The sequence below is a fragment of the Ovis aries genome, chromosome 6 (assembly GCF_016772045.2).
Source record: "Ovis aries strain OAR_USU_Benz2616 breed Rambouillet chromosome 6, ARS-UI_Ramb_v3.0, whole genome shotgun sequence".
Taxonomy (NCBI): Eukaryota; Metazoa; Chordata; class Mammalia; order Artiodactyla; family Bovidae; genus Ovis; species Ovis aries.
Window position 1 is genome coordinate 99,993,762 of NC_056059.1, and position 576,716 is coordinate 100,570,477.

The 576,716-nt window shown below is 40.2% G+C and overlaps 3 protein-coding genes and 2 pseudogenes across 24 annotated transcripts in view; 2 read left to right on the top strand and 3 right to left on the bottom strand.

The window, feature by feature from the left end:
- NKX6-1 (NK6 homeobox 1) overlaps positions 1-270 on the bottom strand; it is a 5,413-nt gene extending 5,143 nt beyond the window's left edge. Inside the window, exon 1 of the mRNA XM_027971409.2 lies at positions 1-270. This exon is cut by the window's left edge and continues 522 nt beyond it. Coding sequence (XP_027827210.1) covers positions 1-142 — 142 coding nt within the window. The 5' untranslated portion in view covers positions 143-270.
- Positions 271-104,383: 104,113 nt separating this feature from the next.
- On the top strand, positions 104,384-181,414 carry CDS1 (CDP-diacylglycerol synthase 1). The gene is made up of 13 exons (XM_027971151.3): positions 104,384-104,998; positions 120,001-120,128; positions 135,299-135,395; positions 141,911-142,008; positions 146,628-146,767; positions 158,756-158,814; positions 160,635-160,717; positions 162,626-162,713; positions 165,323-165,391; positions 168,218-168,370; positions 169,743-169,862; positions 172,552-172,655; positions 178,612-181,414. Exons 1-13 carry the CDS (start codon positions 104,879-104,881, stop codon positions 178,739-178,741), a joined length of 1,389 nt encoding a protein of 462 aa, XP_027826952.1. The 5' UTR covers positions 104,384-104,878; the 3' UTR covers positions 178,742-181,414.
- A 13,543-nt stretch (positions 181,415-194,957) lies between these two features.
- On the bottom strand, positions 194,958-476,191 carry WDFY3 (WD repeat and FYVE domain containing 3). Of its 22 annotated transcripts, none has more exons than XM_060417368.1 (70): positions 475,698-476,191; positions 445,943-446,036; positions 413,261-413,361; positions 392,514-392,568; positions 385,991-386,201; positions 373,781-373,904; positions 366,298-366,351; positions 361,271-361,380; positions 357,369-357,530; positions 352,707-352,899; positions 351,282-351,468; positions 349,401-349,567; positions 341,356-341,823; positions 340,305-340,406; positions 338,021-338,214; positions 330,640-331,097; positions 329,116-329,199; positions 323,621-323,798; positions 319,236-319,450; positions 316,214-316,326; positions 313,543-313,774; positions 312,090-312,190; positions 311,718-311,936; positions 307,766-307,947; positions 302,746-302,977; positions 300,969-301,129; positions 298,942-299,053; positions 295,813-296,003; positions 294,461-294,613; positions 291,226-291,299; positions 290,981-291,142; positions 289,492-289,586; positions 286,099-286,219; positions 285,552-285,769; positions 281,177-281,412; positions 279,894-280,028; positions 277,095-277,274; positions 275,240-275,473; positions 266,775-266,874; positions 264,720-264,880; positions 263,447-263,676; positions 262,282-262,391; positions 260,518-260,700; positions 259,286-259,443; positions 258,136-258,213; positions 256,419-256,646; positions 250,024-250,077; positions 247,673-247,841; positions 244,328-244,491; positions 241,401-241,549; positions 239,901-240,021; positions 239,320-239,405; positions 237,522-237,602; positions 234,118-234,172; positions 233,740-233,859; positions 229,383-229,500; positions 227,934-228,040; positions 225,702-225,855; positions 220,246-220,337; positions 219,812-220,024; positions 217,280-217,427; positions 215,889-216,043; positions 214,843-215,001; positions 212,721-212,900; positions 208,261-208,443; positions 206,744-206,840; positions 202,745-203,068; positions 202,019-202,130; positions 201,466-201,663; positions 194,958-198,305 (listed from the first exon to the last, which is right to left on the bottom strand). In XM_060417368.1, exons 5-70 carry the CDS (start codon positions 386,168-386,170, stop codon positions 198,182-198,184), a joined length of 10,638 nt encoding a protein of 3,545 aa, XP_060273351.1. In that variant the 5' UTR covers positions 386,171-386,201; positions 392,514-392,568; positions 413,261-413,361; positions 445,943-446,036; positions 475,698-476,191; the 3' UTR covers positions 194,958-198,181. The 22 variants fall into 22 exon arrangements, with proteins under 22 accessions (XP_060273351.1, XP_060273350.1, XP_060273354.1 ...); XM_060417367.1 differs by lacking the exon at positions 392,514-392,568 and adding an exon at positions 444,852-444,942; XM_060417371.1 differs by lacking the exon at positions 392,514-392,568 and having other exon boundaries at positions 281,222-281,412.
- LOC101119641 (glyceraldehyde-3-phosphate dehydrogenase-like) lies at positions 336,713-337,880 on the top strand (annotated as a pseudogene).
- Positions 466,885-467,450, bottom strand: LOC101110941 (large ribosomal subunit protein eL21-like; annotated as a pseudogene).
- Positions 476,192-576,716: the final 100,525 nt, after the last annotated feature.

Consider the following 576,716-nt stretch of genomic DNA (forward strand, 5'->3'; position numbering starts at 1 on the left):
GGGGGCCGGCGGGCAGCGGGGGGTAGGCGGCGGGGTACAGTGGGGTCTTCATTTCTGCCATGCTGTGCAGGGCGGCCAGGGGCGGGCTGCTGAGCAGGAACGCGCTCTGCCGGGGGCCCTCCATCGCCCCCACCGCTAACATCCCACGACCAGGCCGGAGCCTGCGGCCACGCAGCTAGGGCGCCGGCCCCTGCCCCTTGGCGGGGCTCCGGAGAGCGAGAAGCGCCGCGGGCGCGAGCAAGGAGGCGCTCGGCGGCGCACCCGGGGGCGACGTGCCAACGGGGCCAGGAATGCCGCCGCCGAGAATTGCTCTCGGAACTGCGCAGCAGAAATGTCCAAACACACCAGTGGAGAGGCGGTGGCTGGCCGAGACCAGCGAGCAGCGTCCGGGTGGTTTGGGCTGTCCTTTCCCTGCTAGAGTCCTGGATTCAATCTCGGGCTCCTCGTTTCTTCCTCACTTTTTCCTCGCCGCTCAAAGAGCGCAACCTCTCATCTTCTCCTTCTTGGAAATAAGCAAAACCAAACCCCGTCCGGCCCCAGAGAGCTCGTAACAAAGTTAAGAATCACCGAATCTTTGATGGGAGAGTTGGGGGTGGGGGGCCGGCTCGCTTTCTTCGGGGAGGTTCAAAGGATGCCGGGTTCCGCTCGACGAGCTCCAGTCTTACTTGGATGCCCTGCTCTTTCGGCCACGAGGTTGATTCGCACTCGGCGCGCGGCGCAGGGAGAGAGCGCATCCAACCCAAGGGAGGGTTGGCCTCTGGGCGGGCTTCCTCCGCCTGCTCTGCCCGAGGCTTCGGCGCCAGAAAGGGCAGTGCCACCGATCTCCGCGGCTCCCAGACTCGGCGCGCCGACCCGTCTTCCCCTGTACGCCACGGGGTACTAGAGTTGCAATATTGAAAAGAAAAAGAAAAAGTGGGGAGGAAACACACAGAAAAGCAAAGACTAAGTGAAAAGTCTGACGCCTTCAGTTATGGCTCCACTCGTCTGTCCACTTCTGCAAAGGGGCCTGGCGACCCCAGCCCCACCCCGCCCCCAGCGCCCTCTCTTCCTCTCACTCTCCGCCTTTGCCTCTTCTGTCTCGCATTTTCTTAGCGACTCCACAGGGTTCGCTTTTCTAAGTCCTGTCCTCCGGCCAAGCTGACCCCCTCTCCGAGGCTGTTCCACTACCTCTCTCTCCTCTCCTTGCTCCCTCCGGGCCTGACAGTTCAGATGAAGCTCTCAAAGGTAATAAAACATTTGCATCACTCCCTACCCCTCTTTAGCTGGGGGACGAGAGGGAGGGGGAGATGGGGGGTCCAAAATGAGAACTTTGAAGGACGTCACTCCGAGGCAGCCGGGAAGGGCGGGCCCGAGGAGCGGGGAGGGTGGGGTGCAAGCCGGGGGCGTAACCACCGTCTCCAATAGCGCTCTGCCTGGGGCCTCGCGTCGCCTCCGGGTCACGCCCACTCGGAAGCGCCAGGCCTTCCGATTGGCTGAAGGGGGCGAGCCGTAAGACCGCGCCCGCCTGGTTCCCGCCCCCTCCCACTTCTATCCCGCCGGTGGGCGGGGCCAGGGGCGGGGCCTGGCGAGTGGTGCGGTTCGGCCGCTGGGCCAGTGGACGCCTCAATTAATTGTGTTAAATAAAATGGGAAAGGGGAGGGGGGGAGCAGAGACGAAGAGGGTATTACTTTTTAAAGAGAAGAATAATGAAAACCCAGCCCTTTTATGGAAGAGCAGTTCATATTCTTCCCTCGCCTCCCCCTCGCCTGCTCTCGTCACCCTAGCCCCCCCTTCCCCCACGAGCTCACGACGCCTCACCTCGAACAGAGCCTGGTCTCTTGTAAAATGGAGCTAATGGAGCAGGCAGCCGGCACAGCCCTGGCCTAGCTCCTTCTTTTGAAGGGATTAATTAAAGGCCATCTGGGCTCTCCCAGGATTGTGTAAATTAATTTGTTGCTCCTTAAGCCTTGGAGATGTCCTTAATCCCCTTGTAGGCCGAAGGATCGCCCTATTCCATCTTTGCCACCTCCTCGTTTTCCTTCTCTGTTTATTCTCTTTCACTTTTCTTTTTATTCCTGGGTCTCCCCCCACCTCCACACACACAAGATGTTATCATTTATAGGTTTACTCCATTCTCAGGGAACGGAATCCGCTTATTGGGAGCAGTTTCTCATGTGATGTTTCAACCTGAGGGCAGTGAACTTTTTAAACTTTTCTCCCCTGTGATCATTATTTGTTTTGAGTTTTACGGGGTCAGAATCATCAAAATTGAGGTGGAGTCTTTAGATACAAAAGAACCTGGTACACATACACACACCCCTTCACAACCATCTTGAAAACTCTTACCCCTCTCTCAACCCCAGAGTGTTTCCGGGAGATGGAGACTTCCCAGCTTCTGCGCTGTGATGATAGGATGTCAGGGTTTAGGTGTTGGACGGCGGTTTCTCTTATTCCCTCTCAATTTCTTCCATAGCTGGAGATCTTTAAATTTCCAGGAGCGTTGAGCTGTGTACACAGGGAAGGAAGACCCTTGCACAATTTTGAGATTTCAGGGTATTAAAGTAGCACACCATTGAGGGATAAGCACTACAGTAGTTTGGACAAGATCATTAAGTCCAAACTTAATCAGCAGAAAATTGAAATAAATAAGGAATACAATTCGAGCGACACCACCCATGGACCGAGTTTGGCTGTGAGAGCCAAAAGCTCGTATTTGCATCCCGGCACGGAAAGCCAGAGGGCTTATTCCACTTAGATAACCTAGGGTTTCCGCTGCACTGATCTTTTAAAGGTAGCAACTTGAGCTTGAGTTTGAGAGGTTTTTGTTTATCTTTTGCCACTTTTGTTATTCACTTCTGATATAAAAATAACGTTCCCTCTTGATTATTTTTCATTAATTTCGAGACTGGGCTAAACCCATCACTACACAGACCGTAGACTCTGACTAAGGGGAGGGTAAGGTCCTTCTTCGATGTGAATTATGCTGAGTAGAGCAAGAAGACAGATGATGAGGCGCCGTCTGTATTTCCCCGTGAGGATGTTTGCTGGGCTGTGGATATAAACTCCAGCGCCCTGTCCTTGGGCCACTAGGGGAACTCCAGTAGGAGGAAGGCGCGTGTAGCCCAACCCTGGCCCGAGAGTTGGGGTCCTCTGCTTCTCGATTCGTTAAAAACGAAACTTTATCTCGCCTCGGGAGTCTCCAGGACGGCGGTGACACACAACCCTTTGCCTGAACCCCGCGCCTGGGCCCGGAGCAACCTCCTCACCTCCCCCGCACACCTCACACCACATTCTCAAGGACTAGGTAGGAATGGAGAGGGAAGGAAGCCAGTGATCCCCAAATACTCCAATTTCAAAAAGCGACTTCGCTTTATTTAATGTAAATAGCCTGACCTGGGAAAGCATTGAACATTTTCCTACTGTAAATCTAGTATATGATTTGGGGTGGGTGAGGAAGAAATAGAACAAAATCAGAAAGACCGACCAACCTGGCGAACCACTGATTCAACTCCACCCAATTCTGGGTTAATTGCCATCGGTAAATAATTGCAAAGCTTGGGTGCCGATTGGAAGTCTCAGTCGTTAGCTTTTATTTATCATTCACATTGCGGAATTAAAACAGCAGTGTTGTTCTTAATTGTGACAATAAAAACATCTGGGGTCTATGTACCTAGATCCCGGGGAGTGAGCCCTGGGTGCCCGAATCCCGCGTGGGACAATGAAATTCAGAGGCTCACGGCGAGGCGCAGCCGAAGGAAGGCCGGTCGGTGTCTCCTGCCTGGTGCTGTTATCATGATCAATCTGCTCCGTCTTTCTCTAGCTGGGAGCCTGGAGAGCGAGGGGCGTCCTCGAAGGGGGTGGGCTGTTGGGAGAGATGACCCTGCCCCTGCAGAGCGAAAACCACCTTCCGGATGGAGTCCTGGAGGAGCAGATCCCGACTCAGATGCGGGAGGCGGGTTTTTGGTTAGGGCCATCTTACACGCCGCATACACACGCCCTAAAGAATCAGGACTTCTCTCCCTCGGGGAACCGCCCCCCCCCCCCAAGACCCGCGCGCTGTTCTGCCCACGACCTAAGAGAGCGCATTTCTAAGCAACCCTTGGGAATGGAACGTGTTACACGTGCTCACGATCCCCTTTGCCCCCCGCGTCTCTGCACTATATATATATGTATATATGTATATATATGTATGTATATTTAGGTGGAGGACTGTGTTGGAAAGCGATTGATTTGCATTTTAATTGAAAAATAAATGAAAGTGGTTTGGCAAATTCGGAGGCTGTAAAAAGAGCTAAAGGGTAGGGGTGGAGAAGGCGACGCACCCCTTCCCAGCCCCTGGACTTCCTTTAAGCCTGCAGACCAGGGCCTCCGTTTTCAAGTTACTGTTTTCAGTCGGTTCCTACTATTATGCAGCCTGCGCCACGCACTTGACCATCCCACCCTCTGTCTTAACCCTGGACTCGGACGCCTAGCGAGTTGTGCTACTTCTGTTTTAAATGGAAGGGGCAGAGCCTAAATTCAAAGTAATTCACAGAGGAATGCAAATGAAATCTCAGCTAAGTGTACTTAAATTCAGCAGTCCGTCGGGGATGAATGATAACTATTCTTCCCCAAATATATTAACGTCAAACAAAGGTCGGGATACTCAAGTGTAGCCACAGGAAGCCAATTTTAAATTCGGAGAAGGAGGGAGGAGGGGGAGGAAGGGAATTTTGTGTGTTTCAGGCCAAAACCCACTCCAAAGGGTGTTTGCCTGCATTGTCCCGATGACTTCTTTAGTAACTCCACTTGTGCCGACGAATGGGGCTCATTTGGGCTGAACCCAGAGGCCGGTTGGGTTTACAGTTCCTGTTAAAAAGAGGGGTCGAGTGGAGCCGGCGGCTAAGTAGAAACTTAAGGGAGAAAGAAGGAAGTCCACGGTCTTGGAATCACCCAGTCTCCGAGAAGGAGAGCTCGGCTGTGTACATCTCTTTGCATGCCCTAAAGGCGGTTTTATGGAAACTGGATCCTTGGCCGCTTCTGCTGACCAGGAATTAAGGAGACTACTTGGGAAGGGTCGGGGTACAGACAGGCCTACAAGTGCGGGGTGGGGAAGAGCCCTGGGGGAATCCTGCTGTCTGCCTTGCTCTCTCTGCTGAGACCAACACAAAATGAGAGAGGGAACCGATCACTGTAGACAGCGTAGTGGGATCTACTACCAAAAAGGTTTGGAATTTCGTGCCAGCCTCCATCGTGCCAGCCTCCACCTCCCCGCTCCCATGGGGGATCTTCAATGAGACAACACGGCACCCCTGCGCACACCTACAGAAGCTCTCCTGGGGGACATGTGCACTCTGAAGGGAGGGTTGTGAAAAGTCCCTGAAGATGGAGAATTCTAAGTCTAAACGTCTGCAATATCAAAACTGGATTCAGGAGTGAGAGGAAATGCAAGAAAATACCAGTGACCTGCTAGAGAGAAAACTAGTATTGAACTCCAGCAAAGCACACATAACTTTAGCAAAGATATCTGCATGTATATCACCCAAGCCCGGCATGCCCCTGAGTATTTTCTACAAAGACCCATTCGCTTCCAGGGAAGGTACCTGCTTTGACGTACATTCTGGAAACCAAGATCCAGTGTGGATTCCTCCATGTGCTTGAAGGAATGTCTGTGAATGTCTACAATTTCCTTAAAAAATAAAATGCTGGTTCAGTTTAAACACCAGGTTAAACAGTATCTATTGTGGACGGCCGGTAAAAAAATTTACACTGTATAATTGACGTCCATGGAGCATAACGTAAATAATTTTAAAGGAGCCCGTGAACTAGTTCCTCTTTCAGTCCCCCTAAAAGGTGTTGCTTCTGACTTGGGTGTGCTTGCGTGCGACAGCATTGGTCCTTTCAGCCGACTCACCGTGTGCGCCTCCTTCTTCTTCCATGAAAAAAAGTTGTCTTATTTGCGTCACTGCCTCGCTGACAGTGCCTGGGTCCTTCAGGCCTTTTTAAAGAAACCCTGAGCAGTTGCCGCCCTCTTGTGGAAGAAACGTAGCAGTTCATTCGGTCTAGAAAAGACAAGCTTGCCTGGTTGTGTTAAAAGTAGAAATTTAATTTCTCAAACAGGTTTGCCTTTGTATAGATCCTTGATTAATATGTGCTTAATTTTTATCTGAAATGCCAAATGCATAAAATGAAGTGTAGGCCTGGCGATTCTTGCTTTAATTCAGATAGCAAAAGCCTTCTAAAATGAACATTTCCATTTTAATCTTTCTTTCTCCCCTCCCCTTCATTGCATTCTGTCATTTGACTCAGTCTAGATAAAACAAATTTCAATTTTTATTGGAATTATCTTTTTTACTTTTCTTCCCTAATTATCAAAATAATACTATGCTTAATTCAGAATATTTGGAAAGTAGAAAGAATTATAAAAACAAAGAGCCACCCATAATCCGATCTTCAGGGGACAAGCACTTCCGATATTTTGACATATTTGCTTGCTGTCTTTTTTCCAATCTTAATCCTATGTTTTGCTTTAATAGTCGAGGTCTCATTGAGTATATACTAGTGTATCCTGAAATTTATTTTATAACCTGCTTCATCCACTTGTTGAATCAGGTACAGATCAGCACCGAAATCTCCCAGACTTAGTCTTCTATGAAGTGAGAAGAGCCCTGCACACTGTCAGGGACCTGGGTCCAGCTTACTCCCACAAACCATGATCCTGCGGGGAGGCCAAGTGCTCAATGCCAAGATCCCTGCCCTGATTTTTCCGTGAATCCCTTCAGGTTCTCAGACACTTTACCACTAGTTCTCAGAATGTTCTGACATATAAAATTAATAATAGCTAACACTGAATGTCTACTGTTCTGAGTACTTCACAGTAGTAATTCAACAACAATTCTGCACCTCTGAATTAATACGATAGCTATCCCTATTGTAAGAATGATGAAATTAAAGCACAGAGAAGTTAGGTGACTTGCTTAAGATTATACAGTTAGTACTTGGGGAAGCTGGAATTTAAACCCCCGGTGGTCGGCTCCATAGTCCATGCTTTATTTTATTTATTTTTTTTTTTTTGATGCTTTTTTTTTTTTTAGTTTTTTGTTTTTTACATTTTAAAATCTTTAATTCTTACATGCATTCCCAAACATGAACCCCCCTCCCACCTCCCTCCCCATAACATCTTTCTGGGTCATCCCCATGCACCAGCCCCAAGCATGCTGCATCCTGCGTCAGACATAGACTGGCGATTCAATTCACATGATAGTATACATGTTAGAATGGCATTCTCCCAAATCATCCCACCCTCTCCCTCTCCCTCTGAGTCCAAAAGTCCGTTATACACATCTGTGTCTCTTTCCCTGTCTTGCATACAGGGTCGTCATTGCCATCTTCCTAAATTCCATATATATGTGTTAATATACTGTATTGGTGTTTTTCTTTCTGGCTTACTTCACTCTGTATAATCGGCTCCAGTTTCATCCATCTCATCAGAACTGATTCAAATGAATTCTTTTTAACGGCTGAGTAATACTCCATTGTGTATATGTACCACAGCTTTCTTATACATTCATCTGCTGATGGACATCTAGGTTGTTTCCATGTCCTGGCTATTATAAACAGTGCATAGTCCATACTTTAATTAAATAAAACTGCTCCTCTGAAAACTGGGGGAAGGTATAAGAAAGCAATCTGAATGTTATAAATTTTTATGATATCTTTATGCATTTGTTTATTTATTTGGCTGCATTGGGTCTTAGTCTCAGTACGAGGGATCTTCAGTGTTTCGTGTGAGATCTTTCATTGCTCCACATGAATTCTCTGCAATTCTTCACTTGTAGCACGTGAGCTCGGTAGCTGGTCACGAGGGCTCTCTAGTTGTGGTACACGGCTTAGTTGCTCCACAGCGTGAGGGATCTTAGTTCCCTGAACAGGGATCAACCCTGAGTTCCCTGCATTGCAAGGTGGATTTTGACCCACTGGACCACCAAGGAAGTCCCTGAATATTATAAATTGGTAAAAAAGAATAGCAAGAAGAGATAAGAAAGCCTTCCTCAGCGATCAATGCAAAGAAATAGAGGAAAACAACAGAATGGGAAAGACTAGAGATCTCTTCAAGAAAACTAGAGATACCAAGGGAACATTTCATGCAATGATGGGCTCAATAAAGGACAGAAATGGTATGGACCTAACAGAAGCACAACATATTAAGAAGAGGTGGCAAGAATACACAGAAGAACTGTACAAAGAAGAGCTTCACGACCCAGATAATCACGATGGTGTGATCACTCATCTAGAGCCAGACATCTTGGAATGTGAAGTCAGTGGGCCTTAGAAAGCATCACTACGAACAAAGCTAGTGGAGGTGATGGAATTCCAGTGGAGCTATTTCAAATCCTGAAAGATGATGCTGTGAAATTGCTGCACTCAATATGCCAGTAAATCTGGAAAACTCAGCAGTGGTCACAGGACTGGAAGAGCTCAGTTTTCATTCCAATCCCAAAGAAAAGCAATGCCAAAGAATGCTCAAACTACTGCACAACTGCACTCATCTCACATGCTAGTAAAGTAATGCTCAAAATTCTCCAAGCCATGCTTCAGCAATACGTGAACCGTGAACTTCCTGATGTTCAAGCTGGTTTTAGAAAAGGCAGGGGAACCAGAGATCAAATTGCCAACATCCGCTGGATCATGGAAAAGCAAGAGAGTTCCAGAAAAACATCTATTTATGCTTTATTGACTATGCCAAAGCCTTTGACTGTGTGGATCACAATCAACTGTGGAAAATTCTGAAAGAGATGGGAATACAGACCACCTGACCTGCCTCTTGAGAAATCTGTATGCAGGTCAGGAAGCAACAGTTAGAACTGGACATGGAACAACAGACTGGTTCCAAATAGGAAAAGGAGTATGTCAAGGCTGTATATTGTTACCCTGCTTATTTAACTTATATGCAGAGTACATCATGAGAAATGCTGGGCTGGAAGAAACACAAGCTGGAATCAAGATTGCCGGGAGAAATATCAGTAACCTCAGATATGCAGATGACACCACCCTTATGGCAGAAAGTGAAGAGGAGCTAAAAAGCCTCTTGATGAAAGTGAAAGAGGAGAGTGAAAAAGCTGGCTTAAAGCTCAATGTTCAGAAAACTAAGATCATGGCATCATGGCATGACACCACCCTTATGGCAGAAAGTGAAGAGGAGCTAAAAAGCCTCTTGATGAAAGTGAAAGAGGAGAGTGAAAAAGCTGGCTTAAAGCTCAATGTTCAGACAACTAAGATCATGGCATCACTTCATGACAAATAGATGGGGAAACAGTGGAAACAGTGAGAGACTTTTATTTTGGGGGGCTCCAAAATCACTGCAGATGGTGACTGCAGCCATGAAATTGAAAGACGCTTACTCCTTGAAAGGAAAGTTATGACCAACCTAGATAGCATATTGAAAAGCAGAAATGTTACCTTGCCAACAAAGGTCCGTCTGGTCGAGGCTATGGTTTTTCCAGTGGTCATGTATGAATGTGAGAGTTGGACTGTGAAGAAAGCTGAGTGCCGAAGAATTGATGCTTTTGAACTGTGGTGTTGGAGAAGACTCTTGAGAGTCCCTTGGACTGCAAGGAGATCCAACCAGTCCATCCTAAAGATCAGTCCTGGTTGTTCATTGGAAGGACTGATGCTGAAGCTGAAACTCCAGTACTTTAGCCACCTGATGTGAAGAGCTGACTCATTGGAAAAGACCCTGATGCTGAGAGGGATTGAGGGCAGGAGGAGAAGGGGACAACAGAGGATGAGATGTCTGGATGGCATCACAGACTCGATGGATGTGAATCTCAGTGAACTCCGGGAGCTGGTGATGGACAGGGAGGCCTGGCGTGCTGCGATTCATGGGGTCGCAAGGAGTCTGACATGACTGAGCAACTGAACTGAACTGAAGTAAATATTAGGTGAATCTTTGCATATCCCATTACAGAAAAAAATCTCACAATTCAAAATCTCTTTGATAGGAAAAATATTGAAAAGGATAATGGAGCTTATTGAATTCTTTGATAAGTTATTCAAATAAAAATTTAATTCCTGAAAATAATATTAGGCCTTGCAAGACACATATTTAGGTTCAAATATACTTTTAATTTTGGTTACTTTTTTAAAATGATTGACCTTATTTTTAGGACAACTTTTAGGCATCTTAATTACTTTTTAAATTAAAATTTAATATTAACAAATACATAACTTAGCTTCACATTTTTACCCTAATCCAGGGTAGTGGTTAATCATAGATTCGCTTCACAGATGGTCTACATTATAGCTCTAAATGGCTACTCACAGGCCAGATAGCCTTCTAAACAAACCTGTCAACCTGGCCATTTTACCTGCAAAATTGCCAAGGATGTGGGTTATCCTGTCGGCCGTCGAGAAAGTCTCCAGTTACTTGGTATAATGATGGAATAACAGCGGTACTCAAGCCCAGGTGGTGCTCGTGGTAAAGAACCTGCCTGATAATACAGAAGACATAAGAGATGCAGGTTCGATCCGTGAGTGGGAAAGATCTGCTGGAGAAGGAAATGGCAACCCACTCTAGTATTCTTGCCTGGACAATCCCATGGACAGAAGAGCCGGGCAGGCTACAGTCCATGGGGTCACAAAGAGTTGGTCAAGACTGAAACGACTTAGCAAGCATGCAAGCTGTTTTACAATCCACAGGGGTAGTTATCAACCCACCAGAAGTGATGCCCTGTCTATTAGAACAAACTCGCTGTTTATCAGCCTGGACTTTGGTAACCCTATGTGATTCATGCTCTATTTCCTCTACCTGTGATCTTGGGTAGGTTAATTACTCTTTATTTAGAACAAACACTTTGTCATGCTAACAAATGACTCTCTAGACGTGTGTGTTTTGCCTTTCATAGGTTGGCTGGTAGAGGCAATCTTGCAGTGTTGATAGGTCTCTATGTATACAGGGGTTAAGTTTACTTAAATGAAGTAGGCCTTCTTGATCTCAATCATCAGTGAAAGAGCAGGTCCTTGGGAAGGAGAGACATACTTGAAGGCAGGCCTTGAGTAATTAGAAAAGAGATGTTTACCTCACTCAGACTGTTGTTTGTTTGGGTTTGGGTTTGAATTTTGAGCTGTCCAAGGTGCTTTTAAGATAGAGGTTAAATATAAGCACTATCACATGGAAGCAAAACTTGATTTAGGAACAGGACTCCCCGGTGGTCCAGTGGCTAAGACTCGAAGTTCCCAGAGCAGGGTTTGATCCCTGTTCGGGGAGCTAGATCCCACGTGCCACGACTAAGAGTTCACATGTCACAACTAAAGATCCCGCTCGCCACAACTAAGACCTTTCACAGCCAAATGAATAAATAAAAATAAATATAAGACAAAAACCTTGATCTAGGAAGAAGAAAATCCTGCAGGGAACCCCAAATTGATGATGGATATTTTGTATAATGGCTTCCCTGATGACTCAGCCATAAAAAATATCCCTGCCAATGCAGGAGACTCGGGTTCAATCCCTGAGTCAGGAAGATCCCCTGGAGGAGGAAATGGCAACCCACTCCAGTATTCTTGCCTGGGAAGTCCCATGGGCAGAAGATCCTGGAGGGCTACAGTCCATGGGGTCACAAAGAGCTAGACATGACTTAACAACAGGTTTGTATAAACTAGTTTGCCTAGTTTCATGATACTTATTTTTTTCACTTTACTTTTCCCTGTGCTTTGTTTAAATGTTCTATCATGGCTTAGGAATTGCTGCTACAAAGTATGAATTCACTGTCCATATTTGGACAAAATATTTTTTAATTAATTTATTTTTTATATGTATGGCCATTCTGGATCTTCATTGCTACACGTGGGCCTTCTCCAGTTGTGTCAAGCAGGGGTTACGCACTAGTTGGGCACACTGGCTCAGCACTTGTGTTGTGCAGGCTCAGTTGCTCTGTGGCATGCGGGATCTTCCAGGACCATGGATTGAACCTGTGACCCCTGCATCGGCAGGTGGATTCTTTATCACTGAGCCACCAGGGAAGCCCTGGACAAAATATTAAAGGAAGATCTATGAGCCTCCTAGGCTGGGTAGGTTGGCTATCTAGCTATTTCTCCCTTCCTCCACAGAAGTATTGCCTTCCTTGGAAAGGAGAGCACTAGTGTACCGTCAGATGTAGTGATTTGTGTTTTTCATACAAATAGAAAGTTCTCTGATAGGGTTAAGGGACTATAGCAAACAGGGATAACAAGTGCCACATTGGTTTAAAACAGTGGTTCTCAACCCTGTTAGAATTAGTGCTCCCTTTTTAGAACAAATACTTGATAATGGCTCTTTTACTACCCTGAAATGATATTCATATCTAGCTACACATATAATTTCCCAAAAAATCAATATACAGCCTGAACTATAACATAAAGGAAAAATAAATGGAAAATAATTTATAATAATGTAATATGCAATTCAATATGTATATGAGTGGAGATCACACTGAAGACAAGAAATAATGAGACATAAATATGTATTTATAAACATCTAATCACAGTAAAGTCAGTCTCTACTGCAAATACAAGCTGAAGAAGGCATTTCAAATATTATTGGAGACATTAGCATTTGTGTGTTGATTTTCAGAAATGGTAAGTAACTCTTAAATGAGATAAAGATTTTTCCTTTAGTTTACATGGACATTACTTTCCTAGATAATTCAGTGTTTATTGAAACCATATAAAAATGCTTTGTGTTTATATAAAAGGAAAGAAAAGTGAAGTCAGTCAGTTGTGTCTGACTCTTTGTGACTCCATGGACTCTAGCCCACCAGGCTCCTCCATCCATGGGATTTTCCAAGCAAGAATACTGGAGTGGGTTGCCATTGCCTTCTCCAGCAGATTTCCCGATGCAGGGAATCAAACCTGAGTCTCCCACATTGCAAGCAGATACTTTACTGTCAAGAGTTGATTCTGTGCTCAATAATAAGAATTTTCATCTACATAAGTGTCCATTGGGAGATCCAAATTTTTATTTTTTACACAAATGCATTATAGGAGATCTACCCTCCTATATAAGTTATTTAACTTATAAGTTATTTAACTTATAAGCAGAGTACATCATGAGAAACGCTGGGCTGGAAGAAGCACAAGCTGGAATCAAGATTGCCAGGAGAAATATCAATAACCTCAGATATGCAGAGGACACCACCCTTATGGCAGAAAGCAAAGACGAACTAAAGAGCCCCTTGATGAAAGTGAAAGTGGAGAGTGAAAAAGTTGGCTTAAAGCTCAACATTCAGAAAACTAAGATCATGGCATCTGGTCCCGTCACTTCATGGCAAATAGATGGGGAAACAGTGGCTGACTTTATTTTGGGGGGCTCCAGAATCACTGCAGATGGTGATTGCAGCCATGAAATTAAAAGACACTCCTTGGGAGGAAAGTTATGACCAACATAGACAGCATATTAAAAAGCAGAGACATTACTTTGCCAACTAAGGTCCGTCTAGTCAAGGCTATGGTTTTCCAGTAGTCATGTATGGATGTGAGATTTGGACTGTAAAGAAAGCTGAGCGCTGAAGAATTCGTGCTTTTGAACTGTGGTGTTGGAGAAGACTCTTGAAAGTCCCTTGCACTGCAGGGAGATCCAACCAGTCCATCCTAAAGAAGATCAGTCCTGGGTGTTCATTGGAAAGACTGATGCTGAAGCTGAAACTCCAATACTTTGGCCACCTGATGTGAAGAGCTGACTCATTTGAAAAGACCCTGATGGTGGGAAAGATTGAGGCAGGAGGAGAAGGGGATGACAGAGGATGAGATGGCTGGATGGCATCACTGACTCAATGGACATGAGTTTTAGTAAACTCTGGGAGTGGGTGATGGACAGGGAGGCCTGGCATGCTGTGGTTCATGGGGTCGCAAAGAGTTGGACATGATTGTGTGACTGAACTGAACTGAATTGAGCCTCTCTGGGCTTTGCCTGTTTGACAGTATTGTCCATAAATCAATCTGACAAGGCAAAAGGTACCCACAGATTTGCCAAATGTCCCCATTGAGAACCACTATTTTATAACTTTAGACAGTTTAGAAAATGTTTTCATGTATATTAAGTTTGCAAAGCATTTGTACATATAGTATCTCATTAATCCTCCTCAAAGCCCTGGAGAAGGACATTATCACTGCCATTTTAACAATGAAGTAACTGAGGTACCTAAAGGAGATGTGAAAGGCCAAGGCCATTCCCCACAGCACATCCTTATCATCTCCATGACTCATCAGTCTGGAGCACATAGAGAGATGGAACAAATGATATACTTCTGTATTTAACCCAGAAAACTCCATCGCATATAGCCTGTTTATCTAGACCTGAGCTATGCAATCTAATGACTATGGGCCACATGTGGCTATTTAAATTAATTTAAAATAAAGCTAAAATTAAAATATAGTTCCTTAGTCATACAGCCACATTTCAAATGTCCAGAGGTCATGCCTGGCTAGTGGTTACCATATTGGACAGCATGGGTATAGAGGTTTCTCACCATTACTGAAAGTAAGATTAGGCAACACTGAGAGGTCATTTCAATTGTGTGTGTGTGTGTGTGTGTGCTCATTCTGGAAGTAACACATTTCTTTGGCAACCTGGTCACAAAGTGTTGTGTGCTTAGTCCAGACATGTTCCTTGAAACTGTAGTTTCCATATAACTGTATTGGCTAATTTGACCTCTAGTACACTGCATGGCCTATTTAGCATCTCCAGTGAACATACTCAGTCTTTCAGTTTCCCAGATTCAAAATCCTAACAAAAATTCCTATATCCTATTTTTTCCTATATGGGTCTTCCAGCATTATCCAAAGTAGTAACAGCTAACTTCTGACTCGGAGACATAAACAGAGAAGCACCTAGGGCAGTGCTTACTGAACAGGTGGTGGTGCTTAGTCGCCCAGTAGTGTCCAACTCTTGTGACCCCATGGACTGTAGCCTGCCAGGCTTCTCTGTCCATGGGATTCCCCAGACAAGAATACTGGAATGAGTTGCTGCTTCCTTCTCCAGGGGATCTTCCCGACCCAGGAATCGAAGCTGGGTCTCCTCCTATATTGCAGGCAGATTCTCTACTGACTGAGCTTATTATTTCAATTTATTCTTAAACCTTCCATTGCCTTCGTGTGGCCCATTCTTTCCTCTAAGCTGCTAAAAGTCTTAAACATGACATATGCACGCATATGTACACATACGCACAATGCTCAGCTTTCTGTACCTTGGTTTATGCCGTTCTGTGCCTAGAATGTTCTACTTCATGATTGAACTTACTTGCTTACATCTTGAGAACAGGACCAATGTATCTGTGCATTCCCAGTATCCAGCATAGTACCTGGCATGTAATCAGTACCTAATACCTCCCAATCCACACTACTTTGTATGCATTTTCTTTTGGGGCGCTATCTTATAGAATGATGAAAATATGTGTTCTCCCACATAAAAATGCAGTAACCACAATTAGATTGACTAGTTTTCTGTGAGTATGGTTTCAGTGTGTCTGCCCTCTGATGCCCTCCTGCAACACTTACCATCTTCCTTGGGTTTCTCTTACCTTGGCGTGGGGTATCTCTTCACGGCTACTCCAGCAAAGCACAGCCACTGTTCCTTACCTTGGACAAGAGGTATCTCCTTACCGTCGCCGTTTCTGACCTTCAGCGTGGGACACCTCCTCTAGGCCCTCCTGCGCCTGCGCAGCCACAGCTCCTAGGGTTGCGCCTCCCGGCTGCCGGCCCTGGCCTCGGGCTCCGGGTGGCTCCTCAGGGTCACCGCCCCTGGCCTCGGGCGCGAGGTGGCTTCTCCTGGCCGCCCCGACCTCGGACGCGGGATGTCTCCTCCCGGCCGCCACTGGCCTCGCACGCGGGGTAGCTCCTCTCGGCCGTTCCTGCGCGGTTGCAGCCTGGCACTCTAGGCCACTGCCCCTGACCTCGGATGTGAGTTAGCACCTCTCGGCCGCGCTTAGTGAGCCGGCTCGCAGTTTTCATTCCAATTCTAAAGAAAGGCAATGCCAAAGAATGCTCAAACTACCACACAATTGCACTCATCTCACATGCTAGTAAAGTAATGCTCAAAATTCTCCAAGCCAGGCTTCAACAATGCGTGAACCGTGAACTCCCTGATGTTCAAGCTGGTTTTAGAAAAGGCAGAGGAACCAGCGATCAAATTGCCAACATCCGCTGGATCATGGAAAAAGCAAGAGAGTTCCAGAAAAACATCTATTTCTGCTTTATTGACTATGCCAAAGCCTTTGACTGTGTGGATCACAATAAACGGTGGAAAATTCTGAAAGAGATGGGAATACCAGACCACCTAACCTGTCTCTTGAGAAATCTGTATGCAGGTCAGGAAGCAACAGTTAGAACTGGACATGGAACAACAGACTGGTTCCAAATAGGAAAAGGAGTACCTCGAGGCTGTATCTTGTCAGTCTGCTTATTTAACTTATATGCAGAGTACATCATGAGAAACGCTGGACTGGAAGAAACACAAGCTGGAATCAAGATTGCCGGGAGAAATATTAATAACCTCAGATATGCAGATGACACCACCCTTATGGCAGAAAGTGAAGAAGAACTAAAAAGCCTCTTGATGAAAGTGAAAGAGGAGAGTGAAAAAGTTGGCTTAAAGCTCAACATTCAGAAAACGAAGATCATAGCATCTGGTCCCATCACTTCATGGGAAATAGATGGGAAATAGTGGAAACAGTGTCAGACTTTATTTTTGGGGGCTCCAAAATCACTGCAGATGGTGACTGCAGCCATGAAATTAAAAGACGCTTACTCCTTGGAAGAAAAGTTATGACCAACCTAGATAGTATATTCAAAAGCAGAGACATTACTTTGCTGACTAAGATCAGCCTAGTCAAGGCTATGGTTTTTCCTGTGGTCATGTATGGATGTGAGAGTTGGACTGTGAAGAAGGCTGAGCGCCGATGAATTGATGCGTTTGAACTGTGGTGTTGGAGAAGACTCTTGAGAGTCCCTTGGACTGCAAGGAGATCCAACCAGTCCATTCTGAAGGAGATCAGCCCTGGGATTTCTTTGGAAGGAATGGTGCTAAAGCTGAAGCTCCAGTACTTTGGCCACCTCATGCGAAGAGTTGGCTCATTGGAAAAGACTCTGATGCTGGGAGGGATTGGGGGCAGGAGGAGAAGGGGACGACAGAGGATGAGATGGATGGATGGCATCATGGACTCGATGGACGTGAGTCTGAGTGACCTCCAGGAGATGGTGATGGACAGGGAGGCCTGGTGTGCTGTGATTCATGGGGTTGCAAAGAGTCGGACACGACTGAGCGACTGAACTGAACTGAACCACAATTAATCTTGAACTTCAGATTATAAATTAGGCAAATGAAAGTATTTGGCATCTACAAACTCCTGTTTTTGTGCCAGTTATATCGTGGAAGTTTTGTGGATACAGAAGGCACAGCTCTTGTCCATCGGAGTTTCTTCGTCCTTGGAGAATGAAGTTCAATATATGATATGTCTAGAGATAATTAGGCAGTGTTCAGTAGAGCTTGTGATTGGAAAGCATAAACTAAATGTTGCAGGAATTCAGAATTGTGCAGTGTTACTGAACAGGGTGCTTGGAAGAAAAAAGCTTTGTGACAGAAAATGGATCACTTATTTTTGTTGTTGTTCAGTCGCTAAGTTGTATCCGACTCTTTATGACCCCATGGACTGCAGCACGAAAGTCTTCCCTGTCTTCACTATCTCCTGGAGTTTGCTTAAATTGATGTCCATTGAGTTGGTGATGCCATCCAACCATCTCATCCTCTACCGCCCCCTTCTCCTCCTGCCCTCTGTCTTTCTGAGCATTAGGAGTCTTTTCCAATGAGTTGGTTCTTCACATCAAGTGGCCAAAGTGTTGGAGCTTCCCCCACACCAGTATTCTTGCCTAGAGAATTCCGTGGACAGAAGAACCTCGTGGTCTTCATCCATGGAGTTGCAAAGAGTCAGACACGACTGAGTGACTAAAATACACAGGTCACTTACAGTGTGTCTTAAATGAAAGCAAGATTTGCATAAAGAAAATGAGAGAGAATTCTGGCTCTAGAGAAGAGCATTATAAGCAGAAGGAGAGCGTGTAGTCAGGGAATCAAGGCAGAAGTGAATGTGATGTTGGCAAAGGAGGAGATGACATGAAAGTACATTTTAGCATTTACCAAGCGCTTTTTCTGTGTCTTGACGTAGCTAGAGAGGGGAGGAAAGGGTGTTGCTTCCCAGAGGTGGGAACTATGGGTTCTCCCCTAAAATATGAACTTTCCTCAAGTTTCCCTGTAATTGTGCCAAATATTTGGATTCTTTCTATCACAGTTTACCTACTATTCCCTGAATCCACTTTTGCCGTACTTGACTGCCCACTCCTCAATCAGATGGGGAAAACCCAAAAACTAGAATGGAGGCCACCTGATGTGAAGAGTTAACTCATTGGAAAAGACCCTGATGCTGGGAAAGATTAAGGGCAGGAGAAGAGGGCGACAGAGGATGAGATGGTTGGATGGCATCACTGACTCAATGGACTTGAGTTCGGGCAAACTCCAGAAGATGGTGGAGGACAGGGAAGGCTGGCGTACTGCAGTTCATGGGGTTACAAAGAGTCCAACACGACTGAGCAACTGAACAAGACAAGAATGGAGGCAAATAACAACAGGATCAGGCCAAGGATGGAACGAAAACACCTCACCCAGCCCCATGGAAGAGTTAACACACATGGAGAAAATGCGCTGAAATTGCCAATGTAGGACAATAAACCCCTCAAAGGTAAGAACAGAGAGAGTCAGAGTTTCCCAAGCCACATTCGAGAATCCCACCTCCAGATTCTAAGCCAAGATAAATGGAATTGTTCACAGCTAAGGAACAAGCATCATGTCTTATCATCATCACTGTTCTCATGTTTGGGGCCCTCTCCTGGAGTAGGGTTAGGCTGGATTCAAATTAGGAGATCCAGAATAGTATGGCTTTAGGTCACCAGGTTATTTAACCCTGTTGTTGCTGTTCAGTTGCTCAGCTGTATCCAACTTTGTGACCCCATGAACGGCAGCACACAGGCTTCCCATGTCCTTCACTATCTCCCTGAGTTTGCTCAGATTCATGTCCATTTAATCCTGGCAGACCTAATTTTTCTCATCTTTAACATATTGGTGGGTGAAGGAGAGCACTGATTTAGGTCATTTCTATGGTGCTTTTTGATGCTCATATCCTGTGAGCCTAAGAGTTGACCAATAGCAAGGTGTATGCAAAAGGTCGGCCTAGAGGCAGACACAAACCAGACTCTGTGGGAAGAACTAAGAAACTAGCAAGGAAGCCCAGCACCCTGAAAGAAGGTACAAATGAAAACATTGTTCACCAGCTGCCATGGTTAAATTTCCAGAGGACTGACTTTCCAGGAGGTTGCTACCTCCTGACTGTACACAGTTTCTGTACTGGGAGACTGTGGCGTGCTTTTGACCACAGCTCATTTAGGCACTCAATTTTAATTTGACATAGTTTACGTTAGGTTGATTTATTACAGCCAGGTCGTTCTGCACAGCACTCATTTCCTTAGCATTCTAAGGCTCATAACAAGGGGTGGTTCATTCCATAAGTACGCTCAACAGAATTCCTTCACAATTACTTATTATTTAAAAAGATCATGTTACAGGCAACATATTCCAAAGACTTACTATTATTAGGAGGAGAGCATCTCTGCCTATCCGCAATTTGGATTATGAAGAGATATACAGGCGGATGCCAAGGTATTTAAAATATTTTGAGAAAAAATTAAAAACATGTTCCTACATTTTGAATGCAAATCAAGTTTAGAAATAGAAGCAATGTGTGATGCCAGAGTTTTAAAAATAACTTGTATTTCTAAAATTTCTGGAATACAATGATTAGGAAAAGGGCTTTATTATAAGGAATCAGAAGCCTAAGTTCTAACACTCTGAGTCTTATCCTTAAAAAAATAAGATAGACTGAAGCATATAGCTATTCAAATATTTTTATGCTAACATTCATAGCAGCATAATTTATAGCAACCAAAAAGTGGAAGAAACCCAAATATTCATCAATTAACGAATGGATACATAAAACAGAATATATTAGTATCTATATGTGTGTGCATGTGCAGTCACTCTCAGTCATGTCTCTCTCTTTGTGACCCCATGGACTGTAGCCCACCAGACTCCTCTGTCCATGGGGTTCTCCAGCTAGAATAATGGAGTGGGTTGCCATACCCATCTCCAGGGGATCTTCCCAACCCAGGGATCGAACTCGTGTCTCCTGCTACTGCTACTGCTAAGTCGCTTCAGTCGTGTCCGACTCTGTGCGACCCCATAGACGGCAGCCCACCTGGCTCCACCGTCGCTGGGATTCTCCAGGCAAGAACACTGGAGTGGGTTGCCATTTCCGTCTCCAATGCATGAAATTGAAACCTGAAAGTCAATTCGCTCAGTTGTGTCCGACTCTTAGCGACCCCATGGCCTGCAGCCTAGCAGGCTCCTCCATCCATGGGATTTTCCAGGCAAGAGTACTGGAGTGGGTGCCATTGCCTGCTCCGATGTCTCATGCATTGGCAGGCAGATTCTTTAACGCTGTCACCTAGGAAAACCAAATATTCATCAATTAATGAATGGACACATAAAACACAATATATCTAAATAATGGACTATTATTCAACAATAAAAAGGAATGAAATACTGCTTCATGCTGCAATATGGATGAACCTTGAAAACATTTTGCTGAGCAAAGAGGTTAATCACAAAAGACTTCACATACTGTTTGATTTATCAAAATAGGTAAATCCATAGAGACAGAAGATAGATTAGAGGCCCCTTGGGGCTGGGATGGCGGTGAGGAAAACAGGAACAGGAATGGCTATTAATGGTTACCAGAGGTTCTTTGGGGGATATTGAAATGTTCTAAAATTATTATTGTGGTTATGGTTGCACAACTCTGTGAATATACTAAAAAAAATAAGACTGAGCTGACAGTGTGTTATAATTTTATTTATTTATTTCTGGCTGTGCTGGGTCTTCGCTGCTCCTTGCACCACTCGCGCTCCAGTGTGCAGGCTTCTCGCTGTGGAGGCTTCTCTTGTTGCAGAGCACGGGCTTCAGGGCACGCTGACTTCAGTAGTTATAGGTTGTGGGCTCTAGAGCACGGCCCCAATATTTGGTGAAAGGGCTTCATTGATCCTAGGTATGTGGGATCTTCCTGGATCAGGGATCAAACCCCTGTCTCCTGCATTGGCAGGCAGATTCTGTACTGCTGAGCCACCAGGGAAGCCCCTGAACCATACACTTTAAATGAGTGAATGTTATGGCATATGAAGCACATCTCAATAGTACTATTTCAAAATAAGAAAGGTCTTCCCTGGTGGTTCAGTGGCTAGGACTCCATGCTCCCAGTGCAAGGGGCCTGGGTTCAATCCCTGGTCAGGGAACTAGATCCCACACGGGGCAACTAAGTGTTCAAGTGCCAAAACTAAAGATCCTGCTTGCCACAATGAAGATCAACGATCCCACGTGCTACAACTAAAACCTGGAGCAGCCAAAGAAACAAATAAAGGTTTTTTTAATAAATAAAATAAGAGAGAGGCTGTGAAGAAGTGCCCAGAGGATAGACAAAAGGACTCCATAGAGAGCAAAACGCTCCTACTGTTGTCTTCACTGAAGATCATCTTCTGGGAGAGGAAGTGACAACATTCCAGTATCTAAAGAAATGGATACTGATGGACTAAGGGCATGAGAATGATTGCCCTATAAATGGGAAATTTAAATAAGGCAAAATGAAAACAGCATAATAGCAATTTACTTATTTTTCCCATCCAGGTTTCTTGTATATTTCATATTATAAACAGACGTAATCGGTTTGTGTATGCGCGCACTTAGTCAAGCAGTTGTGTCCGACTCATTGCAGTCCATGGATTGTAGCCCACCAGGCCCCTCTGTCCATGGGGATTCCCCAGGCAAGAATACTGGAGTTGGTTGCCATGCCCATTGTAAATAGATGTAATTGGCTTGTAGGAAACAACAAATATGATTTCAGATAATTTGGGGGGGCATCACCATGGCATGCGGGATCTTAGTTTCCCCATCAGGTATCAAACCCACGCCCTCTGCAGAAGAAGTGCAGAATCTTATCCACTGGACCGCCAGGGACTTCCCTCAGATACTTTGTATTGTTTCAAAATCATGAAGCCCTTTAAATCATTCTCTATCTGTCCTAGGGACAAAGAAAAGATAAGCAGAGGATTCAAGCCAAGAAACACTGATGCCCTACTGGGTGTTAATTCTACCTCTTAATCAAGATCTGCTTACCAAACAGGAAGAGAGAACATAAATATGGTATGAAGATTTAAATTTCTTCACTCTCAACATAATTCATGCTGTAAATGTGCTCATTATGACTTTCACTAGAGCAAGAAAACTGAGATGTTGTTACAAGATTCTGTACACTGAACCCCTGCCAATTATGATGAATAAGCTGAGTCCATGTGCTTGTTCTATAAATCTCCAAAATGTCAAGGTACTGCAATTCAGCTTCCTCAAAAATATACTCTATCCAAAGAAGAGTAAAAGGTAATTAAAACTACTTAATAGCTTACTCACACTCAGTCCTATATTTGTCCAATACAGACTCTGGTTTGCTGGTGATATAACTGGAAGACATTAACTTGGGTCAAGAAGATGCATCAGATGGATATGTGGAAATGGAAATTTTATTGTAGGATTACAAAAACACAAGCCAATGATACGCTAAACTATAATAAAGTTTATCATTAAAATTTTCATCAGGAATGCTAGGCACTGTATCTTGTCTCCCTGAAGGATTAGGTATTCTGCAAAAAACTGCTTGAATACCATGTTCATTCTTTTATAGATAGATATACATCATATGCTGTTCTAAACAGCAGGTGGATGCGTTTTCCTCGTTTCATTATTTCTATACATGAAGGACATGGAGCAAGGGGCAAAACTCCAGTTTTCTGTTCTGTTCTGTTTAGATCTCTACATCAACACTGAAAATGCCACTCATGCAAAATATCAGGTAAGAAGCTTAAACCCCTCAATGGTCAAAAATGGTAGTTTATGTTTTATATAGCATTATGGTGCATTATAAATTCAGTTCAGTTCAGTTCATTTCAGTCGCTCAGTCATGTGTATTTCTTTGCAACCCCATGGAATGCAGCACGCCAGGCTTCCCTGTCCATCACCAACACCTGGAGCTTGCTCAAATTCATGTCCATCGAGTCGGTGATGCCATCCAACCATCTCCGCCTCTGTTGTCCCCTTCTCCTCCTGCCCTCAATCTTTCCCAGCATCAGGGTCTTTTTGAAGGAGTCAGTTCTTCGCAGTATCAATGATTCCTCTTTACAAATAGTCTTTGGTGGCGCTAGTGATAAAGAATCTACCTGCCAATGCAGGAGACAAAAGAGGTGCAGTTTCCATCTCTGCGTGGGAAAGATCCCCTGAAGGAGGGCAGGCAACCCACTCCAGTATTCTTGCCCAGAGAATCCCATGGACAGAGGAGTCTGGCAGGCTATGGTTCATAGGGTCGCACAGATTCAGGTTCATAGGGTCGCACAACTGAAATGACTTAGCATGCACCTTGGTTGAAACGATAAGTCCTAGACTTCCTTGGTGGTCCAGTGGTCAAGAATCCGCCTGCCAATGCAGGGGACATGGGTTCGATCTCTACTCCTGGAAGAGTCCACATGCTGCAGGGCCATTAAGGCCCTGTGCCACGACTACTCAGCCTGGGCACTGCAACAACTGAAGCCTGCTCCCCCTAGAGCCCATGCTCTGCAGCTAGAGAAAGCCCGCATGCAGCAAGAAAACCAAAAATAAATACATTTTTAAAAACTGTAAGCCCTAGGAAAGACTGAGAAGCATGCCTTAGCAATCATTAAAGTTCAGGTGTAAGAATTCAGCAGATCCTCACCTACGAGCAAGTTTTGATGGCGGGAGGTGGGTGTGGGACTGCATGATTTCCTGTACCTCCTGTAGCAAGGGGGCTTCACGGAAGATGGAGTGAGAGAAAACGGAGTGGCTGTTACAAGTTTTGACTTCAGAAGAATCGCCGTGGAGGACATACTCATAGAAATTTCAGGTGCCACCTCAGCCTAGGGAGTCAGGAAAGTGAAAGAAAGTGAAGTAGCTCGGTCATGTCTGACTCTCTGTGATCCCATGGACCATAGCCTACCAGGCTCCTTCGTCCATGGGATTTTCCAGGCAAGAGTACTGGAGTGGGTTGCCATTTCCTTCTCCAAGGGAGTCAGGAGGCAGACACAAAGAACTAGAAATATGAAACCTTTGTAAAATGTCCCAAAGTTAATAACTTATGGGTACCTGTTTTTTATTTTCTCCCAAAGCTTAGTGGTTCTGTGTGCTTACATTTAGGAAGCAAGAACGGGTTCCACCTGGGAGACTTCCTACCACTCTCGAGCAGGTCTTGTGGACAGTGGGCATATCACTTGGCTTGTGTGGCCATTTGCCCAGGTGTCTGGGTACCTGGAGGAAACAGGTGGGCAGTTCAGGAAGGCCTGCAGCTTCCACACAAAGGGCCTCCCATTTAGATCTCGAAAGTTACCTCCAGGAAAGAATACACATACAATCAAAGACGCATACACTGATGAATGGAAAGAAAAAAACCTTTCAGTTTTAAAAAGAAGGGGGAAAGGGGAAGTATGGATAAATAGGGAGATTGGGATTGATATATGCACACTATTACATATAAAATAGATAATCAATAAGGACATACTGTATAGCATAGGGAGTGCTACTTAGTACTCTGAAATGACTTACATGGGAATAGAATCTTTAAAAGAGTGGATGTAGGTATATGTATAGTCAATTTACTTTGCTACACAGCAGAAACTAACATAACACTGTAAATCAATTATACTCCAATAAAAATTGATTTAGGGCCATAAAAAAGACCTTTCCATTTTAATCCTGTGCCCCATTACCCAATCACATAGTCTTTATAGGATGTATGTTAATTTATTTTTTTTAATTTATTTTTTTATCTGGCTGCACTGGGTCTTAGTTGTGGCATGTGGGATCTAGCTCCCTGACCAGGGATTGAACCCGGGCCCCCTGCATTGGGAGCACAGAGTCTTAACCACTGGCCACCAGGGAAGTCCCCAGGATTTATATAAATATTTTAATAAATCTCATAATTACCCTGTGAATATTAACAATGTATATGTTAAAGTACTTAATGATTAAATAGACCAGAATTTTTGTTATCCTATTTTGCAATTTATGTATCTTTTACTATCCCACGAACTTCAAAAAATGGAAGTAGTTTGGGTTCCTCTCCACCTTTTTTTTTTGGAAGTCACTCAGTCATGTCTGATTCTTTGCAATCCCATGGACTATACAGTCCATAGAATTCTCTAGGCCAAAAGACTGGAGTGGGTAGCCTTTCCCTTCACCAGGCGATCTTCCCAACACAGGTACCCAACCCAGGTCTCCTGCATTGTAGGTGGATTCTTTACCAGCTGAGCCACAAGGAAAGCCCAAGAATACTGGAGAGGCTCTAATTCTGTGAAATTGCTTGGGTGGTGGCAGCTGCTAAGATGAAGAGCAAGTCGAATTAATTTCTGGGGCCAGTAGTAATGGGAAAGAGAGAACAAAGAACATGCATAGTCTGAACAGGAAGCCTTGGACTCTTCAGTAGAAAAGGTTCTTATGAGGGTTTCCGGTGTTATTATTTAAAACTACGTCATGGGGCTTCCCTGGTGGCCCAATGGTTAAGCATCTGCCTTGCAAAGCAAGGGACGTGAGTTCCGTTCCTGGTGGGGGAACTAAGATCCCACATGCCTCAGAGAAACTAAGCCCATGTGCTGCAACCACTGAGCCCAGCAGCTCTGGCGTCCGAGTGCTGCAGCTGGAACGTCCATGTGCAGCAGTGAACGCGCACGATGCAGCGCAGACCGCGAGGGCTGCAGCTAGGACCCGCGGTCAGGACACCCGGACTTGATCCCTGGGTCAGGAGGACCCCCTGGAGAAGGGAAGGGCTGCCCGCAGCAGTATTCTTGCCTGGAAATTTCCATGGACAGAGGAGCTGCAGTCCATGGCAGGCTACAGTCCACTGGCAGGCTACAGTCCATGAGTTCACAAAGGGTCAGACATGACTGACTGACTAACACACACAAAAATAAATACTACATCACAAATCTACTTCTGCTTGAGTCATCCTAGTATTTAAAAAAAAATTTTTTTTTCCCCTTTGGTAAGTCCAGATAATCAGAACATCAATTTCCCCCTTGACTCTAGGACCTAGAGTATAGTCTTAATCTCAGATCAGCTGGATGCTGAGAGGTATAACAAAAACCATTAAGTCGACTCTTAAAGGAGCCAATCTGTAACTTGGTTCTTACACGTAAAAATACTGACAATACAAGGCAGAGACAAACTGATAGGTGTCATACCAGTCACCTGGTCAGCAAGAACTAAGGGCCGGAGTTCATGGAGAAGAGAGCCTCTGGTCAGAGAGAAAGCTGCCAAGTGAGGCAGAATCTAATCTAAGCTGGACCTTTTCACTTTTGCTTGTGTGTTTGTGTATCCTCCCCTGGACTGGATATTACTGTGCATTATTGTAGAAAGCGTGGTTGAATAACAATTGTCCAAATGGATGAAAATAGATAGAAAGATAGGTCTTTCTTTGGGATTGAAGGAGGCAAGACTAGATATAAAGAAACGTAATGTGGATGGACTAAGAGCCTGTCCTACAGACTAAAGTAGTGAGAAAGAAAGAAACAAATATCATGTATTTCATATACAAATGAAATCTAGAAAAATGGTTCCAATGAACCTATTTGCAGGGCAGGAACAGAAACCCGGATGAAGAGAACAAACACGTGGAAAAGATGAGGAGGGAGGGTGGGGACGAATTGGGAGAGTAGCTTGGCGTATATACACCACCACGTGTAAGCTAGGTGGCTAGCGAGAAGCTGCTGTATAGTGCAGGGAGCTCAGCTCAGTGCTCTGGGATGGCCTGGAGGGGTGGGATGGGTGAGGGTGGGAGGCTCAGGAAGGAGGGGACATATGTATACCTATAGCTGATTCACCTCATTGTACAGCAGAAACTAACACGACGTTGTAAAGCAACTATCCTCCAATAAAATAAAAAATAAGAAACAGATTGTTAGGGTAGGAGAGGAGAATGGATAAAGAAATCTCTATCAGGTAAACAGGTAATATCCCTTGGATGGAAAGATTCAGGGAAGACTTGGCAATGTGAGAAGAAAGAAAATCCATAAAAGTTCCCAAGATGAACCTGTAAATGAATCAAGAAGAGATGTATAAAGTAGTATCAATACTTAGTCATAGGGCGAAGCTACCCTATGGGCTGCATGAACTTTTCCAGATGGACAGCTCTGTTCCAGTGGCTCCTCCAGCATCACTCCTCCCCCAGTGGAACCAGGGAAGTGATCTGCTTGTAGATGGTGAGCAATGTCACCGATGCTGTGAAAGCAAAGAGGGTGGTCTTTGAATTCTTTTCCTGATTGATGCATTACTTGGTTGCTATATTTTTAAAGAGGAAACATGGGCTTGCAAGAGGGCTTGCCTTCTCTGTGCCAACCTGGCCATATCTAGGCTTTGCATAACCCACTGAGGGTTCAGTAAGTGTGATCATTTTTAGCTGCACTTCTTCTAAGAGGTATTTAGTAAGTAGCTTATGGGTATGGCCATCTCTTCCACTGGGTAAAATACAGTTCCTGTTCTCACTTTGTTTATATCAGTCTAGTTTAAAAAGTAAAGCTGTGACCCAAATTCAGGACTGCTGACAAAGGAGTTACATTTTAGCCTATTACTCAGGGAAAATACCTGTTGATTCCTCCTAGAGATATTATTACCCTTACAGCAGAAAGCAAAGAGGAACTAAAGAGCCTCTTGATGAACATGAAAGAGGAGAATGAAAAAGCTGGCTTAAAACTCAACATTCAAAAAACTAAGATCATGACATCTGGTCCCATCACTTCATGGCAAATAAGTGGGGAAAGATGGACACAGTGACAGATTTTATTTTCTTTGGTTGTAAGGTCACTGTGGATGATGACTATAGCCATGAAATTAAAAGATGCTTGCTCCTTGGAAGAAAATCTACGACAAACCTATACAGCATACTAAAAAGGAGAGGCGTCACTTTGCTGACAAAGGTCCATATAGTCAAAGCTATACTGGTTTTTCCAGTAGTCATATATAGATGTGACAGTTGGACCATAAAGAAGGCTGAGTGCCAAAGAATTGATGCTTTCCATCTGTGGTGCTGAAGAAACCTCTTGAGCATCCCTTGGACTGCAAGGAGCTCAAACCAGTCAATCCTGAAGGAAATCAACCCTGAGTATTCATTGGAAGGACTGATGCTGAAGCTCCAATACTCGGGCCACCTGATGCCAAGAATTAACTCATTGAAAAAGACCCTGATGCTAGGAAAGATTGAAGGCAGGAGGAGAAGGGGACAACAGAGGATGAGATGGTTGGATGGTGTCACTAACTTGATGGACATGAGTTTGAGCAAACTCTGGGAGACAGTGAAGGACAGGGGCCTGGCATGCTGCAGTTCATGGGGTCATAAAGATTCAGACATGACTTAGCAACTGAACAACAACAAAAGAGATTATTATCGTGGTGAATCAAGATAGAAATTCCTAATATCCTCTCTGACACCTAAACAAGATTCAGTTAATGGGAAAGAAGTTGAAACGTAAAACAACAGTGCTATGTCAGACTTGCATTGTCTTCACCTCCAGAATTAATCAACACATCTCATAACTGACCTGTTTTAGGCCCTGAATCATTCGCCTGCAGGAGAGTGCCCCTGGGTGCTATGTTTGCACACTACATAATGCAGATGGATAGAATTTTTTTAGTGGAAGGGGAACAGATTTACACCCTTCTCTGTGACTCATGGAACCCCCTCCCCCACTCCCGAGCTGTAAGTTTCCATCTCAGACTTTTGCATCCTGACCTTTGCATATGAGGCCTGACTAGCCAAGCGGCAGACTCCAATGGACGTTCCTTTCTGCAAACAGAAGAAGCTGAAATTGGGAATTCCCTGGTGGTCCAGTGGTTAGGTTTCAAAGCTCTCACTGCCAGAGGGATAGAGTTTGATCCCCCATTGGGAAAGTAGGATCCCACAAGTCATGTGGTACAGCCAAAAAAAGAAGAAGAAACTCCAATTATATAAAAGGACATATTTTCCTATCAATTGATTCAAATGCAGAAAATATACAGTCACTCTAATGACTACAGAGGCCAAGTCACAAATTTAATTAAATTCTGAGTGAAATGGATCATTATTCAGGCATAAAATCCAAACAGCCAAGACCAGTCCCACCTCTTCCATCAATAAGTAGAGAACCATCACTGGAAATTTTACCTGGGGCTTTTTGCTAACATTCCCGAGTAGAGAGTGATGTGACTTATATTTTCAGCTTTGACTAATGTTACAATTAGTTGAAATATGGTATGCTTCCACACAGTTATATTTTATAACTAGTATTTTCCCTTAACAAAGACAAGATGTGGTTCATCTCATGTAACTCAGTTTAATGTTAGGCTTAGAATAAATGAGTCCTCCAAATGGAATTTTAAGTAAGAGTAAAAGCAATGGCCGGGATGGGGTGGGGGGCGGTTGGTGCAGAAAGCCCAAGGAGATTCCTGCACCGATGGAATGAAATTTAATAAAGGCGAGTGTACACAACACACAGAAAAAGAAAAGCAAGCGGTACAAAAACAGACCAGCATGGCTCAGGAAGGCCCAGGCAGGCCCCGTGCAGCCCTGCAGACACGAACTGACCAGCTAACTCTGTGGCTCAGCTTGTGCACACAGAGCGGTGGTCCTCGAGTAGTGGAGAGGCAGTCCGTCAGATTCATCTCCCCCCATCTCTGAGTGGGAGGGGAGACCACTCTGAAATCCTCCTTTGAATTTTCCCTCAATCTCAAGTCCAAACTTTCAGCTTTAGAAGCTGTGACATTTTACATTACAACTCAGGTCACATACACATACCCATAGAGATGATGGTCTTCTAATATTTTCTATTCTATCCTATCCCATTTCATTCTATTAATTTATTTACCTGACTGTGCCAGGTCTTGGCTGCAGCATGGAGGCCCTTCTACTTTCATTGCACCATGCATGATCTTTAGTTTGAGCACATGGGATCCAGTTCCTCGACCAGGGATCGAACCCGGGCCCCCTGTGTGGGGAGCACAGAGTCTTAGCCACTGGTCCACCAGGAAGATTGACTATCCCATTCTTTTTAAATTCTAATAAAGACATCTTTTAATGGGTTTAATTGTGTCCCTTCCCCCAACCCAATTTTATGTGTTGAAGTCCCTATAACTCAGAGGATAACCATATTTGGAGGTAGTGTCTTTACAGAGGTAATCAAGTAGAAATAAGGTCATTACGGTAAGCTCTAACTTGTAATATGACTGGTGTCCTTATAAAAGGGGGAAATTTGGACACAGTGACATGCTCAGAGGGAAGGTGGGCCAAGGAGGAAGAACGGTAACAGAGTCTACCTCACAGTCTCAGATGGAAGCAACTCTGCCAATGCTTTGATGTGGGGCTTCTAGCCTCTAGAACTGAGAAACAGTTTCTACAGCTTAAGCCACCCAGTCTATGGTACTTGGATATATGGCAGCCCCAGCAAATTAATCTGTTTCAGTTCAGTTGTTCATTTGTGTCCAACTTTTTGTGACCCCATGGACTGTAGCACACCAGACCTCCCTGTCCATCACCAGCTCCCAGAGCTTCTCAAACGCATGTCAATTGAATCAGTGATGCCATCCAACCATGTTATCCTCAGTCGTCCCCTTCTCCTGCCCTCAATCTTTCCCAGCATCAGGGTCTTTTCCAATGAATCAGTTCTTCACATCAGGTGGCCAAATTTACTAGAGCTTCAGCTTCAGCATCAGTCCTTCTGATGAATATTCAGGACTGATTTCCTTTAGGATTGATTGGTTTGATCTCGTTGCAGTTAAAGGGACTCTCAGGAGTCTTCTCCAACACCACAGTTCAAAAGCAAATTAATACAATACAATAAATTGATTTCTTGACTCATTAATGAATTTTGAAGAGTGGTTTAGGGAAAATAAATTTGGTCCCGCTGCCCTCTCCAGCATCTTCTGTCCATCTTGAATACTTGCAGTGGCAGGGAGCTCACTGTCTCCCAGGGCATTTTATCTCCGGGTGTCTCTGGCAGAGCTAAAATATGATGCCGTACCTTTTGTTCTACACCTCAATGGCTATCCTTTGGAATCGTAGAGAAAAATTGAAGTCTTCCTCATCATGACAGTTTTCCAGCCGGACATTTGTTCTGGGGCTGTCGTATTTGTCCTATCTCCTATAAACTCTCTGCTTTCTCCCATGTTAGTTTCCTTCAGTCAGTCCCTTGAACATCCTTGCCTTTGCCTTCCTGCTGACCTGTCCTGCAAAGTGCGATTGTCTGCCTTTCTCCCCAGCTGGCTAAACCCAGCCTGTTCCAAAGACCCAGGTCATCCTCACCTTTACAAACACTTTTTTGATCTTAACAATGCAAAGCAATCGCTTCGTTCTCAACATGTAACACATTGTGCTAAAGAGTACTGAAGACTGGCCAGTATTTGTTAGTACTTAGGGTAACTTATCCTTGGGTATGGAAAGCTTGATGAAGTGGCTAGTTTAAGTACCAGATCCCAGTGGACATGCCTGAGTTAGCATCTTTGCAGCTGCTTTCTAACCTCTTTCCTTTGTTAAATCAATTTTTCCCAAAGTCTTTTCTAGCCAGCATCCTCTTGAGGTAAGTAGAAGCTCTGAATCAATAGGCCACTAAAGAACCCACAGATATAGGAGAAATCTCTGGTGGCACAATGGTTAGGACTGTGCTTTCACTGACATGGCCTCAGGTTCGATCCTCAGTGGGGGGATTAAGATCGTAAAAGCTACATCGTGAAGCCAAAAAATAAAATAAAACCCAAAATAAATAAAAATAAAATTAATTAAAATGAAATAATAAAAAGAATCCACAAGGTCTTGTAAATCTGAAAGCAGACTGCTGACAATTTTGTAGTTCCTTAAAAGCTTCTCTTCCCATCTATTTTGTCCTTCCCCCATCTATCCCCTCTCTTTTTTTAAGATTTTTTTGATGTGGACCATTCTTAAAGTCGTTATTGAATTTGTCACAATATTGCTTCCGTTTTATATTTTGGTTTCTTGGCCGAAATCTTAGCTCCCTGACCAGGGATGGAACCCACACCCCCTGCAATGGAAGGCGAAATCTTAACCACTGGACCACCAGGGCAGTCCCTTCCCTTCTCTATCTTTGTTCCTCATGCTGCCTCAAGTGATCTTGCCACTTTTGTGGCTGTAAACACCCAGAGACTTTCCTGGTTCTCTCACAGACTTCTCTAGCCCAGATCTCTTTTGCTGGTGTTTGTTCAGTCACCAAGTCACGTCTGATTCTTTGCGACCTCATGGACCCCAGGCTTCCCTGTCCCTCACCATCTCCGGGAGTTTGCTCAAGTTCATGTCCATTGAATCAGTGATGCCATCCAATCATCTCATCCTCCGTTGCCCTCTTCTTCTGCCCACAATCTTTCCCAGCCTCAGGGTCTTTTTCACTGAGGCAGGTGTTCACATCAAGTGGCCAAAGTATTGGAGCTTCAGCTTCAGCATCAGTCCTTCCCAAGTATATTCAGGGTTGATTTCCTTTAAGATTGACTGGTTTGATCTCCTTGCAGTCTAAGAACTCTCTAGAGTCTTCTCCAACACCACAGTTTGAAAACATCAATTCTTCAGCACTCTGCTCTCTTTATTGTCCAGCTCTCACATCTGTACATGACAGCTGGGAAGACCAGATCTCTTACATGAGCTGTAATTCAGCCATCCAATAACAGATCTCACAGACTCCTGAAGCCCTACAGGTCCAAAGCAGGAACCATTCCCTTCTCAAGGAATGACCTCACACATTTGCCCAAACTAGAAACATGGATATCACTGTAACTCCTCCCCCACAGCCCATCAGGCACAATTCCTGTGGATTCTACCTTCTTAATATTTCTCAGATTGACCTTTTTCATTTTAAACCCTGGCCACTGCCTACATTCCACCTCTCACCCTGGCACCTAGTTGACTGTATCAGCTTCAGAAGCTCTCCTGGTTTTCACCTCTCTCCACGTGATTCATATTTCCTCTGCAGTTTGAGTGATCTTTTCTGAATATCAATTAATTATACCATTTTTGTACCAGTCAGTGCCCAGCCAAGGAAACCAGCTATGCTGAGAAGCAGATGTAATTTCATACCCCAAACTGATGACACAGGTGATGAAATAGCTTAGAAATCAAAAAAAGGATGGAGAGGCCACCCAGAGATTAGCAACAGCAGAAGAAAGAGCTGCTTCCACTCAAAGTGGGAAGGATGAAGGGAAATAGGGTTCTTACTAGAGCCCAGACTCTGGAGTCACCCAGCAGAGGCAGGCATTACATCAAGCCCGTACAGAGAGAAAAGAGGCCATGGGCAGATATAGCTGCAGCTGGTGATGCTACCTGATGTGGAAAGAATCACGGAGAGGCACGCTGAGTTTCTCCCTTCCCGTTGCCACACAGTCCCCCAACAGTGCCTCCCTTTGACTAAACCAGCCAGAAGTCAGCAAATACTGGGGTCTGGGAGACACAGCCTGCAGGGATCAGACAGGACAGTGCAAGGGAACGGCCGTGAGAGGATGCAGGGCAGTCAAGCACCTGACCTCCCTTCGAGAAACTATTTTTTTTTTCATTTGTCTACACCAGGTCTTAGCTGCTGCATGTGGGATCTTCCTTGCGGCATGTGGGATCTTTCATTGCTGCATGTGGGATCTAGTTCTCTGACCAGGGATCGAACCCAGGCCCCTGTGTTGGAAACTTGGAATCTTAGCCACTGGACCACCAGGCAAGTCCCTAGAAGCTTGACAGGGTTTCTCCCTTAAATCCTCAGCACAAAGTGCAACTCCCGGCCATGGAGGATGAGGTCGTGTTCTCTTGCTCTTGATCCTGCTTTGTCTCTCTAGGGTCGCCCCGCAGCAGGCCCACCAACCCTGCCCTATCCTCACACTCAACTCAGTGCTCCCAGCTGTCTACCCACAGCCTTCTGCATGGGCTACTCACACCACTAAGCCTTTACACGTGCTCCTCCTTGGAATGGGATCCCACTCCTTCCTTCCCTTCTCAGGCCCAGCTCCTGCTCCAACATCAGAGCACCCCCCTCACACCCTCTCTGTCTGGCTGGGTGCCCTTTTTGCATTTCCATGCCACCCTGGGCTCAGCTCGTATAGTACTGGGTTGGTCAAAAAGTTCATTCAGGGTTTTCTGTAACATGGAAAAACTTGAACAAACTTTTGACGGGCCCAATATTATCCTTTGGTTACTGAAAGTGTCAGCTTTCTGGTCTTCCTCACTGGAATATAACCTCTTTAAAATTAAGACTAAGGACCTTAGTCTCCTCCTCCTTCTCAATGCAAAGAATGTTACTGTTTAATCACTAAGCCCTGTCTAACTCTTTTGTGACCCCATGGACTGTAACCCGCCGGCTCCTCTGTCCATGGGATTTCCCAGGCAAGAATATTGCAGTGGGTTGCCAGTTCCTTCTCCAAATGCAAAGTATAATGCCTAATATAGGTAGTAAATGCTTGGTGAATAAACAAATAAATTTGGTCTTCAGAGAAGTTATACTTCACTTAGGATGGCCTGGCCAGTTCTACTAAAAAGTTATGACTTCATTTTTCAACCACAAGGTTTGTTTTTAAAATGCTGTCCAGGTATTTTTAATACTGCGAAAGATTTCCTTTCTGGAGACCAGGGAATTCCTGCCAAATACTTTGAGAATATGACTTTAAAACTGAAAAATCACCTAAGAAAGCTAAAAAGTCTTCATAGCTATTTAAGGATACCTTTTTTATTTAACATATAATATTTCCTGAAAAATCACCTAAGAAAGCTAAAAAGTCTTCAGAGCTATTTAAGGATACCTTTTTTATTTAACATATAATATTTTACTTAACAAATAATAGCTTTGTTACAAATCATAGTAGAGCAGTAGTTCTCAAAGAGAACCACTTTTGCTTGAAAGAGCAGTTGATAAACAAACAGACATGGGTGTCTGGCAGGCATTTTCTCAAATATCAACACAATTTAAGTGCTCACTGCAAGGAAAACAATGGCCAGTATTTGTCACCGATGATAAAATGTAAGGCTTCAAGCAAAACTTTTGAAAGCTTGTATTTGCCACTGTGAGCTTGACCACTTCTCAGTATTTATAATCTTTTCTGATGACATAGGCGGTTAGAAGAAGTACTCCTTTTCAGAACAAATTACCACAAACTTAGTGGCTTAAAACAGCACAGTTTTTTTTAATTTATTTTTTTTTAAAGAATAATTGCTTTACAATATTGTGTTAGTTTCTGCTGTACCTGAAGTGAATCAGTCACACACATATATATATCCCTGCCCTCCTGAGCCTCCCTCCCACCTCCCCCATCCCACCCTCTAGGTCATCACAGAGCACCAAACTGAGCTCCATATACTAAACAGCAGATTCCCACTACCTGTCTGTTCTTACACATGGTAGTGTATTTATGTCAATCCAATCTCCCCATTCATTCCACCGTCCCCTTCCCCTCCTGCATCCACATGTAAACAACACAGTGTTTTTTAAATCTCAGAGTCTCGTTAGCTAGAGGCTTAATACAGGTCTCAACAGGCTAAAACCAACGGCTGTCAGCAGGGCAGCCTGAAGGCTGTAGGGGAGACTGTTTCCCTGCTTTTCCTAGCTTCTAGAGGCTGCTCAATTTCCTGGGTTCTTGGCTTCTTCCTCCAAGTTCAAAATCAGCAACATAGGGTCTCTGATCTCTGCTCTGTCATCATGTCTTGCCTCTGACCCTCTGTCTCAGGGAAAATGAGAGTCCCTGTCCGACTCTTTGTGACCCCATGGACTATACAGTCCATGGAATTCTCCAGACCAGAATACTAGAGTGAGTAGCCTTCCCCTTCTCCAGGGGATCTTCCCAACCCAGGGATCGAATCCAGGTCTCCCACATTGCAAGCAGATTCTTTACCAGCTGAGCCACACTGCACCCATCTGAATGGTCCCAACTGATTTCTCTATGTTGAGCTAAGCCGATGGGCAAACTTCATCTCAGTTTAGTTCAGTCTCTCAGTCGTGTCCGACTCTTTGCGACCCCGTGGACTGCAGCATGCCAGGCCTCCCTGTCCATTGCCAACTCTTGGAGTCTATTCAAACTCAAGTCCATTGAGTCGATGATGCCATCCAACCATATCATTCTCTGATGTCCCCTTCTCCTTCCACCTTCAATCTTTCCCAGCATCAGGGTCTTTTCAAATGAGTTAGCTCTTTGCATCAGGTAGCCAAAGTACTGGAGTTTCAGCTTCAACATTAGTCCTTCCAATGAATATTGAGGACTGATTTCCTTTAGGATGGACTGGTTGGATCTCCTTGCAGTCCAAGGGACTCTCAAGAGTCTTCTCCAACACCACAGTTCAAAAGCATCAATTCTTTGGCACTCAGCTTTCTTTATAGTCCAACTCTCACATCCATACATGACTACTGGAAAAACCATAGCCTTGACTAGATGGACCTTTGTTGGCAAAGTAATGTCTCTGCCTTTTAATATGCTGTCTAGTTTGGTCATAACTTCCCTTCCAAGGAGTAAGTGTCTTTTAATTTCATGGCTGCAATCACCATCTGCAGTGATTTTGGAGCCCAAAAGAATAAAGTCTGATACTGTTTCCCCATCTATTTCCCATGAAGTGATGGCACCAGATGCCATGATCTTAGTTTTCTGAACATTGAGCTTTAAGCCAACTTTTTCACTCTCCTCTTTCACTTTCATCAAGAGGCTTTTAGTTCTTCTTCACTTTCTGCCATAAGGGTGGTGTCCTCTGCATATCTGAGGTTATTGATATTTCTCCTGGCAATCTTGATTCCAGCTTGTGCTTCTTCCTGCCCAGCGTTTCTCAGGACGTACCCTGCATATAAGTTAAATAAGCAGGTTGACTATATAGAGCCTTGACGTACTCCTTTTCCTATTTGGAACCAGTCTGTTGTTCCATGTCCACTTCTAACTGTTGCTTCCTGACCTGCATACACGTTTCTCAAGAGGCAGGTTAGGTGGTCTGGTATTCCCATCTCTTGAAGAATTTTCCACAATTGATTGTGATCCACATAGTCAAAGGCTTTGGCATAGTCAATAAAGCAGAAATAGATGTATTTCCAGAACTCTCTTGCTTTTTTGATGATCCAGTGGATATTGGCAGTTTGATCTCTGGTTCCTCTGCCTTTTCTAAAACCGACTTGAACATTTGGAAGTTCATGGTTCATGTATTGCTGAAGTCTGGCTTGGAGAATTTTGAGCATTACTTTACTAGTGTATGAGATGAGTGTCATTGTATAGTAGTTTGAGCATCCTTTGGCATTGTCTTTCTTTGGGATTGGAATAAAAACTGACCTTTTCCAGTCCTATGGCCACTGCTAAGTTTTTCCAAATTTGCTGGCATATTGAGTGCAGCACTTTCATAGCATCATCTTTTAAGATCTGAAATAGTTCCACTGGAATTCCATCACCTCCACTAGCTCTGTTCATAGTGATGCTTCCTAAGGTCCATTGACTTCACATTGCAGGATGTCTGGCTCTAGGTGAGTGATCACACCATTGTGATTGTCTGGGTCCTGAAGATCTTTTTTGTACAGTTCTTCTGTGTGTTCTTCCCTTCCAGTCAAGTATCTGTGTAAACCCAGATGTTCTTCCTTTGGTTCAGCCAAACACCAGTGCAGCGCAGCAGGCTGAATGCAGAAGCAGCTATGAGAATCCAGCTGTCTTCTACAAAGTCAGACGTCAAAGCAGTTTATAGAAATGTAAAACAGTGCCTTTCTTCTCACTAATTTTTCTTCAAAGTATGGATTTTTCCATAAAAATATACTATACACATTAACAGGTAATAGGTGTATTACTGTTACTTTAAAAAAGGTTAATAAGTTAAAATGTTTTTCAGTTTAATATCTAATGTGATACATTTTGATGGACATAACTCACATAAACAAAAGCTTTTTGAGGTCCTCAATAACCTTTAAGAATGTAGAGGAGTCCTGAGAGAAAAATGTCTGCGAACTGATGCACTAGAGGAACAGTTCTTCCAGTGACACAGATGAATACGGGATCTTTAAATATGTGCTCTGCTTGTTGGAGAGTTTGCCCATCCCTCAGCCAGTGCATATATCTGGAAGAAGCTATAATTCAAAAAGATACATGCATCCCAAAGTTCATAAAGCAATCTAAGTGTCCATCAGCAGATGAGTGCATAAAGAAGATAGGGTTATATATGTATATAACCATCATATATATATTATATCCATATCCAAATCTTATATATATATATATAAGTGGAATGAAACTCTGGAATGCTACAATGGAATACTTACTCAGCTCAGTTCAGTTCCTCAGTCGTGTCCGACTCTTTGCGACCCCATGAATCACAGCACGCCAGGCCTCCCTGTCCATCACCAACTCCCGGAGTTCACTCAGATTCACGTCCATCAAGTCAGTGATGCCATCCAGCCATCTCATCCTCAGTTGTCCCCTTCTCCTCCTGCCCCCAATCCCTCCCAGCATCAGAGTCTTTTCCAATGAGTCAACTCTTCACATGAGGTGGCCAAAGTACTAGAGTTTCAGCTTTAGCATCAGTCCTTCCAAAGAAATCCCAGGGCTGATCTTCAGAATGGACTTGTTGGATCTCCTTGCAGTCCAAGGGACTCTCAAGAGTCTTCTACAACACCACAGTTCAAAAGCATCAATTCTTCAGTGCTCAGCCTTCTTCACAGTCCAACTCTCACATCCATACATGACCACAGGAAAAACCAAAGCCTTGACTAGACAGACCTTAGTCGGCAAAGTAATGTCTCTGCCTTTGAATATGCTCTCTAGGTTGGTTATAACTTTTCTTCCAAGAAGTGAGCGTCTTTTAATTTCATGGCATACGACTCAGCCGTAAAAAAAATGTAATAATGCTGTTTGTAGTGACGTGGATGGATTTGGAGGGCATTATGTTCAGTGAAATAAGTCATAAAGAGAAAGACAAGTACCATCTGATATCATTTATGTAAGGAATCTGAAATACAACACAAATGACCTTATCTACAGAACAGAAGGAGACTCACGGACATAGACAAAAGACTTGTGGTTGCCAAGAGGGAAAGAGGGATGGATTAAGAGTTTCAAATTAGCAGGTGCAAACTATTATATATAAGACAGATAATCAACAAGGTCCTACTGTATTACACAGGGAAACTATATTCAATATCCTGTGATAAACCATAATGGAAAAGAATATGAAAAATATATATATATAAAACAACACTGAAGCACTTTGCCATACACCAGAAATTAACACAACATTGAATCAATTATACTTTAGTAAAATAAAATTATAAGCCCCAGTTTTAAATGGCAATCATGTATGCAAGGGTCATGCCCATCAGCCACAGATCCAGGTATACTTTTAATTGAGTACCCAATCATGTGCCAGGGAATCTGACATGTACTTTCACATTTCTCATCCGTTAAATAGAAGATCAATCACAACAGGCATTGTTAAACAGGTCACCAAGGAAGAATCTGTGGAATTTCCTCTCATTCTGGAGGCTTCCAAATATAGACTAGTTTCCCATTCTTCTGTACAATGAACGGTGCTTAGTAATCACAATTGTTACTGTTGTTGTTGCAGGCATGTCAGAAAAAATGTTCATGGTAAACTAGATGATGTCTCAACAATATGACTGAAAAGCCTGTGTTTGTCTCCCCATCACAATAACATCATAGATCAGAAGAGTGAAACTATCGAGCTGTACTACAGACAATCTTTCAGTAGGGTTTTGCATTGTTCGATAGGTTTTGTTAATGTCATATTTGTAAACCCAAAGTGACTTTATCAAGACTCTATAGTATTTTAGTCATGTATTCTCACAGATGAGGAGGTAGAATTCGGTTCCATGATCTTTGTAGCAAATACTGGGCTCCTTTCTTCTTGTCTCTGTCACCAGAGACCATACACAGCCTTGGGACACTTCTTAACCTCTCATAGACCCCAGGTCCCTCATCTCCCTCTTGTGTTTAGGAATGCCTATCCATGATCACAGTTTGTGAGGCTCAAATGCAACAATAAAGCATTGCTCTTGATAAACTGTAAGCTGTTTTACACAAGTGATGAAGCCAAGAAGGAATTTGATAAGATGACTTTATTTCTCCTTCCCATTTTCATCAGTCCTAACCAGGTTTCAGGTGAATGAGAAGATTAGCCATTGTTTTGAACGTGCTCATTTTGAGATGTCACTTTACATCCAAAATATCAAGGAGGTAGGCAAACATAAGAGTCTGCAATTCAATGGGAGAGGCCTGGCCTAGATATAAATTTGAGAGCATCTGTATTTATATGACATTTAGAGCTCAGTTGAGACTGAATAAATATTATCAAGATAATAGGCATGAATAGAAGAGAGTTTCAAGGACTGAGACTGGAGTCTTTAAGATCAAGATTCTGAGGAAGAACCAGCAAGAAAGACTGAGAAGGGGTGACCAGTGACACACAAAGAAAATCTGCAGAGTGTTGTGATCTGAAAGAGAAGTCAAAGTGTGTATTAGGGAGCTCAGAGTGGTCAAGCCTGCCAGGTTAGGTGGGGAGTAAGAATTGGCACTTGGATTTAGCAAAAGGAAATTCAGTTAATGATCTTGACAAAAATAGGGTTATGGTGGCAAAAAAAATGCCCCAGTCAAGCTAATTCAAGAAAGAATTCTTGAAGTACTGGAGACAGCAAGTATAGACTTTGGAAGAGTTTTGCTGTAAAGGGAAACAGAAACGCAGAGGAAGAAGGAGAAGATGGGGTTGAGAAGTTTTGTGTTCTGGGAATGTTTTGGTTTTTTATGGAGATGTTTATAAGATGTTTGCAGATATTCACTGTATCTGTATCTCTTTATATGCAAATATACAAAGAGCCAAGGCAGGACATGGGTGAGTTTTGCTCTTGATTTCTCTTTTCAAGAACCTGGTTAGCGACTGTATAAAAAAGAAAGGGAAAAAATCCAAGCCTTACAAAGAAACTTATGCACTGTCCCCAGATTCACAGCCAAGAAGCAGATTTTAATTGGCTTCAGACTTTGCACAGAAATGAACCCAAATGGATTCAACTTTACTGAACTATGTATCGTTTATTTTGTTACTGAAATAAGAGTATCAGGCAACTGGAAATCAATGAATTGATTTAAATATTATGCAAAAGATGGAGCTATTACTATGGACACATTTTTATGATTTAAAAATCACATTTCAGCATTTCCTTATGTCAGGGGCTATGACAGGGCAGCATTGATTAACACATTCAGACCCAATCATCAAGAAAAAGACTTGGAACTGCAAATTTCTCTTGTAAAAGATGTCTTCTTAGGTCCACACTAAGTTCAAAGTTATTAAATAATGACAGTTGGGTTTGGGAGTTTGAGGGCCTGTGATTTGTTTTTAACTTTTTACTATGAAAAATTTTATAATATGAAAAAGTACAGAGAATGGAGAATGACCCTCCCCACCATATACTCAGGACCCAGCTTCGAAATTTTCAACTCACGGCTAAGCTTATTTCATTTATGGCCTCACTCATCTCTCTCTCCCCCCAAACACTTAGACCGTTTTGAAGCAAATTCTAGCTATCATATCATTACATCGATAATTATTTCACTGCATGTCTAAAAGAGAAGGACTCCTAAAAAAAAATCCACATAACTATGTGATCATTTTCATATCTAAAAATTAGTTTCTTAATTCTATTAAATATTCTTCAGGGTTCATATTTCCTCACACTAACTTCAGTCATGTCCAACTCTTTGTGACCCCATAGACTGAACCCAGCCAGGCTCCCCTGTCCATGGGATTCTCCAGACAAGAATCCTGGAGTGGGTTGCCCTGTCTTCCTCCAGGGGATCTTCCCTAACCAAGGATTCGGCCTTGTCTCTTGCATCTCCTGCATTGGCAGGCAAGTTCTTCGCCACTAGCGCCACCTGGGAAGCCCTCAATGTCCCATAAATGTCTTTTTACATGTAGCTTGTTTGAATCAAGATCCCAATGAGGTCTACAAATGGACACATCATTTCTGAAAGGGATCAATAGATATTTTTAAGGCAGTTTTGCAAATTACCAGGAACTCTTTTGTATTATGGAGTACAGTATAAAATCAGTCTTAATTGAAATGGAAACAGTGTGTTTTTAAATATGGTTCTATAAGGTGTAAATGTTAGTGTTAGTCACCCAGTCATGTCTGACTCTTTGCGACCCCATGAACTGTAGCCCACCAGGTTCCTCTGTCCGTGGAATTCTCCAGGCAAGAATATTGGGGTGGGTAGCCATTCCTTTCTCCAGGGGATCTTCCCCACCCAAGAATCAAACACCGTCTCCTGCGTTGCCAGATTTTTTTACTGTCTGAGCCACCAGGAAACCCCATAAGGTGTAATGACTCTTCCAAATTTCAAAAAGCATTTTCTCAAACAAAAAGTAGGAACAGAGTTTGTGCCTGCCAATTGCCAACACATTCACAATTGATATGAAAGTTTTCCATTGAAAATACAAAATCTTAACTGAAATATATTTTTCTTCTAATGGTTGATTTGGCTTTGTGCAGTGAAATATAGCCCATCTATTCTTCCAACCTAACATAGCCAGCTTTAACATTCTTCAACTCAGATCAGTCCTTAGAAACTAGTACTCTCTTACCCTTCAAAAAGAACCAAACAAACCAAAAACAATAGTAATAATTAAGTGTTAGGGAAAAAAAATTTTTTTTTACTGCGCTGCAAATCTTGTGGGATTTTAGTTCCCTGACCAGGGATAGACACTGCACCCCCTATCTTCAAAGTGTAAAGTCTTAACCACCAGGGAGGTACCAGAAATTTTTTCATATATAAATTATGACTGATTTGGGGGTATTTGGCTGGAGTACAATATGGACCATGTGACTATAACACATAAGATAGTGAAAGTTAAGCAAATAAATATCTTAAATTACACTAACTTTTTGCTTTCAGTGTCACCATGATAGAGTGTGAGAACCCGAAGGAACCTTGGAGCTCCAGCCCTGTTCAGGAAGAGATGGGGCAACTGAGGCCGAATTACTGGCTTGGGGTCAAAGAGCACGATAGCTGGGTCCCCTGACTCCCAGCAGATCCTTTGCCCTGCTGCTGCGTCACTGTATGTCCTAAATCACCGGGTTATTTCTGATTCAAAGTCACTTCTTTTGTGTTAAGTGTCTTCTTTCACTACTGATTATTAGAACAAGACTCAAGAGAACAGCATTTCAATTGTCATTTGTCTCTACTTTCTATAGTCATTTCAGAGAATGTTGGCAATCATTTTAAATGGTTTGATTTTGTTTCGCTATTTAATATGAACTTTATCTAACTATTCTGCTAAGTCACTTCAGTCGTGTCCAACTCTGTGTGACCCCATAGACGGCAGCCCACCAGGCTACCCCGTCCTTGGGATTCTCCAGGCAAGAACACTGGAGTGGGTTGCCATTTGCTTCTCCAATGCATCAAAGTGAAAAGTGAAAGTGAAGTCACTCAGTGGTGTCCGACCCTCAGCGACCCCATGGACTGCAGCCTTCCAAGCTCCTCATAGCCCTACTCAATTTCTATGAAATCCGTTTGGCCAAGATGGAATAGGATCCTAGTGAGGTTTTCAAAGCTTGGGAAATATTTATTCTCTACAAATTACACTAATGTTTATCTTTTAAAACAGTCTGCTGTCATATTTATAGTTGCACAAAAGTACAGCATCATACTTATCAACTTTCACTTATAGCAAAGATTCATTATCAACCAACCACAAAAAAATTTTTTTAAAGGACATCACATAATCTGTTACAATAGCTCCCCCTAGTGAACGTTCCTACTATTATTTTCTGAACACCCTTTTGAATTGGATTGATGGCAAGCATGCATGCATGCTCAGTTGCTCAATTGTATCTGAGTATTTTCAACCTCACAGATTGTAGCCAGTCAGGCTCCTCTGGACATAGGATTTTCCCTTTAGGGCTAATTTAATGGTTATTATACAATTTCTTAGACATTTTCTTTCTATCATACATAAAAAAAGTTACGTCACCAAATGATCTTTTCAGCTCCACATACCCCTCAAAATTAAACTTAACAGCAGAATAGTTTCCAACTAGAAAAGAAAAGTATTGTGTTTTTTTTCCTCATTCAACTTGCAACAGGAAAAATGAAAAAGAACAAAGAATCCAACAAATACGATTGATAATAACAACTTGTGATTTATTGAGGATTCATTATGTGCTATGGATTTTGCTCAGCACTTGCATGGGTTATTTAATGTAATTCTTGTATCATTTCATACTATTAATACTATTACTCTTTCATTTTACAGATGAAGAAACTAATTATTGAACCAAAGGACATGTAACCAGCACATGACAGCTGAAATTTTAATTTAGGTAGTCTTATTCCACGGTCCATATTGTTGTTGTTCAGTCACTAAGTCATGTCCAACTCTTTTGTGACGCTATGGACTGTAGCCCACCAGGCTCCTCTGTTCATGGAATTTCCCAGGCAAGAATACTGGAGTGGGTTGCCATTTCCTCTTCCAGGGGATCTTGCCAATTCAGGGACTGAACCCGAGTCTTCTACACTGGCAGGTGGATTCTTTACCACTGACATGTATCAAGCCACTATTTTATTTTATTCTGTTGACACAGCTGTAGAATAACGCATGTGCCAAATCTGGTTTTTCTCCTAACAGCAAACATGTTCACCAGATTACTTCATTCTTATCCATTCTATTTGCTCATATCGCAGAAGGCTGAAGGTCTTCCTACCCCAGGGTTGTACTTCCCCTCTTTCTGCATACTCACCTGAGTCTATAACCGCTGCCTAGAGAGGAAGTTGTATTAATTAACTCCAGGACTGGGGCAGAAGATCTCCAAATTAAAAAAAAAAAAAAAGGAATAGAATAGGAGCATATCACAAGGACAGAGGTGCTAGCTTGAGACTTCTGGCAAAACCTGGGACAATTTGTGCACCAAAATGATTCATTTTACGGACTTTCCTAGTGGTCCAGAGACTATCCTCTTCCAACTCGAGGACTGCAGTTTCAATTCCTAGTGAGGGAACTAAGATCCCATACACTGTGTGGCATGGTCAAATAAATAAGTTAAATTTTTAAAAAATGATTCATTTTAAACCATTGAAGAATTAAGAATTCATGAGTTCATACTACTAGGTTGGTGCAAAAATAATTATGGTTTTGGACCCTGAATTTTAAATCATTATAACTAGGCTCAAACACATCTTTATTAATCAAAACAGGAACAATTTCAATCAACACTTTTTTGCAAATGAGAATTAAGTTTGTTTATTCCTATGGTTTTTCCAGCAGTCATGTATGGATGTGAGAGTTGGATTGTGAAGAAGGCTGAGCGCCGAAGAATTGATGCTTTTGAACTGTGGTGTTGGAGAAGACTCTTGAGAGTCCCTTGGACTGCAAGGAGATCCAACCAGTCCATTCTGAAGGAGATCAGCCCTGGGATTCCTTTGGAAGGAATGATGCTAAAGCTGAAACTCCAGTACTTTGGCCACCTCATGCGAAGAGTTGACTCATTGGAAAAGACTCTGATGCTGGGAGGGATTGGGGGCAGGAGGAGAAGGGGACGACAGAGGATGAGATGGCTGGATGGCATCACAGACTCGATGGACGTGAGTCTGAGTGAACTCTGGGAGCTGGTGATGGACAGGGAGGCCTGGCGTGCTGCGATTCATGGGGTCACAAAGAGTCGGACACGACTGAGTGACTGAACTGAACTGAACTGATAGCATAAAAATCCGTGCTTCAGGATTTGAGGAACTCTTGGAAAGCATTTTCTGCATCCTGCTGGTAGTGGAAGTATTTTCCCTGCAAAAGTTGTCGAGATGCTTGCAGAAGTGGTAGTCAGTTGGTGAGAGGTCAGGTGAATATGGTGGATGAGGCAAAACCTCGTAGCCCAATTCATTCAACTTTTGAAGCACTGGTTGTGTAACATGTGGTTGGGCATTGTTGTGGAGAAGAATTGGGCCCTTTCTGTTGATCAATGCTGGCTGCAAGCATTGAAGTTTTTGGTGCATCTCATCAATTTGCTGAGCATACTTCTCAGATGTAATGGATTCGCTGGGATTCAGAAAGCTGTAGTGGATCAGACTGGCAGCAGACCACCGAACAGTGACCATGACCCTTTTTTTGGTGCAAATTTGGCTTTAGGAAGTGCTTTGGAGTTTCTTCTCAGTCCAACCACTGAGCTGGTTGTTGTATAAAATCCACTTTCCATTGCACATCACTATCTGATTGAGAAAAGGTTTGTTGTTTCGTAGAATAAGACAAGACAACACTTCAAAATGACAATTTTTTTGATTTGCAGTCAGCTCATGAGACACCCACTTATTGAGCTTTTTTACCTTTCCAATTTGCTTCAAATGCCAAACAACCTTAGAATGGTCAATGCTGAGTTCTTGGGCAACCTCACAGAGGTTGTAGGAGGATCAGCTTCGATGATCCTCTCAGCTGGTCATTGTCAGTTTCCAATGGTCAGCCACTGGGCTCCTCATTTTCAAGGCTCTAGTCTCCCCTTGCAGAACTTCCTGAATCACCACAGCACTTTATGTTTGTTAGCAGTTCCTGGGCCAAATGCATTGTGGCTGTTGGGAGACGTCTCCACGGCTTTATGACCCAGTTTGAACTAGAATAAGAAAATTGCTTGAGTTTGCTTTTTGTCTAACATCATTTTTATAGTCTAAAATACACATAAAATAAACAGCAAGTAATAACTCATTCGCAAAAGACATAAAGCAAGAAATGTGCATCCAAATGGTGTATAACGTAACCACATTTAAGAATGCATTCCAATATCAAATGGCAAATTCCAACAACGCAAAGCCAAAATTACTTTTGCACCAACCTAACAAAATGGATAAATATAGATAGGCAGGCAGACAGATAAGAAGAAGGGAGGGCTCCAGCTGACAGGAGAATTTCGAGGACAGACTGATAAATGCGGAGGGAGGGCAGGAGTTAAAAACGAGCATTTTGCCACCATCCTAGTGACTGAACAAGGCAAGAAATAGCAATAGATTTCAAACCTAAGGAGAAATTTTGATGAAGAACAGGATATTTGCATGATTTTAAAATGTCTTCTCACCTATTCTTTATTAGTTGAAAAGAAGGGAAAGAATCGTAATTATTCAATGAAGAAATAAGATAACATCTTGATGTGGTGGCCAAACATACATCACTAACGCAAGAAATGTTTACGTACTGAGGCATGGGAAAGCCATTCTGGCTCATACCTGATTTCACTTGAATTTTATGCAAACTAAAACCACTTGTTTGTGGCCTCGCAAACATGGTACATCTGCTTCTGTCACTAAAGAAAAGGGCACATTGATCAGTAGTAAAGGATGTCCATGTTAAAAATAAAGATTAAAGGCCTCTCTTCTTGGGATGCCAGTCCTCCTTCAATGAAGACAGTCCCTGCCCAGGTGTCAAAACCACACTGATTTGTTGTGGACATGCTGATCTGCTATTTTTTGGGTTTTGTATTTTCGAAATCTTGAAGGAATATATCCCTGACTTGTTGGGTATTCTTTGTGATGACAAAATATAAAACTGTGCTGAAAACCACGCTTCCTAAGAGAGGTTGTCTTCCAGGCTATAGACCTCAGTTTGGCTCAAATAAAACTTCTATTCCAGCTGTGTGTGCGCTCAGTCCCTCAGTTGTGTCTGACTCTTTGAGACCCCATGTACTGTAGCCCACCAGGCTCCTCTGTCCATGGGATTCTCCAGGCAAGAACACTGGAGTGGGTTGCCATGCCCTTCTCCAAGGGATCTTCCCAACCCAGGAATCAAACCCATGTCTCCTGCATCTCCTAAATTACAGGCAGATTCTTTACCCACTGAGCCACCTGGGAAGCCTGAAAGGTCAATAGGTCAATGCCAAAAATGAAATCTCAACGGTTGATGATAAAAGCATAGTATCATTGAGGACTCGCTGAATCTGAGCACCACACTGCAGTTCTGTAAGACAATATCTCATCTGTGAGGACATATACAGGGAAGTACATACCTAGGGGCAAAGGGTGATGGTGCATGTAATTTATTCTTAAATAATCCAGGAGAAAAGGGTGGTTGGGTGTGTAGATTTATATTGTTTAATGGTTACATAGTTTCATTATTGCAAGATGAAAAGCATTCTCTAAATGAATGGTGGTGACTGGTAGCACAACAGTGTGAGTATATTTAACGCCATTGAACCGTACACTTATGAAGGGTTAAGGTGGTAAATTTTGTTTCGTGCAGTTTACCACATTTATTTATTTATTTGTTTGCTGTAGACTATTTTAAAAGTCTTTACTGAATTTGTTACAATATTGCCTGTTTTATGTTTTGTTCTTTTGGCCTCAAGGTTTGTGAGAACTTAACTCCCTGACCAGGGATGGAACCCACACGCCCTTCCTTGGAAGGCAAAATCTTAACCACTGGACCTCCAGAGAAGTTTCTTTACAGCTATTTTTTAAAATCAGATGTGTATGTAGAAAACACAAATAATCAAAGCACGTGGGGTAAAAAATTAACAATAGGTGAATTGGGGTGAAGGATATTTGGGTATTCTTCGTACTATTTTTATTCTTGCATTTTTTGAAAGTTTGAAACTTTTCCAAATAAAGTTTTATATGTAAATAAAGTGATAGCAAGAAGTCTGGGGTACCTCATGGCTCCGCCTGCCTCCTGGGGAGAGCCCCCTCTGTCAGCAGCAGAAGACGGGGCTGGGACTGAAAGGCTGTGGCTGAACCATGAAAAGATGTGGGATTCTTGGCCTCTGGAGGAGAAGAATTCAATCTGGGGCCAGAGACAGGTTTGCTCGCTCAGAGCTTTTGTGTAATAAATTTTTATTAAAGTATAAATGAGATAGAGAAAGCTTCAGATATAGACATCAGAAGGGGGCAGAAACAATACCTGCCTGCTTGTTTTTAGCTGGATGTTATATAGTTACTAGCAGTCTGCTAATTAAAGGAAGGAAATGTCTCAAAACTCAGAGAATGGTACCAGGCCCCTTACCCACAAGATGCATTCTGAGATAATCTTGGCACCAGGTGAGTCATCCCAGGCCATAAAACGATTGACATGAATCTTGAAGAAAGGCAGATTCCCATACAAATATATAGTCTCATTAACATAGATTAAGAGAACAATGTATGAGTATAACATACTGGTTTGTCAAGTCAGTCCTGAGTCTTTAGGTGAACTGACTTGAAGTGAGTCTGGGGTAAACGCATAGTATATTAACATAGCTTAAGACAAACATTTCCATAAGAAAAATGCATTGGTTAACTCAAGGTTTGAGAAAAGTTAAGTTCAGGTGGAACCAGGTGTCATTATGGCAACCCAGTATTTTAAGAGAAACTTCCTTTTAAATTTGTATAGAGAAGGGAAAAAAAATATATATCGCTAGTTTGTTTCCTCCTACTGTTTGAGAGATAAAAAATGTCTGACACTTAAAGCCGATTTCCTCCATTTGGAGACCCCTGGCCTTCCTGCCTGTTACCCTCTCAGGACCCCATCCTGTGCCTCCAGCTGAACCTGTTCATCTAAGACATGGGGCTTCGATGACTTTAATGAACTGACTGGCTCCCCGGGACCTGGATAAGCTCAGGGTGTGTAGTAAAGGGCACCAGGCAAGGAACAGCGAATCCTGTCCATCAAAGTGGGGTTGTGGCTCCAGAGATGGGTGGCGTGGCCAAAGAGAATCCCAGTGTGTCTGGGGCATGAACACCTGAATTTGTCTAAGCCACTTTCTACTTTTATGTGGTATGTCCACCACTTCTCAGAACAGGGCCACCAATCAAGCAAGATGTCTCTAGCGATACAGCCACAGAGGATTTGAAACCTTCCGCATGTTATCTCTTCTCCTTAATGCTTATGATGCTTTGTGATATTCTAGGTACATGCGTTTGGTACGTGCTTTGTGACACTGTAGGAAAAGTAAAGGTAAGGGTGTCGGGGGAGGGAGAGAAGGGGAGTGAAGTGGAGGGAAGAGGAGAGGAGACATGGACAGTATTCTTTCTATCAGGATGGAAACCCATACCAATGATGACATTTAAAAGTCTGCAGTGTAAAGACTTCCCTCATGGTCCAGTGATTAAGACTCCCCCTTCCAATGCAAGGGATGAAGGTTCAATCCCTGGAGGAGGAGCTGAGATCCCATATGCTTCTAGGCCAAGAAATTAAAAAACCACAAAAGAAAAGCAATATTGTAACAAGTTCAATAAAGACTTTAAAAATGGTCCACATCAAAAAAATCTTAGGACTTCCTGGTGGTCCAGTGGTTAAGAATCTGTGTGTCAATGCAGGGGACTCAGGTTCAATCCCTACTCCAGGGAGATTCCACATGCTGTGGGGCAATGAAGCCCCTGACCCACAGCTACTGAGCCCTCCCACTGCAATTACTGAAGCCTGTGTGCCCTAGAGCCCAGGCTCCACACAAGAGAAGGCACCGCAATGAGACCCCTACACGGTGAAACTAGGGAGTAGCCCCTATTTGCTGCACTGGAGAAAGCCCAGGAAAACCCAGGGCAGCCAAAGAAAAAAATCTGTAGCGCTGACTCACAACTAGAATACCTTTCATCTTGTAATATGCTTTGCAGTTTCCAAGTAATTCCAAACCTGTATTTTCTCTTCCAAAGAGCTCTGTAAGACAATGGAGTCAGGCAACATTACCCCCATTTCAAAGATGAGCAAACTGTTTCAAAGAAGGCGAATGACCAACTTATACTTACCATACTTGTGATGTTTTAAACAAAATATAAGGAACATAATTTATTCCTGATGATTCTGAGCTTTTTAAGGGCCAAATGCTCTAAAGGACTTATGCCATCACAACTGTTTACCTTGGAGGGTGCTGAAATGGGTTAAGCTTATTGCATCTTGGCTATAGGACACCCTCTCTTCCCTCCCCTGCAATCCTGACTGCCAAGTCCTGCTGGAGCAGATTGCTGCCACTGTAAATTCAAGGTCACCGGCCAGACCACCTGATCATCCTACAACTATCTATCGCCTTGATCCTATCAACCACTGAAACCTTCCACCTCAGCCAATCCACCAAAACGGCTTCTGCCACGGTTTCCTGTACCCACCTGGCCAATAAATTCAATGAATGCTTTTCAGTCCTTATATCCTTAATTTCTAGTCCCTGGTGGCTCAGCGGTAAAGAATCTGCCTGCAATGCAGGAGACACAGGTTTAATCCCTGATCCAGGAAGATCCCACATGCCTTGGAGCAACTGAGCCCTGTGCCACAACTATTGAGCCTGTGTTCCAGAGCCGGGCGGCTGCAACTGCTCTGCTCAAGTGCTGCAGTTCCCAAAGCCCACACACCCTAGAGCCCTTGTTTAGAAACAAGAGGGGCCACCGCAATGAGAAGCCTGTGAGCTGCAATTAGAGAGTAGACCCCACAAGACACAACCAGAGAAAAGCCAGCCCAGCAAGAAAGATCCAGGGCAATCAATGAACAAGTAAGTAAATAAAATGGAAATGATAGCAATTTCCACCTATGAGGATGCCAGTGTGGCATGTGTAGGTGAAAGAGCTTTGTAAACGGTAGCAATCTGAATGTTTATTGACAGCTATTGTTGCTCTTATTAGAACACTTTGATGGTAAAATGTTTAAAGTCATGTATTCCTTCTATTCGGAACACTTTTCTTAAAACTTACCCAAATTTCTCCTCTTAAAATTGAAGTCCACTCTTCTTAGTGAAAATAGATGCATCCATTCAGCATCACTCACAGAGCATCCTGCCCAAACCACAGATCCGATCATGCTGATGCTGGAAGGGAACCTGCCAGTTTGTCCAGCCTGCTCATTTCACATGTGAGAAAACGAACATTCATGGTGATGACCCATCGGCCAAGATGATACAGCTGGTAGGGGAGAGCCTGAACTGAAACCTAAGTATGTGGACCCCAGGTCAAGGTCTACAACGTTATACTATCTTAGAAAGAAGGAAAAAAATGTTCTGTAATCAAGAATAACCAAGACACCTGGTCTCTCTGTTGTTTTATCAGATTGTGATAATCTTGTATACCCCTAGGAATATAAATTTTTCAAGATGTTGATTCATGTTATGAGAAAAAGGGTTCCAGAGTTAAATTTATAAAATAATAGATAATTTGATATTAAGCTGGATTGTTTACAGAGACTTTCTCAAAGCTTTGTACCAATATCCGATTATCATCTAAGAGAAAGCAGAATTTCCCAAAAACGTTTGACCATACTTTGCTGTGCTAAGTCACTTCAGGTGTGTCCGACTCTATGCAACCGTATGGACTGTAGCCCTCCAGGCTCCTCTACCCATGGGACTCTCCAGGCAAGAACACTGGAGTGGGTTGCCATGCCCTCATCCAGGGGTTCCTCCCTTTATTTTAGCACACAGACTTCAGAATCAGATGACTTTTATTCAAACTATGTAACTGTATCATCTTGGAAAAATTACTTAACCATTCTGCACCTCCATTTCTGAATCTGAAATGTTGAGATAATTTGTTCAAAGAGTTAAGAAACGTAAAGTATTTGGAACAATACTTGGCTCCTAGAAAATACTAGAAAAATGTCTGCTCTTGTCATATCTTTGTTGTTATATTATTGCTCTTGTTATTCCAATGACTATTTTAGAGAACTGCACATTAGCATCTCTGTGATCCAGATCAAGTGTAGCAACTTGAGAAACTTCTTCAGGTCAATGGTCACCCAATATGATGGATCTTCAAAATCAAGTTCCCAGCCCTCCCACCTGAGATCCTGATGCAACTGATCTGTGATGGGGCCAAGGAATTTGCAACAATATTTTAAACACCTCAGATGATTCTAATGCTCACTCAGGTTTGGGGTCCACTAATCATGCAGCCATGAAATTAAAAGATGCTTACTCCTTGGAAGGAAAGTTATGAGCAACCTAGACAACATATTCAAAAGCAGAGACATTACTTTGCTGACTAAGGTCCGTCTAGTCAAGGCTATGGTTTTTCCTGTGGTCATGTATGGATGTGAGAGTTGGACTGTGAAGAAGGCTGAGCACCAAAGAATTGATGCTTTTGAACTGTGGTGTTGGAGAAGACTCTTGAGAGTCCCTTGGACTGCAAGGAGATCCAACCAGTCCATTCTGAAGGAGATTAGCCCTGGGATTTCTTTGGAAAGAATGATGCTAAAGCCGAAACTCCAGTACTTTGGCCACATCATGTGAAGAGTTGACTCATTGGAAAAGACTCTGATGCTGGGAGGGATTGAGGGCAGGAGGAGAAGGGGACAGCAGAGGATGAGATGGCTGGATGGCATCACTGACTCAATGGACGTGAGTCTGAGTGAACTCTGGGAGTTGGTGATGGACAGGGAGGCCCGGCGTGCTGTGATTCATGGGGTCACAAAGAGCTGGACACAACTGAGCGACTGAATTGAACTAAATCATATAATAGGGCTTCTCTGATTAGTTCAGATGAAAGAAAACCTGACTGCAATGCAGGAGACCTGGGTCAGGAAGATCCCCTAGAGAAGGAAATAGCTGAAAGCGTCAGTCACTCAAGTCTTTGAAACCCCATGGACTGTAGCCCACCAGGCTCCTCTGTCCATGAGATTTTTCCAGCCAAGAATACTGGAGTGGGCTGCCATTTCCTTCTCCAGGGGATCTTCCCAACCCAGGAATTGAATCCGTGTCTTCTGTGTCTCTTGCATTACAGGCAGATTCCTTAACACTGAGCCATCAGGGAAGCCAGGGCTACCCACTCCAGTATTCTTGCCTGGAGAATTCCATGGACAGAGGGGCCTGGCAGGCTATAGTCCACGGGGTTGCAAAGAGTCACACACGACAGTGACTAACACGCACACACATCATATAATAACAGTGCTGATTCTTTACACTTCTCACTTAAGGCCTGTATTTCAAAATTCTAGGAAATATTTGCCTCTTCATTTGTGTGAACTTTGAAGATTTAAAGGGAGATGAGAGAGACAGGCTAGAAACCCAGCAAGTCTAGTGGACTTGTCTGTGGTACCACTGAGCCAACCTGTCTGTTACCTAGTCATTAGGCATCGCAGTGGTATAAAGCAGCTAATGAGGAAATTTGGGTTAGGTCTTCCAAAAGGGTTAGCCTTTCATGGTACAAAGAAGGTCAAAAGAATAGATGACTGCCTTTCACTGTTTGAGGACGTGGGCAGTTTCCCTGCCATGCCTGTTACGACATTTTGCAGTGCCAGCAGCAACAAGTGATAGTGACTGTTTCCCCAAAGTCTCGCCCACACAATGAACTGTCAGACCTTTGGGTTTTTGCCTGTCAGTGTAAAGTGTGGTGTGTCAGTAGAGGGGATATTATTTTTTAATTTTAAATATAGTATATTGTATTTCTTTAAAGTCTTTATTCAGAGAAGGAAATGGCAACCCACTCCAGGATTCTTGCCTGGAGAATCCCATGGACAGAGGAGCCTGACAGGCTACAGTCCATGGGGTCGCAAGAGTTGGACATGACTTAGCGACTAAACCACCACCAAAGTCTTTATTGAATTTTGTTACCATATTGTTTCTGTTTTATGTTTTAGTTTTTTGGGCTGCGAGACTTGTGGGATCTTAGCTCCCCAACCAGGGATCAAACCCATACCCCCTGCATTGGAAGGCAAAGCCTTAACCACTGGTGTGCATGCTCAGTTGCTTAAGTAGTGTCCAACTCTTTGCAACCCCATGGACTGTAGCCCGCCAGGCTCCTCTGTACATGGCATTTCCCAGGCAAGAATAGTGGAGTAGGTTGCCGTTTTCTACTCCATGGGATCTTCCCAATCCAGGGATTGAACCCAAGTCTTCTGAGTCTCCTGCATTAGCAGGCAGATTCTTTATCACTGAGCCACCTGGGAAACCCCTTAACCACTGGACTGCCGGGGAAGTCCTTGCCAGTATAGTTTTAATTTGCATGGTCCCTTCAGAGGTTTAGGGACCTTTGTATTTATTTTTCTGTGAACTATACATCTTTTCACTACAGGTATTCTGTACTTTTCAACAGTCTGCTCTACCCTACTTCACTTATAGGAAAGAGCTACATTAGTAGCTGCTTTTGCTAACCAAGAGAAATTCAAAGAGGTTTCCCTTTCACACACACACACACACACACACACACACACACACACAGCCAGAAAAAAAAAGTAATGTTTAGCATTTGCTTTGCAGCCAAATCCCAATACTTTGGCCATCTGATGTGAAGAGCTGACTCATGTGAAAAGACCCTGATGCTGGGAAAGACTGAAGGCAGGAGGAGAAGGAGACGACAGAGGATGAGATGGTTGGAGGACATCATTGACTCAATGGACATGAGTTTGGGTAAACTCTAGGAGTTGGTGATGGACAGGGAGGCCTGGCGTACTGCAGTCCATGGGGTCGCAAAGAGTCGAACACGACTGAGCGACTAAACTGAACTGGAATGAACTGAACTGAACTTGCAGCCAGAGACTGTAGAAGCAGAGCTCACTTCCAGCAGTGAGAGCTACACCGCCAAGCTCCTGCCCTGGGAATTCCAGTCAGTGTCAGCTGCCAGAGCTCTGAACTGCATCCATGAGTATCTGTGCTTTATCTCAACTTATTTTGTGCATTTTTAGCTTAGGATACAAGATATGTCCTAAGATAATTACTTCTTCAATTTATATAATTTTGGTTTACTTATAAAAAGTTTCATTGCAAAAAAAAAAAGTTTCAGAGGATTCCCTGGTGGTCCAGGGGTTAAGAATCCACCTTTCAATGCAGGAGACATGGATTCCATCCCTGGTTGGCAAACTAAGATCCCACAAGCTGTGGGACAACTGAACCCTCAAGCACAACCAGAGAGTTCATGCACCGCAACGAAAGATGCCCCACGGCTCAAGGAAGAACTGACAGACTAAATTTTTTTTTTAAGTTTCATAGGAATACTCTAAGATATCAAGGTCAAGAATCCTTTGCCAGATGGCTAATAAACACATGAAAAGTCGCTCAACATCGCTCATTATTAGAGAAATGCACATCAAAACTACGATGACTGTCACCTCACACCAGTCAGAATGGCCATTATCAAAAAAATCTACAAACAGTAAATGCTGGAGAGGGTATGGACAAAAGGGAACCCTCTTGCACAGTTGGTGGGAATGTAAATTGATACAGCCACTATAGAGATTTCTTAAAATCTAGGAACAAAACTACCATATGACCCAACAATCCCCAAACTGGGCATATACCCTGAGAAAACCATAGTTGAAAAAGACACATGTACCCCAATGTTCATTGCAGCTGTATTTACAATAGTTAGGACATGGAAGGAGAAGGCAATGGCACTCCACTCCAGTACTCTTGCCTGGAAAATCCCATGGGCAGAGGAGCCTGGTAGGCTGCAGTCCATGGGGTCGCAAATAGTCGGACACGACTGAGCGACTTCGCTTTCACTTTTCACTTTCATGCGTTGGAGAAGGAAATGGCAACCCACTCCAGTGTTCTTGCCTGGAGAATCCCAGGGACGGGGGAGCCTGGTAGGCTGTTGTCTATGGGGTCGCACAGAGCCGGACATGACTGAAGCGACTTAGCAGCAGCAGCAGCAAGACATGGAAGGAACCTAGATGTCCGTCACCAAATGAATGGATAAAGAAGCTGCAGTACATATATACAATATTTATGCAGCCATAAAGAGAAACAAATTTGAATCAGTTCCAATGAGGTGGATGAATATAGAGCCTATTATACAGAGTGAACTCAGAAAGAGAAAAACATATCTCGTATACTGACACACATATATGGAATCTATAAAGATGATACTGATGAATCTATCTGTAGGGCAACAGTGGAGACACAGAAATAGAGAATAAACTCAAGGACACAGCTGGGGAAGGAGAGGCTGGGGAGAATTGAGAGAGTAGCGTAGAAATATATACATTACCATATGTAAAATGGATAGCCAATAGGAATTGCTGTATGACACAGGGCGCTCAAATCAGTGCTCTGTAACAACCTAGAGGGGTGGGATGGGATGGAGGCGGGAGGGAGGTTCAGGAGGAAAGGACGTATGTATACCTATGGCTGATTCATATTGCTGTATAGCAGAAACCAGCACTATTGTAAAGCAATTACCCTCCAATTAAAAATAAATAAATTTTTTAAAAACTACAATATTAAATAAAACTCAATAAACAATGGAAAAAAAAATTTTTTTTATCCTTTGTCAAGAATACAAACCGTTCCACATAAGTTCATAAACCACTGAAAGAGTTACAGAAATGAAACAAAATGTAGCAATTTTCAGGATCACGTGCCCTTTCTGTTGCTAAAGAAGCCACAAGGCACCAAGGAGACTGTTTAGCCATTCCCAGCTGCAGCTGGTCTCCACCTTCAAGGGTCTATATTATCTGTCATTCCCTTAATCTGGAGTACAGACAAACAGATTGGCTTGAAAATATTATCTTTCGCCATGTGTCCACAGAGCAAACTGTCTAGCCCAGGAGACTCAGGTTCGATCCCTGGGTTGGTAAGATCCCTTAGAGGAGGAAATGGCAACCCTCTCCAGTATTCTTGCCTGGATAATACCGTGGACAGACGAGCCTTGTGGGCTAGAGTCCATAGGGTCGCTAAGAGTCAGGCAAGACGGAGCGCACAAGCATGATACAATTATGTCAGGTTCAAAAGAATTGTCCTTGTTTTTAACTCTATTCTGTCATTATTTTGCTAATTCTATTGCTCCCCAAAATTAGTACTTTGTTGTTAAACTTTATGGAGGAGCATGTGCCATTTAAAGCAAAACTGGAATTGAACCCAATATGGGAAGACACTAGCTTCAGGCGATAGGAAATTACTCTATCCACTTTGAAGCTTACTAACTAGAAGGTATTTGAGAGTTATTATATTGATTATAATACCATAAATAACTGTAAAATAATGGACTTTTTCCTGGGCACATACGTACTTTTTTTCTCTCTTTTATTCTAATGCACTGGTAAGCAGAAAGGACACTTTCCTCCAGCTACTCCATCCATGTGGGCTCTCATCCAATAAAAGGGACAGAAACCCTAAAGAATGATCATACAAAACACTAAATATATCATTTCCCATTAGCACAGAACACATCCTATTCCTGGTAGTGGAAATTAGGCCATGCTAATGTGAAAGCCCAATAATGAGAGCATAAAAATTAACACACAGCTCTAAGATGAGTCTTAAGTTTCCAAGAATCAACCTAATTCTCTTTTTAACATAATAACTGGTAGAAGCAGCAAAGCTTTTGGTGAAAGATGAAGAAAGAACGGTGCGATGTTAATTTTATCTGTCAACTCGGCTAGTCCATGGTACCCAGTTGTTGCTGTTTAGTTGCTAAGTTATGTCCAAATCTTTGGCAACCCCTTGGACTTAGCTCTGTTGGTAAAGAATATGCCTGCAATACGGGAAACTTGGGTTCGATCCCTGGGTCAGGAAGATCCCCTGAAGAAGGAAATGGCAACCCACTCCAGTATTCTTGCCTGGGAAATCCCGTGGACAGAGGAGCCTGGTGGGCTATAGTCCATGGTGGTGGTTTAATTTAAGTTGTGTCCAAGTCTTGCAACCCCATGGACTGCAGCCCGCCCGGCTCCTCTGCCCATGTGATTCTGCAGGCAAGACTACCGGAGTGGGTTGCCATTTCCTTCTCTAGGGGATATTCCAGACCCGAGGATGGGAACTGGCATCCCCTACTTGCCAGGCAGATTCTTCACCATGGAGCCATCAGGGAAGCCCCCAGGTACCGAGATATTTGGTCAAATGTTATTCTAGATGTTTCTGTGAAGACATTTTTTAGATTATATTAACATTTCAATCAGTAGATTTTGGTAAAAGTAGATTACTCTCTTGTAATGTAGGTGGGCCTTATCTAGTCAGTTGAAGGCCTTAGTGACAAAGACTGACCTTCCCCGAAGAGGCAGTTTTGCCAGCAGACTGCTTTGGCACTTGAACTGCTGTATCACCTCTTGCCCAGGTCTCCAGCCTGCTGGCCAAACTTGCAGATTTTGAGCTTGCTAGCCGCCACAATTACATGAGCCAATTCCTTTAAGTAAATCTCTTCCTCTTTTCCTCTTTCTTTTCTGTTCTTCTTTTTTGAATTACTTATTTATTTATTTATTTTTGGCTGTGCTGGGTCTTTGTTGCTGTGCACTGGCTTTTTCTAGTTGCAGTGAGTGGGGGGCTACCCTTTGTTGCAATATGTGGGCTTCTTAAATGGCAACCCACTTCAGTGTTCTTGCCTGGAGAATCCCAGGGTCAGGGGAGCCTGGTGGGCTGCCGTCTATGGGGTCCCACAGAGTCAAACATGACTGAAGCGACTTAGCAGCAGCAGCAGCAGCATTGCGGTGGTTTCTCTTGTTGCAGAGCAGCACAGGCTCTGGGGTGCATGGGCTTCCATAGTTGCAGCCCTTGGGCTTAGTTGCTCCACAGTACGTGATATCTTCCTGGACCAGGGATTAAACCTCATCTCCCCTGCATTGGAGAAGGAAATCACAACCCACTAGTATCCTCGCCCAGAAAATTCCATGGACGGTGAAGCCTGGCAGTCCACGGGTTTGCAAACAGTCAGACATGACCGAGCAACTTCACTTTCACTTTCTTCCCCCCCCCCCCCACTGCTCCCCCCCCCCCCCCCCCACATTGGCAGGCAGAATTTCACCTCGACCACCAGGAAAGTCCCTCCCTCACTCTTTCTATATCTGCAGATCTATGCTATTGGCTTTCTTTCTCTGGAGAACACTAACACGAATAGCAGGGGGTTTGCCAGTAACATTTGGAAGTAGGAGTGTGGGAGAGAATAAGGAAGGAGCCTCAGAAGGAAGTCATGACTCACTGAGCAGCTACTGTATCTGTAATGAGTCGGAGAACCACGCAGACCGGCTGAGGCACCTTCTGGCTGTGACACAGGCATCATCCTCAGACCAAACCACTCACTTACTGCATAGCCAACACACAGTAAGAGGGAGCTCAGGGTGACTCAGCCCTGTTTCCCACAAAGATTTGAGTTCTTCCCAGTTGTTCCTGCTTTGCTGCTTGAATTTATTCAAGTGTAGGGGAGGAAAAATAATTTTCCCTCTACCCTTCTAGTTTCTTGGCTGAGACCTTTCTTTAAGAAAGATTAACAGAAGAAAAATTAATGAGAATGCATGGCAGCTCCACAAGGTATGAGATTCAAAGTCTTTATGGCTTTTTGACAAAGAAACAGTAAATATGTGAAAAGTTAATAAGACAAAGGAGTTTATGCTAGGGGTAGTACAATGGTGACACTACATTGCTGGAAAAAGTCTGCATAGTCAAAGCTATGGTTTTTCCAGTAGCCAAGTATGGATGTGAGAGTTGGACCATAAAGAAGGCTGAGGGCTGAAGAATTGAACTTTTGAACTGTGGTGTTGGAGAAGACTCTTGAGAGTCCCTTGGATTGCAAGGAGATCAAACCAGTCAATCCTAAAGAAAATCAACCCTGAATATTCATTGGTGGGACTGATGCTGAGGCTGAAGCTCCAATATTTTGGCCACCTGATGCGAAGAGCAGACTCAACGGAAAATACCGTGATGCTGAGAAAGAGTGAAGGCAGGAGGAGAAGGGGACAACAGAGGACGAGACAGTTGCATGGCATCACCGACTCAGTGGACATGAATTTGAGGAAGTTCTGGGAGATGGTGATGGACAGGGAAGCCTGGCATGCTGCAGTTCATGGGGCCACTAACAGTCAGACATGACTGAACTACTGAACAGTTAGTACAATGATGAAACAGGAACAAAGGTTGTCGTTTAAGGCTATATAAGGCTTCATATATATATATATAGTCATATATATATATAGTCATATATATATATGACTCTCTCTCTCTATATATATATATATATAGTCTAGTCAAGGCTATGGTTTGTCCAGTGGTCATGTATGGATGTGAGAGTTGGACTGTGAAGAAAGCTGAGCACCAAAGAATTGATGCTTTTGAACTGTGGTGTTGGAGAAGACTCTTGAGAGTCCCTTGGACTGCAAGGAGATCCAACCAGTCCATTCTAAAGGAGATCAGTCCTGGGTGTTCATTGGAAGGAATGATGCTAAAGCTGAAACAATACTTTGGCCACCTCATGCGAAGAGCTGACTCATTGGAAAAGACCCTGATGCTGGGGGGGATTGGGGGCAGGAGGAGAAGGGAACAACAGAGGATGAGATGGCTGGATGATATCACCAACTCGATGGACATGAGTTTGAGTGAACTCCAGAAGTTGGTGATGGACAGGGAGGCCTGGCGTGCTGCAGTTCATGGGGTCACAAAGAGTCAGACACGACTGAGCGACTGGACTGAACTGAAGGCTTCCTAGGTCACACTAGTGGTGAAGAATCTGCCTGCCAATGCAAGCGATGTGAGAGGCATAGGTTCAGTCCCTCAGTGGGGAAGATCCTCTGGAGGAAGAAATGGCAACTCACTCCAGTGTTCTTGCCTGGAAAAATTCCATGGACAGAGGCGCCTGGCAGGGTACAGTCTGTGGGGTCGCAACAGAGTCGGCCATGGCTGAGCACATACACACACACACAAGCCTTCTTGGCCCTGAATTTCCTCTCTCTGGTGATAAGGATGTCTTCTACCTTCCTGGTACCTCTCATGTGGGAGATTTACTCCTTCTTTTGGGGAGATAAAAGAGGATCCCAGGGCCCTTTTGAACTGGCTGTTTCTCAAGTACTTTTAATTCAAAATAATAAATATTGCCAAATGGCATGGTTTGCGGTGACATGTTCTGAACCCCTGACCAAGTCAGCTATGGTTCCACTCCTGTCTGCCACCTCCTTTCTCATCATGACTATCATTCCTACTGCCTGATGACAGAATGGGTTTCTTCAGCTTCACCCTTGGCGATCATCCATGGGTGCGATGCGACGTGTGTCCTCTAGCTTTATCCTTTCTTGGCATTTCTCCAGACAGGTCTCACTCTCTAGTCCCGTTCCTGGGATGTCAACCATTCATTAACAAGAGTCGCATACCTGCTTACTTAATCTTAGCAGCAGCGTCTTTCTTCATTTTAGGCTGGTGAGACCCTCACAGTCCTGGGCTCTTTCTTTCTTTCTTTCTTTAATAATATGTGTAGAACCTAGGGAACAGACTTGTGGACACAGGGCAGGAGGAAGACGGTGGGATGAATTGAGAGAGTAGCACGGAAACATATACATTAGCAGAGGTAAGATCAACAGCTACTGGGAAGTGTCTCTATAACCCAGGGAGCTCAGCGCGGTTCTCTGTGACAACCTGGAGGGTGGGATGCGGTAGAGGGTGGGAGAGAGGTTCAAGAGGGAGGGGATATATGTATACTTGTGAGTGATTCATGTTGTCCTACAACAGAAGCCAACACAGCATTGTAAAGCAATTATCCTCCAATTAAAAATAAATTAAAAAATAATATGTGTAGAAATTTGATAAAGGAAACAAAGATACTATATGCTAAGAGCCAAATGGACAGGAGGATATGCATAGAATACAACTTATTAGACAGCTAAAGTTTTTATATGTGTATAAAACTAACAGTATAACAGATCTGACTATGGTTTATCCCCATTTTATGGATGGTAACACTGAGGCTCAGAGCTTTCTTGAAGAGATTTGCTCAAAGTCTTCTGTGCACAGGTAATAAGTCACTTCAGTCATGTCTGAAGATTACCCTGGAGAAGGGCATGGCAACCCACTCCAGTATTCTTGCCTGGTGAGTTCCATGGACAGAGGAGCCGGAGGGCTACAGTCCATAGGGTCAGAAAGTCTCATAGCTGGGTTCTAATTCCGTATTGGGTATCAGATTCCAGAACTAATATTCCTAACCACCACAGAAAACTGTTTCCTAAGACTCTGTGAAAGGATAGGATACAAAAAGAGAAAATAAAACAAATAAAAAATTCCAGTTACATTTGAGAGTTGAAGAGAATTTGACATCATTATGAATCTTTATGAATGACTTAAGGAAGACATGGAGAAGGCAATGGCACCCCACTCCAGTACTCTTGCCTGGAAAATCCCATGGGTGGAAGAGCCTGATAGGCTGCAGTCCATGGGGTCGCGAAGAGTTGGACACCACTGAGCGACTTCACTTTCCCTTTTCACTTTCATGCATTGGAGAAGGAAATGGCAATCCACTCCAGTATTCTTGCCTGGAGAATCCCAGGGACGGGGGAACCTGGTGGGCTGCCCTCTCTGGGGTCGCACAGAGTCGGACACGACTAAAGCGACTTAGCAGCAGCAGCAGCAGCAGCAAGGAAGATATGTTTCATTATTCAGAACATGTAAGGTATTTATTAGCAACTGATAAGACCAGAAAAGCAATAGTGAACCCTTCTCTGCCAGGAACTGTCACTGGTAAGTTTTTAAATGCATTCAGAGTCACGTGATGGTTATATGATTTAGTGCAGTTATTTCCCAATGTAGATTCTTAGGAACAGTAATCCCAAGGGAGTCCCCTTTTTAACAGGATTCTAGGGTTAAATACAGTTGGGAAACATGTAATCTTCTTGGATATTCACCATGCACTTCAGCATGTAAGTGATTTTGAGAAGTGTTATGATAAGGAGAGATATGTCACATATCCCAAATTTATGTAACAATGAAATGCTTTTATTTGATAACTTTGAAACACATTTTGAAAATGTCATTTATAATAATGAAGAAAACAAAAGTAACAAACACTGAGCACTGTTACTCATGTTACTTAATCCTCACAACAACCCAACTAGTATCACTGAATTTTGGCCACTCCTTTCTGTTTGAGGTTTCATTGCTGCTGCTGCTGCTGCTGCTAAGTTGCTTCAGTTTCATTAGACAACCCTAAATTCTCAACTCAGCTAATACCTTTACCACTTGAGTACTGTGCATAGCGTTCTCAATAGCTGTTTATGAAAACATTTATTTTTAACTGCAGTGCTAGTCATTGAATTATCAGAAGCCTGGAGACTAAGGCAATTCAAAGAAAGTTTCCAATGTCTTAATACACAGCTAAAGAACAAGTGAAAGACTTACATGTCACGGAGCAACTAAGCTGAAGCTACTAGGCCTGCTCCTGCTAGAGAGCCCACATGCCACAACTAGAAAGTCCATGCAAAAGATCCCCCACGATGCAATGAAGATCCTGTGTGCCACAACCAAGGCCCAAATCAGCCAAATAAATAAAATATTTTTTAAATGTTAATGGGCCCTGTGTAGGGACTGAAATCCTGCATTTCAAAAAGCCTTCAAATTGCTGACTGTACTAGGTATTTATTGCTGCATGCAAATTACAATTATTCCAAAATTTAGCAGCTTAACACAACAATCTTATTTCACACAGTTTCTGAAAGGGTAGAAAACCTGGGAGCTGGATACTTTTGGCTCAGGGTCTCATGTGAGGCAGTAGGCAACATGTGGTTGGTAAGGGCTGAAGTTATTTGAAGTTCAAGTGTGGAGTCATCTGCTTCAAGTATAGCTCACCCACATTGCTCTTGGAAGGAGGCCTGTGTTCCTAATCACTGGGTCATTTCAATGTTCTCAGTACATGGCAGCTGACTTCCCACAGAGCTAGTGAGTCAGGAGAGAAAAAGAAAACCACAGTGTCCTTTATGACCCAGCCTCGAAAGTCACATTCATAGGACGTCCTGCTGTTGTTCAGATGCTCAGTCATGTCCAACTCTTTGCAACCCCATGTACTATACAGTCCACGGAATTCTCCAGGCCAGAATACTGGAGTGGGTAGCCTTTCCCTTCTCCAGGGGATCTTCCCAACCCAGGGATGGAATGCAGGTCTCCCGCATTGCAGGCAGATTCTTTACCAGCTGAGCCACCAGGGAAGCCCAACAATACTGGAGTGGGTAGCCTTTCCCTTCTCCAGGTGATCTTCCCAACCCAGGGATCGAACCCAGGTCTCCCACATTGCAGGCGGATTCTTTACCAGCTGAGCCACAGGGAATCTAATCTGTTCTCGAGTCTTGCAGGTTTTGCCTTCTAATTATCACCATTCCTCACCAACCTTGTTGTTCCTGCCTTAGAATCAGGTCAGTTGGCCTTAAAACAACTTCCTTTAACCTATTTCAATTAAAATGCAAATTTTTGACATAGTCACCTAAAATTTATTTGAAGCATTCCATATATGTTGGCACTAGTGGTAAAGAACCTGCCTGCCAATGCAGGAGACCTAAGAGATGCGGGAGAGAGAGGTGGATAAGAGGCACAGTTTCAATCCTTGGGTTGGGAAGATCCCCTGGAGAAGGAAGGGGCAATCCATTCCAGTATTCTTGCTTGGAAAACTCCTTGGACAGAGGAGCCTGGCAGGCTTCATCTATGGGACCACAAAGAGTCAGACACGACCGAGCTCACACACCCACCTACCCACCCACACCCACACACACACACACAAACATGATAGGCAAATGTCAGCTCCTTTTAAGTACTTCTCCATACTTGCTGTGGGGTTTTTTTTTTTTCCTCTCTCTATTTTACCTACTATTCAGGCTTAAGCATTTTTTAAAAACACATTTGTCTAAGGACATTTCCAATTAATGAAATTATTCTAATACAATTTTATATCATATTACTGCATTCTATATGGAATATGATATCAATGTCATTCTGATTATGAAACCTAGTCCCTGTGATACTGAGTCCCTCTGCCAAGTGTATGATTAAGCTCTCTATCCAAAATGTTATTCCCTCTCTTGTCCAACACCTGTTCTCCTCAAGATTGAAGAGTAGCAAAGAAAAAGGGGGATTGAATTCACATGGAAGCCTCCGTGTTCCTGTTCTTCAAAGTGAAAGATTTTTGCTTTACTCTCCCAGGCATCCCTTGAGTCTCAAATGACTGCCGTAAGAGTTAACAATCAGGAGATGTGAAGATGGAGAGACAGAGAACACTTACTGCTTTAAAGCTCCCAAATATCAACTTCTGATTAAAGTTCTTTCAGTCTCTAGCTAACTTTGGAGTACTTCAGAGGCCCCATAAGGCACTCAGAAAAAATTATTAAACTAATTAGGATTATCCTGCGGATTAAATTACATGGGAAGCATTGTCAAATAATAGTGATAAACATTCTTGCTGCTGTTGCTGAGTCATGTGCGACTCTTTGTGACCCTATAAACTGCTGCCCACCAGGCTCCTCTGTCCATGGGATTTCCCAAGCAAGACTACTGGAGTGGGTTGCCCTTTCTTCCTCCAGGGGATCTTTCCAAAGCAGGGACAAACCTGCATCTCCTGCAAATCCTGCATTGGCAGGAGGATTCTTTCACCACTGAGCCACGTAGGAAGCCTGATAAGCATTCTTAGATTAAACAATACAGATGAATGTCATTAATATGTGTCCTAGAAATTACGTGAAATTCCTAAAATTTGAATCTTCCTGATATACTATTAGTCATAATTCCAGTTATTATCTTAAAATATTTTATATCACAGTGACTTGTTATAATTCCCGTTATTATCTTAAAATGCTGTATATCACAGTGACTTGGTTAACTAAAGAAACTTCAGTTCTTTGTAATCAGATCTTTAATCATGACTTTTAAGTTTTTCGTCATTCAGAGACTGTTTTACTCTGGTGTTTCTGCAAAAGTCCTTCCTCTTTAAGAAGTTTCATGGAAAGGACTTTTTAACAAGTACAGGTTTCTGATAACTTTCAGATCATGTAACTAAACTTGTTAAGAAATTACAGAACTCAAATGAAAACACTCATGGTTTCATACAACAGTTAAAAAGGGTTAGCCACACAGGACTTAGGGACTGATAAATATGCTTATAATTTTTACAATTTTTGTCTAAAACATTACAGGTTTTCAATCTGCACTTTACAGATATAAGGAAACCTTTCCTCTTAAGCTAATTATGACTACAAATTAGTAAATGCTACCTTTGTAAACAGAATTGAAACATTTAATCTGGTCCCTCTAGAAATTAGAAACACAGGTTCCTGGCAGCCTTATCGGGTAAATAAGAAAGGGTACCTCCTGGCAGATGCAGGAATCTCAATATCTGGAACTAGAAGGGAGAAATCTACCCAGGCAGCATCTGATGACAAGTCCTTGGCATGACTTACCCTATCTTGGGAGCGTTTTTAAAAGTGTAATCTGAGAGACTTCCCTCATGGTACAGAGCATAAGAATTAACCTACCAATGAAGGGGACAGGGGTTTGATCCTTAGTCTGGGAAGATTCCATATGCTATGGAGCAACTGAACCCTAAGTGCCTACTGAGCTGTGCTGCAGAGCCCATGTGCCGCCACCACTGAGCTCACATGCCAAGAGCCTGTGCCCAGCAAGCAGAGAAGCCACTGCAATGAGAAGCCTACACTCTACAGTGAGTAGCCCCTGCTCACCGCAGCTACAGAAAGCCCCTGAGCAGCAAAGAAGACCCAGAGCAACCAAGAATCAATTCATTAATATTACTTTAAAAAGTTCAATCAGAGATTCCTTATGAGAAGTTCCAGCACAGTTCAGTTCAGTTCAGTCGTTCAGTTGCGTCTGACTCTCCGCGACCCCATGAACTGCAGCATGCCAGGCCTCCCTGTCCATCACCAACTCCCAGAGTTCATTCAAACTCATGTCCATCAGGTCGGTGATGCCATCCAGCCATCTCATCCTCTGTTGCCCCCTTCTCCTCCTGCTCCAATCCCTCTCATCACCATGGTCTTTTCCAATAAGTCAACTCTTCGCATGAGGTGGCTAAAGTACTGGAGTTTCACCTTCAGCATCAGTTCTTCCAATGAGCAACCAGGACTGATATCCTTTAGGATGGACTGGTTGGATCTCCCTGCTGTCCAAGGGACTCTCAAGAGTCTTCTCCAACACCACAGTTCAAAAGCATCAATTCTTCAGTGCTCAGTCTTCTTCACAGTCCAACTCACATCCATACATGACCACTGGAAAACCATAGCCTTGACCAGATGGACCTTTGTTGGCAAGGTAACATCTCTGCTTTTCAATATGCTATCTAGGTTGGTCATAACTTTTCTTCCAAGGAGTAAGTGTCTTTTAATTTCATGGCTGCAGTCACCATCTGCAGTGATTTTGGAGCCTCCAAAAATAAAGTCTGACACTGTTTCCACTATTTCACCATCTATTTCCCATGAAGTGATGGGACCAGATGCCATGATCTTCATTTTCTGAATGTTGAGCTTTAAGCCAACTTTTTCACTCTCCACTTTCACTTTCATCAAGAAGCTTTTTAGTTCCTCTTCACTTTCTGCCATAAGGCTGGTGTCATCTGCATATCTGAGGTTATTGATATTTCTCCAGGCAATCTTGATTCCAGCTTGTGCTTCATCCAGCCCAGCGTTTCTCATGATGTACTCTGCATAGAAGTTAAATAAGCAGGGTGACAATATACAGCCTTGACGTACTCCTTTTCCTATTTGGAACCAGTCTGTTGTTCCATGTCCAGTTCTAACTGTTGCTTCCTGACCTGCATACGGGTTTCTCAAGAGGCAGGTCAGGTGGTCTGGTATTCCCATCTCTTTCAGAATTTTCCACAGTTTATTGTGATCCACACAGTCAACGGCTTTGGCATAGTCAAGAAAGCAGAAATAGATGTTTTTCTGGAACTCTCTTGCTTTTTCCATGATCCAGTGGATGTTGGCAATTTGATCTCTGGTTCCTCTGCCTTTTCTAAAACCAGCTTGAACGTCTGAAAGTTCACGGTTCATGTACTGCTGAAGCCTGGCTTGGAGAATTTTGAGTATTACTTTACTAGCATGTGAGATGAGTGCAATTGTGTGGTAGTTTGAGCATTCTTTGGCATTGCCTTTCTTTGGGATTGGAATGGAAACTGACCTTTTCCAGTCCTGTGGCCACTGCTGAGTTTTCCAAACTTGCTGGCATATTGAGTGCAGCACTTTCACAGCATCATCTTTCAGGATTCGAAATAGTTCCACTGGAATTCCATCACCTCCACTAGCTTTGTTCATAGTGACGCTTTCTAAGGCCCACTTGACTTCGCATTCCAGGATGTCTGGCTCTAGATGAGTGATCACACCATCATGATTATCTGGGTCGTGAAGATCTTTTTGTACAGTTCTGTGTATTCTTGCCACCTCTTCTTAATATCTTCTGCTTCTGTTAGGTCCATACCGTTTCTGTCCTTTAGTAAGCCCATCTTTGCATGAAATGTTCCCTTGGTATCTCTAATTTTCTTGAAGAGATCTCTAGTCTTTCCCATTCTGTTTTTTTCCTCTATTTTTTGCATTGATCGCTACAGAAGGCTTTCTTATCTCTTCTTGCTATTCTTTGGAACTCTGCATTCAGATGCTTGTATCTTTCCTTTTCTCCTTTGCTTTTCATGTCTCTTCTTTTCACAGCTATTTGTAAAGGCCTCCTCAGACAACCATTTTGGTTTTTTTGCATTTCTTTTCCATGGCTTTAACGAGCCCATGTGGTCAATTAACCAGATTTTCTTTGCAAACTAATTAGTCTTAATTTAGATATATTTGATAAAAATGAGGGTAATGATAGAGAAAAAAGATTACATTTCAATGGATATTAGATTCTAGGCTTGTGATTTTTCTTGCTCTATTTTGAAAATTTCATACACTTTTCGTCATCCAGTGATTCTTGCAGTTGATTTTCAAAATTTTCGTGCATGCACTTATCTTACATGTGACAGAAATTCAGAATGTCAAATCTTTTCAACGTTCCTGCTTTTTAAAAAAATCTTTTTTTCTTTTGCTTATGTCTATTTTTGCTCACAAAATTGATTTATTTCAAAAATTAGTACATGCTTGGTGTTCATTCCTGATTATTTCAGCCTAATATTTTGAAAGAATAAAAAAATGTACTATGGGTATATTCGATGCAAATGTAGTGTACCCTGGTTCATTTTTCATACTATGTAGATCATAAAGTGGTCCTGGATGTAAAATATTTAGCAATGTAAGCAACAACATCTTTTAGCTTTTAAACAAAGCTTCTTTAAAAAATAAAACAGTTTTTTAATTTGAAAAATACATACATGTTTTTAAAAAATTAGTCACAATCAGAGCCAGAATATGAACATTAAAAGCTCTAATGTCACAAAGATTGGTTGTCCACTCTAAGCATTTTTCTTTTTTAACCACAAAATTAAAAATGTATATGTTGATATTGAATAGGTTATTTCTAGATTTTGAAACCAAACTTTTCTCTCTCCTCCTCACCCCTTTCTCTCTGTTTTTATGTATTTATCATTGTTGGCTGCACTGGGCCTTTTTTTTAAAATTTATTTTTTATTTTTATTTTTACTTTATTTTGCTTTACAATATTGTATTGGTTTTGCCATACATTGACATGAATCAGCCACAGGTGTACATGAGTTCTCAATCCTGAACCCCCTCCCACCTCCCACCCCATATCATCTCTCTGGATCTTCCCCGTGCCCAGCTCCAAGCATCCTGTATCCTGTGTATGGGCTTTCTCTAGTTGTGAAGAGCAGGGGCTTCTCTAATTGTGATGCACAGGCTTCTCATTGCAGTGGCTCCTGGTCGCAGAGCCCGGCCTCTAGGCACTGGGGTTTCAGTAGCTGTAGCACACAGGTTTAGTTGCCCCACAGCATGTGAAATCTTCCTGGACCAGGGATTGAACCCATGTCCCCTGCACTGGCAGGCCGATTCTCAGCCACTGGACCACCGCGAAAATCCTCTCTGCTTTTGTTTTTGTGTTTCGTTTTGCTGCTGTCCTAGCTGAAGTTTTCACTTACCTACTGCAAAATCCTTTGTTTTCCATGGTCTCTCTCCTTCCCTTAATAAATACATGTTGAGCATATACTACGAGCCAGGTGTTCTATTAGGTGCTAAGACTACAATGATTAGCAAAAGAAAAACAGTGGCTGTGCCCCTGGAGTTAATGCTCCTGTTTAAAAAAATGATCCATAAACAAATAAGAGAATTTCATACTGTGATAAGTGCCTTAAAGGAACAAGGTAGATCTGAATGAGAGTTGATCCCCTCTAATTTAAGGGGATAGGAGACTGTGCTCTCCTGAGAAGGAGATATTTTCGAGCAGAGATCTTAATCTTAGGAAGGAGTTAAAGGGAGGCACTGAGAGCAGTCCTGCCAAAAGGAACAGCATACGCGAGAGCCTGGAGGCATGAAGGCGCCTGTTGCCCTTGATAATCAGAAAGGAGGCTGCGGTGGTTGGAGGACAACCAGAAAGGAGAGCTGGAAAGGCAGGTGGGGCAAGATCTTGCACAGCTCTGATGTCTCCAGAGAAGTCTTGGTGCTTATCTTCAGTTAACCATTAGGAAACCTCTGTAGGAGTTTAAGTAGGGCAATGGCCATAGTTGTGTTTTTAACATATGCCTTGTGTTCCAGCGTCACAAATGGTTTGGAGGGGAGAGCAAGAGTGAAGCGAAGGGACTGTGGAGGCCGACATCGAGCAGATGGAGGCAGCTTGAACTAGGATGGTGGCCCTGAAAGGGAGGTGTGGGATGCTTGCTGAGATTTCAGGAGATACAGCTGAGTTTTCAGGAAAGTGAGTGACTGCATATGAAGACAAAGAGGAGAAAGGAATGGTCAAAGCACAGAGTCGTGCTCTGGTCAGCTGAGAACAGAATCTAGCAAAGAGTCTGTGTATGTAAAGTGTCAGTCGCTCAGTTGGGTCAGACTCTTTGCAACCCAGGACTGTAGCTCCCATTTTGTCCATGGGATTTGCCAGGCAAGAATACTGGAGTGGGTGGCCACTCCCTTCTCCAGGGGATCTTCCTGACCCCGCAACTGAACCTGGGTTGCCCTCATTGCACACAGATTCTTTACAGTCTGAGCCGCCTGGGAAACCCTGGTGTATGTAAATAAAGCAATTATTTGGGTGTCAAATATTTGTGAAACATTTTCTCAAGTATTTTACCACCTTGAAAAGTACAATTCATTACCTCTATTTCATTTTTTTTCGTCACTATTTATTTATTTGGCTGTGTTGGGCCTTAGTTGTGGCAATTTTCATTGCATTCTCTAGCTGTGGCACACAGGTTCAGTAGTGGCAGCATGAAGCCTTAGTTGTTCTGAGGCATATGGGATTAAACCCATGTCCCCTGCATTGCAAGGCAGATTCTAAGCCACTGGACCACCAGTGAAGTCCCTCATTATCTCTGAGTCTTAAGAGAAGAAACTGAAGCTCAGGAGGTTTTGTGCTATCCAGTATAGTAGCTCTTAGTCACATGTGGGTATTTATTTTTAAATAAAATGAGACTAAAAATCAAGTTCTTTATTCATATAAGTCCCACTGCGAGTGCTCAATAGTCCTACAAGACAAGTAGCTATTCTATTTGACAGCGCCTAATTATAGAATCTTTCCATGATGGCAGAAGTGCTGCTGGACAGCCCGATCTAAGTAACTCTACCTGATCTCATTGCTGTCATTCATGGAGTGGTGGTTTGAAGGCAGATTTGTTTGACTGCAAAGCCTGCTCTTTCTACTAGCAGGAGAAAGACATGGATACCAAGAGTGCTGTTTGATTCTGAGCCAAAGGCGTCCTACCCAAGGACTCACTGAGGATGGCCTGACCTGGCCAGAACCAACCTGAGAATGCAAACGAACCAGCCCTTAAGGGGCCAAGCAGGTTGTTCCGGATGAAATAGGAGCTGATGTTGTAGAAGGCAAACAATGACTAATTCGTTGCCTTAGTCCACCCACAGTGAGTGTAAAATGTATAGTCTACTTTTGACAGTGAAAGGGAACCCTACTAATAATTACACCAGACAACAGGCAAAAAGCAGGACGGTGCTGAGCACACTGGGTCATCCAGCTAATGTAGCCCCATGTGCTGTATGAGTACACAGAAGTCATTTAAAATTTGCCTTCATTTTCTTGCAATTCTTATGTAATCATTTCAGAATAAAGACTGTAGAAAACTGAACACTCATCAGTCCCTCATTGTTCAACAATGTAATTTTACAAGTTAAACATATAGCAAGAGTCTTTTATTTCATTAACCCAAACAAAAATATCTTCATAAAGTGACCAAGAAAATATGCCACTGATGAATGATGTTAAAATGAGAAGATAGCACAATTCGGACCTTTACTCAGCAATACCACTTGCCTGCCGAATGTTCTTGGTTAACATACTCAACTTTTCAGTGCATCAGTTTCCCCATCTGTAAAATTAATTTCTTATTGCTGCAGGACAAATTACCCTAAAACTTAAAATGCCGTTTAACTAAGTAGACCTGAGGCTCAGGGTCTCTCCTGAGGCTGTATTTGGGTGTCAGCCGCTGCAATCATTTCAGTCTTGGCCGGGCTGGGGGATCTCCTTCAAGCGTACATGCGCACTCACTTGTGTTGACCATGATCCCCTGGACTATCGCCACCCCCACCCCCCACCAGGCTCCTCTGTCCATGGGATTTCCCAGGCGAGAATACTGGAGTGGGTTGTCATTTCCTACTCCAGGGGATCTTCTTGATCCAGGGATCGAACCCCTGGCTCCTAAGGCTCCTGCATTAGCAGCAGATATTTACCACTGAGCCACCTGGGAAGCTCTCCTTCAAGCAGGAGTCCTCAGTTCCTCCCTCTCTGAATCTCTCCATACAGTTTCTCCTGACATAGCAGCTGGCTCCTCCCAGAGCAAATGATCTGAGAAAAAACAAAGGCAGCTTGCACTGTGGCTTCCCAGGCAGCACTAGCGGTAAAGAACCCACCTGCCAATGCAGGAGACATAAGAGGCACAAGTTCCATCCCTGGGTTCGGAAGATCCCCTGGAGTAGGAAACAGCAACCCACTCCAGTATTCTTGCCTGGAGAATCCCATGGACAGAGGAGCCTGGCGGGCTACAGCCCATACAGGTGCAAAGAGTCAGACACCACTGAAGTGACTTAGCATGCCTGTGGCTTTTATAACCCAGTCTTGGAAGTGATAAATACCACTTCTGCCATCCACCATTGGTCACAGAGACCAACTGGCACAATGTGGAAGGGAACCATAGAAGGGTATGAGTGCCAAGAGGCAAGGACTGGGGCCCACTTTGCAGCATGGCTACCACAGATGCAAATTATTTTGTTTGGCCTTTTGTGTCACCTCAAAAGTATCATAAAAGCCGAGGAATTACCAAAAGGTTGACAAATGGACTCTAGATAGACATTTGCTGTAAGAACAAAGAGTCCTGATGAATTATACATTGCATTATGCTTCTGAAATCCTAAAGAAAGAAGACATTGTATGAGAACAAACTGCCCATGATGCTCAGTTATGAATCATTCTTTGAGGAACCATTTGGGGATGCAAGAAGGAAACAAAAGAAGTAAGCCAATATGTACTACATGGACGCATTCCATTTAGTTGAAAAGATAACAACACTCCAGAAGCGCTTCATTGAAGGCTGCATATGTCTCCTTTTGAGGTGCCTCTTTTTGCATGAGCATCACAGAAAGAATCACAGAGCTGAACAGGAGCCAGAAGATAATCTAGTGCTGGTCCAACCCTGTGGCCTGCAGACCCCGGGGAGTTTGTGAGGCTTATTCAAGTTACGGAACTGGTTTAGAGCAGAGACAGCAGGAGAGCCTCTCCTCCCAGTTCCCAGCCTAGAGTTTACACACCTCTTACCCTGATAGCTCAGTTGGTAAAGAATCCACCTGCAATGCAGGAGAACCTGGTTCAATTTCTGGGGCAGGAGGATCCCCTGGAGAAGGGATAGGCTACCTACTCCAGTATTCTTGGGCTTCCTTTTGGCTCAGCTGGTAAAGAATCTGCCCGCAATGCAGGAGACCTGGATTTGATCACTGGATTGGGAAGATCCCCTGGAGAAGGGAAAGGCTACCCACTCCAGTATTCTGGCCTGGAGAATTCCATGGACTGTATAGTCCATGGGGTCACAAAGAATTGGGCGCGACCGAGTGAATAGCAGGGCAAACTTGACCCACTTACTTTCTGTTGCTTCAGTGTCCATATCTATAAAATGGAGATAACATTAACACCTACCTTGTTGGGGTTTTCCCAGCAGTCCAGCGGTTAAGACCCCACACTTCCACTGCAGGGGCTGAAGGTTCAATCCCTGGTCCATGAACTAAGATCTCACATGTCCAGCAGAGAGGCCAAAAACACACAAATAAAATCAATCTTTTTAAGGTTGTTCTGAGGATAAAAATAGGCAAGTCATGTAAGTTAACATTTTCTTTTTGAAAAGCTGCTTCTTATTATGTTATCCATCATTGAAAAGGTAAAAAGAACAAATTTTAAACAAGGAAATATATGACCTGGATTATTTCTTTTCTTTTTTATTTTTAATTTTATTGGAATAAAATTAAACATTGATTTACAATGTTGTGTTACTTTCAGGGGGCTTCCCTGGTGGTTCAGCAGTCAAGATTCCACCTCCTGTGTACAGCAAAGTGAATCAGGTATACATACACATATATTCATTTTTTTTCAGATTCTTTTCCCATATATGTTATTACAGAATATTACATAGAATTCCCTGTGCTATACAGTAAGTCCTTGCTGGTTAGGTCTTTTATATATAGTAGCGCATTTATTGGAGAAGGCAATGGCAACCCGCTCTAGTACTCTTTCCTGGAAAGTCCCATGGATGGAGGAGCCTGGTAGGCTGCAATCCACGGGGTCGCTAACAGTTGGACATGACTGAGCGACTTCACTTTCCCTTTTCACTTTCATGCATTGGAGAAGGAAATGGCAACCCACTCCAGTGTTCCTGCCTGGAGAATCCCAGGGATGACGGAGCCTGGTGGGCTGCCGTCTATGGGGTTGCACAGAGTCGGACACGACTGAAGTGACTTAGCAGCAGCAGCAGCAGCAATGCATTTGTATTAACCCCAAGCTCCTAATTTATCCCTGCCTTCAATGTTTCCTTTTGGTAACCATAAATTTGTTTCAAAATCTATGAGTCTGTTTCTGGTTTGTAAATGAGTTCATTTGTATCATTTTTTAAAATTGGAGTCCACATGTGAGTGATCACATATGATATTTGTCTTTCTCTGTCTGATTTACTTCACTCAGCATGACAATCTCTAGGTCTATCCCTGCTGCTATAAATGGCATTATTTCATTCTTTTTTATGGCTGAGGAATGTTTTGTTGTATATATGTACCATGTCTTCTTTATCCACTCCTCTGTTGATGGACATTTAAGTTGCTCCCATGTCTTTACTATTGCAAATACTCTGCTGCAATGAACATTAGGATGCACATACCTTTTAAAATTATTAATATCTTCTTCTCCAAACATATGTCCAGGAGTGGGATTGCTGGTTCATATGCTGGTTCCATTTTTAGTTTTTTAAGAAGGTGCCATACTGTTCTCCATAGGGACTGTTCTCCATAGGGACTGCTGTCCATAGGGGCTGTCCCAATCTGCAGTCCCACCAACAGAATAGAAGTGTTCCCTTTTCTTACCAACCTCTCTAGCATTTATTGTTTGTGGCCTAATTTATTTCTAAGCCTAATATCTTTTCCTCTGCAGGGACAGTTGAGCAAGGGCCTAACCATGTCAATCACCTAGAGTGGAGGCTTGCAAAGAGGATTAAGGTCAAACTAGAAAAGCAAGTTCTATGCAAGTCTCCAGTTGAAAGGAGTCTAAGAGAACATCCTGGGAGGTTGAAAAGAAAAACAGACTCAAGTGGGCAAATATGAGATCCATTTGTATTCATCTCTAAGATAGGGTATAACTCTCTAGGATGTTGTTGTTTAGTTGCTAAGTTGTGTCTGGCTCTGTTGCAACACCATGGACTGTATTCCGCCAGCTTCCTCTGTTTGTGGTATTTCCCAGTCAAGAATAGTAGAGTGGGTTGCCATTTTCTTCTCCAGGGGATCTTCCTGACCCAGAGAATGAAACCATGTCTCAGGTTGACAGGCAGATTTGTACCACAAAGACAACTGGAAAATCCACTCCCTAGGATCAGTTCAGTTCAGTTCAGTCGCTCAGTCGTGTCCAACTCTGTGACCCCATGTATCGCAGCACGCCAGGCCTCCCTGTCCATCACCAACTCCCAGAGTTCACTCAGACTCATGTGCATCGAGTCCGTGATGCCATCCAGCCATCTCATCCCCTGTCGTCCCCTTCTCCTCCTGCCCCCAATCCCTCCCAGCATCAGTCATTTCCACTGAGTCAGCTCTTCGCATGAGGTGGCCAAAGTACTGGAGTTTCAGCTTTAGCACCATTCCTTCCAATGAACAACCAGGACTGATCTCCTTTAGGATTGACTGGTTGGATCTCCTTGCAGTCCAAGGGACTCTCAAGAGTCTTCTCCAACACCACACTTCAAAGCATCAGTTCTTCGGCTGTCAGTTTTCTTCACAGTTCAACTCTCACATTCATACATGACCACTGGAAAAACCATAGCCTTGACTAGATGGACCTTTGTTGGCATAGTAATGTCTCTGCTTTTGAATATGCTATCTAGGTTGGTCATAACTTTCCTTCCAAGGAGTAATCTTTTAATTTCATGGCTAAAGTCACCATCTGCAGAGATTTTGGAGCCTCCCAAATTAAAGTCTGACACTGTTTCCACTGTTTCCCCATCTATTTCCCATGAAGTGATGGGACCAGATGCCATGATCTTCATTTTCTGAATGTTGAGCTTTAAGCCAACTTTCCCACTCTCCACTTTCACTTTCATCAAGAAGCTTTTTAGTTCCTCTTCACTTTCTGCCATAAGGCTGGTGTCATCTGCATATCTGAGGTTATTGATATTTCTCCAGGCAATCTTGATTCCAGCTTGTGCTTCCTCCAGCCCAGCGTTTCTCATGATGTACTCTGCATAGAAGTTAAATAAGCAGGGTGACAATATACAGCCTTGATGTACTCCTTTTCCTATCTGGAACCAGTCTGTTGTTCCATATCCAGTTCCAACTCTTGCTTCCTGACCTGCATACAAATTTCTCAAGAGGCAGGTCAGGTGGTCTGTATTTCCATCTCTCTCAGAATTTTCCAGTTTATTGTGATCCACACAGTCAACGGCTTTGGCATAGTCAAGAAAGCAGAAATAGATGTTTTTCTGGAACTCTCTTGCTTTTCCATGATCCAGCGGATGTTGGCAATTTGATCTCTGGTTCCTCTGCCTTTTCTAAAACCAGCTTGAACGTCTGAAAGTTCACGGTTCACGTACTGCTGAAGCCTGGCTTGGAGATTTTGAGCATTACTTTATTAGCATGTGAGATGAGTGCAATTGTGCAGTAGTTTGAGCATTCTTTGGCATTGTCTTTCTTTGGGATTGGAATGGAAACTGACCTTTTCCAGTCCTGTGGCCACTGCTGAGTTTTCCAAACTTGCTGGCATATTGAGTGCAGCACTTTCACAGCATCATCTTTCAGGATTTGAAATAGCTCCACTGGAATTCCATCACCTCCACTAGCTTTGTTCGTAGTGATCCTTTCTAAGGCCCACTTGACTTCACATTCCAGGATGTCTGGCTCTAGGTGAATGATCACACCATCATGATTAACTGGGTCGTGAAGATCTTTTTTGTACAGTTCTTCTGTGTAGTCTTGCCACTTCTTAATATCTTCTGTTTCTGATGGTCCATACCATTTCTGTCCTATATTGAGCCCATCTTTGCATGAAATGTTCCCTTGGTATCTCTAATATTCTTGAAGAGATCTCTATTCTTTCCCATTCTGTTCTTTTCCTCTGTTTCTTTGCATTGATCGCTAAAGAAGGCTTTCTTATCTCTTCTTGCTATTCTTTGGAACTCTGCATTCAGATGCTTATATCTTTCCTTTCCTCCTTTGCTTTTTGCCTCTCTTCTTTTCACAGCTATTTGTAAGGCCTCCCCAGACAGCCATTTTGCTTTTTTGCATTTCTTTTCCATGGGGATGGTCTTGATCCCTGTCTCCTGTACAATGTCACGAACCTCAGTCCTCATTCATGCTTTTATGGGAAAGCCAGGTTTTTAAATTTTTATTCTATTTACATTCTTTTTATTTTTACATAAATAAATGTTATGTGGCAAGACGTTGATTTTTATTTTGAGTCCTAATCTGAAAAAGTGATTTTTGATCACAGACATCTATATGAAGTTCTGGAAAAGGCAAAACTACAAAGAAGGTAAAGATGATTGCCAGAAGTTAGTAGAGAGACATGAGTTGTCAGAGCACAGAAGATTTTTAGAACAGTGAAATTATTCTGTATTGTATTAAAATGGTAGATATGTGGCATTATACATTTGTTCAGATTCATAAAATGTAGACCAAGCGTGAACCCTAATCTAAGTTATGAACTTTGGATGACAATGATATGTTGAAATGGGCTCACTGATTGTAACCACTCTGTTGTGGGATGTTGACTGTGGGGGTGGCTGGTGGGAAGGAACAAAGCATATATGAAAACTATTTTCTGCTCAGTTTTATTGTGCTTCAAAACTGCTCTAAAAAATAAGGTCTATTTGTTATGTGATTTCTCTCCTCTTAAGGTTTTATTACGAGTTTTTTTCAAAAATAACAAAAGTAGAAAGAATAGAATGAACCCATCAAGCCAGCTTCAGTAATTATCAACATGTAGTCAATCTTATTTGTACACCCATTCATTTCTCTCCACCTGCTCCACTGGGTTGTCTGGGAACAAATCCTAGACATCAAACCATCTCATCAAGCCAGATGAGAAAGACTGAATCAAGTGTAGCAGAGACGCACTGTAACATAAGATTTCAAAAGTCCTCACCATTTTCCTCATTATGCAGTAACAGCTGAAAATGGAAAGTTCAAAATAACTTCATATTCAGTCAGCTAAGCTAATCATGTGTACTAGTTCAATATGAATTGTTTTCATGTGTTTTGCCCTTTTAAAAATTGAACTATATAGTTGATTTACAGTTTTATATTATTTTTAGGTATATAAAATAATGACTCAGTATTTTTATAGATTATACTTTTTATAAAACAGTGGCTATAATTCCTTGTGCCATACAGTATATTCTTGCTGCTTACATATGTTAAGCAGTAGTTTGTATGTGTTGATCGCATACTCTAAATTTGTCTCTCCCTTCTTCCATTTCCCCTTTGGTAACCAAAAGTTTTTTCTGTATCTGTGAGTCTCCTTCTGTTTTGCATATACATTAATTTGCATTATTTTTTAAAGTCTATATATAAGTGATATCACACACTATTTGTCTTTCTCTTTCTGTCTTATTTTAGTAGCATAATATTCTCTAGTCCCATCCACATTGCTGCAAATGGCAGAATTTTATTCTTTTTTATGACTGAGCACTCTTCCTTTGTAAAACTGTACACCACATCTTCTTTATCCATTCATCTGTTGATGAGCACTTGGGTTGCGTCTACGCCTTGGCTTTTGCAGATGGTGCTGCTATGAACATTGGACTGCACGTATCTTTTCAAATTAGTGTTTTTGTTTTCTTCCAATATTTACCAAGGAGTGAAATCGCTGAATCATGTGGTAGTTCCACTTTTAGTTTTTTGAGAAGCTTCCATACTGTTTTCCTCAGTGGCTGCACCAGTTAACATTCCCACCAGCAGTATGCAAGCAATTCCTTTTCCCCACATGCTCACTAACTTTTGCTATTTGTAGGCTTTTTGACAGTAGCCATTCTGACAGGTTTGAGGTGATATCTCCGTGCTTTGGTTTGTGTTTCTCTGCGTGTGCTAAGTTGCTTAGTTGTGTCTGACTCTGCAACCCCATGGACTGCAGCCCGCCAGCCTCCTCTGTCATGGGGATTCTCCACGCAAGAGTACTGGAGTGGGTTGCCATGCCCTCCCCCAGGGGATCTTCCCAACCCAGGGATTGAAACCAGGTCTCCCTCATTGCAGGAGACTTCTTTACCATCTGATCATTTCTCTAATAATTAGCAATGTTGAACATCCTGTGCCTATTAGCCCTCCATATATCTCCTTTAGAAAAATGTCTATACAAGTCTTCTGCCCATTTTTTGATTGAGTTGTTTGGGTTTATATATATATATATACACACACACACACACACATTGAGTTCTATGATCTGTTTATAGATTTTGGATACTGACCCCTTATTAATTACATTATTTGTAAATATTTTCATTCAGTAGGCTTTTTTGTCTTGCCAAGACCTTTGTTGAAACATCAAAAGCAAAAACTTTTAAGTTTAATTAGGTTGCTTTGTTTATTTTTATTTTCTGTATTTCTTTTGCCTTAGGAGACAGATCTGTGTGTGTGTGTGTGTGTGTGTGTGTGTGTGTGTGTGTGTGTGTGTGAAAGAGTGTTCTGCCTATGTTCTCTTCTAGGAGTCTTATGGTTTCAGGTCTCACATTTAGGTGTTTAAACTGTTTTGAGTTTATTCTTGTACACAGCGTGAGGGAATATTTTAATTTCATTCCTTCACATGTAGTTGTTCAGCTTTCCCAGCACTACTTCTTAAAGAAACTCTTCTCCATTGTATATCCTTGCCTTCTTTGTCATAGGTTAATTGACCATTCACACGTGGGTTTATTTCTGGACTCTGTATTCTGTTTCACTTATCTACTTGTCTGTTTTTGTGCCAGTACTTTAGATTTTTTTCTTCTATGTTTAAAATTTTTTGGATCGTTTTTACCTAAATCCACAGTATCTCCACCTTTCCCAACCTCCAAATTTAATTTTTTCTATAACTCTCAAGACAAAAATCTATCTGTAAAAATTGGGAAATGTTATGACCACTGTAATGACAAGAACTCTGAAAGAGAAAAACAAAACACTATAAAATAGTGCCTACATTTTGTTATGATCCTTAAAAATGTTTTAAGAAGTAAGTAAAGCCCAGGCTTTTATTATCATATTTTCTTTGGCACCAGGACATCTCTTTATGGGCAGAGTTCTTATTTACCACTTAAGTAAGCTGTTACGAAGCACTGCTGCTACTGCTAAGTCATTTCAGTCGTGTCTGACTCTGTGCGACCCCATAGACGGCAGCCCACCAGGCTCCCCCATCCCTGGGATTCTCCAGGCAAGAACACTGGAGTGGGTTGCCATTTCTTTCTCCAGTGCATGAAAGTGAAAAGTGAAAGGGAAGTTGCTCAGTCATTCCGACTGTATCCGACTCTTAGTGACCCCATGGACTGCAGCCTACCAGTCTCCTCCGTCCATAGGATTTTCCAGGCAAGAGTACTGGAGTGGGGTGCCATTGCCTTCTCCGGTTACGAAGCACAGTTTGACCAAAAGTTTAAAATGCCAAGGTCAGTGACCTTAGCTTCCTTGGAGACTAGCTAAGTAGCTTCACATGATATGCTTAGGAACCCACTTGATAAATCAGGGCAGGGCTGGAGATCCTCTTTTTGATAAATACTATTTACATTATATTGCTATAATGATCTCCATTTAAACATGGGTGTGTGCTTAGATGTTCAGTCATGTCTGACTCTTTGTAACCCCATGGACTATCGCCTGCCAGGCTCCTCCGTCCATGAAATTTCCCAGGCAAGGTACTGGAGTGGGTTGCCATTTCCTACTCCAGGGGACTCAGGGATCAAACCTGCAGCTCTTGCATTGACAGGAGGATTCTTTACCGCTAGCACCACCTGGAAGCCCTTAAAGTGTATTTAATACCATGTTTATCAGCACTACCTACCAAGACTCACTAAAACTGGGGTAAGGAGATTTCAAAGATATAAAGCCAAAGCAATAAAGAAAAATGGAGACTGAAAAAAAAGAAGACTTCTCTGGTGGTTCAGTGGTTAAGAATCTGCTTGCTAATGTGGAGGACAGAAGTTCAATGCCTGGGCCAGGAAGTTTCCACATGCTGTGGGGCAACTAAGCAGGGGTAGGGCTAACAACTGGAGGATTGACTGAGATTTAATTTGTGAAGAAAATACACTAATTATAATGGTTTGAACACAGATCTTCTGCATTGCAGACAGATTTTTTTTTTTTACCAGGTGAGCCACAAGGAAATCCCAAGAGTATGAGAGTGGGTAGCCTATCCCTTCTCCAGGGGCTCTTCCCGACCCAGGAATCAAACTGGGGTCCCCTGCATTGCAGGCAGATTCTTTCCCAACTGAGCTATGAGGGAAGCTATTATGAGAAGCAAATACACTAATTATAAGGAGTTCAAGATCCCCACGCACACCCTGTGTAGCCAGGGTCGTTCCTCACTCTGGCAGAAGACAGGTTGATTCTCTTTGAATCGTGGAGACCAAGTAGCTAGAAACACTGTAAGAGAGAATAACAAACCTGACTCTATATTGAATCTGCTCCTTAGCTCTGACCTTTGTATCCTATTGCCTGTGCTTAGTCAACTTGCTGTGTAGCTGAGTAACAAAACATTGCCTGTAGCCTGAAAAATACATAAAAGCCTTTTCTCAAGTCTCTGCCTCCCAGGCTTGACCTTTAAAGGTACAACACTTTCTATTCATATAGAGCTAAAAAGTTTCAGGACAGAGATTAGAGATTTTCAGGAACATAGTGACCAGACGTACCTGGGCAAGAACAGAGGATATCACATTCCCCTTTCTTTTTAGTATAAAACAACTCTGAATTCTAACCTGAGTAAGACGGTTCTTTGGGACACCTAGTGAATCATCTTCTCGGTCCACTCACCCTCCAAATAAAGTTGCTATCCCTTGCTCCAACAAGGAATTCCTTGTCCCTTAATTTATTGAGCTGTCATGCAGTGAGCGGTATGAGCTTGGATTCAGTAACAACATTACATGGAGCTGAAACCGGTGGTGAAGGACTGAACTGAGGCAACTGCAGCAATCAATTCTTCAAAAGTGAGACTTCCAAATTCACTCCCCTCCACCGCAACCTCCATATGGCTTCCTGAGCATGAGCAATAAATCCATAGACAGAAAATTGAAGAATTTCTCTCTAGGGAAGCTGACCAAATCAAGAGAAAAAAAATATTGACCTTCAGGGGCCTCTAGTTGATCAGACAATGATGACGACCCCCAGTCTTCAAGGCCTACAATGCACAGGAATTCCTAGCAGCTTTTCAGGGGTCATACTGCTGGTTGCAGAGCCTCAGATAATGGCTTTCTGATTGTCCCAGAGATTTCTTAAACTGTGCTCTTGTGCTGAAATCATCCAGAGGAAATTCTGTTGTGCACAACTAAGAATCATAAAAATTGTTATACAATGAAAACCAGAATGCTATTCAACATTAAAATAATGAAATGCATTGATGTATCCTCATATCCAAAGAGTTCCAAGGTATATTGTTAAACAACAAAAAAATAAAAGATGCAAAACAGTGTGTAGTATTCAAAAATAAATACTATGAGACATGTAAGAAGGGTCCTTGCATTCAGTGAAATATATTAACTTGATAGGATGCTGAAATATTGCCATATGTTGGGACTCAGATCATCACTATGGAAAGAAAGAAACCTTAATACAGAGTAGACCTATGTTCAAACCCTAGTTTTGGTGATGAATGCACATTTAGTCTTTGACAAATTTCTATCCTTATCTTCTCTGAAGCTTAGCTTGGTGGTGGTGGTGGTTTAGTCGCTAAGTCGTGTCCAGCTCTTGTGACCCCATGTACTGTAGCCCGCTAGGCTCCTCTGTCCATGGGATTCTCCAGGCAAGAATACTGGAGTGGGTTGCCACTTACTTCTTCAGAAGCTTAGCTTAGAAACATGTAAAATAATGGAAATATCTAGTGCTGTCATTATAAGAAGTAAAAGAGAATATAGGAGGACTTTCCTGGTGGTCCAGGGGTTAAGACTCCACTTTTCCCCTGCAGGGGGTGCAGGTTCCATCTCTGGCCAGGTAACCAAGATCCTACATGCTGTGTGGCACAGTCAAAAATTTTAAAATAATATATATATATATATATATTTTTTTTTTTTCTCATAGAGAATGCAGGTAGAGCTTTGAATGTAGTGTCTCGCCAATTTCAGACTCTCAATAAGTGGTACCCACTTCATGTGTTTGTCAGTCACTCAGCCATGTCTGACTCTTTGCAACGCCATAGACTATAGCCCATCAGGCTCCTCTGTCCATGGAATTTTCCGGGCAAGAATACTGCAGTGGGTAGCCATTCCCTTCTTCAGGGGAGCTTCCTGACCCAGGGATTGAACCCAGGTCTCCTGCATTGCAGGCAGATTCTTTACTGTCTGAGCCCCCAGGGAAAAGCCCCAGGGAAGGTAGCTAAGGTGCCCACTTAGTGATATTCCCCCCTCGCTCACCACATGGATGGGAAACCCTAAGCCCTGCTTTGACGTTCATCACGTGGTGTCGGAGGGATTCAGAGGACAGCTGGAAGAGGCAATGGACTGGTTATCTATTTTACATCAAAGCAGAGTAGGATCACTGGCAATTCCACATTGAGCTAAAGAACCTTCACATTATGAAAACAGAAACTTGGCTGGCAAACCCTTTCTGTATTTCCCTCATCCCTCAAGAAGTTCTGGCTGTAGAAATGGACATTCTAAACAGTGGAGTGGGTAGGCATGGGGGACTTGGAAGATACGGATTAAATAGCTAAGCCATCCAGGCTTGAGGTTGTATGAGGCTAAATGCCTCTTAGGATGGCAGTGTAGTAGACATGCTGGGAAACCAGCAAGGAGTAGGTACCCCCAGACTCCCAGAGCCTAGTCACAGGTGTGGCACTGCCACCTTAAGCCAGCTGTTGGAGAGTCTGCTCCACAAAGAGGCAGAACTAGAAGAAGAAACTCCTGGGTAATTCAGGCCTTGAAAGTTATGCTTGGGAAATGCTTATACTATTAAGTGAAGGGAAATAAAAAAGACTAACATGCTGTGTACAGAGATACTTGTATATGTGTATTTGTGTGTGAGTATGTGTGTGTGTGTTTGTAGCTGTTCCTCAGTATTTTTGGAGGATGGATTCCAAGACCCTCTGTGGATACCAAAGTCTACAGTATTTGTATATTACCTCTCCATATCTTTCCATATACTTTCTCAACCATCTCTAGATTACTTATAATATGTAATACAAGGTAAATGCTATATAAATAGTTGCCAGGCATGCAGCAAATTCAAGTTTTGTTTTTTGGAACTTTCTGGATTTTTAAAATATTTGATATTTTTAAATATTTTCAATACATGGTTGATGGAATCTGTGCATACAAAACCTGCAGATAAGGAGGGCTGACTGTGCTCATGTGTGTGTGTGTATACACATACATCCAAAGAGAATATGCCAAAAGATCAGTAACAATTTAAAGTTTAAAGCAAGATTTCAGAGAAATTCAAAACCTGGAAAAATAATACAGCCATTTTAAAGGGTAAGAGTTAATAAACAAACCAACCCAAACATCATATAATTCACTTTGGTTTTGGCCAGAAAAAATAAATAAATAAAGGTAATTATTCTAACAACATGAAATCAATAACTCTTAGGCTGTTAGTTGCTCTGGAGGCATGCTGATTTCTGGGCTTTGAGTCTTGGTTTAGATAATTATCTTTAAGATCATTCCTGGGTGTGTCTGAAGAAGCCAGCAGGATAGTGAAAGCTAGAACTTCACAGCCCTGAAATTCTTATTTTTGTTTCCCCTTTGCACAGAAAGCTGATACTCTGGGTTCAGTGTTTTCCTTTGAATTGCAGGGCTCAAGTAGAAGAAAACAAAGAAATCTTTTCCTGATTAACATATTGAAATAAGCTTGGAGAAGTTAGGCTGTCATTACCCGCTTTTAACTTCCTCCTGGAAAGAGACACTATTTGTGCTTAAGGCTATTTCAGAGCAGCAAATAATTTTCAGCGTGGTAAGCAGTCTATGAAAACAGGAAAAACATGTTTAAGAGGCAATGTTCTGCTGCTGCTGCTGCTGCTGCTAAGTCGCTTCAGTTGTGTCCAACCCTGTGTGACCCCATAGATGGCAGCCCACCAGGCTCCCCGCTCCCTGGGATTCTCCAGGCAAGAGCACTGGAGTGGGTTGCCATTTCCTTCTCCAACGCATGAAAGTGAAAAGGGAAAGTGAAGTCGCTCAGTCGCGTACAACTCTTAACGACCCCATGGACCACAGCCTACCAGGCTCCTCCATCCATGGGATTTTCCAGGCAAGAGTATTGGAATGGGTTGCCATTGCCTTCTCCAATGTTCTACTAGCTATAATTAAAAATAACACTTCTTAAGCAAAATATAAAATAAAATTTGGTGTTCCAGCAGTTAGGATTTGGTGCTTTCACTGACATGGCCCTGAGTTCAATTCCTGGTCGGGGAACTAAGATCCCACAAGTTATGCAGCATGACCAAAACAAACAAAACACACACAAAAAAGCCTCTTTTTTCCTTGCCTAGCTGAGCCAATGGTTTTCAGTAGCTGGAATGGCTGAATAAAATTGCTAATTAGAATAACATGTCATCAAAACTAATGAAAATAGAAACTATTTACCCTTTTATAAATTTTGCACCAACCTTGTGAAGTGTATAGTGTTACTTGTTCAGTTTTACAGATGAGGAAACAGGCTTATGGAGAAAGAGCCAGAACTACAAATTAGGACAGTCAACCTGGGAAGCCCAGGCTCCAACCCGATGGATAACATGGCCTTGCCATAGCCAATTCCCCAAAATAGCTTAATTGGCAGGTCCCCTCTCCTTCTCACCCTTGCCATCTCCCAGTTCCCTCCTTCCACTGCCTCCACCACTGCCTACTACACTCTGACACTGACTTTGCCAGGACATGTCTAGAACTATTGACAACTCACTCCATGGATAATTTTTATCATAAATGGATGTTGAGTACTGTCAAAAGCTGCATCTATTGAGATGATCATGTGACTGTTACTCTTTAATTTGTTAATGTGTTGCATTAACATTTGTGTTACAGCCTTTATTTGTGGATATTCAACCATCCTTGCAGCCCTGGGATAAATCCCACTTGATCATGGTGTATGATCCTTTTAACATTCTGTGGGATTCAGTTTGCTGACACTTTATTGAGTCAGCAAACAGAACGTTAAGTCAGGGAACTTTGTTCATAGGTGCAAAAATGATATTGACCTATAATTTTCTTTCTTGTGTGATATCTATGTCTGATTTTGGTATCAGGGTGATGCTGGTCTTGGGGAATGAGTGTGGAAATGTTCCTTCCTCTGCAGTTTTTTCGAATACTTTGAGAAGGTTAAGTGTTAACTCTTCACTAATTGTTTGGTGGAAATCACCTGTGATACCATCTGGTTCTGGCCTTTGGTTTGTTAGAAATTTCTTCAATTACTGATTCAATTTCACTTCTGGTAATTGGGCTGTTTGTATCTTCTTCCTGGTTCAATCCTGGGATATTGTACATGTCTAGGAATTTGTTCATTTCTAGGTTGTCCATTTTATCGGCATATTGTAGTTCATAGTAGTCTCTTATGATCCATTGTAACTTCTTTTTCATTTCTAATTTTATTGAGTCTTTTTTTTTTCCTGATGAGTCTGGCTAAAATTTTATCAATCTTATTTATCTTTTCAAAGAATCAGCTCTTAGTTTCATTGATTTTACTGTTGATTTTTAGTCTCTATTTCATTTGTTTCTGCTCTGATCTTTATGATTTCTTTCCTTTTACTAACTTTGCGCTTTGTTTGTTCTTCTTTTTCTAGTTCTTTTAGGTATAAGATTAGGCTATTTATTTGAGATTTTTTCTTGTTTCCTGAGGTCAGTTTGTATTACTCTAAACTTTCCTCTTAGAACTGCTTTTTCTGTGCCACATAGCTTTTGGATATTTTGTTTTCATTTTCATTTGTCTCCAGGTATTCATTTACTTCCTTTTTTACTTCTTCAGTGATCCATCAGTTGTTTAGTGGCACATGTGCTTGTATTTTCTGCATTTTTTCTTGTAATTGATTTCTAGTCTCCTAGTGATGTGGTTGGAAGAAATACTTGATATGATTTCAATTTTCTCAAATTTACTGAGGTTTGTTTTGTGGCTTAGCATGAGTAGCACGTGATCTGTCCTGGAGAATGATCCATGTACATTTGAAAAAATATGTATATTCTGCTGCTTTTGGATGGAATCTTCTACATAGATCTATTAATCCATTTGGCCTGTGTCATTTCAGGCCGTTGCTTCCTTACTGACTTTCTGTCTGGATGATTTGTTTATCGATGTAGTAGGGTATTAATGTCCCCTACTATTATTGTGTTATTGTCAATTTCTCCTTTATGTCTGTTAGTATTTACTTACGCATTTAGGTGATTCTGTTGGATGCATTTGTATTTATAATTGTTTTATCTTTTTCTCGCATTGATCCCTTGATTATATCATTTGGTAATGTTGGCCTGCTGATTGATGGGCTGGGCCTGCAGGCTGTGGGACTGTTGTCTTGGTGCTGGTGTCTGCCTGCTGGTGGATTAGGCTGTCCCGGAGGTGAGGACAGGCTTTATGGTAGTTGGCGCTTGGTATTTGGGGGCTGATGCCTGCCCACCTGTGGGTGGAGCTGGGTTGCAGGGTCTCTGGCTGCAGGGCCCTAAGGGTCCCGAGTCCAGTGCCTGCATACCAGTGTGTGGGTCAGGTCCTGGACACTCTGGTTGGCACGGCTGTGTCTGTGGGAAGCTGTGGGCTCAGGGAGTTTTAAGGCAGTCTCTCTTCTGGAGAGCTGTGAGTTGCTTATTAGTTGCTTGGCCTGAGGTGTTCCAGTACTGGGTGTGGAGTTGGGCTGGGTCCCAAGATCAGTAAGCTAAAGGGAGTATTCCAGAATGATGTTGACCAACCCCAGTGTCCATGTGGGAGAACAAACTCTCAATAATGGCTTCTTCAGTGTCTGTGTCCCCAGAGTGAGCTCCAGTTGCCTCTTGCTTCTCTTGGAGACTCGTCAAAATTATCTGGTAAGTCTGACCCAGGTTCTTTTCAAATTACTACTTCTGCCCTGGGCCCCAGGGCATGTGAGATTTTGTGCCCTTTAAAGAGAGATGTTTCTCAAATATTATATATCAATGCACATATATGGAATCCAATACTTTGGCCACCTGATGTGAAGAGCTGACTCCATGGGAAAAGACCCTGCTGCTGATAAAGACTGAGGGCAGGAGGAGAAGGGGGCAATTGAGGATGAAACGATTGGAAGGCATCTCCAACTCAGTGGACATGGGTTTGAGCAAACTCTGGGAGATAGTGAAGGACAAGGAAGCCTGGTGTGCTGCAGTCCATGGGGTCACAAAGGGTCAAGACACAACCTAGCAACTGAACAACAACAACAAATGGAATCTAGAAGGATGGTACTGATGAACCAATTTGCAGGGCAACAATGGAGACGAGGATAGAACAGACTGTGGACACAGCGGGGGTAGGAGAGGGTGGGGCGAATGGAGAGACTAGCATGGAAACATATACACTGCTGCTGCTGCTGCTGCTGCTGCTGCTGCTGCTAAGTTGCTTCAGTCGTGTCCGACTCTGTGTGACCCCATAGACGGCAGCCCACCAGGCTCCCCCATCCCTGGGATTCTCCAGGCAAGAACACTGGAGTGGGTTGCCATTTCCTTCTGCAATGCATGAAAGTGAAAAGTGAAAGTGAAGTCGCTCAGTCGTGTCCGACCCTCAGGGACCCCATGGACTACAGCCTTCCAGACTCCTCTGTCCATGGGATTTTCCAGGCAAGAGTATTGACATGGGGTGCCATTGCCTTCTCTGCAACATAAACACTACCATATGTGAAATATATCGCTGTATGACGCAGGGAGGTCAAACCCCATGCTCTGTGCCAACCTAGGAGGGTGAGAGGGGGTGGGAGGTGGGAGGAAGCTACAAGGCGGAGGGGTCATATGTATACCTACGGCTGATTCATGTTGAACACGGCGGAAACCAACTCAACATTGTAAAGCAATTATCTTCCAATTAAAAATAAATTATAAGAAAAAAAACTTCCCCCCAAAATAGAATGGTGTTTCTATGTCCCACAACCCTCTGGGTCTCCCGAAAGCAAGTCCTGCTGGCCTTCAAAGCCAAACATTCTGGGTCTCATCTTGGCACAGGACCCTCAGGCCAGGGAACCCGATGTGGGGTTAGACCCCTCCCTCCTTGGAGAGAATCTCTGCAGTTGGAACTATTCTCCTGTTTGTAGATCACCCACCTAGAGGTGTGGGGCTTCACTATACCTCAACTCATCCCACCTATCTTGTTGTGGTTCCTTCTTTTTATCTTCAGTTGTAAAAAGTCTTTTCTGGCAAGCTCCAGTCTTTTTCACTGATGACTGCTCTGTGAATAGTTGCAATTCTGTTTGCCCATGAGAAGAGGTTCACTCAGGGTCTTTCTATGCTGCCATCTTGGCTGATCCTCTGTAATCACATTTCTTTCTGATTGGATATTGTTTTACAGATAATTAAAATGGCTTGATGTTAATAAGGGCTTCCCAGGTGGCACTAGTGGTAAAGAACCCACCTGTCAATGCAGGAGATATAAGAGATGTGGGTCAATCCCTGGGTCAGGAAGATTCTCTGGAGGAGAGCATGGCAACCCCCACTCCAGTATTCTTGCCTCAAGAGTCCCAGGGACAGGGGAGCCTGCTGGGCTACAGTCCATAGGCTCACAAAGAGTTGGACACAATGGAAGCAACTTAGCACCCACACACAAAGTTAGTACACAGGAAGTGAGAAAGTGGGTAATGCAGTAGAAAATTTAGGATACCTCAAGACTTAAACCAGATGCTTAAGACTAAAAAGGAGACGCTCTGGAGGAACTACAAATAGTTTTCATTTGATTTAAAGAAATTTGAAAATTGCAGAACTGACTCTAATTTTCAATTAGCTAGATTGAGCCAGTGAATGCTCAAATTTGCTGTGAAACCAGAGAGCTGAAAGTCACTCAGATTCAAATTATAGCACAAATAAAATTTCATTCTGTGTTAGCTATGCCTCCTTGCGCCATTGTCTGAGGAACGTGGGCGTCCTTGTCCACAGCCTCTGAGCACTCAGGAAGTGTGGTTTATAAATATCTCCAGGTGAGTTCAAATGGAACAGACTTCAGATGCAGCATTTTGCACCATTTCTCATTTCATACTATGAGCTACTGGGATGAATTAATTTGAATTTCCAAGTCCAAAAAAGATGATCTGAATTCATAGTCTGGTACAATTGCCAGATAAAATACAGGATGCCTAGTTAAATTTCAGTTTCAGATATGCAGGGACTATTTCCTTTCAGTATGTTACACTAAATTTTTTTTATTTGTTGTTTACCTGAAATTCAAATTCAAATGAACATCCTGTATGTTCATTTGTTAAATCTGGCCACCCTACTTTCGTGGCACTAGTAGTAACGAATCTGCCTGCCATTGCAGGAGACATGGGTTTGATCCCTGGGTTGGGAAGATTCCTTGGAGCAGAACCTGGCAACCCACTCCAGTATTCCTGCCTGGAAAATTCCATGGACAGAGGAGCCTGGTGGGCTATAGTCCATGGGCCTGCAAAGGGTCGGACACAACTGAGCACATGTACACAGACACACAGACACACACACACACACACACCTTCTGCTCGTAATAAGTACATAAAATTTCACTTGAACCACTGCTACCCTATCCATTCATGTGAGTGAAGAGGAAACACTAGCTTAAGAGGTGGTGGAAAATTTTTATTTAATATTTGTCCTGGTTTTGATCAGAAAGAAAAGAAATGGAGATTTTTTTAAAGTAAATAATACCTATGCGATGAATATTTTTACAACATTAGAACAGTCACCTGTTTTATAATTGCAACTAAAATCTGACTCAACTGAAACTACTGGGCTCTTCAGGAACTTCAAGTTCCCTGCAATGACTGAGAACAAAAAGGAGAAAAAGTAGCAGCATCCCATGGAATGGGTGAGATGTTAGGATTTCCTGAAAGGCTGAGCCTACAATGTGGGTACCATGCAAAGGAGACAGGTGATATAGGCTAAGACAGTGGTTTCAAAATTTCATCCCATGAAATATATTGCAAAGTGATAAAGGAGTTGATTTTCCTCAACGGCTGAAATGGAACAATGGCTCCCCCACCCTGCTTAACCTTTTTTTATATAAACTTGGGAATAGACTGACAGGTTTCAAATCCTAACTCCATTACTTACCAACCATGGGGTTTTTGATAAGTTACGTGACACTTCTCTATATTTTATTTAGAGACAGTAGAGCTGAAGAGTGTGGAGAATTCAGTAAGTATATAAAAGACTTCCTGAGCACTCAGGAAGTATGGTTTATAAATATCTCCAGGTGAGTTCAAATGGAACAGACTTCAGATGCAGCATTTTGCACCATTTCTCGTTTCATACTGTGAGTTACTGGGATGAATTAATTTGAATTTCTAAGTCCAAAAAAGATCTGAATTCATAGACTGGTACAATTGCCAGAAAAAATACAGGATGCCTGTATTTTATATAGGCATATAAAATAATAACCTGGTACACAATGAGGATTAAACAGTTACATAAAAACTCTGAATTCTCAATGCATTCTGTACAGCAGTGTGTAAGAACTTGGATTTTTAGGGTCCTCCTGGTCTTGATTTGACCACCAGCTCTATGACTTCAGAAAATTATGTGAGCTTCCTAAGTCAGTTTCCTCATTAATGAGAAGAGGTCTAATAACAGTAAGTCAATCATACGATTAGTGAGAATTTCAACTGAAATAATGCATGCCATTATTAAAAGCTCATAATATTCGATCCTGTTTTGTTGAATGTTTTCCTTGTTTGACTTCTGGAACGCTGTAACATTCTGATTCTCTTCTTACCTCTCTGTCCTTTCTTTGCTAGATGTTTCTGGATTCTTTCCCTTTGCCCTGCCTTCCTCAATCACCTTTTGTACATATTCTGTGAGAGAATCTCTGCAGTTTCTCTGCTCTAGCCCCCGCCTCCATGCTGGCAATTCCTGTCTTTTACCTTCAATTTTTGATCTTCCACTTATATCACACTCATATGCAACTTCTACTACCTTAATGTTTTACTTCAGAGTATTACTATTGTCTCAAAATGTACATGCCCAAAATAAAATTCTCATTTCCCACCTACTACTAATATCCATTAGGGTTCTGGAGGAGGTAGTTGCTTTTCCCAGTCTCCCTGCTTTTGCAAAGACAACCATTCTCTTGTCGTTCGCACTGTTAAAACCTTGTAGTCATCCTTGACACATCCATTTCTATCAGCCTTCATATCAAGTCAATCACCACAGCACTGAGCAACCTATCAAAAACCAGGAAAGGAGAAGTAAAAATCTTTGAAAAACAAAACCAGTTTTATTTCTTTTTAAAATTACTTAATTTATTTGCCTCTGTTGGGTCTTAGTTGTGGGAAATAGGCTCTGGAGCACGCAGGCTTAGTTGTCCCAAGGAATGTGGGATCTTAGTTCCCCAACCAGGGATCGAATCCACATCCCAAAATTAATTTCCAAATACATATCTGATAGAAAAACAAAATTAGTTATTATTTAAAATTACCCTCCTGCCTCATACACACACTTCCAACCACCTTTCCTAGGAGGATGAATACCAGTTGATAATTGGAGGATCTTTTGCTTGTCATCTTCAGGATAAAGGCTTTTTATCTTTTAAACAGTGGGAGTAGGAAATACCACTGAGACAACTGAGACACCACCAAATTATACTGCATAAAAAGAAACAGAGGGGAAGGGATAAATACGGTGATGATGGGGCGGTAAAGAGCTGCAAGGGAAGGCTAAGGAGACTACCTGAGTAGCAGGTAGCTGAAGATGGACCACAGGAGAAAACAGAAGTAGTCCTAACAAACTCTTCAATTAAGAGTGAGACCTTGGTTGGGTCCCAGCTGTACCACTGTGATGGTTAATTTTAAGTGGCAACTTAACTGGTCTAAGGAATGCCCAGACAGCTGGTAAAACATTATTTCTCAGTGTGTCTGAGAGGGTGTTTCCAGAAGAGATTGGCATTTCAATCTGTAAAGAAGATTGCCCTCATTGGTGTGGGTAGGCACCATCCAATAGGGAAAAATAGTGGAGGATGAGTGAGTTTGTTCTCTTGCTTGAGCTAGGACCGCCATCTCTTCCTGCCCTTGGTCATCCACACCCCTAGTCGCTGGGCCTTCCTACTCAGATAGGGATTTATACCACTGGCTCCCCAGGTTCTCAGGCCTTTGGGTTTGGACTGAAACTACATCACTCGACTTCCCTAAGCTTCTAGCCACCAGACATCAGTTAGAGAGTTGGACTTCTCTATCAAACAAAATTCACTTAGATACCAAGAATAAAAACCATGGGTATAGTTATTAGTTTTCCATGAATTAACTTTCATCCCTACAGGGTTGTAAAGTAGCTTAACTGGATCAAAGACAGTTGCTATAGACTGAATGTTTGTGTGTCCGCTCAACACACAAATTCATATGCTGAACCTCTACCCTCAGTGTGATGGTATTAGGAAGTGAGGACTTTGGGAGGTAATTAGAATGAGATGGCAGGAGGGTGGAGTCCTTATGAATTGGATCAGTGACCTCGTAAGAGTCATGATAGAGCTGGTTTTTTCTCTTTCCTGTGAGGATACAAGGGGAAGTCAGCAGTCTACAACATGAGAGAGGGTGCTTTCAAGAACTTGACCACGCTGGCACCCTATCTTGGACTTCCAGCCTTCAAAACTGCAAGAAGTAAATTTCTGTTTTCTGTAAGCCACCCAGTCTATGTGGTACTTTTGCCATGGCGGCCTGGCCTAAGACAACAGTCAAAGGTGCATCCCTCTTTAGTATCAGATAATCCTCAGCAGGACTGCTAGGTAACACCTAATGCCTATTACAAAACAGCCAGAGACTTGCTCATTTCTGAAGCTTTGTCAGTTTTTCCTGACATTGGTATATTAATTTTCTTGGTGTTTTGAAACATGTATAAACCTCTTTGCTAATCTATGTTAATGATTGCATAGTTTTCAGTACTTTATTTAATCCATATTTACACAGAGTGATACTTTTCATTCATTGTCCTGACAAGTGTGCCAAATGACCAGCCTGTCTAAAGCTGCTTTGCAAGTAAGGTAATTGAAAGTCTTTCCTTATAAAAATCTCAGTGTCCTTGCATAAAATGTTTTCATGGCACCACTAACTTCTCCTCAAAGAGACTGGAAATATCTTGGCAGAATCAGTTAGTAAGGCATTTTGGCATTTGTTCCCTAAACAAGGCAGTACAATAATCTGAGTGGTGTGTTGCTGAAGCCAGGTTTATCGAGAAAAGCAGAAACACAGGTCCTTCTTAAGCATATTAGGTTAACAACCTCTTCTGGTGCACCCGAAGATACTCTAATCAGTTTCCTACTCTAGGCTGTTCTCAACTGTCTGGAGGGCACAGTGAAGGCCACAGCCCCGTCCCACTCCCATACATCAACCCATCCCAGTTAAATACAGAAAATGGTACTAAATGATCAAGGCATTAATTATTGTTGTTAAGAGGATGGATGAGACTGATTTACTTTCCATAATAATTTAGGCTATTGATTTGGGAAGCAAATCAATTAAATCTCTTAATATATGATAAAAATATTTCTTGTAAATCAAACTGTGAGCAAAGAGGGTCAACAGACAGTTCAGCTGAGTTCAGTTGCTCAGTCTTGTGTCTTGTCCAACTCTTTGTGACCCAATGGACTGCAGCACGCCAAGCTTCCCTGTCTATCACCAACTTCCAGAGCTTACTCAAACTCATGTCCATCGAGTTGGTGATGCCATCCAACTACCTCATGCTCTGTTGTCCACTTCTCTCCTGCTTTCAATCTTCCCCAGCATCCAGGTCTTTTCAAATGAGTCAGTTCTTTGCATAAGGTGGCCAAAGTATTGAAGTTTCAGCTTCAACATCAGTCCTTCCAATGAATATTCAGGACTGATTTCCTTTAGGATTGACTGGTTGGATCTCCTTGCATTCCAAGGGACTCAAGAGTTTTCTCCAAAACCACAGTTCAGAAGCATCAGTTCTTCGGCACTCAGCTTTCTTTATAGTCCAACTCTCACATCCACACATGACTACTAGAAAAACCATAGCCTTGACTAGATGGACCTTTGTTGACAAAGTAATGTCTCTGCTTTTTAATATGTTGTCTAGATTGGCCATAGGTTTTCTTCCAAGGAGCAAGCATCTTTTAATTTCATGGCTGCAATCACCATCTGCAGTGATTTTAGAGCCCCCCAAACTAAAATCTCTTACTGTTTCCATTGTTTCCCATCAATTTGCCATGAAGTCATGGGACCAAATGCCATGATCTTAGTTTTCTGAATGTTGAGCTTTAAGCCAACTTTTTCATTCTCCTCTTTCACTTTCATCAAGAGGCTTTTCAGTTCCTCTTTGCTTTCTGCCACAAGGGTGGTGTCATCTGCATATCTGAGGTTATTGATATTTCTCCTGGCAATCTTGATTCCAGCTTGTGCTTCATCCAGCATGGCATTTTGCATGATGTACTCTGCATGTCAGTTAAATAAGCAGGGTGACAATATACAACCTTGATGTACTCCTTTCCTGATTTGGAACCAGTAGACAGACAGTAGGTGGTACTAAAAATACATATAATTTTAGAAGTCTTTTGTAATATGCAGGAATAAAATAGATGCTGGCATCATGACTCATGACTCATGACTAGGTCGACATGAATTTGAGTAAGCTCCGGGAGTTGGTGATGGACAGGGAAGCCTGGCATGCTGCAGTCCATGGGCTGGCAAAGAGCCAGACACGACCGAGTGACTGAACTGAACTGAATGAAATAATCTCTGAAACATGCTTGCTGATGATATTTTCTAAGCCAAAAATTAGGCTTTATAAAGTCTAGCAAAATGTGTCTTTTTGTTTTTTGCTATGAGAACATAAAGACATGGAAAAGATTTTTTGGATGTTGAAAACCATTATCATGGGACTTCTCTGGTGGTCCAGTGGTTATGAATCCATGCTTCTAATGCAGGTGGCACAGGTTTGATCCCTGCGCTGGGAACTAAGATCCCACATGCCACACCACCCAGCCAAAAATAAATAAATAAAATAAAAATAAAATATTAAAACCATTATTATACATGGTTATATGTTTGATAAATACTCTTTACTGAAAAAGAAACACATGCAATTTGGGAGGATCTGGAAAAATCCAGGATATGTGATCTTCCTAACCAACAAGAGTCAATCTTTGAAGTGTTGTACTTCATTAACTCAATTAAGCCATCATTTTAAAAATTCACCATTATTTTGTGTACTGCTAAGAAAAATACAGTGGCCAATTAAAATATAAAACAGCATTTTCTGATTACTTATTATTCTTATTGACTATAAGACACACTATGATTTCAGAGCAGTTAAAATATAAATTACAAGAGTAATTCTTAAAGGAGACATGGTATTTGATATGGCTTGTAACAAACAGGAATTGTATAGCTTTTATTTCTCTGATCAGTAAGTCTTTTTCACAAAGAGATCTTATGGCTATTATTGCATATTATAAAGAAATGATTCCTATTGTAACGTTTAACTAAACAAGAGTTGGTAAGTAAAACACAGTGGAAAGGGTCAGCTATGGTACAATGGGATCCAGTGGCGAGTGCCCCCACAGTGATGGTGCAGGCTGTGATGGTTTGCCCCAGTGGGTCTAGCAATGTTGGCCATAGGTGGCTGGTTTGGTTTTGACTATGGTCCTAGCTACTGCTTGGCATCCTTTGTTCCTACCAGTTTTCTATTCTGGGTCCTCCAGCTTTCCAAAGAGTTCTGTGAGCTCCTCATTATCCTTCAATAAATTCTTTGTCTTCCTAAGTCAGCCAGACTTGCATCTAAGAACCTGATTGATACTTCTGGATTTCAGCAATTAATTGAGCAGAGAGAATTAATACAATTTGCAGCAAATCAGTGATTTAGCTTTTCTAAGGACAGTTACCAATGTCTTCCACTTCTCTAAATGACCATTTCCAAAAAGGATATAAATCCAACCATGAATGCTAAGTCTCTTCAGTCGTGTCCAGCTCTTTGCAACCCTATGGACTATAGCCCACCAGGCTCCTCTCTCCTTGGGATTCTCCAGGGAAGAATACTTGAGTGGGTTACCATTTCCTTCTCCAGGAAATCTTCTCCACCTAGGGATTGAACCAGCCTCTCTTGTGTCTTCTGCGTTGGCAGGCATATTCTTTACCACTAGTACCACCTGGGAAACCCAAATCCAGCCATGTTCAACAATTAAAAAATAGTTGAATCATGCAGTATCAAAAGCACACATACACCCACTCTTTTAGATTGTAATGTACAAAGACATAGAAGGAATATACTGCCTGTTTTATAAAGGAGTTAAATCACCAAAATATACTTTGCTCAGTTACTGTGATTCAGCGGAGAAACTAGAAATGGAAGGAATTCTTCAGTCATAATACATATGCAAATTACATGGTAGTAAATTGATTCCACTTAATAATAGGAAATGCCAATTTCATTAGTTTTACTGTGACAAAAATTAGTTAATTTGATAGACTGATGATTTCCTTGTACTTATTTGCAAAGTTGCCCTACCCCATTTCATAATTTGTACCCACCTTACCAAAGCAATGTCAGCATATCCCTTTCTCTTCAAAGTCCTCTGGGGTGTTGCAGCTTTAGTGAGTTTAAAAGCTGAATATTGCTTTCCTCAAGAAACAGTTTTTAATCATATAAATGGCAATAATGGGTAACACATGTAGAGTGCTTCATTAGGACCAAGCATCGTTCTATGTCTTTATGTATAGTACCAGTTTAATCTTCGTAAGAATGCTAGGAGGAAAATATTACCACCCTTATTATCTTCATTTTATAGATGAGGACACTGAGGCACAGACGAATTAAGTTACCTGACTGATGACTGTAGCCCACCAGACTCCTCTGTCCATGGGATTCTCCAGGCAAGGATACTGGAAGTGGGCTGCCATGACCTCCTCAAGGGGATCCTCCTGATCCAGGGATTGAACCTGTGTCTCCTTTGGCTCCTGCATTGCAGGCAGATCCTTTAGCGCTAAGCCATCAGGGAAGACCCGAAACCGGGGTTGCCTGTACATAACATTTGGTTCTTTCTATACACCTGTACTTGCTCCTGTGATAATCAGATGTAATTGATGGTACACTGTTATTTTCCTTTGCAGTTTCATTGAAAATAAGGATGTACACATAAGTTGTCCTTCAATAATTTACCACAAAATGTTTCTCTGGTTGCCTGAAATCACACATTTCTATCTCTGATAAGTATTTGGAGTTTCCCTGGTGGCTCAGACGGGGTTTCCTGGTAGCTTGGCTGGTAAAGAATCTGCTTACAATGCAGGAGACCCTAGTTTGATTCCTGGGTGTACCCACTACACTGTTCTTGGGCTTCCCTGATGGCTCAGCTTGGAAAGAATCTGCCTGCAATGTGGGAGACCTGGGTTTGATCCCTGGGTTGGGAAGATCCCCTGAAGAATGGAATGGCTACCCACTACAGTATTCTGGCCTGGAGGATTCCATGGACTAAGGTCTGTCTATTCAAGGCTATGGTTTTTCCAGTAGTCATGTATGGACGTGAGAGTTGGACTGTGAAGATGGCTGAGCGCCGAAGAATTGATGCTTTTGAACTGTGGTGTTGGAGAAGACTCTTGAGAGTCCCTTGGACTGCAAGGAGATCCAAGCAGTCCATTCTGAAGGAGATCAACCCTGGGATTTCTTTGGAAGGAATGATGCTAAAGCTGAAGCTCCAGTACTTTGGCCACCTCATGTGAGGAGTTGACTCATTGGAAAAGACTTTGATGCTGGGAGGGATTGGGGGCAGGAGAAGAAGGGGATGACAGAGGATGAGATGGCTGGATGGCATCACTGACTCGATGGATGTGAGTCTGAGTGACCTCCGGGAGTTGGTGATGGACAGGGAGGCCTGGCGTGCTGCGATTCATGGGGTCGCAAAGAGTCAAACACAACTGAGCAACTGAACTGAACTGACTGATACAGTCCATGGGGCCGCAAGGAGTCAAACATGACTGAGTGACTTACACTTTCACTGGTGGCTCAGATGGTAAAGAATCTGCCTGCAATGCTGGAGACCTGGGTTCAATCCCTGGGTTAGGAAGATTCCCTGGAGAAGGGAATAGCAACCCACTCCAGTATCCTTGCCTGGGAAATCTCATGGACAGAGGAGCCTGGCGGGTCACAGTCCATGGGGTTACAAAGAGCTGGACACAACCAATCAACTAACACTTCACTGACAGACTATTAATACATCCATATGTATGGCTGAGTCGCTTTGCTGTTCATCTGAAACTGGTACAGCATTGTTAACTGGCTATACTCCAATATAAAACTAAAAAGCTACAAATACATTTCTACCTCTGATTTACGGACTGAATTGACAGACAGTGAAAGAGAAAGACAGACAGATCAAGCGACAAAAGCTATAGTGTGGGTGTCCAAGCAACCAGAAACCTTGGCTGAGGAAGATTCCTTCTTACACTGGCAAGCCGGGGACATTCCAGTTGGGCGCCTCTGTGCCTCTGATGTGGAAAGCAGCTCAAATTCCCACACAAGAGGGGAATGTTTACCAGTCTGGGAACATTGTGGGTACTCAGGGAAGAGGGTGATAAGGGATCCCTTCATCTTTGGGCAAAGGAGAAGGTAAAAAATCTCATAAAAATCATATAAATAGTTAGCACTCTTTCTTCCCCCTCTAGCAAATGCCTCACTCAGAGTTATAAATCATTTCAACATACTAGAAAATCTATAAATCAACCAAGAAACATTGGCCGAGTGTCTCTTGTGATTAGGCTATGTGCTCAGAGTTTACATAATGCCCTTTAGCAGATTAAACTCTTGTAAAACTAACAGGTGAGACCTTAGAAACATTTACATGCCAGAATTTGTACCACAGAACATTAAGTGTAAGAAACTTTGAGAAGGTAAGCTCCTTGAATGAAGGAAAACGAAAGATAAAAATGAAAAAGAAAAGACATTGAGGAAGTCTGACACCATAGGGCTCAGTAAGGCCAGTGTGGTTGGTGTATTATGCTATAGTCCAGAGAAGGCAATGGCACCCCACTCTAGTACTCTTGCCTGATTTTCCAGTGGAGTAGGGTGCCATTGCTTTCTCCGGACTATAGCATAATACACCTAAAATAATAAAATGTACTAGTCATTACTATAACCCCCTTTTAATACATGTTAAAATCAATCTTTTTCATATCAAGTGAAAAACAAAGACATGTGAATACCTTTCTAAGGCTAATATAGACTTTTTATTTAAAAAATGCAAATACTATATATCTTTCCCTGGTTATGCTGTACCTCTGCTGTTCATTCATTTCTTCACTCACTTCTTCCACAAAAGCGTTGACTGCATGAGCGTGAGGGCCAGCACTGTTGCAAGGGATTGGGCCGTGAGGATGAACAGAAAGTCGTTTCTGCTGTCTCGGTTCAGTGTAAGCTCTCAATGAGTAGCAATAAGTATACTGAAGACAGAAAGAAATGGCCATCTGTGCTGAAACACAGGAAGTAGAATTTAAGGACGGGCGAGATAAAGTAGTAAACCACTCTGTGCTCAATCGTTGTCACGCCCAGCTCTTCGCGACCCCATGGACTGTAGCCCACCAGGCTCCTCTGTCCATGGGGTTTTGCAGGCAAGAACACTGGAGTGGGTTGCCATTTCCTTTGGCAGGCTGAATACCTGGGCCCACATTTCCTGGTCTGGGACTACTGTTTCTTCTGGCACGCGTTCCTGCCCGCTATTGTTCCCTCCTGCCACTGTTCTCACTACCTTTCTCATCATTTTTTTCCCCCCTCCCGCAGCAAAGGCAGAACAAAGTCAAAGGAGCTCTTGTAGGGACTTCCCTGGTGGTCCAGTGGTTAAGAGTGCACCTGCCAATGCAGAGGACATAGGTTTGATCCCTGGTCTGAAAAGATTCCGCATGCTGCAGGGCAACTACACCTGAGCGCCGCAGCTGCTAAGCTTGTGCTCTAGAAGCCACAAGCTGAAACAAAAGAAGCCACTGCAATGAGAAGCCAGTTCTCCGCAACTACAGAGTAGCTTCTGCTCACTGCAACTAGAGAAAGCCCGTGCATAGCAAGGAAGACCCAGCACAGCCAAAAATAAATATTTTTAATTGCTCTTGGGTTGATTAGGGGAAGGAGGAAACCATTTGGGTGCCATATCAGCTCCCCTATTCTTGAGCCACGGGAGCAAGGACTGGCATCTGACGCAGAGAGGCTTTAGTCATAGAATCATTTGTAAGCTGGAAAGGACCACAAAGGCCATCCTCCCAACTATCCACTTTATAGCTGGGGACACTGAGGCTTAATGACTTATCCAAGGCCACACCTAATTAGCTGCATTGCTGGAGCTAGAACTCACACTTCTTAACAAGACCTCAGATGGGAGACTCCATCACTGCCTTCATCAGTCTCTTCAACCTCATGTTCCTGAGAATCAGGCAGTGCTTCATCTCTGGTTCTCCAAAGAAATGAAGAACAATGGATTAAACTAGTCACCCTATAGTCGTCCATTCCTTAAGGATAACCACACCATGACTGTGACCCAAAGGACTTATTTTCTCATATCTTTTGTTATTTTTGCTCTTCCCGGAAGACTGCTTTTCCTCTCTGTCCCTTTGAAAATATGACGACCTGATCTGAACTCAGAGCTTTAAAGATCTGTTTGATGATGGAAAGTAATGTCTTTGTGCCCTGGTTTTCAGTGCGTCCTACTTTTGACTTTTTATTTCTGCTTGTTATTCAGTTTTCAGAACCACGTTACTTGTCTTCAATGGGTCAGTAATGACCTTGAGAGATTTTATATTGTTGATTTATTTCTATAAGTGTGTTCTACTAAATGCTGTCCTATTTGTGTGATGGACTGTCTCCTCCCTACCCCTCGTCCCATGTGTCAGCTTGTCAGTAATGACCAGGTGGTACATACGTGTCAAGAAAACTAATCACCTTCTAACAGGATTTGGAAGGGAATTAAGGCGGATCCTGTGCCCTTCCTGTTCCAACTTTAGCAGCTCAAGGTCCATGACTGCTTAGAGATTAGCTGGTTGGCAACCGCACCTGGTAGCATCTCAGAGTCCTGGTTCTCTCTCCAGACCCTAGGCAGTGGTTTTTGGAGAGATTTCAATCTTCGAATTCCTTGGAGAAGCAGTTCATCCCAGGACGCCCAGTGAGGCCGACGCAGCTCCCATTTTTGCAGGTGGTGAGATCGGGCAGAATGCCTCCAAGCCGTCGGGTTCATCCTGCCCGACAGGTTTCTGCTTCTGGACGCCTCCTGAACCTCTGAGGTTTGAACGCCGAGGTGTGTCAAGCTGCCGCGGCCGGAGAGCCCTGAGAAGGGGTAGGGGCCGAGCGCGGTCAATACTGACCAGGCGGCCTTCGAGGAGTTCTTCCGGCCCCCCAGTGGCTCCGTGGCGAGTCCACAAGTTCTCAGCCCTCATTTTCGAGCGAGCAGCTCGACCCTCCTCCACCTCCTTGCTCCTCCCGCGCGCTCCAGCCCGCACCTTGCCTCGGAGCCACGCCACCTGCGCGCTCGCAGGAGGCCGGGGCGGAGCCTCGGGTCGGGACCCGTGACGTCACCCCGGCGAGGGAGGCGGGGCTGTGGGAACCGCAGTGCAGCGCAGAGGGGCGGGGCGGGGTGGGGCCTGCGGCGCGTGACCTGGCTGCAGGAGGCAGGAACCGGGAGAAAGGTGGAGGGGGCCGGGAGCGGCAGACTGCTGAGCCCGGGGGGCGGGGCGGGGAGTGGCGGGGCCCGGGCGGCGGGCGCCCCGGCGGAGCGCCGAAGCGGGTCAGGCTTGCTCCTGCCCTCCCGGTCCTTTTTCCTCCGCCCACCTGGGCCTCCGCGTGGGGACGCGCACCTGGCAACCAGCGGCCGCCCTCCGCCGCGCCCCCGCCTTCTCCGCTCGGGCCGGGCTCCCCGAGCCGGCCCCCGGCGCCGCGCTCGCTGGAGGCGGCCACGAGCGCTCGCTCGTTGATGCCGTTTTGGGGGTGACCCGGCGCGGCGGCGGCGGCGGCAGCGGCGCCTTCAGGTGGGGTGCGGGGGGCGGGCGCGGTGAGGCGTGTGAGTGGCCGCGGCTCGGCGGGACTTCGAGACCTCGCGCGCAAGCTCGGATTTCGGGGGCGCTGGAGCCGGAGATGTGGGAACTCAGGCACCGGGGAGGCGGCGGCCCGGGCCCCGGGGGAGAGGCGGCGGCGCCACCCCGCGAGGGAGAGGCTGCCGGCGGCGACCACGAAACCGAGAGCACCAGTGACAAGGTAAGTGGAGAGCCCCCGCGTCCCGGGCTGCGTCCCGATGGGGCCGGGACACCTGGGAGGGAGGGAGCGAGGGTGGGGCCCCGCGGAATGTCCAGTGAAGCTGCTGGCCGCGCCGCGCTCCCGCCCGGCTAAATTCAGTGGGAGCCGGACCCCAGCGACGGTGCGCTTCTCGGGCTGACCGCGGCCGCTCCCGGGACGGCTGCAGGATTCAACTTGACTCCAGTTTACTTTCTGCAATTCCAGTCCCTCCTCCCCGGGGTCTGCGGCCGACGCTAGAACCGGGATGGTCCCTCCCACCCTAAGAGTTCGCAGCGTCTCTAGTAGCCGCGCCTCACCTCTTCCCGGGAGAGTTAGGATTAAACTTAAGACACGCACCTTCCCTTCTAACCTGTCATCGGACCTTGACGCTTGGCTTCTCGCGCTCCCCCATCAGCACTTTCGTTTCCTCTGTCCTTTCTCAGAATGATAGATTTCAGAGGTTTGAGAGTTTCCTACACTTGACCACATTGTGACCCTCCAGCTTCTTTTAAGTCCGCGGCAGACAATGCACTTCTACCAGTGGATTTCATCTGACCTGATAACGTGAATTCATAAGGACTTTTAAAATTTCCATCTCTACAGATTGCCTTTACTTCACCTTGAAGAATAAGTAGATATAATGCTAGTATGCTTTTTAAAAAGTTGGAAAGAGACAGACTTCAGCTTATTTGGTAATACAGTGGTGCAAGTAGAAATTTGGGCGGCGGGGGCGGGGGGAGAGTCCAGTTTTACAAAATTTTTTTTATCCTTGACCGTTTAGGAAATTGGGCCGGGCAATAAGATTGTTTTATAAAATCTTCTATTAAATTCCATTTTATCTTAGAAACTCAAAGCATGGAAGGTAATTCTGGAAGCATTCTTTTTTGAAAGCAGGTACTGTAGTTTGTATTACAGAAGTGAAGTCGATTGCTCAAGGTCGGGTCAGTGGCCTCTTGGAACTAGAAACTGTTCCCGATTCCCTTTTTTCTTGTTTGTACAGTTGCTGAGAAGGGTTTCCCTGGTGGCTCAGATGGTAAAGAATCTGCCTGCAATGCAGGGGACCCAGGTTCAATCCCTGAGTTGGGAAGATCCCCTGGAGAAGGGAATGGCCACTCACTCCAGTATTCTTGCCTGGAGAATTCCATGGATAGAGGCCACATGCGTCCATAGGGTGGCAAAGAGTTGGACACAGCTGAGACTCACAGTTCCAGTTTGGGGAGGGTTCCACAGAAACTTGATGCTGATGAACTTGAGGTAACCAAAGTTATAAACCTTAGGTGGGAACACATCCCACAACAGTGATTTTAGGAAAGAAACTTGAAAATCAATGGGAAGACAGATCCTTTTTTTTCCCTTGACCCTTGAGAGGCAGGTGGAATAAAGTGATCTATGATAGAACTTGTGTCAAGGGATTACACAAAGTGTAACAGTTTCTGGCTACTGAAGGTTGATGTTACAAATCTGAAAACAGTGGGCTGAGAATAGTTTTTGTGAAAATTGCCTTGGAAACCAGACCAAAAATAGAATTAATTAGGTTGGGGTTTGTTTTGTTTTAGCACTGGTATAGTTTAGAACCAAGGAAATACCAGCTTCCCCATGATCACTTCCTTAACTGGGAGAAAATAACAAGCTTTTAAAAAGAAAAAAACATGTTCAGGAAGCCATCCATAAAATAACTTTTGAAGTAATTAGTTTCTTAATGCCCTAATACTACATTTAAAACAAAAACTACTTCTCTGGTTTGATTGGAGCCATCAGAACTGTTGTCTCTAGCTAACTGTGAGTGGGTTAACGCTGCATATTTATTTATAAGTGCTGCACTGTTACGTTTGTCAACCTTAATTTATCCATAAATTTACAAACATGTGAATATGTATGATCACGATGCACACAATATATGTTCTATGTTTCTGTTAGTTTTCATTAATACATAGCTAGCTGGATTCTCTTTTCTATGCGTAGATGGTGCCATGTGTAACCACTTGTGTTAAGATTTCTAAATCTTCAAGGATGAGCATTTTTCAAACCATGTCTAAAATATTGCATCCTTTTAGAGTTTATCGCAAGGAACTTTTGACTTGGCAGACTCTGAGTCATTGAACTCTATCCTCTCTTCCTCCTTTCTTATCAGGGTGTATATTTGAATGCACCTGTATTTCCAGGTCAAGGGCCATTATAAAGTCAGCCTGCACATCAGAGGCTGGTTAATATTTGGTTCATTTAAACTCTTCTAAGTGCCTTCTCTAGTCAAGTTACAGTGAAGGCGAAAACCCTTGACGAAATTAATGAAAGAAGTACAGGAAATGTGTTCTATTCTGCTGTTATTGTACACTCCCGTGCCATTTTGTAGTCTTTTTACAGTGGTGTTATTAACATGACCTTCTATTCCTTCAGGACCTGGAGACTTATTCTGAGAGAAAGCTCTGTGCTCCAGGGCATTAGCAAGTGAAAATGTTCCCTGTTGCTGAATGCTGGAATAATACTTAAGAGATAGCAAGACCACTCCCTCAAGGAACACCCCCAGGAGACACACATAATTAGACTTAATAGATGTCTGAATGAGGCTTCTTTACTTCGCTCTTAGCAAAGAGGGCATAGCTGGACACTATATGGAGACAACAGGAAAGGCTTGAAAGAGGAGATGAGGGTTGAGTTTCGAATTAAAAGATGCCTGGGGTCTTGCTAGGTAGACAGGTGTCAGGGAAAGGCATTCTAGGCAAAGCGCACGTGGAACTGTTTCTTAAATCAGCATTCTAGGCACAGTGAACTGAGCTTAGTTTGATAGTCCTGGAGTATAAACTATAGTTTGCAAGCAGTGGTTGGGAGTTTAAGGGTCTTGCGAGGGAGGTTAGGCTTTCTTCTGTGGACTCCTGGAAGCCACTGAGAAGTTTTTGCAGAGGCATTAGCCTGTCATTCTAGCAGCAGTCTGGAGAAAGTGTTGAAAGGGGAAGGGAATTGCCACAGAGAAACCAAATAGGCGTGTATTGCAAATGCTATACGTATGAAATAATGAGGGCACGTCCTAAGTCTAGGAAGAGTGGACGAGTAGGGGTTGAGAGACAGGAAGCATATTTTAGATGATGGTGATGGGACCCTAGACAAGGGTAAGACTAATAAAAGAGCCCCCTGGAGACACATTTTGGTCCACAACTTAAGAGACTTAAGAAAAAAGCAAAAATGATTGGGCAGTTTTGCAGGCGATGCGGGAGATGGGTGAGTTGAGGGGAGATGGGTGAGTTGAGTGGGGCAGGTACGGCATTCTCTAGGGAAGTGGCTCCAGGTGGTGGTGGGAATGGGACTGAAGTCTGTAGGACTGATGCCAAAGCTCCAATAATTTAGCCACCTGATGTCATGAGCCGATTCATTGGAAAAGACCCTGATGCTGGGAAAGACTGAGGGAGGGGACAACAGGGGATAAGATGGTTCGGTGGTATCACCGACTCAAGGGACATGGGTTTGAGCAGGAGATAGTGAAGGACAGGGAAACCTGGCGTCTGTGGAGGTTGCAAAGAGTTGGACAGGACTTAGTGACTGAACAACAATAGAGACTTTTTATTTTTGCTTTTATTTATTTATTTTTTAATTTTTATTTTTACTTTATTTTATGGGGCATGTTTACAGTAGGCTGGAGATGTAAGGAAGATGCCAAAATAGAGAGCTCTTGAGAGCTAGAGGAGGAGGGATTGCTTAGAAGATATTGTCATTAGTATTTAGAAATGAGGAAGAGGTGGAGAACATGGGATTTAGCCAAAGACCTTCATAGAAGCTGAGGTTTAGGCCGAGGAATGTGAGAGGTAAAAATTGGTAGTAATTGTAGAAAGTACCAGTGAAAGCACAGAATAGCAGCTAGAAAGGACTGGAGGATTGAGTAAAAATTTCCTTTTTCAAACAAGGAAAGACAAGTATTTATATAAAGAAGTCAAGTGGGAGTGAAGATGCTGACGAGGGTGGGCCATTCCTAGGAAAAAGAAAGCAGATGTAGTGTGGAGAATACAGATAATTGGGGTATTCGGGGAAAGGAAAGAAGGAATCGAGGTTAGAAACAGAAACATTTTGAAAAACAGAAGGGGGAAATCAGTGTTTGATGCTTTAAATTTTCCCAATAAAGTACGGTCTGAGAGCTGCGGAGCTTCAAGAGATCTTAGAAAAAATTTAGTTCATACATATATGTATATATGTGCATGTGTGTGTATTTTTAAATAATAAACTTGCCTTAGACTGTGTGTGTTATTACCCAAAATGACCTCAAACAGGTGCAGAGCTGGAACTAGAACTCAGCTCTGACTGGGATACTGTTGGAATGTCATTTTAGAGAGTGTAATGTCAGATGATCAGGAGGCCAGCGGTGGAATCATCAAACTCAGTGAAGATTCAGTTGAATTAAGATGACACAAATTGGTTTTGTACTGCATTATCATAGTTCCTAACTCAGTAGTGGTAGTAGCAATACTTCGGCCACTTGATGTGAAGAGCCAGCTCATTGGAAAAGACCTTGATGCTAGGAAAGAACGAAGGCAAAAGGACAAGAGAGCGGCAGAGGATGAGATGGTTAGATAGCATCACCAACTCAGTGGACATGAATTTGAGCAAATTCCAGGAGATAGTGAAGGACAGGAAAACTTGGTGTGCTGCAACCTGTGGGGTCACAAAGAGTCGGACACCATTCAGCAGCTGATCAACAACAAAGCACCAGTAGTCATGATCACTGATGCTTTTAGAGTGATTTAGAGAAAACAGTAATTTTGCATCTTAACTTTATTTGCTCCCTAACTGTATGGGTTAGCAATATTTCCCATTTAATAGCTGAGAATAAGAAAGGGCTTCTGTGGTGGTTCAGTTGGTAAAGAATCTGCCTGTAATGCAGGAGACCCACGTTCGATCCCTGGGTAGGGAAGATCCCCTGGAGAAGGAAATGGAAATGCACTCCAGTATTCTTGCCTGAAAAATCCTATGGAGAAGGGAGCATGGCAGCTACAGTCCATGGAGTTGCAAAGAACTGGACATTACTGGAGAGACTTAGCACTGGAAATAGTGAAGAGACTGAGAGAAAATGCTGAAATCAGGAATATAAACTACTATTCTTTCAAGTAAGAGCTGTTTGTTATTGTTTAGTCACTAAGTCAGTTCCAACTCTTTGCAACCCTATGAACTGTAGCCCACCAGGCTCCTCTGTGCATGGGATTTCCCAGGCAAGAATACTGGAGTGGGTAGCCATTCTCTTCTCCAGGGGATCTTCCCAGCCCAGGGACTGAACCTGTATCTCCTGTATTGGCAGGCGATTCTTTACTACTGAACCACCAGGGAAGCCCAAGAACTGTTTAGATTCAAGATTTTTAAAAGGCTTCCATCCTTTTAGGCACAGAACTCTGTGTCACTTGAGGCTTTCCATATGCTTGTTTGCAGTTTTAATGCTAGGTACAGGAATCTTCTGTAGAAGGAAATGGCAACCTACTCCAGTATTCTTGCCTGGAGAACCCACAGACAGTCCATAGGCTCGCAAAGAGTTGGACACAACTGAAGTGACTTAGCAGCAGGTACAGGAATCAGTGTGAACCTCAAGGGGCCTGTGGTGGAGTGGAGAAGCTGACACTGGTCATCTGACTCACTTTTTAGGGGACTAGATGTAAAAGGGGTGGGAATTGTGATTGATTTAATGCGTTATCCTTTGTTGCATTCTAAACTGCTGCTTGCTTTCATTAGTTTAGAGACTTCTTTGGAGCCATCATCTTGAATGGTTTTCTTCCTGCCTTTTCAGTCCCCAGTGTCGAGAAGCACTTCAGTTCTCTCTCCCTGACCACGGCTCCTGTGTACTCTTCAGGAGTCCCCATGACCTGTGTGACATACACTAGAGTGACCATGCTTATTACACTGTGCAGTTTGGCATACGCATACGCCCATGAATTGATCACTGCAATAAAGATAGCGAACAAACCCTTCGCCACTAGAAGTTTGCTCCTGCCCTTTTGTATTCCCCTTTTACCTTTTGATAATCACTGATTGGGCTTCCCTGGTGGCTCAGTGGTTAAAGGATCCACCTCCCAATCCAGGAGAGGTAGGAGACATGGGTTTGATCCCTGGGTCAGAAGATCCCCTGGAGGAGGAAATGGCAACCCATTCCAGTAATCTTGCTGGGGCAGTCCCATGGACAGAGGAGCCTGGCAGGCTGCAGTCCATAGGGTCGCAAAGAGGCAGACACAGCTGAGCACAGTAATCACTGATCTGCTTTCTGGCACTATAGATGAATGTGTATTTTCCAGAATTTTATGTAAATAGAATTCAATACATACATATATCCATATACCCACATATATGTATATGTATACATATCATATGTACATTTTGTCTGGCGTCTTTTTACGCAGCATAATTTTTTTGACATTCACCCCTATTGTTGCATACATCAGTAGTTTGTTTTGTTGCTGAGTAGTTTTCCATTGTATGGATGTAGCCCAGTTTGTCCTTTGCAACATTTGAGTTGTTTTCAGTTTGGAGCTATTACAAAGAAAGCTGCCATGAACATTGTGTACAGTCTTTGTGTGGACATATGCTTTCATTTCTTTGGGGCAGATACCTGGTATTGAAATGACTGTCATAGGGTGGACGTGTATTTAACTTTTTAAGAAACTGCCAGACTCTTTTCCAGAATGATTGTGCACATTCCCACCAGCAGTGTATGAGAGGCCCAGTTTCAATACATCTTCTCTGAGACTTGGTATGTTCAGTTTTTATTTTTTTAGCTATTCTAGAAGGTGTGTCATAGTCTCTTATCGCGGTTTTGATTTGCCTTTCCCTAATAACTTCCCTGATAGCTCAGTTGGTAAAGAATCCGCCTGCAATGCAGGAGACCCTGGTTCAATTCCTGCGTTGGGAAGATCCGCTGGAGAGGGGATAGGCTACCCACACCAGTATTCTTGGACTTCCCTTGTGGCTCAGCTGATAAGAATCTGCCTAATACGAGACCTGGTTTCGATCCCTGGGTTGGGTAGATCTCTTGGAGAAGAGAAAGGCTACCCCCCTCCAGATTCTGGCCTGGAGAATTCCATGGACTATATAGTCCATAGGTCACAAAGAGTCGGACATAACTGAGGGACTTTCACTTTAACTCCCTAATAACGAAGATGGTGAGCGTTTCTTCATATGCCAGTTTACCACGAGTGTACTACTGCCTTCAGTGAGATGTCTGTTCAAATAAAGCTTTGCCCATGTATTTTGATTACATCGATTGTTTTCTTATTGAATGTTGGGAATTCTTAATAGATTGTGGATGCAAGACCCTTATTTGACATGTGATTTGCAAATATCAGGTCTTCCCAGTGGTGCTAGTGGTAAAGAATCTGCCTGCCAATGCAGGAGACGCAAGAGTCATGGGTTCAATCCCTGGGTTGGGAATATCCTCTGGAGTAGGAAATGGAAACCCATTCTAGTATTCTTGCCTGGAAAATTCCATGGACAGAGGAACCTCTTGGGCTATAGTCCATGGGGTTGCAAAGAGCTGGACATGACTGAGCACACAATCTCTCTTGCAGATATCTTTTCCCAGTCTATAGCTGTTTTCTCTTTCTCTGAACAGTGTCTTTTGAAAAGCAGAACATTTTAATTTTGAAGTGGTTTTATTTATCAGTTTTTCTTTTATGAATCCTACTTCTTTGTTGTCGTATTTAAGTCTTTGCCTAACCTTAGGTCACAAAGAGTTTATGGAATTGTATCAGTTCAGTTCAGTTCAGTCGCTCAGTCACGTTCGACTCTTTGCGACCCCATGAATTGCAGCACACCAGGCCTCCCTGTCCATTACCCAACATTGGGTGAACATGATTTCACCCAAACTCATGTCCATCGAGTCGGTGATGCCATCCAGCCACCTCATCCTCTGTCATCCCCTTCTCCACCTGCCTCCAATCCCTCCCAGCATCAGAGTCTTTTCCATTGAGTCAACTCTTCGCATGAGGTGGCCAAAATATTGGAGTTTCAGCTTTAGCATCATTCCCTCCAAAGAACACCCAGGACTGATCTCCTTTAGGACTGGTTGGATCTCCTTGCAGTCCAAGGGACTCTGAAGAGTCTTCACCAACACCACAGTTCAAAAGCATCAATTCTTCTGCGCTCAGCTTTCTTCACAGTCCAACTCTCACATCCATACATGGCCACAGGAAAAACCATAGCCTTGACTAGACGGACCTTTGTTGACAAAGTAATGTCTCTGCTTTTTAATATGCTATCTAGGTTGGTCATAACTTTCCTTACAAGGAGTAAGCGTCTTTTAATTTCATGGCTGCAATCACCATCTGCAGTGATTTTGGAGCCCCAGAAAATAAAGTCTGACACTGTTTCCACTATTTCCCCATCTATTTCCTATGAAGTGATGGGACCAGCTGCCATGATCTTCGTTTTCTGAATGTTGAGCTTTAAGCCAACTTGTTCGCTCTCCTCTTTCACTTTCATCAAGAGGCTTTTTAGTTCCTCTTCACTTTCTGCCATAAGGGTGGTGTCATCTGCATATCTGAGGTTATTGATATTTCTCCTGGCAATCTTGATTCCAGCTTGTGCTTCTTCCAGCCCAGCATTTCTCATGATGTACTCTGCATAGAGGTTAAATAAGCAGGGTGACAGTATACAGCCATGACATACTCCTTTTCCTATTTGGAACCAGTCTGTTGTTCCATGTCCAGTTCTAACTGTTGCTTCCTGACCTGCATATAGGTTTCTCAAGAGGCAGGTTGGGTGGTCTGGTATTCCCATCTCATTCAGAATTTTGCGCAGTTGATTGTGATCCACACAGTCAAAGGCTTTGGCATAGTCAAGAAAGCAGAAATAGATGTTTTTCTGGAACTCTCTTGCTTTTTCCATGATCCAGTGGATGTTGGCAATTCCTCTGGTTCCCCTGCCTTTTCTAAAACCAGCTTGAACATCTGGAAGTTCACAGTTCACGTATTGCTGAAGCCTGGCTTGGAGAAGTATATAGCTTTATGTAAATGTCTGATCTATTTTTAATTAATTTTCGTAAGTAGTGTGAAGTATGGATCAAAGTTTTTCCTTCCTTCCTTCCTTTTATATAATTATCTAATTATTCCAGCATTGTATATTGAATTACCTTTCAACTTTGTTGAAGTCAGTTGGCCGTATAAGTGTGGATTAATTTCTAGATCCTTTCTTCTCTTCCATTGGTCAGTTTTTGTGCCAGTGTCACAGTTACAGCTTAATAACTTTTGAAAACAGTGTCAGTCCTTCAGTTTTGTTTTTATCTGCAGGTGGTTCTGGCTCTTAAGGTCCTTTTGCGTTTTCATATAAATTTTAGAGTCAGCCTGCTTATTTCCACACAAAATAAAAGCCAGTTGACATGACTGGGATTACACTGGATCTGCAGATCAGTTTGTAGAAAAATTGTCATTTAAATTTTCTTTCTGCCTCCTGGCTACATTGCTTCAAGCTGAGTCAACTTGTGGGGCTTTACTCAATCTTTGTGAGCCTAAACTTTTTCACTTACAAAAAGGATGTGATTATTTACTTATCTATAAGGTAATGTGAGATATAAATACATCGACATTTGTAAAGTGCTTTTGAAGTTTGTTTCACTGTAGGAATGAGATTTTCAGGGTAATAAAGAAACTTTATTTCAACTTCCATTCATCATTTACCAGATACACTTTCATTGTCTTTTTATATATGCAAAAGAATAGCCCATAACCCTTCATAGTCAGAAGCCCTCATTTCACAAGTGCTAAAAGGAGGTCCCAAGCAAGGTGACATGGTCAAAATCATTCACCTAGCAAGAACGGTTGAGAACTGTTTTAATCTCAAATGTTAGCATAAGTTTACAGAGTCAGTTCGTTCAACACATATTTACATAGTAAGTGCCAGCCGCTGTGCAAGGTTCTCTGCCAACCTCTAGGGAGTCAAAAGTGAAGCCAGTAGTGTTTCCTCCTCTCACAAAGCTTATGAACTACTGCAGAGGGTTGGGGCACATCACCTTTATTACCAAGTGGACTTTGAGGCAGTTTGTTGGAAAGTGCAGTGCTTTTATTTTTTATGGAAACCAGAGGCTGATTTTCTTTAGGGTCAAGTGTTTTGCCTTTTGTCATTGCTAGTTAAAGTAGAGGTGGAATTAGGACAGTCATCCCTCATATCTGTGGGTTGTGAGTCTGGATTCAACCAACTGTGGGTCAAGATATTTGAAAAAAAAAAAAAAAACAAAACCAACAACCCAGAAAGTCCCAACAAGGAAAACTTGAATTTGCGGCATACTCACAACTGTATTTGGGCTTCCCTCGTGTCTCAGTTGGTAAAGAATTTGCCTGCAATGTAGGAGATCCAGGTTTGATCCCTGAGTGGGGAAGATCCCCTGGAGAAGGAAATGGCAACCCACTCCAGTGTTCTTGTCTGGAAAGTCCCATGGACAGAGGAGCCTGGCAGGCTACAGTCCATGGGGTCACAAAGAGTCGGACACGACTTAGCAACCAAACCACAACTGTTTGCAAGATGCTTCCCGATGGCTCAGTGGGTAAAGAATCCGCCTGCCAATATAGGAGACCTGGGTTTGATCCCTGGGTCGGGAAGATCCCCTGGAGAAGGAAATGGCGACCTACTCCAGTGTTCTTGCCTGGAAAATCCCATGGACAGGAGAGCCTGGGAGGCTACAGTCCAGTGGGTCGCAAAGAGTCGGATACAACTGAGTGACTAAGCACACACACAATTGTTTGTGTTGTACTTACAACTGTTTACATCGTATTAGGTTTTATAATTAATCTAGAGATGATGTAAAGTGTATGAAAGGATGTATATAGATTGTATACAAATACTGTATCTTCTCGGATTTTTGTATCTTAGAAGGTCCTGGGACTAATCCCCACCCTCCAGCCCCCATCCCCACCAGGTACTGAGTGATGAGTGTACCTGAAACTCCCGACTCCTAGTGTGGTACTCTCTCTGTAACCTGGTGATACGCCTTATGGAGCCACTTCATTAGTCACTGTCTCCACGACCACTCACACCACGCTTCCAACACTCTGGGTTATTGACAGGGAAAAAAAGAGTAGCAGAGCAAAGAAATAAAAGTGATGTGTTCCATTGTTCCAGATGTCGAAAACCTGCAGGCACGTCAGGCTAACAGCAGGTTCCATGATGTTGGCAGGAGATGTCCTGCCTGGTGGTTTACTAGTCAACAACTATTTGTTTGAGCTACTCTGAGGCCAACTGACTCTCAGGGTTACAGTGGGAACACGACATTTGCTTTATTTGTCATTTTTGGTATAATGTCACATTCAACTTTGTAATTATTTGATAAGAGATTTATAGTTAGTGATCAAAAGCTTATTATTCCTTTATGAATATTGATAATGCTACCCAAGGCATTTTATTTGGTACCCATTTTATTTGCTAAGCTACTTAATGAGGAATTAGATTTGGTAGTAATAATAATAATAGCTTACTGTTTCACTGACTGACTTGAGTCCTTGGCATTAAATATTTCCAGTTTTTTTTTTTTTTTAATGTTTCCAGTTTTTGTGGGTAAAGAAACAGTTGGAAGGGGTGATGAAATTTGCCACAACTTTGGTGCTGATGAGGGCTGAGTTTGGTTGGAGATTTCCTTAACATTTAGAATCGCCCTATATACTTTCATTCTTAGGATCAACTTCTGGCCCAGCTCTCTGCTCAGTGCTCCTTCTGCTTGTGTTCACCTGCTGTGAATATTCTCTTCCTTCTCACCCATTTCAGTTGCTTTCCCCCAGTTTCTCCCTTTGTAAACCACTCTCCCAAAGCCTTTATGTGTGTAGCACTCTTTAATGAGGATTGCTACCAATGGTCATGTATGGATGTGAGAGTTGGACTATAAAGAAAGCTGAGTGCCAAAGAATTGATGCTTTTGAACATGGACATGGGTTTGGGTGAACTCCGGGAGTTGGTGATGGACAGGGAGGCCTGGCGTGCTGCGGTTCACGGGATCGCAAAGAGTCAGACACGACTGAGCGACTGAACTGAACTGAACTGATTTCACTAGGCATAATACCCTCCAGGTCCATCCATGTTGTTGCAGATGGCAAAATTTATTCTTCTTCATGTCTGAGTAGCATTCCTCTGTGTGTGTGTGTGTGTGTGTGTGTGTGTGTGTGTGCGCGCGCGCACCACATCTTTTTTATAATTTTATTTATTTATTTGTTTTCGGCTGTGTAGGTCTTTGTTGCCGCACGGGCTTTTCTCTAGTTGCCGTGTACAGACGTCTCATGATGGTGACTTCTCTTGTTGCAGAGCATGGGCTCTAGGCACACAGACTTCAGTAGTTGCAGTTCCCGGGTTCTAGAGCCCAGGTTCAATGGCTGTGGTGCACAGGCTTAGCTGGTCCACGGCTTGTGGGATCCTCCCATATCAGGGGCCAAACCGGTGTCTTCTGCGTGGGCAGGCGGACTTTTCACCACTGAGCCAACAGGAAAGCCCCGATACCACATCTTCTTTGTCCATTCATCTGTTGATGGACACTTAGCTTGCTGCCACATGCTGCTGGCCATTATAAACAATGCTGCTTTGAACATTGTGGTGTGTGTATGGTTTTGAATTAGTGTTTTTCTTTTTTGTTTTTCAGAAATATACACAGAAGTAGAGTTGCAGAATCATATGGGAGTTCTATTTTTAGCTCTTTCAGGAACCTCCATGCTGGTTTCACAGTGGTTATGCAGATTTGCAGTCCCACCGACAGTGTCCGGTGTTCCCTTTTCTCCGTATCATTGCCAAGATTCGCTATTTGTGGTCTTTTGGATGATAGTCACTCTGACAGATGTGACGTGATATATCATTGTGGTTTTGATTTTCATTTCTATGATAATTAGTAATGTTGAACACCTTTTCATGTGCCTATTGGCCATTTTTATGTCTTCTTTGGAAAAATGTGTATACAGGTCTTCTACCCATTTTTTGATTGAGTTGTTTGGGTTTTTTTGATATTGAGTTGTATGAGCTATTTGTATATTTTGGATATTAACTCCTTATTAGTCATAACGTTTGCAAATATTTTCTCTTATTCAGTAGGTTGTCTTTTTGTTTTGTTGATGGTTTTCATTGCTGTGCAAAAGCTTTTGAGTCTCCTTAGATCTCATTTGTTTGTTTTTGCTTTTATTTCCTTGTTTTAGGAGACTGAGGTAGACTGAGGTAGGAGACTATAACCTTTCCTCTTAAAACTGCTTTTTCTATAGTATGAATCTTGACTGTACCACCCCCACTGCCCCTCCTTTCCTTCTCCTGTGGATTTTTCCTTGTATCTTTAGTTGTAGAAGATCTTTTCTGGTAGATTCTATCACTCTTTCTCATCAGTAGCTGTTCTGATAATAGTTGTAAACTTGGTGTGCCCATGAGAGGAGGTGGGCTCCAGGATTTTGTACTCCACCATCGTGGCCAGGATTATCTCTTGAGGATCTAATAAAATGATGGAAGTTTGAGTGTTTTGAATAATTATATGTATATTGTCGTTCAGTTGCTAAGTCGCATCCCACTCTGCAGCCACATGGCCTGCAGCATGCCAGGCTTCCCTGTCCTTCACCATCTCCTGGAGTTTGCTCCAACTCATGTTCATTGAGTTGGTGATGCCATCCAACCATTTCATCCTCTGTCATCCCCTTTGCCTCCAGCCTTCAATCTTTACCAGCATCAAGGTCTTTTCCAATGAGTTGGCTCTTCACATCAGGTGGCCGAAGTATTGAAGCTTCAGCTTTAGGATCAGTCCTTCCAATGAATGTTCAGGGTTGATTTCCTCTAAAGGAATCCCAAGATTGACTGATTTGATCTCTTTTTATATGAATATATATTTATTTATTTATATATATGTGTGTGCGTGTGTGTGTGTGTATCTGTATATCTACATATTTATATCTGTCTGTCTATTGATACCTAGCAGGGCCCTGTAGGACTCCTGGGCACAGAGCCTTTGTGTGTCCCCCATTCATCTGATTACAGGAGATAGCCTTCATTCAGCCTCCCTGATCTTCACTGAGTTCCAACAGCCAGATTCAAGCAGTTGTTAATTAGGAAAGGGAGGGGATGCAAGACAAGGGAGAAACAGTCAAGAGAAACAATAGTGCAGCCTTGGGGCGAGGTCCTGGTTCCCCAGTAAGGGATACCCATGGCAATATCTTTGAGCTGTTGTGCACATACTGAAACCCCCATCAGGTGGGAGAAGTTAATGATTAATGAGGGTACGCTGCCCACAAGCACACAGACCCCAGACCAGTTGGAACCTGAAGGTTGATGATGCTGACCTTACTTAGCACCAACCAGTCTCAAGAATGTCCACAAGTTGATCACCCCATAAAAACTTCTCACTACTCTAAGTTGGGACACATGATTTTGAGGGCATTAGCCTGCTGTGGCTTCCTTTGCCTGGCAAAGCAATAAAGCTATTATTTTTTAACTTCACCCAGAAGTCTCAGAGATTGAATTCAGTGTTGGGGTACAGAGGTCAGAATCAGCTTCACTATCTATGTATCTATCTAAAATGCCATGCCAATGTAAGATATTACTCCTACTGGAGATGCTTAGATTGCGATCAAATAAAAAAGAGACTATGTACCATTGTACATGAACAGAAGAGCCTGGTAGGCTACAGTCCACGGGGTTGCAGAGAGTCGGATACGACTGAGCGACTTCACTCAGACAGTCACACATGTACCATTGATCAGAATCTACATTAACACAAACACTATATTTTCTGTTAAGCAGAGAAACAATAAATATTTGATTCTGTGGTAAATTTCTGATTTAGATAATATAGACTTTTCTTTTTGTGTTTTTTGTTTAAATTAATCCTTTAGGTTGATAGACTTTAGCAGGAACTTTACTAACTAGGATGTCCAACAGTGCTTGCATATTCAAGATAAGTTAATAGTTTTTTTTTTAAGTTATGGAAATGAGAGTTGGTACTCTGAGCAATAAATAGATGTATTGGCAAGCATGCACTTTTTTCCCTTTTATTTTGCAAAGTGATTTTCTTTTTTCTTTAATTTTAGGAAACAGATATTGATGACAGATATGGAGACTTGGATTCCAGAACAGATTCTGATATTCCAGAAATTCCACCATCCCTAGATAGAACCCCCGAGATCCTCAAGAAAGCTCTGTCTGGTTTGTCTTCAAGGTACGATTGGTTGAAGGTCATCTAAGGGGTGAACAAGATAAGCTGTGAGGTTATCCTGGACCATTTCTTACACTGGTATAAGAAATTTCACTTTTTGTGAGTTTTAGAGCTATGAGAGAAGACTTACATTTTTCACCATACATGAGCGCAGTGTTGGAGGCTTGATATACATCCTTTCATTAATCTTTAAATTCTTAAGTTTCAAAGAAAACCAAGTCTGAGAGGTTAGCTGGTGAATGTTATAAAGCTAATAAGTTGTGGACCTGGCATTTCTGCCCCTGTCTACTGGGTTTCTGAAGCCAGTGACCCATTTATCACATCAGGTTGCCTTTTCTGATACTGGGACATCAAATAAATAAAATTCTGTATCCTCAGTCCTGTGTTTTCAAATGCCAGATGGAAATAGGTAATTTTTTTCCTTCTAACGGAATTTAAAATCATTGTCCAGACCCCACAACACTTTACCATTTTGTATTTCTGTTATACCTTTAAATGTCTAATAACAACCTAATTTTATATTGCCCTCCATTGTAATATGAATTATAAAATTTATAAGGGCAAAATAAGTATAATCTGTTACCCAGATGAACATATAAAATCTTAAATATTGGTACAGAACACTCTTCAATTTCTTAACATTGTGACACACAATAAGAGTTCTTTTTTCCACCATGCCCCAAGAGAGACACAAATTATGTTTTAACTGCTGGAAAAATGGTATGAAGCAGTTCTTGCCTTAACTGTGTGTGATGCACTCTGGTTTCTCTCTCATATTTTTGATAACTGTTCTAGGTTCTTGGACCAAAAAATGCTGGATTACTAAATTGATTTTTACTACCCATGGGTCATAACTTGAAGTTTGAAAAACACTGATTTAGTCATATCTAGTGGAGAAGGAAATGGCAACCCACTCCAGTATTCTTGGCTGGAGAATCCCAGGGACAGGGAGCCTGGTGGGCTGCTGTCTATGGGGTCGCACAGAGCCAGACACGACTGAAGCGACTTAGCGGCAGCAGTAGCAGCAGTAAATAAAATATGAGCTTTTCTGACTTTTAATTTCCTGGAAGATAGCTGTATTAGAATAAACCAGTTCAAGACAAAGTTTTCATGTTCTTTAGCCAACAGAAAAAAATTTTGCTATCCCTTATTTAAAACATGATTATTGTTTTAATATTCCTTGTTCCCAGTTGTTTTCATGACCTAGTTCGCAGATGTACCTTTGCTTTAAAATCTCACCTGGTCTATTTTGGATCTGGATTTTTTTCTATGTTGATGTTATATAAGAGTAATGCTGGATTCCTGTGTGTCGTTCATACCAAGATTTTCCTTACTATTTTTTTTTCCTGGCATAAAGCAACAAGAGCAGGTAATAGTAGCTGGTATTTATTGACCATGTATATTTGCTAGGAGCTTCTCCAAGCACTTTACTTGTGTTGACTAGTTTATTATCACATCAACCCTGTAACACAGGTATGGTTGTATTACACCTGTTGTATAAATGGAGAAACTGAAGCACAGGGATGTGTCATGTCCAGGGTCATGTAGCAAATGACCTGACTAAGTGATTAGAGCCATATTCTGAAGTAAAGCATTGTACTCTATTTATGAAAGATTTCACTTTTAAAAAATAAACAGCAGGTAATAAATGACTACTTTGAATCTTCTCAAGAAACTTATCTGTAAAAATTAAATGTTTTAAAATCTATGTTTTACACCTTTTAGCCTCTTTTTATTTAATACCCCAAATAGTCTGCCTTGCAAAGATTTAGAAGTTGTAGATGCAAAGGAATAAAACTACTAATTTCATAAGAAACGTACCTGGATTGCAGGAAAAAACCCTGTAACCCTCCAGCTGAGACATTACTGCTGAAAATACTGTGATGTTTATCTTTGAAACTTTTTTTTTGCACTGTGTGCATATGTGTGCCTGTGTGTGTAACGTAAAAGCAGCATTGTACTCCTTTCTGCCTTGGTATTTCCATTTTTATTCCATGGTATTAGGAACAACATCCTTAAATATATGTAAATACTTGAATGGCTGCATGATAATATATTCCTTGTACAGCTGTAGTTCAGTTTACTTAACTAAACAGATGTTGCTAGATAGCCAGTTTCTAAATTTTCACAATTAAAACCAACTCTGCTTTAAGTGTATGTTTTTATAGCTAACTTTTATTTAGCATCCATAATTATTTTCTTCAGATAAAATTTTTAAATTTTATTTATTTTTAATTGAAGGATAATTGCTTTACAGAATTTTGTTGTTTTCTGACAAATACCAACACAAATCAGCCATAGGCATATACATGTTGCCTCCCTCCTGAACCTCTGCCCCATCCCACCCCTTTAGGTTGTTACAGAGCCCCTGTTTGAGTTCCCTGAGTCATACAACAAATTCCCATTGGCTGTTTATTTTACGTATGGTAATGTAAGTTTCCATGTTGCTCTCTCCATACATACCCTCTCCTTCTTGCCCCCCACCCCATGTCCATTAGTTTGTTCTCTATGTCTGTTTCTCCATTGCTGCCCTGCAAATAAATTCATAGGTACCATCTTGCTAGATTCCATATATTTCTGTTAATATACAATGTTTATCTTTCTCTTTCTGACTGACTTCACTCTGTATAATAGGCTCTCGATTAATCTGCCTCGTTAGAACTGACTCAGAGGTGTTCCTTTTTATGGCTGAGTAATATTCCATTGTATATATGCACCACAGATTCATCCATTTATCTGTCGATGGACATCTAGGTTGCTTCCATGCTCTGGTTATGGTAAATAGTGCTGCAGTGAATATTGGGGTACATGTGTCTTTTTCAGTTTTGGTTTCTTCAGGATATATAACTAGTAGTGGGATTGCTGGGTCATATGGTGGGTTTTTTTTCCCTAGTTTTTTAAGGAATCTCCATACCATCTTCCATAGTGACTATATCAGTTTATATTCCCACCAACAGAAGGCTCCCTTTTCTCCATACCCTCTCCAGCATTTATTGTTTGTGGACTTTTTTATGATGGCCATTCTGACTGGTGTGAGTTGGTTGGTATCTCACTGAAGTTTTGATTTGCATTTTGCTAGATCTAGATGTTGAGCATCTTTTTCTGTGTCTGTTAGGCATCTGTATGTCCTCCTTAGAGAAATGTCTATTTAGGTCTTTTTCCCACTTTCTGATTGGGTTGTCTGTTTTTTGGTTTTGAGTTATATGAGCTGCTTGTATATTTTGGGGATTAATCCTTTGTCAGTTGTTGCATTTGCTATCATTTTCTCCTTCTGAGGGTTGTCTTTTCAGTGTGTCTATAGTTTCCTTTGCTGTGCAGAAGCTTTTAAGTTTAATTAGGTCCCATTTGTTTACTTTTGTTTTTATTTCCATTACTCTATGAGGTAGGTAACAAGATCTTGCTTTGATTTATGTCATTGAGTGTTCTGCCTATGTTTTCCTCTGAGAGTTTTATAGTTTCTGGTCTTCCATTTAGGTCTTTAATCCATTTTGTTTATCTTTGTGTGTGGTATTAGAAGGTGTTCCAGTTTCATTTTTACATATAACTGTCCAGTTTTCCCAGCACCATTTACTGAAGAGGCTGTCTTTGCCCCATTGTATATTCTTGCTTCCTTTGTAAAAATCAGGTACCCATAGGTGCATGGGTTTATCTCTGGGCTCTCTATCTTGTTCCATTGGTCTATATTTCTGTTTTTGTGCCAGTACCATACTGTCTTGATGACTGTGGCTTTGTAGTATAGTCTGAAGTCAGGAAGGTTAATTCCTCCAGATCTGTTCTTATTTCTCAAGACTGCTTTGGCTGTTTGGGGTCTTTTGTGATTCTATATGAATTGTGAAAATTTTTTTCTATTTCTGTGAAAAATGCCACTGGTAATTTGATAAGGATCACATTGAATCTGTAGTTTGCATTTGGTAGTATAGTCATTTTCACAATATTGCTTCTTCCTACCCAGGAACGAGGAATGTTTCTCCATCTGTTTATGCCATCTTTGATTTCTTTCATCAGTGTCTTATAATTTTATACATACAGTTCTTTTGTCTCCTTAGGTAGGTTTGTTCCTAGATATTTTATTCTTTTTGTTGCAAAACTGAATGGGATTGAGCCCTTAATTTTTCTGTCTGATTATTCATTGTTAAAATATAGGAATGCAAGTGATTTCTGTGTATTGATTTTGTATCCTGAGACTTTGCTAAATTCACTGATTAGCTCTAGTAATTTTCTGATGGTATCGTTAGGGTTTTCTATGTTTAGTATCCTGTCATCTGCAAACTGTGAGAATTTTACTTCTTTCCTGATCTGGTTTCCTTTATTTCTTTTTCTTCTCTGATTGCTGTACCTAGGATTTTCAAGGAGAAGGCGATGGCAACTCACTCCAGTACTCTTGCCTGGAAAATCCCATGGATGGGGGAGCCTGGTGGGCTACAGTCTATGGGGTCGCTAAGAGTCGGACACGACTGAGCAACTTCACTTTCACTTTTCACTTTCATGCATTGGAGAAGGAAATGGCAACCCACTCCAGTGTTCTTGCCTGGAGAATCCCAGGGACAGAGGAACCTGGTGGGCTGCCGTCTGTGGGGTTGCACAGAGTCAGACACTACTGACGCGACTTAGCAGCAGCAGGACTTCCAAAACTATGTTGAATGATAGTGGTGAGAGTGGGAACCCTTTTCTTATTCCTGATCTTAGAGGGAATGCTTTCAATTTTTCACCATTGAAAATGTTTGCTGTGGGCTTATCATATGTGACCTTTACTATGTTGAAGTAGGTTCCTACTATGCCCATTTGTTAAAGAGTCTTGCTGAATTTTGTCAAAGGCTTTTTCTGCATCTATTGAGATTATCATATGGTCTTTATCTTTCAATTTGTTAATATGATGTATCACATTGATTGATTTGTGTATGTTAAAGACTCCTTGAATCCCTGGAATAACCCGACTTGATCATGGTGTATAAGCTTTTAATGTGTTGTTGAATTCTGTTTGCTAGAATTTTGTTGAGGATTTTTGCATCTGTATTCATCAGTGATCAGTCAGTTTAGTTCAGTCACGCAGTTGTGACCAGCTCTTTGTGACCCCACGGACTGCAGCATGCCAGGCTTCCCTGTCTATCACCAACTCCCGGAGCTTGCTCAAACTCACGTCCATCGAGTCAGTGATACCAGTCATCGGTGACATTGGCCTGTAATTTTCTTTTTTTTTGTTTTGTCTTTGTCTGGTTTTGGTATCAGGGCGATGGTGGACTCGTAGAATGAGTTTGAAAGTGTTCCTTTCTCTGAAATTTTTTGAAAGAGTTTTGGAAGGATAGTCATTAGCTCTTCTCTAAATGTTTGACAGAATTCTCCTGTGAAGCACCTGGGCTTTGGTTTTTTGGGAGATTTTTTATCACAGTTTCGATTTCAGTGCTTGTAACTGGATTGTTCATAGTTTCTGTTTCTTCCTGGTTCAGTCTTGGAAGATTGAAGTTTTCTAAGAATCTGTCCACTGCTTTCAGGTTGTCCATTTAATTGCCATATGGGCGCTCATAGTAGTCTCTTATAATCCTTTGTATTTCTGCATTACCTGCTGTAACCTCTTCTTTTTCACTCCTAATTTTGTAGGTTTGATTCTTCTCTCTTGTTTTTTTCTTGATGAGTCTGGCTAAAAATTTGTCTATTTTGTTTATCTTCTCAAAGAACCAGCTTTTAGTTTTATTCGTCTCTACTATTGTTTGTTTCATTTATTTCTGCTCTGATCTTACGATTTCTTTCCTTCTGCTAACTTTGGGATTTGTTGTTGTTGTTCTTTTTCCAGTTGTTTTAGGTGTGAAGTTTGGTTATCTATTTGATGTTTTTCTTGTTTCTTGAGGTAGGATTGTATTGCTGTAGACTTCCCTCTTACAACTGCTTTTGCTGCATTGGAAAAGACTCTGATTCTGGGAGGGATTGGGGGCAGGAGGAGAAGGGGACGACAGAGGATGAGATGGCTGGATGGCATCACTGACTCGATGGACGCGAGTCTGAGTGAACTCCGGGAGTTGGTGATGGACAGGGAGGCCTGGCGTGCTGCGATTCATGGGGTCACAAAGAGTCGGACACAACTGAGCGACTGAACTGAACTGATAGGTTTTGAGTTAATATGTTTTCATTGTCATTTGTTTCTAGGAAGTTTTTTATTTCCCTTTTGATTTCTTCAGTAACCTGTTCATTATTTAGAAACATATTGTTTAATTTCCATGTGTTTGTATTTTTACAGTTTTTTTTTCCTTATAATTGATATCTAGTCTCATAGAAGTGTGGTCAGAAAAGAGGCTTGATACTATTTCAGTTTTCTTAAATTTACTGAGGTTTGATTTGTGACCTAAGATGTGGTCTGTCCTGGAGAATGTTCCATATGCACTTGAGAAGAAAGTGTATTCTTCTGCGTTTGGGTGGAATGCCCTGAAGATATCAGTGAGATTCACCTGATCTAGTGTGTCGTTTTAAGGCTTGTATTTTCTTTCTAATTTTCTGTTTTGATGATCTGTCCATTGGTGTAAGTGGGGTGTTAGAATCTCCTGCTGCTGCTGTGTTACTGTCAGTCGTCTTCCTCTTGGATCTATCCCTTGATCATTATGTAGTGTCCTTCCATGCCTCTTGTAATAGTCTTTTATTTTAAGGTTGATTCTGTGTGATACGAGGATTGCTACTCCAGCTTTCTTTTGATTTCCATTTGCATGGAGTATCTTTTTCCAGCATCTCACTTTCAGTCAATATGTGTCTTTAGGTCTGAAGTAGGTTTCTTGTAGACAGCATGTATATGGGTTTTTGTATCAATTCAGCCAGTCTGTGTCTTTTGGTTGGAACATTTAATCTATTTACATTTAAAGTAATTATTGATATATATGTTCCTATTGCCATTTTCTTGATTGGGGTTTATTTTACTTAGATCTTTTTCTTCTCTTGTATTTCCTGACTAAGTCCCATTAACATCTGTTGTAAAGCTGATTTGTTGGTACTAAATTCTCTTAACTTTTGCTTGTCTGTAAAGCTTTTGATTTCTCCAACAATTTTGAATGAGATCCTTGCTGGGTAGTTCTGGCTGTTTGATACTCTCTAGGATTAGGGTAGTTTGAATGAGATCCTTGCTGGGTAGCTCTGGCTGCTTGGTACTCTCTAGGATTAGGTAGTTTGAATGAGATCCTTGCTGGGTAGCTCTGGCTGCTTGGTACTCTCTAGGATTAGGGTAGTTTGAATGAGGTCCTTGCTAGGTAGCTCTGGCTGCTTGGTCCTCTCTAGGATTAGGGTAGTTTGAATGAGGTCCTTGCTGGGTAGCTCTGGCTGTTTGGTACTCTCTAGGATTAGGGTAGTTTGAATGAGGTCCTTGCTGGGTAGCTCTGGCTGCTTGGTCCTCTCTAGGATTAGGGTAGTTTGAATGAGATCCTTGCTGGGTAGTTCTGGCTGTTTGGTATTCTCTAGGATTAGGGTAGTTTGAATGAGGTCTTTGCTGGGTAGCTCTGGCTGTTTGGTACTCTCTAGGATTAGGGTAGTTTGAATGAGGTCCTTGCTGGGTAGCTCTGGCTGCTTGGTTGTCTCTAGGATTAGGGTAGTTTGAATGAGGTCCTTGCTGGGTAGCTCTGGCTGTTTGGTACTCTTTAGGATTAGGGTAGTTTGAATGAGGTCTTTGCTGGGTAGCTCTGACTGTTTGGTACTCTCTAGGATTAGGGTAGTTTGAATGAGGTCCTTGCTGGGTAGCTCTGGCTGTTTGGTACTCTCTAGGATTAGGGTAGTTTGAATGAGATCCTTGCTGGGTAGCTCTGGCTGTTTGGTACTCTCTAGGATTAGGTAGTTTGAATGAGACCCTTGCTGGGTAGCTCTGGGTTCTTGGTACTCTCTGGGATTAGGGTAGTTTGAACGAGGGCCTTGCTGGGTAGCTCTGGCTGTTTGGTACTCTCTAGGATTAGGGTAGTTTGAATGAGACCCTTGCTGGGTAGCTCTGGGTGCTTGGTACTCTCTAGGATTAGGTAGTGTGAATGGGATCCTTGCCGGGTAGCTCTGGGTGCTTGGTCCTCTCTAGGATTAGGGTAGTTTGAATGAGATCCTGCTGGGTAGCTCTGGGTGCTTAGTACTCTCTAGGATTAGGGTAGTTTGAATGGGATCCTGCTGGGTAGCTCTGGGTGCTTAGTACTCTCTAGGATTAGGGTAGTTTGAATGGGATCCTTGCTGGGTAACTCTGGCTGCCTGGTCCTCTCTAGGATTAGGAAGCTCTGGTAGTTTGGGGTCTTGGGGTCAGAGCTCTGGCTCCATAGGCTCAGGGCCTGATCTCTGGCTGAAAATGGAGGTACCACGGGTGGTTTGTTACCGCATTAAATGGGATTAAAACAAATACACAAAAACAAGAAACAAAAGGCATACCCAAGACAAATGGCGATTACAAAATCAGGCAAATAATAAGTAGAATAATGGAATTTGCACACATACATATACACTCATAAGCAAAACCAAAACAGTCCAAAAAAAAAAAAAAGTGCAATAGATTGACCCAGTGAACATAGGAAATCAAAAGTGATATCCACCAGTTAAGAACATAAGTAACTAAAGCACAAACTGGAAAACAAAACTAAAGCAAGATGTTAACTGGGGAATTTTTAAAGCAGTGTAAACAAAGCTAACAGATATGGTGAGAAAAAGAAAAGAAAGAAGAGAAAGAACTAATAGAAATGCAAAGTTTAATCGAGGTAGCTAAAGATTTATATGTATTGAGATTAACTGAAACAGGAAAAGAATAGTAGGAAAAAAGAGAAAGGAATAAATGTAGAAAAAATAATAATAAATTTTAAAAATTAAAATTAAAAAAGAGAAAGAAAAAAAAGGAAAACTCCACAGAACTATAAAAGGCCAATACAGAGGCTGAAGTATGTAACAAAAATAAAAAATGTGCTTTAAAAAATTCTCAAAAGCTTAAATAGATTGAATAGTACTAATTAAATTGACAGCTACAACAATAGAGGGAAAAAAAGGAAAAGAAAAAAAATCTAGAAGCAACTCCAGAACAAGTCAAAATATAAAGATAATAAATGTTCAGATGTTTTTCTTGAGTCTCTGCCATCAGCGTCTGTTCCCTCGATGGGAGTCCCAGTTCACCTCGCCTCCCTAGGATGCCCTCCAATACTGCTGGTCTCTGGACCTGCTTCTAGCAGCTCATACTCTAATCCAGTTCTACTCCTGTGTGTTCTTGCCTCTGATGTCCACAGTTGTCAGAACTAGTGCGTTTTCTTTTGTCAGAATTCTCATTGTCCTTTCATGTATTCCATTGCCGCAGAGTCAGTGTAGTTGATCATGTGGATCTAATCTGCAGCTTGTACAGCTGGTGGGAATGTTTTGGGTCCTCTTCCTTAGTCACCCTGCCCCTGAGTTTCAGTTGTGATGTTATATCCACCTCTGCATGTGGCTTGTCCACAGGGGTTTGCTCCTAAGGCTGCCCTGGAGGACTTGGGTCTGCCCTAGTGAGGGCCAGGTAGGGGGTGGTGCAGCTGCTTGGGTCATGGGGCCCTGGCAACACCAGATACTCAGGGGAGCCGGAGGTTAGGGCAGCAGGAAATATTGTGCTCTAGAAGGATATGGCAACCCACTCCAGTATTCCAGCCTGAGAACCTCCCCTGGACAGAGAAGTCTGGCAGGCCGCAGTCCACAGGGTCACAAGGAGTTGGCTATAACCAAAGTGACCCCATGTGCACAGACACAGGACTTTTTCTGGTCTCTGGCAGCTCTGTCCCAGTGGGGATCATGCACGGAGGTGGCACGGTTGCTTGGATCGCGGGGACCCTGGCAGTACCGGCTGTGCAGGAGCGCCGGCGGCTATCGTCACAGGAGATATGGTGCTTTTAGGGGAGTTGGACATGACTGAAGTGACTTAGCAGCAGCAGGGCTTTTTCTAGCCTGTGGCAGATATGCCCCAGTGAAGGCATAGCTGAGTGTGAAGGTGGTGCAGCTGTTTTGGTCTTGGGAACCCTGGTGGTGCCAAGTGTGCAGGGACACGGACTGCCTCAGCTGCAGGAGCTATGGCCCTCAGTTCAGTCTCTCAGTTGTGTCCAACTCTTTGCGACCCCTTGGACTGCAGCATGCCAGGCCTCCCTGTCCATTGCCAACTCCCGGAGTTTACTCAAACTCATGTCCATTGAGTCAGTGATGCCATCCAACCGTCTCATCCTCTGTCCTCCCCTTCTCCTTCGGCCTTCAATCTTTTCCATTATCAGAGTCCTTTCTAATGAGTTAGCTTTTCGCATCAGGTGGCCAGAGCATTGGAGTTTCAGCTTTAGCATCAGTCCTTCCAATGAATATTCAGGACTGATTTTCTGTAGGATGGACTAGTTGGATCTCCTTGCAGTCCAGGGGACTCTCAGAGTCTTTTTCTAGCCTCTGGTGGCTGGCGATCGGAAGGCCTCTTTGGCTAATGCTTCTCCATTGCTCTGCCCATTCAGGCACTTAGAGGGCTCCCCTGCCTGGGGTCCTCTGTTGCTCAGTGTGTCAGGCACATAAAGGGGCCCTGCTGACTGGGGTCCTACTCTGGTGTTCTGTGCCTAAGGCACTAAAAGGGCTCCCCTGGTTGGGGGCCTTCTCTGTTGTTTGGGCATCGGGCATTTGATGGGCCAGCCTCTCTGTTGTTCAGCTGCCAGTGCAGGCGTGTGGAGAAAGAGGCTACGGTGACGGCCCCACCCCTACGCATGACTCGGGAGTATCTGCTTGCCTTCATGGCTGCCTGATTTTCCTCCGCAGGCATTTCCCACCACAGTCTCCTCCCTCACGTCCCCTTGGGCCAACTCCCCACAGTCAACAGCAGACCTCTCCCTGGGATTGCTCCACGATCCCTACGCTTCAGCTCCCAGGTGCTGTGCCTTCTGGGAAACACACATCCTTGTTTGGGGTACCTATGGCTGCGACAAGGATTGTCTGTGTGATTCTCATTCCATTTGGGCTGCCACAGATCAGCTGCTTCACTCTCAGCCTCAGTTGTTTCTCCTCTGGTTGTGGGGATTGGACCCCTGCTTCAGTTCCCCCACTTGCTGAGTGCAGGTCCAGTCCTATTAACTCTCCTTTTTGCCCCCCACTTCCTTCGTCGTACCGAGTTTTGCGTGGTCCTATAATTTCTTGCCCGGTGGTCAGTTACTCCTGTCTGCTCTCAGCTGGGGTTCTGCAAGCACTTCTGTGTCTGAAGGTGTATTCCTGATGTATCCATGGAGAGAGATGTACTCCACGTCCACCTGCTCCTCTGCCATCTTGTTCAAAGTCCACGTAAAATCTTTAAAGTGAAATTCCTTGGGCAAGATTTACGTTCATTTTTAAGACTCTAATATATAATGCCAAAGAGAGCATTAGCCATTGATACTGGAAGGAGCTTGAAAAGTCTTCAGTCCCTTGGCAGGTGTCCCAGTCTGATTCTTGACCTTTGCGTGGATCTGTGGAAAGGAATATTCATTAGCCAGCGAAGTGGCTGGCTTTCTCCTTTAGTGAAGAGCTTCTTCAGCAATGAATCTAACTTAGTAGTTCTTTCCAGGGGCGATGCCTTGGGTTTTGTACCATCCCCCACAGCCTGTGAACATTTGGCAGTGTCTGGCTTCCCAGATGGCTCAGTGGTAAAGAATCCACCTACCTCTACAGGAGCTGCAGGAGACGAGGGTTTGAACTCTGGGTCAGGAAGATCCCCAGGAGGAGGAGATGGCAACCCACTCCAGTATTTCTTGCCTGGAGAATCTCATGGACAGAGGAGTCTAGAGGGCTACCGTCCATGGGGTCACAAAGAGTCGGACACAACTGAGCATACATGCACAGAGACGTTTTAGGCGTCACAGTGAGAGAGGGTGCTGGTAGCACCATCCTGCAGGCCAAGGAACAGCTCTTCACGGCAGAGAATGGTGCGGCCCAGACGTTGCTAGTGAACGTTCAGAGACCATGAAGATACCCAGACGTAGTCCTGCTGTGCTCTTGCACTCTGTCATGCCATCCTCCTTCTCCCTGGGAGCCTGCACACTTCCTGTCCACTTCCTCCTAAGGTTGGTAGATAGATGGGGTTTCTCCAAAACCCTACTCTTTACTAGATGGCCCATCAAGTTCTTGTTTGTTCTCCAAGAGTGCCTCTGTGCTCTGATTCTTGGCTCAGATGAACTCCCTTGTCAGCCTCGGTCTTTGACAACTCATGATGCTTGTACCACAAGGAAAAAAAAATTTGTAGTTTTCTTACTTTTGAAATAAAAACGCCTGAAGAGTTGGAGTAACAGTAAGACAGTGTGCATCACGTAGCTGATTTGAGCAGTGAATGTGTCGTCGCTTTAGAGACTTGCTTTTACGGACACTGCTTGTTGTGCAGATGCTTCAGTCATGTACAGTGCTTTGCGACCCCATGGACTGTAGCCCTCTAGGCTCCTCCGTCCATGGGATTTTCCAGGCAAAGAACACTGCTTAATTAAATACTTTTTAGAAATTGCATTTCTAGCTCACAGAGGTCCTGGAGACAGGAGACTTGAATGAAGCTCTCCTATATTGGTTCTCAGTTCCTTGATCTAAAACAATCTGTGAGGTGATGACTTGGACTCAAAATTAAGGCTTCCTCTAAGGTGATCATGGTGGCATGGTAAAGGAAGTCAAGGATTTTGAGTTTGGAACTAGACTTTCCTCTGGATTTTAGTAACAGTGGTACATACATTTTGCATATCTGAGCTCTGTTTGCCAGAGAAGGCAATAGCACCCCACTCCAGTACTCTTGCCTGGAAAATCCCATGAGAGGAGCCTGATAGACTACAGTCCATGGGGTCGCTTAGAGTCAGACACGACTGAGCGACTTCACTTTCACTTTTCAATTTGATGCATTGGAGAAGGAAATGGCAAACCACTCCAGTGTTCTTGCCTGGAGAATCCCAGAGATGGGGGAACCTGGTGGGCTGCCGTCCTTGGGGTCACACAGAGTCTGACACGACTGAAGTGACTTAGCAGCAGCAGAAGCTCTGTTTGGAGTTAAGGGCTTCTCCCTTGAGAGGTAACTTTTCGTTACCTTATCAGTAGCTGTATGTTATGTTTAAATCTGTACTTTTATGTCCTTAACTTTGTATCAGGTTTTCTTGGGAGGTTTGGGGAGTCATTTAAATTACAATAAAGCAAGTAAGTCTTTGATCTTATTGGGGAATTTTTCTGGGAGGAGTAACGTTGGTATAATAAAAGAGAGTAGGTCTCTGTTTAAATCTCTGGTTCTCTGATGTTCAAGGCCAGCCCTTTAGTGTTAGAGGTGCACATGGACCTCGAAGTTCCCACCAAGGACTGATTTCTGACACTTGGATAGTGTCCTTTGTCTGAAAAATATTCTCAGTGATTCTGAGTCTGAGAATCAGTTATGAAGGAAGGCTAAGTACCTTTCACAGATTCATGCAAACAAGACAGGGTTATTACCCACAGACTGGCTTGTGGTCCTTTATTTACCTCTGACTAGCTCTGTGACCTAGCTCAGTTTCCTAATCCATTCATTCATCCTTAAAGAGTTCGTTCTATAAAGCCAAATGGAACCTTTCAGCTGTAGCTTTTCAGCACAGCCCCAAAGCTTTCAGTCTCATGAAAAATGTATGAGTCTACATGTGGAGTTAAGCAGGAGAGGGAAATAAAGTTGGGTAAGTACAATTTGACAAACTTGTGGAAAACCTTGAAAACAATTTAAAAGAGCTTGGATTTAATGTTGGCATTTTAGGTCTTGTGTGCAGAAAAGATGTGATCAAAAGGATTTTTGAGAGAAGAGTAGATCTTGGTATCCAGACTATATAGGAGAGTGACTGAAGACAGGGAATGTAATTAGTGTTTGAGAAATGAATGGAATCAGCTAATATTTCTGTTATGGAGTGGAGAATACTTAGAATAGGGTGTGCCTATGTGTTATCGTATGTTGGGTCAAAATGTCTGTGATATAATTTAAGTGTTATAATTTCAATTAATAGAAACCAGAATTATTGAGTAGAATGCAAAATGAAGTAGAATGAATAAACTCAGAGGGCAGGAATTTTAGATTCAGAAAGCATATCTTTCTATGTTGTTGTGATTGTTGTTCAGTCGCTCAGTCATGCCCCATGGAGCCCCATGGACTGCAGCATACCAGGCTTCCCTGTCCTTCACTGTCTCCCAGAGTTTACCCAAGTCCATTGAGTCAGCGATGCTATCCAACTATCTCATCCCTTATTGCCTTCTTCTCCCCCTGCCCTCAGTCTTTCCCAGCATTGGGGTCTTTTCCAATGAGTTGGCTCTTTGCATCAAGTATTAAAAGTTCAGCTTTTAGCATCAGTCCTTCCAATGAATATTTCTTCTATAGGTGTTATTAGAACAGTTTGGGGTGTTTCATACAGCGTCTGCTGACATTTTTCATGACAGCCACAGAAAGAGTGCAGCCATTTGTAAGGTACACTAGGGGTATGTGTGACGCCCCTGTGTGGGGGGAGATGGGTTTCCCAGGCCCTTACTGACAGCAGAGGGTTAAGCAGGTCAAGTCACACTCAGCTACCAGGGACCAGCCAGGTTTTTTTGCTCAGGGGAACTCTTCTCTAAGAACCAGCAAAGGCCCAAAGGGAAGAGAATACCGCGGAAGGCTCTGTGCTTCAGGAAAACAGGCTGAAAGAAGTTGAGCTGAAAGAAGTGACCTTCTGGTTGACCTTGTCCTCAATGCCTGGCCTCTTCACACCTTCCTTATTTTCCTGAAATTGCTGGTCTCTCCAGTTTCAGTTCTGCATTGCCCTTTCTTGACTTTTTCTCATTAGAAGGCCGTGCTCTCTGTTATACCCTATCTTAACATCATTACCGTTTATATCAGCCACCCCGAAGGATGGACATCCTTTGAGTGGGCTATCACCTGGCCCCTCCTTCACTTCTGAATGACCTGAGGTGGTATGTGTAGACATCCTTGTTGGCCACCTCACTTCCCAGCCTCAAAGGATCCATCCTCATTCATGTGGAACATGAGCTGGTTTTTTCTTTTGGCAAACATAATTTTCACCTTTCCTTTAGCTCTCAGTGACTGAGCAATTGCTCTTGGTTTGCTTGGTTGCTAAATGTTATTGTACCAGGCAAAGTAAGTGCATGGGGATTCCTAAAGTGTAGTTAAGGGGAATCTGTTAAATCTGGCAATTTAGTAGTGAAACAACACGTAAACATTTAAGAATACACCAATGCTAACTTTACAAACATTTCCTTTGTAGATGGAAAAACTGGTGGATTCGTGGAATTCTTACTCTGACGATGATTTCGTTGTTTTTCCTGATCATCTATATGGGATCCTTTATGCTGATGCTTCTGGTAAGTGTTTTGTGTTTGCCCAAGTGTCTCTCGCTTCCTTTTACAGCATTAATATTGAACTAATTTGAGTATGTCATGAAAAAGAAGGTGATTCAAGACTTGGTAACTGCAAATTTAGTTCCTTTAGACATTTTCTGGTTTATGAAATGGCCTTGACTAATCTTTTCCACTTGCAAATTGGCTATTCAGTGTGTTCTTTAAGCAGAGACCAAGTACATATAACAGATACACAACTTTGTGTCAGAAACTGTGCCAGCTTTCAGTAGGAAGAAATACACACGCATCTTCAACATATGTGACTATCAGCTAGATCCCTGACTTCAAGAGACTCAGTCTGATGGCAGAGACATGTAGGTAGCCATATGAATAAAGAGTATAGTAAATGAGTTAAATAAACTCTGTGATCTTATTGGGAATACACAGTAAAAAACAAAAACAAAAAAACAAAATTGTGCCAGGCTCTTCCGGGGAATTGTGCAGTGGGGCTGAGAACAGCATACCTGCATCTGCCCTCGTGGAGCTTCCTGTCTACGTACTAAAGAATTGATCAGATATATCCTCACAGGCTGCAGTAAGCATCTGGACAAAAGAATAGGAAGGTAAGAGAGCAGAAGGGGTGCTGGTAGGCTTCCCGGACTTCATCCAGTTCTCAGCATCAGCACAGTGATTGAAGGCTGAGGAGGAGTCACGGGGTGAAGCAGAGATCTTGGGGGAAGGATCGTCACAGCCAGGGTTTCCCTGTGTATAAAAACCTTGATCACCAAAGAAGCATGAAGCATTTGAAGTCCAAAGTGGCAGAAGTAAGAAGGAGAAACACATTCTGTTCAATAAATTCATCACTTCCCGGGTGCTGAGCATGGTTTAGCAATGAACTGTGAGGGCCTGCTCCAGGGTTATGCATGATGTCCCTTCTTTTTATTATTTGTCTTCATCCATCTCAGTTATCTCCAGCTTCCCCTGCAGGAAGAAACAACCCATGGCAGTATTCTTGCCTGGAAAATTCCACGGACAGAGGAGCCCGGCGGGCTGCAGTCCAAGGGGTTACAAAGAGTCAGACATGACTGAGCGAATAAGCATGCGTGCACACATCTCAGTTAGTTTAGTCCCTTACGATCTGACCTCCCTGTTTGTTTTCTGGCTGCCTGGACACCCTAAGAAATATGTGTACCTGCCTTCCCCTCTCCTGTTTACTCATATTCACAGCAATAAAGTTGTAGGAGCAATATGATGATTTTCCTTTTATTTTTGTTAAGAAAATAAAAGAAGTTTTGAAGTGAAATCAGACACAGTTGAAAAAAAAAAATCCCATCAACTTCTGAAGTGACTTAGAATACCTCTTTAAAGGACCATGAAGCCCTTTCACTTTTCTTTTCATCCTCTTGTTAATTTTGTACTTTTTTTGGCATATCCAGGTTTAAAAAAATGCGAAATTACTTTCTCTATTCTGTTAATTTGCTGACATTGCAGCTTTTTCTTACAAAGGAAAGATGGATAATGGACAGGACTGACTTAATATGAGGCTAGAGGGTGCTGAGTGTGAGAGCCAGGTAGGCAGGCGTGAGCACTCTTCAGGTGTGGTGTGAGGGGTGGGCCCCAGCTGCCAGTCCTCTGAGTCTGAACCCCCCCCCCCCCCCCCCACCTCGAGGACTCCCAGTGGTCTCAGGATGACATTTCAGGACTGAGTGGCTGCTGAGCGCTTCCCAGTGCTGTGCGGTGAGTGGTCAAGCTGGGGGAAGGAGAGGTGGGGTGATGGCAGAGAGCTCAATAAGGCTTTGGGGATGAAAGGATCTTTGAGTAGACCTTGAGGACCTGTCCGGCTGGAGTGAGCACTGTGAGCAAATGTTCCAGTGGCTGGGTGTGTCAGGAGAGGGTAGGTGGAACCTTTACCAGGAGCTTGGGGCCTTTGAACATGAAAATGTAATTAGGGATCGAATCCTGGAGGCCCTTGAGATACTCTGTGAAGACGTTCAGAATTTATTTTGTAAAGCAGTGGGGAGCCATTTAAAATTTTAGGGATCATTTGGATTGTTAGTCCTCTTTTGAAGGTAGTTTTGATCAAAGATTATAAACCACAGTATCCTGGAGGCACTGACTCAAGTTGGTTTGGTGGGTTCCCAGTGACAAATGACATTACTCTCCAAGCTGAACTCTTTGGTGTGGTAACAAGGGCCAGAATTTGTGGCCAATTGAGACCAATTCTTAACCATTCTTTTATGACAACATTGAAAAAAACCTTGAAAAATATCCTTGCATATTTGGATTCTGATTTTTTAAAAAAGAGAATCATAAGCACATTTAAAGTACTTGGGGTTTTTTGTTTTTCTAGTATGAAAGGAAAATGCCATTGTATTACAGGTTATTTCTTTGGTGAGTTTCACCAGAGAAGAATATTAAAGGTCTAGTTAAAATATGTTTGCACTGTTATTGCTGTTAACTTAGATTCACTGCACAGGCGTGCACACACATGTACACATGCACACATGCACATATGCATGCTTTGTATTTATGATATTTATGTTAAGGGGACACGGATAGAGACATGCATACGCACACACTGTGGGCACTCAATCAATACTATCTGTATTTTAAAGTCTTATTTACCTTTATAACCCTAACTAGGTCCTTTATAGTTTGAGAAGTACACATTGTACCTAGCTTGCATTTGTCTTATAATACCAGCATTCAAAAATGACTAATTCAGGAGAGTTTTATTAAAAACTTACATCTAGGAAATGATAGCTACTATTTTAAGATGGAACTCAAACTCACATTCTTTAAAAAAAGGCTTTTCCTCTTCAACCGTCTATGTATAGTGCTTTAATTGTAGCAGTCACAGCTTGGAATCACACTTTCTAAGTGATGGAGTGACTAAAGCATATATTGTTTAAGAAGGAAATAGAAACGTGACAGATATAAGAGGTTCCCCATACCCCTTCCTGGAAACTCCCATAATAATTATTTTAATGCACATTATTTAAATAGTGCATTTCCCATTGTGAGGGTTATAAATGTTTATTAAAGTTACTTTGGAAGGACTTCCCTGGTGGTCAGTGGTTAAGAATCTGCTTTGTAATGCAGGGGATGTGGGTTTGATCCCTAGTCAGGGAACTAAGATCTCACATGCCATGGACCTAATTTAAAAATATTAATAGTAAAGTTTCTTTATAAAATTACTTTGGAAAAATAAATAATTTAAAAAATCACTCCCAATCCCATCATCAGTGACCAAAACTCAATTAATACTGCCATTTGATATATTTCATCTTTTTTTCCTTTTAAAAACCATGATTGTAATTGTATATAATGTGACTAAATGCTGTATCCTTTTTAAACTAAATATTGAATGTTTTGTGTTGCTCTATAGTCCTTGTAACCATTAGCTTTAATACATTCATCTACTCAGGGGAATGCAGTACATCATAAGTTATTTAAAGCAATCAATGTGTTAGTTTTAGACATTCCGGTTATATTCTGGTTTTTCTTTATTGTGAATAGTTTTATCCTGAACATATTAAAATGTAAAGCTTTTTCATATGCAGGGCTATTTTCTTCAAACAGATTGCCAGAGTGAAACTTTAGTTTGGATAACCCCCAGTAGGTACCATAGTTCAGACTCAGCATGTGCAAATCTGAGCTTGTGGCCTACTGCCAGCCCTTCTGCATACCTGTCTCCCTCTCAAGCCTTCCCTGGTGATTACCCTGTGTTCTCCTCTCTCTCTTAGCCCCTCTGTTTCCTCAAGCACCAAATCCGGTCAGTTCTACCTCCTTGACGTAGCTGACTTCCTATACTCCGTCTTCTTCTGCCCCTCATCCACAGCCCTCTGGGTGGTAGTATCTTACCCGCCTTGCTGTCTCTTTTCTTGCTGCGTCTCCCATCGGTTCTTTCCCCTTGTTAACCCCAGACACCCAGGTCTGATCATGTCCTTTCCTGACCAGCACCGACTCTTGTGCTCAGCCCTTCATGCTGTCCCCTGTGATGCTGTGAGCAGACTCATCTCTCTCTACTTCTCATCCCAGAGTTGTGTTCCTGCATCTCTGGACTGCTTCTAGCTCCATCCTCCTCCTCTCCTGTGGACATGGCTCTGTATGTCTCCCTCCTTCCCCCCAGCTGACCCCTCCCCACCCTCACCACAGGTTTCTGTGTCTGCCTGTGCTTGTATCCATGTGGCTGTTTGCACATGATACTGCAGTTGTGTGTGTGCCCCCTGAAAGACGACTCCTCTCTGAGAACAAAAATCCTATGTTATTTCTCTGAATCTTCAGTAACTAACAAGAGTGGTGGTGGTGTTTGGTTGCCGAGTTGTGTCCTGCTCTTTGTGACCCCATGGACTGTAGCCTGCCAGGCTCCTCTGTCCATGGGATTTCCCAGGCAAGAATACTGGAGTGGGTTGCCATTTCCTTCTCTAGGGGATCTTTTCCAACCCCTGGATAGAACCCATATCTCCTGGACTGGCAGGTGGTGTTTTTTGCTGCTGAGTCACCAGGGAAGCCCAAAGTAGTAGAGTAGGCACTTATGTATCAATTGTTTTTTAACGCTCTTGGCACATTAATTGGGCCAACAGAGGCCTATTGGTGCATTGCTACCTGTATTGGTGGCATGGAGTATCAGTTTCTGTGTGGTCACCCAGTTCTTACTCTGTTTTGAATTCTCTGTTTTCCATTTTCCCAGCAGTACCATATTAATTCTGTTGATAAGCTGTAAGTAACAACTAGATACATATATGTGTGTGATATTAAAAATTCTTTTTTTCTCCTTTCAGTGAAATTCCATATATAGACCTAATGGTTGTTCTTGAAAACATGTATTCATAGAAATTGCATGAGTGCACTTGATATTTTAAAAGCCCTTGGTTCTATAAATAGCATAGCTTTGCCATTTTACCAGCATTGAGCATTGTCCCTGTTCTGTGATCATTTTTGTTAAAAAAAGAAAGACTTGATAATATATGCAAAGGTGATTTGAAGGACAGTATTTAGATTTCCTCTTGTGTTTATAACACATTTATAACTTTTTCTTAAAAGAATTATTTATAGTAGTTTGGCATAATATTTTCTTACCGAGGGGACACAATTACTTTTTTAAGTATGTCATTGGACATGTAATAGGTATAGTGGGGAAAAATAGCCTAAGAGTATCCTGGGCAGTAGGTTTGGGAAAGCTGATTTGTGGTGATCTTAAAAAGAAATCCCAAAGTGTATTCTTTAGCAGAGTTTGGTTAGTTCTTTCTGGAAAGGCCCAGATAGTACTTTAGGCTTTAAGGAGCCACATATGTCTCCATCATATCACTTTGGGTTTTGTTTGTAACTGTTTAAAGATATAAACTCCATTCTTAGCTCCAGGGCTATACAAAAACAAGCCCTTGGGTAGATTCTCTAGAGGTGGGAAAAGTTAGTCTGCTATATTGACAAAGGTTTGGATCTCTTAGTTTCTGATGATGAGTATTCAGCTTGCCCTTTGCTCTTTGAGTCTTGGAATTGACTTCAGCCAAACACTGGTTATGATGCTGTAGTCTCAGAAATTACCTTTATCTAGATTGCTGGACGCAGCAGTTTGAGGGACTGCTGCATAGACCATCAAAAAGGGATTCATGAATATAAACACATTTACTCAGCATGTGTGGGGCTTCCCTGGCGTTCAGATGGTAAAGAATCTACCTACAATGCAGGAGACCTGGGTTCAGTCCCTGGGTCGGGAAGATCCCTTGGAGAAGGGAATGGCTACCCACTCTAGTATTCTTGCCTGGAAAATTCCATAGACAGAGGAGCCTGGCAGGCTGCAGTCCATGGGGTCGCAAAGAGTCGGACATGAGCGACTTTCACTTACTTACTTGGCATGTGTATTGGACACTGTGCAGACAGAACTGCATAGACTCACTTGACTGGCCATTGGGGCTGCAGATGTCGAAGGCTGCTTATAATATGTCAAGGAAGCACTGCTTGGGTTGATCAGAGATGTGTGTTGCTGGCTGAGGGAGAGTTGGCATGGTGGGAAGAAAGAAAATCTCTTGCTAAACCCCTGAGTGACTCAGTAAGGATATTTTAGCCATTTGTCCTGATAGTATCTTTATCCTTGGCAAGAATACCAACTTGTTAAAAATAAACATATACAAGGAAATTTTCACAGAGGATCATTTTTCTAGGATAACTCAAGAAACAAAATCGACAGAAAAAGCCACTCAACTTCAAGAAATGAAGCAGTAATGAAGGATTGATTAAGCCTAGTTAGCTGTGACCCCAGCCAGACTATACCTTTCAAATTCTAAAGTACAGTGCCGCCTCCTACCCTGGGAAGCATCTCTCAAATGTTACGAATAAAACATTGTTTTGCTTACCTCTTTGGGACATCACTTGATTATAAAGAAGTTGAATATTGAATTTTTGCCTGATGATCTTGAGAACAACCAAAAGTGGGTAGCTGAAGATTTTTAAAATACATGTGACAAGTTACTTATTAAATAATTAAGCATAAATATAGACATTAAGAACTGTTTGTTAATGTTTTCTCTTGGTTTCAGGTTCTAAGCATCCAAGTGAAATGCTTCCATGAAATCATCACCATAGGTTACAGAGTCTATCATTCTTATGACTTACCTTGGTTTAGAACACTGAGTTGGTAAGTGACTTAAAACTGTTTCAGATATGAAAATCTGATTCTTTTCTACAGTTGGTAAGGAAGCATCCTGACCAGTCAGTATCCACCCAGTTGACCTTATAGATTGAGTATGAAGAAATATAAATAAAAAGAATGCAATTGAATGTTGAAAGAATAAAATCACCTTTAACTTTCCATTTCAACATAACTATTTTCAGATTTCATCTTTCACTCTTTGTACAGAGTGACTGACTTATATTGCATATACACACTATTTTTGTCCTCTTTTTAAAAACTTCAGCACTATATTGGGCACATGTTTATACTCTTTGTAATTACAGTGTTAACAGAAAGTTTCATTTTGTGAAGTGTTAAAAATATGTTAATCTTTTGGTTTATTTCCCCTCAGCTGACATGAGACCATACACAAAACCTGATATTTCTACAAAGACTGGAAGATGAGATATGAAAATAGTTGTGGGTTTTCTTTTTTTTTCTTTTTTGAGTGACAAGTTGATTCAGGAGAGGAAAGCCTAAGCTGCATGTCTGTCTCCTCCTCCCCTCCCCACCTCACCCCTGCAGACTGGCCTGTGCTGTGCTTAGTTGCTCAGTCGTGTCTGACTCTTTGCAACCCCTTGGACTGTAGCCCGCCAGGCTCCTCTGTCCATGGGGATTCTCCAGGCAAGAATACTGGAGTGGGTTGCCATGCCCTCCTCCAAGGGATCTTCCCATCCCAGTGATTGAAGGCAGGTCTCCAGCATTGCAGGCAGGTTCTTTACCATCTGAGCACCAGGGCAGGTAGGCAGACTGGCCTACCCTTCTCCAAAGCTCCCAAAGGCCTGGGGCGGGAGGAGGGAGCAAGGCAGTGAGAGGATGGATGACCTTACCTTTGCTGCTCCTGGCTTGGTCTCCTGAAGGCCCCAAGATCTCTGACATGCAACAAGGAGGGTTGTCAGAGGGAATAGGAAGGCTCTGATGGGGGTCAGTGTATAAGGCACCCTGCTAAACATTTCAGGTCAGTTACCAGCCCCTGAAACATTGCATATAAAATTATTCTATATAGAAAATATTGCATGTAAAATTAGTAAATAAGAATCACCAAACAATTTTAATATTTAATGTTTTATATATTTTTAAGTTTTTTCAGGTTTCTTAGTTATCAGGACCTTGACCATGAAACACGATAATATGATAGTTCGTAGTTAACAGTCCATGTCTTTGAATATATCAGTAGTTGTTTGATTAGTATCAGTGTCTTTCTATTTTTTTATTTATTTTTATTTTTATTTATTTATTTTTTATTTTACTTTACAATACTGTATTGGTTTTGCCATACATTGACATGAATCTGTCTTTTTAAAACAGGCATCACCTTTTGGGTTTACAGTAGTCAAAAACAGTTTCTTGGTTTTATGAACATCTAATTTTTCCTTCTGGAAAGTTTCTTCATGAGTGAGTAGCAATGTGTACAGGGAATGTTAGGTAGGTAGATTAAGTATTAGTTATTCAGTCACTCAGTCGTGTCCACCTCTTTGCAATCCATGGACTGCAGCACGACAGGCTTCTCTGCCCTTCACCATCTCCTGGATTTTGCTCAGACTCATGTCCATTGAGTCAGTGATGCCATCCAACCATCTCATCCTCTGTCATCCCCTTTTCCTGTCCTCAATCTTTCCCAGCATCAGGGTCTTTTCCAATGAGTCAACTCTTTGCATCAGGTGGCCAGAGTGTTAGAACTTCAGCTTAATCATCAGCCCTTCCAACAGATGTTGAAGTAGTTGGAGAGTAGCTAACCCATGCAGGATTGATTTTAAGTGTAAGGAGGGAAAAGGTAGGTCAAGTGATTGTAGAGGCTTCATGGAGAAGGGGACAGAGGAACTGTTACTAGAAGTGAAGACAGGCTTTGGATGGAGAAGGATGTTTTAGGCTGGGGAAGCAGCACCCATCAGGTTCTAGATGGGGGACAGAGGAGGCACCTGCCACAGGTCGTGAGATCTTCTTGGCTCTCCCGAGTGGGAGGGAATAGTGACCCAAAAGTTGGACTGGGGCAGGACTTTCTGGCGGTCCAGTGGTTAGGACTGTAAGCTTCCAGTGCAGAGGACATGAGTTCAATCCCTGTTTGGGGAACTAAGATCCCACATGTAGAGGGGCATGGCCAAAAACAAAAAAGTTGGTTTGATGGCTGGATAGGCCTTGATAGCCTTACAGAGGCGTCACAGACAATTTCCATATAGGAGAGAGAGACAGGGTAATGTGGAAATGTGATGTGCTTCCCTTTGGGAACAGTGGGGTCTGATTCTATTCATGAGGACCAGAGGGAACCGCCACCCCTCTCCTCTTCTACTGCTGCCTAGGACACAGTCTTTCTAAGGCAGAGCGTGGGAGGAACCCCGAGGCAGTGTTTCTCAGCATGTTTTCCTGGCTTACACACACGCCCATCAGCAAAGTCTTGTGGGTTCAACTTCTGCCTGGGGAAGAGGATAAAGCAGCGCTGGGAGAAGGGACAGGCCATTCATAAAGTTTTTTTTTTTTCTTCAAATTTTACATTCTCCATTTTATTTTATTTTTAAAATTTAATATATTTATTTTAATTGGAGGCTAATTACTTTACAATATCATAGTGGTTTTTGCTATACATTGACATGAATCAGCCATGGGTGTACATGTGTTCCCTATTTTAAAGTTTTTCCCCAGAGATTTTTACCTGCAGCTAGCTCCCAACCCTCACTGCTACCTTTTTGAGTCACTTATTCAACTAGAGTCCATTCGGAGCATTGAGAAAAGGGGACAAGACCCAGTGTGGGCAGGACAGAGTGAGAGGTGAGAGGTCAATTACTTCTTCCCTCTTTTCCCATTGGTCTTCCTTAGGGCAGGCGGGAATTTGGCTTAGGAGCTCTATTATTAAAAAGCATTAGAGGGACTTTGCTGGTGGTTCTGTGGTAGAGGCTTTGCCTTCCAGTGCAGGGGGTACAGGTTCAGTCCTTGGTTGGGGTGCACTAAGATCCCAAACTTTAGCCAAAAACTAAAACATAAAAAAATAAAGCAAAATTGCAACAAATGCTATAAAGACTTTTTAAAAAATGGCCAATATAAAAAAAAATCTTAAAAGAAAGCATTAGGAAGAATGCTAATTCTCCTAAAGCTAGGGAATGCATTTTCATTGTAAACTTAATTTCTCTGTGTGTGTGTGTGTCTGAGAGTGTGTTAGAAATCGTGTGTGTGTGTTTGTGTGTGTGTGTCTGAGAGTGTATTAGAAACCGTGTGTATGTGTGTGTCTGAGAGTGTATTAGAAACTGTGTGTGTGTGTGTGAGAGTGTATTAGAAGTGTGTGTGTGTCTGAGTGTATTAGAAACCGTGTGTGTGTGTGTCTGAGAGTGTATTAGAAACCGTGTGTGTGTGTCTGAGAGTGTATTAGAAACTGTGTGTATGTGTGTGTGTGAGAGTGTATTAGAAGTGTGTGTGTGTGTCTGAGTGTATTAGAAACCGTGTGTGTGTGTCTGAGAGTATATTAGAAACCATGTTTGTGTCTGAGAGTGTATTAGAAACTGTGTGTTTGTGTGTGTCTGAGAGTGTATTAGAAGCCGTGTGTGTGTGTGTGTGTAGTAGTTTCTACACTGTTTCCTGATTTTCTGTCTCTGGGATTAGATTTTGAGCTAAATAAAGGCATGAACTACTCAGTACATTTTTGTTCACTGGTAAGTTTGAAATTTTAAGTTTAAAACAAGGGGAAAAAAGCATTTTGGTGGAATATATCATGAACCTACCACCCTTATGGCAGAAAGTGAAGAGGAGCTAAAAGCCTCTTGATGAAAGTGAAAGAGGAAAGCGAAAAAGTTGGCTTAAAGCTCAACATTCAGAAAACTAAGATCATGGCATCTGGTCCCATCACTTCATGGGAAATAGATGGGAAACAGTAGAAACAGTGTCAGACTTAATTTTGGGGGGCTCCAAAATCACTGCAGATGGTGACTGCAGCCACGTAAAAGATGCTTACTCCTTGGAAGAAAAGTTATGACCAACCTAGACAGCATATTCAAAATCAGAGACATTACTTTGCTGACTAAGGTCTGTCTAGTCAAGGCTATGGTTTTTCCAGTGGTCATGTATGGATGTGAGAGTTGGACTGTGAAGAAGGCTGAGTGCCAAAGAACTGAAGCTTTTGAGCTGTGGTGTTGGAGAAGACTCTTGAGAGTCCCTTGGACTGCAAGGAGATCCAACCAGTCCATTCTGAAGGAGATCAGCCCTGGGATTTCTTTGGAAGGAATGGTGCTAACGCTGAAACTCCAGTACTTTGGCCACCTCATGAGAAGAGTTGACTCATTGGAAAAGACTCTGATGCTGGGAGGGATTGGGGGCAGGAGGAGAAGGGGATGACCGAGGATGAGATGGCTGGATGTCATCACTGACTTGATGGACGTGAGTCTGAGTGAACTCCGGGAGCTGGTGATGGACAGGGAGGCCTGGCGTGCTGCGATTCATGGGGTCGCAAAGAGTCGGACACAACTGAGTGATTGAACTTAACTGAATGTTCAAAACTTAGTTTTGATCTGTGTCATCATCAAAAGTAGAAGATAAGTTTTGTGGAGTTTGAGGGGAAAAATGTTTCAAATGTAAAGAAGCTAATTGTTTTAATGTTACAGGTACTTTCTGTTGTGTGTGAACTACTTTTTCTATGGAGAGACTGTAGCTGATTATTTTGCTACATTTGTTCAAAGAGAAGAGCAACTTCAGTTCCTCATTCGCTACCACAGATTTATATCATTTGCTTTGTATCTGGCAGGTAAGTCAAGGAAAAGACTCTGTATTGATTTGTAGCCAGTATATGTTACATGCTTATTTTATGTTAAATTGTAACATCCTTTTTTGGTTACATTTTAATCCACTTTCTCTTTTTAAATGTCTAATATATAAAACTACTTTCATCACAGTCGAAATAAACTGCAATTTCTCCCTAATGGTGGTTAAAAAAAGTACTTGGTGGCTGAAAAAAAGTACTTGCTTAGTAGTCTGACTATATATTTGAAAATTTTCTTTGTAAATTATAGTAAAAGAACTTGAAGCATATGGATTATTTACCAAGTAATGATATAATTTACAAAGAAACTTTCACATATATATTGCTTTATTTGTTCCTAGGAAATAGTTTTATGTAGAATTAATCAGGGTACTTAGTTTTCCTGACATTTTTTTATTATATAGTTATTTATATATATATATATATTTGTTTATAGTAGGCTATCACATTATTATGATTTTAGGTTAAGAGTCAGATTAGGATAACATTAGAATTAACAGATTTTTCTCCAAAGAAGACATACGGATGGCTAACAAACACATGAAAAGATGCTCAACATCACTCATTATTAGAGAAATGCAAATCAAAACCACAATGAGGTACCACTTCACACCAGTCAGAATGGCTGCGATCCAAAAATCTGCAAGCAATAAATGCTGGCGAGGGTGTGGAGAAAAGGGAACCCTCCTACACTGTTGGTGGGAATGCAAACTAGTACAGCCACTATGGAGAACAGTGTGGAGATTCCTTAAAAAATTGCAAATAGAACTACCTTATGACCCAGCAATCCCACTTCTGGGCATACACACCGAGGAAACCAGAATTGAAAGAGACACATGTACCCCAATGTTCATCGCAGCACTGTTTATAATAGCCAGGACATGGAAACAACCTAGATGTCCATTAGCAGATGAATGGATAAGAAAGCTGTGGTACATATACACAATGGAGTATTACTCAGCCGTTAAAAAGAATTCATTTGAATCAGTTCTGATGAGATGGATGAAACTGGAGCCGATTATACAGAGTGAAGTAAGCCAGAAAGAAAAACACCAATACAGTATACTAACACATATATATGGAATTTAGGAAGATGGCAATGACGACCCTGTATGCAAGACAGGGAAAGAGACACAGATGTGTATAACGGACTTTTGGACTCAGAGGGAGAGGGAGAGGGTGGGATGATTTGGGAGAATGACATTCTAACATGTATACTATCATGTGAATTGAATCGCCAGTCTATGTCTGACGCAGGATGCAGCATGCTTGGGGCAGGTGCATGGGGATGACCCAGGAAGATGTTATGGGGAGGGAGGTGGGAGGGGGGTTCATGTTTGGGAATGCATGTAAGAATTAAAGATTTTAAAATTTTAAAAAATAAAAAACTAAAATATTTTATCTTAAAAAAAAAAATAGAATTAACAGATTTGTGGCTGTCCAGTAGTTAGGCTCCATGCTTCCACTGCAGGGGGCCCAGGTTTGATCCTTGGTTAGGGAACTAAGATCTCAAAAGCCATGCAGCATGGTCAAAAAAATCAACAAACCAGATTTGTTTTCCATTGAAGTTGACCAATTATAAAAGAAATTTCTTTAAAAATTGATTTAGATACATACTTCAGTAAAAATTATCTATTATTTTTATTTGGCTTTACTGGATCTTAGTTGGAGCATGTGAGATCTAGTTCCCAAACCAGAGATTGCACCTGGGCCCTTTGCATTGGGAACACGGAATCTTAGCCGCTGGACCACCAGGGAAGTCCCTAGATAGGTACTTGTAAAAAGTCAGATTTCCAGTATGAATCCTGGTTCCACCGCTTACATGCTGAATAAACTTTGGGAAATGTAATTAACTAACCTGTGCCTTAGTTTCTTTGCAAAGCACTTAGAGCAGTACCTGGTGCTATTTAAATATTGAATATTATCATTCTTTTCACTTTTAAAGGCAGAAATGAAATTTATTTGTGAGTTTTCTCTTTAGCTCTTAATGGTTACTGTTTTAGCTCTTAGGGGTTTCCTCATAAATAAATTCTTCTGCAGTGAGTACAATTTTGGAAACTTAATACAGTATGGATGACTCCTTTCCATTTCTCATTAAACAAAAAAATATACAGAGTGTGTGGGAAAGCCAGTCCTTTAAAAGTATGTCATTTTAATTCAATAATTAAAATACATTCTTTTTTATAGCTGAGTAATATTCAGCTGTGTATATGTAACACAATTTCTGTATCCATTCATCTGTAGGTGGACATCTAGGTTGCTTCAATGTCCCAGCTATTGTAAATAGTGCTATAGTGAACACTGGAGTATATGCATCTCTTTCAATTATAGTTTTCGCAGCTTTTGTGCTCAGTAGTGAGATTGTTGGGTCATATGGAGTTCTATTCCTAGTTTTTTAAGGAATCTCCATATTGTTCTCCATAAAGACTATCCATTTACATTCCTACCAGCAATGAAAGAGGGTTCCCTTTTTTCTACATCCTCTCCTGCATTTACTGTTTGCAGATATTTTTTAATGATGGCCATTCTGACCTGTGTGAGATGATACCTCATTGTAGTTTCGATTTGCATTTCTCTAATAATGAATGATGTTGAGCGTCTTTTTATGTGTTTGTTCACCGTCTGTATGGAGAAGGCAATGGCACCCCACTCCAGTACTCTTGCCTGGAAAATCCCATGGATGGAGAAGCCTGGAAGGCTGCAGTCCATGGGGTCGCTGAGGGTCGGACATGACTGAGTGACTTCACTTTCACTTTTCACTTTCACACATTGGAGAAGGAAATGGCAACCCACTCCAGTGTTCTTGCCTGGAGAATCCCAGGGATGGGGGAGCCTGGTGGGCTGCCATCTATGGGGTCGCACAGAGTCGGACACGACTGAAGCGACTTAGCAGCAGCAGCAGCAGCACCATCCATATGCCTTCTTTGGAGAAATGTCTGTGTAGCTCTTCCACCCATTTTTTGATTGGGTTGTTTGTTTTTCTGGTATTGAGCTGCATGAGCTGCTTGTATATTTTGGAGATTAATCCCTTGCAGTTGCTTGTGTGTTTTGGAGATTGTTTCCCTTGCAGTTATTTTTTTCCCATTCTGAGGGTTGTCTTTTAATCTTGTTTGTTGTTTCCTTTGCTGTGCAACTTGTTTCTTTTTATAATATTGTATACATGATACTCTCTCAACTAATTCTTTACAGTCATTGTTGCTTCCTTGCCTTAAATTTCTGACTGTCAAGTCAGTATTTGTTCATCTTTTTCCAACTGATTTCTATCATTGGCATAGCTTGCCATTGCTCTTCTGTAGAATCACAGAAGCTCCTTGAAAGTCGTCATTGTCATTCTTTCAGCAAACACTCGAGTGCTTTCCCAGTGCCAGTGCTGTGCATGGTGGTGAGGATACAAAGGGAAACAGGCCGTCAGCGTGCCTACCAGGGTCTGGCAACTGCTGAGACACGTTTCCCCTTGTTCATTGCTGGAATGTGAACAAGGACCTCTAAGACCACGAAGAAAGGGAAGGAGGGCCTTGCTTTACTGGGGCAGGAAGGCCATTGAAGGCCTTGGAGAAGAGATGCTTGTTGTTGTTCAGTCGCTAAATCATGTCTGACTCTTTGTGAGCTCATGGACTGCAGCGCTCCAGGCTCTCCTGTCCTTCACTGTCTCCCAGAGTTTGCTCAAACTCATGTCCGTTGAGTTGGTGATGCTATCTAACCATCTCATCCTCTGCCATCCCCTTCTCCTTTTGCCTTCAGTCTTTGAGGGGGAAGTGGCAAGCCACCTCAGTATTCTTGCTCTGAGAACCCCATGAACAGTATGAAGAGATGATCGGTGAAAACCAAAGAACAAGCAGGTGTTTGCCAGGTGGAGGGTGGGAAAGGGCATTCCAGGTAGAGAAACCAGCTGTGCCATCTTGAGAATGAGAGCGGCATGTTTGGGACCCATTGTACAAGTAGACAGGAGCCCCATCTTGAGGAGCCTTGTATATCATAGGAAGACTTTGGGCTTTATTCCTAGGAAACTACTGGAGGATTTCAAGCTAAGAGATAATATAACCAGGTTTGTAATTCAATGAATGGTGAGTGGGAGACATTAATAGAGTGACAAGACAGGAAATTGTTGCTTTAATTTATACTAAATATAATGTATGCCTGAGTCATTCACGTTTATACTTAATACTAAGGGTCATAATTTTTTAAAAAATTGTGTTTTTAAAAAATAAAATCTGGACTATAACTGATGTGAAAAAAAAAATTATGGGACTTCGCTGGTGGTCCAGTGGTTAAGACTCTGTGCTTCCTCTGCAGGGAGTGGAGGTTCAATTCCTGGTCAGGGACTAGGATCCCACCTGCTATGTGGTATGGCCAAAAAATTTAAAACAAAAAAAAATTTTTTTTTTAATACTAAGTGCTAATTTTAGAACCAACTGCTGTTTATGACAGTCTATGAAAAATTGCTTTTATATCCTAAATTATTAGCTTAAAATGTACTTTTTGTTGAGATAATTATGCATTTTCATGCAGTTGTAAGAAATAACACAAGATGCCTTATGCCCTTTTCCTAGTTTCCACCGGTGGTAATATTTTTAAAAATTACAGTGTAAGATCACACAGGGATATTGACATTATACTCAGGTACTTTTAAAACACAGTTTTTTAATTGAAATATAGTTGATTTGCAGTGCTGTGTTAGTTTCTAGTGTACAGTAAAGTGACTCACATATACTTTTTCATGTGCTTTCCCAGTTTGGTTTCTTACAGGATATTAGAGTTCCTTGTGCTATAGAGTAGGCCCTTGTTGTTTATCTGTTTTACATATAGTAAACTATATCTGCTAATCCCCAAATCCTAATTTATCCTTTCCCCACCCGTTTTCCCTTTTGGTAATTGTAAATTTGTTTTCTATGCTTCTGAGTGTCAGTTAAGTCGCTCAGTCGTGTCTGACTCTTTGCGACCCTATGGACTGCAGCACGCCAGGCCTCCCTGTCCACCACTAACTCCCGGAGCTTACTCAAATTTATGTCCATCGAGTCAGTGATGCCATCCAACCGTCTCATCCTCGGTCATCCCCTTCTCTTCCTGCCTTCAGTCTTTGCCAACATCAGGGTCTTTTCCAGTGAGTCAGTTCTTCACACCAGGTGGCTAAAGTTGGAGCTTCAGCTTCAGCATCAGTCCCTCCAATGAATATTCAGCACTGATTTCCTTTAGGATTGACTGGTTGGATCTCCTTGCAGTCCAGGGGACTCTCACGAGGCTGCTCCAGGACCACAGTTCAAAAGCATCAATTCTTCAGTGCTCAGCTTCTTTACTGTCCAACTTTCACATCTGTACGTGACCACTGGAAAAACCATAGCTTTGACTATATGGACTTTTGTTGGCAAAGTAATGTCTGCTTTTTGTTATGCTGTCTAGGTTTGTCATTGCTTTTCTTCCAAGGAGCAAGCATCTTTTCGTTTCACGGCTGCAGTCACCATCTGCAGTGATTTTGGAGCCCAGGAAAATAAAATCTGTCACTGTTTCCATTGTTTCCCCATCTATTTGCCATGAAGTAATGGGACTGGATGCCATGATCTTAATTTTCTGAATGTTCAGTTTTAAGCCAACTTTTTCCCTCTCCTCTTTCACTTTCGTCAAGAAGCTCTTCAGTTTCTCTTCACTTTCTGACGTAAGGGTGGTGTTATCTGCATATCTGAGGTTATTGATATTTCTGCCAGCAATCTTGATTCCAGCTTGTGCTTCATCCAGCCTAGCGTTTCTCATAATGTACTCTGCATATAAGTTAAATAAGCAAAGTGACAGTATATAGCCTTGACAGATTCCTTTCCCAATTTGGAACCAGTCTGTTTTTCCATGTCCAGTTCTAACTGTTGCTTCTTGACCTGCATACACATTTCTCAGGAGGCAGGTCTGGTGGTCTGATATTCCCATCTCTTTAAGAATTTTCCACAGTTTATTGTGATCCACACAGTCAAAAGCTTTAGAGTAGTCTATGAAGTAGAAGTAGATGTTTTTCTGGAATTCTCTTGCTTTTTCGATGATCCAGAGGATGTTGGCAATTTGATCTCTGGTTCCTCTACCTTTTCTAAATCCAGCTTGAACATCTGAAAGTTCTTGGTTCATGTACTGTTGAAGCCTGGCTTGGAGAATTTAGAGCATTACTTTGCTAGTGTGTGAGATGAGTGCAATTGTGCAGTAGTTTGAACGTTCTTTGGCATTCCCTTTCTTTGGGATTGGAATAAAAACTGACTTTTCCAGTCTCTGTGTTTCTATAAAATGCAACTTTGTAGTAAGCTAAGAGCTGCTGGGTTAAGTGATGAAACTTCTGATATAAATTATGCATGGTATTCTATCCCAGTATATCTGTTATCACTTCACATGTATCTTAAATATGGTCCTATTAAAGGATCATAAGCACCCACTTTGTGTTTCTCTCGTTTTTTAAATTCCTGGTGCCTAATGCAGGGTCTGGGATTTAGGTTCCTAACACACACATTTCCTGGATGAGGGATCGAGAGGCTGAGAAACATGCACATCTAGACATAGTGCTTTTTAGAGATAATTTTTTTTTTTTTTAGCGTCTGGATTTTGGTGGCTGGGTCTTGAGGCCTCATTGGTTGATTCTTGAAGTGATTAGCAACATTTATGAGCTTAGTCCAGCAAATAAAGTTAGACTTTAAAACAGGAGTGAGGAAATAGAAAGTATGTTCTGTTGAGATAGTTGCGCCTTTCTTTCAAATTATGCTGTGAAAAATGTCTGGAATTCTTCTAGTTAGACAACATTCCAAGAGGCCTGTCCAAATTTTAGTTCTGCAGTGGTCAGATGAGTTTTATAGGTCTTAACGGATATAAAAAGCAGAGACAAAACAAGCTTTTTCATTGATGTTGAATTTTATTAAAATAAAAAGTACCTACATCCAGGTCTGACCTACTCACCAAGGCCGAGCAGGTTAAATGACTCATTTAACATCATCCCAGATGACTCACTGACTAGGACCCAGAAGCCATTCCGACACTTTAGATAGTTTTGTTGTAAAATGAATTTGTCTCATAGTAAAACGAGTATCAGTGACAACATTTTCTCTAGAGTCTGGATATATTTTTAAAAGATCTCGGTGATTTGGATTTGAGGCTCTTTAGAAACAAGAGCAACCATGTGATTACATGTCTGGTAATGACAGGTGAATAAGCTTAAGATGTTGGACCCATAATATCACCTTAAGATCTCTTTAGCCAACTAGTGAGAAGCATATTAAAGGCATATTATGTTTAGTCAGGTTTTTTCCCTTGTATTTGTGCATGGCTAACTATTTTGACTTCTTTTTTAAAACCCTTAAGGAGAGGTTATGAGTTGAATATAATACTTTGAATTCAGGAAAAATCACTGGACAGTATAATATTGAAAATCAAAGTGAAAGTGAAGTCGCTCAGTCCTGTCCGACTCTTTGCGACCCCATGGACTGTAGCCTATCAGGCTCCTCCTCCATCCATGGGATTTTCCAGGCAAGAGTGCTGGAGTGGATTGCCATTTCCTTCTCCAGGGGATCTTCCCGACCCAGGAATCGAACCGGGCTCTCCTGCACTGCAGGCAGACGCTTTACCGTCTGAGCCACCAGGGAAGCTATAAGAACAGTATAAGATTAAATTATGGCTAAAATTAATACATGATTAAGAATTGTTTTCAAACATCCTGTATATCTTTCATCTCAGAAGATGTAGATGAAATCTTTGAAAGATGTCACAAATCACTGTTCATAAAGGATTGTATCTCCAGAACCACGTCTAGTTTATATTTGTGTGTGTGTGTGTATAGAAAAGAAAAGAAAGCTAGAGCTAAGTCGTGTCTGACTCTTGCGACCCTATGGGTTGTAGCCTGCCTGGCTCCTGCCATTTCCTTCTCCAGGGAATCTTCCCAAGCCAGGAGTCGAACCCAGGTCTCCAGCATTGCAGGCAGATTCTTTACCAACTGAGCTATGAGGGAAGCCATAGCTTGTTTATTTTTGGCTGTGCTGGATCTTCAGTGCTGCGTGGGCTGTCTCTAATTTCCATGAGCAGGGGCCACTCTCCAGTTGTGGCGCGTGGGCGTCTCATTGTGGTGGCTTCTCTTGTTGCATAGTATTGGCTCTAGGGCACAGGCTCAGAAGCTGTGTCTCATGGCCTCAGTTGCTCCGTGATGGCGGTGAGATCTCCCTGGACCAGGGATCAAACCTGTGTCTTCTGCATTGGCAGGTGGATTCTTTACCACGAGTTACCAGGGAAGCCTTCCCACGTAACAGTTTTTTAATTAAACATGATTATAAAACTATTTACGTATCAGTCTTGTTTTATACCTTAAACTCACTATGCAGATTAAAGGAAAACTTTTTCCGTATATTGCCAATGTAATGGTTGATTTGTATGAATTTCTACACTACTTATTTAAAATTCTCTGAAACGCCTCAGTTGTATTCTAGTGTCTGAATATGGCAACATATACATAAAGCAGTGTGCTTCTGAATTGTTGAATACGATGTTTGGAACGTTTCAAAGTTTTGGTTAGTTAGCGAAGTGTAATGAAAAATACAGCCATGTACAAAAGTAATTGATGAGTCGGTAACCTCCAGTGTATAATCCTGGGTCTGTCTGTGTTTTTTGAGTTAAGGACTACATGTGTTTACTGAATCAGTTAACCAACAATAAGAAATTTAAAAACTTTATTATTTCTTTCTATTTTCTGTCTCTGCAATTAAAGTATGAGCTCCTTGAGTGGAATGACTATCTTATCCATGTTTTGTATTTTGTGTCTGCATCTTAAGTGCTCAATAAATATTTTTCAATTGTCTACTTTTTCTGAAATTCCTTCTATCACATCTTTTGGACTTTTCAGTGTCTTTTTTCTTCTTCAATTCACTTGACTCCTTAGACATCTCATTCTTTTTTATGCTTTCTGAATATACCTCTCTTAAGTCTGTTGGGGAACTTGGTGTCTCCCTAACCTCCTGGCAACTCCTTGATACTGGGCCACAAGATATGTCCATCTTTGCACTGACACCACCAGGCCCAGTGCTGTGTATATAACTGGTAATCAATAAGTGTAACTGAAAATAGTTACATATCAAGACTGTATGTTTAGGAAACTTTTTCAGTGAACATTTTACTTTAACAGATCCTGTGATTTTAATTGGAAATATAACTGTAAAAATCTTCTTTGTTAATTGGGGAAAAAGTAAAACTATGGATCCAAATATGCAAAGTTATCCTTTCCAAAGATTTGTTAAAATATAGCACGTATGTGTTCCATTTAAACAGAAAATGGCTGTGAATGAAGAAGTAAATGCATGTGTCTTTTTTTTGGATTCTTTTTCTTTGACAATAATAGTTAACCTTAGATATGCTAGGAAAACAGCTTACATCCTCCTCCCCCAGATTCCAAGAATGGTATTATTTTAATATATCCACGAGTCAGATAGTTATATCCTTTATTAGAGCACCCTAAAATTCTGTGTGTTACTGGTGCATTTAACCGTAAAATTGAATCAGGTAAAACTGAGTTGCCAAGACTATCCTGGATAAAATGATCATCAGGAAAGTATTGAAGGAATCTGCTGGTGATTTTGTTTGAGGAAATGCTTAAGGGTGAATATAATTTCAAGAACAAGAAAACCATACATGCTGGAGTAGTATTTGTGAGGAGATAATTCATAATTAATGATGTTGAGAATTTCCCAAGGCTGAGCTGGGAGAGCCAGAAAGGTCTTATTTGCCAGAAGGGGAGGTTCTGGAGACTTTCAGCTCAGCCTTGCTTCTCAGTTGCCTTTACCTCATTAGCTCTGAAAGTGAAAGTCGCTCAGTCATGTCTGACTCTTTGCAACCCCATGGACTATACAGTCCATGGAATTCTCTAGGCCAGAATACTGGAGTGGGTAGCCTTTCCCTTCTCCAGGGGATCTTCCCAACCTAGGGATTGAACCAGGTCTCACACATTGCTGGCGGATTCTTTACCAGCTGAGCCACAAGGGAAAGCCCCCATTAGCCTCTGAACCAAGTCCAATCTACGTTTGCCTGTAACCATGGACCAAAGGCATAAAGCAGCATAGAAATTTCATTATTTCTTAAGCCACAAAAGAAATCTCCCTGCTGTTGAAGAAAAATTTAAAAGCAGTGATTTTAAAAGAAAGTCTTTTGCTTCCGTTGGTTTTAATGCCATGAATTCCGTGTTTAGTGCCTCCCCCTCCCCCGCTTCCGTTCTTTCTCTCAAGAAAGAGACATGTGTCTCAGTTTGCCGCTGCTCAGAAATGTTTCCATATTTCTTTTGCAGTTGAACCAGTCAGATTCTACAGGTGGCAAATAGGAAGTGAGATAGGATCTGGGAGCCAGTATGCATTCTCTTCCCTTAGTATCACCCTTTACACTGACATTTCAAATCGGTCATCAAAAAATAGGTGCAGGCAGCTGCTGTTTGATTCCGTGCGCTGGTCAGAGCAGCATCAACCTTGCTTACTCTAGTGGGTAGAGCTCCCTTGGTAAGTACATCTTAGGTATGCAAAGTATAGTGTTTATTTCACATGGGATAGATTAGTTGACCAGTTGTTTTCTCTCACAGAACTCATTTTCTAAAGATATTGCCAAATAGAATGCATGCATGGCTATTTAGTTGAAATTAAACTTGGTTCATGCATTTCTAACATCTACTTTTGTAAAAAAAAAATTATCTTCAGAACTTTACTGATGTAGTGGGCAAAAAAGTATATCATAGTGCCTCCTCAGTATTTAACATAGAATTATTAGATTTCTGCTTCATTAGTGGGCTTCCCAGGTGGCTCAGTGGTAAAGAATCTGCCTGCCAATGCCAGTGACGCAGGCTCGATCCCTGGGTCTGGAAGATCCCCTGGAGAAGGAAATGGCAACCCACTCCAGTATTCTTGCCTGGAGAATACCATGGACAGAGGCGCCTGGTGGGCTACAGTTGATGGGATCGTGAAAGAGTCAGATACAGTTTAGCAACTAAACAACAACAAAAGTTCATTAGGTAGAATTTTTATTTAGTAAAATTTTACTGTAATTAATTTATAGACAAAAACACACATGCTGTTTGTGCATCTTGAAATTGTTAAGAGTATTTTGTTTTACTGTAATCATTATAATATGCTTCTGAGAATTTTTGAATCATTCTTAACCTGAATCTTGAGGATAATGGTTTATGGAACCACATGACTCTTAAGGGTCAATAGAATCTAAGGGTTTAACTCCTTCTTAGCTCCATGATCCACAGTAAATTAATAAAGTCCTTTGTGTATTTTTCTTCATCTGTAAAGTGGAGATAATAATAGGTAACTGCATCATAGGAATGTTGGAAGGATTAAATGAGTTAATACTTATAAAAGGCTTAGACAAGTACATGGAACATCATAAGTGTTCAAAGATGTTAGCTGCTATAATTATAATTAATTTTTATGTAGAGATTTAAACATTCTACATATGTATACTTGACAGAATGATACAGTGAATACATTTTAGTGAACTGAAATTCAGGGTCCAATTTTCTGTGTCTGCACATTAGCAAGGGACTGACTCAATTAATGTAGGAGATGTTTATTGAATTTATGGCATGGACTATATCAGGCATTTTGGAGAATACAGGATCATTTCCCTCAAGAAACTTCTATTTAAAATGCTTGATGTAAGAGTCCTGTCCAGGAGACCAGGGTTTGATCCTTGGGCCAGAAAGATCCCCTGGAGAAGGAAGTGGTAACCTATGACAGTATTCTTGCCTGGGAAATCCCATGGACAGAGTATTCTTGCCTGGGAAATCCCGGCTACAGTCCATGGGGTTGCAAAGAGTTGGACAAGATTTAGTGACTCAACAATAATGTAAGAGTAGGAGGGATGGTGTATGAGTGAGTAGCTAGTGTATAGCTAGATGTGGTATAGAAATTTGGCTTATGTGAACTCATCGAATCTTAAAATTTGTAACAGATTACACAACAAGCACGTGTTTTTGTTCTTGAACAGGTTTCTGCATGTTTGTGCTGAGCTTGGTGAAGAAACATTACCGTCTGCAGTTTTATATGGTGTGTATTAACCATTATTTTGTAGTTACTATATGTAATAAAACCTTCACCTTTATTATTATTATTTTTTCTGTAGTGAGAAAATAGGATCTAATCTGCCAATTGCCTAAATGTCAGGGGTATTTGAATTTTGGATGACTAATATTTATAAATGTTTGAAGTTGAAAATTTTTTCGAGGACTCAAAATTTTTAACTGTTTCCAAAGTTTCCTAAAAATTTTTCCTTTGAGTATTTTCAAAGGCTGTAAAATTAAAGTCAAGTATCTGGATTCCCTAAATATGCAGAAATTTGAGGTGTTTGATAGTCTCCTGAACAGTTAATAAGTCCCAGAAACATCTATCATATATTTGTATGGAAAGGACCTATGTTTACTTGTGCTTAGTCTAGGCATAAGGGGAACAGAGCTTACATTTTCTGGATAGCTATGGTTAGTTATACAGTTGCATGATTTGTTTTGGCCAGAAGTATTTCCTTCAGTGTATTCTTGAACAGTGTTCAGTGTCTTATGAAATGAATCACTGTATATGATGACCTCTTATTTTCTTAAAAGGTAGCTAATGATGAGAGTGTAAAATGACAAATGTAGTATCTATAAATTCACGTATTTGCTAGGTTTGTTGTGAATTTGGGGTATAATTCCTATTCTTCATGCCTTGCTTTTCCCCATTAAGACATCTTGCTGAGCACCATTGCTGGAAAATTATAGTATTTCTTACATTTCTAATTTCTGGGTATCTTGAGAAAAAAAGAAACAGTAAAGTTCTCAGTGAAAATTTAGAAACCATCATGACAAATTAGAAATAATAGAATCTGCTATGAAAATATAAAGGGTACCTATTGGGAAAAATCATTTATGCATATTGAAGCAACTGAGACAGAATTGGGTCACTTAAGCAGATGAAAACAAAAGATAACAACCAACATAATACACAGTTTGCTGAAATGAAAGATAGGTTTATTATGAATACAAAATCCTAAGAATTCTGAAAAGTCCTTTTATAACTTTGAGTGAAAGTTATGAGAGACCTCCCTGGTGGCCCAGTGGCTAAGCCTTCACAATGCCAATGCAGGGGTTGCAGGTTTGATCCTTGGTTGGGGAACTAAGATCCTGCATGGTGTGCAGCAAAAAAAGAAAAAAGAAAAAAAATTATGAGGCTAATACATAGAAATATTAGCCCTTTTTCTTCACATTCTACTCATATTAATGATGCTAAAAGTAGCTAAAGTGGCTGTCTCTCAGGATAGATGGAATTGATGAAACAGAGGCCTTTGGACAATTTAAAATGGAGTACTGTCATTGAACAGAGCTCAGCTTTCAAGTATGAAAAGATTGGATTTAAGGGCAATTGATCCCTGCTGGATTGAATCATTTGAAGCTATAGACAACTCTTGATGGGAAAAAACCATAGTGAACTCAGGGAAAAATCGCTTTCAGCATTTCTAGTAACTAGAGAATGCATTCAGAGTAAGATTTTAGTTCTCATCTAAATCCATAGCAATACTGCACACTTGTTATGACCACTTTAATCTCATGATTCAAGGTGATGGTTTATTTTTTAACAGATGTGTAGCTCATTGTTACCAACATTCTATTTTTGTATAAATTAAGGTTACTTTGTTGAATATTTTTCATGGTTCTCAGGTTTCAGGAGGCACCAAAATGAAGGTAATTTACTAATGGCATTTATTTTGTATGACCTTATCTTATGAAATTTGACCAGTAGTTGTGCTAGAAATTTGCATTTCAGAATTGCTGTTGCTTCGTGGCCTGCCCTGATCTCTTGTGCTCATTATTGTTGTGTTGTTGGGCTATTAACAGTTCGCATGGACTCATGTCACCTTACTGATAACAGTTACTCAGTCACATCTTGTCATCCAAAATCTGTTTGAAGGCATGATATGGTAAGGGGACAGTATATGCTGCTTTATATTTATATATATTTATAGCACTTTTAAAGCTCTCTTACCCTGGACAGTGTCTTATGGGGATTTCTACTAAAATGTCCTATTTATTGTCACTCTATTCCATTAAAGTAAGTTCCCCTTAACTGTTTGACTGGATTCCCTGGTGGCTCAGGCCGTAAAGAGTCTGCCTGCAATGCAGGAGACCCGGGTTCGATCCCTGAGGGACATGACTGAGTGACTTCACTTCTAACTATTTGACAACTGAAGACAAATGCTTTGTTATCAACTGGAAAACTTCTTTTTTCAGGTTTCCAGTAAAATGCAGAAAACCCTCATAAAAGCTCCAAATAATTAAATACATTTTCAGGTGTTACTACACTTTAACATGACTCTTCTCTAAAAACAGAGTCGAGTTTAAAGAGTGTACTGTTTATGTGGAATGTAGAAAGAAGGGGAAAGTTTGCTTTTAAGCAGACAGTGAGATGGCAGTGCATTTTCTTTGGATGAAAGGTGGGTTAGTTCTCCTCTGCCTTTGTATAGGTGTAGAGTGTCCAGGTTTCAAGTATGTGGAATTAGTTGCTAGTAACCTACTTGGAGTGGGTTGCAGATTGAGAAGGCATTTTTATTAGTTAAAAAGTAGCTTAAGTTAAAACAATTATTATTAATTAAAAATAAGAGTGGAGAAAAGATTTTAAGAAATCTGACCATATTTTTTCCACATTCTTTTAAAACACAGTAACTAAAAACTTTTATAATTGGTAAGTTTAGTCAAGATAAATTTGTTCCCTTGGCAGGTTGGTGTTTTTTAATGTATGTGTGTGTGAAAAATTGGAATCATTTTAAGACTGCCTTCCATATACAAACTTTTCATTGATGGGAGGCAATCACTGAAATTAGTAGGTTCTGTACAGTTAGTAGGGTTTAATGCCCCTGTAGGCTAGGACAGAATTAAAACTGATAATTGGACAAGAGCTTGGTGTAAGTTTATCAGATGATACTTTGACTGACTCATTTCTATTTTGAAAGGCTGCTTTTAAAAAATTCATTATACTTCTGTAACTTGTTTTTTATTGACTGAAAAAAAAAAAAAGATGCATGATGTGAGAATTGTGAGTTAAGTTTTATTTGGAGCCAAATGAGGACTATATAGCCCAGAGACAGTTTCTCAGAAAACTCTGAGAAGGTTTTGCAGATAGCTAGCTGCGAGGAACTGCTCTAAGGAGGTCAGAGGGGAGGTCAGTATACACAAGAGTTTAGTGAAGGGGACGCACGCCATCAGGCACGCGTTTTGGCGGAAGGTTGCTGCTAGTCACGAGGAGCAGCTGTCTCTGCTAGTGATTTTAGTGCTTTTCTAGATACGAGGGTGAGTCTGACATAAGCAATTGGCCTCATAAAATCTCCTAAAAAAATGTCTAACTCTCTGAGGGCCTGTTCTGCCAGTTTTACCTGGAGCACAGAGTGCCTCATTCCTGACCTTTGCCCTGACCTCCTTTCAGGATGTGTTAAAGGTCAGCAGAGGTCAGCAATGGCAGTGACTAGTGACCTAATCCTTGGAGAGCCAGGTGGCGAGTGACAGTTTCTAGTTGGCATTCCTCATAAAATGGAAATTTGAAAGTCCATAGCTATAGAAATTGATTGTTAACTGTCAAATTGATTATTTAATATTTTCCCTAGCAATATTCTTCTAGTTTGTTTATAGATTTTGCTCTGCCTAACTGCTAAATGGGCAGATTTGGTTGATATTTATTGTGTCTATTCATCTTTCAGCATGTGTTATGTTCTGGACTAGGCTGCAGTGTCATCCAAAGGGTTATTGCATTGGTTCATTGAGTCAAAACCTGTGTAAATATTTGCCATTTAATCTTACAGACTTCTTTCTGCTGACTTTTTTTTTTTTTTTTTAAGGTTCCTTGTTCCAATTTCAAGTGTTATTTGCAATGACATAGCTGCTTACATTTTTGGGTTTTTTTTTGGAAGAACTCCTTTAATTAAGGTAATGGAAAAACACCACAAGCAAGCCCTTACCATAACCTAGATGATTAGCTACTGGAAAAAATTCCCAACAGTTAGGTGCTGTTACATGTTGCTGATTTCTCAGGCGCTTTGACTTTCCTTGGCTACCCTCAGCAGCCACAGTGTTGAGGGCAGAAGTCTGTATTTCCCGATGATTCCACCTGGGCTTTTCGTAAGCTGCTCTCTTGACTCCTCTGTCATTGATTCTCTTCCGTGAAGGCTCCTGTCATTTTCCTCTGGCTTCTTTCCCTTGGCTGTCACGTGTTGTTTTATTCTGCTCCCCAATGTCCCTCTAAACAGGCCTGTCCTTGACTCTGCTTTCCTCTCAAGCCATCTCATTTGTCTCCTCCTTTACTGAGTTGGTTAAAGGTGTATAATGTACCAGCATCACATACTCATGTCCGTTTGCAAGACTTTTATACTCAAATTCATTAAAAAAAAATTGAGGTTCTACAATAAAAAACATCGATGAATAATGCAAGTGATAAGGAAAAGTGAAGCTCAGAGTCCAGAAAATACGCGTGAGGAGACCATGTTGTTTTGTGTTAGATTTGGTTCTGTTTGGCTTCCCAGGTGGCACCAGTGGTAAAGAACCCACCAGCCAATGCAGGAGACTTGAGAGACGAGGGTTTGATCCCTGGGTTGGGAAGATCCCCTGGAGGAGGGCTCGGCAACCCGCTCCAGCATTCTTGCCTGGAGAATCCAATGGACAGAGGAGCTTGGCAGCCTACAGTTTGTGGGGTCACAAAGAGTTGGACATGACTGAAGTGACTTAGCACAGTACAATAGTCAATGGAGGCAAAGAAGGAAGTGAAGTAATTTTTAAGTTCCCATCTGGGGTTAAAAAAAAAAAAAGAAATCAATTTCTCATATAAAGACAGACCATTTTATAGAACTGGTTGCTTCAAAAAATAAAAACTTTTCATGTTGGGGCCTTATAAAGGAATTACTTGGTTTATATATTGGGCCAGGTCTTTTATGACATTCCCACAAATGCATTAAGTGGCTATTTTGATGTTATGACATGAAGGCATTTTTGGAGGAACTGAGACAATTATTCGGATAGAAAACTTGTTTGTTCAGAGTGATGTGAGGATAGTTTATCATTCCCAGAATAGTGTATGGACTGCTTGTCCTTCAAAAACACCTTCTTTAAATTCTTCCCCACATAGGAGTCTGGTACATAGCATCAAGCTGAGCTGTAGGGACACTGGCCGGCAAAGTACATATTCTTAAAGTTTCTAAAGTTGCTCCAGCACAAGAGTGAGTGGTGAAGTAGTCAAGCCTTCTATACCAACTAAGAGCTTGTTGACTCAAGAGCTCTCAGAGGCTGTAGAAGACTTACTGTCTGATTTTAAGCATCAATTTTTAGTGAATTACCAGGCTGAATTAGTTGTATAATGCAGCCAGGTGTAATTAAGCAAGTTAACCCTGAAATCAATATGATAGGGTCAATTTAATTTGATAAGCTCTCTTTAATCAGCAGGCACTTTTGAATTTGAGTCAGCTGCTGTTTCATGACAACGATACTGAATTATCCTAAGAGGTAGTGTATACCAGTCGCTTACCTATGATGGAATTGTTGTCAGACTGGGCAAGAAAGGCTTTGTGCTTTGTAAACTTCGGGCTGAGACTTCATGTACTTTAGCATATTACCCATTTCTATGCCAGAATCTTCCCTCTGCTATTTGTTTGGCTTCCGTCCTCACTGATCCACTGAAAGGATTCTTACAGAGTCCGCCGGCGTGCTTTCCTGATGATAGAACCCTGTACCAAGTCCTTATTTTCCAGAGCATCTCAGCAGTTAGCACTGTCTATTCCTAAATCTTTTTCTCCTGCCCCTGCTTCACCAAGTTCAAGACTTTCCTCCACATTCCTCTCCCTGAATGCTCCAAGGACTAATAAACAATAATTGCAACGTGAAACAAATTGCAAAGATACACAAAATACCACAGTATCCTTAGAAGCACAATATATTTCTTCATAGAGAATGACATATTCTGACCAAAGGAAGGAGGATTCGGGCCCACTTGTGGGGCTAATCTGCACCTGGGCTATGGAGTATTTGGCCATTTCAGAAAGAGGTCTGCTGTAAGCCTGGTGTTTGGGACTATGTGACGGTCTGGGGCTCTGCGGTGTCCATGTGTTGTTGTATGCATCCTACTTTTGATCAGTAGTCAATCAACACAGACCATGTATACTTAGAAGGAATAGATCTCAGCCTTATTTCAAGAACTACATTATTCTGGGAGTTTATATAAGCATGAACATTATGGGACAGTTGTTTCAGGATAGAGTTTATAGTCCTTTGAGTGATGAAAACAAATTGAGGCAATTTATAGAAACAGATATTCACAGTATGTCAGATGTATGAGGGCCTAATATGTGTTAGACTCTGCTAGAGAGATTCACACAAATAGAACACAATCATGGACTGAAGGAAAAAGCATTGCAAAGTCTTTTCAGTATGAGAAAAAGGAGAGGTGCACAGGGTATTATGAGAGTTCACTGAACATATGTATCTGTGTTTTGTGAGTGCAGTAACTCTTTTAAATTTTATTTAATATAAAAAATAAATATCTTTTTCAGTTGTCTCCTAAGAAGACCTGGGAAGGATTCATTGGTGGTTTCTTTTCCACAGTTATCTTTGGATTCATTGTGAGTTTTACTCGGATTTTTATTTTATATTTTGAGAATTGGTAGCAAGTTTATTAATCTATTCTAAACCTTAAGACATTAAACCATAAAATGCTAATAATGTAGTAACTGAAGCCCACTCAACAGAATCCGCAGTCATACCTTGGAGATACTGTGGCTTCAGTTCCAGCCCACCACGGTAAAGCAAGTAGTGAGGTTAAAGTGAGTCACACGAATGTTTTGGTTTCCCAGTGTCTATAAAAGTTACGTTTACATTTTACTGTTAGTCCTTTAAGTGTGGAATGGCATTATATCTTAAAGAACAATGTACATACCTTAATTTTAAAATACTTTGTAGCCCCCCCCCGCCCCACCCCCAGCAAAAAGGAAAAAAACCCTGCTAACTAACCATCATCTGAGCCTTCAGAAGTCATCGTCTTTTTGCTGGTGGAGAACCTTGCTCTGATGTTGATGCTGCTGAGTGATCAGGATGGTGGTTGTTAAAGGTTGAGGTGGCTCTGGTAATCTCTTAAAATACGACAACAATGAAGTACACCATGTTGATTGTCTCTTCTTTCATGAATGACTTCTCTGTAGCATGCAATGCTGATAGCATTTTGCCCTCAGCATAACTTCTTTCAGAATTGGAGTCAGTCTTCTCAAATCCTGCTGTTGCTTTATCAAACAAGTTTATGTCATAGTCTATAGCGTTTGTTGTCATTTCAACAGTCTTCACAGCATCTTCACCAGGAATAGAGCTCATCTCAAGAAACCACTTTGTTTACTCATTCATCACAAGTGATTCCTCATCCATGGAAGTTGTATAAGGAGATTGCAGCAATTCAACCCTTATTCAGGCTCCACTTCTAATTGCAATTCTTTTCCTATTTTACCACATTTGTGGTTACTTCCTCCACTAAAGTCTTGGTGCTGGAAAAATGGTGCCATTAGGCTTGCTTGAGGCAGGGTTGCCATAAACCTTCAATTTGTTAAAAACACAAAACTTGGGAAGCACAGTAAAGCGAGTGCAGTAGAGCGAGGCATGCCCGTATTCTCTAGCCCAGCAGCTCCCATCCTGGCCTGTGTCAGGATCACCTGGGGAGCTTCTCTAACATTCATGTCCCAGCCCTCTGCCAGCTCCGTTAACTCCCGCAGCTGATTCTCATACACAGGTAGGCTTGAGACCCTTTGTTGTATTCTGGTAGTTTCTAATAGCTGTGCAGCCTTTGGGGGACCCAGATCCTGGGAAAGGTGGTGGCTCTAAGTAAAAGCAGACACTGCAAATGATGTTGAAGACTTCTGCCTCCTTCACACTTGCCAGCTGCTTGACTTAATGGGCATTTGTGGCTGTGAGCCCAGTTTACAGAAAAAGTATGTTAAAAATAATTGATGTTCACTTTTAGCTGTGAATACGGATCTTGTTAATGTTTTTAAAAATAGTGTATAATTATGGAATTTAGGTTTTTTATTCAAAGGTGTCTTGTGAGAATCAAGAAAAGGTACAGAAAAATGGCTGGATATAAGATAAATATACCAAAAAATTACTGTCAGGAAGTTTAATTTTTAAGTCATGTCCCTTAACAGTTCTAGAATATATTCTGTAGCCAAATACAAGGTACTTACTAACAACATGGGGCTTTGAGAGGGAGCAAATGCACAAATAAATGGAAATGAGCCAGGCTGGATGGGAGAACCATCATAATTCCTTTGTTTATCAGTTTAGTTCATTCTCAGTGAAAATTCCAATAGAATTTTAAAAATTATTCCAGTGTTTATTTGGTAGAATGTTGATAATAATTGATAAATAGGATAATGGAAAGGGACCTGGTCCTATCCCATGTTTATACAGTATGAAGCAAGGATAACTGGACTATTATTAAGTTACATACTACTACAAGAATCTGGTATCATTAAAGACAATTTAGAAATTCTACAAGAATAGCCATATCACTGGATAGGACCAAGGATAGGACCAAAGAAAATAAAGAGCTATCCTATAAGAATGTAATACATGACAAAATAATGAGGGTAATTATATATTTAAATATATATTAATATAAATTAATATAAATTAATATATATATTTAATAAGTAATTTTGAGGAAGCTGGTTATTTGGAAGCAAAACCACTATATATCCATTCCCAGTATTGTATTTGCACTTCTGTTAACCATTCTGGAGCAGTATAATGGTGTGAGTGTCTGTAAGAGAAAGGAAATGAACTAGCACTTTAAATTTATAATAAGATATTTTGCTTTTATATATCTTCTGTGGCTGAGAACAGACAGCTTTAAAAATTGCAGTGATGCGTCCAGAGAAAGAATAATTTAGTAACCATTTTCTGGGGTTTTCACCTGTGCTGTTTTCTTAGCAATTTTGAATTACTGGTTATTTTTTATTGATGAAATTAATATAACCTTTATGTAAGAAACTTCAGCCCTGTACTGTCCCATATCTTTATAATTCTTAGCTTCTGTTGACATTAAGTATGTTCTTAAAAAAAAGTACAGCCTTGCTATAATGCTTGTCTATATGCTTGTCTAAATGCTCGTCTAAATGCTCAAATCAATTTTTTATCTTTTTCCCCTTCCCCCTTATTGTCATACTGAGATTATAATAACACTGATTTTCAAAAATTTTTGGTTTCCTGATGGCTTTTCAAAGTCTTTTATTATGTCGCTTATGATCATTTAACTTTAAATATACACAGCAGAATGAGAATGCAAGGAAAACTTGGCATTCTGTTTCTGGCCTTTCTGACTCATGATATATATATCCATTAAAATTTTAGTATATGCATATTTCTGTTTCATTGAATGTTTTATGAACGCTTGCTTTGTCATTTAGGCTGCTTACCTGTTATCCAAATACCAGTACTTTGTCTGCCCAGTGGAATACCGAAGTGATGTAAACTCCTTCGTTACAGAGTGTGAACCCTCAGAACTTTTTCAGCTTCAGAGTTACTCACTTCCTCCCTTTCTGAAGGCAGTGTTGAGACGGGTAAGATGAACGTGGGAGGGATCCTCCCTCCCGAAGGTTAAGCTTCCTTTAAAAGTAAAATTAAGATTTTCACAAGAAATCAATTTCTACAGATTTGTTAGCTATAGAATACAAAAGCGGTTTCACTGACTGCTTGGCATCAATCGTATATCCTATTCCCTTGGGGTTTCCCCTTCTTGAACATAAAATGAATATTGCTATCACAAACTAATTATCTGTTAGAAACTTACTTGGCTAATGGTTTGAATACTGGTAGTAATTTATTTTGTGTTTGTCTTAGAAACATTTTTCAGCATCTTTTAGATTTCTACAAAGCAGTGATGAGTTATAATGAGTTTTATGTGTAACTGGTATAAATTGACTCAGTTTAAAACATTTTTTTGTGGTGCCTCATGGCTTGCTAGATCTTAACTCCCTGACCAGGAATTGAACCCAGACCCCAGTAGGGAAAACACTAAGTCCTAACCACTGGACCACCTGTTTCAGGGATTCCTTGAAGCATTTAATTGTTAAGTGAAGTTAATTTTTGAGAAAAAAAGGTTAACCAACAAATTATTTCTCTAGCTAGATACACTGATTCTAAGAATTTTTTCAATGTTCAAGCCATCTGTTATCTGCTAGAGAGTGCTTTGATTCTGTCAGTCTTTGATTGGGATGAGCCCATTGCTTAGAGAACAAATCCAAAGATTGGAGTTCTTAGTGATCTTTTGTAAATCACACCCATGATGCACTTTCTCAAATGTGTAATTTCAGTTTATTTAAAGTGGAATAAGAACTAAGAATTTACGAAATTTGACTGTAGAATTCTTCTCGACTTTTATGATTTCCTCTCCACATCTTTTATAATTGTCTTCCTGATGCTCATTTTGGCAGTCTTTTTAAGCATTTTACTTTCAGGTGTTTCCACAGCATTTAACTTAATTTTAAAAGAAGGATCAACTTTCCCCTCATTTTGTCATATAAAACTAAAGTTAAATAAAATGCACAATCAAAATATATATTATATGATTACAGAAACAACTGTAAAAAACAGTTTCAGAGATTAATTGATTTTTGGTAATCCTGCAACCCAAGTGACGTATAAATCTCTAGACAGATTAGAAAGCAGCCTGTTAGATTTTAGTACACCAGGTACTTTCAGTGTGCTCACAGAGGGAATGGGCCGTGTAGGCTGAATAAACAAAGGATAGTATGAGCTTAAAACATTTATTTTTTTCCTGTGATCTTGATAATTTGTGAAATTAATAAAACTACGGCATATGCTCTTGACTTACTGTTTATATCACGGTTCTTAGTTTAGGTGGCATGCTCAAATACATTTCTCACACAGTTAGCTCTAACCCCTCTCCTTTTTTTTTTTTAACCTCTTTAGGAATCAGTGAGCATGTACCCTTTCCAGATACACAGCATTGCTCTTTCCACATTTGCATCTTTGATTGGTCCATTCGGAGGCTTCTTTGCCAGCGGATTCAAAAGAGCTTTCAAAATCAAGGTGTGTGTTTAGATTCTTTGTTAGAGTGTTATAGAATATAATTAGAGAATGTGAGAGGGTTGGAATTTGGTTCTCTTTTGGCCTACACATTAAGCCCCTGGGCAAAAACGTTTCCACCCTCTGTGTGTCAGCCTCACAGAGCTCCTTCTTTCTTGTTAGGTTTTGGTCGTGCCATGCCAATGCATCTTAAAGTTTCACGTCACCCTCTCTTCTTGAAATGGCACGTGTCACTTAATGTTGGGACAGACACAGAATCTTGGTCCTTCAGGTGTTCATCCATGAATCTGGCCATGAATTGTGTTGAGTGTAGTGTCTGGTCACCGTCTCATATGAAGGGACGTGCAAGAGAATCCTGGAATCTGTGTCTGGATTCTCCAGATCAAGGGGCAGCAGACTCTTTCCGTAAAGGCCAAGCCATATGTTAATAGTAGTGCTGTTCCAAACTACTCAGCTCTGAATTCTTCCATGGTAGTGGACAGAATGTCAATGAATGGGTGTGGCTGTGTTTTAATAAAACTTTACTTATAGAAAACAGGCAGCAGACTGGATTTGGTCTGTGGGACATAGCCTGCTGGTCCCTGTTCCAGATACTTAAAATCAGCCCTGTGTTTTAAGTTAGAATCTCATAAAGTGAAATAATGGCCTCTTATCTCAGCTTTCCTCACATGACTTCACTGACTGTTGTGCCGTTGGGAGTTAGAGTGGCTTCTGAAGGTGGGGCAGTCAGGGCAGGCTTCTCTGAGGAGGTGATGTTTGAGCAGGGATCTGGGGAAAGGATGACGAGTCCTGCAGAGAAATTGAAGGAAGGGAGTTCCAGTGAAAGCACTGGAGCAGAGGAGCCCTCACAGAGGGAAAATGAAGAAGAAGAGCATGGCCACGGTAGAGAGTAGATCAGGCTACAGAGTGGATGGGGCCAGATCCCAGGGAAATAAGTACCTGAACTCAGAGCACTTGCAATGGGGGACATCCTACCTTAGGTGCGTATAATATACAGAAATGTGCAAGATGTTTTCTGCACTGATGCTCACCACCTACTTGGGGAGATTATTTATATCCACAGAGGACCACAGCAGTAGCTATGCAAGACAAGAGGCCTGAAAAGTCTGCAAACAGTAGAGCAGGGTTGAGTCACCATGGCTCTCCTGTGCTTGGGTCAGCAGGGGAGAGATGGAAGGAAATGTGTTGGCAAAAATTAACCCAAGAATTTTTCGATCATTTTTTCAAAGAGAGAAATGTTATGTTTAGAATGGTATTTTCATTTATTTATTCATTGGATTGCCACTCCAGTATTCTTGCCTGGAAAATCCCATGAACAGAGGAGCCTAGCAGGCTGTGTCCATGGGGTTGCAGAGAATTGTACATGACTGAAATGACTTAGCACGCATGCATAATTGCTTTACAATGTTATATTAGTGTCTGCTGTGCAACAATGTGAATCTACTCTATGTATACATATTTTCCCTCCCTCTTGAGCTTCCATCCAGCCACCCCCACCCCCACAATCCTACTCCTTAAGGTCATCACAGAGGATAAACTGAGTTCCCTGTGGTATATACAGCAGCTTCCCACTAGCTATTTTATTTGCTTTAATGGTCTCCAATCCAAGGTTTCTTGTTGAATGATGAGATTTCTTTCTATGTCTGAAATGAAGGTATAATTGCTGTTACATTTTAGAGGTTTTTCAGGTTGCCTGAGTAAATGAGAAGAGCACTTGGTCGTTTCCGTTTCCTGGACACTGACACGTTTCCATTTCCTGGATAGATCTGTTCAAGGTCAACTTGGCAGAGGCTGATTAACCAGTCCCTCCATTTGGCCATTTCATGGACTAACATGTCCCAAATGAATTAGCTGTTTTGACTTTCTTTTTTACCCCAACACTTAAAAAAAAAAGAAGGAATATTCATCACAGTAGTAAAATGTTTATTTCCGCATAAGAACTATTAGAATAAACATGAGCTAGAACCAGGTGTCCATCTGTCAACAACACTAAAATAGCACCCTCCCAGTGGTTGCTGATGAAACAGAAGAGCAGGATATACGATTAGTATTAGCTGATAGCGTTTTTTGTTTAGAAAAAATTTTATTAACTGAAAAAAGTTAGTACTAGATTGAATGAATATTTAAATAATGTTATTTGAAAGCTTTGGCTTGGGACTTCCGTGGCCACCCAATGGTTAAGACCCCCCTGCTTCCACTGCAGCAGGTGTGGGTTGGATCCCTAAAAAGGAAGCAACAACACAGAAAGCTGTGGGTCAGTTCAGTAATCATTCTAGCATGATTCTAACATATTCCAAAGATACGGTTTAAATCTGTTGGATATGTTCTAATAAGTTTGTGTTTGTGTGTGCTTAGACGCTGAGTAGAGTCTGACTCTTTGCGACCTCATGCCTGCCAGGTTCCTTTGTCTGTGGGGATTCTCCAAGGACGAGTACTTGCAGTGGGTTGCCATGCTCTCCTCCAGGAGATCTTCCCAACTCAAGGATCAAACCAAAGTCTCCCGCATTATGGGTGGATTCTTTACCGTCTGAGCCACAAGGGAAGCCCTTATATTTAATAGGAAAATCCAGTACTAAAGTATTTTCTTTGAAGTCCATGATGTCGAGGAGACATTTACAGATAGAAATTTTATAGCAGGTGATTTTTGAGAATTTACTAATATGTTTGTTGTTGTTGTTGTTGTTTTCTGAAGGATTTTGCAAACACCATTCCTGGACATGGCGGGATAATGGACAGATTTGATTGTCAGTATTTGATGGCAACTTTCGTGCATGTGTACATCACAAGTTTCATAAGGTACTTTTAGATTTTTAAAAAATGTTTTATTAGATGATTTCTTTGAGTGCTCATTTCCATAGGCATTAATTTGAATTAGCTACTTTTTTGTCATTGGTATTCCATAATAGTGAAAGGAATGGTGGCCCCTGGAACCGTGTCACACTGTTGCCTTGGGCTATATGATTAAAGTGTAATTATTTTTCTTAGATTTGAACAGCTTAAAAAACAGTATATGTCATAGTCTAATAGGACTGAGATAACCTTCAGTCAGCGTAGATGCATGGTACTGGGTTTGGAACAGGAGGAGATTTCATTTCTCAACTGTGGACACTGTGGTGGTAGTCAACACTGAGGGTTAAAAAGGACGGACATCCAGCCCACTAGTTACTGCTGGAGTATCTGTTATGCGTTGGGGCATGTTCTCGGCACGGATATAGCAGAGGACAAAACAAACCAGTCCCGTCTTCAACTTATTTTCTCCTGGGGGAGTTGGAGGGAGGAGGGGCAGGAGTGGACAACAAATAGAGCTTGTGTGGTGGTTGTGAGAGCCATGGAGGAAAATGAAGCAGCCTAAGGGGTTTATGGATGTGCACGTGTGTTGAGGGTGGGAGTGGAGAGGTGAAGCAGAGTGACTGGAGAGTGTTGCTATTTTATATGGGTGCTTTATTCTCATCGTTAAACTTTAATGTTTTGGATCTGCCCTAAAACGCCAGTCTGGGATGTGAAGGCTAACCACATCAACCACATGATAACTTTTTAAAATCATGGTCTCTACTGGTGTCTGAGCCTAGGAAACCTGTAGGTTTGAATATTCCTAAACCTAGGAAACCTGTTATTTGGAGGAAAACTCATATTTATAGCCCCTAAATATGCATTTTAAATCTATACCCATAGTAGTGTGAGCATTTTTGTATTAACCTTTATTTTCCTTGAGCAGTTTTGTTAGGAGTTTATTTCATTAATCTTTTCAAAGAGTCAGATTCTGATTTGAACTTTCGCTGTTGTGTGTTTGTTTTCCATTTCATGATATCGACTCTCACCTTTCCTTCATCTTTAAAAAAAAATTTTATTGGTGTACAGTTGCTTTACAGTGTTGTTAGTTTCAGGTATACAGCAAAGTGAATCAGTTATACATTTATTCATACGCTTTCAGATTCATTCCCTGTATAGTTTATTATAGAATATTGAGTAGAGTGCCCTGTGTTATAGAGTAGGTCCCAGTTAGTTATCTATTTTATATATAGTAGTGTGTGCATGTTAATCCCAAACTCCTAATTTATCCCCTGCCTCCAGCATTTCCCTTTTGGTAAACAAAAGTTTGTTTTCAAAATCTGTGAGTGTTTCTGTTTTGTAAATAAGTTCATTTGTATCATTTTTTAAAATTAGATTTCCCGTATGAGTAATACCATGGTATTTGACTGACTTCATGTAGTGTGATACTCTCTAGCCATCTGTGTTGTTGCAAATGGCATTATTTTCTCCTGTTTTATGACTAATATTCCATTGTATATCTGCACCATTCCTCTTTTGATGGACATTTGTAAATAGTGCTGCAGTGAACATTGGGGGTGCATGTATCTTTCTGAATTACGGTTTTCTCTGGATATATACCCAGGAGTAGGATTGCTGGATCATATGGTAGCTCTATTTTTAGTTTTTTAAAGACTCTCCATCCTATTCTCCATGGTGGTTGTACCAATTTACATTCCCACCAACACTCTCTCCAGTATTTATTGTTTGTAGATTTTTTGGTGATGGGCTTTCTGACAGGTGTGGTGTGATACCTTATTGTAGTTTTGATTTGCATTTCTCAGATAATTAGTGATGTTAAGCATCTTTTCATATGCTTTTTGGCCATCTTTGTGTCTTCTTTGAAGAAAGAACTATTTAGATCTTCTGCCTGTTTTTTGATTGGGTTGTTTCTCTTTTTTTTTGGACATAGAGCTGCATGAGCTGTTTGTTTATTCTGGAGATTAGTCCCTTGTCAGTCGCTTTGTTTGCAAATGTTTTCTCCCGTTCTGTGGTTGTCTTTTTGTTTTGTTTGTGGTTTACTTTGCTGTGCAAAAGCTTTTAAGCATAATTAGGTCCCATTTGCTTATTTTTGTTTCTATTTTCAATAGTCTAGGAGGGGGATCCAAAAAGATCTTGCTGCAGTTTATGTCAGAGACTGTTCTGCCTCTGTTTTCCTGTAAGAGTTGTATGGTGTCTAGCCTTACATTTAGGTCTTTGATCCATTTGAGTTTATTTGTGTGTGTGTGTGTTAGGGAATGTTCTAATTTCATTCTTTACATGTAGTTGTCCAGTTTTCCCAGCACCACTTATTGAAGAGACTGTCTTTGCTCCATTGTATATTCTTGCCTCCTTTGTGATAGATTAGGTGCTCATAGGTGCATGGGTTTATTTCTGGGTTTTCTATCGGTTCCATTTCTGTTTTTCTGTTTTTTATCTTCCTTAAGTTTCAATTTTCTGTTCCTTTTCCAGCTTCTTGAGATAAAGCTTAGGTTACTGATTTTCAGCTTTCTTGTCTAATATGTTCATCTAACACTATATATTTCTTATTAACTACTGCTTTTTGAGTGCTCTTTTTTTAATACTCTTTAAGTACTGTCATCCCACATTTGTATTTTCATTATTCAGCTACAAATATTTTTTGATCTCCAGTATTATCTCTTCTTTGACATGGGATTATTTACAAGTTCATTGATTCACTTTCAAAGAAATGGAGACTTTCTCATTCTCCTTTATTGATTTTTGCTTTAATTCTGTGAAACATACTGTTATTTCAGTATTTAATATTTATTGAGACCTGCTTTGTGCTCAAGCCTATGGTCTACTCAGATGTACATTCCATGTGTACATGAGACAAGTGCTGTAAGTCCACTGGGGGGAGTTTAGCTAAATCTTCTGTACTGATTTTTTGGTTTGGTTTTCCATCTGCTTGCTCTGTCAGTTATGAAGAGAGCTTTGTCAGAATCTTCCAGTTTTTGCTTTATAGATATTGAAGTTGTGTTAGTTGTATACACAGTGTATACACTGTTGAATCACTCCTAATGTCATATAATATTCATCTTTATATACTACCTGTTTAAAGCTTATTTTGTTGAATATAAGTATAGCTACATCAGCCTACTTTTGATTAATGTTTGCATAGTATTTCTTTGTCTATCCTTTTATTTCTTGTGTGCCTTTTCCCTTATATTTAAAGTGTGGTTTTCGTCTCACAAGCCGGATTTTGTTTGTTTTTATAACCCAGTTGACAGTCTTTGTCTTTTTAATTGAAGTATTTAATCTATTTGCATATGACTTATTCACTGATCTATTTGAGTATTAGTGATTAGTGGTTAAATCCTTAGAACTCTTTCTTTTCTGAGGATGGTAGCTTTTAGAGCGTTAACTCATACTTTTTTTGCTTTTTGATCTGCTGTTCTCTCAGTAGGAAAAAGTCATGCTGAGCCTTGTTGTCCTCCATTTGAAAGTAAATATTTAGATGATTAGAAATACAGTGCTAGAGCCAACGTGCAACTAGCTGGGAGCACCTGAGGACAATTTTGCATTTAGCTGAACTTGCTAGAATAGCCTTCCCTTTCTCTGTGGGGCCCTACTCTGGGTTTATGTTATTAAGTTGCTGAGCCTTTTGAAGAAATATAAGACAAGCTGTGTCTTGACGTGAGTAGACTATGGTTGTGGAAGACTTAGGGTTTCAGGGTTTTGGGAAATGATTTGAGCCACTTGCACAAAGGTGTGACCTATGAGACAGCTAATTCATGCTATTGTGCAGTTTTTTGAATCAAAGATTTTCTCTGTGATATCACCCTATGGCAAACATTTCTTTGTTGCTGGGTTTTCTACTTCTTATAATTCCATCTGAACTGAAGTTGTTTAGTCACTAAGTCATGTCCGACTCTTTTGGGACTCCATGGACTGTAGCCCACCAGGCTCCTTGGTCCATGCGATTCTCCAGGCAAGAGTACTAGAGTGGGTTGCCATTTCCTTCTGCAGGGGATCTTCCCGACCCAAGGAGGGAACCTGAGTCTCCTGCACTGGTAGGTGGGTCCTTTACCACTGAGCCACCAGAGAATCCCTTGAACTGAAGAGCCCTTATCATAAGTCATAAATTTATTTACCCACGTAAATGTCTTTCTCAGAATTCTGTGCCATTCTCTATCTATTACTTGTGTCTTGCTTCTTTTTCCCATTGGATTTCCTGAAAAGTAAACCTACTCTGCTTTTCCTGTTGAAGTGAATTTTAGGAATTGCAAAGAATAGTACATATGCATTACGGTCTGAATGAGGTGCATTCTGAATTTGACAAAATAGCACTTTAGCAGAAAGTGATCTGTAGCTTACAAATGGATTGAGTGCTAGTCCAAAAGGTAGGAAATGCTACTTCCCTGCCTGTCACAGTGTCTCATAGCAGAGTGTGAAGTCCTGGTTGGGACCTTTTCTGACTCAGAGTGCACCAGGGGAGGGTGCAGAGAGAAGGGCCGGTGTAGGGATGCTGGAGAAGCCTAGGGAGAGGCCCCTGCCTGGTACCTGGTGGAGAGCAGTCACAGCCCAGTAGATACTTAACGCTGCCTGGGCTTATTTCCTGCCCAGTGGGAGTGGGACTGCTGGGTAAGGTGGATAAGGCAGGCAGGGTTCTCCAGCTCCCTGTCCTCCTTTCAGCTAAAGCAAGGTGGGTGCGAATGTGCGTGTTCAGTTGTGTCCGACTCTTTATGACCCCATGGACAGTAGCCTGCCAAGCTCCTCTGTCCATGAAATTTTCCAGGTAAGAAGACTCCAGTGGGTTGCCATTTCCTACTCCAGGGCACCTTTGCAACCCAGTGATCGAACTGGAGTCTCTAGCATCTCCTGCATTGGCAGGCAGATTCTTTACCACTGGCACCACAGCTGGAGCAGAGCCCCTTTTATTTCATTTCTGTTGTTGGGGTTTACCCAAGACCTTCTTTGAACAAAGGCTGTTGTTCCCACTGCAGATCCCAGGTGGCAGCTTCAGTGCAGGCTCAGCACTTTGTGTATTCTTTCAAAACACCTTCCTTGTCTGACGTTTCTTTGAAGCAAAAATATTTATGTTTTCATGTTCTCTTCTAGTTTATCTTCATCTACCAGGAACTGTGCTCCTTTTCTTACAGAATGGTTCCTGTGTCTTGTCCAACCTCAGGTTTTGTTACCAACCTTCACCTCTCACTCAGGTTGCCCTTTTGAGAAGTTTTGTGGAATGCGTGGATCTGCACTCCATCAGTGCCTCGTGTTGACCCTGTCTTCTGTGTTTGTGTGTTTCTCTCACATCTGCACTCCACGCCTCTCAGTGGAGAGTTCTAGGTTTTTTTGCCCCACCCCCCGTGACACTAACATTAAAATGAGCTCTTTGAGTAAGAGCTGTTTCAGTTAAGAGTGGTCCTTTGCACTTAAATGCATGACTTATTTTATCTTTTAAAAATACTTCTCTGTGGTGTTGGGTCTTTGTCGCTGTGGGCGGGCTTTCTCTAGTTGTGGTGTGTGGCTTCTGATTGCGGTGTCTTGTTGCGGAGCACAGGCTCTAGCGTGCACAGGCTCAGTAGCTGTGGTGCACAGCTTTCACCTGCTCCTTGCCATGTGCAATCTTCCCAGACCAGGGGTCGAACCCATGTCCCCTGTATTGGCAGGTGGATCTCTATCCATTGTACCACCAAAAGGGAAAGTGTTGGTCACTCAGTTGTGTCTGACTCTTTGCGACCCCATGGACTGTAGCGTGCCAGGCTCCTCTTTCCATAGAATCTGGAATAATGGTGTGGGGAGCCATTCCCTTCTCCGGAGGATCTTTCCGACGCGGATCAAACCCAGGTCTCCTGCATTATAGGCAGATTCTTTACTGTCTGAGCCCCTATTGTGCCACCAGGGAAGTCCTGAAGGCATGGTTTATTTTAAATACAAGTCTATGCTGCCTTCAGTTTTCTCAAAATAGTGTGAACTTTGTCTTTTCTGCTGTTTCCAGGGGTCCGAATCCCAGCAAAGTGCTGCAGCAGCTGTTGGTGCTTCAACCAGAACAGCAGTTAAATATCTATAAAACGCTGAAGACTCATCTCATTGAGAAGGGAATACTACAGCCCACCTTGAAGGTATAATTGGAGCCGGAGAGGGATGGACTAACAATAAAGAATTCTACAGGAAAGCACTGACAGATGACATTTTTGTAATTGTACAGAGAAACAGTTGAAAATGCAATGGATTGAAGTTTTGCAGACATGAATATTTCCTCTCTGAAGTTACTGTGAATATTTAACATTTTCTTGATCTAAGTTATGAAATAAGTAGCAAATGGAGGGCAAAATGTCTTGTACTTTTTCTAAAGTGTATTTTCTGATGTTAACTTCCTTCCCATTACTTGCTAAGTTTCGTCACTTAAAAGACTTGTATTTTAAAGAGTCACACACTATGAAATGAGTACATTGAGGATGTCTTGAGGTTGCACCTGGCGGTGTGCCCTTTTCACAAATATTTGCCTTTGTAGTCGGAGCCGTTCTTCATTTTCAGCAAAACGTTTTATGTAAGGCACAATAGGAAGCTAGTTCTCCTCCACTTCCTCCTCTTTCAGTCTGAAGTGTTTTCTGAAGGGCTGACTTGGATCCAAAAAAAGAATAACTGTCCACTTTTCAAAGAAGAATTATTTGCCAGGGGAAAACATTCCACTTTTAGGTAGGTTTGAAATTCAAGAGAGAGGGGCTGAAGTTTCTACCACGATTGGTTTGCTCGAAAGAGCCGACATCAGACTACTTTGATAAAATGGTTTGGAGAAAAACAGGATCTTCTCAAAAGCTTTCAAGAGAAATAGGAGAATTCCACTGGGAAGAACGGATGTGTGCATGCTCCACCCGTCATCTCAACAGACAGGCAGTCAGGAGGCAGCACTGGATGATGGCACGCACAGCCTGTCTCTTGGTTGACTTCTCTGCCTTCGTTTCCCTGTGAGCTGTTCTCCGTAAGTTCTGTGCCCACGAACATCAGTATATAAGGTAGTAAGGAGGGGTGGTGATTGAGGCAGAGCAAGGGGTGCTCTGCTGAGTGAGAGCAACGCCCCACCACCAAGATGCAGCTCCACATGCCTGGGCCCCAGGTGCCTGGCTCCTGGTGCCTGTGGAGCCCACCGGACACGCCCCTGGGAAGAAGCGAGATCTGCCTGGAAACCCCATCCCAGACAGGCTCCATGGTAGCAGCTAATTTTTGTCGCATTCCTCTTTCACATCATGTCACAAAACCCGAGGTCATCAGCTGGTATTTTTTCCTTCCAACAACGAAAATCAAGCGGAAGTGATTCCCACGAAGAACAAAAAGCACACGAATGCCAAACCTTTCTTTTGGTGGACTGGACACTGGAACCAGAGGAGGATAAATTTCTTCTCCTTGGATGTCAGTAATCTACTGTTGCTGTGTGCTCACTACAACCGTATTTATTGTATCGAACGGTCAGCACAAAAACCTTCAAAAATTGCTGAGTGCTCCTTGGCTAAATGTTCGGAGAGGAGAAGTTGATATATTTTAAAGAATGTTTTGTTAATGAAAAGAGTACATATTTTTGTTTAAATCAGAAACAAATTTCAATTATTTTATACTTCTCTTCTACAACTCTACTTAAAATAAGAAAATTGCGGATATGCCTGGGTTCCACAGATGTAAACTAGCAGCCTTATCACGTGTACTACATGACTGTGGTAGATATAAACTCAGTCCCAAGAGTCTAATATCTTGGTTTGGCATGCACTCAGTCAGTTCATCACCAGTGAATGTGTGCAGTCAGCGTTATTCCACACTATTCCATAAACACCTAGAATTGGCCCTGGAGATGTTATTACAGAAGGAAGTGATCCTTTTTAAAATCAGGCTACCTTCAGGTTAATTTTCAACATCGCTCTTTTTTACTTGCTGCATTAAAAGCCCCAAATGTGGATCATAAAAGAATTTTACTTACCAAAGTTTAAAAAATATTGTAATAGGAACTTCTGTTGAAAACTTGGTGATTTGCACAATAAGAACTTCTTGGAGAAAATGCGGTTTCCTCTGCATTTTTCTTTAGTGATGAGTGAAGTATTGCAGTATAGAATTATGAGAGCATTACTGAATATATGTATTATAAAATTGATACTATTATAAACAAAATCTGAAGCTAGAAATATTTGGGGTCACAGTAATAGCTATCCTCAAATATACTTTTAGAGTTGGGTGTATATTATTCTATATGTAAAAAAAAATTCTTAATTTTAACAGAGCTCTAAAGATTGACCTTTTTAGTGTACTTTTATAGCATGTATATTAAAATAGAATATATTTTAGCAAGAATAAAGTTTGGCAAAGATTGCCATAAAACCTTGACTTTGATCACTTTTATATTTGCACTCTGAAGAGGGTTTAAATTCCAGTGTAGCAAATGTGATGACAGAAAAAATGGAAGACTAGGAACTTCCTTTATAGTAATGGCTAACGGTTCCAGTCTGCTGTTTGGAGAGGTACTCTGAGGGTCCTGACTGTTTAGTACAAATGTTTCCTCAGTGCTTTTCCCCTCGTGGTGATAGGTATACATTTACTGTCTGAGAATAAAAAGGCTACACCCACACACCCTTTTATTTTTATAGTATCTCTTCATTTGTAATTTGGTTTGAACAAAGAAAGTGTCACCTATCAGGGGAAAAGAAAAAGAATCAGTGTATACCTACTGTATATGGCTGGAAGGTAGCTTATGATATGTGTTAATCCATTCTCTGAACCTCTTACTCAGTCAGGAAAATAAACAAATCACATTTGAACTCTGTTGTGCGTTTTCTCTTTGGAGAAGAAACATTTCATTCAGCAAATACAGAAACTGTGTATACTCCGTCACCAACACCTACAGTGACATCTTCAGGGCAGGGGAGTAAATAAGCTCTGCTGATCATTAAACATGGTTGTTCAGAGGTGATACTCTCTTGATAGAAAGAGGACCGAATGTCTTGGGTATGTCTTAGTTTGTAATTGCTATTTATTTTTGTGAATCTTTATTTATCATCACTAGAGCTCTAAGCTGCATGGACAGTGAGTGGTGTCTTGATGGCCACTGTGTTACCAGGGTCTGGCTCAATGCTGGCATCTCCCCAGGTCCTCAAGCTTCACATCCCCATTTGTGTCACTTGAACAGCCTCTCCACTCTCATCCCAGTTTTTATTTGGTGTGACTCTAAGATGGGCTTCATTACTCTTAGATCCTATGGTTGAAGGTTAAGTGAAAACTCCTATGAATATGTTGTGATTTGGGTTCAGCATAAAGGAGCTGATCCTTGGTGTCCTTCCTTCTTCCTCTCTGCTCCTCTCCTGTTGCCCATCTCTGCTGGGAAGTGACTGTTTGGTAGGACTGAACAGAACAGTGTCTACATGTCTGGTCTCGTCTGGTTTAGGTAGTTTTAATATAAGTGGGAAGATTCCCCTGGAGGAGGGCATGGCAACCCACTTGAGTAGTCTTGCCAGGAAAATGCCATGGACAGAGGAGCCTGGTGGGCTATAGTCCATAGGGGTGCAGAGTTGGCCATGACTGAGTGACTTAGCAATGTAAGTGCTCCTTGAATGGACACCATCATTCTGACCCCCATGGACGAGCTGCTGCCCTGCACAGAGTCCACAGCCAGTTCTCCTTATGAGCTCTGAAACTTAGAGTTTAAAATTCACTCCCTGAGCAGGGGCTGTATTTGGGAATCTTCATGCAGTGGCTGCAAATAAAGGCAGATCTAGACAGTTTAACCAAAATCAAAAGCCTGTCTCACCTTAATCCCATTGTCTTCCTTTTCCTGCACAGAAGGGGAGAATATTCTTGAAACATCAGATAACAAGGAGAGTCATTTAGTATGGGCTGATGAGTTGAATATTATCTGTTGATGGTGAAGTGAATTTCCAAAATGAACTGAGAGAATACTCTGGTCCTTAAATGTGTACAAAGGACATGGGTGGGTAAACCAGCAGTCTTGTTGCCCAGAGAAAGAGATTCATTGAAGGACAGCCCACCTGAAGGTGTCCTCTTGGAAAAAGAATGAAATTTCAAACTGCTCTGTCAAACTTACAGGACAGTGGGGTATGGATTTGGGGTTTAAGCTCTCATAGCCTCCTTTTCTGCTGTGTATTCAGCCGGAGTGTAGTGGATCCAGGTGGTCTTTTATTCAAGTATGTGCAATGTTCAAACTTCAGACGGGACCTAGAAAAGTGGTAAGTTTGGAGAAGAGTCTTGAATATTCTATTAAGTATATTTTTGATCAGTTTTAATAAATCTCAGAACTTTGTGAGGGAACCAGAGGCTTCAAGTACAGGTAAGGTAGACACATTTGTATCATTAGCAATTTTGTTTTTCCCCCCAATATTGATACAGTTTATGTACCATAATACTGTGCAGCCAATACCACCTGTGGTTTGAGAACATTCCCATCACTCCAGAAAAATCCCTGGTGCCCATTTGCACATAATCCTCACTCCAACCTCCAGCTTTAGGCAACCACTGGTTTGCTTTCTGTCTTTAGGAATTTGCCTTTTCTGGACACTGCATATACACAGACTCATACACTATGCTGTGTTCTATGTCTGGCATAATATTTTTGCATATATCGGTACTTCTTTCCTTTTTATTAATACAGTAAATGCTGACCCATTTACCTGTTGATGATTTCAGTTATTTCCAATTTTTGGTTCTTATGCAAAATGTTGACGTTTTGTGTGGGCATGTCTGCATTCCCTTCGGATTTCCAGGGTGAAATTGCTGGGTCATATAGTAAGTTTATGTTTAACTTTTAAAGAAACTTTTAAAGAAATGGCCAAACTGTCCAAAGTACAATCTTATATTCCTACCAGCAGTGCACAAGTGTTCCAATTTACCTACATCCTCACCAAACCAGCATTGTCTTCTTTCAGAAATTTTATTGGAGTCTAGTTGATTTACAGTGTTGTATTTGTTTCAGTTGTACAGCAAAGTGAATAAGTTATACACACTTTTATTTTTGGTGTTGTCTTTTTAAAGATGGCCATTCTGGCTGGTGTGCCGAGGTATCTCAAGGTGGTTTTAGTTTGCATTTCCCCAGTGGCTAATGGTGTTGAGCATCTTTTCATGGGCCATTTGTATATCTTCTGTGATAAAATGTCTATTCGTATCTTTGCACATTTTTACATGTGATGTTTTTGCTAAGTTGTAGGAGATTATTATGTATCCTAGATACAAATCCCTTATCAGATATATGACTTACGAATATGTCCCAGCCACCTGGGAGGGAGGCCCTGAAGGCTGTTGAAATAACAACACAAGATTTAAAACATTAATAAACTTAGTTTATAAAGCAGCAGCAGGATTTGAGAGGATTGACTCTAATTTTGAAAGAAGTTCTACTGTGGGTAAAATGCTGTCAAGCAGCATTGCATGCTAAAGAGAAATCGTTTGTGAAAGCAAAAGTCAATAGTTGTGGCAAAATTCATTGTTGTTTTAAGAAATTGCCACAGTCACCCCAACTTTAGCAACTACCACCCTGATCAGTTAGCAGCATCAACACTGAGGTAAGATCCTCCACCTGCAAAAACGTTATGACTCATTGAAGGGTCAGGTGATGGTTACATTTTTTAACAATATTTTAAAGTTGAGATATATACATTATTTTTTAGACATATTGCTATTGCACACTTAACAGACCACAGTACAATGTAAACATAACATATGCCTTGAGAAACCAAGAAATTCAGGTGACTTGCTTTTAGATATTTGCTTTATTGAGTGGAAATTAGCCTACAGTATCTCTAAGGTATGTCTATATAAAAGTTATACAGTTTTCATCATACAAATCTTGTACTCATTTTCTTAACTTTATACGTAAGTATTTCATTTTTGGGAATGATAATATAAATGGCATTGTTTTTAATTTCAAATTTCACTTGTTCATTGCTGACATATAGGAAAGTGACTTATTTTTATAATATGAACACTTTCTATTAATGCTTATTAATTAAAGGAGTTTTTGGTCACATTTTGAGGGGGTTTCTACATACAATCCTGTCACCTGGCAACAAAAAGTTTAATGTCTTTCTTCCCAGCTGTATACTTAATTTTCTTGTCTTACTGCATTAGGCAGAACTTCCAGTATGATGTTGAGGAGTGATGATGGACCTTGCTTTGTAGCTGATTTTAGTGGTAAAGCTGTAAGCTTCTCATCTTTGAATATCATATTAGCTGTAGATTTTTTGGTAGAGAGTCTTTATCAAGTTGAGGTGGTTCTTCTCTATTCCTAGTTTACTGAGAGCTTTTAGTAAATGAGTGTTGGACTTTGTCAAATGCTTTTTTTTTTTTTGCATATGATATATTTTTCTTTTTCAGCTAAATGATGTGATAGATTACATTGATTTTTAAATGTTGAGCCAGCCTTGAACACTTGAAATATATCTCACTTGGTTATGGTATATAATTCTCTTTATGCATTGCTGGATTTGATTTGCTACTACTTTGCGGAGGATTTTGCACCTATGTTCATGAGAGGGATTGCAGTTTTCTTGTAATGTTTTATCTGCTTTTGGTATTAAGGTAGTACTGTTTGCATAGAATGAGTTAGGAAGTGTTTCCTCTGCTTCTGTCCTCTGAAAGAGACTGTAGACAATTGATATCGTTTCTTCCTTTTTGATAGAATTTACCAGTGAATCCACCTGGGCCTGGTATTGTCTGTTTCAGAAGGTTATTAAGTATTGACTTAATTTCTTTGATAGAAGCCTATTCAGACTATTTCTTGTATGAGCTTTGGCATATTGTGTCTTTCAAGGAATCGGTCCACTTCATCTAGGTAGCAAATTTGTGGGCATAAGAGTTATTTATGGTGTTCCTTTATTGTCCTTTTAATTTCACAGGATCTGTGGTGATAAGATTCTATTTCTTTTCTAATATCAGTAATCAGTGTCCTCTTTTTGTTTTAAGGTAGATTGGCTAGAGGCCTATTGATTTTTAGTGATATTTTCAAAGAACCAGCTTTTGGTTTCACTGATTTTATGGTACTGATTTCTTGTTTTCAACTTCACTGATTTCTGTTCTGTTTCTCGTCTTATGCTTACTTTGGATTTACTTTGCTCTTCTTTAGGTTATTCATTTTTGGTCTGTCTTCTTTTCTAACATATGCACTCAAGTGGTATAAATCTCCCTTTCTGTTCGTTTCACTTAAAAATTTTGGTAAGTTGCATTTTCATTCAGCTCAAAATATTTTAATATTTCTTTTGAGATTTCTTCTTTGATGCATGTATTTAAGCTCCATGTATTTTGGAATTTCTAGTTTAATTCTTTGTGGTCTGAAAGCAGACATTCTATGATTTCTTTTTTTAAGTTTAGATGTATTTTATGGCCCAGAATATGGTCTGTTTTGGTGAATTCCACGGGACTTTGAGAAGAATGTATATTCTGTTGTTATTGGGTGTCTGTGCATGTGAATTTTACCCAGTTGAGTGATGGTGCCCTTAAGTTCAGCCGTGTCTATACTAAATTTCTGTCTCCTGCATCTGTCCATTTCTGATGGCTGAAGTCTCCACCTATGACAGTGCATCCCTCTGATTCTCTTTCCATTCCCAGGGTACTACTGCAGGCTGTCGCTCTCAGCTTGAAAGTACATTAGAAAGTGGCCTGTCTCTAAATCAAAGGGACATTTTAATGAGGGCTCATAGGTGACAGAGAAGGGACTGAGGGTTGGCTGGTGCTGTTCTCTGAGAATAAAAAAGAGTTGGACACATTGCTGGAGGGAATGTAAAATGGGAGAACTGTTTTGGAAATCAGGTTGGCAGTTCCTCAACAGGGTAAAGCGTTACCATATGATCCAGCAATTCCACTCTTGGGGATATATATATATATATATATATATATATATATACCCAAGAAAAATGAAAATGCCCAATGTAAACACAAATGTTTGCAACAGCATTAATCACAACAGCAAACAGTGGATGCAAACTACATGTCCATCAGGTGGTGAATGGATAAATAAAATGTGATATATCCACACTACGGACTAAACTACTTGGCCATAAAAAGGAAGTTCTGATACATGATACAATATGAATGAAACTCCAAAATATGTTCACTGACATTGGACAGCCCCTAAAGACCACATACTGATTCCATTCAACCAAATGTCCAGAACAGGCAACTCTATAGACAGGGAGTAGGTCAGTGGCTGCCAGCGTTGGGGACAGGGAGGAGAATGGGGACTAATGGTGTGAGATTTCCTTAGGGGTGATGCAGATGTTCTAAAATTAGACGATAGTGACAGCTGCACAACTCTAAACATGCTAAACTCAGAGAGTCTTATTTGATGAATTTTTATAGGATGTTAATTCTCAATAAAGTTGTCAAATGACTAGACAGTCTGTCATGGTAGATGTACAGGGGAAGGTATTCTGGGCCTGGGGAGGAGCAGGGGAGAGCTGCCGATTGTCTCCACAACTAGGGGCCCCACGATGTGTTCAGCCTCCCCTCCTTGTCCACACGTCTGATGGGCATCATTGAGGGGTCAGCTTAGTATTTATTGCCCAGAGGTCTGGAAAGGCCTCCCTTAGAAGGTGACAGTTGAGACATGACTGAGGCAGGGGAGTGAGGAAGTGGAGCACAGATGGGTTAGGAGCCTCAAGGCAGACGTTACAGTTCAGGGGAGAGCCTGGCAAGAGTGCAGAATGAAGGAGGTAGGAGGTGAGGAGCCCTGCAGGTTTTAAGGACTGACAGAATCCAGCGTCTTAGTGCGCTTGCCTGGCTAAGAATGGACCATGAAATCCCACAGCCAGTCCCCAAAGTAAGGGTGAATTTACTCACACTGTATGTCAGCAAGTGCAAACTCTGGGTTGGAATACCCACGTTTAAAAGGAGGAAGATGCAGATCAACGCTATCACATCTACACAAAACAAAGGAAGACAGGAAAGCAGGCACACACTCCAAGAGCCCAGTCTGGGGGGCGGGGGAGGAAAAACCACCCTAAAGAAGAGAATTTTCTGGGAAGGCTTTGTATTATGTAATTCAGTGAAAATATGAGTTCAATAAAGGATCAGCAGTGAAATGAGAGAATAATAGGATGGGAAAATGAAGATTGAAGAGTTGAGAAAACCAACTGTGACGAGATTGTCATTCTTACTGAATTAGAAACAGTAAGAAATGGAATAGACTCACTGAAAATACAACTATAGATCTTACACCGACTTGAAGGCAAGCCTCTCATTTATAGGCTAGAAAGTTCTTGAGGTTAGTTATGTCATTTTTGTATCATCCACAAGGCCCAGTGGAATATGTATCATCGTGGTCATAGAGATTGCTACCTTAGGAGAAGGAAAAATCTATGTGGATGGATCCACACTTGAGCCACAAGCATACTTGGTCACACTGCTGGGGTAGGTCTTTCTTTCTCTCTGCAGAATCGGCTTGCAGGGTCACACTGTGATGATCCTTGAATTTATAGTCAGGCTGCTTAGGTTGACCTTTGCTCCCTGGTTTATTTCTTCCTAATCAGTTGGATCATAAGGCTGAGCACTCAATAATTGGTGCCTTTGAACTGTGGTGCTGGAGAGTCCCTTGGACTGCAAGGAGATCAAACCAGTCAATCCTAAAGGAAATCAACCCCGAATATTCATTGAAAGGACTGATGCTGAAGCTCCAATACTTTAGCTACCTGATGCGAAGAGCTGCCTCACTGGAAAAGACCTTGATGCTGGGAAAGACTGAAGGCAAAAGGGGAAGAGGGTGGCAGAGGATGAGATGGTTAGATAGAATCACGAAGTCTGTGGACATGAATCTGAGCAAACTCTGGGTGATAATGGAGAACAGAGGAGCCTGATGGGCCACAGTCTATGGGGTGGCAAAGAGTTGGACTCGACTAGCAACTGAACAGCAACAAATCAGGTTGCAAACAGGTGGCTTGGGTTTTATGTACAGAAAATATTTTAGGGTACAGGTTTTGTTTGAAATGTATAGCAGTGCTTGAGGGCAAAATCACGAAGGAATTGTTTTCCTATGAATAATAGTTCTGTGCTCTGGAATGCAGCTTGCAACTTGCCTTTGCCTTTGTTGAGCAGGAAGTGTGATAGTTGAAGGCCAAGGTTGAAGTTCCAACCCTTTATCTTTATGATAAAGCTGGGCATGATAGAAATAATATCCTAGTACATTTTCACTGTAGTCAACACCACTGCCCCACAGCACCCACCCCACCCCCACCGCCCAAAAGAAAGAGAAAATGGAAAATGGAACCTGGAAGCCATTTGTAAAGATCACTGGCCTTGGAGTTGGGAAGTTTAGGGGCAGAGCAGGGAATTAGATTTAATAAGCAATAGGGTTTTGGGAATGTCAAAACTTTCTCTGAATCCCTTTCTTCTTGGTGCTCAGTGAAGGTTTGGGCTGCACGATTTCTAAGGGCTCTTCCTCAGCTGGCATTCTGCCTGCTGTGAATCTGCCTGAAGATGAACTTGCCGTCAGTGGCTTTAGATATTTAGGCTTTGGAAAATGCACCACACCTTTTACATTCATATTTCTAATTTTTTGTTGTTATTGTTCAGTCACTAAGTTGTGTTGGACTCTTTGCGACCCCATGGACTGTAGCATGCCAGGCTCCTCTGTCTACCATCTCCCAGAGTTTGCTTAAATTCATGTCCTTTGAGTTGGTGATGCTGTCTAACCATTTTCTCTGTCCATGGGATTTTCCTGGGAGGAATACTGGAGTGAGTTGTCAGTTTCTCCTCCAGGGGATCTTCCCGACCCAGGAATTGAATCCACATCTGCATCTCCTGCACTGTCCGGCAGATTCTTTACCACTGAGTCACTCGGGAATCCATTTCTAAATTAATGCTATACTATATTGAGAACGCCTGGTAAAGCACTACACATCCTATATTGTTATTCAGTTTGTAAGCTGCGATCCCATGAACTACAGCATGCCAGCTTCACAAGGTCCTTCACCATCTCTTGGCGCTTGGTCAAACTCATATCCACTGAGTCAGTGATGTCATCCAAACATCTCATCTTCTGTTACCCCCTTCTCTTCCTGCCCTCAATCCCTCCCAGCATCAGGGTCTTTTTCAATGAGTCAGCTCCTCACATCAGGTGGCCAAAGTATGTGAAGAGCCAACACATTGGAAAAGATATGTATTACCCAATTTAGTCTTTATAACAATTTCAAGTATCATAATACAAAAATGACTTATGAGGAAGCTCAGATGTGGAGAAATGGCCTAATGTCACACAGAAATTGGCAGAACGAGAACTTAACTTCAGACTGACCCTCAGTTGTCAAGTTCCTGACCAGCTCACCATTTTAGGCAGAACTAGACTCAATAGGAAGGATTACAGTGTTTTTCAGTTCAGTTCAGTTGCTCAGTCGTGCCCAACTCTTTGCGACCCCATGAACCACAGCACGCCAGGCCTCCCTGTCCATCACCAATGCCCAGAGTTCACCCAAACCCATGTCCATTGAGTCGGTGATGCCATCCAACCATCTCATCCTTTGTCATCCCCTTCTCCTCCTGCCCTCAATCTTTCCCAGCATCAGGGTCTTTTCAAATGAGTCAGCTCTTTGCATCAGGTGGCCAAAGTATTGGAGTTTCATCTTCAACATCAGTCCTTCCAATGGATATTCAGGACTGATTTTCTTTAGGATGGCCTGGTTGGATCTCCTTGCAGTCCAAGGGAATCTCAAGAGTCTTCTCCAACACCACAGTTTAAAAGCATCAATTCTTCCGCGCTCAGCTTTCTTCACAGACCAACTCTCACATCCATACATGACCACTGGAAAACCATAGCCTTCACTAGACAGACCTTTGCTGACAGAGTAATGTTTCTGCTTTTCAATATGCTATCTAGGTTGGACATAACTTTCCTTCCAGGAGTGTCTTTTAATTTTATGGCTGCAGTCACCATCTGCAGTGATTTTGGAGCCCAGAAACATAAAGTCAGCCACTGTTTCCCCATCTATTTGCCATGAAGTGATGGGACCAGATGCCATGATCTTAGTTTTCTGAATGTTGAGCTTTAAGCCAGCTTTTTCACTCTCCTCTTTCACTTTCATCAAGGGGCTCTCTAGTTCTTCACTTTCTGCCATAAGGGTGGTGTCATCTGCATATCTGAGGTTATTGATATTTCTCCTGGCAATCTTGATTCCAGCTTGTGCTTCTTTCAGCCCAGCATTCCTCATGATGTACTCTGCATATAAGTCAAATAAGCAGGGTGACAATATATAGCCTTGACGTAATCCTTTTCCTAACTGGAACCAGTCTGTTGTTCCATGTCCAGTTCTAACTGTTGCTTCCTGACGTGCATACACATTTCTCAAGAGGCAGGTCAGGTGGTCTGGTATCCCCATCTCTTTCAGAATTTTCCAGTTTACTGTGATCCACACAGTCAAAGGCTTTGGCATAGTCAATAAAGCAGAAATAGATGTTTTTCTGGAACTCTCTTGCTTTTTCCATGATCCAGTGGATGTTGGCAATTTGATCTCTGGTTCCTTTGCCTCTTCTAAAACCAGCTTGAACATCTGGAAGTTTATGATTCACATACTGCTGAAGCCTGGCTTGGAAAATTTTAAGCATTACTTTGCTAGCATGTGAGGTGAGTGCAATTGTGCGGTAGTTTGAGTATTCTTTGGCATTGCCTTTGGGATTGGAATGGAAACTGACCTTTTCCACTCCCGTGGCCACTGCTGAGTTTTCCAAACTTGCTGGCATATTGAGTGCAGCACTTTCACAGCATCATCTTTCAGGATTTGAAACAGCTCCACTGGAATTCCATCACCTCCACTAGCTTTGTTCGTAGTGATGCTTTCTAAGGCTCACTTGACTTCACATTCCAGGATGTCTGGCTCTAGATGAGTGATCACACCATCATGATTATCTGGGTTGTGAAGATCGTTTTTGTACAGTTCTTCTGTGTATTCTTGCCACCTCTTCTTAATATCTTCTGCTTCGGTTAGGTCCTTACCATTTCTGTCCTTTATTGTTTTTACATGATCAAAATTTTGGAGTCTTGACTAGAAGAATGTGACAAAAAAATGGCTGTCTTAGAAACCCCAGCACTCCAGTGATGCACTCTTGGTCTGTGTGTGCTTTGAGCTGGGGAGGCAGTTTCTGGCAGAGGGCTGTGGCCCCAGCGGTAAGCCCAGTGTGGCAGGGCCTGTCTTGCACTTGGCAGGCTTCAGAGCGAGCCCCACTGAAAGCCCCGGGTCTGTGATTAGAAACCTGGCTCCAGGTCAGTTTCAGACTGGTTGCTTTAAAATTGAGGAACACCTCATGTGTCTTCTCCTTGGACCAGTGCTTCTGCAATTCAGAGTTCCAGACCCTTGGGATTCCTAAAGACCCTCTCAAGGGTCAAAGGCAAGATGATTATTTTCATGGTAATACTGAAATGTTTGCCTTTTTCAATGCATTGATATTTGTACCAAACTCAGATGTGAAACAACGGTGAGTATAACTGCTAGAATTCAAGCATGTGATCGGGCAGCAGTACCGAATTGCCACTTGTTATGATAGTCTTCATTGTCAAGCGCTCCCAGTAAAAGTATATTTCTCTTAAGAATGTCCTTGGAGAAGCGGTGAAGTTACTACTCTTATTAAACCTTGAACCTAAAGTTACCTGACACAAAATGAGAGGTACCCAGAAGGTGCCAGGTATATCAGGTACAAGGTTCATCTTGAAGAGAAGCACTTGCAGTTGAGCTGTGGCTGGCTTGTGGCTTTTCTCCCGGCATATCTTTCCTCCCTGAAAGAGCAGTAGACAGACCTCAGTTCTTGGGCAGCAGTGTTGTTGAGATTAACAAGGTGAGCCTATTGCTTCAAAGAAACAACAGTGACTGGTGCCAGTGAGAAAATTCTAGGTTTTAAGCAGAACTTAAAGAATTTTGGAAAACTTGTGATATCCACTACTGTGAGCTTGACTTAGAATTTCCTGAGACTGCTGGAGATGTTTTGATATTATGTATGACATGATTTGGGGGGATATATTACAGAATGAAATGCATCCTGGAAGATCTCCCACATTGTAGCAGTGGTGACAATAGTTCAAATGGCCAGTGTTGTTTAGTTGCTTTGTCATGTCTGACTCTTTTGCGACCCTGTGGGCTGTAGCCCACCAGGCTCCTCCAGCCCATGGGATTTTCCAGGCAAGAATACTGGAGTGAGTTGCCATTTCCTTCTCCAGGGGATCTTCCTGATCCAGGGATGGAATCTGTGTCTCCTGCTTAGCAGGCTGATTCTTGACCACTGAGCCACCTGGGAAGCCCTCTAAATAGCCAGTGAGTGCTATAAAATTATACATGGGTAAAAGATCGATTCAAAGTACAAGACAGACTAATGGATTTTCAAGCAATGGAGTATAAAAAGTTCACTGATAAAATGGGTTGGCCAATAAGTCCATTTGGGTTTTTCTGTACGATGTTGTGGAAAAGCCCAAACCTTCTGGCTAACCCAATAGTTTCAAATACCATATAGCAATCAATCTTTAAGAAACTTAAAGTTATTCAGAAACAATGACTTGAAAAGGCTATTAAAATACCCCTCCCTGCCCCCCTTTTAACCACATACCTGTGTGAGGCTGGATTTCCCTCATATGCTTCAACCAACATGAAGAATCACAAGAGACTGAAAGTAGAAGAAAATGTGAGAATCCACCTGTGTTCAATTAAGCCAGACATAAAAGGTTTGCAAAATTGTAAAGCCATTCCACTGTCTTTACTAATTTTTTTTCTCTCATGGTTTGGAAAAGTTTTTTTTTTTTTTCCCATAGACATATGTAATTGATGTTACTACATAATAGTTTCATCATTGCTATTTCTAAATAATATACATACTTTTAAAATCTCAGTTTTGATCTCTAATACAACGCCTACTAACAGAGACAGCTCACACAAACAAAAGTGATAGTTTTAAGGATCAAAATGGTTTGAGACCAAAGAGTTGGAAAAGCGCTACTTTAGACTCATCCCATGCTCACAGTCAGTGTTGACACAGGAAAGCCTGGTGCACCAAGAGGGATTAAATGCGGGGCTCCGGAAGTCACCATCTCTGAATCCCGAGCCAAGGCTCTCCCAACACCATGCTATCTCTGAGTTCAGTAGCTGAGCTTGGTGCACTTCTAGCAAAAGTCAAAAGAACAATATATAAATAAAAAAGGAACTTTGCAAAGGGTGGGGGAAAATGAGAATATTGTTAAAGCAAAAAAGTCTAAGCCAGTGCTAAAGCAATTCCATCTCTGCTTCTTCAACATTCCAAATGGGCCGAAATGAGGGGTGAAGAGGAAATTTTACTGGAGAATCAAAAGGCAGACATGGGACTTACTGAAGATCATTTGCATATTTTCCTTTAAACCCTGAAAAAAATTTTTGCAAGTCCGTCCTTGACAGCAACTCTTGAGGTCATTAGAATTATGAATGGTACTACATTAAAACAATGAGAACTGCTCTGGGTTTTCTCTTATCACCAATCTATTTTTGAAGAAATATCTATTGTCTTAGAAATTCTTAGCATTCCTATATCTTTTGGCTCTACACTGGAGTTGCACTGGGGGGTAATTTGTAATAAGCACAATATCCTCAAACGTGGGACTCTACTATTTATACTTAAGATGAAATGGAAATTTTGTTAGTATATTTAGAAAGAAGACATTAAAGCAGCCTAAATAAACTTAAGTGTTTTCTACATTCCCCCTTTCTGGGAAGTCAGTTTTCAGACCAAATAAGCTAGTAACTATAAAAACAGATATGAGTTGCTAACAATCTCAGATCAAAGGCTGAAATGGAAAGTCTAGCTGATGACAGAGGGCGCCATGCTTCCGGAAAGAGAGCAGGACAGCAGAATATTCCTGATGTGAATATAGCAGGGGCTGGAGATAGACAGAGATATAATTTATCATTGCTTACATTTCACAATATGATGGATAGGAGAAAAAGCTCAGAGAAAAGGAGCCGAAACCATGAGATGTAGTCCTTTTCCAAAGGTTCATTCAAGTCTGAAGGTCATGTCTCCCAAGAGCCACTTGTCTGTCCCTGCGGCTGTGCACACCGTTAGCCCCGGGAGTCCAGCATCACTGAGAAACTCAGAATGCGGAAAGCCTGGTTTTAAAACGTGGATTGCACTAGAACGGGAGCCAGGTCCTAGCAGCCAACACCTCTGCAAGCAGAGACTTTAAGCAGGCACTTCTGAGAGATATATTCACAACTAGAAAAGAACTACACACATGCTTTACTGGACCTCAATTTTGTTTTTCATTCTCTGAAGAGCTGGCTCAAAAACTTTTTCTTTTTTTCCTGGGGGTGGTACATAGGAGGTATTTATCTGAAATGAAAAAAAAAAAAGTATCTGGACTACTGCATTTAATCATGTATTGTAATTGTGTTACTCTACCTTTTTGCATCAGAGACAGATATACAATGAACATTCAGTTATCACAGGTTGCACACTAAGATAGTAATTCTTCAGGCCTTTTACATAACCACCAAAGAACAGATATTGGATTCTGCAATATAGTACAAAAGTCCACAGTCAATCCAGTCTTAGCCAGTATCTTCAATTTACTTCTGTTGCTGTACAAATAATCGGCCATTACTAGGGCTTACAAGTTAATAACAGGACAAAAAAATATACATTGCACTGACACAAAAAGTCAGCTGTGTTAATAGTCATGCAACAAGTAACCAAACTTGCTGAAATTAAAAATAATTTCTAAAAACAGTTTTAATGGCATAAATATTTTATACACAGTTCATTTACCCAAACAAAATGTATTTAAATGATACAAAGCAAAAATAAGTTTCTACCAACTTTATACATAGGAAAGTGCAAAATAACTTATCTAGAGTGTTTTGCTATTATCCAGACGGATGGCTGCTGTGGGCAGCTAGTCTCCTCTTCAAAAGCATGACATTACCATGCCACACTACACACAGATGTTAGAAAACAGGGATGAATGAATGGATGGATGGAACAACCACTACAAAGATCAGGCAGAAGCCCTGTGAGGTACTCTCAGAGAAAGAACATGGACCACACAAAGGTGGGTGTACATGCTGAGAATATATGTTGATAAACAAATGTGCATGGAACAGAAAGACATCCAGAGAAACGATTAGTTTATGTGAGTGAGTGTACTTGGGTGTGTGAGTGATTTGTGATTTCTGCATTAAAAGCAAAAAGGAAAAGAAACCCCACTGAACAAAACGGTTGCCCACAGCACCAGCTGCCAGAGGAAATACTATCATGAGGGTTTTGGTTTCCACCTTCTAGTTATGGAAGTTGTGTCGGAAAGTTTAAAAGTGTTCATCTCATATAACTTCATATTACACAGAGGAATAACCTTTAAGTAACTACATACAGACATTCATATATTCAAGTCTTTAAAGAACATCTCTGCCGCTGGGTTTGGGGTAAACATGGTTCGTGGACACAAGGAGGACGCCTCTTTTAAAAAGTGTAGAATAACACTGCTACAACTCATCTCTAGGTCCGGACAGGGGCAAAGCCCACGGCTAGGTGAGAGCACAGGTCCTGCAACTGTTGAACACCCAGCATTATTTATTAGAACGGAAGTTAGAAGGTTGGGGACGGAGCAGGGAGGAAGGTGGGGGAGAGGGAGACACAGGAAGGAAAACAGAACACACTTTTCTTCAAGTTAAAGTATTAATGCCAATAATCCTTTTATTAACAAGTATATTTGAACTTTTAGAAATGGAAGTGTTTTCCTCAATTTTGATATGTAATCATAAATAGACGGTAGGCTCAGACCTAAGTAAATAAAGGTGTAAATTTAGTAAGCATAAGGCACTAAAGCAGCCTTTATATTTTTCTCTTGGAGACCTAGTTATCAGGAAGAACAAATTTGTTCTTAAGCTGGTTTCAGCCCATTAGGTACAAGGTTACTATTGTACCAATGCCTATGCTTGAATGCATGTGCATATATGTGCATTTTAGTGCATAAGTGTGCCTGTCACCAGGGCCTAAGGATGAAAAATTGGGAATGCCAAAGCCGCTGTCCTTCGTATGATACTCCGAGAGGTGTGAAGGCCTGTCCTTCCTTTCCTGGGCCATAAATGCTTCAATGTTTTTCAAATCACAGGGCTTTTAGATTTGTTCATAATATTATCACTAAATATCTGAAAATGTTAAAATCTAGATTAATCGTTTCATTTGTTTTATATATATATTTATATATGTACATAACACACATTTTAAAAAATCCCACCACCAAAGCCTTTTTCTTCTGTAAACGAAACTTATCTCTTTGCCCCCACCAGCTTTAGTCTCCCTGGATTTGTGTGTTCTGTATCCAACTAGTAGAACAAATTAAATAACTAAATATTAAAATACTGTACTTATATTCATAGCAAAAACAAAAAAATAGACATTGATACAGTATAAATCTCACTGTTTTCAGGTAGATGGCATTAAATGGTAAAGGTTAAATATAAGCAGTTCTGACATGATCCAGTTTTACAACAAGGTTTACATGTTAATTCTGTACACTTTTTTCTTTTGTTTTAACCCTTTTTTGGAAAATAAGCTATAGTAGAACATTAGTGTCACCAAAGACACATACTTCTTATGTTCTATGCAAGAGAAGCTAATTTGGGTTACATGCAAATATATTTCCATCAGTTGAGGCAGGGCTGTTTCCTGCACTGCGTGGATTGCCTGACCATCAGGGCGCAGTGCTAAGAACAGATGCTTTGACCACAGGGCAGTCCAAAGAGAAGTCTACGTGGGGCCTTATGACATCAGAACAACACCGAGGTGGTGTGTAGCCATGTGCAAGATGCCCAAAGATTGCCAGGGTATCTCAGGGCCAGACTTCTGTTCTCCCACACTGTTTCCTAAAGAAGGTCCACATGACATTGTTTTGGTTACTAGCTTAGGTTAAGTGGAGATACCGTGGGCAACTTGAGAGAAAGGACATCAGGCACACGAGCTGGGCTTAAAAGGGGAAAGGAAAAAAGACCACAGATAATGTCTTTGAAGATTTAAAAAAAACCATATTTATAATTAATTGGTGAGCGATGTCAGACAAACCATAAGTATTTCATTGAATTAGTGGTTTAGTTGGAAGTCTCATGTTACAGGCTGTTAAGTCCTTATTTAGAAAAAAGGCCTTTGTACCTATTTACAATATACACAGTTACTTGCAAAGAAGTCAGATTTACAACCATTTTCTAAAAGCCTTTCTTTTTTTTCTAGTTGTTGACTTTTCCAATCGAGGATGAGTAGCTCTACAAAAACGAGACGCAAGGAAAGAACAGGTAACACGTGAGGATTTTCTCTTGGAGACAGCGATTGTTAAGGGAGAGTCGGATACTGAGCTGTTGCTCCCGGGAACCACCTCGTCTTCTCAGCAGGTGCTGCTCCCCTGCACAGTGCCTGCCCCACGACTGGACTCTACACCCGTTTAGCCAGTGTTCCCTTTGAATCCCACACTTCAGACGCGTGGTGCGAAGAGATGTGTAAACGGAGACTGTCTCGATGCCTTCCAAGCTGCGAGTTGTGACGGGGGAGGCGGGAAGCGGGGTCTCCAGACCGTGGTCTCCGATCAGCTTGGTGAATCTTCAACAATTCCGGGGCCCATCTTCTGAACTCCTCTCATGCTGTAAGTTGTAGTAACAGTTCTGACAGACACGTACTGGGGAGGAGATTTTCAAGCGTTTGATTTCTGACTGAAATCGGCTGCACCTAAAGGAGAGGCAAAACCAGGTAGTTATGGATTTTTCCCCACATTGGACCAGTGGGCCCCGAAATGCTCATTTAAAACCAGAACAGACAGCCTGCAGTGTAATGCTCAAGACCATATTGTGTCAGAAGAATGCCAGAGGCCGTACTGGTATGGGTCATGTGGTTTTTGACCAAGGACCACGAGGAATGCTGTATTCCTTGTTTCATTCTATGAAGAAATGTGCTAATAAACCAAGGCAAGGCATTTATTTGACAAAAGAAGATTAAAAAAAAAAAGTTAAGATTCTGCTACAGGATGAAGCCAGGGGAACTGAACAGCTCTGAGGCCGTTCTTCCTGTGCAGGACAGAAGCAGGGCATTCTTCCTCATGTCCTGTAACCTTGGGCCGTATGCCAATGTCTTTACTTCGAGCCTGACTATTTTCCCTGGGCATTAGAGCTCTCACTACTCATTTTAGAAGATACTTTGGTCACTAAAGAGTTCTTCTGAGCTTTTAAACACTTTGACTCACTCTTCAGTCATTTCTTAAACACATAGTTTGACTTTTCTGTCTGGTCCAAATGTTCTCATTTTTTGTTTATCTTGACAGAATTTCTTGAGGTGGAATACACACTTGGAGATGTTCTTTATAGAAAGCATTCTTATTCCTGGCGTTAAGCAGGGTATGACCCTGAATGTGGCACTCCGTCACTTTGAGCTTGGCTTTTCACAAGACTGAAAATTTTATTTCCTCCATTAATCTATCAGTAGAAGTGTCCAGAGAATAAGTGAAGCGCCAGCAGCCTCGGGGGTTTAAGCGACTGGACTTTGAGGAGACCCTTAGGAATGCTGGCAAGCTCCCTTAGCAGCTCAAGGGTAAAAGATCATGGCAGGGCTATGCCCTCTGGGACAGCATTCCTTCCATGCTCATTATGTCATCCTCTGTCACTTGTTTGGTTGGTTTTTCAAATAAAGCCTCCATTCAACATTTGAGGGCCTGGGATAATTTAAAGAATCACCTACATGTAAACAGTACTTTGAAAATTAAACACTACAAAGAACAGATGTATGTCAGCAGACATATGGAGCAGCAGATGACCAGAAATTACCAGATCACTAGGCTTCACAGAGTGGGTGTCTCAAAGCACAGAAGCTCAAGACAGATACCTCTGCCATCATGGAAATTCCTGTAAGAAGTGGCTGGCAGCAACTTTCTGCTACCTCACCTTGAATCAGGCATCTCAGGAGAAAAGGTTTAAGACATTAATCTGAAAACAAATTTATAATTATGATAACACTTTTTACTAAACACCTATACTGCCAGACTTTGCACCTGGTGCTTTACAAAACTCATATGTGATTTCAGAGAGGGCTAGTAATGTGCTGAGATGACGCAATGGACAACAGCCCAGTGAGTACCCGGGCAGTGTAAACCCAAGACCGTAGCCTTTCCAATAAGCCAAGGCCCTCAGTGACTGGCTCAGGAGCAATGATACACTTTGTGTTTTCTATGAAAGTATCTTTCGAGTAAGGCAATATACATATTAGTGAGTACTGCCCGGGGGATCTTTTCGGTTGTCTGCCATGAAAACTAAGGACTGGGGCTTCCCTGATGGTCTAGTGGTTAAGAATCTGCCTGCCAATGCAGGGGACACGGGTTTGATCCCTGGTATGGGAAGATCCCACATACCTCGGAGGAACTAAGCCTGCGTGCCTCAACTACTGAGCCCACACGCCCTGAGACCTGTATTCCACAACAAGAGAAGCCCACGCGCTGCAATGAAGGGGAGCCTGCACTGCAACTGGAGAGAGCCCACGAATGGCAATGAAGACCTAGTGCAGGCAAAACCACATGCATGCATGCATTCCTGCCTGGGAAATCCCATGGACAGAGGAGGCGGACAGGCCACAGTCCAAAGGGTCACAGAGAGCTGGACACGACTGAGAGACTAAGCAGGCAAATATGTAGGTAAATAAATCTTAAAAAAAGGAAAGTAATGCGTGAACATGCATGTGTGGGACCCCAGTGTATGACAGAGATGCCAAGGAGTTAGTGCATATGGGACAGCTGACTCTTCATACCCGGGAAATGTAAGTGATCCCCACCTCATGTCATACCCCTAAATAAATTCCAAATGGATTTGAACCTAAAGACCCAAATGGGAAAAACAAAACTTTGAAACTTTTAAAAGAAAATGAACAAGGCCATCTTTATGACCTCAGGACAGAGAAAGATTTTTTAAGGCCAAAAAAAAGGAAGCGAAAGTAATAAAAAGTAACACATGCTACTACATCAAAATTCTAAACCCGTGTGCCAGAAAAAAGACATACATCAAGTTAAAAACACAAGCCACAGACTGGCAGAAGATATCTGCAAGACATATATAAGGCAAAGGATCAGAGCCCAGGATACAAAACAACTCAAGTAGGTGGAAAAAAACAAAGAGCAAACCCAAAGGGGAAATGGGCCAAGTTACCCCATAGGAGACTCAAAACTGCCAATAAGCATATGAAAAGATGCTCAACCTCAGAGACGCTGCAAGCTAGAACAACACAATCTGGCTCTCAGATTGGCACAAGTGGAAAAGCTTGGCAGTTCCAGGTATGAATAAGCACTGCAAGAACTGACATATCCCACTGGAGGGAGAACGAACTAGCACTACTGTTCTGGAGAGTAATCTGGCAATAGCTAGTTACGCTCAGGGCTATGTCTGCCATCTAGCAATTCCTTTCCGAGGTATCTCCTCCAGGGAAACTCCAGCTTGTGTATGAAGAGGGCATTTATAATGGTGTGCATTGCAGTATTGCTTATCGTTCTGATAAAATGAAAGAAAATCCCTTGAGTCCAACAAGGACCTCCCTGGTGGTCCAGTGGTTACGAGTCAGCCTGCCAAAGCAGGGGACACAGGTTCAAACCCTGGCTGAAGAAGATCCCACCTGCCACCAGGCCACTGAGCCCATGAATCACATCTACTGAAGCCTGTGCACCCAGAGCCCCGCCTCTGCAAGGAGAGAAGCCGCAGTGAGAAGAAGCCCGAGCACCACAACTAGAGTAACCCGAACCCTCGCTGCAACTAGAGGAAAGCCTGTTCACGGCAGTGGAGACCCAGGGCAGCTAAAGATACATAAGCAAAAATTAACTTTTTAATTAAAAGGAAAGAAAGCTTGCATCTCATCTTACTTCTGGCAGAAGAGCTGACCGCAGTTCCTGCAATGGTGCCGTCTTTCCGTGAGAGAGAACCGCACGGAGCAGCCTGAACAGCTGTCCCCTCCTTCGTCCTTCACCCAGTGGTCAGCAGCGGAGCGGCCGGGCTGGTCGCTCACAGACCAGCTGAACACCCGGCCCCGACTGTCGCCCACGAGGATCCTGCTGTGGTCCCTGCAGGAGACACGGCAGAGTCACCGCCATGCGGCCGCAGCTCCCTGTGACCCTGGTCCCCAGTGGATGTGTGTGCTGGGGAGGGGTCGAGTGTGGATAGGCACAGAACCGCACTGAGCCCGAATGCACACTTCCATCTCAACCCTCCAGGCATCAAACCGTGCTATTATCTCTGAAGAACAGAGAAGGCAAAGTTTTTTTGGTTTTTGAAATTCACAGGTGAAATCCACACACTGGCAGGTGTCCTGGTGTGTCTGGTGCAGCCCCACAGGATAATACAGATGAAACCTGTGCTCCCCAGAGGTGGCTTAAGTGTGGGTGCCCAGGCTGGGCCCCAGGAGACCTGGCCACTTACTTGGAGACGCCCAATGCGGTGATCTCGGCAGGGTGAGCGTTGTCCTTCCGGTCGAAGGCCGTGTGCATGGTCAGCTTACTCCTGAACACCAGCTGCCGTTCCCAGCGATACCCTGGGGCAGAAAAGGGCAACGCATGACTGACGAAGCGAGGGGAGCCCATGTATGGTAGGTGGCCCCTGACAAAGGGCTCTCAGACCTCAGGGTGCTGCCGAACACAGCTCTAGCAGCCTCTCTGGTTCTCGGTCGCTGCTGCCTTGGTTATTAAAGGTCCAGCAGTCTAGCCTGACACTGACCACGGACTCAGGCCTTCACAAAGACAAACACGGAGAGGGGGAAACCCTCAGTACTAGACACAACTTCTCTAGTTGAGGACCAGGCCCCTAACTCTATCACAGGTAAAGTTCTCTGTGAATAGAGTTTTATCTATTTATCCATAATCCATAGGCTACCCATTTTCAAAAGCTTTCATAATTTGTGAATGAATGAAGTTTTGGTTTGAGGTTATTTTTCCTTACAAAATGCCCAACACACTGCAAATGCTACTGTAGGATAGACTCTCCAAGGGTCTCTAGGTCCACTTTACACAAGAAGAAAAGTGAGGCCCTCTCGGCGGGCGGCCTCAGTCACAGGGAGGGGGCAAAGAGGAGCTGCAGCACTCTGCCTCAGTCCACTGACCCTCGCCAACCCACAAGGCTTGACAAACAGACGTGGGACTTCTGAGTTACCAGGCTTCAATCGGCTGTAATTCCGCGCCTCGATGGGATTGGGGTGGGGGTGGTTAAGGGGAGTCTGAAGATGAGGTCTGCTCTGGCCCTCTGAATAGTTCACAAATATGAAGCCGTCTTTCTCATCGAGGCTGAGCTGATCGGACCAGCGCCTGGAGTCGTCGGAGCCACTGTCGTTATACCAGGTGGCTGTGGCTCGGCAGGAGGCTGCCCGGGGCCGGTGGCTGGTGCTGCTGGGCTGGCTGGGCGTGTCCTTGGGGTCCTGGCTGACGCTCTGCTCATCGGCTTCGGAGTCGCTGCTGTCCTCATCCTGGGCTTCTTGCCCTGGGTGATGCATTGGGGGAATTAGAGAACACACACACATCATGGTTAGATCCAGCTTTGTCCCACTCATATTTTTCCTCTAGTGGTTAAGACACAAGAGACAGTATTTTAAGCTCAATATCACAATATGCAAAGTCGCTTCATCGTGTCTGACTCTTTGTGGCCCTGTGGACTGTAGCCTGCCAGGCTCCTCTGTCCATGGTATTCTCCAGGCAAGAATAGTAGAGTGGGTTGCTGTGCCCTCCTCCAGGGGACCTTCCTGACCCAGGGATCGAACCCACATCTCTCATGTCTCCTTCACTGGCAAGAGGGTTATTTATCACTAGCTCAACCTGGGAAGCCATAAAGGCAAATAAATTGCTAGAATTTTCAGTTAGGTATGATAGCAAAATGGCAGAATTTCAGAGTTTATAGACTGTTTTGGCCCAAATCCTTAGATCGGCATTTATTCTTTCACAATCTGGCCAAAGCCTGCCTTTATGACTTTCTCACCACCCGCACCTGCCTCACGGCCACAGCTCAGCTGGACATGCCCACTTGGCTCTCTACGCAGCCCTGCTCCTCCTCACAGCTAGTTCTGCACACGCAGGTTGGCCCTGCTTGGACCCATCTTCCCAATCTCTGTGTGTTCCAATGTGACCTATCTCTCAAGACATATCTTAAATGCTGCTTTCTCTAAAATCTTATGTGGTTCCTGCAACAGAAAGTTAACTCTCTCTTCTGGGCTCCTTTAACAGCTGTATGGCTCTCACACATTTAAAATTATCACTCCAAACTATTACTTTTGGTCATTATTTCTACAAGACAGTGGTCAGTTGCAGAGCAGGAGTCCCAGCACGGTGCCTTCCACATAGCAGTCAATATAAATGACAGCACAGATGAGCAGACCATGGATAGAAATCTTAATTGAGAATTTCGTTCCTCCTCCTCTTTCCATCGTTATTGTGCATTTCTTCAGCTCAATTCCCTTGCAACAGTCTACTGGAGGGAAAACCAGCTTTCCTGGTGGCTCAGATGGTAAAGAATCTATCTGCCTGCAGTGCAGAAGACCCGGGTTCAATCCCTAGTTCAGGAAGATCCCCTGGAGAAGAGAATGGCAACAAACTACAGTATCCTTGCCTGGAGAATCCCATGGACAGAGGAGCCTGGCGAGCTACGGTCCACAGGGCTGCAAAGAGTCAGAACCTACTGAGCGACCAACACTTTCACTTACTTTCAAACATATGTAACTGGAACAAAGGAGAGAGCCAAGACCAAGTGAGCAGGGACCTCCCTGTTGGTCCAGTGGTTAAGAATTCGCCTTCCAATGGTGGAGATACAGGTTTGATCCCTGGTCAGGGAACTAAGATCTCACACGCCTCAGGGCAACTAAGCCTGCGCGCCTCAACTAGTGAACCCATTCGCTCTGGAGCCCATGAACCTGCGTGTGTCAATGAAGATCCTGCGTGCCACAACTACAACTTGACTCAGCCAAAAACAAACAAACAAACAAACGAGCAAGCACCAGTCCACTACGCATATTTTTTAACTAGACGAATACTTAATTTGCCTGTGGTAAGATCCAACCAGTCCATTCTGAAGGAGATCAGCCCTGGGATTTCTTTGGAAGGAATGATGCTAAAGCTGAAACTCCAGTATTTTGGCCACCTCATGCAAAGCGTTGACTCATTGGAAAAGACTTTGATGCTGGGAGGGATTGGGGGCAAGAGGAGAAGGGGACGACAGAGGATGAGATGGCTGGATGGCATCACTGACTCGATGGACGTGAGTGTGAGTGGACTCCGGGAGTTGGTGATGGACAGGGAGGCCTGGCGTGCTGTGATTCATGGTGTCGCAAAGAGTCAGACACAACTGAGTGACTGAACTGAACTGAACTGGAAGAGTCTGCCTGCAATGAAGTAGACCAGGGATCAAACCTGAAGATCTACCCGAAGGAGGAAATGGCAACCCATTCCATTATTTCTGCCTGGGAAATCCCATGGACAGAGGAGACAGTCCATGGGATTACACAGAGTTGGACATAACTGAGCAATTAACACTACTACTACTGTTAGTAATCCAGTTGGCTAATTTCAGAGCTTTTTTTTTTTTTTAACCCAATGGCTTATGATCATGAAAGTCTTCAAACAGTGGTCTTTGACACAGGTTTGATTTCCAGAGAGCCACTAGCTCTCTCTTTCATCTGGGGCCCTGCCCTTGAGTCCTACCACTTTGACATGGTCCCAAGTTAACCCTTTCTGTAGGCTGCTCTCTGCCTCTGCCACTCTTGCCTAACTTTGTCCACAATGTGAAAACATAAAGAGGACAAAGACATACAAATGTCTCTCCTCCCTGAATCTGACCCCTTCTTCTCTCCTTATTCGTATTTTCCTGTTTTTCACTTACAAGCTTTGTTACGAGGAAGGGAGAGGGACACACTTCTCATTAGACTGAACAGTCGATGTCTGACACACAACAGTTATTAACTCTCAAATACTGACTGAACTGAATTCTGAGTGTAGGTCTTCAAACACCCAGATGACTTTCTTCTTAGTGGAATTGCAGTTGTATGTGGAAATTTACATGCATTAAAGTAACACAAGCATTACAATGTCCTGTTCATCGGTTCTGGCAAAGAAAGTAAAAGCTACTGTCAGCTTACAAGGAGAAAGATTTGTGTCTTTCTGATAGTAAGTCTTTTCCCTTAGCAACTTCCTCATATTGTCAAACTCATGCTGAATTCTCAGTGTACAAAAATTAGTCACGGAGAGATGATCTGGAGGTTGAACTTAAAGCCCCGTTCCTTTCTATGAAGAGTCTTGGACCAGTTGATCTAACTCAGCGAGAGGTATTTCTCTGGAGACTCAGTAACCCAAAGCACACCTTAGCTGGATTCTTTGGTGCCATTTCCAAACATTCTGTGTGTGTATATATACACTGTGTATATATTTCACTGGAAAACGTTAAAGTGCTTCACAAACAGCAGATACAGAACAAAGATTGGGGCTTCCCTGGTGGCTCAGTGGTAACAAGAACCTGCCTGCCAACGCAGGAGATGTGGGTTTAATCCCTGGGCTGCGAAGATACCCTGGAGGAGGAAATGGCAACCCACTCTAGTGTTCTTGCCTGGGAAATCGAGGGCCAGAGAAACCTGGTGGGCTATAGTGCATGGGGTCACAGAGTCGCACGTGACTTAGCGACTAAACAACAAGAATACAGATCAGCAGGCTCCTGTCTGATGAAGGCCCCTCCTGAGGGGGTCTAGGGCATGGACTCTGGTCTGTCTCTGTGAATAGTTTACAAACATTATGCTGCCCTGTCCCTCACATGGAGCTGTTCAAGTGATGGGGGGGACTGAGGTGTGGCCCTGACTCATCGGACAGTGGACTCTTGCACCTGCTTTGTATTTCTCAGAATGGAAAGCCCAAGCCTCTGGTATTCTGGGAAGCTTGCAACTGTATTTATTGTGGGATGCGAAAGCTCACCATGAGACACTACCACATGGGGTGTTGCCTGATGAACCAGAGAACTCTGTGAGCCTGCCAGGCTGCTTTGCACATCAGGTGGTTAAGACCACTTCTGACAGCAATGCCCAACCTCAGGCTCTTGCTTACCTTGGTTGATGTAAGTTTACTCATAAGGATTAAAAAAAAAGAGACATGAAAATTACTGCGAAACTTAGAAAGTATTCAATACCGATCTGTGCTTCTGGACAGTCTTCCTGCATTTCGAGGACTTCAGCAGGCTCAGGGGCTGGTGTTTCAGGAACTTGCAAAAATTCCATTCTCCAAAACTGAATTTAAATAAGCATGGGGAAAAAAACAAAACAACACAGTTGAACAGATTACAGAAACAATTTATGAGTTACTGCATGAAGATGGATTCTCAGGGTTAAATAGGTAACCTGATTTCTCTTATTATGTACAGTCAGGTTTCCCTGTATCTTGAAAAATGTGGCAGGGACTGCTTCCAGATTAAACAGTTCTCCCCAAACTGTGTCGCATGAGATGTCAGTGGGTTTTTCATGGTCAAGGGAAAGGAATGGGGTCAAAGAGATTTCAGAAACACAGTTAAACTATGTACACTTCCTTATTTCCTACAAAACCCCTGTGAGCCTTGCATACACTGATATGTACTTTACACCTCCAAGAAGGTGTACAGGAAGTAGGAGCCCCAGACATGTTTTGCTAGGGTGCTCTTCATGATGCCTGACAGATGGAGTAATCTGGAATGCTGCTCTGCAGCCCTGCAGCTTTGGGGGTGTGCCCTTTGGGGGAGTGGCCACAGTCTAAGAGTAGAATGTGGCCGGGGAGTGGCCGATGGCCTCATTGTGTAGCTCTGCTTGTGACTGTGATTACAAGGGCAGCAACCATCTGCTCTCTCCTTTTACAGAGCACAATTAAAGAAGGACATAAAGAAAAATCTCCCGAGAGAAACACCCAAGTATTAGAACAGACTAAAAAGGTAAACAGTCCGTGGATTCCATTTTTGGTAGAGGCCCAACGCATGAATGCATCGGCTTCCCTGGTGGCTCAGACAGTAAAGCTTCTGCCTACAATAAGGGAGACCAGTGTTCAATCCCTGGGTTTGGGAAGATCCCCTGGAGACGGAAATGGCAACCCACTCTAGTACTTTTGCCTGGAAAATCCCAGGGACAGAGGAGCCTGGTAGGCTACAGTCCATGGGATTGTGAAGAGTCAGACACAATTGAGTGATTTCACTTTCTTTCTCTTCTTTTCAACACATGAAAACTAAGAAAAGGATAAACGGATCTAGGATTCAGGTAAAATCACCCAGGATCTGAGATAAGCAAGGAATGGATGACGTGAGGCCCCTGGAAGCATGATCGAGCTCTGTGATTCTCTGCAGAGAAGAGATGGTCCCCATTTTCCCTAAGAAGCCATCTGACGGGCTGAAAGGCCAATACTTGGGCAGCTGACATTTCTAGCAATCCCAGTGCGACAGGGAAACGGTGTCTCAGTGATCCTGTATCAAGTGGTCAATGCACTAACACATCTACTTAATGGGGGGAAAAAAGGCCAAGTCACTGACACTCCCACATCTGATAACCCAGTGGCCAAGGTCTACATCTGAATGCCAGTTTGCTAAACAGCAGGACAACCTCCAGATGTCTTCACCTGCGGACAGCTACAGAAGCTTTGGGTGAACCAGGGCAGCAAACACCCTGGCTCATGTGCTCACGGTGGACCTACCCGGACCACGCCATCCGAGTGTCCCGTGACGATGACGTTCTGCGTGTCCCACTCGTTCATCTCTGACACGCAGCAACAGACGATCTGCTGGCTCCTGCCTGTGAACGTGTTCACACTTACGACGGGGTTCCCGTTGATGCTCCACACATGGATGTACGTGCCGGCGCAGGACACGATGTCCCCCTGAGACGGGGAAGAGAAACGTCACTCCCAGCAGAGGACACGCTCCTTTCAGAAGCAACTGAATCTTTGGTCTGGCTCTCGAGAACTCTCTTAAGTGCTTTGACTAGTGACTGGGTAGTTTCTGAGGTAGCCTGGAATCCAGAGCTTGCTGACTTAAAAAAAATACCCTGAACAGAGGCCTCTTTAAGAATTCAAGGTGGCATGAAGACTGGGCAAGGTGATCTGGTGATGGATTTGGAAGCCCTTCCACACACTCAGCAGAGCCCTGCTGCATTCCAAGTCAGAGCTATCTGTAATCTGAGGAGGTGATAACCACTCTTTTACTGTTTACAAAATCTATACCTTCCACCCACTTAATTTTACAAAATGAGCCCAATCATAAAAGCCACGGGGTAGAAGAGAAATCTTTTACTTTGGTGCAGCTGGGACTCTCCTTCAATAAACGAAAAGATGAAATCTTGGTAACACTGTAATATCCTATTACAAATTTGTATTCACAATAGAGAAGAAGAAAGCTAGTATGTAGGTCATTTCTTGGCACACGGAATTAAACCCTAAGACTCCCTGAGCAGAGAAGTCAGTTTTTCATGAGTTCCAGAGATAGGGGAAAAAAAAAAAAAGGAAGCTTTTCCTTCAAATTCTACCAGTTTGGTGAAAAAACAACCCACTACCATTAAAGGAACTAAGATACTTCCTGAAGCATCAATAGTGTGTTGGTTAGTGCGCTGGGCCCTTTAGACACCCCAAAGCTTCTACACCATCCCAGGCAGCCTCTCCTATCCCTGAGATAGTCTGACAGGCGTGATGCTAGGTCTGACTTCAGAAATGATCTGGTGGACACAGCCAGTGGGCGTAGGACAACATACAGGAATTGGAAGATGGTCATCAAAACAATAAATATGCCAGCAAATCTGGAAAACGCAGCAATGGCCACAGGACTAGAAAAGATCAGTTTTTATTCCAATCCCAAAGAAAGGCAGGGCCAAAGAATGCTCAAACTACTGCACAATTGCACTCATTTCACAAGCTAGCAAAGTAATTCTCAAAATTCTCCAAGCTAGGCTTCAACAGTATGTTAACTGAGAACGTCCAGATGTTCAAGCTGGATTGAGAAAAGGCAGAGGAACCAGAGATCAAATTGCCAACATCTACTGGATCATAGAAAAAGCAAGAGAATTTCAGAAAGACATCTACTTCTGCTTCACTGACTATGCTAAAGCCTTTGACTGTGTAAATCACAACAAACTGGAAAATTCTTGGAGATGGGAATACCAGACCACCTTTCCTACCGCCTGAAAAATCTGTATGTAGGTCAAGAAGCAACAGTTAGAACTGGACATGGGAAAATGGACTGGTTTCAAATTGGGAAAGGAGAACATCAAGGCTGTATATTGTCACCCTGCTTATTTAACTTCTATGCAGAGTATATCATGCAAAATGCTGGGCTGGATAAAACACAAGCTAAAATCAAGATTGCCAGAGAAATATCAACAACCTCAGAAATGCAAATGACACCACCCTTATGGTAGAAAGTGAAGAGGAACTAAAGAGCCTCTTGATGAAAGTGAAAGAGGAGAGTGAAAAAGTTGGCTTAAAATTCAAAAAACTAAGATCATGGCATCCAGCCCCATCCCTTCATGGCAAACAGATGGAGAAACAATGGAAACAGTGACAGACTTTATTTTTTTGGGCTCCAAAATCACTGCAGATGGTGAATGCAGCCATGAAATTAAAAGATGCTTACTCCTTGGAAGAAAAGCAATGGCCAACCTAGACAGCATATTAAAAAGCAGAGACATTACTTTGCTGACAAAGGTCTGTCTAGTCAAAGCTATGGTTCTTCCAGTAGTCATGTATGGATAAGAGAGTTGGATTACAAAGAAAGCTGAGTGCCAAAGAACTGATGCTTCTGAACTGTGGTGTTGGAGAAGACTCTTGAGAGTCCCTTGGACTGCATGGAGATCCAACCAGTCCATCCTAAAAGAAATCAGTCCTGAATATTCATTGGAAAGACTGATGCTGAAGCTCCAATACTTCAGCCACCTTATGTGAACAGCTGACTCATTAGAAAAGACCCTGATGCTGGGAAATGATTGCATTCGGGAGAAGGGGATGACAGAGGGCAAGATGGTTGGATGGCATCCCTGACTCAATGGACATGAGTTTGAGCAGGCTCTGGGAGATAGTGAAGGACGGGGAGGCCTGGCGTGCTGCAGTCCATGGGGTTGCAAAGAGTTGGGCATGACTGAGAAACTGAACAACTTCAAGAACAGAGGAAAGCTAGAAACGAAACAGCAGGACCCATGCAAGAGAGAAGGGAAGGGAAGGCAGGCGTGACCCGGTGCTTTTCCAAACCACTGTCTGCGGTGGTCTTGCTACTGTTCCTTCCCCTTCTCCCCCAGTCTACCAAGGTGGCAAGAACCAAACCAAAACCCAAACGAAAACCACACTGAGCAAAGCGCTGCTGTGTCTACCTCTGGAACCACCTCTGACGACGAGTGTCAGCAACTGAGTTTTAATTAATGGGTTCAGTCTCTGTAGGAGATGGGAGGCTGCCACCCCATGATGCACTACACAAGACATTCTGCAATTACTCCAGGGCACCTCAATTAGAGTGCGTTTGAGCAAACCCTGTGGTTATGAGGGTTGAGAGTAAGAAGAATTAAAGGGCAGCTGCAAGGCAACTTATGCCCAAAGTATAGACTGCAGTAAAGCAGACTTGATGATGGCTACAAAAATGTAACAGAAATAGAAATCTTCTCATGAGTGATGGAAATGACAAACGAATCTTCAAAGGTAAAAATCTAACATGTCTGTAGTGTCTGCAGCAACTACTGCAATCCAGTGAGTGTATGCTGGCCCCAGTGACAACTAACTAAAATAAAATCTTCAGCATTTAAGAACAATCAAAAACTAAGTGCCTGAAATAGTGCAATTATGCATTTGACTCAGAGCAACACAGTGAAGAGCAGGGTGGTTCTGCTGCACTGACATTTCCATAAACCTCCTCTTAGATGCCTTTGCAGGAGCAACCAAAGGTGCTGTTTTAAAAAACATTTTAAGCCTTTCAAATATATATGAAAACAAATTTGACTCTCTTATCCCCACACGCTCCCCACTCATTCCTGACTCTGATTACTCTTATTATTGTGAGACAATCTAAGTGACATTAACTGGCCTTCCCTGGTGGCTCAGTGGTAAAGAACCCACCTGCCAATGCAGGAGGTGCAGGTTCGATCCCTGGGTCAGGAAGATCCCCTGGAGGAGGGCATGGCAACCCACTCCAGGATTCTTGCCTGGAGAATCCCATGGACAGAGGAGCCTGGTGGCCTACAGTGCATGGGGTCACAAGAGAGTCAGACGAGACTCAGCAAGTCCATGGCACAACTGCAAGTGCCATTAAGTGGGAATGAGTAAATTTCCTTTTCTTCTTTTTCTCTGAGTGACTGCGAGGTATTTGACTGAAAGCACAGTACTCAATACTCAGAATCTTCTGGTATAAATTAAAGATATGCCTCCTTTGAAAGGAAAGCTGCCCGTGGCTGATGTTATGACAAAGCTAGGACCACTCTGCGTCACTAGCATGATGCCCGGCGGGGCTGACAGCAAGGGTGGGAGTGAATATTTACAGCTAAGAAGTGATGAGCTTGGGGGTTCTCATTAACTTGCAGACTGACTTGCACATGTGAGAATTTGTCCCCTGGACACAGAGACCTCATTCTCTCTAAACCTACCCTGAATGTTCCTTGCTTCCCAACACCCCAAACCAATGACTTTTTCCCCCTCCTTGCCCAGTCTGCATGGAGGCTCCTATGCCAGCACATTTCTTTTGTTCTGTTTCAGTGTCTTTTTGAGGGCCATTTTTTTTCATACCTTTGGAATCTGTTTTGAAAACCGTTTACAACAATTTTTCTCTTGTTTGGATACCCAAATATTACTCTCCTCACTTTATAAACACTTTGAACATATTTCATCAAACTTCAACAATTTTAACAAATCCCACCAATTCCTTGCTTTTAAAAAAGCACATTCTACACTGTTTTATTTTGAACTAAATCTTGCTCTTTGAAGTATTGCTGCAGTGATTGGATATTAAGACAGAATTGTTTCCTGGGTTACAAACTTTAATATCCATTTGCTTTTGCAAACAACATCTAAACCAAGTGGCTTTTATAAGATGTATATCCATCAACTTGGAAAGCAGAGTTATTTTGTATTTATGCTGGCCAGAGTTATGTGTTCCTACACACAAAACAAGTGAGCAATTTATGACTTACGGTTAATTCATTGATACACAGAGCAGACACGGGAGCCCGGTGGCCTCGGAGCTGGGTTAGGAACGACAGCTTGTTCAGGTCCCAGATGATGCAGGTTCGGTCTCGGGACCCGCTGACGATGATGTGATAGGCTAACGACGCGGTGGCACAGGTGACCGTATCAGTGTGGCCAAGTAAGGCCTAAAAGGGGAACAGATGAGACCTGGTCTCAGGTGGCTGTGCTCCTTACTGGACTCCAAACAGCTGCGTGTGCTGCGAACCGAGAGGTGTGCAGCTAGTGGGGAGCACCTTGAGTAGCAGCACCTGGAAGGCCCTCATTCTTTTCTCGCCACTGTCCCTGCCTCCCCAACCAGGGGTAAGAGAGAAGTGTGGAGGACTTGGGAGATGCCACTCTCCATTAGTATCTTACTTCTCTCCTGGCCTCAGCCCAGGATCTCAGAAGGAAGGGAGAGTCGCAACTGCAACCCAGCTGGGGTTTTCTCACACTTCCCCTCTCCACACGGAGATGTGTCGATCATAGTCCCCAAATTCAGAATTTAAATTCTGAATCTATTCTTTTCTGCTATCAATTCTTCGAAGTCCATTCTACAGAACTACAATTGGATATGTTTTTTAAAAATGTAAGTGCGTGGTTGTAATACATGGTCCCAGGAAGATACAGCGAAAATGCAGCTCTGACGTGTCTGCTGAGCACCTGTTAGGAGCTGGACACACCTGGGTGTCTCCTGCACCCGAGAAGGACCTGTTCTCAAACCAGAATAAACACGTTTCTCTTTTGCTGGGATATGAAGAGAAATAGGATCAAGGGAAATGGTAGTGCACGAAGACAAACATTTTGAAGGAAAAGACTCAGATGACTGTTAGGAATTTCTGAGTATTTACTATTTATCAAATTTTGGTGATGCACACACCCTTACTATATACTTAGCAAACCCAGAAGACTGTTCGAAGTGAGAAGTACTTGGCACTGAGGGGCTAACAGGCATGCTAGCTGGCTGCGAAGCCCATTTTCTACATTGAAAATATTGCAAGCAGGAGTGTTTGGACCAGCAAACTGCACTGAGAGCCTTGCGCCTGCTCACGTGGAGACTGTCTCACAAGGACTCACCTTTAGACCCAGCAACCACTGAAGGTTCTGGACAATAGAGATGGTCACTGGAGTAAGCAAGAGGGGCTCAATTCTTTCTATAGGTATTGAAAACAGCACTGTTTGTCTGAGGCTGGTTTTAAAATAGCTTTGGAATCACACAGAACTGAATTTATATCCTGGCTTTACCACAAGGTTTGACATGGGCCTGTGTATTAAGTTCCCTAAGCCGTGGTTTTTCCAGGTGTTAATTAGCTCGGGCTGATAATGATCTTGTAGAAATGTCAGGATTGCAGTTTTACATTTTTTAAACTCCCAGCACAGTGCCCTGAACACGGCAGGTGTTCAGTAAATGTCAGATATTACTGTTACACTACTTTTAAAATGTGTTATAACAGAAAACACCTAGATGTAAACTCCATTAAAAAGAAACTTACAGTAAATTCACTTATAAATCAAATATTAAAAAGGTGATGGCTTCATGATAAAAGAATTCTTGTTTTGATTAAACATTTATGATAGAGTCACCTCATAACAAGTGATCAAAAATACTTGTTAATAACATCACCAATGGTTTTTCTGAATACATTTCATGAATTTGCCATGTTCTTAAGAATATTATAAATGAAGAAACAGAAAACCAAAAATCAACGACTTAATGGTATAGATGAATGAAAAGCATCCAGAAAAGAAGTTATTCTGAATCAATTGCAAATATAACTGGTTTGCAAGAATTTAACCTACATATAACTCTGAGAAACATTGACATTACTTAAATATATTTTTTAAAAAACTACATCACCTAAAGATATCTTGCTTCAGATTTTATAAAAGGACAGCTTGGATCATCTTCAGAAATAGTATCCTCTGATTTTTCATTTACTTTTTTTAAGATCCATTTCTAGCAAAAGAACATACATTTTTTTGGTCTTGTCCATTAATGTGTAAATTGCCTTGGAATTAAGGAAGTTACTCAGTTTCTCTAGAGCACGAGCGGGTGGGCTGGAATAGGTCCACCATCTCACGTTCTGTTACCTGTTTGAGAGTGAGAGTCTTAGCCTTTTCTTTCGAGGCACTCATCTCCCAAACACACACGACCGTGCTTGTTCCACCCGTGATGACCAGCTTGGGGTTGGGGCAGATCGCACAGAGAATCTGGCCCCACTCCGACAAACATTCATAAACAGTCACTGCCTGTAAAATAGAAGAGATGTGAGACACACATGCCATCAAGCACTACAAGCTTCTGAGACACGACGAGCATACGAAATGAAAGAGAACCTCTTTTTGGGTCCCTTCTGGGCAAATACCTGCTGGGCTGGTTCCCTAAAGCTCTACTCTGAACTACACCCTACAGCCTCCTAACTATAGATGCTGTTGAAAATCATAAGAAGCACTTTGTTCATATTGGGGGTCTCCAGTTTCTCCAGTCAGGGAAAAAGATGTTTAGATTGTGCGATGGAAAATGACGTTCAGGTTGTGTGATGCTGTGTGAGATGCAGGGGGTGATCTGGTGAAAGGATGCATCCGCTGTAGCAGGCAGAATGTAAAAGGAACCCATGAGTGCTGCTCTTCATGACAATGTGACTAAACAAAACTGTGTTACAGACACAGACTGTGTCCCTCATGCATTCAGGAGAGGACTGTCAAGGGGCAAATACGACCCCAAAGCATCACTTATGTATTGCCTCTCCAAGAGATGCTAATGGGACTCAAAATGGTAGCCGCAACTGCTTCTTAGGGGAAGGGTGACAGGTTTTCTGCCACCGAAATGGTAAGTGGGACAGTGACTCAAAGGGAGGCTCTTCTGGTTGGCAGAAATATTGAACACCTGGTTGGCTAGGGCCCCCTGGAGGAGGTCCTGGAGTGGAAGGCAAACTGCTAGGTCCTGGTACACAACCTTCCAGGAGAGGCTTTTCTGCAGGAAATGGGACTCGTCCACTAGCTCCTCTATCCTGATCGGATGCAGTGAAGCTCTCCCTTCCTCTGGGCTGGGGAGGAGCAGCGGAGAAGCCCTTGGCTTGAGCTATCCCCACCCCCATGAGGCAGGATGACATAAGAGAGCAAGCAACATTGCAAACCTTGTCTGACTCATAGGTCCCCAGCCTGCAGCTGAGGTCTGCGTAGCCCCAAGCGAAAGTCTTGTTCCAGGTTGGCGGGATAAGAACCTTATTCTGTTCTACCGCAAGAATGCCTTTGTCTGTACACACGATTTGTCCCACAGGCTCTTTGAGTTCTACAAAAAATAAATCAACATGTTAGAACCAGTACAGGGAAGACTAACCTCCTTATCCCACAGAGGAGGGCAGAGAGTGTTAGTTGTGTCTGACTCTTGTGACCCCAGGAACTACAGCCCACCAGGCTCCTCTGTTCATGGGATTCTCCAGGCAAGAATATTGGAGTGGGAAGCCATTTCCTCCTCCAGGGGATCTTTCCAACCCAGGGACTGAACTGGCATCTCTTGCATCTCCTGCCTTGGTGGACAGATTCTTCACCACTAAGGCTACCTGGGAATCCCACAGGGGAGAGTAAAGGGATTTCAAATATTCATACAAATCAAGTATCTTCACACCCACATTAATACAAAATGACCTGAGAAGGAAGTAGGGTGTGGCTTTCGATGGAGTCTTCTGCAGACCAACTGGGCAGATATCGACCTTGACTGGTGTCTCTAGCCTGCCTGGCTATGGACACTTGCTTGGGTTTGGCTCCCAGCCACCAGGCCCACCTTTTGATCCCGAGGACTTCCAGAGTGTTCTGGGATGCTCCCCAGAAAGCCACACAGACCTCCAAATGACCTAGGCCTTCAGCCCCTCCCAGCCCTAGACTTCCTGAAGGAAGGCCAAGAACCCCAGCTCTGACCCAGGACTCTGTTGACCATGCCAGTGCTCCAGAGCCATCTCTGGGCAGTGGCTGGAGCTGGCACAGGGCAGAGTCTGTGGAATGAGACAGGCGGCAGAGAGCTGGGCACCCATCCAGAGTTTGATGCTCCAGTTTTTGGATTTAAGTGACAACTTTAAGACTCTGCAAAACAATTTTTTTTTTTTTATTCAAAGGGGAAAAAAATCTACTTGGAAAAGTAATTTAAAATAACTTACAATAACAGTAGATGAAAGAAGCTTTTAAAGCTGGCGTGTTAAAAATACAAGTCTTCTTACTGCTATTTCTAAATTGGCAGAACATGTGTAAATGAAGATGGCAGAAGTTTTTCTACAAGTTGAATTATAAGATTTGGTATCCTAGTTTTCAGTACCCTAGCAGAGAGGAGAAACCTGTTGGGTTTCTTTCGGATGCAAAATCCAACAGGCAGAAAGAAGAGAAGAGAAAAGGAAAAGGAGACTCTGTATTTGATGGTTTAAGCACTTACTACAAATGACACTGTTGCTGAGAAGCAAATTTGTTATTGCTTAACTAGGATTATTAAAGAGTCCCACAGAATCATCCATCAAAAGCCCATTCCCTGTCATTTTACCTTTTACAGGTGTTAGCGAAGGCCTCAGGTTGTCTAGATGATGAAAAAAGATCTTGTCACTGGCAGACCCTGGAGGGACGGAGGCCCCCGCATTGTCTCCATTGAGTCGACTCCTCACTCGCTTGGGTGGATGAGGTTTTTTAAATAACTGGTAAGAGAGAAGACAACACATTTTATAACAAAAGCTAACATCAACCCTTTTATTTGCCAGATATTTTGTTGCTATTTCACTTAAGCTTCACAACAGCCATTAGGTATCACATTATCACATTTTATACTTGACGAAAGAGATTTAAAGAGGCTCAGAAGGTTGCCATCTGAGATCTCATACCTCAGTAAGTGGGGACAAGACTCTGATACTAAAGCTTGGGTTACCATCAAGCTCTATGCTACACTGATTTCATGATAATTTTTCAAAAGTAAATTAATCTCTTCAAGTAACAGTCAGTTGAAAATTATTTTTCAGTGATGTTTAAAAATGAACCCATCCTTTACAGATCGACACTGTTCTGGGCAATGGAGAGCAGGCAGCCATTCTAACTGGGTTACATCTGGCGCCGACACGGGCTTTATGGATGTGACATCATTCCTATCTCATTTAGGTGCTACTAATTTGCTCAGTATGAATACGGCTGCCTTCTTTTTACTTTGTGATGATGTAAAAGAAAAAAAGATCTTTGTCATTTCCATTTAGTATTTCTAAGGGATTGAAAAGTATTAATGTACATTTAAGATGACTGTTTTTCAAATACTGTACGGTTTCTAAATAGGCAGAGTCATTTCTGTCGGAAAACTGATATTTGAGGAAGATACTTGGAAAATCTTAAGATGAAATGAGATTTAGGATGACTACAACACCATCACAGTCTATTTATTTGACATTTTGGGTTTCCAGGAGAAAAAATAGGAAAAAATATGTTTATGAAGATACACATCTGAGGCGCCCAAAGCTTTAAAGATGTAATTCCCATTTTGTCTACATACATGGCATAGGATCAGGGTTCCGTTATTTTTTATAAATGTCTTCAGAGACAAGACTCAGAAGCTGTATTAAAATACCCACATACTTTCAAATATGCTCATGAATGAACCTTTACTGAAGACCTTTATGAAGTACCTGAGGATAGAGCAGGCCAGGCAAGCATATATATAAGGATAAATTAACACGACAACGATGACAAAGCTTAGCTATTTTGAGGGATGGTTACACTTGGAAGTACTCTCCATTAGTTCCTGGAATGTCCTAGAAATATGTTAGCATCCAAACCCTATCTCCCAGACTATCTTCCTCTTAAACTCAAAAGTGGGGCAAAAATCCTGCAACAGGGCACATGTGTTCAGAATATCTGTTTCCCAGAAGGTTATGAAAAATGGTTCCTGCACATGTAACCCTCAAAGAAGGGAAAGGCTTAACTAAGGTTCTTCTGCTGTGATTACAGCTCATCAACAAATGTTCCGCTTTGGAAGTAAACCTGACTCCTACACTGGGGGATCAGATTGCACTGTGAGCGGCGGAGTCACAGGCGGTGACTTTTCCATATCGCGGCTTTTCCATAAACAAAGACTTATCATTGTTCTGTGTTCCCAGCTGTCAACTGTGGAAACCTCAAAGTCAGTTAACCTACAGAAAGGGAGTCCAGGAGAGCTGTCTGAACAGAGAAGGACAGCCAGGGTCAAAATGCAGAGGCCAGGGCACTTGGGGGAAAGGCGGTGGTCTCAACAGCCAGCAACGCGAGGCTTCTGCACCGTGCAGTGGTTTCTTCTGGCACACCCTGCCCTCGTCGTGGGCCCGGAGCAATGGCGATGAAGGATGGGATGAGTCCCCTTAGTGACTCAAAAGGAGGCTCTTCTGGTTTGCAGAAACACTGAATACCTGGTTGGCTAGGGTTTCCTGGAGGAATTCTTTGAGTGCAAGGCAAAGTGATAGCCTCTGGTACACAACCTTCCAAGAGAGGCTTTTCCACAGGAAACGTGACTTGCCCACTAGCTCCTCTATCTTGATCGGATGTGGTGAAGCTGTCCCTTCCTCTGGGTTGTGCAAGAGCAGTTGAGAAGCCAGTTTCCTGCTGAATCGCATGTGGGGACAGGAAAGCATGCCCTGCTACTAGTCTGTGAAGGAAAATCCTCTTTGACTAACATAATTTCTATTTACCTGGACTGTAAGAGGAAGGAGAATGTAATAATTTAGGGACCCACTGCAACTACTGGGCAATATTCACGGTTCTTAATTAAAAACTTGGTCCAAAGTTAATTACTATATGGTCATCTACCATCCATAGATATATTGTTCAGTCGCTAAGCTATGTGTGGACTCTTCCATGGACTAGGCCCGTGGGATTCTCCAGGCAAGAATACTGGCGGGGCTGCCATTTTCTTCTCCAGGGGATCTTCCCGACCCAGGGATGGAAGCCGTGTCTCCTGCATTGGCAGGCAGATTCTTTACCACTGAGCCACCAGGGAAGCCCACAGACATTAGACAGAGCTTGAAAAATGTAAGAGAAAGTACCGACGATAAGGGAAAAACAGCCATACCTGTTTAGGGATCTGCCCAAAGTTATTAATGAACCCTATGGTGGCTGTCTCCTTGAGGGGGTCATTTATGTTGTAGATATCCACTTGACCCTCATAGAAAAGGTGATGGAAGACATTTACAGCTTCTACCGCGGCAGGACCTTGCTGCTTATAGCCGAAGATTAAGTCGATCCACTCATGCAGATGGGCACTCACGTAGTCACATTCCAGAGCCTGCAATTTCAAAACACAGGTTCAGTCACTGGCTGACTTGTGTTACTAACGTGGAAAGCAAAAGAAGTGACCACTGGCCAACTGGAACTAAAATAACTAAAAACCATACAAATCACATTAGTAACTTGAACACACGGGAACACATCACTCAAGGTCCTCTCTGTTTTGTGGTCAGTGAGCCAGTGAAGCCTCAGTTCCACCACAAAGCGCATTCCCATTACCTCACGGTGCACCCGGATAAATTCTCGTGGGTCCCCTTTTGCCCAGGGTGGAAGGATAACGTCTCCAAGCTTGGTGCCATTTTGTTTACAGCCTGTGAAATTAGACACATTAACAAGAAAATAAAAGAGTGAGATAAATAGTAACATCCTATTAAAGTAACAGAGAAACAGTGGGTTAGATTCATTACCAGAACTATACAATGTTACCACCAGAAAGGACCCTCAGAGATCATCTACTCTGGTATTTCCCCAAAATTCCTCCTTAGAGAGATTTATTGAGCATTCGCAAAACTGTGGGGCTCCCACAGTCAAAGGGCTTCAGGAAATGCTGAGCTATGCAAGGTTAAACATGTTTCTTTTTTATAAGGCTCCTTGGAGGTACTGCTCTTCTCTAGGAAGGGTATTGGATACAACATTTCTGCCATTTAATTGACCACAGGACTCCTTCATGAAGCATTTTATGGGGTTACTGTTTTGAGTTTGGAAGAAACTGCCTAAACCAATACAAGCTCCTTAAGACTGCTCATCTGCAAGACCATTAACAATTTCTCTGAAGCATTCATGTAGGCTTTTCCAGAATGCTTAAAGCTTGGTGAGTCAACAGCAGTGGCCAAGCACTGAATCTCTTTTCTGGATGGTTTTACAAAATTCTGCATTCACATGGAAAAGGTTGCTGAAAGAATACCTAACTCCTCAAGCCAATTTCAGTCTGGATTCTATCTTGGCCTACGAGGACATAAAAGTATGAGTCATCCAGAAATATTTGCAATACATGTGGTTTCTCATATTTCTGATTCTTAAATTCTTGAGAAAACTCTGTAGAACCCACATGTATTTTGCTGCATTAAAAAATAAAAGTAAAATCTGAAACAATGTGACTTTTTTGGGGCTGTTGTATCTTTTAACAGAAAAAACACTTGTAAAGACTATAGGACCACCTGGCAGGAAAAGAAATCAAGTTATAATAATTCATAACCATGTCATATGTATTCCACATAAACTGTATTTTACGTCACAGCCAGATAATCCCTAAAATAGTAAAAGTTGCATTTACTATGAGATCTATTGACAACAAAACACATTAAATGGGACTGGCATCTGAGGAAGTGGGTTCTGTTTCTTCTTTCAAAAAGTTAACTGAGCTTACAGAGCTTTCCTAGGCACAAATCGGATAATCACGGTAAACAATGACTCTATAAATGATAATGTGGACTCCCTAGTTTCATGCAGTTGGTTAAACAGCTGCATTATAAATTTTCATAGAGAACTGTTCAAATTTCAGGACACAAAAGGCAGGTTCCAAGTAAGGGCCAGTAAAAAAACCTTTCCTTTCATCACTGAGACTTGATGGCTTCTTTACAATGTGATACAAGTAAGAGATTAAAAATCCATTTTATTGTTTAAAGAAATGTTTTGATTTAGTTGGAAAATTTTTCATGTAACTTAAGAAAAAAAATAAAACAATCAAGTTATTACAGCCTCTCTCCCCTCTTTCAGACCCTTTCCCCACCCTCTCTGAAATGTCCTGTAGGCCTAATAAGAGTAAGAAGTAAGAAATAACTTTTTTGATAATAAGAAGTAATAATCCCCTAACTACCTGATAGAATGGTAGATAGAATCTACTTTTCCCAATTTTGCTCATAATCCCTAAATACTGTGTGATATAATGTTATTTTATCAGCACTGTCTGTAATTTTAAAATATCGTTTAAAGGGGACAGTCTGTTGAAAACTCTTGTTCTAATTCTGCTACTCTGCAGTTTCCCTCCATGATTATCCAAGGGTACAAGGATAAGATCAGGAAAAGAACCTATGTGCTCCAGAGCCAGGGAAAAAACCCCATGTGTTCTTTCTTTTGTATTATTAGCTCTCGTTTCTGGATGGAGAGACAAACGGTTTTGTTTGACTTCCTTTATACTGAGGTAAAGTTCACATAACATAAAGTTAACGATTTTAAAGTGAATAATTCCGTGGCATTTCATATGTTTGCAGTATTGTGCAACTATATCTAGTACTAAGACATTTTGACCACCCCAGAAAGAAATCTTAAATGTAAACAGTTGCTCCCCATTCCTCCCCCCCTACCCCCGCCCCGATCCCCTGCCTCAGGCCCTGGAAATCACCAATCTGTGTCCTGTCGATCTGTATTTACCTGTTCTGGACATTCCGTATAACTGGAGTCATTATGTGACTTTCTGCATCTAGGTTCTTTTTGGTGTAATGTTTTTGAGGTTTGTCTATGTTTGTGTCTTTACCATTACCCTGTATCTTATAATGCCTGAGTGATACTCCATTATGTGTATATTCCACAGTTTGTTTATCCACTGATATATATGTGGGCTGTTTCTACCGTCTGGCTATTGTCAATAAAGCTGTGATGAATGTGCTTGTACAGGTCTTTAAGTCTTTTTTCAGTTCCTCTGGACAGTTCTTGCATGGAACTGCTTGGTCATATGGCAATTCAATGCTTCACTTTTTGAGGAACTACCAAAGTGCTTCCCACAGTGCTGAACCACTGTAACATCCACACCAGCAACACATGACTGTTCTACTTTCTCCACATCTTCCTCAGCTCTTGTCATTTTCTGTTTGTGTGTCTTGCTTTTTCCATTATAGTCATCCTAGTGAGTGCAAAGTATTACCTTATTGTGCTTTTGATTTGCATTTACCTAATGAATAATGACATTGAGCATCTTTTCATATGCTTACTGGCCACTTGTATAACTTCTTTGGAGAAATGTCTATTCAGGTCCTTTGCCGCTTTAATTGGGTCACTTATCTTATTGCTGTTGAGTTGTACCAGTTCTTTATATTCTGAATACTAGATCCTTACAAGATATATATCATTTGAAAATATTTTTTAGCATTCTGTATGTCTTCTTTTCACTTTCTTCATAATACCCTTGTATGCAGAAGTTTTTAAATTCTGATAAAGTTCAATATCCCTTTTTTTGTTGCTTTTGCTTATGTTTATCTAAATCCAAGATTATGAGGATTTATCCCTAAGTTTTAAGAGTCTTACAGCTTTAGCTCTTACTTGCAAATAGTGTTGTTTTTAAAGTGTGTGATTTCAAGGAGGGAAGGGGATTTGTTATGAAGGTGAGCGTCACAATTATACATGACCTTTCTTTCATTTACTTATTTAAAAGTGGATGATTTGGTTGGGTCTGTAAGTAGTCTGGTTAGAACATTCCTGCAACATAGATATTATAACAGACTGAGTATTTCTGGAATATGTTTTTGCACTTTTTCATATTTGTCTCTTTGAAAGTGGTATTCCTAGGGAAGACAGTAGCATTCTCCAAAGGTGAATTATAAGTAAACCTAATAAAACCCTAATGTGCATTCATATGCAAATGCTGGGTTCACATTTGTTGTTTTTTTCCTATTTACCATCTACTCTTCCTTTAAGGAACTGCCATTCCTTCAAACTCTAAGTGCTAGAACTTGGTGTCTTTAGCTGCTCAAGGTTGAGTTCCAGGTCCAATCAGAGATATCAGTACTAAGACAATTTTAGGACTTTTGCTGGGGCTACTGAGAGAGTCTTATTATCTTTCCTATTTCATCTGGAGCTACAATTTCACAAGGTTTGAGCTGCTGAACGGATGATTAAATAAATAAAAATTATAATACTCAATAAAATCAAATCACTCAAATATATTAGATGTGACAGTGTTGGAGAAGACTCTTGAGAGTCCCTTGGGCTACAAGGAGATCCAACCAGTCCATCCTAAAGGAAATCAGTCCTGAGTGTTCATTGGAAGGACCGATGTTGAAGCTGAAACTCCAATACTTGGCCACCTGATGTGAAGAGCTGACTTATTTGAAAAGACCCTGATACTGGGAAAGATTGAAGGTGGGAGGAGAAGGGGATGACAGATGAATGAGATGGTTGGATGGCATCACCGACTCAATGGATATGGGTATGGGTAAACTCCAGGAGCTGGTGATAGATAGGGAGGCCTGGCATGTTGCAGTCCATGGAGTTGCAAAGAGTTGAACACGACTGAACTGAACTGATTCCCTGAACTACCTAATAAGTTTTATGAGATAGTATAGTAATGGTTTATATGTGGAAGTCTTAATATGATAAAGGGCATGAAAACAATATGAAAACAGAACAATACCTGGCATGAATACTCTAAGTAAAACAATGAAATTTTGATATGTTGTAAAAATAAATATTCAAAACACAGATCAGCAAGCTGTGTTCCAAGAAACTATAACCAAAGTCAAATCTACTTCCTGTAGCTGCTGGATAATACAAAGAGAGCAAAGTACCAAGGAAATTTCTCTCCTTTTTAGAAATGTTGATTTGGTTCTCTTTTTTTAGTACCCTAACGAGATGAAAAAAGGGGTTTACTTAGAGTTATTCAAAAATTCTAATTTTAAAACTTATCAGCATGTAAGCTGAGACAATACGGAAAGATTTAAACTATATGTGAAAAATGTGGATATGCCACTCTTGGCTGTTAGCTTCAATCACATTAATTTTCAAATAAAATTTTACCTCACTTTCATTTTCAATGAAATAATGATATTCTGACCATTAGATGTAATCTCTGTTAATTTTTTCATTTTCCCAAGACTCTGGATTGAAACAGCTATTTGGGGGCACAAATCTATTTTTCTTTGTTATATTTACTCTCATATACCCAATAACCCAGTTGAATTTAACAGGAGCTATAACCATGAGGAAATAGTAACTGAGAAGGACCCGCAGGGCCTTTCCAAGAACAACCTGTCCACCCCAACCCCGTGCATTCCCCCTCCTTTGTCTGTAGAAAAGCCTTAGTCTCCCAGGCCTCCCCAGAGTTCCAAAGAGCAAATGTAATCAGAGAAGAGAGAAGCTGCAGAAACAAAGGAAAACAGCCCAGCAGCACAAAATCACAGTTTAGCCCAAAATAAAGTCAAGGACTTTTAGTTTCTCCTCAAGGGCTATAAGCCTGAGCCATATCCTTGAGTTGTTTTGCAGATATTAAAACCTCCACCAGGTGGAGGAAGTTACCTGCATGCTGACCGCAAGCTCATAGACCCCAGACCAGTTGGAACTAGAAGTTGATGACCAAAATTCCTGAAATACCACTTTGTTACCACATCATCAACCAATCGCAGAACTGAGCACAAGCTGATCACAAGGCCTGTGACCCTCTCCCTTACACGGACTCTTTAAAACTCTCCTCCAAAAGCTGTCACTGGGGGTGGTTCAAGCCTTTTGAGCATGAGCTGCCCATTCTCCTTGCTTGGCCCTGCAATAAACACTGTTCCATCCCTTCACCACAACCCAGTGTCAACAGACTGATTGGGTTTGCTATGTGTCAGGTGGGTGGACCCAAGGTTGGTCTGGTAACAAAAGCTTTCCTTGTCAGTGTCTGCTACAGACTTCTCAGAAAAGTGACATTTCTGCTGGTCTTTTCCTGGATACCGTTCCTAAGACAGTGCCATGGTGCTACATACCAAGGTCAAAGTTGTTGGAATTGAACAGGAACTCAGGTAAGTAAAAAAATTCCGGGATGAGTTCCTTTACATCTGCCATGTTGTGCTTCGACGCTGAGTACCAGGCCTCGCGCACACTGTGAAACATCCGGTCAGCCAGGTCAAAGTGGCCTCCCTGTGGGCAGAATGAGAAGGCACCTTTGTGAGAGAACTGCTCCCACCTCAGCATCCACGCTCAAGGGCTTAGAAACCCCAAAGAAATACATTTGCTGAAAATGCAGTTTCCCATTCTCCTATGCCAAATACACAAAATTTTAAATAATGACAAAAAAGAAGAAGAATTCTTTTCGGGGTTCTCCTTACAAAGGGTCTCTTGCTTTGTATCAAAGTGAAATCCAAGTACTACAATTTTAAAAGATTAGTTTTTAGAGAGAGGGCAAGACTATAAAGAAATAGTTCTTCCATTGTTTGATAATGCTCTCCTAAAAAAAAAAAAATAAAAGGATTCTTACTTACAAAGCAGAACTAGAGACGCAGACATACAGAACACATGTATGGACACCAAGGGGGGAAAAGAGGGGAGTAGGATGAATTGGGAGACTGGAATTGACATATACACAGGATTTACACTATGTATAGGGCTTCCCTGGTGGCTCAGATAGTAAAGAATCTGCCCACAATGCGGGAGACCCATGCTGGATCCCTGGGTCAGGAAGATCCCCTGGAGAAGGGAATGGCAACCCACTCCAGTATTCTTGCCTGGAGAATTCCATGCACAGAGGAGCCTAGCGGGCTATAGTCCATGGGTTGCAAAGAGTCAGGAATGACTGAGGGACTAACACAGACTATGTATAAAATACGTAACCAATGAGAACCTACTGGATAGCACAGGGAACTCTACTTAATGGACTGTGGTGACCTGAATGGCAAGGAAGTCCCAAAAGGGAGGAGATATATGGCTGACTTATTTTGTTATACAGTAGAAACTAACAAAATTGTAAAGCAAGTACATTTCAATAAAAATTAATTTTAAAAAAACAAACAAAAAAAATTAAAAAGGCTATTATCATATAGCCATTTACAGTTGAAAATATTCAGGTTATATATGTATTTGACTAATTTTATAAAATAACATGACATTGTTATTCTTATACCCATGAGAATTAAGAGGAGAACTAGGAAGGTGATCAAAAAGTTATAAACTGATAAAACAAACTCAAATATAAAAGGAATTTCTTTTGCTTACACGGCCTCACAGATACACCACTGCCTTCCCTCAAGCAAACTCCCTATGCTGTGTTTGAGTGAACACAGTGTGTTTGTCTTTACAATAACGTTCACTGTGTGAAAATGCCCAAGTCCGTACAGTGGCCACCAAGGCCTACCACCCTCTGGCCCCTGCTAGCTCTCTGACCTCATCCCCTGTCGCTTTCCGCTGCAGTCACTCTGCTCCAGATACTGGCTTCCTTGCTGTTCTGCAAATATCTCAGGCACAGGTCTGACTTAGGGCCCCTTATGGCTGTTCTCCCAGCCCAGAGCACACTTTCTTCAGATATCCAGACCAGTAACTCCCTCACTTCTTTCCAGCTCTGGTTCAGACGTCTCCTCTCCAAGGAGACCTACAGTGACCAGTCTTTCTAAAAATGGCATCATGTCCTTCCCCACCTCACATTCCTGTACTTCCTATCCCCTTTCTCTGACCTCTATTTTTCACACAGCACTTATCATATTCTAAAATATTTTACTAGATAATTATTTACTATGTTTGTCTGTCTCTCTCAACCAAAAGATATAAATTCCATCAGGCAGGACTATTGTCTTTATTCTCTGCTGTCGTCTAAGCACCTAGGATAGTGCCTGGCATCCGGTAAGGATTCAATAAATATTTGCTGAATAAATGAAAGAGAATTTGGAGAAAAGCAATTATAATAGGGAAGATAGCAAATGAGCTAGACAGACTTTTTAAAATGTCTGATGAATCAGTTAAGGCTGAATTCCATATACGTGGCTGGAAAGCAAATGCTACTTATTTTACTAAAGGACCTTGGCTCTTGTTTAGTGTAAACAAATCCTAGCTTATTTATCAATTTTGGTCCAGTGAAATTCCACTATCATTATGTTTTGACTACTTTTGTGACTGAAACTTCACAGGGCTTCACGTCAGGAGATAAACAACATTAAAGAAAATAGCAAAAACGATCTTAAATAGAAGGCGTGAACAACATGCAAAAATTCTAAACTTAAGAGTTTTACCTGTAGCCTTAGGAATATCTGTGTGAAGGGCTCCATTCTGACAAGGTATGAAGCCACAATCATGGCTGACGAATAGTGGGTCCCATAGTGGTAGGCTGGAGTTTCTCCTGGCCAAGAAAATAAAAGCACAATTGGAAAGGATGAATTGGATACTGGGACTGGTATATATATACTATTGATACTATGTACAAAATAGAAAACTAATGAGAATCTACTGTATAGCACAAGGCACCCTACTCAGTGCCCCACAGTGACCCAAATGGAAGGAAATCCAAAAAAAGAGGACATATGTTTACGTATAGCTGGAAGACTGCTGTACAGCGGAAATTATCAACACTGTAAAGCAACTATAAGCCAATAAAAATTTAAAAAACAAGAAAAATGAGAATAAAAAAGAAAACAAAAGAGTAACGTGAAAATAAAATTAGTGTTAATCAATAGGCTTTGAAATGTTAATGTATGTGATAACTGTGACATGAAGTTCAGTCAATTCTGGCAGTTGTAGAACAAAACCTTTTATGATGACGCTGAAACACATCATTTATGTATCTGGCAACTATCCATTTTAGTATAATTCTGTGACTTTCCCCCAAATTGAGCACATCCAGCAATTCATGTTTTGAGGCTAACTGTAACAGATAAGCCTTTGTAGCAAGCCACCTTCAACTAAAGCAGGATAGTGACGTACAGTAATTCTTTAGTAGGTTCTGGCTTTGCAATAGTATATATTTCTCTGAACTGATGTTCTATGGGTATCATGCAATTTCTGTTACATATTCTCCTTGGCAGGGGGAAAAAAAAAAGATTTCACACAGGGAATATTGTTAGGCTTAATTTTTTTCCTCCTTTATTTTGCCTATTTGAAGGGGTGAACATTAAACAATAAATCATGAGTATGTAAACTGCGGTATTTTAGAAGGGACTCAATTAGTATTTTTTTAATGCAAAAAGGTTGTAAAAAGTGCTCAATAAAATTAAAAGAACACATAATGGAAAACAATCTGAAAAAGAAAAAAAAGTATATATTCATATACACATACACATGCAAACTGAATCACTTTTTGTATACCTGAAACACTAAATTAACTATACTTCAATAAAAAATATTAAAAGAGTCAATAAAGGAAAGCATAGTTCCTGGCCTAAACATGATTAGAATAAAGGCATATTAGGATGGGAAATTTTTACCCTAGACAAAACAGAAAGACTTAGTTTTCTGCCAATACTTTACAAGCTACCTAAAAAAAGCCTTCCAAGCATGGCTGTCAGTTGGCATGCAAAACCTGATTTTTCTCCTTTGATAGTTGAGTATATGCTTGCATATGTAACAGACGCAGACATAATCATATACAAACAACTTGGGGAAAGATGGAAGGGCGTCAGACCACTAAATAATGGCTTACTTTTGAAACCTGGGTACCAAGTCCTGTGACAGGGAAAGTTACTTACCATTAGGATCTTCCCAGTCTTTATATCGCTTCTTATACTGAGCTAATCGTTCATCTGTCTGTGCTCCCATTGGCTTGGCCAGGTTTCTAAATGTCTTGGGATTAGTAAGATCAACCTCCTAAAATACAAAATGAAACCCGATTCCAAAATTACTAAACTCCCTCTATTTTTACCACTGTAGACAGAATGGTTATAGCCACGACGCTTTGTCAATGGGCTAGTATCGATGGGGTCACACCAGCAGAGCTGGACTCCAAGATAACGCCTTGCACCTACTGGTTATCCATATTTCACAGAGAGGCACACGGCAGTTTAACTGATTCAGTATGAAGACGTCTGTTTTGGAAATTTATTTTGCACAGGAGAAGGCACTTGGAACCCAGGTTTGGAGATGAGGAATAAGAGGGAAAATCCTTCCCAGTCTTGCAGGAGACTGTGGACACAAAAGCTCCAATTTGTCTTTACTCTCCGTCACCCGCCAAACCAGAGGATTGAATCTCCCTTCTATTCTCTCCCCCTCCTCCCATCTTTCACTCCAACTTCACTTCTGAGCATTTTCTTCCTAGAGGTAAAAGCGAAGTGAAATAAACTAGAGCACTCACTAACATGGTCACCTCCAAAAGACATCATACCAGGCCATGATACCCAAATGAGGTGGATTCCTACGGTCTACCAGAGATCATTTTAAAAGCTCATCCTTAGGTGACTTAATTGATATACTTAAAAGGAAACCAACATTTACCTCCTAAGCGTATTAAAAGCAGACATTTGAACTATGTACCCACGGGACACCTAATTTGTGTTCTTTTTATTTAAAACTCAACATTCAAAAAACTATGATCATGGCATCCGGTCCCATCACTTCAAGGCACAGATGGGAAACAAGTGAACACAGTGACATTTTATTTTCTTGGGCTCCAAAATCACTGCGGATGGTGACTGTAGGCCATGAAATTAAAAGACACTTACTTCTTGGAAGGAACGTTATGATAAAACTAGATAGCATATGAAAAAGCAATGACATCACTTTGCTGACAAAGGTTTGTCTAGTTAAAGTTATGGTTTTTTTCCAGTGTTCATGTACAGATATGAGAGATGGACCATAAAGAAGGCTGCATGCTAAGTCACTTCAGTTGTGTCCGACTGTTTGTGATCCAATGGACCTCAGAAAGCATCACTACAAACAAAGCAAGTGCAGGTGATGGCATTCCAGTTCAGCTATGTCAAATCCTGAAAGATGATGCTGTGAAAGTGCTGCACTCAATATGCCAGCAAATTTGGAAAACTCAGCAGTGGTCACAGGACTGGAACAGCTCAGTTTTCATTCCAATCCCAAAGAAAGGCAATGCCAAAGAGTGCTCAAACTACTGAACAATTGCACTCATCTCACACGCTAGTAAAGTAATGCTCAAAATTCTCCAAGCCAGGCTTCCGCAATACGTGAACCGTGAACTTCCAGATGTTCAAGCTGGTTTTAGAAAAGGCAGAGGAACCAGGAATCAAGTTGCCAACATCCGCTGGATCATGGAAAAAGCAAGAGAGTTTCAGAAAAATATCTATTTCTGCTTCATTGACTATGCCAAAGCCTTTGACTGTGTGGATCACAATAAACTGTGGAAAATTCTTCAAGAGATGGGAATACCAGACTACCTGCCCTGCCCCTTAGGAAACGTATATGCAGGTCAGGAAGCAAGAGTTAGAACTGGACATGGAACAACAGACTGGTTCCAAATAGGAAAAGGAGTATGTCAAGGCTGTATCTTGTCACCCTGCTTATTTAACATCTATACAGAGTACATCATGAGAAACGCTGGGCTGGAAGAAACACAGCTGGAATCAAGATTGCTGGGAGAAATATCAATAACCTCAGATATGCAGATGACACCACCCTTATGGCAGAAAGTGAAGGGGAACTAAAAACCTCTTGATGAACGTGAAAGTGGAGAGTGAAAAACTTGGCTTAAAGCTCAACATTCAGAAAACTAAGATCATGGCATCTGGTCCCATCACTTCATGGGAAATAGATGGGGAAACCGTGGAAACAGTGGCAGACTATTTTTTTGGGCTCCAAAATCACTGCAGATGGTGACTGCAGCCATGAAATTAAAAGACGCTTACTCCTTGGAAGATAAGTTATGACCAACTTAGACAGCATACTGAAAAGTAGAGACACTACTTTGCCAACAAAGGTCCATCTAGTCAAGGCCATGGTTTTTCCTGTGGTCATGTATGGATGTGAGAGTTGGACTGTGAAGAAGGCTGAGAGCCGAAGAATTGATGCTTTTAAACTGTGGTGTTGGAGAAGACTCTTGTGAGTCCCTTGGACTGCAAGGAGATCCAACCAGTCCATTCTGAACGAGATCAGCCCTGGGATTTCTTTGGAAGGAATGATGCTGAAGCTGAAACTCCAGTACTTTGGCCACCTCACGCGAAGAGTTGACTCATTGGAAAAGACTCTGATGCTGGGAGGGATTGGGGGCAGGAGGATAAGGGGACGATAGAGTATGAGATGGCTGGATGGCATCACTGACTCGATGGACGCGAGTCTGGGTGATCTCCGAGAGTTGGTGATGGACAGGGAGGCCTGGCGTGCTGCGATTCATGAGGTTGCAAAGAGTCGGACACAACTGAGTGACTGAACTGAACTGAACTGGACTATAGCCCACTGGGCTCCTCTGTCCACGGGATTCTCCATGCAAGAATACTGGAGTGGGTTGCCATTTCCCTCTTCAATAAAGAAGGCTGAGTGCCAATGAACTGATGCCTTCAAATTGCGGTGCTGGAGAAGACTCTTGAGAATCCCTTGAATATCAAGGAGATTAAGCCAGTCAATCCTAAAGGGAATCAACCCTGAATATTCGTTGGAAGGACTGATACTGAAGCTGAAGCTTCAATACTCTGGCCACCTGATACAAAGAGCCAACTCACTGGAAAAGATACTGATGCTAGGAAAGACTGAAGGTAAAAGGAGAAGGGAACGGCAGAGGATGAGATAGTTAGCATCACTGACTCAACGGACGTGAGTTGGAGCAAACTCTGGGAGATGGTAAAGGACAGGGAAGGCTGGGGTGCTGCAGTCCATGAGGCCACAAAGAATTAGAGATGACTCAGTGACTGAACAACAACATGGCCCCCCAATTTTGCCAACTTGTATTTTAAAAGTCTTGGACAGGAGAATCTGATCCACACTTACAAAAATAAGTCAAGTTAGTATTTGTCCTCTGAAATTCTATATGCAAAACACCTCATTAGTAGTTTGATTATTTCAATGAAGATGAGTAAAGCATATATAAGTACCAGGCCCTGCTCTAAAGATTGGGCCCTAAGAGGTACCTAAGTTGGTCTTTGAGTTCAACATCCTCACAGCTGAGTAAGGTCAGACAAAAACCATGCTTACAACATGTAAAAGAAGGCAGCATAATACAGCTTCAAGGTGGTGTGGGAAGAGAGGAAAAAGAAGAGAGAAAGGACAGAAGGTCCCCTGGAGGTGTGAGTGAGTATGTCCTGCTGGATGAAATACAGCTAGCCAGAGGAACCTGGCAGCAGGAGGTAAGGTGGGTACGGCCATGGGGAGAAGTCCAGGCGGGGAGGGCAGCACGTGCAGAGTTGCTGAAAGAGAACAGGGTGGTCCAGACGGCAGTCCTGGGAGTGCAGGAGGGGTACCTAAGGAGCAGCTACTCTGCAAAGGGTACTATCCTGACATTTTAAAATTCTCTTCAGGGGCTGCCCTGCTGGCTCAGTGGTAAAGAATCTGCCAGCCAGTGCAGGAGACATGGATTCAATCTCTGCTCCGGGAAGATTCCACATGCCTTGGTGGAACTAAGGCTGTGCATCACAACTGCTGAAGCCTGTGCGCGCTAGAGCCCTTGCTTCGTGACAAGAGAAGCCATGGCAATGAGAAGCCCGCACACTGCAACTAGAGTAGCCCCTGCTTGCCACAACTGGAGAAAATGCTGTGCAGCAATGAAGACTGAGCTCAGCCAAAAATAAATCAATCAATAAATGAAATTATCTCCAAATTGTAATGAAGATTCATGCAATACTTTGTTAAACAGAGAGATGACTCAATTAGATTTATTTCTGAAACTGGCTGCAGTGTAGAAGACAGTGACCACCTCCAGTGGATCCAAATTTATTGGCACTTTAGGAAACTGAATGGATTACCATGAATCCAAGAAGCTGGCTAAGCATCCAAACTTTGTCCAAGCCTAAGCTAAAGCTCATCTCATCTTCTTGGGAATAACTGCCTGTTGAGAACTGAAAACTATAATGCATATAAATCACTTAAGCCACTGCAGCATCATTTAATTACTTTTGACAATGTGTTCCAATTTCACAGAAATGACATGACATTTACCTCCGAGTCGTAATCCGCAAGGATCCAGGGGAAGACAGGATACTGCATGAGGTCATTATATGATCTTCCAGCCAAAGTGTTCAAGTGCATCAGATACTGAAAGTTGCTGATTTCACCTCTCTTGGGAAAGATAAAGATTCACTTTAAAGCGATCAATTATTTCCACTATGTTTGCTTTTAAAAATTTATATGCAAAATGAGGCAAAGGATAGTTTCTCACAGATTTCAGAATAACAAAACACTTTTTTTCCTAAAAAGAACAAAAAACTTTTTTGTCTATGGTATACATTTTATAAATTATTAAAGTGCTTTTAACTGAATGACTTATACCTTCTGACTACAAATTATGAAGGATGCTTACATTTTCATTGAACTTACCTCCCATCTCTGGGTCACAGACTTCTCTCCAACCAGAGTGCTAAGCAACCCAGATCTACAAATGATAAATAATTAAATGAACTGCAGGCAACATACTGTTTTAGCAACATATTAATAATTTTAAATCAAAGTAATTACAAAGCTGAAAATTTAAGTCAATGGATCCATGGGTTTTTCAAACTACGGAGGACAACCTACTGGTGGGTCACGAAATCGGTTTAGTGGATTGTGGTCAGCATTTTGAAATATGAAATAACAGAACTGAATTGAAGAAAATAGAGAACAGAATATTGGAAGGCAGTACACATAGTAAGGGAAAGTATTTTCAGAATTTTAACTAAGTTTGTGTTACTTGGAATGCAACGTAGTGTATATCTTTTACTGTGGATCATAGCAAATGAATTTAAAACAAACACTGATCTAGTTCAACTTTCAACCTTTTACAATAATTCCTATGTAAACTGATTTATTGTTTATTTTTCCCAATAAACTGTGGAAAACTCTGAAAGAGAAGGGAATACCACACCACCTGACCTGCCTCTTGAGGTCAGGAAGCAAGTTAGAACTGGTCATGGAAAGACAGACTGGTTCCAAATAGGAAAAGGAGAACGTTAAGGCTGTATATTGTCACCCTGCTTATTTAACTTCTATGCAGAGTACATCATGTGAAACACTGGGCTGGAGGAAGCACAAGCTGGAATCAAGATTGCCGCGAGAAATATCAATAACCTCAGATTTGCAGATGACACCACCCTTATGGCAGAAAGTGAAGAGGAACTCAAAAGCCTCTTGGTGAAAGTGAAAGAGAAGAGTGAAAAACTTGGCTTAAAGCTCAACATTCAGAAAACGAAGATCATGGCATCTTGGTCCCATCACTTCATGGCAAATAGATGGGGAAACAGTGGAAACAGTGGCAGACTATTTTTGGGGCTCCAAAATCACTGCAGATGGTGACTGCAGCCATGAAATTAAAAGATGTTTACTCCTTGGAAGGAAAGTTATGACCCACCTAGATAGCATATTAAAAAGCAGGGACGTGACTTTGTCAACAAAGGTCCGTCTAGTCAAGGCTATGGTTTTTCCAGTAGTCATATATGGATGTGAGAGTTGGACTGTGAAGAAAGCTGAGCGCTGAAGAATTGATGCTTTTGAAGTGTGGTGTTGGAGAAGACTCTTGAGAGTCCCTTGGACTGCAAGGAGATCCAACCAGTCCATCCTAAAGGAGATCAGTCCTGGGTGTTCATTGGAAGGACTGATGCTGAGGCTGAAACTCCAATAATTTGGCCACCTGATGCAAAGAGCTGACTCATTGGAAAAGACCCTGATGCTGGGAGGGACTGAGGGCAGGAGGAGAAGGGGACGACAGAGGATGAGATGGCTGGATGGCATCACTGACTCGATGCAGATGAGTTTGGGTGAACTCCGAGAGTTGGTGATGGACAGGGAGGCCTGGCATGCTGTGATTCATGGGGTCCAAAGAGTCGGACACGACTGAGCGACTGAACTGAACAGAACTCAAATTACTTTAAAGAGATTCAATTAGAATAAGTGATATAGCAAACAATATTTTGTCCACAGTAGGTACACATCATTCCTAAAAGAGATGTTGAAAAAGTGAAAGAAAATATGAATATTTTAGGACAGGGAAGTCATGGCTTTTCACAAAATTATGGACTTTTTTTATAGCTGACTTTTCTAGAATGCTATAAAACCCTTAAGGTTTAACAGCTTTGTAACATGGATAATTAATAATCTGAAGTCTGTGAATTGGTCACAGAACCAGTAGCAAAGCACTTAACCATATATTTTATCATCCAAAAGGAAATAAAGAGAGGTGTAAACCTGAGTTCATAAACATTTCTAGCTCAGGAGTACAGATACCACTTTCCACTTCCAGAAAAATTCTTCTTTTCAGGTAAACTGAGTGCAAAGGATACTAGGAGGTGCTAGTAGTAAAGAACGCGCCTGCCAATCAATGCAGGAGACAAGAGACTGGGGTTCAGACCCTGGGTTGGGAAGATCCCCTGGAGGAAGTCATGTCAACCTACTCCAGTATTATTGCTTGAAGAATCCCGTGGACAGAGGAGCCTGGCGGGCTTTAGTTCACGGGGTCGCAAAAGAGTTGGATATTACTGAAGCGACTTAGCACTAAAAAAGAGCTATGATCATTTCTCAACTTTGTAAGTAAGGGAATAACTGAAAAGGAGATTAAAGTTGGAAATGAATTTCTGCTTCTTGCCTTTGAGCTTTGAACAGTTCTTTAAGAACTGCCAACTCAGCACAGAACAATGAAATAGCAAGTTGGAGATTATCTAGGCAGGCAAAAGGACTAGTAAGTTGCTTACAAGTAGAAAAAAGGCTAAATATGCTTTATGAGAGCCTTTTGCTTCCCGTATTTATCGTAACAACAACACAAATGATTAGGAACAGAACACGTTTCTGAGGTTAACAAAAGCATACATGCAGTATCTATATTTGTTAAATGTCAGCTAAAGAAAAATAAAAATAATAATTTAAAGAGAAATACACAAATTTAATATGTATAGATGCAAACAAACTCCAGTGTTCTTGCCTGGAGAATCCCAGGGATGGAACCTGGTGTGCTGCCGTCTATGGGGTCGCAGAGAGTCGGACATGACTGAAGCGACTTAGCAGCAGCAGCAGTAGCAAACTGGTATCACATTTTATTTACAAATTTACAGAATGTCCAATAAAGTTTTAAGATATTTTCCTGCATCCTGTAATAATTAATTTGTAGCCCCAAAGCACTGCTTCTTTTCCAATGGATTATAAAGGGCAACTAATACAAAAGGAAATGTGTATTTAGAAACAAATCATTCAAAAAAATTAAATTAATTAACTGATTAAGTTAATCAGTAAAAATTAAAAAGTAAATATAGAAAGCTGGTATCTACTGAGATAAGCAAACTTATCCACTAGTAAAAGAATACAAATGTGTGTGATTTCTATAACAAGGAAACCTGATAAAGATAAAATATCCAGAAACAAGAGAATGCCTTATATGTAATGATGAATGGCTAGTAAATAAAGGCAAAGTTTCTAAAGAATTTTTTAAAAACAAGAGGAAATATTTATATATAATATGAATAGAAGATGCAGAGTAAAAGTGTCTATTTATACGATGGACTCAATTGGGCACAACTGTGCATATTCTCAAAACATTAAAGGAAAATGATCAACATGTGAGACATCTGACACTGGTCTGACATGAGTGATCATGCATACATTCTCTTATTTCTAATTGTCAGTACTGTCAAATTGTTCTACAAACCACTGGGGCTTGGGGTGCAGGGATATTCATTAAAATGTTAAATAATACTGTCCAGATATAAATGATCCGATTTCAGTATTAAACTATAATGTGCAAGAGGCACATGACCTACCCCTGCTCCACGCTGGTGTTCGGCCGCTGCCCAGACACAGACTCTGAACTGTCAGTGAGAGATGGCACTACAGCCAAAAACCTGGAAGATTTAAAAATAGCATAAAATTGGAAATGCCGTGTCAGTCAGGATCTAATAGGAGTGTAAGAAAGAATGACTCATTTAGAGCTTAACTGCTTATTTACCACCACCTCGACTCCTCAGTAAATGGCAGGCAAAGGAAATATACGGTAATTAGAATACTCTAACAAATAAGGGTAAGAGGATGGCTTCTAAAGGCAAATATAAAGACCCACAGCAAATTCTGACATTTTAGAGTTTTACATATGTTGCCGCGTCACTCAAAGAAAAAGCCTTGACACTGATTCACAGGAACTGAGTTAACTTAATATGTCCTAAAAGAGTGACTGAAGCTAAACACTCACACGACAGCAAGCAGCGCTAATAGCTAAACAAATGACAGGACAGAGACACCACTGACAAATGAAAACACATACACGAGAAAAGCCTTTATGTGACACTGTTATGATTATTTTCCGAGTTGCTCCCAATGTCAACATATATTTCTTAAGGGCAACCAAGAATTGTGGGAAAATCCTTGGAATGAATGTGGACCTTGAACTTGGCACACACGCAGAAATCTCTCAGCTAAAGACAAACTCATCTCCTTGTAACAACTTTTGGTTGGGAAGAGCAGATAATTTACCCGTGTTGAAAATGATACCACCCTTAGAAATGAATAAGACAGGCAACTAACATTTCAATCGTTTACTTAGTTCTTCCCAATCAACATCCACAGGGACTTTATCTGCAGAACCTCCCTCATTTCGCTCATGCTCACAGGTAGTACTGCTGTACTGTAGTGATAGACAGTGTTGCTTGGTATTAGTCACTCCTCGTTGGAAACACAAAGCTTCCCTAACAGAGGGACTGCCAGGATTTATATTACTCTCTGGACTTCTCAGGTGGTGCTAGTGGTTAAGTAACCCGTCTGCCAATGCAGAAGACAGAAGCGACTCAGATTCCATCCCTAGGTCGGGAAGATCCCCTGGAGGAGGGCATGGTAACCCACTCCAGTATTCTTGCCTGGAGAATCCCAAGGACAGAGGAGCCTGGCAGGCTGGGTTGCAAAGAGCAGACACAACTGAAGTAACTTAGCATGCATGCACGCATACTACTTTTCAAAGAATAAGGGCTCTCTTATTACCTACCATCAATTCATAAAAGCTTTACTATTCACACATCCAACAGAAGAACTTTCAAGCACACAAACATACACTATTTTTCTTCTAGGTAAACACAGTTTACCAAAAATGAAATATGGTCAGATTAAATCAACTGCTTTATTTGGTTGTGCTACTTTTTCAAGGATGAAGGTATCCAACTTACCTTCCAAAGTCAGAAAAGTCTCACAAGAATATAAATTCTAAGGAAATTCAGGCTCTGCATTCAATAGCAAGGTATGGCACTGTCTTCTTTTTGGTAAATATGAACAAAGCCTATTCTGAACCTAAAGTCTTATTTTTCAAGCTATAGTTTCATCATTCCTTTATACTTAAAGAGATATTTTGACGAAGTCTAGTGTAAGTTACCAGAAGGAGAAAAAAACGTTCTTTCAAAATAAAAGAGCATCAGAAGAAGCATGTTTCAAGAGGCTGGCAAAAATGAAACATTTTCTTCAAAGAAGTTAATTCAAGTATTTAATTGATTTTTAAAAAACAAGCTGAACTGGTAATGCTTTACACCTCCCATTGCTTCCCGTAATACAGCATTATGAAGTAGTCCTAATAAACTATACCTTTGATAAACTTTGTTTCTGATTCCTTTCTGAAAAGCAAGGAGGTAGTTTCGTCCATCTCCAGAGAAAACTTCCACAGCGATAGGCTGAAAAGATCAGAGGGAAAGACATTAAGAAAAAATGCAAGTAAAGGGTACATATTAACTTTTACACTATGAGTTTCCATAATATTGAAGAAGTTAATCTGATGACTGGAAAACATTTTTTGAGTCATGAATTCCTAGCAGATTAAACTACAAAACAGATGGAATTTGTCCTGCTTAAATTGTTTCTAAAATCCTTACTAGAATAATGGTAAAATAATTACAAAATTATAATTTTGTACATTTATAGCAAATGTAATTTTTATGAAACAAATATAAATCTGGATATAGGGAAAGATGGGTAACAAAGATATCACTCAAAGTTTTAGGATGCTTTTTTTTTTAAGGGATGTATTATAAAGCTATGCCACATGTGACATGAGCTTGTCTATATACAACCAATTCCAAAATTCTAAGGAATAAGGCGGAGCCTATCACGTATACATCCTCTAAATAAAGGAACATGGCAAAATGTTTATTTCTACTAAATCAACCAACCTGCAGGAGATATCTCCGTTTATGCACTTCCTTGATATCTTCATATGCAAAGATGCTGCACGTTCTCTTGAGCTGACTGGGGCCTTGCCTGGCTCCTCTAGGGATAATCGGCTCATGCATACTAGAGGCAGCCCAGAAAAAGGAGGGAACAGAAACAAAGTAAGAGGTAAACTCACTGTTTGACAAACGGGGGTGCTATTTTCAACATGTGAAAAGAAGCAGGACACAATATATCTGAATATTTAGTTAAAAATAAAAACTTTTAAGAGAGTAATTTGTTACCAATTCAGTATACATTGTCAACAAAGGTCTGTCTAGTCAAGGCTATGGTTTTTCCAGTAGTCACATATGGATGTGAGAGTTGGACTATAAAGAAAGCTGAGCTCTGAAGAATTGATGCTTTTGAACTGTGGTGTTGGAGAAGACTCTTGAGAGTCCCTTGGACTGCAAGGAGATCCAACCAGGCCATCCTAAAGGAGATCAGTCCTGGGTGTTCATTGGAAGGACTGATGCTGAAGCTGAAACTCCAATACTCTGGCCACCTGATGTGAAGAGCTGACTATTGGAAAAGACCCTGTTGCTGGGAAAGATTGAGGGCAGGAGGAGAAGGGGATGACAAAGGATGAGATGGTTGGATGGCATCACCAACTCAATGGACATGAGTTTGGATAAACTCCAGGAGTTGGTGATGGACAGGGAGGCCTGGCATGCTGTGGTTCATGGGTTTGCAGAGTCAGACACGACTGAGCAACTAAACTGAACTTTAAACCAACACAATCAGAAAACATCACTTTAAATAATTTTATTCGCAAGAGGAGGCCCATAAAAGTCATCATGTGGCCCTGATGGCTGCTAAAAATGATAATGTGAAACTATCTCCTAGGAATGAAGATGACTGTGTCCTCATTCACCATGTACATTAGGTGTTCAAAATGTTAGAGGAAGAGAAGAGCATGTTGATTTTCTAAATCTTTAGCTTTTTATCTTCCTTCTTGTTTTGCCTGCCTCTGGGTTTTCCATTACCCAGTATCATGTCTATCAAGGGACTGGCAGAAGAAAAGGAAGTTGGATCAACTCAGCCAGTCAATTCCTGCCTGTGCATAGGTCACACTGCTTCTAGGGTACTCAGAGGACATGGGCGTGCTTACATTTGCTGGAGTTTTGTACAGCTGCCTGTGTTTTTGCTATAACAGTGTTTGCACTGACATTTGAAAAAAGAACACTCTACACATTCAGAATAACTTATACAGATGATAATATCAGGAACTTGTATTACATCTAATGCTATTAATGCATAGCAATAAATTTTATTTAGTTTTCATTTTGATAAATAAGGCAAATTTGCCCCTTATAGCTTTTGAATATGTAATGACAGATGCATACAAACTGAGAGATAGCATTACTTAAAACATAACTTTTCATTAAAAAGAAAAAAAACTAGGCAGGTATCTTGTTTGCTAAAGACAGCTATACTTTGTGTCTCTTCATCCATTTACTTACTTCGGAGGTAAGGTTTCAATATCTCTTATTTCTCTGGTTGCTGTCATTGTAAATCCATCAATCACATAGAAATGCTCTTTACCAAAGAGGAGTAGCCCCTCACTGGTATCAAGGCCCTGGACTCGAGCACAGCGGTACATGTGCTGGATCTATTAAGAAAACCAGAAACATTCATTAGTATAGTTTTTAAAAACTCAACTAATTTCTTTAAAAAAAAAAATACAAAGGAAGCAAAACGTTTTTAAACATGGATTTAATGGGCAAACAAAATTTTACTAAGATGTTACTGTGTGATGGCACCCCCTGAGCTAAGCATATTAATCTGAGGACAAACATAATAAACAGAGTAGCTAAGATTGCAGTCCTGCGTTGCAGTTTGACTTCAGTAAAAGGAAACAACCTTCTATTCACATCCATCCACTCAATCCACTTATCCCAGGATTCACTGAGTACTAACTCTCTGCCAGACATGTGTGTACGAGGTTCCAGAGTCAGCGAACAAGTCAGAAGAGGAGGGAGACAGAAACTTTGCAGGAAGGGGAACTGAGGTACATATGTGGGGAGCTTCCGACTGAGCCCTTGGCCAGGCAGGACACACAGAGTGAGAAAGGTATGCAGAGCCTGACATTCCCGAGTGACTTTCTAGTTTTGTCATTTAACTAGAGATTTGGTCAGAGTTCTTCATGTCTCTGGGCTTCTGTATCTTCAAGTAAATTTCAAATATACTTCAGTGGCATGTTGTAAGAGTGAGAGAATATACAGAATCATGTTAGCAACTGCTGGCTGTCTTCTCTTCCACACAGCTTACTTTCCTCTTCTTCCATAACAGCCTCTGGAATTCGTCTCTGTTCGCTCCCCACTGGATTCCGCCTGCCTGGCAGACTGTGGTGCCATTGTAAAAAGCCAAACTTGGCAGAAGCTGTATTTTCCTCATAGAAGGACGGACTTGCTAAAGCCCTCAATGTTACCATTGTTTTCGTTCCAACAGGCAGGATCTAGTTCTTAGCAAAAATTCCTTCTTGCTTATACTTAGTTTAACATGAGTCAAGGAAAAAAAATCAGCAACTGAATCAGAGTCAAACAACTGTCAAATGAATGTCAGTCTAAATGCACTTCCTGTACTATTCAAGCTTAAAGCAATTAGAGCAAAGGCTGTATGTACTCACAAGATCAGAAGTTTAAAACATGACAGTATCAGAAAATAAATTTTTTAAAATATACAAATATAAGTTTCAACACCACATGTGAACTACAATAAAAATTTAGAATGTTACAGCGAAGAAACCTGACATACTTCTAAAATAATTCCATTTTAAGTAAAACAGACACAAAGAAAATGTTATTTCCTAAGTGCATACCTTAAAGAGTTTTCAGATGCTTAAAATATGATGCAATCAGCATCCAGAACAAGAAACAGAACATTCCAAAGCTCCCAGACGCTTATCATGTGCTTCCTTCAGACCTACCGTACTTTTATAGTTACAATTTTTTTAAATGTTTTCATTCAAGATTAATCAGGCTATATATTTGAACAGAATTGGAAAAAAATTAAGCTCTAATTTCTAGTTACTATTTCTTAGTGAGTAATATTTCAAGGGTTATAACACAATCTACTGTAACAGACAAACACAATCTTTAAAGACGTGACACTGCACATTCAGTTCCTTCATTCTTTTATCCCGTTACTCATTCAACCAAACACTCCTTCATTCAAGGTTTACAGAGTGTGCATCAGGTGATTAAGAGCTGTGCAAGGCACTGGGGCAGAAATAAGAAAACAGTGTCTGCCTACAGAGAGCTCACTCTCTAGGGGAAGAAACAGTCGCAGGAACAAAGAATCATAACACAATAAAATGAGTGACAGACATAGAAGAAAGTGAAAGTATTAGTCCCTCAGTCGTGTCTGACTCTTTGTGACCCCATGGACTATAGCCCTCCAGGCTCCTCTGTCCATGGAGTTCTCCAGGCAAGAATGCTGGAGTGGGTTGCCATTCCCTTCTCCAGGGAGCGATAGACATAGGATTTTTATAGTTACAACTTTTTTTCTCTCTCTATGTTTTCATTCAAGATTAATCAGGCTACATATATTTGAACAGAATTTAAAAAATTAAGCTCGAAAAGAGCGAAAGACATAGGGCTTTATAAAAGCTTAGAGGAGGGTATTTATGTCTGGGCTGGCAAAACCCTGAAGGAAAAGTTCCTATGTGTTGAGTACTAAGGACTCCAGATAAATGAAGCTGTATCAAATGCGGGTTACAGGGATAGAGTTTATGCGAGTGACAGACAGGGGCATTTATGCAGAGAATGCAGTGAGTAAAATGCAGATTAAAGAACCAACGTCATGGATGGAGTGAACTGCAAGGTACAAAGTGCTACAGGGGCTCAGGCTACATGGCAGAGTCAGTAAACTAAGCCCAGAGGGGTCGCAGGTTATAAGAGATTGACAGCAACAAAGGAAAGCCAAACAGTCTTCTGTGAGTGAAGCTGAGTGTAGGGGTGAAACATGAGGCTGGGGGTGATGGGCTCAAGGCTTCAGGGTGATGGGTTAGTTGAAGCTGCTTGAGTGGTTAGTGCAATTACAGAGGGGAAGGGAAAGATACAGAACCAAATTACTGAACAGGCTGTGTACATGGGATTGAAACAGAATTAAGGGGAGAGATGCAGTCTGGTAAAGGGTACACAGAGGAAAACAGGGAACTAGGTGTCAATGTTAATCCTGCATCTGATGCCACTTCATGCTGGTCGGTGTCCGGAGAGGTGAGAAAGTCCTGCAGATGAGAGTGCTGAACCCAGAAGGGGGCTTAATACTGATTTCACTGCAGAGGCTGCAATATGTCTCTTTGGCTGCCTGATAAATACCCTTCAGCTGTCTTGTAAAAGGGAAACAAACCACTCAGTGCAAACCCTCCTGTCCAGAAGCCCAGCACCTTTTCGCCCTCCTCCAACAGGCGCAGCAGGGTGGCGTTGTCTGTTTTCTCCTCCTCTTCTATCGAGCTGCCCTCAGCTGTCTGGTCCTGTAACTGCTCCTGCGTCTCCTCATCGCCTCCGTCCGGTGCTGACCGAGACCGTTTGAGAGGTGGCTTGACCAGTCCTGCAGGACAAGAAGCAAGAGGGCCATGTGGTCTCACAGGGGCCACTGGGGAGCGGTTTAGTCTCAAGGAGTCCCTCATGTACAATTTGAGAGAATTCAGGAAGGCATGCACACACTTCAGTGGCCAACAGCACAGGCTCTAGGGACTTCCCTGGTGGTCCAGTGGTTAAGAATCCACCTTCAAATGCAGAGGACATGGGTTCGATCCCGTGGTCAGGGAACTAAGATCCTAAATGCTGGGTGATACCAGGGCAACTAATACCATGAGCTACAATTAGAGGGCCCGTGTGCTACAGCTACTGAGTCCATGTGCTCTAGACCCATGAGCTATAACTAGAGAAACTCTGCAACAAACAGCCTGTGTGTTGCAATGAAAACCCACTGCTGACCAAAAAAATCACCACCACCCCAAAAAACCCCAAAACCAAAACAAATAAAAAACACCAATCACCGCCTGTCCTGCCCCTGCCAAACAAACAAACAAACAAAAAAACCCCACCCTACTAAGCCCAGATCTGGTATTAAACAGTTGTATGACCTGGGAGTATTATCTGCCCTCTCTGAATCTCAGAGGGTTCTCATTTATAAAAACAGGACAAAAATATCATCTCTCCTGGATACCTGGAGGACTGTTGGAGAACTAAATGAGGTAATTCCGATCAAGTGCTTAGGATCGTACATGACAAATAGTAAGCTCTCAGCAAGGGTCAGATGATGACGATGATAAACAGAGAGATTAGCAGAGTGAATGGTAACAGGAGTGATGCTAACGGGTGGGTTTTACTGAGAGATACCATCAATAAACGGTCAGTCATTATCAGAAACAAGAATAAGGACCAGAAGTTATAAACATGATTATAAGAGATCTCACCACCATGGAGGGCCCATGAGGGCTATTTTAAGACTCACATTACAAGTGGCAGTATGGTCATTCAGACACGAATGAATCTGTTTAACTCATCAGATCATAAAGAGTAAGAGCACAATTCTTTTTGATACAGAGCTGGATACTTTAATTTGCCCAATAAGTTAACATTTTACTGCCTACATTTTGATAATTTTATTGATAATCACAGGACGTGAAATTAAAATCTGATGAAGGTAACCACTGATATCCCGAAGTATAGGAACAAACAGGCTCTAGGACTCTATCTCTAAATCTCACATTTAATATTCTTTAGTTTGTTTCCTCAAAGGTAGTGTCACATCTATCTACTATAGTTGTTCTAAGAATTTTGGAAAAACATATCTGCTAGAATCCTACCCTTTGAACCCAAGTTATCAGAGGTTCTGCTTTGTCTTGGGAAGAACCTTATTTTCACATAGCAAAGACTACAATAAATAAGCTGGAGAAGGAAATGGCAACCCACTCCAGTATTCTTGCCTGGAGAATCCCATGGACAGAGGAGCCTGGCAACTACAGTCCATGGGGTTGCAAAGAGTCAGACACGACTGAAGCAACTTAGCACGCACACACAATATATAAGCAAGAAAGAGCAAGTCTTGCTGAGGACATCCAGCAGGGGAAAAACTTCCAGCTGCTTTATTTATAGTTTGATGAATCAAGACCTCCAATTCTATATCTATCATAATATCTAGCACGTCACAGTAGTGACACCAATATTAGTGGTTTTAGCTCAATTAGAAATTAGGAAAACTGAGGCTAAGAGAAGCTAAATGCCAATGACCCAAACACATCACCACAAACTCTGTGAATTATATACCTTGGTTATAGCCATTAAACACAGCTTTGGACATATCTCAGTGACTTTGCTGATGCAGTGTCAAGAAATAAGAAGGCTGAAAACTCTGTTTAACTACTAAAAATTTCAAGGATTCTATGAAAATATTAGGTCACTTATGAAATATTTAGTAATTCATAGTCATCATGACAGAAAACAGGTATGATAGCAGAAGCTGACCACAACTATAGATAAATGCTTTTTGTTGACATGGCCATATACTATTAGATTTTTATCAGTGAGATCTGCAAATAATTTTTTTTTCTTTGCAAATAATTTTTAACTTACACTTTTATTTCACATTCAAGGGCTTTATCTATAGACTATACCAAGACTTTTAAATTTATGTACCAAGACTTTTAAATTTATGTACTTCAGAGGCTTAAATTCTTGCCTGGAGAATCCCAGGGACGGAGGAGCCTGGTGGGCTGCCGTCTATGGGGTCTCACAGAGTCGGATACGACTGAAGCAACTTAGCAGCAGCAGCAGAGGCTTAAAAAATAACAATGGATTTATTTTACTTTTTCAATATCAACTGAGTCCCCATTGTGTGCTAGACATGTGCCAAAATCTATAAAGGGATGAGAGAAGTAATCTCTGAGAAACTGATAATTTAGGAAAACATAAAATCACTGAAATTGCTGTAAAATATATGACCAAAGTTCCACTGGAGCTGGGGCAGCTGAACGAGAAGGCTCCAGCGGAGGACAGGTGGATCAGTATCTTAGGACAAAATTGGGCAGGTCCAGCTCACAGAGAAGCTGTAGAAGAGGGCAGAGGGTGCACATCTACAGGCGTCCAGAATCAAAAAGCCCATGGCCGTTTTAGTCCAATCCCTGATCATATGCAGGTCTTACGAGGCTCACAAAGCATAGATTTACAATAATATGTTTTAGCTCATAGGAGAAAAGACCATTATTTCTTACTGTTGGCTAACATGCACTAATGACACATTTAATGGTTGTTTTAATTTTATAAATCTTCACTTAGTTATTAGGGCCTTAACTTAAAATATCAGGTACCACAGAGAATTCTGCCAGATACAGTGAAAAAAAAAAAAAAATCAAGCCAATGGGTACATGACATTCATCTGTAGGCTATAAAGAAGAGCCAGTCTCTTTAGTTCTGATATAGAAATCCATCTTTAAGAAGGTTGATACACTAAAATATGCATAGATACTTTTAAGGTTGGCCTTACTGTTTATTATATATAAATAGTCGCTCAGTCATATCCAACTCTTTGTGACCCCATGGACTATAACCTGACAGGCTTCTCTGTCCGTGGAATCCTCCAGGCAAGAATACTGGAGTGGGTAGCCATGTCCTTCTCCAGGAGGGTCTTCCTACTGTTTATAGTTGCTAATATTTTCCACATGAATTGAAATAGAAGGAATGCTCCCAAGTGATTTTAATTAAAGTCAGAGAGGAAGGCTGCTGACCTTTGACTTTAGCAATCGTGTCTTCACCATGTTCTGGTTCTTGCTGAGCAGCTTCTCCTTCGGAGCTCTCTACGATGGCATCCTGCACAATGGCTGGGTTGCCGGAGGCTAGTCGCATGTAGTATTCTTTACTGTCATAACTTATGGCTCTTCTGTATCGAGCAGGTTTCTATGGAACAGCAAAAGGAAAGTGCTCAGCTAATTCATCTTCAAGAATTAATAGACTGTACATAGTAAAAGCACAGGCTTTTGGGTTAGGTTTCTCTCTTTTTAAATTGCACTGACTTTTAGAAGACATATATGAAACAACAATATTAGCAGTTTTGACCTTTCCAAAAGAAGAAATACATCATCTTTTGCCAAATGTTTCCATGTTAGTATAGCACAGTCTTCCTGATGCAGTGGTACAGCAGAGAGAACACCCAGTGTCAGAAAGCATCATGTTGTAAGGGGATGTCTGGTTTGTGGAGAGCCTGGAATTTTGCTTCTGCCCCAAGTAAACAGCTTAGGCCTAAAGGGCCATCCCTTTGGTAGGAACTACCTGTGTGTGTACTACAGATACTTGGAGGTAGAAAGCCAGAACTGCCCTTTTCCTCCTGGTATTCCCATGTCTCACTGTAACACTGGGAATGGTCCAACCCTCCAGAGTCCTGACTCCACATGGAATTCACTGGCTTCAGGCCAGATGAGACCATCTGGTTCACCTGCTACTCCAGCTTCTGTCTCTAATTTGCTAAAACAACCCTGTTGTTTGTTGTATAAAAGACTATGATCCAGAAACTTAATAACTAAATGAGTGTATCAAGAACATACATAAGTCCATTTTGAAGAAGAAATTAATTACCCAGAAACATCAGAAGAGATTTAACTTTTTGGTGTTTAATACAGAACATTTTCTTTTCAGAATAATTAATATTTATCTTAAAAAACAGGTTTTCCAGTTGACCCAAACTTTTTTCTTAAAACAACATACAATGAGAAATTAAGGTTTAAAATTTCCTATAAAAATGTAAGACCAAAGGGAAAAGTTTATATGTTCCTTGACCAGAATGACCCAGACTTTGAATTAACAATTATGAAAAAGATAAAGAGTTTGAAACACGCTTAAAGACCTTCTCTTTCTAAACATTACTTTCCTTCCCCATTAATAAGAATATCTAATTGAAAATATTCTATAGCCTAACTTGCCATCAAATAGTTAATATGTATTATCTACAAAAATGCTTATTTTAAGTAAAACTCTTTTAAAAATGATTTCAAAGTAAAATGGAAAAAAGTGTCCAATTGGATGAAATATTTAGACTAAAATACTGAACCAATTTTGAGGTGAAAAGATACCTAACTCAAGCCACCGTTACCCTTAACTTCAGGTATAGACTTAGTATGAAGAGAGCTGCAAGCTAACTGATGAATGATATGCAGCAAATGAAAACTGGACTATGTAACACAGAAGTATTGAAATGATGTGAAATAATATTATAATTATGGAAGGGTGAATCTTATGAATTAATAATATTGTAGTATTTTTTGAAATGAAAGCAGGGTAGTTAATTTTGTATTATAACAATTCTCTACACAAGATTTAACAATTATCTTCAACTCAAAATTGTTCATTTTTAAAAAGATGAAAGCATAGTTAGTGATGGGCAAGACAATGAATTAACAGATGTGGGACAACATCTTCTTGGATACTGACTTCATATCTGATTTGGAACTAAAAGGATTCTCCCCCAGATATTTTGAGGTAAATTTCTGTGATGCAAAAGTTCTGCCTTTTTTTTTTTTTTTCTACTGCTTATGTATTGAATCTTCCTGCAAAAAGAAAACAATTATATAAATTTAAATTAAAATCAAATTGTACTTAAAAAGTGATCATACATTTAGTTTCCATTTAGTTCCTTCTGATTGAAAAAGTAATTTAAAAAGAGAATACACTGCATTCTCAAAATATATATTGTTTAGTATCTAGAAGAATTAAATGAGAAATTGAAAACAAACTTGGTGGTTTCAGGCTGCCCATTACTAACATGCCTTGGGACTTGTTAGTTTATGTGTGAAGCGGTACACTTCTCACGGTGAGAGCGATGGGTATTCAGCCTGTTAGTGAGGTGCATAGGGATCCTAGAAAGCTAACTGGAACAAAGCAAGAGAGACGAGAACATCTCTCAGCAGGAATGAAATTCATTTTTTTCAACTCTACGGAACTTACAGAAATAGCACATTGAAAGTTATCCCTTTAGGTTAGTCTAGTCTACCATGCACTAATATAAAATAAAACAAAACCAAAACAAAGAAATTAAAAAAAAAAACTGTAAGTATTTTGCATTCTTTTATGGTATTTTGTGGTTTACCTTTTGAGGAATGATATCATCAGGTGTCTCAGGCTGTTTACTTGGGATCTCAGACTGAAAACAGGGTATTAAGTATAGACACATCAGAAAAAAATAACAACAACACAAAAATAAAATACTCTTGAGGACTGTATGAAATATGGAAGATGTACTCACACAAAATTAATATGATATCCTAAGCTGCTTGAAATAATCACTTAGCATCTTGTGATTATTTTCTCAATTATCAAAAGCAGTTTTAAAGTAAAACATAACTGCTAAAATTCTCAGGGTTACTGAACAAGACACACTTCAAAGTCACACAGACAAAACTTGAGCCAGGCTGCCAGTGTCATGGACAGTTTATAGACAACTCTCTACATGGCTTCAAAGGAAAAATAGAGAAAATTGGATAACAGAACCTAGTTCTAGCTATTATTTATATCTTGCACCTAACTTTTACTGTGCTTATCTCTCGATCTGTTTTGCAACAGAAGCGACTGGTTTGAACTGCTATCTACAATATCCCAAACCACAGAAATCACTAAGTGCTTGTTAGTGAAAAAACATCTTCCCCTAAAAGCCAGAGGACCTACTTCCTTTGCAGCCTTCATAGCTGAGATCCGAGAGAGGCTGAAAGTGGAAGGAAGCTTGGATTATCAGCCTCCAAACCAAAAGTTTCTCTAAACACTACTTTTTAAACAATAAGGTAGCTGCTTTATATTTTATTCTCAGAATGAAATTGAGTAATAAGAAGGCAGTATCTGTTGAGCTGCAGCGTGTGGCCTGTGCATGTAAACATACAAACGGATAGCTACAGACAGACAATAACACACCTAAGCAACCTTTCAGTTCTTCTTTTCACAGTTTGTATTTGGAGATGACTTCCAGTACCTGGCCTTACAGTAAATATGAGCAGGCAAAATGCTTTCATAAATGTTTGCTTCCCCTGGCAAAACAAACACGGAACTATTGGGCATACTTTCAAGTACTTAATATGGTTTAATAAACATCTCTCCTTAAAAGAGAACTTTTAAAAGCATATCTTACATTGACAGATAATCTTTAAAACACACATCAATCTCAATCGTGGTAAAGGTTTGGGTTACATGAGTATTACTACACATTTGTTGAGACTCACTGAATGGTATACTTAGGATTTATATATTTCAATATATGTAAAATTCATGTCAATAAAAAAAGAATTCTGAACAAATACTGAACTCCATTGCTATATATGTGGAAGTGTTTAGGGGTGAAGGGTACTGATTTCTCCAACTCATTTTGAAATTAACTAAAAAATAAAACAAGACAGACCACTGGACAGACGTGTGATAAACCAATATAGCAAAATGGGCCAACTGCTATTGTCAAACCCAATTCTGATGTTCACTATATATCCCCAATTAGAATGTGGGCAGGGCCTGACATGTACACGATGGTATATTCCCTGGAGCATATGATGGAGTGCTGGTTTAATACACATTTGCTCACTGAGCCACTAACTGAGGTTCTTATTTTACTAAAAGCTACAGTGTTCAGCATCAAAGGTATATGTATACTAATAATTTTCATATATCATAGTTCTATTTAATTTAAAAAATTTATAAATTATTATTATAACTATGTTTATACAGAAATTTAAATTTTTCAATGTCAGAATTTCTAGTGAATAATTTTATAATTCCTTTACTTCTAAGTTTTCTCTGTTGTTGGCAATGGAATTTCCTGAGCTGCTTAGTTCATACATAGCATATAAAAATATGCAGAGGAAGCCACAGGAGACTCACTTAATTACAAGAAAAGGAACTTAGGTGAGTTGTTTACCCTTCTGCCCTGAGCAGCTCAACATTAAAGGGAAACAGTGAGGGTTTTATCCCAATAATATTTGCAAAGAATAGTAAATTTGTTTGAGACTATTATTCTGTGAAAATAAGGGGCTTGCAGAATTAAAACCTGGTTTTAGTACTTAAATATAATTTTTAAGTGGCAAAGTTTGGAATTTTATTCTCCTTTCTCAGGATTCAGAGAAGCTAGCTGCTTAAAAACCACCAGGTTTTATATTTGCATCATTTCCCAGGCTCACATCTTAATATTTATAAATAATATTACCACTTAAAATACAGAATTACAATACAAATCAGTACAGCTATTTTAGATTTGAAATCGACCCTCCAAGAAAAGTCCCTGTGCAAAGGGGATAAATTACTTTTAAGTGCAATTAGAAAATTTTCCACATGTACATAACTTTTCTCAGGACAAAATTAATTTTTGTTCTCATTAAAATAATTTTAGTTGATAAAACTTCAAAGCTTTTAATCCTGTGGCAAATGAAACACTAAAATATTCTCTACATTCTACAAACAAACATCTAACTTAAAAATAAAGATAAGCTACTTTTTAACACAGTATGTAGCATTTGCCAGGTTTAAGAAATAATGACCAAAGAAATAATCAAATAATCACTTGATTATTTCTAACACATCAAAGATTTTAAAACAAGAAATAACTTTGAAATCATCACTATATGTTCACCTTAAGCAACAGGACTAAAGAGTTAAATGTTACTTAAAACAATGATTCTTTTTAATAAATAAGGTGAGGATCAAATCATTTGTCCTTACTCCAGGCAGAACCTATTATACCTCTCAAGAGGCTTCAAAAGCAATTTTTAGTACCTGTTATACCTGAAATACCTCTTAGGTTGCGAAAAGTACTGCCTGTATTTTATAAAGATAGGTACAAGGAGAAGGGCGCATTTCCACAAGCGTAAAGGAAAGACGTGACTGGTCTCTGATTCTGGGAGGCAATATTCAAAATGGTTCAGAGTAGAGGAGGATTTACTATGAAACTGATAAAGCTTATATCTCAACAGTCCTCACTTCCCATGAGTTCCTTTCAAAGCCCTGCAAGAGAGGCTCTAGCAATTTTTTATTCATAATGCCATACTCTTTTTATTATAGAGTCTCCCCAAGTTACAGAAACTTTACACCCCATAAAATTTGAAAAGCCCTTTGTAGTGCAAGAATAATTAGGAAAATTCTATAAGAATACTGAATGGGAAGCAATGGATAAATTCTAATTTAGGAAAAAAGAGCGCTGACAAGTCCATTCATTGAACACTTAGTAAGCTCTATATACGCTTCAGCATTAGAGAGAAAAAACCTAATATATGGGGCTTTCCTGGTGGTCCAGTGGTTGGGACTTAGCCCTCTAGTGCAGGCGGTGCAAGTCCCATCACCAGCTTGGGAGCTAAGATCCCGTATGACTTGTGGCCCCCCCCATCCCCCCCAAAAAGCCTAAACACAACATGTAGGCAATGTTGTAGCAATTTCAACAAAAACTTTAAAAAAATGGTTCACATCAAAAAAATTCTTTGAAAATAAAAAAAGAGAAAAAAAAACATCTAGTATATGGTTTCTCTCTGAAAGAAATTCACTGGCTGTTGATAATGTCTCAAAACCACCAGAGATTGGAATCTTTTTTTAAGACTGATTCAACTTCTGAGGAATTATCAACCTATAGTTATTATATCTTGCTCTGCTACTTAGTATTATATTTTGCCCTGCTACCTAGAAGAAATTCCTTAATTTTCTAGGCTTCTATTTCTCATCTGTGAAATTGGGATAATAACATAACTATACTTCAGAGGGTCCTGAAATTATAAGCAAATGCTCTGCAGAGCACCAAGCTCACTGTGCCTGGTAAGTATCTGTGCGCTCTCTCTTTAATATTTATCATTTATTTACCTGTGCCAGGTATTCGCTGCAGCATGTGGGATCTCTTTCAGTTGTGGCATGCATACTCTTAGTTGTGGCATGTGGGAATCTAGTTCCCTAACCAGGGATTGAACCCTGGCCCCCTGCAGTGGGAGTGAAGAGTCTTAGCCGCTGGACCACTAGGAAGTCCCTGCTCTTTTTTATTTTACAATAGAAGTTAGTGAAATGGCATTTGCTTCTACTTTTTGGAATTTTCCTTGATGTCAATATTGCCAGATGGCATATTCCATAAAAAAAGTGGACATTTAATGGCGTTTCAAGTTTACAGATTTTGAACTAGCACCACCAAAATCATTATTCATTCGGAAAATTTTATCATAGCAGATTAACCCTGACTCTACATGAACTAAAGCAGCATGAATCCCTCAATCTGTAATCGTCTCCCCTTCCCACCTGGTTTTTCCTTTTTTGTAAATGTATCTCTAACATTTCTCAACTGCCTTGTATTTTGCAATATGTAACCCATTTGTGGGGGTAGAAAAAAGCTCCATATAGTGCACACTTATTTCTGAGACTGTTTATAGATTTCACAGGCTGATGAACTCCTTTGATAAAGTAAAATGCTAATAATATTAAGGTTGTAAGTGTGAACTCTGAATAGGTTATTATGTTTTAATCTGATATAGAACTTCAAACACACTTTTGTAACTTAAGGTTTTGGGAGGTAAGGAGGGGGCAAGGGATAAATTGAAGATTGGGATCGACATATACACACTGAAACTCAAGTGGCTCAGTCGTGTCTGACTCTTTGCGACCCCATGGACCGTAGCCTACCAGGATCCTCCGTCCATGGGATTTTCCACGTGAGGGTAGTGGAGTGGGTTGCCATTTCCTTCTCCAGGAGATCGTCCCAACCCAGGGACTGAACCCAGGTCTCCTGCACACTACTACATATAAAACAGATAACTGGTAAGGACCTGCCGTATAGCAGGTATAGAGTTCCTTGTATAGCACAGGGACTCTACTCAATACTCTGTAATGGCCTGTACGGGAAAAGAATCTAAAAAGAGAAGAGATATATTTATATGTATAACTAAATCACTTTGTTGTACAGCTGAAACTAACTACACTGTAAATTAACTATACTCTGATAAAAATTTTCGAAAATACTTTTGTAAAACAAATGACACTGTTATAAGAAGCAATGGAGTACACATGGTTAAAAAAAAACCCCAAAAACCTATGGTTATGTAACCCAAAAAGTACATATAGTTATATGTACTTTATATATATAGTGATATATATATATATATCAGTTATATAGTGAATGATCTCATATTTAAGAGAGCACATTCATCTTCTATTTTCATATTCTTAAATGTATTCAATTTGAATAAGTGTTGACTTCATAAAAACATATTTTATCAAACTGCTACAAGCTTAAATTCTTATTCAATTATTTACTTGGGAAAAATGGGTGAATAATCAGAGACTGTACTGCTAGTCTGCTCTGACAAAAGTAGGTGCTATTAGAAGGCTGCAAAAATTTGGGTGGATTTTTTTTTTCCATAGAGTGCACTAGTATGAGAAATTATAGTGCTTTAAGTTAAAATTTACAAAGCATGGCATTTTTGACAGAATGAAATAGCTTTAAGAAAAATAAACTTTAGGAAGCAATCTTTAAATAACTGTAAACAACTATATATTAGCAGGTCTAAGATCTATGATATTCTAAGTAGCAACAGGACAAAGTGGAGTCAATTAGCACAAGATAAATGAAGCCAGGGTTTTGGTTGAGAAAAAAAAGAGGCACTGGAGCAATCCAAGTTGTCTCATGTTACACCATCTTCTCACTAGAAGACTCATGCGCCGAGTCTTTTTTATAAATCTTGGTTTCTTCCATTGTTGAGAGAATCATGTTTGAGTCAAGAATGTGAAAGTACTTAAACTGTGTAGGGGTTTCTCTTCCTAAATTTGCAGTGACTTTACTGGGGAAGATGGCATTTCCCCAAACGTTTTTTTTTTTTTTTTAAAAAAAAGCATGATTCTTAAATCAAGATCAGTTTATAGACAACATTTTTCTGGTCAGTGCAAAAATCTGAATGAAGGCTTTAGGAAGGGCAACTTGTCTGAATAAAAAGGAACTTAAGGGCAAATGCTGTCTGTTTTATACCGGTGGAACCTGTGATGAAGCTTCTCAACATAACTGGGATGATCTAGACACTTGGGCTACTATTTTTCTTTAACTGCGCTCTGCATTTCTTCAGAGTACTGCTTAGTGGCCGTGTTATTTTATTTACTTAACAGTCAGATAGTGCTTATTCTGTGCTAGACACTATTCTGAGTACTTGACTAATTTTAATCACTTTATCCTTCTAATGGCTTCTAAGATGGAACTGCTATTTTTCTCCATTTTAGGAGTGAAGAAAGTAGAACCTAGGGTTCAAGTGGCTGATACTAGGTTATCAGCTACTGAGTGGGCAGCTCAGGGTCTCCAACCTAAGCTGCTTCACTGTGCTATCTCCCTGCTTGTCTTTTCATTCCATTGCCACCATCTTGACAGTGCCAACGAAATACAGTAAATCGAATTCTCTAGATCAGGTATTTTACATAACTGATCTAATAAGAGAAAATGCTTGCAAAAAAAGAAGGGCAACTTAAGACCGCCATGACAAACACTGACTTTTGAGCACTCACCGCCACGTTGGTTTCCTGCTCCGTTTCTGGCACGTAAGGATAATGGTTATAAAACATATCATTTCGCACCATTTTTTTCCTCATTCTGCAGGGCCCCTCTGTCATCTCCAACATCCACTTGTCGAGATGGGAACCAATGGGGGGGCCCCAGAGCCCCCGCTCCCGCAGCAGCTCGTACTCGATCTGGCACCACTCTTCCGTCACGTACTTCAGGGCATTTTGCTGACGCTAAGGGAGTAGGGGTGGAGGGGAGTCCAGGTTGGTGTTCAAGCAAAAGCAGGAGCAACAGTTAAAAGTCTATACACAGCTTAAAACCAAGTTAGTATTTGGTAACAGAACTCAATTCCATGCCATTTCAGTCAATATCATAAAAGTAAAATTACACTTATTTATGGCTGAAATAAGCTATTTTGTGAGAAGGTGGGGTTTTAGTCATGGCCCAAGGGGATTATTTTAGCGCCAAGTTCCGTAGAAGGTGTGTACAGGGCAGCCTGTACAGTACACTCGACCAGAGTGTAGGAGAAACTTGTAACTCAAGACACAGGGAAGATGGCAATATTATTTATGAAAGTAAAATGTAATGGCTTGTTCAGTGAGAGATAAAAAAAGACATGAGTTTAAGGCTCAATCCCCTTCCCCACCCCAGATTGTAAAGCAGTTACCAGAACAAGAATAAAAGAAAATCTACAAAGCCAGGTCAAAAAATACTGCCAACACACTAAGATACCTGCTGATCTCCGTAACATTTCCGGTACTTTTAGGTAAAGAATATACACATGCAGTTCTGATAGGGAACTTAACATTTATATAAAAAGAAAAGGAAAATCATTTTTACTTGGCTACTGGGAGAGATTCAAATCAACTTACTACAAGGGAAACTTATGACTTGTGGAGTAACTTCTTGCTATTGTCAAATGCCTAAGTGTGTAACATTTCAACAGTAGATGCTTAGGACTAACTTATCTAAGATTCATGAAATATAAGCATATAGTTTTAAAGTCTAGGAATAAAGATCTCTTTATATAACTAACGCTAATGGTTATTGAAGAAGTCATCTTGATGTTATATGATACCATAATAGTACTCATGTGTTCCTGACAGGAGGAAATCACCTGGAATAACTAAGTATCTAGTATCATGCCCATAAAATATTAGCAGCTTATCATTCAGAAATCCTTAATGCATACAATTTAGCTGCCATGGAAATAAAATACTTAGAATAAGTTGTCAAGTAATTATGAATTAATCAAGAATATTTCACTGAAGTTTTTAATGACAAAATTACCAAGCACTTACAATAATAAAAAAAAAACTTTTTATGTTTTAATTTTTTAGAATTTCAAGAGACTTCTCAGAGACTTTGATGTGCATGTTGATGATCCCTGTATTAAGTCTGAAAGAGGGATCTTCTGACAGTTTAATTTTTATCAGGAACAAACATATGAAATATGATGGTCATGAATGTTGTTAGGGTTCAGCTGTGCTGATCTCCAGCCTGTCAGTTTTTGATGCACTTTGTCCAAAGGATGTTCCACTGTTTCTGTCCTAAAACCGATGGCCAAAGTAGCTGCTGCCAGGAATAACTAAAAGCATCACCTTTGATGATGAATGCAGTTCAGCAACTTACTCTTAAAAGGAGTAGGAACATAAAAAGGGGAACAGTCTTTTCTCACGTGAAAAATGCAAAACAAACCATTATTATGGTTTTGACTCTTACCTCCTGATATTCCTTATATTGTGTGTCTACCAAGTCACGAACAACAGCGATGTGTGTAAACATCCACTGAGAAATCTCCTAATAATGGGTGGAAAAAGAGTCTTATTTCATGGATTTTCTGAAAAAGAAAATGTTAACTAGCCTTGAGATAAGGCAGTTAGTTAAAATTCTATTAAAGCCATCACAACAACATCCCAGATATCCCACAAAAAAACTGTGAAGGATGAATTATCTGATGAATCTGATGGAGGCTTATGTGATGGACTTAAGACCCCAACACCCCAACCCCTACTGCCCCTTCAAGGAAGGGCTCACTGCCACAGCTTCTGGGTGTGCTGTCCGTACTTCAGGGATCATCTCAGCTGCAGAGAGCTGCGGTGTACCCCACAATCACTGCCTGACTTGGGGGCAAGCGGGCTGAGCCATTTCAGCTCAGTACAAGTTAACTCCGCCAGGTCATTTTGGTACCAAGGCTCCACTTGGGGCTACCTGGTCTGTCACCAGACCTGCACTGTACCCTGACATTTCCCCATAACCAGTCCTGCTTTGTTTTTCTTCCTACCACAAATATCAAGGGCACCCCTAATAAGCAGCCTGCACACTAAACTCTCTCTCAGAAGGCGCTTGCTAGGGAGCCCGACCAGACACATGGAATGACTCATACACATGGTTTCTCCCAGATGCTTTTCACGGCTGCCACTGAGATTCTGAGATGGCAAAGAGAGTATGATGAGGAAGAAATTAATGCTGGGAGTGGAGGAGTTAAAAAAAAAATCAAAAAATTGGTGTGTCTAATAAAATTATTTAAAAAGTCATTTTGTTATTGATTTAAAATTATATAACTATTTATAACAGAAGTATTGAATGCTTGAAAAAACTGGGAAAAAACTATAGTCTGATCATATATCAATATCTGAATCTCATCTTATATTCATTCATGACATGGATCAAATACACAACATTCATAGTGCAACTGTATCATAATAAAATGGGAGAAGACCCTATAACCAGAGTTATCTGTCCAAAAGCAAAAATACTGAGAGTCGATTCAAATCATATGCTTGAATGTGTTAAGTGTATTATATAAAACACTGTAACTAAACCTTGAAATACAAAGTTCTAATATCATTAATAAAACTAAACGATGTACCTGAGTGGAAAGGCTGTGTTTATGAAGCCCACTTTCCTTTCGATTCCTTCTTGATCCCGTTAACTTGGAAAGACCAAAGCCACTGCTGACACGGGACAATTTGGATTGTGTGGTGGGCACTAAAGCTTCTCCTCGACTTATGCACTTCTTTTCATGGGCTACAGAATTAAAATTAAGAGTATTTTACAGTTTTTCCACATATTTACTTGCCTTACTTTTAATAGTTTCTCATCATAGTTACAAAGCACATTTCTGTAGTTATCAAAAGCATCTGTAAATGCTGTCTTAGATACAACATCTACTTATCTTGTGTAAGGATAGCTGCTTAGTAATTATTGTACTGGCTGGACTCACATTTGGGTGAAACCTCATAGCTCTGCAATGCTATGCAAATTTATTTTACCTGTCATCAATTTCTATGTTAATAACAATTCACAATGCCCTACCTAAAGTCTATGGTGTTGTGTATACTTTGGAATTTAAAAAGTTTGGGATTTTAAAAGGTGATACGGTATGTATACTATATGTTATACAATACCATCTGAGGATCTAGAGTAATAAACCATAATGAATAAAATAATAATTAATATTTCTGCAACAAAATGTATGAATATTCATGCCTAGTAGGATAAACAAAGATAGGTTAGGTTTTGCCACCAAGTGAGTTCTGGCATCAAATCAATAATAACATTTTGGATTTTTAGGGTTTTCGCACTTTAGAATTACAAATAAGGGGTATGGAGTCGTAGCCAAGATGGTGACCATACTAAAGTTGTGAGCAATATATTATCTACCAAGCTCATAGATATCTTGATGTATAACACATCTCAGATTAAAAAAAAAAATCTAAGAAGAAAAGCTTAATTTCAGCATAATCATTGTGAAAGTGCTTAGTAGTGTCCAACTCTGCAACCCCATGGACCGTATAGTCCATGGAATTCTCCAGGCCAGAATACTGGAGTGGGTAGCCTTTCCCTTCTCCAGGGGATCTTCCTAACTCAGGGATCAAACCCAGTTCTCCTGCATTGCAGGTGGATTCTTTACCAGCTGAGCCACAAGGGAAGCCCGATACAATATAATCATTCTAGAATGGGCTATCCTGTATTGATTTTCATTTCTACTGCCATCATAATATTCTTTGCGGAAAGTTTTAATTTCATATCTAAAGGGCACCCATATAGGATAGTCATGTGTAAGTCTTTTGGCCACATGGTATCTGTAAACATTCTTACCCAGATGATTCTGCCAGCACTTCAAACTAGCTTCTTCGATGAGTGGCCTTGCTATAGCTATGTCCACATGGCCTCTTTCATTCACAGGTAGAGTGACTTTGAAAAGCTCCTCCAAGACTTGTTTCTTACTATGAATTAATTCCGTCCAAACTCTGTTGACAGCTTTTATGAGAAGCTGACGCCCTAGGAAATGAAAAACAGCAACTGATCAAAAATAATACAAAGGTAGTTAGTATTTTTTAAATTGTTTTACATCTAAGAATTTCAACTTAGATGTACAGCAATTAATCATCCAAAAAAAAAAAAAAAAAAGAGCTTCACATTATAGCCAGCTCAGTTAAAAACAGAAGAAAGAAAGAAAACGATTATTCAGATAACCAAAAACATGGTTGGCTACTTGGAAAATTTAAAGTAACTTTCTATTCAAGAAAAAGGAGTGCATTTTAATTTATAAAACTGGAAATTACATATACATTTTATTATCTAGCTTATATTGAAAGGGAAGAATATTCTCCTCACTTAAAAGTAAATTTTAGATCTAAATTGGGTTGGCTAAAACTTTCCTTTGGGTTTTTCCATACGATCCTATGGAAAACCTGAACAAACTTTTTGGACAATTCAATATTTAAGTACACTCACTAATAAGGTAGCTGTTCTTGAATAGTTTGCAAAAGGAAAGAAATAATAAACATTTTTAGAGTTTTTACTACTAAATTCCATCTTACTTTGGACTACTGCTCTAGATCAGTCAATATTTGGCAAGCAGCAGGACCACTTGGGAGTTTGTTAAAACAGATCGCTGGTCTCCACCTTCCAGAGTATCTGAGTACTGCGTACTCAGCAGATCTGAGTCAGACCAGAGAATCTGCTTTTCCAACAAGTTCCCAAATGATGCCAATGTTTCTAGTTTGAGCCTTCACTTTGGGAACCAGTTTTCTAGAGTTAGTTCCTTGGGAGAAAACAATCACTGGGATTCAAGAAATTTTTGTGAAATAACAGAACAAATTAATGCTTAAATGAATGACAGAATAAGAACTGGACAAAGGATAAAATCATATGTAGAACTACCACACTACATTGCTGGAGAGACAAACACTCCTGTAATTATCTAATCTTTTCAACTGAACATTGTTGGAAATTAGAAATCAATCCACTCGAAGACTTCAGTGCATGGAACTTAACAAAATCAGTGGGAGAACTAGATTTAAAAAGAGAGGAAGAAAGAATAAAAATGGTAGTGCTGACAACTTGTCTCAAGCAATATTTGCCTCTACTGGGACTGGCCTAATACTACCAATAGCTGGCTCTCGTAATGATAAACACCAACTTAGTGTTTGTGCTACTACTTGTGTAAATGTACCACCAAGTTTTCCAGTGTTACTCTGAAATGTGGAGGGCAAGCATTATCAGTGGTTAGTGGTCTACCCATCCTAGCATAAGGAGATATACAGCCAGCATGTCAGTGTATGCTGGTGGGTGTATTGGTATATGCTCAGGTGTGCCCTACGGGGAGACAGATTGTCAATGTTGGCAGTTTCTGAAAGTTAGTTTTTTTGGCTATATCCTAACACATTATCGACCGGGGGATTTTTGCAGAAACTAATGCCTGTGGCCAGTGATTTGTTATGTAAGTGAATACTGAAACATCTCTGGTCAATAATGTTTGGGTAACAAAAGATGTATTAATACATTTCTGGTTAATAAGCTGTTAAAAATCAGAAACGAGTGGAGATAAAGGTGTGGGGGGGAAATTGAGATAATTACCTTCACTAATATCTTGGCTGTAACCACCATCTGGTTCAATGTCCGAGGGGATCATAATATGCCATGTAGTCATGCGGGCTTCTGCTTCCAGTCCAAATCCATCCACATTGCTAGAAAATTCCAGGCAGTTTAAGTTCTATGAAGGAAATTATTGTAGCTGCAAACTGTAATGACTATTACTCTGCAGACACAAGTGAATGCTGGCTCTGTCACAAAGTTCCATTAATGGCAGACAGACATTGGGCAGATTCACAAAACAGAACTTCTAATTTATCATGGAAATGTCATTTTTAAGGAGTGATATCACAAATCCACTTGACTAAATGTAATTAAATTAAATTACAGCATTAAGATGAGCATACTATTTCAGAGGCTTTTTGATGACTATTAACATTTTTTACCTAAAAATCACAAAAAGTTCATTTATGAGCATTTTCCTCATATGTCTGTGCGCTCTCTCCCATCTCTATGTCACTACTCTGTGCTCCAGCAGCAGCAGGAATACGTGCAGTCTCCTATGCACCGTTTTCTTTTTGCCCTCTGGGAAATCACACAGGTGAACGCTTTGTTCTGATATCACTTTTCCTCATTTTCTTGGGACAGTTAACTTCCTCCTCTCTCCCAGGCAGAGGCCACCTGTCACATGCTTTCTCGCTGAGCACCGCGCTTCTAGCAGAGCACTTAGCACGTCTGACTGGCTGTGCTTACTCACTGGTCCTCCCTCCTAGACTGCGAGCTTCAAGACCTGCCACAGGACCTGACTTACTCATATTTCTTCCCAGTCCCTAACTCAATGCCTGGCCCCCAGAAGACACCAAAGAGATATCCGTCAAAACATTCAATGGAAAAATACTAATTTTACCCATATTGCATTTATTTACTGCATTCCTATCCTTTTACTCCTCTTCACCTCTGACAGCGGGAATCTAACTTACTTTAAAAGTAAACAATCTTTTTAAAATATATATAGCACGTGATGAACTAAAAGAAAAGATATATGAAATTAAAGCAAAAAAAAATCATTATCTCATTGCAAAAATTCAATACTTGTCTTTTACCTTCTCATGAAATTTTAAGTAAAACTGAGATTACAGAAAAAAGGAATGCTATCATCAAAAAAGTATTAATAAAATAAAGACCAGTTTAAACTGAACCTAAAAGTTACCTCCCAACATGCAGGTTAATGAGGCAATGAGCCAGACAGCTGATGAATTCTTGGTCGTGGTTTCCAGGGCCCAGGATCAAGTTCCTGTTGACAGTCAGGACCCTGAGGGAGTCAAGCAGGGCTACTTGCTGCGGGACGGTTTTGTGCGCCCGGGAGAACTGGTACAGGATGGTCCTGTTGAGGCAGTGATAGACCGCATCCAGTGACAACCCCTGGGATCTCCTCTTTGACTAGATAAATGAGAGATACTTTACTTAGCAAAATGGAAAAAAACAAAAACAAACCCCCAAACTCTGCTTATCATTCACACATGAACATTTATTAGGTTTACTGCATACCAGATGCCATGCTAAGTACTGGGGTGCCGAGTTATTAACAAAAAATACAAAGCACTTGCTATTATTAGGTTCTGAGCCCAAGAGACACATAAATGTGATGTCAGGAGATGAGTGCTATGTGTAAATAAACCTCCTGGTGAGGAGAGCTGCCAGCCCTCCTGGGAGTGAAGCAGCCTCCCTGAGAACACGAGGAGGTGCCAGCCAGATAGCGTGTCCTTCCCACAAGTTCTGTCGGGGTGATCCGCATCTACTCAAAATTACACACAAATCACCTAAAACATTAGTAAAAACTCTGTCTGACGTTATACTTTCATCTTACTTGAGAACTTTTCTCTGACTTACATACAAGTTTATTCTTAAATTCTTGGGTGACATGAAAGAACCTCTGCCCCACGTGCTAACAACACACGGCAAGGGTCTTTCCTACTTGCTACATCGTGTGTTGAATGAGATTTGTCACTTGTGCCAAACCAGGCAAAGGAACCCCAGACAGGCAGTAAAATGACATTTTCAAAGAAACAGGGCTCCTATGGACTTTGTGATGATTCAACTGCAAGAAGAGAATACTCCTTTAACAGCAAATCTTCATGCTCTGTAAACCTTTCATCATACTATGAAAATCTATCAAATCCTGTTAACATAAGGTCTTTAAACCAAAGGGAAGTTATCCAGCTATGAGTGCAGGAAAGAGTGATGTCAGTGGGGAAGACAGTGGGAAGCCCACAGCTGGAGAGAAAGAGGATGCCAGGCCAGGAGGTAACGGGGAAATGGTTATGATGCAAAAGTTTTATTCACTTTTAATAAGCTGAGCTTCACAGTAAATGTCAACATTCATTATCTTATTAGTTACAATTATTTCCAACAAGTTTGATACCCGAGGAAAAGTTTCGCAATAGGAAAACATGTACTCGACAGCTAATATAACAATGGATTACCTGTGCAATTAGTTGAATTATAAAATCTATAAGAAGTTTAGATTCTTTGTTGAACATGCCTTGCCAAAGCTTGTCCACCACACGTTGTGTGAAATAAAACACATTGTTCACCAATACCTGGTAGCTTCCTCCACTGGTGATAGGAAGAGATGCATCTTCTCCTAAATTCCAACAGGAAAAAAAAAAAAAAGTCTAAGAAAATGGATATCGACCAGACCCTTAAACAAGTCAGGCGAAGGAAAAATGAGTACACCTACTATAATCAGAAATAAGACTCGTAACTCTTATGGACCACTTGAAACAAAATGATGTTCATGGCCAGAAGTCATGATAAATGTTGAAAGAGATACTTTCTGCAGCATAAAAATGTTATGGATGCAGACTGTGAACTTTCTATCTTATGACAGTCTGTGATAAGAAAACAGTTCTTCAACTTAAACTCTGACAGATGGTCCCCCTTTGAGAGAAAAATTGTCAGTTTATTAGCTGTAAATTGATACTGTGTAACTAATAAAGGATAATGGAAACCATTAAACTGTCTCTTTTTGAATATATCTTTAAGCACAACGAAGTAATTTTGGCAGAAGAGAGGTCCAGAGGAATTAGGAATAATCAGTGGTGGTGGTGCCAAGGGGTACCTTTTGCCCCCTCCATGATCCTTATCAGCACTGTTTCACTTCCATAGTTGCCCCAGCGTCTTGAGTGTGCCTGCTGTGTACATACTGCCTCAAGGCTAATCCTTTTGGCTCCGCCTCCAATGGAGCATGACCTCTTTAAGCCCCTCCTTTCTAGAAATTTGGAGTTTTTACTGATTGCAATTATTATTCCTGCCTAACTCTAAATTACTACATGATGCAAAACTTTTCATTGTGTGTCTTTATGTAGTAAAACTGATACTATACAAAGATTCCCAAATGATAAAAACAAATACAAAAGTTTGACTTGACACTATGCTTTGAGAGTTGCATGTTATGACAAAATTAAAGACTTTCTTGGCAAATTTACTTTATAAGATAATGATAATGTAATAGCATGGAGGTTCTATGATTCATATAATCACCAGAAAGTCAAGTAGCAAATATGCTAAATCATTACTTTTCCTTCTCCTTTCAATTTTATCAGTTTTATGTTAGTTCCACTGTGTTTTATAGTTTTAACTAGATAGAGACAGAAACACATTTTAATGTGCTTTGAATTTATGTCCTAAAAACCATTCCAAAGAATAACATAGATACCCATGACCCAATAATTCCACCCGAGGTATATGCTCAACAGATTATATATTAAATATTATACAGACACGTGACCCCTATAAGAACATTGACAGCAGTTTTATTTCTAATTGTCTCCAGCTAGAAACTACTGAATGTCCATCAACAACAAATTGGATAAATTTATATATCCACATAAAAGGACATTACACAGAAAGGAATGGACTCCTGCCACATGCAACTATGTGGATAAATCTCAGGAACACAGAATTGAGTGTAAAAAGCTGGACTAAAGAGAATACATGTTGTGTGATCCTGTGTGGATAAGGTTCAAGGAGAGGTGAAATGAATCTGCTATTTTAGAAGTTGAGGCAGTGACTCAGAGACTAGTAATTGGGTCAAGGAAGAGGGGAGTTTCTGCGGGTGCTGGTAGCTCTTTTCCATCAATTGCTCTTACAGAGGCATGTTGTCTGGGTGGTCATTCACAGAGTGCTACATTTATAATTTGCTTGTTTGTAACTATACTACAATAAGTTAATTTTTAAAAGTATTAGCTAATTTATAAAAATAGAGCCTGTTCGCATAATATGGTTTTAAAAACACTTTTTTCCCTTTCCTTGTCCCCTTCCTGCCACCTCTGAATGTACGAAAGTGCACAAGCAGCTTAAGTAGTCCCCGTTGCTGATCATTAAGGCCAGGTTCAAAGGAAAATACCAATACGATGCGAAAATGCACAGGAAAGAAGGAAAAAGATGAAGTTAAAACAGTGGTATACTTGGAGTTTAAATAAAGAAGGGAATGATTACCAGTATTTTTTAACAAAGTGAAGATAACATAATATTACCCAGTAAAACATCAGCTGCAAGCAAATGATCCATCACACTATCCAAAATGTAAGTCTGAAATTCTTTTTGCTGAGTTCTTGTCGATCTCTCAGGGGAAGCCTAAGTAATAAATTTTAGAATTAGAAACAGAACCAATTCAATGAAGGTAAGGCTCAACCACAGTAACATTACCATAGTCATATTAAAAAAAAGCCCCTACTGGTAAGTAATAAAATATGTCATGAGGGATGGTATGTATGTGTATACTCTATTTTTCTGATCATAGATTAAAAAAAAAAAAAAAAATTGAACAGGCATATTGTCTTCTGAATCCATTCCTCCAAAAACAGTATTCTCAACATTTTGAGTATTTAATAAAATTTTTGTATTTATTATTATAATCTCACTTTCAAAAGAAATCAGGCAGTTTTTAATGATATACAGGTAAAACAAATCATAAGGCCATGTAAACAAACAAAAAAGCTCAGGAATCTAGTAACTAAGAAGGTAAAGTCAATGGGGACAGGAGTATGTGTATCAAAAATTAATTAAGCACACAATTTTGTTTGGAGCTTCCTAGGGTCAAGAAGGAGGAGAAAAAAAGGTTTACCAAGCTTTTTATTATCTATAAAATATTTTTTAAAAAAACCACACTAGTGAGCCAGCAAGGATGTTTTCCTAGATGGTTCTGAAAAGAATGTTCTCTGTGGTTATTTTTTATAAAGCGGACAATGAACAACTCAATAGGTAATACCTTTGATAATGGTTTTATATAGTACAAAGATGGTTTTTAAAATTATTGTGAATAAAAGCTTACGGCATAAAGTTAAACTAGAGTTCTCCGATGGTATTTCTCTAAGTAATTAGGGTGATACAATCCAGGTGCATAACTCTGAGGTCTCTAACCTGAGAGGTGAGGATGAAAGGTAGGAGAGATCCTTTTGTTATTCTCTCAAATGTCAGTCCTGTTAGCTGGCTTTGGACAAGAGGTAGATATTGAACCATTCACTAAACCGACATGAAGTTGTTTCTTAAAAAGAGATCTGGATTTATAGTTATAAGCAGAGGCGTGATGCTTTGCCAATGAAATTAAACAATCTATTGCTTCTCGAACAGACTGGTCCGGGACTATGTTTATAACCATGACATGAAAGTGGGCTACAGAACACTGTTTTGCTTTATGTATTAAAATAATACATAATACTTTATGTATTAAAATTAAAATATGCTCTATTGGGGAAAAAAACCCGTTTCTTTCTATTCTGATTTTCAAAGCGATCCTAATAAAGGTTTTTTAAAAAAGTAGTTAAAATAGGAATTCTATATTCAGATCAAAGATATATTCTAAGGATTCAAAAACCAACCAAAGTTTTAACAAATGTTTCTCTGTTTTTGTGGTAAAACACATTTATCCAGTTTTAAAATAATAAAATATGGGCCAAGTAACAGTTAAAAGAATATTAGTGCTTAGGAGTTTGGTTTGGCAAGAGAGCAATCTGGGAAAAAGCGAAGGTCATGTCATGTTGTTTTTAATCTTAATCCATTTTCCTGTGCAGCTGAACAGACAGCAGGAGAGCTGGGGCCAAGGCCAGCCCATTCTTCAGGCTGAGAGGCCTCGAAGACCCGACCCTTGCCAAGGGAAGGGAAAGTAAAGACACTGAAGTGATAAGCCGAAGATTGATGAGTCTATGAGGACTATCTTTTAATTAGATTAGAGGCCATTCACAGCAGGATTTTAATACCCCTGAAGTCAGCAATACTTATTCAGGATTATAATCAACTCAATGTGGCTAATGAGAAAGTAAGAGTGAGTAGGGTTTATATAGCCTTAATTAACAAGAGAAAGTTTTGGAGTCTGTAAAACAGGGAACATAGTACAAAGAGAAGTAGCTAGATCTGTCAACAACATTTATTTTTACTTCATTAAACAGTATTCTATAAGGATTTAAGGCTGGCTCAGGAGAATCTCAGGGACGGAGAAGCCTGGTAGTCTGCGGTCCATGGGGTCGCTAAGAGTCAGACATGACTGAGCAACTTCACTTTCACTTTTCACTTTCACGCACTGGAGAAGGAAATGGCAACCCATTCCAGTGTTCTTGCCTGAAGAATCCCAGGGACGGGGGAGCTTGGTGGGCTGCTGTCTATGGGGTCGCACAGAGTCGGACACGACTGCAGCGACTTAACAGCAGCAGCAGTTACCACTAGGACTTCCCAGGTGGCGCTAGTGGAAAAGAATCCGCCTGCCAATGCAGGAGACATAAGAGGTACGGGTTCCATCCCCAGGTCTGAAGGGAGGATCCAACCCTGGAGGAAGAAACGCTAACCCACTCCAGGATTCTTGCCTGTAAGGACAGAGGAGCTTAGCGGGCTACAGTCCATGGGCCACAAAGAGTTGAACACAGGTGAGCAACTGAGAACAATCACCAAAAGGTATTTAATTGTCTGCTCACTGAAGCTGTGTCATGAGTGATCATGACCCAGAATTAACTCTGTTCTTAGCTCTAACCTCCAAGCTCGAATGTTCTTGCTGAGGCTCACAGCGGGCTAACTTTGAAAGGACTTAAGACTTTGTGAGTGCATGCATAGTTCTCTCCATTTTTTTTTAAACAATTCACTGAACACAATTATGTGCCAGACACTGCTGAGTTTTATGTACCTTATCTCATTCTGCAAAATACCCTTTTGAAGTAGATACTATCATCTCCACTTTTGAGATGAGGTAACTAAGGCTTAGAGTGGTTAAGTCAGTTGGTCAAGTCAAAACTAGGTTTCAAAGCTCAGTTTCTTTGATGCCAAAGTTCACTGCTTTACTTGCCCTACTCTTCCAGCCCTACTGAAAATTTCCAAATTGAAGTTAACAGATGTACAACAAGAGCAACTCTGCTATGATCTCTCTGTCGTGGTTTTCCAGATAAGCCTGGTTGGCTCACCAGACAACCAGGATGAGTTCAGCCCAGAACGAAGGGAGGATAAGCACTGTGGTATGCTCTGGCCTCTGGCTGTCAGATCTATCTTCCCAGAGGAAATGAAAAGCCAGCCAATAACATCTGTCTTCAAAGAATCAAAGCGCCCTTTCTGAGGCCTGGGGATGCCAGGCAGAATCTTCCGGGACACAGGCCAGACAGCCGACATGCGTCTGCAGCCCACAGCCGAGAGCACTGTGGCCTGGGGAGGAAGGCCTTGAGTGCACTCCTCAAGGCCTTGTCTCTGCAGGCCTGTCTCTGTAATGGGACGAGCCATCAGAGAAGAGGGTCTTGAGCTTTGTCATCCTGATCGCAGTGCTCCTCTTCACGGGCTTCCCTTCTCCCAGGTATTTTATAACAGTGCCTGCCCACTTTTCTACTTCGCTGGGGGATAGGGGTGGGGGGTGGGGCTTGTTTATTGCTCTGCAGTCACATGGCTTTCACTCTGATGTGAATGGGGAGGTCTTGAAGAAGATGGCAGGAGCAGGAAGCAGTGAACCCCTCCGCTTCACCCTTTCTTTCTTCTAGGTCTCTGTGGGTACCTTATGACTGTTCTCAGGTACTTTCCTCCCATGACCACATGCAACAAATCCATGTGGCCCTCCATGAGACCTGGTTGTTTGGACAATAAAGAATCTGTCTGTAATGCCCAAGGCTCGAGTTTGATCCCTGGATCAGGAAGATCCCCTGGAGGAGGGCATGGCAAGGCACTCCAGTATTCTTGCCTGGAGAATTCCAAGGATAGAGGAGCCTGGCGGGCTACCATCCATGGGGTTGCAAAAGAGTTGGACGCGACTGAGCGACTCACATTTCCACTTTCTCCATGAGATGCCTGGTGGTGACGACAGGGACACTGGGGAAGACAAGCCAGGGAAAAGCAGCTAGAGGTCCAGGTACAAGACAGGCCACTTGGTTTCTGAGTAAGTCTTATGTGCCAGGTGCTATGTCATGAATCTTAAACAGATCATCTTAATTAATTCTCATGATGGTCCTCAGAGACAGATTCTATTTTTATATTCTTTTTGTGTGTTCCAACCAAACTTTATTTATAAAGGCAGGCTAGATTTGACCCACGGGATACAGCTTGCAGATTAGGAGGTGCTTCCTAAATGTGCACAAATCACCTGGGAATCTCGTATACCATTTTAAAGGTGGGGAACTAGAAGGGATGAAGAGAACTGAGCCGAGTCAAGGTTACACAGCTAAAAGCAGCATGTTTAATTTCTCAAAATAGTTTTGCTGGGTGATTTACCTATTATTTGTTTAACTCTCACAGAAATCACCTAGGGGAGATAGCATATAATATCATTCTTCAGAGAATGAATTTGGCTCGGTGAGATTAAAATGTTTATATAATAAACATCAGGGCCAGAATTCAAACCAGGCTTTGCTACAACAGCACAATGCCTCCCTTGTATTTGACCTGACTCACACTGTGGCCAGTCTAGATGAATGCAGATCTTTCATTTTTCTAGACTGCTAGTAAAGATAATGTCACACATTCTTCTGTAGATGTAGTGAAATAAGCAGATACTCTTGTGATAAAATCCCAAATAATCTGAAGACTGAAAATAGTCTGGCATGAGCATATCAGACTGAAAATCAGTTGGTTCAAACCCCTTCTTCCATGAAGGTAAATGGCAAGTGTATAGTATAATTCTCTTCTTGAGCTTCTTCAGAGATAGACTTCACAATCATAACATTAAAAATCATATGACTGTAACTTACTTTTTCACACTACAGGAAAACAGGGAGTGCAATATCCTTTTCACTATTTTTTGTTCTGTGTGTGTTAGATTTGAAGCATAAATTTTAAGAAGTATAATTTTTTTCTCTGTAAAGGTCTTATGCTTTTTTTAAAAGAAAATATTTATTTATTTGGCGGCACCAGGTCTTAGTTGTGGCATACAGGATCTAGTTCTATGTGTGACCAAGTCAAACCTGGGTCCCCTGCATTAGGAATACAGAATTTTCGCCACTAGACCACCGGGAAGTCCCTAAAAGCATGTATTTTTAAAAGCAAATTTATATATCTTTTATTAGATAGTATCATGTCTTGTTTGGGAAAGGCCAGGGATGCAGTTATAGTTAAATGATTCAAAATTACTTTAAGAACATGTCAAGACACTGAGCTAATTTTGTGAGAGATAAAAGGACGCATGAAAGTTGGTCCCTAACTTTAAGGATCTATTTGGGAAATTCAATCTTGACACTCTCTGGTTCTTCCTAAAACATCATCCTACAACCTCTGACACCCTAATGCAATCAGATACAATTACACTATAGGGCAAATTAGTAACCACAATAATGAGAATGTTACCTCGAAGTTAATACATGCCATCTCAAGCTTTCCTCACTGAAAAATACAGAAAAACTAAAATAAGAGACAATTATATAATTTATCAACTGATAGTTAGGTATTAGGATTCCTACAAGACTGATATACAGAGTACATCATAGAAAGGCTGGGCTGGATGAAGCACAAGCTAGAATCAAGATTGCTGGGAGAAATATCAATAACCTCAGATATGCAGTTGACACCACCCTTATGGCAAAAAGTGAAGAAGAACTCAAGAGCCTCTTGATGAAAGTGAAAGAGGAGAGTGAAGAAGTTGGCTTAAAGCTCAACATTCAGAAAACTAAGATCATGGCATCCGGTCCCATCACTACATGGCAAATACATGGGGAAACAGTGGAAACTGGATGATTTTATTTTGGGGGGATCCAAAATCACTGCAGATGGTGACTGCAGCCATGAAATTAAAAGATGCTTACTTCTTGGAAGGAAAGTTATGACCAACCTAAACAGCATATTAAAAAGCAGAGACATTACTTGGCTGACTGAAGAATTGATGCTTTTGAACTGTAGTGTTGGAGAAGACTCTTGAGAGTCCCTTGGACTGCAAGGAGATCCAACCAGGCCATCCTAAAGGAAATCAGTCATGAATATTCATTGGAAGGACTGACGCTGAAGCTGAAACTCCAATACTTTGGCCACCTGATGCAAAGAGCTGACTCATTTGAAAAGACCCTGATGCTGGGAAAAATTGAGGCCAGGAGGAGAAGGGGACAACAGAGGATGAGATGGTTGGATGGCATCACCGACTCAATGGACATGAGTTTGGGTAAGCTCTGGGAGTTGGTGATGGACAGGGAGGCCTGGCATGCTGCAGTTCATGGGTTTACAAAAAGTTGGATGTGACTGAGTGACTGAACTGAACTGATAAGACTGACAGTGTTATTACTGGATATATGCACTTACCCCATTTCTTCTACGTATGTGTATCTTATTTTTTGGCTCAGTTATGCTTTCTTATACCTCTTCTGAACTTTATTCTGTTATTTCATGATAAACATTTTATTTTGCATAAAATGCTTCACATTCTCACCCCAGGCACTAAAATACTAGCCATCTTTTTTCTTATTTTTAGTTTCCAAAGAGGACAAGTTCTACCAGGCATGCTTGTCCACATGAATTATTGATGAAATCAATTATTTTCCTGCCAATATTAAACACTGTGGTCCTGGTTAAAATGCTTAGCATGACTGTTATCTAAATTATACTAGTGATTTCTTTTAATAGATCAAGCTGAGATATTTCTACATGAATAAGATAAAACATCTGCTGGAGTTTTAAGGTTTCAAATAAAAAATTAACTGTTTTCTCTTCACCACTAGAGGGAGAAGAGAAAGTGCAGGGTCAGTTGTCAAACAACTGTCAAGCAGCATGCAGGAAGTTTTTCAGAGAGAAAAGCAGTTAGTCTTTTGCACTGAAATCTTTCACGAAACACTATTTTCAGAGCCCTTGCATGTACTGCTTGACCCTGTTTAATATGCGCTGGCCAAAAGAATGAATGAATAAGCAACTAAATATATCTTAGATTCCCTTCCCTTAGATTCCCTGATTTTTAAATTTCTCTTTGAGATTTTCCTATATGAACATTTGGTTTTCAGGGATGGTCAACTTCTAGAGCCAGCAGTGTGGCCACTTAGGGTTTGTTTTCTGAAACATCAGCTAATTCTTATCAAGAGAAAGAGCAAGCGCAAGGACTAAACGTTTGTGTCCCCTCCCCTCAAATTCGTAAGTTACACCCTAACCCTCAATGTGTGGATATTATAAGGCAGGGCTTTCTGGAGGTAATTAGGTTTAGATGAGCCACGATGCATGCACGCTTAGTTGCTAAGTCATGTCTGACTCTTTTGTGACCCCATGGACTGTAACCCTTCAGGCTCCTCTGTCCATGGGGATTCTCCAGGCAAAAATACTGGAGTGGGTTGCCATTTCCTTCTCCATGGGATCTTCCAGACTCAGGGAGTGAACCCACGTCTCCTGTGTCTCTTGCATTGCCAGGCAGATTCTTTACCACTGAGCCACCGGGAAAGCCCTGAGAAACCACCCGGGAAGCTCTGGGAAGGCCATGAGGGTGGATCCCCCATGAGGGGACTCAAACCCTTCTAAGACGATGAAGAACCACCTGAGCTCTTTCTCTGCCCTGTGAGAGCAGGACAGCCGTCGATAAGGCAGGAAGAGGGCCCCCACCATGACCTGACCAAGCTGGAGGCAGCCTTATGTCAGACTTCTCTGTCACCAGAACTGTGAGAAATAACTGCCTGCCATGGAAGCCACCCACTTTCGGGTAGTTTGTTATAGCAGCCTGAGTTTGGATACCAAGCACCCTACACGTTTGCTGCCTGGAGGAAAAATTTAAGAAGCACATATTGAGCGCCATGTTTTAAGCCCCATAGGACACTGAAAGCAGTAATACCAGAAGTGATACATAAGACAGACTGAAGTAGGGAGTTAACAAGCTGAGGAGACAATGCTGCTGTATGAGACTAGGGGGAAAGCAGCTGGTACACTAGGGTCCCTGAGCCAAACTCAGCCTATGCTAGTTCTTGTATATAAAGTTTTATTGGAACACAGCTATGCTCACTCATTTATGTATTGCCTGGGGCTGCTTTTCTAACTGCAATGGTAGGTTAAGTAGTTGTCACACACTGTACAGCCCATAAATCTAAAAATATTTGCAATTTGGTCCCTTACAGGAAAAGTTTGTCAATTCCTGGTCTAGGGAAAGGGCAATAAAGGACTGAATTAAGGACATGCAGGGACTTAGCTGGCAGTGCAGTGGTTAAGACTTCACCTTCCATCGGAGAGGGTGCGGGTTCAATCCCTGGTCAGGGAGCTAAGACCCCACATGTCTTCCAATCAAAAACCCAAAACATAAAACAGAAGCAAAACTGTTATAAATTCAATAAGACTTTAAAAATTGTCCACATTAAAAAAAATCTTTAAGAAAAAAAGGACATGCCAAGAGGAACAGAAAGAAAAGAAACAAATTGATAGCATATACATTAGCACACTTGGGATTAAAAAATTCCCAGAGCCCATGATAAGTTCTGCCTTTACAACCCAGAGGAATTAGAAATCTGAAAGGTATTTGGCATAAAATTTGCTTGGCTATTAATGCTCTCACTATAAAAACAATTTAAGAGGTGTAAGTGCATCTCTTTGTCTTTACCTCCAACAAAAGATCAATCAGTGGAGTCTGCTTGCTGGCAGGCGTAAGACAGAGGTTGTCTATTATTAAGACCCGCATGAAGTCGAAAACAAATTTCTTAGCTGGGTGATTGGTCAGGTATGTCTTGACGCCCACGTTGCAGTACTCTGATTGGCTTCTGTTCATCCCTGTGTCTGCTGCAAAGGCTTTAAATTCTTCAGCTGGAGATCCAACTTCATCATCGAGATCAGTCACCTAATAAAATCAAGAGGAAACGTACCCTAGTCACATTTGATTTTATTTGGTATTTTTACTTCCATGTTTCCTAAAAACCAGACTGTAGCACCAACAGCATTTTGCTTCAACATTAACCTCCTATGAAGCTATTCAACACATCGCATAGTTCACTTGGCTTTACTCAGACACTCCTATCAGGGTGGTAATCGGGCACCACAGGGCATGATTACTCAATACACATTCTTTCTAATATCAAGCTACTGACTGGCCGCTAACCATATAACTGCTTTATGCTGAATTTTTATCTCTACTGTGGATAACTGTACTTGAAATAAATTAAATAATAAAATGAGAAGGACTATTTTATGTGCATATTACAAAACATACCTACCGAGAAGCCAAGTGTTACAGAAGTTCAGATAAAGATCTGGCATACTAATGATTGTACCCAAGGGCTGATCTATTTTTTAGGTTAAAAAAAAAAACAAATAAATGAAATAAAACAACAACAAAACTAGTACCAATTTTGAGTCGACAGAAAAAGAAAGGTCAAGAAGACAGATTATAAGATGCTGACAAGGAAAAAACACTGCACTATTACTAAAATCCTGTTTTTACCAAAAATGTGGATTTTAAAGTTATAAACAAGCCACAGTATTAATATATTTGTCTTTCTCCTAAAAATTCCCACAATTTTTAGCATGAGTATTTATTTCATCATTTTACATGAAGAAAAAAATTAGTATGAGGAAGGTACTTTCTTCCAGGGTCTAGAGTAAGTAGGAGAAAAAGGAGGAAACATCATGAAATTCTGAAGTCCCATGGAGGAATAACTGTCTTTTGGGCTTGTTTTAAAGGACAAAAGAAGTATCTATAAGATACATGTATTAGCCGCTCAGTCATGTCCGACTCTGTGATCTCAATGACTGTAGTCCACTGTAGTCTGCCAGGCTCTTCTGTCCATGGGATTCTCCAGGCAAGAATACAGAGTGGGTTGCCATTTCCTTCTCCAGGGGATCTTCCTGACCTAGAGAGAGAACCTAGGTCTTCTGCATTGCAGGCAGATTTTTTACTGTCTGAGCCACCAGGGAAGCCCATATGATATATGAGTAGTCTAATAACTTTCTACTAAGTTAGTGTAAAATACGAAAAATAACAGTTGAACAAAATGGAAAAAGTTGAACGGAAAGGACAAGCATGCATTTCATTTCTTATAAAGACAACCAAATCCTGTAATTAGTTTGTAAAGACTAAATCCAGGAGATGCCGAATTCCTGAGATAAATGAAGTGGAAATAAATCTGGTCCTATTAGAGCTCTATAATCTAAGTTCACAACACTTCAGCTATTGCCACACATAATAAGAAATGGATCCACAGCTACATGAAGAGGAAAGTCACTCATGAGAGACTTACAAGAATATGGTAAATAAGAACAGGAAGTAGCGTTCACTGCTGAAATTTTAGGGGAAGGCAGATGAAGGGTGTGTCTGGAGACAGACACTAAATAATGATGCGAGAGGTGGAGGAGAAAGTTATAAAACTATAACTTAGAGGCTTAAAAGACTAGCCAAAAAAAAAAAAAAAATCTGCTAACAATTGGAGCAGTCCAGTTTTGACATTTTCTTCCCCCTTTCCTACCATTTCTGAATAAGGGCGGATGTTGAAGGGGAAGACCGTGGCTGCCAGTGCACACAGGAAATCAGGGTTCATCCACATGGAGGCCAGGTCCGGGACATTGTGATACAAGTATCTGAAGAACTGCATCAGGGTCACAGGATACTCCCGGAGCCAAGATCCTTCTTCTTCTGATTGCCAAGGCTGCCAGGGGACAGGAGAGGAGACGGCACGTTAGAGTCACTGACACTGCTACAAGTTACTCACTACTCTTCTAAAACCTGATATACCGATGGTCCAAAACTCTCATAAACCATACACTGGGTAAATACACAGGCCAACAAATTGGGAAATAAGCTAAAACAAAGGCAACACCCCTAGAAACCGAGAGGATGTTTCTTCTATTCACTGGGGTACTCACACTGGGCTTCTCTGATAGCTCAGATGATAAAGAATCTGCCTGCAATGCAGGAGACCAGGGTTCAACACCTGGGTTGGAAGATCCCCTGGAGAAGGGAATGGCAACCCACTCCAGTATGCATGCCTGGAGAATCCCATGGACAGAAGAGCCTGGTGGGCTACAGCCCATGGGGTCGCAAAGAGTCAGGCACAACTGAGCGACTGACACGGACTGGGGTACTCACAGCTCAGTAACTGGAGTCAACGGTTTTGATTATTCAGCGTTATCAGTATGAATGTGGTGGGTGCCAACCATGGCTGTATTGCCATCAAAGTCGCCCCATCCTCCATCGTGCCAGAGAGTAAGGAGTAAGATAAAATGCAGAAGTTACTTCACCTTTTGAGTCTCACACTGTCATATAAAAAATGAGAACAGTGTTCTTAACCATTATGCAACTGTGATACTGTGATTTATACTAAGAAATGTATATTTAGTCTTTGTCCCATTTCAGGCACAGAGATCCTCAAACTCTTGGCATTTCCTAAGTGATAAGAGTCATACATGTGTCTTTTTGTTCAAGATGGTGGTGGTGCTTTAGCAGCTATTCTCTCATTTCTCAAGACCAGCATTCCACGTGGGGACAAACATGCAGGCTTACGTCTTGACTTGGGCTGTGTCCAACTTTTGTGACCCTAAGGATGGTAGCCTGCCAGGCTCCTCTGCCCATGGGATTTCCCAGGCCAGAATACTGGATTGGGGTGCCATTTTGTCCTCCTTTTGTTCATTATAAGGAGCCCTTTTCAACCACACTTGAATTTAGGCTGATGGGCTCTTGCCAGGGGAACCAACCATGCGATTAGAAGGTTGGAAATTAACCTAATCTGCTCCTCCACAGCCTACAGGGAGGAAGAGTTCAATCACCAGTGACCAATGACTTTAATTAATGTCTGTGTAATGAAGCTCCATAAAAAGTCAAGATTCATGGGTTTCAGACAGCTTCCGGACTGGTGGGCACATGGAGGTGCTGGGAGAAGAGCAAGTCGGAGAAGGCGTGGAGCTCCACTTCCCTCCCCACCTTGCCGTATGCCTCTCTTCCAGCTGGCTGTTCTGGAGTTAACCTTTTGTAATAAACTGGTAATCTGGCAAGTAAAATGTTTTCCTGAGACACAGGAACCTGTGATTTATAACTGGTAAGTCTGAAGCACAGGTAACAGCCTGGACTTCTGACTGGCATTTGAAATGGGGCAGGATTGGTGGAGGTGGGGCAGGGGAGTATCTTATGATACTGAGCCCTTAACCTGTGGAACTGGATGCTCTATCCTGGCAGACAGTGTCAGAACTGAACTGAATGGTGGAACACCCAGGTAGTGGGACAAAATCTTCTTTATACTTGGTGACTCAAAGTGTCAGAAGTAAAGCAGTGGTGTAGTAGAAGACAGAGTAAAAGAGACACACAAGAGTTTTCTTTTCCTTAAAAGCATTACCACAATAATAATGATGATGATGCTAAAAAAAGAAGACTCTATATGAACAATGTTCATCTTCTGATACTTGCCCAGAGAGTCTTTTTTTTCAGCTTAGATTTTTATTATTGTTTATGAATAAAAACCAAAACCAGAATCCCAAAGCATTCTAAATTAACACATTTAATAGCAATGTTCTTTTCTTAGATTGCATAAGAACAGTTTTGACTAAAATCAGATTTTTCAGGTACTTGTAATCCAAAGAGTTTAGTTAATAATTCCTCTTACAATGTGATCCTGAATTTTGTAAAAAAAAAAAAAATTTTTAAATCATTATTTGCAGCATTCCTGTGAGAGATATAAACATAAATTTTGTCATTTACTATTTCAATGCTTCATATCTAAGTTAGAAATGACTAAAAGAAAATGAAAACACAAAGTAAAACTTGCACTGATAACATTTTGAGCCTCTAAATAGAAGTGATTTTAAAAGTTCAAGTAACATATTGTTGCAATTGCATGTAATACAGTATATTTATTATATAAATGTATACACTGAAATATGTGTTTTATAGCACTAACAGCATCAGTTAACACTTAATAAAGCTTGTATTCTATACCAGGTACACTTGTAAGCACTTTGTGTACATATTAACTCATAAATCCTCACAAGAGTCCCAAGAGGTAACTTTCATCCTCATTATCATCTCATACATAAGGAAGCTGAGGCACATGAGGTTAGTATGTCTGGAGGATCAGAGTTGGGATGTTGAATCCAACTCCTGAGTTCAGGATCTTAACAACTGCACAGTCTGTCCTTACACTAAATAAAACAGAGGGGGTGAGGTTCCAGAGACCACGTAGTAAATAAAGACTTAGGTTACCAAAGGATTCCTCTATTATAAAGGAATCCCAGGCAGGAGGAATTACCGACAGGTGTCAGAGTCTCTGGGGACTTACTGAATTCAGCATGCTTCGGAGCATGCCCAGTAACAAAAAAGCAGCTTCTGTGCACACATTATGGATAGACGAGACCACGGTTCCACTGGAGGCAGGAACTCCAAAGATAAAGGTCCAGATGGAATCTAAATCAAACTGCAGAGGTGAAAGTGAATCAGGATTAGGTACTGTCAATTTTTCTCGATAGAGACCCTCACAAGTTCTAATGTTCTAAAATTTCTTTGAAATTAGTTTCTTTCAAAGTGAGCAATGAAGAAGAGATAGAGACTTAATGCTCTTCCCTCCTATGTTTTAAAACTCATTTTCACACTTATAAGACAAAGTGAATCTTATGCATCAGTGTCCTAGTTATCTATGTTAAAAACATCCTTTTCTTTTTTTTTCCTAAGGAAAATAATTAGCTAGGTGATGAAATTAAAGAATTAATGGCTTTAAGCAGGATCTCTTCAAAAAGCACAGTGAACTCACTCCTCATACCCCACTCTCAGCAATGTTCTAATTCACTTTTAGATTACATATAGATTAAGATTTGACCAAATAAAAGTCAGTTTGAGGAGATTTATTCATAGTAGTTTTATATAACATTTTGACTATGGTGTCTGTAACCAAACTCTGCTTTGCTCATGCATCTGTAGCATGATTTAATGTAAGGGTACAGACAGTGTTTTCTTTTAAAAGATTTTGTCGATTACTATGGCTGATTTGAATAGCATCTTGGGATTATTATAGAAGTGTAACTGAGTTTAAGACTAAATTCCTACATCTCTGCATTGCTACAAACATAAGCTATATATAGATATACACATAGTCTTAAGATTAGAAAATCAGGTAAAGACTTACTGTTTTCCTAATGTGGACATTACCTATCATTAAGAATTCAGAAACACTTTTCTAACCAGAATTTGCACTAAAAATCCTTTCATACCTACCCAATTTGTGGAATGCACATTACTTCCTTTGTTTTTAATTCTACAGAAATTAAATTATATTTCTAGATAAAATCACATTACTCGAATTCTTTTGATCATCATTAAAATATCATCCAAAATCTTCCCATGTATATAATCACACAGAATAATCATAAAGAGAAAAAGAACAGCAGGAACACAGAACTTCTTTTTGGGAAAATTTTCTACAGTATTTTCAGATTTCTATGACCCCAGTCAAATCCCAAATGTGAGATAGGGATGGGACCAGTTGGTTTTTACTGTAATGAACTCAACAGCCTGCAGTGAGTTTTTGGCAAATGTAATTACACTTACACCCGACTAGGTAATTCCTACCTGGCAACCCTGCTTACATCGGCTGCTGACGACAGGCACACTGACCTGCAGGTTCTCAGGCAGCTCACTAACGGGCTGCTGCAGAAACAATGCCATGAGGAGGAAATAGAGAGCAGGGACATTAGTGTGTTTAGGAAGGAATGACTGAAGAACCGGAAAGCCAGGAAAGTGACAGGCGTCCCGGTTAATCTCCCTGACAGTTGATCGTCCGCCAGCACTCCTGCCCACATTGAATCCTAAGAGGAAATACAACAAGAAGGATGAAATTAGTCATTGATTACCATGTTACATTTACACAGAAAGGAGTAAGTCAGTATGTGACATTTCCATCTTGGACATTCATATTAACATAAGCAATTAACTACTCGACTTTGGAATTAATCTTCCAGTCAGAAGTTTTACTTTCTCTTTGACTTTGGGAAATCTGTGTATTAGGATAGGGCTTCCCTGGTGGGTCAGATAGCAAAGAATCTGCCTGCAGTGCACGAGACCCAGATTCCATCCATGGGTTGGGAAGTTCCCCTTGAGAAGGGAATGGCTACCCACTCCAATATTCTTGCCCAGAGAATACCATGGACAGAGGAGCCTGGTGGGCTCCAGTCCATGGAGTCACAAAGAGTTAGGTCTTAAAACATAGTTGAGGCAGTCAGATACAAGAGGTAAGATAAATTCTACTCATTAAAAGAATGACATCCAGGGACTTGGTTAAGACTCTGTGCTTCAAATGCAGGGGGAATGGGTTCGATCCCTGGTTGCAGAAGTAAGATCCCAGCTGCCAGGGGCAGTGTGTAGGGGGGAGGAGGTGGGGAGGGGGCATGGCCAAATAATTTAAAAAAAAAAAAAAAGAAAAGGAAGAAAACATCAACCAAGAATGACTTCCAAAGAGCTCTAACATTGCTAAGAAAAAAGCAATATTTAAAAAGTAGCCAGATTGTAGGAGACTACTAAAAATGTAACTTAAAAACATGATAGCCATAGTAGAGTTAGTATATTTCATTTGTCCTGAATATTATGAACTAATTAGCCTTAAATGACCTACAAATTTAGAGAGAGGACATAATGAATATACAAAATAATCTTTCCTTGCATAATCTGTAACTCTGCGGGAAAGTCTGCTGGCCAAGGGACAGCAAATCTGGGCCCACTGCGACTGTGGGTATCTGGACATCCAAAGTGTGTTCTAGAAGCACAGCTCTGCCAGGAGATAACTACTTATCTGTGTGGTTTATAGCACCAGCCTTTCCATCAATCCTGCTTCCTCTGTTACATAGGTAATTTGGGGAAATAACTCAATTAGTTCTTTCACCAACCCCACCCCTAGTACACTGCTCAGCACAGAAGGAATATTGGCTAGAGGTTCAACGGAAAATTTTTACAAATAGCAACCAAAGATGAAAGACTGACTTTTATTTTGAAGCAATTTTTATTTCAATGAATATCCATGTTTTCCCCCAAATTCTTTTTTCTAAGAAAGTAGCATATACTTGCTACTATTTAAAATAATGAAAGAGAAATTTGTGTCTAGATGGCTTTTTAAAGAGTCCAAATAAATTGCTCAGTGTGATATTAATTAATCCTCTGGAGTATATGTTCTTCTAATTAACAAAAAAGTTGTATAGCAATTTACCAAACTCTTCATATATCGTCTCATTTCTTAAACAATGAGCATGTGAGCAAGAAATTGCTATTATCCTTTAATATAATGTGGAAAATATGCAATTTGTTCAGTCATGAAGTTAATGAGGGGTGGCACTAGGACCTGTGGCCCAATGGAGCCTGTGAAGTTACATGGTCTCCCTTGCGTGTGTGTGTTAAGTCGCTTCAGTCTGTCTGACTCTTTGCGATCCTATGGACTGTAGTCCACCAGGCTCCTCTGTCCCTGGGGCTCTTTAGGCAAGAATACTGGAGTTGGAGTGGGTTGCCATGCCCTTCTCCAGGGGATCTTCCTGACCCATAGATCAAACCCAAGTCTCTTCCATCTCCTGCATTGGCAGGTGGGATTTTTACCACTAGTGCCACCTGGGAAGCCCTGATCTCCCTTGGTCCTCTTAATAACATCACTACATTCCAAAAAACCCAGCTGCATAAGGAATACTGGGTGATATTCATTTGCAGTAAATTCTAAATGAAATCAGAAATATAAAAAAAAGTCTGAGCCTTAAGATATCAAAAAACAAAGTGGTATTTTATACATTAAATAGGAAAATAAATTTTGATCAAACTATAGGTCCTAAATGAAAAGCAATGCTAGCATTTATTTTCCTTCCCAAATTTTCACACTCTATTTCTACCCTATAATTGATCTTAATATGTTTTTAACAACTGAGTATTAATTTAGATTTAAGCTATAGCTGATGTAGCTGGAGTTGGTGAAGGACAGGGAAGCCTAGTGAACTGCAGTCCATGGGGTTGCAAAGCGTCGGATGTGACTGAGTGACTGAACTGAACTGAGGCTACAGCTACGTATGGAAGGTATAAAAAGAAAAAATTGATGAAACTAATAAATGTGAGTAAAACATTCAAAAACATACTGTTCATCAGCTCAAAGAGAAACAGAATCCACTGAGACGATATATCAATATATAGAGATAAATTTCTGTACACGTACACAAGTATGTATGCATGTATCAGATAGATATTCAGAGAAAATGATATTAAATTGAATTGAGTTTAAATGAAACTTAAATACCTAGATTCCTCTTTTAGAACCAAAGTAGCATATGTAATGTACAGGCAGGTGTCAAGGAAGGACAAATAAGTTCTCAGACATGAGGTTTGGTTAGTCAGATCCTAATATTACTGAAGTGGTACAGGACAGGAAAAAACCCACAGAATTGACAAAAGACAGATACCCAGAAATATTACTCTCTGACTCAGAGACCTTATGTATTTAGCAGTCTTACTTTCCTAATTAGAGAGGAATTAATTCTTAATTTATACTCATTAGGTTTTCCTATAAAATATAACTTATATAACATAAAATACATATACTTGTGTCTGGAATCATGACAGTAAATGACATGACATATGTTAAAGAATTTTGCAAATCACAAAGTGCTAGGTGAAACCTGGGTGTTATTTTGGCTTCCAATGAGAAGCAGTGTTGTCAGTCAGCATTAAAAAAACTCCCACAGAATTCTACAGAACTCACACTGAATTATGCCTTTTGTTGTTTATTCTCTTAGTAGCTACTACCTACCAATAAGGTCAATAAACTACATTTCTTGCTACAAAACTGTTGATAAAAGTCTCTATAATGATAATAATAAAAAATATTTATTTTAAAGGAGCTCATTTTCTTGAGAAATCATTTCACAGTGAATTTCTGAATTTGTTTCCTTATCACTCACAAAGTTCCTTCAGACATTTTTCACGTGTAAAATAACAATAAAAATAAGTGTAAGCTCTTTCTTCCTACCATTTGTTTTAACATTTGACAGCATGTTACACCAAGGTATTGATACTTTTACATTTTTTTCTTAACAGACAAATTACGTATTAAAATCTGATCCCAAATTTTTCCATCTGACAAGGGTAAATAGTTATTCTTAGTGCTTACTGCAGAATATAATTATATATGATTTTAAATTGTAATGTCATAAACATAATCTTAAAATACCTTACAAGCTAAATGACCATAATTTTCAATAAAAACATTATATTAAATATGCATTTTACAAAATAAGATCATTAATATGAATAGGAATGTATATATTAGTTCACATGAATCTAATATAGGAAACCATAATTTTCTATTATTATTTAAATGCTCAGTTCAATGTTGTAAACAGGATAGAGTCAGTGAGCAGAGAGTAAGGAGCTTTGGCTGACATTCTGATGAGCTTAAATCTTGAGTGGTAATATAACATAACTGTTAGAACCATGGGCTTTGGATGAGTGACTTGGACTCAGATTTTGACACTTCTTAGCTGACAAGTGACATTACCCCTATGCCTTGACTTCTCATCTGTAAAATGGGTATGACAGTATTTATATCTCCTAGGGTTACTGTAAAGATAAGTTACTATGAAAATGAAAAGTGAAACTGGCAAGGAATAAGCACGCAAATTATTGATTGCTACTATTAATTCCATTCTGATAATTTGTAAATTATTTACTTATAGGTCAGAAAGGAAACTAAACAAAAATAAATCATAAGACAATTACTTGAGTTTTCACATCTTGATATCCTGTCTTTGACTTCAGTTTGACTTGCAATTAAAAATTTTTTTTTAAATTTTATGCTTTTTATTCTGTCATTAAAGTTCTTGACTCTTAATGGTTGTTAGATAAATCAAACAGTATAAGCTTACCTAAAATTTAAAAATACAACACAAAGCTCATTTCAAAGCAGCCCACTATAAAAGTCTCATACCTAATACAGTTCCGATCTTATTTGTTAAGACGGAATCTGTCTGCTCCAGCCAGCCTCCACCACTGAGTCCCTCCTTGAACTTGATGAGAATAGACTGATTACTCAGTAGGACAACAAGAATCCGCATGGCTGCTGTGACTGTGGTAGAATGCAAGTGTTCTTCCATAAACATCATAATCCAGTCAAAACCCAGCGTCCTGACCAGCTCTTCACAAGCTCTATTCAGACAGATGGATTAAACAAAACATTAATTTCAAGGATTGGGATTTCAAATTAAAAAGAAAACTAAGACCAGCTTTTGTTCTTGAGATACTATGAATTTCAGGGTTTTAAAAAGAAATCTATTAAAAGTCAGCAGCAAACAAGATGTATACTTATAGTTAATTCATGTAGCTGTATAGCACAAACCAACATGACACTGTAAAGCAATTATACTCCAATTAAAAAATAAATTAAAAACAAATCAAAAGCAAATCTTTCTTTTGTCTATAATGAATTAACTAGTAAAATCAACTATTACCATCAATTCTCAAAAGATTTTACTTACTGCAAATTAATGCTTGTCTTTTCTTTAGATGTGTAAACCAGTTTTAGTAAGATATCCAGCAGTCTGTTCCTCAAAAGTATAAGATTAGCAGATACAAGACCTCCAAACTCTTCTTCAGTTCCTGCAACGAAAAGAAATACATTAAATTGCCCTAACAGGTAAACTAGGATTAAAATATCCAACACTGGTCTAGGAAATATCACTGAAATATATCTTTCAGAAAACATTTTCTCTGAGTACTTTCCACTACAATGAACACAAAAAAAGGGTTTATTAAACGTTTCTCTTTAAAATCATTAAAACTGTTCATTTACTTATGTGTTGGCTGCTCAGTGGTATCTGACTCTTGGTGATCCCATGGACTATAGCCCACTAGGCTTCTCTGTCCATGGGATTTTCCAGGCAAGAATACTGGAGTGGGTTGCCATTTCCTTCTCCAGGGAATCTTCCTGACCTAGGGATTGAACCAGACTCTCCTGCATTGCAAGCAGATTCTTTACTGTCTGAGCCATCACGAAAGTTTATCTAAAAAAGGGACAGTAAAGACTGTGAACCCTTTTTTATATTAATATTCCTTTCTTGTACTTATAGGGCAAAGTGATCAAATAAGGATCACATGAACAAAAATAACAATGCAAATCCTTAATTTCTAGTTCCTTTTTAAATAGCTAATTTTTTCAAATTTAAAAATGAAAAGAGGAAGCATCAATTATTCAATAATTATAATACATAAAGGAAAGCTAGACTTAAATAGCACAGACCAGAGAGAAAGGCACAGAAATGTACCAGAGAACTTGGGGAAGGAAGGGAGGAAGGCAGGAAGCCTCTGGCTCTCAGTGGGTAGTCCTGGAAGCACAGGGCCTGGGATCCATGGCCGAGTGTTCCAGGCCCAACTCTGCCACATCGAGCTGTAGGTTAATAAGTCACAATAAACATGCCTCCTTTTCTCTAATATATAATTGAAGCTCAGGCTAAAATTGAATGACCAAGGTTATATGCTTTTACTTGCTCGGGCATGGGACCATTTTTACCCTTAAACACTTGTCTTTTAAAATGCTAATTTAGTGACTTAATCACTGGGGAGGGTGCTTTACGTTTACCAAGGGCAACTCGAGATTCCCTCCCCTTCTAGCAGGCAAACGACTGGTAATTTACAAATCGCCTTATTGAAGGCATACCACACAACTTACACTGACTAAGGCATTACTTCCTTTCAGTTTTTTCTTTCGATAAAATGACAATCTACACAGAAATTAAGAATTCTCCTTGGTTTTTATGCCTAGTTTTTTCACTGTCAGTTATGTTTCCCCTAATTTTCAGATACAGTTTTAAACAATGAACTCAATGAAACTTTCAGGTTGACTTCTTCCCATTCAAACTGATGGTTTACTCCCCACTGTACTGCCCTTTCATGCTATTTATTTTATTTTGCATTAATTATTGTATCATTGTTCAGCATTATTTAAATCACTTGTTTGTAGGTGTATCCTGAAGACTGTATAAACTATTTGAAAGAAAAAAATTATGGTTTTAATTTTTGGGAAACATTATACGTAAGACAGTCTAGTCCACACAAATAATTAATGTCATAGACTAACAAGACCTGCAAATCCTTTTGGCTTTCTCTAGTTTTTCAAATGGCAATGAATTGATAAGAAGAACACTAATCTAATCAGCTTGGCAGATCAAGAGAAAATTTTCCTAATTTATACATCCCTGCTACTATGCTCTCATAAAAAACATTTTTTTTATAACACTAGCTGTAGTTACAGAATTCAATGATCAGCAAGAAATATGGAGACTACAGAAATATTTTTTCCTGTGTCTTTTTTAATACTTGAAATAAATCTGTTTTATACTTTCAAAGATTTTAAAGTACTCTCCTTTCTAATTCCTATTTACTTGGTTTATATTAATTCAGAACTTAGAAATAATCCTTGTATATTGAATTGATAGAACAACGCAGTGGTTAAAAGCTTAGAATGTTGGTTTAGAGTTGTAGTTACTGATCTCAATGTCCAGTATGGAGACTAGAGAAATACTTTTCCTATATCATTTTTTTATACTTGAGAAATAAACATGTTACATAGGTCCACTAAGATTTTAACAGTAGTCTCCTTTCAATTCCTATTTACTCAGCTTATATTAATTCAGAACCTGGAAATAATCTTTGAATATATGGTAGAATAACGCAGGGGTTAAAAGCTTAGCATGCTGGTTTGGACTACTATAGTTTAAATGCAGTGATGTGATCTCAGTAAATTGCTTTTATTTAATCTTTCTAGACCTCAGTTTCCTCACTTTTTGTAAAACTGGTAATAATAGGACCCATTTCACAGGGTTGTTATAAGATTACATAGAGCAATTAAAATTGCCTGGAAAATACTAAGCACTAAACAAGCATTACCCATTGATTTGATCTATATGCTTCTCACCCACTGCTACTTTGCTTTACCCAAAGAAATACCAACTTTGTTCCAAATGAGTAGGAAGTAGGTGGTTACCAGCTTTATATGTTCTGCTCTGTGATTTGCAGGAAGTTAGCCTCTCAAATCTCTTAGTTTCTCCTTTGAAAAACATAATTAGACCACTTTCTCTTCTTACTCATGAAGCACCAGAGAGGCTGTGCTCTGAATGATATAGCCAGTTTGGAAGAGAACTCCCAGATGGATAGGGTTGTGAGAGTTTTAAAGGAACTCTTTTATGTGACATGACTGGGGAAGAATGTAACAGGATAATGATGTAAATAATGCTGAATAAATGTAAAATACTGTGAATTTAATCACAGGTTAATTTAAAAGGTCCTTTTAGTGTTTTCCAAGCACAACTCCCAATCTACAATACATGATAGGAAAACTACATTCGAGCAAGGGAAAAATATGCTTCAAAGGAGGAAAGTTCATTAAAAAAAAGTGGTTGTCATTGGCTCAGGAATTACAACTTACAAAAATTTTGTTTTACACTTACATGATTCTAGTAAAATGTTCTCTCCTTCAATGATTATTAAATATTTAACAGGGAAATTAAAATAACAGTAATACAGATACAATTCACTTTGGTAAGAATCTGTGTTTCTGAAGATTTATATAAATTAAAAAAAAATAAGGTTCAAAAATTATACCGGAAGAATTTATTGTTTAAAGGAACATTGCTATAAATCTTGTAAAAATTGGAAAGATTTTATTTTTAAAGCAAATTCACGCCCTTATTAAATTTGTAGGTAATTCTGTATTTCTGTGTATTGTAGAGGCTTGGTCTAAGACAATACATCTGTGAAAGATCAAGAAAAGTAATTCAACGAGAAAGGTAAAATAACAGTGTCATACAATTCAGGTCTAACTTGTGTCAGAAGAAGGCACAGTAGTTAGGTTCCAAGCTCCAGAACTGACTCACCAGTGTCAGGCTTCTCTTCATGGTTTATTTCCATAACTACAAACTTCTCACAAACTGCAAAGGTTGGTAAAGTAGAAGAAATGAACTGGCCAAACCTTTTAATACAAGAAAAAGGAGGTTATAGATTTTATTTTTTCTCTCTTCAAAACAAACAGGACACTAAGAAATAAAAAAACAAAGAAATGAAAACCAAGAGAACACTTCTTATTTTAACTGATCTTTTATAGATTTTATGTGACTGTGTTTCAGCTGCTTCCCCTAGAACTGTTGCAATTAACACTAGAACAATTAACATTAATATGCTCTAATGTTTTAAAATACATACAGGGAAAAAAAAACTTCATCAGAAATATATGAGTCCTTTAATGCACCTATCCAAATTATTTCAAAAATTCAGCAGTATGGTCTCAAATAAAAATGTCCTAACATTACCTATATGGATCTACTGTAGCCTAATAGTTAAGTCTGGGTTTTGAAAATACGGGAAAGATTAAAATCCTAGCTCTATCAGTTTTTAATCATGTTACTTGGGGCAAGTAGCTTAACCTCTCAGGGCTTTAATTTCTCAATCTGTAATGTAGAGAAAAATAAAAGCCTGGATAGGTTACAGTGAAAATTTTAGCAAAGTAATCATCATAATACCAGGATAAGACCTACATAAATATTACTACTAATAATGACAATCTCCAAATTAACCTTTCAACTCCAGTTTTAGATCTGTTGCCAAGTTAAAAAAAAAAATGCTTTCAAGGTAACTGAATATAAAGTGAGTGATTTACATGCTGCACCAATTGGAGACTACTTTACTGGGATTACCCTAGTCAGCGAGTGTGATGTCATCTGTAATACTTGAGCAGTAACATGACAAGAGGTGATTAAGTGCAGTTAAAAGCAATTTTCTATTTGGAAAATAACTTAGGTAGTTTTTTTCTCCCATTTCTAGCCAAGATGAGAATTCTCAAGTGCCTATTATAACTGCTCTACACATCCTCCATAAATGTGCCTGAAGCCATATTTCACATTAGCAGCAAAATAACACTCATGTTAAAGAAAAGGTATGAATATGCAACAGTAACATACTATCATCAGTTTGGGTGATAAAGATCAAATACAAAAGACACGGCATGTCCACTGAAGATGTGTACGCATGTGCATATGTGTTCCTGCACATACCCTTGAGCAGCAGCAAAGCCTGGTCTTGGAAGAGGGCTGGGGACCAGGAATTCCTACACTGAACACTTTTATGTCCAGGGCAAACAGTCTTACTGAACTAATTCTCACACCCATTCTCCCAGAATTCTATTAGTCACTAGTGGCAACAACTGGTTTGCAAGATACATGCCTATTTTCCATGATCTACAAGTATCCTGAATAGTATTAACTTTGCAGGTATTATCCAGGCATAGGAAGCAATTACATTCACCTCAATCATCTTAATCTCATTGGTACTTTCAGTGAACAAACCGATGAACACAGAAGTTTTCACTACCTGAGTAGATCATTGCTGTTGGGGAATCCCTGCAGTAAGAAGCTCAGCACGTTACTAATAGCAGCAATGGTAGGCTGGGATAGAGACATATCTCGAAGAGTCAGTAGCAGCTTTGGGATTAGCTGGAATTCCCTCATCAACTTGGCATTCTTTGAAGCTTCACTGTAAGAGAAAGAAGATTTTATACACTATACTGGCATCACTTCTGTAACTGAACAACTAACAATTTAGATATCAACCAATACCTGGACTCTGTGAGCAATTCAATAAAGTGTTCAAATAGCGAGAGATGAAGTTCATATGGAGCATGGAGCCAGACCTAAAATAAAAATGAACAACAGTGGTATATTTAGGGTTAAAAAATACCCCAAATCGCAACCAATAAACACAAATGCAGTACATATAACTTATTCCACTTAGACAAATTAGATAAATTAATTGAATATAGCCACTTTCTTAGTTTTTACTTGCTGTCACACTATAAAACTGCTGTTATATGGGACTTCTGTTTCTGTTCATACAGAGATAATTGCTACGAAAATAACTCTCCTAGAGTAAACAACTAGAAAGGCAAGATCTACAGAAAATCTCTCTGGGCTCAATGACTGAATACTATTAGTGAATACTGAATATAACATACTGAATAGAATGATTACTGGATACAAAAACTGTATGGCAGGAATCCTGTGTAGGTCCAAAACTGGAAATAACCAATGCAAGGTAGCATCACAAACAATTCCTAAAACTCACAAAGGGCTGGGACTGGTCTGCACTCCCACCAACCTGTGTAGAGACTTCAAAATACATGGGAAGGTTGGGAAGAGGTCTCAGAAGTGTAATACCTTAGTAGGAGGGCTAAATAACCACTAAGGATGAATGAAAGTCCATCCAAACAAAGCTTAAAAAGATGTTTCAAAACTGCAATGCCAGAGCAAAGCCTCGCTAAGAAAACAAAGTAAAATTTACCAATCAACAATGTAAAAGTTAGCATCTGATCAACAGTTACCAAGTATGCAAATAAAAGGGAAAATATGAGTCATAAGTAAGAGAAAAAAAAATCATTACAAATAGGCCCAGAAATGACAGAGATGGTAGAATTATCGTGACCTCGTTTTTTCTTTTTTAGTTGCACTGGGTTGTTGCTGTGCAGGCTTTCTAGTCGCGGTGAGCACGGGCTACCCTCTGTAGGGGTGTGCAGACTTCTCACTGTGATGGCTTCTCCTGTTGCAGAACACAGGCCGCACGGGCTTCAGTAGTTGTGGCATGTGGGTTCTGGAGCATAGGCTCTGTAGCTGCGGTGCACAGGCTCAGTCGCTCCGTAACATGGGGATCTTCCCGAACCAACGATTGAACCCATATCTCCTACACTGGCAGGTGGGTTCTCTACCACTGAGCCACAAAGGAAACCCTCTGCATACCTTTATCTCCATGCTTTCACAAATTTTTTACTGTCTATTTGCTTTTCTCATCTAATGCACTAAATGCCTTGAGGCATGGACTCTTTTATTTTTGCATTCCATGGACGGAGGAGCCTGGTAGGCTGCAGTCCATGGGGTCGCGAAGAGTCGGACACGACTGAGCGACTTCACTTTGACTTTTCACTTTCATGCATTGGAGAAGGAAACGGCAACCCACTCCAGTGTTCTCGCCTAGAGAATCTCAGGGATGGGGGAGCCTGTGGGCTGCACAATCTATGGGGTCACACAGAGTTGGACATGACTGAAGCAACTTAGCAGCAGCAGCACCTAATACAGTGCTGGGCTCAAACATATTAAATAATTATTTTCTAATAAAACGAGAGGTTTGTGTATTAGAATTTGGAATATCAGGCTGAGAAATGTGTACTTTACTGTGTAGGACAGAGCACTGAAAATTTTTAATAAGTTACATGATTATATCTTGGAAAGAATGAGGTGAAAAAACATGTAAAACGGACTGAAGAAAGGGGAAAAGAAGTGATCGCTATTTCAGTAAGAGGAGAACTGATTAGGGGTTGGATTAGGATGTAGCAGGAGAAACAGAAAACACAGGAAACATGAAATGCGGAAGCAGAATCTGCCTTAATTTGTGCTGTTTATAAACACTGAAGAAGGAGGAAGCTCATTTTTCAATTTCAAGTCTCACTGAATGGGAGAATTGGTGGTGCTACTAATAGAAACAGAGGTTCAAAGGAAGAACTAACTTGGGGAAAGGATGTTACGTTCAGTGCAGGTGTTGCTGGGACACGGAAATGGAAACATTTAGGAAGAAGTTAGAAATACGTCTGGATTCAGATATTAAGCTAACGATTTAGGTTTGCAAGTCTCCGTAGACATGAGCCTGTGGGGCTGGGTGAGAATCTAAAGGAAAAAGAACACCACAGAGGGAAAGGATAAAGAAGTGAAGATGGACACTTTTCAAAGTAATGAAAATTTCATACTACGTAGGAGACACAGGTTCCATCCTTGCATCAGGAAGAAAGAAACGGCAACCCACTCCAGAATTCTTGCCTCAAAAATCCCATGGACAGAGGAGCCTGGTGGACTACAGTCTAGGGGGCCACAAGAGTCGCACATGACCTACCGACTAAACAACCACAAAATGAAAATTCCATCACCAAAAAATGATGGGGAAAGTAGTGAACAAGATAAAGAGGCAGGTGAGTGATGCCTAAAAGCTGACAAGAGGAGGACATGCGAGAAAATGGAAACATGGAAACGCAGTATCATATGCTGTGGAGGCTGGGGTACCAAGAGCAGAGGAAAGCCATGAATTTTTATTTAGAGGGGTGCTGCTAATAAGCTTCCATATAAAGTTTCAGTACAACATTTATGCCACACAGTCTTTAAAACAACTGACAAGATGGAGCTTATGAAAGTTACAAAGATGATTTAGGGCCAGACATCACAGCAAACTCTTGAGTACTAGACACTATTCTGGGCTGTAGGGATACAAAGATGCAGACAGACATGATCTCTGCCCTTGTAAAGCTCCCAGTCTTGCGGGAGGAGATTTTATATAGTGATGTGAGTGCAAAGTGCTGTGAACAAGAAATTAAAGACAGAAAGAATATGCGTGATTAAGTGGTGCCTTGAGAGGACAAAGTGGAAGCTATTATGGTAGTAAGTCAGTAGAAATAAAAATCTTGTTATTTTGCTGAAATGAATATTTCACTATACAGCTATTAGTAACCAAAATTTTTTTTTTGCTGAAAATGCGTCTGCCTCATGTCATGCCAATGGCAACAGCAAATTGACTATAGTTAGGTATATGCATTACACCATTTCACTGTTATACTATTGGTACCATGGATTATCCCTGGTAAAAAGCACAATCACTACTCTGTTTTGTATGTTTTACTAATGACATTAACGTGAGCATCATAAAATTATAGAACAAAAACATGTCTTAGAAAACTCTTTCATAGTTAACTCTATAAATACACCAAATAAGGAATCAGTTCATTGATTATGTATTACCAGTTAGTGTTTATCTACATACTTCAAAATCACAAAGTAGATCCTGGAAAGCTGTTGAATTTGGAATAATGGAGGTCTCATGTCCACTGTCAACAGTTCCCACCAAGGAAAATGTGAGATGGAGAATGTGGCTGTTAAGAAGGGAGCGTTTCTTCTTAAACAGCATTGCCAGCAACTGAAAGAAAATACCAATGCTTGCTGATCAATCATCGTACACACACAGACACACACACACACGAGAACCCTAAGTAGAGCAATTCTTGAGACTTCTACACTGATTTCTAATCTTTCATCATGATAACATAGTATTATAGGAAATCTGAAAATCAGGGTAATCCCATTATTCTCTTATTAAACTATCCACTTTTATATAAACTCTACTTGTACATAAATACCTTGAGTTGCTGTTGCCATCACATGTATATAATTTTCTACTCCTGTTCTCTACATAACATTTTGTCAAAAGGATTGTTTTCTTTTGCAACACTGTCTCCATAACTACAATTTTAAAAGGCTGAATGATATATGGAATGGATATAGTATTATTAGTATTAGTCATTCTCATATTATTGGAACATTGAGATTATTCCTATTTTTTCATGATAGACAATGCTGCAACTGTTATTTTGAGAGTTTCGCAAAACAAATTAATTAAATTAATTAAATTACATTAAATCTACTGAAAACATTATAGTAAACATTATCTACTACCAATGAACTAACTGCTAAAGTTAGAGAAGGCATTTATACTTCATCTACCCTAGAGGAATTTAATCTTGACCCAAATACTTTTGTCTCTTGTTAAAAGTAACTTTGCACCTAAACCTAGCAGAGACTGTAAATACATGAACAGGGCCTATTTTTAGTCTCACTTGTGTTTTCAGGACTAGCAATGACAAACTTAACATACAGTGGCTCTCACATCCCCTAGCTAACTAACACGGGAGGGGAGGGGGTAAAAGATGACATGGTGTGAAGGAGAAAGACAAAGAAAACCAGGAGAACCTGGAATTATGACTGATTTAGCCATTTCTAGAGCAAGTGATAATACGATCCTATTTCTTTTTCTTTTTCCCATGCTGTGGAGCATGGAAGGAACCTGTTCCCCATGCAGGGGAAGCTCGAAGTCTCAACCACTGGATCACCAGCGAAGTCCTGACCCTATTTAATTCCTATTGTCACAGAGAAAAATAGCTGAACTAACAACCCACATTCTTATTTGAAACATGTTTTATTTTAATAAGAACTACCAACTTTTAAAGTTTACTTGGACCAAATAATTCTTCCAGAGTTTGAAAAAATATGAATTAACAATGAAAATTATAAGATTTGTAATGCAAAGTAAAGTGAAGACCAAGCTTTATTGTTACAAACCTGGTAGCCCCGGATTCTTTCCATTTCTTTGCTGGCTAGTGGGTTACTCTTGACTACACAAACCAGGGCCTTGACTGCTGCGTACAGCCCTTCCACATCAGAAGCCATGGCCACCAGGCCCAGGATGGCTGCGGCTCCACCAATGTACTGCAAAGTAGTGGCAACAGGCTTAGGAACAAATGTTCTTACTCCTGATTAAAAGACAGTGGAAAATAGTTAAAATAAATTCCCCATTGTAAATAAGAACTGAATACATCATCTTAAGAACTATTCATTTATTATGCATTATTTGTTTTCAGTCACTAAGCTGCATCCAACTCTTGTGACCCTATGGACCATAGCCCTCAAGGCTGCTCTGTCCATGGGATGTCCCAGGCAAGAACACTGGAGTGACTTGCCATTTCCTCCTCCAGGGGATCTTCTTGACCCAGGGATTGAACCCTCATTTCCTGTGGCTCCTGCACTGGTAGGCTTGAGAAGCCCATAAAAAAGTCAAACAAACCACATTCAACATTATTGCTCAAAGCTTCTCTCAGTTACGTAATATGAGTAACTACATCGGTAACCTTGAAAAGCATGGTAAACACAGTATTGGAACTAACTTTGTAATAATTATCTACGTTCTTAACTTTTTTTTTTTAAGGCATTGTTTGAATGTCATCTGCCTACTGATCAAAATTGAGTTTCTTAAAAAAACAAAGCCAATATGCATTTTATATTTCTGTGTGTCTTGTAGCATTCACAATGCTTTTATATAGCATGGAGTTGGATTTTGAAAACTACCGTCTAAGGTAATTAGGGCCAGCATTACCAGTTTATAGATAAGAAAAATTGACATCCACAGAGTTCCAATGTCTGGCATAAATCCACAGTGACAGGTGAAGGGTTAGAACCTAAATCTTTGAGCTCTTCACTCACTGCTTTTTCTACTATACCACAGATCAAGAAGCAATAGTTAGAACTGGACATGGAACAACAGACTAGTTCAATACTGGGACAGGAATAGATGGAGGCTATATACTGTCACTCTGCTTATTCAACTTCATATGCAGAGCACATCATTTGACGTGCCAGGCTGGCTGAAGCTCAAGCTGGAATCAAGATTGCAGGGAGAGATATCAATAACCTCAAATATGCACATGACACACTACCCTAATGGCAGAAAGTGTAGAGGAAGTAAAGAGCCCCTTGATGAAAGCAAAAGAGCAGAGTGAAAAAGCTGGCTTAAAACTCAACATTCAAAACATTAAGATCATGGCAAACGGTCTCATCACTGTGGGAAATAGATGGGGAAAAAATGGAAACAGTGACAGATTTTATTTCCTTGGGCTCCAAAAATCACTGTGGATGGTGACTGCAGCCATGAATTTAAAAGTCATTTGCTTCTTGGAAGGAAAGCCATGACAAACCTAGGCAAGGTATTAAAAAGTAGAGAAATCACTTTGACAACAAAGGTCCGTATAGTCAAAGCTATGGTTTTTCCAGCAGTCTTGTACAGATCTACGAGTTGGACCATAAAGAAGGCTGAGCACCGAAGAAATGATGCTTTCAAACTGTGGTGCTGGAGAAGACTCTTGAGAGTCCCTTGGACGGCAAGATCAAACCAGTCAATCCTAAAGGAAATTAACCCTGAATATTCATTGGAAGGACTGATGCTAAAGCTGAAGCTCCAATACTTTGGCCTCATGTGAAGAGCTGACTCATTGGAAAAGACCCTGATCCTGGGAAAGACTGAAGGCAGGAGGAGAAGGGGACGACAGAGTATGAGATGGTTGGATAGCATCACTGAAGAGTTTGAGCAAGCTCCAGGAGTTCATGATGGACAGGGAAGCCTGGCGTGCTGTGGTCCATGGGGTCACAAAGAGTTGGACACAACTGAGCAACTGAACAACAACAACAGTGCTGCCGTATTTTTGCAAAGAATGTAGAGCAGAGCTCAGGAAATATCTCCTGAGCTGAACAAAGAATTACCATGGGCTTTAGCATAAAGGAAACTTTTAGCAATACAATATGGTCAAAAAAGAAAAAGTTCAGAGACGTGGACGCTGATTGAACAATAATTGCCAAGGACTGATAAACATGTAGGACACTGATTGGCATAACACTTCTTGTTAATTTTAAAAGGAATCCACACTATATACTGGGCTTCCCTAGTGGCGCAGGGAGTAAAGAACCTGCCTGCAATGCAGGAAACCTGGGTTCTACTCCTGGGTTGGGAAGATCCCTTGGAGAAGGAAATGGCAACCCACTTCAATATTCTTGCCTGGGAAATCCCATGGACAGAAGAGTCTGGTGGACTCGCAAAGAGCTGGACATGACTTAGAGACTAACACTTAGATATTACATACTGATTTACAGATTAGAATACATAATTGCTAGTTTTGAATTTTGGATGGCCTGATTTGGTTATGTTTCAAAATTCTACCTAATCAAAATGATCAACTCTTTCTAAGAAGATATGAGATCTGAGGCTCTGTAGCTCTGACTTTAATTATACTTGGATCCACAGGGCTCCTACCCTGAAGCTCTTATTTCTAGCTCATTTCCAAAAACAGAAGCACCACACGTGTCTTCACTGTGGCACCAAATCATGTAGCAATCATCAGTATTTCCAAGTCTTTATATCTGTCCCTCAATGGAGTGTGACTATCACCTTGAAATTATATAGCAGCATATAATCAGTGCTCATCAGCATTGACGAAAGACAGGGGTAAGTTGATGGAATTTTATAAATGGTTATAATTTTTAAAGTTCACTGGAGTTTGGGATTGACATTAATCTCTGAATATTGTAAGAACATGACAGGTCAGCAGTATAGAATATGAACTTAGGACACCACACTCAAATGAGAAAGTTAAAGGGATCTGAAGGCAAATAAAGAAGTTTGAGGGCTTCCCTAGTGGCGCAGTGGTAAAGAATCCACTTACTAATGCGGGAGACATGGTTTCAATCCTTGGGTTGGGAAGATCCCCTGGAGAATGAAATGGTAACCCATTCCAATATTCTTGCCCTGGAAACCCCATGGACAGAGGAGTCTGGCGGGCTACGGAGCATGGGGTCACAAAGAGTGACTCAGTGACTAAACCACCAGCACAAAGAAGCCTGAAAGGAAAAGGCAACGCGACTCACCCAAGTATCCAATCAGACTAGCCCCAACTGTCCGTGCGGGCCCATTGAGGTGTCCTGCGGAGTTGTGGATCAGCTTCACAGGAGTGGCGTTCTCATGGGAGGAAATGCCTAACTGAAGAACAAACAGGAAAGGAAAAAATGTCACGAGAGAGGAATGGTCTCAACATTCTGACTGGAAAAGAAAAAAGAACACGAATGGGGAACATAACTTTGCTCTCTCGACTTCGCAGAGTGTTAAAAAACATGAGTGTTCATTTTTTAAAAACGTGCAAATACTTGCAAAGGTGTGGAAACTCGGAGGAAGCAAGTGAAATATTAATACAATCCACCGAGAGAAAGGTGGTGAAGGGGTCTTGGGGAACAGCTCTGGAGTCCTTCTGAATGAAACTCGTTTGTGATGTAAACTCACTGCCTCCCAGTATTTCTGATCAGTGAATATCATATAATGAATATAAGGCACTGTCCATGTCCACCCTAACAGGGGCAAGGGGAAAGTTTACGAGTTCGAGAGGAAAGCAAAAAAAATTGCTTCACACCATATGCAAATAAATGTCACATAAATTGCTCAAAAGTTTATGGATACAACATGCCCACACAAAAGAAATGTATTTTGCACAGACATACACAATTTGCTTTTAAAGCAAAAAAATGTAATTCATAGACGTAATTCTGTTCTTATCTGTAGAACTAAATTCATGTGGTTTATGTTTCTCAGAAGAGAGATGTATCTATTCACAGGCAAGCCTCTGGCTTAAGAGCTTGTCAATACTTGTCAATACTTACTATCCCCAAATCCTTTCCTTCCAGCCTCTTGACTTCCTTCCCCTCGGCTCTGCCTCCCCTCAACAGCCAAAATGTCTTGTCAAGGTCACTGACGACTCCACCTTCCTAAACCTGACGGTGGTCCTCAGCCTTCACCCTTCTTGACTGCTCTGACACGTCCGCCACAGTGAATCACTGTCTTCAACACCAGACTCTGCTCGCTTCCTCCTTTCGTGCTGGCTCTTCCATCAGCCCCCCGGGGGCCGGGACACTGGAATGTGCCAGATCTGTCTGTAAACCTTTCCTCTTCTCTACCTGCATCTCTCTTTGGTGACTGCACCTGGTCTCGTGGCTTTACCACCACCTAGGGACAACCCTGGCATTCAAATCTCTCCCCTGAACCGACTCCTATTTTCAGTGGCTTTGAGAAGCCTCTTAATGGAGACACCAAAGTTTCCCAAAACATAATTCTCAACATCTCCCTCACCGCCCCCCAAACTACTCTTCCTACAGTTTTCTTCGGATCAGCACAAGGGACTCCATTTTTGCCTGGCCTACTACCCAGGCCTTCTCTCCTGTAGTTCTGGCCACACCTGCCTCTCTGGCAGGCATGTACTGTCCCCTCAGGGCCTCAGCACTAGTATTTCTGGAATGCACACTCCCCTCCCCTCCCCCCATACATACATCATTCTTTGCTGCCTTCTCTCTCAAGACTGCTCCAATTTCACCTTCTCAGGGAAGCCTCCTCTGACCCTCCCACTGAAACTATCAGCCTCTCTCTCTCTCCCCTTTCCGGCTTGGTTTTTCTACCTAGCACTCTTCGTCTTCCAACATACTCTATGATCAGGTTATTTCTGTCATTATTACTGTCTGTCTCTTCCGTTAGAATGACGTTAGTAAAGGCAGGGATTTACTCTTCATCTACTGCTGTGTCCTGAACAAAATGGTGCCCGGTATTTAGTAAGTTATCCAAAAAAAAATTAAAATAGCAGTTATGTTCTTTAGTTTCCTAAGGTTCAATTTCTTAATTGCCAATGAAAATATAAGAATATAAACTGGACACTTGGAAGGAAATTCTCACCCTTCCAAATTACACTAAATGGCTAAAAATGTTGTGGCTTAAATCCAAAGCAAAATAAACCAAAGTAATAGATGAAAAATGCTGTTTTTAGCAACCACTCCTGATTGGGGGGTGCCAGAGAAAGCTCTGGAACACCTTTGCAGGGAGTATTAGCCGCGGCCCCCTGGGAAATCATTCTGCTTACCTGCTTAGCGATGGCTTTGCTGTCGAGCTTGTTGTATACCTTCCGGATTCTCGCCACTGTCAAGGCGGACACGGACAGTGCATAGAGGCCGAATGACACCTTTTCCTCTGGTACTAATGACACAGGAGACGGGACCACACCTTCAGATTTTGCATCTTTACCTTCAAAAGAAGAATAATCCTTTTCAAAATTATCAGCTTTTCTTTGATCCTAAGACAATTTTTTAATTCGTATCATTTTTTATATATTTATTCTTTTTCTTATCACCATTTTTAAATGGGTAGCCTTGAAAATCTTTTAAAGTGGAACAAGGAGCTAAAATTTAGAAACTGTTTTACTTAATTTCCAGCTCTTAAGAAAATAAGGAAAAACCACCCAGTCACAAAGCTTTGCCTGGAGAAAGAAATGGCAACCCACTCCAGTATTCTTGCCTGGGGAATCCCATGGACAGAGGAGCCTGGCAGGCTCCAGTCCATGGGATCTCAAGAGTTGCACATGACTTAGCAACTAAATAACATAAAGCTTTGCATCCCAAGTTTTACTCTTAAAATATACTTAATATGTAGCACAATGTAAAGGAAGAAGAAGAGTTCTAAGTATTACCAAAGGAATCACAAAACACTCTCTCTTGGTTTCAAGGAACAAGGGGATGCGTGGAACACCTGTGAACTTTGTAGCATCAGGTCTCCTTCCCAATGAGAGCTCTCCTACATGCCTCTCTTTACTCCTCCAGCAGCATCAGGTCTCCTTCCCAATGAGAGCTCTCCTACACGCCTCTCTTTACTCCTCCAGCAGCATCAGGTCTCCTTCCCAATGAGAGCTCTCCTACACGCCTCTCTTTACTCCTCCAGCAGACACAGCAGAGTAGTTCTGAAGAAGGTGACTCAGCGTGAGCCTCTGCTTTCTCACTTAGAAGCTGAGTGACCTATGCATCTCTGCACCTCAGTTTCCTCATCTGTACAATGCGGATGGTAACAACAGTCCCTAAGTCCTGGTGTTTTGAGGAGACGAATGGATACTTGTGAGGGGCCCAGAACAGCTATGTCCTTCTTGGGTATCAATTTATGCAGCACATAGTAAGTGCTCAGTCATTGTTAGCTATTATCTGAATCAAGAAACTAAGCGAAAGTACAATTACGTAGTCATAGTACTATCATCATTCATAGTATACTTGACCCAAATCTACTTAGAACTTTGGCAGAATGAGAACGAGGGAAGGGAAGGTAGCATCTGGAAAGAGTGCTACCAAAGAACTGAGCTTAACATCAGCACTCTGATTCTAAATTCCTTTTGGAATAAAGGATAACAGGAGTGGACTGCAGGAATAAAGAGACGAGGCAAACTGATGCTAACTGGTCCAAGCTAAAGAATGTTATGTGTGTGTTTGTCAGGCTCTTCCTTCCTTCCTTTTCCCAAAGTACATACACTTCAAATGGCTTCACGTAATAGGAGAAATGACAGAGAGAAGAAGGTTGGAGTTAGACTGTTAGAAGTATACACCCACATCTTGGAGCCAAGAAGAGAAACTGGAAAACTAGATCAGATGTGAAGATCAGACATGAAGATGAGAAACAATGATGGACGGGATGATTAGTGGAGGAGAGCATTTTGAATAGCAGAGAGAGGTCAACAGTTTCATGCTGAACGCAGAGGAGAAGGCCCCTTTACTAGACAAACGTAATGTATAATCTTATCTACACGTATGCACTTATTCACACATTTATATCACAGGAGGTAAGTCTTAGACAATTTTAAGAACAAAGAATAAGTTACTCACATGGCATACATACGGCCTGAAAGCTTCCCACATAATTTGGTCCTAGTTCATAAATGGTAGTAACATTTGAAGGAGGTAATACTTCTTCTAGAAAGTGTGTAGGTCCCAGGCGCCAAACCAATGAAGCAATTTGGCGCTGGGCAGGCGGAGTACCAATGTAGGCATAGACTGTGCTAACCACTGGTGGATTGGCAGAGCCTGAGCCCCCGGGAGTACTGTGAACATAATGAAGCTGTAAAGGAAACGAAAGCAAATTTGTGAGATTCAACCCCAAATACTGTCTCTAGGAAAATAACCACTTTTCAAATGTAGGTTTTCATTATCCCAGGGCCATACAACTTTACAAATATACAAATGCTGTTGAGTTGGGAAAGGTAAGAGCAGGCCAAGATTCTAGAAACTGACGCGCAAGATGGAAGTTTGTAACTGAACTCTGTAAAACAGATAAACCACCTAACGCTAGAAAGGGCAACAGACAAATATAGGGACCCTACTACTCTCTGGTTTGCAAATGAAATTAATGATGCTGTTATGGAATTTTCAGGTTGATATAAAAAGAACTTTCCAACTATGGTTAGGTAGGCAGTCTTACAATTAGTTATAACACTTGCAATGTGAGTCTGTTGAATAAAATTATATTAAGTGTTTTATTAAGAATGAGTAAAGTGCTATACAAATATTAGAAAATTGAGTATTAAATAATTTATGTTGTTACTGTCATTCAGCTGCTCCAATACTTTGTGACACCATGGACTGCAGCATGCCTCCACTGTCTCCTAGAGTTTGCACAAACTCATATCCATTGAGTTGGTGATGCCATCCAACCATCTCTTTCTCTGCCACCACCTGATCCTTTTGCAGCTCAGTCTTTCCCTGCATCAGGGTCTTTTCCAAAGAGCTGGCTCTTTGTATTATGTGGCCAAAATATTAGAGCTTCAGTTCCAGTATCACTACTTCCAATGAATATTCAGGATTGATTTCCTTTAGGAATGACTGGTTTGATTTCCTGGATGTCCAAGGGACTCTCAAGAGTCTTCTCCAGCACTACAACTCAAAATCATCAATTCTTCAGTGCTCAGCCTTTTTTTTATGATCCAATTTTTACATCTGTATTTGACTAATGGAAAAACCATAGTTTTGATTATACGGACGTTTGTTGGCAAAGTGATGTCCCTGCTTTTTAATATATTGTCTAGGTTTGTCATAGCTTTCCTTCTGAGGAGGAAGCATCTTTTAATTTCAAGGCTGTAGTCACTGTCTGTAGTGATTTTGGAGTCCAAGGAAATAAAATCCGTCACTGCTTCCACTTTTCCCTCTTCTAATTCCCATGAAGTGATGGGACCAGATGCCACGATCTTCGGTTTCTGAATGCTGGGTTTCAAGCCAGCTTCTTCGTCTTCTCTTTAGTTCTTACTTTCTGCCATGAGAGTGGTATCATCAGCATATATAAGGTTGCTGATATTTCTCCTGGCAATCTTGATTTCAGTTTGTGATTCACTCAGCTTGGCATTTTGCATGATGTACTCTGCATATAACTTAAGTAAGCAAGGTGACAATATATAGCTTTGTTGTACTCCTTTCCCAATTTTGAACCAGTCTGTTGTTACTAGTTCCGGTTCTCACTGTTTCTTCTTAACCCACATACAGGTTCCTAAGGAGCCAGGTGAGGTGGTCTCATAGTCCGATCTCTTTAAGAATTTTCCTCTTGTTGTGATCCACACAGTCTAAGGCTTTAGTGCAGTCCGATGTGAAGCAGAAGCAGATGTGTTTTTGGAACTCCTTTCCTTTTTCTATGATTCAACAGATGTTGGCAATTCGATCTCTGGTTACTCTGCCTTTCTTAAATCCAGCTTGTACATCTGGTAGTTCTTGGTTCACATACTGCTGAAACCTATCTTGAAGAATTTTGAGCATAGCATGTGAAATGAGCACAATTATATAGTAGTTTCAACATTCTCTGGCATTGCCTTTCTTTGGGACTGCAATGAAAATTGACCTTTTTTAGTCCTGTGGCCACTGCTGAGTTTTCCAAATTGGCTGACATGTTGAGTGTAACTAAAATGTTAAATGCTGTTAAAATACAGCATCATCTTTTATGATTTATAAATTTTTTTTCCTTAATTTAATTTTTATTTTATATTGGGGTATAGCTGATTTACAAAGTTGTATGACTTTCAGGTGTACAGCAAAGTAGTTCAGTTACATGCATACATATATCCACTCTTTTTCAGATTATTTTTCTACAGAGCATTGAGTAAGTTCCCTGTGCTATACCGTAGGTCTCTGTTGATTATTTATTTTATATAAAACAGTATATATGTTAATCCTAAACTCCTTTTTTTTGTTTTTATTTTGAATTAAATTGGATGACAGGAGACATAGAGCTTTTCGGTAATTATGATATACAAAGGAGCCCATGGAAAGACATTTTTTGAGTGAAACAACTGAGGTTGAGTGCATCTAACTTGTTCCAGGTAAAGTTCTGCTCTGGTGAGTTTGCAAATTAGATTTCACCCCAGGGCTGTCTGGGCCCTAAACCTCTTTCCTTCTGTCACACAACACCCTGTCATAGAAGAGAGACCAGTACTAATATAGATGGAACATTTAATAACATGTTGATTAAATTATTCATAGTCTGTAGTAAATCCTACCTAGTTTATATTTCAAAGGTCTTTTCCATGAGTTCTCCATTTCATTCTAAGGGAATGAATTCCATTCATGCTTTTCTAGGGAAATAGTTTTTTTTTTTCTTAATGTCCAATTTTCTTTTTTTTAATTATTATTTTTACTTTATTTTACTTTACAATACTGTATTGGTTTTGCCATACATTGACATGAATCCACCACGGGTGTACATGAGTTCCCAATCCTGAACGCCCCTCCCTCTTCCCACCCCGTATCATCTCTCTGGGTCATCCCCGTGCACCAGCCCCAAGCATCCTGTATCCTGTATCGAACATAGACTGGCGATTCATTTCTTACATGATAGTATACATGTTTCAGTGCCATTCTCCCAAATCATCCCACCCTCAAATACAGCATCATCTTTTATGATTTTAAATAGCTCAGTTGGAATTCTGTTACCTCACTAGCTTTGTTCATAGTAATGCCTCCTAAGGCCAACTTAACTTCACATTCCAGGATGTCTGGCTCTAGGTGAGTGACCGTACCATCATGGTTATCTGGGTCATTAAGCCCTTTCTTGTGTAGTTCATCTGTGGAATCTTGCCACCTTTTTATAATCTCTTCTGCTTGTGTTAGGTCCTTACCATTTCTGTCCTTTATCAAGCCCATCCATGCATAAAATATTCCCTTGACGTCTCTTTGCCATGACCCATCTGTCTTGGGTGGCCCTGCATGGTATGGCTCATAGCTCCGTTGAGTTATGCGAGCCCCTTCTCCATGACAAGGCTGTGATCCATGAAGGGGGTTATAATTTATACACACAGTTTAATCTCAGTGAAAAATATATTTTTAGATTTTAAATTATACTACTGTTTACTTACAAGATGCTTAAACTGTCATTCAATTATTACAATAAACATATAATCATAGAGAGTAAGAGATCAGGAAATCAAGTAGCTTCTTACAGTACAGGCAGTTCTCATCTGTTGACAAGTGTGTACAACATTTCCATAGATCGTTTTGTCTTAACACTGTCCCAGCTTCAGATCACATCTATTACTCTGTGCATTAAAGAACAGCTCCCTGTGATGTTAAGAGTATGAGTATGAAGACCTAAAGGTTAGCTTCAGAGGACTGTGACTTCCCATAGGCATAGTGATGATGATATCAATATATCAATAATAAATATCCTACTTCACAATCCAAGAAGTTAGACATTTTTCTTTTCAATAATATTAATACTAAAAATAATGAAGGAGCAACCTTCTAAAGAATCTACAAGCCCATTTCAAATGCAATCCTGTATACAAAGAAAACATATGACTATTCCCAAAGAGTTTGTCTCAGGATTTATCATGTTGAAACAATGTCACAGTAAAATATCATTAAGGAAGGAAATGTATTCAAAGGCGGCCCATTTCACTACTTTTTAAACTTCAATTCAGAAAAAGGCCGAATTCATCTTTGTTGCTTCTTTCAAGTGATATCTCTATAAAAATGGATACCATCTTTTCAAAGTTAAAGAACTTTAAGAGCTTGCGAAACACAGTTCGGTAGAAAGTAACATGCAAAATTCATCCTGACTTAAAAAAGGACCTTTGGATTCTTTACTGGTTACATCAACTCTCTGGCCTCTCTTCTGAAAACTGTAGGACAGCTATCGAGAGTAATGTGTATGCATTCATTCATTCAACAAACAATAAGGAAACACCCAATATTATTTTCAGGGACTAATCCTGTTGATCTGAAAATAAATATAAATAAAAACAACTCAAACTCTACAGGAAAACAGAATCTACTGGACTGCACACAGTAGTAAAAATGAAGTGACAAAATAGTGTGTTCATTGTTTATTGAGACATCTAGGGGTTTCCTCTTGGCTCAGCTGGTAAAGAACCCACTTGCCAATGCAGGAGATGAGGGTTTGATCCTCGGGTCGGGAAGATCCCCTGAAGAAGGAAATGGCAGCTGGCTCCAGTATTCTTGCCTGGGAAATCCCACAGAGAAGCCTGGTGGGCTACAGTCCAGAGGGTTGCAAAGAGTCAGACACAACTTAGCGACTGAATAACAAGAATAACAACTCTGGTTTCCAGCCATCCAGCTGGTTTCTCTACGGTGAAAAAGCACTTACCAATCCGGCAAGTGCTTGTCCTTCAGCGCTCAAGCACTGTGCTATTCACTAACATCTTCAGCACCTTGTAACACCTCCTTTATTTCTAACAAAGTGACATGAATTAGCCAGCCACATGACTCTCACATACTGTTTTAAATGGGCACTGAAGGACAAATTAAAATTAAGCCAGTATTTAAAAAGAAATACCTTTGTAAACATACACATACATGCTCTGCACACACCACTGAACTGTCTTGTAAGTGGGTTTCCGAGCACGCTCACCTTCACAGTGCTGACAAGCTGGCCGTCGATGTAGAGAGCTGCAGTGCTGTTCTTCAGCATCCCTTTGCTCATCACCAGAACCAGGTGATGCCACTGTCCCTCAACGATCAGTTCTCCACAACGGAAGCGAGCACAGCATGGCAGAATCTCATAGAAAGAGGATTCTTCACTAAAATCATCAACTGAAGGAGGAGAGGGAAGAAATTGAAAATTCATCATCATCCTCATTCTAACAGTTATTCACATTGAGACTTCCATTCTTTGTTGGGCTAATATCTTGCTGTTGTGCAGTCACTAAGTTGCATCTGACTCCTGTGACCCCATGGTCTGTTTCCTGCCAGGCTCCTCTGTCCATGGGATTTCCCAGGCAAGAACACTGGAGATGGTTGCATTTCCTTCTCCAGGGGGTGTCTTCCTGACCCAGGGATTGAATCCATGTCTCCTGCTTCAGCAGGCGGATTCTTTACCACTGAGTCACCTGGGAAGCCCAGACTATTATGATGATGATGATGTAAATAAAAATACCTTATTCATTGAACAACTTAACTGTAGTAAAAAGTAAAACCTGGGATATATTTCGCTCATTTCTGCTCAAGATACATAGTCATAATTAAAGTTATGATAACTAATGACATGAAAAATAAATAGACTGTAAGGTAAATTTATGACAGATAAAAAAGAGATTAGTTGAATACTACCCATCATAGTCTGTTATAAAACATCTTTTAAAATCATAGTTTACATAGTTTAACATGCATTCGATTATAGAATTGGTTAGAAAAATAAAAAAGAAAATTAAACAGTTTATTTTTGCTTTCTGTTCTGTTCAGTGATACAAGGGGTGCAACTATTTGTTCTTACTTTGTAGTTGTTCAGCCTTGACCTTTAGCTGATGACTGTTGGTAACAAAGTGATTTGTGGAGTGAAAAAATTTTTCTTTTTTAATTGGAAAGATATTTTCTTTTGCTCTGGGGATCTGCTAACATTTGCAGTCATTTCTTGACTCTAGTCTGGTTTGCCTCTGCTACCGAGTATGTTGCCAAATCATGCCAGGATATAATGGGCTAAGTACTAACTTAATGCTAAAGTAGTTAAAATTAATTTATCTTTTATAAGAATTCAAAAGAAGATGGGACAGCAGCAGAAATCCAGATGTTAAAAACTCATTCCTCCCCACAACCCAAGAAAACTTTTAAAAAAAGAGCTAATCTTAACCATTTACCTTAATGCAGACCCAGTGGTTTTCAGGACAAACTCATATAATATACCGACAATTAAAAGTTTGTATTATTTGAAGAAACAAGCACAAATAAAACATCGTACTTTTGGAATCTTAAAATATTTCCATACACTGAAAAGCCAAGCTTTTATTTTTAAATGATGATTCAGAGTATACATCTATTGATGAGGTCTAGTGTCATGGACTAAGGGATGCAAAAATAAAGAGAAAAGGTATGGGTGAAACCAAGAACTCTTCCCTCTCCCTTCCCTGGCTAATAGACTGAATCCTCTTGAGAGTTGTAGAAGATGAAAAATTTTTCTGAGAGCTTCACATTCTGACTCAGGCTTAAACTAAGATATACCCAGCATTCAGTGGTGTTTCAGGATATTTAGTGAGCCAACTGGTTCTGACAACTTTAAGTTACTTAGGCATCTTAATGAACTGTATCTATTCAGAGGATAGATGCTTATAAAAGTAATATTGTTAATATCACTAATGTATATGTTACTACAATTTCCAATGATATATTAACTACTGTAGTCTTATAAATTATATTCAGTGAATGATATAGTTACAAAACATTTTTTATTGAAATATCCCCAGACCCAATCCAAACTTTTCTATTAAATTCTATCCTCTTTCCAAATTCTCCATTATTATTCACTTAACTCATTATTCCCTTTTCAATTTTTAGGTGGTAGGGTCCAGATTACAAAAACAGAAGTATCATGAGTGGGAACTTAAGACTTCTGGTAGGATAAACGGACAAGAACAAAATAAAACTTAAAATCTATGAAGTCCAGGTAAGTGGTAAAGAATATAAACAAAGGCTATGACAGTGGGCACAGGGTAGAAAGGAAAATTCAAGCAACATTAAGGAGGGACAGTAGAGTAAGACTGAGTAGAAAGAGGGGTAGCTTCCCAGCTGAAGTTTCAAGGATGATTTGAGGTATTTCGATAGGATAGCTTGCTCCTTGGAAGGAAAGCTATGACAAACCTAGACAAGATATTAAAAAGCAAAGACACCACTTTGCTGACAAAGTCCATATAGTCAAAGCTATGGTTTTTCCAGTAGTCATGTACAGCTGTGAGACTTGGACCATAAAGAAAGCTGAGTGCCAAAGAATTGATGCTTTCAAACTGTGGTGCTGGAGAAGACTCTTTGAGAGTCCCTTGGACAGCAAGGAGATCAAACCAATCAATCCTAAAGGAAATCAAACCTGAATATTCATTGGAAGGACTAATGCTGAAGCTCCAATACTTTGGCCACCTGATGCAAAGAGATGACTCACTGGAAAAGACCCTGATGCAAGGAAAGATTGAGGGCAGGAAGAGAAGAGGAGAGCAGAGGATGAGATGGTTGGATGGCATCACCAATTCAACGGACATGAGCTTGAGCAAACTCCAGGAGATAGAGAGGGAAGCCTGGTGTGCTGCAGTCCATGGGGTCACAAAGAGTCTGATACAACCAGCGAATGAACAACAAAAGACAGCATAACTGCTAATGAGGCTGTTATTTAGCAAGACAGGAAAACAGAAGGAAATACAGATTTTAAGAATATTTCTGTTGACTTTTATTCACATTAAGATGTCTAGTGCACAGTGAACAGATGAGGACAAAGCCTGGAATACAGACAAATTAAATAATTTTAACTTCACAGTGTCCCTGAAGTTACAAAGGCATAATGCTAACAGAAAATTGATGTTTTCTCATGAAAAGCTGGTTGAGTACAAAGACTAAACATAAAAGCTTGAAGAATAGGAAGGTGGAAGAGAAAGCTGTTGAAGGAAATTGCAAGAGAGGTCAGAGACGTAGTGAAAGAACAGAGGGAGTAGGTATCTGAAGACTGGAGGTAGTCTTACTTAGGAAGAAAATAGAAACAGAATCAAATGCCACAAAATGGGCAAATAAAGGATTTTAAAGCAATTCCTGTATTGATGCCTAACTCTGTGCTGATCGTGGTTAAGCATCCTAAGACAAGAAGCCTTACTATCTAACTGATGAGTTAATATTCATATTCAATTAATAAGTGAATAGTGACTACAGGTGAAGCAATATATGCTATTATTGTATTTAATTAGTTAAAAGACAAAATTAGACGATAAAAAAGAGGTATGTTTATAGACAAATGCTTACATTCAGAGCAAAGAAAATTCAGTGAACTGATATTTTGATCTTATTTTATTTGTATCTTTTGGAAGATCTTTATGAATGCCTTGAGTTTGAAGTCAGCAATGTAATGGTATGGCATGTTGGAGGGAATTAAGAGAATTAGGATTATTAAATGGTCAGTATTAAGCCTTGAAGGTTAGCAGTGAATAAAGTAATTAAAATGTTATTGTGTCTAGCACAGAGTGGCACATATGGTAGGCAGGTGCTCAATGAATATTCATTAGTCAAGCAGAATTCACAGCCAATGAAAATCCTTACTAAAATGTATTAAATAAGCATCCTGCTTTCCTAGCAAAAGCTGTGATTTCTTGGCGAGCAGAGATGAATCCTTATTTTAGGACCTCTCTCCACTGTTTTCTATCTAAGTCTCTTTTGAAAGTGAAAGTGCCCTGAAATTTCACCAGTAAACAATCTTCAAGCTATCACAGAACCTATTCTATTCTATAAAAATTTAAATGAGAGAAGAATTACCACTGGACCTCAAAACTGAATATTAAAATGAAGTTTGGTACTTTTAATAATTGCCAGGAATCAAAAAGAAAAAGGCAGATACTGACCATAATTTTGGAGTAGTTCCTCTTTGGTGGAGACAATCAGAGACCGATCTTTTGCAGACAGAACTATGGCAAGGCATACATAATGGTGCTCAGAAGAATTTGCTCGGCGAACAACAGTAAGGAGTCTGACTGGGTGGTTACTGGGAGGAGAACTAAAATGTTCAATGCAAAACCAGCTGGAGTAGCTTAAGCCAGATGGAGGAGGGAAGAATCGTTCGCCTAAAGTGAAAATAGAAAAATAACAATGAGAGCGTTTGTGTTGACTCATATTTGTATTTGAAAAAGGTGCCAGAAAGAGCAAAATCTCTAGATAATATATAGTCTGCTGGAAAAAAAAAAAAGAATCTCATAAGCAGAGGAAGTAATACTTACCGGAACCAATGCCGCTGACCACGGCCCCATCGATAAGACCTGTGGTGACAGCATTGTTTGTAGGGGCATTATGAGGGGCCAGACTGGGCAGGAACAGGCAGCTATTAAGTAAAAGATAAAGTACATTTTAGAGGGCAACTGTTTTCTTCTCTTATTGCTATGTACTTACCACAGTGAAATAAACTACCATTATTTAAGGGTAATCAGAGACGAGATTATGGAATAAGTCTGGATGCCTAACAAAGTCCTTCCCTTCTTTTAATTATGAGAATATCCAAAGACACTTTAAATTAAAAAAAAAATCAGTATAATTTGCACATGGTAAAATGCATCAATGTATAACCCTAGTCAAGATATTGGAACAATTTCATCATCATATTTATAGAGAAAGTCCCTTGTGGCCCTTCCTAGTGAGTCACTCTCCTCTGCTAACACTGTTCTGATTACTTTCGCCCAGTCCCAAACGTGTTTTAATTCACTGTCTGACAATAATCCACAACAATGTTCTTAAAACACAATTTATGTATAAGAATCCCACAAAAAACTAGCACAGATATAGATCTTTTAGCATTTATATCCGTTTTGAGGCTAAGAGACTTTATAAATATACTCTTCTAGATTTGCTATAGATTTCTCTTTAAAAAATGATTAATATATTTTATTCTAGAAGCTATAAGCAGAGGAGTGTCTCTATTTTTTTTCTTTTTGGCCTCGCAACTTGCAGGATTCTCAGTTCCCCAACCAGGAACTGAACCTGGGCCAGCGTAGTGAAAACCAGAATCCTAACGACTAGGCCACCAAGGAACCCCCCCTAGACTCTTTATTGTTACTTCCACTACTATATTTTTTTTCTGCCACTTGCAAGTATTTACTCATTTAATGTGATAGTAACTGAATATGTATAATATGTAAACTAGTAAGTTAGGTCATTTGAGGGAAAAAAATGATGACAAAACCTAGCCAAAGATCTTTTAAAATAATTTTAATTTGTATGTTATCTGTAACTTTACTGTACTAAATCAGGTGTTGATAAACATTTTCTTGAGCAGGCCTGAACATCAATATTTTATGCTTTGCAGACCAGATAGTCTCTATCACAATTTTGTACTCCAGCATGAAAATATTCTCCACTTATAAATAATATATATACATAAATGAATATGGCTATGTTAAAATGAAACATAATCTACAAAAAAAGAAAAAAAGAATTTTCAAATACAGATTTGGACTGTGGACCTTAGACTGCTGATTCCCATACCATACCTACTTATTTAGCATAATAATTAAAAATAATTAAATCTAAAAACTTTAAAATAACATACTCAAGAACTTTGAAAATATATAGCATATACTGTATTGTACTTGAGTAAATTTAAAACCAAAGGTCTATTTGTCAAAGGCAAGACTGAGGCATAAAATAACATAAGGTTTGGCTACCTTGCAAATTTCTTACCCAAACCCTTCAAGGGATGTGTCAAATTCAACAAAAGCTGGAGTAACTGATGACCCATGAAGTCTGATGTCATGTGGGGTTGTCATGGAGACCAGACATTTCACTCTGGTCAGGGGAACAGTACTTCCTTCTGCAGATTTCACTAGGCTCTTGCTTATCCGGTAATGGCTATCTTCATGTAAGCTGAAAACATTATCCGAACCCAGACCTTCCATGGATGTGATCATACTACCTGCAAGTCAAAGAAAATCTCTTGAGAAGAATATCATGTAGATTTCTAAAACAATGACTTTAACAAGACTGATTAATTTTTAAATACTACTCAGTTTCAATCTACAAAATAATTTTACTTAAGTCTAAAGTTTTAATTTCATTTATGTTCATTGTAAAACTTAAATATCATCATTTTTTACTTTGTTATTTATTACTAAAGCAATAAAAACACGGCAGAAATGTTGGAAACTACAGAGTACAAGTATAAATCAGATAGAAAAAGAATAAAAATCACCAATGATCACTATCTAAGCCATTGGTACAGTAAAATTTAATTATAAGCTACAATTAATGATGTTCATAGAAACCAGATTATACTTTTATTCCACAAAGTTATTTATCTTTGAGAAGAAAATATTTGAGAAGCATTATAAAGGAAACAGTTCATTTTTCTTAAAAAAAAAAAACAAACAAAACCAGACATTAATAGCAGAAACTTGCTCCTTCCATTTTCTCCCCATTTTTGATTCTTCTAACCATTAAACATGTGATCACAAAAATACTTGAGTTGAAAAATCCCTATATGCATGCAAATGGTAAACAATTTAAAGAACAACAACAAAAAATTTTATACAAGCTGTTCTATTCTTTTAGGAATACATCACAAATGTCATGGAGAAAATATTCCCTCTCAAGATGAAGCCTATGAATTTACCTGTTTCCCTCTTAAGGGTGCTAACCATTCAGGCAACCATAAACATCTTTCAGTATTCTCTTAGAGAAAGGAACTATATTTGTCAGTTCTAAGGAATTATGTAAAGTACAAAAACAACAAAAAATATATATATACATGCAGGGGATGTATATTAATTGACAAGAAAAACTGAAATACTCTCGTCTTCCAATAAAACTGTGTTCGAACTCGAAAGATCTTCAGGTTTCCAGAACACAGTATTTGCTCATCACTGATAAACCACAGGAAATATTAAGGTTGAAATAATGATTAAAGGCTGTTTAGTCTCTGATTCTCACCTGCAAAAAGGGCTGAACTACATCCTTTAAGAATGGGTATTCTAATTTAAAAAAAGAAAAAGAGGGAAAAAAAGGGCATTCCACTCTTCTAAGTTTTATTTTTTCCTGCTTCACTAGTAATGGTCACTTCAATTCATCAACACAGAGGCCTTACCTATGGCTAATAATCAGACAAAATAAACTGTAATATTAAAACCCAACAAATTACAGAACTAATGCTGGGTGGAAACCCAGGGCAACTGAACTCTCTAGAGAACACTCTCCCCCAGAGCTTTTGTGTGGATGGAATCTGGTGCTTTTCCCTGGTCCATGATGGACAGGTAGGCAGGTCCTACATTCTGCTAACACACCCTTCCATCATCCTTCTATCAAAAACTTCTATTCCTTGGAGGCTCTTCATTAGCAATCCTATCACAGCCCTCTCTGTGAAACCGCCAGTTTTTTTTTTAAAGTATATTTTTATTAAAAAAATATTTTTTAAGTGTTTACTGAATTTGTTACAATATTGTTTCTGTTGTTTACGTTCTGGTTTTTTGGCCATGAGATATGAGGGATCTTGGCTCCCACATCAGGGATTGAACCTGCACCTCTAGCGCTGGAAGGTGAAGTCTTAACAACTGGACTACCAGGGAAGTCCCCCATCTACTACTGTTGGCATTTCACTCCCCCTTCTTCCCTGTACTAACTCTTGCCAGTGTACTGGGGGATGTCAACCTAATACCCCACTTCTATGATCACCTTTCCTCCAATGAGCTTCGCCTCTGCTTCACTCCAGAGCCAAAATTTGGGCACACTCCTATTCTTTGCTTGTCTCACTACTCTAGTTTTGATTGCTATTATCCCATCTCCTTCTTCCAGTTCTCCCATTCCGACCCTCTCACTACATTTGCTTTTCAGCCAAACCACTCTTCTCCCTCCCAGTGATCGTTCCTCTTCTCCCAGCCTCGCACTAGCTTCTTCCTCTATCTATCCTACTCTCCTTGGTGTAACTCCTCAACTATTTTTATTAGCATTTAAAATTTCTTGTTCTCCATGTCCTCCCGCACCAATTGTCTTGCAAAGCCTCAGTCCTTTAATAGTCCAATCAACCACTCTGGTCCAGGCAGCAAAAGTTAATTGAGAAAGGCAGAGAAATTATGGACTCTCTGAGAAAGAGGCATTTCCTCTTCCAAACCAAGGGTTTTTCTTTACATAGTTCTCATCTTCTCTGGATGTTGCTTGCATCAATGCTTCTTCAGCCATCCCTATCAACTGCTTCTCCAGTCAATCAATGAGATTTATGTTTTTTCTATTTAAATAACAATGAACAAAACCCAACAAACCCTTTTATTCCACAGTCGAACTTCTCTTGAAATAATATTCATCCTCTACAGGATTTTCATTTATAAGATAAACCCAGGAAAGGGAATTTCAAAAGTCAACTTACTTCTCATCTCTGGCTCAAAACTTAGTGAACTTGGTTTGTGGACCCTATATTGTTTTAGCAGTTTTTTGTCCCAGGCACCACAATTTAATGGACTTGCCAAACGCAAAAACTCCCTAAAGAAGAGAAAAGCAAAGTTATTCCTTGATTGAGAACATTATATGATTTATAAGCTAAGCACACAAAAAAGTGATTTAATGAATTGTAACAAACCAAAAATGCTAAAGCAATCCAAACAGTTTTATAATACACAATGTTAATTTTATGTTTTAATCACAAACCATTGAAAAGAGCAAAAAATATTGTGCCAACTTAGAAAATCAAAACTGAAGAGCATGTTCTCCTGGAATGTGATGGGTACAAATATAGTGAAATGTTACGGGATTATACAAATAGAAGCCCTTTATACCTAGTCATTTATGGCATCATGTAACAGGAAAAAAATAAAATAAAAAAGACTTTTTTGAATTTTCAAGTCCCTACAGCAATATACCCAAACATTTAGAAGTCAGGTACCCTTTGTCAGTTTTTCACAGAGAGAGCGCAATATAATTAGCTTGTAACTTATGGCTTATTGACAGGTAGGTGCTTGTACCACCATGCAGCCTTCTCTTCTGATAATTCATTCACTGTGAAAACCAAGCCTGTCGAAATGGTTGGTTTCCATTGCTTACTCTGTTTATCTAAGTAGGCAATATAAGTCATTTAGTAAATACAAGTATTAGGTATGAGATAGTCTCTCTCACTCACTCATTCACTCTCTCTACTTTTAAAGCAGCAGATCACCAAAAAGGATCAGGGGAAATCTCCATGCTGCTTTCAAAACTTTAGGTCTCTGAATACATTCATAATGTGATGGTCAAAGTAAGCAGAGACTGTCTCATTAGTGTAATTAGTACAATAATGAACTGTACACATTAGTTAGTGTAATAAGGACTACCACACTGCCTGGTACAATACTGTTTAACAAATATTAACTACAAAGGTTGTTCTTAATCCACCATTAGCTTGGAGTCAGTTAAAAAATATTAATTACAAACAGAGTCCAACCATTTTTAAGAAAGTTTTAAAAGTTTATGAAAAAGGGGTACTTTAACAGCAGAAAAAAATTATTTTATAAAGAGAGCAACTAATATTCTGAAAGTAATAAGATATATCAGTGGATTTTTTTAAGGTGAGACAAGTTGATTTACACATTAAATATGTTTGGTTAAGTAACTTAAAGGAAAGTCTTTTTTTAAAAAATGTTGTTTTACCTGTAAAACACAGATGAAAATAACTTTTTTATATTAAAAAAGTTATTCAAATATACCTATTTCTTGAATGGCTAAATTATGCAAGGTACATTCATACCATGGAACACAACTCAGCAACAGAAAGAAACTCTTGATAAACAAAAATTTAGATGCATCTCAAAGGCACTGTAATAAGCAGAAAAAGCTTATCACAAAAGGTCATAAACCGTATGATTTAATTTATGTAACGTTTTCAAGGTGACAAAATTATGAAGCTGAAGAACAGATTAGTGGTTTCTAGGGGTTAGAGATGGCGGGGGTTAAGGAAGTGAATATGATAATATAGGTGTAGCACTGGGGAGATCCTTGTGACATCTTAATTGTGTGACTGTTGTTGTTTAGTCACTGAGTTGTGTCTAACTCTGCAACTCCATGGACTGTAGCCCACCAGGCTCCTCTGTCTGTGGGATTTCAGGCAGGAATACTGGAGCAGGTTGCCATTTCCTCTTCCAGGGGATTTCCCAACCAGGGATCAAACCCATGTCCCCTGCATTGGCAGGGAGATTCTTTACCACTGCCACATGGGAAGCCCTAATTGTGTGATGATTACATCAATCTGACCCAAGTGATAAATGGCAGGGAACTACAGTGTACATAGATACATAGTACCAATGTCAGTTTCTTGGTTTTGATGCTGAACTGTAGCTACACAATACGTCACCACTGGGGGAAACGGGAGGATGGACCACAGAACCTCTCTTCACAGTTCAGTTCAGTTCAGTTCAGTCGCTCAGTCGTGTCCAACTCTTTGCGACCCCGTGATTCACGGCATGCCAGGCCGCCCTGTCCATCACCAACTCCTGGAATTCACTCAGACTCACATCCATCAAGTCAGTGATGCCATCCAGCCATCTCATCCTCTGTCGTCCCCTTCTCCTCCTGCCCCCAATCCCTCCCAGCATCAGAGTCTTTTCCAATGAGTCAACTCTTCGCATCAGGTGGCCAAAGTACTGGAGCTTCAGCTTTAGCATCATTCCTTCCAAAGAAATCCCAGGGTTGATCTCCTTCAGAGTGGACTGGTTGGATCTCCTTGTAGTCCAAGGAACCCTCAAGAGTCTCTCCAGTCTAAGGAACTCTCAAGAGTCTCTCCAACACCACAGTTCAAAAGCACCAATTCTTCGGCACTCAGCCTTCTTCACAGTCCAACTCTCACATCCATACAAGACCACAGGAAAAACCATAGCCTTGACTAGATGGACCTTAGTCGGCAGAGTAGTGTCTCTGCTTTTGAATATGCTATCTAGGTTGGTCATAACTTTTCTTCCAAGGAGGAAGCGTCTTTTAATTTCATGGCTGCAATCACCATCTGCAGTGATTTTGGAGCCCCCAAAAATAAAGTCTGACACTGTTTCTACTCTTTCCCCATCTATTTCTGAATCTGTAATGATTTTAAAATTTAAAAAGTGCTTTTTAAAAGAGTTCATAAAGTGTTCATAACTATCAAGTAAATGCAAGTCATATAAATATAACATGACTTCGTTTTTAAAGCAAGGTGAGTTTGCTGGATTCTAGGAGGAGAAACAACCAACAACAAACACATCTCTTTTACTAATAACCAGACTTATCTGTTTCTATATTTTGAGCATTTTGCCCATTTTGGTGGTGTTCTGGTTTTGCCCACAGGTAACTGAATATATGTTTATAAAGCAAGAACTCTTGACTACAAAGACTCTGCAAACGACCATCACTCATGGCATCTTAACTGAATGTGAAGAGGAGAACGCACTGACCTGAGCACCATGGGTTCCAGTGCTTGAGAGGCTAATCGCTCGAACATGCGCTGGAGGGGTGGGTGCAGCGAGTGGTCCTCGTCAGCCAGAGCAGCACTGCACCGCTGCAGCAGTCGTGCATGGAGACCAGCTTCACACATGACCTGCTGGTTTCTTTCCGTGTGCACCAGGGATTGTAAAATATTGGCCACAGCAAGTTGAAGGTCCAAGGCATGCTGGAGTTAACAAAGAAATCCATACCAGGGCACTCTTAATAAGATACGTGATAGTTCTCTCCCTTTAAAAGGTGAAGCACACCTTTCAATATGAGGTGCCTCTAGATGCTTCGAATTACATTTAGATGATTAAGTAGCTGGCACAGAGGCACAAAATAATCCCAGAACAGGACTAAGGAAATATTTCCAATCTTCATTTTCTTAGAAGCATATCCAGCTAGACTACATTCTTTTTCAAGTCTATCATATTACATGACTATATACAAGTAACAGTACTTTTGTCTAAAGTCTTTTTCATGGTAGGTAAATAATCACATTAAAAGCCTCTAGTTAACATTCGTGACACTTTAGGCCTGAGACCATACAGCATTTTAACAAAACTGGTCACCCAAACTCTAGTTCACCCAAACTCGAGTGCTACAACTAAAAATACATCAACAGCCTGAAAATGGTATCTTCAGTTATTTCTCTCCCTGTCTTATTAACAATTATCACTGCTGAGCAGGATTTACAAGGAGAAACAGAATTATTTTAGCACTAAAAGTAATCGTCTTGCATTTTAACAAATGGGCGGTCCAAAGATGGCAGAGGAACAGTACGGGGAGACCACTTTTTCCCCCACAAAATCATTGAAAGAACATTTGAACGCTGAGCAAACTCCACAAAACAACTTCTGAATGCTGGCAGAGGACATCAGGCACCCAGAAGAGCAGCCCATTGTCTTCGAAAGGAGGTAGGACAAAAGATAAAAGATAAAAAGAGAGACAAAAGAGTTAGGGATGGAGATCTGTCCCCGGAAGGGAGTCTTAATAGAGAAGTTTCCAAACACCAGGAAACCCTCTCACCCGCAGGTCTGGGGAAAGTTTTCGAATCTCGGAGGGCAACATAACCGGGAGGAAAAATAAATAAATAAAGCCCACAGATTATATGCCTAAAGGCAACTCCCAGCAGAGAAGTACCCCAGATGCTCGTATCCACCACCAGCAAGCGGGGGCTGAACGGAGAGGAGCAGGCCTGATTGCCCTGAGGGCAATCTGAGGGAGCTAACATGAGATAGCAACCTAAACTGGGGGATAGCCAGAGAGAGAGAAAGAAAAAAAGAGAGAAAGAGAGAGAACTATCTCGTGAGCCCTAACCTAAGGTACTGCAAGCCTGCTCACAGAACAGGACTGAGTGAATACCAGGGAAGAGCTAGCGGGCTGCAGACTGGGGGCCCATCCCTTGCCAGAGGCAGGGGGCAGGCAGGCGCCAGCCAGAGCCAGAAAGGGGCAAACTCAGCCCCAGAGAGGGCATCCCCTACCAAACTGCGAACAGGCTTCCAGTTTCTAACCAAAGACTTCCTGAGATTCTGGACGGTTGACATCCACCGGGAGGGTTGCAGCCAGAGATCAGCTCCCCAGAAGACACACAGGGCACATTGGGGCACACCGGAGATGGGCGTGCCCGGAAACCAAGTGGCTGGGACCGGGGAACAGCATAAAACGCAGGCCCAACCCAGTCTGCACCTTTGTGGAGTACCGGAGAACTTGAACCTGAGCGGCTTAGACCTGGGAAGTGCAACTCTGGGCCTGCTCCCTGCAGAGCAACCTGAAGCCTGAGCAGTATAGACTGGGAAAGCACACACGCTGCAAGCAGGGGCAGACCCAAGTGCGGCCGAGACACCGCGAGCACTCCCCACACACGCCAGTGATATGTGTTTACAGTGTTCTTCCCCACAGCACAACTGAACAAGTGAGCCTAAACAAGAGACCACCTTTGCCCTCTTGTGTCAGAGCGGAAATTAGACACTGAAGAGACCAGCAAACAGAAGAAGCCGAATAAACAGAGGGAACCACTTTGGAAGTGACAAGTGCAACAGGTTAAAATCCCTGTAGTGAACACCGACTACATCGGACAGGGCCTATAGATATTGAGAAGTATAAGCTAGAACAAGGAACTATCTGAAACTGAACTAACCCCACACTGCCCGCAACAACTCCAGAGAAATTCCTAGATAGATTTTTACTGTTACCATTTTTTTTTAATTAAAAAATTTTTTTCTCTTTTTTAAGTCCTCTATTACTCCTTTAATTTTCATTTTTATAACCTATTATTACCTTGCAAAAAAACAGACCCTATTTTTAAAGCAAACTTCATATATATTTCTTATACTTTTTGTGACTGTTATAGGGAATTGTTTACTGGCTAGCTTGCTCTCTCCCCTTTTGATTCCCCCTCTTCTCCTCCCGGTCGCCTCTATCTCCCTCCTCCCTCTTCTCTTCTCCATGTAATTCTGTGAACCTCTCTGGGTGTCCCTCACTGTGGAGAATCTTTTCACCATTAACCTAGAAGTTTTAATATCAGTGCTGTATGGATGGATGTATTCTTTCAGGCTACTGTAAGAATAAGACTGAAAACCAGAAGCAGGAGGCTTAAGCCCCAAATCTGAGAACACCAGAGAACTCCTGACTCCAGGGAACATTAATTGATAAGAGATCATCCAAAAGCCTCCATACCTACACTGAAACCAAGCACCACCCAAGAGCCAATAAGTTCCAGAGCAAGACATACCACGCAAATTCTCCAGCAATGCAGGAACGTAGCCCTGAGCTTCAATATACAGGCTGCCCAAAGTCACAACAAACCCACAGACATCTCAAAACTCACTACTGGACACTTCATTGCACTCCAGAGAGAGGAAATCCAGCTCTACCCACCAGCACACTGAGGCAAGCTTCCCTAACCCAGGAAACCTTGACAAGCCACTTGTCCAACTCCACCCACAGGGAGGAACCTCCACAATAAAGACGAACCACAAACTGCCAGAATACAGAAAGGCTACGCCAAACACAGCAATCTAAACCAGACGAAAAGGCAGAAAAATACTCAGCAGGTAAAGGAACATGATAAATGCCCAACAAACCAAATAAAAGAGGAGGAGATAGGGAGTCTACCTGAAAAAGAATCTAGAATATAATAATAAAAATGATCCAAAATCTTGAAAACAAAAATAGAGTTATAGATAAACAGCCTGGAGACGAGGATTGAGAAGATGAAAGAAATGTTTAACAAGGACCTAGAAGAAATAAAAAAGAGTCAATTAATAATGAATAATGCAATAAACGAGATAAAAAACACTCTGGAGGGAACCAACAGTAGAATAACAGAGGCAGAAGATATGATAAGTGAGGTAGAAGATAGAATGGTAGAAATAAATGAAGCAGAGAGGAAAAACGAAAAAAGAATTATAAGAAATGAGGACAACCTCAGGGACCTCTGGGACAATGTGAAACGCCCCAACATTCGAATCATAGGAGTCCCAGAAGAAGAAGACAAAAAGAAAGGCCATGAGAAAATACTCGAGGAGATAACAGTTGAAAACTTCCCTAAAATGGGGAAGGAAATAGTCACACAAGTCGAAGAAACTCAGAGAGTCCCAAACAGGATAAACCCAAGGTGGAACACCCCAAGACACATATTAATCAAATGAACAAAGGTCAAACACAAAGAACAAATATTAAAAGCAGCAAGGGAAAAACAACAAATAACACACAAAAGGATTCTCATAAGGATAACAGCTGATCTTTCAATAGAAACTCTTCAGGCCAGAAGGGAATGGCAGGACATACTTAAAGTGATGAAAGAGAAAAACCTACAGCCCAGATTACTGTACCCAGAAAGGATCTCATTCAAATATGAAGGATAATTCAAAAGCTTTACAGACAAGCATTTTAACAAATAAACTGTACTCTAAAACATTTGTCACTGAGTGAAAGTTGCTCAGTCATGCCCAACTCTTTGCAACCCCATGGACTATACAGTCCATAGAATTCTCCAGGCCAGAATACTGGAGTGGGTAGCCTTTCCCTTTTCCAAGGGATTTTCCCAACCCAGGGATCAAACCTAGGTCTCCTGTCCTGCAGGCGGATTATTTACCAGCTGAGCCACAAGGGAAGCCCAACAAACAGACAGGCATGTGTATCATTTAACAAACTGTACTCTAAAACATATGTTATTACTATTGATTAAAAAAGTTAAGACTCAAATAGAAGAATCCTGTTTTTCCCCTTTATCTATTTCAGTATGTGACACAGAAAGGTTCCGTATCACTTTTTTGGCCCCATCCCCTTGCTTGTGCAGTCACACCTTTCACTATTAAAGACAGGAAGGTACTAATATACACAAGCTTACTTCTGGCTGTGTCACTGACCCAACAGAGGCCAGGAGATCCAGCATAGCAAGCATGGCTCCAGGATGGATGATGACGGCATCAGAACTCGAGAGAGATGAAGTTGCCACGTGTGATTTCAGGTCAGCAACGTTTTTAGGAGGGTAGACAGGGGGAGTAGAAACAGAATGATATGCGTGCCTGTAAAAAAGAAAGAAGGGTAATTGGGCATTTAATTTCCATCACAGTCTCTGTTCATTTTCTTCATCTTCTATTACTTTAAGGTTGGGAAATTTAAAAACCTATATATTAATAATTCTTAGCGAGTCACATACAGACAATTTCACTATCAATTCTTCTGGGTCTTATATGTTTTTACCATTTACTATTGGAATTGTTTCATTCAAGAATGGCTCATGATGACTAGTTGACACTGCTCTAAGGTATACTTCAAAGTTGCTATTAAGAGTAGATCCTAAAAGTTCTCATCACAAGGAAAAACAAGTATTTTTTCCTTGAATCTATATAATGGATGTTAACTAAACTTACTGTGTTAATCATTTTGCAAGCCATATGAATACACATCCTAAACTTATGTAGTGTAGTACATCAATTATATCTCAGTAAAACTGAAAGAAAACAAAGGAGAAAAAAAAAAGGATAACATATGCACCAGAAGATATAAAGAACAGGTTAAATTACAGTGATTGAAAGCTCTAGAAAAGATGACAGTTCTGATAATTTATGATGAGAGTACAGGTTATACTAAATGTCTCAGTGAGATTGTTTTCTTTTTAATTACCTATGTGTTTTTAACCTTTCCTTGAACCAAGGGCAATATAATCAAGAACAAACACGATCAAACAAGATGGCCTACTCTATAACTGGTTCCACTGAGTCAAGGTTGGCTTCAAATCCTGGCTCTGTGCATGTGCGCTCACATGTCTGACTCTTTTGAGACCCCATAAACTGTAGCCCGCCGGGCTCCTCTGTTCATGGGATTTTCCAGTCAAGACTACTGGAGTGGGTTACCATTTCCTACTCAAGGGGACCTTCTTGACCCAGGGAAAGAAATTCCGTCTTTTGTGTCTCCTGGAATGGCAGGTGGATTCTTTACCAAAGCACCTTCTGGGAAGACTGGCTACCTGGCAATATATGTATTAAGCATCAAGGGAGTTTTACTTTAGGTTACTTAACACTACATTCATCCTTTTTTTCAGAGAAGGAAATGCCAACCCACTCCAGTATTCTTGCCTGGAGAATCCCGTGGACAGAGGAGCCTGGTGGGCTGCTGTCCATGGGGTTGCACAGAGTCAGACACGACTGAAGTGACTTAGCATGCATGTATGCATTGGAGAAGGAAATGGCAACCCACTCAAGTATTCTTGCCTGGAGAATCCCAGGGACAGAAGAGCATGGCAGGCTGCCATCTACAGGGTTGCACAGAGTTGGACACGACTGAAGCGACTTAGCAGCAGCAGCAGCATCCTTTTTTGCATTATCTTCCCTACCACTGAAAATATTCATTACAATTTTTTCAATCTTGGGATATGTCCCGAATACCCATTTCATCTCATCAATGATATCCTCCTTCTAGTTCATATTCTTCTTCTACAATTCATGAATTTTGCACATTTTGTGTCTTGGCACAAGGACACAGATGCTTGTGGCTTCAACCTATGGGACTCTTTGTTCTAGTGAACCGGTTTCAGCATAATTTGTCTAATGCTGAGCTCTGTCACCAAGAGCAGTGCAGTTTCAGTTCTCTGGCACAAGAGCAGCTTGGGAAACAGATGCTTTAAGTCACTGATTTAGTAGCAAAGAATTGGCACTGCCACGGTTTTTTTTTTTTAAGTACCATTCTCTTTTTAACAGAGATTCTAGGAAAGTATTCAGCTTCACTTAAAAAAACATGCTCTCCCATTTATTTAAAGTCAGCATTATCTTCCACCTACTCATTTTTTTTCATTCTCTTTTTCTTTTTCTGTTTTTGTTCAGAAAGATTTAATTTCTAAATTTACTAAGGTATATTTCTAAATGCTCATTACCAACAGGTATACTCCTCTTATGTTTCTCCCCTTAGTCTTACTCTTTTCACTTGGAAAAAAAGATCCATGATTTCTCCACTGTGTAATAGGGACTCCAAACTTAAGAATTTCATAAAACTTGCTTTCATTACACACAAAAAGTAGCCCAAATGTGAGGGTAAGAAACACAGATTCTAATTGTATATTCTAATTACAGGCCTTCTCAAATTATTTCTGAGGTGCCTGATATAAATTAGAACTTAAATTATGGATATGTATCCCTAGCTAGGAAGAAGTCCTTTATGCCTTTGGAAACTGAACTCTTTACTAATATTAACTATTATAGTGGTAAACTTTCAATCTTTTATAAAATATTCTAAAACAGGAATTGCATTTATTCTTCTCAAACAAAAAAAATACTGTAAACATCATAGAAATTTAAAACATGATATATATTAAGTAAAATGGGGTCTATTTTAACAGGCATTATATAACAATTAATTCTTACTAAGTCACTTAAGTATATCACAGGTATTACACTACTTTTTAAATTTAGAGATTATGGTAAACTTATTAAACAGATAATTATCAAATAAGACCTAACCATTTACAAAGAATAGGATAAAACAACATTTTAAGATTTTGTTATTTTTTATGTTGCAGTTACTTTTAAGGACTAAAGAAACTGCAATTTAACATCTCAATCTAAATTCTCATATACACCTAAGACTTATCTACCTCTTTGAGGAATATATATTTAAATATTTAAATTCTGAATTTGCTCTACATCAATTATCATCAAGTGTGTATAGGCACTGAATAATGGGAATCATGTCTGAATGATAGCTAGTATTTGCCACTGTTTTCCATACTGTAGATTGTATTCTGAGAGTCTTGGTTACTATTTTATATTTTGTTTTCACTTCCTCTAACTCTGATTAGATACTGTTCAGCTATAGTTCTGTTTCATTATTCCTTCTGAATAATGAAAACAACTATGCTTTTAGTTTTCCAAAATAAGTTTTCTTAGTTCTTCAACTCTTAAAATATTTAGAGAAGACTCCTGAAGCTTTTACATGCCAGACAAGTATCACAATTTCAAATCTTCCTTAGTATCTTAATCTCCGCAAGCTATAAAACTAACACAATGTTGGTTTTCCCTTTTGCCAAAAGAAAAGAAAAAGTTTTGTCACAAGAAAAAAGATCCCCATAAACTGATGTAATCTGAGATGTTCTTGACATATTCTAACTTTGAAAGTTACTATGTTGTGAAATAAAAAGATTTCTTTCAGCTTATGATTTTTACCACTGAGCAAATGTATGTAACCTGACTAGAATGGCAACCTGAAAATGTCAATATTGATCTTATTATTAGTATGAATGGCACTGGGAACCCTTGAGGGTAACATCAGATTGTAAACTGGATTAGAATTCTCATGGATGAGATACAACTCAAGCTACAACTGTCAATTCAGTGAGTTTCCCCTTGGGTCAAAGACAGCGCATCCTTACATGTAGCCGTCCTGCAAATGGTGACAAAATGTTTTTGATCTAAGACCTTAAATACCTATCATACAAAATAAAATGCTATTTTTCCCTTTGTCAAACTACTATTTAAATGAACAGTAAAATCTGATTAAATTTTTAAATACTTGTTCCTTTAATCTGTGAATTTCTATTCAAAGTTTTTTGTAAATTCTGGTTAATATTTAATGATGTAAATGTTTTTAAACACAGCAGTTTTTAAGCCTTCACCATGTATGACAGAGTCATAAATGTAATTTTTTTTTAACTAATTAAAACTATTTGGTAACTTAAACTATTGTTCTGTGAGACAGTGGGCACACATGAATCTTCCAACATAAATAATATCTTTTATGCTAATTACTTTAACAACAGAAAAACACGCTAGACCAACTCAAACTGATTTTATAATTTCTTGAATTAAAAACTGCTCTTTAAAAAAACAAAAAAGAAATAGTTTTTAAATATAAGTACATTGAACAATGCTAAATTCCTTTATGAATATTCATGAGCTAATAGAAGAAAATGAGCTGTAAACTCCAGTGGACATTTAAGAGAAAAAGGAAAATATAAGCCCATATACCTAATGAATATTACTATTAAAATATCTTAAAATACTATAGTACTAAATAATCAACAACTCTATTCAACTTTTAAAACATGAACCACAGAAATAAAATTAAACAGCACAGCAGAGCCTCAGGCTCATTTTTTAAAAGCCACAATGTGAGAATATTAATACAAGACCTAAGGACTAGTACTTGTTTATGAGGAAACAAGGGAAGGAAGAAAATCTGGTGCCAAGTGCACAGACTATGATCATTTTAAGTACAGGTTAAAAAATGGAATATCAGATGAATCTTAACTATACTTTTGTCAATCAACTGCTGGTTCTTTACGTGTACGTGCTCAGTTGCTCAGTCCTGTCCTACTCTTTGCGACCCTAGCCAGGCAGTCATATTCAGCTCTTTGCAACCCTAGCCTGGATAAAGCTATGATAAAGTCCATGGGATTTTCCCAGCAAGAATACTGGAGTGGGTTGCTATTTCCCCCTCCAGGGGATCTTCCCGACCTAGGGATCCAACCCCAGTCTCCTGCATTGCAGGCAGATTTTTTAGCCCTGAGCCACTGGGGAACTTTTCAGTCATAAGATTTAAGTATGCGGTAGACTGCATCAGCTTAGAAAGAGATTTACACACAACTGATGAAAGCAGGAGCTAGGGCAGGTTTTTTTGTTCACTTTTTCAAAGGTTAGCCAGTTCAGTCTTCATAACAGCATCACATTTCAACTGGTTGAACCTGATTGAGAAAATACACATTTCCTCAGCCAAGGCTGGCATGTTCATTTTGGAGTAATACTAAAAACCAAAGAATGATGCCATGCACGTTTAAAGTGAAAAGAAGCAGCAGAAAAGTATCCTACCTAAAGATGCATTATATTATCTTTTCTAAATTAATATTAATAAAATACATATTTGCTCTAAAAGGCACATTTTAGTCTACAGTTGGATGACAAAATTCTACATGCCCTTCATATCTTCATAGCATTAACACACTTTACTCTCATAAATACACTCAGCTGAAGCTGAAAATTTTAAAAACAAAGAACTCAAATAGAAAGGGGAAAAAAAAATCAAAGTTATTCAACTGTTGCTGTTGTTTAGTGGCTAAGTGGTGTCTAACTCTTTTGTGGCCCCATGAACCATAGCCTGCCAGGTTCCTGTGTCCACGGGACTTCCCAGGTGAAAATACTGGAGTGGGTTGCCATTTCCTTCTCCAGGGGATCCTCCTGACCCAGGGACTGAATCCATGTCTTCTGCACTGTCAGGCGAGCTCTTTACCACTGAGCCATCAGGGAAGCTCCAAGTTACTCAACACAAAGCACGAAATCCACATTAATATATCATTAAGCACAGGAGAAAAAAACCCATGCAAACAAAGATGGATTGCTATTATTAGATCAGTACCTTTTCCTGGACAAAGCTGGAGTCCCCCAAGGAGAGGGAAGAGAAGACTCACTTGTCAGGCAAGGAGGGATCTGTTCTGCACGACTACAGACAACAAAACAGACAGGGGGGTGGTCAGAGAGGTTAGAGCAAAACACCAGGAGGGCAGCTGGTTAGTTTCACAAGCAATACCAGTAAAAGTTTAATAGGGAACAACCTCCATACTCAGGGGAACAAGGAACAAGACTACAACACATGCACTGAGGGAGACAGAGAAGCATGCTTAAGGCAGATGCTTATCCATCAAGGTTAACATTTAACATGTTTGTTAAACAGACTGCTGCGGGCCTGGTTTTTTTTGACAACGCAAACTAAAAATAAGGTATGCTAACTAGGATAAGTTAGAAAACAGGGGAAAAGAGGTTGAACCTAAATACACAGATTTTAACTTTAAAAACATTTTATTCCCTGAACACTACACTCTCCCATGTCTTCTATAAGTTAACAATATATAACAATAAATATGCATTTTTATTTTCAAGACAGGAAAAATTCGAAAACTTTTTTTTACATTACCTGTATTTTCTATCTAAATACTAAGGTCTAAGAAATATTAAGAAACAAGAAACATCTCAGTAGGTAGGTCAGAGTTGATAATTTTACAGTTAGGGATATAACAGAGTTACTTGCTTTATTGACAGGGACATTATATTAACAGAAACAGTTCATTTGTTTCATAAGATAAAACAAATGTTAACTGTTAAAAGTGATCATGCTTGGGGAAAATGAGCAGCCCAATCACTCTTACATTATTTTCAAAGTGAGAACTTGATGGAAAACACACTCCTGAAAATAAGGGATTTAGATTAAGCAGGCTTATGATCTTAGAACCCTAGATTTCCCTCAGATTTTATCTTGATATATTTTAATCGTTCATTTATGTGTTTGAATTTTTGTACTGAAGCTAAAGGATGGACACAAACAGAGAAGCCTTGTGCTGAGCGGAACTCTCAATGCCTAGCATCGTCACGTGGCATGTGGTAGATGTTCGTTAAGAAACTGTTTAATGAAGGAATAAGCAAATTAAACTCATAGACTCTTGAACTATCAGTATCTCCCAGGAAGACACATCACTTTTTGAAGATTATAAAATGTAGATTCTATGTTGAGACTACATCATCTGTCTGAAAATACATTAATCATAACCACGTTCTCTTGATAATTAACATCAATTAAGTCTGGATGTACCTACTGTTCTTGAGGAAAAAGAGAACACAGGAAACACTACCATGAGACATAAACATCATAGAAACTGTTCTATTAGGTGCCCTGAGAGCTTAACTCTAACCCTGGTTTGACAAATATTACACAGATGTCCGTGCTGAAAGGCTTAACATCAGGGCAATGGTAATGTTCACATATAAAGTAAGTGAATGAGAGAGAAGATCCACGTGTTTTCACTTTAAGCTAAAATATAATTCAAGCCTTAATGCTGAAGTCATACATAACACATCCTTAAATTCAGAGTATGGAGCAGAGTCCTACCTGTCAAAAGAATCTGTGGCTACTCTGTAGAGATAAATAAAGAGTTTACTGCAGTGCCGCAGAGTGGGTGACACCGAGTCCATTGAGATGACGTCTTCCTCCAAAAGTCTTTGAAATGGCTGAGTATTTGAAGGGAAGACATTCATGGGGCTGATCTTTCTTAGGTCTGAGAAGCAGCCAAGAAATCGAACGGCATCTGCCAGCTTCTCATACTGAATCTCTGTTTTGAAGAAGTGTGAGTTGGCCGGCTCATAGCGCATCGCTGCAGTCAGTGTGCAGAACACCATGTGGAGAAGTTCAAACGCTTGGTTCTGGTTCACTCTCTCCCACCCATTCTTGGGGGGCGAGCTCAAAGACCTTTCCATAGCCACGAGCAAGGACGTAATGTACACAAAGCCTCCAACTTTCCTAAAGACTGTTCTGGAACGGTGACTTTCTCGAAGGACCGACAGGAGGGCCTACGGAGAACAAAAAACAACACAAACTTATAATTCAAATTAAAGAAAAAAAACCCCCACAGATGAATGTCAAAGGGGAATGCCATTCTGTGAATATATGATAAGAGTATTTTTGTTATTTTCCCAAAAAGCAATTTTATGAAGCATGTAAAATATTCTGCTAATTAAAAAATTCCATATTAAAAGCAGGAGAAAATTTTAGAAAACACACCACATATTGCTTTTGATAGAATAATGGCTATAACCAAATCCTGGGTGAAAAAGCTTTTCCTATGTATTGGATGAATAAGGATATCAATGAAGTCATTTTTCATTTTTACAAAGTAATTTTGCTAAGTAAGTAAAATACATGTTCTAGTACAATATTGGAGAAGGCAGTGGCACCCCATTCCAGTACTCTTGCCTGGAGAATCCCATGGATGGAGGAGCCTGGAAGGCTGCAGCTCATGGGGTTGCTGAGGGTCGGACACGACTGAGCGACTTCACTTTGACTTTTCACTTTCATGCATTGGAGAAGGAAATGGCAACCCACTCCAGTGTTCTTGCCTGGAAAATCCCAGGGACAGGGGAGCCTGGTGGACTGCCGTCTATGGGGTCGCACAGAGTCGGACATGACTGAAGTGACTTAGCAGTAGCAGCAGCAGTAATATTACACAATCATGAAAACTTATGACTCTGTGTATATAAAATGATTTATTCTAGAAAGGATGAGAGAGATGATCAGGCAGCCAAGACCTGCAGTATTTCAATTCATATAAAATGACCATATCCTGATCCTTTTGAAAAAGGAGTCACTTCATGGAGTTACTTGCAGAGTGAACTACAGCCAGAGGGCTGAAAGCATGTTCATCCCCAGAATAGCTACAAGGCCAAACAGGTAAGACAATCTTTTATAACTATCAATAATCCTATGCATTGGACACTATTACTATATGAACTGCCATACTTTTAACTGTGTTCATTATTAAAAATAATAAAATAACTAACATTATAAAATAACTAACATTTTCTGGGGCACTTACTATGTATTGGTGGTGGTGATTTAGTTGCTAACTTATCTCTGACTCTTTTCGACCCCAGGGACTGTAGCCCACCAGGCTCCTCTGTCCATGGGATTTCCCAGGCAAGAACACTGGAGTGGGCTGCGATTCCCTCCTCCATGGGATCTTCTTGATCCAGGGATTGAACTCATTTGTGTCTCTTGCATTGCAGGAAGATTCTTTACTGCTGAGCCACCAGAGAAGCCCTGTATTAGGTACTTCTTTAAGTGTTTTAATACATTAGCTTATCTAACTTTCTAAATAACCCTATGCAATGGGCATTATTATTATTCACACTTCACAGACGAAAAATTGAGGCTTCATGTGGTTAAATAATTTTCCAAGACCACCCAGTTTATAACATTTCCTAGGTGGTACAGTGGTAAAGAATCTGCCTGCCAAGCAGGAGACGCAAGAGAAGTGGATTCGATCTCCACTCCAGCATTTTTGCCTGGCAAGATCCCATGGACAGAGGAGCCTGGCGGGCTACAGTCCATAGGGTCTCAAAGAGTTGCATAGCTTATACAATGGCAGAGATAGGAATTAAACTCAGGCAGTCTGATTCCTCTACTCATGCACTTAACCATGAAACTATACTGCCCCAGAGAGCAATTTGAAATCTGTTTGCAGATACACAGGCTCCTTTTCCCTGTTTCAGCAACTGAAATATAATATCATTATTTAGGAACCTAATATTATTTAAGACAATTTAAATCTTCCCAGTTGTTACGTTTGAAAAGGTCATTTTATTTTTAATAGTATTTGAAAAAGGGAAAGACTAAATAGGCCTTTTTCAAGTATACTACTTTAGAAATTATGAAATTTCATTGTACATACCTATACTTTATTAGAGAAGGAAATGGCAACTGACTCCGGTATTCTTGCCTGGAGAATCCCATGGACAGAGGAGCCTGACAGGCTACAGTCCATGGGGTAGCAAAGAGTTGGAAACGGGTAAGCAACTAACACGCATATTTTATTATTAAAAAAAATAATAATGTGCAATCTGTACATGTAAATAAAATTTAGAAATACAGTGTAATCCTTCCATTATTCAGCAACTAGTAAGTTTCCATTTTGTGTTTGTATTTTCTCAAATTTAATAAACTATACTCGTAATACCAACTTGTATTAACACAAGACTTCATAACTTTTTGATATTTTTAAGCATCATATAACCTAGCCTGAAGGCTAAATGCAAGGGCTTAGAGTTAGAACCCTTGGGTAGAAATTCTACTCCAACTTTAAAAAGCATTTCACTATGGTCAGTTACTTAACCCTTCTACGCCAGTTTCCTCTTATGTAAAACCTAAACAATAACAACTTACTTCACAGGAAATACATGTAAAACCCTTAGCAAAGTGCCTAGCATAAAAGTTCATCACTGTCTTCAAATACACACTGGGAAAAACTGGACACGTGTTATTTTATATATGAGGAAGTATGAGTTAAGAATCAAAGTGTTACGTACAAAAACATATCAATGGTTAGAATTATGATAAGGGTCAGAAAAACAGTGCTTATTAATCCTTAGACAGAAAATAGTCTATGTTACATTCTTTCGGATAAGTCCACCTCCTACTGCCTGAAAACTGCCATTCCTAGGTACTTTTGACATAATCACAGCATAATCTCAGTATCTGAAAATTTCAAATACCATGTATAAGCTACTATCCTTTTCAAGTCAATAATTAATGATAATGCAGTGAATACCAAAGTTAAAAGGAGCTGTAGGTCCTAGGGGGTTCATTAGACAGAATCATCAGCTATATATTACCCACATTTGCAAAAATCTAATCCTTAAACTTCAAATTTTTACATTAGCAGAATTATAAAATACTACATCTCATGGAATTTCAGCCTTGTTTCCAAATAATTACAAACTAAATCACATAGGCCTGTGGTTGTGTCAACCGAATGGAGGCAGTGAGAAGCAATGGACATCAACTTGAGAAAACTCTGGGAAATAGGGGAGGACAGGGAAGCTTGGTGTGCTGCCATCCATGGGGTCGCAGAGTTGGGCACAATTTCATGACCGAACCACAACAGCAAAGTGAGAAGCAATTCTGAGTGGAGCAAAAACAGAAATTGAAACCAGAATCCCAAATCTCCCTGTCTTCCAACACAACTTTATTCCTTTAAAGTGGTGGAATGCTGGAGCCAGCTCATACCGGTCGTAAGAGCCACCTGTTTTCTTTTTGGAATATTGCCTACCAGTTGTTTAAAAACATAACCATAATTAAAAATTAAGTTCTATAAATTAAAAACTGAATAAATTGTTTTAAAACCAAAAGTAGCAAATCCTCAGAACTCAGTACTTCTGATTTTCTGCATTGTATTATTTGTGCTCTTGAAATACTATACCATGGGGTGGTAATGTACATCTCTTCTCAAGCCACATTCATTAACATATCAGTTGCCTGAAATAGGTCACAGCAGGAGTCCTCACTCCATGGGAATCACTCATGCTGCTCATCAGGACCCTTCTCTTGCCTTCCTCCAGCCTGAGGGAGGCAGTTATTACCACGTACTAGAACAACACTGCTTTACAATTACAGATCAGTCAGTTGCCTCTATCTACCAATATTTTATAAATTGAACTATAATGGTACCAAGAAAGGAGGAAAATGTATGCTTAAAAACTTGGCAACCTTAACAGCTTTTGAGGGCACTTGTATTTTCCCAGGTGATCCCTTCAAATACACAGATTTTCCCCAATACTGATAAGCATGTAGATTTCCTCCTTGTCTAAGAGATAAATTGTGGTCAGATTAATCACGCTTGAAAGTTAAAATGCATATTTAAAACAGTCACACTCAAAACAGAATGAAACATACAACAGCACAAAGATAAAAACCACAAACTTCTCATTACTGATGAGAAGCATAAAGCGAAAGTTTAATAAAAGAAATGCATGATTGTAGAAGGCAACTATACTTCCTGTTGTGTCTGTGGCAAGAAAAGGGCAGGGGTCTCAGGAGAGGAAGTCAGATGGAAAAGAGAAAGTGGGCATTCCAAGGGCTCTTGGAGGCCAGGTTAGAGACACTGGCTTTTCTTCAGCTATTATTATTTTGACATTATTTTACTTTTTTATAGTTAAATTCATTTATTTTTAATTGAATGGTAATTGCTCTACAATATTGTATTGGTTTCTGCCAAACATCAACATGAATCAGTCATAGGTATATCTATGTCCCTTCCCTCTTGAACCTAACTCACATCTCCCTCTGCATCCCTCCTCTCTGAGTAGTTACAGAACCCTGGTTTGAGTTTCCTGAGTCACGTAGCAAATTCCCATGGGCTACCTATTTTACATATGGTAATGTTTCCATGTTACTCTCTCCATACATCATACCCTCTACCTCCTCCCCCACCCCAACTGCATCCATAAGTCTGTTCCGTGTCTCCTTTGCTGCCCTGCAAACAGGTTCATCAGTACTGTATTTCTAGATTCCATATATATGTGCTAATACATGATATTCGTTTTTCTCTTTCTGACCTCACTCTGTATAATAGGCTCTGGCTTCATCTACCTCATTAGAACTGACTCATATGCATTCCTTTTTTTATAACTGAGTAATATTCCATTGTATATATGTACCACAGCTTCTTTATCCATTCATCTGTCCTAATTTTTTAAGGAATCCGCATACTGTCTTCCATAGTGGCTATATCAATTTACATTTCCACCAACAGTGCAAGAGGATTTCTTTTTCTCCACACCTCCTCCATCATTTCTTGTTTGTAGATTTTTTGATGATGGCCAGTATTCTTGCCTGGAAAATCCCATGGATGGAGGAGTCGGTAGGCTATAGTCCATGGGGTTGCAAAGATTGGACATGACTGAGTGGCTTCACTTTCACTTTCATTCTCACCGGTGTGAGGTGATATCTCACTGTAATTTTGATTTGCATTTCTTTAATAATGAGTGATATTAAGCATCTTTCCATGTGTTTATTACCCATCTGTATGTCTTCTTTGGAGAAATGTCTGCTTAGGTCTTCTGCCCACTGTATGACTGGATTGTTTGTTTTTCTGATATTGAGTTATAAGACCTGCTTGTATATTTTGGAAATTAATCCTTTGTCAGTTGCTTCATTTGCTATTATTTCCTCCCATTCTGAAGTTTGTCTTTTCACTTTGTTTATAGTTTTCTTTGTTGTGCAAAAGCTTTTAAGTTTAATTAGGTCCCACTTATTTATTTTTGTTTTTATTTCCATTACTCTGGGAGGTGGGTCATAGAATATATTGCTGTGATTTATGTCATTGAGTATATTTTCCTCTAAGAGTTTTATAGTCTTACATTGTCTTTAACCCATTTTGAGTTTCATCTTTGTGTTTGGTGTTAGGAAGTGTTCTAATTTCATTCTTTTACATGTAGCTGCCCACTTCTCCCAGCAGCACAAATGACAAGACTATCTTTGACTCATTATATATTCTTGCCTCCTCCTTTGTCATATTTTGATATAATTTTAGACTTGAAGAAAAATCACAAGGATAGTTCATAATAGTTCTCAGTCATTTAACAATCACCACAGATTTTAGTAGTGAAAATTGTTAAGAACAACACTTCTCGGCTCTCTGCTCCTGCCCATTCGACAGACAGCCATAATTTCCAAGCTGTGCCAGCCGCATCCCTGAGACAAGATGGTGAAGGTTGGAGTGAACGGATTCGGCCGCATCGGGCGCCTGGTCACCAGGGCTGCTTTTAATTCTGGCAAAGTGGACATCATCGCCATCAATGACCCCTTCATTGACCTTCACTACATGGTCTACATGTTCCAGTATGATTCCACCCACGGCAAGTTCCATGGCATAGTCAAGGCAGAGAATGGGAAGCTCGTCATCAATGGAAAGGCCATCACCATCTTCCAGGAGCGAGATCCTGCCAACATCAAGTGGGTGATGCTGGTGCTGAGTACGTGGTGGAGTCTACTGGGATCTTCACTACCATGGAGAAGGCTGGGGCTCACTTGAAGGGTGGTGCCAAGAGGGTCATCATCTCTGTACCTTCTGCTGATGCCCCCGTGTTTGTGATGGGCGTGAACCACGAGAAGTATAACAACACCCTCAAGATTGTCAGCAATGCCTCCTGCACCACCAACTGCTTGGCCCCCCTGGCCAAGGTCATCCATGACCACTTTGGCATCATGGAGGGACGTATGACCACTGTCTACGCATCACTGCCACCCAGAAGACTGTGGATGGCCCCTCTGGGAAGCTGTGGCGTGATGGTCGAGGGGCTGCCCAGAACATCATCCCTGCTTCTACTGGCCCTGCCAAGGCCGTGGGCAAGGTCATCCCTGAGCTCAACGGGAAGCTCACTGGCGTGGCCTTCTGCATCCCCACCCCCAATGTGTCTGTTGTGGATCTGACCTGCCGCCTGGAGAAACCTGCCAAGTACGATGAGATCAGGAAGGTGGTGAAGCAGGTGTCAGAGGGCCCTCTCAAGGGCATTCTAGGCTACACTGAAGACCAGGTTGTCTCCTGCGACTTCAACAGTGATACTCACTCTTCTACCTTCAATGCTAGGGCTGGCATTGCCCTCAATGACCACTTTGTCAAGTGCATTTCCTGGTACGACAATGAATTCGGCTACAGCAACAGGGTGGTGGACCTCTTGGTCCACATGGCCTCCAAGGAGTAAGGTCCCCGGACCCCCAGCCCCAGCAGGAGCACAAGAGGAAGAGAGAGTTCCTCAGCTGCTGGGGAGTCCTGTCCCACCTCCAACACAGTGAGAATCTCCCGACCTCCACATGTTTCCATCCCCAAGGCCCTGAGGAAGGGGAGGGGCTTAGGGAGCCCTGCCTTGTCAAGTACCATCAATAAAAGTACCCTATACCCCACCCCACCCCAAAAAAAGAACACACTTCTCAAACTTACTCTGAGGATGTCGGTCTTGAGCTGCAGCTCTGTGGGTGGGGCCGAGTGCATCAGCCCCAGGAGCGTGCCCATGTCATCGTCCCCATTGGGAGAGAGCACCAACTGCTGGATCATCATCAGGGCGTGCTGCCGACACTGTGGGTACCTCACTATATTATGCGCACATCTTGCGCCTCCAAATTCTCGAAAAATTCCTTGGAGGAGGGAGACAAAACAACAACACAGGTTAACTTAAAACATTCTAAGTCAGACGAACTCAAATCTGATCCATTTGTAGAAAGAGTAACTTAAAAGAAGGCACATAAAACCTACCCAGCGATTTTATTTTTTAAAGTAAAATACAAAATCTCCTTTTAAATTTACAATTACAATACAAAACTGTGGGATGTCAGCAAAGGCACATACAAATTTTCTCTAGGTTTCCTTTATGTAAGAATGCCCTGATACGTTCCACATGCCCAATTTCTCCAAATCTCAACCATTCAGAAATTTCATAGGTGGTTACCAAAATGACCAGTATTTTTATGCAGAGGCTTTACCAAGAATTACTTGAAATCAGTTTAGTAAAAGGCTTTTAGATGAACAATATACAAACAAATGAGATTTAAACTGAAAACAAGGCTTCCAAAACAGTAGAAAGAAAAAAGGGAATAAGTGATTCTTACAGTGAGAAAAAATTGTAAGGAATCACATGTTTAAAGTTGCTAGCGGACACAAAAATGACAAACTCATAACACTGTAAATCAACTGTACTCCAATAAAAATGTTAAAAAAGAGATAAATAAAGGTGGCTGAGCCCCTATTCATTAAAAAATAATAATAATTAACTCTATAATAAAAAGCATTGGTTGCTGTACTGTTCCAAAGGCTTTATGTAGATTGACTTATTTAATCTCCTCATCGCTTACCTGCTTACAGATAAGCAAATGAGACATGCAGAAGTTGAGTAAGGTGTCAGGTCAGTGATAGAGACAGCAAGCAGCCAGCAGAATATACGTCTATACAGCCCTGTTCTATAGCCTATGCTTTTGACCATAGATGATACTGTTCTTACATCAAACACCATCTTCAAGTATAAGAAAAACACACAGACCAAGTGATCCAAATCATCAGTTAGTATTTCCTCCAAAGTAACAGCATTCTGTCCTTTATGCTTTTAGAGTACCTCGTATATGCCACTAATATAATAGCTCATCTTAAACTGTCTTAGCTTTATTTGTTAAAAAGCAGGAGGGATATTTTATAAATACAGTTGGACTGTTCATTTCAGTTCAGTTCAGTCACTCAGTTGTGTCCAACTCTTTGCCACCCTATGGACTGCAGCACGCCAGGCCTCCCTGTCCATCACCAACTCCCAGAGTTTACTCAAACTCATATCCATTGAGTTGGTGATGCTGTCCAACCATCTCATCCTCTGTCGTCCCCTTCTCTTCCTGCCCTCAATCTTTCCCAGCATCAGGGTCTTTTCAAATGAGTCAGCTCTTCGCATCAGGTGGCCAAAGTACTGGAGTTTCAGCTTCAACATCAGTCCTTCCAATGGACTGTTCATTAGTGACAGGTAAAAAAAGGATTAAGGAGAAGTTGAGATTAAAGATAAAGCAAAAGTAAAGTAAAGTCACTCAGTCGTGTCCAACTCTTTGCGACCCCATGGACTGTAGCCTACCAGGCTCCTCTGTCCATGGGATTTTCCAGGCAAGAGTACTGGAGTGGGTTGCCATTTCCTTCTCCAGGGGATCTTCCCGACCCAGGGATCGAACCCATGTCTCCAGCATTGCGGACAGACGCTTTACCGTCTGAGCCACCAGGGAAGCCCTAAGATAAAGCAAAAGATTTACTAAATCCATTTTTCCCCTGAGAGAAGCAAGTTTTATTCTTTTCAGTATTTCCCTAAGGTTGTAACATTATAATACTCTGATTTGAATTACTGAATAATTAAGAAAATCACAATGCAAAGCAAATGTTTTGGGAAAATATTTAAATAAGCAAAGTTATCCGACAAAGAGTCTGCATTATATAAGTAAACAAATAACACAAGGCATATTATAAAAAGCAATAAAACTATAAGAATACATTTTGAAGTAATAATAATAGTATATATTTTATCATTCATAAACTTAGGAAGGTCAAAAGTATTTCATGTCTACAGATGGGATAGTACCATCACTGAATCAATAGAATTTTCTCTAAGTGGCAAGAGCATCTCAGAAGTAAGAATCATTAGAGAAGACGTAACCACAGGTACTATCTTACCAGTGCACTTGCTAGAAGCAGCTTCTCTAATTACCTGCATTTGTGTTTGACCCTTGAAGAAGCACTGTCAAAGTCTCCATGACTAACAAAGCCAGGTGTTTTTGGTCTTCAAATGAACTATTATTTCTTGAGTCCCCTGGGAAAAAGAATCAAAGGTCCGAATCACAAAACTTGTCAGCTTATTTCTTTCTGGATTTAGGTTCTTTAAAACAAATTAAAATTGTATTTCTATTAATTTTACCACGAATACAAATGACACAGCATTGGGTTGGCTAGAAAGTTCGTTTGGTTTCTTCCACAAGATGTTAAAACTCGAACTTTTGGGCTGACTCAATATAACCTTTAAAAAAATGACACATATGTCTAAACTACCAGCTACCAAAAGTAAAGTCAATGTTTATAGATTTTATTTTGGTATGGCTACAAAGCTACAGTTATCTAAAAAATATTAAAAGGGAAAATGACAAAGTAAATCGTATCCTTCTCACAGACGCTTTCCTAAACAAAGAAGTGTCAACAAAGAAAAATGCTAGGTTTTAATGCACCAAAGAGGAAAAAAAAAGTTTGTAAGTAGTACTGTCTATTCAATTTAATTCATTCAATACATTTAATACTAAGTGCCAGACACTACTACGCTTTTATCAGAAAGGACAAACATCAAATTTAAGGTACTTAAAAAATATGTGCATAAACATCACTAAAAAGATATACTAAATTAATGTGCTCTCTATAATTAATAAACATTTTGAGGCACCTAAACATTCCAATTGTTTCTAGAAGCTTTTTGTTATTCCCTAACAAAGTAGAAGACACTAATTATGTGGATCATAAATGGTTTTCTCAGTTTTCCCTTAAATTCTCTTCCACCATGACTTATTTCTGTCTCCTCCCCTGCCTTCCCCCAATTCCCTAACAGAGGCTGAGTGAACAAATTTTAACTTGTGGGGAATATTCACAAGGATGTCACAATTATGCAGATTATCAAGTAATTCAAATCTATAACCAAATGAAAGACAAAACATGAACAAAACACCCTGCCCAAACTCCTCTGCCAAATAAAATTAAACATAGGGAAAATGCTTTACCTTGTTCATTTAGTGCCTGAGTTGGATCCTTCAAGAGGGCAGCATATTTGTGCAAAAGGTTTACCATGACCTCCAAAAGGCCGACCTCCCTGAACACATCTTTAAATATGTAGTCATGTCGTGTAAACTTAAGAAGTGTTTTCATCGCAATAATGCTACAGTGGTAAGAAGAGCTAGACTTTAAGAGGATGCTAACACTAATAAGTTCTTTACAAGGGATATAATTTAAGCTAAAAACAACAAACTCCAGCATCTCGAAGTACTTGTTTTGTACTTCTGGGAGTTTAGAAATTTTTTCTGCAAACTGTGACAGTGTGTGCTGTGATTCAAGGATGAAATAGTTGGCGTTGTCGGCCATGTAAATATTTGTGATGGCGTCGAGAATGATGTGGGCGAGGAAGTTGGTTTTTGCTTTTAAAAATGCATTCTGAAGAACCGCAAAGGCCTGGATGTTTCTCACACTGTGACCTAAAGTAGAAAACCAGAACACAAAAGTAGGTGTTATATGATATTTTCATCATGGCAAAGTAATCTATTTAAGCAGATGATGAACTGTAACATTTATCATCTATTTGCTAAGAACACTTCCTGTTTTCACAAAAGGTCTTCTTTTTCTTCATTAGTTCAGTCATTTAATTAAAAATGAGTAATACTGATTAAGCTTTTAATGCAGTATTATCAATATTCTGATTCCAGAAGAGTATACACTGAAACATCAGACGGTTTTCAAAAGAATAAAGCAAATTATAGGCCTAGGCTTCAGAGTTTGGAAATGTGCAGGAGTGTTGCTTTTTACTATCTGTAACACTGTCCTTGACTATAAGGACAGTTACCTCTCAATCTGAAAAGACTTTTAGGCTGAAGAGAAAAGCAAGAATGGCAACAGGAAACAGGAGAGGAAAATACCCTTGAGTTCCAGCTTCCATTTTTAATTACAACACTACAGCTTTCATAAATTTTAACATGGAAATTTACTGTTTCAAGCCACAAGTACAATTTCCTTACATATACATTTGTTAAAGCAATTTATGGCCAGCTACTAGCTATATTTATAAATACCTGATTTTCAAACACATCAACTGGAAAAAAAAATATGTATACAATAGCTCTTATAAGGCAAATCACTGAAAATACTTATAAAGAAATTAACATACAAAGTATGCAAGGCAAATGAAAACAAGCCTTTGCCTACAAAAATTGTCCTCAGGTTCACAACCGGTAGGAATATAGAGCATTTGCAAGAGTGATCAAAATATTAACACAATGCCTTACAGAATAAGCTGGATTTTTGAAAGAGGATGAACACAGAGCTAGGAAAAACAATCAAATGGGTTAGAAAGACTGCCAGGACACTGTAGCTTGAACATTATCTGAAAAGGCAAAGATTAAAAAATCTCTTCAGTCTATATATGGTTTTTAACTTTGTTTGTTTATAACATATAACCTTATTCCAGGTGTGGCAAATGCCAAATCTTCATTTCCAGTTCCTTACTAATTTTATGCTTGTTCTTATTGAGGATATCACTAACTTTTTATTACACGCAGGTAGTTAAAAACCAAGCTTAGATAGAATGATGAACATACAAATGCAAAAATCTGACTACATGTGATAAATAAGGTTAAAGAATACCACTAATCAATATTTTGCATCTTTTGGCTATGTGACAATATCAATTCTCAGCTTTAAGAAAAGAGTTTAAAGGAGATGAACTTGATGTAATGCGAAAAAACTGGATCTTTTCAAGTTTCATTTTCATTATCTGATTTTTTCTTTAAAACCTAATTTTAAGTGATGTCACTGACAAAAGATAAGGTACATTACCAACTAACCTCAATGGGCTTCCCTGGTGGCTCAGACAGTAAAGAGTCTGCCTGCAATGCAGGAGACCCAGGTTTGATCTCTGGGTCAGAAGATCCCCTGGAGAAGGGAATGGTTACCCACTGTAGCATTCTTGCCTGGAGAATTCAGTGGACAGAGGAGCCTGGAGGGCCACAGTCCATGGGTCACAAAGAATCGGACCCAGCTTAGCAACTAAGCATGCAGCACATATACAATGAAACTAAACAGAATCTAATAACATGGCTTTCTATCAGGAAACATTATCTAAACGAATGACTTAGTTATAGTTCCAAAACTGGTGGCATACAAATTTGAAGTTTACTTTAAATGCTTATGATATTAGGAGTAGTTATTTAGGACTGTCATAGCCATTAAACTACTACAATATTTAATTTGGGGAAGGGGGAATACTTAGATCTAAAGGATGATTAAAAAGGCTGCTCTACATAAGATAGGAAAATCCCTTAAATATTGACACATATGTGCTCTAATAATTTAATTAAACAGATGTATCCTGCATAAGTTTCAAAATTTGCATTAACAGATTAAAATCTATTTGGCACACAAATAACTAAAATAAGAGTAAAGTAAGGAAATCATTATAAAAGATGACAATCACCGTCTCATTACGCTCAAGCCTATACAAGCAGAAACAAAAGATATGAATTATTCTAAGGTTTAGAAGAGTAAGTGTATATACAAGAAAGAATAGAGCTTTCCTATATTCAGAACCTAATGTAAAATGTAAAAGTTTATGTTTGAAAAAAGAGTCTAAATGGTACAAGCATAAGCAAAATGCAAAATGAATCAAGAATAAAGAAACGTAGACACTCATTTAGTAAACACACTGAATATTGTTTTTCAGATTCCAGGTCACAGGAGTTAGGATTCCATGCAACACTGAGAGGATAGCGCTGAGGAACAGAAATGAATGGAAAGGTCAGCAGTTAACAAGACACCTATATGAACATCTCTCCCACCTCCTTCCCCATCTCACCCCTCTAGGTTGTTATCGAGTCCCAGTTATGGCTGATTCATGTTGATGTTTGGTAGAAACCAGTGCATGCTGTAAAGCAATTATCCTTCAAATAAAAAATAAATAAATAAAATTTGAAAGGGCAAAAAAAAAAAAGACACTTACAAGGGATCTCCCTGGTGGTCCAGTGGTTAAGAATCCACCTTTCAATGCAGGGGAGATGGGTTCATTCCCTGGTTGTGGAACTAGGGTTCCATATACTATGGAACAACTAAGCCTGAGCTCCACAACTACTGAGCCTATGGGCTCTACAACTAGAGTCTGTGTGCCTTAATGAAGATCCACATGGTGCAATTAAGACCCAATGCAGCCAAATGAGTGAATTATTAACAAACAAAAAAGACACCTATGGTAATCCAGGTGAGTGATCTCTAGAGCCTCAACTAAGGTGGTGGCAATAGGGCTGTTACCAGAGGAAGGAAACTAATAAACGTTTAGGAAGTGTAAGACAGAAAATAGTGAACAAATGATACATGTGACTGACCAATCAAAATGGCGCCTGGCTGTAAACAGCCCTCAGGGTTCTACTCCTGCAAGCCAACTGAACATCAGCCCTGGCCTCATCTGCACCCATGATAGAACCAGCATAGATAAAAATCCCTTCAAAGTAATCCCGTGATGAACAATGCAGGGCACTCTGGTTACTAGTGTGAACAAAAATGAAGAAAAGGAAAAATACATTATCCTTTTACATTGCCTAATATGTCATGAGAATTGATGTGTTATGAGAAAACATTTGTAACGGTGAAGTCACAGAAGAGTTCTGAAAAAGATAGGTATCGTCTTTTTTTATGAAGAGACATACTCTCTATTAAAACATATATTTAAAACACTCTGTGTTTAAGGAACAAATGTGGAAGCTATAGAGAGCTCTGAATTGCAGAGTACCACCTTGCAAAGATGTTACTAGCATAGTTAAGGTAAAGAAAACACCACCATGGAGTGGTTACTAAATAGGACCACTCCATTTTTCTTTAATTTTCTTCTTTAGAAAAAAAAATCTATCAGCTGGTGAGGATAAAAAGGTTTATAAAGTTTCTACTATGTAAGATAGAAACAGGAATCATTTTCAAGCTTTTACACAAACAGATATATTTACCAACTTCACTAATAACTCAGTTTACTTTTTTCTTTTAAATTTTATATTTCTATATTGTTTCACTTGATCTAAAATCAGCAATAAAAATAAGGTAGCTAAATTGTATCCACGTATAGAGCAACATAAGGTAGATATATTCATGTTTTCTCTTTTAAAAGTAATTATCACTGAATGGGTAAAAAACGTCCTTGGTAACAGGAATTTTCTTTTCATAAATAATGAAAGGGAAACCAGTGAAGTTGAAGAAAACATGCCCCAAAGTAGCCTGAAGAAATAATTGACAAAAAGTAAGATAAATAGTATCACCTATATCAGAATATACACAGCTCCAACTTACAAATAGTCCAAGCCAAAGAGTTAAAATTTGTAAATGACCATCCTTGCTTTATTCTAGCAATGTTACATAAACACAGCATTGTCACAACCATATTTCCGCATTTCCATCCCTGTGAAAAGACCATCATCTCCTCTATAAACTAACAACACGCAATCCAAAATGAAGTAACAGAAACAGTTTTATTTACATTATCAAAAAATATTTAGGAATAAATTTAAGAACAAGAAGGAAAGTTCTTTACAGTGGACATTTATAAAACACTGATTGAGAGAAAATACCAGGACCCAAATAAGTGGAAAGCTGTATACTCATGAATTGGATGATGCAATGTTGTTAAGATGTCAATTCTCCCCATATTTATTTACTACTTCCCAATAAATATCTCAGCAGGCTTTTTCTGTTTTCAATAACCGATAGGAAGATTACTAAATTTATGTGGAAGTTCAGAGGACCTAGAATAGCCAAAATAATTTTTAAAAGAACAAACTTGGACAACTTAAATTGATTCCATTTCAAGACTATAAAGATATGGGAATCAAAACTGAAGCAGCATTGGCTTCAGGACAGACACATTAGCAAAGCAGAATTGAAAAGACTTCCAGAATATATAGCTATACAATCTTTTCGACAGAGTCCTAGCACATGCGCATATCTGTACTGGGAAAACAAATAAACCTTACTTCCAGCCATATACAAAAATTAACTTAAAATGTATCATAGACTTTAACATAAGGGTTAAAAATGTGAAACTCCTAGAAGAAACCAGAAGATAATTGTGAATGTGGGTTAAATAAGATTTCTAACATATGAGGCAAAACCCATAAAATAATTCAAAAGTGCTAACCTGGACTTCATCAAATTTAAAACTTTCGGTCTTCAAAGATACTACCAAGAAAAGGCATGTCAAAATTAAGAGAACATACTTAGGACTTATCCAGACTATCTAAAGAACTCTAAAAATTCCAATAAAACCAACAAAGCTATCAAACACTGGACACAGAGATCTGAACCAAAGTCGAGACACAGACAGCAAATAGGAATATGAAAAAAGCTTGTAATAATTTAGAAAAAAGTAAAAAAAACGAAGCAAAACAAAACAGAAAGCCAACATATACTATTACACACTCAAATATCTAAAATTAAGGTTAATACCACCAACTGTTTTGAGACTATAAAACAAATTCTCATTACAGAGCTGATGTGAATGCACAATGGTACAGCCACTTTAGAAAATAGTTTGGCAGTTTCTCATAAAGTTAAATATACACTGACCATATGAATCAGCAATTCCACTGCTTGGTTACCACCCCAAAGAAATGAAAATGTATGTCCACACAAAGACTTGTTTTATACAAATGTTCCTAATATTTTATTCATTATAGTCAAATAAACATCAACTGGTGAATGGATAAACAACTGTAGGATATTTAAACAATGAAATATTATCCAATATTAAAAAAGAACTTCAGATACATCCAGCAACATGGAGAAATACTAAAGCCAGATACACAAAACTACGTAATTTAGGAGTCTAGTTTACGTAATTCTAGAAATAGCAAAACCAAAGCAAATCAGTGGTTACCAGGATAAGAGTGATGAGAGGGGACTGAATATAAAATGGAACAAGGAAACTTTCAGATGGATCAGTTCAGTCAGTTGTGTCTGACTCTTTGCGACCCCATGGACTGCAGCACGCCAGGCTTCCCTATCCATCACCAACTCCAGGAGCTTACTCAAACTCATATCCACAGAGTCGGTGATGCCATCCAACCATCTCATCCTCTGTCTTCCCCTTCTCCTCTTGCCTTCGATCTTTCCCAGCATCAGATTTAGATGGATGGGATATTCCCTATCATGATTATGGTGGTGACTGCACAACCACAAATATTTACCTAAACTCAAACCCAACACCCAACATTTTAATATATGCAAATTATACTTCAATACTGCTGGCAAAAAACCCATATTTCATAATCTCTTTATGTGAAATAAAACCATTAGTATCTCCTTGAGTTTAAACAAGCCATGAGAAAGATAATTTTAAGTCATAGATGAAACTCAAAATGATCTAGCTTGATCTATTCATTTTATTGAATATTACATCAATGTTTCTGAAGAAGTTGATATTTAGAAAGGTTATGCCACTTATAGGTAACCTGAGTTTTGACTCAGGGCAACGTCCCTTCTAGTTAACCTTGTTTTCATAGACATATGTCGCTGAATTCTCAAAATAATCCCTAGAGGTGCTAGGTTATATGTGAATCATCTCTGTTATAGATGAGAAAAATCAGGCAGAAATATGAGGAAGGTTAATTTAGCTGCATTAATTCTCTCATTACAAAATTATACTACTGTGTAACTAAATATTATCTCAGTGTCACAATCAGATTGATTAACCAAATAAAATAATGAAACCTAAAAGAAAAATTATATTACTTAGTTATGTTTAGATGAATGCACAGAAAGAGTTAACTGTGGAAAATTTAAGCTCAAGTCTATAAATTAGAAGCATTAATTTAATATTGTTCCTTAATATTAAATAAAATATTGAACAGCTCTGTAAAATACTTTTAGATTTTATTTATTTAAGAAGCTCTGTATAACCTATAAACTGAGGGCACATCTTATGGAAGTAAGTACAACAACTTCAATTTAAGTCATGACTTTTCAATATAATTTTCTCCAGTAAATTAAATTTAGTGTATTCTGGTATATCTATTTATTCTCGTAGGCTTAAGAATTTATAACTGCTGGGTTCTACATTATAAAATACACAGATAATGTGCTGTGAAATTGAAATAACCAGATATGATGATATTTTCTGGCTAAATTTTACATGCAAATATCACCACAGTACTGAATATTTAGTATGTAACAATAATGCAAAAAGAACTATCAGAAGCCTGTGGGTTCACATTCTTTCAGAATGGGAAAGTGAAGTTGCTCAGTTGTATCTGACTCTTTGCGACCCCGTGGACTGTAGCCCACCAGGCTCCTCCATCCATGGGATTCTCCAGGCAAGAATACTAGAGTGGGTTGCCATTTCCTTCTCGAGGGGATGTTTCCGACCCAGGGATCGAACCCAGCTCTCCCGACCTCTGAGCCACCAGGGAAGCTCAGAATGGTTAGTATGCATTAAAAAAACTACATAAACTATAAAACTTGCACTCTTACATAATTAAATGTTATTAATATACAATAAGTTTTCTTAGTAGGTTACTAGGTGAGAAAAGCCAAAGCTAGGAAATCTGAACTATAAAATGTATTCTCTGACCTGAAAGTATGTAATGTAATTTCTCTGTACTTAGGTTTCCTTAGGAAAATGCTAACTGTTTGCACCTGTGCTTTCTATATACATCTTACAGAGATGGGCATAGAGAGAGTGACTCGCATTCCAGGCACAAAAAGCAGAAATGTGTGGGGTGCCAACATTCAGCAGAGGCATGTTTGAATTATTAAACTGTTTGAATATTGAAATGAAATACTAAAATATAAATTTCATTGTTTTTATGATATTTTCATATTATTTTCAAGTATTTTATCTGCTAAAGACAATGTCATTCAAGAAATTATACCATAAAAAGCACCAACTTTAATGAAAAACAGCATATTACCTTTATATAAATAACATAAATAAAGAGCAATCAGTTGGATACATTTATTCTTTCCTTATTTCTCTGAGTGGCTCAGAACGGGGCAGGTGGGTGGGGGTGGGGGTTGGGGGAAAACTCACCTTTGCCTGCAGGCTGAGGTACTGCAAATCCAGGCAATAAAAAGGGTGCCCCTGTGGTAATACCAGCTGGTTTTAGTTCATTGACACCATATGTTGTTAGGGAAGTTATCAGATTAACCAGATCTTTCAAGGCATCTTTGGATTCTGCCTCTTTTGCTTGTTCCAATCTAGGAAAAGTAAGATTTAGCAAATATGTTTTCTCTTGTGTTGTACTTTAAAATTTAATACAGAAAGAAAATTTCAATTTTATATGCAATAAATAAATGTACAGACTACTATAAGAAGTTTCTTCTTATATTTTTTCCTATATAAACACATGATATTTTTATAAAGCTACAAATTTAATTATGAGATATGATGGTGTATTTGAAAGAAATTATGCCAATAGTCAGAACACCTGATAAATGTTGATTTTGCCATTAACAGTATTATTTTAGGTAAATCATTAATCTTTGGTAGAAAGTTTCTTAATATAAAAGGATTAGATTAAATATCTCTTAAGTTCCCTAAGGCTCTAAGGTTATAAGTTTCATTATTTACAACCAAAAACCTTATTAACCATTTCTTTCCTAAGACGTTTTCTCCATTAATAATTTTAAACAGTGAATTCTAGGGGAATATTTGTAAGACTTCATCTGCATTTCATTAATTAACTCAAATACTGGCATTACAGTACATTTAAATAAAGTTCTGAGAGTCTAACAATTTTTTAAAACAAACTTAATTCCTTTAAATTTGTCTTTTCTTAATGTGAAAAGTTATGTTTTAACAATAAATATTTTTATACTATACACAGAATGCTGTAACCTGTTTTTTTCATTAATTTGTGTTATGCACATGCTTCTCCATGTTAGTATAAACTCGTCATAGATATGCTTTCTAATGGCCATGAAGAATCAACCATAGATGTGGAGAGTGGGACAGCTAGTAGCTATCAGAATTCAGGAGCACTAATACACATAAAACTTGGTCTGCATTTAGAATTGTATCTTTAGGATCAATAAACACACGTTGAAATTATTGCAACAAGTTACGAACATTTTTAAGACTCTGGAATTCTCAAAGGACAGCATCAATTAGTAATATTAAATAGTTATTTCATAAACTTTCACATCTCTTCATTTGTAAATTAGGATATATGTGCAAAATTATATTCTTAGGGGTTGCCTACTATTAAGTAACAGCAACTAGGGCACACTGGTGTTAGAACTTAAAAGTTTACAAAACAGTGGTGGTTTACAGTAAATCAAACAACTTAAAACTGATTAATGGCCTGGGAAAGACTAGCATGAATATCCTCTTCCTAATAAACTTGTAACCAGCTGTTTTTCCAGTATATGCAAGGAACATTTGGGATGAAAAAGAAGGCTAGTAAAACACTTTTAGATTGACTGCTGCTGCTGCTGCTGCTGCTAAGTAGCTTCAGACTACTATGTTTTATATATACATTTTCAGCATCTCATTCATTCTGCAAAATTATTCTTGCTACTAACTGTATTAATAGCTTGATAGCATTGATATTACCATTAAGGAAAACCAAAAATATAATTAAGCACAAAGAGTTTACACTTCAGGAAGATGTTAATTAGTTCACCCAAACTCTTCTCCCTCAGCTGCTAAGGAAGAGCAGATTTCTTCTTCACATCTAACCACTGAATCCACCTGTGCAACCTACATTTTCCAATTTAACTCTAAATTCACTCTTTGTACTCTCTTGACAGAATAGGAATAAAAAGAAGTGATTAAAGCTAAGAGTATAAAGTATACCTTACATAAGTGATTGGCTGATTTCTTTTTCCCTATAGCCCAAACTACTTCACTTCCTTTGATGAGAAGACTAAGTAGACAATTAAAATACATTCTTATATTGTGGGGTTTTACCTAAGCAAGAGATCACAAAGGAAATTATATCCTTGCCATATCCGAAAATCATCCAGAAGAGTTTGGGAAACATCACTGGAATCTTTGAGGAAACAAGAAAGCCCAGCAAACATCTCAACAATTTCTAGGGGAGACAGGTCATCTGACTGCTGCATATTCTGAACACACGTAGATAAACATTCTTTTTCTGTAAAAACAAAGAAAATAAAGAACTGAATAAATATGTGTGTGTGTGTATATATATAACTTACGTCAACTGCTTAAGAAAACTTCATTCTTAACTGGTATTTAATGAAACGTTAAATTTTAGTATATTTATAAAATATGGTAAGATAAATGGTACACATTCTGAAAGCAAATGTAAGATTCAAATTGACTAGGGCAGCTATACCTCTAAGTAGTAAACAAAGAGTAATACAGGAAGTGTTGAAAATCAGTTGACATTTATAACAGTTTTTACATTATATTTAGAAGTTTTATTATTAAAAAAGATGATTGCCTGCTGCCAAATGATATTTTTGACCTTTATATTAATATAATAAAAAATGGAGAAACATAAGATACAGAACTACTCCAGGAAATAAATATTTCAAATTTTTGTCTGTACTATATATGTACTAGTTTAAAACATAGTTATATCCCATGACTTCTGGGACTGGAGGCATTTCAAAGAAGACTTTCCCTCTTTTATCTTTAAAAAAATTTGTCTCAAGAAATCCAGGGTCACATAACAATAACTAAGAAGATTTAACACAAGAACAGAGGTAAGAAACATTTAATGACTGACGGACTTTAGGTAAATGAATAGATGTACTAAAAGCTATTTTGAAAGATTTTTCAATTTGTGTGTGTGTGTGTGTATATATATATGTATATATATATATATATACACACGTAAGTGGACTATTTGAGATGCTACAATTGTCTCCTATTTCTCTTATTGACCTATTTTAAAGGACAGTTGACACATATTTATATATATGAGCTAAAAAAATGGACAATTTCTTTTTGGTGCTGATAAAGAATCTACTTAATTTTATTCATGCCTCATTGGACAGATTATCTGTCTACTTACAAATATCTTCAGAAAGAGTTTGAACTATAGCATCTCAAAAAATCTCTTTTCATTCAGCAAAAGAGGCAGGAAGAAGAGGCAATGAAGTGGAATCTGCATTATTATTACGACATCATTTACTTAAAGGTAAGGTTATTTTAACTCTCCTGGATATCCATTATTGAGAACATGAGAATTTTTTACATTTGAAACACTTCACAAATAATTGTTTTCTCCTGGCAAATATAGTTCTTCATTTAAAATAGAATCTTTGGAGAACTGAACAAGAGAAACAAATGAGCCATCATATGAGGAGAGAAAGGCAGAGAAAATTCAGAACATCTAGAACGAATACGTTACGAGATATTCACCGTGAATATACTTCACCACGTTGACACTGAGACCGTGACGGGATATGGTCATAAGGACTTCTCCGGCACTCTTCCTCCAAGGCAGGTTATAGGGAGGGCACCAAGAGGTTATTGCACTGAATAAAAGCTGGAGATCGTCTTTCTGAGCCAGCTCCTCGGCCGGTGAAACAAAACTGCAGAGTTTCACTAAGATCTAAAGAACAAAGAAAATGTGTACATAAATGAATGAATGATTGGGGGAAAGGCAGGGGCTAGAAAAGGACTAGATCTGATTATTCAAAACTCTGCAAGTTCAGGGTCAGTGTTGAGTGCTATCATTAAAGCCACAATGATGAGCGCTCTAAGTTAGGCAACATTAAAAAAGACACCTATAATTTACAACTGTGTTATGGTAAGACAGTTAACCACCTCTACTTTTATCAGCTTTTTTTTTTTTTTTTAAGTTACATGTTTACCATCTTTACTTCACCATGGTGGGTTTTTTTTGGGGGGGTACTCTTTTGCCCTACCCTGAAATGGAATAAATCAACAGTAACTTTCAAGGTCAACATTCCAGTTTTAGAATGTTAATTCTTAGTTTGCCATAGGTGAATTGTAATTTTCTTCTCTAAAAAGGACACTTTTAGGGAGACAAGAAAATAACATGTTTTTAAAAGTAAGAGTATTTTCAATTTTTCCCAACTTCTATGCAAGTAGAAGGGGACATTATAATAATACAGTCATCTTAATTCAGAATTATTAATTGTATCTAGTAGCCAAAAATCTGGAGAAGGCAATGGCACTTCAGTACTCTTGCCTGGAAAATCCCATGGATGGAGGAGCCTGGTAGGCTGCAGTCCATGGGGTTGTGAAGAGTCAGATAGGACTGAGCAACTTCACTTTCATTTTTCACTTTCATGCACTGGAGAAGGAAATGGCAACAGTGTTCTTGCCTGGAGAATCCCAGGGACGGGGGAGCCTGGTGGGCTGCCATCTATGGGGTCGTACAGAGTCAGACACGACTGAAGCGACTTAGCAGCAGCAGCAGCCAAAAATCTTCTAAAGCATAACTCAGCACTTCTTAAACTCTGGAATGAAAACTTATTCCTTACCTATGGTTTGGAAAATACACATTGCACAACCATTTATGGCATTAAAGGCCTGCTACTTGGGGAATGAAGCTACGGTTTCTGCCCTCCAAAAACCTTTCTTCTTCTAATCTCAGTTTGGTGGCAGAAAAAGTTAACTTTCCTTCTCTGTGCTATATTTTCTCATCTAAATATTTTTTAAATATATAAAATAAATAAAATAAAACTGGAGTATTTTAATATCTGGGGGAAACTATTATATAGAAAAAGTATTTGAAGTATCATATTTCATCTGAGAAAGCTAGGTCTGCCTTTTCCTATTTCTTTCAGTGCAAAATTTTACTCAAATATAAGAATTTCTAATTCATAGCTGATAAATATCAGGGAAAAAAAGATTAAGAACTCAGTGAACAACAAAATATTTATAAACTCTATTAAGTATAGGCATTCCCCCTTCCCCCAAAAAAATTGCCTAGAGACACTGCTGAATACCAAATTTTTATTAATACATGTAATATGTGTACCTCTTCCCACATGTATTAAATGTAACAAAAAGGTATATGAAAATAAAGATAACTGCAGCAAATATATATATATATTCACATATGTATATATACTCATAACAGTCTATTGTTGATTATACTTTTCACTGGTATTCACATGCCCATATGTGATTAGAGGGACAGATGTCATTTCTCTAATTTGTAACATAAAAAGAAACCTGAAAATTAAAAAAAAAAAAGTTTTCTTCCAAGTCAAATCCTTGTGCTCAAAAATAAGTTGGATTTAATTCCTTGCTGTTGACCCTTAAAATAACTAATTCATCTTCCAAGTCAAAAGAATTCTTACAGATAATCTAGTATTAATAACCTTTTTATTTTACGCAGGAGAAAACTGAAGAATCTACTCATTCCTCTTCAGCCCCTACACTAAGCACTTCTATTTGTAGGGATTCTGTTACAATGTCCAGCCAAGTGCGGCAGAGCAGTAATTGGCCACATTAATGCAAATACAAAAAAAAAGCCTACGTGAAGCACTACCAACTGCTAAGGTCCCAGGAAACCATCTGTCACAAAATATAAACACAGGGATTTTATCTATAATAAACACTATGCATTCTGAAAGCATTTAATAAGTTTGTGTCTATAATAAACACTGCATTCTGAAAGCATTTAATAAGTTCGTGTCCATTGGGTTTTTTAGACAAAACAATGTCTGGACCGTGATAACAAATGAGAAAAGCTAAGCTGATGCACTGAAGGAACCCTGGACTAGACGGTGGGAGAGCAGGGTTCTGATCACTGCCGGGCACCAGCTGTGGAAGAGACATGACTATAAGTTTCCGTAAGTGTAAATGAAGCGTTTCACTTAAATTCTCTGTTGCATCCCATTTGGCCTTTAACATCCAATGATTCCAATATGGTAAAATGAATCCTACATTCAGTTCAAAGTCAGCACCCACTGCTTTCAGATATAGAAAAAAATTAAGTTTTAGAAGAAATCTTTGCTACTTAGTTACCAGCTTCTGTTTGTCTAAGGTGTTACTTCTTCAGACAGACTTTACTGAAACAGGGCTCTAGTCTCAACCCACTCTCTTCAATAGCCATGTCTTAAAACAGCTTTAATTCCTAGGTGGTTTACTCTTTTACTTCTTCCCATTGCTATTCTCTTCCATTCTAATTGAGAGGTTAGATAAACCTGAGTTCTAATCCCATTTCTGCCACTGCATCACATTATTATTTCAGAGGAAAACAAGAGCTCTGAAGTCATGGAAGGTCTTGCAAACAAGATAGGGATGTTAACTGCTAGCACAAAAGTATTTAATAAACCAAGTGTTCAATAAATATTCATTGAATTAGCATTTTATTGATAATCCTGTCTTTTCATTTCTAATCTGTCTTACTCTCCCCCATCTTCACTGCTGTGTAGGGGCTCAGTCGCACAGATGAGTCTGACTCTTTGCGACCTCACGGAATATATACTACAGGGCTCCTGTCTCCATTGGATTTTCCAGGCAAGAATACTGGAGCGGGTAGTCATTTCCTTCCCCAGGGGATCTCCCCTACCCAGAGATTGAGCCCTTGTCTCTTGCAGTTGGCAGGAGTATTCTTCACAGTTGAGTCACTTGGGAAATCTAGTGGTAAAAGACCCCACCTTCCAAAGCAGAAGACATAAGAGACATGAGTTTGATCCCTGGGTTGGGAAGAACCCCTGGAGGAGGGCATGGCAGCCCACTTCAGTATTCCTGCCTGGAAAATTCCATGGACGAGGAGCCTGACGGACTACCGACCGTGGGGCTGCAGAGAGTTGCACACACTGAAGCAACTTAGCACACACAGACCTCAGCAAAGTCCAGTCGTTCCTGGAGCAACAACCCGAGTGTAACAGGTGCCAGCATCACCTGTGCCCTGCTCTGCTGCACCTGATGCAGATCCAGTGTCCTCTCTGTTCTTTCTCCCTGCTCTCATCGATGCTGAAAGCGGTGGAGGGAACACTTATAAGAAATCAAACTTATTTATCAGAAAAATGACTTTTTGCATTTCAGGTCTACCATGTCTAAAGCAGAGAAGCACAGCTTTAGGTATTATTTCACTGACTCTTCCCCCAAATCCTTTAGCCAGGTATTATTTTCATTTTAGAGATGAGAAACTGGCATCTTATTTCATAAAATGGGACTCAAACAGGTGTGAGTCTTCTAAATTGAGGCATAAAAACACGTAACAATTTAACCCTCTTAATCATTTTTATGGACAGCGTGTTAACTACATGCACACTGTCATGCAAAACATCTGTAGGACATTTTCCTCCCGCAGAACTGACCCTCTGGATCCCCTGGAAAACAACTCTCTTTTCTCTCACCTCCCAGCCCCAGGCAACCAACACTCTACTTTTAAAAGTCTGACCTCTTAACTTATAAATAAAATCATGCAGTATTCATCTTTCTATGTCAAACATATATTTTTTAAATACCATATTTCCCATGGATAGATTATATTGTAAATGTTTATAGTTTGTTTGTTGTGAGAATTTTCTCCCAAGAAAGGATATCAAATGATGACAGTATTTCCAGACTAGCTAACAAAGGTTCACTTACTCTGCTAATGTAATTATTAAAAGAAGAGTGACCACAGTGGGAAAGAAGGTTCACAGACAGGGAGCAGAAAAGGTGGCAGTAGCCACTAAAATAAACTGTATTTTCTAAGTTAAGTACTTACTGGCTAAGGACTTCCTATATTTAGACAGCAACAAGACAGAATTGCTTGACACAAGAAGAAATATTACCCCAAAGTTAACAGCATTGTTAATAAAAGTGTTCCTTGCTTTGTTCATTTTAGAGATGCTTTTACAATATGAAAGGTAATCTTAATGATCGAATCTGTTCAGAATAACAAACCTGTGAATCCCTTGCCCAAATATTCCTCAAAAGAAATGGGCAAATTCAAGAAATATGCCAGTTAGATGAAATAAAGTCAATTTATAATAAACAGCAAGAAACACTATAGAAAATGGGACAGGCAGAACATCTACTTAGACTGTACCTGTTACACCTGAAATAAGGTGGTCTAGATGAACAGACACACAGCACCTTTCATACCTGTACAAAAACTTTCTGGAGTAGCCCCCGACGTTCTGCTAGAGGTAGCTCATTCTGTGCACCTCCAACTGCCTCAGGCACATGTGGAAGGTCAAAAAACAGATATAAACATTTAACCAGGGTGGAAGGCACTGACATTGTTGTCATGCAGTCCACGGTTTTCTGGAAAACAAATGGATAAATAAAGTGAGTAAACAGACAGAGAGACATAACTGTACTATGAAAGTGAAAGTCGCTCAGCTGTGTCTGACTCTTCGCGACCCCATGGACTGCAGCCCACCAGGCTCCTCTGTCCACGGAATTCTCCAGGCCGGAATCCTGGAGTGGGTTGCCATTCCTTTCTCCAGGGGATCTTCCCCACCCAGGGACTGAAACCTGTTCTCCTGCATTGCAGGTGGATTCTTTACCATCTGAGCCACAGGAATCCAGTAACTGTACTTGGTACAGCTACATAAGCTCACAAATTTTAAGCCAGAAAATTATACTTCAAAATACCTTTTCAAACGCCTGAAAAAATATTTAAAATACTCCATGAATGACAAATACCCATTTCCTATCTGGACAAATTTGCTTTCATCAAATATTGAGAACTTTGTTGCCTACTAAGGTATCTATTAAGTTGACTATTAAGAGGCAGCATGTTCCAGAGAACATTAGCTTTAAGATTTAGAATAAAGGAGCTAAACCATAACTTGGGGAAACTAACTTTTGTTAGGCCTCATCTTTCTCTCCTATAAAATCTATATAATGGTATATATCGCTTAGGGTTAATATGAGGTTTATGTAACAAATGCAAAGACACATTAATGTACTAAACTATGTATCAGTTCCTTTACTAGTACTTTTATTTTATTCTCATCGCAGATTCTTAGGTTGGAAGGGCACTTGAAGGATATATCCATCACTGACACAGAAAATTTGTACATTATTTCCAAAGATTGCTAGAGGAAGAAATTTTAGACCTTATGGTGAACATTTCAGTACTGTTAAGAAGTATGGGAGGAAAAAAAGAAGCATGCTATAAAAATTATCAAAATCTTTCCATGGTACAATTCGGAGTAAGTTTTTCCATGTTGGAAATCAACACGCTGGCATCATGTGTTGATTAGTCTATTAACTTTTTTATTAAACATTTCCTGAACGCATAGCATATGCCAGTGTTTTAGGAACTTGGCGTGAAATGATGAAGGAATCCTGACTTTCACAAGGCTGTAGTCTACCAGCAGAAACAAGTTCATCAATAACTATGATTTACTCTCGAGTAGACAATGGTAGTACATTCAGGCTAGTAAAATAAGGGAATAATCGACAGGGCCAAGAGTGGCATGAAGGATAGGAATTGAAACAAGAGGGGAAAGGTCACCTGGAAGATACACAGAAGGTAAGGCCATTTTGTACAACATGTTTCAGGAACCGGAGTTCAAAACTGCTGACTCCTGAAAAACCACAATAATGTCTCACCTTTAATGTGTGTTTATTATATAATAGGCTTAAGGCTAAGCACTTTAAATACATGCTCTCATCTGTTTTTCAAGTCAACCTTACAAGATAGATTTTATTACTGCGTGAGCCTTGATTTACAAGGAAGGCTCACTACTCACATATCCTGCCCTGGCTTGGGGAGCGGGCATATGCTCAATGCCCTCTGCAGGTGGGCACTGGAAACCTAGTGAAGTGTTCCAAATAAAGGAGTAACTGAACCAGATTTCAGAAAATCAGTTGCTGGTAGTACAGACTATAGGTTAAAGAGCAGAAAAGCAAGAGTACTTCGGAAACTAGTACAGAAAACCCCACAAGACAGATGGGGCCTGAGCTACCGCAGTAGCCAGATGAGGGGAGCAGCGCGCCTAAGGAACAATCCTGCCTACGATCTGGCCCCTTTCTATGCACCCACCATCACTTCCCTCCGCCAACACTCCAAAGTCCTCTGCTGTTCTCACCTACCTTTTATTATTTCTAGACACCCCATGTCTCCATCTGACTCTCAGTTTAAACGTCTGTTCATACCTGAAACGTAAGTCCTCATCTTTCCTCCTCCTTTCACCTGCAAAATTTACAACTCCCACAGTTCCCTTTTCACACTACTACATGCAGCCCACGGCTGCATTTCACAGTGTTAGCTTCATCCACTGCATCTCTGTCGTCTACCTGCTGACTCAGGACCATGTGTGAGTCATCTCTGCAACTCACTGCTGCTAACAAAAAACAGGATGCAGACCAAAATGTCAGCTCCAAGTGTAACACTGAGTTTTCTTTCAAAAGGTCTCTTTTGACAGATTATCACTGGCTGCCCCTTTGTATCAAGTAAAATGACATCACTTTTCATTTTCATCTTATGACAAGACCGATTGAAAGTACAACTGGATATCCAAACTGGTAACTGGCAACACCTGTAAATTTTTCTTAAGTGATTCTTTTCTTCTGATTCTTTTCTTATGCTTATAAATTGGTCTATCCATGTGTGCACATGTAAGTTAATACACATTTACTGACTTTCTACCATGTTCTAGGTGTTATGGTAGAGCACAGTCCATGCTCACAATTGAGAAAGGAAAACGGAACATCTACAGAAAAATGAATAAAACTTACATATATTCCAATTAAACACAATTATTTTACATGTTATGCTTAGCCCAACCACATTTTGGTAGAGTAATTTAGAGTCATGTACAGCTATCATCAATAGCAAGCAGAACTGGTATTTTGATAGTCATCTGGTATGGCCACAGATACATGAAAACAATGGTCTACTTCAGGACCATATGAAAGGTTACTTAGTACTCAGGGTGAATAAACATCTCCATGTGTGCAGGACTGAAGAGTTTCCTGGGGTATGGGCCTTCTAAGCTAAACTAGGGTGAAACTCGGTCAAGCCTTAGGTAAATCAGGATAAATTGAGTCTTACTCCTTTTCTGCTTTAAAAAACAAATCACAACACAATATTATAAATCAACTGTGCTCCAAAATAAAATAAACAAAAAACAAAACAGAATCCAGCAAACAAAGAGGGAAACAGGGTATTCCAAAAGAAAACATTCCAGTGGGCTAGTAATTATTCCAGTGGGCTAGCAATTATTCCAGTGGGCTAGTAATTATTCCAGTGGGCTAGTAATTATTCCGGGCTAGTAACTGGTTTCAGGACATCGTTACCAAGAAATGCGCACTGTTTCTCCCATGGCCTGTCATGGTAGTCTGATCAATGTCACACTTACTTTTGTGATCCACGAGGTATTTGAAAGCCCGCTGTAATTTAGACAAAAGTCGTTCTCAAGATTGGTTTGAACTTTGATAGGTAATTCTACTCCAGATTTTAGAAGGTTGAATAAACTTCCTTCACCCCCAAAACATCGCAGGTCACAAATCAGGTATTCGAACAGCACATAAATGACTATGTGCCATATCTATCATGACAGATGCTTAAAGTTGATTTAAAGGGGAAAAAAGCAAACTCTGGGATAAATCAAGTGGAAAGGTAATACATATTATGCTGAAAATAGCTAAGTGACCTTGGATGAATCTCAGATGACTCTTCTGAGCCGAAGCTTCCCTAACATGGGTTACAGAAACTCTGCGCTGGGCCTGGGGAGCCAGAGTTCCTGGGCTCCTTCCGGCCAGCTGCAGGGAGTTCATCTCTTTGCCCAGTGTGCTGTACAAACGGGACCACACACTCTAATGACAAAGACAGAAAACACTGTTCTAAGTTAAGCATTTCCTCATGTGTAAAATGGAAATGTTAACTTCCTTACAGAGGTCTTGTGAGAAGCACAGAAAAATGTGCAAGGTGAAGGAGGAGAATACAATGATTATCATAAAATCTTACTTAGATATGATGATAAATCTAATTCGACAAAATCCCAAGAGGATAAAGAGAGATGCTTCAAACACGAAAAGCAAGATCTCACCTGACCAGAGGATGCTAACAAATTAATCGTTGTCAGAAGCATCCAACCTCTACTGGCTTCTTCACTCTGATTGATTTCCAAGAACTGGACTATGGCCCGACTTGCAGCCTCTATAAAACCAAAGGAAAATCATTAGGTGGAGATAAATGACATGTAAATTATGTTAAAGAGAGTAATATTTTATTGGTATATGCAGATATTATCATATAAGTACAGAAAAATAAAAAGTCAACTGATAGATTTTAAGAAAAAGTATGTCACAAACTAGCCAAAAATAGTCATGGAAGAAGGGAAATTTGAGTTAAATTTGCCTGGAAAACAAGTCCATGTCTGTCTGGAAAACAGAGGAAGGGAGAGAAGCAGAGATTAGGCATACTGCTTTAAAACCAAAGTGTGGCCAGAGGAATGATCAAGATAAAGAACTGTAATAACACAGGGTTCGTTCACATTCTAGAAGAGCATATGCTGAGAATATTGTTTAATATCAATAGCAGTGATAGAAAGTATCTATTTATGAAGGAAGGTAAGCTAAGGGCCTATCTGTACTTGACTTTGGGCAAGAGGGAGCGAATGTAGTTTCTTTAACAAAGTCGATGATGAAAGGATTATTTTAAAATGATTAATCTAAAGTGATGTGTACGACAAACTAGAAGGGCAAAGACACTGATGGGGAAAACAAACTAGGAGGTTCGCTCAGTGAGACAAACAAGGGGTGACCTGAGCAGCTGATATTAAGAAGATAGAAACAACGAGGGAGTCATTCACAGAACTGTACTGTTGGAAGAATCTCTGAAAGTCAGCTTAGCTGATTATATTTTTAAAGATAAGGGAAAATGGATAAACCCCAAACCATGCATTTAATTTTATCAGTATAAAGTTCATTAATTTTCATACTGATATACAAGACGAACTAAAGTCAGAAAATAAATCCAATCTGTTCACTCTAAGCCAACATGCTAAGTTACTGAACACGTGTCATAAAGATGTAGGATGCAGAATAGATAGAATTTAGATTAGGACTTCCCTGGTGGCTCAGATGGTAAAGCATCTGCCTATAATGCGGGAGACCTGGGTTCGATCCCTGGGTCAGGAAGATCCCCTGGGAGAAGGAAATGGCAACCCACTCCAGTATTCTTGCCTGGAGAATCCCATCAACAGGTGAGCCTGATAGGCTATAGTCCATGGGGCAGCAAAAAGTCAGACACGACTGAGCAACTTCACTCACTCACAGATTACTTTAGAGGTATTGTTTTCTTCCATTTAAGATAATCAAGATAAAAGAGTTTTATTCAATAAGGGAATAATATGAAGCTTATGTATAAAACTGCGCTCAGCATATTTCATCTTTATATACTGCCATTTGAAAGAACATTTTAAAGGGAAAATTTTTTAGCTACTTATTTGTATTGACTCTTAACTGTATAAGAAGGATTGTTTTAAGTACTTGTAGATTTAATTCATTTCATCTTTACAAGAACCCAGTAAGTTATTTTCTATTCTTATACCCCTTGGTGGAGGTGGTTGCTTAGTTGCTAAGTCATGTCTTTCCTTGTGACCCCATGGACTGGGGACCTATCAGGCTTCTCTGTCCATGGGATTCTCCAGGCAAGAATACTGGAGTGGATAGCCATTCCCTTCTGCAGGGGATCTTCCCAACCCAAGGACTGAAGCTGTGTCGCTTGCATTGCAGGAAGATTCTTTAACGACTGAGCTACCCCTTATTGCAACATAAATTGAGAAACAGAGAGGATAAGTAATTTGTCTAGTCAGGGACAACTTATATTCAAATCCAGGCTGTCTAGCTTGTAAAGATAAAGACAGTGATAAAAAATTTTTATTGGAAAAGAGAAGTCAACTGAAGCCTGGCTTACTTCTGATATTCAGTATCTCATAAGTGTTGAAGTTATTGTATTCATGCTCACTGATTTAGTCTCTTGCCCCTCTCTAGGAAAATAAAACCATGGGAGTCGACCCTTGGTTGTACTGTTCAGAGCCTGATCCCCTGTATGGAGCGCATTATTGACACTAAGTAGGAGCTCAATAAACACCTGTTAAATGAGTGAATAAACAATCCAGGGAGATCAAAGAAGGACACATGGAATCCAACTTCTCATGAACACTAGGAGGTTTGGATAATTTGGATTTAAAGGGGGAGTAATTCATAAAAAGCAATGTTCAAAGCTGATTAAATAGAGAAAGAAGAAAACAAAAGAATACCACTGAGGAATCATTTTAGCAATCATGGTTTAAAGTAAAAGTCACTCAGTGGTGTCCGACTCTTTGCAAGCCCATGGAGTATACAGTCCATGGAATTCTCTAGGCCAGAATACTGGAGTGGGTAGCCTTTCTCTTCTCCAGGGGATCTTCCCAACCCAGGAATTGAACCCAGGTCTCCCGCATTGCAGGCAGATTCTTTACCAGCAGAGCCACAAGGGAAGCCAAGAATATTGGAGTGGGTAGCCTATCCCTTCTCCAGCGGATCTTCCTGACCCAGGAATCAAACCAGGGTCTCCTGCATTGCATGTGGATTCTTTACCAACTGAGCTATCAGAGTTTAAGGTCATTGGTAAAAACTAACCTGCAAATTTTTCCTGCAAGCCTACAATGGACCCAGGCATCTGTTATTACATGTAACAGGAGGAGTCTTTCCCTGATAGGAATTAAATGCTCATGTAAGGAAGACCGCTCCTTCCCAGTTGGCTAAAATTCTCAATCAAAAGCTGGCATGCTATGCTTTCATTTCCTAGGCTTCTTCAAAACTAGGCAACTTTGGTTTTAAATTGTGCAATTCTATTTCATAACTCAATATCTTTAAAAAATACTTGCAGTGTTCAAATTGATTATTTCACAGTTAAACCAATGTAATAGATTTCTAGTTCATAAAAAAAAAAAAACAAAAACAAAAACAAAAAACAAAAAACACTGATTACCAAACCAACTTGTCAACACTACCTATGTCTTTCACAGAGAGAAAAAAGATTTTGAAGAACTAAACCTACATTAAAAAAGGAAGTTATCTTCCTGGTACAGAATCTAGAAACCTATAGACAAGACATATTTTGAGTGACTCTGGATTCCACTTATATTACTTAACACTATTAACAATGATTGGACAAATGTATTTTCACTGCTCTTCAGTAAGCTGCCAATTACCAACAATGAATGCCTATGCTTATTTTAAGTCACAAAATACCAAAAATGTTTCCTGGTTTCAAACAGTTCCATATATCTGATTATTGGCATTTAAAAGTATGTGTGGGGTTTCCTTCATTTTCATTGACAAAGAACATACAAAAAGACAATGTATTTAAAAAATGTTGTTATCAAAGATTACAACAGTTTGGTAGATTGCTGAATTGACTGAATGAGATACTAATTAGGAAAATAAACCTTGAAAAGGATCAAGGCAGTCTAATTATTAATGGCATCCATTTAACAATTTTACCGCTTTAATAATCACTGCTCTTTTTGAGAAGAAGATGGTGAAGATGAGTTACATCAGCAATAGCATATAACGGTGTTATCTGGATTTGAATTATAGGAGTGTACAAAAAGGTCTGGGGACTTCCTAGGTGGCTCAATAGTAAAGGGTCCACCTGCCAATGCAGCAAACACTGCAGACGTGGGTTCAATCCCTGGGCTGAGAAGATCCCCTGGAGGAGGAAATGGCAACCCACTCCAGTGCTCTTGCTGGAGAATTCCACGGACAGAGGAGCCTGGTGGGCTACAGTCCATGGGGTCACAAAGAGTGGGATACGACTGAGTAGCAACTGAGCACAAAGAGGTCTGGATAGTGGTTGTGGCTGAATGATAGGGTGAGACTGGAAACTCTTGTTGACAAATAAACATGACATGTCTTCACATGACAAATGTACTCAGAAGAACTAATGTACTCTTACCTATTAATTTCAGTTATTTGTTATTCAGTCACTAAGTTATGTCCGACTCTTTGAGACCCCATGAACTGCAGAATTTCAGTATACTGCTATTCAAAACAACTTAATGGGATCTCTCAGTTTTTATTTTAAATAAGTCAAGAAGCTCACTGTAAAAGTACATAATATTTAGTGTTCTCTTTAAAATAACTATGTAGACTAGAAACGTCTGTAAATTTAATTAAACATCTGTAAACCACAGAATTTCTTAAAATTCTGAAAGAAAAACACTCTTAGTCAACGAAATGCTGTATAACGAACTATGGGGCTTCCCTGTAGCTCAGATGGTAAAGAATCTACCTGCAATGCAGGAGTCCTGGGTTCAATATCCACGTTGGGCCGATCCCCTGGAAAGGGAATGGCAGCCCACTCCAGTATTCTTGCCTGGAGAATCCCATGGACAGAGGAGCCTGGCGGGCTACAGTCCACGGGGTCACAGAGTTGGACACGACTGATTGGCTAACATTACTACTACTATTATGAACTATGAATTGCTCTAATTCTTAACAAATGCAAATTTAAATGCTGACTTAAGATTATAAGAGTTAATGGAAAGAACATGTTAATATTAGCCCGTCTTGAGAGTTGCCAATCATTTGATTTAAACTTTAGCTTTCATCCTGCATTTCAATGCATATAGTTAGGCTAAAAATTACAGAAATGGAGTTAATAGAGCTCATTATTAGATTAAGTAAGAATAGAACGCAGACACTTTTCAAGGAAATATAAGTTCCCAGTCTACACTGACAGAATAAAAGTAAACTCAATCAGACAGCATTCAGAACAAGCAGAACACAAAATATGTTAGTAGTAAGTGTAATGCAGTAATTTGTTCCTTTAAAGTCCATTTAAAGCATAGTTATTTTCAAATTTTTGCTTCAGGATGATAATGTGAGGCACATCAATAGTACTATTACACTTCTCTCACTAATAATGTAACCAAGCCTTAAAAGCCCCTTTCCACCATCCCCCATTCTGGAAAAAAAAAAAGGAACCCACTTTCATGTTAGTAAGAAAACAGTATTCGAACTCATAGCTTCCATGCATCTTTCCATTTGATAATACGTAACCACATCTTGGGAATGAAATTACCTGAAGGTGTTGTGGCTTTGAAATCCTTGGAGGAGAGCGGGACACTCTGTTTTTCTGTTTAAAAAAAAAGGCTAGGTTGTCTACTTTGGGATTCACTACATTCTACTAATCATGCCACAAGATGCTGGACAAGGTGCCAACTGAGGTCAGCATCCCTGGCTTCTCGATCACTGGGCTACTGCCCAGTGGGGACTGCACCACTGGGAGTGACAGTGGCATCTAGCATGCAGCAAAGTCCTTAATAATAAGCTGAAGATACTATTTTTACACTGGTGGGAATTTTTTGTTCCAGTGATGTAAATCGACCACGTGATGTTAAGCACCTTAAGAATTAAGTAGCTGCGTAGGCTGAACTAGAAGAGACAGAGGAAAGTCTTAAGCCATGCCCTGTACACAATATGGCCACAAAAGTATGTATTTTCTCAAATTAGATGAGAGTTACTACATTTTTTAACAAAACTACAGGAAGGCAATAACTAAGTCAAAATTAAGAGACCAAGAGAAGAGGACTAATGTATTACAAATCAGCCCACGTACTCATTCTGCATGTTGATCTACCTAAAACTTTCACCTTTTACTAACTTCTGATGGACAGGTCTAAACAACAGAATTGCTGATAAGCATGGTTCCTCCTGATATATCTATAATGCATGTAGCAAGTGATCTGGTAAAAAGACTTGATATGTGAAAGGTGATTAGGTAACAAACAAAATAAGTATTTCACACCAAGTTCAGAGTCCTGGAAAAATAAACTTGCTCTGATGCACAAGAAATAGACCCGATCTTCAAAAGTAGAACAGAGGGTTCATTCTATCTGCCTTTTTTTGGACAAAAATTACGTGCATGTATATCTTAATAAAATTACTTTCAATGATAACTTCCTATAAAAGGATACGCGAGGTATTGAAAGCAGCTGAACTCACAGAGGCAGAAAGTCAAATGGTGTTGCCAAAGGCTGGGACGAGGAAGCGAAGTTGCTGATAAATGTGTATGAAGTTACAGCTACTTACTGAAGATGAAAAAGTTCTTGGGACCTGCTGTACAACACTGTATTTACAATTAACTGTATTGCACATGTAAAATTTTTTGAAGAGGGCACATCTCGTGTTATGTGTTTTTACCAATAAAAACCAACTGATCAATCAATCAGAGAACCAGAACAGGATATGCAAGAAGAAAATTATTCAGCATGCACCTAGCACCTCAAAATCTAGAATTTCTTTCCTAGGAAAAGATCAAAAAAATCTTCATGAAAGTACTTTGGATAACAATATTGATCAAACTTCCAATGTTCAAGGCTGAAAATGAAAGAAAAGAAGAAAGATTCCAATAGCAAGAGTTCTTACTTCAAGGCTAACTTAGGAGGTACTCCAAAACTATGCTTTTCTCTCGTTAGCTGGCTTTTCTAACACTCCTCCAATTTTCAAAGCATGATGGGGAGGGAGGGGGAGCAGAGAAATCCTATGGCAAAGTCAGTAAAAAATTTACTGAGCACCTAGATCATGGCATCTGGTCCCATCACTTCATGGCAAATAGATGGGGAAACAATGGAAACAGCGACAGACTTTATCTTCTTGGGCTCCAAAATCACTGCAGATGGTGACTGCAACCATGAAATTAAAAGACGCTTGCTCCTTGGAAGAAAAACTATGACAAACCTAGACAGCATATTAAAAAGCGGAGATATTACTTTGCCAACAAAGGTCCATCCAGTCAAAGCTATGGTTTTTCCAGTTGTCACGTATGGATGTGAAAGTTGGACCACAAAGAAGGCTGCGCGCTGAAGAACTGATGCTTTTGAACTGTGGTGTTGGTGAAGACTCTTGAAAGTCCCTTGGACTGCAAGGAGATCAAACCAGTCAATCCTAAAGGAAATCAATCCTGAAAAGTCATTGCAGGGACTGAAGCTGCAGCTCCAATACTCTGGCCACCTGATGCAAAGAGTCGAATCATTGGAAAAGACCCTGATGCTGGGAAAGATTGAATGCAGGAGGAGAAGGGAACGACAGAGGACAAGTTGGCTGGATGGCATCACTGACTCTATGAACATGAGTTTGAGCAGGCTCCGGGAGATGATGATGGACAGGGAAGCCTGGTGTGCTGCAGTCCATGGTGTGGCAGAGTCGGACACGACTGACTGGCTGAACAAGTCTATGACGTGCATTCTTTTTAGGTGATAAAGGTGTGAACACAACAGACAATAAAGTTAAATAGCTAAATAAACATGACACTTTCAGATGATGATGGAAGCTCTAAAGGAAGCACTTAAGATGACTGAGTAAGTACTAACTGGTATGGAGACAGAGGACAAAAGATCAATCGAGAAAGGGTAATTTGAAAAGGTTTCTCTTCTGCAGGTAAAACTTACAAAACTGCACTGAATCTCACTGATTCTGAATTAATTTCAAAATTAATTTTCAAAGTTAATTAATTTTTGAAATTAATTTGAAATTAATTTCAAGAGTTTAAAACTGAAAATGACAAGGAATTACACAGTATGAAAAAAATATACCATAAAATACCTGCAAACAAGATGTCGCCAGTGGAGGATGTGGACAAAGGAAGGGAAAAAGGGGCTCTATGTACTATTTTGCAACTTTTGGTGAGTCCCAAAGTATTTCAAAATAGAGTTCAAAAAGAAAAAAAGGTTGTGTAATGACTACTGTAATTAACAATGAGACATGTTCTTGTTCATTTAAGATATTTTTCATTATTTCTAAAAAATAGCCCTACAGATATAAAATTGTAAAGAGATTTAGGAATAACAAATCTCCAATGCAGAAAAATGTTTTTCCACAGACATGCAGATTAAGTTTTTATAAAGACAGCAACAGACAAGAGTATAAATAAGGTTTGGAGTTTTTTTTTTCTAATCTAGAAACATCACACCAGAAAGAAATGGCAATGACTGGAGTCAACACGTGACTAAGAAATTTCCCTTCACACTACCTAATTAAAATAGCCAAAAAGGCATACGAAACACAAATCTTATATTTTAGACAGACTTTTCACTTCCATAGGAGCAACTGAAATCGATAAAGATAAAAAAAAGTATGCAACTCCATTTTGGGTGGAGGAAGCGAACAGACAGAAAGGTTACCTTAAACTATTTTAATCATCTCACTAGACTTGCTTCAAGGAGTACAAATATAATTAAAACCGCCTCACCTTAAAAGCTATGCATCAATTCATGTAACGTACTGCTTCTGATTAATAAGAGATTTTTGTTCTCAATCTAAAAGTACTTTAATGGCTGTTGCTCCAAAGACTCCACAATGGGCCCCCTGTTAAGATGAAAGGTTGAGCACACGCACTGATCTCTTTTCCATCCTGAAACCTTGCTGCTATAAGCTGAATTGTGTCTCCTCAGAATTCTTATTTGAAGCCTTAACCCCCTAATGTGATGGAATTTGGAGATGGAGCATTTGGGAGGTAACTGGGTTCAGTCTTTGGGAGGGTGGGGCCCTCACAGTGGGATTAATGCCCTTATAAGAAGAGACATCAGAGAACTCTCTCTCTTCTGTTGGTGAGGCCACGTGGGGAAAGAAGCCATATGCAAGCCAGCACAAGAGATCTCATCAGAAACCAATTATGCTAGCACCATGATCCCAAACTGTCAGCCTCTAGAACTGTGAAGAAAAATTCCTGTTGTAAAGCAATAGCAAGGAAAATACAAAAGCAACTTACTACAACAGAACTTTCCAGAGGCTAAAGAACTGGTGGCACTAAGCACCTTTAGAAGCAAAAGTGCATGGGGGACAGAAGGATTGGACAGAAGTAATAGTATGTGTAAGAGCAGCCAGAGCCCAGATCCTCGCTGTGTGGGTACTGGACTGGAGACTTAGTCACTACAGGGAAAAACAGAGGACGTCTGGACTGGGGTGGAAGGGGGACAATGACATTACAGCAAGCACAGTTGTGGGTGCATCACAGAAACAGTAGAAAGCTCATGTACTAAAAGCTGAGGGTCCTCAGACCTTTTTCCTACTTAGCTTCTCAAGAGTTCAGAGTCAGATATATACTGTCTAAGTAAAGACTGGACATACTTTCCCAGGGACTGTCTAGCTCAAGGGAAAGATGGTCTAGAGAATGGCTCAGCAAGATGACCCTGGGTTGAGGCTACTGCTGCAGGCTCCACCCACAAGCTACCTGGCAACTTTCCAAGGTTCCATTCTAATACAGCAGCAGAGGGCCAAGGGTGAGACATGTGAGGACATTCTTTAAAAGACCGAGACAAAAATAGCTAAACAACAACAAAAAACCTGAAAGAAACAGACTAGTGAGGAAGAAAAGCAAACCTTAAAAAAATAAACAACAACAAAAAACCCCTCAGAGAGCTAAGAGAAAAACAGCACAATAAAGGTGGGGGAAGGGGGAACCTTTCAGAAATTAAAAATATCATGTCACAAGAAAACAAACTCATAGAAGGAATAGATGGCAAAATGGAAAAGCTCTTTTAGCAAATAGTTAAAAAAAAAAGATTGAAAACAAGCGAGGAAAGATAAGAAAATGAAGAGACTTAGGGGTTCATCTGACAAGAAAGAAAAAAGAGGAGGGAGGATATTATTATGCAATGATTCATGAAACTTTCTCAAAATTAAAGGATATGTATTCCCAGGTCCAGTGTACTCAGCATAATGTACAAAAATAAGTCCACTCCAAGGCATGTTATCATGAAATTTTAGAACAGGAGGGTCAATGATAGGATTTTAAATGTTTCTATAAAAAACAGAATCAAAACAAAAACAAAATAAAGGCCACAGAGAAAGAACTGAGAATCTAGATAGCTTCAGATTTCTCAACAGGACAGGAATCTAGAACATTATAGAGAAATGATTTTTAAATTCTGAGATAAAATGATTTTGAATCCAGAACCTGACATATCCACTGAAAGGGGGATAAATGTCATGCGAGCCATGAGGTTTTCCAAAATGACCTTGAGGCATCACCCTGGGCTGCCTGGAGAAGGACCAGCTAAGACCTACCACTGCCCATGCTCCCAGAGGTGTTGCACCCAAGCTCAACATCCTAGGACCCTCGCAGCTTCTATTCTCCGCAGGAGGGCTTGTAATCTCCTCTGGGCCCCCAAATATCTTGGATTAGACAGCTAGGATTCTCACACAACTCCTACAAACATGGAATAAGGAAGGACTCACATCCAGAACTCAAAGTTTAGATCACAGTTTGCATCTTCACCGTTAAGACTGCATTTATGCTCTGGGCAGGCGGAATATCACACTCACACTTCTCTGTGAGGTGATGAGGGTGATGGACCTGTGACTTCTTTTGTCCTGTTGAAGCCTGGTTCTATGAGTTTCCCCCTTTCTGCAACAAAGCCATCCTATGTGATGTGATAAGGTCTGTTCGAAGCCCTGGTACCTGAAAGCTTGTCCCCCTAAATTTATCACCTTCCTTGGATAAGAGGAAGGAATTCATCTTACACAGCAAGAGTCAAACAAAGTTTCACTCACAGATTTCTAAAAACAAACAAACAAAAAACCCCAAATCAAAAATGATAACTGTAATGCATCTTTTCTCAGGAAGCTGCTGGAAAAGATATGTTACCAAAAATGAGGAAGTTAATTTGAGAAAAAAAGACGTGAGATTCGGGAAACCAAGTCTCTATCTCAAAGAAGTGGAAAGACATCCCAGGATGATGTGAGTTAAGATGTAAAAATGACAGCCGTCCAGCTGGCCAAAAGAGCAACTACCACAGATCAAAGCAGGCAGAAGGTTCTGGAAGAGCTATTTGCAAGATGAAATTGACAAAACATCAGACACCTCAGTCATATTAAGGGGAAATTCAGGAAAACATAGGAGTAGGGGAGGAAGAATGTATTAATGAAAATGTAGAAAGCCTAGTTTGTTTGTTTTTTAAAAAAAGGGCAATGATAAACTAGTGATAGAGGTGGAGAAGTTTTCAAGAAAGGCAGTATAATCAGAGAATACCATATGGCTCAACTTTGCATAGTGTTTTCAGACACAATATTATAATGAATACCGAGCTAATCAAATTGTGATAGAATGATATGAGGATACAGAAGTGTGCATCTGTGGGGTACTGGTGGTGAGCTTCAAAGTCCCACTGCTCTTGTGGGAAGTCAGAAGATAGAATCTAAATATGAAAAATCAAGGGCACCCATTGTAAGCATGTTATAGACAGAGAAGTAAATATCAAAAGCAGTTAAGAGACATAAAAAGTCACTGCATCTTAAGAGTGAAAAATGAGGATGAACCAGCATGGTGGAAGGGAGATACTGTTTTTAATAAATCTATAAACTATTTGACCCTTAAAACCATGCATCTGTATACTTTTCAAACTAAAAATAGAAACCAAATTTAAAAATAGTATTATATAGCAAAGACAGTACTGTTATTATTGGAAAAATAGTAATTCAATGGATGGAAAAGGTAAGTGATATTCCAAACAGATAGTAGAAGCAAAACTTAAATTATTGATTTCTTGGTCTAATGCTTCAGTAGGAAAGCAATCACTCAAACAATTGCTACAAAACCAAAACAACGAGGTAAAAATTACGGTAAAATCCTTCAAACATATTGCTGCTTTAGAAAATGACTAACAGTAATCACAACCAAAACAGCATATTTTAATTCTGATTAAAAGGAATAATACTTTATGAAATTTAAAATTACCTAATTATGAGCAAGAACAGTTATTCAGGCAGCGATTACAAAAGGCCTACTGTGTAAAGGCCTGTGGTAAAGACTGCAGGCTACGGTCTATTGGAAAGAAGAAAGATGGTCTACTAGAAAGATACATACATAACCATCACTTGGGAAGCTAAATAGATAAGAAGAGAGAACTGTTTCTTTGATTAAGGGAATCAAGAAACATTCTGTCTAGGAAGTGTGACTTAATCCAAGCTGAGATTTAGATGTACTAAGATAGGTGGATGGGGGAGATGCTTCTTCCTCGGTGATGCATCACAGGGATAGAAAAAAAGAGCACACACAGGACTATAAGCAACTCAGTTTGGTTGAAATATACAGAAATAGAACAGAAAAAGATAACAAGAAATAAAAAGGGTAGGCAAGTGCACGCATGCGCACCCTGTATTTCCAGAGTGTTTGTGTATGTGTGTGTGTGTATTTCCAGAGTGTGTGTGTATTTCCAGAGAGTGTGTGTGTGTGTGTGTGTGTGTGTGTGTGTGTGTGTGTATCTACAGACCCTGAGTGTGTGCTGAATGTCATGCTAGGAATTTGGATCTTGTTCAGAAGGAAACAGAGTGTGTTAAAAGGGTGAGGGCTGGGGTGGAAGTGGTCCATGGGAAGCAGACCACCCCACTTAAGAGCAGCAGGTGCTGATACCAACAGAAGCCTGTGACTGTAAGAAAGGGAACAGGAAACGGTATTAATACCTCTGAGCTTAGCATTGGGTCAGTTTTCTGCTTGGTTTTAATAGTACTTTTACCAAACTGTCCCTTCAAATAAATCAGTTTTTGGTGGTTTCTGTGACAAATACCTGTGGATTTGTTTGATGCTCTCCTTCGAATTTCTGTCACCATCAGTCGTGAGACTTGCGTTGTGAACTGCAGCAGATCAGAAAATTTTTCTGTCATTGTATTTGGTGGAGCATTTCCAAAAACCTGTGGATGACAAAGACATTTTTAACACAGCCCTGTCAACTTTTATCTTCTATTTTTAAAAGTGCTTTTAAAAGTGTGGTGTGACTTGGAAAACCTAGTTTAAAAAAAGTATATGCTTGCACAGTTATTTCAGATCTGAGTAAGGTTAAAATACAACTCTTTCAGCAAATCACACCTAGCCACATTTCCTTACGCATGTAAAATAATTTGTGGAATGAATGAGTAAATAAACGAAATCTAAAAGCCAAAAATCACTTATCTATCAAATTTGAATTAATCTTACTAATAAACTTAAGAAAATATAATTTCTCTGAAGAAATCTAGATTAAGAAATTAGAGAGAAGCGGTGTGTGACTAAGTCCTAGGCTAAAATAAAGAATTCACTAAACTTGTAATATCAGACTTTCTAAATTCTAACCTCAATAATTCCCAAAACAAGATAGCCAAAAGATTTGAATAAGAATATGAATGAGGTCATCAAATATACTTTAAAAAAAAACCTACAATAAATGTACTTAAGAATAAACCAGGGCTTCCCCAGTGGCTGAGTGGATTAGAATCTGCCTGCCAATGCAGGAGACACGGGTTCAATCCATGATCTGGGACAATCCCACATGCCTCTGAGCAAGTAAGCCCGCACACCACAACTATTGAGCCTGTGCTCTGGAGCCTGGGAGTCAGAACTACTTAAGTCTAAGGCCCTTGAGCACATGTTCCACAACAAAAGAAGCCACTGCAATGAGAAGCCAACACACCCAACAATGAACAGCCCCTCTCGCCACAACTAGAGAAAAGCTCACGCAGAACGAAGACTCAGCACAGCCAAAAATAAATAAAATTATTTAAAAAAAATAATAAATCACTCTTAAACTGGTAAGGTTCAGCAAAGACAATAAGAAAACAAAACCTGAACAGACTGTAATACGTAAAGAAAGAGTACTATAATAGCTATATAACTGGATGCGTCTGGAATATTATTTTTTAAAAATATCTTTATAGTTAAAGGGGAATTCTGTATCTCCTATCACTATAATGATAGCTCTCTATTAAAAAATTAAACAATATTTTGTATTCTTATTTTCTCTTCAAATGTCACTAAAAGGGAGGAAATATATCTCACTCAGCATTGTATTCCTTGCTAAGCCAGTACCCTGCCTTTTAAAGGGATGTTCCCTAAATATGGTTGTTTACATGCTGCCTGCCTGTACAACCAAATTCTAGAAACTCTTTAGGTAGCATGGAAGGACACAAATTATAAACAAAAGCTTCCCAGATGGCTCAGTGGTAAAGAATCCGCCTGTCAGTGCAGGAGACACAGGAGACGTGGCTTCAATCCCTGGGTCTGGAAGATCCCCTGGCGGAGAAAACGGCAACCCACTCCAATATTCTTGCCTGGGAAATCCCATGGACAAAGGAGTCTAGTGGGCTACAGTCCATGCTGTCCCAAAGAGTTGGACACGTCTTACTGACTGAGCACAATAAACAAAAAGTAAGAAAAAAAATATGCAAATTAAAAAAAAAATCAAGGTTAGGCACATGAACTGGAAAAAGACCTCTGTGTTTGCCACGTTTTAGTCATGAAGTTGGGATCAAATACACAGGCAAAAAACCTAGTGAATTATACGGTCCATGAGGTCCTTGGGTAAGAAAAACACATACTTAAGAAAGTACTTCTACTTTTCATACTATAAAAATTTCCTTCCAAGGATCCTAATAAAAGAATATAACTTATAATATCCTTGTAATAGAAATGTTTCTTACATTATTACAATAAATATCATGTTTCTTACAATCACACTCAAATAGAGCAGGAAGTACCTAACAAACAATAATAAATCAATTCTACAGGGTATACTTTTATGCAGGTAGTCTGTTTGTTAACTTGACACAAAATTTTAAATTATTTCAAAGAACAAATAAACTGTTCTCTTTAGGAACTCCTTAATAAATTGTTTTTCTGCTGGAATTCTGATAATATGTGCTTATAGTAACTCTCTGATGCCTGTTAAATAAGACCCGTATTCTTTAAAAAAAATTGGAGATAGATTAGAAATTGAGAAGCCTAACAACACAAGCTTGAATAGCCATCCTACCTGCACCCAGAAATGAATATGTAACTGCCTACTAAAGATGTTTATAAAATAACCATATATTTTGCTCAGGCAATGCTTAAGCAAACTTAAGTTTTCGTCAAACTGATTTGAAGTAGATAACTATTCAAACTATTCAAAATAAATTGATGTATATTTTGCTCTTAAGAATTAATAAGCACTATTTTATTCCTAAGAGTAATTAATGCAACTTCATAAAATAGTTCATTTCTGGGATAGTATAAGCAAATGATATTCAAGCAGTTTTCATGCTAAGTGAATAATATACTGTTAAAAAACGTAACTAACTTTTCATACAAATCCTGATATTTACCGCTGTTATTTCCACAAGGAAATTTTTTCTTTCAAAAGCTATCTTGCTTGAACTGACCAAACCAAAGTCAATATTATACAGAAAGGACCATGTCGTATTTCCTCATCTGAAAAGAAAAATGGTTGCTTCTTTGACATAAGCTATCTTTAGTCTAGTGATCCTACACTACCGATTAATTCACTCTTTCATTTGTTCATTCATAAATATTTACTGGTCTCCTATATACACAGGCAATACTCAGAGCCACGAATGTAAGGGTAAACAAAGACTTGTGGATATAAAGGTGAACAAGGCAAGTGCTCATGGAACCTACACATTAGTACAGGAGATGAATGGTAAGTTACTCACAATTGAAAATTATGTTGGCTAGTGATGTGTTATAAAGGAAGTAAACAGGGCGCTTGAAAGGGAATGCCTGGAGGGAGACAAGGTTGTCATAAAAGCTCTCTGAGACACAGATGCAGAGAACAAACAAATGTATAAATACCAAGTGGGGAAATACGGTGGGATGACTTGGGAGATTGAGACTGACATATATATATTCAGCTCAGTTCAGCCGCTCAGTTGTGTCCGACAGTATGTGACCCCATGGACCTCAACACACCAGGCCTCCCTGTCCATCATCAACTCCCGTAGTTCAGTCAAACTCATGTCCATTGAGTAGGTGATGTCATCCAACCATCTCACCCTCTGTCGTCCCCTTCTCCTCCCACCTTCAATCTTTCCCACCATAAGGGTCTTTTCAAATGAGTCAGTTCTTCGCATCAGGTGGCCAAAGGATTGGAGTTTCAGCTTCAGCCTAAGTCCTTCCAATGAACACCCAGGACTGGTCTCCTTTAGGATGGACTGGTTGCAGTCCAAGGGACTCTCTGGAGTCTTCACGAACACCACAGTTCCAAAGCCATCAATTCTTTGGCATTCAGTTTCCTTTATAGTCCAACTCTCACATCCATACGTGACCACTGGAAAAACCATAGGCTTGATTAGACGGACCTTTGTTGGCAAAGTAATGTCTCTGCTTTTTAATATGCTGTCTAGGTTGGTCATAGCTTTACTTCCTAGGACTAAGCGTCTTTTAATTTCATGGCTGCAATCACCATCTGCAGTGATTTTGGAGCCCAAAAAATAAAGTTTGACACTGTTTCCTCTGTTTCCCCATCCATTTCCCATGAAGTGATGGGACCAGATGCCATGATCTTTGTTTTCTGAATGTTGAGCTTTATTTTTCGATAATACTGAAAGTGTCAGGTAGTAAAGAGATTTTTTTGGTGACTGACTTTAACAATCAAATCTTAAAATACTGGGTACATATTCACCACCTTCCACAAATAGTGGGAAACAGACAATGCTTCAATCATGCACCTGTGTGCCATAGAGAGGGAAGGTCACAGCTGGAATTCTCTTTATGCCCTCGAAGTCTCTGGTCAAAATTTTCCTGTTCTTAGTTCCCTCATCTATCAAAGCGGAGAGCTGAGAGACAGAACTGGTTGGCAGTACATCCACCTCAGAGGGATGGTCCTATAGAACAGACATTCATACCCAGATGAAAACAACAATACAAGGAACAAAACTTCTGGCAAATTAAAAAAAAAATAACAATAATTATCATAAAATGAGCCTTTACAGTGTGCACGGCATTATTCAAATACTTGACAGATAATGACATTCAAATCTCATTAAATCCTGCACATTATTCCCCTTTTACAGATAAGGAGGGGAGACAGCAGGAGGCGGTAGCAAGAGAATTCAAAACTAGATCTGTCTGATCCCAAGCTGTGCTCTTAGTCACTCAGAACTGTACTGTCTTCATTTAACTCCACAGGAACCCTAGCACTACAACTTTGCACAGTGTTCATCTTAAGAGGGAATTACCATGGCTTGACTTGTTTTTAGAAGGGTCATTTTTAACATCCATCTAAATAAACTTCAGAAAATTTCCTAGCTGCTTCTCAACTAAATATTTTTGGTATACTTGGGGAGAACAAATGAATGGTGTTTTCTAATGGAATGCAGAAAGCAGAGGCTCAGCATGTATTTGTTACTGAATGCAGCTATTCAATAAAGTTTTATTGTGCATGAGCGTGACTAGTCATTTTCATCTCTTCAGGACCTCATGAATAGCCCATCAGGCTCTTCTGTCCATGGAATTCTCCAGGTAAGAATACAGGAATGGGTAGCCAATTCCCTTCTCCAGGAGATCACCCAGAAATAGAACCTGGGTCTCCAGCAATGCAGGCAGAAAAGGTTAGTTGTGAAGGATAAGAAACAGACACTGGATTCAACTTAGATGTTTCTTGACTATAATTCAGAAGCAAATTTAAAAACAAGGGGAGTTTCTAAAAGAAGATCCAGGGAAAAGATTATAATACACACAATGAAGTCTGATAACACATACCAGAGTAATTAACAATGGTAGTTCATTTTTAGATGACTAAAAGGCTATTCATTTTTTAATAAGTTTAAATGAAATATTTTCTCTGTAAGCTTTTGTTCTTGGGACTAAAGGTTAATTATCTTTGAGAATGTTGATTAAATATTACCCAGCTATTCTCAGACTTCACCATAATCCTTCAGTTTGAGAGAATCTGTGAGAGGGAGGAGGCCAGCAGTGTCTTTGCCGGACTGTGATGATGACTACAGGAGGCAGCTGAAGAACCCAGCATGAGTCCTGGCCCAGGAAAAGGACTCAACACATGCCACTTCTCAACTGTGTGTCTCTTCAAGGCCAAAATCACACACTGAAATAACACTAGGGAACACACTTTGGAAACTATTCTGCAGATAAAGGTCCGTGCCTAACTGTAATGTGGTTTATTTGCCATTTAGCATGAATCCAGCAAAGCCTCAAAAATCAACAACACAGTTCATTTTTGGCCATCATGGTAGGAAGTCTGGAGCCTTACTGAGCTATTCATTCATCCAAGCTGTTTCTTACTAGTGGAGGGTGTTCATGTACAAATGGCCAAACATTATTTAAATAAACATGGTTATCGATTTCCAAATTTAACAGATATAATATCTAAGGACAATTTTAGTTTGTAAATGATAAGCCATGAACTCAATAGAACATACAAATACAACCTATATGTATTTTTAAAACTGGTCACAATGGTACAAAAATAACTTTCTCTCTATTTATATTTGGTACAAAGACTCTGAAGAAAATTATGCCTATACACAAACATATAACTGAATTAGCTATACACCTGAAATTAAGAGCACTGCTAATCATCTATCAGTTCAGTTCAGTTCAGTCGCTCAGTCGTGTCCTTCAATAAAAAAATAATTTATAAAAATGCTAAGCAGCATCTGGCCATGCAGGGTTACTACAGACCTTCAATTTGTAAAAAAATGCAATCAAGTGAAGTACAATAGAAAGAAGGAAAAAAAAAAAGAGCTGAATGAACCTTTATGATATTTAAATCACTCACTGTATTAGAGCTTTAAGGCAGGGCATATATATGTGCTTTTGACCTAATTTTTTAAAATATTTATTTTTAATTTATTTGACCACAACAGGTCTTAGTTGTGGCACGTGAGATACAGTTCCTTGGCCAGAAACCGAACCTGCGCGCCCTACATTGGGAGTTCAGAGTCTTAGCCATTGGACCACCAGGGAAATCCCATACATATATATCTGCTTTTAATTAACCAACTAAAAACTTCTGGCTTGAAAGAAGAGAGACTTTCTTTTTCTTGGCAGCGCAGAACCAAGAAAACTAAGACAAACAGTCTAAGCAATAAAGAATAACCACTAAAGAATCTCAATCTTTAAAAAAAAAAAAAAAAGTCAAGTTATTTAGATTATTCTAGTCTAAGACTCACTTAATTGACTGCGGAAGCTTAACTGATGAAATGCATGGGACACACATCCACGATATGACTTACAAATTTATGTTAACAGCTGAGAATAACAATTGTGCTAACTACTCATAACATTATCATCACCTTGTCAATGTTCTTAAGTCTGAGAGAAGGAAATGACCTCAGACTCCTTGGTAGCCAATAGTAAGTACCTTGTGACAATGATACAAAACAAAAACAAAAGCATTCAAAATAAAGCCAACTTCCCAGAACTGGCTGTAATAAAAATTAATGACTGCTACCTCAACAGGGTTTTAAAACAATAGCTTTTCTGTAATCAGTTTTCTCATTTTCAAAACGGCTATCTAAAATTTAAACCTTTCCCCACCTCTCCTTGTGTTCCTACTCTATCATCATCTCTTTCCATTCCTCAGCCTTTTATCTCGGAGAGCAAAAAAACGATCAGGCTCTGTTCCTGTTTCATCCCACCCAATGTCAAGGGTGATATGTGAGTTAGATCTCTTACTCTTCTCTGTCCCTCTACTCCTGCCCTTCTGCTTTATCAACCCAGTGAAAGCTCAGCCCCAACAGAGCACACACAGCTGTCCGTCCTCTCTGCTTCCACACACATGCTGCTTTTTAAGTGAACGAGAAAAATCACACGCCTGCATGGGTAAGATCCAGTACAAAGGTACTATCTCCAACCTTCACTGGGCCCTAAGTCTTCTGTTGTCCCTTTTCAACTATCTTTCTCGATTCCTTTTCATTAATATTCCAAACTATCACAATTTCCTAAAGTCCCCTATCCAACCCACTGACTCCAAAGTTTTCACAGATATCTTCTATTGAAAACTATAGGAAACAGAGGTCATGGAGCAAAATCTTATTCAACTTTCCACCACCTTCACTACAAATCTGTGTTCACACCCAACAAAACTATGGGCTTTCCTACAGCACAGTGTCTCTCTTGTTCAAAGCTCACATGTACGTGCTCAGTCGCTAAGTCATGTCTGACTCTTTGTAGACTGTAGCCCACCAGGTTCCTCTGCCCATGGGATTTCCTAGGGAGAATACTGGAATGGGTTGCCATTTCCTCCTCCAGGGGATCTTCCCAACCCAGGGATCCAACCCGCATCTCCTGCATTGCAGGCGGATTCTTTATCACTGTCAAGACTCACTCACCCACCTGTAATTTGACTCTCTTCACTAAACTTCACTCTCTTAAACATTGGACTTCCCCCTATGCTTGTTTCTTCCCTTCTCTGTATGATCATGCCTGGATCTATCCCACTTTTAACAACACAGCAAAACACCAGAAATATACAAACACAAACTCCCTATTGCAGGAGTCACCTCCATTGATCTCTTCCATCCTCATTTTCCTTCACATTTCCACAAGCTGAATCCATAGTCTCTTCTCATCTCCCATTCACTGCTCAACATACTGCTTTCTGATGCTGCCATTCTAGTAACTTTCCAACTGGCAAACCTCAAGCACATGTTTAGGTCTCCATTTGCTGGTCTCTCTGTTGCACAGAGATGAATGCTTTTTCTCGCAACTATTATCTCTTGAGTTCCATAATCACCCTCTCTTGATTCTGTTTGTACTGCTACTGACCAGTTCCTGTGCTGTGTCCTTTATGGGTCCCCCTTGTTTCATTAAACAATCATGTTCTCCATGGTTCATCCTCGCCTACTGCTCCTGGCGTAGGGGGCGGCATGAGTAGCGTTTGGTCCCCTTCTAGGGTTCCAACGACCACATCTCTGAAGTGGTCCCCAAAGTAAGTACCTAGCCACATCCCCTCACCTGAGCTTCTAACTGCCTACTGAATACCTCCACCTGGGAAGCTCACAGTGTGGACTCAAGGCCCCAAACTGAGTCTATCACTTACACCTCTGTTTCTCAGCTCCTAGGAAAACATCCACCCAGTTTCTCAAATTAGAAACATAAGAAATAGCCTCACTTTGGCCCTTTCTTCTTCCTTTTTCTATTGCTGAGAATACCTCATTGGCTCTGCACACCTCCAAGAAAAAGTATTAGCTCTTTCAGTTCAGTTCAGTCGCTCAGTCATGTCTGACTCTTTGCGACCCCATGAATCACAGCACGCCAGGCCTCCTTGTCCATCACCAACTCCCAGAGTTCACTCAAACTCATGTCTATCGAGCCGGTGATACCATCCAGCCACCTCATCCTCTGTCGTCCCCTTCTTCTCCTGCCCCCAATCCCTCCCGGCATCAGGGTCTTTTCCAATGAGTCAACTCTTTGCATGAGGCAGCTCTTAATATGCCATAAAACCTGTCATGATGTAGCTCCTATCAATCTTGATAGTCATTTTTTTTACCCCTCCTTGACATAAAATCAACTTCTTAGACCACTTACAGATGCTCGCACACATCAGCATGTTTGTGAAATTTACTTTGATTCAGGCTTGAATTTCTTACTCTATCCACCTTCTTGGTTAATTTAGCCCAGTTAGTTCCGATCTGGCTAATGCCTGCCTTTTAAGGATTCAAGAATCACATCACATTCTCAAAAGACATTTCCCTGCCCTGACTCCCCCATAGACTTTCAGGTAACTCTCCTTTCAGGGGTGCCATAAGATTCTTCTGTGTCTCTAATACTATATTTCTTTGTTATTCCATTATCTGTTTATGTGTTCATTTCTTCTCCAACAGAATTATATGTCATGTTTATCTTCCTCATGATACTTCTGATTCACAGAGCTGGACTTTATCTTATCTCAGAACTCCAGTGCAGAGTATGGTGTATAGCACAACTTCTATTTGTCTGACACATATTCATGGAATGACTCAGTAACGCACAGTAACAAAATACACGAAGAGACAAGCAAACAAATGAACACAGAACGTGTAGAGTCTGTCCCTCCTCTCTGCTGTCAAATTAGCCTTTAGTTTGGTATGAATAACACATAAACTGAATATATTTCAGCATATATTCAATATGAAATCATTTCAGCATAAATAGTTTATAATCTTTCCTTCATCTTGTAATGTCATAAAAACAATAACAGACACAAAAGTTCCCTAGGACAAACAATTGTTAAGTGCGTTAAGTATATTTTCTTACTTAATCCTTACACCAACCCCACAAGGTGGATATTCTTATTTACAGCTCAGAAACTGAAGGTGACAGCCCCTCTCAAGGCCAGGAGACACCTGAACGTCTAAACCGCAGAGAGGAACAACCAAGAATACTGACAGCTACAAACTGGAGACTAAGTGAAAGTCTATCTACTGAGCATGAAACATCAGTCTTGTTCTTCAATTTAGCTTTAAGGAAACACCAGCAGGTATATACTCTGGAAAGAAATCAAAGCAGTCACACCTGAAAGAAATCAACCTTGAACTATTCATTGGAAGGACTGATGCTAAAGCTGAAGCTCCAATACTTCGGCCACTTGATGAGAAGAGCCCACCCTTTGGAAAAGACCCTGATGCTGGGAAATAGTGAAGGCAAAAGGAGAAGTGGGTGGCAAAGGATGAGACAGTTATAGCATCACTGACTCAATGCACATAAATTTGAGCAAACTCCAGGAGAGAGTAGTGGACAGAGGAAGCTAAAGTGCTGCAGTCCATGAAGTCACAAGAGAGTCGCACACGACTTAGGGACTGAATAACAGCAAAATAACGCTTCAGGCAGGAGACTGAAAACTACGCTTTCCTGGAATATCAACATATCCTAGGCTAACGGGTCTCCACATTTTATCCAGCCAGATCATCTTACCACTGGGAAAGTCTCACCATTGCACAAATACTTTTCAATAAGTGTTTCAACACCTCATTCTTAAATATCAATGTATAAGACAATTATCATCAGACATCTGAAGATTACTCTAATATGAAAGAAACTAATATAAACAAAGAAAAACAGTAATTTGGAGCAAATAACAAGGAAAGAGGCATGAGAAAATTTGAAAAAGCTTTAATATTTTCCGAGGGACAAGGAGATATTGCACAATTTCAAAAAACTGTTCAAGGAAATTAAAATATGATAGCACAAGGTTAATCCCCAAAAGTTAATACTTGATTGCTAGAGTTGCAGAAAAGGGGAACATATAAAACAAAGGGAAGAATATTAAAGAAATATTTCAAAATATTTTCCCAGAAATAAAAAGGACAAGCTTGCAAATTCACGTGAAGCCTCCATAAAATTTCAAAATAATGAGAAAAATAATCTAGAAAATTTCACACAGAAAGACTAACAGACACAGAGAACACACAATAAAGAGATCAGTGAGACTGTGAGGGGAGACAGTGAGTCATGGACACAGGAAAAAAGAAAGACAAGGGAAGAGAGAAATAGGGGGCAGGGGAGGCCAAGAAAGGAACAGAGAGAAACAGGAGAGAGAGGTGGGAAGAGAGATAGAGAGACAGGGAGAGACAGGCAGAGATGCGGAGAAAGAGACAGAGAGGGAAGCAGAGAAAGACATGAGGAGGACAAAGATCAAAGGAGAGTCAAAGAGAGACGGGGAAGAAAAAGAGACACGAAGAAAGGCAGAAACGGAGACAGTTACTTCACAAAGTCTGACGAAAACAAGAATGGAAAATAGTGGTGGTTTGTTATAAGGTTCATCTATGAATAATATTTACACCAGGGTCAACAGAGGATAAACACTGAATCTTCCTTAAGTGAATGCTATACTCGTATGGGAAGAAAAAGGAGCAGGGTAGCATGGATGAGTGAAAGCATGTGTGCATGGTTTGGAGGGATGCAGAGGTAAAAAAAAAAAGCTAATTATTCTATTTCTCAACAAGAAGTCAATTAAAACTGAATAATCAAGAAATAGCTGTAACAGTATGCTATGCAAAAGCTGAAAGAGCTAAAGGTGGCAGCAGCAACTAGCAGTGGAGAGGACTCTATAAGCCTGTGGAAGTATCTGACTTTTTACACTATGTTCATATATATTTTTGATAAAAACTTTTAAATTATTCTAAAAGTCCCCACTAAGACTGCTACATGTGATCAACTAGACAAAACACATTAAAACATTAGTTCTATTTGGACTAACTATCCTATCACAATATCTCTTCTAGAAAATCCAAACAACAAAGTAAACTGTGATGACTCTTCAAAGTATCCAAAGCACTGTGGCAACTGCACCATTTGATGCCATAAACCATCACTTCAAAAGATAACAGAAATAACATAAGCGGTCATTTACAACCTCTCTCTCTCCCAAGGATCAACCATTAGAGGAACATTTTACAAAATGTTCACAATCTTCCTTTGATCTATTAGAAATAAAAGGACTTCATTCTGACCAGATCTCACATCAAATCACCTTATAGCAAACTGAAAGGAAAGAATGAACATCATCAAGCTTCTCAAAAATGAACTCATTCTATCATTTATTTCCCTACCTATGACTTATTGTCAATTCAAAGAACTGATGCCTTCAAATTGTGGTGCTGGAGGAGACTCTTGAGAGTCCCTTGGGCTGCAAGGAGATCAAACTAGTCAATCCTAAAGGAAATCAACCCTGAACATTCACTGGAAGGACTGGTGCTGAATCCGAAGTTCCAATACTTTGGCTACCTGATGAGAAGAGCCAACTCATTCGAAAAGACCTTGATGCTGGGAAAGATTGAAGGCAAGAAGAGAAGAGGGCAGCAGAGGATGAGATGGTTAGGTAGGATCACTGACTCAACAGACATGACTTTGAGCAACCTCGAGAGATAGTGGCGGACAGGGGAGCCTGGCGTGCTGAAGTCTATGGGGTTGCAAAGAGGTGGACATGACTTAGCAACTCAACAACAACAACATGACTTATTGTAATCTCAAGATTCCTGCAGTACCACCCCATCCTAAAGCCAGGTGCTTGGCAGCCTGGACTCACCCTGTTAAACACTGGCAGCATCATGTACAGCTTCTCTTCTTGTTCCTTCTGGGTCATGTGCCGAGGAGGGTGGCACAGCTCTGTGAAGAGCCGGCGGAGGTGCATCAGTCCTAGGGCGTTGTCTTGCGGGCTGCATTCCTCCTGCCTCGGCCGCCCCATGATCCTTTTCACCATGTTCATCTTGGCTGGGTGGTGATAAACTCTTCTAAATCTGCAGGGAGATGTTCATACACAAATTGTCAAAATATCATCTTGACCAAGTTCAGCATGCATGGCAGAGCTTCTTAAAAAGTCAGGAAAACAAAAAAAATTCTGTCTAAAATATTTTTTCTACTTTTTAAACAGAAAAAATAGAGGCAGAGCTGATTTAGATAAATCTCTCTAAATGACAAATTACAAATTGTGCCACTCAAATGTTCTTTGTGAACTTGGCCCCAGTTTGGATAAACTATAAAGCATTAAATGTAAAAAATTAATTGTTGCTGGATGAGCAATAAACATTTCCAATTAAGGCAGTCATATTAAGTTCAACAAATAAAAGGATCATAAATTTTATAATTAATATGTGGCTTAATAGTTGAGTATATGGAAAAAGATGAAAAGAACTTAAAATTCATCCACACTCTCCCAATTAACTGAAACAAACAAATCCACAAAGCTTTCTATTTTTAATCATTTAACATTTTTGTAGATGAAGGATTACACTTGGGATACTCACTGAGGAGTTTACGTGGTAGTTTGAAATATGCAAATGAAATGAAATGATACCTCTAAATATATTATAAATCATAAGTGAAAACTGACATGTAACTTTAAACTGTTTCTTTAGACTATACCTTGAAACCCTTTGCCAGGTCAGGTTAATTCCTTTAACAGATTATGACAATCAATTAACAAAAGAGAATGTAATATTGCAAATTGAGTATACTTCAATAAAAATATTTTTAATGAAATAGAATATACTGGAATACATGTAGAAAGAGCAATAATTATTTCATAAAATTTATTTTAGGTAAGGGTGCATTCATGTGTATTGAATCACAATATAAAATGTATCCCTGGCTAGAGCTGCAGTTAAGAAATAAATAAACCAACCACTGGGTTAGAACACACACCAAAATCAATAACACTAAGCTTTCAGAAAGCATCATCAGCCCTTTTCAACAACCATGAACTGTGCCAGCTATTAGCTAACCTCAGACACAAAAAACAAGATTATCTTACAAAAGGAACCAGGAGGGCTGGGAGGACATTATGGATATACCAAACTTGGGTAAAAGGCAATTTGCTTTTTAATTTGTAGAAAAGCAGGAATAACTTGAAAATTTGCAATTTTGCCATATAAGCCAGTATGGCATTTCTTAAGAAAGGTGAAATCATTGCTTTATTTACCAAACATCTATTGATTTTTTTTAAGCCATAAGAAGAACTAGTAAACATGTTTGTCCTTGAGAATTTTGAGTGGATTCCACATTTGGCTGTGGGCAAATGTTTATGCAGCCTAGCTGCACTACACCAGGAGGTCACCTGTGACTCATCACAGGTAAGGAGCAGGAAGACACTCTACTCAAGGCTGGTCTGTGCCAAGGGCCCTCTACTCAAGGAGCACTCAACACCACTAAGTTATCCAGTCGTGGGGAAAGTGCTCAGACCACTGGCACAGGGCCGAGGAGGCCCTCTGAACTACAAAATGACAAGTGAAAGTCAGTCTGGTTCAAACTTGCTCGACACATTTCATTCTCAGAAAAATGTGTTAAGTTCTCCAAATGTAAATTATATTTCAACAAATACATTCCAGTAGCCCACTACGTAAATGTTAGTTAGGTAACATTTCAGATTATGCATAGATCTGTTCTGTTTCTTTAACCTGTAGCTGCAGTTTATAATCTAAAGTGTGCGGATAGGATTTAGAGGATTCACGATCCTTTAACACTGCAAAACACATTTTTAAGAGTCTCCAGCTTTCAAAGGCGTCTATGTCATTAAAAAGTCAAGCATCATTCCTTATTTATACAGCATTAAAGCACTTTCTGACCATTTCCTTTGGTCGTCATTCCAATTTAAGCAAGTGAACCAAGGAGGGGATTAATTCTGCTTATGAGTGAGACCCCCGCCCCCCCCAAGACAAGAACAACTTGCTGAAAACACACAATGAAAAAGAACTGAGTGAGAACCTAAGACTCTGACCTCCTGATCCAGCCCTTTCTGCTTACCGGTATTCATGTGCCTATTTCAAATTACAGAATTTTGGGAACTCTGACTCTAGAATATTTATTTTGCACCAAGAGGCAACTAGGGTGTAAAGAAATCTTTTTGACTTTTCTGAAGATACATTAATAAATATCACTAAACACACAAATAATCACACAAAGACAGAAACTAGCTAGATGTAATCAAGCTATTGTACCACTGTTATTTAATCTCTGTCAGAGTCAGTCAGCTAAAGATTTACTGGTATTTCTTGATTACTCAGATAATCTCAGTTTGGGGGGAAAAAAATCAGATTCCTCTTTTCTCCTAATTTACCAAGAAACACTTAAGCCTATCATATTAGATTGCTGACTCATAGCTTTGTCTGTACTTCAGTGTTTTTTAAGTTAAGGTATAATTCAGATACAGAACTATCTTGTTTAAAGTACTCTTCAGCAGTGAAAGAGCAGAGAAGAACGGGTACTTTTTGGTCAAATCTGTACCCACATGTCCATGTAAGTTAGTTAACTTGAGGTGAAAGATTATTAATTCCCTTGAATCTTGGGTTTCTCTGACCTATGAAATCTTTCCTCATAGGCTTTCTGAAATGCATACATAAAATAGCATCATTTCTATGAGGTGTCAAGCACACTATGTTCAACAATTTTTAAATTTCTTCCTTCAGCTTGATCATGAAACATTTAATTCCTTTTCATTTACATTTTAGTTATTTAAGGAAAACAACAAAAGGAAGGGAAACAATACAGGCCCTTATAGTACTATGTTTTATTAGAGATGTACAAAACTATAAATAAAAAATAAAGGAAAAATTTTGGGAGGGGGGTTCATGTTTGGGAATGCATGTAAGAATTAAAGATTTTAAAATTTAAAAAATAAAAAACTAAAAAAAATAAAAATAAAAAAAATAAAAAAATTAAAAAAAAAAATAAAGGAAAAATTTATTTCTTAAATGCTCAAAAAGAGGTTCATAAAGCAATAAAGACGAGACAGGCAAAATGTAGTACTATTAAGAACAAATCATAAAAATGATTATTTGGGGGTTAGTTATTAGGGATTTTCAAAATATTTACAAAGATTATTGTGCATAAGAACTAGTTTTCTAATGCAAACTCTGTTTAGTTTCACAAGAGAAAAGTGTGCTGCCAACAGAGGGTTATTTAAATAGCAATCAGATAATTACTGCATGAGCCCAGACAGTATTTTTTATTCTAATCTCTTGTGTTAATGCTTGAAAATCTTTTGGAATTGCTTGAAGAACTGTTTAAATCTTTTAAACAGTTTATCATTTTTAAATTATGAAAGGGTAGAAAAAGTAAATAGCTTCAACTTGCAAAAATACATTTGACAAGTTACTAATGGCCTTTGAGTAGCTCAGCTAAAAACTGAAAAGTGTTTTTTCTGAGTAAACTCCTTAATTTCACAAGAGAAGAAATAAAGAGCTCACAGGACTTAGGGAAAATCTTAAAGTTTCATTAAGTTCAGTTCAGTCGCTCAGTCGTGTCCGACTCTTTGCAACTCCATGAATTGCAGCACGCCAGGCCTCCCTGTCCATCACCAACTCCCAGAGTCCACCCAAACTCAAGAATTATAATTCCACAGGTTTTTTCTTAAACTTTCTGGAGAAAAAAAAAATTGTGTTTTTGCACTGTGAAGGCAAAACTTCCTACACTTTTGAAAAAAAGAAGACAAAATTCTGACAGGCTCCCAACAAACTGTATATATAACCTGGTATTCTAAACCCATACATTGAAAAAGAACCATTAATACTGTCCTGAATTACAATTTTAAAATTCTACCTACTGAAACACTGTTTTTGCCACTGAACAGCCATATCAGAGTTTAGGCCCAAGTATGAGACATGACAACATCAGCCATCTCATTTATATGGCAAAATACAATTACTTAAGACCAATACCCAACATGAGCTTCCCTGGTGGCTCAGTGGTAAAAAATCTGTCTGCAACACAGGAGACAGGTTAGACTCTGAGTCAGGAAGAGCCCCTGCAAGCCACTCCAGTATTCTTGCCTGGGAAATCCCATGGATAGAGGAGTCTAGTGAGCAAAAGAGTAGATAACAGTACTCACAGTACAAGATGATTTATTGCATTATATATTTTATAATTGTTTGTAACAAAAAATCAGAAATAGCCTAGACCTTTAGTAGATAAACAGGCAACTTCTGGTATATCTATACTATGGCATAAGTTTAGTTCCCAAAAGTTAGGAGGAAAAAAGAACTTAAATTTTGACAAAATCAGGGTTTCAACACCTAAATGTAAGGAGTTTCGAAGTCATCACTCCTGTACTTACAGAAGAAACAGCTGAAGAAACCGGAAACCAAGGATTTTTTCCCGGGAACCCTCAGAGAACTGGGACTACTACACAGCAAACTAACCCTCAATCTCGGGAGACAAGTCAATCCGGAAAGTCGCAGGTGGAATATGCTAATCTGGAACAGAAATCCCTGGAGCCCTTGACTGTGAAGAACGGCTAGGGGTTAACAGTGGGCTATCGAGGGCCACAGTCTTCAGGCCCTCCCCAAAACTCCTGACCCCTCCAGACTCTTTCACAGCGATGATCTGGGAAAGATGCCCTCCGGGCTCTGGCCGAGGGAGGAGAAGAGCAATCGCTTTGAAATGTTCCCAGAGCAACTTCACAAGAAAGCCCTACTTCCCAGGGTCAAAGACTATCTTAGCCTTGTCTCACTTGAGGGAAGGGCATATCTCACTCTCCTTCTCCCCCAGTTCCACCACCCCTAGCCTTCCAGTCTTACCTAAGGGGGTTAAAGGAAGAAACAGCCTGGGAGAAATACTTGTGGAGGTCACAGCCCAGAGTTACAAACCCACTGAGATTTAATCATCAGGTTACAAAACTGTTCCCTCTTCCACACTTTACAACCACCAACTGTGCTGTAAAAAAAAAAAAAAAAAATCAAAGGGAAGTGCAACAAATCAAAGCACCACAACAATTACGAAGAATGCTTTGATGAGCTCAACAGTAGACCAAATAAGGCCATGGAAAGAATCAGTAAGCCTGAATATAAATCAATTAGAAGATTCCAGAAGGAGAAGAAAGAGAAAAGCTTCCGGAAGGAGAACAAAGGGAACAGAGGCATGCATATTCAAACTAATGATGTCTAAGAACTTTTCAAAATTAATGACAGATACCAAACCACAGATACAGAAAACTCAGAGAATATCAAGGAAGGTTAAATACCTCAAATACCACATTTAGGCAGATCAAATTCAGACCATACAAGGTCAAAGACAAGGAGACACTCTTGAAAGGGAGTGGGATTAGGGGGTGAGGGGGAATAGGAAAAACTTACCTAAAAGAACCAGGACAAATATTACAGTGGACCTCTCATCCAAAATGTGCAAGCAAGAAGATAATGGAGGGAAATATTTAATGTGTTGGAACAAAAACCAACCAGTCCAGAATTCTATATCCAATGAAATTGTTAGGGGAAGCATACTGATTGAAACCGCCCACCCTGGCCAGCCACTATAGTAACCATTTGCATGAGTTGTTTTACGACAGGAGGTCCTGCTAAGGAATATGCAACTAATAAGCCAACCCCAACTGGAAGAATTCGGGAAAGGTCAAACGGAGACACCACATGTCCGACCACCTCCCAGAATCCTTCTCTCTGGCATCCATCTTGGCTGAAAAGGTGTGCACCACCAGGAAGGACTCTGACTCAGAATGATCTGCTAAGGACAACCCGTAAACTAATCCCATCACCATAAAACCTGATACTGTAAGCCATGTGGCAGAGCAGTTCTCCTGGGTTCCCTTACCCTACTGCTCTCCACCCAGGTGCCCTTTCCCAACAAAATCTCTTGCTTTGTCAGCGCATGTCTCCTCAGACAATTCATTTTTGAGTGTTAGACAAGAGCCCAGTTTCGGGCCCTGGAAGGGGTCCCCCTTCCTGCAACAAAATTACCCTCAAAAGTGAAGAAAGAATAAAAAATTCCTCAGACAATCAAAAAATGTCATATGTATTGTAACGTGATATGCCATGTCAGAAATATTAAAAGTTGTTCAGGGAGAAAAAAATTAATATAGATTGAAAAATTGTACAGGCATACTATGCTTTATTATGCTTCACAAATTGAGTTACTTTTTGCAAAGCGAAGGTTTGTGGCAACCCTGTGTTATCAGATGATGGTTAGCGTCTTTCAGGAAAAAGTATTTTTAAATTAAGGTGTGTACATTTTTTGGACATGTTATTGCACACTTCACAGACTACAGTATAGTGTAACTATAACTATTATATGCACTGGGGAACCAAAAAATTGGTGTGACTTACTTTATTGCAATATTTGCTTCATTGAAGTGGTCTGGAATATCTCCAGGGTATGTTTCTATTTATGTAATAAAGAGAAAGGTATCAGAGAAGGAATAAATTATGGTAAAAAAATATTTTTTACGATCCTTAACTGATCTAAAAGATTGTTTTAAAAGTAATGATAGTAATAATGCAGGAGGTGATTATAGTTTATGAATTAGTAAGATGAGTAACATTAATGTCATAAGAATTGGGAATACTCCTGTAAGATATCCATAGTATGGTGGTTTAGTTGCTAAGTCGTGTCTGCAACCCCATGGACTATAGCCCACCAGGTTCCTCTCTTCATGGAATTTCTCAGGCAAGAACACTGGAGTGGGTTGCCATCTCCTTCTCAGGGATCTTCCCAACCCAGGGATCAAACCTGTGTCTCCTTTATCGCGGGAAGACCCCTGCACCGCAGGCGAGTTCTTTACTGACAAAGCTATGCGGGAAGCTGGAGGGCAGATGAATATTAGTCAAAAACGTACACTCTAGGGCAACCACTAAAACTGAAAGGAGTTAAAAAGAAACCATGTAAAATACTCAGTTATAACCAGAGAAGGCAGAAGGAACCAAATAACAAATGGAACAAATATGAAAGCTACACACAGGACAGATATTAATCTTACTATATCGAAACTCACTCTAAAGGTGACTAGATTAAACACATCAATTAAAAGACAGAATGTTAGGCAAATTTAAAAACTTATCTCAACTTTATGGTGTCCACAAGAAAGGTGCTTCAAATATATTGGATAAATAACCAGATATATTGAAACTAAAGAGATGGAGAAAGGTATACCATGTTACTTCAGGTAAAAGAAAGCTGGGTTAACTATATTAATTTTAGACAATGTAGTCTTTACAAGAAAAATTTCAAGGATAGTTACATATTGACAAAAGGGTCAATTCTCTAAGAAGACTTTACAATCCTTAACATGTATAAGCCTAACACCGAAATCCCACAGGAGGCAAACATGGACAGAACTGAAGGGAGAAAAAAACAAATTCACTTTTGGAACTGGAGACTTCAACAGGTCTCATACAACAACTGACAGATCAAATGTGCAGGAAATCAGTACAGACATAGCTTACTGAACAGTACTACCAACTGACTAGAACTAGAGTTGATATTTTCAAAACACTCCGTCCAACACCAGCAGAATGCACATTCTTCTCCAGCTCACATGGAATATTCACCAAGGCAAATCGCATACTGGGCTGAAAACACACCTTAGCAAATTCAGAAGAAAAGAAATCACGCAAAATATGCTTTCAGATCACAATGGAATTAAACTAGAAGTCAGTAACAAAAGACAGCTGGAAGAAAATGAACAACATGCATCTAAATAACATGAGTCAAGGAAGTGTCAGGAGAAATTTTAAAACATTTTAAAATGAATGAAAATATAACTTATCAAAATGCATAAAATGCAGTGGAAGATGTTCTTGGAGGGAAATTTGAAGCACTGAAAACATATAAGAGAATATGCTCGGTCACTCAGTGATGTCCAATTCTTTTACGATCCCATGGATTGTACCCTCTAGGCTCCTCTGTCCTTGGGATTCTCCAGGCAAGAATACTGGAGTGGGTTGCCATTTCCTACTCCAAAGGATCTTCCTGACCCAAGATTGAACTGTGTCTCTTGCCTTAGCAGGCAGGTTCTCTACCACTAGCAGCACATAGGAAGCCCATTTTAAGAGAATAAATATGTAAAAGTAGCCTAACCTTTTATCTTAGGAAACTAGAAAAATAAGCAATTTAAGCTTAAAGGAAGCAAAAGGAAAGAAATAAATTTTAGCAACAAATCAATGAAACTGAAAACATAAGAACAAAGAAAATCAAAAACAACAAAGTCTGGTTCTCCGAAACGATGGATAGAATTAGTCTCCATCTACCCTACAGCTGGTATCCTATCTGCAGTGCATTTTCCCTACAGCTCTCAGTTTTCTCTGAAAAACAAAGCAGGTATCATACCACGTCTCTGATTTACAACTTCTGCTGATCCCCTATTGTCTAAAAATAAGCCAAAGTACCTTAATCTGATATCTAAATTCTTAAACACTCTGGCCCCATTTATATTTCCAGACTCCTCTTTCACTAAGCCACCGGCTTCACGCTAAATTCTGCTTCTTCAGCCCTCTATGTATGTGTGTGTCGTCCTTCACCAAGGACGGCCCCTCTTCCACTTTTCCTAGCAGATAAGCTTTAAGGTGAGCTTCTCCGAGAGTGGGAGTGTATGTGTGCTCAGTCATGTCTGACTCTGCCACTCCATGGACTGTAGCCTGCCAGGCTCCTCTGTTCATGGAATTTTCCAGGCAAGAATACTGGAGTGGGTTGCCATTTCCTGCTCCAGGGTATCTTCCCAACCCAGAATCGAATCCGAGTCTCCTTGTCTCCTGTTTCTCTTGCATTGGCAAGCAGATGCTTTTACCACTGAGCTACCTGAGAAGCCTCCCTTCTTTCCCAAGCCTCCAAGCAGAATTTGTTGCTTTATCCTACCATGGTTCTTTAGTTATTATAGTCTGTCATTAAGAAAGACAGTATAGCATACTGGTTAAGAAGGCTTTGCAACTGATCGCCTAGATTCAAATCCTTTGTGCTGTTCAGTCACCAAGTCGTGTACGATTCTTTACGACCCCATGGACTGCAGTACACTGCACCCCGGGTCCTTCACTGTCTCTTGGAGTTTGCTCAAATTCATGTCCATTGAGTCAGTGATGCTTATCTAAACATCTCATCCTCTGCCACCCCCTTCTCCTTTGCCTTCAGTATTTCCCAACATCAGGGTCTTTTCTGATGAGCCGGCGCTTCGCATCAGGTGGCCAAAGTATCGAAGCAGCTTCAGCATTAGTCCTACTAATGAATATGCAGGGTTGATTTCCTTTAGGATTAACTGGTTGGATCCCCTTGCTGTCCAAGATTCAAATCCTAGTTGCACCATTCACTAGTTGTGTAACTTCCGCAGGTCGTTCACCATCCTTGTGCATCAGATTCCTCACATGTGAGACGAGAGTGACTAACAGAACCCACCCCAGAGCGGTGTTGCAGTGTAATTCACCAAACGAGGTACTATCCAGAAAACACTTTAGGGTAAGGTCTGGCACGAGGGTTCAGCAAGCAACAGCTATTAGTGCTATTCTACTGTAACAAGTGTAGACCAATTAGTGGTTATTTACTTCCATTAACTTAGAATGTCTTCAATGGTAGGAACCAGATATTATTTAACTTTGTATCCCCAGTTCGTAGTAAATGACAGGTAAGTAAAAGTTTAAAAACTTATATAGACACCGAGTATACGGTAGTATTATATTTTACGTGCATACTGAATTCTAGACATGCTAGCTTTACTATTCCTCACAAAAACTTACATACACGCTGAGTATATGGTAGTACTTTATTTTATGTACAGACATTCTGAATTCCAGAAATGCTAGCTTTACTATCCCTCACAAAAAATTACATAGTACACAGAAAATTAAAAATTTTTTTTACAATTTGTGTCTGAGTTCTCATTGTATAGAAAGTCTTTAGAGTTCATAAACCTTGATGTTCTTGAAAATCTCTAGAAAAAAATTACACTGACAGCCAACCATTTGTTCTTAATTGAAAAGTAACCAAGTTGCTTAAATAAAGATTACTGCTTTCTCCTTAATTAGCAGTATCTCTCAATAAATTATGAACTTCCTAAAAGCAGGCTATGCTCTCCAAATCCTTAACAACTACTTGAGGGTTTAGAATAGAGTTAGAAATGAACAAATGAATGGAGCAGCAGTTCCCACAGCTTTAAGGGAAAGGTCAACTTTCTAGGCTCTTCATTACCTGGCCCCAAGACCCGACCCCCCTCCTTATTCCACCCAGACTTTGCCTCCTGCAGGTCTCCCTGCTGCACCTTCACAGACCCTGCACCTCCTCCTAGGGTGGGGATGGGGGTGAGGAGCCCTGCCCCCCTTGCACTTCTACAAAAAATCATCCTTCAAATCTCAGCTGTCCCTCGTCTAGAAAGCACTCCCTAATCTCAGTTTAATAAGAGAGATACATACAATACTGTGCATATCTCTATCATAGCACTTCTCACCTTGCTATGTAACTGTCATTTTGCCTTTTTCCAACACCAGACAACTAATATAAGACTATGGAAGGCAAAGATCATATTTCTATGCAACTTCTTTCCTCAATGTCTAACATGGTGCCTGGCAAAACAAGCAATATATGATTACCAAATGAGTAAAAAGTGATGAATAAAGTTTAGATGAGGAATGAATTAGAGGCAGCTCAAACTGAAAATAATAATAACCAAAATAATTTAAAATAGGCCAAAGAGGAGAATTTTCTCTAAATTCCTTATCTATTTACTCTAAAACAAGAAGGCTTACAAGACCACTTTGTTCTTTATGATTTGTTTAAAATCCATTTTATTACTTGAGGGGACTTCCCTGGCAGTCCAGTGGTTAAGATTCTGAGCTTTCACTGCAGGGGGCGTGGGTTCAATCCCTGGTTTAGACCCAACATGCCACGAAGCGTGGCCAACAGAAACAAGACAGAAAAAGAAAAAATAGTAAACCATTACATCAGACCATTTTTGTTGGGAGCATTAAAAAAAAAAAAAAATTCAGAAGAAACTACTATAAGTTTAGAAAGTGAGAACTATGAATGTGAATGCAGAAACAGAAGAGAAAAAAATTCACTACGAACTAGGTTTGGTTGGTAAACAGAGGATGACAAAACAAAAGGCAATAAGTGAATCCTCCACAGGGAACTGGGCATCAACAACAAGCCGAGGATGAGGAATATCCAAAAGCAGCAGCAGGTCCCCAGTACCAGTAGCAAATCACCACGGAATGAACTAGAAGACATGCTGTGTTCTAAAGGCAATGAGAGGAAAATGACGAGTGCGAAAGCTGATGCAGAATTATATTAGCAATACATCACAAATTTTAAAAAGTAATAAAATGCAGATATCAACAAAAATAATAATGGTCATGAGGGTTTAAACTGCCAATTCTTATACTTTCATTTTTATGAAAACAACAACATTTACATATTCAGATAAATTTTGCCCTACCAATTAGTTATCTTAGAGGGCTATGTCCACATAATTATGCTGACATGGTTCAAAATACTTTTAAAAATTCCTCTTTACAGACTGCTTTCAAGGCGTTTTATAAGCTACATCTAAAACTCAGTGTCATCAAATACATGCTTCACCAAAAATGGATATACCCCATGGCCCAGCTTACTCATTTGCCTTAGTTTCCAAACTTCCTCCATGTAACTTCTGTAGATTACTAAATATCAGATCCCTTCAAAAAGACTGAAAATTCACCACTAAGAATCAAAAGAATGCACCAAAGACTCTGCAGCTGATTATGGGGAAAAAAATTCTGCACAGTTTCAGAATGATGCTATTGTTGACATTTATTTTAAGTGTCTGCCTACTATGTGCAAGTTGCTGTGTGGGTATCAATTCCAGTTTTTAATCCCTCTTTGGTGTAGCTATATTTTTTTCCAAAATTCCAAACAGATCAGTATACAACCTTCCACAAAAGTGACACAATTGCCTACAAGGAGACAGAGTCAAAACCCTTTGCAAGGTATAAAAGACTCCTCAGAGTCTGCTGTGCATCCAGTTCCAAAGCTCTGTTTTCTGCACCATGCCTCCTTTCAGCCCTGGCTCACACCACATCACCTAACTGCTATTCCCTGAATAGGCCATGCAATTTCAAACTCTTGATGGTTTTCCCACCTGGTCTTTGCTCCTCCTGAAATGGCCTACTCAGATGTTTTTTATTGCCCGGCAATCTATCATGAATAGTTCAGGACCATGTTTAATTCCAAAACAATATAAACCTAACTCTACAGAAGCAACTTGATCATTGATTCAAAGAAATATTTTTCAAGGCAGGCACCCCGCACCCCACCTCAATCTTTCTCTGCTCCAGCCACCTAGCTCTGCTTTCAGTAGTTTATATTCACCATGTCCTTGCCACCAACACAATTAAAAACATTAATCTGAAGAAAATGTTGGAAAATATCTTTATGACTTCAGGATAAGAAAGAATGTCTTTAAAAAAAAATACACACATGTTCACACGTTATACACAAACATACATGTTCTTCTCAAAATTAAACACTTCTGTACATGAAAGATTAACAGAAAACACAAGCCACAAATAGGGAACAAAATATTTGCATCTATAAATAACAAAAAAGCAACAGATCCAAAATATGTAAAGAAGGGTTACAAATCAATGAAAGAAAGGCAGATCATCCAAAGAAAAATGGACAAAAGACAAACAGGTATTTCACACAAAAGGGAAATGAATGACTACAAACATGTCAAAGACTGCGTAATCTTATCAGTAAATGAAGGAAATTGAAATTATAATTTTCTGTCTGCTCTTTGCTCCTTTTAAGAATGTCTGCTCATTTACCTTGTGAGCATATATTTCTGCCCTATCCCAATTCCACAAATACTCACCCCTGTCACCTAGAAAAACATGTACTTGATATCCACAAAAGGCTTCCCCCATAGCACAGCGGTAAAGAATCTGCCTGTCAAGGCAGGAGGTGTGGGTCGGGAAGATCCCTGGGTCAGGAAGATCCCCTTAAGTAGGAAATGGCAACCCACTCCAGTGTTCTTGCCTGGAAAATTCCATGGACAGAGGAGCTAGTGGGCTACAGTCCATGCGGTCACAGAGAGTCAGACACGGCTGAGTGACTCAGCACACAATAGCTACCATCGAGAGTTTCCACAAGGGTTATGCTAACAATCGATAGCCAACGACCTAGTCTAAGCCCATCTAAGGCTATTTTTCAACCTACTCCATATAGTAAAAACATCTTAGGATTTACGGGGGGTATTTCCAGTGAACAGGAAGCTCCTCCACCATTCCTTGAAAGTGAATCAACCTAGTGTAAGGTCATTGACCTATGTTATTTATGTTCAACTTTCTAGTATTTGCTGTGGTACCTGAAACATAATAAATGTGTTATGACTAGCTGGAGAATAGCTGGATTGATGGAGCAAAGCAGGAAATCTTGCTGACACCTTATTTGTTAACTTTTCCAGAAACTCTGCTATTATCATTATTTTAAATACTCTTTATTCACTTAATGGAGGTATATGAATGACAACTAAGAAACCTATGAAATTTTTAAAGAAACACATATTAAAACATCAAATAAATCTTAGATGATAAAAATCTTAAGGACTAAAAATAGTACTTGTTACCAGACATAACCCTCTGCTCATCAGAGTATTATTGTTTCCTTATAATTTTTGGCATTAGATCTTCTCCAAGTGAAATACATGGTTAAGGGGTACATGTGCATTCTCACTACAGAGTTTAGGGATGAGGGTTGAAGATTTAAGAAACTGAAAAGAAAGGAAGAAAAGAATAAGAAAGCTACATTTCTCTATTCTTCCACCACAGTAAAACCTAAGAATGAGTACCACAAATAGCCATGTCCTAATTACATCATTTCACTGTTGATCACATGTAGCCTATTTTAAAAAATGCCCTTGGGGAAGAATGAGAGGAGAAATGCTATTCTTATTAGTTTTCTATTTAACAGAATTTATAAATCCATCTGAAACATTAACAATCATAATATAAAATATACTGTTATTCTTGGGAAGTACCTTACTAAAGTGAATAATTGCACAGTGCAACCCAGTTTACTACATTTTTCTTACAGTCTTATCCTCCTCTTAGAAGGAATGCCATGTAATAAAATACAAAATAAGGACTCCCTGATGCTAGGGAGAAAGTTATTTCTTATGTTTATATTTGCTTATTTAACTTATATGCAGAGTACATCATGAGAAACGCTGGGCTGGAAGAAGCACAAGCTGGAATCAAGATTGCCGGGAGAAATATCAATAACCTCAGATATGCAGATGACACTACCCTTATGGCAGAAAGTGAAGAGGAACTAAAAAGCCTCTTGATGAAAGTGAAAGAGGAAAGCGAAAAAGTTGGCTTAAAGCTCAACATTCAGAAAACGAAGATCATGGCATCTGGTCCCATCACTTCATGGGAAATAGATGGGGAAACAGTGGAAACAGTGTCAGACTTTATTTTTCTGGGCTCCAAAATCACTGCAGATGGTGACTGCAGCCATGAAATTAAAAGACGCTTACTCCTTGGAAGGAAAGTTATGACCAACCTAGATAGCATATTCAAAAGCAGAGACATTACTTTGCCAACAAAGGTCCGTCTAGTCAAGGCTATGGTTTTTCCAGTGGACATGTATGGATGTGAGAGTTGGCTTTGAAGAAAGCTGAGAGCCGAAGAATTGATGCTTTTGAACTGTGGTGTTGGAGAAGACACTTGCGAGTCCCTTGGACTGCAAGGAGATCCAACCAGTCCATTCTGAAGGAGATCAGTCCTGGGTGTTCTTTGGAAGGACTGATGCTAAAGCTGAAACTCCAATACTTTGGCCACCTCATGCAAAGAGTTGGCTCATTGGAAAAGACTGTGATGCTGGGAGGGATTGGGGGCAGGAGGAGAAGGGGATGACAGAGGATGAGATGGCTGGATGGCATCACTGACTCAATGGACGTGAGTTTGAGTGAACTCCGGGAGTTGGTGATGGACAGGGAGGCCTGGCGTGCTGCAATTCATGGGGTCGCAAAGAGTCGGACACGACTGAGCAACTGAACTGATTTTTTTTTTTTTAAACATTCTGTAATAAAGTCTAGCTCTAAATGTTTTGGGGAAACAATCTAAAAAAAAAAGCACTGATGCTTCTTTTCGGACTGGAGGATCAAACACACCTGGCTATTCTCATTCTGTTCCTTTTATATTTCACAATTAACATCTCAACTAGAGATGGAGAACAGGGGTAAAAAGCATACAACTAAAATCTCCTAGTTCAGATATCTACTAAAAGATTTAGCATTGGAGGTTAAAATTAAATACATAAATACTAGCTACCTCATCTCAATTGTCTAGGCTTTTGAATCCAATTGCTAAAACAGAAAATATCAGCTATAAAAAATAAAACTTTCTATAAATGAAGGGTATAAAGTTTCATTTTTCTAACCACCTTCCCCCGGCAAAGAATATGTGCACGTGTACTTTTAATTGCTCAGTCGTGTCTGACTGCTGTGACCCCATGGGCTACAGCCCATCAGGCTCTTCCGTCCATGGGATCCCATACTGCACTGGCTTGCCATTTCCTCCTCCAGGGGATCTTCCCAACCTAAGGATCTAACTGAGTCTCCTGCATCTCCTATATTGCAGGCAGATGGGACTTGAACCACTGGGGAAGAAAGTCCATATAACATTCTAAAAATTACAATTTGTACTAAGCAAAATATGGTAGGTAGGGAATAGCAGCAGGCACAGACTTGAGATTCAAGGAAATATAGATTCCTTTTCAGATTTACTTTTCTTTTTGAAATTATATCGGGAAAGTTACCCTATGGTCAAAACTGAGTCATTCCAAGACATTTTAATTAATTTTTGTTTATGCATAATCTATGCTTCTAAAATATATATTAATTCATTCAAAAATACTGAGAGCTACACCAGGCTTGAGTACTTGAAATATTTGGACTGGTTCTTCAAAGTAATTATCCCTACAATGAAACTTGCTATTATTTATCTAGGTCTTTTAAAATTTTACTTATCTTTAATTTTTGAATGATTAATTTTTTAAAGTATTTAATATACTCTCAAACTTCAGACAGGATAACAACTCATTTCATTTCATATCTAGATTGCTACTAAAAAGCGGAATTTAACACTTTAAACAAAATGAAGGAAGAAGAGACCATGAAACAATTTAATTATACTTTTAAATGGAGTTTTAATTTGAATACAATAATATTTAAAGAAATTGATCAAGAATTTCCAACATATTTGTTTCAAGGATCATAATGGCTACTAGTTAAACATAACATAAATATATTTAAGGAAGTTAAGAGGTAACAATGAAACTTGCTGAAACTTCATGAAGCTTGCAAATTAAATCATATAATTTCAAATTTCAAAGACGTGTGTGTGTGTGTGTGTGTACTCAGTCACTTCAGTAGTGTCCACCTCTTTGTGACTCCGTGGACTGTAGCCTGCCAGGCTCCTCTGTCCTTGGGATTATTCTGGTAAGAATACTGGAATGGGCTGCCATATCCTTCTCCAGGGGATTTTCCAAACACAGGGATCAAACCCGCATCTCCTGCAGCTCCTGCGCTGGCAGGTGGATTCTTTACCACTAAGCCACCTGAGAAGCCTTCAAAGATAGTCCTTCACCAAACCTTGGTGATAAAACTAGTTCTTACTGACCTAGTAACAAAAAACTAAGTTAAAGATGAGAGAGAGACCCGTAAATGTATTGGGAACCTAATACATTATAAAGGTCCCAGGAAAGGGTGTGATAGTTAAGTAGATAGTATTATAGTATTCGGAAAGTGACAAACTCAGAATAAAATAAACGAGACTCATACCTATAGCCATACACAAAATGTGGGTAAAATTACAAAGAGAAGAAAATATATGAGGATATCTTTATGAATTCGTATAAATTTCTTAAGCAGAAATTCAAAGCTGTATGCGATACGCAAAAATATAATGAATGTGGTTACATAAAAATAAAATGATTCGGCTGAGTAAAGAGCACTGTGAATCAAGCAGAAGATAGGTAATACAACGGGAGAAGATATTTCAAATGTCTAAAATGGAAAGGATTAAAATTTAGAATTTACAAGAAATTCCCAAATCAATAAGAAAAACATAGCTATCCAAATTAAAAAAAATATGAGCAAGCATACTGGAAGGCCAAACATATCAAGAGATATTTTAATTTACTCAGTAAAAGAAATGCGGACTAAAATACGGAAATGCTACTTTATGTCTATTAGATTAGCAACAGGCAGAAAGTTGGAAAATGCCCCGTGTCGCTGGAGATGTGGACAGGACGCACGTATCTGACTGATGGGGAAACACAGAGGTGGAGGAGCTAAAGGCGTAAGCTGTTCAGCACTGCATTCGGCCACTCAGCATACACACCAAAGAAACTCAAGAGGGTGAGAACTTGAACTGTATGCATGATGCCTGGGGACTTGGAGGCTCTCTGGAGGTTCCTATCACTGCCCATCACTAACAAACTGAATAAGCAGAACAGGGGTGGGGACTTCCCAGGTGGTCCAGTGGTTAAGATTCTGTGCTCCCAATGCAGAGGGCCTGGGCTGAATCCCTGGTTGGGGAACTAAGATTCCACATGCCCTCACATCCTGCACAGTGTGGCAAAAAAAAAAAAAAAAGAAAAAAAAAAAAGAAAGACTTCATTAGAAGAAATTTTTTAAAAAAGAACAGGATTGACAAAGACGTAGAATCATTCATATTCAGTTAAAAAGTATATATTTCACATGAGTGCATCTTAAAAACATAATGATGAGTGAAAGGAACTAAGAAATAGGGTGAAATATATATAACATACCAGTTCTTGAATACTAGAAATACACACAAGACAAATATTTTACAAGAATATATATGAATGAATGATTAGACTATTGTTTCAACAGGGTTTTTGTCTGTCCCTCACTAAAAATACAGCTCTTTAAAGGAAATAATTACTTTGCAGTAGTTTTGAATTTAAAATAAGTCCAACAAATCAGTTAATTATATAATAACAATGTATTTATAACTGAAATTACTTAAATAACTATTTCGTATCTTGAATGACTCTCAATGAAACCATATTTTATGCTTTTTCCCTAAAGCGATTCTTAGCTATTCCTCAATTTAGTTTTTTTATTCCTCTGACATTAAAAAATTTCCTTAAAGGAAACTTCATCTCCTCCCCAAGCAACAAGAAAAAAAACAAAAAGCTGGTATCTGTAGGAATATTCGGCTGAAAGTTTTCTGGGTTCTTTGGTTTTTATTTGTTTTATTATCTGTGACTGTTTGAACGGTCAAAACAAAATAAAGCCTGGATAGAGTCCTCCATCCTCTTGAGGAAGAGGCTGGCCCTAGGGTGGCCAGTGATGATAACTTACCACATATTATATGATAAACTATAAGGAAATAGCACCTAACTCAAGAGAGGGAAAAGCGAACCAGTCAACTTCCCTCAGATCCACTATTAGGGAAAAAAACGGGGATGGGGTAGGGAGATAAAACTGGTTTCTTTATTACGTCCAAATCAACTGTGCAGTTTTTAGTAACAAAATAAATCTGAGCTTCTTCTAGTCCTCAGAGAAGCTTACGCATGGTTTCCATCAACAGAAAATCACACTGGGAATACCAAGGTGGTTCTGTAGTATTTGATAACTTAGATTTGGCTTTAATTAAAAAAAAAAAAAAGCAACCTTCAATTAGTATCTTTCAGTCATTACAACTTTGACATAATCTACCTTTATCTCTATGGAGTTATGATTCAGGATGATGCCTTCTGCCCTATAATATTCCGAATCAAGAGTAAAGTGTAAAATAGCTACTGTTGCTCTGGGTGGATCCCTGGGATACAGCAGTTTATATCAACAACTAGCACATGTAGCATTTAATTTGTTGTGAAATGACAGCTCTTTTAGGATATCTGATTTCACAGAGCTTAGAGTCCATGCGTGTGATACAGGTGTGGCATGGGATACCAGGGAAGTATTGATAAGATACTAGGGGAAAGAAAGTACAGCAGGGAACCCTAATCAAGCTGCAGAGTGGCAGGGTTGTAGGGAGGAAGAGGATCAGGAAGGACTAAGCACTCTTTTTTTTAAAGATTTTCAACAACAGAAAAAAATAAATGAATGGACTTCCCTGCTCATCCATAGGCTACTCTAGCCAATCAGGTTTTTGCAGCTTTGTTGTCTGCATGTTAATTCTTCACACACAAACTTTTCTACACATGATTTATAATCAGTTTTTCCAAGTGGAAAATACCAGCCATTCTGCCCTTGAATCATTTTAAGAGTCTAGAGGGACAGCTTTGGCAATTAGCAACTGGGGCTGCGGTTAATCCCTAAGGAACTCCCATTTCCTGCCTCTGCGTCAGTTTTTGTCTAGGAAATAGAGTTAAGATCCATAGCCAAGTACAATGCTAGTTATGCTCACCGAAATGTATTCATTTATTTCCTACCACAAGTGGTACAATGCCTAATTTATAGGTTAAGAAACTGACATCCAGAGAGGTTAAAGCAACTTGCCAAAAAGATCCAATAACAAGCATCAGGTGAAATTTGAATTTGAGACACATACATTGAAGACAAAAGCTCTTCTTATTAAGTAGAAGCTGTCTCTTTGCCTTGATGAAATAATTTTATTTATGAAAGCAACTGTGATTTTATTTTCTAACTGTTCCTAGCAATGATAGTACTATTTGTTCTCTCTAAAGACATTTGGACAAAATTAACACAAGTATTTTTGTCCACAAGAAGTTAAAAAAACATGCACACACAAAATCCATGTTTACTCTGTGTATCTCCCACCAAGGGTGTAACCAGACTGGCAACAAGAAATATGGTTCATGAGTAATATCTTGGCTGAGAGTTCTTAGCATCGCACATCTGACAGACCAGGGAAATGTTACATACACCTAATCACATTTTTCATTTGAGGTTCAAGTCCTTCCCAGTCCTCATGCCAGGCACTCAAACACATAATGCCAAATATGGAATCATATTCAGAAATAGTAAAGAAATAACTTCCTAGAAGAATGCATCGAAGTAAATTACAAATAAAAATATATTACTAGCAACTAAATACAACAATGTATTATGTAGTTTAACGTGTTCTGAGCAATTCTTTCCATTAAAGAAAAATAAGATGATAACCTCAGAAAAAAATCTACTCCAACATCAGAAACTATTCATCTTATTCTTTTATGATTAAAATAATATACTGTTATATTATCCTTAAAAGATGATGACTTTTGACTTGAGGAGAAATTCAGGTGTCGTGGAATGTTTTCCCTGCATATTCACTATAAATGTTCATGTCAACTATTTCTGCCTCCTCTGTTCCTTAATCCTGTTATTAGGCTCAGCTTAGATGGATCTAGCTTATGCCAGCTCGTGAAAGCTTGATGGCCAAATTTTCAGAAATTGTAGAGAGTCAGTGTCAAACTGTAATAGCCTAAAACCAGCCATGGTGAGAACATTTTACCAAAGAAGTCACCAAACACTAAAAATGGGGGCTCCGTGGGGTCTTTTCTTGAAGAGACAGTTGCTAAACATTTATCAGCAGACTACCATGCTCAGGCCTTACTAGCACTTTGGGAGTTTATACTTGTATTTACTTTATTATATCTCTTTTTAAACTCCAACTTACTGCTTCTATTTATTTATTTTTTCCCAAAGCCTACCCCTGAAAATATTTAGACTTAACCTCAAAGAGTTACAATATCATGACTAAGGATCTAAATTAAAAATATTCTTTCACCAAAACAGTCTCACAGGAAACGTCTCCCTGAATCCTTATCTGATTGGCCTGATTTAGCTACTCTGCTGTTTTGAAGGCAAAATCTATTTCTTGTGAGATTGCTAAGAGTAAATTTTTATTCTGATATGAATATTTTGCTTGAAGCTTATATATATGTTCCTCATAAAATATAAATGTATCAATACTAAAAATTCTACAGTCTTTTTGTCTAAGAAAATAATAAATGATACAGTGTTGAACATGACAGACCTGCATTAAGTATGAAGCAATATAATGCCAAAAAGAAAAAAGACTAATAGACTAAAAGTTTCCCTAGTAGCTCAGACGGTAAAGCATCTGCCTGCAATGCAGGAGACCCGGGTTTGATCTCTAGGTCGGGAAGATACCCTGGAGAAGGAAGCGCCAATTCACTCCAGTATTTTTGCCTGGAGAACTTCATGAACAAAGGAGCCTGGCAGGCTACAGCCAATGGGATCGCAAAGTTTTGGACACGACTGAGTGACTAACACACACATGGACTAAAAGTCTATTAGTAAAAGGCTATTAGTCTGCTTTTACTGAAGCAAGATGGTTGCAACTTCTATAAAGGCACTGAGAACTGAATGAGGCAGAATGTTTAATCACAGGGGCTGGGAAACAAAGAGCAGGGTTTCCACAGACTCCTTTGCAAATAGGTTCTTGCTGCAACATAGGTTCAGCCAATCAAATCTACTCGCCCAAGATTCTGAAAGGCAGAAGTGAAGCAGAAACCACACTCTTGCTGACATTCACATTGTGAAGCTACAGAGATTTCAAGATTCAGTCATTACCTTCTGGTTGCTGGGAGGCAGGGTGCGACACATACATCTGGCTGCCCATAACACTGTGTGTGTTCTAGAGCAGAGTTCGGCAAACTTTTTCTTTAAGGGCTGGATAACAAATCTTTTGCCAAGTGGTTTCTGTTGCCAGTGTAGTGTGAAAGCAACCACAGACAACAGGTAAATTAAAAAGTATGGCTGCATCCTAATAAGTTTATGTATGGAACTGAAATTTCATAAAATTTTCAGGTGACACAAAACACTATTCCAATCTTGTGTACTGCTGGTCGGAATGTAAGATGGTGTGCTGCTGCTAAGTCACTTCAGTCGTGTCCGACTCTGTGCGACCCCATAGATGGCCTCCTACCAGGGTCCCCCGTCCCTGGGATTCTCCAGGCAAGAACACTGGAGTGGGTTGCCATTTCCTTCTCCAATGCATGAAAGTGAAAAGTGAAAGTGAAGTCACTTAGTCATGTCCGACTCTGTGCGACCCCATAGATGGCCTCCTACCAGGGTCCCCCGTCCCTGGGATTCTCCAGGCAAGAACACTGGAGTGGGTTGCCATTTCCTTCTCCAATGCATGAAAGTGAAAAGTGAAAGGGAAGTCGCTCAGTCATGTCTGACTCTTAGCGACCTCATGGACTGCAGCCCACCGGGCTCCTTTGTCCATGAGGGGGCCCATTGCCTTCTCCGGTAAGATCGTGTAGCCAGTAAGGAAACAGAATGGAGGTTCCTCAAACAATTAAAAATAGAGCTATCATATGATCTAGCAACTCTACTTCTGGGTATTTATCTGAAGACGATTAAAACACTAACTAAACACCAAGTAAAGACATATAAACCCCCCATGTTTACCTCAGCATTATATACAACCAAGATATGGAAACAATCAAAGCGTCCACTGACTAATGAAGAAAATGTGTATAAGAACTCAATGGAATATTATTCAGCCATAAAAAGAAGGAAATTTGCCATTTGCGACTTCATGGGTGAGCCTTATGGGCAAATGCTAATTGCTTTCAGTGCCTCTGTCTGAAATAAGTCAGACAGAGAAAGGTAAGTGCCATATGATCCTACTTATAAGTGGAATCTAAAAAACAAACAAACAAACAAAAAATCAAGCTCCTAGGTACAAAAAACAGTGTTGGTTGCCAGAGGTGAGGGGTAGGGAGTGGGCAAATTGGTGAAGGAAGTCAAAATGTACAAATTTCCAGCTATAACATGAGTTAAGTCGTGAGGATTTAAGGACCAGCGTGGCAACTGTAGTTAATAAGACTGTATTATATATTTGAAAATTGTTAACAAAGTAAATCTTTAAAGTTTACCATCATAAGAACAAAAACATAACTATGTGTGGTGATGGATGTTAAAAAGACTTATTGTAATGATGGCTTTGCAGTATATAAAAATACTGAATCATTAGTGGTACACCGTAAATTATAAAGTGTTGGACATCAATTATACCTCAATAATAATTTTTTTTAAACCTATTATTCTTCTTTTGACTTGTTCAACCATTTAAAAACTGCAAAAACTCTTCTTAACTGAAAGGACACAGATAAACTCTTGAAGCCAGATTTTGCCTGTTGGCCACAGTTTATTAACCCTTACAATCGCATCCTGATCTACAGAGAAACTAGCAGCTCCCTTGATGGTACAGCTCCATTGTATTGCACGGGAGATGTTTGTAAAAGGCCAACTGTGAGCTTAAAATCTGTTTCTTCAGGCCTTTCTATCTCTCCATAAACCGAGGAGCTTGGTAGGTTATAGTCCATGGGGTCACAATGAGTTTGGACACGGCTAAGCACACACATACACCCTTAATAAGTCTGTTCCTGCTTAAAATGGCTAAAATGAATTCTGTTCTCTGCAACTAAATCATGACTGATTCACAGTACTACTATACATTCTTTAGTATCAAGCATCCAGTGGTCAAACGTTCAATGACTTTATAAATGTCATTATTTTTACAATTATTTTATATGAATCAGGATCAAAATAAAGAGGAATTACTGCTAATGGCTGATGACATCCTTTAAGTCTCTCCACATGGGATTTGCCAGTTTGTACAGGGTATATGCCGCTGCGTATGGGAAGAACTGTGTGCTCATCTATTAAGCAACAATTATGTGCCTGGCAGTGTTCTGGGTGTTTGGAATAGAGAGGTGGAACACAGGCATTGTGATAAGTATGTGTCCTTTGGGAGCTCAGATTCGCATGAAGGAAAGAAAAACTAAATAAATCAATACACAAGTCTGGTGGTGATGGCTGCAAGGAAAAAAGCAGCAAGCTTTGAAAATAAAATGCTCCGAGGTTGCTTGCTTGAGTATGCACAGTCAACTCAAAATGCCTTTCTGAGTTTACAGCAGAATAGAAACGTGAATGAATGAGGGAGTAATCCGTAAGAATTTCTAGGGGAAGAATTTTCCAGGCTGAAGGACAAGCAAAATCAAAGGCTGGAGGGGAGAACGTGCTTAGCATGGTTGGAGAATCCTAATGAAGCTGCGAGGTTAAAGTGGGGGAGGGGGGGCAGTGTTAAACTGTTGATTGTCTGCACTGAGATTCAGTGTTTACTTCTCTGGCTGCTCTGAATCCACTGATACCAAAGCGACATTTCTGTACACTCTCTCCTCCACTCAGCTAGGTTTTCCTACTCTTTTCTGCATAAAAAGTGCATCTGTGTCTTTTCCTGCAGCCTCACCTGGCTTGCCACTCTGAGACCTCTATGCCACCTACTTTAGGAGAGCTCTGTTTAAGACGTTTGCACACGTCTCCATTTGTTCCAAAGGTTACAGCTCTTCTTGCAGTCTGAGGCTTAGTTTTCTCCTCACTTCACTCAAGTTACAAGAATTCTTCCCTAGTCTTCATCCTTTTAGTTAGCATTAGGAAGGAGAAGAGAATACAAATGCTTTTACTCAATTATCTTTATGTGGAAATCCTTTATCTACTGTAGATAAATTAAGACATGCATTAAGAGTAGATCTATAAAAATTGGTAACTGTTGTTTAAAAAAATTAGCACAGAATCAATTTTAATACATATTAAAGTATCTATAAGGAATATGACATTGTAAACTACAGTGATTTTCTACTGCTGCTGCTGCTAAGTCACTTCAGTCGTGTCTGACTCTGTGCGACCCCATAGACGGCAGCCCATGAGGCTCCCCAGTCCCTGGGATTCTCCAGGCAAGAACACTGGAGTGGGTTGCCATTTCCTCCTCCAATGCATGAAAGTGAAAAGTGAAAGGGAAGTCTCTCAGTCATGTCAGACTCTTATCGACCCCATGGACTGCAGCCCACCAGGCTCCTCCATCCATGGGATTTTCCAGGCAAGAGTACTGGAGTGGGGTACCATTGCCTTCTCCAGATTTTCTACTATGATACTTATATTCAAGTTAAGAAATGATAAAAGGCCAACCAATGGGTACCAATATCCAAATGAATATGCAGTGAAAGTAAGTAAATGTTGAAACAACAGAAATAAATGTTAAGTAAATATAGCATTATTACTTCCAAGAACATAAGCTCTGGCTATGTTAATAAAGGCTGACTTGGTTTCTGATTTAAATAATTAACTGTCAAAATGCCTTGTACTTAGTATAAATCTATCTGCATAAAAAGTACTCTTTTGAATCATCCAAAGGTACTTTAAAAATGTCAGCTCTTTTAAAGGCAAATATCTTTCTCGAGCTCAGTCATTCAGCTTAGTAAATAACTCTTGTCTTTAATGTAAAGTTTCAGTTTCAGTTCAGTTCAGTTCAGTTCAGTCACTCAGTCATGTCCGACTCTTTGCGACCCCATGAATTGCAGCACGCCAGGCCTCCCTGTCCATCACTAACTCCCAGTGTTCACTCAGACTCACGTCCATCAAGTCCGTGATGCCATCCAGCCATCTCATCCTCTGTCATCCCCTTCTCCTCCTGCCCCCAATCCCTCCCAGCATCAGTCTTTTCCAATGAGTCAACTCTTCACATGAGGTGGCCAAAGTACTGGAGTTTCAGCTTTAGCATCATTCCTTCCAAAGAAATCCCAGGGCTGATCTCCAAATGTAAAGTATAGTTTACTAAGTTATTAAAACATTGATTAGTGAGTTCCAGTGATTATAAATAGTATGAAATTTTGTATGTGTTAACTTTCATTTCCTTGTTCATTTCTAACACTTCCTCTAACACATCCAGCAACTCTGTTAAGTGTTAGTAACATAAAGTCAAACAGATCACCTTCTAAGGGTTCATAGTTAAGCTAAAAGATATTACAGAGGAATGTGAGAGCTACCATAATAAACAATAAGTAAACAAGATGCTATGAGAACACAAAGGAACATTTAACAATCAATGGAGATGATGACGTTTGAACTTAATCTTGGACACTGAATAGGAGTTCATTCAGCTGACAAATAGGCCTACCCTTATTTTTGGCCATATACAGACCATGTGCATACTCAACAGATCATATGCGTACTCAAGAGAGGGCACAGACATGCTGCTGTCTCGCTCCAGTAGGTTAGCAGAGCTGGAGCACAGGGGAAAAGCCGGAAGTGAGGTTTGCGTAGAACAGGTAGACAAGGGCAGATCATAAAAGGCCATTCAGTCTCGGTTAACAAAAAATGCCCGTTAAGCAAGAGAGTAATGTATGTTGAGAGAATACTTCTAAGCCTAGAGTGAAGTGTGCAATGGCTACTTTAATGACCCCTCAGTGATAAAGCAGTGCCAGCGGAAGTGGGAGGGAGGGGCGATTGGATGGGAAATGTCACCAGCGCAGGGTTAGCAATCTGGGAATGAGATGTCTTTCAGGATCAAATGAAAGAGACAAAGAAGAATTAAGATTTCCAGCCTGAGGTACTGGAAGAATGGCAGTGTCATCATCTAGGTAGGGCCCATTCTTTTATATACAGCATATGAAAGCACCATGAGAAAATGTAAGGCAAAACAGAAACCCGGGAGGTGGGCGCAGAGGAAAGAGCAGATATACACTTAAATAGCAAATCTAAAACAAGAGGTAATGTACCAGATAATAAGCAGAAATCTTCAAGTTAAATGACTATGATGTTATTTTTAACTTTCCAAATAGAAAAAACTATAAGCATACTTGCAAAACTTTTTTTAAAAAAGCATTTTTATCTACCGAAAAAGATTTTGTGAAATTTAATGTATGACTAGGGTTAAAATAAATAATGCAAAGAAGAAGACAGAGTAAAAATAATAAATATCCCACCACTGGGCCTCAGTTGGCCTTCCCAGAATCAATCATTGTGCTTAATTTCTTGAATATTTTTGCAAAGCTATGTTATATGAGTATAAGCACAAAGAGAAGTATATAATATGTATGCTCCTTTAATAGCCTATTAAAAATAAATGAGAAGATATATATATGTACTTCTTAAACATGATATTATATTAATCAATTTATAATGGTAGCACTTAAAATCTAGTCAATTAAAAATGGTATTTCTACTCACAAGTAATTTTCAATCTTAATCTACCAATAAACTCAATGGTAGTATAGATTAAAAATAAAAGCCCACTAATTTCTTTTCCCATACACTGACCTTTAGGGGATTCCTTGAACGACAGGTTCTGAATGTGTGAACACAATAGGGCCCTTTCCCCTGTTGGTATTTTTACTCAAGACTTGAAATCTGGGCTCCAACTAGAAAGAGGGCAGAAAAGATTATGGATTAGTCTCTTAATTCAGAATATTTTACTCGACATGGCTAGGCCAGGTCCACTAATTTTCTTACACAAAGAGGGATTTTCAACCCTGGTTGGACACAGGAGTTAACTAGGGACCTTGAAAAAGGTCTCTGATGCCCAGGACGAAACCATTTGAGCTGAAATCTTTGGGGCTGGAGCCCAAGTACTGCTTTCACAGGTTCTCCAGGTGATTCTAACAGGCACCCAGGGTCGAGAACCACTGCCATAGAAATGAGGTCAGATTTTATGGAAGGCACTCTTAACCTTTTTATCTTGTTAGTAAATAATGTTCAGGTCTGGGAAATGTACTTTTTTAAAACTCTTGGGCAGAGGTGGCTGCAAACCATCAGGGTGTTGCTAAGACAGGACAACGTGACACAGGAAATCTCACAGGGCAGCACTCAGTGGAGTTTCATCTTACGCTCCCAGGATAAGCCTAACAGCACAGGACAGTTCTCTGGATAACTGCATTCTGGAAGAAAACAGGACTGAATCGTGGAAATGCCTTTAACTCTCCTCGGCTTACAAAGAAGTTACATACTTAGAGATAATCAGACTTGTATTAAAATTTAATGACCGAAGAGCCAGAGAGAGTGACTACTGCTTGACTGCAAAAAGTCGGAAGCGAAGTGAGAATATTAGACTACCAAGAAGTTGCATATTCAACACCTCTTTTATAGGGATTCTAATCTAGCGAACATGGAAGAAATTAAACCTGTGATGTCCAATATGGCAGTCATTAGCCATACTTTATAACAAAGCATACATAAACAGTATCACTTCCCACTCACGGATATAATATTCCAACCGTCTCATCAAGACAAGTAGGAGGAAAACGATCAGTACAAAACATTCTTCTACCTCTTTGATGTTGTCCTAGGGCTTCACTGCTTTTTCAGAAGAGCATAACTAATTGCAAACCATAACCAGAAAGATGCACCTCCTTTGTTTTATTCACCATCTCCAGTTTCATTAGTTACTGATATATCCGAGCTTCTTTGCCTTCCTTTGAACCTCACACTCCTGCTCTGTGGCCATGGGAATCACAAAGAAATACTACTAGCAAAAAGCTAATTCTGCATCCCACAGACAAAACAAACAGAAACAACAGCGTTCCAACAGCAACTGGAGAATGTTGTCCCTTAGAACTCCAGGGACATGAGCATAAACCTAAGATTTAACACCTAATTTGTCATCTGGAGCTTACACAAAATAAAGACAATGATCTCCCAGATGAGCTTCCACTGTGGATAAACAGTCTGGCTTTAATAATGAAAAAATGAACAAACACATATAAAGAGACTAGATGTCATGGTGTGATAGCTGTCTATGCAGTCACACTCAATTTTTAGGAAAAAAATAAATAAACTGTTTGATTTAAAAATCTAGCAGCTCTCACTATGATTCTCTGTTCTTAATACATCACTGAGAGAAACAATCTGCTTGCAATATCTCATCATATCTTCCATAAGCCAAATAAAAATTACTGAAATTCAGGTTGTACTTTATCTAGGAAGACAAGATTCATCCATGTAAAAACCTCACATGAATACAAATTAAAAAGTAGGAGGCAAAATACATCCTCAGTACAAGACAAAACCAAAGCCTGTCTTACCATAAATTACGTAGGTCTGATGTGTGAACACTAAAGTCTGAGTTCGTTAAAATTCCATAATTCAAATATTATTAAACTAAATATTTGAAAAATCAATAAGCTGGAAGTTTCTTATCAAGTATGCTCATCATGTACCTGGAAATCTGGCTCTTAGGCATTTGCCACTAAACAGGGGTTGGAAAAGTATGGCCATGTGTCCATTCTGGTTTTGCAAAAAGAGTCTTATTGGAACACAGCCACATCCATTCAAAAATTTATGTATTGTGTATGGCTATTTTCATCGTACAAGAGCAGAGTCGTCACAACAGAGATCATATGGCCTAAAATATAGCCTGTCTAGCCCTTTACAGAAAAAACTTTGCCAATGTGTATACTTGAGAAATAACTTATGATGACACAAAAACTATACACAAAAGTCTGCTGTTGTTCTTTAGTTACTAACCGGTGTCTGACTTTTTTGCAACCCTATGGAGCCCAGCAGGCTCCTGTGTCCATGGGCTTTCCCAGGAAAGAATACTGAAGTGGGTTGTCATTTCCTTCTCTAGGGGATCTGCCCAACCCAGGGATCAAACCTGAGTCTCCTGCGTTGACAGACGAGTTCTTTACCACTTAGCCACCGGGGAAGCCCATACACAAAAGTTTACAGAAACTCTATGTTATTGCCAGAAAAATGGAAACACCCGAAATGTCCTTCCATGAATTAATGGATATACAAACTGCGGCACACACATGTAACTCAACAGTAAAAGGGAATAAACCCTTGATACACACAATAGGTTGAACAAAGGCATTATGCTGAATGAAAGAAAAGGCTCAAAAGGTCACGTACTGCATGATTCCATTTATGGGGTACTTTTAAAAAGAGAAAACTTTATTGATGAAGACATTAGCATTTGCCAGGCGCTAGAGTTGGAGACAATGTGTATAAGCAGAATAAGGAAGTTTTAAGGGTGATAAAAGTGTTCTATGTCTATACTACGGTATAGGTTATCCTAATCTGCTTATCTAGCAAAGTTCATAGAACTATATACCAAAGAAAGATATAGTTTACTGTGTGATAATTAGAAAAATAAAAATGTTAAAAAACAGTATGGTAGGTTAAAGAAAAACAAGAAACTCATAAAGAAACAGTCTCTAGAAATTTAGGCCAAAGAGTGAGAGCTTACTAAGGAAGATAAGATCATCAAGTATGGTCTAGGTCACTATACTCTTGGGTTTTAGTTCTAGTTTTTATCACTGACTCACTATAAAGCATTAAATCAGAGAGAGGACTTCTCTGATTTTTGTGCACACAAGTTGACAGGTGAAATCTGAAGATGAACATAAAACCCTCAATGCAATTATTTCCCCTGTCAAATACAACACGTCACATGAAGATATACTGCAATTCACGTTACCTTGGAGTACCCTATTCAGCTCCCCAGATTAGCCATAAATACACAGGTGTGTTTTATATCAGAGTTGTCAGCCCTTTTTCCACACTCAACATCTTCAAGCTCTCTAGAAAATCTGGCATCTTCTTTCAGACACACACTGGAGATTCTATCAGAGATGTTTCAGTGCTGTCGTTTCGTCGCTCAGTCAAGTCCAGCGCTTTTGTGACCCCAAGGACTGCAGCCCGGCAGGCTCCTCTGTCCATGGGGTTCTCCAGGCAAGATACTGGAGTGGGTTGCCATGTCCTTCTCCAGGGACTCTTCCTAACACAGGAAATGATCCTGTGTTGTCCTGAACATTTCCTGTATTTCAGACTTAGTTCTGCATGAGGTTTCTAATCTTCTTTAGGGCAGTCAGTCCTGCAGACTGCCTGTGAGTAGTGTGTAAACTAACTGACACCTACATTTAATCAAAAGATAAATCTAGCAAAAATAATAATAATAATAATTTTCAGTGTAAATAAGAGGCATGGTAATTAGTTCTTTCACAGGCTCAACAATAAAGACAGCTTATAAAATAGTTATATATTTTGTAAAGCCAATAAAATAAAAAGTTATTAAATAGGAAAAAACTGGAAGATTAAAATCCTTGTACCAGTAAGAACAGTCAGACTAAGTGCCTCCATTGTGTATAATTAATAGACCATGTCTCAAGTTACAATCTGGAAGACAAAGAACTCAGGAATGACCATTAATTGTAAATCATCTACACTGACATCAAAGAGTAAAAACATTTTTAAAGGGCAAAATAAAATTTTCATCATGACAGAAAACACATCTAAAAGTCTCCAGAATCTTCCAGTGACTTTAAAATGTCAACAAGTTATGGGACTTCCTGGTGGTCCAGTGGCTAAGACTCTGAGGACCCAATGTAGGGGGCCTGGGTTCGATCCCTGGTCAGTGAACTAGATCCCACAAACCTCAACTGAGACCCAGCACAGCCGAATAAATACATATTTTTTAAAAATTAAAAACTAAAATGCCAACAAATTCTTAAGATACTTTCAAAAAGAAGAGCCCATTTCCCTTTCTTCTGATGGGGAACGACTGACAAATAGGATGCTGGAAGGAACACTATGTAACTTCCAAGACTAGGTCATTAAAAAGAACTCAAATCCTAGCCCTGCCATTTATATTATTAATAATTCCTCTCTCAGGTCTATTGTTAGGATTAGAGATAATGCATGAAAAGCCTTTTACATGGTGCCAGAACATTAAAAGCTCAACAGATAGCTTCTAACCAACCATTCACAGTTCACAAAGGCTCCTGGAAGGTGGCTATTATCAAAAGTTAAAGATGAAAAAAGTTTATTATGTAGTTAAATGAATGAAAGTGACAAATTGCTGAAATCAAATGAAACTACAAAGAGTAAAATATTTTCAGGAAAAAAAATCCTTCTTTCTATTAGGCTGAATCAAATAAAATGCCATTTTTGTTATGTCAGAAAGGGTAGAGTATCAGCAATTTCATAGGGTTAACACTGGCAGGGACTCCCCTCCTGGTCTAGTGGCTAAGACTCTGCGTTCCCAAATACAGGGCACCTGGGTTCAATCCCTGGTTAGGAAATTAGATACTATACGCTGCAACTAAAGGTCCCACAAACCTCAATGAAGACCTGGCACAGTCAAATAAAGAGTAAATAGTTAAAAAAAAAATCCTTATTGCAGTTATACAAAAGAAAAGGGTAAGCAAAGAAACATTATGGAAAAGATGTCTTCTTATTACTGAAGACTGAAATAAATTTATATCTCACAAGTTATAACATAAGGAAAATAGAAGCCAAGACTGCCATGTAATGAACTAGTCAATCTTTTTCTCATCACCATTTTAATGTCAGTTATTAATCCAGCCTATTCTGAGATCAAACAAAAGTTAAATATATTTGTATACCGTTACAGCATTCTCTTAGCAGAAATATCCCTAGGAGGCATTAAAGGTGAGGGAAATAATGGCTTACAGAAATGCCTTAAGAAAAATTCACAGATTTTAGATTATAGTGCAATATAAAACACGTTTTTCAACAAGCAAGAGACCACTTTCTCAAAATCAGACAAAAGATGGATCTTATAATTGGAAAATTAGCACCTTGAAAAAAAATACAAATTCTCATTTATTTAATTAACATTCCTTAAGAGCCAGATACCGGATGTTGCCATCTAGGTAAACACACAGAAAACACTGGTAATTTGACTATATTCATGATAGAAAGGAGAAAATATTACTCATTATGGGCTCCTTTTAATTTGTCATTTTAAATGGCAAGTATTCTGACTTACTGGAGAAGGCAATGGCACCCCACTCCAGTACTCTTGCCTGGAAAATCCCATGGACGGAGGAGCCTGGTGGGCTGCAGTCCATGGGGTCGCTGAGAGTTGGACACAACTGAGCGACTTCACTTTCACTTTTTCACTTTCATGCACTGGAGAAGGAAATGGCAACCCACTCCAGTGTTCTTGCCTGGAGAATCCCAGTGACGGGGGAGCCTGGTGGGCTGCTGTCTACAGGGTCGCACAGAGTCGGACACGACTGAAGTGACTTAGCAGCAGCAGCAGCAGCAGCATTCTGACTTAATTACATTTGATAGTAATGGAATTATTTCTAAAGATCATATATCCTATGCTTAAAATCCAATTCATATCTTATTTATGAGTTAAATTTTAGGTACTCACTGAATATTCAAACTCTATAAATACTACTGTCCACATTTTACAGAAGACGAGACTGAGGCGCAGAGAGGTTATATAACTATAACTAGCCCAAGGTCGCAAGAGTAGTAAGGGGTAGTAGAGCCTAGAGTTAATCGGGCTGTCTGGCTCCAGAGTTAGTGTTCCTAGTGACTTTATCATTCTGTCTCTCATATTCAACTTCATTACAAACTCTCAGATGCAACTTGATTAGCATGGATCCAAATGCAGCCGACTTTCTGGTACCAACTCTATTCTCAGGCACAGTATTTAAAAATCTCTGACTCATTAATTCGTAAATAACTCTTCATTGATCTTAGCTTATTGCATGGAGTAACAAAAAACAAACTGGCAAATCATTTGTTACAAGTGGGTAACAAATCTGAACCAAAGATCACTCAGATGGACAAAGACAAAATATCTACTGGTTCATGAACTAGTGTGATGACCCTGATTTAGACACAGACACAAGAGATCAAACAACTGATAGGAACAAAAAGAAAATTTGGTATAGAATACACATGCAAAGAATCAAAGATGACCCAGAAAAAGTATTTTGGGGAATGAATGTTTGAGAAGTGATTTTGATCATTATAATGTTCAACTGTGGATTGGCAAACTACAGCTCATGGGTTAAATGTGAACCAAATTTATTTTGTAAATAAAGGTTTATTGCAACATAACTATGTTCACATGTATTGTCTAAGGCTCCTTCTGTGGAACAGCAGAGTTGAATAACTTCAACAGATTTTTGGCCCACAAGGCCTAACATATTTACATGGTGGCCTTTTACAGAAAGTTTGCTGAGCTGGTGTGTTATACTTAACAATATTAAGTAGAAAATAAATGTAAAAAACATGATCTGATCTTAAAAAAGTGATTCGTACTTTATATAAGCATTAATGAATATCAAATTTATTCTAGGCTCGAGACTTGCAGCTAAATACAAAATATCATCAAAATCAAGCTATCATCAATCACAGTTCAGTACATTTCAGTAACTCAGTCATGTCCAACTCTTTGCACCCCCATGGACTGCAGCACACCAGGCTTCTCTGTCCATCACCAACTCCCAGAGCTTACTCAAACTCATACCTATTGCGTTAGTGACCATCCAACCATCTCATCCTCTGTCATTCCCTTCTCCTCCCGCCTTCAATCTTTCCCATCATTGGGGTCTTTTCCAATGAGTGAGTTCTTCACATCAGATGGCGAGATTATTTGGGAGTTTCAGCTTCAGAATCAGTCCTTCCAATGAACATTCAGGACTGACTTCCTTTAGGATTGACTGGTTGGATTTCCTTGCAGCCCAGGGGACTTCAAGAGTCTTCTTTAACACCACAGTTCAAAAGCATCAATTCTTTGGCAATCAGCTTTCTTTATAGTCCAACTCTCACATCCACACATGACTACTGGAAAAACCATGGTTCTGACTAGATGGACCTTTGTTGGCAGAGAAATGTCTCTGCTTTTTAATGTGCTGTCTAGGTTGGTCATAGCTTTTCCATCAATTATAAGACAATTGTTATCTTATGTACCACCAAGAAAATACACTGCCAATTACAAAAAAAATATAATTTCCTAATAGGAAAATATAATTTCCTGTTATATCTACTGTAAGATGATTCTAGTTTCAAAATTCTACAAATGAGAAAAAAACATTTTTTAGAATTAATGGAATATAGCGTATCATTCCACAATGATATAAATTCATAAATGAAAGGTAACTGGGTTGTGATAAATCTACTCAATGGGATTTTCCAGTTTATCACAGGGTACTTGAGGTTCTTCTGTAATACTGTGCCAATGAATTAGAGGCAGACTGCACAGATTCAAATTTAACACTCTATCTTTGCCTTCAAAGTATTAGATTATCCAATTTTATATCTGACAATGAACAATTTAATACACAATTGAGAATTCTGTGTTAATAATTACAAAGCTTTAATACATAAGAGTGGTGTTGGAGAAGACTCTTGAGAGTCCCTTGGACTGCAAGGAAATCCAACCAGTCCATCCTAAACCAGTCCAGGTCCTGGGTATTCCTTAGAAGGACTGATGTTGAAGCTGAAACTCCAATTCTATGGCCACCTGATGCAAAGACAAGGAGATCCAACCAGTCCATCCTAAAGGAGATCAGTCCTGGGTATTTATTGGAAGGACTGATGTTGAAGCTGAAACTCCAATACTTTGGCCACCTGAAGTGAAGAGCTGACTCATTTGAAAAGACCCTGATGCTGGGAAAGATTGAGGGCAGGAGCAGAAGGGGACGGCAGAGGATGAGATGGTTGGATGGCATCACTGACTCAATAGACATGGGTTTGGGTGGACTCCGGGAGTTGGGGATGGACAGGGAGGCCTGGTGCGCTGTGGTTCATGGGGTCACAAAGAGTCGGACATGACTGAGCAACTGAACTGAACTGAATTCATCCTCCTGCTCATTAGAGTTCAAACATATTTCAAAACAAACCTTTATCTCAGTGTTTCATTATTTAACAGATAATCTTCTTTGAAAGCAGCAGAGTTATAACAGTTTAAGAAAAGCAGAACAAAAACAGTGTATGAACATTCAGCATAGAAGGGTTTAAGATACCATGCTAGACACTCCTATGTTTCTGCGTTATGTGTCTGTATCTACCTTTCTCCATAACACTGATGAGAATGGGGTAAGAGCACTGAAGATAACACCTGTTTCAGAGTGGCTTGCCTGCTCAAAGATACACACACCAACGAATTAAGAGCAAGGAAAGGGAAAATAGGGAATATTGTGTATTTACTAAGTATCAGACACTGTCCTGGGCACTTTGGAAAACTTAATTCATTTAATCTTCAAAACAACTCTCCTCTTACTCCTTTTAGCAGATAAAAAACTGAGACTCAGAGAGGTAGAATTCCAAAGTCATACAGCTAGTAGGTGGCTAGTTATTCATTCAACAAGTGGTGGGGTGGAGCTTTAGACTTTTTTCTCATATACCATTCAGTTCAGTTGCCCAGTCATGTCCAACTCTTTCCGACCCCATGGACTGCAGCACGCCAGGCCTCCCTGTCTACCACCAGCTCCCGGAGGCTACTCAAACTCATGTCCATCGAGTGAGTGATGCCATCCAACCATCTAACAATCTCATTCTCTGTCATCTACTTCTCCTCCCACCTTCAATCTTTCCCAGCATCGGGATCTTTTCCAATGAGTCAGTTCTTCACATCAGGTGGCCAAAGTATTCGAGTTTCAGCTTCAACATCAATCCTTCCAATGAATATTCAGGACTGATTTCCTTTAGGATTGACTGACGGAATCTCCTTGCTGTCCAGGGAACTCTCAAGAGTCTTCTCCAACACCACAGTTCAAAAGCATCAATTCCTTAGGCACTCAACTTTCTTTATAGTCCAACTCTCACATCAATACATGACTACTGGTAAAACCACAGCTTTGACTACAGGGATCTTTGTTGGTAAAGTAATGTCTCTGCTTTTTAATATGCTGTCTAGGTTGGTCACAGCTTTTCTTCCAAGGAGCAAGCGTCTTTTAATTTCATGGCTGCAATCACCATCTGCAGTGATTTTGGAACCCCCCAAAATAAAGTCTCTCATTGTTTCCATTGTTTGCCCATCTATTTACCATGAAGTGATGGGACCAGATGTCATGATCATATACCATACTACCATCAAATTGAAAGGGAAAAAAGCACACACTCTTTAATACATGCTAGAAATAAACCAAACTTTCTGTGCTGCAGTTTTATCTTTTGTTTTTTTTTTACAAAGCAAAGCAAGAATGTTGCCCACACATGCAAATTCTGAAAGCTAGAGTTCCTAGGGCATTCCCTCCCTAGAAATGATCTCATTCATTCCACAACTTTGAATACCATCTGTATATCTCATCTCAAACCTCTGAGCTCCAGGATTGCATAACCGTCTGCCATCTGACATGTCCACTAGATGACTTACAGACATCGCAAAATTAACACTATCAAAAATAAACTCAATTTTCCTCCTCACTGAGCTCAGGTTTTGCTCAAGCCAAAAAAAAAAAAAAAAAAAAAATCTGAGTATTGTCCTTACTCCCCTTGTCCCTCACACTTCATACCAAGTCCCACTGGTTCTACCTACAAACTAGACCTCAAACCTGTCCTCGTCTCTCCCACCACTTTCTCCCATCACTGTAGAACACACCTCCATCTTCATTCATGCGGACTACTATAATGACCTCCTTTCCGTTCTCCCACTTCCTCTACTGACTTTGCTTTCTGCAGGCAAAAAGTTTGGGGCTTTTTTGTTGCTGTTAGTGAAAACTGTAATTTCAAAATCCTTCCACGGTTTTCAATATGCTGAATAAAACCCATACTCCTCATTATAGTCTCTTAAACTAGATAGTATGATCTCTTTCTGCCTCTCAAACTTCATTCCACTCTCGCCCGGCATCCCCAGGCATCCTTTCCACACCAACTGTTCACACTGCAGGGCAATCCCTTTGCCTGTGAGCTCCTGGCAGGGAAAACTCCTTCAGTTTTCAGCTTCAAGGTCACTTCCCCTGACAACCTTTTTCTAACAGTGTGGCAGAATCTGTCTCTCCATAATTCTCCATCACTTCGCTTTATTTCCTCCACAGATGTCTATTTATCTATTACCTGATCTCCAACAGATAAACACCAAGTGGAAAAACGTCTATTCTACTCACCGATACATACCCAGCCTAGTAAAATGTCTGATTCATATTACAGACTCAAATTTTTCTTGAATGACCAAGTTATATACATATACTAGGCTAAAAAGACTAATTATTGTACAATTAATTTAAACTGTTTTCAGCTACAAGTTTAAAAATTCTCATTTTCTTAACCATATGTAACTATGGCTTGCAAATAGAGGTGTTTGGTTTTTTTGAAGACCCAATAAGCCTTAAAGTAATGAATTCCATGGCACATTCATTTTACACACAACATGAAACTTAGATGACTTTACTTCCAGAATCTAAGTGAAAGAGTTACAATAAAAATATGAATATTTGAAAACAATTAGCTCATTTCAGTAGTCATATTAATTTACAATCTAGTTACTTTGTATCATCAAAAATAAGTAAAATATTTTAAGGGAATATTCTATTTTATTTTTGGTTGTGCTGGGTCTTTGCTGCTTTAAGGGTTCTTCTCTAGCTACGGGCATGCAGGCTTCCCATTGTAGTGACTTCTCTTGTTGCAGAGCATGGGTTCTAGGGTGTGGGGGCTTCAGTCCTTGCAGTGTATGGACTCAGTTGTTGTGGCTCCCAGGCTCTGCACACAGGCCAATGGGTGGTAGTTCCTGAGCTGAGTTGCTCCGCGACATGCGGGAACCTCCCGCATCAGGGACTGAATCCTTGTCTTCTGCACAGGCAGGCGGATTCTCTACTGCAGGGCCACCAAGGAAGCTCTAAGGGAATACTTTTAAAATTTATTTCCATCTGAACAAATGTATTTCATAGGGAGGAAAAATGACTTACTTTGGTCACCTTCAAGGGAGAATCCCAAGTGACTCAAGAATCCACCTGCCAATGTAGGAGCTGCAGGAGGCACAGGTTAGATCCCTGCATTGGGAAGATCTCCTGGAGGAAGAAATGGCGACCCACTCCAGTATACTTGCCTGGAGAATCTCATGGACTGAGGAGCCTGGCAGGGTACAATCTGTGGGGTTGCAAAGAGTCAGACACGACTGAACAAGACTGAACAAGGGAGAATCATAAATGACTGTTCCATTCTGTAGTGGTGAGTTATAAACTATACCCACAAGTTCTTTGATGCTCCTTTCAAAGACAGAGCCTCTTCTTAACTGTGAGTTAAGGACAGACTGTAATGGCAGTGACTGTATGTGATCATGTGATGAAAGGCACTGTGGGCTTCTTCCTTCTTCCCTCTCTTGGATCACGTGCTCTGAAGGAAGCTGACTTCCATGTCAGGAGGATACTCAAGTAGCCCTATGGGGAGGTCCATGTCAACAGGAACTGATGCTTCCTGTTGACAGGCCTTCTGTTAACACCTATATGAGTCAACTATAACAGAAGAATCCTGGGGCCCCAGTCAAGTCTTCCAATAGCTCTGACCAACATCTTGATGACTACAGCCTCATGAGAGATTCTAACCCAGAACGTACCAGCTAAACCACTCCTGAATGCCTGACCTACAGAAGCTATAAGATAATTTAAAAAAAAAAATTTTTTTTAAGTTTTAGGGTAATTTATATCACAGCAACAGGTACACATTCATTCATTCAATAAATTATCAGTCTGTGCCTATTATGTCCCAGTTACCAGGCCCCATAGACACAGAGGACAAATAAGACACTATCTCTCTCATATGACAAAGCATGTAGGATCCCAGCTCCCCAAGCAGGGACTGAACCTGCACCCCCTGCATTGGAAAGGGAAGTGCCAACCACTGGACCACCATGGAAGTCCCAGTAAAAGTGCTTTAAAAGGGCAAATAACAAGACCCTACCTGTGTACCTAGCACATGTCAGATTTCAAAAAACAGAGAGGGAGATGAGAAGTTGCTGCAGAAGCAAGAATGGATGAGGGTATAAATATCTACATGTAAAGAGTGAAGAAATCGCTGGAGAGGACACTTAGAGGGACTGAATATATAAGCTTCAGTTGAGTAGAGGAATGCGTGATATCCTATACTCTGGCCTTCACCTAAAGGCAGTAGGGAGACATGAAGAATTTCCAAAAGGAGAGTAAGAAAATTAGTTTGTCATTCTACAAAGAGGACTCAGGTTACAGAGGCTGCAGAGTAGAAAAGGGCTCCAAAGGAGGTCTCTCTAACCCAGACAGGAAAGCGCAGCCATTTAGTTTAGGTAGGATGATGGCCTGAAAACCGTTAGCAACGAAGGACCAAAAGTAGTATGAAATCAACAGATAAAAAGGTACAAAAACAGAACTTTGGGATTCTATTTGAAATCATATGTCATTAACATTTCAAAACTCAAAACAGGGAAAAATAACAGTACTATAAAAGTATTTTGAACAAATAAAAATTTTAATTGGTATGTTACATACCAAATTAATAAAATTCACCAGCACATTCTGAAAATAGACATGAATTTCAAAATCATGACTGTCCAAATAAACAGGAGCTATAAAGTCAATATGATGAAAGCATCAGTGGTTTCACATCATTCTAATTCACCTAGTCTAAAGTTTTAAGTCATTTATAACTGATAAGCCCAACTCTTTGTATATTTCTAACATGTTTTATTGCTGATATCAAGTACAGTTCTATTTTTTTCCCCTTTTAAGATAAAAGGACTAAAAGGATATTGTATTACCTCTCCTTGAGTATGAGACTCAAGTATGTCAGAATACAGCTCAAGAGTTCTATTTTGTTTTTCTAAGGCTTGACTCAAATTCTTCAGGATTTCAGTGCCCAAAAATTTTAGCTTAAGAACTGGTTGTAAATTATAAATAAGTTCCTTTAGAACAGAGATCTTGTCTTTTCTATTCCCTACTGTATCGTAACCACAGTAGAAATTTAAATATTATTTATTGAATGGATTTGCCCTAAACTATACATTAGCAGTCTGTTCCTACACCTACATACACACACACACACAACTGAAATATTTACTGATTAAATGATGTCTGTGATTTGTTTCCATGTAATTTAGGGATAGAATAAAGTATATGAGGATACAGGTAAAACAAGATTGGCTATTACATAACATTTAAAAAATTGTGAGACCTATTAGAAAAAATTGAATAATTGAGTTATTGAGGGAGGGTGTATCTCTTTAGTGTACTGATTCATGGGATAGAATTAATTACGTTGTAACAAACTTTTAAAGGTTAAGTTTGCTTTCTTAGATGTTCTTGTCCTTAATTTAAAGCCCAGTATTCTTGTTACAAAATATTTTTAGTTCACAGTTCTAAATCCCAAATAACTTATTTTAAGGACTATAGTTGAAATATTGGGGAACATATTATTCAATATTCAAATTTACTCTGAAAAAAGTGATGAAAATAAAGTCTGTATCTCAACAGAGAAGGAAAATAAGAGCTGATGTTCAAATTTTCTCAACGTTTTTGCAGTTTGAAAGGACTAAAATTAGGTTGGATATTCATAACATTAAAGAAAAGCCTAATAAACAGTCATTTAGACCTAGCTTAATGATTAAGTCAATACCAGGTCTTTATTAAAAATGTATCTTGCAAAATACCAGTATTTTCTTTTATGAAATTCCTAAAGAACTTCATTAAGTAGATTATTTCCAGAACTAAGATAAAAGTGACATTTAACAAAAAATTAAAGAATCAGTTAATAGATTATATGAATAATTGGTCTTTCTCATTTTTTTATTCTTTCTATGAGCAAGTACAATTAACATTTCATTTTTTGTCTTTATACTTTTCCCTCGAATTTCCAAAGAAAGTGCAATATCAATTAAAAAACCCCAATTGCTTACTTTAATATTAATTTTTCTAGTATTTTAAGTTCAAGAGAACTCATTATAAAGTTGATATTTACAGTTCTTTTTGGAGTACTGTCAACTAAATGAAATTATTAAATGCAAAATCTAAAGCTATAGTAGAAATAGTTTAAAAGGCACACATTGAGAATAATAAATTAGTCAACATTAAAAACAAAATATTTAACACAATAATCAAAATAACCTTGTTCAGGCATGAGTATGAACATAAAGACCAGTGGAATAGCAGAGAGTGCCTAAAAATAAACCCTCACATATATGCCCAGTTGCTTTTCCACAAAGGAGTCAAGACCATTCAATAGAGAAAGAACTTTAAAAACAAACAAACAAAAAAAGGTAATGGGAAAACTGGAAATCCACATGCAAAAAAAACTTCATTTTTTTTGGACTTCACTTATATATGTTACACTACATATAAGACTTCATATATGTTATACCACATATAAGAATAAACTTAAAGTGGATCACACACCTCATCTGAAAGCCAAAACTATAAAATTCTTACAAGAAAACATAAGAGCAACTTTTCATGATCTTGGATTTAGCTACGTTTCTCAAATATGATACCAGAACTAGAAAAACAGATAAACTGGGCTTCCTCAGAATGAAAGGGCACCATCTAAAGAGTGAAAAGAACTCACAGAAAGGAGAAAACACCTGCAAATCCTATCTGCGATTAAGGTTTAATGACCAGAATATAAAAAGAATATCAAGAAGACAACCCAATAAAAAAGTAAGACTGAGCCATTTTACCAAAGACATACAGTCAATAAACGCACAAAAAAATGCTCAAAATCAACAGTCATCAAGAAAATGTCCATCAAAACCATGATGAGATAATACTTCACATCCACAAGGATGGTGACTGTCAAAAAATAACAAGTTTTGGCAAAGATGTAAGAAATCAGAATTCTTGCATAGTGCCAGTGATACTGTAAAATAATTCAGCCACTGTGGAAGACAGTATGGCAGTGCCTCAAAAATTTAACCACAGAGTTACCACATGACTCAGCACCTCCACTCCTGGGTGAGTAGGTGTGTGTGCACTGTGTGTGTATCCAAGAGAAGTGAAAGCAGAGGTTCTAACAGGTACTTACACACCAGTGTTTACAACAGCAAAAGGTGGAAAAAGCCAAAATGTCCATCGATAGGTTAATGAATAAACAAAAAGTGGAATATATATAACAGTGGAATACTATTGACCCATAAAAAGGAATACAGTTCTGCTACATGCTGCAACATGGACTGAAGCTTGGAAACACATGAAGTGAAATGTCAGACACAAACAGGAAAAATTTTGTAAGATCTCACTTACATAAAATATCTAGAATACGGACATTCTTAGAGACAGAAATAGAGGTCACCAGGGGCCAAGAGAAAGGAGAATGGGGAATTATTGCCTAATGGGTACAAAGTTTCCATTTGGGATGACAAAAGGTTCTGGAAATGGATAGTGGTGATGGTTATACATCTGGAATATATATAATGTAAACTGTACACTTAAAAGTAGTTAAAATAGCAAATTTTAGGTTATGTACCTCATAATTTAAAAATATTAAAGCATATAAGATTCAATATTATTCCTGAAATACAGAGTTTAATTAGACCTAATGCTTATCACAACAAAAATTTTAGGTTAATACAAATTGATACAGTACTACCTTCAAGGTATATAGCCAACATTAATGGTATGGCCATTAACTTCACTGGCCATACTAAAAACGAAGCTTATTTATAAATTAACCCAAAGAAAGGCATTTTTGTTTCTATAGAAAGAACCTGGCATTCAACACGAGCTAAACTCAGAAATACTGCATGGAAATAAAAAGCCAAGTTCACTGTAGGCTTGAAGTCCTGAGTTGGCTATTTTTACTTTGTTTCTATTTCTACATGGACAACCCTCTCTTTAAACTTGTTTAAAAATGGGACTCCCAAGAAAAAATATATGTATTAAAATTTTAATAATCAAAACTGTATAATTTTCATGTGTGCTAATCTCAATTAACAAGAATTAGGAGAAAAGGCCTTACATGCTTTTGGCAAGCAGCACAAAACCAATCACTTAATATGCTATTTTCTAATCAGGAATGCTACTATTTTCCAAAAACTAAAAAAGAATCTGTTTCACGGTAAACAATCTTGAAATTACATTTGCTGTTTCTAATTCACTAAAGTAGAGGCTTGTCATATATTTAGGGGTTAGGTATTAATTATAAAAATATCATAATGCTGGATAGTATAACAAAATCATCTTTTTGTGGACAAGCTCTGATTTTATAAGAGGGATGAGAAACATCATAAACTAAAGCAAAACAGAAAGAAAAAAATGACAAGAAATACAAAATACAAACAAAAGATAACAGTCCATTTAGACAAGTTCACAGAAGTGCGTAGAGGGAAAACAATGAAGTACATCCATGCAGCAATGTTGCCCTGTGATCAATCCATTCCTCTTCATCCACTTCTTGCCTACAAGCTTTCCCTCTTGTCACGAGTCCCACCGTTGTTATCCTCAGTGAAAAAGGAAGCTAAATGTGAGCTTTAAACTAAAATGAAATGAAAAAAATCCCAGAGCTTTCATGATCTCCACTCATTCTTTCAAATTAATCATGGCCTCTCGATAAACTGAAAATGAATATACTGAATTAATAAAACAATTTCCATCGAAGCTATCAAATGAAAGCAATATAATTCCAGTGAAAATTGCATTAAGCAAGTCAGAATTTTTGAGTGTTTTCTGTGTAATGTTTTGACTCTGGATAGCATGATAAAAGAGGCTCCCCCTGGTGAAATCTGAGATAATTTGAGGACCGAAATATTCAAGGACAGTAATAAATTGTCGGAAAAGAAAAAACAGGTATCTATGAGTTCAACAATAAATAAAACAATATAGATAGATAAATAAAAGGGCTCTTATTACAGTAGGATGTTAAATAACAGCTGATAAAAATAGGAGTGTTGGAGTTTGAAAAAAATAATTTTAGAACCATAATAGACAAGATCAGTTCAAGCGAGCTTTCATCAATGGATCCTACGTATAGTGGATGAAGTTTTGATGAAGAGTAGGATATTTTGTCTTAAAGTATCTCCTCACCAATCGCTTTATCAGTTTACTACAGTAACACAGTGGAGAAATCAGACAAGGAAACAGGTGGTCAACTTTATATCACAAGTGAACAGCAGATGGATACTGTGTACCTCCAGATAAGATGTGCTAAGAAAGACACAATCCTTTATGTAATATTCCATCCAGGAATGCATAACCAGAATCTTATCAAGGGATAACATCAGATAAACCAAAGATAAGGAATACACTGTAAAAAAAAAAAAAAAAAAAGAACTTGGTCATGAAACAGCTGCAAGAGCCTTCTTGGACCCAATCTTAAAGAAACTGCTATTGAACAATATATTCAGTGTCTATTTTACACAAACACGAGATGGAACCTCTGGGAAAAGAGATCCCTAAAAGGAATGAATGAAAAGAAAAGGGAAGGAATGGAAGAGAGGAAGGGTGGAGTACTGAAAAGTGAGGAAGGAAAAGTAGAGACAGTAATGGAAAGAAAGGGAGAAGAAAAAGTTTGCTCTCTAAGATTTCAGTGCGAAACATAGATTGGTCTCATAGCACGATGTCTACCTTTTGAGAATTAACTAGCTTTCTTAACTGCTCCTAGTGGAGTAATTCCTTTATGAAATTCTATGGTCTTTATGAATAGCTGACATTATCAGGGGTTACTTGTGGGCAGTATTATTCATAATAACCTGTGAGTACTACAAAATAAACCTAAGGAAACATGGAATCATGTTTTTAGTGCTTTCATTTTACAGACTCTTTTCATTTCTCAGTTCAAGGCAAAAATATAGAACCGTATACTATATAAAACTACACATATAACATATACATATATAACATATATGTATATTATAATCAAAAACTATAAAATATATATTTATAGTTAGATTCTAGGAGCCCACTTTTGTATCCATACTGTAGATTTCAGATGTCAGTAACAGATTCAAGTAACTTTCATGTTGCACTTTAAGCTGCACAATAAAAACATTTTATTGTATAAATATAAACATTTCTTGTAATTTTGTACTAAGCATATAAAATACAACAGATGAAAAATATACATTGAAGAGTTCACTACACCATTTAATTCCTCCAGGGCAAAAATCTTACTTCTTAAAGCTCTTTTCCAGTTTATAAAAATTATCATTTTTTCCGAGAACTGGAACATTTTTATGAACCTGTTTCTTTAAGGCAGTAGAAACAAAATCAAGAAGGAAGAAAACAAACTGAATAGAAGTACTGAGGATTTAGTAAGTCCCAGCATGGTCTCCCCTCCCCACAAAAAAATGTTTTAATTACCACATTTAGCTTTTTAGTAACAAGTAACATTTGTCCTTCAAACTTTAATTTAAAAATCTTAGCTGTGCATGCACTCACATGCGTGTGTTTGTTATGGGTGTGGAGGTGAGGAAGGTAGGGAGGAAAAAGAGATAGAGTTAATAATATCAAAGGTCAAGTCAGTTGACAGATGGGCTCTTTTGCTTGGATTTCTATTTACATATTTTCTTATGTAAATAAGGGCTTCCCAGGTAGTGCAGCAGTAAAGAATCCACCTACCAATGCAGGATATGCAGGAGACCCCGTCTGATCCCTGGGTCAGGAAGACTCCCTGAAGAAGGAAATGGCAACCCACTCCACTATTGTTGCCTTGAGAATCATGGACAGAGGAGGCTGGTGGCTTACAGTCCACGGGGTCGCAAAGAATAGGACACGACTAAGCTCACGAGCATGTAAATATATGGCCAGTAGTATAGCAAGAACTATTATTTGCAACAAAGTTGTTTAACTTACTCTCCATACATATTGCTTAAAGAATTAAATGACATCTAAACACTGAAATGTTTGATCTATCTTATATCCACTGGGAGATATCCTCTGAGGTCTTTGTACTCACAAAGGCAGTTTGGGCACCTCTTTCCATTTTATAGGGCTTCCCTGGTGGCTCAGAGGTTAAAGCGTCTGCCTGGAATGCGGCAGACCCGGGTTCGATCCCTGGGTTGGGAAGATCCCCTGGAGAAGGAAATGGCAACCCACTCCAGTACTCTTGCCTGGAGAATCCCATGGAGGGTGGAGCCTGGTAGGCTACAGTCTATGGGGTCACAAAGAGTCGGACACGACTGAGTGACTTTACTTTACTTTTACTTTCCATTTTATAAATAATGGGGGAAGGGAAAAATCATCTTAGACTTTTGATGAAAAGATAATCAGATTCTTATTGAACTCCTTACCAATCTGTAATGCTAATGATGGGTGCTCTTAGCAGTTGCTGCCTTATACCATGTCTTAACTTATCAAAAATAAATATTCCAATTGGCTAACAGATGACCAGTCCTTAACTCTTGAGTGAGATATTATTTTTTCTACCTTCAAACTGCAACTTTAATTAGCTTATTTTTATTCTTTCATTAAAAAAAAAAAAAAAAAACTTTGAAAATAAAACAAATTCCTGCAAGCCTACATCAAAAGCCAAAGCATTCAGGCTACAAATAACTCATAGCCCCACTGATTTTAGCTCAGAGCCCTGAGAGATCAGCGAATCATTTTAGATATACACCAGCACAAATTATTATAAAATGTTTACACTTATTCGACTTTCTTAAAAAGCAGATTCCTTTACTGTTATTTTATAGCATGTACAGAATATTTCCTAGGAAATCATCATGGCAGAGATTTCATCAATGTAAAAAGCAGCAAAAATAACTAAATGCTATGTCTGCATTCTATTTCCTAGGCACCAGCTAAGTTTCCTGTGTAGGACTTCATGCTGAACAAAGATAGTTCACATTCCTTTAACCATTTAACAGGATCCTTGCAACAATTCTTTGTGAAGAAAAGCAACATGTGTAAGTACTTACCATATGCCAGGCTCCACATTCAGCATTTTATATGAATATCTCCTTAACTCTAATAATAATCACATGGAATTGATATATCAATCCCATTTCTACTGAAGAGAACACCGAGAATAAGAGAAGTAGCCCAAAGTCACATGGCGGTAAGCAGAAGATCGAGGCTGCTGGAGAAATGCGTCTGCCCTGCCCTTTCCCTCACGCTGTGCTGCTGCGCCATCACGAAGGAGGAAACAGTCAGAGGCAAAGGACTCAAACCAGGCTGCTTAGCTACAAGATTTCAACCCAAGATTTCTAATTCTGAAACTTTTGTCACTACAGTACCTGGTACTTCCCACTTCAGGACCTAGACAACTATTCTAATACAGAGAGAATACAGAGAGATAGAGACAACTCCGGGAGTTGGTGATGGACAGGGAAGCCTGGCGTGCTGCACTCTACAGGGTCGCAAATAGTCGGATACGACCGAGCGACTGAACTGAACTGATGGACAAAGTATAAACTCATGGCTCCAAATTTTCCCCCCGAAAATTTGTAAGAAGCAGCACACATTAATATGACATCTGTACTTTCACTGAAAACCTTGTAACATAGAAAAGGTCTGATGCACACACCTCTCTTTGCTTTTCCAACCTCAGTTAAGCTGACGTGGGCTTACTTCGCAGAAAAGACTTCTTAGTTTGTTCAACCACTCAGCACAGAATTGAACACCTAACCCTCTAGGAGCTGGGGACTGTGATTCCCTAACCCTCTCCTCTCTGTTTATCAAGTAACTATCTGACACCAACCCTCACCTCAGTGCCATATGCATTCCCTTTAACATCTTTCTTTTCCCAACTTCTGCTCCATTAACCTGAAAAAAACCTTTCTTAATTATTCTCATTTACTAACTTTAACCCAGTAATAACTACTTCCAGTCACTATTTAATTCCCCTGGAGATTGTTATTATGTATCTTGTGCAGCTTCCTACTCCTGTGACAGGAATATTTTCCAATATCACAAGGAAGAAACAAATGCAGAAGGTGGATTTCTATAAAAAATTTGTTCTGGACTCTGTTCAAAAGGTCACTATCATTAAAAAAAAAAAAAAAAAAAACAGAGAAAAGGATAAGGGAAACTAATCTAGATTTTTAAAAGAACAAAAAGACATAAACTCCAGTACTTTGGCCACGTCATGCGAAGAGTTGACTCACTGGAAAAGACCCTGATGCTGGGAGGGATTGGGGTCAAGAGGAGAAGGGGATGACAGAGGATGAGATGGCTGGATGGCATCACTGACTCGATGGACGCGAGTCTGAGTGAACTCCGGGAGTTGGTGACGGACAGGGAGGCCTGGCGTGCTGTGATTCGTGGGGTCGCAAAGAGTCGGACACGACTGTGCAACTGAACTGAACTGAACTGAACTGAAAGTGTAGATCAAACCAACCTGTTGTTTGAAAAAAAGTATAAAAGAAACCTTGGGGATGGTTGGAAAATTTGGATATGGGCTAGATTTAAACATGACAGTATGGGATGATTATTATTTTCTAATATGTGATAATGATACAGTAGTCAGAGGGAAGAATGTCCTTATTTCTAGGAGGTGCATGCTGAAGTATTTACAAGTGTGAAGCATCATAATGGTTCAAATTACTTTCAAATGGTTCAGTGATGCCTCACTCCTCTGTGAAATATATACAAACACAATGAGAATGCAAGTGGCAAAACACTGGTAATTGTTGAATTAAGGTTAAAGGTATTTGGATGTACACTGCATTCATTCATTGAGCTTTTCTGTACACTGTAAATTTCAAAACTCAAAGTTCAGTTTAAAAGGAAGGACACAAAGCCACTGGACAGTCTCAACTTGCTTTCAGATTTCTAGTATTTTTGTTAGACCAGAAGTAAGAAACTTCCCGCTGATCTACAAAGGGCTAACTGATAAATATTAGATTGGTTTACTACTCCAGCCAGGTTGTAAGAAGGATATACAAAATTATCATGGTTTCTTTCTCCTCTAAAAACATTAGACTTCCTTGGTGGTCCAATGGTTAAGAATCCCCCAGCTGATGTAGCCAAAACAACAACAAAAAAAATTAAAACAAATGTATTTTATATTAATACTTTAAACATAAAACCATGTGATTTTCTGTTGTTACCAAAGATGAAAAATTGTGGTTGTACTGTACAAATCTTTTCTTAAACCATGGGAGTTTACTGTCACAATCAGAACATCATATACCAAGGTAAACAAATGGGTAAAGGATCAAACTATATATTTCTAATTAAAATCTGTGAATTATTTGCATATATATTACACAATCTCATATATGGTCTTCACTTTTCTGTTAATTATGTGGTAGATACTTTCTTATTCTTAAAACGTTCAACCACTCTTAAAGGTCCTGCTCTTAGGTAAATCATACAGAAGGAAGTATAATAAACTGAAAGAAAATATAAAAAAGAATGGCTAAGGCCACGGTTCTATGCTTCTTTAAATTAAGCTACAAGATATGACTTGTGAAAGACATGAAAAATTAATTCATTTAATTAATAGACTATTTTCCACTATTAAATGAGACTTGAAACTCCCCATTCCGGACTCAAACTATTAACTGTGGGAAATAAGTTTGCCACAAAGTCCCTACATTTACAAAGGTAAGAAAAAGCAAGGAACTAACTCAAATCAATAACCTTGAAATGTAACTAAAATCTCAAAAATGTTCTTGTGGATAACGGATTGCTTCAGTTACTGAAGATATTTATTTTCTTCCTACACACAAGCCCTTGGAGAATCTGCCCTTTCCCCACTCACTGAAAAGGCAATGCTATTGTGAACACATAGCTGGGCTGTTTGAACGACTGCACGGGTGTTGGGCATCGTTCATAACGTGAGACAAATGAATCCTCTCTCTTAGCAAGTTAGAATTTAGAATATGAGAACCAGGATAATTAGCTGTGGGGGCCGAGAGCTTGCTGAACCTCACACCCACAACTGACCACTGCATGTTAAGAAAACAGAATAAACCATTTGGTAGAGAGACACAAAAACAAGAATATAAGCAATTCCGGAAAAAGAAATGGTGAATAAATAACCAAAAAAATTCCAGTTTCCCGGAAGCCCAGCTGCCCTTCCTGTACTTGAGTTCTATACTATCTGATACTAGATAATTGTTCTCGACATAATCCTAAAAAAAAAAAAAAGATAAATATGGACTTCTATGTAGGTACAAAATGTGCAAAGGAAATCACTAAGTAAAATTAGCATACTAAATATCAAAAATATGGTTAGGACACAGCAAAGCCTAGGATTCAATTACTTAAAAATCAATAGATTCTTTCCCCAAATAGAATATTAAGTTTATACAAGGTCACCTGAGAAGACAGAACAAATTGTTCTGCTCCAAACATTTATTGATATGTATTTTCTTACTTTTCTCAGCAATAGAATATTTGATGGCTATGGTTGATATAATGAACATTCACAGACTACTGTCTTCAAATAGAAATTTGAATATTATAAGAATGCTTCACAGTCTTCCAGGGAAAAGAACTGAATGATGTCTTTCTTCATGTATAAGAGAGGCAGGATAGAAGAGCAGGTGAGTCTGAGCCCTGGTGTCAGACTCCTACATTTAAATCGTGGTTGTGCCATTTCTTAATCTTGTGGCCTTTGGCAAGCTACTTCTCCTGCTTGTTTCTAACCTATAAAATTAGTATAATAATAGAAGCAAACTCACAGGAGTGTTACAAAGACTAAATGATGTCATATATGCAAAACCCCTAAGAAACAGTAGATGTTATTATTTTCATTATTATTCAGGGAAAGGGATGTTTTATTATATCCGTGATGTATAAAACTGAGTTCCTTGAACAAGGCCATTCTTTAGCAGGCTTAGGAAAGGAAAAACATCAAAATGTATGATTCAAAAACCAGGGGAAGGACCTCCTTGGCAGTCCAGTGGTTAGGGCTCCTTCCAACGAAGGGTGTGTGGGTTCAACCTCTGGTCAGGGAGCTAAGATCCCACAGCCTTCCACCAAAAGGTAAAACAGAAGCAATATTGTAACAAATTCAATGAAGACTTTTAAAAATGGTCCATAAAAAAGAAAAAAATCTTAAAAGAAAAAAAAAAAAACCTAAAAAAAAAGGGGAGATAAAGATAAGTCCACATTGAAAAGCATATAATCTCTTTATTAGGGCCTCTGTACAATAAACTAAGAGTTAATTCTTTCATGGGGGATACAGTTTGTCTTTGGATAAAAGCTTTTATAAAAGCATTCCTTCAACAACTTCTTACCACAAAAGGAAGCCCGACTTTTCCTGAATGCTCACTCAGATACAGCAAAACACAAGATAATCTACTTTTGTTAGAGGAAGGCAAAAATCTTTAGATTTTTTTAATTATAAAATATTCAAAAAAATAAACCAACTACTAACTCTGCTGTCATAAAGTGCAGATTCTGACTGGTTCAGAAGTAACTACAAAAATTCATTGCAGGGGAGGAGGGGATTGGGGCTAGACAATTATACAGTTAAGAAAAAGCTAGTGATACTATAGAGAGAGAAATAGTTCTTACACCATGAACACATGACACAGAGTTTGCTTCCTACAAAACATGCATTACAACCAAACAGAACAGCCAAATGAAAGGTCAAAAACTATTTCGATGGAAACAAGGAAAAGAAAAGAAGGAGGGTGGAAGGAAGAAGAGAGAACACTGTTACAAATAATTTCAGCAATCTGGAAGGCAAAAGAACTGAAACATCATAATATATATTTAAAAACCCAAAATGATTATGCAAAAAATTAAAACAAACAAACAAACAAACAACTGAGGTGGAAAAAGACCAACAGGATTATGTCCTTTATGAGACTAGGAAAAAAACAGGCAAGCCTTCTCCCACTCCTTTCGCCCAGGTCAAAACAAAACAAAGAACAGAGTGGCTGGTAGTTAAAGTTTAAAAAGAAAATGAAAATGAAGTTGACATCCTAGTGTTCCTAATTTTGTGGGGAAAAAAAAAATATATATATATATGTATTTAGTGACTACAAAACCTCTCTTCAAGACCTCCAGCAAAAACGGCATACCCACCTCCTCCATGACCTTTTTTCTCCCTTCTTTCAAGTCAATAATTTTAGTGATGGCTCAAAACTCACAGCCATTTATGTAAACTCTATTCTACTTTTCAAAAATAAAGTCTATACGCTAATAAAATACATAATCAACTGAATACTATCGGTTCTATATTATCATTAACAAGACATCTTTTTGCTTGTATTCTAACCTTCAAAAACATAAGTAAAAATAACTTAAGGCCAATGCTTGTACCAAGAAATGGCAACTAACATGAATTTAGCTTTTACTTACTACATGCCAGGCACAGTAGTAAGCACTTTAGTATTATCTCATTTAACCCTTACAAAAGTAAAAGTGTTAGTTTCTTAGTTGTGTCCAACTCTTTGCAACCCCACAGACTGTAGCTCCAGGCTCCTCTGTTCATGGAATTCTCTAGGCAAGGCTAGAAACTCATCTAACAGATGAGGACACAAGAAGAGAAATTAAGAAATTTGTACTAGGGCAAACAGCTGTAAGCAATGAAGCCAAGACCTAAACCAGGAAATATGACCAAGTTTGGAAACTGAATACATATTACACACTGCAGTTTTGCTCTCATATCTGCTTTCAATATTTCATACAATTTTTAAATCATACTGTTAATAAAGACATGCATGATTTGACCTCAAAACAGGAGCTAAATAAGGATATTCAGGATCAAAATAAACTCAACTGATATAGTCATAGAAACTGATGTAGTCATAGACAACAAACCAAAAGTCTAAGAAAAAAAAGAGAAGTTTCACACCACATGTTAGAGCATGCTTAAAATGATTCGTATTTCTAAGTCCCAAACTTTAAGTATCATTTCTTAAAGAAAAACTACATTAAATTTTTAAATCCCAATACTCCAATGAGTAGTGCTACTTTACTTTTCAACTTATTTTTTCTGATTAAACAAACTTTTAAAATATTATAATGTAAGTTTCACATTAAGTGTATCTGCACTTTTTATTATGCTTTGAGTTCCCTTTCTTGAACTTTTTAAACTCTCTTAATACATATTTCTAGAAAGAATACATTCTATAGACTTTCAATAGTGGGCAACAATCTTGTAAACTATAAAAACACTACACTATTTTTTGAGTCTAAAGCCCAAAATCTGGTCATAAATCTATCTATTCTCAGACAAAATTAAGACATAAAGGCAGCAAATTATAAACAAAACTCTTAGCTCAACGTCCTCATAATGCAAAATCATAAGAGCTTAAGTTTAAAACTTCCTCTTTGCCATAATCAATGCAATAGAACTGTTCTAAGCAAAGAACATTACCATTTGTTCAACTATGAAAGCTCACTCCCCAGTCTACTCTACGTGATCAAAAGGAAGTTTTAAATTGAAAATTTTGTATTATTTCTATTAAACTACATCCCACTAACAAGTAAAAAGGGCTATCACATAGAAGGCCTATTGAATTCAGACTCATGAGAGGACTTCAACTTCCAAGCCTACTGAGATTTAAAAGTCTCATCATTCCTAACAACTAAACCAAACTAATCTGTATTTATAGTAACTCATAAATAATTATAATTTAAAAACATAAAATCCAGTCACATAATCAGATGCTTTAGAAGTACAATCTACTCTAATGGAGTTAAGACCATCTTTTCTCAATGAATTTGACATTTTCTTAGACTAAATTTACTAAAATACTGTTATTCCATGTGCTAAATACATGCATACGCACATACACACCCAGCTTATATTAACTAGTACTGATAAAGTCAACTAGGTCAAATTTCGTTTCCAGAAACAACTATACTGCCTTGCAAAACAAAGATTACAAAAATGAATCCATAATAATACTTTTCAATTACTTCTCCATCAATATAAATATTGAGAACTGCTAGCTGGTAAATGAAGTTTATATGACTGTGGGACTACATTGTATAAGTGGGCATTTCCCTTAACCGATTTGGTATACTAAGTATTCTCACAAATGTTGGATAATTTCTCACACTTTATAACCTAATTGCAGAAAGTGACCATAGAAAAGCTAACAAAATTAAAGTAATCTTAATAAACAACGATTTCCTACTCTTAAATATTTTAGGGAAATAAAGATAGGCCTTTGGATATTGTACGAGAAATAGCAGGTTAACAACTCAGCAAAGCGTACAGACAGGTACCCCTTGAATTCTACACAGGATAAGAAAATAACAAATTTTATGAAAGGAAACAGAATTAATTCCTTTTTGCTTAAAAAAAAAAAAGGAAATGATAAGAGTTACATTTCTCCTTTTTTTAAGGGTCAGGGCGTACTTTTTTATTACAAAACTATATGGCACAAAGGAGATAAACTTATGCTTAAAGACTAAAGTGTCCTGAATAATATTAAAAAATTTATGTATCTTTCCTCTTAGCATATTTTCTTCTTTCTTCATTCTTGTATATCAATACTATGCAGGGAGTTTCAAAGTGGCTTCCAATGACCTCCCGTCCAGGAATCCACATCCCTGTGTAATCCTCTCTCCTTGAGAGAGATATATAGAGAGAGAGTGTGTAAGTGTGTCTGAGTGTGTGTGTGTCCGTGTGTGTGTGCATGCACACACATGTGCGCACTCAAACATTCACCTGAGTCTGACTCTTTGCAACCCCATGGACTGTAGCCCACCAGGCTCCTCTGTCCATGGGACTTCCCAGGCAAGAATACTGGAGTGGGTTGCCAATTTCATTCTCCAGGTGACCTTCCCGACCCTGGGATTGAACCCGAGTGTCCTGTGTCTCCAGCACTGGCAGGCAGATTCTTTCCCACTAGGACCACTTGGGAAGCCCTCTCTCCTTAAGTGTGGACTGGACCTAATGACTCACTCCTAGGAAACAGAATAGGGGAAAAGCGATGGGTTGCCACTTTAAATTACAGTTAAATTACAAATGGGTTGCCAGTTTAAATCACAAAGTGAAGTCGCTCAGTCGTGTCCAACTCTTTGCGACCCCATGGGCTGTAGCCTACCAGGCTTCTCAGTCCATGGGATTTTCCAGGCAAGAGTACTGGAGTGGGTTGCCATTTCCTTCTCCAGAGGATCTTCCTGACCCCGGGATTGAACCCGGATCTCCCATATTGTAGGCAGATGCTTTACCGTCTAAGCCACCAGGGAAAATCACAAAACCAAACAAAAAAATAAAAGGCTCATGTGACAAGAACCAGTAGGCTGCTGGCAAACAGCCGACATAAGGAACTGGGGCCTTACGATGGACAACCAATGAGGAACTGAACACAGCAATAGCCCTGTGACTAGCTGGAGGCAGATCTTCCCCTGGGGCTTTCAGATGTGACCACAGCACTGGTAGACACATGTGCAGAATGCAGCTCTGCCAGAGACCCTGAGCCAGAGGGCCAGCAAACTACACTCACCCCAAGACCTGAGAAATAACGTTTGATGTTTTAAGTCACTGAGCTTTGGGGTAATCTGTTACGCAGTGCTAAGGGTTGGACTGTGTCTGCTCAAAACTCATACGATGAAGCCTAACTCCTAGCCCCTCAGAATGTGACCTTATTTGGAGGCACAATCTTTATAGGGGTAATCAAGTTAAAGTGAGGTCATTAAGCATCTGCCTGCCAAGCAGGAGACCTGAGTTCAATCCCTGGGTAGGGAAGATTCCCCGGAGAAGGAAATGGAAACCTACTCCAGTATTCTTGCCTGGAGAATTCCATGGACAGAGGAGCCTGGTGGGCTCCAATTCATGGGCTCGCAAAAAGTTGGATACCATAGCAACTAAACAGCAACAGCAAACACGGGGTAACCTTACAAAACGAAGAAATTTGAACAGAGACAGACACACATAGAGGGAAGATGATGTGAAGAGACATGGAGAAAAGGAGGCCATCTACAGGTCAAGGAAAGAGTCCTGGAACAGATCCTTCCCTCACTCATCTCGGAAGCGACCACTCCTGCTAACACCTGGACTGCAGACTTCTGGCCTCCAGACTCTGAGACAATGAATTTCTGCTGTTTAAGCCACTCAGTCTGTGTTAATTTATTGTGGCAATCTTAACAAATTAATACATGTAGCAAAAGAGAACTAACAGACATAGTGAATTCAAAATAACTTTTATGGACAATACCAAAATTAGCCTCAATAGGACCCAAGTAGATGGCTGAAGTTTCTAAGTCTTTACTCTGAAAAAAAGACATGAGGTCATAATAGAGGATCTTGGACCACAGAATTTTTTAAGTTAGCTGGGACTCCTACAATCATAAATCTAATTGACTCATTTCAAAAATTGTCACTGCTGCTGCTGATATGCCAGAAACTATTCTGAACACTTAACATATATTAATTCCTCACAAGAACACCCTGAGGTCCCACTATCATCAATTGTCATTTTTAAGATGAGGAAATTGATGTCTAGAAGTTAAGGTCATACAGCTGAAAAGGAGCCAGGATTCAGCAAATTAAAGTACAGAAAGAATGGGGCTTCCCAGGTGGCACACTGGTAAAGAAGCCGCCTGCCAATGCAGGAGATACAAGAGATGTGGGTTTGATCCCTGGGTTGGGAAGACCCCCTAGAGAAGGAAATGGCAACTTGCTCCAGTATTCTCATCTGAGAAATTCTTTACAGCATAAAAAGGAAATGATGCTATAAAAACATTGCCTGGAAAATTCCATGGACAGAGAAGCCTGGTGGGCTACAGTCAATGGGGTCACAAAGAGTTGGGCACAACCGAGCACACACACAGAGAATAAGTGACTTATCTCTAATCATAGTTAGTAGTTGCTGCTGCTGCTGCTGCTAAGTCACTTCAGTCGTGTCCGACTCTGTGCGACCCCATAGACGGCCTCCTACCAGGCTCCCCTGTCCCTGGGATTCTCCAGGCAAGAACACTGGAGTGGGTTGCCATTTCCTTCTCCAATGCATGAAACTGAAAAGTGAAAGGGAAGTCACTCAGTCGTGTCTGACTCTTAGCAACCTCATGGACTACAGTCTACCAGGCCCCTCTGTCCATGGGATTTTCCAAGGAAGAGTACTGGAGTGGGGTGCCATTGCCTTATCCGAGTTAGTAGTTGAGGTGAGCCTAAACCAAACGGTCCTTTCTTCTACCTTCAAATCTTTCCTCAAAAAGTTAAATAGAAAAGGCTTTTCTTTCACTTGCTATATTCAATCTTTGTGACACTGCTACCTTAGAAATATATATATATATTTGACTATTAATCTCTATCTGCTCTCCTCCCCTAACTACACAGTTACTCATTTTTCTTTTCTACTCCCTGAACCTTAAAGCACTGTCTTTCAATTCCTAATGCTTTTCATGCATCTGGGTTAATCATTTTTATATACTGGAACCCAAGACTTCACTTGTGCAGAGTTTGGAAATACAGCTTTAGCTTAATATTTGATCCAATTAAAATACAAATATACCTAGAAGGAGCACTACTGTACCATATTATCAGTCATCTACATTTTAGTAAGAACATGTCAGCTCCTTTTCAGAGAAACAAAGATCGCAAAACAGCCAGTGCCAACTTTTCCAGGGAATCAGAGTTTCTTTTCTGGACTATCTGGGATTAGGTGCTTAAGAGTAAGCCTTTTTCTGGGAGTTTGAATTACAAGATACAAGTGCAAACAGATATAAATCGTGGGCAGTATGGTGACCGTGCTTCCATGAGAGAGTTCAAATGTGAAGAAAGCCGAACGCAAGCAGAGTGAGATGGATGTGCAAGAGAGGCATACTGCTGGAGAGACGCCTGACTGCATTTGCTTCCTGGGTTCTCTTTGCACAGCCCAGCTGTCCCTGGGTCCTTCTGTGTGCCCTGGGACACATCCACAAGTCTGATAACATCCCCTTTCTGCATTTTACTTGAACTGAGTCACGTGCAATCAGTAGAGAACTCACATGATCAAAAAGATAACCTCTCTACAGCTGAAGAACATCACTGAAGGACTAGGAACCTTCCATGTAAAATACAGCACCATGGCTACAAACACAAGAACTGACTGGAAGAAGCCAAGGTTTAAACAGCTGTATGGAAGGCTTCCCAGATATTGGTGGAACAGGGAAAAGGAGCTGTGATTTGGAAAGACCCTATGCCCTGTTGTTCTAGTAAAGAATATTCCATCAAAAAATATATATATATATCCCATAACCTACATACTTGCTAGTGGGTATGTAAATTATGAAAGCCATTTTAGATATCAATTTGGAAATATCTAGAGAAGGTGAAGATGCAGATTTCACACAATCCAGCAAGTTTACTACTAGGTGGCTACTATGGACTGAAACGTGTTCCCCCCAATACTCACATGTTGAAGCCTTTACTCCCAACACGACCAAACCTGGAGACAGGGTCTTTGGTAGATCATTTAGGTTAAATGAGATAATAAGAGTGGGGCCCTAAACCAAAAATGATAAGAAGAGGTTAAGGAAGCTCTCCAACTGGTTCTCCTTCTCTCTGCCTTGTGAGGACGAAGCTAGACAGAGACCACCTGCACGTCTGGAAGAGAGCCTGTACCAGCGTCCAATCATGCTGACTACCTGATCCTGACCTTCCAGCCTCCAGAACTGTGAGAAAATCAATTTATGCTGTTTACAAACTACGATAAAAATTAAAATTTTTCAGTAACAACAGAGCAAAGTAAAATACTAAAACTCTGGCAACTAGGTAGTGAAAGTATTCAAGTGCCTCACAATATAGCTCATTATTCAATCTAGTCACTCAGAGTTGCTACAAAACAATGAAGAGTTCCAAAGCCTGTGCTTACAACTAGATTTTCCCAGGATAAAAAGGAAATGATGCTGCAAAGCTTAATTTTATTTTATGTAGATGTCTACAATAAAAGTATAATGCTTTAAAGCCAGGATTGAAACTGAAATATAATTGATTCTAATACATTCTCTTTTTCTCTTTCCTTTTTTTCCTTTCTTTTTTTCTTTTTGGTGCATAAAACAAAGTTATCCAGGAAAGGAGGCTTGCCTCATTCACCTAATCATCAGTGGTAAAGATGGATTAAAACCCAGCCCCTTAGAGTCATAGTTCAGTGGTCTTGCTGCTGCTGCTAACTCACTTCAAACGTGTCCGACTCTGTGCAACCCCATAGACGGAAGCCCACCAGGCTCCCCCATTCCTGGGATTCTTCAGGCAAGAACACTGGAGTGAGTTTCACTTCTCCAATGCACGAAAGTGAAAAGTGAAAGTGAAGTCGCTCAGTCGTGTCTGACTCGTAGCGACCCCATGGACTGTAGCCTATCAGGCTCCTCCGTCCATGGGATTTTCCAGGCAAGAGTCCTGGAGTGGGTGCCACTGCCTTCTCCGAGTGGTCTTGCTACAATACAACAATGCAGCAAAGCCCTTCCTGGCTTCTTGTTCAACAGACAAAACAATCCTAAAACTGACCTGATTTTGCGTTCTGGGCTGGCATGAACCTGCGTAGAAACAACAGGAGTGGCAGGCACTTTCTTCCTGAAGCAGATGTGGAGAAGTATTATACCTGCGATGAAAGGAAAAAAAGAGAAAACCTAGTTTGTCTTCAGAATGTTTTCGCATTATGAGTAGTTCATTTCCTACTAATTTTCTTTTTACCTCATTATTTCTTGCCAATAGTTTAATGATATGACAGCATTTAAAAACAGATAAAATTTGGTATTCAAAATCCAAAGAAGAGGAACTTCCCTAGTGGTCCAGGGGTTAAGAATCTGCCTTGCAATGCAGCAGACGTGGTTTGATTCCTGGTGGGGGAACTAAGATCCTACATGCTGTGGGGCAACTAGGCCAGCCTGTTGCAACAAAGACCCCACGTGCCACAACGAAGACACAACACAGCCAAACAAATAAATATTTCAAAATCCAAAGAAGAATACAGTCATTCAAAGCTCCATCTGGTTCAGCTTCTTCATTTTACTGGTGAAGAAGCCGATATCTGGAAAAGTTACTTAATGCATTAATGACAACAGTTACTTAGTGGTAGAGCTCAGTTCAGAACCTAATTCTTGACACTTTAGTCCAGTATTCATCTGTACATCATAGATCACAATGTCTCTTTTTGGAGAATTAAATATGAGCAAAAAAGAAAAAAAAATCATGTTATTTCTCTAGGAGTATTTGTCAAGCATCTGAAGATAAATGTGGTATACAGCTAAATTGATATGTTCTAAATCCAAATAAAAAACACTGCTTCCTCACCCAATAGATATAATCCAACCTCAAGATATTTAGCTTGCCTTCTATAGGATACTTAGGGCTTCTCATGAGGCTCAGTGGTGAAGAATCCGCCTGCAAAGCAAGAGCCACAGAAGACATGGGTTCAATCCCTGGGTTTGATCCCTGAGTCAGGAAGATCCCCTGGAGGAAGAAATGGCAACCCACTCCAATATTCTGGCCTGAGAAATCCCAAGGAGTACAGTCCATGGGGTCGCAAAGGGTCGGACACTACTGAGTGACTATGCATGCACACACACACACCACACACACACACACACATGCACACACACACTTACAGGATATTTAACTGTTTCTTTTATTTACCATTCAGTATTTCAATATGAAAACACCAGCACCATGAATCATTCTGGTCTTTCTTAACTTTGCTCTCAACAAGTTCTTTTGTTACTCAATTACTTCTTCAATTCCAAAGCTCCTTCACTCAAAAATGAGAAGCTTGGACTAATCGTATGGGCCTTCTAACTCTTAAAATAGTTATGCCTAAGAATAGCTTCATCTTCAATGACATTTTCCTTTTCTGATCAACTATGTGTTCTGGCATGTTTGTTAATCTCTGTGATCATATTAGTACAACAGCTCAAATATCAGTAATATTGCCCTCAAATACACAGTTAATTATCATTCAAAAACCTATGGAACAGAAATCTAGCTTTGCTGTCTCACTTCTTATGAAAAAGTTTTTTGTTTTTTTTTAAATCTACTTCTTTGGTGGTTTCTAAGAAAAATCCTGAATTATTTTCTCAAATCATTCATTCTGTCATTCATCCAAGCTATTACTGAGTGGCTTGTCAGATGGCAGACACAGGCTTAATGAGATTTAAGATTTTTAAATAAGATCCCTCCAGTGAAATGGTAAGTAACATTAGGAATTCAAGTGACAGTGAGGAAGTAGGCAGAAGTGATGACATGTCTCCTAAATCCCAACATCAGAATATGCCTTCACTGCTTTTTAAAAAAATACATTAACTACTGACTTCCATAAAACATGGTGTTTGTAACATGCTTTAAATTTAAAGCAAGTAATAGAATGAACCCGACTGAGCAACTGAACTGAACTGAACTGCATAGAATGAATATCCATGTACCTGCCATCCAACTCAAGAACCTAAATATAAGTGACTGGTAATGTTTCACTGATTTGCTCTTCACTCCACCCACATCTCTCAACTCTTCAGTGCTCTGTAATTGCTACCCTATATTCTGTGCTTTGTAGTTGCTGTTTTTCAGTCTCTAAGTCAGGTCCGACTCTTTGCAGTCCCATGGACTGCACCACACCAGGTTCCCCTGTCCTTTACCATCTCCCAGAGTTTGCTCGAACTCATATCCATTGAGTCGGTGATGTTATCTAACCATCTCATCAGCTGCCACCCTCTTCTCCTCCTGCCCTCAATCTTTTCCAGCATCAGGCTCATATCATTCTTTTGAGTTTCAGAAAGCATACCACATACGAACATATCCTTCAACCCCGTGTTTCATTTTTTCACTCGGTTATGTTTTCAAGTTGAATTCATAATGTTGCATACAGTTGTAGTTCTTTCATCTCAAGGCAGAATAATTCCACACTGTGTAAATGAATTGAGTTATCCATTCTCTTTCCAATAGCATTTTGTCTTCTTCCAAGGTTTTGCGTTTTTGTTTTGCCATTATGAACATTACTGTTATGAAAGTTCTCATATGCATTTGTTCCACATGTGGCATAATTTCTCTTAAGGATTTGCATAGGAGTTGAGGAATATGTGTATTTTGAATTTTTCATGAGGTCACCAAGTTTTCTTTTCCCTAAAGTGAGTTTAGCAATATATAATCTCACCAGCTCGCAGTTCTGTTCAGGTCAGTCACTTGGTCGTGTCCAACTCTTTGCGACCCCATGGACTGCAGCGCTTCAGGCCTCCCTGTCCACCACCAACACCTGGAGCTTGCTCAAACTCATGTCCATCGAGTCGGTGATGCCATCCAACCATCTCATCCTCTGTTGTCCCCTTCTCCTCCCGCCTTCAATCTTTCCCAGCATCAGGGTCTCTTCCAGTGAGTCAGCTCTTCGCATGAGGTGGCCAAAGGACTGGAGCGTCAGCTTCAGCATCAGCCCTTCCAATGAACACCCAGGACTGATGTAGTTATCACCAGCACTACGTAGTCCATACTGACCCACACGTTCTCTTCAACATTTAGTAATGCCATGCTCTTAACTTGGGGGTATAAAACCATCTAACTGTAGTCTTTGTATTTCCCTGTTGATTAATGATACCAAGCATTTCCTCAGGTTTACTGGCTAACTCATATTTCCTCTTTTATGAAATGCCTATTCATTTCTATGAGCCATTTCCACCTCAGTTTTTTGCCCTTTACTTATTATTTCATAGAAATTATGTATGTGTTTTGTATGCTGATTATTTGATTTTACCTGTTTTGAATTAATGGATACAGGCAAATATTGAGATAAAGACACAGAAGCAAAAATAGCAGGGAGCTGGACAGAACCGGAAACAATGAGCTAGAATACCAATGTTTTGCTCAGCCCATGTTTGTATTTTAACATAATCTACAGATGTCTTCAAGTATCAGAGGTTTTAAATGGTATACTATTAATTCTGTTTTGTAATCTTTTGATAAAAATTCAGTCAAGAGTAAATGCTTTGATATGATTTTAGCGTATGCTAGTTACAATATCCAATATAATTTTAGGTATCCATTTTATATAAATCACAATTGAGGTGACATTTTAGACAGTTCTCATTTGACTCTGACATTTTAGGTGTTTTTATTGCATGCTTTGGTTGCCTCCAATTTACAGTAAATTTATTGTCAAAAGGTTGGGTCTGAATGTATATGCACATAAGTATAAAAACTGAATTTCAAAACTAAATTACATAAACTCGAACACCAGAGACCTGCATTCTAGCCTTGACTAGACAATTAGCTATACCTCCTTGGCCTAACTATGTCTTTAACTTGGTTTTATTATAACATGAAAATGTGCTGGTATTAGTAAATTCTAAGGACCTTTCAATTATACTCTTTGGCTTAAAGATCTGCAAGAAAATAATTTTTTCCAGATATCTTCCAAAATTTTAGGAATCTCTTTCCAGGTGTTAAATAACAAAAAGAGTAACAGAAAGCTAAATATCTAGGAGGGGGGGAACTGTAACAAGCAGGGCTATAGCCCTCCTATGGCCTCTCAGGATTCTTGGCAGATCACCTGACAGACAGCATCATACAGGAAGACAATCAAAAGCCACGTAATTTGAATCACTCTACAGTGCTGCCATTGATTCCTATATAGTGAAAGTGAAGTCGCTCAGTCGTGTCCGACTCTTTGCAACCCGTGGACTGTAGCCCACCAAGCTCCTCTGTCCATGGGATTCTCCAGGCAAGAATACTGGAGTGGGTTGCCATTTCCTTCTCCATGATTCCTATATAAGCAACCAAAATAATTCTGGAATCACACTTACCCACTTATCTGAATCTGCACTCTTCTACTATGCCTAAACATTCTGTGTGTGCACATGTGTGCTCAGGTGTAACTACCTCTCTGCGACCCCATGGACTGTAACCCGCCAGGCTACTCTGTCCAGGGGATTCTCCAGGCAAGAATACTAGAGTGGGTTGCCATTTCCTTCTCCAGGGGATCTTCCTGACCCAGGGATTGAACCTGCATCTCCTGCATTGGCGGGTGGATTCTTTTACCACTGAGCCACCTGGGAAGCCAAACTTTCTGAAACCACTTCGAAGTCTAACTCTTTCAATTTAATACTAGCTGTTATGCCCCTCCCTACTAGTCAAGGACATTGCTCTAGTTAAGTCCCACTTCTCTTTCCTACATCATAAATTTCCTAATTCTGTCCACCCAATAAAGCAAAACCACCGGAGTATATGTGTCAATTTCTAATCATTAGAAATCAAACATCAGTGGCAAAACTTCTGACCCCACCCACACTCTCAGTTATGACCAATGTCTGATTCCCTTATCAGTGAAAGTTAAGAAAACAGTTGTCCTTGTTCTGTCTTCCAGTATTCTTTAGTACAAACTGCTCTCCAACACACCACTGAAAATTCCAAAGTCACCCATTATTGACATATATCTTGTAAAATTAAAAAACCAGTCCGATCTCCTCTTTTTTAACCTATCTGCAGCAACAGGCATGATTCATCAAGCCCTGATACACTTTCTTTACCTGGCTTTTCTCCTAGTTATTGCTGGTTTCATCCTATCTCATTGGCCACTCATCAGCTTCCTTTGCTGAATTTCTCCTTTTCTCCATGACCACTCAAGTTCCCACCTTCTTTCTAACCAATCAGCAAAAACTACTGGCTCTATCTACAAAATATATCCAGAATCTGACTACCCTTCATATCATCTACCTAGCTGCTGCTGCCGCTAAGTCGCTTCAGTCGCGTCTGACTCTGCGACCCCATAGACGGCAGCGATTCTCCAGGCAAGAACACTGGAGTGGCTTGTCACTGTCTTCCCCGAACCTACCTGGAGACTTGGTATAATAGTAACTATCATCTTTCTCATCTCTCACTAGGATTTTTTTCCCATAATTTATTAACTGGCCTCCCAACTACTACCCTTGACCTATTTCAGTCCTTTTTCATCAAAGCAGCCAGAGTGATCCTGATAATCTTACAAAAGTCATATTAATTAATGTAACATCTGTACCCCAAATCTCCCAATGGCTTCTCATCTCATAAATACCAAAATCTTTAAAATAGCAAAAAGGAACTTAGGTAACTTAGTTCCTCCTTGCTATTCCTTATACAGGTAGGCATCCTCCTGCCTCAGAGCTTCACACTTGCTGTCCTGCCTCAAAACTACTCTGAGATGAGTATCCCCCCCCAACCCCGCCTCACATTCTCACTATTCTCAGATCTTTGCTCAAGGGTCTCCCATGTGAACTCTTTGCTATTCATTCTACTTATGTAACAATTCCACTCCCAGCATCCCTAATACACTTTCCTGATTTATTTCTCTCCAACGTCACTAACATTCACTTATTTCACTTCTATTCCTGCTTGTGTATTTCCTCCCTGGCAAAACAGAAAATCCACAAGGGCAAGAGCTGTGTTTTTCTTAGTGCTACATCTTCATTGCTTGGAAGGGGTGGGGCCAGCACATAGGCATTCAATAAATATTTTTTGAATGAAGAAATGAATAGTTAACACCCTTAGGGTGAAACAAGACAATCTTTCTGGGTTTACAAAAGAAAATAATCTAAATAATCAGAGAAAAATAGCTAGATTCCTGATGTGTCAATAAAAGAATCATCGGAGTATTTCTTCAACAGGTAAGAGATAACAATTCAAAGACTTCAGGAGATGTAGCCAACACTTCCATAAACCTACAGCAACCACAGTAAATGGTTTCCCTCCCCTGGCTGTCCACAGGGTGAGATTTATTTCCCATCTATTACCATATTCAACAATGGTTAGTGTGCAGAGCCGCAACACCAACATGTAGGAAAATATTATAAAAATGTTCATTCCAAACTTGTTCCAGACAAAGAACTGAGCCCTTTATAAATAAGGAAAGCCTAAAAATACAGTACAGATATTTTTTAAGTGCTTCAAATATTTTGTTTGGAAATAATTTCAAATGTACAGAAAAGCTCCAAATACAAGAATACAAAAATAAACACTCAGACTCAGTCACCAATTGTTAATGTTACCTTGATTTATCATTTGTCCTCTTTTCTTGCACTTTCTTTCCCTTCACATAGACAGACTCAAGCTGTTTTTCCCCCCTCCTAAAGCAACTGAGGATGAATTATGTATTTCATGGCCCTTTGCTCCTTTGCTTCACTGTGCATTTCCTGACAACAGAGATATTCTGTCATAACCGAAGTACAGTTCTCGTCAGTAATTTGAACATTCGTGTCCAACTCTTTGTGACCCTAAGGACTGCAGCACGCAAGGCTTCCCTGTCCTTTACCGTCTCCCAGAGCTTGCTCAAACTCATGTCCATCGAGTTGGTGATGCCATCCAACCATTCTGTCCTCTGTCATCCCCTTCTCCTGCCTTCAGTCTCCCAGCATCAGGGTCTTTTCTAATGAGTCAGCTCTTTGCATCACATGGCCAAAGTACTGGAACTTCAGGTACAGCATCAGTCCTTCCAGTGAATATTCAGGATCGATTTCCTTTAGGATGGACTGGTTGGACATCCTCACAGTCCAAGGGACTCTCAAGAGCCTTCTCCAACACCACAGTTCAAAAGCGTCAATTCTTTGGTGCTCAAATTTCCTTATGGTTCAACTCTCAAAATCCACACATGACTACTGGAAAAACCACAGCTTTGACCATATGGACCTTTGTTGGTAAATTAATGTCTCTGCTTTTAATATGGTGTCTAGGTTAGTTAAAGCTTTTCTTTCAAGGAGAAAGCATCTTTTAATTTCATGGCTGCAATATCTGCATTTAAGATCAGTACTCCAACTTATTTCAGTTGACCCAATGGTATAATTTTATAGTATTTTTCTCTGCATCTGGTATATAATCTAGTCCAGGGCCAGGTTCTACGGTTAGTGGTTATCTTTCTTAAGCTGCCCATGATTTCAGTGTTCATTTTTTATGATTTTTTTTGTTTAAAGAACATAAACTACTCCCCTTTTTATTAAGCAGAATGTTCTTCGTGCGGGGTTTGTCCAGTGGTTCCTCCAGACTCATGTTACATAGTCTTGGCTGGAATACTACATAGATGACATTGTATCCCTCAGGGCATCATATCTAGATTCACCAGGACTTCACCAATATATATTACCCCTATTTTATACCTTGTATATAATGTGTGGGGAGACACCTGCTTCTCACCAATATTTCTCCCTAGATTTTGTTATGATTCTTATCTGTCATTTACTATAAGGCTGTAAAATGATGATTTTTCTCCCTCTAGGATTTAGAATTCTACTATAAGCAAGAGACCTCCCTTCTCTATTTATTCATTTATTAATCAGTTTATTAACATTATGGATAACAAATTGCTTTTTTAATGATTCACAGTTCATTATTATACTAATTTGATGACTGAGAAAGTAGGACCTCCAACAGGCTTGTAACATGCTCCCATTTTTTTTTCGAAAACATCTTCCTATTTTCTTGCTTAAAAAAAAAAATACAAAGATACAGATTCATCTGGTATGTACTCTTGTAATAAGCCATTCCTCTGAGAAACTCCAGTTCCTTTGTGTTGGGCATAAGATTAATATCAGAGACCACAATGGGGAGTTAGCTATGCCCACTGTTCTTCATCTTTTTCTTGGACAGAACTACTATGAAATACATGCATATAAATATATATAGACACATTTGTTCTTACACACATACCCATGTGCACATACACATACTGGTTTCAAAAATAATACATTCGCACTGATACCTTCAATTTCAATCCATACCCACAGGATTCATTTTTGCCTTCTCTCAATCCGTATGGGTATGTCCCTCCTTCCTCAGGTCCTAGCTTCAAAAACCTGAAAACACTGACTCAATCCATAACACACTGAAAGATTAACCAGGGTTACCTATTTAGCCACAGAAAATAAACACTATAGGAAAGAGTTCAAGATTTGTGTGTAATCCCTCCCTCTTACCTCCACCCAAGCTGAGAGTAAATACGTCAAAAGATTACTTAGATTCACTCTTTCTTCCAAAATGTATCTATAGATTCAATGCAATGCCAATTAAAACTCAGGTAGCTTTTTTGGGGGAGTGGGGGTAACCATCAGAATTCTAAAATTTACATAGCAAAGCCAAGAAACTAGAATAGCCAAAACAATTTCAAAACAAAGCAAAACTGAAGTACTCATATTACATATTATGTGATATCACAAGATTTATTATAAACCCACAGTAATAAAGACAGTGTGGTACTGGTGAAAGAATAGAAACCTAAATCAATGGAAAAGAAGTGATTTCGGAAACAGATGCAAACATATGTGATCAATTGATTTTTGACAAGGATCTCAAGCGACTGAATGGTGAAAGGAAAAACCTTCACCAAACAGTGCTAGAACAATCGGGCATCCACATGCAAAAATCCAAAACAAAAGAATCTCAACCAACCCGTATCACATCACATCCAATCCTGAACCAAAATGTATCACAGACCTAAATGTAAAACCTTAAACTTCTATTGTGACTTTGGGTTGGGCAAAAAAAAATCTAATAAGATATAAAGCACAAACTGTGAAAGAAATTAACTGGAGAAACTGGATTTTATCAAATTAACTTCTGTGCTTCAAATGACACTGTTTCAAAAATGAAGACACAAACTGGGAGATGGTGGTTGTGAAACAAATACCAGATAAAAGACAAGTATTTCCAAAACATATAAAGAACTCTTTATTACTCAATGGTAAACAAGTAGCCTAATTTTAATAAGAGCAACAGATGTCAATACATCTAAAACAAAAAAAAAGATGTAGATGGCAAACAAGCAGATGAAAGGGTATTAATGTCATTATTCATGAAAAGCAAACAAAGACCATGCTTTCACTTCTCTCAAATATATACCTAGAAACGGAATTTACAGCTCATAAAGAATAAGTTAAACTGTATAGAAATTAACCAACTATTTGCTTAAGTGGCACTACCATTTTATCAGCGAAGTATGAGAGGAAACTCCACACCTTCATTAATGCTAACATTGTGAAACTCGATTCTTAGCCATTCTAGTGAGTGTATGGTATTAAGAGTCTCACTGTATGGTTTTAATCCACGTTTCCTTGATGATTAGTGATGCTGACTGAGCATCTTCTATGTACTTGTATCTTTCTGTGTGTAATGTACTGACCATTCATATGTCCACGGTGAAATGTCAGTGCAAATTCTTCCCCATTTTTTGATAGGGTTCTTTGTCTTATTAAGTTATGAGAGTTCTTCAGATACTCTGGTTCAAATGTTTTGCTGGATACATGTTTGGCAAGTACTTTTCCCTGCCTTTGACTAGACTTTCCATTTTATTTTTTTAACGGTTCAGCATGTTCATTTAGGGAGAAGGCAATGGCAACCCACTCCAGGACTCTTGCCTGGAAAATCCCATGGACGGAGGAGCCTGGTGGGCTGCAGTCCATGGGGTTGCAAAGAGTCGGACATGACTGAGTGACTTCACTTTCACTTTTCACTTTCATGCATTGGAGAAGGAAATGGCAACCCACTCCAGTGTTCTTGCCTGGAGAATCCCAGGGACGGGGGAGCCCGGTGGGCTGCCATCTATGGGATCGCACAGAGTCAGACACGACTGAAGCAACTTAGCAGCAGCAGCAGCAGCATGTTCATTTACAGAAAATTCATTGAGCCGTATACTTACAATTTCTTCACTTTTAGTATATACTTCAGGAATGTGTATTAGTTGCTCAGTTGTGTGCAGCTCTTTGCAACCCCATGGACTGTAGCCCACCAGGCTCCTCTGTCCATGGGATTCTCCAGGTAAGAATACTGGAGACGGTTGCCAGTTCCTTCTCCAACTTAAGGAATAGGTTCATTTAAAAAGACAGAGAGGGAGATAGATACTGAAGGGCCCTTTGAAGGATGACAAAATCAGCAGCAGCTAGTAATTTAAAGATGACGTACATGGTCTGCAAATACTAAAAATTGGAAAATACACCCATACACTCCTGTTTAAGAGCCCGTCATAGCATCAGGGTCCTATCAGATGCTCAGGCATGAAACCTAAAATTAGCAAAGGGAAATAATATATATAAAGACTCTCTCCTGCAATTCCTCACTGCAAATCAACTTCTGAATTCTAGACATTTCAGATTAGGATACATTGTACTTGTTGTCAATTATAGCTGTAAATGGAAACTTTATGTTGATGAGATAAGCAAAGAGATTCAACTTTAGTATAATTACATTAAAAAACTAATTCCTGCAATGACTTTCAATAAAAACCTGAGTGTCAAATACATACACTGAAGATTTTTTTAAACATTACATGTACTTAAAAAATAAGCAACAGTGATTTACTGTATAGGACAGAGAACTATACTCAATATCTTATAATAATCTATAATGGAAAACAACCTGAAATATATATGAACACACATATAACTGAATCATTCTGCTGTATACCTGAAACTAACATAGCATTGTAAATCAACTACAGTGGTGGTTTAGTCACTAAGTCGTGTCTGACTCTTGCAACCCCATGGACTGTAGCTTCCCAGGCTCCTCTGTCCATGCGATTCTCCAGGCAAGAATAGTGGAGTGGGTTGCCATTTCCTTCTCCAGTGGATCTTCCAAGCTCAGGAATTGAAACCGGGTCTCCCACATTGCAGGCGGATTTTTTTACCGACTGAGCTACAAAAGATTTAAATTCAGCTGTCTTCCCTGATAGCTCAGTTGGTAAAGAATCTGCCTGCAATGCAGAAGACCCCAGTTTGATCCCTGGGTTGGGAAGATCCCCTGGAGAAAGGATAGGCTACCCACTCCAGTATTCTTGGGCTTCCCTTATGGCTCAGGGGGTAAATAATCTGCATGCAAGGCGGGAGATCTGGGTAATCTGATCCCTGGGTTGGAAAGATCCCCTGGAGGAGGGCATGGCTAAGCATTCCAGTATTCTTGCCTTGAGAAGTCCATGGACTGTATAGTCCAAGGGGTCATAGGGAGCTGGACACAACTGAGCGACTTTCACTTTCATACTTCAATTAAAAATGACATGTATATGCTTTTGTTGGCAGCACAAATAGCTTTATATGTAATTACTGTTTATTAACCCTTAATCATCCACAAATTATTTCTATCATTATAAGAAATAAAAATATGCTGGCATTTTCATATTAATAAAAATACACACTTTTTAGAATATAAAATGTCAAGTAGAACATATTTTTTGAAGCAAAACAATAACATTGCTCTCCACCACAACACTAACTCTTCTTTTCTCCTAATCCAGGCCCCAAAGTTGATCATTAACAGGCCAGGACATGCTAGTGGTAAAGACACCACCTGCCAACACAGGAGATACAAGAAACGGGGGTTTGATCTCTGGGTCGGGAAGATCTCTGGGGTCAGAAATGGCAACTCACTCCTGTACTCTTGTCTGGAAAACCCTACCAACAGAGGAACCTGGTGGGCTAGAGTCCATGGGGTCGCAAAGAGTCATGACTAAACATGCACGCTACTAGGATATTAGAATATACATGTTTTTTAGACATTTTCTCTTCCTCAAATGAGTACATGTAAATACACACACACACACACACACACACACACACTTCATCGCAAATACAGGCTATATGGCATTTTGGAATTCTATAAACCAACATTTCAAAGTTTCTAAATGAGGCCTTTATGATTGAAGGACTATAAAACAAGAAATCAAAAGGGGAAAAGATCTCAGTCAAGTAAAACAAAAATAGGCTAAAATTTAATACAGCCATTGGATGTGACTTGAAATCTTGCTTAAATTTTGAGAACTCGTAGAATATATTATTTCTGTAGCAGACACTTTTTAGAGTGACTAGAGAGCCTGCAATCCTTCCCTTTTCTATGCCATGATCAATGGCCTTGAAGAAAAACATCAGAGAAAAAACTAAGAGGGACAGTCATGAAGGGAATGACTATTTGAATGAACCTCTCACAACAGGGCCACAGTCTAAAAACGTCCCTCACCAGAATTCTGCCAGTGCCAATGCAAACAAAAATGTAAAGCCTATTAATAACTGGGTGGGTAAGATGACCCTCATCCGCTCAGGTCACACTCCCTCTCCAGCCAGCCTAGTCCATGCTCAGAGATTTCATGAAAATAATCACAATCAGGTGGCAGGAGAAGCAGTTACGCAAGGGACCACGATGCTGACTCACTAAGACGGACCTCACTGCTCTACTGTCGAGAAGCCACTGGCGTGAGTCCCCCACAGGCACCACCTCTCCACAGGCACCCGGCTCCTTGGATTACAGACACAGTGATGGCTGACCCTCGCTGGAAGAGACAGCAGTTCTGAATCTGCCTCTGCCAGCACCACTACGTAGGAATAACCAACTGCATCCTATAAATCTCCTGGCTGGGGCTCAGTGGTAAAGAATCCGCCCGTCAATGCAGACGACACAGGTTCAATCCCTGGTCCTAGAAGATCCCACATGCCACAGATCAACAAAACGCCACAACAACTGAGCCTGTGCTCTAAAGCCCTGGAGTTGCAACAAGAGAATCTACCACGATGAGAAGTCAGCACACCGCGAGAAGAGTAGCCCCCACTCACGGCAACTAGAAAAAGGCTCATGCAGCAACCAAGAGCCAGCACAGCTAAATTTTCCAGGCAATACTGGAGTGGGTTGCCATTTCCTCCTCCAGGGGAACCTTCCCCACCCAGGAACAGAACCTGCATCTATGTGTCTCCTGCATTGCAGTCAGATTCTTTATCACTGTGCCACCTCAGAAGCAAAAAGGACTATCTAAATAAAATAAACCACATGGCCTCTGATCCAGGAGTTCATTTCAAATGGCAATGGGTGGACACACAGGGCCTGGTAAGTCTTATCAAGTAGGTATTTATTCAGACACAGCTGTCCCCATAGTAGGAAGCAATGCTTACACCTGGAAGTCTGATGTAATAGTTGCCAGAGCTAAAAGATTCTGAATCTGGGGTGCCGTCCTGCAGGATATAAAGTAGGCTATGAACCACCAACCAATATATGCCATCTCTCACCTCCAAAATATCCTGGAGGTAGCAACCAAACAGTAATAGTGGAGTGGTATCTTTTCTTCTCGCAAAGTTTTGCTTTTTGTCTTATGAACAAAAATTCTTTCTAAGTCTGCTGACCTAGAAGTTTTTTTTAATGTTTACTTTTACTTTATTTTACTTTACAATACTGTATTGGTTTTGCCATACATTGACATGAATCCGCCACGGGTGTACACGAGTTCCCAATCCTGAACCCCCTCCCACCTCCCACCCCATATCATCTCTCTGGATCATCCTCGTGCACCAGCCCCAAGCATCCTGTATCCTGACCTAGAAGTTTTAATAACCAAGAAATACTTCTACCAGGAGACCAAAAAAAAGAAAAACACAAACTTTACTGCAAGCTGAACTTATGAAGTTCAGGGTGATTTCCTCATGACAGCAAAAAAAAAAAAAAAAAAAAAACAGCAAAAATGAAGGCTACAGGATGGGATAAGAATGATAGTCCATCAGCACTCCCGACAAAGGGGGCATGGGTTCAACCCCTGATTAGGAAACTAAGATCCTGCATGCCGCATGGTGTGGCCAAAAGATTTTAAAAATTAGATAAAAAAGAAGGACACTTCATGACTAACAAGGGGAAGAGTGGCTGCTACTCCACCTGTGGGGGCTGGAAAGACCATGAGGAGCACTCAGGGGAATCCACTGCAGCATGTTCTGGAAGTGCTGTGTGGTGTTAAGGTTAGTGGAAGCTATCACAATCCCATCCAGTCAGAACCACCAGGAGCTCAGAGCCTTTCAGGAATTAGGGGCTGGGTCAGTGTGTGAGGAACAGAACGCTGATAAGCTGAGATGCTCGCACAAGGTATGAAATCGGAAGTGAAACAGGTTAGGGGGTCTGCACTGATGCAATATTAAGGACTCTAGCCACTATCACTTTATTAACTTCCTAATCCCTGGTGTTTGGTAAGTACCCGCCATCTTACCCTTTAAATATATTTTCTTTTTGTGTCCTTTCCCCCAAACATGCACAGAGCAAGTTCACAGGAATTCAAGTTGTAAAATATCAAGAAAGAATCACCATGGAACCAGGGCAGCATGACATCACCCAGAATCGGCAGCCCTATGGCACTGTCTCTGGCGTGCATTTAGACTTTCTCTCATTTAGAGAAGTTGCCTCTGTGGATGGGATAAATAGGGTTATCTTGACATTTATACAAGCGGGGAGGGAAGGGAGGGGAAAGACCAGAGAAGGGAAAGGGGTAGTTAAGCTACTAACGGGTGACCTTCTAGACACCAGCTAGGAGGGCTGCCCGCCTTTTGACTTCCCCTTGGCAGGGGTCTGGAAAGAAGGTATAAAAACTGCTGCTGTTGCTAGGCTCCCAAGAGCTGCTCTGGTTTCTTCTGCTCAAGTCCCATTCATTCAATTCATTATTCAACTTCCAGTATGGTTCCAAAAGTACCTTTTAGTCCCCCTTTAGGTGGTATCAGCTGATTGAAACCCCCAAAACGCTACTACGACTTCTTCTAGCAAGTAAAAAGGTATGGAAGGTTCTCATTTTAACATCTAATGACCCTAACTGTACATTTTCCTTGCTTCCTCTTACCCTGCTCAAAAACTAAACAGAGTGTACTTTTGCCTTCAGAACTGTGACATTAGAACTCTCATGCCTAACACGCTTTTTCATATCCTCCTATGTTGCAAGAAAGTACATTTACCCCAAAGCTTCAGTCTGTTCGTTTTAGCACCAGTTCCCTGTTAAGACATTGCTCTCAAGTGTCAGCAGTTCTCTGCATCTCGTGATCCCACGCGAGTGCCAGCAAAGCAAAGTGAATGATTACTGATTAACAATGGAAATGAATTCTGTCCTTAAAAGATGGTATATAAAACAGAATATTTAAAAAAAAAAAAAAAAAGTCAAGCCAAGCCTGTTTCTGCTTCTCCTGTCACTTAAATCCTAGATCACCAATACAGACTTCTGACAGGAGATGCTTTAAGTTTCAGCCCTAATCCTCAATTCTGGATGGAGTCACTATTAACATTAACTCACCCCGCCTTTATACCCCGGACGAGATAACTGGGGTTCCGAGCTGCTTCTGGTTCCCACTGTGTTCTACTCTGGCCCTCTCTGCTGTTTCAGGCCTGTTTATCCCTTACTTACTGTAACTAGGCCTCTGACCTGACACTTCTGGAGATTCCCAGTCTGGCCCCTGTCTGGTCTCTTCCTAGGCCTGGGATGCCTACTTTCGATTACCAGTTCCAACCCCAAGGACTGATAACTGGCCATTATCTGTAGCCCAGTACCCAGAGACAGAATTCTCTGACAGCCAGTCATATAAGTATATGTACACATTTATGATATGAAGGCAGAAGGAGAAGAGGGCGAGAGCGGATAAGCTGGCTGGCTGGCATCACCAATTAAATGGACATGAACTTGGACAAACTCTGGGAGATGGTGAGGGACAAGGAAGCCTGGCATGCTCCAATCCACAGGGTCGAAAAAAGTCAGACATGACTTGGCAACTGAATAACACAACAATACATTTATGAACTTATTCATTCATTTTTCTCTCTCTCTCCGTCCCCCCTACAATTCCATGTGCTTCTTCACCTTGAATTTCCATTAACAACAGATCAAGAAGATTGCTTTCTGCCTGTTCTGTCCCTGACACAGGCTACCAAAGGGAACTCTTCCTCAACACCTGTAGCTTAGGTGGTGGTGGCGTTTAGTCACTAAGGTGTGTCCAACTCTTTTGCGACTCCATGGACTGTAGCCCACCAGGCTCCTCTGTCCATAGCATTCTCCAGGCAAGAATACTGGAGTGGGTTGCCATGTCTTTCTCCAGGGGATCTTCCTGACGCAGGGATCAAACCTGCATCTCCTGCATTGGCAGGCGGGTTCTATACACCGAGCCACCAGAGAAGCCCAAAACACCCCCTACTAGTCGATAAACAAGGCAAAATGCATCTCACATGATAGATTAATTTCATTTACTTCTAACTTTTCACCCGGCAAATTATTTTCCTCTACTCTAATTTTATACTATTAGAACACTTTTCTCAATCTAACACTATGCTTAACATCTATCTTTTAAAAATTCACTTCACTGCTTGTTTATGTTGGTAGAACTTCTCTATTTCAGGCATCTGGCCAATTTATCTTCTAAATTGCTGTTCATTGACATTTTCTAGTGAATTCAAGTCTCATGAGGAAAATAATAATGAAATTTAGCTTTAATTGTAACTCCAATAAGCCACAGCATTCTTTACTACTTTGCCATATTTAAACTTCTTTAAAAATAAAAACAGGGCTTTTAAAAAATTGATTTCTTAATGATAATAGCTGACAAAATGCAAATGTCTAACTCAAAACCTGTGCACAGTACTTACCTTTGCTTAGAAAAATAAGGTTAAAATTTTTCAAATACAAATCAGTATCACCACTATGGTATGAAAGAGCATTTCTAAACTTTAACAAAAATGCAAGAAGGCATACCCAGGTATGATTACTATCTATATCGCATACCTGTTGTTAAATAACAAGACCAAAGTAACAATTAGCTACTGGAATGCAACCCGTCTCCTTCCAGTAAAATAGCACTTGCTTAAGAGAACTTCACTGGACTGGAATGATGCTTTGTCAGATGACATTAGGATACGTGAAACAACTATTAACCACTGCACTGAAGTGGGTGTCAACAGCAGAACAGGAAGAAGGAAGGCTAGAATATGGGGATCCTTTTAAAGATCTCTTAATAATACATGCATGCTTCAGTGTCTGACTCTTTACAGCTCTATGGACTGTAGCCCACCAGGCCCCTCTGTCCAAGGGATTCTCTAGGCCAGAATACTGGACTGGGTTGCCATTTCCTTCTCCAGGGGGATCTTGCTGACCCAGGGATCGAAGCTGCGTCTCTTTATGTCTCCTGCATCACAGACAGGTTCTTTTCCACTAGTGCTACCTGGGAAGCCCTCTTAATACTGGCAACAGTCAATAACTGGCTCATTTCTGATGAATGTATTAGGCTGAAAAAAATTAAAGTGCATCTGAAAAAGGAATAAGCTTTGTAAGAAAGATATAACACTCCTAGCTGTGAATAGAGATCACTACAGTATTATCATCTCAGAAATGCTATTCAGCACACATTTCCCCCTTTCTGTTTCCCAACTACACAAGTGTGTGTTGGTGCTACAGTGGCCTAAAGGCCTTTCCAGCAGCTGCCATGTCTTGTCAGGCTTCTCCATACCCTCCTGAAAATATCAACACCTATGCCAGCGCGTGTGGTGGTTATGCAAGCTAACTCGAGCTGGGAATCACCGAACTTATTTACTCTGGTGACTCAGATTTTAGATCTAGGTCTCTGTGGGGAAGGAGGTGGAGAACACAACTGCATGTTATGACCCCATTCTTCATTAGTAATTATTGTATAACTAAAGCAAACTCAACGCTTTCTGCTTTTTCATAAAGTTTGACAAAGGGAGGAAATGTTCCAGGTTTGCCTAGGTACAGGTCAACATCTGCTATACCAAATGACCCTGGACAGAACAAGCGCCCTGTACAGGGAAGTGTTTTTTTTCTATTTTCTCTCTCCATGTTCCCCTGATGGCGTTCCCAACCCCTGCCTCCACCCCGCCCTCCCCACCACTGTCCTTTCTCTTCCTTCTCCAGCCTTCCTTTAAGCTTGCCACCAGTGAGATACCTCTTTAGCCACACTGAACTTCACAATGGCAAAATCCTCAATGCTATTTCACTCCAAGACAACAGAAATACTTTGAACACAGCCAGACATCAGAAATAATAAAACAGCAATACATCAGTTTTCATCTTGACCAAAGAGAGAACATCTAATTTATTTCAGAATGTAGCAAATGAAATATATAAAGCACAACTGTCATCAATCCAACAGATCAAATTATCCTTAAAAGAATATAAGCTATAGAAGTCATTTAGTACAATTTTCATGGTGACCTAGTTGTAAAAAGCTTCAGGAGCAAAACAAAGGCTTTCATGTGTTTTGACTATCCCTATCCCTTCTCCTCATTTCTTAAATAATAAATCCAGGCGAATTTTTTCCCAAGAGACCTCATCTGACTCATTAATGGTGAAATCAGTTGATTTTATTACTTTCTATAATTCTGAAGTAAATCTCACAGGATTCACCAAGGAAATTCAATCAATTCCCCTGATATTCAGATCAAACCTCATCTTAGGGTTATCTGAATCATTTCAACTACAAGTAATCTTTCTACCGGCTAAGTATCCACAGAACTTCTGTACCCCTCAGACAGACTAACTGTATACTGTTCAAACATTTATGTGTTTATCTTATCATCATATTATAAAGTTATTGAGAGCATAAGTATCCATGTCTTAAACATTCATGCAAATACCAGGGCACCCAGGACAGCAAACAATAAAACATTTAATAAGTAATTATGAAAAAAGTATACAATTATTAATAAACACTACAGCATCATCTGAGAACCTATTTACAGTGTATTATTTTGGGAAAGAAGAACTAGGTTCCCAGAGCAAGTTGAATCCTTTATATTTGGATTAACTTAGTCACTAGAGGCATCACACAAATAAATCAGGCTGAATAAAATTATTAGGCAATCAACACACAATGATATTTCTAAAAATAACTGAGTTTATTTTTATTTCATACTTGTTTACTTAACTGTGGCATATATCATCTAAATCACTGTGTTTTAATGAGCAGTGTGCCACAGGAAAAGAACTTGGGCTTTCGAGTCAGAGAGATTCAGGCTTTAATCAAGAAGATCTGATTATGAATTTACTGAGGGATTTCTAGGACAAAGAGAATAAAGAAACATAATAAAACATATATTATCATTCTTTCACTTGATAATGAATAGTCTTAGAATTCCTAGGAGTGACAGTAAACATTTATTTTCTTAAGACTTACATCATTTTCTGACAACATGCTTATTACCTAACTACATTCATTCACTCAGTGCATACTGAAGGCCAATTACATGCCAGTGTGTGTGTATTTAGAGAGAGAATAAAATTTGCTGAAATATATTATACAATAATGTGTGGTAATGTTCTACAGCTGTTTATTCAACTATACTAAGAACATCCCTTCTATTTCTGAAATCTCCTCTGTATTCAACAAAATGATAGCAGGTAGTTAATAAACACCATCCCTTGACTAACTGCCCAGTACTTCTTTCTTTACTACTCTATTACTTGGTAAGAATGAAAGTTTCCAGTAAGCAGATATAGTAGTGATTAGATTTTAAAAAGCCAGGCCACTTTATAAGATCCGGGGGTATTTTGGAATTTTACTGAGAGTCTTTGAGGTATCAGACATTGCCAATGGTAGTTAAGTCATATTTGTGAAGAATAGGTATTTTCATAAACTAGGTACAACACTTTGTAACTATGTCTATATAATCATGCCAAGTCATTGTTATTCATATCCTCTATGCCTTATGAAATTTTTCCTTATGAAAATTTTTTGTTCACATGATGACCTATTACTTTCTATGGAGAATAAGTTAAATAAAAACTGACAAATCCATTAAAAAAAAAAAAGCCCAGCCAAAAGGAATTAAGAAGAATGACATGTGATTGATTTTATCTGACTAGAGCCAGGGCTGTGAATGACCTACTTGGTTGAAAATAATCAGCCATTTGCCTAGTTACCGGTTGTTCTTTTTATAGAAAATTCAAGGAAGAAATTCCCTGGATTCTGCTGCCTATGTAAACAAAGCCCAGAACCTAACCTGTTCACTGCCTGAGGAATGAATATCACAATATCAACATTCTTATATTTGTCAACATTTTAAGAATAGCAAAATCACTGTGATTTTAGTAATGAAATTCAAATAAGTACTGTAATTTACTCACATAAGATATTACCAGTGGCCAAGAGTGACAGGTGAAGAGTATGTGGGACTCTACTATTTCCCCAACTTCCTGAGTTTATTTCTTCAAAATAAAATATGTGTGTGTATATATGTTTATATAATATACATACCAGTAAGGTAATGCAAATTAAATAAATGTTAGAGAAATTAAAACAGTAAGGTGCCCATCCAAACTCAAACACTCAAAATGTACTAAGAAATTTGGAAATTTTGAGAAGATACCTGTAAGATTCTTTTACAGTATTGAGTCCTATAGACAATACTTAATCACCTCCTAAATTATATGATTTATAAAGCAAAACGTATGTGTATGGATGCATTACCTAGAGCAAGGCAATAAAACTAAAAGATTCTGTGCAAATAAATTAGTTGCCACCCCCGACACCTGGAAGGAAAAAAAGATACAAAATAATTTTGGCATGACTTTCTAACATCAGATAATGACTGTGTATCATATTCCTATTTTTTTTTTTAAATAATATCTGGCAGTTTATTAAAAAATACTGAACAACAAACTATCTTATACCTTTCAGGAAGAAAAAACACTAAATTTGAAAAGACATTACCCACTGAATTTGGACACAACAACTCTACTCAAGAGAAACATTTGTACAGTCCAGGTCTTTATTTTTACACCCATCAGGCCATGAATTCATAGGGGATGGGCTCCAACAGTTCGGGTTCCTTTCCACTGGTCCTCACAAAGTGTGCTTCTCTCGGTGGAGCAGGCTGGCGCTTCAGCTGAACCCAAGTCCCTTTCTCTTTGGCTTCCTTCTTTTTCTGATCATTTTCCTTCACACGTTTCAGGAAGCTATCTCGGCTCTTAGAGTGCTTAATATGCTCAATACACATATTAATTCTCTTGGCAAGAATCGTGCCCTTAACTTGTTTGTTTACAATGATGCCAACAGCATGCTGGGTAACATTATAGACTCTCCCAGTTTTGCCATGGTAACATTTGTGGGGCATTCCTTTTAACAGTACCCATTCCCTTGATATCTACAATATCACCCTTCCTGTAGATTCACATGTACGTGGCCAAAGGAACAACTCCATGTTTTCTGAAAGGCCTGGAGAACATGTAGCGGGTGCCCCACTTCTTTCCCTTTGTGTTGGTCATCTTGGCGAATCACTGGAAGATGGCGGTTCCGGCCGAAAAGCCATATTCCTATTTTTCTTAGGCTGTTGCTGCTGCTAAGTCGCTTCAGTTGTGTCCGACTCTGTGCGACCCCATCATCGGAAGCCCACCAGGCTCCCCCATCCCTGGGATTCTCCAGGCAAGAACACTGGAGTGGGTTCACATTTCCTTCTCCAATGCATAAAAGTGAAAAGTGAAAGTGAAGATGCTCAGTTGTGTCCGACTCTTAGCAACCACATGGACTGCAGCCTACCAGGCTCCTCCTTCCATGGGATTTTCCAGGCAAGAGTACTGGAGTGGGGTGCCATTGATTAACTGGCCTCTTTGAAGACCACACTGGCTGGAGAACAGAGGGACATAGCTAGGAAGAAACATTATACAGGAAGAGGAAGCTGGGCCTGGCAGATTCATCAAGTGCTGAGGATATACCTATTACACATGTCAAAAAATCAGAATGTAACATGATGATTCTCACAACACTGGTACCAAGGGGGGGAATGCATGTAAGAATTAAAGATTTTAAAATTTAAAAATAAAAACTAAAAAAATAAAAAAATAAAAAAAAATTAAGTGAAAAAAAAAAAAAAAAAGAAACAAGGAAAGTTAAAGAAGTGTCAGAACTCAATGATCACTGTTATCTAAGGGACCTGCAGTAATGAGGGCTGCCAACAGATGAAGAACCAAACAGCACAGCAACAGCTTCCTGATGGCCCAGTGGTTAAGAATCCGCCTTCCAGTGCAGTTCAATGCCTGCTCAAGGATCTAAGATCCTATATGCCTCAGGGCAACAAGCCAAGAGGCACAGAAAAGATCCCGCATCAGATCACTGGGGAGCCCACATACCGCAACTAAGACCTGATGAGGCCAAATAAATAAATACACATTATTTTTTAAAAAGAGGCCAAGGCAGAATAGGAATTCAAATCTCTTAATTTGGTGGCCTTGGAAGTACCATTGTAAAAAAGGACTTATCTTTTATAAGTAGTAACAACAAATACTTTAAAGGGATTAGGTGACACACAAAAGAATCAAACAACCATGATTAGTTTATTAAAAAAAAAAGTCCTGGTTCACTGGCCTTTTAAACTCCACCATCTATCAGTAGTGCTTTAAATCCATTGTGGCTTCACATGTGTCTAGTTGACTCAAAGTTACTAATCTGGACCTGAAGTCTTATCAAGACGCATAAGTACAGTACTGCCTAGGTCTCTTTACTGAGGAGGGATTCTGTTTTCAACAGTAGATACTTAGGAGTATCTGCTATTGAGTTGGCATAATGATAAAAAGGGTTGCCGCAGTACAAGTCTCAAGTTTGCTCAGGTACAACAGCATCTGATCATAAAACAATGTATACTGAACTTAAAATAACTAACTGCATTAACTCTGTACCAAGTCATACTCTCTGGGGAGGGAAATGGCAACCCACTCTAGCATTTTTGCCTGGGAAATTGCATGGATAGAAGAGCCTGGCGGGCTACAGTCCATGAGGTTGCAAAGAGTCGGACACGACTGAGCAACTTAGCACAGCAAGTCATACTCGAATATACTACACACGAATAGATGCAGGTGACAAAATGTTCTTTTTAATAAAGAAAATTCATGGGAAAGAAACAAATTTAAGTTGTTAATAATTTTCTTTTAAGGAAACCAATGTGCAAATTTAATACTCATATCTTTCCACTGCTGCTGCTGCTAAGTCGCTTCAGTCGTGTTCGACTATGTGTGACCCCATAGATGGCAGCCCACCAGGCTCCCCCGTCCCAGGGATCCTCCAGGCAAGAACACTGGAGTGGGTTGCCATTTTCTAGAGAAGTAAAACCAAGGCCCAACTCATAAATAACCATTAAAACAGCAACAAAAAAACCCAAACCAAATTTCAGCACTTACTGAAATCACAGTGTAGTTGATCAAAATACAAACAGTATCCCCATTAACTGGGCTAAGATACACAAAATATTTCATATATTAAAAAAAAAAAAAATACAGGGCATATTATCACTAGACTTGCCACGATAGATTACAACACTATGATGATCAGTAATCCAATATTTATGATCTTTTACACACACAAAAATCTATGAAGTGAAGTGAGGTGAAAGTTGCTCAGCAGAGTCCAACTCTTTGTGACCCCATGAACTATACAGTCCATAGAATTCTCCAGACCAGAATACTGAAGTGGGTAGCCTTTCCCTTCTCCAGGGGTTCTTCCCAAATCAGGGATCAAACCCAGCTCTCCCACATTGCAGGCGGATTCTTTATCAGCTAAGCCACAAGGGAAGCCCAAGTACACAATAATTTTTTGGCTTAACAAAAAAAGGAAGAAAAATGACTCATATCACTAAAAGACATTACTTTAAATTTTCTGCCTCAGGTCTTGCAGCTTCTGCAGGTACAATACCTATCATCTCCCATTGTCCCTCTCCTGCAGGTTCAAAGACATGCAGGAGTATCAGACAGAACAAGGAATCCTGAGATGTAAGGATGGAGATATTTGGAGTTATCAATACTATTAACAATTGCATGTTTAAGATGCCATATGCAGGCCACAGCTCAGACCAGACTCAGCTAAAACAAACAAAAAAGATTAACGTAGATGTTTCAGAGTTGAGGGTCTCTGTTCTGGAGCCTGACATTTCTATAAACTCAGTACAAAACCCCAAAGCTCTACATCCATCCAGTCAGGTAAATATAGCAAACGCAACTGCCTGTTCAACCAAATAAAACACACTACAAAATACCATTGACTTTATTTCTGATACTACTTTTTTCACACTCTGCAAGGCTCCTGCTTCAGTTGTTTATAGAAGTGATATTCTAGACCTTGTGTCTTGTTTATTAAATAATCAGTGTCTTGCTTATTAAAGATCTGGGGGCCCAGTAATAAAGTAATCTCAAAAATTCTCACTAAAGAAAGGAAAACAGAAGTGCGAATGTTTTCATTCTACATTAGAATGAACCAAAACACTGTACAAGGAACCCTATCTATTTAGCTTGGAGAGAAATCGTCTACACTGCTTTATTATTACATTTGTTTCGAAGGAATGAACGAGTGAATTTCCTATGTATTTGGCATTTCTTGAGCATGCAATCAGAGGAAGGATAAGACCATAGGGAAACATGCTAAGGGATTTGGAGGAAGTCTGCCCATGGGCTTATAGGAAGAGAGGAAAAAGCCAGCAGAGGCTAGCACACGGATGTGCACTCAAGCATTCACCAAGTATTTACTGAGCACCTATTATGCACAGCTCACTGCCCCAGCACTAAATGTACAGCGGTCAGCAAAACAGAATCCACCTCCATGTGAGCAATACTGTTGGGTATCTCCTATCCAGTTTTCAATGATTAACCCCATTTTCAGCAATTCCATAATTCAGCAGGCATTCATCTAATGAAACAGGAATTCAGAGGTTTAAAAGAAAAATCTAAGATCTCCATCTAGGGGGAGAAGATAAAGACAAATAAAGCAGCTTTTAAGTAGAGGTATGATAAAGGGTGCCAAGGGGACCCACAGGGGAGGGCCGACCATGCACCATTCCTGGACAAGGACCAGCTTGCAGGCAGGAGAGGGTGGCACACCGTAGGAACTTCAAGCAGGAGACAACACTTCTCTGTTCACGCACTGGACACACTTCAGGCTCAAACTCACCGAGAGCAGAAGTCAGAGTCCTTAGAGTACTGGCCTACGCGGTCTGTGGGCCTCCACCACCCTGACCTCAGCTCTCACCTCCCTCCAGCCAACCCGACTGTTCTCCCAACACTTCAACATCCTCCTGCTTCAGAGCCTCAGCACCTGCTATTCCCCCAGCTCTAAAACTCTCACTCCATTAAATGCATCAAGTCTCTGCTCAAAAGTCACCTTAAGGGAGGGTAACGCACATCATAATGTTACTTGAAACTCAGCTTTCTAAAGACTGAAGTCATGCTACAATTATTCATGGGTTCATGCTCCTTACAACACCTGGGATGACGTCAAAGACCACATGTTTAAATTATTTCAGTCTACTATTTTCCCTTTAAGTCCAGCTAAAAATTGAAGAAATGCTTTATGATTATTTTGAGGATTTTTAACCCTAAATTTTCCTTAAAGAAACAAAACTTCACCTAGTTTTTTTAAAGTCACATTTTAAAAAATGTTATGGGTTAAGTATTAGAATTCTTCAGTGATGGTTTCATTATAAAAACTTTTTTAAAAAAATATTTATTAAAAAAAAACTCATTTATTTACTTATATGGCTGCACTGGGTCTTAGTTGTGGCACGTGGGAACCAACTTTCTAACCAGGGCCCTTGTTATTGGGAGCGCAGAGTCCCAGCCACTGGACTTTTATAAGGAAAAGTCCCTATAAAAGGAATTTTAATACATGAAAGCCAACTGTACAATAAGAAACTCAAAGAAACAGCCTTAAAGTGTTACCGCCTTCATATTGAGAACGTGACTGATGACCAAGCCAAAAAATTATTTAGCAGTATCTGTCACAAACTTTCTATATTGGTTCAAATGCTGCGGAAAGTAAGAATTAAAAAGTCGAAACCATTAAAGGAGACTTTTACACATATAACAAAAGAGCTAAAATTTCAATAACTGACAATACTAAATGCCAACAAGGGTACAGAAATAACCAAAATTCTCTTACATTGACACAGATAGAAATTCAAAACAGTATAGTCATTTTGGAAAACAGTTTGGCAGTTCAATATGAAGTAACTAATATTGATAAAATATACACTTTCATAGGACCCAGTAATCCCATTCCTAGGTGCATCTCAAGAAAACTGAAAACATTTCTCCTGTCCATAGACCTGTTCATAAAGGTTTATAGCAGCTTTATTCATAACTGTCCAAAACTGGGAACAACTTAAATGTCTAACTCATGAATGAATGAACAAACTGTGGTACCTTATTGTAATGGAGAGGGACTCAACAGCACAAAAGAACAAATTTAGTGGTGTGCTGGGGCCAACTGGTACAGCTTAGGACAGCCTACTGTTAAATTTTCAGTTTTACAAGCTGATTTAGGTAGCTCAATGTGGGCCAAGATGAGCATGTTTACACTGCAATAATTAGCAGATGCTACCAATCTGGGATTTTTTTCCTTTGGAGGACAGGTTGTTACAAGTTTATCAGCATTCCATTGATGAAACTACTGACACAAGAAACAACTTAATGAATATCCAAAGTATTGCGATAAATGAAAGACATCAAGACTACATACTGTATGATTTCATTTCTGTTATATAGACATAAATTTCTTGTCTACAAAGACAAGATAACAGGGATATTACTTAGATTAACAATTAGCAGGGGCTAGAGGTAGAGGGCGGAGAAGGTAATGGCAACCCACTCCAGTACTCTTGCCTGGAAAATCCCATGGACAGAGGAGCCTGGTGGGCTGCCGTCTACGGGGTCGCACAGCGTCGGACACGACTGAAGCGACTTAGCAGCAGCGGCAGAGGCAGAGGGACCCACTCCAGTCTTCTTGCCTGGAGAAGCCCAGGGACGGCGGAGCCTGGTGGGCTGCCATCTATGGGGTCCCACAGAGTCGGACACGACTGAAGTGACTTAGCATCAGCAGAGGCAGAGGGAAAGGATTCACTACAAAGGGGCAGGGGAGAACTGCTTGGAGTGATAGAAATGTTTCATATGTTGATTGTGGTGGTGATGAGCCAACTGTATATGTCTGCCAAGACTTTTCACCACATATAAATTAATCTCAAAAACCTGCCTACAAAAAAAATGTAGGAATAGGAGTTATTTATCTATTAATCCTTTAATGGATGACAAATGATACAAAGGAAGAACTGGAAACTAATCTGTTGAAATATCAAGAAGGCAGATTTTAACTCACATAAACAGAAAAAATACTTCAAAACATTTTTGAAAACGTGAACTTGTGGTCACAGGAAGTATTAAAAACAGAGTCTGGATAATCCTGCCAAAGACACAGTAGAAATGGCCCTACTTTGAGTGTCATTTCAGACTAGTACTATTAAGAGAGGTTAGTATCACTAAGGTCTCTTCCTACGCAGAGTCAGAGGCTCTAAAACTGCATAGTATTTTGTGTTATGATAACAGCAGATCCACTTTTCTATGGTAGTCAAGCATCAAATACTAATTTTAACATCAAGCAAATGCTATCATTGACATAGAGAGGAGTACAGCCTTATTATTAGGAGTGCTGGCTCTGGTGTTATAGTCTGGGCTGAACTGTTGGCCCACCAGTTGGCTGTCACTTTGATTGAACAAGCATCTCTCAGTATCTATTTCCACATCTGTAAAATGGGATCAACATTTTCCTAAGGCTTCAGTAAGAATGCAGGAAAAAAGACTTCTATGAGCTAAATCCTCAATAACAAGCATTTCTTAGACATAACTGGAAGGGAAAGATAACAAATGATCAAATCTAATCCTAAGATTTTTAATTTTCCAAATACAGATTTATTCTTTAATTATATATCCAGTGGCTTATAATTTTTTGCAGAGCCAGATCTTTTTGAAAATGTGTTGACTCTGGACTCTTTACCCAGGAAAAAATGCAAATATATGCTACATTCTGCATATGATTTCCAAGGATTCAAGGACTTTCTAGAGCACATGCATGAAATTGAAAATGCCTGATGTAAACTCTTAAAATTGCAACGCTGAGTAGTGGAATTTAAGAATCGTCAAAGGAGAGAACCCAAATAATACTGAAATAGTACACTGTCATTAACTCTTAAAAAAGAAAGAAAAAGATTCTGCAAGTAAGACCAGAACATCATGTTTGTAATTCATATCTCCTTTTTACAGAAATTTTAAACTAGAAGCATAACATTTTTTACATGAATCAATATAAACTCGTAAAAAGACACTAGTAGTAGAAACCTACCAGCAGAAGAATGAAAGGTTCCAAGCATTAACATGCACCACTGATGTTCAAATACTGTAGGAAGGGTTCCCAAATCAATCTAATACAATACGTATTTTTAAATATCTTTTAGAGAAATCAAACTAATTCCTATGCTTAGAGTCCCATGTTCACGTTAAAGTTTTATTTTCAAATCAGATTTATATTTTTCTTGACCTAAGCACTACTAGCACATCAAGCTTTTTTTTGTTTTTTAATCAACATATTTTTGGTCCTGTTTTATGTTGTTTGTCACAGCGTCTGATGGTGGAAACTGTTCCAAACCTGCTATCAAGTAATTTCAACCTGGAAATCTGCTGCTATCTCAACGCAAAAGGTTTTTTTTTCTTTCTTTCTTTTTTTAATTGTTTGGTTTTCAGACAACAGAAGCCACTTGGCACTAACCAACTCATGCCCATCACGGAACAAAAAATAGTTTTTCGTATGCAGCAGCACCATTTTCCCACAGGAAACAACCATTTTTAAGGCACTGGAAGTACAGACAAGGGTTCACATATAGTAAACATCCTTTCAATCGGTTTTATCAGATTATTTCAGAAAAAGGAAAACCTAATAGCGTGGATTTCGGAATTCAATGAAAAAAAAAAAAAAATCAATGAAACGCTGCCCCTGAAGATCAAACACTGACCAGGTCTGCTAAATGGCTTTTGGTCGAAAAGGTCACAACTGCTATTTAAAGCCCACCGTAACCGTGAATGTTTGCGATGCCACTGCATCCCCGGTACAAGAGGAAAAAAAAAAAGGCAAACACGCTCCGCGGGAGCATCTCCAGTTGCTTGCACAAACGAAGATTTCCAGCACAGGGCGTGGGGGTTTGGCGGGGGGGGGGGGGGGGAGCAGGGCTGGAAAATAAGCCAGGAGAGGCCCGCAGCCTCGGAGACAGCGCCCGAGGGATGGAGGCCTCGCCCGGCAGTGCCCGGGGCGGGGGGGGAGGGGGGTGGGCTCCGCGAGCTGAGACCCCGCGGGGTCTGGCGGAGGGGCGCCGGATCGGTCCCGGATCCCTGGACCGCCAGGTTACGCCCCCACTGCTTAAACGCGGTAACGTCCGGGCTTCGCCTCCCCCACCCCCCGAAACACCCCCAGCATCGCTCCCCACCGCCCGCAGCCCTTGACCCCGACGCCGACAGGACCACGACGGCGCCCTCTCCAGGCCGCGGTGGAGGACACAGGCCAGGCCGCCAGCCCCGCAGCGGCGGCGGCGGCCCCGGGGCAGCGCGATCCCGGGGGAGGATGGCAGCTGGGCCGCGGCCTGTCCCCCCCCCCCGCCCCCAGGGGCAGCGTGCGCAGGGCCGCGAGTGGGCAGCGCCTCCGCCCCGCACGAACAAAGCGGCCGCGGCGCGCGGGGCGGGGGGCCGGGGGGCACTCACCGGACGGCGGGTGGGCGCGGGCTGGCCCGGCCGGGAGCGGGGACCGTGGCGGGCCGGGGGGCGCGCTGGCGACGGGGAGGGGGCGGCGGGCGCGGCGTCCACGGAGGGGCCCGGGAGCCCCACGGCGCGGGGGGAAGATGGGGCTGCGGGCCGCGATCGAGGCTGCGGCCGCGGGGTGCGGGAGCCGGTCGGCCGGGGCCGTGCAGCGAGCGGCGCTAGGCGGCCGGGGCAGCGACGCCGCCGCCACCGCCTCCTCTGCCTTCTCCTGCCCCACTCCCTGCTCCCCCGCGTCGTCCTCCTCCTCCTCGCTGGGTCCCCGCCGCCGCCGCCGCCGCCGCCTCAGCCTCGGCGCTTCTCGGGCTTCTTCTCTCCATCAAGGCCGGGCCGCCCCGCAGGGACCATCCCGGGAAGTGAGGGGCTGCTGCCGTTCCCCGCAGCGGTTGGTGGCCATCTTTAATCCTCCTCCTTTCTCCACCTCCCGCTGCTGCCTGACTGACTGACTGACTCTGGATCCTCCTCTTTCCCCTCCTGCTCCTCCTACTGAGCCGGCCGCAGAAATTGCAGCGGCTCCTTCCTCTGAACCCTCCTGCCTTTCCTTCCTCTTTCCCGACTTCCTTCCCTTCCCTCGGCTTCCCGCTTTCCCCCTCCTCACTCTGACCAGCTGGCTTCGTCTCCCCCTTTTGCTGGCAGCGGGCGCTCGACTCTCTCAGCCTGACTTTGCCCTCCCCCCTCTTTTTCACTCTGGTCCCTCTCCCCTCAGCCTTCCCTCTCCAGAGGCACACACCCCAGCTTCCTTCCTTCCCCACGTCCTGCCCGCAGCCAGCGACTCCCGTTCCCCTCTCGCAGCCCCTGCCCCTCGCCGGCGGTGCGCTCCCTCCCCACCTCCCGCCTCGGTCCCAATTTCTCAAAAAGACTCAGCTGAGAAAGGACAGCTGGGCGCTGCTCTCCTTAACCCTACACCCATTTGCTGGATGCTGTCAGACGGACGGCAGGCTGCGTTAATTTTACTCCCGCTGGAGTACAAAAGGACTGCCCACGCTAAGCTGTTTTACTAGGCAGCTTTGAAACTCCTGGAGGCTGTGGTGTTTGGGCTTCGACCCCGTAGAGGACAGAGGAATTCAAGACCCCCATCTCAGTTGCCTTCCTTCAGTGACCTTGAACTGGTCGCCTTAAGATTTTAGGGTTATTTTTCCCCTTCCTCTAAAGGGCATCATGGATACCTTTGCAGTCCTAACATACACAGTGTTTAGACCCAATTAGCACGTTTTGGTAAACCTTAGAACTGCTAAGCGATTATCAGTTTGCCCCTCTGTGTTTGGTTGCTAATCAACCCAGTGGACAGTGTGGGGCATACTTTACTGGCAGTGGAGACAAACTGAGTCAGCAATTCTGAGTGGACAGGCTTAGAGGGGGGAAGTGGTCACCTCATCGTTCTAATGACAAACTTGTTTTTCCTAACACTGCAATCTACAGAAGCTTGTGAATTTCCTCTACTAAAGATGAAGCAAGCTGGACTTGCTGTTTGCTTCTGTTTAGCCACTTGGCATTTGGCAAATTGGACCCATTTGTAAGGATTCACTCACAGATTACTTCAAGATTCAGCACTGTTGACAAATACAAGGGATATTAAATGTGAGCACTTGGGGGTGGGGGTGGGGGTGGGGTCACAGTGCCTATCCAAAAAAAAAAAAAGCACCTTGCCCTTTCCCAATAAGAGGATGAGGTGTATTCAAAGGTTATTCCCTTCAATAGGCCAATTACAGGGGAAAATGTTTTTAAATATAGTTTTATAATTTAAAGTGATTTTTAAAAATTCAAATGTCACGTTATTATAAAAATGTGTTTCAAACTGAAAAGACGGTGCCAAAACAAATCTAAAAATAAATTTTAATAAAAAATATTGGTATGCTTTGGGAGGTGGAGTTCTAATCTTCCTTGATCTTTACAGAGTAACTGGTACCTTGTTAGATTTCAGATTTCAGTTGCCATCTTTCAGTACTAGTAATTCTCCTATTTGAAATCAACAACGTGTATAAGCATGTAAAACTTTTAAACCCAAGTAAAGTCTTTGAGACATCTTCCCATAATACAGTTTAGAATAAATTATTGAAAACAAAGCACCTACATTTTGTAAGGTGATATGTGTATGTGTGTGTTTTCTTTTTTGGTCTTTAGGTGTTTATTTAGATTTTGTGTTTCTCCAGTCTATTACTAGACAAAATTACTACAAAATTCTTGATTATTTCCTTATGAGTGACTGTTTTTAGACAATAAAATGGATAACATGAACATTGATTAAGAAAGACAGTTGTCTTAAACATGAGACCTGCATGCATTTTAAAAGGATTTTCAGTTATATAGAAGGTTTCAGGGAACTTATCAGATTTTATTCACACTGATAAGTTACATTCATTTACACTTCAATTATAAGCATTTTTCTGTTGAAGAAAATACACGGCAATGATGTGTATGGATAGTATACAAATACACCCCTTGTTAATGTCTTACAAACAAAATCTCACGAAGGTTTTTCACTGATAGAAAATAAATACTGACAGATAAAATCTTGAAAAAAGTGATAAAAATGTAGCAAGTTTTCTCCACTTTTACTGAAGCCATATAAACATAAGCTCTGAATTAACGGGGATAGTGCCCAGGAAAAATCAGGCCCTTCATATTTACTATTTTGCAGCTCTGTTTCAAATCCGTCATCATTACAGCCCTTACCTTCTTTAGTCTTTGTTGCTGGCTAATAGTTTCTCTGTCATCTTAGGGTTTGGTAACAAAAAAAAAAAGGTCAGATCAGGTTCTCCGGCAACATGGCTATTGTTGCACATGTATTCACTCTCAGATAAACTCAAGGTCTTCTATAAAACAAAGAATTGTATTAAAGTCAGGGAAACCCTTTGTGCAGAGGCCAGATGGAAGGAGATCGAGGCATGTGCAGCAAAGTCCTCTGGGAATAGAGCAAACACGAAGGGCTATTTCTAAGCAGAGGCTGGTCCCCGACTTACTATTCATGAATAAAGTGATTGTGGAGAATCGTAATCAAGAGGATATCTGTGACAAATAAGACCCATATTTGTTTTTTACATGATTGAGAATTCTACGAACATGAATAACCAAAGCGTAACTTTGGCTGATGCAAAAGTAAGAAGAGGAAAATGAAAAATAGTAGAATTTTGGAAAATTGTTAGAATAAATAATGGGTCTTGACAATTTGTTATGTAAACAAGTATTTTCTTTACACTTGCATTTAACACTAAATAAACTTGAACAGGTAGAATTATCCCAGAGATAAATGAAACTAAGTTATAGAATTTTAAGATGTTTATTACTAGAAGACTAGAAGGCTAATTATGCTGGAACATAAAAATGCTAAGGAATTGAAGCTTTAGTCAGCATGTTTTCAAATTACGTAACTACTGTTTTTAAAATATATGTCCATTTTCCCAGGCTATTAGATACAACAATAGAAATGCCATATTGTTTTCCCTTGCTTGACAGAGCCAGATGGAAAATAAACTGGGCAAGCAAATCAGAGTCTCTCAGGATCAGGGGAATTGAATGACTATAAAAAACATACCCTAGACAAGAATATGGTCTTGGGCAAATGTTCAGTTTTATTCTCATAACTTCTGTTCTTTTAGAAAAGACAGTATTTCTGTTCCACCTCTTCCTCTTTAGATGGACTGTCTAAACTCTCAAGTGAATAATGACAAGCCATATTTATCTGCACTGATTGAAATTTGGTATCATTCTTCACTCCTCAATTTAGAGAACTCCTTATAATTAACTGATGAGCTGTCCTCCAGACAGTGCCATTTAGAGTCATTACTGCACTCTAATTGGGGAGAAATGCTTTTAGAAAGTTCTAATTAGAGACTTTTTCTGTTCTTATACATACATTCAAAAGAGGTACTGGAATCCTTTGTTTTGCGTGGTTTTTTTAGGGGGGTGGTCAGGTTGTAGCTTGGAGCATTGTTTTTGTAATTTTACTCAGATTATACAAATAATAAGTAATACAAGGTAAAGCTTTAAATTTTGAAGAGTCACATAACCACATGAGGAAATTGAATAGTAACAATTTTGCTGTTGCTCTTTATAATGATCATAATTATAATAGCAATAGGGTATTTTGAACACTTCGTTGTTAATGAATTGTATTTCTACTTAGTTTGAAAGCTCTCTTAATTTTCAGTTCCTTATATTTCTTTATAGAGAGTTTAGACTTTTAAAACAGTACCTTGACAAGGTTTATACAGGTTAAATATAGTAGTCTGTGGACTAGATTTATTTTACTCTTTAAAAGAATTTGGCAAAAAATTCAAATGGCTTATTACAGGTCACATAGTGTATATTTGGTGGTACCCTGAATAAAACCAAGATCTGACGCACTCTCAAGTTTAAAAACTTCAGAAATGAAAGGCATAATCTTACAGATAAGAAACAGAAGCCCAATGAAATGTTTAACCATGTCACCTTAGTTTAAAAATAATTTAAATTTATTTCCAGAAGTACTGTTCAATATTGATCTTTCTCAGAAATAAAGCTAAGGGACAAAGTAGAATATACTGAGTTTTCCTGTTGTTTATAAAAATGAGAACATTTGGAAAAAAAAAAGTAGGATTCAAGAAAGTTCAGGTTGACTTTAAAACAAAGTGTGTGAATTATTTTTTATCTGAACCATCCCCATTCTATATTGATTTTCAGATCAAAAAGTATAAAATTAACTCTCCAAAGTACAATTAAATAAAATTAATTCTCTAAAGTATAATTTAATAGGTTGTCTAAATTATAAGTCCAAGGATTCCTAGTAACAACCCTCTATCAGTTAAATAAAGTAAAACAGTGCCATCTGCTGACCAGAATGAAAAAAGTACCTTGTCTTTGACACATCTCTAAGAAGAAAAATTCAAGAAATTAATATTAATTTATTCCACATATTTTTAATCATACTATAAATCACTGTGCTAATGATGTAAAATTAATAAGCCTCTTATACAGAAATTTCAGATTATATTCTATTCTAGCTTGTGGTTGCTATTAATATTATTCGAAAGCCAGCCAACAGTTAAATCTGATCCTACCAGTAATGTGGCCATTTGGCTAAAACCACATTTAATTTTATGAATAAAATGTGAATGAGTACATGACGTTATTAACTTGGAATTTTGAATTTGATAAACTTTATATAAAGATTTTTGTTTCTAAATGTACAATCACACTAAAAATAATTTGAAAAATAGAAAATTTTAAAGTTGGATTCTTGACCTAAGTATTTCACTTTGCAAGTATGTGAGGAGCTGCTAGGCCAGAAACTTGATTGACTGCAAGAAATATAAATAAGACCTAGTGTATGCCCTCATGGAATTCATGGTCCAGTGAAGGAGACAAATGTACACCAAAAATTATAATGTCTTAAGAACGATAACAGAGCATATACAGAACAGAGGATGGTACAGAAATGCCTCATTCTTCTCTAATTGGGCACATATCATGATCAAAATTCATATACATTAAGATATAATAAGCATTTGTTCTTTTTTTAAAAATACTTACTTTTCTTTATTTGTTTGGCTGTGCCAGGTCTTAGCTGTAGCAGGTAGGATCTTCTATATTCCTTGTGGATCTTTTAGTTGGGGTTTCTGTTGTTTAATTGTCGAGTCTTGTCCAACTCTTTTGCATCCCCATGGACCATAGCCCACCAGGTTCCTCTGTCCATAGTTGCGGCTTGCGAACTCTTAAAAGCAATATGTGGTATCTAGTTCCCTGACCAGGGATTGAACTCAGGTCACCTGCATTGGGAGCTCAGAGTCTTAGCCACTGGACCACAACCAGGGAGGTTCCCAATAAGCATTTGTTCTTGTGGTCAGTTGTGATAAATAATCCCCTGACTTGCACAAGAACTTTATTTTAAAACTGTGTCCTCAGGTGGTGTTTTTGTCCTATTGCTTTACTCAGAAACCTCCGAAGGGAACAGCCTTAACACTTGAGTGTCTCTCACTCCCTACATCAAGTCTACTGCTCAGTATTGGCAATTTTACTCCGTAAGCATCTCTTAAAAATTAATCTTCTTTCATTTTCTTTAACTGCTCACTATCACAACTGTAGCAATGTTTCATCTAATCTCATAAATTTGCTTGAATCCCTTTCAATCCATGGTTCCTGCTTAAAATCTTCAGTGCCTTTCAGGACCTGGCATGGTTGGCTGACCACCCACCCACCTAACATCATCAGCTCACACCATGATTTCTTGCACTTTCTCTGCTGCTGTCATCCTGGCCTGGTTTCAATTCCTCTGTCTTGGCATGTTCCCTCTGCCACAGGGCCTTTGAATAGTCTATTCCTGGTCCTTCTATTCTTCACTACCTAAGTTACGCAATCAACACCATTAAAAACTTCCTTAGAACCACTCGCCTTCCTTCACAGCACTCATCACAGATGCAGTTTTATTGTTTAATATGTTATTAAGTGACATGTCTGTCAATTCAATGAGAACAATGATTGTGTCTGTTTTGGCTCTTTATTGTTCCAGTTTTATCAATAAAAAAAGCATCATTTTTTATTGATATAAAAACATCATTTTTCATTATAAAAACTTTGCAATTCATGTAGAAAGTTTTGACTCATGCAATTAAGGACTACCATAACTTAAAAAGTAAACAAACAAAAAAAAAGGATGAATAAAATAAGCTGGATTATTGATTCCAAAGGCACATTATTTTCTCTTATTGAAACACTAATTTAGTTTATTATTTTTCCCTGCTTCTTTCCTGTATGTCACAATAAGACTAGAAACTATATTTGTTTTCTTTAAGCTTTGCCTACTGAGTCTGATTATCTTAATCGGAATGCTTGCTAATTTGGGAGTGCGCTATCTTCAAGACAATATTATACTGGGGAAGGAACTGCAAAGTTGAATATGGACCTAATTTTTTCTAGATATTCTCCGTCACTGAAATGTTCTGTGCTTCCTCTTTTATTCTTCCTTATCTCCTGACATTTCTGCTCTCATTCTATGCCTTTCGAAATCAAGTTCCTTTTTACTGAACTTTTGAAATTTCCAGCCAATAGGATGGGAGTAGTAGGACATGGGGCTTCCCTAGTGGCTCAGGAAGTAAAGAATCTGCCTGCAGTCGAGGAGACACAGGTTCAGTCGCTGGGTTGGGAAAATTCCCTGGAGAAGGGAACGGCTACCTACGCCAGGATTCTTGCCTGAAGAATTCCATGGGCAGAGGAGCCTGGCCGGCTACAGTCCATGGGGTTGCAGAGTTGGACACAATTGAGTGACTAACATTTTCAGCAGGACACAATAACAAATCAACCAAAACACAACCAACAGCGTCTTTGTTTTATTTTTAAATTTTTTCAATAGCTTGGGTTTTCAGATAGAATCAATCACTAACAAATCAAATTCTGTTTTCTTGCCTTGTCAAGAAATTAAATCATTCCAGATCCAAATTGAGGTTATATAAAATCAGTTGAGGCTACATGACATCAGTCAATGCAATAACATATCAATGTTTCTCTAAATAAATCAAATTTAATTTAATGACATATTGATGGCTAATTTTATGTGTCAGCTTGACTGAACCATGGGGTACCCTGTAAGGGTATTTCTGAATGAGGCTAACATTTGAATTGGTAGACCTAGTAAAGCAGATGCCCTCACCAATACAGGTGAACCTCACCATGTCTGTAGAAGGTCTTAACAGAATAAAAAGGCTGAGTAAGGGAGAATTTGCCCTCTGTGTGATAACCTTCAAGCTGGGACAGTATCCTTCTCCTCCTTTGGACTGGAACTTATACAATTGACTCTCCTGGGTCTCCAGCTTACTAACTACAGCTCTTGGGGCTTTTCAGCCTCCACAAAAGTATGAATCAATCCCCTACACTGAATCTCTTCATATATATACATATATGTATATATGTATTTCATATATATGTATTCATATATATATATATGTATGGAGGACCAAGACTAATCACATATCATGACATTAAAGAGGTATCTATTAATGCAAGGATCTTAACACTATTTAAACAGTTATGTTGATTGACTTTGGTTTTAAATTCCATGCAATGTCATCTTGCATATCCATCTACTTATAAAATGAGATTGAACACACACACATGTTCACACACAGTCATTAGTCCTTTAGTTCTAGGTCTCTTCATTATTCAGAAGAAGGGAGCAAGGAATCTCCCAACCTCCTCCTTTTTTCAAAGGAGTGTCCTATTTATACTCTGTGTGTGCGTGCTAAGTCAGTTTCTCTACTCAAATCCCTAGTGGTCATTCAATTGCCTGTTACTCTAACACTCTGTTGAAACTACTCTCACCCAAATCACCAGTGATCTCCCAATGCAACATCAGATGATTTCCATTTTCAACAAGAGCGTCTCTGCCCTTATGTTAGAAACACTGATACTTTGTCTTCCTGACACTATCTTCTTTAGTTTATATGAGTCTGCTTCTCCTGGATTCCTCTCAAATTGTCCCCTCCTTCTTTCCCTCCTTTACCACATCTATTTCTTCTGCTTGATCTTTATAGTCATTGCTTCCCAAAGTGACACTGTCATTCCACTTGTCCTTTTGGTCTTTCTTATGAATTCAGTTCTATATACTGATTACATAACTTGATTTCCCCAACCTAGGCCATTCCCCGTACTTTTAGCCTCATATCCAATTACTTGTTAGATAGTCCTTTAAATTTATTTTTAACTGGAGGATAATTGCTTTACAATGTTGTGCTAGTTTCTGCCGTACAACAATGGGTATCAGCCATAAGTATACATATGTCTTCTCCCTCTTGAGCCTCCATCCCAGCCCTCCAATAAAATGCAAGCATAAAAACTGTCACTTCCCAGCAGACACTTAAGAGCCAGAACACACTTTGCCATGCTCTTTTTGCTTTATGCCAGTACAGTCATCAATACTCTAGATGCTTCATCAGCTCAGGTGCTGGCATGAAGGTGAGGCCAAAGTGGCATGACCGAAAATAAAACTTGAAGATTACAGTCACTGAAGTTTGGGGTCATTTGTTAACATAATACATTCTAGCCTATGCTGACTGATCCAGGACTGGAGGAGTTTAACCAAAGAATTGTATCATCATTCATGTAATTAACAATGTACAAAGGCAACAGATATTCTCAGATATACAAGTCCTATCTGACAACCTTTATATGATTTTTAAGGATTAATGCCTTAAATGTTTCTCCAACAAATATTATTATATTATATAATATATAATTATATATATAATATGTAAGCACAGGCATACTAAGCATGGCTGAGAGGAGCTACCCCACGTCCAAGGTCAGGGGCAGAAGCCGGGAGGACCCCATGCCCGAAGGGCGGCACCAAGAGGAGTTAACCCACGTCCGAGGTCAGGGGCAGTGGCGAGAGTGCCAGGCTGCAACTGCGCAGGAATGGCCGAGAGGAGCTACCCCACACCCAAGGCCAGGGGCGGTGGCTGGGAGGAGCCACCCCACGTCCAAGGAGCAGTGGCTGCGTGGGCACAGGAGGTCAGGAAGGGCAGAGGTGAGGAAATACCCCTCATTCAAAGTAAGGAGCAGCGGCTGTGCTTTGCTGGAGCAGCTGTGAAGAGATACCCCACGCCCAAGGTAAGAGAAACCCAAGTAAGATGGTAGGTGTTGCAAGGGGGCATCAGAGGGCAGCCACACTGAAACCATACTCACAGAAACTAGTCAATCTAATCACACTAGGACCACAGCCTGGTGTAACTCAATGAAACTAAGGCAGGCCCGTGGGGCAACCCAAGATGGGTGGGTCATGGTGGAGAGGTTTGACAGAATGTGGTCCACTGGAGAAGGGAATGGCAAACCACTTCAGTATTCTTGCCTTGAGAACCCCATGAACAGTGTGAAAAGGCAAAATGATAGGATACTGAAAGAGGAACTCTCCAGGTCAATAGGTGCCCAATATGCTACTGGAGATCAGTGGAGAAATAACTCCAGAAAGAATGAAGGGATGGAGCCAAAGCAAAAACAATACCCAGTTGTGGATATGACTGGTGATAGAAGCAAGGTCCAATGCTGTAAAGAGCAATATTGTATAGGAACCTGGAATGTCAGGCCCATGAATCAAGGCAAATTGGAAGTGGTCAAACAAGAGATGGCAAGAGTGAAAGTTGACATTCTAGGAGTCAGTGAACTAAAATGGACTGGAATGGGTGAATTTAACTCAGATGACCATTATATCTACTACTGCGGGCAGGAATCCCTCAGAAGAAATGGAGTAGCCATCATGGTCAACAAAAGAGTCCAGAATGCAGTACTTGGATGCAATCTCAAAAATGACAGAATGATCTCTGTTCGTTTCCAAGGCAAACCATTCAATATCACGGTAATCCAAGTCTATGCCCCAACCAGTAACACTGAAGAAGCTGAAGTTGAAAGGTTCTACGCAGACCTACAAGACCTTTTAGAACTAACACCCAAAAAAGATGTCCTTTTCATTATAGGGGACTGGAATGCAAAAGTAGGAAGTCAAGAAACACCTGGAGTAACAGGAAAATTTGGCCTGGGAATGCGGAATGAAGCAGGGCAAAGACTAATAGAGTTTTGCCAAGAAAATGCACTGGTCATAGCAAACACCCTCTTCCAACAACACAAGAGAAGACTCTACACATGGACATCACCAGATGGTCAACGCCAAAATTGGATTGAGTATATCCTTTGTAGCCAAAGATGGAGAAACTCTATACAGTCAACAAAAACAAGACCAGGAGCTGACTGTGGCTCAGATCATGAACTCCTTATTGCCAAATTCAGCCTTAAATTGAAGAAAGTAGGGAAAACCGCTAGACCATTCAGGTATGACCTAAATCAAATCCCTTATGATTATACAGTGGAAGTGAGAAATAGATTTAAGGGTCTAAATCTGATAGATAGAGTGCCTGATGAACTATGGAATGAGGTTCGTGACATTGTACAGGAGACAGGGATCAAGACCATCCCCATGGAAAAGAAATGCAAAAAAGAAAAATGGCTGTCTGGGGAGGCCTTACAAATAGCTGTGAAAAGAGAAGTGAAAAGCAAAGGAGAAAAGGAAAGATATTAGCATCTGAATGCAGAGTTCCAAAGAATAGCAAGAAGAGATAAGAAAGCCTTCTTCAGTGATCAATGCAAAGAAATAGAGGAAAAGAACAGAATGGGAAAGGCTAGAGAGCTCATCAAGAAAGTTAGAGATACCAAAGGAATATTTCATGCAAAGATGGGCTCAATAAAGGACAGAAATTGTCTGGACCTAACAGAAGCAGAAGATATTAAGAAGAGGTGGCAAGAATACACAGAAGAACTGTACAGAAAATATTTTCACGACCCGGATAATCATGATGGTGTGATCACTCATCTAAAGCCAGACATCCTGGAATGTGAAGTCAAGTGGGCCTTATACAGCATCACTACGAACAAAGCTAGTGGAGGTGATGGCATTCCAGTTGAGCTATTTCAAATCCTGAAGGATGATGCTGTGAAAGTGCTGCACTCAATATGCCAGCAAATTTGGAAAACTCAGCAGTGGCTACAGGACTGGAAAAGGTCAGTTTTCATTCCAATGCCCAAAGAAAGGCAATGCCAAAGAATACTCAAACTACCGCACAATTGCACTCATCTCACACGCTAGTAAAGTAATGCTCAAAATTCTCCAAGCCAGGCTTCAGCAATACGTGAACCGTGAACTTCCAGATGTTCAAGCTAGTTTTAGAAAAGGCAGAGGAACCAGAGATCAAATTGCAACATCTGCTGGATCATGGAAAAAGCAAGAGAGTTCCAGAAAAACACCTATTTCTGCTTTACTGATTATGCCAAAGCCTTTGACTGTGTGGATCACAATAAACTGTGGAAAATTCTGAGAGAGATGGGAATACCAGACCACCTGACCTGCCTCTTGATAAATCAGTATGCAGGTCAGGAAGCAACAGTTAGAACTGGACATGGAACAACAGACTGGTTCCAAATAGGAAAAGGAGTATGTCAAGGCTGTATATTGTCACCCTGCTTATTTAACTTATATGCAGAGTACATCATGAGAAACGCTGGGCTGGAAGAAACACAAGCAGGAATCAAGATTGCCAGGAGAAATATCAATAACCTCAGATATGCAGATGACACCACCCTTATGGCAGAAAGTGAAGAGGAACTAAAAAGCCTCTTGATGAAAGTGAAAGAGGAGAGTGAAAAAGTTGGCTTAAAGCTCAACATTCAGAAAATGAAAATCATGGCATCCAGTCCCATCACTTCATGGGAAATAGATGGGGAAACAGTGGGAACAGTGTCAGACTTTATTTTTTGGGGCTCCAAAATCACTGCAGATGGTGATTGCAGCCATGAAATTAAAAGACGCTTACTCCTTGGAAGAAAAGTTATGACCAACCTAGATAGCATATTCAAAAGCAGAAATATTACTTTGCCGACTAAGGCCCATCTAGTCAAGGCTATGGTTTTTCCAGTAGTCATGTATGGATGTGAGAGTTGGACTGTGAAGGCTGAGCGCCGAAGAATTGATGCTTTTGCACTGTGGTGTTGGAGAAGACTCTTGAGAGTCCCTTGGACTGCAAGGAGATCCAACCAGTCCATTCTGAAGGAGATCAGCCCTGGGATGTCTTTGGAAGGAATGATGCTAAAGCTGAAACTCCACTACTTTGGCCACCTCATGCGAAGAGTTGACTCATTGGAAAAGACTCTGATGCTGGGAGGGATTGGGGGCTGGAGGAGAAGGGGACGACTGAGGATGAGATGGCTGGATCGCATCACTGACTCAATGGATGTGAGTTTGAGTGAACTCCGGGAGTTGGTGATGGACAGGGAGGCCTGGCATGCTGTGATTCATGGGGTCGCAAAGAGTCGGACATGACTGTGTGACTGAACTGAACTGAACTGAATATATATAACATATAATTATATATTATATAATTATAATATATGATGTAATTTTTCAAGAGCTATAAATTCTTAATATAGTAACACTTTGGAACTAAATTCCATATATTAATAGCAAAACTGAGAAAAACTGACTAAATTCATTGTGTCAAATAGAGAGAATTAGAAATACATCATTTTACTCTGAACTTAAAATACTAAGTAAGGTAAAATAATTATTTAAAATTCTTAAAGTTAGTTAAAATGCAAGGTTCGATCCCTGGGTCGGGAAGATCCCCTGGAGAAGAAAATGGCAACCCACTCCAGTATCCTTGACTGGAGAATCTCATGGACAGAGGAGCCTTAGTGAGCTGCAGTCCAGGAAGTTGCAAAGAGCTGGGCATGACTAAGCAACTAACACTTACTTTAGTTAAAGATGGAAAAATGAAGAGATTTGCATTTTGTTCCCTTTCTAGATGCCTACTACTACTACTACTAACAATAATAAAAAGATTGAAAAAAAATTGGAAGGGGGGAAAAAACCCATCATTTTCAATGAAATAGGGAAATGATACAAGTGTAAATTGTAAAATAGGAAGCAGATTTACCAAGCATTGAAGTGAAATGAGGGAAGAGGCTGGGTGCTGAGAACCAAAGCAGGCCTTGAGTAGGACACAGATTTCTTCACAAGGAAGAGGCACAGTCCTGAAACTCTGTGATTAAATAGCAAGATCTGGGCCTGGAGGAGTCTCAGGAAGAGTGGAGTGTTTAGTGTGAAGGGGTGGTGGAACTAGAGAAGAGGCGAGGCTGGTGTGCCATCTTTACAGCTTCCAGCCTGTTCTCTAAGCCAGAGTGATTGCTAGAGCGAAAGCTGAATGAGGAAAGGAAGAGAAGAGCCAGCAGCCTCATTTCCCTCCCCACCCCTCAGCAGATCTCTGCCAATAACTCATTGACAAGTACTCTGTGTCACGGCAACCGTAGCTTGAAGGAAGGCAGGGAAACACACATCTATCACAGTGTCTGGGATAGAGACAGGCAAGGGAGAAGGTGAGTGCGTCTTCAATTTGTGCCACTACAAAAAAAGAAAAAGAAGTAGGATAAAATCTAGGGGGAAAAAACTAAAATGAAGATAAGCTACAAAAAGAGAGTGAGCATACAGTGCAAAATAAATCTCCAGTAAATAGACCAAGAGATAAAACATGCCTTTTTCATGGTTTCTGTGTGGCTTGGTGGCTTAGATGGTAAAGAATTCACCTACAAAGCAAGAGGCCCAGGTTTGATCCCTGGGTTGGGAAGATCCCTTGGAGAAGGAAATGGCAACCCACTCCAGTATTCTTGCCTGGAGAATTCCACAGACAGAAGAGCCTGGCAGTCTACAGTCCATGGGGTTGCAAAGAGTCAGACAAGACTGAGTAACTAACACTTTCACTTTCATAGTCTCTGTTGTAGGTTGAATAGTGTCACCCCTAAATTCACGTCTACACAGAACCGCAGAATGTGAACTTAATGAGAAATAAGTCTGTGCAGATGTAATTAGTTACCATGAGATCATGCTGGATTAGAGTGGGCCCTGAATCAAATGACTGATATCCTTACAGTAACAGAAGGACAAACAGAGACACACATAACAAAGAAGTTCATGTGATCCTGGAGGCAGGGATTGGAGTGATTATCTTCAAGCTAAAGAATGCCAAGAATTTCAGGGAGCCCCCAGAAGGTAGGAGGAAGCTAGGGAGGGTTCTTTTCTAGATCCATCATAGCCCTGCTAACACCTTGTTTTCAGTCTTTTAGTCTCCAATCTCTGAATCAGTAAATTTCTGTTGTTTCAAGCCATCCAGTTCATGCTGCTTTGTTATGGCAGTCCCAGGAAACTAATACAGTCTCCAAGAAATTACATACAGCATGAGCATGGTGGACAGATTCCAGGGTAGCCCTCATGATCTCTGCCTCTTGGTGCGCATGCCCTGGAATTAGCTTCTCTCCTTGAATGAAAGTGGTGGTGTTGTTTAGTTGCTGAATTGTGTATGGCTCTTTTGCAACCCATGGACTGTAGCCCATCAAGCTCTTCTGTCCAAGGGATTTCCCAGGCAAGAATACTGGCATGGGTTGCCATTTCCTTCTCCAAGCGATCTTCCCAATGCAGGGATCAAACTCACGTCTCCTGCATTGGCAGGAAGGTTCTCTAAACCACCAGGGAAGGACTCATGATTTGCTTCCAACTAACTTAATTCAGTAAATGGGATCAGATGTATGTGATTATTATATGTGATTATATTACATTACTTTATGTGGGGAGAGAGCAAATTAGCCAAGATGGCATGCTGAGGCTCTCTCACCCACATTTTGTAAATAATGCTGTTTAACAGCTGAGATCATTTATAGCACTGCGCATGCACGTCACTAGGTACTCACTCAGTCAAGGGTTGTGTCCTATGTGGATATGTGAGCTCCACCTAGAAAAGTGGTGGCATTAAAGCTGTGTCGTGGCTGTGTCCGCTGAGACAGCCATGAGAGGAGAGAATATTGGATGTTCACTGCTACAGCTGCTGCATCAGCCAGAAGAGAATAAACGTGTCTGCAGTTCCTGTAGCTCCTTGCATCTTCTTCCAGCCTTTTAGCTCGTTCCTTGCCGACCCTGGGTTCAGCAAACAGTGTGGAAAGTGTGAACAGGGAGACAATTGGCATCACGATTGGATCAGTGAGACACATTATAACCCATCTTGTTAGGAGACTCTGTCTCACTGGTTTTGAAGGAGTGAGCTACCATGTTGCGAGCTTCATGGGATATGGAAAGAGCCACAAAGCAAAGAGGTGAGGGTGTGATAGCAAAAGATGAGGCCCTCAGCCTGGCAGCCTGCAAGGAACTAAATTCTGTAAACAACCATGCTGAGCTGGAAAGCAGACCAAACCTCACATGAGATGGCAGGCCCCCTGGCACCATGATGGCAGCTTCTGAGACTTGCAAGAACAGAACCCAACTAAAGCTTCACTCAGACACCTGAGCAACAGAAATTGAGAGAAGTATGTGCTGCTTTAAGTCAGTAAGTTTTGCTATCATTCTTACGCAGAAATAGATAACTAGTACAACACTGTAGAACTTGAAGGAAAGTCAAGAGTTCAGAATAACAATTTTAGACATGGGAGGAGGAAATATTGAGATGGAAGTTCTCAGAAAATAAATTAAATAGATAAAACCGCATTAGTAAAATACAGTAAAGAAAAAAAGAAACTTGACTGAATATAGAATCTCGAGAAATCAAATAATGCCAAATGAAAACTAGAGCAATATAACAAAAATAACAAATTTGATATTTTAGAAAAAGATACCATATAGGCATCTAGGAAGGAAGCAGTTTGGAAGCAGAAATGGAAATTGAAGAAGAAAATAGAAGTTAAACAAATGAAGCTAAGTAAATAAGAAAAAAAAAATAATTAGATGATACTTTCTGGAAAGGAAGACCAGAATTTGCAGACTGAAGAAGTAGACTTTGTCCAAACGAAAAACTGATGCACAATGACATACACCAAAAAGGATCCTGGTACCAAAAGTATTCAAATTGTTGAATTTAAAGAATTAAGATACAATTCTAGGAAAAATCTATGTAGAAAAGCAAGTAGCAGTCAAGGCGAAAAAAAGATCTGGCTGTGTTTGAATTTCCCTGTAGTAATACTTGAATGCCAGAAAAGAGGAAGAATGTCTATACATTTCTGAGGGAAAGAAAGTGTGACTCTAAAATTTATTCCTAATCAAGGTGTCTTCAACTCTCAAGAGTACAGAAGTTCAGGGGATACACTGTTCCATAATACTTCTTTAAAAAAAGGGATATCAATGAAATTTACTAATATTCAATTAAAAGCTGCATAAAACATAGAAGTCAAGAAAAAAGAAACTGAAGTGAAAGGAGTGATAATGAACACTGAATCCCTTTAAGGCTACTCCTAAAAAGCGTCAAGAATTCTGGTTGCAGAATAAAATGTAAATGTTATTAACTTTGACATTATGAAATTAATGCTATGAGAATCTGCGAGAGGATGTTGCAAGAACCTGTAAGTGCAACCCCCCACCCCCGGCTCAACTTCCGAACAAAAAGGCCATGGATACTATGACAAGTTTCAAGATATAGTTTAGAAAATCATGATGCCAACCTTCTAATAGTTTTCTTGACTCTTGAGGAAACTTCTAGAAATTGAATATTTGTAGTAATAAAGAAGGATTTCAAGTTCACCGATTTCTTCAACTTCAGTCATTAAATTTTAATTAAATAATTTATCAAATCCTTCAATCCCCATTTTATAAGATTCTATTTACATAAGAAGAATTGTGAAAGTAAGCTAACCAAAGTTTTGTGGTGGCTTTGGGGCAACAAAACTTGGGATACATTTTGCATATTTTCTTTGTATTTTTATGAATTACTTATTTAGATTTTTAAAATGATAAATGTGCATTGCTTCTATAAAACTAAATTTTCTTATAAATAAACCTTGTTAATTACTATGCAATTAAAAACATAATATAGACACCTAATAAAAATAGAATGAAGATAAAAATAAATTAGTAAGGGAATTCCCTGGTTGTCCTGTGGTTAAGACTTAGCACTTTCACTGCTGGGGGCCAGTTCAATCCCTGGTCAGGGAAGTAAGATCCCACAAGTTGCTCAGCATTGCTACTAAATAACTAAATACATAAATTAATGAATTAATGATTGAATAAATGTCTACATCCAAAATTCATGTATATGTTGTTTATAAAGAAATGTATATGGAATAAAATGATATAATGTTTATAGAAATATTTGCAACAGAATACTAGGCAAATGTAAGCAATAAAAAAGCATAATTACCATAAGAAATGAACACATTTGAAAAAAGCTATCTACATTAAACAAATTTTATTTTTAAAAAAGAGACAATTCACAATAAAAATGTAACTTAATGAGACTTCATGTGTATTATAACGTGTTAGGTAAAAGCTACTTGAATAAGAGAAGAAACTGGCAGAAATACAGGTGAGAGAATTTAATTTAGAGTAGGTAAAAAAATTCTGAAAGGGATGGGAATACCAGACCACCTGACCTGCCTCTTGAGAAACCTATATGCAGGTCAAGAAGCAACAGTTAGAACTGGTTGCAACAACAGACTGGTTCCAAATAGGAAAAGGAGTACGTCAAGGCTGTATATTGTCAGCCTGCTTATTTAACTGCTATGCAGAGTACATCATGAGAAACGCTGGGCTGAAAGAACCACAAGCTGGAATCAAGATTGTCGGGAGAAATATCAATAACCTCAAATATGCAGATGACACCACCCTTACGGCAGAAAGTGAAGAGGAACTCAAAAGCCTCTTGATGAAAGTGAAAGAGGAGAGTGAAAAAGTTGGCTTAAAGCTCAACATTCAGAAAACGAAGATCATGGCATCCATCACTTCATGGGAAATAGATGGAGAAACAGTGGAAACAGTGTCAGACTTTATTTTATGGGGCTCTAAAATCACTGCAGATGGTGATTGCAGCCATGAAATTAAAAGATGCTTCCTCCTTGGAAGAAAAGTTTTGACCAACCTAGATAACATTCAAAAGCAGAGACATTACTTTGCCAACAAATTTCTGTTTAGTCAAGGCTATAGTTTTTCCAGTGGTCATGTATGGATGTGAGAATTGGACTCTAAAGAAAGCTGAGTGCTGAAGAATTGATGCTTTTGAACTGTGGTGTTGGAGAAGATGCTTGTGAGTCTATTGGACTGCAAGGAGATCCAACCAGTCCATTCTGAAGGAGATCAGTCCTGCGTGTTCATTGGAAGGACTGGTGCTAAAGCTGAAACTCCAATACTTCGGCCATCTCATGTGAAGAGTTGACTCATTGGAAAAGACCCTGATGCTGGGAGGGATTGGGGGCAGGAGGAGAAGGGGACGACAGAGGATGAGATGGCTGGATGGCATCACCGACTCGATGGACATGAGTTTGAGTGAACTCTGGGAGTTGGTGATGGACAGGGAGGCCTGATGTGCTGTGATTCAAGGGGTCGCAAAGAGTTGGACACAACCGAACGACTGAACTGAACTGAAGGTAAAAAAAAAATTAATGTACAAGATATTATAAGATTGATTTGTACCCTATAAACAAAAATTTTCATTTTTCAATGACAATATCTATAAAATAGGATTGTGTATTAAGTGAAAATTTTTTCAACAATTTCTGAAAAATACAGGACCATTTCCCCTACCATAATACAATAAAGCTAAACAAGTAAAATGTAATGAAAAAGAAACAAAGAGGGACTATTAAATCCTTATAATAATATTTTGCTAAGAATCATGGGTTAAAAGAGGAAGTGAAACTAGCGATTATATACTAGTTAGATATTAACAATACTACCCATATTAATATAGGGATTGAACTCAAAGCTCTTCTTGGAGAAAGATGTATAATGTTTGATGTATATACTCTTAAGAAAAGAAATAAAGGAAGGCAAAAAGACAAGAAGGAAAGAAGGAAGGCGAGAAGGGAGAAAGAAAGAAAAGAAGAGAAAGAAAAAAGGAAAGAAGAAAGAAAAAAGTGAAATATATTTAAGAACCAAGAAAAGTAACAATAGACAACTGTATTAATAGGTAAATGAAATGAAGAAGGATAATTAGGTATTACTAAATAAAAATAGTAGTTCAGTTCAGTTCAGTCACTCAGTCATGTCTGGCCCTTTGCGATCCCATGAATCATAGCATGCCAGGCCTCCCTGTCCATCACCAACTCCTGGAGTCCACCCAAACCCATGTCCACTGAGTCGGCGATGCCACCCAAACATCTCATCCTCTGTTGTCCCCTTCTCCTCCTGCCTTCAATCTTTCCCAGTATCAGGGGCTTTTCAAATGAGTCAGCTCTTTGCATCAGGTGGCCAAAGTATTGGAGTTTCAGCTTCAGGATCAGTCCTTCCAATGAACACCCAGGACTGATCTCCTTTAGGATGGATTGGTTGGATCTGCTTGCAGTCCAATAGACTCTCAAGAGTTTTCTCCAACACCACAGTTCAAAAGCATCAATTCATTGGCACTCACCTTTCTTTATAGTCCAACTCGCACATCCATACATGACCACCGGAAAAACTATAGCCTTGACTAGATGGACCTTTGTTGACAAAGTAATGTCTCTGCTTTTTAATATGCTATCTAGGTTGGTCATAACTTTCCTTCCAAGGAGTAAGCGTCTTTTAATTTCATGGCTGCAATCACCATCTGCAGTGATTTTGGAGCTCAGAAAAATAAAGCCAGCCACTGTTTCCATTTTTCCCCATTTATTTCCCATGAAATGATGGGACTGGATGCCATGATCTTCGTTTTCTGAATGTTGAGTTTTAAGCCGACTTTTTTGCTCTTCTCTTTCACTTTCATCAGGCTTTTGAGTTCCTCTTCACTTTCTGCCGTAAGGGTGGTGTCATCTGCATATCTGAGGTTATTGATATTTCTCCCGACAATCTTGATTCCAGCTTGTGGTTCTTCCAGCCCGGCGTTTCTCACGATGTACTCTGCATAGAAATTAAATAAGCAGGGTGACAATATACAGCCTTGATGCACTCCTTTTCCTATTGGGAACCAGTCTGTTGATCCATATCCAATTCTAAATGTTGCTTCCTGACCTGCAAAAAATAGAAGGATTATTATCAATAATTAAGTTTAGGAAACACAAGCCATTCTATTTTCAAAAGAAGCTTAATGCAATGAGTTTGGTACTTACAGCATACCATAATTGATAAAGCTGGAGAATCAGGCTTTCATCTGGGTCATTAAGGATTGCTGAAAAAGACTGCTGAACTGCACTTCCAGGGTCAACATTGCATATCATGAAGACGGAGATTTAGGAGGTGACAACAGGAGTGCCTGAATCCAAGAACACAATGTCAAAGATTTTATACAGGAATCGAGTATCTTGGTTTGGAAGCTACCCCTGCTATCATTTCTTCTTTGCTCTTCACCCCTCGCTTTTCTCTTGAAGAAAAACCCAGTATCTGTATGACTGGGACAGGCAGCAATAACAACTAGATTAGATGGGACCTAATTTTTACCCAGAACCCTGCCCCAAATAGATCTGGAAAATGTGGTTTGCAGGCTTTCAGATGCTACAGTATAGAATGTGATGTGTGGAGCAGGCTGGAATGGATGCTGAATACTAGTTAACCATATCTACCACAAGAGCTAATACTTGCTGAGCAGTAATACTGGGCACTGTTTTAAGAATTGTACCTCTATCAGTTGATTTAATCTACATAATATCCCAATAAGTTTGGTACAACTATTAACCACTAGTTTACAGGCAAGAACAGTAAGTACAGAGATCAAGTAACTTACTCCAAGTTTCATGGTAAAGGGCTGAGTCAGGATTCATACACAGTTAATCTCTAACTCTAGAACTTGCACTGTAAACTGTTACATTCAATATCTGTTTTTGTTCTTTATTTGATAAAGATCAATACAAATTTAAAACTTTCATCAAAGTGGATTAAAAAGTAAAATAATGAATGTATAAGATTAGGGACTCTTATTGAGCACAGGAGATGACAAATCCTTGCTCCATGATGCTACAAATGGTACCTTGATGGTATTAAATTTAATGAAATGGATATTTTCATTTTCTTAATGAGGTGGATATTTCTAAGAAAATTTAATAATTTAAAACTGATGCAGCAATGAATTTGGAAACCTGAGTGTATCAGTACCCCTGGTAGAAAATAAACACTCCTCGGAAAGGGATATGGCTTAATTTATTAAACCACTACTGTAAAATCCTCAAGGAACTGATCATTCTATATCACACCATTTATAAAATTTCTGAGCCACATTATGAGATATAGTGAAAGCGTCACATTGTTTTTCTGCTGTTTAACTTTACCACAATGCAATTAACCACCTTATTTCAGGGCCTCGACTATATAGCAGAAAAGTAATCATTGTCATGTGGACCTAATTCCCTTTATCATTTCCTCCCTCTCTCTCTCCCTCTCCTTGGCACAGCATTTACCTTCAAAGGCCTTAAATAAAGTCATAATACAGCCGTGTGAGCTGTCTCCAGCACCCAGGTTGGCGTCTGCCTGGGGGTTCAATTCCCAGTTATGGCAGTCTTTCTTCATTGTCATTTGCTGGGTCCAGGTTGGCCTTATCTGATTTCCTGGTCACTTAACTCTATTACTGTCTTCTGCCCAAATCCCTCTCTCACCTGTGAAAACTCTCCAGTCGTCACAGTATTCAAACTTCCAGGAAAAAATACTTTTGGCGGCTGTCTCATTGCTTCTTAGGTTATAAAGGGCTCTCCAAGGGTCCGACTCACTTCAGGCCTCCTAGACATTGGGCAGAGGTCTGACCTAGTTGCCTCATATCCTCAAGCAGAGCTGAGGAACACTTCTGTGCTTAGTGTCTTTCAGGTGCAACCAGACCTGAAGCTGAGCACAGATCTCTTCTGGTCTCAAGCCTATAATGTTTCCTGGGAGATCATCACCATCTCCTCTCTCCTGTAGGACCTTAAGGGTTGGAATGGGGTCCACATGGGAGGGTCGGGGAGTACTTGATGCTTTCTTGAAGACCATACCAATGTCTACACCTTGCTTGCTCTCTGTCCTCCTTATAGTGGACAGAGAGAGGACAGGAAGAGACTCTGTCCTGTCAAGAGACTATTAGAAACCTGGAGTCAAGAATGTGGTGGTCAGGAGACTCCTTGTGCTTATCAACAGTGAAACTGAGTGTCGGTCACTCGGTCATGTCCAACTCTTTGTGACCCCCTGGACTGTAGCCCACCAGCTCCTCTGTCCACAGACATCTCCAAGCCAAGAATCCTGGAGTGGGTGGCCATTCCCTTCACCAGAGAATCTTCCCAACCCAGGGGTTGAACCCAGGTCTTCTACATTGCAGGCAGATTCTTTACCGTCTGAGCCACCAAGTATATGCCCTGTCAAAATATTTTCTTAAACTTAGACGTGGCCTTTCACTTCCTAAATTAAAAACCTGGTGCTTCTGAGTCTCTGCTTCCACTAGAATAGGAAACTGAGGAGGAAAGGAGTTTTCTGAACTTGTGGGCTAAAAATGAACGTCAAATTATTTAAACTGTTCTTAGGAAGTAGATATGAAAAGTTGGAGAGTTCCATTTTTACCAATTATCATAATGAATATAGATAATATGCAAACAATGTAGATAATATTAGCATATCAATGATCATTTTATTAGCTATAATTGAAATGTTTATAATAGTAAATAAATATATCAATGCTAACAATTTATTTTAAAAATAGACCAGGTTGTATCACAGGAATGCAAGGTACATATTTGTTACTTGCCTATGTTTTTGTGTAATTTTTTTTTAATTTAGCAAGAAATTAATGATCAAGTCACTTTGTGAAGGGGTGTGGTACCGAAAGGGCTTTCTAGGTGGCTCTAGAGGTAAAAAACCCACCTGCCAATGCAGGAGACATAAGAGACTTGGGTTTGATCCCCGGGTTGGGAAGATCCCCTGGAGGAGGGCACGACAACCCACTCTGGTATTCTTGCCTGGAGAATCCCATGGACAGAGGAACCTGGCTGGCTACAATCCATATCGTCACAAAGAGTCAGAGATGACTGAAGGGACTTAGAATGCATGCATGCTCAGTACAAAAATCACAGTGTTTCATAAAATATCTAACACAGACCTCAAGGATCTTAAGATCTGGTTGGAGAGTCAGATGATACTAGTTCATTATATGTACAAGAAATAGTTTAAAGCAGTACATTAGTTTTTCCAATAAATTATATAAATATGCTCTAGGTGTTCATAGAATATCAGATTACTGTAGAGTGATGTGTGTGTGTGTGTGTATGTGTGTTTGAGTCATGTCTGACTCTGCGACCCCATGGACTACAGCCCGCCAGGCTCCTCTGTCCATGGGATTCTCCAGGCAAGAATACTGGAGTGGGTTGCCATTTCCTTCTCCAGAGAATCTTCCTGACCCAGAGACCAATGTTGCGTCTCTTATGTCTCCTTCATTGGCAGGTGGATTCTTTATCACTCATGCCACCTGGGAAGCACAGAGTGATAGGAAGGAATTTACCAAGAGGGGTAATATGATTTCAGTCTTAAAAGATAAGCTGGGTTTGTATGAAATGAGGATATTTTAGATAGGCAATACAACAGGTAAAATTATGAAGGAAGGAAGAAAAGCTAATTATATACATATTAGCGATTCAATGAGTGAACTTTCTATGACAAAAGAAGGAAATGTTAAAGGTTTAGAGACACTGTGACTTACAAATTTTGCTCCTGAGGTACTGTTGATTTAAAAGATATCTTGTGTATTATTTAATGCCGGCGGCCAGCGTGAGGGACTCCGCCCATGGCAAAGGTCATGAGGAAGGAGGCTTGGCATACGCAAAGGCGTGATCAAGCCTCAGGAAACCCCCTGTTCCCGAGCATCTGCCCCAAAACCAGAGTCTGTTTTATGCTCTCACCTACACCTCTGACTTTACGGGGGGCTCTCCCGCATAACCGTTTCTCTCGGAGAAGGAGTAAACGTGCAGCTCCAAGGCAATAAAAATTCCTGAGTGTGACAAGAGTGTTTCAGCTTACGGACTCCTCTGAAGGTTATCTAGCCCACCTGTATAGGTTCCTCCGGCCACATGTGATTGTTTACAGCCTCCCAATCTGAGAGGCATGAGATGTTTTAGACTTACTAAAGGCAAATTCTTTTGGGGAGTTAGAAATTATTAGTATAGTGGGTTGGTTAGGAATTATATTGGTGAAGGGTTTTTCATTTGTTGTGTCAATAATTGCTACTAATTCCCTGGTCTGGGTGGGACAAGGATGTCTCAGGTCAAACCTCTCTGCTGACAGACTAGCTTGTGTGACAGGATTATCCATACTCCTGCCACATGATTGTTTACTACCTCTTAACCATAAACAGCACAGAGAGTTTTGGAATATTTTGAGAGTCTTAATTAGCATAGGGCTTTTTCTTCATGTTGAGTCAATGATTGCCGCCAGGCCTCCATATACTTAGGCACCTGGGAATATATTAATCAATGTATTTGGAATATAGAAAAGGAAATATAGTAGTTTTTGACGTTAGCAATACTAGACTTTTTGAGTTAATGGATTTTCTCTTTTGTAATAGATCACTGTATTTTGTTATAAATCACTGTGTCCTTGCTATGTAAAAATGTAACTTTATCACTATCTTAAGACTAAATAGATCTTAAGGGGAGCATTGGTGAAAGGATTTTCATTTGTTGGGCTGATGTTTGCTGCTAAATCTCCATGTTCCCTACCCTTATAATGAATATAACTAGCATATAGGAAGAAGTAAGTATTAACCTTTAAGCATATAGGAGAAACAAGCATTAACCTTTAAGATTAATCATGTTAACCTTGGGTTAAATAAATTCCTTTCTTGATTGTAACTCACTACACCCTCACCCTATAGGAATGTAACTTTATTTGGAGGGTGGTGTCTGGTTTAAGAAAAAACACCTTTGGAAGAAATAAGTTTTTTGGTTATCAGAAAGAAAGGATCATAAAAATGTCAGCAGGTCTCACTCATGGCCAGAAGATGATGTAATATTCCTAAGACCTTTTTTATACATTTATGTGAAGCACCTGATTTTGATAAAGGTCAGGACGGCTGACCCCCGTGTGACTCTGTATTCATCCCTATGTGTAACAAAAGGTATATAGGCAAACCCCAAAATAAAGAAATCGGATCAGTTTACAGAAAGACTGATTCCTGTTATGCACCGAGCCTGTATCTCCAAACCGACCGAGAGAGCGAAAAAGTCCACCACAGTAATGCAAAGGTAAGAAGGGAATTTTATTTCTAGTGCGCTAGGGCTTAAGCCTCATCCGACGCAGCGGAATCAATCAAGAGCCCCGAACAAAGGAGTATGGTGGCTTATATACAGGCAGTTCTTTGTCTCAGTTACAGGAGTAGCTGGCGTTACATGATTGGCTAGGCAGGATGAGCACATGTCCTGTCTCTTTCTGGTTGGTGTGTACGGCAAGTCTTCCTAATTTGGTCAAGGAATGCTGTTTTTTCCCAGCTAACAGGAATCATGACTCAGGTCCCTGGTGCTATGCACCTCACTGAGCTGTCTGGCCTGCCTGACAATTCCTTCATGCTGTTCTTTTCTGCTCCCCGTTTTTCTGGCTGAATTCCCATCTGGAGCGTGGGTGCCCTCCAAGTCTACTTATTTGTCCCGGTTTTCAAGCCCACGCGAGAAGGAGCCCAAGGAGGGGCGCCTTCCGATATTCAAGAGGCACCAGTGGCCCAATGTAGATGGTGCAAATTCCTTGTCTTGGAATTTTATTGGTATCCCACGTAAACCAAGTTATTCAGCCCCTTTTCTCTCCTACTATTTTCTGGCCAAATTCCCATCTGGTGCATGGGTACCCACCAAGCCTATTAATTTTGCCTGGGCTTCTAAGATCAGACTGGGGGGGTGGGGCCTCAGTGCCTCCTCTCCTTCGGGAGAACGGGAAGAAGCCTGCGGCCTATGTAGGTGGTGATTGGTATCCCGTGTGAACCAAGTTATTCAGCCTCTTTTTCTCTGCTAATCTTCTAATCCCTCTCTATCTGTAATTAAATAAGTTAGTTCCAAAGACGCCGACTCTGTCCCCCACCTTCGAATCACCCTGGATCCACCGAGGCTGGACCCCGGCAATTTAACATGCTCAGCTGGTAAAAACAATTTAGAGTATGTCAGTCTACATAAGAGATACGCTTATTCTGTGTGAATAACAAGACTTATTGACTGTAAATTCAGTGTGCTTCTCCCCAACAGTTACCACCAGGGTGCGGGTTAAGTCCCCAACCTACTTTCTTTCGACTTTGTCTCTCTCAAGACTTGGCTTCAAATGTGGTCAACTCTTGTGCTGCCTACTTTATCTCTATTTTTAATAGAGATAATAATACCAGTCACTGTATTATTTTTTAACTTCAAAAATTTGTTTTTATTAAAAAATTATTTATTTGTTTTTTGCTTCCCTGCGTCTTTGTTGCTGCACGCAGGCTTTCTCCACCTGCGGTGCACGGGCCCCTCATTGCAGTGACTTCTCTTGTTGCCGAGCACCGGCTCTAGGCACGTGGACTTCAGTAGCTGTGGTTCATGGGCTTAGCTGCTCAAGACGTGTAATCCTCCCAGAGCAGCGGTCAAACCTGGGTCCCCTGCACTGGCAGGCGGATCCTTAACCACCGGACCACCCACCAAGTCCCTCTCTAGAATCTTTTCTGTTATTCTTATCAAGGTATGATCCTTATCAGTCAAATGGAGATACAGTTGTTGCTGAAATTATACACAAAATGTTAAAACTTTCACAAAATGAACTTGGAATTGAGAAAGAATAACTGCTGCAGTGACAGATTTTTGTTGCTGGTTTGTCACCTAAACGTGAATTGTTTTTCTAATTGGGCTGTGGGTTTCTTGGGGGTCGAAGAGTAGACATTTATGGTTCTTTGTGTATGCTATATGATTAGTGAGAACTTCCACAACATCTCTAAAGACAGTTACTGAACTGGAAACACATAGCTACTTTATTTCTCAGGGGCTACTGAGAGAAGAATCCTTACCCACTATTCTCACCTTCCACTTCTCTCATGCCACTGCCAGGTGGTCATGTGTTCCTCCCCCTACTTCTTTTTTCTTTCCTATTTTTAAAAGTATTAATTTATTTAGCTGTGCCAGGTCTTTGTTGTGGCATGTGGGATCTAGTTCCTTGACCAGGGATCAAACCTGAGCCCCCTACATTGGGACTGCAGAGTCTTAGCCACTGAACCACCACAGAAGTCCCCTGGTGCCTGCTAACTCTCTGATCCAAGGGTACTAGCCTCTCACTTACACAGGTCTGAGTCCAGCTCTTGAATCTAAAGAGAGCTTGCTTTTTAACCCACTCCACTTTTCCTCTGCTTCCTTTGTCCGTTCCTAGAGGGCATTGCAAAAACATCTGCTCCTACCCTGCATCAGCTTTACCTCTTTTATTCTTTCTCAATCTCTAATTTTCTCCTTTGTTGTTATTCCCAACATATTGCACTTACTTACTCTCTAAATATTTGTTGATTGATTGGTTGGTTCTGCATAATGCAAAAAGGTTACCGACTCTATTTAAAAAATAATGAGATTTGTGACTTCCCGAAAGCATAAGTAAGGAACAGATAAACTCTTGCATGACAAATTGAGAAAGTAAATACTTCATCTTATTAGATTGCTTCCACTGAGATGCAAATGAAACAAGTGATAGATCACCACCATCAACTAAGTTACAAACACTGCTTAGGTCTATAGCAACCATTATTATATCTGCAATCATTTTTTTGTTTGTTTGTTTGTTTTAAAAATTACTGTCTTGATCAAAGGGAACATGAAAAATGCCCATTGGGTCAATAATGTGTTCTTTTCATCTGACTCCAACTCCTAACAGTGGTTGCAAATGTGTTAAATGTTGGTCAGTGTGGGGCTCCATCAGGAAATAAGAGGTCAATGCCAGCATAAAGAGTAGCAGTCATAGTAGTAGCCACAATATCTTATCCATTTGCTATTATTCTATTAGCAGATAGGCTATGGACTCTAAAATGTTTGAAATGGGAAGATCTGGATTTTTTAATTAATTTTAATTCATTTGGTGTTTTTAGCTATGGTAGACTGGCTTCACTTGTGTGTGTGTGTGTGTGTGTGTGTGTATGTGTGCTCGTGTGTGTCAGTTGCTCAGTCATGTCTGACTCTTTGTGACCCCATGGACTGTCGCCCTCCAGGCTTCTGTGTCCGTGGAATTCTCCAGGCAAGAATACTGGAATGGATTGCCATTCCCTTCTTCAGAGGGACTTCCCAACCCAGGAATCGAACCCTATTCTCATGCATGGCAAGCAGATTCTTTACCGTTTGACCTACAGGAAGGTCTGTTCACTCATTCTCTTCCTCAATTATATTCGCTATCCTTACCATTGGACTTCCCAGGTAGTGCTAGTGGCAAAGAATCTGTTTGCCAATGCAGGAAATGTAAGTGACATAGGTTCCATCCCTGGCTCAGAGGATCCCCTGGAGGAGGGTATGGCAACCAATTCCAGGATTCTAGCCTGAAGAATCCCATGGATAGAGGAGCCTGCCCAGCTATGGTCCATAGAGTCACGAAGAGTCGGACATGACAGAAGCAACTTAGCACATCCTTACCATGGCTTCATGGAGGCAAAATGAACTTCTAAATCCATAATTTGAAGCATCCCTCTCAAATTTTAGAAATATGATGAAATTGACTGAGTAGGTCATTTAGTTTAAGCATTGTTTATGCTTTCATTATAGGATTATTAATTACATCAGTGGGTCTCTTTGTTCTGTTTTGTAAAAGGTAGTTTATTTTATTTATTTATTTTTGGCTGCACGGGCTTTCTCTAGTTCCAGTGAGCAGGGGCTACTCTGTAATTGCAGTGTGAGGGCTTCTCATTGTGGTGGCTTCTCTTGTTGGGAAGCACAGGCTCTAAGACACATAGTGAAGTGAAGTGAAGTCGCTCAGTCGTGTCCGACTCTTTGTGACCCCATGGACTGTAGCTTATCAGGCTCCTCCGTCCATGGGATTTTCCAGGCAAGAGTGCTGGAGTGGATTGCCATTTCCTTCTCCAGGGGATCTTCCTGACCCAAGAATCAAACCCGGATCTCCCGCATTGCAGGCAGACCCTTTACCTTCTGAGCTACCAGGGAAGCCCCAAATGTGGAGGAAGCCCAGCGATACTGGAGTAGGCAGCCTACCCCTTCTCCAGCATACGAAGACACATGGGCGTCAGTAACTTCAGCTCATGAACTCTAGAGAGCTGGCTCAGTAGTTGCAGAACACAGGCTTAGCTGCCCTGCGGCATGGAGAATCTTCCCAGACGAAGGATTAAAACTATGTTCCCTGCATTGGTAGGTGGAGTCTTAACCACTGGGTTAAGTCTTAACCAGGGAAGCCCCACATCAATGATTTTTTAATCACCAGATTAAAAAGTCAGGGACCATGACTTGTTCATCTCTATTTATATAAAAAGTCTGGAAATTAGAGATGCTCAGTAATTAATTGGATGAATACTTAATTAATTGGGTAAATACTTGCCTATGCATGGAAGAACTGGCAACAGAGAACAAAAGGCATTTCTGTCGGTTCAAGATGTGATTAAACAGAGGGAATCTGGACAAGCAAAGCCCATTTGGAATAAGCGCATTTCTTCAGTTTGGTTGAAAGTTTTAATACCTATGTTAGGAAAGATCGAATGTAATCAAATTTGAATCCCAGATTGAAGGCCAGATTTAAGAGTTTGTGTCTTGATTCTGCAGATAGTAGGGCTTCCCTGGCGGCTCAGATGGTAAAGAATCTGCCTGCAATGCAGAAGACCAGTGTTCGATCCCTGGATTGGGAAGATCCCCTGGAGGGGGAATGGTTACCTACTCTAGTATTCTTGCCTAGAGAATTCCATGGACAGAGGAGCCTGGCAGGCTACAGTCCCTGAGGTTGCAAAAAGTTGGACACCACTGAGAGACTAACACTTCTACAGATAGTAAGAAGTTAGAACCATTTGTAACAGAAGAATGACACAAAAGAAACAGTGCTTTAGGAAGAGGAGGTGAGTGAAGAAGTTTAAATATAAAGGAAAGAAGGGCCAGCACTAGAGTGGTAGAAGCAGAATAGCAAAGTAGGGAAGATGGAAGACAAGCTTTGAAGGATGAATTATCAGGATTTTTGTTACGTTTAGATTTGAAGAGCAAGAGAGAACTATGTGAAAGATAATTGTTTTCTGATTCAGAATCAGGATAACAAAAACCTGTTAATCTCATTGCTAATAACAGAGGAAATAGGTACCAGCTTGGGAGGGGAGAAGGCATTGGAAATAGATTTTAGGAACTTTAAATTTTAAGAAGGTTGGAAAATATATGAGTATAACTATGCCACATGGGCTTCCGTGGTAGCGCAGATGGTAAAGCGTCTGCCTACAATGCAGGAGACCCGGGTTCGATTGCTGGGTCGGGAAGATCTCCTGGAGAAGGGAATGGCAACCCACTCCAGTATTCTTGCCTGGAGAATCTCATGGATGGAGGAGCCTGGTGGGCTACAGTCCATGGGGTCTCAAAGAGTTGGACACGACTGAGCAACTTCACTTCACTTCTTCAAGCCACACACAGTTTAAAATCTGGGAGTAAAATTCTAAAGAAAAAATTGAATCAAAAATAAACATTTGGTAGCATCTACATAATTTCTCAAGAATGGAAGAAATCTGTAAGGGATATACTGTAGAGGAATTGTAGCAATAAAAATTAAACTCTTGGATCATCTTGGTCAAATCTGGTTATTTTTTGGAACAGTGTATATGGAAAGATAGATTATCAAATTAATCTTTATAGTCATTTCCCACATTAGCAAACAAGTTAATTTATTTGGTTGGTTTGTTATTTGAGTTATAATTAACAGACAATATTATATTATTTTAATATATTATTCAGGTGTACAACATAGTAATTTGATATTTTATAAATCATGAAATAACCATCACAATAAGTCTACTTACCATCAGTCACCATACAAAGTTGCCATGATATTATTGACTATATTCCCTATGTGTACATTACATCTCCATGACTTATTTATTTTATAACTGGAAGTTTGTGCCTCTTAATCGCTCCTAACCTATTTTGTCTGTCTCCCACTCCCTCTGGCAACCACTGGTTTATTCTCCATCTCTATGAATCTGTTTCTGCTTTGTTTGTTCATCTGTTTTCTGTTTTAGATTCCACATATAAGTGAAATCCAATGATATTTTTCTTTGTCTGACATTTCAGGTAGCATAATATCCTTGAGGTCCTATCCATGTTGTTGCAAATGGCAAGATTTTGCTCCTCTTTATGGCTCAGTTAGATTCCATTGTGTATATACACTGCCTCTGCTTTATCAATTCATCTATTGATGGATTCTTAGAGCGCTTCCATGTCTTGGCTGTTGTAAATAATGCTGCAGGGAACATAGTGATACACATCCTTTTTGAACTAGCCCTTTCATTTAAAGGAACAAGAAGAAGAACAAGCAAAGCCCAAAGTTAGTAGAAGGAAGAAAATAATAAACATCAAAGCCCAAATAAATTAAATCAGAAATGAAAGAGGGAAAATTACAACTGATACCACAGAAACACAAAGTGTTGTAAGAGAATATTATGAATAATTATATACCAAAAAATTAAGCAGCTTAGAAGAAATGGATAAATCCTAGAAATGTACAAGCTTATGAGCCTGATTATTTAACTTATATGCAGAGTACATCATGCAAAATGCCGGGCTGGATGAAGCACAAGCTGGAGTCAAGGTTGCTAGGGGAAATATCAATAACCTCAGATATGCAGATGGTACCACCCTTATGGTAGAAAGTGAAGAGGAACTGAAGAGCCTCTTGATGAAAGTGAAAGAGGAGAGTAAACAAGCTGGCTTGAAACTCAGCATTCAAAAAACTAAGATCATGGCATCTGGTCCCATCACTTCATGGCAAATACATGAGGAAACAATCGAAATAGTGACAAACTTTATTTTCTTGGGCTCCAAAAATCACTGCAGATGGTGACTGCAGCCATGAAATTAAAAGATGCTTGCTCCTTGGAAGAAAAGCTATGACTGACCAAGACAACATATTAAGAAGCAGAGACATCACTTTGCCAACAAATGTCTGTCTAGTCAAAGCTATGGCTTTTCCAGTAGTCATGTATGGATATGAGAGTTGACCATAAAGAAAGCTGAGTGTCAAAGAACTGATGCTTTTGAACCCTGGTGTTGGAGAGGACTCTTGAGAGTCCCTTGGACTGCAAGGAGAGCAAATCCATCAATCCTAAAGGAAATCAGTCCTGAATATTCATTGGCGGGCCCGATGCTGAAGCTGATGCTCTGATTCTTTGGCCACCAGATGCGAAGAACTGCTTCCTTGTAAAAGACCCTGATGCTGGGAAAGATTGAAGACAGGGGGAGAAGGGGATGACAGAAGATGAGATGGTTGGATGGCATCACCGACTTGATGGATATGAGTTTGAGCAATTTCCAGGAGTTGGTAATAGACAGGGAGGCTGACATGCTGCAGTCCATGGGGTTGTGAAGAGTCAGACACAACTGAGTGACTGAACTGAACTGACTGATGAGCCTGAATCATGAAGAAATAGAAAACCTGAATAGAGCAATTACTAGTAATTAAATTTTTAATAAAGAAGTCCAGTTCCAAATAATTTCACAGGTGAATTACACCAAACATTTAAAGAAGAGTTAATACTTATTTTTCTCAAATTATTTCTCAAAAAGTATAGAGGAAGAAACATTTCTAAACTATTTTGCTAGGCTAATACTACCCAGATGTCAAAACCAGATAAAGATACCATAAAGAAAGAAAATTACAGGCCAATATTTCTGATGAACATTGATGCAATAATTCATCTCAACAAAATATTAGCAAACCAAATTCAAATGTCAGCTAACTTACACAAATTTTATAATTCACTTCAGATTTTATTTTTGTTCTGAGGGTTCCCAGGACAAAAAATAGTATCACACAGTAGGCTGTTTGATTGTATTTGTTGAAATCTTTCTAATTTACACTTGGAGAACTTACACACTTTTCTGAGAAGGAAGTATGTTTAAGATTAATTCCTAGCACCAGGTGATTTTATCCATAAACTCTTTAATATATACTACTGAACCAAAAGTTTTTTTTCTGACATAAAGACACTGCTAACATCATATTAAATTCAATTAACATATTTTCTTAATGTTATTTATTATGCAATCCACAGTTTAGTTTCTCCAACTTGATAAAAAAATATCTTTTCATGGTTGATTTATTTGACTCAGGAAGCACATGAAAGTCACAGTTATTATCACTTATTATATTATTTGCTCTATTTAATCCAGAACAGTCTCACCTTCTTTTTTCCTCTTGCCATTGATTTATTGGGGCAAGTGGATCATTTGTCTCAGGTCTTGAGGAATGATTAATATTCTGTATTTTTCTGTTTATTTCCTTGTGGTATTCTCTAACTTGTCTCTAGCTCCTGTTTTTCTTAAACTAGAAGTTAGTTTGAAAGCTTCAATTAGATTCAAATTGAATTTTTTTTTTGCTAGAGTATTTGTACTGTTTATTTCTTATTATGTTATACCAAAAGTCTTGTAATAAGTGGTTGCCCAACTTTTAGTGATGGCTAAGTTGGATCCTTGGTTTTGGTGGTGACAAACTGATACTCCCATTGTTAAATTTTCCTCTTAGATTTTTCTCCTGATAACCTTTTTCTCATTCTATCACTTCTTTAACATTTACTTTCTGTAATTTTTCTTTAAATAGCTTTCCTTCATCAACTGGGACTATTTTAAATATATGACACAGGGTTGATGGAATAAAAGGTTCTTTCTCTTTAATTGCCATTTTCAAAATAAGAAGTCAGGGCTCTAATTGCCTCCAGTGAGTTCTGATGAGTTCTTGCTACTTTTTTTTTTTGCTCTCTTGTTCTCTTTTCTGGAATAGTGTTATGACTCATACATTTTTATAAAATTATTTTCAGTGAACTGAAGTTATTGTTTTTGCACTCAAATTACAGTATTCCATCTTTGGCCAACCTGGCTCTTATCTCATTTTGATAGAACCCTAGTATAGTTTGGTGACTTTTTTGGGGGTCACAATAGAATATCTAAGGCTTATCTTATAAATTTTTTGATCTGAATCTGTCCCTTTCCATAAGGATCTCTAGTTTCTTTTTAATAAGTGGATGATAATTAGTGTTCACAATCTGACACTATGTTGGGTCACTGATTTTCGATCTTTTCAGTAGACAGAGCTGGCCAACTTCTTATCACAGAAAAATATAAACATACCCAAAAGTTCACCCAAGTGGCTCAGTGGTAAAGAATCCACCTGCCAATGCAGGATATGCAGTTTTGATCCCTGGTTCAGGAAGATCCCCTGGAAGAGGAAATGGCAACACACTCCAGTATTCTTATCCGGAAAATCTCATGGACAGAGGGATCTGGCAGGCTACACTACGTGGGGTCTCAAGATCAGACACAACTTAGCAATTCAGCAAGCACAAAAGTTGGGAGAGTAGCATAATAAATTCTTCATGTGCCGTCATCCAGTTTTTCAACAGATATCAGTATTTTTCTCATTTGGTTATATTTGGTTCCCAACACGTTCTATAAAAAGTTCTTGGCAAGGGACAGGAAGTAGAATGCCATAAATGAGAAACCACAAATGGAAAGCAAAAACAAACAAATGGAACTATAGCAAATTAAAAAGCTTTTCCACAGTGAAAGAAACCATCAACAAAATGAAAAGACAACCTACTGAATGGAAGAATGTATTTGCAAATGATATAGCCATTAAAGGATTAATATCCAAATTATATAAATAACTCATATAATTCAATATCAGAAACCCCAAGAAATCTGGTTAAAAAATGGGCAGAGAACCTGAATAGATATTTCTCCAAAGAAGACATTCAAATGGCCTGCAGGCACACTCAACATCACTAGTCATCAGGGAAATGCAACTCAAAACTACAATCAGATACTGCTGCATACCTATCTGTCAGCATGGCTATCATCAGAGTCAATAAATATTAACAACAAGTGTTGGTGAGAATGTGGAGAAAAGGGAACTCTTGTCCATTGTTGGTGGGAATGTAAATTGGAATGTAAATTTGGAAAACAGTGTGGAGTTTCCTTAAAAATTTAAAATAGAACTACCATATGATCTAGCAATTCCAGTTCTGGGTATTTACCTGAAGAAAACAAAAATACTTGCTTGAAAAGCCATATGCACCATTATGTTCACTGCATTACTACTTACGATAGCCAAGAAATGGAAGCAACCCAAGAGTTTATCAATAGGTGAAAGGATAGAAATCTTGCCATTTGGGACAACATAGATGGACCTAGAAGGTATTATGCTAGGTGACATAAGTCAGACAAGAGAAAGACAAATACCATATAATATCACTTATATGTAGAATCTAAAAAAAAAAAAAGCAAATGAACAAACAAAATAAAACAGAAACAGAGTCATAAATACCGAGGGTAAACTGGTGGTTGCCAGAGGAGAGGAGGGCAGAGGTTTAGGTGAAAGGGATTAAGAGATATAAACTTACAGGTCCAAACTTAAGAGGTACAAAGTCACAGGGAGGTAAATAATACACAACTTAGTAACACTGTAATAATTTTGTATAATGACAGATGCGATTAGATATCATGATGATCACTTTGTAATGTATTTAAATGTCAAATCACTAGGTTGTACACCTAAAAGTAATATAATAGTATATATCAGCTATATTTCAATAAAAAATAAGATAAATTATAGGCTCTGTATTTTAAGGATTTATTAAAAATTAATATATTGACTATTTATAAATTTTAATCTAATTTGCCTTTATAACCCTTAATTTGAGATTAAAGGATAAGGAGATTTGGAGGAAGATGCGATTGGTATTAAAATCAGATGTCAGTGTAGCATTTGTGCTTTGATTTTTCCCGTATAGAGAAGGAAGATTAATACTTTCCAAAAGTATTAGTGATTTATGTTTTATCAATTTTTCTGTTTCTACAGTATGAAACCCTTGACGGCAGAATATACCTTTGGATACCCTTCTGAGCCAGAATCCAGCAAATTGGAGACATTTAATAGTAATAAGACAAATCAGAGATAATGCTGATATGTTAAACCTAAAAAAGAAAAACAAGGAAAATGAAATTGACAAAATGAAATAGTGAGGAAAGATGGTTGCAGATAAGTTGGGCTATCCAAAATTAAAAGTCAGAAAACAAATTATTATTTGTCAAGTATAAATTATTGAAGAAGAGGTGGCAAAAATACACAGAAGAACTGTACATAAAAAGATCTTCATGACCAAGATAATCACGATGGTGTGATTACTCACCTAGAGCCAGACATCCTGAAATGTGAAGTCAAGTGGGCCTTAGAAAGCATCACTACAAACAAAGCTAGTGGAGATGATGGAATTCCAGTTGAGCTACTTCAAATCCTGAAGGATGATGCTGTGAAAGTGCTGCACTCAATATGCCAGCAAATTTGGAAAACTCAGCAGTGGCCACAGGACTGGAAAAGGTCAGTTTTCATTCCAATCCCAAAGAAAGGCAATGCCAAAGAATGCTCAAACTACCGCACAATTGCACTCATCGCACATGCTAGTAAAGTAATGCTCAAAATTCTCCAAGCCAGGCTTCAGCAATACGTGAACCGTGAACTCCCTGATGTTCAAGCTGGTTTTAGAAAAGGCAGAGGAACCAGAGATCAAATTGCCAACATCTGCTGGATCATCAAGAAAGCAAGAGAATTTCAGAAAAACATCTCTTTCTGCTTTCTTGACTATGCCAAAGCCTTTGACTGTGTGGATCACAATAAACTGTGGAAAATTCTGAGAGAGATGGGAATACCAGACCACCTGACCTGCCTCTTGAGAAACCTGTATGCAGGTCAGGAGCAACAGTTAGAACTGGATATGGAACAACAGACTGGTTCCAAATAGGAAAAGGAGTATGTCAAGGCTGTATATTGTCACCCTCACCCTGCTTGTTTAACTTATATGCAGAGTACATCATGAGAAACGCTGGACTGGAAGAAGCACAAGCTGGAATGAAGATTGCTGGGAGAAATATCAATAACTTCAGATATGCAGATGACACCACCCTTATGGCAGAAAGTGAAGAGGAACTAAAAAGCCTCTTGATGAAAGTGAAAGAGGAGAGTGAAAAAGTTGGCTTAAAGCTCAACATTCAGAAAACGAAGATCATGGCATCTGGTCCCATCACTTCATGGGAAATAGATGGGGAAACAGTGGAAACAGTGTCAGATTTTATTTTATGGGGCTCCAAAATCACTGCAGATGGTGATTGTAGCCATGAAATTAAAAGACGCTTACTCCTTGGAAGAAAAGTTATGACCAACCTAGATAGCATATTGAAAAGCAGAGACATTACTTTGCCAGCAAATGTCCGTCTGGTCAAGGCTATGGTTTTTCCAGTGGTCGTGTATGGATGTGAGAGTTGGACTGTGAAGAAGGCTGAACACCGAAGAATTGATGCTTTTGAACTGTGTGGTGTTGGAGAAGACTCTTGAGAGTCCCTTGGACTGCAAGGAGATCCAACCAGTCTGTTCTAAAGGAGATCAGTCCTGGGTGTTCATTAGAAGGACTGATGCTAAAGCTGAAACTCCACTACTTTGGCCACCTCATGCGAAGAATTGGCTCATTGGAAAAGACTCTGATGCTGGGAGGGATTGGGGGCAGGAGGAGAAGGGGACGACAGAGGATGAGATGGCTGGATGGCATCACCGACTTGTTGTATGTGAGTTTGAGTGAACTCCAGGAGTTAGTGATGGACAGGGAGGCCTGGCGTGGTGTGATTCATGGGGTCACAAAAAGTCAGACACGACTGAGCAAGTGAACTGAACAAATTATATTTTGCAACTTATTAAAGCCTTCTATTAAACAACATTGCAAATTTGTTCTGGTGATTCTCTAAATCTGCTTTAACAGAACCATAGTCATGAGAACTGAACCAAGGTATTACGACAGTAACATGGGATAATGGTGCTGATGTTTTTATATATTGTAAATCTGTGGTGCTGATAAAGAATTTATTGTGGTGGCTGAGTCTAATGTATGATTTATATTGCATCAGCAGCAGAATTGCAACTGAAATTGCAAAGTATCATGGCTATTTTTTAAATGGCTTTTCTATATCTTAATTCTTATTCTAATTGCTTCAGGGTTTTTTTTTTTTTTTTTTTGTCATGCTTATTCTTTGCCGAAAATACAATGTGCTATTTCAATTGAGAGGCTCATATTATTGCCATTGTTGGAGGTTTTATGCAGATTAGGCAAAACAATGTGTATGTTTTGGTAAGCAGCTTTAAAGCCTTCTCATGACAAGTTCCATTCTTTAAGAATTCTTCCCTCTCTATATTGGAAAAATCAAAACACAAATGCTACACTGACATCTGATTTTCATACCAATCACATCTTCCTCCAAATCTCCTTATTTTAAATGAAGTGTATGATAGTTGCATAAAAAGTTAAAAGTTTATTAACTTTTAAAATTAAATCAAAGCTATAATTCAAATGAGCTTTGGAGAAAAATAACTCAAGAGTTATTTTAATTGAGCATCTACAACAATTATTGTACTTTAATATTTAAAATTGACAGTCAACCTCTCATGTCATATAGTAGGAGAAGTACAGACACTATTCTTTAATACCTTCTTCAGAAACTGTAGCCCTACTAATGCAGAGTATATCATGCGAAATGCTGGGCTGGATGAAGCCCAAGCTGGAATCAAGATTGCTGGGAGAAATAACAATAACTTCAGATATGCAGATGATACAACCTTTATGGCAAAAAGTGAAGAGGAACTAAAGAGCCTCTTGATGCAAATGAAAAAGGAGAGTGAAAAAGCTGGCTTAAAACTCAACGTTCAAAAAACTAAGATCACGGCATCTGGTCTCATCAGTTCAGTTCAGTTCAGCTCAGTTGTTCAGTCGTGTCCGAGTCTTTGTGACCCCATGAATCGCAACACGCCAGGCCTCCCTGTCCATCACTAACTCCTGGAGTTCACTCAAACTCACGTCCATCAAGTCGGTGATGCCATCCAGCCATCTCCTCCTCTGTCGTCCCCTTCTCCTCCTGCCCCCAATCCCTCCCAGCATCAGAGTCTTTTCCAATGAGTCAACTCTTCACATGAGGTGGCCAAAGTACTGGAGTTTCAGCTTTAGCATCAGTCCTTCCAATGAACACCCAGGACTGATCTCCTTTAGAATGGACTGGTTGGATCTCCTTGCAGTCCAAGGGACTCTCAAGAGTCTTCTCCAACACCACAGTTCAAAAGCATCAATTCTTCGGTGCTCAGCTTTCTTCATTGTCCAACTTTCACATCCATACATGACCACTGGAAAAACCATAGCCTTGACTAGACGCTTGATGGCAAATACATGGGGAAACAATGAAAACAGTGACATACTTTATTTTCTTGGGCTCCAAAATCACTGCAGATGGTGACTGCCACCATGAAACTGAAAGACACTTGCTCCTCGGAAGAAAAGCTATGACTGACTTAGACGACATATTAAAAAGCAGAGACATTACTTTGCCAACAAAGGTCCATCTCGTCAAAGCTATGGCTTTTCCAGTAGTCATGTATGGATGTGAAATTTGAACCATAAAGAAAGCTGAGCACTGAAGAATTGATGCTTTTGAACTGTGGTGTTGGAGAAGACTCTTGGGTCCCTTGGACTGCAAGGAGATCAAACCAGTCAATCTTAAAGGAAATCAGTCCTGAATATTCACTGGACAGACTGATGCTGAAGCTAATGCTCCAATACTTTGGCCACCTGATACGAAGAACTGACTCACTGGAAAAGACCCTGATGCTGGGAAAGATTGAAGTCAGGAGGAGAAGAGAATGACAGAGGATGAGATGGTTGGATGGTATCACTGACTCAGTGGACATGAGTCTGAGCAATCTCCAGGAGTTGGTAATGGACAGGGAGTCCAGGTGTGCTGCAATCCATGGGGTTGCAAAGAGTGGGACAGGACTGAGTGACAGATCTGAACTGAACTAGTACCAAAGAGCAAGGTTAGTGATGACCAGACAGTAGATATGCAGGAAGTCAGGCTGTGGCCTTCTTGAGTGCCACCCCTCTTCTCACTATTCTACTGTGTACCATGGTGCCAGAGGAGGTGAGCAGGACATGACTGCCGGTTGACTTGTGAACTGGCCGTGGGCAGTTGAAGGCTCTTCATCTGCTTCTGGTCCTTGGGATGAAACTTCTGTCCACTGTTCCCACAGTGGGAGCCATTTTCAAGGACGTGTAGCTTTGAGAGAGCAAGGTGTTGATAAGACTGCAGCCGCCCAAAGACAAGCCTCTATATAATTCCCTTGCTTATTAAGCATGCCACATACCTGGCCTGGCCGCCACTTTCTTTGGTCTCTCCCTGACCTGCATGAATGGCTGCTAGTTCAGGTTTTACCTGGGAAGCTCTCGAGGGTGCCATCCAACAACAAAAATTCTGTCTCATTCTTCCATCTCTCCTTGCCCTCCATGTTCCCAGCCAGTTTCGAATTTCATCAGGGAGAAGTCCTGAGGTTGTGAACCAACATACAGTGAGACAATTTTGTTCTATTTTTTAAAAAGTGAAATGTTTATCCTAGAGCAGTATAAAATTGGAAGGTGAGAGTTTTAACTTTAGTTAAGTTGGCTCCTATGTGCTACCGAAGATTGATGAAGCCTTATTCTAAGACCCATTCTCATCTTCATTCCCAATTTGCTCTCCTCTGTTTCCTGCCCTCAGGCTCCTCATCAAGTTCTTCTCTTTCTTGGGTCCTGAACCCTCCCTGTGGAGACTCCTCTCTCCATGGAATTAGAGGATCTTTCTTTTTTTTTTTTTTTTTAAAGATGGAAGAATCTTAAGGGACACCTGATAGACCCCAGAGCATTTCAGTGCCTCTTATCAGCTCCCTGTAGCAGATTTTGGCTGCCAGGAGCCTTACTTTTTTTTTTTTTTAAATAAAAATCTGTATTAATTTTTATTGGAATATATTTACAACATTGTGTTAGTTTCTGCTGTACAGCAAAATGAAACAGCTACATGTATACATATATACCCCCTTTTTGGATTTCCTTCCCATCTCGGTCACCAAAGAGCACTGAGTAGAGTTCCTTGTGTTATTCAGTAGATTCTCATTGTGTGTGTGTGTGCTCAGTTGCTGCTTTCCCAGGCAGGGGTGATGGTGGTGTTGGTCATGACAATGGTGTATGATGATTATTATAGACCACAGTATCAAGCCAGTAGTAAACAATTCATTAAAAAAAAACAAAACCCCTCTGTCCCAAGCACTATACTAGGAATTTACATTTAAAGTTAAGGGGTTCATGTTTGGGAACACATGTAAGAATTAAAGATTTTAAAATTAAAAAATAAAAAAAAGAAAAAAGAAAAAAAATAAAGTTAACACAACTGTCTTGTGAGGAGAACCATTTTCCCATCTTAAATATGAAAAAAATACTGTAGTATAAGTGAAAAGTGAAAGTGAAAGTCACTCAGTCATGTCTCTTTGTGACCGCATGGACTAAACAGGCCATTGGAATTCTCCAGGACAGAACACTGGAATAAATAGCCATTCCCTTCTCCAGGGGAGCTTCCCAACCCAGGGATCAAACCCAGTTCTCCCACATTGCGGGTGGATTCTTTACCAGCTAAGCCACCAGGGAAGCCCACTGAAGTATAAGGTAATTGATAAAAACTGTACTAAGAATAAGTGACTTGAATGTCTAGGCCATCTATACTCTATGGTATCACCTCTGAAAAACATCAGTTTATTTCTGACATATGAATGATCCACAAATCAATACGTAGCATGTGCTCGTGTGTGTGTTTATATGTTCATCCTCAGTCATGTCTGACTCTTTGTGACCCCATGAACTGTGGTCCACCATGGGATTTTCCTGGCAAGAATCCTGGAGTGGGTTGCCATTTCCTCAGGGGATCTTCCTGACCCAGGGATCAAACCCACATCTCTTGCTCCTCCTGCATTGGCTGGTGGATTCTTTACCACTGAGCCACCTGGGAAGCCCAGGTTTCCACCTAGGGAAGCCCATTAGTTATTCATTTTTTACATAGTAGTGTATATATGTTGATTCCAATCACCCAATTCATCCCCTGCCCTCTTCCCCGCTTGGTATCCATGTTTGTTCTTTACATCTGTGTCTCTATTTCTGCTTTGCAAGTGAATTCATCAGTACCATTTTTTTTAAGATTCCATATATAAGTGACATTATATGATATTTGCTTTCCTCCTTATGACATATTTTACTTTGTATGACAGTCTCTAGGTCTATGCACATCTCTGCAAATGGTACTATTTCATTCTTTTTTATGGCTGAGTAATATTCCATTGTAGATCTGTACCACATCTTCTTTGGGAGGCTGCTGTCCAGAGCTACAGTGAGTTGGTAGATGCTTGCCTTCATTTCAGACTCTCCACCTACTATGACTAAGGCTCTTTTCTTCCAGAATTTACCTAAGATGTGAAGCATACCTTACATATCTTGGTTTTCTTCTAGAAACCAGTCCATTCCAAATATGAAGAATTTAGATTATTCATATAACTTTCATATAACATCTATACTAAGCTTTAGGAAGTAGTATTGTTAGAATAATTAACAAGGAGACCATTAGACCAAGGTATCTCTAAAGTCTATATAGCCTATGTAAACAAACTAAAACTTAAGCCAGAGTCAATTTCTGCAGATGTCTGAAGATCAAGAAAGGGCAACCTGAAGACAGCCAATCATAAAGAGCCAGCTAGGCTTAAGGTAGTGCCGACCTGCTGGGACTTCCTTGGTGGCTCAGATGGTAAAGCATCTGCCTACAATGCGGGAGACCTGGGTTAAATCCCTGGGTCGGGAAGATCTCCTGGAGAAGGAAATGGCAACCCACTCCAGTATTCTTGCCTGGAAAATCCCATGGATGGAGGAACTTGGTAGGTTACAGTCCATGGGGTCACAGAGTCAGACACGACTGAGCGACTTCACTTTCCTAGTCATTTTCAGTTTGGTGTTGCCCAATTTGAATCACTGTATGCTCAAATAAAAATATACATGGTTAGATAGCCAACTCAATAGACAAGAATTTGAGCAAATTCTGGGAGATAGTGGAAGACAGAGGAGGCTTGCGTGCTGCAGTTCATGGGGTTGCAGAGTCGGACCTGACTTAGCAACTGAACAACATCAAAGCTCAAATAAGCTTCTCAAGAGTTTGATCTCCCTTACTTTATATTTTAACTAGAGTACATTAATATTATTAATAGTGTGCTATTATTATTGTGCTAAGGGAACGCAGAGGTGATGAATTATTTACGTAGGTATTTAGTAGTGTTTAGTAGGACTGGGTCAGCAATAATACCAATGCTTTAAGCCTGGGTGCAGTTTTCCTTCCAGTAACATGTGATGAATTTTAGTTCATCTTGCCCCAAAATATTGACCTCAAGCAACAGATATAATACAGTCCCAAGAGACAGAAACCTGGGAGTGAAGGCTCTCTTCTTGTCAAGTCTAATTTGCCATTAATGTCCTATTAATTCTACTTCACAGTTATCTCTTGACTCTGTTTTCCTTTTCCCAACCCCTTTCTTATATTTTGAGGCTTCCCTGGTGGCTTAGCTGGTAAAGAATATGCCTGCAATGTGGGAGACCTGGGTTCAGTCTCTGGGTTGGGAGGATCCCCAGGAGAAGGGAAAGGCTACCCACCCCAGTATTCTGGCCTGGAGAACTCCATGGACTGTATAGTTCACGAGGTCTCAGAGTCGGACACAACTGAGCTACTTTCAGTTCACTTCACTTCATTTCTTCTTATACCTCAGGGCCTAGAGGATAAAATTTTGAACTTTGAATACAAGGCACTTTATCCTCTGACCATTGCCTGCCTACTTTGTGGCCTCATTTGTAGCCAGTACTCATTTGTGGTCATGAAAATGCAGGTCTCAGGTTTCCTTCTGCAGGAAGCATAACTGACTGATGGCCCCAATGCTGTTCTGGATTCATGCTTGTGTTCACATAAAGGCCAAGTTTCCCACAGGCTTCTCTCAGCCAAAGTCTGAGTAGCACGAGGATTTGTTCTAATGCATGCCCATTCTTTGGGACTTCTGGGTGGTTCAGTGGTAAAGAATCTACCTGCAAGGCTGGAGATGCAGGAGTCATGGGTTTGATCCCTAGGTCGGGAATATCCCCTGGAGGAGGGCATGGTGACCCACTCCAGTACTCTTGCCTGGAAAATCTCATGGACAGAGGAGCCTGGTGGGCTGCAGCCCATGGGGCTACAAAGAGTAGGATACAACTGAAATGACTGAGCACGCATGCATGCCCATTCTTATGAGTTACCAGATCCTTGAACAGGTAATTTTGGCCAGAGGACTCCCCTGACTTCTGCCTGGCTGAAACTTTCTCAGAACTATGCCACATCCAAAACTGTGACTGTACAATCCTTGTCCATCTCCTCTGTCTCACAGGAGGTAGACCTGCACTGCAATCTGAAGGCTTTCCCTACCTCCTCAGGTTCCTTCTCCTTCACAGGTGAAGGTGTTAGTCACTCATTTGTGTCTGACTCTTTGCGACCTCATGGACTATAGCTTGCTGGGTTCCTCTGTCCATGGGATTCTCCAGGCAAGACTACTAGGGTGGGCAGCCATTCCCTTCTCCAGGGGATCTTCCCCATCCAGGAATCGAACCCGGGTCTCCTGCATTGTAGGCAGATTCTTAACTGTCTGAGCCACCAGGGAAGCCCATTCCTTCACAGGGCTTTTTTCTCAATAAATCTTTTGTACATCTAATCTCATCTTAGCATTTCTTTGTGGAGGACCAAAATGAACAATAGTGGTTCCAGGAATGATTTGAAGAAACAGCAGGGGCAACTGGGGATTTTTTAGCTGCGAAATGAAATGTTTTCTACTTTATGCTCTACCAGTAAACAAGCCTTTTCCAAATAAAAATTTCTGAGCCCAGGTGAAACAAAGCCACCTATTCCGAAGCCATCAGCTACTTCCTCCCCAGTAAGCAATAAGTTCTGAAGAGTCGGGAGGATGTAAGAGGTGATCATCCACCACCTCTTACGGTAATCAAGGAATAGGATGTGAATAATCAAGAAAGTAGGATTGGCCCCAGATAGCTAGATGCATATGAAAGATGATTTCAGCAAGCCCGGATGCTTGAATCTTCCCATCCATGAGCTATCTGTGCTCAGTTGTGTCCGACTCTCTGTGACCCCATGGACTGTAGCCTATGAGGCTCCTCTGTGCATGGGATTCTCCAGGTAAGAATACTGGAGTGGGATGCCATGCCCTCCTCCAGGGGATCTTCCCAACCCATGGATTGAACCTGGGTCTCCTACATTGCAGGTGGATTTTTACCATCTGAGCCACCAGGGAAGCCCCTTCCCATCCATAGAAGATTGCTAAATCTCTTCATGTGAGAGATCTGGGTTTTCCTAATTAACAGTAATCTTTAGATTTTCAGGTTATCTGCCCCTTGCTGCAAACTTATATATAGCCTGGCTCCTCCCCTGCCTCCTCAGAGTCAGCTCTCTCAGGATCACGTGAGATATACTCTCTCCCAGCTTGAGTCCTAACATTCCTACTGAATAAAACCCAACATTCAACTTTTAGGTTGCACGTGTTTTTTTAGTTGACATAGCTAAGGAGCCTGATGCTGGGAAAGACTGAAGGTAGGAGGCAAAGGGGAAGACAGAGGATGAGATGGTTGGATAGCATCACTGACTCAATGGTTCAAACGAGTTTGAGCAAACTCTGGGAGCTGGAGAAGGACAGGGAAGCCTGGTGTGCTGCAGTCCATGGGGTCGCAGAGTCAGACACGACTGAGTGACTAACAACATCAACAAGCCAAGGAGCAAGGAAGGGATCAGTGTATGGAAAATTACGAAGTAGAAACAGCAGGGGATAAGGGAGGATTCTGACTAAACTGACTTGACAGGATTCTTGCTGAAGACAGGCCAGGGTGAGCAGATATCACCTGGAGATTGGTAAGAAATGAGGAATTTGATCAGATATGGAGGGTGGGAGACTCTTGCTGAACTGGTTGATGCAGGTCCAGGCAGGATAGACACTGAGGCCTAAGGTCAAAACCTAATTGAGAAGAGGACTTAGAAGAGCCTGACCAAAGTCTGGCCAGATAGTTTTTGTTAAGCAGGAAAAAGCGATCCCAAATGTACTGCTGCCTTTTCACTGCTAATGTGAGTAAAAAAACATTAATCTTGGGTAGACTACAGAATCCAGGACAAATCACACTAGGATTTTATTCAGAGACAGTAGTATTAAGTGGATCTTAAGGGCAATCTTAAGGGGAAAAGAAAATATTATAGGAAATACACATGCATTCTTAAAAAAATTATTTTTTTTTTCATTTTTGGCTGTGCTAGCTTCATCAATGCTTGGACTTTTCTCTAGTTGTGGTCTGTGGGCTTTTCGTTGTAGTGGCTTCTCTGGCTGCAGAGCACGTGCTCCAGGACATGCGGGCTTCAGCAGTTATAGCATATTGGCTCAACAGTTGTGGCTCTCTGGCTTGAGAGCACAGGTCAATAGTTGTGGCTCAAGAGCCTAGTTGTGGGATCCTCCCAGATCAGGGATCGAAACTTTGTCTCCTGCATTGGCAGGTGGATTCTGCATCACTGGGCCACCGGGGAAGCCCCCATATGCATTGTTTTTGAAGGAAGTATAAAGAGGAGAAGCAGTAAAGCAGTTATATCTTCAATACGTTAATGACCGGGGAAGCAGTAGCTAAATATTTTAGTTAGTTAGTTAAGTTGCTTGGTCAGTCGTGTCCAACTCTTTGCGACCTCATGGACTGTGGCCCACCAGGCTCCTCCATCCATGGGATTCTCCAGGCAAGAATACTGGAGTGGGTTGCCATTTCCTTCTCTACTTTGTTCTAGGAAAATGAATTACGGTGCTTGCTGCATTCACAGTCCTTGCACAATTCTACCATCTCCCTCATTCCCATACTCACAGCACATATGATAAAAATTATCCAAAGCAGTCGTATAATATACAATAGCCCCCCTTGGCTACAGACATTGGGTTAGGAGCACTTGATCTAATAGTAGCTGGTGTGTAGATCTGTCTGTAACCATGACTTAGCATGAATTGGTGATCTAGGTCAATTATATTCTTATTCCCACTTACATGACTGAGGAAAGAGGAATCAGTTAATAGTGGGTTTGAAGCCAAATATGTGTAGAGGGCAGCTCTTGAGATAGATTTGGAGCTGTAAATGAGCTATTAGACTTAGTTCTATGAAAAGTCAGGACAATCTGAGTTATAAGCAGAAGTGAGTAGGTGGAGAAAAGTTCCAAAATACGTAGAGAAAAAAAAAAAAACTTGGTTAGTTGGTATTATAGATTAAAAATGGTTGCAAATTCTTTGACACTTTGTCACTTGGGAATTTCAAGAGATTGTTAGCTTCCAATTCCCATTTCTTTAAGTACTTACTCTAGAAAGTAAGCAACATGCAATGTCACCAAAATGCTCATGGAGGAGTCTATGTGGAGAATTAAGGCCTGTGATCAGTAGCCTGGGGTTAGCTCCCAGCCAATAGCAGCACCAAGGCTGTCAGGCAGGTGAGTAAGCCATCACGGGAGTGGATCCTCTAGGTGTTAGTGGAACTGCACCCACTGACCCCACGTGGACCAGGTTAGAGCCGCCCACGAGCACCTCCATCCAGATTGTGAGTTCATGAGCAGAATAATTGATGATGGTATTTTTACTCTTTATCATTTTTCATTGTGGTGAAATACACATAGCATAAAAGTTATCCTCTTAACCATTTTTAAGTGTACAACTCAACATTAAATATATCATACTGTTGTGCAGTTGTGATCACCATTTGCCTTGAGTTCTTTTTATTGTACAAAATTGAAACTCTATATCTTTGAGAAACAACTCTCCATTCTTCTTTTCCCCTGGCAACCTCCATTCTACTTCCTCTCTCTATTAATTTGTTCTAGGAACCTCACGTAAGTGTGTATTTGTCTTTTTGTGACTGGCTTAGTTCACTTAGTGTAATGTCCTCTCCCTCTCGAACTACCCACCCTGCCATCCCACTCCTCTAGGTTGTCACGGAGCACCAGATTTGAGCTCCCTGCGCCATATAGCAAATTTCCACTGGCTATTCAGTTTTACATACGGTAATACAGATGTTTCAATGCTACTCTCTCAATTTGCCCTGCCCTCTTCTTCCCCCTCTGTGTCCAAGTCTGTTCTCTATATTTGCATCTCCACTGCTGCCCTGCAGACAGGGTCATCAGTACTATCTTTCTAGGTTCCATATATCTGCATTAATATACAATATTTGTTTTCCTCTTTCTGACTTCACTATGTATAATAGGCTCTAGGTTCATCCATCTCATTAGAACGAAGTCAAATGTGTTCCTTTTATGGTTGAGTAATATTCCATTGTATATAAGTACCACAACTGCTTTATTAACCACTAGCTTCAAGCTTCGGTTTTATTCAGTCTTTCATTTGCTACCTCCCATTTGCCTATATGCCTACCTCTCTTTACTCTCTGAAATGGGAAATAAAGAACATTGAAATAACTAGATGGTAGAGAAGATCTCAAGCGTTAAGACAGAAAACATCATTGCTAACCATTGCCTGAATATTTGAGTTAGAAATATGAATGATCATGAAGAGTGTTAATATGTGAAAGGGCTTAATATGTGTGTGTGTTACATGTGTTTTGGTGCATCACTTAGACTGTAGGAGCCTAGAGAAATAGTCCTTGACCCCAGCTACCCAATATTAGCATCACCTGGGGAGCTTTTAAAACTATTCATGCTCAAGTCTACCCCCTAGGACTTAATCATAATATCTGGGGGTGGAATTTCATCAAGATATTTTAAAAAAATTCTCCAGATGATTCTAATGAGTACCCAGAGTGGAGAACAACTGGATAGGAGGATAGAAACTATGTTCATACGTTTTGGACATTTTGCCCGAAGCCAACTACACTCATTAAAATATTGAGGATTTCACTGTTGGACTAGGTCTTTTAGTAACAGATGAGGCTTCAATTAGATAGCTAGCCACTCTATTCTATGGTGCTTTCAGTTTTCAAGTTCACACAGATAAGATGAACAGTATCCATGACAACGGCAGATGTGATTCATCCATTCCCTAGTTTTCTGTTTCCTTTGGGACCTTCTGTTCCCTCAGATGACATTTGGGGCAGCTCACGCACTCCAACAGCCATCTGGCATAGCTGGTGATTCGAGCTCTTCTTCATCCATGTCTTTTTAACTTTATAATCCTGTAAGGCTATGACTAGTGTATTTTATCAGTTCACTGTGCTTTAAAAATGACACTATATTTGCATGTTATACTAAAATATACTGATTGATTCATGTACTCTTCAGACATTTACTGAATATATGTTTCAAGGTTAGTTCTTAAAGGTTAATCCTTGCCCTCAAGTATCTCATATTCTAAGTGATGATGATGATAGTCCCCTCTTTTATACCATCAAATATTTAAAAAATAATTTTATTTTAATTTTTACTTTATTTTTAGCTGTGCTGAGTGTTTGTTGCTGCACAGTCTTTTCACTAGTTGGTGTGAGAGGGGGCTCTCTAGTTGCTGAGCACGGGGTTCTCATTGCAGTGGTTCTAGGTACACAGGCTTCAGTAGATGTGGCACATGGGCTCAGTAATGGCAGTTCCTGGGCTCTAGAGCACAGGTTCCATAGTTGTGGCACCTGAGCTTTGTTGCTGCATGGTATGTGGAATCTTCCCAGACCTGGGATCAAAACCATGTCTTCTGCATTAGCAGGCAGATTCTCTACCAGAGACACCAGGGAAGGCCCTATCAAATCTATATTATATTTAAGTTTTCAACTTTGTATATGGTGCTGTATTAACCAAAGTTATCCCAGAAAATAGAAACAGCACATTGTATATATATAGAGAGAGAGTGAGAGAAAGAGGTTTATTATAAGGAATTGGTGAACAGGATTATGGAAGCTGGCAAGTCCAAATCTGCAGTGAGGACCAGAAGGCAGAGTTCAAGTCCAAAGGGCAGCAGGATGGATACCCAGGAGAGCTGATAGTGCAGGTGAAGTCCAAAGTCAGTCTTCTGGAGAATTCCCTATTGCCCGGGAAGGTAGGCAAGCCTTTAGCTGACCTGGTGTAGTCTAATTGGAGGGCAAACTGTTTACTCAAAGTCCACTGATTCAAATGCTAATATCATCCCAAAACACCTTCTGAGTTGAGTTGACCTTAAAGTTAACCATCACAGGTACTTAGAGCGGTGATGTTAATGATGATGACAATAATGGGTACATAGTATTGTGTGCTTAACGTGCACCAGACACTGTGGTACTCAGTGTACACCTTTTAGTCCTCACGTCAACCCTATGAGGGGATTACTATTGTTATCATAGAGATGAGAAAACTGAGACCTTGTAACAGTTAAATAAACTGTCCAAGTCACAATATGTAAGTTTTAGATTTTTTAAAAAATTGGCTTATTTGGTTGTGCGGGATCTTAGTTGGGGCACGCAGGATCTTTAGTTGCATCATGTGGAATCTTTTTTTTTTTTTTTTTAGTTGCCTTATGTAGGATCTATTTTCCTGACCAGGGATCAAACCTGGGTCTCTTGAATTGGAAGCATGGAGTCTGAGCCACTGGACCACCAGGGAAGTCTCTGTAAGTCTTGGTTTTAGAATTTAAACCCAGATCTACCTGGCTCAAAGCCTTTGCCCTTAACTACCACAAAGCTCAAAATAGATGTTTTTGAAAGTTTCTTTTCTGTTATCCTCTGAAGTATACTCTTGAGGGAATGACATTTTGTTATACCTTACAGAGGAGAATTTTTCATTATTTGCAATGCTTTATTTCATACTAGCTGGAAACACTATGGGCAACAGCATTCTAACGTTAAATTCAGAGCGAAGACCCATCACTTCCCACTGGACAAGTTTTATTAAAATTAAGTGTGCCTCCACATCTTCCTATTAAAATGGAGAGGAAATATCCTCACTAAAGGTTTATAGAGTGCCTTGAGATTCTCAAGTGAGAAATACTTCAAGGGGAGGTGTTGCTGTGCTGAGTTAAATAAATGAGTCAATTAACTTCATTTCCTCTGATCAATGTAAAATGTTAATATGGCTTCTTGGCTCTTCTGATTTAATTGCATAGGTCATATTATGAGCATAAAAGTAATGTTGTCTGGAGAGCTGTGCTGAAAATCTGTTTGAATGGGAGTCATGATTTTACCCTTCATAAGAATGGGGAAAATTGGCTAAGTCACACAACTCATGCTTCAGTATAACATATTTCATGTGCCTCCTTCACTTCACAGTAATTTAAACTGTTTAGTTAATTGGCAATTAGTCCTTCAAAAAACTTTTATTAAGTGCTCTTAATGTGACTGGAAGCTAACATCTGTTTAGAACTTTATAAAGCAGCTTCACTTACTCTTGCCAGAATTCCAAGGTGAAGACTATTAGTTCTTTTCCCTAGGCACTTATCAATGTTGCCATGTTTCCACTCCTTTTCAAAAGTTAATTTTGTCTTAATACAATATTACTGACAAAGCTGAAGATGCAGGCTCTCTTTGGAGACAAGTTGATAACCGCTGGTATGTATGGTTTTCACTGACATCTTCCTGCTTGGTCTTTCCACTCCAGTCAGGGAGATTAGTTTTTATACATGTATGCACGCACGCTTGTATGCTCAGTAATGTTGACTCTTTGCGACCCCATGAACTGTAGACTGTCAGGCTCCTCTATTCATGGAATTTCCCAGGCAAGAATACTGGAGTGGGTTGCCATTTCCCTTTCAAAGGGATCGTCCCAACCCAGAAATTGAACCAGTGTCTTCTGCATTGCCAGGTGGATTCTTTATCACTGAGTCACCACGGAAGCCCTGAGATTAGTTTTTATCATCTGTAATTCTTTAGCTGAACAAATCAATAGTATATTGGTTCTTGTCATTTCCTATAGAAAATATCAATCATCAGAGCAGAGTATCAGATTTTTGGGACATTATTTTTGAGAAAATGTTATAGGATGAGAAGAAAAGCTTTATTAAGTTTATATTGGTATTTAAATGAAGTGTTAAACATGAGAGGATCACATTATAAAGGCATGTGATAGTATTTGGAAAAGAAATTCAAATATGATCAGCCAACGCTTGCCTAGCCTAGGCCCTATATGTCACAAAAATAGCAGTGACTGGAAATGTCTGTGATAGGTATAAGGTCCCTTTCTGAACTGGATTTTCCTCTCTTCTTTGTATTATTTTAGATTTTAGTATTTTATATTTTAGTATTTTTCATTATTTATTCACTTTTGGCTGTATCACATGGCTTGTGTGGAATCTTAGTTCGCCAACCAGGGATTGAACCTGGAACTTCAGTAGTAAGAACACAGAGTCTTAACCACTGTATCACTATGGAATTCTCTCCTTTCCTCTTTGAAGATTAATATTGTATTCACCATTTTCCACTAACCATACCATGTTTTGCTTTGAAAAATGCTGTCAGTTAACTGCTCAATCATTTCTAATATGCTAGACTATGGATTGTACATTAAGAAGTCATGAGATCAGTGTGACTGGATAAAGAAAGATTTCAGTTAGTTATTTACTCTAGTAAGTTGACTTCATTTTTATTCATACTTAACATCAACATTCCTGGAGCCCCTGAGCATCAATATCTGTTTTAGGATTATATAGAGATATTTATCTTTCCATACTTTTTGGGCAAATTTTCCATATTTTTCTGGCAAGATCATAAACACAGTGAAATTAATTCATGTGAGCTGAAGGCTTGCAGATCTGTGTCATTTTATTTTATTAAACATTTTAAAGTTAATGAGAAAATCTCTTGCCCACCCTTTGGGGAATATTTTCTATATGCCCCAGTTGCCACTTGCCTATACCCACCCTTTTCTACTTCACTCTGATGAGGTGTTGACTGGGATTCAAGAAGGCATTATCTGGGCTTCCCTGGTAGCTCAGATGGTAAAGAATCTGCCTGCAATGCAGGAGACCTTGATTTGATCCCTGGTTTGGGGAGATACCCTGGAGGAGGGTGTGGCAACCCACTCCAGTGTTCTTGCCTGGAGAATACCCAAGGACAGAGGAGCCTGGCGGGCTACAGTCCATGCTGTCACAAAGAGTCAGATTTAACTGAGCAACTAAGCACAGCACAGCAAGGCCTTATCCAGAACACATTTTTAGAGTAGAGTGTAAGCAGGACAGGCATGAATTAGACAGCATGTTCTTGTCCTCCTTCTCAGCTTTCTGTATGAAATTGACAAAATAAGATCTGAGACTTGAGTTTGACTTTGCAATGGAGATAAGTGAAGCAGACCTTCTGATTCAGGGCTCCTAAGGCCCATCTGGTGTAGACAAGGGGTTTCTTCTTCATTTAATCTAGAAAACTTGGGTTTAACACTGGAGTTTGTAACAGGACCTAGGGTAATATTTAATAATAAGGTGACTTTGTTTTGATTCATCTTATGCTCTTATACCTCCTTTCCAACACTGCGGGGAGAGGTGGGTAAAGGAAGGTTTGGGTACTTATGTATGTCAGTAAAGACCACCATCAGTTCAGTTCAGTTCAGTTCAGTAGCTCAGTCGTGTCCGACTCTTTGTGACCCCATGAATTGCAGCACACCAGGCCTCCTTGTCCATCACCAACTCCCGGAGTTCACTAAAACTCAGGCCCATCGAGTCAGTGATGCCATCCAGCCATCTCATCATCTGTCATCCCCTTCTCCTCCTACCTGCAATCCCTCCCAGCAATAGTACCTTAAATTTATCTTACTGAGATCCACTAAATTAACACTTTGGTAACATTTTAATGGACAATCATACCAGGTATACTAACGGAACCTCAAATTAAGCTCATGTGGTCCACTTCCACCCCAAAACTCAAACCAAAGTCTTGAATCTTATTATTTCAGTTCAATGAAAGGTCATACTTGCCTTCTTCAGAGAAAAAAGAGAGAATGGGAAAATACATGCATTCAGTAGAGGCTTAGAGTAATGTACCAATCAGTAAACTGGGACTCTGATCTCTGGAGAAATAGGTAAGGGTGGAGGTGAAAAGTTAAAGAGAAAGTTTTTTTTCACTGGATGCCAGCATTCCTTACTCTAGATGTAGTTTGAAAAATGGGATGTGGCACAAATAAACACAATACTGAGACACAATACAAGTACAAACAAAAGCAAAGAGCAAAATACAAGTACTGAAAAGCAAAGCAGTGCTTACATTTGAGTTCCTTCCTCCTACCCAGTGCAAATCTGGCCAAAAGTACAGTTACAACTGCTACCTTTATAGATAAAAATAGTCAATAACATAAATATACCCAATGAAGAGTTTGGAAGAGTTTGGAATAATAGGGTAGCTATTATTATTTATTTATTTAAAAAATTTTTATTGGAGTATAGTTGCTTTACATGTTGTGTTAGTACCCTATTATTTTAGATAGAGGAAAATAAATATTTGTAGATTAATAATGACATTTTGTTTCCTTTCTCCCTAAAGCAGAACACTTGACACTACTCACTTGTAAGGATAATCTCATGTGAGGATATGTAATATCCTATATGTGTGTGTGCATATATATATCCCATATAAGAATATATTAGAGTAACAGTTAAATTTAAATCTTCTCAGAGAAGATACAGAAACAAAGTATTTGATAACATTTATTAAGTACTGCTGCTGCTAAGTCGCTTCAGTCATGTCCGACTCTGTGAGACCCCATAGATGGCAGCCCATCAGGCTCCCCCATCCCTCGGATTCTCCAGGCAAGAACACTGGAGTGGGTTGCCATTTCCTTCTCCAATGCATGAAAGTGAAAAGTGAAAGTGAAATCGCTCAGTCGTGTCCGACTCTTAGCGACCCCATGGACTGCAGCCTACCAGGCTCCACTGTCCATGGGATTTTCCAGGCAAGAATACTGGAGTGGGGTGCCATCGCCTTCTCCTTATTAAGTACTATCTTCTATATGTTCTATTTTGTTGTTGTTGCTGTTCAGTCACTGAGTTGTGTCTGACTCTTTGCCATCCCATGGACTACAGTATACCAGGCTTCTCTGTCCTCCACAATCTCTGAGTTTGCTCAAATTCATGTCCGTTGAGTCAGGGATGCTATCTAACTATCTCATCATGCCATCTCCAGCTTGATCACGTCCAATTTGCCTTGATTCATGGACCTAACATTCCAGGTTCCTATGCAATATTATTCTTTACAGCATTGGACTTTGCTTTCATCATCAGACACATCTACACCTGAGGGTGTTTCTGCTCTGGCCCAGCCAGCTCATTCTTTCTGGAGCTATTAGTAATTGCCCTCTGCTCTTCCCCAGGGGCATACTGGACACCTTCAGGCCCAAGGGGCTCATCTTCTGGTGTCATCTTTCTGCCTTTTCATACTTTTCATGGGGTTTTCCAGGCAAGAAAACTGGAAAGGGTTGCCATTTCTTCCTTCAGTGAACCATGTTTGTCTCCACTATGACCTGTCTGTCTTGGGTGGCCCTGCACAGGACGGCTCAGAGCTTCATTGAGTTATGAAAGCCCCTTTGCCACGACAAGGCTGCGATCACATTTGCTAAACTTTCACCACCACTGTGTGGCTAGCTAAACTTTACAGATTAGGAAACCTGGGCTTTGAGATATTAATATTTCAGAGGTCATACAGTTAGTTAAGTGATAGCCCTAGGATTTTTTTTCTGTGCTGTTCTCCTCCAGATCTGTGTCTTCCTATTTGCTATGTGCTTTATTGTTCTTCAGTCGCTTAGTTGTGTCTGACTCTCTGCGACCCCTGGGACCGCAGCACACTAGGCTTCCCTGTCCTTTACTATCTCCCAGAGTTTGATCAAACTCATGTTCATTGAATTGATGATGTCATCCACCATCTCATCCTTTGTTGTCCCCTTCTCCTCCTGCCTTATATCTTTCCCAGCATTAGGGTCTTTTCCAACGAGGTGGCTCTTCTAATCAGGTGGCCAAAGTATTGGAGCTTCAGTTTCAGCATCAGTCCTTCCAATGAATATTCAGGGTTGATTTCCTTTAGGATTGACTGGTTTGATCTCCTGCTGTCCAAGGGACTCTCAAGAGTCGTCTCCAGCACTGCAATTTAAAAGCATCAAATTCTTTGGTGCTCAGCCTTCTTTATGGTCCAACTCTCATATCTATGACTATAGGAAAAAACATAGCTTTGACTATATGAACCTATAGTAGGTGCTTATTAACCTCTGAAGGTAAACCAGCTCTGGCAATACAACAAACTTTTAATAGAATATCATTAATAATTACAGCTGGATTAATGTCATAATATTCTTATTTTTAGTAACAAAGCAAGTTTGGGGAAGAAAATATAAAGGAATATTAGAGAATGACAAGCATTAAATTAGATAATACTATGAGGAAGAACAATATTTCTGGAATAACATTTAGTGCAATGATTACTGCATAGGGTGAGGCTCAAGAAATGTTGAATAAATAAATGAAAGAATGAATGAAAAGAATATATGTGTGTGTGCGCACATGCTTACCAATCATATCAGTAAATGATAGACTTAAAAAAATGAAAGTGTAATGTATTCAAATATATTCACATAAAACTCAAGTTCAACTTTGGAAAAACCTAATGGGAAGCCATGTTTAACAAAGCTTTTTTTTTTATCGTTATTCACTGTCGTTACGCCTTTTTACAGCTTCCTTAAAATCTCAAGTTCCTCAATGCAATGCTATAATGATTTAGAAAAAGAAAATCTGAAAGATGGTGTTGAAGAGTAATTAACATTGAACTGGTTGTGAATGCAAGCATGAAACAACATCCCAGGGGTGGCAGATTAAAAAAAGGCTTAATGAAGAAGAGAAAAGTAATGATTATCAAAACAAGAAAAGAGAACACACTCTAGGCTTCAGGTTATAAATCTTTGAAATACCATTGAAAGTTTCAGACTGGGTTTGGGACATCTGAACACTCCTGTTTATTTGTTTGGTTTTGGGAAATGTAATCTTGGGTCTACAGGGCAAGTGTGGCTTTGCAAAACAATCACTTTAAACCTTATCATCCATCTCCTCTTTCCTCCATGTTTATACGCTCTCATTCTCTATGAATTCCCTCCTGTATGAGTGTCTCAACCCAATCATCTTGAGAGGTTGAGTCTAATGTTAAATCTCACGTGGGTAGAATTTTGTAGAATCATTAGGAGTGTTAGAGTTTGCTTTTGTTAGAAAACTCAATGTTTTAATTTTGCTAGGTCATTAATTCAGTTTTAAAGTAACACCATCTTTGCTGGAGAGATACTGAGATTCTTTATTTCCAGTTTTGATCTTTTGTGAATATTCCAGTGCCAGATTTTTTGCTTCTCTATAAGGACTTTTTAAATTTAGGTGTTCTGCTAAAACTTTTGGCTTTTCCTCCAACCCCCTCGGGCTTCCCTCATAGCTCAGTTGGTAAAGAATCCACCAGCAATGCAGCAGACACCAGTTCAATTCCTGGGTTGGGAAGATGCGCAGGAGAAGGGATAGGCTACCCACTCCAGTATTCTGGCCTGGAGAATTCCATGGACTGTAAAGTCCTTGGGGTCGCAAAGAGTTGGACCCGACTGAGCCACTTTCACTTTCTTTTAATAAAATAAAGCAGAGTAACAAAACAGAGGTCCAGAAAGGCAATGCTATTTAGAAAGCCCCTGTAAGGGAATGACTTTTAATACCTGAAGGATAGCAAGCCTCAGCCAGAAGTATCAGGAGAAACGGTTAAGCGCAAAGGTCATATGCCTGCCAAGTTGCTTTAGGTATCCTGCATCCAATTCTTTGAGGTCCTATGGACCATAATCCACCAGGCTTCTCTGTCCTTGGGATTCTCCTGGCAGGAATATTGGAGTGGGTTGCTGTGACCTCCTCCAAGGGCTCTTCCTGACTCAGGGGTGGAACAGGTGCATTGGCAGGCAAGTTCTTTACGACTAGCGCCACCTAAAGGTCATGAGGCCAAAACAAATTAGGCCTGCTCAAGGAAGAGGAGGAAGGTGGCATGCAGAGTGCAAGCAGTGAATTTGCTGAGGAAGGCCGGCACTAGATTCTATAGGGCCTAGTGGGCTGTGGAAAGGAGACTGAATTCTACTTAAGTGCATTAGGAATTCAGTAGAAGCAGTGGATGATATAGTCTGATTTACTAGTTTTAAAATTTCAGCTAGCTGTCAGTGGAGATGCGCAGAGAATGTACTTGTGGGCATGAGGGGAAGGAGAGGGTGGGATGGATAGAGAGAGTGGCATGGAAACGTGTATATTACCATATGCAAACTAGATAGCCAGTGGGGATTTGCTGTATGATGCAGAGAACTCAAACTGGGACTCTGTGACCAACTGGAAGGGTGGAATGGGGTGGGAGGTGGGAGAAAGATTCAAGGAGGGGGGGCATATGTACATCTATGTTTGATGTATGGCAGAAACCAACACAATATTGTAAGGCAATTATCCTTCAATTAAAAATAAACTTTTAGAAATGTAAGAAAAAAAGTCAGCTAGCTTTAATAAAGTGGAGAAGGAAATGGCAACCCACTCCCATACTCTTGCCTGCAAAATCCCATGGATGGAGGAGCCCGGTAGGCTGCAGTCCATGGCGTCTCGAAGAGTTGGACATGACTGAGCGACTTCACTTTCACGCATTGGAGAAGGAAATGGCAACCCACTCCAGTAGTCTTGCCTGGAGAGACTCAGGGACAGAGGAGCCTGGTAGGCTGCCGTCTATGGGGTCACACAGAGTCAGACACAACTGAAGCGACTTAGCAGCAGCAGCAGCAGCAGCAGCTGTAATAAAGAAACAGATTCATAGAGGTAAATATAGAAGCTGAAACACCAGTTAGAATGAATTGACACTGGGCTATAGATGATGGTGACTTGGACTAGAGCTGAGAAGGAGTGAGGATGTCAGAATCGGGATATATTTTGAGGCAAGGATAATTGGACTTGTGCATAGATTGGCTGTGGGAATGTATAAGGAAGAATCAAGGAAGACTCTATGCCACTGGCCTAGACACCTAGGGGAAAGCTGGGAGAGAAACAGGGTTGGGTTTGAGGGAGTAAAGTCTTTTCTTAAAACATCTGTATTGACATGTAATTCACATGCCATATAATTCACACATTTGAAGTGTACAATTCAAGGACTTTTTAGTATATTCACAGAGTCATGGGATCATCAACACCATCTAAGTTTAGAATATTTTATCACTTCACAAAAAAACCCTCTACCTATTCCCCTGACCCTAGGCAACTGCTAACCTACTTTCTGTCTCTATAAATTTCTCCAATTTTGGCATTTTATATTAAAAAATGCCACAATATATGAACCTTTAATGACTGTATTCTTTCCCTTAACCCTTTTAAGTTTCACCCATATTGTAGCATGTATCAATCAATCATTACTTGAATCCTTTTTATTGCTGGATAATATTCTAACAGGTATATACTAGTTATTATTTCCTTTTGTCTTTAGACATTTGTGTTGTTTCTACTTTTGGGCTGCTATGAATAATGCTGCTATGAATGTTTGTAGACAAGTTTTTGTTTGGATATATGTCTTTATTTCCCTTTAGTAAAAAATCAAGAATGGAATTGTTAGGTTATGTAGTAACTCTATGATTAATATTTTGAGAAATGGCCAAAATATTTTGTAAAGTGGCTGAACCATTGTTTTCTGCCCATCAACAATTGAATAGGGTCTTAATTCCTCCACATTCTTGCCAACACTTGTTATTGTCTGTATTTTTCATTGTAACCACCCTACTGGGTGTGAAGTGGTATGCCATTGAAGTTTTGATTTGCATTTCCTTAATTACTAGTGATGTTGAGCATGTTTTTATGTGCATATTGGCCATGTGTCCCATCTGATCCCATCACTTCATGCATGATAAATGGGGAAAAAGTGGAAACAATAACAAATTTTATTTTCTTGGGCTCCAAAATCAATATGGACAGTGCCTACAGCCACAAAATTAAAAGATGCTTGCTTCTTGAAAGAAAAGCTATGACCAACCTAGACAGCATATTAAAAAGCAGAGACACCACTTTGCTGACAAAGGTCCACATAGTTAAAGCTATGGTTTTTCCAGTAGTCATGTACAGATGTGAGAACTGGACCATAAAGAAGGCTGAGCATTGAAGAATTGATGCTTTCTAACTGTCATGCAGCAGAAGACTCTTGAGAGCCCCTTGAACTGCAAGGAGATCAAACCAGTCAATCCTAAAGGAAATCAACCCTGAATATTTACTGGAAGGAATGAAGCTGAATGCTGCTGAAGCTGAAGTTCCAATACACTGGCCACCTGATACAAAGAGCTGACTAATTGGAAAAGATCCTGATGCTGGGAAAGATTGAGGGCAGGAGTAGAAGAGGATGACAGAGGATGAGATGATTGGATGGCATCACCAACTCGATGGACATGAGTTTGTGCAAACTCCGGAAGATGGTGAAGGACAGGGAAGCCTGGTGTTCTGCAATTCATGGAGTTGCAAAGAGTCAGACATAACTTAGCAACTGAACAACAACAAAAACAACAAGAATTGCCCATTTCTATACTTTATTCAGAGAAATATGTATTTAAATCCTTTATTTTAAAAATATTTATTTATTTGGCTGTGTGGGATCTGAGTTGCGGCACGTGGTTTTTTTTGTTTTTTTTTTGTTTTTTAAATTGTTGTTGTGGCACACAGAATCTTTTTAGTTGTGACGTTTGGAATCTTTATTTGCAGCATGTGAACTCGTAGTTGCAGTATGTGGGATCTAGTTCCCTGGTCAGGGACTGAACCCAGGCCCCCAACATTGGGAGTGTGGAGTCTTAGCCACTGGGCCATTTGGGAAGTCCCCCTTATGCATTAAAACATTTTTTTTAAATTGATGAGTTGTACAAATTCTTCACATATTCTGGATACAAGCCCTCAGTCAGACATATTATTTGCAAATATTTTCCCCCATTCTTTGGGTTGTCTTTTCACTTTTATGGTGGTATTGTTTGTAATACAAAAGTTTTAAATTTGAATGTAATCAAGTTTATCTATTTTTTTTTCTTTTATTGTTTTTGCTTTTAGTGTCTTATCTAATAAATGGCTAGGTCAAATTTTAGTTACATATTAGACATCCAAATGGAAACAAGCAGCTGCAAATGAGTCTGAACTTTAGAGCAGAGATCAAATTGGATAAACATTGGGGAGCAATGGACTAGACTTCATGAAATCACCTGGACTTTATGGAATCACCCAGAAATAGAGCATAGGAGTCAAGTCCTGAAGGATAATCATTATACATGGCATGGGGTTCAGTGCATGCCCAGAGTTCTAGCATCAGCTACCAGCAAAGAGAGTCTATGTTACTGAGTAAACATGAAGACTGCCCAGTCAGGGGTAGGCAGGGAAGAGTTTGTGAAATGGTTTCCGCTTTGTGGCACTATAAAATTGTCTCCTCTAAATAAACCAGATTAGAATATTCTCCACATGTTCTTAACTTCTTAAGGAGCTGATCAAACGCCTGTATGAGATGTCCATGCTGGTCAAAGAAACAAACAGAATCCATTCCAGCTTGTTTAAGTTAACAAAGAATTTAGTAGAGACCATCAGGGCTTCACAGGTGGCAAAGTGGTAAAGAATTTGCCTGCCAGTGCAGGAGATGCAATGGACAAGAGTTTCTTCCCTGGGTTGAGAGAATCCCCTGGAGGAGGGCATGGCAACCGACTCGAGTATTATTCCTGGAGAATCCCATGGACAGGGGAGCCTGGCGGGCTATAGTCCATGGGGTCGCAAAGGCAGGACGTGACTGAACACAGGCACAAACAGTCAGGTAGCTCACAGAACCCTCAGCAGAGCTGAAGACATAGGCACCAGGTTAAACCACCAGGAATCGCATCCAGAACCAGCCACACACTGGCTGGATAAGCATATTGTTGCAGCTGCCTCTGACCCCAGAAACACAGTGAAGAACTTGCCTCATGTGGAAACTGCCACCATCATCACTACCACAGCACACACTCTAGATGCAAGGAACATGACTTCTCTAACATTGGTATGTTGGTATTGTTTAGTCGCTTAAGTCCTGTCTGACTCTTTGGAGAGCCCATGGACTGCAACCCACCAGGATCCTCTGTCCATGGGATTTCCCAGGCAAGGATAGTGGAGTGGGTTACCATTCCCATCTCCAGGGGATCTTTCTGACCCAAGAATAAAACCTGAATCTCCTGCACTGGCAGGAGGATTCTTACCACTGAGCCCCTGGGAAACCTCCAGGATTGGATTACGTGTCTCTAAAATTGCCTTCAGTTCAGTTCAGTTGCTCAGTCATGTCCACCTCTTTGCAACACCCTGGACTGCAGCACGCCAGGCCTCCCTGTCCATCACCAACTCCCGGAGTTTACTCAAACTCATGTCCATTGAGTCAGTGATGCCATCGAACCATCTATCCTTTGTCGTCTTCTTCTTCTCCTGCCTTCAATCTTTCCCAGAATCAGGGTCTTTTCAAATGAGTCAGCTCTTCGCATCAGGTGGCCAAAGTATTGGAGTTTCAGCTTCAACATCAGTCCTTCCAATGAACACCCAGGACTGATCTCCTTTAGGATGGACTGGTTGGATCTTCTTGCAGTCCAAGGGACTCTCAAGAGTCTTCTCCAACACCACCATTCAAAAGCTTCAATTCTTTGGCACTCAGCTTTCTTTATAGTCCAACTCTCACATCCATACATGACTACTGGAAAAACCATAGCCTTGACTATACATACCTTCGTTGGCAAAGTAATGGCTCTGCTTTTTAATATGCTGTCTAGGTTGGTCAAAACTTTTCTTCCAAGGAGTAAGGATCTTATAATTTCAAGTCTGCAGTCACCATCTTCAATGATTTTGGAGCCCCCCAAAATAAAATCTGACACTGTTTCCACTGTTTCTCCATGTATTTGCCATGAAGTGATGGGACTGGATGCCATGATCTTCGTTTTCTGAATGTTGAACTTTAAGCCAACTTTTTCACTCTCCTCTTTCACTTTCATCAAGAAGCTTTTTAGTTCCTCTTCACTTTCTGCCATAAGGGTGGTGTCATCTGCATATCTGAGGTTATTGATATTTCTCCCGGCAATCTTGATTCCAGCTTGTGTTTCTTCCAGTCCAGCATTTCTCATGATGTACTCTGCATAGAAGTTAAATAAGCAGGGTGACAATATACAGCCTTGACATACTCCTTTTCCTATTTGGAACCAGTCTGTTGTTGCAACCAGTTCTAACTCTTACTTCTTGACCTGCATACAGATTTCTCAAAAGGCAGGTCAGGTAGTCTGGTATTCCCATCTCTCTCAGAATTTTCCACAGTTTTTTGTGATCCACACAGTCAAAGGTTTTGGCATAGTCAATAAAGCAGAAATAGATGTTTTTCTGGAACTCTCTTGCTTTTTTGATAATCCAGTGGATGTTGGCAATTTGATCTCTGGTTCCTCTGCTTTTTCTAAAACCAGCTTGAACATCTGGAAGCTCACAGTTCGCGTGTTGTTGAAGCCTGGCTTGGAGAATTTTGAGGATTATTTTGCTAGAGTGTGAGATAAGTGCAATTGTGTGGTAGTTTGAGCATTCTTTGGCATTGCTTTTCTTAGGGAATGGAATGAAAACTGACCTTTTCCAGTCCTGTGGCCACTGCTGAGTTTTCCAAATTTGCTGGCATATTGAGTGCAGCACTTTCATAGCATTAGCAATTTCATTGAGGTTCTACTCTACCCTCTACCTGAACTCAACTTCATTGAGATTTTACTTTACCCTTTAAAGCAAGTTACCCAACTGCCCTTGCCATTACAGAAGTATTAATAGATGCCTAACATTTAGCCTGTTTCCTCTTGTTATGAATGGAAATCTCATGTGGGTGACTCTGACTGGTGGAACCAAGGTCATTTGCTTGTATCCTGGATGCCTAGTATAGTGAGAAAATAGATTTTCCTAATTTTATCCTGGGGATTCAAAACTCACAATGAAAAAACTCATACAATACAGAGGATATTGTTAAAAAGTGGTGGGAGACCAGGTGTGGGAAGTCTCCACCATGAGGTGCTGTGCACACTTACCAGTTACAGAACGTCACTGTTACCTGTGGGAGTTTCCTGACCAGACACTGTCTACTTGATAAAGCTTACTGTTAAAATTCCTCTATGGAGAAGTGACAATTTCTCCATCTAAATATAACCTAAGGTGAACTATATTTGTGAATTCACAAGTTTATCAGCTATTTGTTTTTATTTTAGAACAGGCCTCAGCACTGAATGTTAAGTTGCTATACATATGGAGCGTTAAACACATTTTAATATATATAAGCAACTCAGTGGCTTTACATTATTGAACATTAATAATTTCCCTTCATAGAGAGAGACATTTTATGATGTTATTCAATTTAATGAGATCTGCATGCATTATTTGTGTCTGTGAAATATTTGGCAAAGAAAAGTCACCATAAATAGAACTCACCATTGATTATAAATCTTCAAAAAAGCAATTGAATGGGGCTTGAACAAAATAAGAATTTTGCTTTGCTTAGTCACTGATTTTTTAAATTTAACTTCATTGAGGTATGATAGTCATAAAATTAAATAAGCCCTCTTTAAATGTGATAAATTTTGATAAATACATCCATCCAAATAATCATCAGCCACAAGCAAGAAATAGAACATTTCTATCCCCTCCAAAAATTCACTTGTGTGGCTTTATATCGTTCTCGCTTCCTCAGCTGCATGAAAACACCAAACTACTTTCTGTCTCTACAGATATTGATTTTTTCCCCTAAATTACTGTGGCATAATTTACATACAAGATAAAGCATTCATTTTAAGTGTGCAGTTTGCTATAGCTATTGATTTTCAGAATTAGTCTCTATGTTTTCTCTTGAATTCTCAGCTATAGTTTATTGAATTAAAAAAACCTTACCAATCATTGGTTATATACAAAGGCATTCAATAAGTTCTCTTTGTTTTCTATAAACACAGATTCATACAAAATACCTTCATACTTTCTGTACACAAGCTATGTGATATCACAATATTCTTGATCCATAAACTATTCTTGAAAAATTTGCTGATACACAGGCTAGTGAAAGCTGACATAAAACTAAGCTACTGATTTAGAACCAAGCTATTATTAGCTACTGCCTCATGCTCATGAATCATAAGGTCCCTGAAATATGAATGTTAATGGTATTCCTAGCTAATCACTCCTATAAAATTATGTTAAGGAAAGTAGAGTATAAATCTTAAGCAAACAAATGAATAAACAAATAGGCATAGTTGGTGATTTAACGCTGGATGTGTGTGTGTATGGAAGAGGATAGATAGAGTATGTGGCACCCAGTGACATCCACTAATTGACGCTATTAGCATGTTTTATGAGTTATTGATTTTTAAATGTCTTCTTCCCAGTTTAGAAAGAGAATCAGATCGTAGAGGACCATGCCAGCTAATCTTTTAATTTTTTAATCAGGTAGGATGGATAGAAGCAGAAGAGACCAAGAAGAGATGGAAAGAATACACAGAAGAACTGTGCAAAAAAGATCGTAATAACCCAAATAACCGTGACGGTGTGGTCAATTACCCAGAGCCAGACATTCTGGAGTGTGAAGTCAAGTGGGCCTTACAAAGCACTGCTGTCAATAAAGCTAGTGGAGGCAATGGAATTTCAGCAGAGCTATTTAAAATCCTGAAAGATGATACCATTAAAGTGCTGCACTCAGAATGTCTGCAAATTTGGAGAACCCAGCAGTGGCCACAGGACAGGAAAAGGTCAATCCTCATCCCAATTCCCAATAAGGGAAGTACTAAAGAAAGTTTAAACCACTGGATAATTGCCCTCATCTCCCATGCTAGTAAGGTTATGCTCAAAATCTTGCTTGCTAGGCTTCTACATTATGTGAACCGAAACTTCCAGGTGTCCAAACTGGGTTTAGAAACCAGAAATCAAATTGCCAACATACACTGGATCATAGACAAAGCAAGGGAATTCCAGAAAAGCATATACCTCTGTTTCATTGACTACAATAAAGCTTTGACTCTGTAGATCATAACAAACTGTGGAAAACTCTCAAAGAGATGGGAATACCAGACCACCTTACCTGTCTCCTGAGAAACCTGTGTGCTGGTCAAGAAGCAACAGTTAGAACCTTGTATGGAACAACTGACTGGTTTAGTATTGAGAAAGGAGTACAACAATGCTATTTATTGTCACCCTGTTGATTTGACTAATAAGCAGAGTACATCATGAGAAATGCCAGGCTGAGTGAGTTATAAGCTGGAATCAAGACTGCTGGTAGAATTATCAACAGCCTCAGATATGCAGGCGATACTACTCTAACGGCAGAAAGTGAAGAGGAACTAAAGAACCTCTTGATGAGGGTGAAGGAGGAGAGTGAAAAAGCTGGCTTAAAACTTAATATTAAAAAAAAACTAAGATCATGGCATCTGGTCTCATAAATTCATGGCAAATAGAAGAGGAAAAGGTGGAAGAAGTGACAGCTTTCCTCTTCTTGGGCTCTAAAATCACTGCGGGTGATGACTGCAGCCATGAAATTAGAAAATGATTGCTTCTTGGCAGGAAGGCTATGACAAACCTAGACAGTATGTTAAAAAGCAGAGACATCGCTTTGCTGACAAAGGTCCATATAGTCAAGGCTATGGTCTTTCCAGTAGTCATGTGAGGTTGTGAGAGCTGGACTATGAAGAAGGCAGAGCGCAGAAGAATGGATGCTTTTGAACTGTCATGCTGAATAAGACTCTTGAGAGTCCCTTGGACAGCAAGGAGATCAGAGCAGTCAATCTTAAAGGAAATTAACCCTGAATACTCATGGAAAGGACTGATGCTGAAGCTCTAATACTTTGGCTACCTCATGCAAACAGCTGACTCACTGGCAAAGACCCAGATGCTGGGAAAGATTGAAAGCAGAAGAGGAAGATGGAGAATGAGATTGTTGGATGGCATCACTGATTCAATGGACATGAACTTGGGCAAACTCTGGGAGATGGTGAGGGACAGTGAGGCTTACTGTGCTCCAGTCTATGGGGCTGCAAAGAATTGGACATGACTTGGTAACTGAACAACAGGATGGATAATGGTTTAAGTATAAGCCAGCTCCTTGAACATGAAGTGAATAGAATGATTTCCCAATTTGCATGTGAGTTATAGTTACAGTAACAATTGCTGGAGCAAATTATTATAATTTAGAAATTTGGAGCCCCTGAGGAAATTTTGAAGGAAGGGGAACCTACACCATTTAAAATTGACAAAATAAACAAGAATAGCAATCATATAATCAATCAAGCCATTAGACAATTAATCTACTGCTTCTTTTTAACAAACATGTATTGTGAATGTATTGTATGTGAGACACCACTTAAGGCCATGCTGAGAAGCTCAGCCGTGTCCAACTCTTTGCTACTGCATGGACTGTAGCCTGCCAGGCTCCTCTGCCCATGAAATTCTCCAGGCAAGAATACTGAAGTGGGTTGCCATTTCCTTCTCTAGGGGACCTTCTCCATCCAGGGGTTGAACCTTGGTCTCCTGCGTTGCAGGCAGATTCTTTACCAACTGAGTCACCACAGAAGCCCACTTAAGGCCACTGTGATACAGAAATGCAGGAAGGAGAGAACAGTAACAACTGTAGCAGAGTGCTGAGCACACTTGGAGATATATTCAGGGTGCCATGGTAGCAGGGACAAAGAATACTAGATTTAGGTCAAGAGAATCAGAGAATATGCTTCAAAAGTTGAGGTTTTTGTTTACTTCAAGGAGGAGCAGAAATTAGGCAAATAGAGGAAGTAGAGTTTGGCTGCATCCCTAAGAAGCTTTTGTTATTAAAACATTATAACTTCTTCAATGAAAAAAGATAAGATGTTAGAGACTTTCAAGACTGTAATAGTAAGGTTTCTTTTTCTCCTGTAGAAATTTCAATAATAAAGAGATCTTTATTGTTAAAAGGGTATTTTTATATTATAAACAACAACAACAAAATCCAAATGAAAGCAGAACAGTTTCTCATTTAGTCTTGGCTCCATGTAGCCTCAGTTCCTTTTTTGCTGAGTCCTGACCTCACAATTGTGCTTGCTACTTTGATAACAGATGCTAATTGGAAAAGACTCTGATGCTGGGAGGGATTGGGGGCAGGAGGAGAATGGGACGACAGAGGATGAGATGGCTGGATGGCATCACTGACTCGATGGACGTGAGTCTGAGTGGACTCTGGGAGTTGGTGATGGACAGGGAGGCCTGGCATGCTGCGATCCATGGGGTCGCAGAGTCAGACACGACTGAGCGACTGAACTGAACTGAACTGAAAGGTAAACAAAAGAGCCAAAAAAACCCGAAGTCCATGGAAAGATGTTAGCTGAGCACTTGGCCATACCCTCAAAAGCAATCATTTTTCTTCAGGCATTGTTCTGCATGGGTTTCCCCCACCCTCACGTGTTTGTGTGTGCTAAGATGCTTCAGTCGTGTCTGACTCTATGTGACACTATGGACTGTAGCCCGCCAGGCTCCTCTGTCCATAGGATTCTCCAGGCAAGAATATTGGAGTGGGTTGCTATTTCCTCCTCCAGGAAGTCTTCCCAACCCAGGGATTGAACCCACATCTCTTGGATCTCCTGCATTGACAGGCAGGTTCTTTACCACTAGCGTCATCTAGAAAGCCTCCTCGCTTCTCCTACTAGTGAGCTATTCATTCCCAAGAGATTGACTTAAAATTGATAGCAGTTTACACAATGCAAAGTAGGTTTCATAATTAGTTGAATGCACTATATCTAATCCCCATTATGAAAGTATATTCTCTTGGAGATATGAAGTCTGGTGTCACTGGAGCACAAAATATGTCTGGGAGCAGTTACTTTCAACAGTGAGGATGGACAAGTAGCTAGATTCTGGCGACCTTTGTGTGCTGTGCTAAGGAATTTGGATTTTAATCCAAAAGAGAGGCAATTGAGTAATGAAGTACAGGGAAAGTTGAAAGAGAGCACACAGATATGGATTTTGAAAAAGCCCCCAGGCAGCAGTGTAAAATATAGATTATGTGTTGGGTGTTGGTGAGAGAGACCATTAGGAGTCTATTAGGATAATGAGGACCTAAAGTATGGCAGTAGGAAAGGAAAGGAAGGAATAATTTAGACAGATAAGAACACTGGATGATTTTACTTAGTGACAAAGGAGATGTTGAGGGTGTGTGTGTATGTGTGTGTGTGTGTGTGTGTGTGTGTGTGTGTGTGTGTGTGGTGTGGCAATGCTTGTGACTGTGTAGAGGGAGTTTAATTGCTATCTTTCCATCTTAGTGAGATAAGAAAGATAGGAGGAGAGTCAAAAATAGGATTTTTTGGGGGGAGTGATGGAAGAAGATGGCTCATTCCTAAATTTAACTTATAGATGAAATATAAGAGGAAATCCTCAACAGGTACACCTGAAAATCAGACAATTATATTATAGATAAATAGGATATTAGATAATAAATTTGACTTAAAATTTTCATCAAAACATACACATGGTTATGCATCAAATGATCAGTAATGGCTGAGGAACAAACAAACAAAAAAACATGATTACAGTGTGGCAGTTACAGATGACTTGCCTCTCAGCCCCAAATCCAGCTGCCTTGGCTGGCTCTAGACCCTCGAAGCATTTTCCCTTTGCAGCAAGCACGGTGTTGAGCGTTCACAGCAGAGGGCACTGGAAGAACACTGGAAGAGGAAGGAATTTCTCTTGCTGCTTCCTGATGCTGCTTCAGTCCACTGCTGCAGTGTGGATGGCTTTGGTGCACTCCAGCACCGAAAGCGTGAGTGGCCTTCTCCAGGCTCTCGCTGGGCTTGTAGCCTCTCCAGCACACAGTGGCCAGCAGCTTCCTGGGACACCTCCCCTGGCAGGTTGGCAACAAGTTCTTAGGTGGAGCATCTCCTAGGAAAGGAAAGTAAAAGTGTTAGTTGCTCAGTCGTGTCTGACTCTTTATGATCCTATGGACTGTAGCCCACCAGGCTGCTCTGTCCATGAAATTCTCCAGGCCGGAATACTGGAATGGGTAGCCATTCCCTTCTCCAAGGGATCTTTCCGACACATTGATCGAACCTGGGTTTCCTGCATGGCTAGGCAGATACCATCTGAGCTACCAGAGCCTCTGCTTGCCTATGAATGCCCTCCTTTGGCACCACAGAGGGTAGATTTCCAGCTAGCCCTGGTGGCTCAGCTGATAAAGAATCTGCCTGCAGTGTTGGACACCTGGGTTTGATCCCTGGGTTGGGAAGATCCCCTGGAGAAAGGAATGGCTACCCATTCTGGTATTCTGGCCTGGAGAATTCCATGGACTGTATAGTCCAGGGGGTGGCAAAGAGTCAGACACCACTGAGCGATTTTCACTTCCATTATTTCACTTACCAGATGACAGATTTCCAGAAAGTTCTTCTGGCATGGCACCATGGCAATAGCTCCGTCATCCAGTTAGCCATGGCTGTGCCCTCTTCCTCAAAGTCTGGTTCTCAGCTCTAAGGCAGGGACTTTTGTAAAACACTCTAGCTCAGCCCTAGGCAGAGGGGCTGCTCATTTTTTTTTTTTAAACTGGTTATTCCTATATTTTTCAGAGTCCTCTTCAGTTCTTATTGTCAATTTTTGCTACTTCAATCCCATTATAGTTATTAGCATTCTGTATTTAACTTTCCGTCTTCAGATACTAGGGGATTTCTGTCTCCTGATATGGGCTTCCTTGGTGGGTCAAATGGTAAAGAATCTGCCTGCAATGCAGGAGACCTGGGTTTGATCCATGGCTGGGGAAGATCCCCAGAAGAAGGGAATGGCAACCCACTCCGGTATTCTTGCCTGAAGGATCTCATGGACAGAGGAGCCTGACAGTCTACAGTCCATGGGGTTGCAAAGACTTGGACACAACTGATGAACACAACTGTTCCCTTTGATGGAACACTGACTAATATAACCATCTTTTCTAGTCCTTACAAAACTAAAGCCACCCTCCAGAGGCAACAAGTTTTCATTATTTTAAAAACTATTAAAACATTCTTATTTTAGTTTTCCTGATGGTTTTATGGACTACTCTAAGACAATGAAGATTTAGTGTATTTCGATATCATCCACTCAGGCTACCCTGGTGGCTCAGTGGTAAAGAATCTGCCTGTAGTGCAGGAGACTGGGTTTGATTCCTGGGTCAGGAAGATCCCCTGGAGAAGGAAATGACAACCCACTCCAGGATTCTTGCCTGGAGAATCCCATGGATAGAGGAGCCTGGTGGGCTACAGTCCATGGGGTTGCAAAGAGTCGGACATGACAGAGTGAATAAGCAAAGACAACAAATACCATTTACCACCTCCATCACTTCCATATTTCTCCCATGCCATCCCTCCCTCCCTTCTTCCCTTGATACAAATATCACCTTCCTCAGTTGCTCCACTGGTCACGCTGCAAAATATCAAACTGCGTATCTAATCTCCATTTCTTATTCTATAACCTAAAGAAAGCACATGTTTTTCCCACTAATCTTGTATTGTGAAAGCACTGTCACTTTTTCCCTCATTGCTTCACCTTTTGCCTCCCTTTCATCTCCAAAAATGTATCAGCTCTGCTTTTAGGTTTCTTCATTTTGAAAGGCATTTAAAAAATCATATTTATTTTCTTTTAATTTATTTGGCTGTGCTGGATCTTAGCTTTTTCTAATGGATAAACTTTAATTTGGAAAAATTAAAGACTAAAGGAATCGCATATAGGTAAATTCTTAACTCTGAAGGCCAGCACACAACATTCAGTCTTTCAGCTGTTAAAAAAATGTTTTGCTCTCTGAGCCAAGTAATGCACTATGATGATGTTTCTTCCCTTCTCTAAGTTTACAATGTCAGGATCCACTGTAATCCACCAGAGAATAACTCTAGTATCAAGTTCAAAAGATTTCTTTTTACCTTTTCTTCAAACTCATGTCATATTTTAGTTTCTTTCAAATTTAAACTGCCTTTCTTTTGTAGTTTTTTTCCTTCCTGTTGCTGATTTATCTCTCATTCTTTACTTGTGTGATGTGCATCAATGCACATAGTCTTGAGGTTTTTCAGCTGTTATCCACACTATAAATTATGTTGAGTTATCCCCCATCCCGTGTTCCCTTGGAGATCTCCTGGAAGAGCTTTCTACTGTCCTTTTCCAACTTAAGCTCTTTATGTTCTCTGCCTGTTGAACAACTTGAAAGTTCTCTTAACTGCTTTTCTCCCCAAATGGCTCAATTTCTTCTTTTGTCATGGTTTACTTCCCTGTTTTGTTGGCGCACATCCTCAGACAACTTCCTGAAAAAAGGTTTAGCGTGTGTACATTTTCAGAGTTGTCACATGTTTGAGAATGTCCGTATTTTGTCCTCACATTTTATTAGTAATCAGATCAAAATATTTTTTTTTTCTTGAGAACTCTGAAGACATTGCACCATTATGTTCTGACATACAACACTGGATTTTACTTTTCTTCTCGGTCTCATGAACATTCATAATGATGTATCTCTGATGAAGTGGGGGGAGGGTGACAGGACTGTGTGTGGGTACTTTTTCACTCATTCTTCTTGAAACTCAATTGGTTCTTTTATTCCTTGCTGCTTCATCAGTTCCCACCCCCATCTATGTCTGATTCCTGCAACTTTGTTGAAATATATCATGTGTTGGCCCTTGAGCTAAACCTCGTTTGTCTCTCCAGATTCACTTTCCACCCTTCTTCATGCTGTGTGCCCCAGGAGGGTGGTTTCTACAGATGACAGCAATAAGCTTCATTGCCCTCTGGATTCTAAAAGTTGGGTTTGGACAATGGGAGGCATCAGCAGGGTATTGAAATGAAGGGAGAGGGTCAAATTGATGTATTTATTTCCTATGGAAATCTCCCTGCTGAGCCATGTATGGGCAGTGGTTGAATTTCCTTACAGAGGGTCATAGCTCCTATGAGGCTTAACAAGTATTCGTAAGGCATAACAAGTAGGTTTTTGGAATTACTCCTTCTTCTTGTCCCTTCAGACAGATGGAAAATAGTTGCTTCCCACAGTTGCTTGACCCAGGATGCTTCATTATTCCGTTATTGGATTGGATTCACCTTTTGTAGATTACCTATGTGTTAAAGTCTCTTCAGTGTCCATTTTTGGGGTGCTATTTGGTGTCTGTGAAGAACCTGACTGATACAGTTCCCCAAGTTGTTTTCTTCTTGGTAGATGAACATATGCATTGAGAAGAGATCATACTGCTGCTTACTCTCCCATTATGACAACTATTTGAGAATATAAGTGAATTAGAGTATAGGTAATAGGTAAAGCTTGGATAAGGATCAAGTTGCTCAAGATTATGTTTTGTGGCACATGTTGCATTTCCACCTGTCTTGTCAGTGTGTATATCAGTAATTTACCTTTAAAAAGTGAATCAGCTGGATGTCAGCAAATTCAGTTTGGCTCAAACTGAGATACTTTTTAGGAGATACTTTTTTAGTTACATTATCCTAGTTTAGGTAAAACCAGTCATTCTTTGGTTATCTGCAATTGCCAAAGTCGCTTACAGAAAATGATGTATTGGGTTGACTCACTGTATCCACAGACGTAGAACTTGTGGATATGGATGGTCGACTGTAATTCATTAATTTAGCAGATTTTTCATTCATCAGTTCAGTTCAGTTGTTCAGTCGTGTCCAACTCTTTGTGACCCCATGAATTGCAGCACGCCAGGCCTCCCTGTCCATCACCATCTCCTGGAGTTCACTCAGACTCATGTCCATCAAGTCCGTGATGCCATCCATCCATCTCATCCTCAGTCGTCCCCTTCTCCTCCTGCCCCCAATCCCTCCCAGCATCAGAGTCTTTTCCAATGAGTCAACTCTTCTCACGAGGTGGCCAAAGTACTGGAGCTTCAGCTTTAGCATCATTCCTTCCAAAGAAATCCCAGGGTTGATCTTCAGAAAGGACTGGTTGGATCTCCTTGCAGTCCAAGGGACTCTTCATTTCTAAGTAGGTGAATTCTGATTTTGGAGATTATAGGTTGATTACCTATTAGCTTTTTGTACTTTGAATGTTAGTTGTTACTATGTATAAAATAGAAAATAATTTCATTTACATTGAAAATTTTAACTGGAAGTTTCTTTAAAGAATAATTTCATTTCTTTATTATTGTTGGCTGTGGCGGGTCTTCACTGCTGCCTGAGCTTTCTCAAGGTACAGGGAGCAGGGGCTCCTCTCTAGGTGTGGTGCTTGGGCTCCTCATTGGGGCGGCTTCTCTTGGTGCGAAGCCTGGCTCGCGGGCATACGGACTCAGCAGTTGCAGCTCCCGGGCTCTAGAGCACAGGCTCAATAGTTGTGGCGCACAGGCTTATGCTCCATGGCAGGTGGAATCTTCCTGGATTAGGGGTCAAACCGGTGTCTCCTGCATTGGCAGGTGGATTCTTCACCACCAAGCCACAGGGGAGCCCTGGAAGTTTTTATTACTGCTTCTGCTGTAGCTAACTATGTGTGTGTGTGTGTGTGTGTATGTGTGTGTGTGTGTGTACATTCTAAAGGGCTAGATATATTTCAGAATTGCATTCCTATGGTTAGTTTAAGAAAAGAGTAAGAAGAGTGGAATTGAAGTGTATGAAGGAAAACGTAAGTGATCCCATCAACTTCACAGAGCAGGGTACATCCGGGTTCATCCTAGCAGAAAGTTAAGTGCACAGTCCCAGTAGATTGAGGGGTGCCCAATATGGCTCTCTTTGGTCTAAACTTTTATTCTTGCTTGTCTTCCATGACATCATTTTCTATTCTACTCTTCTTAAAATTCTCTTTATTTGAGTCATTACGTTGGCGAGATAATGAAGCTGGGAGATGGGAGAAGGGAGAACAAATGCAGCTAGGTTGGCACCTGGCTTCTCCCCAAATCCCGAAGTCCATCCACAGGGGTAAAGATGATATCAGCTTATAATAAAATTGCCTCTCCCCTGGCAGAGGCTTCCCAGGTGGTGCTAGTGGTAAAGAACCCATCCACCAATGCAGGAGACGTAAGAGACACAGGTTTGATTCCTGGGTTGGGAAGATCCCCTGGAGGAGGGAACGGCAACCCTCTCCAGTAGTCTTGCCTGGAGAATTCCATGGACAGGGGAGCCTGGCAGGCTACACTCCACAGGGTTGCAAAGAGTTGGACACGACTGAAATAACTTAGCACGCATATAGCACAGGCTAAGAGAGAAATGGTGCATTAGACTATGATCATTTTACCCCTAGTTTTCTATTCTTATTATCAGGAAGGCCTAGACATCCATCTTTCCCTTCTCATCGATACTCATAACCTATCAGCATCTCCGTCGTATCTATCGGGGTAACTCTGTTATTCCACTCATGCCTATTTATGTCAGTTACCAGAGGATCCCCAGGCGTTCATGTCACCTCTCCTCTCCCACACTCAAATCCCCACTGAGTTCCACATACTTCCACTCTGCTCTCTTTCCCTGCCCTTCTCCAACTCCTAAAATTCTTCCATGGTGCCCTCTAGGATTTTAATTCCATGAGAATGAAAATCTCCTGTATCTCCACCTGTTTTCTGAATAGCCCTTTCATCTCCTTGCTGTGAAAGAAATCTGGCACAATCCTGAAGTTTCTGCTTCCCTGACAGTAGAAACTTGACCCACCAAGTGATGGGTGCTTTTCTTCTTCAAATATCCTACCACTGAGCTGTGGGTGGAGAAGGTATCTCTCTCTGTCTTTTTAAAACTCTTTTCTATTCCTACTATAGATTACTTAGCAATTATTTCTGTTTAGTAATCCCCCCCCCCTGCCCCCCCCCCCCCAGTTTTTGGCTGTGCTACACAGCATGTGGGATCTTAGTTCCCTGCCCAGGAATCAAAGCCATATCCCCTTACTGGAAGCTCAGAGTCTTAACCACTGGACCACCAGGGAAGTCCCTAGGTATCTCTTTCTTATACCTTATTGCTGCATTCACACCCTCCTTCCCTTTTCCGCCCTACAACCTTCTCCAGCCATTTCCTCTTATCTTCTACAGTTTTACTCATGGCTCATTCTTGCTACCTATAGGACACTCAAAATTTTTGCTAATTTTAACATAGACAGAAGGAATCTTTCCAACACCCTGATCTGTTAGTCCCTTGGACTCTTCTTCAAAGAGCTTGTTTCCAGCTTGGTGCTGCCCCTCACTCTTTTGGTTATATCCTAGACCTTGTGAATACCAATAAATGCAAATCCTTCATAATCTCAGTATTTGTGTACCCTAATCTCTAACCAACACTTCTCCCAGCTCACATCCAGTCATCTTTGGGGCTCCACTGGGACCTACAGTTTGTTCATTTAAACTGTCCCTCTGCTTGTGACATCTTCATTACCTTTCTTACCCAGGTTCAACCGTAGGCAAGCATAATAATCTCCCTCACACTTATTCTTGATTCCCTTATCCTGTCTCCCTCTTCTTTGCACTGCTTCATGGAACTGAATTTAGGTTAAATCCTTCCTTCTCTGGACCATGGATCTGAATATTGCTGGAGAAAAATGAGACCATAAAGACTGCTGCTGCTGCTGCTGCTAAGTCGCTTCAGTCGTGTCCGACTCTGTGCTACCCCATAGACAGCAGCCCACCAGGCTCCCCTGCCCCTGGGATTCTCCAGGCAAGAACACTGGAGTGGGCTGCCATTTCCTTCTCTGATGCCTGAAAGTGAAAAATGAAAGTGAAGTCGCTCAGTCGTGTCTGATTCTTCGTGACCCCATGGACTGCAGCCCACCACGCTCCTCCATCCATGGGATTTTCCAGACAAGAGTACTGGAGTGGGGTGCCATCACTTTAACATCGATATATGAACTTTAATGCTACCAGGTAATTGTCCTGGCCCACTTTCTTAGACAACTACTTCATATTTTCACCTCTGCTTTCAAAACCATAACCCTCTTCTTTCTTGCCATCACTCTCAACTTCATCACCATGAGAAATGAAGGAGTAAAAGCAGAACTTCCATAGAATGTCCACCACATATCCACCAGCATCTAAACACTCAGACTCTGCTTTTCCGTCCTCACTTTTTCACTCCTTTCTTCCTTCCCTTCTTCCTTGTTTCTTGCCAGCCTGCTCTCCTGCATTTCTTGCTCCCTCTTCTTTTATTCAACATGTATTTATTGAAAACTTCCTTAAGGTCATGCATTGCTCCTTATGCTAGAGGTACATATAATAATGAACAAAAGAGAGCAAATTTCTGCCCGCATGGAATTTACATCTTAATAAGTTCATAACAAGCAGACTAACAAACAACAATATAACCATAAATCAGAAAGACCCCAAGATTCATTGCAGCACTATTTACAATAGCCAGGACAAGGAAGCCACCTAGACGCCCATCTAGGTTGGACAGATAAATGCATAAAGAAGTATATACAATGAAACATTGCTCAGCCATAAAAAGGAGTGAATGTGAATCAGTTGACCTGAGGTAGATGAATCTAGAGCCTGTTACAGAGTGAAGTCAGTCAACAAAGGAAAACATTAATATCGCATATTAAGGCATCTAAGGCAAATCTGGAAAAATGGTACTGAGGAATCTATTTGCAGGGAAGGAGTGGAGATGCAGACATGGAGAATGGACTTATGGACACAGCAGGCGAAGGAGAGGATGGGACAAATTGAGAGAGTAGCATTGACATATATACATTGTCATGTGTAAAACAGATAGCAAGTGGGAAGCTGCAATGCAACACAGGGTGCCCAGCTGAGTACTTAGCGACCACCTAGAGGGGTGGGATGGGGGCTGGGAGAGAGGATCAAGAAGGAGGGAATATATATGTGCACACACACACACACTTACGGCTGATTCACAATATTGTATGGCAGAAACCAACACAACATTGAAAAGCAATCATCCTCCAACTAAAAAGTTTGAAAAGGGTGTATTGACGCCTCCAACTATTGTTACTGAAAATAAATAAATAAATACATCAGGGAACAATTGTCATCTTTACAATATTGAATCCTCCAATCCATAAGCCTGGCTATCTCTTGATGGGATCTTCTTTAATACCCTTCAGTAAAAATTTGCAACTTCTTCCATTAAAAAATACCAGCAGATGATAGATCTATGGAGCTAAATCAGGTTAAGGTAATAGTAGAAGGAGGTAATAGTGGAAGGTAAGGGGGCTGTTAAGGATAAGGTGGTCAGGGCAGGTCTCTGTGAAATAAGGCAGAGAATAAGCCATGTGACTGTCAGGAAGAGCTTCTCAGCAAGGTTAGAGCAAATGCAAAGGGCCTCAGGCATGAGTTCATTGGGGAATATGAGGAACTGTGCTGCTGACAGGACAACCAGAGCAGAGAGAAGGCTATGGAAGTACATCGGTGAGGTAACCAGTGGCCAAATCATATGTCTTAAAAAAAAATTTTTTTTTATTGAAGGATAATTTGCTTTACAGAATTTTGTTGTGTTCTGGCAAACCTCAACCTGAATCAGCCATAGGTATACATATATCCCTTCCCTTTGCAGCTTCCTTCCCATCTCCCTCCCCATCCCACCCCTCTAAGGTTGATACAGAGCCGCTGTTTGAGTTTCTTAGTCATACAGCAAATTCCCATTGGCTACCTATTTTACATATGGTAATGGAAGTTTCCATCAGGAAAGTCTTTATGTCACAGATTCTTTCAAGTTGGTCGCCAGCAATGATACTAGGCAGGTCCTTCTACCTGGTGTCACTGAGCCCACAGACCCAATACAGCTCACCCTGCCAGTCCCTGGGCCCAGACTGTGGCTCCAGGATGGTTGACTTGCTCTGTTTGGGGAAGTTTTTCTTGAGCCATTAATATGATCGTCTTGTGCTCTTTTGTCTAAGGGGACACCAATCTCCAGTTTGTCTTACATTAAGTGGATAGAACCCCATCCCCCAATCTTTGTAAAATATCTCCTCCGAGTAGGGGTCCAGGGCATTCAGGGACATACAGGAAGGAATGAGTGTGTGTTTGTCCAATTTGCATCTAATGACTCTGCAAATGCCCATTCTCAGGTCTTCCCTGATAACCTCCTCATTTTACAACTCTTTTGACAGAGTTTGCCTGATCTGGTGTTCAGAATCCAATAAGTGGTGCTGGTGTTGGTTAAGAATTCCATAGTCTTTCTTCCTATGTCCAGTGCCCACTGGGGCTCCTTGGAGGTCAACTGGAGAGCCAGCTTAAGAGACCCCAATCCTGTCATTTTTCATGTATTTGGACCATCTGTCTTCAAGGGTGGAGAAGGAAATGGCAACCCACTCCAGTGTTCTTGCCTGGAGAATCCCAGGGATGGGGGAACCTGGTGGGCTGCTGTCTATGGGGTCGCACAGAGTTTGACATGACTGAAGCGACTTAGCAGCAGTACCAGTCTTCAAGGGTAGTGGCCAGGACCTGCCACTTCAGCCACACTTTCTTGACTTCTTCTATATCTTGGCCATTAAACTCCCCGTTGGCAACCTTGACCAGGTGGGTGGTAGGAGTATCTGGTTCTATTTCCATTTTCTGAAGTTTACTCCTAAGGTTGGAGGCATTCCCTGGGGGCACTCTAGGAATGCCTAAGGCTTTTCTGTTGGTTCCTGATAAATATCTTTATTTTATTCCAATTGACAGGTTTCTTTCCTGCTGCCTAGATTCCCTCTAGGATTATATTTTTATAGCAGGTCAACCTCTGTCTTCCACTCTCTTCTCCATCGTCTTGGTGGTCCCAGTTGGGTTCCTTATCTGGGACCACTTGATTCCCCAGTCTGAAAATAGTGTGACCTGTATTGTTTCCGATCTCTTTGTCAGCTTCCTCTTTGCCTGGAAACCCAGGCCCTAGCTTCATGACTTTGTAAGCTGAGGCCACCTGAGATCACTCTGAATTTTACCTAAGGCCTCCACCACTGTACCCCTCCAGAATGTCCTCAGAGATCGGCCATCCTCACGGGAACTTCCCAAAGCTTCCACCGTCCTCTCACTGGAGCTAGAGTGAGCCTGGAGCCTAGTGCATTTCCCAGGCAAGAATACTGGAGTGGGTTGCCATGCCCTCCTGCAGGGGATCTTCCCCACCCAGGGATAGAACCCTCTTGTCTCCTGCATTGGGAAGCGGGTTCTTTATCTTTACCTGGTGGACAGGTGCGGGTGAAAAGCCCAATGTCCATCTCACTAGAGTCACAAAACTTTGTCACCCTCCTGGGTCATTCCCCAACAAGAGTCTTCTCGCCCAGTGTCCTTTGAGACTGAGTTCAGTTCCGAAGCAAAGGAAAGCTTTATTCTCATTCCTTGATCAGAGCATGGAGAGGTGCAGGACCCCGCTCTAGAGCACTAGACCTCCCCTGCATACGAGGGTACTTTAGAGGGATCTCCTGGAGTAGGGGTCGGGTGGGGAGAGTTCTCCGTGGACTGGAGCAGCTGTGCTGGCCACGCTCCGGATCCTGGGGCCACATGGAGCATTTTCACACACCGCTCACTGCTGCCATCTTGAATTGAAGTGTGCTCAATGCTTCTGTGCATATTCTGCAAAGCTAGGATGTCAGTGCAGCAGCTTCTATGCTGGGAACTCATCCAGTGTACTAGGTGCAAGCCTCCGCACACGGGCCTGCTACGGGCAAGTGAAACCAGTTATTGTCGTTGTTTACTCGCTCAGACGTGTTTGACTCTTTTGTGACCCCACGGACTGTAGCCCGCCAGACTCCTCTGTCCATGGGATTTCCTAGGCAAGAATACTGGAGGGGGTGTGCCATTTCCTTCTCCAGGGGATCTTCCTGATCCAGCGATGGAACTTGCATCTTCTGCTTGGCAAGGAGATTCTTTACCACTTGGGAAGCCCAAGTGAAACCAGACTAAGCACAAAAGAAGAGGTTAGACCTTCTCCATCTTATTTTTCCTGGGGGCCCCTGTGGCCTTTGCCAGTGACGTGTGTGGGTCGGGGACTGGACTTAGCATTTCTGAGTGTTGTGGGAAGCCATGGCAGGGTTCTGGGCTTCCCTGGTGTCTCAGATGGTAAAGAATTTTCTTGTAACTTCAGAGACCAGGGTTCAATCCCTGGGTTTTAAGTAAAGGAGTGAGATGGTCTGAATCACAGTTTCAACAGCTCACCCTAGTGGTTGCATGGAGAAAAGCATGACAGGGGAAAGGGGGCAACTTCTGGAAGCAATAGACATATGGGCTTGGCAACCGTCCTGCATGCTCCTAAAGTTTTCATCTTACCCGAAGCTGAGAATTTGAAGGGTTTATAAACCAAAGGAAAAGGGAAAGGAGCTAACAGAAGTGATGAGGGCTAGGAGAAGCCAGAAACGTTGAGGCAAAACCACAGAAATAGTCAGAGGGTTCCAGCAGAGTTAAGTTTAATGGTTGTTACCATCTTTTGTCTCTAATAAATATGAATGTTGACCACAAATAAAGCTTTCACAAGTGGAAATTTCACCTGAAATTCTAGGAAGAGGGAGAAGGTCCAGAATCCTGGAGCTGAACAACTAGAGTGTACGAAAATCTAGTCGGCGACTCCAGGATAAACAAAGAATGGTGGAAAGAGGGTGAAAAGGATGAGGAAAGCAAGGTCTTGAGATGAACACAACTTTGCCACCTGAATCTACCTTTGCTGCCCAACCTGCTAAACCTTGCTACGGCCAGCCACTGAGAACAGGTGAGTGTACTGCAAGACAGCAGTCCCGAGTTCATGTTTGTTACTGGTTCTCCTCCAACGTGGCAAGGATAAATGATGGAAATCGGTGTTCTCATCCTTGACTTCTCTCTATCAAGCTTCCCCCACATTTAGTTTTCTATGAGAATGCAAAAAACTTGGGTACTTTTTGTGACAGTGAAAAGGTCTGATGGCATCTTTTGATATCTAAAGTTTCGAGAGCAATGTTTCGATGCATATTTCATCTCGACACTCTTCTGCCCTGTGGCTGCACTTCCTGGGAAGGGACCACTGCTCTAGTCATGATTAATCAGTAACTGACTTACTTTGTAATTGGAAATGCAGTACAAGCCTGAGAATGATAATGCAGCTTCAAAGGCCTTTGTTTATGAAGTGTTTTATCATAATGTAAAAATAATCTACTTGTTTTCACATAAACCTGTGAAGCAGGTTATTGTCACTGCCATTCGAAAGATGAGAATGTGGAGCTTGGATGACTCCTACAAGGTCATAAAGGGAAGTTATTTGTTTAGCTGGGACAAGAACTCAAAGTCCTGTTTTGCCAGATTATTGTCCTTCGAGTCACATAATTATAGTGACAAATGGAGTGACCACGGATAAAATGTTAGAAATGAGGCAAGCACAAAAGTCCATTGATGCAAAGAGCTGGAAGGCAAACGGGCCATTTTTCATGCAACAGACATAGTCTGTTTTAAGCCACTAAGGAGAACTAAAATAGAATTACATATTTGCTTTTTTCATTGTTGTTGCTGTTTGTGCTGCCTCTATTACCTGAATACTGTCCTTGCTTTTGGGTTTGTCAAGTGACTTCCCTGTGGCTCCTGTCACTGGTAGAAACCATCAAAGAGAACTCGATGTTTCCATGATGTTCCATGTTTCCTACTCAAAGGGCAAATGGTGAGTGCAAATTTAACAAGATAAAAATAAGATCAAAATGCAGTAGAAGGTTTGACAATCTCATTCTGCCTTTCCTTTTTAGAATCCTGTGAGATCTATTGCTCTATTGAGAGAGAAGGATGTTGATGGTGAAAACAAAAGAAAATGGTTTATCATTTTATTCAATTTCTTGACATGGTGATTAACAAAAGGGAGTCTTTACATATTAGGTATGTGAATCATAGACCAAGTCTGAAGTGGGGCCAAAAGGAAAGGTCTGGCTTTATGATCCAGAGAAGAGAACTATTTTACTGAGATCTGATGCTGAAGATTTATGAAGAATGTCCTTATTGTTCTGTATCAATGGCCATTCCATCCAGGAGTGATGGGTAAGAGCAAGGGCAAGCTGAGTGGTGACAGCTCTAGATGAGACAGATTGAAAGGTGACCTCTTAGTGTGGGGAGGAGCACAGTTTGTAGCCATACAGGTGTAGGACTCACCTATAATGGAGTAACAGAATAGGGAACCATTTCTCACCTCTGCACCATGACAGTAAGAATCCTTATCAGTAGGAGAAAGAGTGAATGCAGAGTAAATGTGGAAAAAGTCTTGGGAATCCCATGTCAAGCCAAGAGATGTAAGAGAAAGTTGTCCAGCCTGCCCTACTTCCCTTGGGGAGAAAATCATCTATGAGAGAATCAGCGAGTGTGGTTGACTGTGGTGGAATTTTTCCTGAACTTCAGGGCAATTAGTAACTAAATATTTTGGGGGATGAAGAGGAAACTAGCCATGGGTCGTCTCCTGTTGTTTCCCAAAGGTATCTTCCACATAACTGCACATACAATTTTGCAATTGTCTGTGTTCTCATCTCTCTCTCATATGTCACATCTATATCTCTGCACAGCTGTATGCTCTCCAAGGACAGGGGCCTTGTCTGGCTTGTTCAGTTTGGTGTCTCCGGTGCTCAGCACTTTGTAGTTGGCACTTAATACATTTGGTGGTTGTTGGTTATCTAAAGGGGTGAATGATGGATCATGAAAAGGGAGCATACAGGTAGGAGAAAAAGTAAATTTTGTTTCCTGAATCTAATCCCATTGGCGATCTTCGAAGAGATATATATCTTATAATTAAGAACCAGGCTGCCTCGGTTCCAAATTCAGTTTTGTCATCTCCAAACTGTGTCATGGAAGGACTTTTTTTTTAACCTTATCTGTGAATGGTGACAATGATACACACTTACATTAGTGGTTATATCAAGAATTTAAGTTTGGCTGCAATCAGAGAAAACCTGAATAAGAATAGTTCAACTAGATAAAGATTTACTTTTATTACCTAATAAAAAGTCAGTTGGAAGAAAGATAGTCCAGGGCTGCCTGGCAAGTCTAGTATGAAATCAAGACCCAAGCTCTTCCCACACTTTGTTTTAACCAGCCTTGGTGTGTGTGTGTGTGCCTTTTATGATGGTCATGTGGGGGCTGCTAGAGCTCCAGCAATTGCATCTGCTTTCCAGGTGGAAAAAAGGTGATGAACAAAAGCAAAATCCACATGACAGTAAGTTGCCTCCCTTTAAAATAATTCTCAGAAGGCTCAGCCAAAAGCTTTCCTTTGTAACTCATTGGCCAGAATTGTGTCTCATGAATGCCCATCTGGACAGAAATCTGGGAAATGTGTTTTCTGTCTTTTAGCTGGGCATATTGCTCTTCCTAAAATAAAAAGGATTATGTTGTTAAGGAAAAAGTGAGGATTGCGGATTGGACAGGCAGCTAACAGTATTGGAACACTTAGGAAATGGCTTGTACTCACGTTTAAAGTAGGCTTGTGATTGTAACTGAAAATGTACTAAATATATAGAAATGGTGGCTATGTAGACTTGAATATTGGATTTACAGGACATACATTTTGGGTAGCTTCCCAGCTCATGGGTATTTTCTGTGAACCTGGATCTTTATATATAATCACTCATTTAATTCTTAACCACAACTCTGAGAAGTACCTACGTATATCATTTTCATTTTGTGGATGAGAAAAACTGAGAGTTTAAGTAGGCTGCTACCACAGCCATCAAATGGTAGAGCTAGGTGAGATTTAAACTTAGACAATCTGCTTCCGTAGTCTGTGCTCTTAGTCGTCAATTTAAGTGAATGTCTTCCAACAAAAGTGAAATTTAAAAACCTCTAAATTTTCTAGTTCCCTGGATGGAATATGTTAACTATGAAATCTTACAAGTATAGTTAAATTTGTTGTGTGTCTTTGATGTCATGTTCAAAATAAGGAGAATAAATAGCAGATGGTGATATCTGTGAGAATATAAACCCAATAAGGGAAAAGACTGTCATTTTTTTCTGGCTGCAGGAAGCGCCTAATTTAGTGTCTCAAATATTATGAAAGTACTTGGCAGATCACATTTGTTTGTGAAGCCCACACTTCAACTTGCCTAGCTACTGAGCCTCAGCCCATAAATACGCTGCAATTTAAGAGTTTCCTTTATGGATGGAACTAAAATTCTCATCATTAGTCAAAATGAAAATATGCTGTTTATAAAAACATTTAAAGCTGAATGATCACCAAACAGTTCACAAATAAAGGCACATATAATCAGATCGCATGCGTATATGTATACATATACTGGCATATATACATATTTTGCATGTATATATTATAAAGGCTCCCGCTTATAAAAGAAAACAGTAGTCTGAATATTTTTAGAACATCTTTTGGGAGAAAATGATATTACCCAAGCACACTTCAAGGATGACACAGAGGGTAGGTAGTGACTGATGAGGAAGAGTGTTATCTTCCTTGTTATCTACACAAGGTCAGGCAAACCAAAGCTTTGAGTCATTTCAGCCTTAGTATGAAGGCAATTGAAATGCAAGTGTGAAAGGGAAGGTGGAAGTAGCCACTGCTGCCGGTGGACTTGCCAGTGACCAAATGATGATCAGTATTAAACCTGTCCGCAAAGGTAGGAGATGGGGTGGTACTTAGCTCCTTTTCACTCTTTCTTGACAACCTACAACCAATCAGTGGTGGTGGTGGAGGGTGGTACCTACAACTGCTTCTGACTGACTGCTTTCACATCCTATGAAAGAAGGAAGGGGAATCAGCAGGTGGGTTTATAGGAATAGTTTCATAAGCTGGAGATGGGATGCTATATCTAATATAATTAATCCACAGGGGAGGGCGTTCCCTCTTTCTTCCCTTCCTTTGTATTTTGCTACTTAGTATCCAAAATGTTGACTCTTCACTCTGCCCTCAAAGAAGCCCTTCTGCCAGGGCTGGTGGCTACAGCTTTCATCCACACGCACTCAAAGACCAGTAAGTATTTCTTGGATTAGTGTGCTGCTTTTCCTTCGTGGTTTTGAAGGTTGTTCTTTTCTTTGTGTTTGGACATCTACCGGATTAATTATATTAGATATAGCATCCCATCTCCAGCTTATGAAACTGTTCCTATAAACCCACCTGCTGATTCCCCTTCCTTCTTTCATAGGATGTGAAAGCAGTCAATCAGAAGCAGTTGTAGGTACCACCCTCCACCACCACCACTGATTGGTTGTAGGTTGTCAAGAAAGAGTGAAAAGGAGCTAAGTACCACCCCATCTCCTGTCTGAGGGTTGCTAATTCTACTCCAGCCCTCTGTGGTACTTGTTGCCAGGTTCATAAACTGCCATTGTTTTTGGGTGGTCAGGGGGTCATTTGCTGCTCTTGGGGTGGGAGAACTCTGTAATGAAACAAATCTCCATGAAGAATATCGCTTCTTGTAACATATTATTCACGCTGTTACTGTTGAAATGATTAGAGCAAAGATCTTAGCTAGACCAAAAAAAAAAAAAAAAAAAAAAAAGAAAAGGAAAAACAAACGCTGAAGTATAGGAAATCAATTGCCTTGTGATTTCAGTGGAGAAAAGCTTTTTTTTAATCTTGTTATTTTGTCATTGCTTTGCAGTTTTTGAAAATGTGTGTAATTTCCATGAAAATGCATATTTCCTTAAGGCAAGCACAGATGAATGAGTAACAAGAGGACATTGATACCTACTTCTTTCTTTCAAAAGAAGTTCACTTGGTATGCTTTGTCAAAACTTTGTAAAAGATATACATTGATGTTTGGAATTTTTAAGACATCTACTTTTAAAACTATAAAAATCAGTTCCATGGATTAGAGTTTTTGTTTTTCTGAGACTATTCAAGTGTATTTCCATGGTAACAGGATAGGAAATGTTGAATAGGTTAGTCAAATCTGATTATTCTATTAAAAGAAAACAACTATTTATGTATTTTGGAGCATTGTTGTTTTTAGTATCTCTTTTCCCCTTAGAAATATGCACGCCTCATTAACTTGGATGGTATGAATTAGCAATTTGTCATTGTTTAGGGTGGGTAAAATTTTCCTAGCCAGGTCTTAAATCAATGATAGAGTAGGTGGGTGGAGAAAACAAGATTGTAGAAGGAATATTTCAATGAATAATAAGAATACACTATCTTAAACTATTCACTCATTCTCTGGGGCTTCCCAGGTGTGGCTCAGTGGTAAAGACTCCACCTGCCAATGCAGAAGACTCAGGAGACATGGGTTTGATTGCTGGAAGATTCCCTGGAGGAGGAAATGGTAACCCACTCCTGTATTCTTGCCTGGAAAATCCCATGGACCGTGGAGCCTGACGGGCTACAGTCCATGGGGTTGCAAGGAATCAGACATGCCAGAGCAGCTGAGCATGCACCCATGCATACTCACTCTCTACCCAGAAATAATTTTGAAGCATATTTGCATTCGGTCAACACAGTGGTTATTAACTTTCCATTTTATCCACTAATAGTGACAATTCTGCAAATATGATTGAAAATCTGTCTTATCCCAGGGACTGTGCTGAGCACTAGTGATATAAAGATGAATCAGAAAGATTTCTACCTTCAGAGAGCTCAAAGCCTAGTGACATGATAGATAGGAAGTAAATCACAGTAAGATTTGTAGTTAGTGTGTAGTTAATGTTCTTGTATCAGTTTAGTCATTTCAGTTCAGTCACTCAGTTGTGTCTGACTGTTTACGACCCCATGAATCGCAGCATGCCAGGCCTCCCTGTCCATCACCAACTCCCAGAGTTCACTCAGACTCACGTCTATTGAGTCGGTGATGCCATCCAGCCATCTCATCCTCCGTCGTCCCCTTCTCCTCCTGCCCCCAATCCCTCCCAGCATCAGAGTCTCTTCCAATGAGTCAGCTCTTCAGGTATACATATGAACAAATTGTGTAGGTCGCTGTTTATAGGAGTCAAAAAGGCTTAAGGATTTACTCAGCAGGTGACATTTAAGTTGAGTTTTGAGGGGAGGAGTAAGAGGTTTTGGGGTAATGAAGAAAGAAATAGTCCCCGGAGCAGAAGGGAAAAACGCGGTCAGAAGCCTGGAGTTGTGCGATGCCCTCTGTATGTGTATGGACCTGGAGCGTCTGAATGGCCTTAAAGGTCTGGTGTATTGACCTGTGTGTCCTTGTGGAAAGCTAGCCTAGACAGTGTGGAGGTGTGCCAGGAATGTTAGGGATGGTGGAGCGGCTAGGGACAAGGCTGGAAACCTAGCTTGGAACCCTTGACCTCTGCCCTCAGAGGCACCTTGGGGGTTAGGCTGAGAAGCAGCAGGCCAGTGGATAAAGTACTTCATCATTTCTGAAGCTTTATGAGCTAGTTTTTACAAAACGGTGTCATAATACTTGCCTCTCAGGACTAATGGGAAAATAAATTTAGGAAAAACATGAAGAATACCTAAAACCCTCCTTGGTTCGTAGTTAATCTGATACTTTCCTTTTCCTAATAAAATGCTGTTTATAGGTAACTTCTGGAGCTATTTTTGTTAAGTGAATAAATCCTCTAACTGAATCTTTCTGTTTCTTTATCTGCTTTATAAAGATGACTCGGATTAGCTGTAAATTGTAATAACCTTCCAAATTTCTTTGATTATAGAAACATGAGTTTGGAATCTGGAAATTAGAGGATTTAGATCTTTAGGCTGGGTTACATCTAATATTCTGATGATGTTTGGACTTAAACTCAAGTAAAGCTTTTGCAAAATTTATTTCTTTTAGCTTTTTTGTCAAGAAGTAGGAATAATATTTTTCTGAGCTAGTTCCTATGGAAAGCATTTAGGAATCTCTTATAGGAGACATTTAATAATGTATGCCAAACTGATTTGAAAGGATCCATACAAAGTAATAACGATACCTCACAAAATCTTTAATTATGTAAATGTGGGTTAAGTTACTTTAATTCTTAATAACACATTTCAGCAATCTCTTGGGGTAGAAATTTCTTCATGAAAATGCAAGTGTTTAAAAGTTTTGAAAATTTCCTTAAAGATGATAAATACTTAGTTCCAAAACTAGTTTAGAGATTATTCTTTTTCATTTGGTACAGTTATGCTAGGTGATAGAACTAAAACAGTGCTTTCGATATTTATTTTATAAAATCCCAGGATTCTTAGTACTTTGGCCAAGATTTATTGGTCAGTTCTACAGTCGTTAGTACATCTCACAACAGCTAGTTTCAAAACAGTCCTACATTTCTAGAGACTGCTGGTAATTGTTTATAATCGTTACACAAGGATTAATTTCTGATGAATTTCATAATAATGAGGGTTGGTATAGTCCACAGTTACTGAGGACTGATGCTACACATTTACATGCGTCTTCATCAATTACTCTATTTGAGTTTTGTTGAGTAGCTGATGTTTCTTCTTTCTGGTTGTGATTTTAGCGTCCTTTTTAAAAATATTTATTTATTTGGCTGCATCAGGTCTTAGTTGCCACATGCAGGATCTTCATTGTGTCATGGGGGATCTCTCGTTGCAGCTCAAGGAACGCTCTAGTTGTGACAGGTGGGCTCAGTAGCCCTGCAGTGTGTGGGGTATTAGTTCCCAGACAGGGATCAAACCCATGTCTCCTGCACTGGATGGTGGATTCTTAACCTCTGGACCACCAAGGAAGTTCCAATTTTACTGTTCTTGATAGCTGCCATACATATGTCTGTTAGCTTCATGAAAGTGCTTATGTTGCTGTAAAGTTGGCAATAACTAGTGCATTTTAGAATGTAAACTACTTACGTCCAGTGATCAGTTTACAGAGGTAGTATTTACTCAGGTTTATACTTGAGAGTCTTGTGAATGGCTTGTATGGACAATTCTTCTTTTTACTTCCTGTAAGACATGCAGAGTATTTTAGTTGTGATGTTTAGATGTTGCAGAGGAAATGTTGCCATTATTACATGGCCAGGGTACCTTTTAGAATTTGCTTGAAACTTTTATAATGTAGTAAAATAGTATCATGGTTTATGCATTGCTTTAGTTTTATTGCCTTAACTGAGAGATTCTACTATTATCTCCACAGGAAAGCAAAATAGTTTTCAACAAAATGATAGTAATATTAGTAACATTAGTATCAACAGTCATCGTTGTTTTTGCAAAAGGAGTTTAGAAGCCATCCCTAGCCATCTAATTTAGCATTTTTTGTTGTAATGTAAAAGAGAAACTCTAAGGAAAATCTCAGTAATTTATATGCAATATATTTCTTTTACTATTGATCTCTGAAATCTCTTGTAATTTGACCTCCCCAGTAGCTATAAAATATAAGAATAAAATAAGATCATAATGATAATGCTTACTTAAGGCAGCATGTAGTTTTAGAGTCAATTTTAATGAAAACATTGTAATAATAAAACAGGAAAAGTCTCCTTGCTATGCTGATGACTTCAAATGGTAATTACAAATAATTATGAATTATTGTTAGATACTGGTTAAATCTAGTACTTAGCCTAAATTTTTTCATTTTATGATTCTTAATGAAAACAGCCATCACTAAAAGATTCTATTCTGTCTTCATATAATGGTAATAGAATTTCCCATAAGGAAAATAAAAAATTTCTAAAAGGAAATTCATAGCTAAAATATACATTCAGTAACACTGAATACTCATTTTCCTGGCCCTTGACAAATAATGAGTGAATGAATACTAATTGAGTGTCTTCTCTGGGCCCAACCCTGTTCTAGGCATGGAGGGTGTAAGCCAAGCCAAGCTGCTGCTTTTATAGCTTATATTCTATAGCTGGATGGTCTACTGTCCAACACTTGCCAAGACTCCAGTTGATGGAAGGATTGTTTACCCCGATGATCAGCTGTTTTCCCAAGGGGAAACTCTGAGCAATGGCTGATTTCAGATTGCGGCATTTTTAATGTGTGCAAATTGCATGTGGAATTAGATTGCAACCCTGTGGTCATGCTGCAGAGGCTTCATGGGTCCCTATGGAAGGAGAGCTGCTCATCAGAGCTCTAGAGGTCTCCATCAGTGGTTCTTAAACTTTAAAATATATATGAAACAACTTCGGAACATGTCAAATTCAGACCCCACTTGGAGAAATTCAGTTTCTTTAGATTTCAAGAGGAACTTAGGAATCTGCATTTTTTTACTCCTCTAAAAATTTATTTATTTATTTTTGGTTGTGCTGGCTCTTTGCTGTCCACAGGCTTTCTCTAGTTGTGGTGAGCGGGGGCTACTTTTTGCAGCCTTCGCGGTGCACAGGCTTCTCGTTGTGGTGGCTTCTCTTGTTGCGGGACACAGGTTCCAGGGCACATGGACTCTGTAGCTGTGGCCCTGGGACTCTCGAGCACAAGCTCAATAGTTGTAGTGCAGGGGCTTAGTTGCTCCGAGCCATGTGGTTAATCTTCCTGGACCAGGGATTGAACCCATGCCCCTGCATGGGCAGGTGGATTTTCACCCACTGTGCTACCAGGGAAGTCCAGGAATCTGTATTTTTAACAAGCAGCAGGTGGTTGTGATGATGATATGACTGCAATCATATTTTGAGAAACGCTTCTATTTAGATTTTATATACGTGGACTTTAATACTATTATAAAATTAATCTAATTTTACTAATTACTACTACATTACTAACATCCTCCTTCTGGAGGAGGGCATGGCAACCCACTCCAGTATTCTTGCCTGGAGAATCCCATGGACAGAGGAGCCTGGCGGGCTACCATCCATAGCGTTGCACAGTGTCGGACACGACTGAAGTGACTTAGCACGCGTGCACTAACATAACAAGCTAACAGACAACTTTAGCTGTTCTTTGGTGTAGATGAGATATATGACTCACAGGAGAAATTAATTTTAGTGTGAGATGTAGGAAGTGTTTGTTTTCCCTGGAGAATTATTCTATCATAGAGGATAATGTAAAATGTGTCACTGACCACGCTTCCCTTTCCATTTTGGCACTCAGTTAGCTTTGTATCAAATGATAACTGAAAAATAGCCATAAATTTGATCATGACAGGTATTCTGATTTCTCCACATCAACCTCCCTTCATGCCACTGAAGTCTCTAATTGCCTCTTCCAACTTATACTTCTTTGTTCTGATGATAAATATTTATTCATATTTAGCAATTATACTCATATAAGCAACCCCAAACACTCTGTGAGAAATGGGATATATCATATGCAGAATGCTTTATAATTCATAATTTTATTAGTACAGACAAGTATTTCTTCCAATTTAGTGTAATTTAGGTATCACTATGCTGAAGAGAAAAGCTTGTTTCTTCATTTTGCAGTAATCATGTTTCTGAATTTATATCATTTTAGGAAACACTGAGAATGTGGATAATAAATATTAGCATTTGTAATAACCATCATGCCTCGGGATACTTCATTAGGTAAATGTGGTATGACTCAGGCAGTGTACTGAAGTGAAGAGTCCTGGACTAAGAATCAGGAGTGTGGGATTTAGTCCTAGTTCTATTTATTTTAATGACGTGAAAGTTGCATTTGGGATTAGATCACAACCATGTGGTCATGCTGCTTATATAGTCATATAATCACTTAATAACTCTGGAAAAATTGCAACTCCTTTGAACCTCTGTTTTTGTCTCCATGAAATCACATGGCTTTGAGTTAAATAATTTCTGGGATCTTTTAAGGCTTATTTATAGATTATCATAATTTCCTTAACACTTATATGATATAAATTCTCTTTAAGTGTGGATTTAAAAACAGATAAATGCATATATGTAAATGGGATTTTTTTTTAAGTTGGAAAATTCATCTTAAATAATTGATCTTGTCATTAGTAAATGGGCAAGACTCAATTTTGTGTAAGTTGCTTCTTTTACATGAGACTGAAAGTACAGATTATGTGTTGGTAATACCTCTTCTTCCTTTCTGGTTCATAGTAGCTACGCAAAGGAGGATATGAGTACCTATGCTATCAAGAAAATTAAATTATATGCAGACAGATGTTAAGTTTCCATCTTGTCTCAGTACCTTTCTGCCCGCTCCTCTTATATCTGTCTACCTTTCACACATTTAATCATCCTTATTTAATTCTTCAGGCTAGAACCGAGGTGGAGATGACAAACTACCAACACGGTGATTTTTAATGATAACTTCTGTGAAACTAAAATCAGACTGGAGAATGTTTCTTTTTCTCATAATTGCTCACTTGAAAGATTAGACTTATGAAACACACTTTTTGGATGACTAGAAAACACACTCCCATTGTGCAGTGTTATAGCCTTGATGAGAACCTCAAAGTATTATGAAGTTCAAGGCCTCTTGATAGCATTTGCTGAATATACGATGCAACCTGTTGCCTAGAGAAGGAGAAAAAAAAAAAAGACATTTTCAGCACTTACAATGGCTGGAGCATCCTTTTGTTTCTTCTATAATAAAGCTGCAGCAAGTTGAAGCTGATAGAATATGTCCAGAAACAGCCCAGTTTTTATATATCGGGTTAGTAAAATTATCTCTCATCAAGAATACACAAACTGGAACAGGCACTAATTAGTCTTTTTTTTTTTATTGCACTGGGATAACAGGAATTATCATCAACAAGAAGGGCCGTCAGATATTTTACTGACATGTGCATGTCCTTTGTCAAGCTTATAGTTCTTAAGAATTATTTAATGTAGGCCTAGGGAACCACTTTGGAGGAGTACATATTATTGTGGCTGAAATTTATGGCCTTTTTTTTTTTTTCATTTGGACATTTCATAAAAGATTCATCAGTGATTAGAGAACAAAATTTTCCTTAAGAACTGTCAGGAGCTGGCTTTTAGCAGACTAACTGGGGCAACCACAGCTTTTATTAAAAAATTATTTCGAGTCTGTGCATCCCCTATTGCCTATAAAATATTTGTAACACATGGTTTCTGCCATTAGGGAGCTGGAAAGACAAGATGTCAGTTCATAAAAGTGTGACTAAGTTGTTAAAAAGAAAACTACAAAGGATATCTTCAACAAAGTGTAGGAAGTGCTGAAGGAATGATTCAGACAGTAAATCCTGAATGTACAAGATGGACAAGTTACTGTGGATGAGAGAAATCAGGGAGGCATTATTGAGGAAGAATTTCAGCTGGTAGTGATTTTATGGCCATTGAGGAAGAGGTGTGGCATTTCACAGAGAAGGCAATGGCACCCCACTCCAGCACTCTTCCCTGGAAAATCCCATGGACGGAGGAGCCTGGTGGGCCACAGTCCATGGGGTCACTAAGAGTCGGACACCACTGAGCGACTTCAATTTCACTTTCACTTTTCCTTTAATGTATTGGAGAAGGAAATGGCAACCCACTCCAGTGTTCTTGCCTGGAGAATCCCAGGGACGGGGGAGCCTGGTGGGCTGCCGTCTATGTGGTTGCAGAATCGGACATGACTGAAGCGACTTAGCAGAAGCAGCAGCAGTGGCATTTCATGCAGGCAGATAGTTTGTGCAATATTAAAGTGAGGGCAGAGTGGACATCTAGGGAGTAGATCAGACTCACTTATGGAATAGGGTTTGGTTATGGTAGATGGTTTCTGAGAGACGACATTGGAAAGATAGATTGAAGTCAGAGAATGGTTTCATGTTTAAAAGCTGGCTCAGGTGTTGGAGTTCTGTAATATAGGTGATGGAGAACAACCAACCAATCACTTAGGAAAACCTAACCGTAGGATGCAAGAAGACTAAAGCAGTGGTTTTCAAAGTATGGTCCCAAGACCCTGGACGTGTCCCAGATATTTTTTTTTCAGTGAACTGTGAAGTCAAATCTTTGTTCATGATAATACTAAGCTATGGTTAACCTCTTTCACTGTGTTGACACTTTTGCTTATAATACAAAGCAGGAATGGGTAAGACCACGGTGGGTAGCATCTTTGCATGAATCAAGGTGGTGATACAGATGCTAATAGTTATTAGATTCTTAGTCACCACACATGTACAGAGTCAGTTTTGCTTATGAATGTCCCTGATGAAACTGTAAAAATGATTAATTTTATTACGCCTCACTCGAGTGTGTATCTTTTTAGTGTTCTTTGTGACAAAATGGAAAGTTTGCACTAAGCATTCTTCTGCATACTGAAATACCATGGCTTCCTTAAGGAAATGTACTTGTTTTAAGTAAGCTGGCTTAGCTACTTTTTAAAAAGTGAAACATCATTTTTATTTGAGATAAAGGCAAACTATGGTCATTCAGAGGAGATACTGGGTAAATACATTCTCAGAAACAAAATGGATGATTAGTTAGTTTGATCGGGAGAATCATTTCACGATGTATACATATATCAAAACAGCACGTTGTATACCACATTTGTTTGTCAATACCTTAATAAAGCTGGAGAAATAAAATTGGTTAACCAAACAAACAGACAATCAAGGAAACAGACAATCAAGCAAGCTGAGGCTGTCATCTAAAGGAAGACTTACTGACAATATTTGTTGCCAATTACAAAGTTTGAGCTTTCAGATGAAAATTAGAATTTGGAAGACTTTTATCTGCCACACTGAGGCTGACAGCTTCCCAATACTTAGACACGTTTCTGTAGAGATCAATATTGATATTAACTAATGTGATTTATATTGTGTAGGATGAAATTTGTCAATATTTGGAAGCTCTGTGTAACTCATGAAGTAATACTTTTCAAGTGGGCCAGTGCATGACATTACAAAATAAGGCATGGGTTAAAAAAAATCCATTTAAGACAAACCAAATTAGGTGTATTCAAGTTCAAAAAACTTGATTAATATGATTTCAGATTTCACATTGCAACTAACCTTTAAGAAATTACCACATTTTGAGTTTTGCTGGTAGTACTCAGGTAGTATCCACAATTGCCTCCACCTTTTTTTCGACTGCTTATTTGTGTGATGAGGGATTATCTTTATATATCCAACCACAAGCACGTATTGCGGTAGACTGAATGCAGAAGCAGATGGGATGGTTCAGCTCTCTCTTACTGGTCATTCTCTATAGAGACTGGCTTCTCTAGTGGCTCAGCAGGTAAAGAATCTGCTTGCAACACAGGAGATACAGGAGATGTGGGTTCAATCCTTAGGTCAGGGAGATCCCCTGGAGGAGGAAATGGCAACCTACTTCGGTATTCTTGCCTGGGAAATCCCATGGACAGAGGAGCCTGGAGGGCTATAGTCCATGGGGTTGCGAAGAGTCAGACATGACTGAGAGACTAAGCTTGCACACACATAGAGATTGGCCAAATTGTAAAACAGTAGCACTTATGTTAATACATTTTTTGTAAATAACCTACCATCCCCTGAATTTTCCCATCCCCATTCTACTCTGTTCATCTTTGGTATGTCATAGGAAAATTTTAGAGCAGCCAATAGTAATATAGAAATAGGTGAAAGTCAATGGATATCACCTTTATAAAATATGTTTGGAAAATATAATTATTTTCATAGCAGTATAATCTGTGTTTACATATAGTAGATCTATGATTTTTAAATTAAAATTTATTTTAATATGAAAATATTATAAAATTCTCTGCTCAAATTTCCAATATAATAAATACCAATAATTGTCACCTAAATAATAGAACCTACCCCAAAGTGTTATTGTAAGAGGTAAATGAGTTAATACATGTAAAACCTTCAAGAAAATGATGGTGCATAGTAAAGACTTAATGTTTTAAATTATTATTATGTCTCTTTTTTACTACTTGATGAGCTCCTCAAGAAGTGGGTGATTTGCAAGGAAACTCTAAGGGATTCGTGTCTTTCACTGCTCATGTATCTGCCCACATAAACAAGGTAGTGAAGCAGTTACTTCTGTTTTTCTTTTGTCTTATAAATCTCATGTGAGTATCTCTCCATGGTAGATTATAACCCGGAACCATGTCTCCAAGGGATTCTTGGAAATACCATTCCTTGGACTTCAACCTCTCTTGTGTAGGAGCGGGAAATGGTGCTGAGTTGCTAACAGATATTATGAACCACAAGGGTTAAATGAATTAAACACAATTAAAAATATTAATTTGGGATTTCTTAAAGTCTTAAATATGCAAATAGGCATTGTAAAACTCCAAAAGGGGATTAGGTTACGCTTTCCAAACATGTTGGACACAGAGCTCTTTTCTCCAGATTACTTATTTTCCATGGAGCACCTGGGCTGGGAAGAGTCTATTGTTTTCTCTGAACATTCTGGGATCAATAAAGCATTATGACACACATTGACATTGATGAACTAGTCACTAAGGGTGAGATGTCATAGGATCAGAGCTTTAATTCTTGTGACGCTGTCAGTTTCCTAGGAACATAGGACATTTCAAAACTCAGAACCACTGGGAAACTGCCAGTTTGTAAATACCTCCAATTCCCTCCAACCTACCCTGTTCGCCTTGGTATTCTATGGGCGAATGTTAGAACAGTCAATAATAATATGGGAATAAATGAGAGTCAACTGATACAAATGTCATAAAATATGTTCTTACGACTGTGATGCCATGTTGGTGTTCAGTCACTCAGTTGTGTCCGACTCTGCGACCCCATGGACTGCAGCACGCCAGGCTTTTCTGTCCTTTAGTATCTCCTGGAGCTTGCACAAACTCATATCCATTGAATCAGTGATGCCATCCAACCATCTTGTCCTCTGTTGTCCCCTTTCCCTCCTTCCCTCAATCTTTCCCAGCATCAGGGTCTTTTCTAATGAATCAGCTCTTCGCATCAGGTGGCCAAAGTAGCGGAGCTTCAGTTTCAGCATCAGTCCTTCCAATGAATATTCAAGGATGATTTTCTTGAGGATTGACTGATTTGATCTCCTTGCTGTCCAAGGGAGACATAAGAGTCTTCTTTAGCACTGCAATTTGAAAGCATCAAATTCTTCAGTGCTCAGCTTTCTTTATAGTCCAACTCTCACATCCATACATGACTATTGAAAAAACCATAGCTTTGACTATATAGACCTTTGTTGGCAAAGTAATGTCTCTGCTTTTAATATGCTATCTAGGTTTGTCATAGCTTTTCTTCCAAGGAACAAGTGTATGTGATGCCATACTGTAGTTGAATTTTGAATTAGTTATCAGTATCTTCTTCAGTCTTCATTTCTTAATTGATCCAGTAAGTATGTAAATGCTTGTATGTGTGTGTGTTTGTGTGTAGATAGAGTCCAGGTAAGGTTCTGGACAAGGAAATATCACTTTGGACCACTCCAAATAAACTGTACTGACAATGCTGTCAGTCCAGTAAGGCTGGAAGGCAGGGCTTGAGCGTAAGAGGATTCTTCTTAAACCTTGGTTCCTCCTACCTGCTTGTAGTAAAACATGAGAAGAGAGGCATGGATTGAAGAAAGATGCGCTAGCAAAGAGGGAGCAGAATTTAAAGATCTGAAAAGTTCTCAGCCTGTCTGTATTTCAGAAAATGTGAAAGTATCTTCTAAAGAACACCGAGATACATGAAAAGATAATCAGCCTCACTGCTGTTGCTGCTAAGTCGCTTCAGTCGTGTCTGACTCTTCACGATCCCATGGACTGTAGCTTACCAGGCTCCACCGTCCATGGGATTTTCCAGGCAAGAATGCTGGAGTGGGTTGCCATTTCCATCTCCAAGCACATTCACACTACTGTGCAAAACATCTGTCTAGCTTTTTCATCACGTAAAACTGAAACTCTATACCTATTAAATTCTAATTTTTCCTCCCCAACTCCTCCAGCCCTTGAAAACCACTGATTTTCTCTATGATTTTGAATACTTTAGATACTTCATAGGAGTGCAATCATACATCATGTGTCCTTTTGTGACTGTCTTATTAGCATCATGTACTCAGGAGTTATCCACATTGTAACAAGTGACAGGATTTCTCTCTCTTTGAAGGCTGCATAATATTCCATTACATGTGTACACCACGTTTTCTTTATACATGCAGCTGTCAAAGGTCTTTTGGGTTGCTTCCACCTTTTGGCTATTGTGAATAATGCTGTATGTAAAGATTATGTGTTTACTCCATGAGATGATTTTAGAAGAATATGCTGGTACTAAAGTCAGTGGATTATTTTAAGTTTTCATGTCAGTGATAATGATGTATAATAGCTGCCTGTCAATACTATGATGATTAACTAGTTGGAGCAGTAAAAGAGGACTTTTATTTTTTTTATTATTTATTTATTTATTTATTTAATTTTAATATCTTTAATTCTTACATGCGTTCCAAAACATGAACCCCCTCCCACCTCCCTCCCCATAACATCTCTCTGGGTCATCCCCATGCACCAGCCCCAAGCATGCTGCAACCTGCGTCAGACATAGACTGGTGATTCAATTCTTACATGATAGTATACATGTTAGAATGTCATTCTCCCAAATCATCCCACCCTCTCCCTCTCCCTCTGAGTCCAAAAGTCCGTTATACACATCTGTGTCTCTTTCCCTGTCTTGCATACAGGGTCGTCATTGCCATCTTCCTAAATTCCATATATATGTGTTAGTATAGTGTATTGGTGTTTTTCTTTCTGGCTTACTTCACTCTGTATAATCGGCTCCAGTTTCATCCATCTCATCAGAACTGATTCAAATGAATTCTTTTTTATGGCTGAGTAATACTCCATTGTGTATATGTACCACAGCTTTCTTATCCATTCATCTGCTGATGGACATCTAGGTTGTTTCCATGTCCTGGCTATTATAAACAGTGCTGCGATGAACATTGGGGTACATGTGTCTCTTTCAATTCTGGTTTCCTCGGTGTGTATGCCCAGAAGTGGGATTGCTGGGTCATAAGGTAGTTCTATTTGCAATTTTTAAAGGAATCTCCACACTGTTCTCCATAGTGGCTGTACTAGTTTGCATTCCCACCAACAGTGTAGGAGGGTTCCCTTTTCTCTACACCCTCTCCAGCATTTATTGCTTGCAGATTTTTGGATCGCAGCCATTCTGACTGGTGTGAAGTGGTACCTCATTGTGGTTTTGATTTGCATTTCTCTAATAATGAGTGATGTTGAGCATCTTTTCATGTGTTTGTTAGCCATCCGTATGTCTTCTTTGGAGAAATGTCTATTTAGTTCTTTGGCCCATTTTTTGATTGGGTCGTTTATTTTTCTGGAATTGAGCTGCAGAAGTTGCTTGTATATTTTTGAGATTAGTTGTTTGTCAGTTGCTTCATTTGCTATTATTTTCTCCCATTCAGAAGGCTGTCTTTTCACCTTGCTTATAGTTTCCTTTGTTGTGTAGAAGCTTTTAATTTTAATTAGATCCCATTTGTTTATTTTTGCTTTTATTTCCAGAATTCTGGGAGGTGGATCATAGAGGATCCTGCTGTGATTTATGTCGGAGAGTGTTTTGCCTATATTCTCCTCTAGGAGTTTTATAGTTTCTGATCTTACATTTAGATCTTTAATCCATTTTGAGTTTATTTTTGTGTACGGTGTTAGAAAGTGATCTAGTTTCATTCTTTTACAAGTGGTTGACCAGTTTTCCCAGCACCACTTGTTAAAGAGATTGTCTTTACTCCATTGTATATTCTTGCCTCCTTTGTCAAAGATAAGGTGTCCATATGTGTGTGGATTTATCTCTGGGCTTTCTATTTTGTTCCATTGATCTATATGTCTGTCTTTGTGCCAGTACCATACTGTCTTGATGACTGTGGCTTTGTAGTAGAGCCTGAAGTCAGGTAAGTTCCTCCAGTTCCATTCTTCTTTCTCAAGATTGCTTTGGCTATTCGAGGTTTTTTGTATTTCCATACAAATCTTGAAATGATTTGTTCTAGTTCTGTGAAAAATGTGGCTGGTAGCTTGATAGGGATTGCATTGAATTTGTAAATTGCTTTGGGTAGTATACTCAT

Excerpts from the sequence above, each read along its gene's own strand:
- CDS1 (XM_027971151.3), top strand. The coding sequence starts at position 104,879 with ATGTGGGAACTCAGGCACCGGGGAGGCGGCGGCCCGGGCCCCGGGGGA. Across the intron at positions 142,009-146,627 it reads TGGTTTAGAACACTGAGTTG|GTACTTTCTGTTGTGTGTGA; the intron begins GTAAGTGACTTA and ends TTAATGTTACAG. Across the intron at positions 158,815-160,634 it reads ACCGTCTGCAGTTTTATATG|TTCGCATGGACTCATGTCAC; the intron begins GTGTGTATTAAC and ends GGCTATTAACAG.
- WDFY3 (XM_060417370.1), bottom strand. The coding sequence starts at position 386,170 with ATGAACATGGTGAAAAGGATCATGGGGCGGCCGAGGCAGGAGGAATGC. Across the intron at positions 361,381-366,297 it reads CAAAGCCACAACACCTTCAG|AGGCTGCAAGTCGGGCCATA; the intron begins GTAATTTCATTC and ends TTGGTTTTATAG. Across the intron at positions 260,701-262,281 it reads CAGCCAAGATATTAGTGAAG|GGCGTCAGCTTCTCATAAAA; the intron begins GTAATTATCTCA and ends TTCATTTCCTAG.